General features: G+C 50.6%; 35 protein-coding genes across 41 annotated transcripts; 21 read left to right on the top strand and 14 right to left on the bottom strand.

Moving 5' to 3' along the window:
- Nucleotides 1-66,644: 66,644 nt before the first annotated feature.
- On the top strand, nucleotides 66,645-87,594 carry CSNK1D (casein kinase 1 delta). Of its 2 annotated transcripts, XM_054293154.1 has the most exons (10): nucleotides 66,645-66,943; nucleotides 69,817-69,927; nucleotides 71,575-71,723; nucleotides 72,202-72,430; nucleotides 72,823-72,993; nucleotides 74,465-74,613; nucleotides 75,185-75,356; nucleotides 75,662-75,801; nucleotides 82,241-82,307; nucleotides 84,145-87,594. In XM_054293154.1, exons 1-9 carry the CDS (start codon nucleotides 66,868-66,870, stop codon nucleotides 82,271-82,273), a joined length of 1,230 nt encoding a protein of 409 aa, XP_054149129.1. In that variant the 5' UTR covers nucleotides 66,645-66,867; the 3' UTR covers nucleotides 82,274-82,307; nucleotides 84,145-87,594. The 2 variants fall into 2 exon arrangements, with proteins under 2 accessions (XP_054149129.1, XP_054149127.1); XM_054293152.1 differs by lacking the exon at nucleotides 82,241-82,307.
- Nucleotides 87,595-89,777: 2,183 nt separating this feature from the next.
- On the bottom strand, nucleotides 89,778-104,537 carry SLC16A3 (solute carrier family 16 member 3). The gene is made up of 5 exons (XM_054293151.1): nucleotides 104,437-104,537; nucleotides 97,915-98,159; nucleotides 97,201-97,344; nucleotides 96,087-96,854; nucleotides 89,778-94,827 (listed from the first exon to the last, which is right to left on the bottom strand). Exons 2-5 carry the CDS (start codon nucleotides 98,135-98,137, stop codon nucleotides 94,541-94,543), a joined length of 1,422 nt encoding a protein of 473 aa, XP_054149126.1. The 5' UTR covers nucleotides 98,138-98,159; nucleotides 104,437-104,537; the 3' UTR covers nucleotides 89,778-94,540.
- CCDC57 (coiled-coil domain containing 57) lies at nucleotides 103,806-131,908 on the top strand. The gene is made up of 13 exons (XM_054293059.1): nucleotides 103,806-103,899; nucleotides 103,950-104,193; nucleotides 104,249-104,872; nucleotides 107,663-107,785; nucleotides 112,275-112,437; nucleotides 113,343-113,477; nucleotides 115,539-115,725; nucleotides 116,672-116,772; nucleotides 120,070-120,298; nucleotides 120,939-121,075; nucleotides 124,727-124,849; nucleotides 125,230-125,449; nucleotides 131,296-131,908. The coding sequence occupies exons 1-13, from the start codon at nucleotides 103,806-103,808 to the stop codon at nucleotides 131,517-131,519; spliced, it is 2,604 nt and encodes an 867-aa protein (XP_054149034.1). The 3' UTR covers nucleotides 131,520-131,908.
- A 3,507-nt stretch (nucleotides 131,909-135,415) lies between these two features.
- On the top strand, nucleotides 135,416-178,232 carry FASN (fatty acid synthase). Its single transcript, XM_054293044.1, has 43 exons — nucleotides 135,416-135,527; nucleotides 141,388-141,534; nucleotides 142,064-142,216; nucleotides 143,854-144,027; nucleotides 144,864-145,064; nucleotides 145,490-145,612; nucleotides 146,253-146,368; nucleotides 146,607-146,741; nucleotides 149,119-149,578; nucleotides 149,933-150,120; nucleotides 150,953-151,142; nucleotides 152,568-152,662; nucleotides 153,062-153,196; nucleotides 153,467-153,670; nucleotides 155,177-155,292; nucleotides 155,734-155,909; nucleotides 156,260-156,451; nucleotides 156,733-156,813; nucleotides 156,912-157,097; nucleotides 157,401-157,580; nucleotides 157,809-158,012; nucleotides 159,233-159,543; nucleotides 159,695-160,084; nucleotides 161,819-161,983; nucleotides 162,193-162,311; nucleotides 162,416-162,570; nucleotides 162,906-163,109; nucleotides 164,112-164,262; nucleotides 164,780-164,958; nucleotides 165,500-165,619; nucleotides 165,760-165,882; nucleotides 166,689-166,912; nucleotides 167,227-167,428; nucleotides 168,476-168,627; nucleotides 169,131-169,222; nucleotides 169,368-169,519; nucleotides 169,811-170,053; nucleotides 171,568-171,756; nucleotides 172,296-172,523; nucleotides 172,927-173,147; nucleotides 173,699-173,797; nucleotides 173,925-174,176; nucleotides 175,252-178,232. The coding sequence occupies exons 2-43, from the start codon at nucleotides 141,408-141,410 to the stop codon at nucleotides 175,387-175,389; spliced, it is 7,545 nt and encodes a 2,514-aa protein (XP_054149019.1). The 5' UTR covers nucleotides 135,416-135,527; nucleotides 141,388-141,407; the 3' UTR covers nucleotides 175,390-178,232.
- A 2,194-nt stretch (nucleotides 178,233-180,426) lies between these two features.
- Nucleotides 180,427-195,300, top strand: DUS1L (dihydrouridine synthase 1 like). 2 transcript variants are annotated; one of them, XM_054293089.1, is made up of 13 exons: nucleotides 180,427-180,716; nucleotides 184,240-184,348; nucleotides 185,245-185,295; nucleotides 186,845-186,897; nucleotides 187,663-187,745; nucleotides 187,909-188,012; nucleotides 188,971-189,115; nucleotides 189,733-189,829; nucleotides 190,192-190,280; nucleotides 190,819-190,985; nucleotides 191,551-191,588; nucleotides 194,538-194,613; nucleotides 194,949-195,300. In XM_054293089.1, the coding sequence occupies exons 1-13, from the start codon at nucleotides 180,480-180,482 to the stop codon at nucleotides 195,098-195,100; spliced, it is 1,401 nt and encodes a 466-aa protein (XP_054149064.1). In that variant the 5' UTR covers nucleotides 180,427-180,479; the 3' UTR covers nucleotides 195,101-195,300. The 2 variants fall into 2 exon arrangements, with proteins under 2 accessions (XP_054149064.1, XP_054149062.1); XM_054293087.1 differs by having other exon boundaries at nucleotides 186,785-186,897.
- An 882-nt stretch (nucleotides 195,301-196,182) lies between these two features.
- On the bottom strand, nucleotides 196,183-210,176 carry GPS1 (G protein pathway suppressor 1). The gene is made up of 14 exons (XM_054293045.1): nucleotides 210,093-210,176; nucleotides 207,570-207,662; nucleotides 207,055-207,236; nucleotides 206,106-206,270; nucleotides 205,804-205,939; nucleotides 205,572-205,649; nucleotides 205,199-205,259; nucleotides 204,735-204,820; nucleotides 204,164-204,258; nucleotides 202,939-203,044; nucleotides 202,507-202,587; nucleotides 202,246-202,383; nucleotides 201,892-202,026; nucleotides 196,183-201,180 (listed from the first exon to the last, which is right to left on the bottom strand). The coding sequence occupies exons 1-14, from the start codon at nucleotides 210,123-210,125 to the stop codon at nucleotides 201,106-201,108; spliced, it is 1,464 nt and encodes a 487-aa protein (XP_054149020.1). The 5' UTR covers nucleotides 210,126-210,176; the 3' UTR covers nucleotides 196,183-201,105.
- Nucleotides 210,177-210,249: 73 nt separating this feature from the next.
- RFNG (RFNG O-fucosylpeptide 3-beta-N-acetylglucosaminyltransferase) lies at nucleotides 210,250-216,763 on the top strand. The gene is made up of 8 exons (XM_054293047.1): nucleotides 210,250-210,739; nucleotides 211,561-211,609; nucleotides 212,118-212,220; nucleotides 212,600-212,753; nucleotides 213,806-213,894; nucleotides 213,985-214,150; nucleotides 215,440-215,525; nucleotides 215,762-216,763. Exons 1-8 carry the CDS (start codon nucleotides 210,359-210,361, stop codon nucleotides 215,826-215,828), a joined length of 1,095 nt encoding a protein of 364 aa, XP_054149022.1. The 5' UTR covers nucleotides 210,250-210,358; the 3' UTR covers nucleotides 215,829-216,763.
- A 1,951-nt stretch (nucleotides 216,764-218,714) lies between these two features.
- DCXR (dicarbonyl and L-xylulose reductase) lies at nucleotides 218,715-221,971 on the top strand. Its single transcript, XM_054293130.1, has 8 exons — nucleotides 218,715-218,790; nucleotides 218,904-219,001; nucleotides 219,089-219,243; nucleotides 220,471-220,513; nucleotides 220,830-220,929; nucleotides 221,084-221,148; nucleotides 221,237-221,354; nucleotides 221,778-221,971. The coding sequence occupies exons 1-8, from the start codon at nucleotides 218,733-218,735 to the stop codon at nucleotides 221,879-221,881; spliced, it is 741 nt and encodes a 246-aa protein (XP_054149105.1). The 5' UTR covers nucleotides 218,715-218,732; the 3' UTR covers nucleotides 221,882-221,971.
- An 85-nt stretch (nucleotides 221,972-222,056) lies between these two features.
- RAC3 (Rac family small GTPase 3) lies at nucleotides 222,057-227,150 on the bottom strand. The gene is made up of 6 exons (XM_054293129.1): nucleotides 227,047-227,150; nucleotides 224,979-225,050; nucleotides 224,591-224,708; nucleotides 223,892-223,954; nucleotides 223,248-223,407; nucleotides 222,057-223,159 (listed from the first exon to the last, which is right to left on the bottom strand). Exons 1-6 carry the CDS (start codon nucleotides 227,079-227,081, stop codon nucleotides 223,029-223,031), a joined length of 579 nt encoding a protein of 192 aa, XP_054149104.1. The 5' UTR covers nucleotides 227,082-227,150; the 3' UTR covers nucleotides 222,057-223,028.
- Nucleotides 227,151-228,727: 1,577 nt separating this feature from the next.
- On the bottom strand, nucleotides 228,728-238,903 carry LRRC45 (leucine rich repeat containing 45). Of its 2 annotated transcripts, none has more exons than XM_054293155.1 (17): nucleotides 238,669-238,903; nucleotides 238,109-238,170; nucleotides 237,197-237,267; nucleotides 236,698-236,876; nucleotides 235,943-236,071; nucleotides 235,231-235,343; nucleotides 234,656-234,714; nucleotides 234,466-234,543; nucleotides 233,395-233,530; nucleotides 233,020-233,097; nucleotides 232,731-232,842; nucleotides 232,500-232,570; nucleotides 231,523-231,615; nucleotides 230,862-230,954; nucleotides 229,777-229,950; nucleotides 229,537-229,684; nucleotides 228,728-229,138 (listed from the first exon to the last, which is right to left on the bottom strand). In XM_054293155.1, exons 1-17 carry the CDS (start codon nucleotides 238,886-238,888, stop codon nucleotides 228,942-228,944), a joined length of 2,013 nt encoding a protein of 670 aa, XP_054149130.1. In that variant the 5' UTR covers nucleotides 238,889-238,903; the 3' UTR covers nucleotides 228,728-228,941. The 2 variants fall into 2 exon arrangements, with proteins under 2 accessions (XP_054149130.1, XP_054149131.1); XM_054293156.1 differs by having other exon boundaries at nucleotides 229,777-229,947; nucleotides 238,669-238,888.
- A 57-nt stretch (nucleotides 238,904-238,960) lies between these two features.
- Nucleotides 238,961-240,328, top strand: CENPX (centromere protein X). Its single transcript, XM_054293157.1, has 5 exons — nucleotides 238,961-239,031; nucleotides 239,118-239,169; nucleotides 239,267-239,320; nucleotides 239,543-239,631; nucleotides 239,767-240,328. The coding sequence occupies exons 1-5, from the start codon at nucleotides 238,993-238,995 to the stop codon at nucleotides 239,779-239,781; spliced, it is 249 nt and encodes an 82-aa protein (XP_054149132.1). The 5' UTR covers nucleotides 238,961-238,992; the 3' UTR covers nucleotides 239,782-240,328.
- A 3,258-nt stretch (nucleotides 240,329-243,586) lies between these two features.
- Nucleotides 243,587-281,796, bottom strand: ASPSCR1 (ASPSCR1 tether for SLC2A4, UBX domain containing). Of its 2 annotated transcripts, none has more exons than XM_054293095.1 (16): nucleotides 281,773-281,796; nucleotides 275,089-275,144; nucleotides 274,336-274,447; nucleotides 270,519-270,619; nucleotides 266,491-266,548; nucleotides 265,610-265,683; nucleotides 264,420-264,828; nucleotides 259,835-259,974; nucleotides 258,485-258,566; nucleotides 257,639-257,705; nucleotides 256,842-256,904; nucleotides 256,505-256,557; nucleotides 245,630-245,681; nucleotides 244,871-244,940; nucleotides 244,364-244,539; nucleotides 243,587-243,741 (listed from the first exon to the last, which is right to left on the bottom strand). In XM_054293095.1, exons 3-16 carry the CDS (start codon nucleotides 274,372-274,374, stop codon nucleotides 243,728-243,730), a joined length of 1,398 nt encoding a protein of 465 aa, XP_054149070.1. In that variant the 5' UTR covers nucleotides 274,375-274,447; nucleotides 275,089-275,144; nucleotides 281,773-281,796; the 3' UTR covers nucleotides 243,587-243,727. The 2 variants fall into 2 exon arrangements, with proteins under 2 accessions (XP_054149070.1, XP_054149069.1); XM_054293094.1 differs by lacking the exon at nucleotides 281,773-281,796 and adding an exon at nucleotides 275,227-275,325.
- On the top strand, nucleotides 281,184-287,813 carry NOTUM (notum, palmitoleoyl-protein carboxylesterase). The gene is made up of 11 exons (XM_054293090.1): nucleotides 281,184-281,524; nucleotides 281,766-281,818; nucleotides 281,965-282,060; nucleotides 282,616-282,676; nucleotides 283,551-283,609; nucleotides 284,603-284,705; nucleotides 285,372-285,563; nucleotides 285,898-285,998; nucleotides 286,096-286,243; nucleotides 286,494-286,541; nucleotides 286,628-287,813. Exons 1-11 carry the CDS (start codon nucleotides 281,199-281,201, stop codon nucleotides 286,932-286,934), a joined length of 1,494 nt encoding a protein of 497 aa, XP_054149065.1. The 5' UTR covers nucleotides 281,184-281,198; the 3' UTR covers nucleotides 286,935-287,813.
- Nucleotides 287,814-290,479: 2,666 nt separating this feature from the next.
- Nucleotides 290,480-293,129, top strand: MYADML2 (myeloid associated differentiation marker like 2). The gene has a single exon (XM_054293110.1). It carries the CDS (start codon nucleotides 290,546-290,548, stop codon nucleotides 291,452-291,454), a length of 909 nt encoding a protein of 302 aa, XP_054149085.1. The 5' UTR covers nucleotides 290,480-290,545; the 3' UTR covers nucleotides 291,455-293,129.
- A 1,923-nt stretch (nucleotides 293,130-295,052) lies between these two features.
- Nucleotides 295,053-298,238, top strand: PYCR1 (pyrroline-5-carboxylate reductase 1). The gene is made up of 7 exons (XM_054293109.1): nucleotides 295,053-295,158; nucleotides 295,267-295,337; nucleotides 295,432-295,611; nucleotides 296,188-296,409; nucleotides 296,872-296,964; nucleotides 297,395-297,558; nucleotides 297,655-298,238. The coding sequence occupies exons 1-7, from the start codon at nucleotides 295,092-295,094 to the stop codon at nucleotides 297,803-297,805; spliced, it is 948 nt and encodes a 315-aa protein (XP_054149084.1). The 5' UTR covers nucleotides 295,053-295,091; the 3' UTR covers nucleotides 297,806-298,238.
- Nucleotides 298,239-298,992: 754 nt separating this feature from the next.
- On the top strand, nucleotides 298,993-305,880 carry MAFG (MAF bZIP transcription factor G). Its single transcript, XM_054293122.1, has 3 exons — nucleotides 298,993-299,076; nucleotides 302,925-302,986; nucleotides 303,082-305,880. The coding sequence occupies exons 2-3, from the start codon at nucleotides 302,951-302,953 to the stop codon at nucleotides 303,532-303,534; spliced, it is 489 nt and encodes a 162-aa protein (XP_054149097.1). The 5' UTR covers nucleotides 298,993-299,076; nucleotides 302,925-302,950; the 3' UTR covers nucleotides 303,535-305,880.
- Nucleotides 305,881-306,957: 1,077 nt separating this feature from the next.
- On the top strand, nucleotides 306,958-311,049 carry SIRT7 (sirtuin 7). The gene is made up of 10 exons (XM_054293104.1): nucleotides 306,958-307,059; nucleotides 307,135-307,272; nucleotides 307,783-307,887; nucleotides 308,737-308,807; nucleotides 308,894-308,966; nucleotides 309,410-309,508; nucleotides 309,968-310,204; nucleotides 310,448-310,528; nucleotides 310,647-310,753; nucleotides 310,839-311,049. Exons 1-10 carry the CDS (start codon nucleotides 306,964-306,966, stop codon nucleotides 311,047-311,049), a joined length of 1,218 nt encoding a protein of 405 aa, XP_054149079.1. The 5' UTR covers nucleotides 306,958-306,963.
- A 36-nt stretch (nucleotides 311,050-311,085) lies between these two features.
- Nucleotides 311,086-320,555, top strand: PCYT2 (phosphate cytidylyltransferase 2, ethanolamine). The gene is made up of 13 exons (XM_054293105.1): nucleotides 311,086-311,171; nucleotides 311,535-311,623; nucleotides 312,391-312,552; nucleotides 314,285-314,351; nucleotides 314,817-314,901; nucleotides 315,906-315,950; nucleotides 317,142-317,280; nucleotides 317,873-317,955; nucleotides 318,113-318,190; nucleotides 318,775-318,840; nucleotides 319,064-319,129; nucleotides 319,493-319,581; nucleotides 320,201-320,555. The coding sequence occupies exons 1-13, from the start codon at nucleotides 311,086-311,088 to the stop codon at nucleotides 320,289-320,291; spliced, it is 1,146 nt and encodes a 381-aa protein (XP_054149080.1). The 3' UTR covers nucleotides 320,292-320,555.
- Nucleotides 320,556-321,964: 1,409 nt separating this feature from the next.
- On the bottom strand, nucleotides 321,965-322,420 carry ANAPC11 (anaphase promoting complex subunit 11). 2 transcript variants are annotated; one of them, XM_054293126.1, is made up of 2 exons: nucleotides 322,205-322,420; nucleotides 321,965-322,112 (listed from the first exon to the last, which is right to left on the bottom strand). In XM_054293126.1, the coding sequence occupies exons 1-2, from the start codon at nucleotides 322,382-322,384 to the stop codon at nucleotides 322,059-322,061; spliced, it is 234 nt and encodes a 77-aa protein (XP_054149101.1). In that variant the 5' UTR covers nucleotides 322,385-322,420; the 3' UTR covers nucleotides 321,965-322,058. The 2 variants fall into 2 exon arrangements, with proteins under 2 accessions (XP_054149101.1, XP_054149099.1); XM_054293124.1 differs by having other exon boundaries at nucleotides 321,965-322,204; nucleotides 322,276-322,420.
- A 118-nt stretch (nucleotides 322,421-322,538) lies between these two features.
- Nucleotides 322,539-326,522, top strand: ALYREF (Aly/REF export factor). The gene is made up of 6 exons (XM_054293112.1): nucleotides 322,539-322,766; nucleotides 322,927-323,058; nucleotides 324,777-324,924; nucleotides 325,115-325,178; nucleotides 325,296-325,473; nucleotides 326,247-326,522. The coding sequence occupies exons 1-6, from the start codon at nucleotides 322,539-322,541 to the stop codon at nucleotides 326,259-326,261; spliced, it is 765 nt and encodes a 254-aa protein (XP_054149087.1). The 3' UTR covers nucleotides 326,262-326,522.
- A 267-nt stretch (nucleotides 326,523-326,789) lies between these two features.
- On the top strand, nucleotides 326,790-334,398 carry ARHGDIA (Rho GDP dissociation inhibitor alpha). The gene is made up of 6 exons (XM_054293118.1): nucleotides 326,790-326,870; nucleotides 330,959-331,168; nucleotides 331,485-331,568; nucleotides 332,003-332,079; nucleotides 332,254-332,317; nucleotides 332,791-334,398. Exons 2-6 carry the CDS (start codon nucleotides 330,979-330,981, stop codon nucleotides 332,988-332,990), a joined length of 615 nt encoding a protein of 204 aa, XP_054149093.1. The 5' UTR covers nucleotides 326,790-326,870; nucleotides 330,959-330,978; the 3' UTR covers nucleotides 332,991-334,398.
- Nucleotides 334,399-336,788: 2,390 nt separating this feature from the next.
- Nucleotides 336,789-344,825, top strand: P4HB (prolyl 4-hydroxylase subunit beta). Its single transcript, XM_054293096.1, has 11 exons — nucleotides 336,789-336,980; nucleotides 337,239-337,445; nucleotides 338,195-338,328; nucleotides 338,530-338,667; nucleotides 340,727-340,831; nucleotides 341,107-341,232; nucleotides 341,468-341,668; nucleotides 342,311-342,431; nucleotides 342,638-342,819; nucleotides 343,233-343,319; nucleotides 343,796-344,825. Exons 1-11 carry the CDS (start codon nucleotides 336,818-336,820, stop codon nucleotides 343,880-343,882), a joined length of 1,551 nt encoding a protein of 516 aa, XP_054149071.1. The 5' UTR covers nucleotides 336,789-336,817; the 3' UTR covers nucleotides 343,883-344,825.
- A 2,247-nt stretch (nucleotides 344,826-347,072) lies between these two features.
- Nucleotides 347,073-348,456, top strand: PPP1R27 (protein phosphatase 1 regulatory subunit 27). Its single transcript, XM_054293121.1, has 3 exons — nucleotides 347,073-347,310; nucleotides 348,069-348,219; nucleotides 348,333-348,456. The coding sequence occupies exons 1-3, from the start codon at nucleotides 347,073-347,075 to the stop codon at nucleotides 348,454-348,456; spliced, it is 513 nt and encodes a 170-aa protein (XP_054149096.1).
- Nucleotides 348,457-348,978: 522 nt separating this feature from the next.
- Nucleotides 348,979-350,000, top strand: MCRIP1 (MAPK regulated corepressor interacting protein 1). The gene is made up of 4 exons (XM_054293123.1): nucleotides 348,979-349,077; nucleotides 349,150-349,268; nucleotides 349,363-349,461; nucleotides 349,568-350,000. Exons 1-4 carry the CDS (start codon nucleotides 349,070-349,072, stop codon nucleotides 349,630-349,632), a joined length of 291 nt encoding a protein of 96 aa, XP_054149098.1. The 5' UTR covers nucleotides 348,979-349,069; the 3' UTR covers nucleotides 349,633-350,000.
- A 5,371-nt stretch (nucleotides 350,001-355,371) lies between these two features.
- On the bottom strand, nucleotides 355,372-360,226 carry GCGR (glucagon receptor). Its single transcript, XM_054293098.1, has 13 exons — nucleotides 360,031-360,226; nucleotides 359,596-359,692; nucleotides 359,360-359,467; nucleotides 358,599-358,720; nucleotides 358,403-358,509; nucleotides 358,160-358,313; nucleotides 357,866-358,025; nucleotides 357,731-357,791; nucleotides 357,429-357,498; nucleotides 357,190-357,278; nucleotides 355,988-356,126; nucleotides 355,854-355,895; nucleotides 355,372-355,656 (listed from the first exon to the last, which is right to left on the bottom strand). The coding sequence occupies exons 1-13, from the start codon at nucleotides 360,097-360,099 to the stop codon at nucleotides 355,372-355,374; spliced, it is 1,503 nt and encodes a 500-aa protein (XP_054149073.1). The 5' UTR covers nucleotides 360,100-360,226.
- A 9,057-nt stretch (nucleotides 360,227-369,283) lies between these two features.
- On the bottom strand, nucleotides 369,284-375,125 carry SLC25A10 (solute carrier family 25 member 10). Its single transcript, XM_054293108.1, is given in 12 exon segments — nucleotides 369,284-369,477; nucleotides 369,929-369,985; nucleotides 370,093-370,170; nucleotides 370,378-370,470; nucleotides 370,575-370,645; nucleotides 371,112-371,155; nucleotides 371,376-371,417; nucleotides 371,754-371,802; nucleotides 371,881-371,989; nucleotides 372,074-372,193; nucleotides 374,857-375,068; nucleotides 375,071-375,125. Coding segments are annotated over 12 exon segments (1,032 nt in total). The 3' UTR covers nucleotides 369,284-369,375.
- A 662-nt stretch (nucleotides 375,126-375,787) lies between these two features.
- On the bottom strand, nucleotides 375,788-379,168 carry MRPL12 (mitochondrial ribosomal protein L12). The gene is made up of 4 exons (XM_054293119.1): nucleotides 378,899-379,168; nucleotides 378,694-378,774; nucleotides 378,462-378,596; nucleotides 375,788-376,075 (listed from the first exon to the last, which is right to left on the bottom strand). Exons 1-4 carry the CDS (start codon nucleotides 379,166-379,168, stop codon nucleotides 375,959-375,961), a joined length of 603 nt encoding a protein of 200 aa, XP_054149094.1. The 3' UTR covers nucleotides 375,788-375,958.
- A 614-nt stretch (nucleotides 379,169-379,782) lies between these two features.
- HGS (hepatocyte growth factor-regulated tyrosine kinase substrate) lies at nucleotides 379,783-389,065 on the bottom strand. The gene is made up of 21 exons (XM_054293128.1): nucleotides 388,968-389,065; nucleotides 388,558-388,642; nucleotides 388,137-388,212; nucleotides 387,639-387,731; nucleotides 385,768-385,891; nucleotides 384,845-384,897; nucleotides 384,330-384,398; nucleotides 384,010-384,134; nucleotides 383,702-383,780; nucleotides 383,516-383,614; nucleotides 383,213-383,308; nucleotides 382,811-382,849; nucleotides 382,584-382,727; nucleotides 382,245-382,458; nucleotides 381,917-382,089; nucleotides 381,658-381,798; nucleotides 381,409-381,580; nucleotides 381,198-381,331; nucleotides 380,829-380,945; nucleotides 380,587-380,682; nucleotides 379,783-380,496 (listed from the first exon to the last, which is right to left on the bottom strand). The coding sequence occupies exons 1-21, from the start codon at nucleotides 389,002-389,004 to the stop codon at nucleotides 380,392-380,394; spliced, it is 2,271 nt and encodes a 756-aa protein (XP_054149103.1). The 5' UTR covers nucleotides 389,005-389,065; the 3' UTR covers nucleotides 379,783-380,391.
- Nucleotides 389,066-389,169: 104 nt separating this feature from the next.
- On the top strand, nucleotides 389,170-390,413 carry ARL16 (ADP ribosylation factor like GTPase 16). Of its 2 annotated transcripts, XM_054293114.1 has the most exons (5): nucleotides 389,170-389,255; nucleotides 389,393-389,447; nucleotides 389,539-389,652; nucleotides 389,827-389,942; nucleotides 390,105-390,413. In XM_054293114.1, the coding sequence occupies exons 1-5, from the start codon at nucleotides 389,170-389,172 to the stop codon at nucleotides 390,274-390,276; spliced, it is 543 nt and encodes a 180-aa protein (XP_054149089.1). In that variant the 3' UTR covers nucleotides 390,277-390,413. The 2 variants fall into 2 exon arrangements, with proteins under 2 accessions (XP_054149089.1, XP_054149088.1); XM_054293113.1 differs by having other exon boundaries at nucleotides 389,539-389,942.
- A 1,522-nt stretch (nucleotides 390,414-391,935) lies between these two features.
- TMC6 (transmembrane channel like 6) lies at nucleotides 391,936-397,995 on the bottom strand. Its single transcript, XM_054293127.1, has 20 exons — nucleotides 397,904-397,995; nucleotides 397,677-397,795; nucleotides 397,258-397,389; nucleotides 397,022-397,180; nucleotides 396,806-396,911; nucleotides 396,614-396,710; nucleotides 396,275-396,529; nucleotides 395,843-396,033; nucleotides 395,625-395,763; nucleotides 395,330-395,485; nucleotides 394,971-395,146; nucleotides 394,747-394,828; nucleotides 394,358-394,455; nucleotides 394,114-394,209; nucleotides 393,892-393,967; nucleotides 393,562-393,695; nucleotides 393,023-393,199; nucleotides 392,762-392,840; nucleotides 392,574-392,652; nucleotides 391,936-392,391 (listed from the first exon to the last, which is right to left on the bottom strand). Exons 1-19 carry the CDS (start codon nucleotides 397,957-397,959, stop codon nucleotides 392,581-392,583), a joined length of 2,400 nt encoding a protein of 799 aa, XP_054149102.1. The 5' UTR covers nucleotides 397,960-397,995; the 3' UTR covers nucleotides 391,936-392,391; nucleotides 392,574-392,580.
- An 874-nt stretch (nucleotides 397,996-398,869) lies between these two features.
- SYNGR2 (synaptogyrin 2) lies at nucleotides 398,870-401,024 on the top strand. The gene is made up of 5 exons (XM_054293115.1): nucleotides 398,870-398,975; nucleotides 399,115-399,352; nucleotides 399,861-400,000; nucleotides 400,099-400,327; nucleotides 400,862-401,024. The coding sequence occupies exons 1-4, from the start codon at nucleotides 398,871-398,873 to the stop codon at nucleotides 400,294-400,296; spliced, it is 681 nt and encodes a 226-aa protein (XP_054149090.1). The 5' UTR covers nucleotide 398,870; the 3' UTR covers nucleotides 400,297-400,327; nucleotides 400,862-401,024.
- A 1,698-nt stretch (nucleotides 401,025-402,722) lies between these two features.
- On the bottom strand, nucleotides 402,723-404,456 carry TK1 (thymidine kinase 1). Its single transcript, XM_054293120.1, has 7 exons — nucleotides 404,391-404,456; nucleotides 403,964-403,995; nucleotides 403,775-403,888; nucleotides 403,606-403,699; nucleotides 403,190-403,279; nucleotides 402,988-403,107; nucleotides 402,723-402,878 (listed from the first exon to the last, which is right to left on the bottom strand). The coding sequence occupies exons 1-7, from the start codon at nucleotides 404,454-404,456 to the stop codon at nucleotides 402,723-402,725; spliced, it is 672 nt and encodes a 223-aa protein (XP_054149095.1).
- Nucleotides 404,457-404,840: 384 nt separating this feature from the next.
- Nucleotides 404,841-407,723, top strand: AFMID (arylformamidase). The gene is made up of 11 exons (XM_054293111.1): nucleotides 404,841-404,967; nucleotides 405,075-405,165; nucleotides 405,239-405,343; nucleotides 405,420-405,468; nucleotides 405,618-405,703; nucleotides 405,780-405,852; nucleotides 406,205-406,302; nucleotides 406,457-406,535; nucleotides 406,675-406,804; nucleotides 407,169-407,273; nucleotides 407,377-407,723. The coding sequence occupies exons 1-11, from the start codon at nucleotides 404,938-404,940 to the stop codon at nucleotides 407,404-407,406; spliced, it is 876 nt and encodes a 291-aa protein (XP_054149086.1). The 5' UTR covers nucleotides 404,841-404,937; the 3' UTR covers nucleotides 407,407-407,723.
- A 357-nt stretch (nucleotides 407,724-408,080) lies between these two features.
- On the bottom strand, nucleotides 408,081-410,609 carry LOC128948404 (uncharacterized). Its single transcript, XM_054293107.1, has 7 exons — nucleotides 410,466-410,609; nucleotides 410,275-410,358; nucleotides 410,098-410,186; nucleotides 409,589-409,774; nucleotides 409,292-409,429; nucleotides 408,943-409,135; nucleotides 408,081-408,629 (listed from the first exon to the last, which is right to left on the bottom strand). Exons 1-7 carry the CDS (start codon nucleotides 410,530-410,532, stop codon nucleotides 408,292-408,294), a joined length of 1,095 nt encoding a protein of 364 aa, XP_054149082.1. The 5' UTR covers nucleotides 410,533-410,609; the 3' UTR covers nucleotides 408,081-408,291.
- A 12,154-nt stretch (nucleotides 410,610-422,763) lies between these two features.
- SOCS3 (suppressor of cytokine signaling 3) lies at nucleotides 422,764-425,141 on the bottom strand. Its single transcript, XM_054293116.1, has 2 exons — nucleotides 425,065-425,141; nucleotides 422,764-424,546 (listed from the first exon to the last, which is right to left on the bottom strand). Exon 2 carries the CDS (start codon nucleotides 424,477-424,479, stop codon nucleotides 423,850-423,852), a length of 630 nt encoding a protein of 209 aa, XP_054149091.1. The 5' UTR covers nucleotides 424,480-424,546; nucleotides 425,065-425,141; the 3' UTR covers nucleotides 422,764-423,849.
- Between the last annotated feature and the right edge of the window lie 1,212 nt (nucleotides 425,142-426,353).

The following is a 426,353-nucleotide window of genomic DNA, read 5'->3' as shown; positions in this document are numbered from 1 at the left end:
CTTTATTAGGGGTGATTCAACTTTATTACATGAATGTTCTTATTTACACATCAGCAAAAGACATACAAACAGTGTACACAAATGCAAGCACAAATACAATCCATAGACACACTGATAAAATCTACATACAAAGCAATACAAAGCAATACAAAGCAATACAAAGCAATACAAAGCAATACAAAGCAATACAAAGCAATACAAAGATTAACACAAACTGATAACCTTTTGCTATTTCCATTACATGTTAATTTAGGGTTACAGGAAACCCAAAACAACAAAACCACAGAGAAAACAACACTCACCTACCACAGACACTCCCTTCAAATAGCACACAAACCCACCGGCCCTCTCATCACAACTACTAAATTACACCCCAGCAATCATTGGTCCTCGGGGACGTGGTTCCCGGGAGCCTCCAAAAAATCCTCCTGCCTGACAAAAACCCCGGTCCCTGGGCGGTCCGCACCCAAACTTTGGCGATGAACGTCGCCTCGCGGACCGACCGGGACCGAGGAAAAAAAAACCCAGCCGGGGGGAAAAAAAAAAACCCCCCCGGCTGGGGATTTTTTATTCTAAATTTAAAAATGAGTTGAAAAACCTGAAAAGCAAAACTCATACAAGGTTACAACCCTACAGCCCTTCCACACAGACACACACACTTCCTTCAGCTAACACACAAACCCACACTCATTCACACCTCAAGCACTCTGCCTACCCTCAGCACACATTCACGCCGCTCCTCGGGAACGCGGCTCCCGGGAGCCTCCAAAAAATCCTCCTGCCTGACGAAAACCCCGGTCCCTGGGCGGTCTGCACCCAAACTTTGGCGATGAACGTCGCCTCGCGGACCGACCGGGACCGAGGAAAAAAAAACCCAGCCGGGGGGAAAAAAAAAAACCCCCCGGCTGGGGATTTTTTATTCTAAATTTAAAAATGAGTTGAAAAACCTGAAAAGCAAAAGTCATACAAGGTTACAACCATACAGCCCTTCAACACACACACACACACACACTTCCTTCAGCTTACGCACAAACCCACACCAATTCACACCTCGACCGCTCTGCTAACACTCGGCACACGTTCACGCCGCTCCTCGGGAACGTGGTTCCCGGGAGCCTCCAAAAAATCCTCCTGCCTGACGAAAACCCCGGTCCCTGGGCGGTCTGCACCCAAACTTTGGCGATGAACGTCGCCTCGCGGACCGACCGGGACCGAGGAAAAAAAAACCCAGCCGGGGGGAAAAAAAAAAAAACCCCCCGGCTGGGGATTTTTTATTCTAAATTTAAAAATGAGTTGAAAAACCTGAAAAGCAAAAGTCATACAAGGTTACAACCATACAGCCCTTCAACACACACACACACACACACACTTCCTTCAGCTTACGCACAAACCCACACCGATTCACACCTCGACCGCTCTGCTAACACTCGGCACACGTTCACGCCGCTCCTCGGGAACGTGGTTCCCGGGAGCCTCCAAAAAATCCTCCTGCCTGACGAAAACCCCGGTCCCTGGGCGGTCCGCACCCAAACTTTGGCGATGAACGTCGCCTCGCGGACCGACCGGGACCGAGGAAAAAAAAACCCAGCCGGGGGGGAAAAAAAAAAAACCCCCCGGCTGGGGATTTTTTATTCTAAATTTAAAAATGAGTTGAAAAACCTGAAAAGCAAAAGTCACACACACAAGGTTAAATCCACTCACCCTGTGCTCACACACAGAGAGACAAGCAGACACAGACAGACACAGCCACAGGCTCTCACACATGCTCACACACTCTTCCCGCTTACACGCTCGCTGCGGCCCTTACCTGAGACGCTGAAGATTGTGGTTCGACACATCTTCTGGCTGCCCCTCTCTGACATCAAATGGTAGATTGGGGAAATCGGGAGCCTCGGGGACCTGTGAGACAACAGGAAGTAGTCAACAAGTGGCTATCTGACACCCAAGACTTGTCCCTGCTCTGACAAGTCTCTACCCAAAATCCCACAAAACACAGACCAACAGGAAAGTTTCTATAACTGTTCTACCTAACTGGGACTACCTGCCAGGGCAGGGCAGCTACAACCATAACTGGTACAAGATACGTACACACAATATAAGCTGATGCATACAGTGCAAGTACAGACAATATAAGGCAATGCACTTACATACATCATAAGTACATACAGTATAAGGCAACACAGGTACATACAATATAAGCCAACACAGGTACATGCAAGGTAAGTACATACAGTATAAGCCAACATAGGTACATGCAACATAAGCACATACAGTATAAGCTGACACAGGTACACACAATATAAGCCAACATAGGTACATGCAACGTAAGCACATACGGTATAAGCCGACACAGGTACATACAATATAAGGCAACACAAGTACATGCAATGTAATAACACACAGTATAAGCCAACAGAGATACACACAACATGAGTACATACAGTATAAGCCAACACAGGTACATACAATATAAGCCAAGACAAGTACATGCAACATAAGTACATACAGTATAAGCCAACACAGGTACATGCAACCTAAGTACATACAGTAAAAGCTGACACAAGTACATACAATGTAAGCCAACACAGGTACATACAATATAAGTACATACAATATAAGACAACACAGGTACATGCAATGTAAGTACACACAGTATAAGCCAACACAGGTACACACAATATAGGTAGATAGATACAATATAAAATGGGACTTAAGATAACTCTGGAAGATGAATTCCTAAGACCTATACCCTTTCAGAAGAAGGAACCTATAGAACTACTGCAATCACGTGAGGAGGGTATAAGACACCGCTCTACAAGTCCAAGAAAATGTCGTGGGAAAAAAGGCACTACCAAAGCTGGTAGTGAGAAGGAAGACGGATGAGAACATCTTCTGTAATCCTACCTGGCTCAAAGAGTAAAAACATAAAGAGGGCAGAATAAGGAAGATCCAGAAAGGAACATGAGCGCAATTTAGGCAAAATGGCACAGAAGAGTGCCGACAAAGCGTCGAGATGTAAAAAAGGCCTATGACGTGAAAGACAATGGACACAGACTACGTAACACGGACATGGACAACGTAACACAGACGCGGATAACCTAACACAAAGACGAGTGGGAACTATCCCCTTAGGGATCTGAGATTGCAAACACAAGATGAGCCACAGGCTGATGATGCCAAAGGAAAGGAAGCCCTATGATGACGGCACGTGATGATGAAATGTAGCTCGCGAAAAGAAGTTAGTGTCAAAGCAGTTAGGAAGATGCTCGGCAAGCCTAGAGAAGGAAGCAGACGGCCGGATGACCGTGGCGATAGCTCCGGACCCGAAGGCGAGCCCCTCGGGGGAAAGAGCCGTGACGATGCCGAGTCGAGGAAGGCTGACGACGCAAAGTTAGCGAGAACGCGGACATGGGTTGGAACTGCCCTGCCCGGCAAAGGCTCTGGTGAGGCTGAGGACAAACCCTCTCCCTTTAATTCCCGAGAGCCTGGCCTGCTACAGACCTCTCCGCTAAGCTGACATGAAACTGCCCCCTGTGATAGTAAAGGCTTTTCCCCTTCTCCCAACCGCTGGCCCCGACACTTAGCTTTTGGAAGACGAGCGGACAAAATCCATCCTCGGTCGGACGTGGACGTTGAGATGTTCTCAATGTGTGTCCTTCGGTGCTGCCGCTTGCAAGCTGTGGCTACGAGCCTCCTCAGGGTACCTAAGACGCAACAGAAAACGTGACTATTGCCCTCAAAAACAGTAATCCCCGGGACTCCTCCGCACCGCTGCCCCAGCTCACCTCAAAACTTGATTTGACTCCGGAGGCTGCCCAGAAGACGCCTGCAAAAAGAAAATGGACACGCTTAGCATGCTGCTGCACAATGCTAGCCTATGAGTCAGCCTGCCTAAACACCGACTCACCTGCCCTCCTCTGTTCCTTGGTCACGCTTATGGCAGTGACAGCACCTGCAAAGAAACAAAGCAAAAAAGCATGCTGAGGTACTATGAAAACACAAGCTCCCAACCGTGACAAGTATGCCACACCGATACCTTAAGGTTGCACCCACCTGGCATGGGCATGCACGGCCAAGATAGATCAAAGTGGACCACCTAAAATAAAAAAAAAAAACAAACCAGAGGAGATAGTTAGAGCTGCACCAGAAACTGAGACCTCAGCAATAAAACTGCTTCTGTATGCTACGCAACACTCACCTTGCCCACTGGCCTGGACTGCTGCTCTCTGCCTTGACTTCCTAAAAGCAAAGGCAACAGAGCTGTGACAGCAATCATTTATGCTTCCTCTACCAAAGAAAACAGTGACTGACCTGCTTGTGGGAACCCCCTCATCCAGAATGAGCTACTCTGCCACGAATGCAATGCATCTGCACCTGAAAAAAAGTTACAACATACGTCAAACACCTGCACGATAACTCAAAAGCTGTAAACGCCTTATGACAATCTAGGAATAGCATCTAGAGTTCAGCTACACCCCACATTACAAATTCCAAGTCCCTGGGACTTCTCCTACTGCAGCAGGCTATGGAGCAGGGCAGAGCAGCTCCGGCACAAATGTGTGCTGACACCCGTGACACGGGACAAACCGGACGTGACAAACAAAGGTCACAAGACACAGACAGAAATCTCTTAGCAAGGAAAATGACTGCAAGGACTGAGAGAATGCAAAAGGAGATGACCGAGCTGAGATCGATGGTGAGCTGATGAGGCTCAGAGAACCCTGCAGGAAGAAGACACTAACTGAAAGATTTATTCGACGAACAGCAAAGATGGATGCCTAGGAACCCTACAATCAGAATCCTCTACCTAACCTCATAGTATTACAAGTCCTAATCCACCATAATGGATCCAGGTGGGACATAGCTGTCCATACAGCTCAGAACAAGACCTGAAAAGACATCTGACTGCATGCTTCTAAAGAGAGAAGAGAGTCTGATGCCTGTCTGAGCTCCCGAATCAAAAGTTCTATGGCCTGCGTGCCAGACCAAGGAATGCAGAGATCACAGATGCTAACGCTGATGCCAGGGTTCCGACAGGCCCCCCAAAGGGCTAAGGTAAAAGACATAACACATAAGGCACAATAGACAAGTGACACTATACACACCGGGACTGCTCTGCCCTGCTGCACACCTCAGCACTGTCATCAAAAGTGAGACTTTGCTTTCATGGGGCCTAAGGGGCCACATCATGAACACCCTCCACCTCCAATGCGGACTCAAAAACCTCTCCCAGTAATTCCCAAACCAGCACCCTGCCTCCATCCCCTCTGTGGGTCATGGCTCTCTACTTATCTCTCAGACATCGGGGGATGCTGGTCCACGTCAGGTGCAAAAAAAGGCCACCTCGTCAGCTGGGAAGGTGTCACCTCGTCACCATGCTGGTGTCTCTCAGACAGCTGTATTAAAGAGAAAACAAAACATCAGTGCCTGAGCTTGGCACCGCATCACCCAAAACCCCACCAGTCTGCTACTCACCGTCCTCCTATGAAGGCCCAGCACATCCTAACTCTGACCCTCTGCCACACATGCAATGCATCTGCACCTGAAAGAAAGTTAGAACATATGTCAAACACCACCAGGACAACTCACAAGCTGCAAACACCTTATGTCAACCTAGGAATAGCATCTAGAGCCCAAGTACACCCCACATTACTAATTCCAACTCCCCAGGCTTGTCCTACTGCAGCAGGCCATGTGGCAGGGCAGAGCAGCTCCGGCACAAACGTGTGCAGACACCCGTGACACAGAACGTGAAAAACAGGGGGACGTGAAACACGACACACCATGCTTGATGTGAGGGGTTGGAGGGGGGAAGGCAAAAGGGACCCCAAAGACACACCAGGGAACACGGCACACCGGACAACACCAGAAAGACCAGAGCTGTTCTGCACTGCCTGCCTGAAAGCTGCCATCAAAAGTAGAGCCTCTCCCTTTAGCTGTCCTAACAGGCCCTTGCAGAAGAACGCTTTTCCGTTTGCTAATTTTTAAGTCTGGCCCAAGAACTCCCAACTCCCTACCCTCCCATCATCCCAGCCCCAAGCCATGGAACCCGACTTATCTTTTGCATGATTGGTGATGGGAATCCACGTTGCACCTGAAATGAGTCTGCCTCGGAGGGCCCCGTGATGGCCTGTGAGCCTCTCGTTCAGCTACAATAAAGAAAACCAAAACCAAAGTATGAGCACAGACTTATGTGGGCCAAATCCCACCAAGGCAGCTACTTGCCCTCTCCTGACCTTGCCTGGCTCCTTCAGGCTCCAGCTTCATCCTGATTCCAAGGCTGTGGCCTTTATTAGGAGTGGCACCTGGGTTAGAGAAGGACAAAGCTAAATGGCATTGCTGTGAGTGCAGTGGATGACCTTGTGTGCTGTAAGACATGGCAATGCCTCTGCTAGGCTTCTGAACAGCCTTGTGTGGGGGGAGGTCCTCAAATGAACAAATAAACACCCTTTCTCACCCTGCTGCCTTCAAACCTCCCCCCACCCACAATAACTCCCAACTGGATACCTGCTCACCCTCCCTCTCCCAGTCACAATCCTCAACTCACCTGAAGCCTCAACCTCAAACAGCATCCTTGACACTGGGCAGATCCCTCTTGTGACATGATGAACCTGCAGAAAAATTGTTCTGCTTGAGACGTGAGCAATAACAACCACTTCTCTCCACTGCTCACCTTGGCTGCTGGTATCCACATTTACTTCCTAAAAAGAAAGACAAAGAACAGAGCTGTAACAGAGTTGCCATAACACTTCTGCCGCAGAGACAAATGGGGCCTCACCTGCTAGGGGCAATCCCCTCACCTGGGATGGGGCCCTCTGGCAGAAATTTAAGCCATCTGAATCTGAAAAGAAAGTTAGGACAACAGTCAAACGCTTGCAGGATAACTTAAGAGCTCCAGAGACCCTATGTCCATCTAAAAATCCCATCTAGATTCCAGCTACACCCCACATTACAAATTCCAAGTCCCCGGGACTTCTCCTATTGCAGCAGGCTATGTGGCAGGGCAGAGCAGCTCCGGCACAAATGTGTGCTGACACCCGTGACACAGGACAGGACGTGACAAACAAAGGGCACAAGACACAGACAGAAATCTCTTGGCAAGGAAAACGGCTGCAAGGACTGAGAGGATGCAAAAGGAGATGACCGAGTTGAGACCGATGGTGAGCTGATGAGGCTCAGAGAAGCCTGGAAGATGAAGATGCTAAACTGAATGATTCATTCCAAGAACTACAAAGATGGATAACCACGAATCCTACAGTTAGAAGCCTCTACCTAACCTCACATTCTTACAAGTCCTAACCCACCACAATGGATCCTGGTGGGCCATAGCGGTCCATACAGCTCACAACAAGACCTGAAAAGACATCTGACTTGATGCTCCCAAAGAGAGAAGAGAGTCTGATACCTGACTGAGCTCCCGAGTCAAAAGTTCTATGGCCTGGGTGCCAGGCCAAGGAATGCAGACATCACAGATGCTAACAACGGTGCCAGGGTTTCTGACAGGACCCTCAAAGGGCTAAGGCAAAGAACAGGAGACACACAAACAACACATAACGCACAACAGACAAGTGACACGATACGCACCGGGACTGCTCTGCACTGTTGCACACCTCAGCACTGTCATCAAAAGTGAGACTTTGCTTTCATGGGGCCTAAGGGGCCACTTCTTGGACACCATCCAAACTGGACTCAAAAACCCCTCCCAGTAATTCCCAAACCAGCACTCTGCTTTCATCCCCTCAGTGGGTGGTCATGGCCCACTACTTATCTCTCAGACATCAGGGGATGCTGGTCCACGTCAGGTGCAAAGAAAGGCCATCTCGTCACCTGGGAAGGTCCTGCTGGCACCGGGCTGGTGTCTCTCAGACAGCTGTATTAAAGAGAACCAAACATCAGGGCCTGAGCGTGGCACCGCATCACCCAAAACCCCACAAGTCTGCTACTCACCGCGCTCCTAAGAAGGCCCGGCACCTCCTAACCCTGACCCTCTGCCACACATGCAATGCATCTGCACCTGAAAGAAAGTTAGAACATATGTCAAACACCACCAGGACAACTCACAAGCTGCAAACACCTGATGTCAATCTAGGAACAGCATCTAGAGCCCAAGTACAGCCCACATTACTAATTCCAACTCCCCAGGCCTGTCCCCATTGCAGCAGGCCATGCGGCAGGGCAGAACAGCTCCGGCACAAACGTGTGCAGACGCCCGTGACGCAGAACGTGACAAACAGGGGGACGTGAAACACGACACATCATGCTTGCGGTGAGGGCCTCGAGGGGAGAAGGCAAAAGGCACCCCAAAGACACACCAGGGAACACGGCACACCGGACAACGAGACACAGACCGGAGATGTTCTGCACTGCCCGCCTGAAAGCTGCCATCAAAAGTAGAGCCTCTCCCTTTAGCTGTCCTAAGAAGCCCTCAGAGAAGATTGCTTTTCCCTCTGCTAAATTTTAAATCTGTCGCCAGAACTCCCAACCCTCTACTCTCCCATTATCCCATCTCCAGGCCGTGGCCCCCGACTTATCTTTTGGATGACTGGTGATGTGGATCCACGTTGCACCTGAAATGAGTCTGCCTCGGAGGGCCCCGTGATGGCCTGTGAGCCTCTGGGTCAGCTAAAATAAAGAAAACCAAAACCAAAGTGTGAGTCCAGAGTTATGTGGGGCAAATCCCACCAAGGCAGCTACTTGCCCTCTCCTGAGTGGGCCTGGCTCCTTCAGCCTCCAGCTTCATCCTGATTCCAAGGCTGTGGCCTTTATTAGGAATGGCACCTGGGTTAGAGAAAGGCAAAGTTAAATGGCATTCCAGTGAGTGCAGTGGATGACCTTGTGTGCTGTAAGACATGGCAATGCCTCTGCTAGGCTTCTGAGAAGCCTTCATGTGGGGGGTCCTCAAATAAACACCCTTTCTCACCCTGCTGCCAGCACATCCCCTCCCAATAACTCCCAACTGGATACCTGCTCACCCTCCCTCCCCCAGTCACAATCCTCAACTCACCTGAAGCCTCAATCTCAAACACCATCTTTGACACTGGGCAGATCCCTCTTGTGACATGATGAACCTGCAGAAAAATTTTTCTGCTTGAGACCTGGGCAATAACAACCACTTCTCTCCACTGCTCACCTTGACTGCTGGTATCCACATTTACTTCCTAAAAAGAAAGACAAAGAACAGAGCTGTAACACAGTCACCATATACACTTCTGTTGCAGAGACAAATGGGGCCTCACCTGCTCGGGGGAAACCCCTCAGACGGGATAGGACCCTCTGGCAGAAATTTAAGCCATCTGAATCTGAAAAGAAAGTTAGGACAACAGTCAAACGCTTGCAGGATAACTTAAGAGCTCCAGAGACCCTATGTCCATCTAAAAATCCCATCTAGAGTCCAGCTACACCCCACATTACAAATTCCAAGTCCCTGGGACTTCTCCTATTGCAGCAGGCTATGCGGCAGGGCAGAGCAGCTGCGGCACAAATGTGTGCTGACACCCGTGACACAGGACAGACCGGACGTGACAAACAAAGGACACAAGACACAGACAGAAATCTCTTGGCAAGGAAAACGGCTGCAAGGACTGAGAGAACGCAAAAGGAAATGACCGAGCTGAGACCGATGGTGAGCTGATGAGGCTCAGAGAGCCCTGGAGGAAGAAGATGCTAAACTGAATGATTTTTTCCAGGAACTGCAAAGATGGATGCCTAGGAATCCTACAATCAGAAGCCTCTACCTAACCTCATAGTATTACAAGTCCTAATCCACCATAATGGATCCTAGTGGGGCATAGCTGTCCATACAGCTCAGAACAAGACCTGAAAAGACATCTGACTGGATGCTTCTAAAGAGAGAACTTTTGACTGGGGAGCTCAGACAGGTATCAGAATCGCATCTATGGCCTGGGTGCCAGGCCAAGGGATGCAGACATCACAGATGTTAACAATGGTGCCAAGGTTTCTGACAGGACCCTCAAAGGGCTAAGGAAAAAGACATGAGATACACAAACAACACATAATGCACAATAGACAAGAGACACACCGGGACTGCTCTGCCCTGCTGCACACCTCAGCACTGTCATCAAAAGTGAGACTTGGCTTTTACAGGGCCTAAGGGGCCACTTCATGGACACCCCCATCTCCAAAGGGACTCCAAAACCCCTCCCAGTAATTCCCAAACCAGCACTCTGCTTTCATCCCCTCTGTGGGTCATGGCCCTCTACTTATCTCTCAGACATCAGGGGATGCTGGTCTCAGGTGCAAAGAAAGGCCACCTCGTCAGCTGGGAAAGTCCTGCTGTCACCGCGCTGGTGTCTCTCAGACAGCTGTATTAAAGAGAAAACTAAACATCAGGGCCTGATCTTGGCACCACATCACCCAAAACCCCACCAGTCTGCTACTCACAGTGCTCCTAAGAAGGCCCGGCACCTCCTACTCCTAACCCTGACCCTCTGCCGTGGATGCAAGGCATCTGCACCTGAAAGAAAGTGAGAACATATGTCAAACACCTGCAGGACAACTCACAAGCTGCAAACACCTTATACCAACCTAGGAATAGCATCTAGAGCCCAAGTACAGCCCACATTACTAATTCCAACTCCCCAGGCTTGTCCTATTGCAGCAGGCCATGGGCAGAGAAGAACAGCTCCAGCACAAACGTGTGCAGACACCCGTGACACAGAACGTGACAAACAGGGGGACGTGAAACACGACACACCATGCTTGATGTGAGGGGATGGAGGGGGGAAGGCAAAAGGGACCCCAAAGACACACTAGGTAACACGGTACACCGGACAACACGACACACACTGGAGCTGTTCTGCACTGCCCGCCTGAAAGCTGCCATCAAAAGTAGAGCCTCTCCCTTTAGCTGTTCTAAGAGGCCCTTGGAGAAGATTGCTTTTCCCTCTGCTCATTTTTAAATCTGGCCCAAGAACTCTGAACCTGCTACTCTCCCATCATCCCATCTCCAAGCTATAGTCCCCAACTTATCTTTTGGTTGATTGGTGATGTGGATCCGCGTTGCACCTGAAATGAGTCTGCCTCGGAGGGCCTCGTGGTGGCCTGTTAGCTTCTCGGTCAGCTAAAATAAAGAAAACCAAAACCAAAGTGTGAGTCCAGAGTTATGTGGGCCAAATTCCACCAAGGCAGCTACTTGCCCTCTCCTGAGTGTGCCTGGCGCCTTCAGGCTCCAGCTTCACCCTGGTTACAAGGCTGTGGCCTTTATTAGGAATGGCACCTGGGTTAGAGAAAGGTAAAGTTGAATGGCATTCCTAAGAGTGCAGTAGATAACCTTGTGTGCTGTAGGACATGGGAATACCTCTGCTAGGCTTCTGAGAAGCCTTAGGGGGGTCCTCAAATAAACATCCTTTTTCACCCTGCTGCCTTCAAACCTCCCCCCACCCACAATAATTCCTAACTGTATACCTGCTCACCCTCCCTCTCCTAATCACAATCCTCAACTCACCTGAAACCTCCATCTCAAACATCATCCTTGACACTGGGCAGATCCCTCTTATGACATGACGAATCTGCTGACAAAAGCATTGTACTTGACACAGCCAGGAATCTCTGGAAGCTGCACTCCTAAAAAAAAAAAAAATACAAAACAAAACCATAATTAAACCCGAAATTACAAATGCACTTTACCACCCCTGAACACAAAACCCAAAATCATGAATCTAAATACTCCCTGTATTCCATGCTGGTTACTTCACAGAATCTTCAAAGCCTCTGCTCTTTAGGTGCCCAGAAACACCCGCTGAAAAGAAGCTGAGGTAAGCTGAAAGTGCCTCTTCACTGAAATGAGAGGAGAGCTCTTACCCTAGCACATCCCAGAGAGGGAATGAAGCCCCTCAGCCAAGGCTGGGGTTAATATACCCCTGATTGTGCCCGCCTCTCGTTCCCATGGCACCTGGGAAAAGGGAGGGGGCAACTCCCACCGGGCATAAAAGCCCTCAGAAGAGCTGCAGCTGCTTGGCCCCTCTGACTTGAATTCAAGGGGAGTGAAGGGCTTGTTATAGAAGAAAACTCTTCAGAAAAATAACAGCACTTTGTTTTTTGCAACAACAACTTGGAGCACAAGTGAAGAAAACTGGTAAGAAATAAAACTTTCTGTTTAGGCAGCATAACTAGATAAATTGGGTAATTTGCTGTTAACTTACATAACTATTCCTTAGTGGCTACTAAGTAGTACTTCCCATGTGATTAAGCTGGGTGGAGAAGAATACTAATGATATGAATAGTCTAAGTCTCCTTGGGACCTCTAATTTAGGCTATCTACATTATAAGTAAAAATAAGAAAAATAAAAGCCTCCCAGGCAGTGTAAGGGTTAAGTGCATGCCAGGCTCATCCTTCTCTGAGATACTTGGTCCTACGGCACAGAAAGAAGTGCCCTGAAATGTAGTTTTAAACCCTTAAAATGCTGAAAAAGGCAGAGCTTCCTTCCAGTGAACTCCTTAAAAAGAGGAAACGGGGCAGTTATCTCTACTGAAGGTAATACAATGGCAAATAAATAGTTTCTGCTGTTTAATTTGTTCTCCTTAAATACTGGGAAAAGAGGGACTTTCCACACTTTAAATCTCTCCAGTGAGGAAAAAAGGATTTTTCCCTCAGTTCAAACCCTTAGGATGGAGGGATAGCTGACCTTCTCCCTCAATTTGGGCCTCAGGACAACAAAAAGGGGGTGGCTACCCTTAATTCAAACCCATAAGAAACATTGTCAAGATTTTCCCCTTCTTTTTAAACTGCCAAATAATACAGAATGGGGACTTCCTGTCAATTAACACCCCTAACAGCATAGAAAAGGCAGGGATTCTTTCAACTGAGACCATTAAAATTGCAGGGGAATCTGAGTCCCTACCAGTTTGAACACAAAAAGTAATGGAAAAGGAAGCTTTTTCCCTTTTTTCTAAATCCTTGTTCTCCTAATAACCCTTCTCCTTTCTGGGAGTGCTCTGGAGGGTCTGGGACTTTGGAGAGGGACTGACACAGTAAAAGGGGAAAGTTGCAAGCCCTCTCCTGGAACCCCACATGCTGCCTGGCCTGCTCAGATGCTGCCCCTTGGCAAAAGGGCTCTTCCCTTGGCGTTTTCTCAAAGTGATGCTCTGTGCCCGGGTGGGTCTGGCTGCTCCCTAGTCTGTGCTGGATGCTCCGACCATAGTTCCTGGAGGGACACTTGGGATACCCCTGTTAGCCCCTGTGGCCTAGCAGCTCCCTGTGCGAGTGTGCCCGTGTAACCCTCTGAAAGCAGCTGGTCGCACGGGGCGCTGCTAGACCTTGGAGTGGGTGTTGAGGTGAAGAAAGGTCCTGTGAGGAGCTCCTTCCCCTACACAGCCCTTTGTCTGCCCCTTAAACCATGGGCTGCCAGACTTGCCTTTCTAAGGAAATTAACAGCCTTTCCTCTCCGTGTGCCCGTGGCTGAAACTGCGATTCGGCCTCCAAAACTGCAGAGAACAATTTCTCACAGCCCGCAGCTGCCGACACCAAGAACTCTGGCTGCCCTTGCAGTGCCGCGTGCCTCCTGCGGATGGACGTCGACACGCAGCAGGGGTGAGTTTGGTTTTACAGGGAAGAGGGCCGGCGCAGGATTTCTCCAGGAGCAAAGCTGCCCCCACCGAGAACTCGGGCTGCCCTGGCAGTGCCAAGCACCTCCTAGTGCAAACTGGCATCAGGAAACTCAGGGGGTGAGTTTTTCTGTGCAGAAATTCTCCCAGACCAAACCTGAGAGCATCTAACCCTAACCACAACAACTTAAGTGGGTCTAAAACTTACAACCTTTGGACTGGCAGTGTGGGACCCGACCTGCTGTGCCACCGCTGGCCCCTTTCTAAAGCATTCCACTGCAGTGCTAAAACTCTGCCTTTTCAGAGGGTGTTTCCTCTGACCCTGACCATAATCTTCAAAAAATATGCTAAAAAATCATAGAATGGCTTTGAAAAAGCCCCAACAATACCCTGAAAAGTCCCTTCCAAAATCTCCTAAATACCTTTAAAAGTCCTAGAAAAAAAACTCAAAAAGACGTGCTCCGTCTCCGAACTCCACCTCTTGCTGTCTAGCCCACAGTCGTCACCCCTACCTTTTTGCAGTGGGTCTGTTGTTCTCTGAGGGTTCTGTCATTGACCTGGTGTGTGAAGGTTGCTGTCTGGTCTCGCTGTTAGGGTTGCTGTGTTGTGCTGCTGCTGTTGGGGGGAAAGGCCGTTTTTAGGGGGGCTGGTTAGGCTGAGGTTAGGGCTGTCTTGGTCTGGCCGCCTGGCCCGCGGCTGCTCCGCTGGCCGTGCCGGGGGGGGGGGGCGGGGGGGGGGGGGGGGGGGCATTCCTGCCGTGTGCACCGTGGTCACCGCACGGAGCGGGGTCCCGTCTGTCCTCACTCTGCTCGGCTCCCTCCGCTGCAGCCGGGGTCAGTCCCGGCTTTGTCTCTGCCGGATCAGCCGCCGTGAGCCATGGGGGAGCCATGCACGCTCCACCTCGGTCTGCACCAGGACAGCCCCTCCGCCGATCCCGGCTGCAGATCCCGCCTCTGGAGGACCGAAACCTGAGCTGTGCCGATCCCCTCGGCCCATCCCGGCTGCAGATCCCGCCTTTGGAGGACCGAAACCTGAGCTGTGCCGAGTTCCCCCGTCCCGCCCTGAGCTCCGTTCCCTTGGTAACCACAGCTCCGGCTGCTCAGGGGAACTTTCTAAAGGAATCGCCTTATTGAAACACTGCAAGTTCAGTTAAAAGAAAGCCCTCTCCTGCTTCTTCCTAAAAATACGGGAGAAAAGCTATAGAGGATAAAAATCAAAAAAGAATGGGATAAAGGAATTGGTCTATTTCCATTAAAGGAGCTTCCCATAGGAGGGGGCAGACCAGGTAAGCAACACTCAGCCCCCCATGTTCCTTGTTGCGATTTCTGGAGCCATTTGGGACCCTAAAACCAGGCTGACTTTACGGTGGTGGCAGCTTGGGTCAGCGAGGCATCCTGCGCAATGCGGAATTTCTGCAGGCTGATGGCCACAAAGGGCCCCTGGGCCCTGAACGTGAACACCAGCCCTTTTCTAAGGTAAGCCTGGCTCAGCAGCCCAGGTTCCTGATGGGAGATAGCAGGAGACACGTGCCGAGGCCTAAGCACCTGGAGTTGGGATAGGTGCCAACTGGGTCTGGGAGGCAGATTGGGAAATGCAGAATTTCAGAAGGCAAACAACTGGCCACTCCGGGCCACAGGCCCCTGAACATTAGTGCTGACCCTTTTCCCAGGTAAAGAAAACTCAGCAACCCCAAGTCCTGATTTCAAATTGCTGGAGGCGCTTGGGAGTCTGAAAAGCAGCTCGACTCAGCACAAATGGCAACTTGGATGTGGGAGGGATCCTGAGCAATGGGGAATTTCAGGACCTAGCCGTCCACTAAGGGCCCCTGGCCCCTGAACATGGAGGCCAGCCCTTTTCTCAAGAAATCGTAACTCGGACACCCTGGTTCCTGATGGCAGGTAGCAGGAGACATGTGGCGAGGCAAAAGCAGCTGGAGTGGGAACTGGTGCCAGCTTGGGTCTGGGAGGCACATTTGGCAATGCAGAAATATCAGCAGGCTGCCAGCCAGTCCAGGCGAGGCCTCCTGAACACCAATGCCAGCCCTTTCCCAGAAGAAGACAACTCAGGAGCCCCAGGTTCCTGACGGCAGATTGCTGGAGCCTTTGGGACCCTCAAACCAGCCTGACTTTGCACTGGTGGCAGCTTGGGTCCGCGAGGCATCCTGCGCAATGGAGAACTCCAGCAGACAGACGGCCGGCTGCTTGGGCCACAGGCCCCTCAACATTAGGGCTGACCTTTTTCCCAGGTAAGCAAAACTCAGCAGCCCAAGTTCCTGGTGGCATATTGCTCAAGGTGCTTGAGACTATCAAACGAGCTCAACTCGGCTGAGGTGGCAGCTTGGGTCTGGGAGGCATCCTGTGCAATGTGGAATTTCAGAAGGCACACAGACAGCCACTCCAGGCCACAGGCTGCTGAAAACTAATGCTGACCCTTTCCCCAGGTGAGCAAAACTCAGCGCCGCAGGTTCCTTGTTGCAGACTGCTCAACTCAGCTGAGGTGGCAGCTGGGTTCTGGGAGGCATCCTGCACAATGCAGAACTTCAGATGGCAGCCAGCCAGCCCCTCTTGGCCAGAGGCTCCTAAACACTAGTGCTGTCCCTTTTCCCAGGTAAGCAAAACTCAGCAGCCCAAGTTCCTGGTGGCATATTGCTCGAGGTGCTTGGGACTCTCAAACGAGTTCAACTCGGCTGAGGTGGCAGCTTGGATCCGGGAGGCATCCTGCGCAATGGAGAATTTCAGCAGGCAGCCGGCCACGAAGGGCCCCTGGGCTCTGAACAGAAATGCTGCCCTTGACACAGGTAAGTGTAACTCACCAGCTCAGGCTCTTGATGCAAGATTGCTGGGGCCATTTGGGACCCTCACAGCAGCCTGACTCTGCGTTGGTGGCAGCTTGGGTCCGCGAGGCATCCTGCGCAATGGAGAACTCCAGAATGCAGACGGCCGGCTGCTCGGGCCACAGGCCCCTCAACATTAGGGCTGACCTTTTTCCCAGGTAAGCAAAACTCAGCAACCCAAGTTCTTGGTGGCATATTGCTCAAGGCGCTTGGGACTCTAAAACGAGCTCGACTCGGCTGAGGTGGCAGCTGGGGTCTGGGAGGCATCCTGCGGAATTTCACCAGACAGCCTGCCACGAAGGGCCCCTATGTCCTGAACACCAATGCTGCCCTTTCCCAGAAGAAGAAAACTCAGCAGCCCAGCTTCCTGATGGGAGATTGCTGGACGTATTTGGGGGCCCTCAAACCAGCCTGACTCTGCGGTGCTGGCAGCTTGGGTCTGGGAGGCATCCTGCGCAATGCAGAATCTCATGAGCCAGCCGTCCACTAAGGGCCCCTGGACCCTGGACGCCAATGCCGCCCTTTACGCAGGTAAGTGTAACTCACCAGCTCAGGTTCCTGATGGCAGATGGACAGGGCCATTTGGGACCTTCAAACCAGCCTGACTTTGCGGTGGTGGCAGCTTGGGTCCGGGAGACATCCTGCGCAACGGAGAATTTAGCAGGCAGCCGGCCACGAAGGGCCCCTGACCTCTGAACAGAAATGCTGCCCTTTACACAGGTAAGTGTAACTCATCAGCTCAGGTTCTTGATGCAAGATGGCTGGGGCCATTTGGGACCCTCACAGCAGCCTGACTCTGCGGTGGTGGCAGCTTGGGTCGGGGAGGCATCCTGCGCAATGCAGAATTTGAGCAGGCAGCTGGCCAGTAAGGGCCCCTGGGCACCAATGCTGCCCATTACACAGGGAAGTGTAACTCACCAGCTCAGGTTCTTGATGCAAGATTGCTGGGGCCATTTGGGACCATCACAGCAGCCTGACTCTGCGGTGGTGGCAGCTTGGGTCCGCGAGGCATCCTGCGCAATGGAGAACTCCAGCAGGCAGACGGCCGGCTGCTCGGGCCACAGGCCCCTGAACATTAGGGCTGACCTTTTTCCCAGGTAAGCAAAACTCAGCAGCCCAAGTTCTTGGTGGCATATTGCTCGAGGTGCTTGGGACTCTCAAACGAGCTCGACTCGGCTGAGGTGGCAGCTGGGGTCTGGGAGGCATCCTGCGGAATTTCACCAGACAGCCTGCCACGAAGGGCCCCTATGTCCTGAACACCAATGCTGCCCTTTCCCAGAAGAAGAAAACTCAGCAGCCCAGCTTCCTGATGGGAGATTGCTGGACGCATTTGGGGGCCCTCAAACCAGCCTGACTCTGCGGTGCTGGCAGCTTGGGTCTGGGAGGCATCCTGCGCAATGCAGAATCTCATGAGCCAGCCGTCCACTAAGGGCCCCTGGACCCTGGACGCCAATGCCGCCCTTTACGCAGGTAAGTGTAACTCACCAGCTCAGGTTCCTGATGGCAGATGGACAGGGCCATTTGGGACCTTCAAACCAGCCTGACTTTGCGGTGGTGGCAGCTTGGGTCCGGGAGACATCCTGCGCAACGGAGAATTTAGCAGGCAGCCGGCCACGAAGGGCCCCTGACCTCTGAACAGAAATGCTGCCCTTTACACAGGTAAGTGTAACTCATCAGCTCAGGTTCGTGATGGAATATTGCTGGGGCCATTTGGGACCCTGAAACCAGACAGATCCTGCGGTGGCGGCAGCTTGGGTCTGGGAGGCATCCTGCGCAATGCAGAATTTCAGGAGGCAGCCTGCCACTAAGGGCCCCTGATTCCTGGACACCAAGGCCACCCTTTACACAGGGAAGTGTAACTCAGCAGCTCAGGTTCCTGAGGGCAGATTGCTGGACACATTTGGGGCCCTCAAAGCAGCCTAACTGTGCAGTGCTGGCAGCTTGGGTCTGGGAGGCATCCTGCGCAATGCAGAATTTCAGCAGGCAGACGGCTGGCCACTCCGGGCCACAGGCTCCTGAACACTGGTGCTGTCCCTTTTCTCAGCTAAGCAAAACTCAGCCGCCCAAGTTCCTGGTGGCCTATTGCTCGAGGTGCTTGGGACTCTCAAACGACCTCGACTCGGCTGAGGTAGCAGTTGGGGTCTGGGAGGCATCCTGCGCAATGCGGAATTTCAGAAGGCAAACAGACAGCCACTCCGGGCCACGTGCTCCTGAAAACTAATGCTGACCCATTCCCCAGGTAAGCAAAACTCAGCCCTCCAGGTTCCTTGTTGCAGACAGCTGGAGGCGCCTGGGACTCACAAACGAGCCAGACTCGGCAGAGGTAGCAGCTGGGGTCCGGGAGGCATCCGGTGCAATGCAGAATTTCAGATGACCGACAGCCGGCCCCTCTGGACCAGAGGCTCCTAAACACTGGTGCTGTCCCTTTTCCCAGGTCAGCAAAACTCAGCAGCCCAGGTTCCTACTTTCAGATTGCTGGAGGTGCTTGGGAGTCTCAAACAAGATCAACTAGGCACAGGTGGCAGCTTGGGGCTGGGAGGGATCATGAGCAATGCAGAATTTCAGCAAACAGCAGGCCACTACGGGCCACTCAGGGCCCTGGACACCAATGCTGCCCTTTACACAGGTAAGTGTAAATCACCAGCTCCAGTTCCTGATGGCAGATTAATGGGCCCATTTGGGACCCTCAAAGCAGCCTGACTCTGCGGTGGTGAGAGCTTGGGTCCGGGAGGCATCCTGCGCAATGCAGAATTTCAGCAGGCAGCCGGCCACAAAGGGCCCCTGGGCTCTGAACCGAAATGCTGCCCTTTACACCTGTAAGTGTAACTCACCAGCTCAGATTCCTGGTGGCAGGTGGCTGGAGCCACTTGGGACTCCCAAACCTGCCTGACTTTACAGAGGTGGCAGCTTGGGTCTGGGAGGCATCCTGCACAATGCGAAATTTCTGCAGGCAGCCGTCCGCTAAGGGCCCTTGGGCCTGAAGACCAAGGCTAGTCCTTTAAAAAGGTAAGTGTAACTCAGCGGCCCAGGCTCCTGATGGCAGGTACCAGGGGACACGTGCCGAGGACGAAGCGGCGGGAGTTTGAACTGGTGCCAGCTTGGGCCTGGGAGGCATCCTGCGCAATACAGAATTTCAGCAGGCAGCCAGCCAGTCCAGGCGAGGCCCCCTGAACACCAATGCCAGCCCTTTGCCAGAGGAAGACAACTCAGGAGCCCCAGGTTCCTGATGGCAGATTGCTGGAGCCCTTTGGGACCCTCAAACCAGCCTGACTTTGCAGTGGTGGCAGCTTGGGTCCGGAAGGCCTCCTGCACAATGCAGAGTTTCAGCAGAGAGCCGGCCGCTCCGGGCCACAGGTTCCTGAACGCTAGTGCTGACCCTTTTACCAGGTAAGCAAAACTCAGCCCCCCAGATTCCTTGTTGCAGACTGCTCAACTCAGCTGAGGTGGCAGCTGGGTTCTGGGAGGCATCCTGCACAATGCAGAACTTCAGATGGCAGCCAGCCAGCCCCTCTTGGCCAGAGGCTCCTAAACACTAGTGCTGTCCCTTTTCCCAGGTAAGCAAAACTCAGCAGCCCAAGTTCCTGGTGGCATATTGCTCCAGGTGCTTGGGACTCTCAAACGAGCTCAACTCGGCTGAGGTGGCAGCTTGGATCCGGGAGGCATCCTGCGCAATCGAGAATTTCAGCAGGCAGCCGGCCACGAAGGGCCCCTGGGCTCTGAACAGAAATGCTGCCCTTGACACAGGTAAGTGTAACTCACCAGCTCAGGTTCTTGATGCAAGATTGCTGGGGCCATTTGGGACCCTCACAGCAGCCTGACTCTGCGTTGGTGGCAGCTTGGGTCGGGGAGGCATCCTGCGCAATGCAGAATTTGAGCAGGCAGCTGGCCAGTAAGGGCCCCTGTGCCCTGGGCACCAATGCTGCCCATTACACAGGGAAGTGTAACTCAGCAGCTCAGGTTCCAGATGGCAGATGGCAGGAGACACGTGGCGAGGCAAAAGCAGCTGGAGTGGGAACTGGTGCCAGCTTGGGCCTGGGAGGCATCCTGCGCAATACAGAATTTCAGCAGGCAGCCAGCCAGTCCAGGCGAGGCCCCCTGAACACCAATGCCAGCCCTTTGCCAGAGGAAGACAACTCAGGAGCCCCAGGTTCCTGATGGCAGATTGCTGGAGCCCTTTGGGACCCTCAAACCAGCCTGACTTTGCAGTGGTGGCAGCTTGGGTCCGGAAGGCCTCCTGCACAATGCAGAGTTTCAGCAGAGAGCCGGCCGCTCCGGGCCACAGGTTCCTGAACGCTAGTGCTGACCCTTTTACCAGGTAAGCAAAACTCAGCCCCCCAGATTCCTTGTTGCAGACTGCTCAACTCAGCTGAGGTGGCAGCTGGGTTCTGGGAGGCATCCTGCACAATGCAGAACTTCAGATGGCAGCCAGCCAGCCCCTCTTGGCCAGAGGCTCCTAAACACTAGTGCTGTCCCTTTTCCCAGGTAAGCAAAACTCAGCAGCCCAAGTTCCTGGTGGCATATTGCTCCAGGTGCTTGGGACTCTCAAACGAGCTCAACTCGGCTGAGGTGGCAGCTTGGATCCGGGAGGCATCCTGCGCAATGGAGAATTTCAGCAGGCAGCCGGCCACGAAGGGCCCCTGGGCTCTGAACAGAAATGCTGCCCTTGACACAGGTAAGTGTAACTCACCAGCTCAGGTTCTTGATGCAAGATTGCTGGGGCCATTTGGGACCCTCACAGCAGCCTGACTCTGCGTTGGTGGCAGCTTGGGTCGGGGAGGCATCCTGCGCAATGCAGAATTTGAGCAGGCAGCTGGCCAGTAAGGGCCCCTGGGCCCTGGGCACCAATGCTGCCCATTACACAGGGAAGTGTAACTCAGCAGCTCAGGTTCCAGATGGCAGATGGCAGGAGACACGTGGCGAGGCAAAAGCAGCTGGAGGGGGAACTGTTGCCAGCGTGGGCCTGGGAGGCACATTTGGCAATGCAGAAATATCAGCAGGCAGCAAACCAGTCCAGGCGAGGCCTCCTGAACACCAATGCCAGCCCTTTCCCAGAAGAAGACAACTCAGGAGCTCCAGGTTCCTGATGGCAGATTGCTGGAGCCCTTTGGGACCCTCAAACCAGCCTGACTTTGCACTGGTGGCAGCTTGGGTCTGGGAGGCACATTTGGCAATGCAGAAATATCAGCAGGCAGCCAGCCAGTCCAGGCGAGGCCTCCTGAACACCAATGCCAGCCCTTTCCCAGAAGAAGACAACTCAGGAGCCCCAGGTTCCTGATGGCAGATTGCTGGAGCCCTTTGGGACCCTCAAACCAGCCTGACTTTGCAGTGGTGGCAGCTTGGGTCCGGAAGGCCTCCTGCACAATGCAGAATTTCAGCAGAGAGCCGGCCGCTCCGGGCCACAGGTTCCTGAACGCTAGTGCTGACCCTTTTACCAGGTAAGCAAAACTCAGCCCCCCAGATTCCTTGTTGCAGACTGCTCAACTCAGCTGAGGTGGCAGCTGGGTTCTGGGAGGCATCCTGCACAATGCAGAACTTCAGATGGCAACCAGCCAGCCCCTCTTGGCCAGAGGCTCCTAAACACTAGTGCTGTCCCTTTTCCCAGGTAAGCAAAACTCAGCAGCCCAGGTTCCTACTTTCAGATTGCTGGAGGTGCTTGGGAGTCTCAAACAAGATCAACTAGGCACAGGTGGCAGCTTGGGGCTGGGAGGGATCATGAGCAATGCAGAATTTCAGCAAACAGCAGGCCACTACGGGCCACTCAGGGCCCTGGACACCAATGCTGCCCTTTACACAGGTAAGTGTAACTCACCAGCTCCAGTTCCTGATGGCAGATTAATGGGCCCATTTGGGACCCTCACAGCAGCCTGACTCTACGGTGGTGAGAGCTTGGGTCTGGGAGGCATCCTGCGCCATGCGGAATTTCAGCAGGCAGCCGGCCACAAAGGGCCCTTGGGCCTGAAGACCAAGGCTAGTCCTTTAAAAAGGTAAGTGTAACTCAGCGGTCCAGGCTCCTGATGGCAGGTACCAGGGGACACATGCCGAGGACGAAGCAGCTGGAGTTTGAACTGGTGCCAGCTTGGGTCTGGGAGGCACATTTGGCAATGCAGAAATACCAGCAGGCTGCCAGCCAGTCCAGGCGAGGCCTCCTGAACACCAATGCCAGCCCTTTCTCAGAAGAAGAAAACTCAGGAGTCCCGGGTTCCTGATGGCAGATTGCTGGAGCTCTTTGGGACCCTCAAACCAGCCTGACTTTGCAGTGGTGGCAGCTTGGGTCCGGAAGGCCTCCTGCACAATGCAGAATTTCAGCAGAGAGCCGGCCGCTCCGGGCCACAGGTTCCTGAACGCTAGTGCTGACCCTTTTACCAGGTAAGCAAAACTCAGCCCCCCAGATTCCTTGTTGCAGACTGCTCAACTCAGCTGAGGTGGCAGCTGGGTTCTGGGAGGCATCCTGCACAATGCAGAACTTCAGATGGCAACCAGCCAGCCCCTCTTGGCCAGAGGCTCCTAAACACTAGTGCTGTCCCTTTTCCCAGGTAAGCAAAACTCAGCAGCCCAGGTTCCTACTTTCAGATTGCTGGAGGTGCTTGGGAGTCTCAAACAAGATCAACTAGGCACAGGTGGCAGCTTGGGGCTGGGAGGGATCATGAGCAATGCAGAATTTCAGCAAACAGCAGGCCACTACGGGCCACTCAGGGCCCTGGACACCAATGCTGCCCTTTACACAGGTAAGTGTAACTCACCAGCTCCAGTTCCTGATGGCAGATTAATGGGCCCATTTGGGACCCTCACAGCAGCCTGACTCTACGGTGGTGAGAGCTTGGGTCTGGGAGGCATCCTGCGCCATGCGGAATTTCAGCAGGCAGCCGGCCACAAAGGGCCCTTGGGCCTGAAGACCAAGGCTAGTCCTTTAAAAAGGTAAGTGTAACTCAGCGGTCCAGGCTCCTGATGGCAGGTACCAGGGGACACATGCCGAGGACGAAGCAGCTGGAGTTTGAACTGGTGCCAGCTTGGGTCTGGGAGGCACATTTGGCAATGCAGAAATACCAGCAGGCTGCCAGCCAGTCCAGGCGAGGCCTCCTGAACACCAATGCCAGCCCTTTCTCAGAAGAAGAAAACTCAGGAGTCCCGGGTTCCTGATGGCAGATTGCTGGAGCTCTTTGGGACCCTCAAACCAGCCTGACTTTGCAGTGGTGGCAGCTTGGGTCCGGAAGGCCTCCTGCACAATGCAGAGTTTCAGCAGAGAGCCGGCCGCTCCGGGCCACAGGTTCCTGAACACTAGTGCTGACCATTTTACCAGGTAAGCAAAACTCAGCCCCCCAGATTCCTTGCTGCAGACTGCTCAACTCAGCTGAGGTGGCAGCTGGGTTCTGGGAGGCATCCTGCACAACGCAGAAGTTCAGATGGCAGCCAGCCAGCCCCTCTTGGCCAGAGGCTCCTAAACACTAGTGCTGTCCCTTTTCCCAGGTAAGCAAATCTCATCAGCCCAAGTTCCTGGTGGCATATTGCTCGAGGCGCTTGGGACTCTCAAACGAGCTCAACTCGGCTGAGGTGGCAGCTTGGATCCGGGAGGCATCCTGCGCAATCGAGAATTTCAGCAGGCAGCCGGCCACGAAGGGCCCCTGGGCTCTGAACAGAAATGCTGCCCTTGATACAGGTAAGTGTAACTCACCAGCTCAGGTTCTTGATGCAAGATTGCTGGGGCCATTTGGGACCCTCACAGCAGCCTGACTCTGCGGTGGTGGCAGCTTGGGTCGGGGAGGCATCCTGCGCAATGCAGAATTTGAGCAGGCAGCTGGCCAGTAAGGGCCCCTGGGCCCTGGGCACCAATGCTGCCCATTACACAGGGAAGTGTAACTCAGCAGCTCAGGTTCCTGATGGCAGGAGACACGTGGCGAGGCAAAAGCAGCTGGAGTGGGAACTGGTGCCAGCTTGGGTCTGGGAGGCACATTTGGCAATGCAGAAATATCAGCAGGCAGCCAGCCAGTCCAGGCGAGGCCTCCTGAACACCAATGCCAGCCCTTTCCCAGAAGAAGAAAACTCAGGAGCTCCAGGTTCCTGATGGCAGATTGCTGGAGCCCTTTGGGACCCTCAAACCAGCCTGACTTTTCACTGGTGGCAGCTTGGGTCCGGAAGGCCTCCTGCACAATCGAGAACTCCAGCAGGCAGACGGCCGGCTGCTTGGGCCACAGGCCCCTGAACATTAGGGCTGACCTTTTTCCCAGGTCAGCAAAACTCAGCAGCCCAAGTTTTTGGTGGCATATTGCTCAAGGCGCTTGGGACTCTCAAACGAGCTCGACTCGGCTGAGGTGGCAGCTGGGGTCTGGGAGGCATCCTGCGGAATTTCACCAGGCAGCCTGCCACGAAGGGCCCCTATGTCCTGAACACCAATGCTGCCCTTTCCCAGAAGAAGAAAACTCAGCAGCCCAGCTTCCTGATGGGAGATTGCTGGACACATTTGGGGGCCCTCAAACCAGCCTGACTCTGCGGTGCTGGCAGCTTGGGTCTGGGAGGCATCCTGCGCAATGGAGAATTTCAGCAGGCAGCCGGCCACGAAGGGCCCCTGGGCTCTGAACAGAAATGCTGCCCTTTACACAGGTAAGTGTAACTCACCAGCTCAGGTTCTTGATGGAAGATTGCTGGGGCCATTTGGGACCTTCAAAGCAGCCAGACTCTGCGGTGGTGGCAGTTTGGGTCCGGGAGGCGTCCTGCGCAATGCAGAATTTCAGCAGGCAGACGCCTGGCCACTCCGGGCCACAGGCTCCTGAACACTAGTGCTGTCCCTTTTCTCAGCTAAGCAAAACACAGCTGCCCAAGTTCCTGGTGGCATGTTGCTCGAGGCGCTTGGGACTCTCAAAGAGCTCAACTCGGCTGAGGCGGCAGCTGGGGTCTGGGAGGCATCCTGCGCAATGCGGAATTTCAGAAGGCAAACAGACAGCCACTCCGGGCCACAGGCTCCTGAAAACTAATGCTGACCCTTTCCCCAGGGACGCAAAACTCAGCCCTCCAGGTTCCTTGTTGCAGATTGTTCGAGGTGCTTGGGACTCTCAAACGAGCCAGACTCGGCTGAGGTGGCAGCTTGGATCCGGGAGGCATCCTCCGGAAGGCAGAATTTCAGCAGGCAGCCGGCCACTAAGGGCCCCTGCGCCCTGGACACAAATGCCGCCCATTACCCCAGGTAAGCGTAACTCACCAGCTCAGGTTCCTGATGGCAGATTGCTGGGGACATTTGGGACCTTCAAACCAGCCTGACTCTGCGATGCTGGCAGCTTGGGTCGGGGAGGCATCCTGCGCAATGCAGAATTTCAGCAGTCAGCTGGCCACTCCGGGCCACAGGCTCCTGAAAACTAATGCTGACCCTTTTACCAGGGAAGCAAAACTCAGCCCCCCGGGTTCCTTGTTGCACATTGCCGGTGGTGCTTGGGACTCTCAAACGAGCTCGTCTCAGCTGAGGTGGCAGCTTGGGGCCGGGAGGCGTCCTGCGCAATGCAGAATCTCAGCAGACAGCCGGTCACTAAGGGCCTGTGAGTCCTTGACACCAATGCTGCCCTTTACACAGGGAAGTGTAACTCAGCAGCTCAGGTTCCTGATGGCAGATTCCTGGACACATTTAGGGCCCTCAACCCAGCCAGACTCTGCGGTGCTGGCAGCTTGGGTCCGGGAGGCACTCTGCGCAATGGACAATTTCAGCAGGCAGACAGCCGGCCCCTCTTGGCCGGAGGCTCCTGAACACTCATGCTGACGCTTTCCCCAGGTAAGCAAAACTCAGCCCCCCAGATTCCTTGTTGCAGATTGCTTGACTCGGCTGAGGTGGCAGCTTGGGTCTGGGAGGCATCCTCTAACCCAGTAAGAACCGAAAAAAACCCCAACCCTTTCTTCTTAAAAATATTTAAATATATATATCCTTATGTTTTCATATTTACATTCACATTAATATACATTATAAATATAAATGTATATTACTTATACATTTATCTTTATCAATGTCAATTTATAAATAAATTTATATTTTATATCATATCTACTCCAAGCACTTATTTATCTATTTTATACATATTTTTATATGTTGATTATATATTCCCCTGTCAAGATTTTTACTTCTGTAACACTTAGGTTTTATTTTAAATATCAACTGCCTCTAATTAAATAAAAGCCAAGAAATTCCCTTTCCTTTGAAATATACTTACATATTTTTGTATTTATATTCCTATTTATAATTTATAGTGCCGTATAATGTTATTTATAGTCCACATTACAAATCTGCATTTTACTTACGGTTATATTTAAATTTATATTGATAGTTTAGTAATTTCTCTTTATATAATTATTATATATTTCTATCTTAAGATTCACATTTTTGTAATACTTATAGTATTTAAAATACAACTCCTGCCTCTAACCAAATAAAAACCGAGGACACCCCTTGATTTAAACAACAGTTAAAATTCTATTCACATCTACATTTATAATTTTTATTTATTATATTTATAGATATATATTAGAGAGAATACCTTTTATTATAATAATAGATGTATTATTTTTATATTATGTGTTTCTTTTACTTATATTTATTCATATTAAATATTTATAGATATCGGTATATAAATTATATATTTGTATATCTGGATTTCTACTTTTATATTATTTCTATTTATATTATTTATTAAAAAAACAGCCTATAACCTTTAAAAAACGAAAAAAATTTCCAATTTATTTTAACATTTTTTATCACATTCTATATTTATATATCTTTCTTAACATATATAAATTATACTCTATGTATGTTACAATTATATACCATATATTATAGTTTTATGCATGTATCTGTTATCTATATTTATGTCTACCACTCTTATTTCATATTTATTTTTAAATTTATATTTATTTCTATTTTCATGTATATATTAGACCATATAAGTTCATTAACCCGACACACCAGAACCACAACAATACTGTACCTTTGTCAGGACCTGTACGCAGCCCGCACTCATCCCATTGCAGCACATCAAAACAAAACCTATTTCTATTACTAAGGGAACAAACATCCCACAACGTCATTGAACCCTAATAAAAACTCAAATAAACCTAACTGTAAATAAATTTTAAATCCCACTATAAGCAGCCCAAAGCCTCCACACATTCTCATCATAAACTTCCTCCTAAACCAATATCTCAAACACCCAAAAAACTCAAATACATCTTGAAAATGACACAACTACTAATAAAAACAAACACCCATTAAACATTAAATCAAACTGACTCACTATACTCAATACTGTACAACTGACCCAAAACAGTACTAACAAAAAAAAGCTCTACGTTTATGCACAAATAATAACCAATAATCTGGAACAGTTATTTGAAAAAATGTTACAAATTAAGTAAAAGCATGAAAATAAAAAATCTAAACTATTAAAATACTACAAAATATCACTAACTAAATTTAAAACATATTGCCTATAAAAATCCACCATATAAATGCCCCTCTCCCCAACAATAAAACTAAAAGCACCTAATGAACCAGAAAGAAATCAGAAGTTAGGAACACTAAAACCATAGCGTTCAAGAAGTCACACCACATCCCTTATCATACACCAACTACAAACAACATAAAACAATACAATGAATTCTTAAAAACAACCTTAAAACCACTACATTGAAAAACATTTCAAAAATTAAAAACTGCATTTAACAAAAGCCATCTAATAAATTCACACTCAAAACTCCAGCAGCCCAGCTGGCCCTACCAAATCTGTATGTTTATACATACAGTAAACAAAACCAAAATGCCTGTAATACCTATCAGAAGTCTATGAAAGAAACCTCTTGAAATTAATCCTACCTCAAATACAAACCAACCCATCCAGAAAGTCAGCTTCACTCAAAAACCAACTTACAAAGAGTTAATAATACCAAGAAATAAAACAACACACCATATACCACCAATGAATATAATAGTGAAGGAAAAAAAATACTCCACATTTTTTTCTTTTTTTTATTTAAACTAACTTCTTTTATTAGCTAGAACAAAAGCTTTTGCCAAGACTGTAACAACAACTTCTTTTTCTTCTTCTCCTTCTGAAATATCCCTTCTCACTCCCAAATTCCTCACAACTTCTGAGTTTAAATCCAAGCAAAAAGCAAAATTCGTGCACTTGTGCGTTCGATGCTCCTGTCAGATTCTCTGTTTCCCTCCACATCTTCTTACACTTTCAGTCTTCAGGCTGTCCTGCCGTGCCGAGTTTGTTGGAAGAATTGGTAAAGAGAGGATTTCCCTGGCTCCCTCCCCAAAGCTGGTTTCCTTAGTGCATTTCACTCAATCCCAAGCCGGCAATGATGCACGCTCACCTGAAGCAGGGGAATAAATCTCTAAATGTCACTAAATACATAAAATGTACATAAATAAAAATACATAAATGTCACTAAATACATAAAAGCGCATCCCCATTGTTCCAACACTCAGCAGCCCATGCGGCCAAGGTCAGAACTCTCTGCCCCCCGAGGACACGGCAACCAGCAGGGCCCTTTGTCCCACTCTCCAGCATGGACCTGTGAAGCCAGAAAGGAGTTTACAGAGACCGGGAGGCGGCGGGACGGGGCGGGCGCCCGGCCCGACCTTCCAAAGCTGGCGGCAGCGAGGGCGGGGAGCGCCACGGCCCCGCTCCGCCGCCTGCCCGCCGCCCCGGGGCCGCCCCGCCGGGATTGTCCAGCCCGCGGTCGCTCCCAGCGCCTGGAGCGGGGCGGGCGCGGGCTCGGGGACTGCCGCCCTGTTCCGACGCCGCTCGCCCGCCCCCGCCCGCTGCCCCGGCCCGCGGAGCGCTGCGACCGCACCTCCGCCGCCCGCCGAAACCGGCCCCGCCGCGGCCGTTCTTCTCGGCCATCGCGTCCCTTTGCCCTACCGAATGTCCTTCACCCGTCCCCGCCATTTACAGACCCTGGCCCGACCGCCGCTGGCTCCCGCCCCTCGCCCTTCCCTCGCTCGGCAGCCGCGTCCTTGCCCCGCCCCGGCACTCAGCGGCGAGGGGCGGCGCGCTGGCTCGGGGGGGTGCGGTCCCGCTCTGTGGCCACAGGGGGAGGGGATTTATCGGGGTGTGCGATTCCCCGCCCATTTCGCCGCCACCTTGAGAAGGTCAAAGAAAGTCCGCGACATTTGCGCCGCGCCCTTCCCAAGATGGCGGCCGAGGAGGACCCTCGGAAGAAATAGGGGTTTACACAGATACCTCTCAGCAACCCGCCTAAATATGCCCGCCCACGGCGCCGCTGACCACATAGTCCGTGTCTTATACACTTGAAATGCCACATAAAAAACCATCGGGGCCGCCATGGAGTCGGTGTTTCATGCAGGCAGCCGATTAGACCGAGGCGGGCCCTCGACCTCCCCGCCCTTCTCGCTGCCATGTTGAGAAGGTCAAGGAAAAGTCCGCGACATCCGCAACTCGCCACTCCCAAGATGGCGGCCTCGCGGCTGCCGGTAGCAACAGAGCTGCAGTACCGCGCTCTGCCCACAAGGCGGCAGCATTGCCGCCCGCCCCGGCCGGGGGCGCAGCGCGCCTCGGCGCTGCGGGCAGGGAAGGTGGCAAAAAAGAACAGGGCCAACCCCCGCCAAAAACTGCTCTGAAATAAATGCCAAAAATCTGCCTCTTACCCCACCAGAACCAAACAAGCCCCCTTGATTTAAAGCCATGTTTAAATAAATTTTTTATTTCTATTTTTCTAATTTATATTCACATGCATATCTATAGCGGACATTGATGAAGCATGTAATTTATATACTACATTCTGTCTATTTCTATTATTTATATTTACTTATATTTTGTGCTTTTATAAATATCTTTCTACATTGATTGTATATTTCTAAGTTTAATATTACATTTCTATCATGCTTTCATTATTTAAAATAAAAATCCCATCCTAACTAAATAAATACAAAAAAGCTCTATTCTTTTAAACTATATTGAAATATTTTTATATTTATAGCTCGCATGACCATATTCACATTTATATTTATAGTTTATATTTAAGTATTATATTAATCATTATATATACTACGTATCCTATTCAAATAATAGAGATAAATTATTTTTTTAATTATGTACCATATCTAGTGCTACAACTTATTTTTTCTTATACTTTTAATTTTTATATTAACCTTCAGCTATTTATGATCTATTTCTATTCTTAGATTTCTACCTTTATATTATTTAAATTTATAATTTTTATACTAAAACACCTGCTTTTGCCAAATAAAAAACTCCCCTTTATTTTAAACTACTTAAAAAAACCTAGAGTATATCAAGATGGTGTAACATATAACAAATGATAGATATGATAGATGTAAAATTGATATAAATATTGTAGTGTATTATAGGAAATAAACATAAATCAATATGATCCATAATACAAGTAATACGGTATATATATTATATTTAAGTTATTTTATATTTTAAACAATTTAACAATTCTTTATATATCTGCATATACTTGAAAAACATTTCTATATTTATACTTTGGTTGCGATTTTTTTCTGGGTGTTTTCTGGGTCTTTTCTTGGCCTTCTTGGAATTTTTTTCTGGGTTATTTCTTGTCCATCTTGGGGTTTTTTTCCAGGTTTTTTCTTGCCCATCTTCAGACTTTTTTCTGGGTTTTTTCTTGCCCATCTCAGGGTTTTTTTTTTTTTCTCGTTTCTTTCTTGCCCATCCTGGACTTTTTCTGGGTTTTTTTCTTGTCCATCATGGGGTTTTTTTCTGGTTCTTTCCTGCTCATCTTCGTCTGTTTTTCTGGGTTTTAAGCCAACATCGGTACATACCATGTCAGTTCATGCAATACAACCCGGCTGGGGATTTTTTATTCTAAATTTAACAAGGAGTCGCAAAACCTGGAAAGCAAAAGTCACACACACAAGGTTAAATCCAGTCAGCATGCGCTCACACACGCAGAGGCGAGCAGACACAGACAGACACAGTCACGTGCCCTCACACACGCTCACACACTCTTTCCACTTACACGCTCACTGCGGCCCTTACTCGAGATGCTGAAGAACGTGCTGTGACACATCTTCTGGCTGCTGCTCCCTGACGTCAAATGGTAGATTCTGGGGAAATCAGCAGCCTCGGGGACCCGTGAGATAATAGGAAGGGTCAACGAGTGGCTATCTGACAGCTAGGACTCGTCCCCACTCTGGACTGATAAATTTTCTACCCAAAATCCAATAGAAAACAGATGTATAGGTACATACAACATAAGCCACCATAGGCAGATACAATACAAGCCAGGATTTGCAATAATTCCATGGAAGATGAATTCTTGAGCCCTATTCCCTTTGAGAAGAAGGAACCGACAGAACTACTGCAGTCATATGAGGAGGTGCATCTGAAAAAAAGTTAGGACAAGAGTCACACTGTTGCATGATAACTGAAGAGCTCCAGATATCCTGTGTCCATCTACAAAGCCCATCTAGAGTCCAACAACACCCCACATTACACATTCCAAGTCCCTGGGCCCTTTCCTATTGCATCAGGCTATGGGGCAGGGCAGAGCAGCTCTGGCACAAACGTGTGCAGACACCTGTGACACAGGACAGACAGGACAGGACAGACAATGGGGACACAACACAGACAGAAATCTCTAGGCAAGGAAAATGGCTGCAAGGACTGAGAGAATGCAAAAGGAGATGACTGAGTTCAAACTGATGGTGAGCTGATGAGGCTCAGAGAAGCCTGGAGGAAGAAGATGCTAACTGAAGGATTGATTCCAAGAACAGAAAAGATGGATGCCTAGGAATCCTATGGTCAGAATCCTCTACCTAACCTCATATTACTACAAGTCCTAATCCACCATAATGGATCCAGGTGGGGCATGGCTGTCCATGTAGCTCAGAACAAGACCTGAAAAGACATCAGACAGGATGCTTCCAAAGAGAGAAGAGAGTGTGATGCCTGTCTGAGCTCCCGAGTCAAAAGTTCTGTGGCCTGGGTGCCAGGCCAAGGAATGCAGAGATCAAAGATGCTAACAATGATGCCAAGGTTTCTGACAGGCCTCTCAAAGGGCTAACGTAAAACACATGAAATACACAAACAACACATAATGCACAACAGACAAGTGACACGAGACACACCGGGACTGCTCTGCCCTGCACACCTCAGCACTGTGATCAAAAGTGAGACTTAGCTTTTATGGGGCCTAAGGGGCCACTACATGAACACCCTCCACCTCCAAATTGGACTCAAAAACCCCTCCCAGTAATTCCCAAACCAGCACCCTGCTCCCACCCCCTCTGTGGATCACAGCCCTCTACTTATCTCTCAGACATCTGGAGATGCCAGTCTGTGTCAGGTGCAAAGAAAGGCCACCTCGTCAGCTGGGAAGGTCCTGCTGTCACTACGCTGTTGTCTCTTAGACAGCTGTATTAAAGAAAAGCAAATATCAGTGCCTGATCTTGGCACCGCATCGGCCAAAACCCCACCACTCTGCTACTCACCGTGCTCCTAAGAAGGCCCGGCCCCTCCTAACCCTGACCCTCTGCCATGGATGCAATGCATCTGCACCTGAAAGAAAGTTAGAACATATGTCAAACACCACCAGGATAACTCACAAGCTGCAAACACCTTATGTCAACCTAGGAATAGCATATAGAGCCCATGTACACCCCACATTACAAACTTCAACGCCCCAGGCTTGTCCCATTGCAGCAGGTCGTGCGGCAGGGCAGAACAGCTCCGGCACCAATGTGTGCAGACACCCGTGACACAGAAAGTGACAAACAGGGGGACATGAAACACGACACATCATGCTTGCGGTGAGGGCCTCGAGGGAAGAAGGCAAAAGGGACCCCTAAAACACACTAGGGAACACAGCACACCGGACAACACGACACAGACCGGAGCTGTTCTGCACTGCCCGCCTGAAAGCTGCCACCAAAAGTAGAGCCTCTCCCTTTAACCGTCCTAAGAGGCCCTTGGAGAAGATTGCTTTTCCCTCTGCTAATTTTTAAATCTGCCCCAAAAACTCCCAACCCGATACTCTCCCATCTCCAAGCCTTAACCCCCGACTTATCTTTTGGATGATCGGTGATGTGGATCCACGTTGCACCTGAAATGAGTCTGCCTCGCAGGGCCTCGTGATGGCCTGTCAGCCTCTCGGTAAGCTACAATAAAGAAAACCAAAACCAAAGTGTGAGTCCAGAGTTATGTGGGCCAAATCCCAGCAAGGCAGCTACTTGCCCTCTCCTGAGTGTGCCTGGCTCCCTCAGGCTCCAGCTTCATCCTGATTCCAAGGCTGTGGCCTTTATTAGGAGTGGCACCTGGGTTAGAGAAAGGCAAAGTTAAATGGCATTCCTGTGACTGCAGGGCATCACCTCGTGTGCTGTAAGACACGGGAATGCCTCTGCTAGGCTTCTGAGAAGCCTTGTGTAAGGGGGCCCTCAAATAAACAAACACCCTTTCTCACCCTGCTGCCTGCAAACCTCCCCCCACCCACAATAACTCCTACCTGGATACCTGATCACCCTCCCTCTCCTGGTCACAACCCTCAACTCACCTGAAGCCTCAATCTCAATCATCATCCTTGACACTGGGCAGATCCCTCTTGAGACATGATGAATCTGCTGAAAAATTGTTGTGCTTGATAGCTGAGCAATAACAACCACTTCTCTCCACTGCTCACTTTGGCTGCTGGTATCCAGATTTACTTCAGAAAAAGAAAGACAAAGAACAGAGCTGTAACAGAGTCACCATATACACTTCTGCTGCAGAGACAAATGGGGCCTCACCTGCTCGGGGCAATCCCCTCACCCGGGATGGGGCCCTCTGGCACAGATTTAATCCATATGAATCTGAAAAAAAGTTAGGACAAGAGTCAGACTGCTGCAGGATAACTGAAGAGCTCCAGATATCCTGTGTCCATCTACAAATCCCATCTAGAGTCCAACTACACCCCACATTACAAATTCCAAGTCCCCCGGCCCTCTCCTATTGCACGAGGCTGTGCGGCAGGGCAGAGCAGCTCCAGCACAAATGTGTGCTGACACCCGTGACACAGGACAGACAGGACAGGACAGACAACAGGGACACAACAGGAACAGAAACCTCTTGGCAAGGAAAATGGCTGCAAGGGCTGAGAGAATGCAGAAGGAAATGACCGAGCTGAGACCGATGTTGAGCTGATGAGGCTCAGAGAAGCCTGGAGGAAGAAGATGCTAACTGAAGGATTGATTCCAAGAACAGAAAAGATGGATGCCTAGGAATCCTATGGTCAGAATGCTGTACCTAACCTCATATTATTACAAGTCCTAATCCACCATAATGGATCCAGGTGGGGCATAGCTGTCCATACAGCTCAGAACAAGACATGACAAGACATCTGACCGGATGATTCCAAAGAGAGAACTTTTGACTGGGGAGCTCAGACAGGTATCAGAATCGCATCTATGGCCTGGGTGCCAGGCCAAGGAATGCAGAGATCACAGAGGCTAACAATGATGCCAAGGTTTCTGACAGGTCTCCCTAAGGTAAAAGACAAGGGATACACAAACAACACATAAGGCACAATAGACAAGTGACACGAGACACACCGGGCCTGCTCTGCCCTGCACACCTCAGCACTGTGATCAAAAGCGAGACTTGGCTTTTATGGGGCCTAAGGGGCCACTACGTGAACACCCTCCACCTCCAAATTGGACTCAAAAACCCCTCCCAGTAATTCCCAAACCAGCACCCCGCGTTCATCCCCGCTGTGGCTTATGGCCCTCTACTTATCTCTCAGACATCTGGGGAGGCTGGTCCCTGTCAGGTGCAAAGAAAGGCCACCTCGTCAGCTGGGAAGGTCCTGCTAGCACCGGGCTGGTGTCTCTCACACAGCTAGATTAAAGAGAACCAAACATCAGGGCCTGAGCTTAGCACCGCATCAGCCAAAACCCCACCAGTCTGCTACTCACCGTGCTCCTAACAAGGTCCGGCACCGCCTAACGCTGACACTCTGCCATGGATGCAATGCACTAGTACCTGAAAAAAAGTTAGAATATATGTCAAACACCACCAGGATAACTCACAAGCTGCAAACACCTTATGTCAATCTAGGAACGGCATCTAGAACCCAAGTACACCCCACATTACTAATTCCAACTCCCCAGGGTTTGTCCTACTGCAGCTGGCCATGCGGCGGGGCAGAACAGCTCCGGCACCAATGTGTGCAGACACCCGTGACACAGAAAGTGACAAACAGGGGGACATGAAACACGACACATCATGCTTGTGGTGAGGGCCTCGAAGGAAGAAGGCAAAAGGGACCCCAAAGACACACCAGGGAACACGGCACACCGGACAAAACGACATAGACCGGAGCTGTTCTGCACTGCCCGCCTGAAAGCTGCCATCAAAAGTAGAGCCTCTCCCTTTAGCCGTCCTAAGAGGCCCTTGGAGAAGATTGCTTTTCCCTCTGCTCATTTTTAAATCTGGCCCAAGAACTCCCCACACACTACTCTCCCATCATCCCATCTCCAGGCCATGGCCCCCAACTTATCTTTTGGATGATCAGTGATGGGAATCCACGTTGCACCTGAAATGAGTCTGCCTTGGAGAGCCCCGTGATGGCCTGTGAGCCTCTCGGTCAGCTACAATAAAGAAAACCAAAACCAAAGTGTGAGTCCAGAGTTACGTGGGCCAAATCCCAGCAAGGCAGCTACTTGCCCTCTCCTGAGTGTGCCTGGCTCCTTCAGGCTCCAGCTTCATCCTGATTCCAAGGCTGTGGCCTTTATTAGGAGTGGCACCTGGGTTAGAGAAAGGCAAAGTTAAATGGCATTCCTGTGACTGCACTGGATGACCTTGTGTGCTCTAAGACATGTGAAAACCTCTCCTAGGCTTCTGAGAAGCCTTGTGTAGGGGGGCCCTCAAATAAACAAATAAACACCCTCTCTCACCCTGCTGCCTGCAAACCTCCCCCTGCCCACAATAACTCCTACCTGGATACCTGATCACCCTCCCTCTCCTAGTCACAATCCTCAACTCACCTGAAACCTCAATCTCAAACATCATCCTTCACACTGGGCAGATGCCTCTTGTGACATGATGCATCTGCTGAAATATTGTTGTGCTTGAGAGCTGAGCAATAACAACCACTTCTCTCCACTGCTCACCATGGCTGCTGGTATCCAGATTGACTTCCTAAAAAGAAAGACAAAGAACAGAGCTGTAACAGAGTCACCATATACACTTCTGCTGCAGAGACAAATGGGGCCTCACCTGCTCGGGGCAATCCCCTCACCTGGGATGGGGCCCTCTGGCACAGATTTAATCCATCTGAATCTGAAAAAAAGTTAGGACAGGAGTCACACTGTTGCAGGATAACTGAAGAGCTCCAGATATCCTGTGTCCATCTACAAATCACATCTAGAGTCCAACTACACCCCACATTACAAATTCCAAATCCCCGGGGCTTCTCCTATTGCATCAGGCTATGCGGCAGGGCAGAGTAGCTCCGGCACAAATGTGTGCAGACACCCGTGACACAGGACAGGACGTGACAGACAATGGGGACACAACACAGACAGAAACCTCTTGGCAAGGAAAATGGCTGCAGGGACTGAGAGAATGCAAAAGGAGATGACCAAGCTGCGACCGATGGTGAGCTGAAGAGGCTCAAAGAATCCTTGAGAAAGAAGATGCTAACTGAATGATTGATTCCAAGAACAGCAAAGATGGATGCCTAGGAATCCTGTGGTCAGAATCCTCTCCCTGCCCTCACATTCTTTCAAGTCCTACTCCACCATAATGGATCCAGGTGGGGCATAGCCGTCCATACAGCTGAGAACAAGACCTGACAAGACATCTGACTGGATGCTTCTAAAGAGAGAACTTTTGACTGGGGAGCTCAGACAGGTATCCGAATCGCATCTATGGCCTGGGTGCCAGGCCAAGGAATGCAGAGATCACAGATGCTAAGAATGATGCCAGGGTTTCTGACAGGTCCCTCAAAGGGCTAAGGTAAAAGACATGAGATACACAAACAACACATAATGCACAATAGACAAGTGACACAATACACACCGGGACTGCTCTGCCCTGCTGCACACCTCAGCACTGTGATCAAAAGTGAGACTTTGCTTTTATGAGGCCTAAGGGGCCATGTCTTGGCTACCCTCATCTCCAGAGCCAACTCAAACCCCCCACCCACCCCAGCGAGTCCTGACCCAGCACCCTGCTTCCATCCCCTCTCTGTGGGCCGTAGCCCTCTACTTATCTCTCAGAAAACTGAGGATGCTGGTCTCAGGTGCAAAGAAAGACCACCTCGTCAGCTGGGAAGGTCCTGCTGTCACTGGGCTGGTGTCCCTCAGACAGCTATATCAAAGAAAACCAAACATCACTGCCTGATCTTGGCACCACATCGGCCAAAACCCCACCAGTCTCCTACTCACTGTGCTCCTATGAAGGCCCGGCCCCTCCTAACCCTGACCCTCTGCCAAGGATGCAATGCATCTGCACCTGAAAGAAAGTTAGAACATATGTCAAACACCACCAGGGTAACTCACAAGCTGCAAACACCTTATGCCAACCTAGGAATAGCATCTAGAGCCCATGTACACCCCACATTACAAACTTCAACGCCCCAGGCTTGTCCCATTGCAGCAGGCCATGCGGCAGGGCAGAACAGCTCCGGCACCAATGTGTGCAGACACCCGTGACACAGAACGTGACAAACAGGGGGACATGAAACACGACACGTCATGCTTGCGGTGAGGGCCTCGAGGGAAGAAGGCAAAAGGGACCCCAAAGACACACCAGGGAACACGGCACACCGGACAACACGACACAGACCGGAGCTGTTCTGCACTGCCCACCTGAAAGCTGCCATCAAAAGTAGAGCCTCTCCCTTTAGCCGTCCTAAGAGGCCCTTGGAGAAGATTGCTTTTCCCTCTGCTAATCTTTAAATCTGCCCCAAGAACTCCCAACACACTACTCTCCCATCATCCCATCTCCAGGCCGTGGCCCCCAACTTAGCTTTTGGATGATCGGTGATGGGAATCCATGTTGCACCTGAAATGAGTCTGCCTCGCAGGGCCCTGTGATCAGCCTGTGAGCCTCTCGGTCAGCTACAACGAAGAAAACCAAAACCAAAGTGTGAGTCCAGAGTTACGTGGGCCAAATCCCAGCAAGGCAGCTACTTGCCCTCTCCTGAGTGTGCCTGGCTCCTTCAGGCTCCAGCTTCATCCTGATTCCAAGGCTGTGGCCTTTATTAGGAGTGGCACCTGGGTTAGAGAAAGGCAAAGTTAAATGGCATTCCTGTGACTGCACTGGATGACCTTGTGTGCTCTAAGACATGTGAAAACCTCTCCTAGGCTTCTGAGAAGCCTTGTGTAGGGGGGCCCTCAAATAAACAAATAAACACCCTCTCTCACCCTGCTGCCTGCAAACCTCCCCCTGCCCACAATAACTCCTACCTGGATACCTGATCACCCTCCCTCTCCTAGTCACAATCCTCAACTCACCTGAAACCTCAATCTCAAACATCATCCTTCACACTGGGCAGATGCCTCTTGTGACATGATGCATCTGCTGAAATATTGTTGTGCTTGAGAGCTGAGCAATAACAACCACTTCTCTCCACTGCTCACCATGGCTGCTGGTATCCAGGTTCGCTTCCTAAAAAGAAAGACAAAGAACAGAGCTGTAACAGAGTCACCATATACACTTCTGCTGCAGAGACAAATGGGGCCTCACCTGCTCGGGGCAATCCCCTCACCCGGGATGGGGCCCTCTGGCACAGATTTAATCCATATGAATCTGAAAAAAAGTTATGACAAGAGTCAAACTGCTGCAGGAAACTGAAGAGCTCCAGATATCCTGTGTCCATCTACAAATCACATCTAGAGTCCAACTACACCCCACATTACACATTCCAAGTCCCCGGGCCCTCTCCTATTGTACCAGGCTGTGCAGCAGGGCAGAGCAGCCCCGGCACAAATGTGTGCAGACACCCGTGACACAGGACAGGACGTGACAGACAATGGGGACACAACACAGACAGAAATCCCTGGGCAAGGAAAATGGCTGCAAGGACTGACAGATTGCAAAAGAAGATGACCAAGCTAAGACCGATGGTGAGCTGATGAGGCTCAGAGAAGCCTGGAGGAAGAAGATGCTAACGGAATGATTTATTCCAAGAACAGCAAAGATGGATGCCTAGGAATCCTATGGTCAGAATGCTCTACCTGTCATGACATGCATTCAAGTCCTAGTCCACCACAATGGATCCAGGTGGGGTACAGCTGCCAAACAGCTCAGAACAAGACCTGACAAGACACCTGACTGGATGCTTCCAAAGAGAGAAGAGAGTCTGATGCCTGTCTGAGCTCCCGAGTCAAAAGTTCTATGGCCTGGGTGCCAGGCCAAGGAATGCAGAGATCACAGATGCTAACAATGATGCCAAGGTTTCTGACAGGGCCCCCTAAGGTAGAAGACATGGGATACACAAACAACACATAATGCACAACAGACAAGAGACATGAGACACACCGGGACTGCTCTGCCCTGCACACCTCAGCACTGTGATCAAAAGTGAGACGTGGTTTTTATGGGGCCTAAGGGGCCACTACATGAACACCCCCCAACTCCAAATTGGACTCAAAAACCCCTCCCAGTAATTCCCAAACCAGCACCCTGCTCCCACCCCCTCTGTGAGTCGTAGCCCTCTACTTATCTCTCAGACATCTGGGGATGCCAGTCTGTGTCAGGTGCAAAGAAAGGCCACCTCGCCAGCTGGGAAGGTCCTGCTGTCACTGGGCTGGTGTCCCTCAGACAGCTATATCAAAGAAAACCAAACATCACTGCCTGATCTTGGCACCACATCGGCCAAAACCCCACCAGTCTCCTACTCACTGTGCTCCTATGAAGGCCCGGCCCCTCCTAACCCTGACCCTCTGCCAAGGATGCAATGCATCTGCACCTGAAAGAAAGTTAGAACATATGTCAAACACCACCAGGGTAACTCACAAGCTGCAAACACCTTATGCCAACCTAGGAATAGCATCTAGAGCCCATGTACACCCCACATTACAAACTTCAACGCCCCAGGCTTGTCCCATTGCAGCAGGCCATGCGGCAGGGCAGAACAGCTCCGGCACCAATGTGTGCAGACACCCGTGACACAGAACGTGACAAACAGGGGGACATGAAACACGACACGTCATGCTTGCGGTGAGGGCCTCGAGGGAAGAAGGCAAAAGGGACCCCAAAGACACACCAGGGAACACGGCACACCGGACAACACGACACAGACCGGAGCTGTTCTGCACTGCCCGCCTGAAAGCTGCCATCAAAAGTAGAGCCTCTCCCTTTAGCCGTCCTAAGAGGCCCTTGGAGAAGATTGCTTTTCCCTCTGCTAATCTTTAAATCTGCCCCAAGAACTCCCAACACACTACTCTCCCATCTCCAGGCCGTGGCCCCCAACTTATCTTTTGGATGTGGTGATGTGGATCCACGTTGCACCTGAAATGAGTCTCCCTTGGAGGGCCCCTGATGGCCTGTGAGCCTCTGGGTCAGCTGCAATAAAGAAAACCAAAACCAAAGTATGAGTCCAGAGTTATGTGGGCCAAATCCCAGCAAGGCAGCTACTTGCCCTCTCCTGAGTGTGCCTGGCTCCCTCAGGCTCCAGCTTCATCCTGATTCCAAGGCTGTGGCCTTTATTAGGAGTGGCACCTGGGTTAGAGAAAGGCAAAGTTAAATGGCATTCCTGTGACTGCACTGGATGATCTTGTGTGCTCTAAGACATGGCAATGCCTCTGCTAGGCTTCTGAACAGCCTTGTTGGGGGGGGGAGGTCCTCAAATAAACTCCCTTTCTCACCCTGCTGCCTGAAAACCTCCCCCTGCCCACAATAACTCCTATCTGGATACCTGATCACCCTCCCTCTCCTAATCACAACCCTCAACTCACCTGAAGCCTCAATCTCAAACAGAATCCTTGACACTGGGCAGATCCCTCTTGTGACATGATGAATCTGCTGAAAAATCGTTGTGCTTGACACAGCTTGGAATTTCAGGGAGTTGCACTCCTCATATACAAACCCCCCCTCCCCCCAAAAAAAACAAAAACCAAAAAACAACAAAGAAATACAACACCAAAAAAAAAAAAAACCCGAAACCTGAAAACCCACAAAAGCAAAAAAAAATAACCAAAAACCCAACAAAAACCAAAAAAAAAACCTACAAAACCCCCCAAAAAACCAAACCTCCAAAAACAAAAAAAAACCAAAAAACCAACAAAAACCAACCAAAAAGAAAACAAGAAAACCCAAAAATTCCACCAAAAAAAATCCAACCAAAAAAAAAAACCCAGAGTAAACCAAAAATTACAAAAGCACCTTACCAGCCCTAAACACAAAACCCAAAATCACAAACCTAAATGCTTCCTGTGTTCTATGCTGTTTTCTTCACAGAATCTTCCAAGCCTCTGTTGCTTTAGATGCCCAGAAACACCTGCTGAAAAGAAGCTGAGATGGGCTGAAAGAGCCTCTTCACTGAAATGAGAGGAGAGCTCTTACCCTAGCACATCCCAGAGAGGGAATGAAGCCCCTCAGCCAAGGCTGGGGTTAATATACCCCTGATTGTGCCCGCCCCTCGTTCCCATGGCACCCGGGAAAAGGGAGGGGGCGAATCCCACCAAGCCCTCAGAGCAGCTGCAGCTGTTTGGCTCCTCTGACTCACATTCAAGGGCAGTAAAGGGCTTGTTAAAGAAGAAAACTCTTCAGAAAAATAACAGTGCTTTCTTTTTTGCAACAACTGCTTGGAGCAGAAGAACAGAAAACTGGCAAGATATAAAACTTTGTGGTGAGGTTACATAGCTAGATCAATTGGGTAATTGGGTAATTTGCTGTTACCTTTCATAATTATTCTGTGTTTAACAAAAGCCATCTAATAAATTCACACCCAAAACTCCAGCAGCCCAGCTGGCCCTACCAAATCTCTATGTTTATGCATACAGTAAACAAAACCAAAATCCCAGTAATACCTATCAGAAGTCTATGAAAGAAACCTATTGAAATTGATCCTACCTCAAATACAAAACAACCCATGCAAAGTTAGCTTGACTCAAAAAACAATTTACACAGAGCTAATAACACCAAGAAATAAAACAACACACCATATACCACCAATGAATATAATAGTGAAGAAAAAAGAAACCACTTTTTTTTTTTTTTTAATTTAAACTAACTTCTTTTATTAGCTAGAACAAAACCTTTTGCCAGGACTGCAACAACAACTTCTTCTCCTTCTTCTCCTTCTGAAATGTCCCTTCTCATTCCCAAATTCCTAACAACTTCTGAGTTTACATCCAGGCAAAAAGCAAAATTCGTGCACTTGTGCGTTCGATGCTCCTGTCAGATTCTCTGTTTCCCACCACATCTTCTTACACTTCCAGTCTTCACGCTGTCCTGCCGTGATGAGTTTGACGGAAGAATTGGTAAACGTTAAGAGAGGATTTCCCTGCCTTCCTCCCCAGAGCTAGTTTCCTTAGTGCATTTCACTCAATCCCAGGCCGGCAACGATGCACGCTCAACTCAAGCGTGCAAGGCTCACAGCTGCTCGGCTAAATTCGGCTGTAAACGGCTAAACTCGGCTATTGTCGGCTGCATTCGGTGGACTCGCCTCTTCGGCACGGCTCGGCTCGCTTCGGCCGAACTCGGAGCCGCTCTGAGCGCTCGGCGCGGCTCGGCTTCATTCGGCCGAACTCGGAGCCGCTCTGTGCGCCCGCCGCGGCCCGGCTCGCTTCGGCCGAACTCGGAGCCGCTCTGTGCGCCCGGCCCGGCTCGGCTCGCTTCGGCCGAAAGCGGAGCCGCTCTGTGCGCTCGGCGCGCCTCGGCTCGCTTCGGCCGAACTCGGAGCCGCTCCGTGCGTTCGGCGCGCCTCGGCTTCATTCGGCCGAACTCGGAGCCGCTCAGTGAGCTCGGCCCGGCTCGGCTCGCTTCGGCCGAAAGCGGAGCCGCTCTGTGCGCTCGGCGCGGCTCGGCTCGCTTCGGCCGAACTCGGAGGCGCTCCGTGAGCTCGGCGCGGCTCGGCTTCATTCGGCCGAACTCGGAGCCGCTCCGTGCGCTCGGCGCGGCTCAGCTTCATTCGGCCGAACTCGGAGCCGCTCCGTGCGCTCGGCGCAGCTCAGCTTCATTCGACCGAACTCGGAGTCCCTCCGTGCGCCCGGCCCGGCTCGGCTCGCTTCGGCCGAACTCGGAGCCGCTCCGTGCGCCCGCCGCGGTTCGGCTCGCTTTGGCCGAACTCGGAGCCGCTCTGTGCGCTCGGCGCGCCTCGGCTTCATTCGGCCGAACTCGGAGCCGCTCCGTGCGTTCGGCGCGCCTCGGCTTCATTCGGCCGAACTCGGAGCCGCTCAGTGAGCTCGGCGCGGCTCGGCTCGCTTCGGCCGAACTCGGAGCCGCTCCGTGCGCTCGGCGCGGCTCAGCTTCATTCGGTCGAAAGCGGAGCCGCTCTGTGCGTTCGGCGCGGCTCGGCTCGCTTTGGCCGAACTCGGAGCCGCTCCGTGCGCCCGGCCCGGCTCGGCTCGCTTCGACCGAACTCGGAGCCGCTCCGTGCGCCCGCCGCGGCTCGGCTCGCTTCGGCCGAACTCGGAGCCGCTCAGTGCGCTCGGCGCGCCTCGGCTCGATTCGGCCGAACTCGGAGCCGCTCTGTGCGCCCGCCGCGGCTCGGCTCGCTTCGGCCGAACTCGGAGCCGCTCCGTGCGCTCGGCTCGCCTCGGCTTCATTCGGCCGAACTCGGAGCCGCCCCGTGCGCTCGGCGCGGCTCGGCTTCATTCGGCCGAACTCGGAGCCGCTCAGTGAGCTCGGCTCGCCTCGGCTCGCTTCGGCCGAACTCGGAGCCGCTCCGTGCGCCCGCCGCGCCTCGGCTCGCTTCGGCCGAACTCGGAGCCGCTCCGTGCGCTCGGCTCGCCTCGGCTCGCTTCGGCCGAACTCGGAGCCGCTCCGTGCGCTCGGCGCGGCTCAGCTTCATTCGGCCGAACTCGGAGCCGCTCTGTGCGCCCGGCGCGGCTCGGCTCGCTTCGGCCGAACTCGGAGCCGCTCTGTGCGCTCGGCGCGCCTCGGCTCCATTCGGCCGAACTCGGAGCCGCTCCGTGCGCCCGGCCCGGCTCGGCTCGCTTCGGCCGAACTCGGAGCCGCTCTGTGCGCTCGGCGCGGCTCGGCTCGATTCGGCCGAACTCGGAGCCGCTCTGTGCGCCCGGCGCGGCTCGGCTCGCTTCGGCCGAACTCGGAGCCGCCCCGTGCGCTCGGCGCGGCTCGGCTTCATTCGGCCGAACTCGGAGCCGCTCTGTGAGCTCGGCGCGGCTCGGCTCGCTTTGGCCGAACTCGGAGTCGTTCTGTGCGCCCGCCGCGGCTCGGCTCGCTTCGGCCGAACTCGGAGCCGCTCTCTGCGCGTTCGGCCGAGCTCGGCTCGGCTCACCTCTCCGAGGGCGGGCAAGCGGCGCCGCCTCACGTTAAACTCGCCCGGCTCGGGGCTCTCCTGCTGCCGCGTCCCGCGGGCGGCCCGGCCATCGCACGGACACGACCGGGAGCGCGGGGTGGCACCGGAGCTCATTGGGCTGTGACCGCACTCGCGCTAATTAGCGCGCACGAGAGCAGCGGGCTCGGTTCGGCTGAGGTCGGCTCGGTTCAGGCAGCCTCACAAGCCTGGCCTCGGTTCGCTCGAGCCCGTCAGGTTCGGCCGGTCTCGCCTTGGTTCGGCTGAGCTCGTTCCATTCGGCCGAAGGAGGCGTCATTCGCTCGTGTTTTTACAAATATCTTTCTCTATTGTATATTTCTGTATTTAGATTGATATTGTATATTTCCATATTTCGATTTATATTTCTATAATACTTCTTTTATTCAAAATAAAATCCCCATCTCTAACCAAATAAATACAAAAAACCACCTTCTTTCAAACGACATTGAAATATTTTTATACTTAGTATAATTATATTCCCATTTATACTTATAGTTTCTTTTGATGCAGTGTATTAATAATTATATATAATATATATAAAATTCTAGAAATGTATTTAAATTATTATTTATATGATAATATCTACTGCTACAACTATTTTTTTCTTATGTTTTTAAACGTTATATATATATCCGTATTTATTTATGATATATTCCTATACTTAGATTTCTACCTTTATATTATTCGTACTTATAATTTTTACAATCAAAACCCTGCCTATTGACAAATAAAAAAAAACTGCTTTATTTAAGTATTTTTAAAATATTTTTATATTTATAATTTTCATATTTATATTTCTAATTTGTTCTATATTACATGAGAAAACACCTGCTCCTTCACCCCAGTGGGGCTCCCTCTCCTGGGGACCTTGGGGTGCCCCCAACGGCATCAGAGCCCAAGTTTTCACCCCCTTTTCATCTGTTTAGAAACTACACTGGAACTTTTTTCTGGAAACAAAGACATTACCTAAATCCTCTCTCCGTGTCCCAGACAGATGGATATTCAGTTATTAGTTGGCTGGGCAGCAGTTTCTTAAATAGAATGATAAACAAGATGTGAACATTTTAGCTGCAAGCAAATAGGCAAATCTGAACAAGGTCCTGGTGGGCGACCACTGAAGTTATTTTGAAGCAATTTTTTAAACAATAAAATAATGATACCACAAAAATAAAGCAAAAAGCTAACTACTGGCTAAGAAAAAAGCTAACTACTGGCTAACTACTGGCTGAACTCGGCCCGGTTGGGCTAAAGTCGGTCATATTCGGCTCTTTGTCTAAATGCGGCCAATGTCGGCTACACTCGGCTATCGGTTACACTCGGCTATCATCGGCTCTTCGTCTCAAGTCGGCTGTGTTCGGCTATACTCGGCTCTTCGGGTAAACTCGGCTGTTTTCGGCCACACTCGGCTCTTCGGCTCTTCGGAACAATTCGGCCCGGCTCGGCTCCCTCAGGGCGGGAAAGCGGCCGTGAGAGGACCCCGGCACAGCGAGGCGTTTACCCAGATGCCTGTCACAAACCCGCCAAAATACGCCCGCCCGCGGCGCCGCTGAGCCCACAGCATGTGTCGGGTACACATGAAACGCCACAGAAATTCCCACTGGGGCCGCCATGACGTCGGTATTCCGTGTAGGCAGTCCAGTTACATCCACCCCGGCCCTCCACTTCCCTGCCCTTTTCGCCGCCATGCTGAGAAGGTCAATTAAAAGTCCGCGACATCCGCGACGCGCCACTCCCAAGGTGGCGGCTTCTCGGTGCAGGGCTGCAGTACCGCGCTCTGCCCACAAGGCGGCAGCACTGCCGCACGCCCCAGCCGGGGGCGCAGCGCGCCTCGGGGCTGCGGGCAGAGAAGGCGGCGAAAAAGAACAGGGGCGGCCCCCGCCGAAAACTGCTCTGAAACAAATGTCCCAAAACTACCGGGAAGAGGAAAAATAAACTTCTGCCTCTAATCTAACAGGATAAAAGACAAAACAAAACAAAACAAAACACAACACAAAAAAAAAAAACTTTTTAAAATATTTTTTCATATTAATATTCACATTTCTATTTACAATGTATATTGATGTACACTGTCCATTTATACATTTCTTTTTATAAATACATTTCTATTCCATATTGCATATATCCCTAAAACTTAAATTTATTTGTGTATTTTTATACATATTTTTACATAATAAGTATATATTTCTGTTACGATTTTTACTTCTGTAACACTTGGATTATTTAAAATAAAACCTTTGCCTCCATCCAAATTAAAGCCAAAAAGAACCCCTTTCTTCTAAACTGTATTTAAATATTTTTTAAAATTCTATTTTTCAGGTTCATATTCACATTTACATTTAAAATGTATATTTATGTATACTGTTATTTGTATTCTTATTACATCTCTTCCTATTATTTGTATTTATTTGTATTTTGTGTTTATATATATATTTATATCTTGATTGTATATCTCAATATTTAGAAATATATGACAATAATATCTACATTCATATTATTTAAAATAAAAACCCTGCCTCTAACACAATAAGAATAAAAAAAACCCCAACCCTTTGTTTTAAACAATATTTAAATAGATTTTATCCTAATGTTCAATTTTTATATTCATATTTGTATTTATAATGTATATTTATGTATATTGCTTACTTATACATTTATCTTTACCAATGTCAATTTATGAGTAAATTTATATTCTATATTGCATATGATGCGAGTAGTTATTTATATTTTTTATATATTTTTATTCATATTTTTTTATATTTAATTAAATATTTCTGCGTCAAGATTTGTACTTCTGGAAGACTTATAATATTCAAAATAAAACCCCTGCCTCTACTTAAGTAAAAGCCAAAACATTCCCTTTCTTTTAAGCTATATTTACATATTTTTATATTTATATTCCCATTTATAATTTATATTGCCGTATAATGTTATTTATATTCTATACTACAACTCTTCATATTACTTACATATATTTATATATAAATTTATATTCATACTTTAGCAATTTCTCTTTATATATTTATTATATCTTTCTATCTTAAGATCCACATTTCTATATTACTTATATTATTTAAAATAAAACTCCTGCCTCTAACCAAATAAAAACCAAGGACACCCCTTTATTTGAACCAGATTTAAAATGTAGGAAGTAAATTTATTTCTCAAAATTATAATGATATTTATATGGATATTTTTATTTATTTTATTCATAGATATTATATATATTAGAGAGAATACCTTCTAATATAATAATAGATATATATTTTCTGTATTATATATTTTTTTACTTATATTTATTTCAATTAAATAAATATATACAAATATATATACAAAAACAACCTGATAAGAGACTAAGAACTTTTTCAACAGATAACCACAGTACTAATTTCAGACTTGGAAAAATATTTAGGCGTAATCACTACCACAAAATTAACCCAAAGTAGAAAAATTACCAGAAAACCAACAAAACAAGCTAAACTCATTTCTGAGCACCATAGTCCTTCCTCACTCACAATATGCAATTAATTCTCTCCTGCCATTTACATCCCCAGCATCATCCCATGCTGAGCATTCCTGGCACCAGAAGTCACTCGGAGCCAATTAACATCCAACTTTCCCTTCCTCAGGACTGTGTGCTTTCTGTGTCTTTATGCACACAAGGAGCATCTGTCAGACCCACCTCTCAGCAGCCTAACAAACACTCAGATGTTCTCTCCAGGTTCAGGGGCTGCTCACAGTGAGGCAGCTTTCAATCCAGCCAGGATTGTCTCGCTTCTTCCCTGGCAGTAGCCTTGCACAATTACCTCAGCTGGAAGTCAGACCCCACTCCCTGAATTCTCATCTCTGCCTTTAAGTAATGCGTTGTGTGGAAGACTGTGCAGCAGTTTCTGAAAGAAAGTGATTTCAGGAGAAATGGGAAATTCGTGGTCTCCAGTTTCTCAGTTAGTTGGTGAGTGTCAGGGGTCATCTAATAACAGCACCATCAACAGTTTCAGCACTACCTCTGTGCAACCAACACTTGTTAGGACATGAAGTGCAGTGCTGTCATGGCTAAAGTGAAGAGAAGTGCTGTCATGGCTAAACACTTTCAGGGATCAGGGAAATGGGGAGGAAGCAGGAAGGCAGGAGATCAGGAGTTTCACAGTGCCTCTCACCATAGCTCTGTGCCAAGTACTTGACACTGGCAGGGGTCTGTGCACAAATCACAAACAGGGCAGGGCTGCTGGGAACTGCCTTGAGCCGTTTGATTTTCCAGCATCAGCCTCATTCCATGGTTATGGAAATGGGAAGATGCCACCAGCTCACATCCCAGGCAGCAGACCAAGAACTCAATGTCACAACTCACTTTATCATTTTTTTGCCCAATCACACAAAGCAAAAGCACATTGACAGTAGCTCTATCCAACCACTGTAAGCACAGGTACCTTTGGTTAAACAATGCTTGCTTATTTCAAATACAATACCTGCTTGTGAGCCTTAAACACAATGCACAGAGCTCCAGTATTAAGCCTAGAACTTCCTAATATCTTGCTAGATAAACTTTCTGTAGCTTAGGGAGTTATTCTAGGCAAGTGTTAATACACAGACCATTGTTCTATTTGTCCTTGCTTTTCCACAGTTTAAATAGTTTTTCTGCTGACCAATCTCATGGCTGCTGCTCAGCTCTGATCACAGTTCTGCTGTCTCTGAGGCCTGCCTTTTGCAGCTTTCCCAAACCCCTCTGATTTTACACATTCCCACAGTACTCAGTGCTGGATGAACCCTAGTGCAGAAACAGAGGAAGCAGGATTTAGAGTGAGTCTACTCACCCAAAGTACTGGGAAAGAAACTCCCTATCAGATGAGTTTTGCAGATCACAGACAGGAGGAAATGCAGTTACAATGGGTTACGCCTGAGAACTGTGCTCACATGCAGTTTCCCTGGGGGTTTTTGGCCCTGCTAGCAAACGTCACCCTTGGAAGCACATGAGCAGAAACAGATGGGTCCCCCAGCGAGCACCTTGCTAAGATAACCCTCACAAAAAAACCATTCCATCCCCTGTGGTAAATTATAACTGCTGAACTGCCAGCTGATGGCATTGCTGCCCCAGGGCTCTGTGTTTGTAACTCTGCACACATTGGGAGCGAGAGCAGCTGAGCTGACACCTTTCTATGGGGAAGAGCCTTCAGTTTGCACGTCCTTTTCAACCATTTCAAGCAAAGACAAGGGCCCAGGGTTACAAGGAATAACAGCTGTGGAACTTCTCCTTGAAAATGCTACAGCTGAAATAAAGCTGCCAAGGTGTGCTGATATGGGCCATTCTTGTTTCTCACACAGAACCTGTCACAAAACTAAATGCTGCAACAGGAGCAGACAGCATGCCAAGCAGGCACTGCTGATCTGAAATGCATCCAAAATAACTAAACCTCCTGAGCCTGGAAGTCCTGGCTTGAAGTTCCATTACAATAAACTTTCCAGCACTGGCACTCTGGGATTTAGTCTGTTCTCTTGGTCTTGTTAATTCCTTGATTTATCCTCACTTTTGTGTTCAGCCCCAAATAAGTCAGATTCTACTCAATTACAGTCTGAACTGGACAATATTTCCCTACTCAGCGGAGTGGTGTTCCATCACAGTGAAATAAAAAAAAAAGGCTACAAAGATGCAGCACAGGTCTTTTCTTTCCTTAGCTTGCTATGCCTACTTTTTTATTACTACTCCATTTTCCTAGAAACCTACTTAGACTGGGAGAATACTACCAGTTACCTGCCTATCTGTGAAAGTTATCACAAAAACCAGAAGAAATAATCCAGATTAGGACCAAAAACAGCCCCCCCAAAAATTGCCACATCTGCAGAAGAGAATTCCACCAATAAGCCTGTTCTGGTGCAGATATAGCAGGCAGAATTTTTTTCCAAGCAAAATACAGCTGGACCTTGACTAATCCTTCACATTGAAATGAAGTTGTATTTTTGTACCTGGGAAAACTCTAATAAGTATAGTCAAAGAAACTATTCTGATAGAGAAGGGAAATACCTCCTGTATTCACATGTTAAAAAGTCTTGGATTGGTTCCTCAACATTTTGGAATTCACTTCCAGTTTTCTTGCCCAGCACAGCAATCACTGCCAGTCTCAGTCACAGGTGCATTGACAGAATCCTAAAAGATGCTGAGGACCAGTCCTAAATTCATTTATGAGTTCAGTTCTGTTATCAGAAGGATAGCATCACTTTTCTTTGTCCCTATCTAGTTTTCTTCCTCGATTTTCAATTTCCCAGAAGGGAAGCCCCAGACTCCCACATTTGTCCTTTCCTTACTGGAAGCCTCCTCAGGGAAGATGAGGCATTATCAGATGTCATTTCTTCCCTTGTCCTGGGGACCCTCAAACACCACCACAGTCTGATAACTTGTTTAGAGACAAAACCATTTGAATTAGTGCTAGGAACCTTGTCCCACCTCTATTGGACCTCTATTTCTGCTTCTCTTGTATTTTTATTTCACCAGACTGCAACTTGTTCAGATTTGCTTGTCAGCAAATCTGGCATGTCAAAAAATTGTTCAACTGAGAAGCTCCATCTCAAAGTGCTTAGGCTATCAGATAACCCAGGCAATGTTTTACTCACACCCTGATAGTTAAAATTATTAAACTTGCATCCCACCTAGCATGTTGACACAGCATTACCAGGAAACAAAGTTCATTTTGTCTACACATGCAAAAATCATGAGGTGAAAGACGTGGCAGAGCATTTTGACTGATACAGCAAAGTTCTTACGACATAAAGTAGTGTGTGTGGTTTTCCTGGTTGGGTTGTTTTTGTTTGTTTTTTTTTTTTTTTTTTGTTGCTGTATCTTTATTTTTTTTAATAATACACAAAGTTCAGTCATTTGAGAAAATCATCAAAGAGTAATTGCCACACCAGCGCTATTTAGCGTGTTCCTTTCTCCTTTTTTCCCTGACTGAAACCCACATCAAGTAATTACATGCAATTAAACATATTCTTTCCAATGCTTTTGCCTTGTTTTCTTTTTTCATTTCACTACAATTACTGTGAATTCTCTTTTACTCATCAATTTGCACTTTTCAAGCAAATTTTCATGCATTTTATGCATCAAAAGGGCCAATACCTCAAAGAGGAGGATCTTTGTAGCCTGCCCTGATGGAGGGCCATTTCATCCAAATCTGTTCTGCGCCTCATCAAGGCTCTGATAATGGGCTCTACACAGCAGAAATAGTCAAATTGCAGTTTGAACCAGAGAAATTTTTTTTATTTGCTGCAAAGTAGCAATTACACGAATCTTCAGCTACAAAAGGGAACCTCTCAAACAACAGTGCTGTAAATCAAGCAGTTTGTTCACTTGAGATAGGAACCTAATAAGAGAAAAATATTCTCCAAAAGAATTCATCCCATCATTGCATTTTTAGGCTGTTTGAGATACAGACTGTGTCTGGATGCCTAAGGGGGTCTTAAGAGCTACACAGGCAGTGGTATGGTGCAAATAACAAACACATGTGAGTCAGCACTGACAGACAGAAAGGGCAGGATCCCTGTCCTTTATCAAATCACTATGGATAGGATCTTCCTTGTCTCAAATATTTTAGGAGCACAAACACTCTTCAGCCTCCATTAAATAACATGGTATTGACTCCTCTCTATGCCAAGGATTGAAGAAACATGCTACAGCCTCACCTAGAGGAGTTATAACAACTCCCAGTCCTATGCACAGGTGACCTGTCCAATTACTAACTAAAACAGATTAATAACAGAAATATAGTCAGAGACCAACAGAACTAATAAACCTTCTTCTACAGAACATCATACTTGTTTCTCATCCTCTCCATGAACCAGTCGCCACCAAAAACATATTGGGAAACCAGAGAGCCTGAAGGAAACCATTCCTCCATGCACTCCATGTTCTCAGCACTCAAAGCTCCAGGGAATTTTCCTTGAGCAGGTAAGGATATGGTGATGTTATGGTTTAGGCCTGGCAAAGCCAGGGCCCCCATAAATATACCTTTTACCTAATATCTGCTGTGAGATGTGGCCAGGAAATAAGCAAAGCAGGCTCCAACTTAAACATAAAGAGAAGTTTATTAACTAAACTACACACACAACTACTAAACTACACACACACAGGGGAAAAAAAACAAGGAGAATGAGAACTACACAGAAGCACTTCCTTATCCTCCTCCCACCAAATTCCCAAACACATTTACATTTCCCAAAAATTATCCACACTCGGTCTGGCACCACCCTTTGGAAAAAAAATCAAATCTTCAGCTCATAAGGGATAGACGGAGTCCTTCCTTGTGCCACGGACTTCTTGTCACAATCAGCAATCCGCCAGGTATCTTGCTATCTCGTGACATCTCCTTTCCATGCCGAGGTGCTCTCACCACCTGGCATGGGATGGGGCAGGGGCCTGCCTTCAGGGCCTTTTAAGAATGCCTCGTCTCGTTCCAAGCAGAGTACAGTCACAATCCTGGGACCTCTGTCCCCCCCCCATGTCTTCTATACCCCCTGGGGCCGAGGGGTCTCAAAACCAAACTCTCTTGACGCCGAGCCTCCGCTTCCCCCTGCAATACAGCCTCTGCCTCACCAGGAAACAGTCCATGGAAATACAACAAAAAAGAGTCCAGCAAAAACTGCCACTCCATCTTCCTCCATTCCTTCAACATCTCTCTTCTCCCTTTGCCAGACCCTCCTTACTGGCCTGATTTTCTTCCTTCATCTTCCACTCCTGTCCCTTTCCCAGGAAAGGCAATGTTCTGCGAAGCCTTCATTCCCCAAAGGGTTAAAAGTTCTCCCAGGCGGCCGGACTGCCCGCTGCCCCCCCCCCCCTTTCTACTCCCAGCCGTGCTGCCTGCCGGCACATGATATCAAGTTTCAAGATATACAGTTCGAGCACGGGCTGCATTCTCTGGGGGGGGGGGGGAATAAACTGGTCGCTCAAGGGTCTGCCACCCTTCCTCCGAACCCGGGCCTACCGTAGATGGGCCACGTGGCTTTCCCCTCCCCCAGCCCAGCCAACAACTGGGCCGGGGGAGAGACTTCTTCACGCCGGAAATCCCAAGAGAGCTCCGAAGGCCAAGAGCCCTGCTTTTAACCCCTTGAGTTCGTAGTCTCAAGAGGCGGATCCAAATGTCCCACTGGTCAAACTAAGTGCCCATCTTAAATTCCAATTACCCATTGGTAATCACAGCAGAACAACATATCCCAGATGTCCCATTTCCGGTCAAACCACGACAGGTGACAATGCACTTTGAGACTATTACTGCATGATGCTCCCAGGCAATCCATTCAAACAGACTGATTCACCTCAGCCCAGCTGAGCACACCACAGGAGCAGAATAACTCTGCTAGAGCTGGTTTCTGTATGGAACAGGCTGATGAACTCCAGCCACTGTGCTATGCCCAGTGATTCCAGCTCACCTCTCTGAATTTCTGCTGAAATGGGAGGGCAGGTTGCCAACACAGGCTGGGATTAGACAGAAGGCAGCACTGGAATCAGCTGGGGGCTCAGGACTCAGGAGCTCCCCACCTGAGAGCTCACATGTGTTTTGTTCTGCTGAAAATCCAATTTTGTCACTGGTCTGGAAAAAGGAGTGTTCTTGAATCATTTTCATCTGAGAAGCAGTTGAAAATATGTATAGAAATATATAGTATACATAGAAATATATGTTATATAGAATATATACTTTATATGTAATATTATATCTATTATTATAAATAATTATATATTTTATATATTATATGTTATTAATATATATTATATCTAATTCTATATATCTAGAACTATATCTAGAGCTATATCTACAGCTATGTGTTAAACCATCCATTTTTGCCTGAACATCAGTTCCCTGTCTGAAGTTAAAATCATGAACAGTGAACATGTTATGGACAGCGGAAGCTGAAAGCCAAACTAATTTACAGACGGATCCTGAAAACTCAGCAGAGTTAGACTACTGAAGTCAAAAGGCTCCAATATTTTATTTTCTATTTTAACCTAAAAAGGATAGTCTGGTGACATTTCAGGTTCAAATTGAGGTTGGGATAACAATTAAAATTGTAGAAGTAAAATGCCACAAGTTCTGTACATGACTGGAATCAACTTAGTCCACACAGCTATGAAGGGGGTGATAGCAGCAGTAATCAATTCCTAATGTTGTTTCCTGTGAGTACAATGAATTGTATAAACATAAATGCTCAAGGGTTAAGTTTATGTTTGGATTCTTCAAAACACAAACTTTTAGGGATTATAAAAACGCCTGGCTTTTCCTTCTTCCTCAGAGAATTCTCACCTGGTATTTTGCTTTGACAATTTATGCTTCTACTCTGAATCTGAAAATAATCATCAGTAACTCAAACAGGCATAGGAAAATACATTATTTTTTCCCAGTCAACCCATGATACCACTGCACAGTTTTGTGAGGGAAAGTTTCATTTGCCTTCCAGCCATCAGGCACTGGCCAGCATTCAAGCAAGCACATCCATTCAGATGAAGGACCGGCTTGTTGCATGACTGAGCAGCCAAATTCAATTCATCCTTGGAGTGAAACCAATTAATATTTGAAAATAGAATATATACTTTATATATAGTATTATATATATTATATAGAATTATATATTGTATGTACTACATATTATGAATATACATTATACATAATTCTATATAACATAGAACCATACCTAGAACCGTATCCGGAACCATACTTAACACATATCTGGAACATATACAGAACATACATAGAACTATATCTGGAACTTATCTAGAACATTCTGAAACGTACCTAGAACTGTATCAAGAACATACCTAGAACGTACCCAGAACTGCACTTAGAACCTGATCTAGAACCTGATCTAGAACATGCCTAGAACGTAATCTAGAACGCACCTAGAACCTGATCTAGAACTTAATCTAGAAAGCGCCTAGAGCCTGATCTAGAACATACCTAGAACCACGCCTGGAAGCTTTTATGACAGTCGCGCTTTACGGCACCTTTTACGACAGTCGCGCTTTACATCACCTTTAACGACAGTCTCGCTTTACGGCACCTTTTACGACAGTCGCGCTTTACGGCTGGTTTTACGACAGGCGCGCTTTACGGCACCTTTTACGACAGTCGCGCTTTACGGCACCTTTTACGACAGTCGCGCTTTACGGCCGGTTTTACGACAGTCGCGCTTTACGGCACGTTTTACGACAGTCGCGCTTTACGGCACCTTTTACGACAGTCGCGCTTTACGGCCGGTTTTACGACAGTCGCGCTTTGCGGCACCTTTTACGACAGTCGCGCTTTACGGCCGGTTTTACGACAGTCGCGCTTTACGGCACCTTTTACGACAGTCGCGCTTTGCGGCACCTTTTACGACAGTCGCGCTTTACGGCACGTTTTACGACAGTCGCGCTTTGCGGCACGTTTTACGACAGTCGCGCTTTACGGCCGGTTTTACGACAGTCGCGCTTTACGGCCGGTTTTACGACAGTCGCGCTTTACGGCACCTTTTACGACAGTCGCGCTTTACGACACCTTTTACGACAGTCGCGCTTTACGGCCGTCTTTACGACAGTCGCGCTTTGCGGCACCTTTTACGACAGTCGCGCTTTACGGCCGGTTTTACGACAGTCGCGCTTTACGGCACGTTTTACGACAGTCGCGCTTTACGGCCCCTTTTACGACAGCCGCGCTTTACGGCCGGTTTTACGACAGTCGCGCTTTACGGCACCTTTTACGACAGTCGCGCTTTACGGCCGGTTTTACGACAGTCGCGCTTTACGGCACGTCTTACGACAGTCGCGCTTTACGGCACCTTTTACGACAGTCGCGCTTTACGGCCGGTTTTACGACAGTCGCGCTTTACGACCGGTTTTACGACAGTCGCGCTTTACGGCACGTTTTACGACAGTCGCGCTTTGCGGCACCTTTTACGACAGTCGCGCTTTACGGCACCTTTTACGACAGTCGCGCTTTGCGGCACGTTTTACGACAGTCGCGCTTTACGGCCGGTTTTACGACAGTCGCGCTTTACGGCACCTTTTACGACAGTCGCGCTTTACGGCCGGTTTTACGACAGTCGCGCTTTACGGCGCCTTTTACGACAGTCGCGCTTTACGGCCGGTTTTACGACAGTCGCGCTTTACGGCACCTTTTACGACAGTCGCGCTTTACGGCCGGTTTCACGACAGTCGCGCTTTACGGCACCTTTTACGACAGTCGCGCTTTACCGCCGGTTTTACGACAGTCGCGCTTTACGGCCGGTTTTACGACAGTCGCGCTTTACCGCCGGTTTTACGACAGTCACGCTTTACGGCACCTTTTACGACAGTCGCGCATTTCGGCACCTTTTACAACAGTCGCGCTTTACGGCACCTTTTACGACAGTCGCGCTTTACGGCCGGTTTCACGACAGTCGCGCTTTACGGCACCTTTTACGACAGTCGCGCTTTACCGCCGGTTTTACGACAGTCGCGCTTTACGGCCGGTTTTACGACAGTCGCGCTTTACCGCCGGTTTTACGACAGTCACGCTTTACGGCACCTTTTACGACAGTCGCGCTTTACGGCACCTTTTACGACAGTCGCGCTTTACGGCCGGTTTTACGACAGTCGCGCTTTACGGCACGTCTTACGACAGTCGCGCTTTACGGCACCTTTTACGACAGTCGCGCTTTACGGCACGTTTTACGACAGTCGCGCTTTACGGCACGTTTTACGACAGTCGCGCTTTACGGCGCCTTTTACGACAGTCGCGCTTTACGGCCGGTTTTACGACAGTCGCGCTTTACGGCACCTTTTACGACAGTCGCGCTTTACGGCGCCTTTTACGACAGTCGCGCTTTACGGCCGGTTTTACGACAGTCGCGCTTTACGGCACGTTTTACGACAGTCGCGCTTTACGGCACGTTTTACGACAGTCGCGCTTTTCGGCACCTTTTACGACAGTCGCGCTTTACGGCACCTTTTACGACAGTCGCGCTTTACGGCCGGTTTCACGACAGTCGCGCTTTACGGCCGGTTTTACGACAGTCGCGCTTTACGGCACCTTTTACGACAGTCGCGCTTTACGGCCGGTTTCACGACAGTCGCGCTTTACGGCACCTTTTACGACAGTCGCGCTTTACGGCACCTTTTACGACAGTCGCGCTTTACCGCCGGTTTTACGACAGTCGCGCTTTACGGCCGGTTTTACGACAGTCGCGCTTTACCGCCGGTTTTACGACAGTCACGCTTTACGGCACCTTTTACGACAGTCGCGCTTTACGGCCGTCTTTACGACAGTCGCGCTTTACGACCCCTTTTACGACAGTCGCGCTTTACGGCCGTCTTTACGACAGTCGCGCTTTACGACCCCTTTACGACAGTCGCGCTTTACGGCCCCTTTTACGACAGTTGCGCTTTACGGCCGTCTTTACGACAGTCGCGCTGTACGGCACTCTTTTCGACAGGTTTTCCTCGCCCATCTTGGGGTTTTTCCTGGTTTTTTTCTTGCCAGTCTTGGGGGGTTTTTTCGGAGATTTTTTGCTTTTTTTTCTTCCCATTTTGGGTTTTTTTTCCTGGGTTTTTTTCTGCGTTTTTTCTTGCCCATCTTCGAGGTTTTTTCTGGGTATTTTCTTGCTTATCTTGGGGGTTTTTTCTCTGAGTTTTTTTCTGCTTTTTTCTTGCTTTTCTTGGGGGTTTTTCCCGTGGGTTTTTTTTTCCCTGTTTTTTTTCTTGGTTTTTTTCTGCTCCATCTTGGTTTTTGTTTTTGGGATTTTTCTTGCCCATCTTGGGTTTTTCTTCTGTGATTTTACTGGGTTTTTTGTTGATTTTTCTTGTCCATCTGGGGGTTTTTTCTGGGTTTTTCTTGCCCATTTTGGGGTTTTTTAGGTTTTTTTTCTGGGTTTGGTCTCCCCCATCTTGAGGTTTTGTTCTGGGATTGTTCTGGGTTTTTCCTGGATTTTTTCTTGCCCATCTTGCGGTTTTTTTCTGGGTTTTTGTGGGGGTTTTTTGTGGCCCCTCTTGGGGTTTTTACCGTTTTTTTTTCTGGGTTTTTCTTGCCCATCTTGGGTTTTTTTACTGGGTTTTTTGGGGTCTTTTCTAGCCTATCTTGTGGTATTTTTCTGGGTTTTTACTCGACCAGGACCAAGGAAAAAAAAAAAACAGCTGGGGTTGGGGGGGGAGGCGGCTGGGGATATTTTATTCTAAACTTAACAATGACTTGCAAAACCTGAAAAGCAAAAGTCATATACACAAGGTTAAATCCAGTCAGCATGCGCTCACACACACAGAGACAAGCAGACACAGACAGACACAGGCAGGTGCTCTCACACGCTCACACACTCTTCCCACTTACACGCTGGCTGCGGCCCTCAGCTGAGACACTGATGACTGTGCTTTGACAGATCTTCTGGCTACCGCTCCTTGACGTAAATGGCAGATCCTGGAGAAATCAGCAGCCTCGGGGACCCGTGAAATGACAGGAAGGGTCAACTAGTGGCTATCTGACAGCTAGAACTTGTCCCCACTCTGGATTGATAAATTTTCTGCCCAAAATCCCACAGAAGACAAATGAACAGTGAAATTTCTATAACTGTTCTACCTAACTGTGACAACGGGCCAGGGCAGGGCAGCTCCGGTCATAAGTGGTACAGTGTAAGTACACACAATATAAGGCGAGATGCTTACATACAGTGTAAGTACAGACAATATAAAGCGATGCACTTACATACAGTATAAGTACATACAGTATAAACCAACACAGGTAGATGCAATGTAAGTACATACAGTATAATCCAACATCGGTATATACAGTATAAGGCAGCATAGGTACACACAATGTAGGTACATAAAATATAAGCCAACATAGGAACATCCAATATAAACCACAACTTAGGATAACTCTCTAGAAGATTACTTCTTGAGCCCTATACACTTAGAGAAGATGGAACCTATAGATCTACTGCAGTCACGTGAGGAGGGTGTAAGATGCTCCCTCTAGAAGTCCAAGAAAATGGAAAAAAAGGCACTACAAAAGCTGATAGTGAGAAGGAAGATTGATGAGAACATCTTGTCCCTGTGAGACATTCCTGTCACAAAGAGTAAAAATGTAAAGATGCTGGAATACAGTATAACCGGAAAGGAATGTGAGTAGAACACGGCCTATATGGCACAGAAGAGAGCCGATAAAGCATCGAGATGTAACAAAGGCCTATGACGCGGAAGACAATGGAGACACACTACATAACACAGAAACCATAACATAGACACAGGCAAGTTGCAACTGCTTGGCACTTTCCCTTTAGGGACCCGAGAGTCCTAGCGCAAGATGAGCCAGAGGCCAAGGGAAAGGAAGCCCTATGACAACAGCAGGTGATGATGAAATGTAACTCATTAAAGGAAGTTAGGGCCAAAGCAGTTAGGAGGATGCTCAAGAGGCTCAGCAAGCATAGAGAAGGAAGCAGACTGCCGGGTGACTGCAGCTACAGCTCTGGACCGGAAGGCAAGCTCCTCAGGGGAAGAGCCATGACGATGACGAGTCGAGGAAGGCGGATGACGCAAAGTTCAGGAGACTGTGGAGATGGGTTGCAACTGCCCTATCCGGCAAAGGCTCCAGTGAGGCTGAGAAGAAACCCTCTCCCTTTATTCCTAAAAAGAGAGACAAAGAACACTGCAGAAATAGCCATAATTTGTGCTTCCTCTACAGGGGAGAACACTGACTGACCTGCTCGGGGGAATCCTCTCACCCAGGATGGGGGGCTCTGCCCTGGAATTTATCCTTCTGAATCTCAAAGAAAGTTAGGACAAAAGTCAAAGGGCTGCAGAATAGCTTAAGAACTCCAGACATCTTGTGTCCATTACCAAATCCCATCTAGAGTCCAGCTACACCCCACATTACAAATTCGAAGTCCCCGGGACTTCTCCTATTGCACCAGGCTATGCAGCAGGGCAGAGCAGCTCCGGCACAAATGTGTGCTGACACCCGTGACACAGGACAGGACGTGACAGACAACGGGGACACAACAGGAACAGAAATCTCTAGGCAAGGAAAATGGCTGCGAGGACTGAGAGAATGCAAAAGAAGATGACTGAGCTGAGACTGATGGTGAGCTGATGAGGCTCAGAGAACCCTGGAGGATGAAGATGCTAAACTCAATGATTTGTTCCAAGAACAGCAAAGGTGGTTGCCCAGGAATCCTATGGTCAGAAGCCTCTACCTGCACTCACATTCCTACAAGTCCTAATCCACCATAATGGATCCTGGCAGGGCATAGCTCTCCATACAGCTCAGAAGAAGACCTGAAAAGACATCGGACTGGATGCTTCTAAAGAGAGAAGAGAGTCTGATGCCTGCCTGAGCTCCTGAGTCAAAAGTTCTATGGCCTGGGTGCCAGGCCAAGGAACGCAGAGATCACTGATGCTAAGAAGGATGCCAGGGTTTCTGACAGGCCCCTCAAAGGCCTAAGGTAAAAGACATGACATACACAAACAACACATAATGCACAATAGACAAGGGACACAAGACACACCGGGACTGCTCTGCCCTGCTGCACACCTCAGCACTGCGCTCAAAAGTGAGACTTGGCTTTAATTGGGCCTAAGGGGCCACTTCATGTACACCCCCCCACCTCCAAAGCTGAATCAAAAAACCCTCCCCAGTAATTCCCAACGCAGCACCCTGCTTTCATCCCCTCTGTGGGTCTTAGCCCACTACTTATCTCTCAGATATCTGAGGATGCTGCTCCCTGTCAGGTGCAAAGGAAGGCCACCTCGTCACCTGGGAAGGTCCTGCTGGCACCGGGCTGGTGTCTCTCAGACAGCTGTATTACAGAAAACCAAACATCAGTGCCTGATCGTGGCACCCCATTGGCCAAAACCCCACAAGTCTGCTGCTCGCCATGCTCCTGGGAATGCATGGCTGCTCGGGCACACGCTTCGGGCACGCTCAGAGACCGAGGCCGTCATCACAGGGGACGCCTGGGTTAAGAGGAGATGAGGTGATTTCCCATGGCTGAAACCTGAGTGGACCCTCACTCCTTCTCCCTGCTGCCCCGACTCACCGCAACATCTTGGCAGTTGCTGAAGGCCACCTGGATGGCATCTTTAAATAGAAAAGCTCAGGGCTTCATCACCAGGTCCTGTAATGCATCCACAGGGCTGACACGTGCAGCAAACCCGGTGCATCGGCCAGGTGGTGACGGGGGCTTGGCATGCTCCGAGTGGATTGCCTAAAGTGCAAAAATGAGAATGGAAACTTAGAGCTGCACCAGAAATTGAGACCTGAGCAATAACAATACCCCTCTCCACTGCTCACCTTGGCTGCTGGTATCCAGATTCATTTCCTAAAAAGAAAGACAAAGAACAGTGCTGTAACACAGTCACCATATACACTTCTGCTGCAGAAACAAACAGGGCCTCACCTGCTTAGGGGGAATCCCCTCACCCGGGATGGGGACCTCTGGCACAGATTTAACCCATGTGAATCTGAAAAACAAGTTAGGACAAGAGTCAAACTCTTGCAGGATAAGGTAAGAGCTCCAGATATCCTGTGTCAATCTACAAATCCCATCCGGAATCCAACTACACCCCACATTACAAATTCCAAGTCCCCAGGACTTCTCCTATTGCACCAGGCTATGCGGCAGGGCAGAGCAGCTCCGGCACAAATGTGTGCAGACACCCGTGACACAGGACAGACAAGACGTGACAAACAATGGGGACACAATAGGAACAGAAATCTCTAGGCAAGGAAAATGGCTGCGAGGACTGAGAGAATGCAAAAGAAGAAGAGTTGAAGCTGATGGTGAGCTGATGAGGCTCAGAGAACCCTGGAGGATGAAGATGCTAAACTCAATGATTTATTCCAAGAATGTAAAGATGGATGCCCAAGAATCCTACAGTCAGAAGCCTCTACCTGCCCTCACATTCCTACAAGTCCTAATCCACCATAATGGATCCAGGTGGGGCATAGCTGTCCATACAGCTCAGAACAAGACCTGAAAAGACATCTGACAGGATGCTTCCAAAGAGAGAGCTTTTGACTGGGGAGCTCAAACAGGTATCAGAATTGCATCTATGGCCTGGGTGCCAGGCCAAGGAATGAACAGATCACAGATGCTAACAATGATGCCAGGGTTTCTGACAGGCCTCTCAAATGCTAAGGCAAAAGACATGAGGTACACAAACAACACATAATACACAAAAGACAAGTGACACGAGACACACCAGGACTGCTCTGCCCTGCTGCACACCTCAGCACTGTGATCAAAAGAGAAACTTTGCTTTTATGGGGCCTAAGGGGCCACTTCTTGGCTACCATCATCTCCAGAGCCAATTGAAACCACCCCCCTCCCAGTAATTCCCAACGCAGCACCCTGCTTTCATCACCATGTGGGTCGTAGCCCACTACTTATCTCTCAGACATCTAGGGATGCTGGTCCCTGTGCGGGGCAAAGAAAGGCCACCTCGTCACCTGGGAAGGTCCTGCTGGCACTGGGCTGGTGTCTCTCAGACAGCTGTATTAAAGAAAACCAAACATCAGTGCCTGATCTTGGCACCACATTGGCCAAAATCCCACAAGTCTGCTACTCACCATGCTCCTAAGAAGGCCCGGCACCTCCTAACCCTGACCCTCTGCCATGGATGCAATGCATCCACACCTGAAAGAAAGTTAGAACATATGTCAAACACCACCAGGACAACTCACAAGCTGCAAACACCCTATGTCAATCTAGGAATATCATCTAGAGCCCAAGTACAGCCCACATTACAAATTTCAACTCCCCAGGCTTCTCCTATTGCAGCAGGCCATGCGGCAGGGCAGAACAGCTCCGGCGCAAATGTGTGCAGACACCCGTGACACAGAACGTGACAAACAGGGGGACATGAAACACGACACATCATGCTTGTGGTGAGGGCCTCGAGGGGAAAAGGCAAAAGAGACCCCAAAGACACACTAGGGAACACGGCACAACGGACAACATGACACAGACCGGAACTGTTCTGCGCTGCCCGCCTGAAATCTGCCATCAAAAGTAAAGCCTCTCCCTTTCGATCTCCTAAGAGGCCCTTAGAGAAGATTGCTTTTCCCTCTGCTCATTTTTACATCTGTCCCAAGAACTCCCAACCTGCTACTCTCCCACCATCCTATCTCCAAGCTATGGCCCCCAACTTATCTTTTGGTTGATCGGTGATGTGGATCCACGTGGCACCTGAAATGATCCTGCCTTGGAGGGCCTCGTGGTGGCCTGTTAGCTTCTGGGTCAGCTACAAAAAAGAAAACCAAGACCAAAGTATGAGTTTAGAGTCATGTGGGCCAAATCCCAGCAAGTCAGCTACTTGCCCTCTCCTGAGTGTGCCTGGCTCCTTCAGGCTCCAGCTTCACCCTGATTCCAAGGCTGTGGCCTTTATTAGGAGTGGCACCTGGGTTAGAGAAAGGCAAAGTTGAATGGCATTCCTATGAGTGCAGTAGATAACCTTGTGTGCTGTAGGACATGGGAATACCTCTGCTAGGCTTCTGAGAAGACTTAGGGGGAGGTTCCTCAAATAAACATCCTTTTTCACCCTGCTACCTTCAAACCTCCCCCCACCCACAATATTTCCTGACTGTATACTTGCTCACTCTCCCTCTCCTAATCACAATCTTCAACTCCCCTGAAGCCTCAATCTCAAACATCATCCTTGACACTGGGCAGATCCCTCTTGTGACATGATGAATCTGCTGAAAAAAGTGTTGTACTTGACACAACCAGGAATCTCTGGAAGCTGCACTCCTCCTAAAATAAAATACAAAACAAAACAAGAACAAAACCAGAAATTACAAATGCACACTACCCCCCCTAAACACAAAACCCAAAATCATGAATCTAAATACTCCCTGTATTCCATGCTGTTTACTTCACAGAATCTTCAAAGCCTCTGTACTTTAGATGCCCAGAAACACCTGCTGAAAAGAAACTGAGATAAGCTGAAAGAGCCTCTGCACTGAAATGAGAGCTCTTACCCCAGCACATCCCAGAGAGGGAATGAAGCCCCTCAGCCAAGGCTGGGGTTAATATACCCCTGATTGTGCCCGCCTCTTGTTCCCATGGCACCTGGGAAAAGGGAGGGGGCAAATCCCACCAGGTATAAAAGCCCTCAGAGCAGCTGCAGCTGTTTGCCTCCTCTGACTTGAATTCAAGGGGGGTAAAGGGCTTGTTATAGAAGAAAACTCTTCAGAAAAATAACAGCGCTTTCTTTTTTGCAACAGCTACTTGGAGCAAAAGAGCAGAAAACTGGTAAGAAATAAAACTCTCTGTTTAGGCAGCATAACTAGATAATTTGGGTAATTTGCTGTTAAATTAGATAATTATTCCTTAGTGGCTACTAAGTAGTACTTCCCATGTGACTAAGCTGGATGGAGAAGAATACTACTGATATGAATAGTCTAAGTCTCCTTGGGACCTCTAATTCAGGCTATCTACATTATAAAGAAAAATAAGAAAAAAAAAAAAAAACTCCTGGGCAGTGTAAGGGTTAAGTACATGCTAGGCTCACCCTCCTCTGAGATACCTGGTCCAAAGGCACAGAAAGAATTGCTCAGAAATAATTATTTAAATCCTTAAAATGCTAAAAAAGACAGAGCTTCCTTCAAGTGAACCCCTAAAAATGAGGGAACAGGGCAATTACCCCCACTGAAACTGATAAAATGGCAAATGAGCTGCTTCTGCCCTTTAATTTAATCTCCAAAAATATTGTAAAAAGCATTTCTCCTCAATTTAAATCACTCCAGCAATCAAAAAAGATGCATTTTCCCCCCAGTCAAAACTCTTAATATGGAGTGACAGCTGGAGAGGGTTTGCAGGATGTGCTTGGGATTCACAAAGTAGCCTAACGTTGCAGTGGCAGCATCTTGGGTCTGGGAGGCATCCTGTGTAATGCAGAATTTCCAGCATGCAGCAAGCCACTCTGGGCCACAGGCCCCTGAACCCCAGCGCCGGCCCCTTCTCCAGTAAGCAAAACTCAGCAGGTTAGGTTCCTGATGGCAGATTTTAGGATGTGCTTGGCACTGTCAAAGCAGCTCGAATTGGCACTGGGACCAGCTTGGGTCTGGGAGGCGTGTTTTGCAATGTAGGGGGCCTACATGGACTAATGGGTCCAGGACTCATCACAGCTCCCACTAACAGTTGCTGCGGGAATTTGACAGTTCAGATGTGTTTTTGTCTCTCTCTCCCTCTCTTACTCTGTACTTCTAGTGGCTCAGCTGTCAGCCACCTAAGACATTAACGTCTTACAACTTTTACAGTATGAGGCTTCACAAATACACAGCCTCACATGTGCGGACACTACATGGTTACATATACAGGTCCTGCAGTGCTCAGCGGTGGTCTGCTTAGAGAAATTCTTCCTCACCCGGAGAGAGAGAGAGGAGATCCCAACACTCCTCTCCAGCAAGAATGACATGGTTTTCCCCTGAAATTTGTCACTTCTCAGACTTTGTCCCTGCACCCACCCCCCCCCCCCCCACCCCCCCACCTCCTTCCGCCTTCCCGGCTTCCCGGTCAAACAGGCACTCCTCGGAACGCAGTGCTGCAGGAGCTCCATCTCCACTGCGGTGACTGACGGCCTCGTGGACGACGACGCCATACGCACCGGGAAGACTGTGGGCTTCATTCGCCGCCCGGCATGTGGCTGGGACGCGCGATAAGACGGGGCAGGCACTCCCGCCGAGCCGAGCACCAAGAGAGCGGCGGGCGGGGGAGCTGGGACGGCATCCGCGCCCCGCCCGCCGCGTGCCCGTCGCTGCGGCAGCGCGCCCCGCCCCCGTCGCTAAGGAAGTGAGGTCACGCAGTATGGTGGCTGGGGGCCGGAGGGGCTGAGGCGCCGGTCGTGTCGGGAATCCGTGTCCATCTTGCTCGGGAGGTGCGGCGACGGGCTTCACTGTCTCGCTAGTGTCGAGCGGCAAGACCAAAGCCGCGATGGCATCCGAAACCGTAGGACTGTGAGGCATCAGAACGAGAGCCAGGAGACCGGGCAGAGCAACAGAACCGGGTCGCGGACGAGCCGAGCTGCCGCCATGGAGCTGAGGGTTGGGAACCGGTACCGGCTGGGCCGGAAGATCGGGAGTGGCTCCTTCGGGGATATCTATCTGGGTAAGGAGGATGGCTCGCTGTAGATTTAGCTGGCCGTTTTCTGGCTATGTGGAGAACATCGAGGGCCTAGCCAGGTCGGGCAAGTACCTGGGCTAGGGACACAGCAGCAGTAATTTAATATTTCGTTGACATCATGTCCTAATTTGGATGGTGCGGAAATCGGGAATTCTGGTTTACTCGGCTGCCTCTTCTCATTGTTGTCTAGTGACCTTGGGCACCGTTCGAGTCTGTAAAATGGGAATAAGGGTAAAAATCGCTTCATCTCAAAACAAGGAATGAAAAAACCCAAAATCGCATAAACCCTGAAAACCCCACAACCCATCGCATTCGAAAAAACATTTCGGGAAGGAAACATACCACGGTTAAATATCGCTGCAGTGGACTAGAAAAAATTGTTGTCAGAAGGATGTTTCCTTCTCCTGTGAGGCCTAAAAAAATTACACAAGTACAAGTGAATAGGTTGCAGTAAAAAAAAAAACTTTAAATCCTGGTAGTTTGGCTAATCCTGTTGCTGACCATTACTAATCGTGATCGCTGTGCAATTGTAAAATAAAAAGGATTGGAATTGTCTTTGCCAGTCCTTTATTATAGCCCTCTAACATAGCCTACTGCTACTGTTTATGACAAGCACAGGTAGCGGGTGCAAAACATTTTGAAAGCGGATATTTTTAAAATACTCTGCATATTTTGCAAACTCTCAAGCCATGTGAAGTGGATTAAATCCAAAGAAATATGAGCATTACGTCCCGCCTGGTAGACACAAGTGTTCTGCTTTTGAAAATTGTGTTAACCTAGAAAAGCAAATCAGGGAAGGGGGAACTTGCAAGGGTTAAGTTTCATTGACTGCATATTTGTGGAAGATAAAAATAATGTCACTTGCTAGCTTATGTGGTATGCTTGCAGTGCATGCAGTATGAGAGGTGGGGGTTGTTTTTCCGTACATCTTGCAGTGCACAGCTGGCATTCCAACATAATTCGTTACCTAAAGCTGCTTGTTTACAGCAAATGAAATACTGGTTATCCATAAGACAGATCATATGCTTGATGAAAAATACGCATTTTTAACTGAAGGCATGTGATGGTCTAGAGTCAGAGAATGTGATTCTTCCTCTCTGCAATGCATGTATAGAAGATTGAAGATGTGACCATTGAAGATTGTGGTAAAGCTAGTGCAAAAATCCTTGTTAGCTTCCACTGGGATTTTGTGGGACAATTAAGACAGCAGTTAAAATCTGAAAAGTCTTAAATGATTTGAGAAATTTAAACTTGACTATTGCTCAGATAAATCAGATTGTATTACAGTATTAATATCAAGTGCAAGGGAAATAAACGTTTATGTGTGACTTTTATCTCTATGAATGCAGCTTACACCAGTGAAGTTGCACAGAAAGTAATAGTTCCCTGTATGCTAGTGTATATATTAATATACTGAATTCTATGCAATAAATCCTCTGGGTTTTACATTTTTTTATTTCTATATAATTGTCATGGATTTAGTCTCAGGGCTTATTGCAAATGTCATCCCATTTACATGAAGCATGGCTCAGGCATGGACCTAGCCTGGAAGTACATTAATGGAAGATCCTGGTGGCCTTTATTTTTCCAGGGGAAATTACTGTCTTTCAAGAACTGAAGACTTTTGTAGAGTTCCATTTGCTTTGCTATCCATTATGTGGTAGAACAGATGTTTGAAAACTGTGGTTTTTTGTGAAAACGAAATGTAGTCAGTTTTTTAAAAATTCCATTTACTGCTCTGTTGCTCAGACTGTACAGTAGACACAAGTGTCTTAAAATAATTTCTAAAGTTATTTCAGAAGTCAATATTTATTTTTAAGTAGACATGCTTTCTGATAGGCCTCAGTGAATTTGTGGATTATTTCAGCGTACATTCCCAGCTCAGTTTTATGCTTTGAAGATGAAGATTTGACTATTTTTGCCTGTTTCCAGTCCCCAGGTTTTGTCTTAAATGCAGATACAGGGGTGTTGAAGACATGTCAGACTGGAGAGGAACCTCTAGTTAGGCTTTTGAAAGTGGGGATCAGATCGAACTATAGGTGGTGTACTTCACATAATCCTGAACCATGAGGTAAAGCAGAAAAGGGCCAAATTCCTAAAGTAGAGAGACTCGGAGATAATGTCCGTGAAGTGTCACACGTTTCCTTTTGCTATTTCCTTTTTTTCTTATAGCTTGTAAATTGCTTGGCTGTGACAGTGTGTATTTTCTTGACTGTTTCTATTTAAGAATGTCAGTTTCTCCCTACATACTTTGAAAGTGAACAGGTAAGCCTTTTTTGATTCTTAAAACAAGAATTTAATGAGATTTAAAAGAAAACTTCTGCAGACTGCACATTCTTTAGTCTAGATAAGCTGTCTTCCAGCCAAGTAAAATGAGGTGTCAGGGTACAGCCGGACTATGTTGAGATCTAGGGAAATTGTAGCCTCTATTTCCAAGACATAAGAGGAGGTGATTTGAATTCTTAGTACTTCTTCCATTGGCGGGTCAATTTGCCACGTTCATAAAGATTCATTCTGACCGTTTTTACCACAAACTGGAAGTGGAAAGACATTCCTGAGAAGATACACTTGATTTAGTTTTGTTGTTTTTCTGGGGGTTTTTTTGTTTGGTTTTTTTTTTCCAATGGGATAGCAGCAATTTTGGATTCTCATTATACAATAGTTTTCTCTTGTAAACCTAGTCTGTTGGAGAGTGTAAAGTTTCAGAAGAATTTTTAGGTAATTGTGGCTGAGAGTAGTTTATCTCTGTATGTTTGCCATTGAGGAGTAGTTTGTGGATGCTCATTTTGTTTCGGTCTTGGTAAAGGAAATGCATCTTAAAAATATTTTGACCAATGTTTTAATTCTTCTGGTTTTAGGAACTGATATTGCTGCCGGAGAGGAGGTTGCAATAAAGTTGGAATGTGTGAAAACCAAACATCCTCAGCTCCACATCGAGAGTAAAATCTACAAAATGATGCAGGGTGGAGGCAAGCAAACTATTTTCCTTCTTCAAAGATTTTACTGCTTTTACACCTTTGATCTGTCTGCCACCTGACAGTTAATGTTTGGGATCTCTTTTGAGAAATAAGGAGAAGGTAGGAAAGGCAGCAGGGTAGATAAAGAGCAGCATTTTAGTTCTGCAAGGGTTGTAGAGGAGCAGTTCTAAATCCATGGCTATCACGCTTCATGATAACCAGTAAGATCCTCCAAAGTTTCTCATGGTTCCCAAAATAATAAAGTGGGAGGACCTTGTGCAATGTGAAACAAAGTTTCATCCTAGAACAGTGCTTTATTTCTGATTCTCATGGATCAGTGAATGATGGTAACCACTACTTTGGACCATTTCACCTGACTTGCTTATTATGGTAGCACAATTCTAAACTTTTAACAATCAGGTTAATTTTTGTTGTACATGTTAGTATCATTTTTGTCTATGTTACAAATATTTCCTTGCTGGGAGAGTTCAAAGACAAAATGGCACTGGTAGTGGAGAATTGGAATGCAGCAACTTCTTAGCTACTGTGTGTTGCTTTGCTACAGTAACTTGCTCATATATTTTGGAATTCTGGAAATGTAACATTCCTGTGCAGTTCTGGGACATAAACCCGGTGTAGTTCAGTTTTGTGTTTGTGTTATAGTCCGTTGAATTCTTCCTAAATGAGGATGTGCTTTGCATGAAGAGTACATTCCATGCTGTATCTCAAGTACATGCCAAGTAGGGTAATAAGACCTCTAGAAATTGATAATAATATGTATTTGCATTTAGTTACTTTTTAATTCCCTCGTCATTCGGTTGCCATCTGTATGTAACCGAAATAGCCTTCATAGAATATCGTGCTTCCTGTAAATTCAGCGAATTACGGCATTTCACACCAAAATGCATAGAATTAACTCTGAGTAAGGCATTTGAAAATCTGAATAAGGCTACCTACGTGCTGGTTTATTTCAAAATATTTGAGCATTTCTACTTTTTTTTTTTTTTGTGAAATAAGGTTCCTGACTTCCTCCATAAATTTGGGCTCATTATCATACTGTAAAACTGAATGAATAATGCATCTCATGAACAATGCTACTTTGGTAGAGATTCACCAAACAGCAAATACCATGAAACTGAAGGAAAGACAAGAATATGAAGGAAGGGCAGAAATTCATTGCAAATTTTGATGCAGGAGACAGATATTTCATGGTGATTTGATAGGCTTTGAAATTAAGTTAATTTCTAAGGCTTTCCTCGTAGTGGGTTGTCAGGGTTTTATTTTCAAACTCCTGATTTGTGCCTTATTGCATCCTAGAGACTACATGAATATTACTCTTGGTAAAATGCTTAGAGTTCAAATCCAACAAAGATGCTCAATACTTTAAAGTTACAAGATAAGCATGAAGACTAGAAGGTTTCTGGGGAAAAGAAAAAAGGCTATTTTTAGACCTCTGTTGCTAGAATTTTGTATAGATTCTGCTAGAAGTTGTCCCACATTTAATTTGGTATGCCTGAACATAAAATATTAAGCTTTGCTGTAAATGGAAACATTCGTGGTAATGACACTCAGAATTAATATTAAGAGCCTTGAAGATTTGTGTGCATCAATTATATAAATCAAAATGTTATACTGAATAAATTATTTATTTTTTCCTAGTGGGTATTCCCACAATTAAGTGGTGTGGAGCTGAAGGGGACTACAATGTTATGGTGATGGAGTTGTTGGGACCGAGTCTTGAAGATCTCTTCAATTTTTGTTCAAGGAAATTTAGTCTCAAGACAGTCCTATTACTTGCTGACCAAATGGTAGGAAATTACTTTGTTACCTTGGTAGTGAAATAGGTTGGGATATTGAATTTTTTTGATTATATTCATTTTATTTCTAAAATTTAGAGCTGAATAGGCTGTATTAATAGAGAAAAAAATCAAAAGTAGCTCTGTTTTTGTAAATCCAAACTATCCCATGAAAAGTGATTACCAGTTCTTTAAAAACTGAAACTGCACTGTTTGCAAACCGGGTGTTGCACTGCTCAAAGACTAAGAAATTTCCCCTAGAAAGTTTTCGGAAACAGATTGTCCTGGTTTTGTAAAATACACACGAGCAAAGAGCTGGAAAGGTTTGTCTGTTGTCTTCTAAATTGTTCTTTTTAATTCCCTTACATTTTACAATAGAAAGGGGAGTTGCCTCTTTCATTATTTAGACACCATTTCTAGTGTTTTTGTCAGAAAAAGATGTGTGCTTAGTCTCTTGACAATGATTTTTTTTTTGTGGTTCTGTATTTAGATTAGTCGAATTGAATATATTCACTCTAAGAACTTCATTCACCGAGATGTGAAGCCAGATAACTTCTTAATGGGCCTGGGGAAGAAAGGCAATCTTGTCTACATAATAGACTTTGGACTAGCAAAGAAGTATCGAGATGCTCGAACTCATCAACATATCCCATATCGTGAAAATAAAAACTTAACGGGAACTGCCCGTTATGCATCCATCAACACTCATCTTGGAATTGGTGAGCTGGGGAAGGCAATAAATAGAAGCTTCAAGAGTGTCGATGCATGTAATCTTAGTGCAAGTCGATGTTGCTTTGTGGAGGCATAGGAGACAGTCCCTATTTTTGACACTAAGACTACAGCATGCATGGCCTTGTATATCTTTATTTAGCGGGATTCAGTCTATATTAGTCTGTTTAGTCTGAGTTTGTAATGCTTGGGAATTAGCACTTTTTTTAATAACTGTAAGGATAAAAGGCTTTTCTTTTACTGAATGAGTTGGTCATGGGCATAGTAACACTCAGCTGTCTCTTGTTTTTGTAAGGGTTTTTATAACAATCTTGTTGCACAGACTTTTGTTTTGCCAGTAGAAAATGAAACCTAATGAGTTCACTTTTTTATGCTGTTGTAGAGCAATCTCGCAGAGATGACTTGGAGTCCTTGGGCTATGTACTGATGTATTTTAACCTGGGCTCCCTCCCCTGGCAGGGACTGAAAGCAGCAACAAAGAGGCAGAAATACGAACGTATCAGTGAAAAGAAAATGTCTACACCCATTGAGGTTTTGTGTAAAGGATATCCTTGTAAGTTACTCTTCTGTGACACTAGGACTATGTGTTCATTTTTTAGTGGTACATCTCCTTTCCTTATGTTAAATTCTACTACTCTTTTTCACCATCTGTCTCTTTCCTTCTACTCTTCCCCTTACTTATCTCCCCATGATTTTACCACATGTGTGGTAAAAATACTATGCTGAAGACAGATCTTTTGTGTTCATAGAGCGTTTCTAGGGATCCCTTGTCTCAACTGTTAAGTGCCCTCAAGAGGAAGGGTAGCATGGTACCCTGATTTGTGCTGTAATTTTTGTGCGCCTGTTGGCTGGATAATTGGCAACAGACAAATAGCATTTTAACAAACTGCCTTTTTCTCTGTCTGTGTGGGTACTGTTTCTTGGATGAATTGGATTGTGTAGTCAGATGCATCTCTTATCTACTGCAGTTATTTTGCTTGGGAATTATCATCCCAGGTTCATCTGGTTTCGCCTGCTGATGGATTAGAATTTGTGAGAAGCATAAGAAACACTGCTGTATCCTAGCATCATGCCTCAGAGCAGTTCTGTTTCTCAGTTTGTTATTTAGACCTGAACAACAATAAGCCATTTTTGAGTATTGTAAAATGATACTTCAGTTTGTTTTAAAACATAGTTACACTGGCTGTCATCAGAGACTATTTTAATTTCACAAAGAGTTCTGTCTCTTCACCCTCTTGTTACAATGACAAGAACTATAGTTTTTGTTTGGGTTGTGTGAAAATGCATCATTACGTGTTTCAAGTGCTGCTTCATGCATGTTCCTTTACATTCATGAATTACGGGTTTTTTCTGGGGTTTACAGGCAGGGAAGACTAATCAGATTCTCTTGTGCCGTTAGTTAGAATTTCTTTCTGCATATAAATTATTCTGTCATTTCATTTGGGAAAACCTAAGGTCAAAAGCTATTATTTTGATACTGCTGCTTGTCGCTGGTGCACTGAATTCACTACAGTATTCTTTTTTTTTTCCTCTGTAATATTTTGCTTGCCCTTTAAAAAAAAGTGTTCAGACTATTGTAAATTAAAAATGTGGCGTGACTTACCTGGGAGACAAAGTTTTTGTGTGTTTTGTGACACAGCAGACATGAATCTCTGTGTGTCTTAACCAAGAAGATGCTGTTCCATGTCCCACAATAAATTGTGTTCAATATGTTCCAAGCAAAGTTTTGAAACTTTTCTCCCCCACCCACCAGCTGCTGGTTAAAGAACTGTGTTATTGAGTCCTCTGTGCAGTCAAAAAAATGAGATCTTTGCCCGCTCTGTGATAGAAAAATAATTTCTTTTTCAGGATTGACATGATAGTGTTTCCTTTAGTGAATTTCTAGTATTAAATCATTATTCTTTTTCTTATGTTAAGAAGATTCCCTGCTTTTCAGGTTTGGAGTGGTTTGGGTGTTTTTGACGCAGAATTACAAAAAGCCAATGTGAAGCTGTAGATAAAAAACAGGTTTCCTTTAATTACAGCCGAATTTGCCACATACTTGAATTTCTGCCGTTCTTTGCGTTTTGATGACAAGCCGGACTATTCCTATTTAAGGCAATTATTCAGAAACCTTTTTCATCGGCAAGGATTCTCCTATGACTATGTATTTGACTGGAACATGCTGAAATTTGTGAGTAGCTCACACAGCTTTCTAAAACTTGGAATTTTTAATTGTTCTGGTTGGGTTCTGTTACTGCATTGTTAGTTTTGAGTACCTTAACTCATACTGTAAGATTGTCTTCCATATTTCCTCTTGGCAACTCTACTGTATAGACAGAAAGATCAGGAAATGAGGAGAAGGGCAGGAGATACAGGATCCATGCTATAAGGCTTGGATGACAACTAAGTTACAGTTACAAAGCTTTTAATGTGGAAGGCTTCTTAGATCTTTTAGGGCAGTCACCAGGCTAGATTGTGGAATTACTACTTTCTCCCACTTTGATCTTTATCAAAGGTCATTTGCAACATTTGAGGAGGTGTCCAGCTGCCGTAACAGTACACGTGTACATTAACATTTTGAAGACTGTCTGAGCAGCTGTATGAACACAACTTACGGCAGTTCTCAAGAAATTTTACCAAAGCAGCTGGTGCCTTCTCAAACTTCAGTTCACACATTGTCCAGTACTTCTTTTTCAGTACTTTTATGAACATACAGTTGTAAAGACTAATCCCCAAAGTTGTTCACTACTCTTGGCCTATAGGGTGCAAGCAGAGCAGCTGAAGATGCTGAACGTGAAAGACGGGAACGAGAGGAAAGATTAAGACATACACGAAATCCAACTGTACGTGGATTACCCTCCACTGCTTCTGGCAGGATAAGAGGAACGCAAGATGTAGCTCCTCCTACTCCCCTTACCCCGACTTCACATGCTGGTGAGTAAGCAAGTAGCTGGGTAAGTGCTTTCTTGTAGACTATTCTAATTGGCAGTTTGTGTCTGGGCAGAATTTGGCCTTGTGGTTTGGTTTTTTCTCCCTTGATTTTTAGTAGATTGAAGGTATTTACATATGCTCCTTGCCTGGCAATTGATACTTGTATTTCTATGAAATGTCGAACAGCCTTGATTCCTCGTTTGGTTATGTGGAATTTTTGTGTGCAAACAGCAAGAGTGTAATTTTTACAGTGACTGTGTTAACATGGCATTTCTCATTATGAGAATCTAATACTGTTTTTCTCACAGCCAACACCTCTCCTCGGCCAGTATCCGGTATGGAACGAGAAAGGAAAGTGAGTATGAGATTGCATCGTGGTGCCCCAGTCAATATCTCCTCGTCTGATTTAACAGGCCGACAAGATACCTCTCGCATGTCAACTTCGCAGGTAAAAAAAAAATAAATCTGTGTATTGGAAAAAATGAGGGTGATTTGATAAAGTTAATTTGCCAAAAGAACTTACCAGGTAATTGATGTAATTTCATACTGTTTTTGCAGGTGATGTTCATTCATGTAAATGCTTGACATTTAGCCTGAATGATGTGGGCGTAAAGAAATTTTTATTTTTACCTTGACAGCAATGAGAGGATGCAAAATTCTAGAGGTGCAGCATTTTAACCTACTGTTATGGGATGTAGCTCCTTGACTCGTAGAGTTTCTTATACCTGTTATAAGTGAAGAAGCAGAGTAAGAGACAGTAGTGAATCTTGTTTCTGGATCAGCAGAGCACACAATATTGGTGCAGAAAAGGCAAGAAGCATTTGGTGAAGAATAGAAGGTGCAATAGTGAAGAAAGAGCATAGTGAATTAAGAGCACTGCACTACAACACTACGGTTGTAGTGCAGTGCTCTTAATTCAGAGCCCATAAGAGGCCACATACATGGATGCTGGATATGTTGCAGAAGGCTCATTTGAAGAGAATGGCAGGAGGATAAATAATAATGATTCATAGTCGCACTGAAATCATCCTTGCTGCTCACAGTGACTTAGCAAAGAAATTCTAAGACTGTTTCTTTTTAGGGCTAACAGTGTTAAATGTATTTCTGTCTTTCCTCAGCATATTGACAGTCTTGTCCCAAACAGTGTGTGGCTTGGCTTTGTACCATTTACTTTCAGTCTTACTTACAAAATGGAAATCAGCCAATCTGTAGACATTCTGCAACACTTCTGGGAAAGCAGCATGTTAGGGGGACTATTGCAGTGACCTAGGGGTTTTTCCATCATGCCTCACTACTGTGCAGGAGCTCCGAGTGCATAATTTTTGCCAGGGACTTGTTCCTTGTTGACAGAGCACATTGACAAAAAATTAACTTGGTTCCTTTTAGCTTCATCATTTAATTGGCAGAGTTAATTACTTTTGGATAGTACATGTTCTTACGTATGAAATCTTACTGCTTGAAAAAACAGTTTTTTAGATGGAGGCCGGGTGGATATGGATATTCAGACTGGACATCCCAATCTAATGAAGACTGAGAGTGAAGTGGGTTGGAGAAGCAATTCCATTGTGATAAAAGCCAAGTGGCATTTGGGGTGGCAGGGAGTTTAAGCTGAATGATTTGTTTCACCATGTAGCTGCACAGATACTTGTGCTTGCACAAGGGATGAACAGGAACAGAAATGACTGGGCAAGAATAGAGTGTAGGTGAGGTTTTCTGTACTGGCTTTGGTACAAGTTTCGCCATCTTGTACTGTTCACTGAACTGGTATTCTTGCCACCAGAAATTCTCACGTTTAAATATTTTTAAATAGTTGGAAAACAAAGGGGAGAATTGTGCATAGTTATGGATCTTGTAAATTTCATAAATACCTGTTAGAAGAATGTAAAGAAGGTGCAACCAGGCTGTTTGCAGCAATATCCAGTGAATGGACTATGGATAGTGGGCACAAATTGAAATACAGGAAATTCCATTTAAACATACAGAGAAACTTTTTTTTACTATGAAGGTGGGCAAGGAATGTAACAGGTTGCCCAAAGAAGTTGTGGAGTCTCCCTTTTCCAAATTCCTTGGAGCCCAACTGGACATTGCCCTGAGTGTCTTGCTCTAGTTGACTGTGCTTTGGGCAGTGGGATTGGGCTACGTGATTTCCAGGAGTCCTTTTTGACCTTGAATAATATGTGAGGCTGTGATGCAGACTTCTCCCTGAACATTTACTTTAATATAAAGATGGTTTTTTGGCAAAATGTATATGCCAGATCTTTGGCATTCTGAGCAAATCTCAGATGCTTTGTCTCTGTTAACAGTCGCATAAATGAGTTATAGCAGTAACAGACAGAAGTGTAGCAATGCCCCTTGATTGTTTTAGGTGCAAGTACATCTTTAGTGTTTTTGCTACGTTTGTGACGTGTCGCTCATTGTGCGGGTGACACTATTGTAAACATTTCAAAATACGAGTAATACAGTTGGTCTTGTAGATCCATTTTGGTTCTGCCTGGCCTGTAGAATGTGAACATTGTGAGAGCAATGAGCAGTTTTCTGAGTGGTCTTTGGGCTGTTTTCTGAGTGGTCTTTAAACATCCAGATGTGTAATTTGTGATATGGGCCCATAGTACCATCTGGCTTAATGGCACATCCCATACCTCCTCTTTTTAACACTCTGCTCCAAGTACAGGACTGCTTGGTTGACATCTTTACGGTCTCAAAAGCAGCCTAGTCAGTATCTTCTCTTGAGTTTGTTAGAACTAATAATTCATTGACTGCTGTATTCATTTAGTTCTTAAGACAGTGAACCACTGCTGGTATCTATCTCATGGTGAACAAATAACGGTGTGTAACTAGTATAATTTGAACAGATTCCCATGGGCCTGTTGCAATTGGAGGGAAAGAGAGATTTGCGGGGGAAATGAGTTGGATTGGAAGGGACCTTAAAGATCACCTCATTCCAACCCCCCTGCCATGGGCAGAGAACCTTCCAGTAGGCCAGGTTACTCAGAACCCCATTCAGCCTGGCCTTGAACATTTCCTGAGATGGGGAGTCCACAACCTATCTAGGCAACCTGGTCTAATGCCTCACTGCCCTTATAGTAAAGAATTTCTTCCTAATAAATAAATCTACCCTCCTTCAGGTTAAGGCTGTTCACCCTTGTCTTGCCACTATGTGCACTTTTACATGCCATGAGAATAGCCCCTCTTCAGCCTTCTTGCAAGCCCCCTTTGGGTACTGCAAGGCTACTCTCAGTTCTCCCCAAAGTCTTCATCTTCTCTTCTCCACACTAAACAGCCCCAACTCTCTCCGCCTGTCTTCGTAGGAGAGGTGCTCCAGCACTGTTGTCAACTTGTGGCTCTTCTCTGGACTCATTCTAACATTGTCAGCTTTGTTCTTGTGTTGGGGGCCCTAGAACTGGACACAGTACTCCACGTGGGTCTCACAAGAGCAGAATAGAGGGTAAAAATCCCCTCTCTCAAGTTGCTGGTCACTTTTCTTTTGATGCAGCCCAGGACATGGTTGGCTTTCTGGGCTGCAGGTGCACATTGCTGAGTCATGTTGAGCTTCTAATCCATGAACACACCCAAGTCTTTCTCCCCAGAGCTAATTACGATCCATCCATTCTTCACCCAGCCTGTACTTATGCTTGAGGCTGACGTGATCCACATGCTGGACCTTGCAGTTGACCTTGTTGAACTGCATGCAGCTCCCAAAGACCCACTTCTCAAGCTTGTTAAGGTCTCTTTGGATGGCATCCTTTTCCCTACAGCCGGTTGACTGCACCACACAGCTTGTTGTTGTCAGCAAATTTGCTGAGGGTACACTTGTTTCCACTGTCCATGTTGCTGACAAAGATTTTGAACAGCGCTGGTCCCAATACTGAGGGACAAACACCACTCATCGCTGTTTTCCACTTGGACATCGAACTCACTGACCACAATTCTTTGAGTGCGACCATCCAGCCAGTTCCTTATCCACCAAGTGGTCCGTGTGTCAAATCTGTGTCTCTGCAGTTTAGAGACAGGGATATCATGCAACACAGCCTCCAGTGCTTTGCACAAGTTCAGGTGGGTGATACATGTGGCTCTTCTCTCATCCACCACTGCTTAGCCACACTGTAAAAGGTCCCCAAATTTGTTGGACTCAATTCAGCTTTTGTGAAGCTATGTTGTCTAACACCAATCACCTCCTTATTTTCCATATGCTTTAACATAGTTTCCAAGAAGATCTGTTACATGACTTTGCCAGGCACTGATGTGTGACATATTTCCCTTTATAAAACTGAGGGTTATGGTTTCCCCTTTCCAGTCAGAGGGAACTACACTGGACTGCCATGACATCTCAAATATGATGGATAGTGGTGTAGCCGTTTACTCGGCCCGATCTCTCAGAACCCGTGGATGGACATGTGTCATCAGGTCCCACAGACTCGTGCACTTTCAGGTTCTTTAAACAGTCCCAAAGCCAGTCATCTTCCGCAGTCGATGGTTTTCATTTTCCCAATCCCTGCCTTCATCTTCTGCAGCTTGAGTGGTGTGGCTGAAACACTTTACTTAGACTATAACTTATAACACTACTGCTTGAGTTTGCTGGAGAAAATTCACTTTTCATTTTCCCAGTTGTCACTCTCTTGCAGGCGGGATGGTGCAAGTTGTAGGTGTTGATAGCTTATGCTCTTTACAGTTTTCATAATACTAAAGGAGCTCTTCTGTAATCAGAATTTATCCTTTGATGTTAGCCAGGGCAATAGTTATAGCCATGAGTTTTCCATTATCTGTATACCTTGTTCTTAGGAAAACCACAAGTGTTTGAGACATTAGTTTTGTTATTTCATTTACTTTATGCTTTGGTTTGGTAAGGCAACAGTGCATCTGTAATCTCCACCTCTATTTATCTAAAGGACAGGTTGCTGCTCGTTAAATTCTGGACAATGAAATGTACAGATGTTACTCAGACAAGGAAAGCTACTAGCCTCTAAGTAGAGTTCTTAAAGATGACTACTCCACGTGTTTATCTTTCTTTTTTCCAAACTGAATTCTGATCAAATAAGACTGAAACTGAAAAACTAAGGCTGTGAATGCAAATAATAGGAACCAGAGTTCTCTTAGGTAAAGGAGGCATTCTCAGAGAAATTTGATAATAGGAACTGCAGTTCTATTATGAAAACTAGGCATTCTCAGAGAAATTTAATGCTCATGGAAAAATGGTAATTGCTAAGCATAGCAAAATAGATGTCATTGCCGGCATCCAAGATAGTGTCTGCATAGCACCTAAGTCATTCTTCTCAAAAAAGACGTGCAGGTTCTAACACTAAGTAACAAGCATTTATTGAAGTACTGCTGTGTCTTATGAAGTGGTTCGTGAAACTTAAGTGTTCCTAATGAAATTATGTAAATTCTATGGCACATGTTATTCAGTACTTTTCTGGATTATATGAAGTGAATGCGACAGCAGAAAACCTGCAAGTTGTGAGTTCACAGTGATAAACATCAGTGGTAGCTGAGCGGTCGAGCGCAGTCCATTCAAATGTGTATTCCTGAAGTACTCCAAATTCTGGTTAGGATGAAGAAGTGGAGGCTGTTTTCCTGTATGGGGGAGCTGTATCTGTGGTAAGTAATGACTGAGGAGGCAGATGTAATGTTGGAGAAGTTAGTGTGGTTTCCGTAATGAAAAGGCACAATTTCCTCCTGTGTATGATACAGTAATGAGCAGAAGTGGACATGTTATTTTGTGTTATTAGTGAGATGGATTGGGAGAACAGATTGTACAGTGTAAGAGTTTCAAATCTACTTCTTTCAGTTTGTACTAAAAGCTAAGAAAATGTCATGAGTGAGTTGGTGTGGTGTTTGAGACAAAATGATTTTAACAGGAATTAATGTTTAAGGAGGAAATATGTGAAGAACCTATCACATAAAATTAAAACCACTCACAAGTAAAGAAAGGCAAAATAGAGGTCTAAGTGAAAGTAGTTACCTACTGAAACAATCTCTAAAATAAGTAGATCATCTCTCCTCTCTGCCTTTGCATCAAGACTCGATTCATTTCTAAGTGGTGTGTTCAAGTTTAAAGCAAACCTAAATTTCACCTCTGTGTGCAGTGTGTTAGACAGAAAATCATACCAACTGTTAAAAGATCCATCTGCTCCTGAACACTCTGAGTTGTTCCCTAAGTCTCCTTTACACAAAGTTTGTAAACATTAAGAGGTGTAATAAAGGAGGTAGTAAATGAGGTAATGGGTATTCTAGTAAAAACTACTTTGAATCAGTTCTGCTGGCCCACATGCACAGACTGAATCCTGAAAGCATGATCATCTCAAGAGTCTAGTTATGGGTGAGTAGTCTTCATTTCCTTCAACGAAAGGCTCAGTCTGACTGCTCGTGGTTACACAGTAAGTTGTTTAATATTTTTTTTCTTGAATGTAACATGTTCAGCACCCAACAGTCAAAGCTGTGGCAAATTCCAATTGGTAATAGAGGTATTCTCTGTAGTTGAAAGGAAAGACTGAAGTGCTGCACAAAGAAATATTTGATTATGGCTCTTTGATGGAAGAAGGTTTTAAAAGACTGTAGCCAAGACTGGCATTGAATAACTTAAGTGTTGTGCCATACTTCAAGTGCTTCTTCATTTTTCATTTCTGTATCCACAAATCTTTCTCCACCCATCTTAATAGGCATCATACTCTGCGTTGTTCTTCTGACCCTGTCAGCTTCCTTTGAGGATTAATGATTTGTTTCTTTTACGCGCCTCTTAATATGATGGAAATGTCTTATAGAAGTCTGAAATCAGAGCTTCTCAAAAGATAGAGTTGCTACTGCAAGTTCAGGTTGGATTTTTATTAAGACATCTTTATATATCGGGGCAGTGGAACTGTTAAAAATTGCTGTCTTTTCCCCTACCTCAGAATAGCATTCCTTTCGAACACCATGGCAAGTAGCTGCTCGTCTCCTTTCGTTGGAAGGCAGCACTGGGTGAGTGCTTCTCATTAGACACCAAAACATTGTATGGGACGGGGAAAATACTCTTTGGAAACATCCGACTTTGCTTCTTCTACTCATGTGATCTCATATTGTATCTGTGCCTTTTGGTCAGATGCTTGATGAAGCACTGATTTTTCTCTAACTTAAAAGCAAACGTCTTTCCAAAAGCTGAGTTACTACTGCTGTTCCACTTGGACTTTTAAGCAGAGTTGACAATAATGTGACTTAAAAAGGTCCCTAAAATTGTTCAAGTATTAACAATAAAGTAAAATAACCAAGTCAAAATTTTAGCTGTATGAGAATTACGTGTCTTTCCAAGGATATTGATGCAGCAGTATGTCATCCATTAAAAAACAGATCTGCTTCAGAATCATAAAAGCAAAATACCTGTATGAAGACTCAATTGACAGTATTGCTCAAATGAGGCTCTGTCTTGTCTTTTCATTAATGGAATGTTCTACTACAGCCATGTCCATTTTTCACTGTTTTATATTCTTCTCCTTGCCTTATGAACTCTCATTTTAAAAAACTCAGATCTATTCAGATCTATATTTAAAACAAACGTTCACATACTAACAGGAATAGTTGACCATGAGCATCTCAGAGGTAGGCAGACTTGAATTTAGATATTACCAAGTCCTTTCCACTGTTCAGTGCAGTAGAAGTCTCTGCCTTTCTGTGTGCAGCTTTTGGCTTTTTAGTCTGTTCTGCTTTTGGCAATAATAGGTTTCATATGAGAAATAAAAAGCTTTCAGTTCGAATCAGAACCTTCGTGGCTGAGGGATACTTTTCTTAAGTATTTCAAGAGCTTCTTTGATTTGCTATATACTAAAAAAAAGCTGTGAGATTTTTCTGTTCCTTAATAAATTCTGTTGTGTAACTCTTGTCTGCTGTCTCACTTTCTCTATAAAGCTTAAGCTTGCATTAATCCTGTATCTCTAGTTGGTGAAGAGTCCTGCTATTTCTCTTCTGTTTTCTCCTTGTGCTTTGTGTGCTTGGCTGACTCTGCACAACCTGCTTCTCGAACAGCGTATAGCATTAAAAAGATCCAACTGTAAATGACAGCTTAACACTTTAAAGACCAGTTATCAGATCTTAGTAAAAAAATAGATGTTACAAAAAATGCAAAAAAGTAAACCTAAAGCTTTGCATTGAAAAGCCTGTATGCAGGAAACATGCATGCACATTCTGGTCTGGTCTGGTATGTGGCTGCATTGGTTGGCCTATACTGTATGCCTTAGTATTTGCAGTTGTTCACAACTGAAACAAATACTGAATACCGATCCAGCTACTTAGATGTTTCTCGCTTCTTAAATTGCGGAGATGTATGGTTTTTCACTTTCACGGTGAAAGTGGTAAGAAATAATGCTACGCTTACTTCAGTAGGTCAAGCTATGGAAATACAAGAGGTATCTTTTAACACAGTGTCCCATGGACAGAGAAAAGCTATTGAAAATAATGAATTTCTTTTTTACCTTCTTAATATTTTTTTAAAATTAATTATCCATTGAGTCTGTTACTGTGCGTTGATAGTGTTTTGATCTGGTTGGTTCGTTCTTCTGCACATGTTTATGCTCTGTCTAATTTTCTTCAAAACATCCCCTCTGACTGGAAAGGTGAATTTTCCATGTTAACTTCTAATAAAAGAGGAAAATTGTAGGGAACTTTGTGTCGCTATAGGTGGACGTGAAACATTATATTGCTCACTGAATTTTAAATTCACACACTTATATTTTGGCAGTTGATAGTTTAGAAGTACATTGCGAGACACTTGTATGTTAACTGGAAGGATATGTGCTGATGTTGTCTTGTTTTTTGGCTTTGGTAGATTCCTGCTCGGGTTACTACCAGTGTTCTCCAGTCTGCTGTGCACCGGTGAAAATTATTTTGCCATGGAGGGCAGATAATGCATGGCTGATCTCCCATGTTGCCAATGGCTTTACTAGCAAATATACCCTAAACTAGAGCGGAAATTGGAGTTCTCCATGTGACCTAAAAAGCTCTTGGAGGAACATGCAGAGACTCCAGCAGCTGCCATTACAGGACGCTTTTGCCAGAAACCCAATGACCTTAAGAGAACCCTGTGGTAACAGGGCTGGAAAAGAAAGATGGTTTACAGAGTTCACCGCCTGTTACTGGATGGCCATTTCAGTTTTCCCTCCACAGGCGGCAGACTTTACTCCCTTTTTATTATTCTACTGTAACTATAAATCTTTTACTTGGTTTAAGAAAGTTTTTTGTATCATTTTGCTAAAATTATTGGCTTACTTCTCTGTATAGAACTCTTGCTTTTGTCTGATTTAAAAATGTAGAGTATAAACAAACCTGAACTAAAGATAATGACTTGAAATTTCTTGTTTAAAAGATTAGTCTGCCAGGGAACATGTAAATGAATCAAAACCATCTGCTGTTATTTAAATTGTTTACTTTCACATATTGTCCCATTCTGAGTCGGTTTTTTCATGAAGATTTTAAAACTGTTAGAGGTCTATTTTACTGTTTGCTGTCTTCATTCACACTGGACATTTAACTTTCTGTGTAGCACAAAGGAATTTTTTAATACTCATTGTGTTTCATAGAAGAGGATAACTAAATACCCTGCAGGAGAGTCTTAAGTATAGTAGAGATTGTAATGATGAATTTCTTTTTTTGTAAAGAACATTAAGAACAAAGTAAAAGACTGACACTTGAGGGATTTAGAACTAGAATGCTTGTTCTGTCTCTCTGCTTAGTTTGGGTGAATGGATACTTTCAAACATTGTTTTTACTCAGAAAATTTTGTTTCTTCTCCGCTGAGGCTGATTAGCTTGGAGACTGTTACAAGTGCAAAATAGACATTGCTGCTGAATCTTCAGAGAATTTGCATGTTTCATTCAGTGTCCACATGTTTATAAATAAATACATTGATTTAGGCCTTCTGTTACATGCCAAGACTCAAAAAAGGAATTCTTATACCAAAAAAAAAACCAACTAAATAACACCCCCACAAACATAGTAACCTATTCTTGCCATAAAATCCTGAGAATTTTTACAATTCAGATGCATATCATATTTAATTCTTAAGTATATTTAACCTGAGAATGCCCAGAGTAATTATCTAGGCATGAATGACTCAACATGCTCAGGTTGTTGCAGATATTGTTGGCTCCTTTTGGTTATGAAATATGGGAAATTCTTCATACTGTCTGTTACTGTAAATGGTCTTGTAAAAGTACGTGTTCTGTCCTTATGGTACTTGGAACAGTACCAGAACTCTTTATGACTGAAATTGTGGGAAGTTTCTGTGCTGGAAAGTATGTACAGAGATTTTGTTTGAACAGTTAGGTATTTTGAGAAATGGAGACAATTTTTAAAGGTATATTGGTCTGCAGATTTTTATGAAGAGTAGTTTTTATTTTTTGGGTGTTTACAAATTCTTTTTTGCCCCTCTCAAAAGTCCCCGTACCAAGAATTATCATTCTTCTTTGGATGCTTTCATAACATTAGCTATTTGCTTGTGTGTACTCTGGGTCAGACTGGGGAAATGTGTGTTTGGGGAGAGTATAGTGGAAAAGCGCAAGAATTTGATTGATTGGTAAGTTTGCATAAGAGAGTTATTTCCTCAGTTACTATAAACTTTGGTATTTTAGGCATGTGCACTACCATTTGAGCAGTTTTACACTTCACTGTGCTTTTCTTGTAAATATCTGTGGTTAATAGTGTAGTGTTTGAGGGACTGAAAAAAGCAGCCTATTTCCTGTGTATCTGGACCATTAGATTGCTGTACTATACTGAAAAGTTGACTGCAGATTTCTAGAATTGTACTCACTTGTGGGCAGTTTTTGTCCTCATAATAGCTAAATTCCATCATGCAGAAAATAGTTGGACTGTCTATATAAACCTGTGTATAAACCAGTATCTCAAAGCACTTCATTTGTACTAACACTGTATTTGTGTAATTTAACAGTTGTGTAAATACATTCATAATAACTTCTGTTCTTCTTGGTGTAACTTACTGACTTGCAATGAATCTTCACCATTTACCTGATGCAACTCTTTTCTTTTTTCTCTTTTCTTCCTTTTTTTCTTCTCTTCTCTCATTTCTCTCTTCTTTTTTCTTTTTTTCAAGGGATTTCTGTACCTACAAAGAATATTGTCAGTTGCAAACATTTGAAGATACTGTCTTGGTAGCAAAACTTTCAGTGAAAGAGTTTGGTAGTTATGATCCTGGGGTGTACAGGAAGAAAGAGAAAGCATTAATTACTTTGCTCACAGAAAGCATGCCTTTTTGCCAGTTTAAAGGTAAATGTTTTTGTTTGGATACTTCTTTTTTTTCCAGAAGTTTTTAATTTTGTACAAAAGCTTTTGCGTATCAAGTAATGCAGGGTATTGATAAGAAAGTATAGTAGGGGAATTGAGATTAGAGTTATGGGAGCTAAGATAAAGGCAAGAAAAATAGTGAGCTGTACTCACAGTGGTGCCCTGTATAATAAAATTCCAGATTTTGCTATGTGATTCTCAAAAGTCTATTATAACCTGAGGGTAGGCGCACCTTCAGGAACCCTCCATGTTTTCTTATTATCAGACCTTTAGAAGTTGGAAGGATATTTTAATTTCTTCTCATGGTTTTTGCTTAAAATTGTGTATATGCTTTTATATGGAAAATACCACCTGTGCCGCTGTTCTACATAATCTTGAGTGGTTACAGAGTCCTTGAGTTTTTGTGGTACAAGTACTTTAAAAAAAAAAAAGAAAATAAATCCTCTGCTTTAAGAGAGCTATTAAGAGAAAACATTTGAGCCCATGTATTCCATGTTACCTTCATGAAAATATTCAAAGTACTCCTTGGAGGAAGGCACGTTGATGAAGTCATTGTTTCCAGTAGGAAAAATGTCATGAGCATAGCTACTTGTCTTTGTTTCCTCATGTCCCAGACCCTTGAGTATAGCATTGGCTAGAGCAGCATACATGTTGATTTCAAGAATATTTAGTTTCTCTTTTAAAATAATTAAATACAAAGGTGTTTATTTTGTTCTTTGACTTTTGCTTTACAAGAGCTGCACTTTGTGTACAAAATACCAAATTAAAACAAACACTGCTACTGGTTTTTTAATAGTGCTGGGCCATCTGTTCAGAAATCAAAATTTAAGCTTTGAGATTGTGAGCAAGTGTAATCCATCATGAACTTAATCCTACAGCAGCTTCTAAAATTCACTGGATGAGTTAGGTTAATAATAAAAAGGTTTTACTGTGACAGAATGCAGTATTTTGTTATTAAAAACAGTACGTTTCCCTTTGATTCATTCAAGTGACAGTTATTGATTTTACATGCATATGTATAGATTTAAGTGACTGTCTGAACCTGAATTGGTATAGACTATTTGTATTGTTCAATACTTTTGTGCAAGGAGAGTGCTCAGAGGCCTGGTCTTCAGTAAGAATCTGTTTCACAGCCAAATCATACCGACTTTTTCAGCAGATATTTGCACAATTTTAACACTTTACAACTTCTTAGATGTTGGTGGGTTTTTTCCTTGCTTAATATTATTAAAACTAGTATGGTTTGGTTCTTCTGTCAAAACCATTATATGCTTCAGGCAGAGGGATAGTAGAAAATGAGCGGAGAACTGTACATACAGAATCTACAAAAATATGCCTAAAATGTTCTTTGTTAATCACATTTTGGGCAATTCTTGATTCAAAATGCTAAAGGTATAGGTCTGAGATAAATATGTATGCCTAATGGACAAAGAGGAATGTGAAAAAGGGAAAAATGTCGCAGATCATCTTAAATTATTAAGCCCTAGTCTACAGTGTCTTTACCGTGACCAATCCAGGATGTTTGGGATGGGATGTGGAACAAGAATTCATTTGGTACATTATACACTAAAAAGAAAATACTTAGTCCTGAGCACTACAAGAAAAAAAAAAAAATTGTTCAGTTACAGTCCTCAGCTTGGTTCGGACCTGCAAGCGTTACAGGCACAAAGGCAGGACACAGCTTCTGGTATTTCCCTTAATCCTTAAGGAAAAGATAAACCAGGGTAATTTGAGGTCATGCACGGGTCTTTTTCTTAGATGACCCCAAACAGCAAATGTTTCTCTGCTCTCACGGCCAAAAAAAATGTATTTTGTTTGTCTGACATGTCATCAATGGATCTTAAGGCACGTTTTTCAACAAGACTCAGAAGGTCTTGTGCTGTTTAAGAGTTTTAAATACTAAAATCTGGATATACTTTTTCATTGGGTTCAGAGTTTTATTGTGAAAGGTTTTAAACTGTTGAAAGAGTAGTAAATGAAAAGTCAGAAGAGCAAAAGCTATCCTTTCTTAATGCTCTGAAGTATTCATCTGGGAGTAGTGAGGAAGGCTGCCAGCTGAAATATTGCTGACATGATGAAGCAAATACGGAGCTCAGTCAAGGAAATAACAGTGTATATCTAGAGGTAAGTAGCTTTTTACTCTGTATCTTAATTTGCCATACATTCTCAGACAAATACAGGACTGCTGATCTCACTGACTGTGTCACTAGCAAAATGCTTTTAAGCGCATAAGCATTTTAACTGGCACAAAAATGAGCTCTGTTTCAGAAGCATTGAGAAAGCTGCTAAAACAATCCATTCCAAAGCTGTTGCTTCTCATTCGCGGTGCCTCTGCTGTTGTCAAGGTTGTTTACTCTTCCAGAAGAAGAGGAGTACTTTCTTCAACAGGTCCAGCAGCAGGGAACAGCAGCTGTGCAAATCAGATCAAGCACATTTTCCCCTACAGTGATTGGCCCTACTTCTTTCTTTCAGACTCAAAGAGAGCCAGAGGCAAAGATAAATTCTGGTTTTCTGTCACAAGAGTGGGCTGACTACATGCTAGTAAGTTCTGTCATTTTAGTCCACCGAGTAATATTAATTCCTGCAGCAGTATATGGCTTGGTTTGGCCATTGGGTTGCAAAGCATTTGATTACACCTTAAGTCTTGCCAATTTAATTAAACTACCATAAAAAAGTAATCGTGTATCTATTCAAATACTAAGGAGGGATGTGTTTATGTAAACTAGACCTGCGACCTTTTCAGTGTAAATATGCAGAGAAACTTTTTAAAGTGGGCTTTGAAAGTTTTCTCAAAGATCTCTTGACACACAGAATTAGGCACAAGCATATATCTTCAGATCCCAAAAGATTGGTCTTGCTTGTGAATTACACTGCTTGCAATTTTGATTCACCTGGATGTAGCCTTGAGATTATACCTTGAGGAGCTAGTCCTAGCTGAGGTACCATAGGAGCCAAAAACCCACAACATAAATGTATGCCTGCACTGTGTTTTCTTAGGAGCTTTCAAATTCTGAAGAGCATCACTTGACAGTACAGACAGCTTGCCAACATGTCAGTGTTCAAAATATTTTGGGCTTTATAACTCAAGACAGTTCATAAAACTTTACCTGCAGACAAAATCTGGAACACTATTCAGAGGAGAACATTACTATTTTTTACACAGCACAGCACAAAATTAATTGCTGTTATTTTAAATTAGATGATGCTTTAAAGTAGTCTTCAGGATCACTTACAGCAGAAGCACATATCCATTTTGGAATTGGCCAAACTATGAGTCATGGCAAAAGCAGTCCCCTTGCCCACATTAAATTCTGGCTGCCTGTCAGCTGAGTGTCAGCTCTTCTCTATAAACATTCTTGTCCCTGTATAGCTCTTTAATAGGTATGTGCAAATGAAGCCTAATATCCATATTGGGGTGCTAAAGTTAATTTTTTCTGAGCTTATTTTCTCAAACCCACAGTTTTTGACAATCAGGTATTTATTTATTCACTACATTTGCAACAGTTTACTAGAAAAGCATAAAAAAAATTACTAAGTATAAATATACACATTACATTAAAGTGCATTAACAAGAAACAAAATGTCATCTCACACAAAATTAATTGCTTCCCATAATCCTATAGACGAGTGTGGCAAAGAGACACAGACACACTACATAAGTCAATACTTACATGTTGTAACATGTAAGAGTTTGCATTCTGAAATTCTTCCTTTTATAATTGTCTACCAAACTAAACATTTTCTTGGGGATGTGCCAATGGGGCATATATGAATTTTGCTTTTTCATTTTGAAGATTGGTTGCTTGATTAGGGGAATGTTCTAATTTATTTTTAAAGAATGATTCTACGTTGCCTAATACCCGTTTGTGTAGATGGAATTTAATATTAGCACAAAATCTCTCCAGTCCTTTACATCATACCTTCATACCATCCCTCTCAAGTCTTAACTTTAGGGAACGGGCTTATTTTGAAACAGCTGCATTACTTTAAGACTTCTAGTTCTGCTGAGGTCTTCTAGGCTCCAAATGGGTACAAAATATTTAATTTAGAATTTTCAAAAAAGCAAACTAATCTTTGTATAGGAGGAAGAAAATAATTTTAACTCTGCTCACTGTCTAATAAATGGGCAAACTGTCTGTAATCTACTCCTGTGGGTATTTTGCGTGTTTACGTATATATTTTTATTCATGTATGTATGTATATACACACGTATGTACATATGTATGTGCAAACACACGTATTCTTTTTTATCTAGTCTCTGTGTATTACTGGCATTTATGCACATTTCATCTCCTTGCATCAGGCCCTTACTTTCCTAAGACCCATTACATAATCAATCATACAATACTTTGCCAATAAATCCTATAGTACACAATTTATAGAATGTGTGAAGATCCAAAATGCTTTAAAAATTTTGCTAGCCTGCGGGGTAAAAGACTATTCACTACTTTCAGAGAAAGAATCTTGGAAAACTGTTTTGGTTTTTTGATTGTTTACTTTCCAGACTTCTTAGATATATTCATGATCTGTGTGTCGAAAGAAATTATATATGTTTCAATAGTGTATGATGTAGGAGTAAACTATAATCTTGGAATGCTTTGCAACTTGGTTGCATAATTATCTACATTCCCTTCCTTTTCCCTTTTTTCAAATCACAAAATTTTAATCAGGTGAAGGTGGAACAAAGGTTCATCTGGGTAGATGTTGCATGAAACTGTTCTGCCTGTGACCCTGAGCAATCAGTGTCTCCTTAGCAATGCTTTATGGCTTCGATGGGTACATCCTCAAAATATGTGGATGAGCACATCTCGCAGACCACTCTTAAGGGCATCTCAGTGGTATTGAGATTAAAGAAATAGAGTAGCAAATTATCTGGAAGAATTTTAAATCAGTTCCTTGCTTTTAAATATACAAAATACTTTTTTTAAAATATTTATTAATCTATTTAAATATTTACAGTAAGCAGAGTTAAATTAAAAAGGAGCCTGGCTGGACAGTGCTGGGAACCTAAGGATTAGATGCTTGTGGGGTTTAGTTTTGGTTGGTTTTGAGTTTTTAACACACTGGGGTAGAAGGAGAGAGATCTATAAAATAGGAGATGTATTGACATGGCCACAAAGGGTTATTGGAGCAGCTGGGTACATGCTTCAGCCCAGTCTAGTGTAATGGCCAGCAGGTGTTCAGCCTGGATATCTGGCATGGAGGTTTCCTTCCCATCAGTTTAACGATTCTCTTTCCAAGAAGATAAAGGCAGCTGAACAGAAGGAGGACTGGAGGGCTAGCACACACTTCGGTGTTACCTTGAGTGGAACTGAATGGGAGCAAGGAGCTTAACTGGCTCTAAAACTCTGAAGTATTCTCAAGCCTGCCACTTTGGATGTTGCTAAGAGAGCTACATTAGGAGTTTCTCACCTTTGTATTGATGCTTCTTGCAATTAATTAAAATAATAAAAGATTTTACACTGATAATATGTTTTTTCAAACTGCTTAGTGAATTAAATTCTAACCCTTTTTTTCCTCACAGTCTATAAAGGAGTCCTTTGATTTGACCACTGCCATTCAGTAAGCATCTCCTGCTGTCATAAATACGGCAAGCCATTGGTAGGCCTGTGCTGAAAACAGCACAAGAGCATTGGCAGTCCCAGTCAATGGGATTGGTCTTTGAGTGAAAGAAAATAACTTGTATTGGCAAATGAGGCCTTTCTATTAACACCAGTTTTGCTTACAAGATGATTTATGGTTTCTTGTTGAACCGTGTCTCCTTGTCTTCCTAACTTCTTTTTCTGTCTCAAATCACATAAAATTGCAACATAAAATTTTTTCCAGCTTAACTGTAGAAGTATTATGTATGGAAAATGAAACATAGTCTGGAAAGTCAGTATGATAAGCACAAATGACATTCTGTCACCTATAAAGCAGTCTGGACAATTTGCAGAATAACCATTTCATTCTATGATAACTGCATAGCATTATCTAGCAAAGAAATCCAGTGATCAAAGCACACAGTAAGTCAAAAATGGCTGTCTGAGAATCTGAATTCACCTTTGGAAAGGTTTTTAGTTTCTGCTTTACAGACAGGGAACTCCAATCTGAAAGCTGTATCAGGCTTTCATGTATCATCTGAAGCAGCCTCCAAGGATATAACAAATTACTCTGTGGATTCCGTTTTTCTTTTGCCTTCTGGAGCTATCAGTGTTGTGCTTCAAGTACCAATTTAGTCTTTAGCAAACTGGAGCTAAGTTCAGTAAGCAAGCTGTTACAACGGGGAAATACCATTCACTACAATTGCTGCCACTAAATTAATAAGACTTTAAAATAATGCACTACATAGGATGTAGAACCAGTTTATTCTATGTAGCATTCATTTCTTTTTAAAGTTATATTTCTAACCTTCCGATTTCTGTGCAAGGTTGTCCTAACAATGCAAAACCATTTTGAAGAAACTTCCAAAATGGAAGTTGGTATCATTCGTTAGAGAATGGTTCATGGTTTTGGCACTTTGTTTCCGTTCGAAATTTTAAGTGGATACCGAGTTGTAAGGGATTAGGGTCTTTCAATTTTCAGTTATTAAGCAGAACAATTTTGGCACCTGAAAGCCAGTATTCCTTTGCTACTACTAAGGAAATTGAATCTGTTACATTTGGTCTGTTTTGAAGATTGTTACTGCAGTTACAAAGCCTATTCAGTTTTTTATGAGCAGATTTGAGAGATGAGATGCAGTAGCATGATTTTATATTTTAAAAAATTACATTTCTTGAGTGGTTTTGGGTGGGAAAAAAAATACAATGCCTTTCTTTTGCCTTCCTTTTCTATTCAGTACCATGCCATCATAAAAATTATCAACAGTTCTATCATGTTTCCTCAAACAGCAAGAATGGCACTTTGAACTTCCATAGATTAAGCTGGGGGGTAGGGAAGTGGGATAAATGGGGTAGAAAAAAACCTCAAAACTAGACATATTAAAACCTTTCCATGATGCTAACATTGCATTTTATGGATGACTAACATGTTTCAAAGTAGTTCAGTCTCTTCCCACAGTCTACCCATTCTGTAAGTCATCCAGAAACTTGCACCATCATTTCTTTTCTATGCAAAATGGACACTTTTTCAGACTATTCTACTAATCATCTTGTCCAGCTTACTTGTAATATTTTTCAATGCTGTAGGGAAATTTTACTGAAAACAGTGCATGGAATTGTGGACTAATTTTGTTTCCTCAAGGTCTGTCAGGATCCATTCTGCTGTTTGGGTTTTTTTTAGTACTATCTCAGAATACCACTTGTGTGATCTGCTGAGGACACTGTCTGTAATGTGCCTTTCCAAAAACAGGATTTCCAGGTGATTATTGCAAAGGTTACAGGTTTAGGCAGAAATGCATTTACATAAATCAAAGTTACAGATCTTATCAAAATTAAATTAGGGCTGAGCCAATTATCTAAAAAAAATATCTAAAAAGGTAAGAAATTCTAAAACCTAATGGAGACCTTTAAGTTCCTGAGATTTTTATCCATCTCAAACTCTTTTCCCTTCACAGAGAACGTAGGGAAATTATATTTAGCCACACAACACAGCAATTTCATCAATATTGTCTGAAAACATACATATAATTCCACTTTTCTGAAAATATGCTTTTCCTGTATCTTCCAAGTGAGCAGTTTCTGGTGATGCATAGCAAGAGCCTACTTGTGTTCATAAAAGCTTTTTTAGTTTACATAAAATACATAACCACAATGTTCCACCTTTTACCAATAAAGCTATTTTTCCGGTAAGATGTTGTCTAGCTAATCAGCTTCCAAAGAGACCTGATGAGCTGACTAGCCCCAAGTTACTAAAGCAGATGGCCCAGCCCTAAACTATTTCTGTTTCTAAAATAAATAGCGTTGGAAATCTTTCTTTTCTAAACACTTCTCAGTTCCTTGTTATGCTCATACACATGTTTCTGGGTTAGTTACAACTTCGCCGTTTTTTTCAGGCTCATCTTTCAGAAACTGCTCCACTTCAATAGAGTCCACTTTGGCATCTTCAGGAGTTTTGTTTTCACATTTGTTTAATTCCTCTCTTTCTGCTGCTTCTTCTTTTGTATGTGGTTCTTCTGATTTTTTCTTAATGCAGAAGAAATTTCCCAAGGCCAATACAAGGGCTGAGGTGGTAACTTCAATTCCAGCAATAATGAAAACAAACATGTACCTCCCCGTTGCATCCAGGAGTTTTCCTGAAAAAGGCAACATTCCAGGTAATTAACAAAAGTGATTATCTTGCAGTGAATATTTTTCTGATTTTTAAAGCATTTTGACTCTCCTGTCTAGAATCACCATGACTACCTAACAAGATTTTTTGAAATAGGATTAAAACAAGTTTATAACAAAATATTTCTCAATTATTTCGGTTCAGTTTAACAGTCACTTACACTACATGAGATATCAAAACACATAGTCTGCTGCACACAGAGGCATGCAGTTCATCTGAAATAAAACCAGCCTCGCCTTCAGATGCGAAAGATCAAACAGATGCTTTGTATTTCAGATAAAAATATGTGCATCCATGGATGGTATCTGTGTCATCTGTGTCATGATCTGATCATCATTATCCTCTTGCTCCCAATTTCATTTACCTTTCTACACGGGTAGTGGACTGCCTGCTTAAAATGAAAATGTTATTCAATAGTCAGTCTGGAGTAACTGACTGATTCTGACACTGGAAAAGGTAAATTTTTACAGGATGCGGTGGATGTGAAAGAACAGGTGGGAGGATATGAAGGAAGTGCCTCTCCAAACCTGAAGCTTGGAGGAAGTGGTGCATAATACTGGTTTTCCCATGAGGGGGGTTTTGTTAAAATAAAAATACTTGTCTGGTATAAGCAGTAAACATTCTATAGCAGTGACCTGGTGGGTTTTGGGAGGGAAAGTGTGTTTCAGTTCAGGGTCTGTAAAATGTATGTTCTTTGATTGGTAATTAATTTGTGTTTTGACTTCAAATTAATGAATTTTACTATTTTGTCATGTCCCCTTATTCTTGGGTTGTAAGACGTGCAATAGAAGCACTCCACCTTCCTTAAATCAGTCTGGTTTTATAGGCCTCCTTGTAGGATTTTATTTCGTCCTTCAGATGTTTTCTTTCCTCCTCCAAATCTACCATGGATATAGAGAATGTATCCTAATATTTCCCAAAGAAAATTGACAGGTTTCATATTCTGAATCCCAGTCAGCTATCTACCAATAAGAAGATCAGTGCAGGGTTTCAGAAAGAAATAGCAGCATCTCGAGATGGCAGTTTAACCAATCCTGAAATAGACCCAAGAAGGAAACGGGTTATTCCATCCCTTCTTGGAGTATTTCAGAGTGCAATTGCAGAAAGCCTTCGAAAGATGTGCAACACTAGCACAATCTGCACTTCTTGAGTGACTCGCATCTTTTTCTCAGCTCCCTTATATTTTGTGTAAATGAATGCAATGCACACAATCAGCATACTTGCCTGCTGATGGTGGGCCAATCAGAACAGCCATAGCTTCTGCCAGGAGCACTAAACCGATAGCACTGGAAAACTTCTGCGTACCAACGATAGCCATGAGAACTTCAAACTGAAGAGCACCTACCATTCCATAAGAAATGCCAAAGAAAATGCAAAAGACCACCAGTCCACCATAATCAACAGACATAGAGCCCATGAGATCTGTAAAACCATTAAAAATCATAGCAAAACTGAAGAGGTAGACACAGCGTGGTCTAACCCATTTAAGACCAGCTACCATTCCACAGATTGGGCGAGCAAAGATATCAATGAATCCCAGAATAGTCAGAAGAAAAGCTGCTTTGGTGTCTTGATACCCTAAATCCTTGGCATAACTCACAACAAACACTGGAGGAACAAAGAGGCCAAGCACCATGATAGATGCTGCTAGTGTATAGATTACAAAACCACCGTCTTTAAACACACTGAAATCCAGAAGTTTTTTCTTCACTTTCTTCTCAGCTGGCTCTTTGGTAGCTTCAGCCTTTTTGGGTGGCTCCAAAGGTCTCATTAGTGCTCCGCATACACAGCAGTTGAGCAGCATCCCGCCCAGGATAAGGAATCCTCCTCTCCAACCGTACTCATGCTGTAATATCTGCCCCAATGGTGAGAGAGCACAAAGAAACACTGGACTCCCAGCAGCAGATAGCCCATTGGCTAAGGGCCGGCGTTTGTCAAAGTAACGGTTTAACATGATGAGTGAAGGCTGAAAGTTTAGTGCCAAACCCAAACCTGTAGTAGAGGGTACATAACAATTAATACTGGCCTACAATATCATTGTTAAAGATATTCTAATTACAGTTTTTCTGACTCATGACTTAAGAGAAAATAGTTTTGTTCCAAATGGACAGAAGAATCCTAAGATAACACAAAGTATTTTACCCCCATAGTATTATTGTACTTTATGATTACACTTCATGCTAATAACAAAAATAAATGACCTTTTAATTCCACATTTATCTGCCATCTTTATAAAAGTCCAGTTGGGTGATCCTTATGCTTCGGGTATTTTTCACTTAAACAAAACTTCAGCCTAAAGCTAAGATATAAGTGAACTCATTTTCAGCATAGTACTTACCAGTAATCACACCTGCAGTTAGATAGATCTGAACGATGCTTGTGCAGAAGGAAGCTATCACCATCCCCATTGAAGCAAAAAGGCCACCCACCAGCATGACAGGGCGACAACCAAAGCGATTGACACATACGCTACAAAGTGGACCTAGGCAAGAAAAGCAAATTACAGTTGCTACAATAAACCAACTTTTACAACTGATTTTCTGATACTTTGTATTTCTTTGGTGGACTTCAAAGTGCAACGTTCATAGTAGGAATCAATGATCTTAAAGGTCTAAGGTCTTTCCAACTTCAGTGATTCTGACTTGTTTTGTACTTTGTCCATAAAGTCAGGCCAATCAGGAAAAATGTCCTTCCCTCTGTAGTCAAATACTTTTGTAGTCAAATACTTTTGACTATTTGTAGTCAATATTTTTTGTCTTCATAGTGCCTTGTGATTTTTCTTTTTCATCATCCTTAGCAGCTACTGACTTACAAAGACATAATTTTAAATAAACTGAATGGGCTTAAAAAATCTTCTGATTTATGTGATTATTAGTAATTCTTCCTTGGAATGCCTTATTTGCACACAACTAATGATATGCAGTCATGATACAGACTGTCAACGGCTGTAAGATTTACAAACTTAATTGTATGACAATAATAATTGTAATAACAATAATTGTAATAAAAAATTGTAATAACAATACTGTTTCAAAACCAGATAACTACTCACCTGTTCCATAAAGCATGGCCAACAGAATGGAGGAAATCCATGCAGTGTCGCTATATCCAATGCCAAATTCCCGGATAAGTTCTTTAAAGAAGACACTAACTGCCTTAGGAAAGGCATAGGAGAATCCTGTGATGATAAAACAGCCAAAAAGGACAGCCCAGCCCCAGCCTCCATCAGGGGCTTTAACACCTGAGGGACCATCATCAGCTACTACAGCTCCCATGATGAAGAAGCTTGTGTGTTCCCTAAGAAACAAAAAGCAATTAGTATCTGTAAAATTGCACTACCATTTAAACTAAGGCTTGGAATTATTTTTAAAAAACAGTCTTGTAAATGCAGTGCAATTTTAACTATTTCTTGTTTAGGTTTTTACAAAGCTTGCAAAAGCACATGAAAATGAGATGCACGCAGCTGAGTTTTAAATGAATGGCCCTGCACAGCTCTCAGAGTCAAAGCTGGATTTCATCCAAAGCACTGCTTCATCAAAAAACTGAAGCCGTAACAGCATTTCAGGGGTGTATCTGACTTTCACAAATATGTAATAATTACTGCATTAAAGTCTGCAAGATATTTTATATAAGACTTTTTTACATGAAGCTCCTGGCCTATTCACTTAGGAGACCTGTTGCATCACAAATGCTCTGTGAAATGGAGGACTAATCACCCAGATTTTTTGTTCCCCACTGAGGAGAGCTGTACAGCCCTGATACCCTATTATCTTGAAAAGATAGAAAGGTCCCCTTGAGATGATGATGAGCTATCATTTTTCACACATCAAGTTCAAATGATAAACTGCAGTGAAAATCCCCAAGAGCCATTTTTGTGGATGCTGGGAGTTAGTAACTGAAGCAATGCTCAGTACAGCTGCCTGCCTGACACAAATATTTGCCATTGTTGTTACTACATGATCAGTAAGTAAAAGTAATATTTGATGAATCTTGGCTCAAATGTGTAAAGAACAGGAATAAGATGTAAAGTTGAAGCACTTCAGGGAGTATTGTCACTCGCGCTACTTCCAAGTTGTCCGAATATTTCATTTGAAGTGAAGGTTGAAAATATTGGGGGAAGGGTTGGGCAGTTTTCCTTCATTTCCATTACCCGTCTAATAGCAGCACAAAGTTAGTAATAATACATGAACACGCTTTGTTGAAATACAGCAACTGGCAATCTCTCCAGACTGCTTATACAGTGCTGGGTGGGGATATTCAGTGCCTTACAGCATTCGCCTCTGGGCACAGGCTGGGACTGTCTCCTTTACTGCGTCTACAGCAAAGTTGTTTTAAGGGCAGCCTCTGCAGACCTAACAGGGCTGAACCCCGATAGCAAACTACATCCATGCCATATGAAGCGGCGAGTGGCTTTGAGAAGAAACACCGTTAAGAACTATTTGGCAGCACGCTTCTTCCTTTCAGCAGAGAACTGTCCAAGATTTTCAGGGGGAGAGAAGTCAACTCGGCACGCAGCGCAGCGAGCCTGGTGCGGCCGCGGTTCGGAGGAAGAGCCGGCTCCCCGCGCCGCACTCCGACCCTCGGGCAGAGGCTGCCGGAGCCGCCCCGCCCGCGCCCCCGCCTGACCCGCGCGGTGATGCCCCAGCGGGGCGCGCGCGGCCGCCGCACTGAGACGTGCGGGACGTGACTCCCGGGCCGGGGGCGGGCGCTGCCCGCCAGTTGCGCGCGCGGCCCGGGCGGAGCCGGGGCCGCACCCCCGCCCAGCGCTCGCAACCGCCGTTGCCGGAGCCCGGTGCTCTCACAGGAGAGGGAAATATCCTCCTTCCTGGCCGTTCTTGAGCTCTTCCATGCCCAGCAGAGCAAGTCAGCCTGAAGGAGACACATTCTGATGCACCTGCCTTACGGAGCTTACCATCTTTGCCATGAGGAGCAGTCTCTAAAACGGTTTTATGTTTTGCTGTGATGAAAGAGCAAAAGAGTTGCTGATGAGGGAGCTTGCTGATGTGAGGGAACCTGGCCTACTTTCCAGCATTTCATAAAAAAAGGTCTACAGGGGAACACACAGTAATATCCATTTACTCTTTACATCACGACTACTACCACATTTGGCTAAAAATCACCATAAGCCAGCACACCAGATCTTCAGGCACCATCCTTTCAAGAGTGGTTCGCATTTGCACACACATGCCTCAAAAACAGCTCTCTTAAAGGGAAGGGCTGAGAGAACTTGGATGGTTCAGCATGCAGAAGAGGATGCTCTGGGGAAGCCTTATTGCACCTTTCCAGTGTCTGAAGTGGCTACAAGAAGGCTGGAGAGGGACTTGTTACAAGGGCATGCCGTGATTGAACAAGGGGGAATGACTTCAAACTGACAGTAGATTTAGATTAGGTATTAGGAAGAAATTCTTTAGTCTGAGGGTGATGGGGCCCTGGTTGCCCAGAGAAGCTGTGGCCGTCTCATCCCTGGAAGAGTTCCAGGCCTGGTTAGACAGGGTTTGGAGCCGTGTGGCCTGATGGAAGGTGTTCATGCCCACAGCAGCGGGTTGGAATGAGATTAAAGTTTCTTCCAACCCAAACTACTCTATGATTCTACAATCAATGTTATTCGTCTGGTTTTGTCCATTGGTTATTCATGTTAACACATCAAAATAAAAAGACCATTAACCAGAACTAAATGAACCCTGTCTCCATAAACACAGCAAGAATGTACTTCATCCTGTTGTGGTGTACCTTACTAGGCTGGGCTGCATTTACCTCCTTAAGAGGTGAATAATAAATAATAAGGAAGTAGTGCAAAATGTATAAACGAGGGGTACCACCTTTAGAAAAGGCAGGCTTCTGGTTGATCTGCACTGGCGAAATTTTTACTTAGGATTTCACTACAGTGCTGGGATGCCATCAAAGCCTGCTAAGATAGAAGGCTACTGCCTAACTATTGCAACAGCTTGTTTTGCTTTCTGCTTTTGCCAGCTCAGCCCTATTTAGAGGCAAAGGATTACATTTAACTGGCTGCAGCTCAGTTTCATATCTCCACAACAGACATAACAGTATTGTCAGTATTTGTTCCAGATTCCTTCTATCATGAATGGATTCTTGCTTTGGTAATGTGCAAAACAAAGGTAGCATCTGGGGTTTCATCTTCCTGATATTATCTTCTTGTTGTCATGGAAACTAATACAGACTCAGTTAGGAGGAAATATTAGGTAGCATTGTGGGTGGTGTGATGGTGTGGTTTCTGGGATGACGTATTATAAAAAGGAGCAGCTAGAAAAGGCAAGAATCTATTATTTGTGTTTAGCCACTACTCTTATTGGCAACATAGCTGTACTTCATGGTCAGCAGTATGGGTAGGAAGGACACTTATGAGCATGTACACTGACTTATATAGCTTGAGAACTTCATGTTCTCAAGAAGAATTAATTTCAGGAATTTTCAAGAATAATTAATTTATTCTAACTACAGCTGAAATCTACACAACCTTGACTTTCTATGATACAAATAAGAGATGGTTATCAAAAATAGAACATAAGCCTCCGAGTAGGGAACCCAGTTCAGCCTAGACTTCAGTCTGGAGCCACGCCCAGGTGAGATTTGTATAACTACAAAATAAGGAAGATGGTATAAGCTGAGTAATGTAGACATCCTCCTTCAGTTTTTCATATCTGTGAACAAAGAAAATAATTTCTCTCTTCATAGGGTGTTGGAAGTATGAATATCTTGAAAAGCATAGGCTGCTTAATGTTGTGCTAATAGGAATTATAAACCTCCTGTATTTGCCCAAAGGTATTAAAATCTAACTAAACAAAATATGCATGTTATTGTTGATTTTAAGGATTCCTAAGACTAACCAACTCTACTGAAATTTTTCAGGAAATGATTCCTGAAAAAAAGTGTTTATTTTAATATTCTCCAGATGCTTATGATAGCCCTCTACATATAGAACAACTACCCTTTGTATTGACATCACTGACATTTGCCTATTCAGCATGACTTTAACTCCTTCCTGCTTCTCCAAAGTACAAATGCATAAATCTTTAAATCAGATTTTATTACAACTCAGGTAACTCATAGTAGCCATTTAAATGGGCCACTGGTATAACCCACTAGTGCATTTCCTGTGGCTTACCTGCTTAAATATTAGCCAGTAGAATTCTATGTTCATTCCAAAGGCTGTTCCCTACAAAATCATTACCATATTTATCAGTGCCTATTTTGACCTCCTGTCCTCCTTGCAAGGCCCCACAGTGACTGCCACTGTCCCATTTTGGCCTCCTCCATTTCAAATGAGACAATGCTGTCTTTCTTAAGGGTTTGCCAGTTTTCCCCATTCTCTCATCTCCCTCTTAGAACTCCTAGAATAATTCTGTGCTGTCTGCAGCTGCAAGTGATGTTCCATACCAAATCTTGACTATTAATTATTCTCCAGTCCCCATTTAGCCTCAAAACAGCTGTTCACTGCTGCTGCACAGTGAGTAACATTCATCACAAGTTATTAGCAGACCTCAATGACAGTAAATTCACACTGCAATTTTATGTGTAGCAGATAATGATAACAAGTTTAAATTCTATTAGCTGGGTAAAGTGCTCTATAGGGAAAGTTGTGATTATTTATTTGCTTGTCCTATTTTATATCATGAAAAGTTGCAGAATCCCAACTTCACTTAAGAACAACTTACAATTAATTTTCATGCATCATGAAAATTAATTTCAGCTCTGTGGCTGTGATGGCTTTGCAAAATGTTGAAGCTTTAGAAAAACATAAATGCTTGACAATTGCTTATAGTGAAGAAGTGTCCTTATATTGTTTAGTATAAATCCAAAAAGTGACAGAGATAGATAAAAACTAATTAAGGGTCGAGTCCTGTCACCAGCTGAGCATCTCTGCTTATTTTTGCAGACTATAATGGAACTACCTTTATATAAAAAGTGCTCACATGCACATGCGCTGTATCGCAAGCTAGGTGAGCACTGGTAGCTGAATGTAGTGAGAAAAGATAATCTGGCTCAGAGATTTTACACTTTGGACAGTGTATTTTCATAATAGGGTGTCACACATTGAGATATGTGAATTGCCACCTTCAGTCACAATTTAAAATGCCACCTTTTTATTTCTATAATATACCTTGAGTTATACTTCTGACTGAACCACAGAAGGTGTACTGTACTAATAGATTCTGATTTACATTTTAAAACCGCTGCCACACTGCTTCCTCTGAAATAAACACTGCAAAACCATACATGGCTTTACTCTATGACATCCTAAATTGAACGGATTGCCCAAGAGGAGTGCATTTCCACTAATGCTAACGGTCTGCCCCTGTGAGGAAGCTGAATTACTGAAATTCAACTCCACCTTTTTGTGCTTTTTCTTCTCTCCACAGAATTGCTTAGAAGGCAAACCGCAGACCCCTTCAGGTGGATTGCGAGCAGCATCAAAACAAGGCTCTTTCCCAAGAGATGGAGGGGCTTCGGCGGCCGCCGCGCGGGAGGGGCCGTGGGGGAGAGGGCTTGGGAATACAATGGTGGCGGTCGCGGCGTCGCCACGGCCACGACCGCTCGCGCGGCGCTCCGGGGCGGGCACGTAGCCCGCGCAGCCCTCAGCCGAGGCGGCTCCCGGGGAACGCTTGGGTCGCCGCCGCAGCCAATGCTCACGCAGACCGGGGAGACGCCGCGCGATTCCGCGCCCGGGTGCCCCACCGTTCTTAGTGTGCTCGCTGAACCGAGTAACGGGGCTCCTGCCTGGGGCTGAGACGATGTCCTTATGAGGGAACAGTCCCTCACACTGCTCGTCACTCGCTCTGACGGACCTGAACGGTCACCGCTATGACAAAAAATTCCGAAATTCACCTCCGAGGGCTCTACACTGAAACAGGAGCTGAGCAGTAGCGAAGGGACAGCGGAGGCGAGAGACCCTCGTCCCCCAGTAACGGTGTGAAGCCACGAATGGCGGAAACAAAGCCCGAGCTCGCGGGCGTCCCACGAGCCACCGGTGTGGCACTGTACGTGCCCTCGGGCCGGCGGCACTACGCGCCTAGGCGTGACCCGGCTGCCAGAGGGGAAGCCGGGGGCCACGCTCTCTCGTAGCAGGCGGAGTGGTGCCCGGTGGCCAGCACCGCTCAGCGCCCGGACAGCGCTTTCAGGCTGGTGGCGCTGAGGACGTTGGGCGACCCATACGGCAACGCGGGTTTCCCGACGAAGAGCTGAGCCCGCGTGGCCCCACGAGCGAGGAGAAACGCAGCCAGTGGGACGACGCCGCGCCGACTCCCGTGGTGTGGTGCCAAGGGGTGCGAGAACAGTCGGCGTCGTGCCCACGTCCCCACCGGCGCCCAGCGTAGCCTCTGGGCAAAGGATGAACCCGTGACTCTTACGCCGCGCTTTGCCCAAAGCTTGGGCGGCGCAAGGGCTCATCCGCCGGCCCAGAGACCCCCACGCAGAGAAGCGCCCTCGGTCAGGTCGGCGCTCCGGGTTCGGCTCACCCGGCTCCGGACCCCCCACTCCGCGCTCCCCGCGGCGTTCGTCCGCGTGCCCCGGCAAGGACTCCGCAGCATCGCGCACGACGGCCCCGCCTCAGTACCTGAGTCACGTCCCGCGTCTCGGCGCGGGGATGCCCGTGCTGGCGCCGGACCGCAGCCCGCTGTGCCCGTGTGCCCGCGCAGAGCCGCACGGCCCGTCTGCTCCCGGCCTGGGGAGCGCTCCCGCGCGGCGGCTCTGGGGCTGCTCGCCCCGCCCTCCACGCGGGGCGTGCCCTGGGTCCTATCGCCGCCGCGGCGACTCCCCCTCCGCTACAGGTTCTTCGGGGCCCGGGCCCCGGCCGCGCGCAGCGCGACTCCACCGGCGCCGGCTCCGAGCGGGGCGCCGGCGCCTCATAAGGCATCAGCACGAGCTTTGCGCTGCTTGCGTACAGTGCAACGCGGGGCTGGACCCAGCCGGCACGAATGCTGCGCTGGCTGTCCGGAGGAAGAGGACCTGAGCAGTGGACTTCAACTTATGAATGGATTTCTGCTGTTGAGGTTTGTTCTGTGCTGCCGTTTCTGTTTTATCGGGAGCGATCAGTTTCCTCATTGTCTCCTCCCACGAGAATTACTCCTACGAGCTTCCTTGCTTAGTTGTTTTCTTCTTAGAAATTTGAGTGTGATATTCTGTATATTGTATATTGAATATTCTGATATTGAGTGTGCATTCTGTAGACAACCGTTAGGCTTCCCTCCTCATCCTTTACCAAGGGAGTAAATATTATACTACTCCCTGCAAATACGGTTTCATAACATACTCCTCCTTTTACATCTGGATGGAATGAGCTTTCTGCATTAATCTCTTGGGACTCAGCTGGGATTCCTACAAACGTTTGATTATAAAACTGGTGTGTTGATCTATGAAAGTTGTGGTGGGATTCTTAAAGGCACCGAAAGTAGCACTCCTATGGATACCTGGGGCTTAGGAAATTCAGGAGTAGGTGACTCCATTCTTTTGTGTGCTTCTAGCACACAATCCAATATATACGGGAGTGACACCACACCTTAAATCCTGTGTTTGGTTTTCACTCCCTCACAACAAGACAAACATTGAGGGGCTGGAACATGGCCAGAGAAGGGCAACAGAGCTAGGGAAGGGTCTAGAGCACGAGTCTGATGGACACTAGCTGAGGGAGCAGGAGAGACTCAGCCTGGAGAAAAGGAGGCTCAGGGGACCTTATCACTCTCTACAGCTACCTGAAAGGAGATTGTACCAAGGCAGGCATCTGTCTCTTCTCCCAGGTAACAAGTGATAGAACAAGAGGAAATGGCCTCAAGTTGTGCTGGAGGAGCTTTAGATTAGATATTGGAAAAAATCTCTTCTCCAAACAGGTTGCCAAGCATTGGAATGGCATGTCCAGGGAAGTCATGGAGACACCATCCCTGGAGGTTAACAGCTGAACTCAACGATCTTGGGGAAAAAAATTTCTAAATTATTCTATGATTCCTATAACCTATGTGGAGTTACACATAGGGGTAGGATTCTAAGTAGAAGAGGACAAGTAGGATACAATATTGTCTTTCGAGAACTAGGATATCGCACAGATTAGTAGCTTCCAATGTAAAACCTACTTGCTGAAATCATGTAATACCAAGGCAGGAACTGAAGCTCTTTTAATGACTTAGAAGTTTTTTCTTTCCCTTGCGCATTATGTTTGCATTGGCTATTGGTTCAATTTTGCTGAAGTATAGTACCCATTTGTAAATGCTTAAGGATTCATTGCATTAATGTGTGAAGATGAGCAAGGCCATGTGGTTTATTTTAAGTAGATAACATACAGACAATAAGACTGACACTGCTAATCTTAAAGACTAGTAAAAGTAAAACCAGTTTTTGACTGTCCACTGTTATCTGAATTCAGGCCATTCACTTGCAAACTAGGTGTATTCAGATTTCAACATCAATCCCTGAAATGACATTGTGTAGTCTGTAATCTTTTTTACTCATCATTAAAGTTTGTCTGTTTGGGACACTACTGAATCACTGTAAGTTATCAATTACTCATTTAGGGAACTAACATGCATTTAACTATGTGACTAGGGGCTGATTGAAGGTACATTGGAGAAGATGACAGCTAATTTGAAAGGGGGGGGCAGGGGTGAGGAAGGGTTGAAAAGATAATGTGGTTGATAGGTTAGGCAATGGCTAATATAAGGGTGTAAAGAATGGCAGCAGTCAGAATGGTGTACGGACTTGGACATTTGCCTATTATGTGCTGATTCTGATGAGGGCTCTGAGGGGCCCACTGCACAATATAAATTATGCCGGGACTTGCACTATAATTTTTGTGTGTTCATATATAGAAAATCATTTTAAGCCAGGTTTCACCATTGTATTTTAAACCAGAGGTGATTCATATAAGTAAATTAACTAAATCTCTTTAATAATTGCAGTATTCTGTAACTATAATTTGCTAAATGGAACTTGCTTTATTTCGAAAGTCAAATTGTTAGTTCTGATTCTAATTTTCATTGTTAGTGGTGGAAATAAACCCCTTCTTTCTTTAACTGGCATGGGGCTGGACACACAATTCCCTTCTGATGACATAAGGAAAATTATATAAGAACTACTGATAATGCTCTATCTTCTCTAAATTAGTGTACTTCAGATATCATTTGGGTGCAGCATTCGAGTTTCTGGAAGTTTATATGATCTAGGAAAACAGAAGACTGACACAACATTACAGGAAGTTTGCCTCATGACTTCCAGACAAGCAAGTCATCTAGTGTGACTAAGGGAAAATCATGCTTTAGGCCTGCTGCATGTTACATCTTCCTCTGTCTCACCTAGACAGTGTAAAGCAGTTTAGTTGATGGATACAGTTTTTAATAATTAAGTGCCAAGCTTTTTAAAGTTTTTCTCATGATGCAGTGGGAGTTCAGAGAGGACGGGAAGTTTGTTCATATCTGTTAACGGCTGTACTCTAAGGGGCAAAGAGTCTCCTTCCTGATCTGCGCTAGGGAGAAATTGATTAATAATAAACGGTTCGATAAACAACATGCATAGGAAGACAAGTGAACGAGAGAGTGAGCTCTGAGAGTATGGAACAAGTACTAGCTGCCTTTTGGGAGAAGGGGGTCTTACTAAACGAGACGGGGGCTACAAAGGAGCGTGCCCGCGCTCACACGAAGCAGAGAAGAGGCTGCTGCGTGAGAGTAGTGAGGACGGAACGGGGAGAATGCGAGGAGGAGAGAACACGCTGCCGGCTCCTGGAAGTGAATGCAATACGAGGAACCGAGAAACCGGAGGGGAGGCAGACGGGGGCTGGCACTGCCTCCGTGAGCGAGGGCCGGAGCGGCGGCGGCAGCAGCGGCCCCGCCGCGGCGGCGCCATGGAGACGGGCCCGCCCCCGCGGGGCCCCGCCCGCCGCGGCCCGAGCGGCCTGCGGCCGGGAGCGGAGCCATGCGGAGGTTCGTGCCGTCAGGAGGCCGGTCGCCACTGGGCTTTTCCGTGGGAAGGCAGTGCGGTCGCACGGCATCCCGTTGTGCCGCAGGTTGTCCTTCGGAGCTCCCGATGCGTCGCCTGCGCATCTCGCGCCCTCTTCTCTCTCTGGGCACCCTCTTTCTTTTCTGTACTCTTGCTGCAAAGTGCCCTCTCTTGTGCTGTCCCTGAGTCCAAAGCATTATCTTGTGCTCCTCTCTACTGCCTACATCTAACGGGTTTATCTTCGGCAGTCTGCCTGCCATCTGCTCTTCTGCCTCAGAGCCCTCCATGGAATCCTTCCTTGTGGGCTCTGCTTCCTGGCAGCCAGTTCCCTTGGCAGTGTTGTCTTTTGCCGACACTCGATTGTCTTTTCCTCCCACTGTGCACTTCAAATTTAGTTAATCTTTTTAACTGTGGTAGCTACCTGATCCATTTGGAACAACTGTTGCTGAAAATGTGATACTAAAACAGCAGATCTTTCAGTGTTGCATGTTATAGGCAGGAAGGCAGTACTGTTCATGAATATCCATAATTGTGACTTTTTAAAAAGTCATCTACTTCTTACCCAAATGAAGATGTTACTTACACTAACACTAGCACGGTCGTGGGATTTGAACATTGCCAACAAGAATCAGAATATGAAGAGAAAACACTGTTTTAATTAACTTAGGGATAAATGTGAAATCTTGGCCAGCAGAGTTGAAAGACCATCAGATCATTGTGTCCTTTAGCACCGTCTGTTCCTCAGTATACCTGGGAAGACCAAACTCGAATTTTTTAATACGTCTCACATCCAATGATCAGTGACTCTTTTTTCGATCCTAGAGACCTGGAGTTGTCTAGATTGTTTGTGAAGAAAAATGTTATTTAAATTATGACATCCTTTAGCATAGAGATATTGCGTAGCATTTTCTGATCTGAAAAATCTCTCATTTAAAGAGATTAAAGAGACACTATTTGAAAGGCATGCTTGTCTGATTTGTTTTCTGCATCCCTGTGCTTATTCAGAAGGGATTATCTGCAAGCAGTGACACAGAATAATACGGTACAGTGAGAGAAGCTATATTTCCCCAAATCTCTGGAGAGAGCTGAACAGAAATGACAATTTTTTAAAGCATCCATACTGCTTAAAAATGATGGGTTTTTTCATCTACAGAATTTATAATCAGATAAGAGGCAAATATGGAGAACAAACAACAGGAAGAGGTGGATGTGAAGCAAGTAAAGGGTTTTGCATGTAAAAGCACAGGCTCTTTCTGTTGGTTATTTTCTTTTTAACTAAAAGCAGACAAATGGGACACAGCAGCTAATATTGTTAATGAAAGAGAGGGCTGAACTGTTCCTTGATTCGTCATACAAGTCTCGAAGAAAAGGTAAATATGTGTGCAGCTTGCAGGGTGGAGGGAATAAACACTTATTTCTGTTCTGTCTGCACATAATTCTTGTTTAATGTAATTACTGTCTTCAGAAGTAACAGTCTCTTTGGGGTTATTCTCTGCTTAAAATGGTAATTGTTATAAAATGCTGTAAACTGTACTCAATCCAACTACATTTATAATGTAGAGATGGCTGGCTAAGTTTTAAATAATTTTTTTTATTTACTGTGGGTGATCTGGTCAAGATTCTGGAATTCATCAAAGATTACTAAATGATTGATGTTAATATGGTGCATATGCAAATTCATTTAAAGTCAGTTTAGGAGTTTTACATGGAGCATATCCTTTGGGATTGGAATGAAGAATTTGAGTCTCTTAAATCCAGCAATTGCCTCTTTGCCAGGCTGAGCTGGATACTGATCACAGTACAGCAGTCGTTCTTCTGATCTGCCTTGCCCTTAAGGGTTTGGGGATGAACAAGGGAGGTGCAAAAATGTATGTCTAGACTACACTTCTGATAGAGACAGCACTTCTGATAGACTTGGTTTGTATACATGAGTGCTGGCTATGGGATTCAGAGTACTTCAGGTGAAGTGTAAATTTATTTTAGCAAAATCTAGCAGAATGTGAAAGTGAATATGCATTTAGCTGTTTGTTACTCTCCAGTTTTAGTTCAGAGTTTTGACTCTGTAGGTATTATATGATCAGTCTTATCTAATCTATTGCAACGGTCATTCAGCTACACAAAAACCCTGTAATATAGAGTTGAAAGTAAATAGAAGGTTGCAAAACAGCACGATAGTAATACAGGTTTGTTTGGCTGTGTGACAGGCTGCTGCAAACCTGTTAAGTCTTTAAGGGATTAATGCAGAGCTTTAAAGGTTCAGTGTATCATTAGAGAACTCACTGGTCTTGATAGCAGTATCAGCTCCTCAGATTTGATCCTGACGTTACTGGTATTTTTCCACTGGATCGCAGAGAAACTTTTTTGTTGATAGCAATTAAGAATATTGGGAGAGGAGGGGAAAAGATACAGAGCTGCTTCTATTTTCAAATGTATCTAAAAGATCAGATTTCTGCTGGTCAGCCCTTGTTCTGCAAATTTTTTCTTAACAGAAAATTTTGGGTGGAGGAGGAACTCAGTTATACTGGAGTGGAGATCTTGCACTACTTTTCAGCAGATCCTCTATATTCTGTATGCAACTAACCTTTGGAAGGATTGTTTGGGAAATAACATATACTATTATAATTGGTTTCCACTAACTCACAGGGAAAGATGTTATGGTGCCTGTTTCTTTAGGAAATTACAGCATCCTCAATAGGTACATGTTATTGTTCAAAAAATTTTATACGTGGATCCCTCATGCTTTTTAATGTAAATTTATTTTTGTTAGCTCTAAGAATAGTCATATAGGTCATCTGCTTGAGGATTATGTGAACCTGAAACTTCACATGGAGCAAAAGATTCAAGAACTGGAAGACACTTATGACAGAAATTGCTGTAAGAATGTTGGAAAAGCAATTTTGTGTTGCTGCAGTGCCATCTAGAAATCATTTTTCAGGGTTTTTTTTATTATTAGCATGTTCTGGTTTAACATTGCTATAGTTGTATAAGCTTTTTTTTGGTCTATTGTTTTATCTCTCTAAAAACTGATTACACTTGTAATTACAGTTTAGAAAATTATGCTTTGCTTGTGTAGTAGCTGTTGCTTTGCTTGTTTGACAGCTACCCCTTGTAAGGAATTGCTTAGAATATGTTTAGTAATGTGAGAGTGCATAAGATTATTTTATGTAGTAAGCACGCTGCTAAATTCGTTAACCTTGAAACTACAGGAAAGGTCAGCATCTAGAAAGCAGAGGTAGCCTTAGGCAAGATGAATAAATGTACACTGTTTATCATACTCCTAATTACAAGGTGCTTCCCCCCTGCTTCTCCTTCTTATATTCCTATATTTCACCACAAGAGGATCATCTTACTAACGGTGAAATTTTATCTTTAACTGTGATACCCTAGGGAGGCATTATACCATCTCTTTCTATGTAACAAACTTTAAAGAAAAACAAAACTTTCCTTCTTTGTCTCTGTATAAAAATGCATTTGATATTGGAATTCCTTTTACTAATTTACATATGAATGTGTTTAGTCATTAGACCTAGAACACTTAATTTTCGTCCTGTCAACCAAACCAATATATAATATAAATGGAAGCGGTATTGTTAAGCAATTATGTCTTCCACCCAACACCTGCCAATCCAAGTCTTGCTGCCCTCAGTATAGTAGTCCTGCTTAAATAATGAATCTTCATCCAGGACTCTCTTTCTCATGGGCTTCCTGAAGACAATTTATGAACGTACCTGAAGAAGTGTGAGAACCAGAAGAATATTTGATAACTGGCTTGGAAGTTATGGTGTTTTCTGTGGTTGAGCTGTAATGTTAAAGGTGGTTAGCTGCTGTCCACCAGCGTAAGGCTACATCATCTAATACACATGACTTCTCTTACCACACTGGAGAAGAAAAAAATTATCTCAGTAGTTTATGCTTACAACTAAAGAAGCACCTCTTCCGTCCTTGCCACTGGATCTCCTGCAGTTATTCCCCCTAATCTAACATGACTTTGTATCAAATAGACAAAAAGCCTTGTTATCTCATTCTTTTGTTTTCAGTTGTATTTTATCAGTTTAATTCATCTAAGTAGTTTCTCTCACTTTTAAAAATGCTTTCTCAGTTTAGCCACTGGATGGCAGCTCACTGCAACCATTTAGTTTTCTGGAAAATCCATGGCTTCTTTATGAACAGTTTTTCATACACTTATAAAACATAGGTGTTTTGAGGCAAGAATTTCACATTTGTTCATATCTTTACTGTGGTATCTTTACTGTTGTCTTTAATTTTCATGTTTTGGAGTAACTTGCAATGTTACTTGAGGAGAATTTCACAGTAAATGCACATTCTGTAGTACTGTACTTGAGTTTGAAATGTAAAGTCTTCTAACAACAGGTGATTCTTCCCCAAGACTGACAAACAAACAAAAAATACCCGCAAAACACCCTTAGTTTTTATTCTGCTGAAATCAACAGCTTTTTGCTCTGTGTATCATAGGTCTAAACAACAGCTGTCTCCGGCAGCTGAGCTAGAATGGATTCTGAAACAGAGTAAAACACAAGCAGAACTTAACTGGCAGCAGCTCTGTGAGAATGCTGAATGTAATTGGTATCAGAAATCAGAGGATCCAACACACAGCCTATCTTCATCAAGAGAGGAGGTGAGAATTTCAAATTAACACTGTTTAAGAATCATCTACTGCATAGAGAGCTATGGAGTTTGTCACCATGGTGTTTCTCAGGGAAATATGAGTTTACCTTTCTTTCAAAGACCTGTAAAATTTACAATACAGTATTTCTGTATTGTGTACAGCAATTCATTGCATGTATCAGAAATCAGATTAATTTTCATGAACAATCTCTAATAGTGGCCTTTTCTCCCTTTCCATGTAAGCAAGTTAGCTTGAGAGATATTTTTCCTTTGCCATTGTAGCAAAAGAAGAAAGATGTCTCTTAGAGCAGCCCGAGGGCAGAAAGAATTTCAGATCACAGTACCACTTGAATTCTATCAAGGGATCAATATTAGTTCTGAAAAGCTCTTGGGTATTTTTGTGTGGAAAAAACCACCTATTTTGTGCAGTGTAAAAACTTCAGCTTCTGAAAAATTAAATACATGTTTATTGTTTAGAGACTATTTAGACAATGGTCTAACAATTCTCAATGCCCAGTTGCGCTGAACTCACAGGTACAGAGGAAACACTTGTTTCTGAAGTTCATAATGCTGGCATTTACTCTAGTGTTTTATTTTATCATTGTCTTTCCAGAATTATTCATAGGCATCAACAGCTGTAGCAAGTGAACACATGAGAGAGATAAATCATAATTTTCCATTTTACACGAAGAAGACAGTTATGCTAAATTATTTGTCTGTTAGGGCAGTTTTTGACAGAGACAAAAGGAATGTGCTTAAGTCCCTGTGCTATGTTTTAAAGTATCCTTGATTTCCTTCTTTTTGTTTTAACTTTCCTTTTCCTTTCCCTTTCCAGTCCTTACCTTTCCTTTTTTTTATCCCTTTGTCCTTGAGCTACTGACATCCTCTGCCTCCCCTCCATTCCTTCTGTCCCAGGTTCAAGGTGATCTACAGAAAACAGACTACAGGTTGCATGAAGTGAAGAGTGTTCTTTCTGCTTTTACTGTTGAGAGAGAACAGACAATACAAGCATCGTTTAATCACAGTATTTCACCTGAAGGGGAGAAACAGGTTAGACAACACTTAGTGTAGACATGGATGAATTCATTCTAAGATAACAATATTATGGGCCTTGTTTCCACTGAACTTACTGTAGGCAGTTCATCTGTTCCATATGTTTCATTCAAAATATAGCCATATCTGTCCTGGAAAACACATAGATTGGGTGCCATGGGATTAATTATGACTCTCATTCATTACTCACTAGCAAAAGGAGCAAGCTGAATATAGACAGCTGCTCCAAAATGTGACAACATACTGTACCACCGTGGCAATCGAGTGGGAAGAATGAATTTCTGGAACCTCATTCCTGAGGTTCTGTGCAGTTCAGGGTAGATTTTAAAGTTTAAAAGTTAAAATTTTAAGGCAATGTTTCAAAATACTAGTATGCCAGCCGTTTAAAATATTTTAATGTTTTGTATTTGAGTATCACTAGCTAGTTTTCCTTTCATTGCTGCCTCTTAAATTGCTTATATTTTAAAAAGCCATTCAAAGTTGTAAATGTAATGCTGCTTTGAAGTCATGCTGAAGGATAATGCATTAATAGTAGAAAACTGCCTTTGGTAAGAGTGAAAGCAAAGTGTATGCTGCAGTGCACTCTACTGGGTGGCTACAGGTGCTCAACAGTGACCAGTTCAGAGCATGTTACCAGAGCTTGCTAAGAAAAAGCAGTTTTGGTTTTGTTTGGTTGGTTTTTGTTTTTTCCCCGGGAATTTTCTTCCCATTTGTTGTCAGGGAGATGGTGAATGGACAGCGATCCAGAGACAAAAGACGTGGCCTTGGCATACCATTGTAATGGTTCCGGGGGAGTGGGAGAAGCGGGGGGAGGGTGCAGACATATTCTGGTAGTTTCTTAGCTGGGGGTGGGTAGTCCTTGCCCGGTTGGGAGCAGAGACGGTCGTGTGGATTTTCTTCGTCTGGGACCTGTCCTGCGCAGCGGTCTTCAACACTGCCGCGGAGCTCCGCCTGCCGCCGGCTTCTGAGTCTGTTGCTTGCAAGAGAGAAAGGGCGGCTCCATTGACTGAGACTTCGCGGGCTGCCAGCGCCGACAGAGACCAGCACAGTCCCCGCGGGTGCCTGGGGAAGCCATTCCCTCCGCCCTCCTCCCGGAACCGCCGCTTGGAGGGCCCCTGAAGCTGGAGCAGCACGTCCGCCGCACCTCTTCTCTGTTCCGTAGTGGGACATCATAAAGCCCGGCCTCCCTTCCCAGCGTGTGCCGGCTGCCGTTAGCGATGCCGAAGACCGATCACTGCTGGCGTGGGTGTCTGGGGGAGTCAATCCTTCTTCCCTCGCTCTCACCTGAGCTGCCATCACCAGCGGGGAGGTCCCGATCTTGCAGCTGACGCCGCGGCAGTCACCGCAGCCTACAGCGCCTCTTGTCGGTTGTCGTCGTAACTACACCAATGGGGAAATGCTTGATGGGCGGGCAAAGGCTGTTAGTGGATTTTCTTCTTATCCTTGCTGCTGTTGTTCGTTTTGTGTTGTTATATATATATATATATATATATATATATATATATATATATTTTCTAGTAAAGAACTGTTATTCTTTTTTCTACATCTTTGCCTGGAAGCCCCGTAATTTCCAATTCATAATAGTTCGGAGGAAGGAGGAGATCTTTCCATTCCAGGGACATTCCCCTCTTCCTTGGGAAATATCTCTGTTTTAAACCAGAACAATGTTATTGTCAACAGATGATCTCCAATGACACTTTCAAGAATTTGACAAGTCAGAAAAGGGACTGCTGTTGAGCCCATAAGTTCCTTAAGGGGAAGGTTTACCTGCACATGGAAGAGAGATAAACCACACCTGCAGAACACCAGTTATAAAACAGCTCTGGTGCCATGGTCCTCTCCATGTGTACCTCCTCCTATGATGTTCTCAGTACAGCACTTCTTTCCCAGGCAAATCTTCAATAAAAAAGCACATTTATTCTCCTTCTGTGGTACTTTTCTCCCACAAATGTTCATGGGTTGAAAGTATTAGGGTCTGTGTGTGTGGTGGTGGTGTGGAGAGAATATGTGTCACTTATTAATGAAGGGTTCTTTTTGTCTTGTACTTTTATTTTCCAGATATTTCCGTATGATGAGGAAAGTTCTCTGTATAAATATATCCCTGCTTTGGAAATAAAAAAGCTGCAGGAACAGAATGCCAGCCTTCGGGCTGCTATTGCACAAATGAGGAAAGAAATGGAGAGTCTTGATGAGCAGATGTTGTCTTCTCTTCCTCAAACAGAAGACAGACAGTTTGCAGAGCAAGGTGAAACTCTTGACAAAGAACTTTAAATTCAGTTAAGGAAGTTTAGGAGTCGCAGTCATAACCTATGAAGGCTCCCCAATCCATGAGTGTGTAAAAATTGTTATTTGATTGCACCATACACAAGAACACAGTGGTCTGAGATTCTGTTTACAAAACAATTATTAGTGAAAAGAAACACACACATGTACACACACTCACACGCTATAAGTCACTATAAAATTACCACTAGAAAAGCAATCATGTCTTGATTTTGCAAGAATAAAGCAATTATATGTATATTACAGAATTCCTGATAGCCAAGCCAGTATGTAGAATCACATAATGGCTTGGATTGGAAGGGATCTTTAAAGATCTCCTAGTCCAAACCCCCCTGCCATGGTGGTTTACAGTCCATTTACAGTGTATCTACTGAAATGATGTACAAAAGGAGGTTCAGGGGGAACTTACTACTATCTACAACTACCTGAAAGGGAGTTGTTGTGAGGTGGGGATCAGTCTCTTTTTCCTAGTATTAAGCAATAGGACAACAGAAATGACCTCAAGTTATGCCAGAGGAAGTTTAGATTGGATATTTTTAATTAAATATTAAAAATTATGAAATATTAAATAGTTAAGTATTAAAATTTTCTTTTTGAAAAGGCTTATTCAAGCATTGGCACAGGCTGCCCAGGGGAATGGTTGAGTTACCATCCCTGGAGGTGTTTAAAAGGTATATGTGTGTGGACATTTGAAGACGTGGTTTAGTGAAGGACTTGGCAGTGTTAGGTCACTGGTTTCACTTGATGATTTTAAAGGTCTTTTCCAACCTAAATCTATGGTTTTATGATTCTGTAACTAGACAAACTAGACATTTATATGCATAAGACAGTGTTCTGAAGCAGCTCTTGCTATGAAAGCCTAAACTCTCTATAAATACATATACATTCCTATTATCCTCCTCTTTTAGGTTCATTAAACACAAACAAAATTTCAACTGGAACCACACTGAGCAACATCAAAGTCAGTTCAGCTAAATTGGATTGTTTAGTAAACCCAGACATGGAAGAGGTATGTTGAGATTTAAACCGCCTAAAAATATCTGTATGTATGTGCGTGCGTGTAATTAAATACCTAGTGTATTATTATTGTTTGAGTAAGTATTATAAATGGAAGTAATATGTGCTTATGTGATTGGTCAGATGAAAGCCAGCAAAGATTTTTTTAGCCAAACTTACTCTTATTCTTTCCAGGCAATAAATTTTGACCAGTCAACCCTTGGCACAAGTCACTTCTGATCTTGCAAGCTGGTCTTGATGTTTTTTTTTTCCTACTTGCAAATGCTTAAACAACTGTGTGTTACTGCTTCAGGTTTTCCATTGCAAATCCATATTTTAATGCTGAATTACTTATGCTTTATGTGTTCAGACATGTAGCAAATAGGGGATATGCAGGCCAAAACTTCAAGTGAATAAAATGCTGGAATTGTAGTTGATGCTGTCTTCACTGAAGTTGGACTATTGTTTCTTGCCTATTTTTTCGGTCTGCTTTATTTTTAGTTTTTTCAGTACATAACAAGCCTTCTTAGACATAGACTGAGCCGAAAGCAGTCCTGAAAATATCTTAAAAACAATGGGCAATACTTAATTTTACTTTCTTACGGGATTTTGCAATTGCTTATCATTAGCATTTTTCTACTCTTTCTCTGTGCTTCTTACATTTATTTTTTAATTGCGTACTAAGGATGTACTTAAGGCCATGAAGAATTACAGGCAAAATTATTTCTACCTCAGGGAGCTCGGAATCTGTTGAGCAATAATGGTAACTAAACATAGGGGTGCAGGTGAAGTCAGTAAGCAAAGCCATATAGTGATAGTTTTCTTTTTTCCATTTAAAATAACAGAGTTTCTGTGATTACAATCTGGAAATTATAGGCTTCAGCACTAAAGAAGAAGAGAAAAGTTTATTGTGGAAACTAGTAAAAATAGCATGTAAACTTTTGCTTGTACATATATTTTTCTATTTGTCTTTTGTATCAGCTCCGAGGAGAGTTCTTCTTCCCACTCTTTTTTAGTATCCATCTTTTCAGTGTTTTCGCTGTTTTGTACTGCAGAATTTTGCTCTGGGTCTAAAGGTTAAAAGATTTCTGAGTTCCACTCCTAATTCTACAGCTTACAGTCTGGGAAAAAAAAAAAAATGTTCTGTGCAATGCTGTGGAATATTTTTCTGAAAAGTTCAGGGAAAATAAGTTTAAGCAAATGGCATTCCTTGCCCCAGCCAGGTGATGTGCTTTTGTCTTTTGATCCGGTGAAGGTGATCCACAGCATGACAGCCAGTGGTCCCATGACTGGTCATTGCCTTCACCTTGCTTTATGTTAAGCTTTAGTATGCCAATTTCACCAACGAAGGTAGACTGTAATAATTTCACAATCACACACACACAATCACATAGAATCACTGGGTTGGAAGAGACCTTCAAGGTCATCGAGTCCAACTGAGCCCCAACAGCTCAACTCAACCCTGGCACCCAGTGCCACATCCAGGCTTTTTTTAAACACATTCAGGGATGGTGACTCTACCACCTCCCCATTCCAGAACTTTATCACCCTGTCTGTAAAGAACTTTTTCCTAATATCCATCCTATATTTTCCTCGGTGCAGCTTAAGGCTGTGTGCTCTCTGCCAGTTGCTGCCTGGTGAAAGAGACCAACCCCACCTGACTACAACCTCCTTTCAGGGAGCTCTAGAGACTGATAAGGACACCTCTGAGTCTCCTTTTCTCCAGGCTGAGCACCCCCAGCTCCCTCAGTGGTTCCTCACTGGGTTTGTGTTCCCAGTCCCTCTCCAGCCTCGTTGCCTCCTCTGGATGCTCTCGAGCGTCCCAAGGTCCTTCCCAAACTGAGGGGCCAGAACTGGACACAGCACTCGAGGTGCAGCCTCACCAGTGCTGAGTGCAGGGGAAGGATGACCTTCCTGCTCCTGCTGGCCACACCATTCCTGATCCAGGCCAGGATGCCATTGGCCTTCTTGGCCACCAGGGCACACTGTTGGCTCATGTTCAGTTTGCTGTCAGCCAGTACCCCCAGGGTCCCTTTCTGCCTGGGCACTGTCCAGCCACACTGTCGCCAGCCTAGAACGCTGCAGGGGGTTATTGTGGCCGAATACAGGACTCAGCACTTGGATTTATTAAACATCATTTTATTGGATTCTGCTCATCCTTCCAATCATTCCAGGTCTCTTGCAGAGCCCTCTTACCTTCCAACAGATCAACACATGCTCCCAGCTACTTGTGTTACTTGCTTTTATACAAACTGCTAGATATGTGTCAAAGTGCAGTTTATTTTGCCTTTCACTTTGGTGTCTTAGAATTTTTAGACTCTAGTCCTGCACTAATTTCTCTACCTTTCTCCCCCATACTCTTTGTAGGCCTGCATGCTTTCTCAGTAAGTTCTCAAGAGCCTTCCTTTTAATGGTAAAATTATCGAAAGAAATAAGAGCATGGGAGTTGCATGGCACAATAAGGCAACAATGGTTTGATTTTTTTCTCAGTATGGATAATAGCTTTCAATGTGTACTTCTTGAATCATAGTGTTTAGGGTGATTTAGTTGAAAACTGATTGAGATTGCACAGTTAGCTAGTTTATATGTAAAAGGGTAAACATACCAATGAGTAATTGTAAAACAATTTTGGTGCATGTGATACATTCAGATCCTTATGGCAATGTGTGAAATGTAAAATCTTTATAGGGAGATGACTGTTCAGTGAATGATGACTATTTAAATGGCTATCAAAAAGTCTCCTCTGCGGGGACTGAAAGAAGACAGACAGACCTTGAAAAACAAGGATGTGATCTTTTGGGTATATACCTTACCAGTATGTGTATGTGCAGGTGGACCCAGATTGCCAGAGACATAACATTGTAGAATCTTTACTTTTCAGTAAATGTTTTAAGTTATATCTACCCCTTTTGTTTGTATATACAAATGATAAAACAATGTACACAAGGATTAAACAAAGAAGGATTTGTAGCAGATTGCTATTTGGTATGAAGAGCTTTTTTCCACATTTTATCTTGAAATTAAGTGCTTTTTAGTTAACAGTTATACAGTGTTTATCCTATGTGTATTGTTTTACACTTACAGTTGACAATATCTGTGGGAATGTCTCAGGCTGTTACAGTGTTTTGCTCCACAGTTTAATTTGCCCGATACTGCTAAAAAATCTGGAAAATGGGCCCGAAAAAATGGACTGTAGCCTTCAATTTTACACTTTTTCTTCAACTGATCTGTCATGCATATTTGTGCAAATCTCTGAACCTGAAAACCCATTTTCAAAATATTTATTATAAGCATTATCTGTTTTACTTAGGGGCCAGAACCCAAAGTTCTTGAAGAAAACATGGTCAATTTTGGACAACAGCTACCCGATGTAGGTACTGGTAATGGTTGTCAATATAGTGTCAAACACATTCTACAAGGAATGCAAAATAAACTCAAGGAAGCAGCAAGAAAAATTTCAATTCTGAGCCAAGAAAAGCGGCAGCTGATTGAAATGGGAAACAGACTCAGGGCAGAACTTGGAATGGTGTTAAAGGAAGGTAAATTTATTCTAAAGAAAAGTGCTAGCATATATATTTAGAATAAAATTGACAGGGAATCAGTTCATCCTCTGAGCTGGAGAAAGCTAGGCTTCATTATGAAAAAAGGTGCTGAACCTTAGTGATCCTTGATCTACATAGCTCATGTGAGACTGTGGTACTAATGCTTGCAAGTAAGATTAGGGTTAGGATAGGAGATGCTAAGATAGAACAAAAGTCTGTGTAGTGACTTTTGCTGATAAACATCTTAGATGAAGAACTCTCTGGTGCCTAGAAGTCAGTGCGGGAACTGGAACTGTAAGACTTTGTTTATGAGCAGAAAAGAGGTATTGTATCTCTTGGAATAAAAACTAACGCTTTAGGAAAGAGGAAGAGAAAGCAGAATAAGTTTACTGTAAACTTGAATTAAAAGTATATATAATGTAAAAAGATTTCAGTGTGGATATCTAAGTTCTATGCACAGTTTTTCTGGCAATGAAATAAAGGGAAAAAAGCATGAGGCCCATTTCTGCATTTGCAATGAGAAGGCCTGTGTTCTGTGGTTCATTTATTATCTGCTGTAAACACTTGCTGGAAATGCAATATGGTTGACAAAATATCAACAAAGAATGCCTTCCTCAGTATATTCTCTCTTTTATAGGAGTCTGGCATCCTGTTAGCTCTAAACACTGCACAGTTTGTATTGCCTCTGGTAGTCTTCTTCCAAGAGAACTTGTCAAAAGAACACAGTGTCAGCTATCAGTTCTAAAGCATCTACAGCACAGACTCACAACACAGGTAATTGTATGCTGTTTGAAATTTAGCGATAATAAGCCATTAAGCCAGTTCTGATTCCATTAATATAACCTAAAATTCTGCATTTAAATTACTCTGACTGAGTTTAGCTCAAATCTATCTTTGGAAGATTCCGTAGAATCATTGCATATCTGGAGCTGGAAGGAACCCATGAGGATCTTTGCACCCTGATGTCACACAGGACAACCTAGAAGTTAAGCCATTTAAGTTAGAGGCATTGTCCCAAATGTTTTTTGAACACAGAAAGGCTCGGGGGCCATGACCACACCCTGGGGAGATTGTTCCACTGCTTGACCACCCTCTCAGGGAAGAATTGTCTGAATTTTTCCTGATGCAGATTTAAGCCATTCCTTCACATCCTATCACCAGACACCAAAAACAAAAATCAGTGCTTCCTACTCTTCCATCATGAAAGGAAGTTACAGAGAGCAATGAGGTCATCTGCCAGCCACTTCTTTTTTAAGTTGAACAAGCCAAATATCCCCAGCCACTCCTCATAAATCTAGCCATCTAACCTTTTCACCATCTTTGTTGCCCTCCTTTGGACTTTTTTTTCCTAATATTTTTACATTCTTCTCATATTGTGGAGCCCAAAAATGCACACAGTACTTGAGGTAAGGCCATATCAATGCTGAGCATAGTGGGCCATTAGCTTCTTGTGGCCGGTTAGCTGTGCTGTGCTTAACACACTGAAGACACAGCTGGTCCTCCCGGCCAGCAGGATGCACTGTTGACTCATGTTGAGCTTGCCGACAATCGAAACCCTTTCTTCAGGGCTGCACTTCAGCCTCTTGTTCCTCAAATGTATGCAGTCCATGCCTGTAGTCCCAGGTACAGAATCCAGCCTTTTTGGTCTCATTAAATTTCATGCAGCTAGTGATTACCAAGCATTACAGTCTATCGAGGTCTCTTTGTAAGGTCTCTCTAGCCAGAAGGGAATCAATGAGTCCTTCTCATTTAGTATCATCAGCCAACTTCGTGCACGCTCAACTCATGCATCCAGGTCATTGATCAAAGACTGGAGAATATTGACCCTAAAATTGAGCCCTGGCAAACACCATTAGTGACTGGCCACAAGCCAGATGGTTCCCCATAAGTTTAAATGGTTTGGGACTTCAAAAGTAATATTTTTAAACATGATCTTCAATCAAGGTATTTCAGAAACAAATGTATTTATGCAGTGTAAATGCAATCCTAAATTACAAATTTCGTAAGGCTTACTTTTAACTGAGCAGGAAAGACTGTTTGAAGGATTTGCACTATGTTCTAACATAAACTTTAAAATGATTAATCAGTCAGGGTATTTCCAAATACTCACAATGGTGGGATTTTAAAGCACCCATGTCCAAATAACTGTAATAGCACCTTTTCCATCTATAAAAGCAAGATATATAGTTAACCTGTCTCATATACTTTGTAATTAAAATGCAACATTTAATAGGTAAATTGCAGCATTTATCAGAGAGACTAATGAAAAAAATCCTGGCTTCCCTAGTAGTTAGTGGCAGACCTCCCAGTAGCTTCGATAGTCAGGATTTCACTATGTACTTTACTTAATTGATCAGCAGATTTGTTCCCGTGAGGATTGAGTCAGAGCAGTTGATTGTTGTTGTAGTTTTGAAGGCAGTAAACAGTGTTCTTTTAGAAAGGGTGAGGTTGTTGCTCTGAGGTATAAAACTCCAGTAGAATTATTAACCAAGTTTAGCTGGGGAAACACTTCCTCTGGGAATCACTCTGTGCAAGTTGTTCCAGGGTTTGGTCACCCTCACAATAAAGAAGGCTGTCATTTGGTTGGGGTTTTCTTCCCCCTTATACTTAAGCGAGGTGTCCTGTACTTACCTTTTTGCTCATTATCCCTTGGCCTTCCACTGTATAGCACTGAGATGTCTCCAACTCAGTCATCTTTATCTCCTTATAACATCCTCATCAGATGCTTATACATGTTGAAAAGATTAATCTATCTTTTCTGGAGGCCAGCAAGGCCAGCTGCCCCAACCTCTTCTTCTACATCCAATGTTCCAATTCACTGATCATCTTTTTGGCTATTTGCTATTTTGTGGAATGCCTCAGCGTGCTTGTGGCTTTATAATTTTTTCTGTATGCTTGTGATCATCTCATTAACCTAAAGTCACAAGATTGGCATCCTTTGTTCACTTGAACTTTCAGTTCTCTGTTTCAGAAATAGTGACCTGTTCATTAAATGCTAACACTGTAAATAATTTTTACGGAGAAATTCAGGTTCAGCAAACCACTTGAGGAGACCTCTTGTGACCTGCTTGTTTCATCTGTGCACTGCTGGGATTGAGGTCTGAAAAAAATTGGCTAAATGGTTATACCAAACATACATAAAAGTGACTTCAGATCTGGGCAAAATTACCAAAATTCAAAACCACGGTTTTTTTTCCTTTTCCACCTCTTTAATTATTCTTTCTTTCATAGCTCACCTTAGAACTTTGCTGATCCTCAAATTAAGACCAATGAATAGTCATATCCATCCATCCCAATCTTCTCTTGCCTTATTTTTAATGAGCAAGATACTGTGTTTGTATTTTTCTACATATCTCGTGTCTCCCATGTTCTGTTAAAAATCATTAAAGATGATTCTTATTCTTGTTAGAATAAATAGATTTTTAAAATACAGTATGACTATGGCACTTGGAGAGGTAGAATTTGGCTGTGACTTTCCAGATGGTGAGCTACATGCTGGGAGTAGTAGTTCAACTGCTTCAGCTGATGGGTTGCTTGGAGGTCATGGCTGAAATGGTTGTCATTGAGGATCTTCCCACCTCTGGAACCTTTGAGTTCATAATTTGCCTATACTAGAAAGGATAGCCCTTCTTACATCCAAGCTCATACTCTCATTCCAGGCCGCTCTTTACTCAGAATATATCTGCTGAGGCTTCAGCTCCTACACAAAAGCTGAGCTCCAGATTGACTTTCCAAAGAATACTATTATTCTAGTTTGGGTGTTTTGATTCTAGGCGATCCTCTTGCTGGCCAGGCTACATTTGGTCCTGCATTCCAAGATCTTGATCCTTATAAAAAACCAAGAAAATTTATTACTGTCAAAGCTACAGGAATTTTACTGTCAATTACTTTATGTGATGGGCTTACGTTTTTCTTTAGTCTTAATTACATAACAGAAGACTTCAGTGTTTATTTGCATCTCCTTTGACAGGGCTGAAGCAGTTAGCTTTTCATCAAATCTCACTTTAGTTGCTACAAGTTGAAAGTTGGTGAAACTTTGAGAGGTAAATTACTTCATTTTGGCTGCTGACTATTTACTTTTCCATCGCTGCTTTATTTTAGTTGGGGTTTTAGGTATTGTTTTGCAGTTTTTCTTCTGTAGTTTAATCACAGGAAAATATGAACGTGAAGGACCCTGATGATATAAGCTTGAGCAACAAACAAGGTGATAGTAACAGCACCAGGAAATGTAGATATTGAACAGATTTGATACTAGGTTTATTATAAAGGTAGTTTGACCCTGTTGATCTGAAGAGAACATAACTTAGTTTAATATTATTTATAACTGATTATTTTAAATCTAGCAGTGTAACAGCAAACTGAGCTATAAGGATGTTAGTTTTAGGGACCATGAGTTACTTGTGTTAATGTAATATTTCACATTAGGAGCTGCAGTGCACAAGGCAACAGCATCCTTCAAGGTTCGCTTCTCTTACTGCCTGCCCTAGCTTAAAGGAAGAAGAAGCTCCAAGCAGCTGTGGAGAAGAAACAGGATTACCATCCAGTGAGGTACAGTGCAGTTTTATGACCAATGTAATTCACCTTCATTTGGCTTTTTCAATTTGAATTGCTCAACAGTCATCTCCTCGAAGACTTAAAAACCTATGACTTTTTTAAATGCATTGTCTTTTTTATGCATTGTTCCTGTACAAAATAGTATTTGTTAACACTAAATAAACTAGGGTTTCTCAATCACTGCCATGATGTTGTAATTAATCTTCTTGTACAACCTTTCAAAATTAAAAATAATAATTTTCTTTTGTCTTGCCTCTTGCTGAAATCGTCTTTCTTTCCAAGTCCAAGATGCCACTATGAAATGTAACCAATTTTCTGATCTCTTTGATGTGAAATGTATGTATGTCTGTAAGATTGTGTTTGAATTTTAACAGGTTTGGATAGATTTCTCTATTGAAAATCATGGGCCAGATACATTCTCAGCAACAAAGGAAGATACAACCACAGAGATTTTTCAAACTCAGCTGCTCACTCAGAGTCCTAGTCATGTCCAACAGGTTCAGCTTTCTTCATCTAGAATGCATAATTTCTGTCAAATTTTAGATACGGGAGCAAGCCGTTCTCTACTCAGTCCTCAAAAGAACACCAGCCAGGGTAAGCCTGCTTTGTAAAGCAGTCACAATATTTGACTCTTCTAGAAGTGTGGAATTACGGTGGATTCTGTTGTCGTTCACTAATTCTTTTACATACTGCTCCTCTTGTTACAGCCCTGTGATCAAAATCTGAATGAGTTACTTGAAGGGAATTTCACGGTTGCCAGCAGAAGTATGAATTAAGAGGAATGTCCATATAGCTGTCTGGTTTAAATGCCTTCATTGCAAATATTTCTTCACTGTTTTTAAGTACTCCTGTAGAATGCAAATTCTGTTTTGACATAGTCTAAAACTTAGCTGGGGCAGATAAAAATGTGTCTGTTTGAGAACTGTACACTCATATTCATATGCAATTAATCACATACAGACTGCAGGAACAAGAATGCAATCACTGGATTAAGGGAAGTGATTTGTTCCCCTAAATTTGACACTTGCGAGGCCACTGTGTCCACCTTTGGACCTTCTTGTACAAAAGTGTGACAAACTGGAGTCCACTGGAGAGCCACTAAATGGCTGGGGCATGGGAACACATTACACAAGAAGAGGTTTAGAGAACTGGGTTGTTCAGTGTAGAAAAGAATAGGTGAGTGGTCTGTATGGTGCTTTTTAACTCTCCGGTGAGGGATTTTGGAGAAGACAGAACCAGACTCTTAGAGATGCACAGTGAAAAGTGGCAAATGGACACAAGCTGTGTCAAGATACATTCTGAATAGGGAGTGATAAGCACTGTGACATTTCACCCACAGGTCCCATCCAGCCTATGTTACATCTGTTTTTAAACCAGTTTATGAAGGCAATGAACCATCTTTAGTAGCTCACAAGAAAAAAATAATACTTAAAAGGGCTTTCAAAATGAAGAGTGGATTATAAGTGTATTTATTCACAACAGCAGTGCATTGCAGGGACAAAGTAATGTGCATTGACCGACCTGTAGGACTGGAATGGACATAGTGCTGAGATTCATGACTCTTGTGCTTTTTTTGTGAGGCTAGGACTGACATAGGAAGAGCATTTCAGGCCAGGCCTATATTGACAGGATAAGCAAAAGGATGTCTTTGAAACATTACTGATAGTGCCATGCAGTTTCGTGCTGTTGGATGTGTGATGCAACAGCTCTGGCAGCCTTACAAGGACATCAGTTTCTTAATGTCTAGAAATTTCCAGCCACTCTTGCAAAACTTAATGTAGATTTTCGGGGATCTAGAAATAGCAAAAGGGACAGAGGATACTGCCAACGTGGAACAAGTGAAATGTGAATCAATAAGGGATAATATTTTCCTAAGACCAAGTTTAATTTGATCTCTGCATCCAGATTTATATGAGGCATACCACAGTGGAACTTCTTACTCAACCGTGCAGGCCCAGAAATACTGCATCGCAAGAATGCGATTTTTAAACACACTATATTGCTGCTTAGCTTTCTCCTCCAGGAAAAGGTGTCCTTAATTCCACTGGACTGAATTCTGTATTTCAGAAAAAAAAATTATGAAAGAAAAATCTTTCTCTTTTTTTTGGAACAACATCACCTTAGAAGCATTATATACTTTTCAAAATTTCAAAATAAAATTTTCAAATTCTTCTCCTGATTTTTAGCAGAGGCTTGTATTATTTTTCAGGCCTGAGCTATGGAAATTAATTCAATCTTTCCTGTTTAAAACCACTGTCATTGAGACAGAGTGACTTGGAGCTGGGCTTTCAGGTGCAAGTGACGCATCCAGAGACTTGGAAGCTCAGTGGCAAAAAATGATTTGCAGCAAAGCATGCAAGTTAGTTTGCTTGCTAAACCCTTTTTTTTTTTCAAACCCTTTTTTTTTTCCCAAGTTCAATTCTGTCAAAATTGGTAACATCAGTAGATGTGTTTTGTGGGAATTTCTGGTGAAACTAATTGTAGCTTGAAAATTATTTTTCTGAACCTGTTAAACAGTTTCATTTTTTTCATGTTACATGTACCAAACAGCCTACTGGCACTCAAAATGGTTGGCATGTCAAGTAAGCCCTGCAATTTGTTGTATTTCCAACCTATTACACAATGCAATGACTACATGTGTTTTGAAGAGTTAATGACTACATCTTAATTACTGAAGTGGACTGTTAATATACTTTATTCATTTCACCATCAAATTCAGACCTTGTGTAAGCTTCCAAGCAAGTCAAAAGGCTATGAGATATTTTAATTTTCTCTCTCCTTACTCTACCTGCTAATTTTCAGTTTACTGTAAAAATTAGATGGATTTCATAGCTTGTATGTTAATTCTGCAGATAAGTAGAAGGAAGATGTTTAGAAGGATCATAGGTCCCTTCTTCAGGGGTTTTTATTGTTCTGTATTATTGAAAGAAAAAGAACCTCCTAGAGATAGACAGATACAAGCCATGATGATATTAAAAGACTACATAGGATGCATAGGCTGTACAAATAAGAAATACACCTCTGTATTTCTTTACTTTTTAAATGCTCTATCCCAGAGTTTGAGAGCAGGTGGAGATTTTGATTGGTGATCCATATCATATGCACCTTGAATGCTGACAACAAGCCTCCCTCAAAGGAAAGCAGAGCCTTTTTTGATTTTAGAGGCAATGTCAGGCAGGAGGAGGGGAAGATTTGTAAAACATTTAGAAAATGGAAATTTATTTTCTTCTGTTTATCTTGATAAGTTTACTATTCTATTTGCTATTGAAGATACTTACCAGTTTTTCAGAGGGGAAAAAAGCAAAAATCACCTATAGAAGTTCAGCTGTAATAATGCATTTAGCATGAAGCCAGTATTGTGAAGGGTTCTGTGTGGTACTGTGTGAAATGCTCCTTATCAGCTCCAATCAGCTATCCTTGGGTTAGCAGAGGATGGGTCAGTGCAGGGGGAATATGGGTGTAAGGCAAGCTGTGTCCCCACTAGTCATTTGACTTATTCATATTTAGTATAGATGAAACTTTGTATTTTCACATCCCACACCCCACCACCACAAGTATTCAGAACCCTGTCCTCAGTTTAATAATTTGGGTTTACATTGTAGCCTAACAAAGAACAGGAGTGAGCTGCTTTGAGGTAAAGTAACTTTTTTTATTTACTACTTGAGTTTAGATAGGGGAGTTTCTTGTACTGTAATTCTCACTGTAACTTGCAAAGCTCTGTCGTCTGAAATTCCACGCTTCATGGATCAAAAGTTATCTTAAGTGTTTCCACACTAGACAGAATTTCAACAGCTTTGACATCACTGACAGTTCTAAGAGCAATCCATGTGGGTAAAAAGCTGGCCAGAGAAAGAATCTGGTAAAATATTAACAAAGAGAAACAGTGCTCTGGCTCGGGCTTCATTCCAGCTCCAATCAGAGAAAAACTCATGATCTCTTTTCTGCATTACGTAAAACTTCATCTTTGAAGTGTTTCACAAATATTAACTAATGCCCTAGCTACCTTTTCTTCATTTTTGTGTTCTTCTCCTGAATAGGAACTTGTTTGAGTTGGTGTTCCTTCAGAAGCACTGTTAGCCATAAGCAAATATCTAGTGACAAATTTCTTAAATGAAACTTCCATCTGAGGAAATTTCAGTTTGCCTATACAACATGCCTGCATATATATCTTTTATCCTGAGGGGAAAAAAATCTATGAATGTTCATTTCTGACTGAAGTTAGCACACATCAAATGGAAGATATGTTAAGCATTTCAATACACTAAACACTTAGTTCCATTTTCAAAAGCAGTTTAGATGCTTAGCTATGATCTTGCTAGCTCTGGTTGCCACGGTCACTTCTGAAGTAAGTTGCAGGCTTGTAAATTAGGTGTGTTTTTTCATTGGTGTGCAAACCAAGCTACAGCATTTAAAGAGTATTTCTAATTCTGGGTATTGATTCTTTATCTTTTCCTAATTTTTGGAACTAACCTTACAAGATTGCGGTGGTTGATTTTAAATTTCTGTGTTAGTACACATTTTTTACAGTCCAAAATTTAAAAATAGCCATGTAGAATGCTTGTATTCTGTGCTGTTGTTCCAAATACCTAACTAAGAAGCCTTTACTAGTTACAACTATAGTTTCTCTACTAATGACAGGAGACAAGCAGACAGAAGTCTTCACAGGAAGGGATGCAGTCATCCATTGGTGCTTGGTTACTTTGCCTTTAGAATTACACAATTAAGGCCACCCACATTAATTTCTGAAAGTCATCTCCTTGGGTGAATACAAAAGGCCCTTGAAAACTGAGTATTTTAAAAAACAGACTGTCTGTAAGCAGTGTTAACTGTGTGCTATGGAGCACTGGATCTGCTCATTCCTGTTATTTAGACCACCCACAAGAAGTAGTATTATTCTACTGCTGTTCCTGTTCAAGACAGTAATCTTCGAAGCAATACCTTTCAGACACTGCTGCCTGCACTTTTTTAAATGGTTGTTGTTGTGAAATTCTGCTTTCTTATCTGCCAGATGTGGGAGAGGCATTCTAATGATTAAAGTCCATTTCCCATGCAGGAAAATACACCCAACGATCTTCATGGGCTCCAAGCATCCTCTTCCATACCTTCTACATCTGTAGGAAACCACTAGGTGGCAAGCTGAACCACAGGATATCACATCCACAGCTCAGGAGTCCACTGAGCTTTTGTCACCAAGCTGATTCAGTGCAGAGATCACACACATGAGTGAACAGGTGGTTCAAGCTAAGCCAGTGTATAAAAATTATTTTGAAAAGTGTCGTGTTTTGACATTAGCCACAGTGGCATGCGTTGCACAGAGCTATAAACCTTCAATCGATCAATCCATTCCATAATTCAGGAACATGCTATATTTCCTGTTATGTAGAATTTTGTTTAGACTTTCTACCATGTTCAATGGACTTTGAAAATTTACTTTCTCCTACTAGTAACTGATCTTTGTCAATTTGTGCACCTTTTATTGCTGTGATTGAGTAGTATCTGGGACTGCAGACTGATGCTTATAAAATTAAACTAGTACAGAATACTGTAGGGTGTGTCATCACAGGTTTATTATGACTACTTCTGCTGTCCGCTTTGGCTGTCCATAGAAAATCTGAAGTTAAAGTCTCAATGACTTGAAAAATAAGGGTTAAGTGCCCAGAGCCAAACACCTGTAAATATTATCTATAGTTTACAGTGAATAATGCGAATGAACAGTTCCACTTATCTTACCTAAAGAAACCTGTGATAAGACTGAAGTTCAGTTAGTTGGAGATAATAGTTTTTGGAGAATTATGTGAGAACTGCAAGATGCACTCTGACTGGTATTAGGACCAGTCCCACTGCTTCCTAAACAAAGATGTTTCTTTTTGAGTTAGTCATTTTTGTAAAGACAGATATTTTAGATAACAAAACCAAATATTTGCATACTAAATGCTTTCCTAAATGAAAGAAGATTGAAAAAAGACCCAAAAGATAATGGTAGTAATACAGCTTTGTCAAGCCAACAGTTACCTCTGAGTCTTTTATATTGTGCATATCCAAACACATTTTCTCAAAATGGAGAGAAGGGTAAACTTGTAAAATATGATGTTTTAAAACAGCTGAGCAGATAGGTAGTGCTTGACTTGAGCTGTTACACTGACCTTCCAGATGTCTTCCTCTCTTAAGCAATCTGATGCTAATGGAGAATGAACATGTACAGATGAAGGGGGGATTGAGCAGAAGATACTGTGTTATACCATCAGTATGGCAAGCCTTAATGGACTGTTCTGGGCTCCTAGGTACAGAAATGGTCCTGGTAATATAAGATTTTGATAATGCGGCACTATGGCAGCAGTATATTTAGAGGAAAAGAGTAGACCAGGTCTCTTCAACTATTCAATCTCATAATTGGATACAAACATAACTACAAAGTATTTTTCTGTCTGTTTTTTGAGCAGGGGTGTTTGAAGTTGTACATTCAATCAAGCAATCTGAAGAATCTTGGCAAAATGTCAAAGCCAAGGATAACCTTGAAACATCAGCTGAAGATTTGACAGTCAGAGGAACAAGGCTGGAAGTTCAGCAGAAGTTAAAATCCAGGAGTTTATTTTGTGCTCATCTATTAAAACCAAAAATGTCTTCCAGCATGACAAAAATCCGCAATTATAATATTAAAGACTGATTTCTATGTTGTCAGCATGTTGTAGGTTCACACTTGCTATGAACTTACTTTGACATCTCTATATCAGGTCTAATTATCAGCCTCAGTTTTGTATGTCAGGTTGAGATATTTGCAGCCAGAAGAGAGAACAAATACCCTGCTTCATACAGTGAAGCCTAAAATAAAGGGTTAATCTGTGTGCATTATGAAGTTACAATCTTTGTTGTTGATGCTGATTTATTTTAATTATATATATTGAGATTTTCTTGCATCATGGATTTAGAAATGCTCAGTTAACACATAGGTAAAGCCTTGTGCCTTCAGGCAGGACTTGCAGGACTTCAGCAGATGTTTTGTTGAGAAACTGTAGATGTGATTTCAGCTTAGAAGTGGGATGCCTCAACCTACTTGTCTTCTAAATAACAATGCAACCGTTAATCCTGTGCAGCTATCTTTCTACTTGATAGAAAGGGGTTTCAAAAGATTGCATCTGAGTCTGTATTATTTCTCATCTTCTGTAGCTCTTTCCACTTGTTCAGAGAGCATGAAAGAATATAAAATTAAATTTCTATTGTCACACCAGTGATTGTATTTTCCCTTGACAAGAGATTGTATGGACTTCAAAGCAGTGAGAAACACTGCTACAATGTTAGAATCATATATTCATAATAATACAGACATGTTGTAAGAAGTAAGTCTTAAAATAGATGAAACTAGAAGAAAACTTGAATGAGTTGTGATGTAAGAAAGGATAGCTATGTAGTAATGATCATGCCAGGACACTAATACAAGTGTTCTGGCTATGTTTAAAAAAATCGTTTATTTTTGTAGCATTTCCAGTAATGCTGAGCTGTCCTGCAACATTACAGAGATGACCTTTCCTGTAAGTAAAGGAAATGCACATGAAAAATTAAATAAAAAACTTTTAATTGTGGGGATGGTCAAGCACTGGAACAGATTGCCTGGATGAGTTATGGAGTCTCTGTCTGTGGAGATACTCAAAACTCAACTGGACATGGGCCTGGCCAGACTGTTCCAGCTGACCCTTGAGTTGAGGGCTTGGACTAAGTGATGTCAAGAGGTACCTTCCAATCTTAAGAGATTCTGTGATTCTGCAAGTGGTATCACTGAAGTGAATAATACTTATCAGTTGCTCCTAAATATATAAAATCTAAAAAGGAGAAACTAAGGAAGAGAGCTACTTATGCATGAGTGGTTTTTCTTGTGGAGTGTTTTTTTATAGAAATGCTTGCCTGATACACTTTGCAAAGAAGTGTTCTCTTCAGCACCTGATAATATGCTGAAGAGCATTTGAGAATTGGAATAATTATTTTGTACTACCTGCTGAAAATATTCTGCTTTAGTGCAAAGGTGCAGTAATATTATAATCAGATGCTAGAAATATGCAATTTCATGAGATTTCAAATTTCATGAGATGCTGCTAAGTTAATATAAGGCCTGAGAGACCTTGTGAGCTTCTTTCTAAACATTTTCATTACTTGAAAATCCTGTCATTTGATTCAACATTGTTCATAAGCCAGGACAACATGATGCACTCCCTTGAACCAGGCCCTTGAATGAGTTCTTTCTGTAGCACAAAGCATAGTGGTTTCTAACAACTACAGGAATTTTGGCCCAGATCACACCAGTTAAAGCACTCACTGGTTATTTCTAGAACTCAATGTGTAAATTCCAGATGTTATAATAGCTGTAGATCATCCTGAAAATGTTTTTGTTATTTACGTGTTTAATATTGACCTACAGAGATGCACAATAGTACGGTGGTATGAGATTCTGTGCATATGTTAAAAGCAGCATAAAAGAGCAGTTTGTTCCATGGTATTTGTAATACTACATCTGAACCTGGAAAACATTTCTTTTTATTCCTTACACCGTAAGTGTAAGCTAATGGGCTGCAGACTTCAGAAATGCCGTTATGTAGGTTTGTATGCAGGTTTCTGTGGCTTTTTTGTTTGTTTGTTTGTTTATTTGTTTGCTTGTTTGAGGGTTTTCTGTTGGGTTTTTTGGGGGGAGGGGGTTGGCATGGGTTTTTTTGTTTTGGTTTGGGTTTTTGGGGGGTTTTTTGGTTTTTATTTGTGGTTGTTTGGTGTGGTGTCGCACTTACTCCCCCTCCCATGTCAACTGGCATGCCTGTTCATGCAGATGTCTTGCCAGTAATGCAGCTTTAATTTATTCAGTTTCCCTGAGAAACAGGTTTCCTTAAGTCAACTGTAGGTAAGGAAAGATGATAGCTGGGTTGTTTAATTTTATTTTATTTGTAGTAGAAAAAGAAGTAGTTGAGTTATTGAACAGAGTACATCTGAGAACATAGCATGTAAGTATGAAAATTAACAAAACATGCATAATAATAAATAATATGGACATACTGTGTGGGGCAGTTGTGCTAAGGGTGTACTAAATACAGCAGGAAAATTCTCATATATTTCTCTGATGACCAAAATATTTAACAAACTGGGCACTGATTTCTAAGAAGCAGATTAGAAGAGTGGCAGCAAGGTACTACTGTGGATGCTATTGAATTGTACAAAGAAAGGAATGCCTACAAAGAAGAGAATTCAAGCAGATCACAGAGTACTGAAAAGGTAAAAGAGGACATTATCTATTGCTGTCCTTATCAAAGGGTTAAAAACCTGTTATGTTGAGGAATATATAAAGGCAAAAAGTCTGCCCGAGAAGGTCTAAATGGAGCTGTATTGCGAAGCGGCAGTGCAAGCGCGACCCGGGAGCGGGGCCTCTGCCCAGAGCCTGTTCAAAGCCATGAGGGAGAGACAAGGTGGGGAGACTTTCCTGCGTCCCCGTGTTCAAGCCCACATTTGCCGACCGAAAGGCTTTTTTGTTTCGGAGAGGCAGTCGTAGGCAATACACAAGAAATCTGAGATTCGTTACTGTTCGTGTTTAACCGAAGGAGTGCAAGTTAAGGGAAAGTGGATGAGAGGTGCCCGCACGCAGAGCGACCCGCCCCATTCCGGTGGGAAGGGGGGCGTAGCAGGGGCACGGCGGGGAGGGAACCTCTGGCGCCCGCCCCCCACCTCCGGACTCGCTCTGCTGCCGCCAGTCAGGGCGGCGCGACGGGCCTGGGCACGGGGCAGCGCATCCCTGGCCGGCGTGCCTGCTGCCCTGTGGTAACCCCGGGACCGCGCTCCGCCGGGGTGAACGACCGCCGCCGCCGGAGAGCGACGGGCGCTGCTCGCTCTGCCGGCGGCCCCAGCCACCCCTCAGCCGTCACCACATCGCCTTATCGCTTAGCAACACCGCGCGGGCCCGCGATTGGCAGGGCCGCGCCCCCGCCCACGTTCCCCCGCCTCCGCATTGGGTGCCGTCCCGGGATTGCGCGGTCCTGCCCCGCGTCCTTTCCCATTGTGCGCCGCGGATGCGCGCGGGCGCTGCGCGATCCCACCGCGCTTGGACTGGCGCCCGCCGAGCCTTCGCCTCAGTCGCCGAGCCACGGTGCCGGCACGGCGCGGTCGTACGCCCCACAGTGTACCTACCGGCGGGGAGGTGGGAGAGGGACACGACAAGGTCCGCGCCCACGGGGGGTCGGCGCTGCCGCGTCCCCGGCCAGGCCAGGCCAAAGCCAGGCACGCCCGCAGCGCCTAGTCTTCCACGGCCTCCAGTACGGGGCGGGGCAGGGCGCGAGAGCTTGGCCCGGTGCCCGAGGGCAAGCGGGCCCGCCTGTGTCCGCCCCGGCCCGGCCAGGGCCCCCTCCTCCCGCGGAGCGGCTCTGGCGGACAGGGGTTGGCATCACCCTGGGTCTGACCGGGGCGGCCCTGCCCCGGCTCTCATTGGACTGCGGCGAGGCGTAAACTGTCAGCCCATGTGGCGTGGCCGCTGGAGGTGGCGACTGCTTAAATAGGAGTGGGAGCTAGAGGGAGATAGTGAGGAGAACGCGGAGTATCGGCCGTGCGCAGCCCGGCACCCGCCGCCGCAGCGTCCACCCCGCAGCATCTCGATCCCGCACTGAGCTGACGACGGAGTGTTACCAACACGAAGCCATCCGCACTTGTACAGGTATCGGCGGGAGAGCGGCTGCGGCGTGATCAGGAGAGCGGCAGCTTCTGCTCCAGGCTCCGCGGGCCGCTGCGCCCCGCCAGTGCGCTGGGGAGGCTCCATCTTGCCCTCTGCGCCGGGTAGCCGATGAGGGTCCCTGGGCTCGGCGGGAGTCCGCGGGCTCGGTCCGCGCGACCGGAAGGTTCTGCTCCCGGCCCTGGGGTTGCCGCGCCCTGTTGCTGCGGGCCGCTCTCCCGTGGCCCACCGCGGTCGTTCTGGGGACAGTCTCCCATTTCAGCGGCCGGTTACCGCGCCGCAGCCTCGCACTCCGCCCGCCGGCAAGGTGCCTGCATTGTGGTGCTGGCGCTCGGCCATCTTGGTGGCGGACAGGGACCGTCCCGCCGCCACGGCCGCGACCTCCCGCAGCCGGGCCGAGCGGGATCGGGAACGCGGCCGGGCCCCGCTGTCCGCAGTCCTCGCGCGCGCCCGGCGGCAGCAGCTGCGCGAGGGGCCGCGCCCGCCGCGGGCCGGGTGGCCTCGCGCTGCCGCAGCTCGGGCGCCGAGCTCCGCACGGCCTCGAGTGGGCGCCAGGGCCGCACGGGCCGCTCCGCCCGGGCAGCGGGGCCGCGTTCTGCACGCCGTCCCGGGTTAGCACGAAGGCACGGTCCTGGCAGGCTGAAGAAGCTTGTGCGGGAGGATATCGGCGCTCGATATTGGGAAGGGAGATTCGCCAATAGGTTCTGGGAATCCATCTGAGAAAACGTGCCGTGTGTATTGCTAAACTGTTCTTTCCCACTTCAGTATAAACCAGCGGCCCACACGAAATAGCCCGGTGATCGTACACCAGTATGGATTTGACGATGCGTTTCTATTAGGAATGTGATCTTCTTCTCTCTTTGGTTGGTTTTGCACCTGCTTGGTTCTTAGTCCGAATTCCTTCCCTGGAATACAGCCCTATAAGATACCAAATACGTATTGTCCTGGCTAATAGTTTTATTTGGATGCTTAAATTTAAACAGGCAGTATTAAGGGTGTGTAAATTGCCTGCTCCGTCAGACCACCTTTGGGGGCTTTGGAGCACGTCTTGTCTTAAAAAATGGGAGAAGAAACCTCAAGCCACGTGAGCCAAGGATTCACCTTTTCCTGCAGCCTCTATCCTTCTTGGAACAAAGTGAAAAGAACAGTACATTGTGAAAGGCTGCATTTAGTGGGTGAATTCAAAGAATGAGGGCAGTTATGAACAGCTGTTTTACAAACGTGATATAGTCATACCGGGGACTTTAGATTTTTATACAGGTAACTTCTGACAACTTGGGAATCAACCAAGCTGTGTTGATTCCATGAATAAAGCTTAACTTACTCTTTCTCCAGTTACAGATTTGAACTAGATTGCATTTCCCCCTAAGTAGTGCTTTTTAAATATAAACACAATCTACTGCTTTTCATTTGTGTTGTGGTTGACAGGACAAATACTTACCTGAAGCAGAGGCATTTGAAAGGTCTTTGTTAAATTGAATCTGTAACATACAGATTGATGGTAGCCAAATGCTGTTAAAAGAATGAAAGCCAGACTGTGTTTGCCTCTCTTTTGTGAATGGGGTTTTTGGAGGCAAGCATTATACTCTTTGTAAGTGCAGTTTCTGTGTAAGGACAGTTTATTACAAATTTTAGAAATGATAGCCAGAGATTAGGAAATCTGGGTTGTGATGTAGTCATACTGAAAAACAAAGAAAACAGTCCTTTTGTCAATATCTGTGCTGAGGAAAGCTGTGGAGGAGTCATGAGTGTTTCATTTTACAATAATGAGAGATCCAGAAAAGGTGAAGATTTGGACTGTCTAGAAACAATAGCAGAACTAACTTTAAGGATTCTGTTCCACCATGATGAGAGCTATCAAAATAACAGTAAAATAAATACTTTGATCCCAAGAAAAGGAAATGTGCATCAGGCAAAACAAGATTTGGGTTTTATTTATCATTTCTTTGCAAACAGCTGTTTCTCCCTCCCTCTCCCCTTCCTTTCTTCACCAAACCCTAGGTGAACAAGGTACAGCAGAATAAGTTTATGTCCAGTGGTTGACAAGTCAGGTATGAGCGGGCAAAGGCATCAGATTATACCTTCACTTTGTGTTTTGGTTTTGGATTTTTTGGCTTTTCTTTCTCTCTATAAGCTTATATGCTTAATGGTCCGAGGGTAATTTCTGTAGGGAAGCAGTAAAGTATTGTAAAAAAGTTGTACAGCTGCCAGGGATGGTAGAAAATGATGGTTAATGCTTTTTAAATTAATTTTTGGTGCCCAGTTAGTGAGGGACTGGAAAAAATGTTTTAAAGGCAATAGAAAACAGTATTTCAACTTAAGAGCAGCTTTGATACCAGAAGGGATTGTTAATTATTACTAGTCACAAACTGAATGAGTTAGCAACACAATAGAATTGCTAAAAAATATTGTGCAAATCCAACAAGATGGTAGTTTAGGCTTAACTGAGGTGTCTACTGCACTGATACTTCGAGGGGAAGGGAGGGAAGGGAAGGTCGGCTGTAGTGTGTTTGCTTCTCTCCACTCAAAAACGCTAGCTGTCTGAGGAGAATTCACAAACTCAGTTCAAGCAAATGCATAGGATAAACTGAGGAAGAAGAATGGTAGATGTCTGATTGGATTCAGAAAATACAGCCTTAAGAAACAGAAGACTCCTGTTTGTCCCTCTTTATCTTCTTTGCCTCCTATTTGGACCTGTTGCTTTTGAACATTTCACTCATCAGAGGTAGTAGGAGCAGTCTGTTTGTATATTTTCTGTAGTCTAGTCTCCTTTAGAACATCTGTAGAAATAAATGTTCTTTCTTGATCTGTGCTATGCCCTATACTTGAAAATCTGTCAATGTACTGTGTTGCTGCGTATAGGCAAAAAATGCTCTATGGAAAACACGTCTCTAATAAAGTAAAATAATAATGCAATACACCATTTGGGGGCAAAGACAATGAACTTTAAAATGGTTTACCTGCTTACTATCTGTCAAGGAAGACTGAAAATATTGTTGGTAACTGTAACAACTACAGTAATCGCTGTTTAATTGGGAATGGCTTAATATTCATGACTTTTCTTCTGACCACTCTTGTTTTTCAACAGCAGATGCTCTCTGCTGTCTGCTGCTTAATCCATAATTTTTATTTTATCTTAGATGTATACATTTGGAGCTCTTTGTGGCAAGTCTGAATCTTTCTGGTTCTTTGTGTATTAAAATATTTTAATTTGTGGCTCTTCTTACCCAAGTTAAAATTATCTTCTTGGCTCTTATTCTTCTAATTTTGATTACTGCAACATCTTTTTCTCCACCTTTGACATAGTCTTGCTCAACTACATTCAAAACAAGTTGGCAAAAATTGTTTTGTTAATGAATTTCATTACTTCACTGTCTGAAAGCAATGTTTTGTGGATTGGTTTTACCCAGATAGAGTTTTTCTGATACTTCCGGAAAAGAGATGTGGGATGAGAAGGAACAATCAGATAAGTCATGTTTCAGTCCCCTGAAACAGAAATTATGTTTCTCTCCCTAGAGATCATCACCCAAAGAGCTGAGGTATAAAATTGGGTCATACTTAAGTTATCGTTCTTGTATCTCATATCTTAAATAGTACACTTTGTGCCCAAGATCTCTCTTTCCCTGCCCCAGCACAGAAATGCTGAAAGTGTAGTAGACTTGTGGCTCTTGGTTGGTTTTCACAGGTACAGTGATGAAGCCAGTAATAAAACTGACTTGCTAGTTTTGTGTGGGTGGGAAAGCTCTTCAGCTCTGAGTGGACTGGGCCTATTACTACCGACTTAAGTTTTGGGGACTAGTTTCTCAGTAAGGGCTTTGCTCGATTTGGCCCTTAATGTTTTTGTGGTTTTTTTTTAAACGAACAAGAGTTGAATAGACCTTCTGTTGCTTGGGTGTTTGACACAAGACCTAGAAATCCAAGATGTCCTTGTGGGAGCACTTGTTTCTGCTCCCAGAAGGAATGGACTGGGTGAAGTAATCATCTCTTCTGCTTCGGTGTTAGGTATTGCATAATTCCACAGTTACTCCACAGATGTAAATCAGGATTACTGCTGAAGGAAAGAAGGGTGAAAGAAATCGGGCAGCCTCTGTGGTGTTACATTCTGGCAGAGCTACACCTCAGCTGTACAGAGGCTCTGCTTTCCTTCTGCACAGCCCAGCAACCTCGTGCAGCTCTGGGAAAGTGTCATTGTGCCTGAGCAGTGTAGTCCGTGGATGGAAGAGTGGCCTGTTTCTTGCTCAAAGGCATCAGGAAGTCCCAAAAGAGGCTGCAAAACTATGCCCAAATGAAACGTCCTGAGTTGGAAAACCAGCCACTAAGCACTCATCAGAGAGACTCCATTAGTGCTGTATTTTGGAGAAGATGATCAAGCACCAGCAGCACTTAAGCAATGGGCCTGCATGCCACTATGTAGCATAATACCTGATGGAAGCCAAACTTCAGGTCTTTCATAACAAACCTTTTCCTTCAAAGTTTTTAAGGCAGACTTGCAGTTGTTTGAATACCTAGTTTCCTTTGTGTTTTTTACTTGTTTAAAATCCCATGCATTAAAGAATAGTTTGCCTCTGCTTACCAGAAGAATTATTTAAGGAAGTACTGTGAATGTTTACTTTCCCTTTGGTTCCTGCAGCTGCAACTTTTATTTATTTTCATATTTAAAAAAGCTCCCATCATATATATGGGTATTTCCACTACTCCTTAAACTTGTCTACTTAGGATCTAAAATTATAATTTGAATTTAACTTCAACATCAAGTTAACTTGCCTCCTCTCTACTTAGTTGTTAATATTTTTTTTACTGTAGTAGAAGATAAAGGAGTGTATTATACGAGCTATCATTTGGTGCTGTGGTCTGATACAGGTGCCCTGCCATGCTATGTTATGCAACATGATGCTCTCCTGTGGTATTTGAGATTGGGGTGTTGAATACAAATTTCTTGGGACAACAGCTGATGGTTTTCATCCTGTATGTATTCCAGATCTGTTCTGCCAAAGCATATCTTAAAGCACCACTCTCTATCATACAGTCAGTACCACATTCACAGTTCTTTAAACATGTGGCAGTGCAGGGTCCAGTTAGGAAACACTTTAGATGTAACACTTAATTCTTTGGTTTTAACATTTAAAATTATCCTGAATTGTACTGTAATCTTTTGTTTTGTGTGAGTTTTCTCCTCTGTGTGTTTATAGGGGGGTTGTTTGGTTTTTTGTTGTTTGGTAGGTTTGGTTTGGGGTTTTTAGTCAGGTTTTTGTTTGCTCAGAGTTAATGGGGGGGGGTTAGGGTTGTGTTACTTACCTGGGGGGGGGTGGTTTTGTGCAGTCTTGTAGTTTTGTTTGCTTGGGGTTGGGTTTTTTTTCACATCCAACAAATCTTTTGATTATTGATTCTTAAGTTAGCATTTAACTTCGGAATGATTGTAGAACTTGTTTTGCTACCTGTTAGGTTTGCCTTGTAATTATGTATTTTACTATATGTATTTCATAATTTCTCCACCCACCTGTGCTCCAGCATGTTAATCTTTCTTCTCTGCTGACTTCATAGAGGCTCCACATTTAGTAGAGGTAGACTTACTCATTTTCTGATTGTCATACAGAAACTGGTGGTTCTCTGAGCCTGATGCTCCTTCAGGATCGTTTTTTTTTTCATCCTTATCAACCCCACAGGTCTTATGGTCCATTTGATTAGTTGGGATGTCTTTTTATTTTAATAGTAGAGACTCTGTGGGTTGTTCCTGTGTGGGTGTTCCTGCAAATATGCTTGTTTGTCACAACATGTCAGGAAGACAAGACACATATACTTTCCTCTGTGTGAAATCTTACTAGCCTTATTGCTTTGTGGATCTCAGCAACAGGGAGAAGTTAAGAGATGGAGGACGTGGTGATTGCAGGCATTGCAGGAAGGCTGCCAGAATCTGACAACTTGCAGGAGTTTTGGGAAAACCTGCTTAATGGAGTTGATATGGTCACAGAGGATGATCGGAGGTGGAAACCAGGTGAGTGCTTATTGTCCCTCCTTTTGGAGCCCTGAGTTCTGAGTGTTTTAGAGGAATTATCCTATGAAAAGAGAATTTATGAGATTGAAATCCTTCCAGACTTGAATTAACTTCTGGTAAATCATCGAGAAATTCAGTAGCAGAATACTTTTTTGAAATGATTTGCAGAAGTCAAAAGCAGCTTTTCTTTTTCGTTTAATTGGTGACTGACTGGAACCACTGTTTAGACTATATGTGCTTGGTACAACTTGCCAAAGTAAAAATGGTTAAACTGGATAGGTGTCCTTTGCTGCTATATCCAGGGGAATTCTAAAAATTACAATTGTTTTTGCTAATGCAGCATTCTCATTCCCAGATGAGGTAGGTCAGTAGATACTCATGCAACCCTCTGAGTACTGCGCATGGGAGTAAGGTTTCATGTGTAATTGAAAATCAGCTGTGGTCATTCTGGTCATTCTGTACTGTCTCTCAGCTTGTAGCCGCTTCACCGTTTATGGATTTTGGGACTCTGTCAAATTTTTCTTCCCAGGAATTTATGGACTGCCCAAGAGAAATGGAAAGCTCAAGGACCTAAGCAAATTTGATGCCTCTTTTTTTGGGGTTCACCCCAAACAAGCTAACACAATGGATCCTCAACTTCGCTTGTTGTTGGAAGTTTCTTATGAAGCTATTTTGGATGGAGGTAAGTGGCTGAATGACTGAAGAGGGAGAATTAAGCTGTATTGTCTCTCTGTAACAGGTGTAGACATGCACTTGTGTGATGAGAACTCTGACAAGGGAAAGCCATCACATTAGAGAGGAGATCCAAGACATGCTATGAGGCTACTAGATCCCAGTATAAGGGTTACAACAAAGCTGTTGTCTCTGGAACGCAAACAAAGAAATCAGTGCAGACTGCTAGCAAATCTGTACCTGTATCATATGGTACAACCACAAACCAGTGTGACAGAATCACTTCAACAGTCAATGGTTCTAGAGCTTTTCTGTTTTCCTCTACCCTAACATTCCGTAATAATTCCTTTGTAAAAGGAAAACAAGGATGACTTGATTAGAATTCTCATGCATGGTCTAAAAGAATGACAGATGGCCTGATGTATTCCTGTCTAATGGCCAGATTCTTGGAAAGCCTGTAGAATTTGTTCTGTTCCTAAAGAAGGCTTTCCTAGGAAGTGTGCTTTCAGAAATAGGAGTCTCTCTCTTCTATCACTGCCAGTGTTTTGAGATTTTGAGTTACTTATCCACCGAGCCAAGAAGTTTATTCTTCATGTTAATTAGTTTCTTGTCAGAACATAAGCAGATAGGGAAAAAGTTGGAACCACCTCACTAGTACTGACTAGTTACAAATTGAAAGAGGGTGAATTTAGGTTAGATATGAGGAAAAAATTCTTTACTGTTAGGGTGGTGAGGTATTGGAAGACGTTGTTCAGGGAGGCTGTGGGTTCCCCAATCCTGGCAGTGTTCAAGGCCAGGTTGGGTAGGGTCTTGAGCAGTGTGGTATAGTGTAAGATGTCCCTGCCTGTGGCAGTGGGGGTTGGGATAAGATGATCTTTTAAGGTTCCTTCCAACACTTAACATTCTGTGACTTACTGAAATGAATTTTTGCTTCTCTGCTTGTAAGCCCCCATCTGGAGATTGAATATTTGTCTCCAGAACGCCTTAAGCACAGAGAAGAAACAGCAGAGGTTTCTGACAGTAGACCTTGCTATGTGTTTTTTTTAGAGCAAAGTTGTTTCTTGTTCTGGTTGTTGGCTGGTTTTATACTTAAGAATTCTCATGTCTGTCTTGTACTCCAGATCTCAGCTGGAGATAGATACTGATGTGCTCACATGACATTTCATGTGCTGTGATTTTTCTCCCATTCAGTCTGCTCCTTTTCTCTCTACTGGAAATCAACAGTTAGCTTCTCCTGTCAGCATTTGTACTTTTCGTAGTCCATGCACTTTTTTGCACAAGACTCTAGCAATGCCCAGCTAGGCTGAAAAGCTTTGTCAGGGCAAAGTATGTTCTGGCGGAAAGCCAATACCAAACTTCTGATGGACTCTGAAGTAAGACATGTAAGGTCTGCAGTTGAAACTGTTAAAAGGTTAGTAAGGGTAAGGGAACAATGCTGTAAGGTCTGCAGTTGAAACTGTTAAAAGGTTAGTAAGGGTAAGGGAACAATGCTGCAGGAAACTGTTAAAAGGTTAGTAAGGGTAAGGGAACAAGGCCTGCCAGAAAGGGGCAATAAAAAGTTTTTGGGGAACTGATGCAAGTGAACCTGATTTCTCCCCAGTTTGCCCTTCATTTTGTTTACTGTAATCTACCTTCCAATCCCCATAGGTATTAATCCAGGCACCCTCCGTGGCACAGATGCAGGTGTATGGGTTGGTTGCAGTGGGTCAGAGGCTGGTGAAGCCTTTAGCCAAGATCCAGAAGAGCTTTTGGGATACAGTATGACTGGCTGTCAGCGTGCTATGCTTGCCAACAGGATTTCCTACTTCTTTGACTTTAAAGGTAAGTGTCCCCCCAAACCTGTTGATGCTGATCAGCAATTGCAGTTTCAACATGATTGTACCACAGTTGCTGTAGAGGACTGGAATGGATATTATGGCACAGATCCCTTTTGGAAGGAGAAAATAGCATGTAACTGTTCTTAGTTACATACGAAAAGTAAAAAATATGTAGTGGCTATATGATAGGACTCCCTGTAAGGCTTTTTATAACTGAGCTGCTGCTGCTGGTGTTCATTTGAAAGGTGGTGATGTCAGGAAGCCTTTATGGCCTTTGGACTGCTGTTTGGTACCAAGATGTGTGGAAGTCGGCTAGACCAGAGATAGACTGCTATTGACTGTAACAGTTGGGGGTTTTTTTTAAGTAAAGTGGAAGAAGTAGGTGAGCCGCAGAAATGATGCAATTGCCAGCATGGGCATGATTCAGTCCATGTATGGTATTGAAGGGAATGGAGAAATGGTAGTTGATGTGGATTGCAGCAGAGAACAGAGATAATGGCAAAGGCAGCATCAGGAAGGACAAGGGATTTTTATTGACGAGAATGGGTAATTAGATGAGACTTGCCTGTAAAGCTGCGTTCTCTTTTTGACGGAGAGACAGAATTTTTAAAAATGCCCTTAAAGCAAATCTGTTCACAATTTTTTCCCACTTTTCTCATGCCATACCTTCTAAGTAGGCAGAGATGGTGATTCTAGCCTCCCATGGCATCAGGTTTATGTGCTATGTTCTGAAGCAACTCTTATTTAACATTGTTTTTAATACGCTTCTTGTAATCCCATCCTGTCGTCTTTGGAGAAGAATTTAGGATATTAAGGTTGTTTTTCCTTATGTTTTTTAAGGACCAAGCCTCACTGTTGACACAGCCTGCTCCTCTAGTCTCGTTGCTCTGGAAAACGCTTATAAGGCAATTCGTCATGGGCGGTGCAGTACAGCCCTAGTAGGCGGGGTGAACCTCTTGCTGAAACCCAACACATCTGTGCAGTTCATGAAACTGGGTCTGCTTAGTCCTGATGGTGCCTGCAAGGCTTTTGATGCTTCAGGTAAGGCATAAGTACAAAAGCTTATGTTGTATGAGAGTAACTTACTGTACAGTCTGTGACCAGCTACTCTTTCAATACAGCAAAGAGCTAACCTTGTAGTTGTTCCAATGTGCACTGTTTGCGCCATACCCTGATCTATGTTGCATCTTCTATTGAACCTGGAAAATTAACTGAGAGGAAGAAACTGATACATATGGTTCATCCCTCTGCCTCTGGAGAAAAATTTGCTGTCTCTTGATGGAAAATTTCTGTTGTGAAATTTATGAGCACTGTATCTTTCTAGGTCATGACATTTTTCTTTAAAAGAAATAGATATGTCATATTCTCAAAACAGTCTGTTATAAGCAGTAATCTTCCTGCATGGTGTTTGGCAACATTTTACAAGGCAAAGCAGAAGTCATGACTTGTTCCCTCTCTGTTCTCAGGAAATGGATATTGTCGCTCTGAAGCTGCTGTTGTTGTTCTTTTGACCAAGAGATCTATGGCTAAGAGGATCTATGCCACAGTTGTAAATGCTGGAGTTAACACTGATGGCTTTAAGGAGCAAGGTAGGTCTTGAGCTGCTGAAAAGTGAGATACCTACAGAACTGTTCAGTCTAGAGTCTTGGCCATAAAAAGTGGTCTGTTGCAGGGTTCTTTAGATGTTTTAGAAATTTTTTTTGTGTTTGGGGATTTTTTTTCATTTTCTGGTTTTGATAATGCAAAGTTCAGGACCCTGTTTTGTAAAAAACTTAAAGGAGAAAAGCGGTGGTTTTTGCTGAAATAACAGCAGTGTTCTCTTGCTAGTTCAGCATTCCTTAAGACATCTCTGCAGTAACTTCTGCAGTGATGGTAGCAATGTAAGTATAGTATTATAACTGTAAAGCTCTTACCCTGCTGTTGTCGAGCTTCTCCTGCTCTCCAGTTGTGGTGACAGAAAGCTTCATGTGTTTTATTTAACCTAGAAATCTAGTATTCTGTTAACCAGTATCTTTCCACCCTAGCCTAACTCATTGCTTTAGGTTAATTCCTGGTTCCTCTGCTCTTCTTACAAAGAGCCCGAGAGTTTGGTGCTAAGAACATGGTGAAAAGGTCTTTAGTTTGGCTTTTGGGGAGAGACCTGGCAGCCTAAAGTAAATGAAAGGATGCTAAAATCAGAACAGGAAGTACCTGATAGGAGAGTGGAATTGATGGCAATTTTGATCCTAGGTGTGACATTCCCATCTGGACAGATGCAGGAGAAGTTGATCAGATCTTTGTACAGCGAAAGTGGTGTCAAACCTGAAGAAGTGGAGTATATTGAAGCTCATGGGACAGGCACCAAGGTCAGCATGGTCTCTTAGGGACTGAGTGTTTTCTTCCCTTGCATTTCTTGCCACACTTTCCATTAAATTATTCTTTGTTTTCCCAAAGTAAAATCCTTCTGCCTTCTACCAATTAGTAGAGTATATTCTGCTTCACAACTTTTGGACTTTGCCCAAACACCATAATCTTTCAGATTTCTCTTTTGGGGTGTGTTTTGGAAGTGCTGGCTAATAGCCATTCTGATTCTCTTCATACTAGGTTGGAGATCCACAGGAAGTAAACAGCATTACAAGTATCTTCTGTGACTGTGAGCGGGAGCCACTGTTGATCGGATCAACCAAGTCAAATATGGGTCATCCAGAGCCTGCCTCAGGGCTTGCTGCATTAGCTAAGGTAACAGGAGACTTGAGAAGGAAAATTTGGGATGGTGGGTAACACCAGTGTATGGGGTTTTGTTTGTTTGGTTTAGGGAAAATCTGCATTGATTTAGGGTGTTCACTGATAATTATAAGAACTCAGATGTTTCTCATTAACTACTTGCCTCACATATGAATACTTTTAAAAGCTCATGTGGCTGTCCTGCAAACCAAATGCTTAGGTGGCCCTCTGCTGTGTTCACACACTTCAGTTGCCGCTTCCTACTGAATTCTGTAGGAGCATAGCTCTGCTCAGAATGAAGGCTTTGGGATCCTTTTGTTAATCCTTGTTGTTTACTTTGTCAGTCCTTACACTGGACCTTCCAACAGAGCTCTGCTGCAAGTTGTTCGGGTTTGAGGCACATACATGTAGAGAGATTTAGATGTTTGGAGTAGATGACAGTGACCAAAGATGAGAGGCAGTGTGGGCTTTCAGTGCCAAAAGAGCAGCTGATCTTCTGGCTTTCTGTCAGGGACGTGTCATCTCTTCCTCTTCTCTCTTAGGATGGCAGGAAGCCAGGTGAGTTCTCTGGGATGAGGCTACCAGCATGAATAACTGTCTGTCTGTCTGTCTTAGCAACCAGCTTGCTAACTACTGCTGTAGGCAGACAGTCATCTATTGGCTCTGGCTGCTAAACTGCTTAGCAGAGAGCTAGCTAATGTTCACACTTGTTTGTAAGCCTATTACTATAGAACCTTGCAAACCAAAGTCACATATACTGCCACTGCTAGAATTTTAGACTCTTCGAAGTGGTTGCTTGTGACCCAAATACAACTCACTGTGTAGTAGCCTCACCTGCATGGCAATAGCAGTGTCCATCTCTCTGTAGAGAAAAGTTTAGGGTTTTTAGTGCCTTTATCTCTGACTGACACATTCTTCATAGAAAGAACGATAGCCTAGTCATAAAATAAGCTTCTCAATCCATACTGTGTTGTATGTAACAGTTTGTTTAGTGTAGTTCTGTGATTTGTCAGGACAGGATCATAACTTTGAGGTGCTGTTGCCCCCCACCTCTACACCAAAACCAGTGTTTCTTAGACAGTAACTGTCTCAGTATGTCTTCAGTTTGTATAAGTGTTTTCTTCTGGAATTCCATAAAATGCTGCTATGTGAGGTATCAGGAAATTTGATCTTGAAAGTATCAGGTTTCAGACTTGCAGATAATCCATTAATTATATGGACAGGTAGGAATGAAACTAAGGCTTGCTGAGGCCTCTTCAGTCAAATTCTGATGAGGAAGGGAAAACTCACCTGCATCTTTGAATTACTCAGCCTGTCTAATCACTTGCCTTGCAACCAAGACAAAGCTTTTTGGTGGCACTGGTGGTATGCTCACTATACTGTGCTCTCAAGCCTAGGTAGAAACCATGGCAAACCTAAAGTACAATATATATCAGTGTAAACCAGCAGCACATTCAAAGTGCATCGTATTGTAGGTGTAGGACAGTATGCATGAAAATCCTTACAGCTTTAAACATGTTGACTGTGAGTTGAAGTTGTATATTTATACTGGCTGTTCTCCCAGGTAAGCTGCTATGTCTGATAGTCAACTTGAAAGAGCAGTTCCCAAGACAGTATGTCTCTCTGACCATTCTGGGGTGATGAAGGAACTGTCAGACATACAGAGCACACTGTGTTTGCAGCTGACCTTGTTGCCTGCAATTTACTGGGCGTGTTCTGCAGATGAATGTGGGCTTGGTGTCATGAGCTGTATGTAGAGAGAAGCTACTGAGAGAAGGGAGCTCTTGCTTTTTTTGGCACAGATATTTTGGTCCTCACACTGTTTCAGTACTTTCCTTTGGCTCTGCCAGTTCTGCCCAGTCTGCTGTTTCTGCTTTTTTGAATCAAGAAGACAAAAAATGGGTGTAAAGCATCAAGCAGACTTCTTTACCAGTGCTTCAGCTTGATTCTTTTGCAGCAAAGCAAGAAATAGGAGCATTTTGTTGCAATAAGGAGGAGGATTTGTGAATGCATGTGACTGGGAAGGGATGGAGTGGAATGTGATAAAGGGATAGGATCTGAAAGGGAAAAAAGATGATGTGATAGTCTTAGTACCTAGGCTGTTTTTCCAGCAAGACTGCATGGCTTGCCAGTTAGAAAGAGACTGGAAGCTAAACTTTATGCTATTACGCTCAACTTCCCTGCTGACTTCCTGCATGGTCTGAAAATTTGCCTAGGTGATGCAGTTGCTACCTCAGTAACGTCAATAATGCTATTCTCTGAAATGTCCCCTTATCCAAACATAGAGAACTGTTTCAGAATATGCTACATGGTCATTTGTAGTAAAAAAGTAACAAAAGAATGTGTGTCATGAGACAATGTGGAGCACAGAGCATTCTGTTTTTTCTTTCAGGTCATTCTCTCTCTAGAACATGGGCTGTGGACTCCAAATCTTCATTTCAATACCCCAAATCCAGATATTCCTGCCTTACAAGATGGCTCCCTGGAGGTAGTTTGTAAACCAACACCAGTGAAAGGTGGCCTTATCGGTATCAACTCTTTTGGTTTTGGGGGTGCTAATGCTCATGTCATTCTGAGGCCAAATAAGAACAAATGCCAACCTCTGGAGACTAGTAACATGCTGAGGCTGGTTCAGATTTCTGGCAGAACCCAGGAAGCTGTGGAAACACTAATTCAAGAGAGCAGAAAACATGGAGAATGCAGCCCATTTGTAAGCCTGCTCAGCGACATCTCTGCAGTTCCTGTGTCCTCCATGCCCTTCAGGGGCTACACACTGGTTGGCACTGAAAATGACATAAAAGAGGTTCAGCAAGTTCAAGCATCTGGTAGACCACTCTGGTACATATGCTCAGGTAGGTGTGCAGCATTGAATCCAGGCTTTTCTATTCCTCTTTAGATCTGGGACTTGAGCAATTGTATTCTGTGCTCTGATGTTATTTTACAGTGTAGCATGAGGAAATATTTTGCAACTCTGTGACATGTTTAGGAGTCTTGTGTTTTCTGTATTTTATCAAAACCTTCCAACTTAACTGTCTTCTGATTATAGTGAAACCCAGCAAATAACAACCAGTGCCCAGTTTAAAGAATGTAAGAAATGTACAATGCTTTGCTCTTAGAATTCTTTAACTGCCAGAGGAAAGTGTGTTGTGTCTACTCCTGTTTCAGAGTATTACTAAAAGCTCACTTTCTCTTTGCCTATCCTGCAGGCATGGGAACACAGTGGAAAGGCATGGGCCTGAGCCTTATGAAGCTGGATCTGTTTCGCCAGTCTATATTGCGTTCAGATCAGGCTTTGAAGAACACAGGCCTTAAGGTCTCAGAGCTGCTGCTGCAAGCAAATGAGAGCACTTTTGATGACACTGTTCATGCATTTGTTGGACTAGCTGCTATTCAGGCAAGACTCAGTGGGCTAGGGGAGGGGGGTAGTGGACTCAATCTACATAAGCACCTTCTGCTAATGTGTCTGTTTGGCTGGTAACACTTTATATCAATTTATGGAAGCTTGTTTTGTGTAATCAGCAAGTGGCAGCTGTTGGAAATACCTCTCTGAGAGGAGGGAGTGCATTGTCCCCTTGGCAGTTTCAGGCTTTGCCACTTTGAAGTACATAACAAAATTTTTGGTATAGATAGTCTTGGCTTCACTGCTTTTTTCTTACAAGATGTTTGGACTGATACTGGTCTGAACTGATTTGCATGTGTATCCATGTGTATATGTGACACAGTTTCTTCCATTAAGAGCTTTAGGAATGTCTTTAAGTTTTAGGCAAATGTTTGTGCCAAGGAGCAAGGTTCCATTTAATGTCTTCTAAAATTTGTTCTGAAATGAACTAAGTCAAGCTGAATGAAGCATCTTCATGATTCTGAGTGTCAATGTGGTATTCATGGTTTCTTAATAAACTAGAGGCCAAGCTTTTAAAGTGATCTGGAAAGCTGGTCTTAGCCTCTTACTTTGTACAGATACATTCTTGGCAGCCTTTTATCATTGGAAATACTTTCTCAGTGGAAAATTACATTGTGAAGAGGCCCAGACAATACTGGAGTTGCATGATGATTCTTGGGATTGCTTTGAAAGGAGGATGGAGCTGTAGTTGTGGGGAAAAGCAAAAGCAGTGAGGCCAAGAATGTCTGAAACAAAAAGTTTATTATGTACTTGCTACGTGTGTGTACCTTTGAGGCCTGACACCTGCTTACTGTGGCATGGAATCTAATTTTACTTCTGCTTGCAGATTGCTCAGATTGATATGCTGAAGGCTGCAGGTCTGCATCCCGATGGGATTGTGGGCCACTCAGTGGGAGAACTAGCTTGCGGCTATGCAGACAACTCCTTAAGTCATGAAGAAGCCATTCTTGCTGCTTATTGGCGGGGACGATGCGTTAAAGAGGCCAAATTGCCACCTGGAGGAATGGCTGCTGTTGGTAGGTACACCCTTAGCAAAAGAGCGATACAGGAATGTGCATCTGATCTCTATTGTATGTCATTGGGATAAAACTGGTCTCTGAAACTATCATGTCTGTAAAATCTTGGCCACTGTATCCTCCTCTTTGTTTTCTTCTGATGTAGAACAGGCTCTTAAGTATTTAAGTGGATAAAATGGTAGTGATCTCTGTCCTGGAATACATCAACATTTTGGTAACCATCCAAAATTTAAGTGGAAATGGAGAGATTTATTGCCAAGTGACCAATGAAAGGCTTCATAAATAATACCTTGAAATAAGGTAAAAATGTAAAGCATTGAATTTTTTTGCTCTCTATAGATTTGTATCATACACACACAGATGTGTGTGTGTATGTATGTTGGGGGTTTTTTGTAATTTTTTTTCCAAAGGGGACTTGTGATTGTCTGCAGGAGTAATAAGATGTGAAAACAGTAAGCCACTGTGATGTAGTGGGCAGCTGGCTAGTGGAATTTACTGTGGCCTAATAGCACTTGGGAATAAGCTTTCTCCTGAACAAGCTTTACTCTGTGTCTATGTAAGTCATATCATTTTGCCTACTGTCAGGTAAAATTTTGGACCCAGCAGTTTTGCTTTGTAGTGCAACTTTATAGTGACTTACATGCTTAAAAGTAAAATTATTATTGGTAGCACTGTTGTTCTTCTGTTTCTTATTGGATGCAGGGTCAATTAAAACCTGAAAACACTTTGGAGAAAAGTTGTTGCAGGTATAATGCTGTCTGTTGGATTAGAACACTTGCAATAATCTCAGATTTCTTAATTTAGGTAATGCTCCAGAGGACTACCTACCTAATTAAGCTTTCTCCCCCCTTGAGGTTAAATAAATTACACTCTTATCATAGAATTTGGAAGTCTACATATAGTATGTTTTTGATAATCTAATGTTGAGTTCAAGTTCTTCCTGTGACTTGTATCTGTGTAATGTTATGACCAGATGCTTCATATTTAATCTGACATGCCACTAGAGTTACTGATTTTTATGGCTATTTTCTGTCTCTCAGCAATCCAAGCTAGAGCAGGGGAGAGAACACATGGGCTTGGCTCCTAGAAACTAATGGCAACATGAGACTAAACAACCACTTCTGCAGCTTCTTTGAAAGTGTGGGGGTTACCCCCACCTCATTCATTAATGGGATGGTGCAAAGATTGGGCCTTGTGTTCATCTTAACTGTGATAAATGTCATGGTAAAGCTCTAGGGTAAATATTCTTAGCTTTTGCAGAATTGCTTTGGAGGGGAGAGGGAGGTACCCATCAGTCTCTTGCGAGTATTTCCCAATTTTGCAAAGTGCTGAATTGAGCAGAGTGACTGTGCACTTAATATTTCCTCCTCTTATGAGGTTCATAACTAGAAACCTTTTTTTTTTCCTGTGGCCTTCCTTCTGCAGGTCTGACATGGGAGGAGTGTAAACAACGCTGTCCTCCAAATGTGGTACCAGCCTGTCACAACTCTGAGGACACTGTCACTGTTTCGGGGCCTCTGGTAAGCATGAAACTGACACAGTGTGTACCGGGATTGTGAGTAGGACCTGCAAAGTTCAAGTTTGAAGAAAGCATGAAGCTTACTTAGAGTGCAGCTGCTTGAAAAGGGGAGCTGATTGAAGTGGTGGAGTGGACATAATACATTGTATAAACTTAGACACTCAAATAGTCTGTGGGAGGAAGTGATATTGGTGCCTCAGTAAGCTAGTAATAAAATCTCTTCTATCCATGGGCATAGAGGAGGATAAATTATAAGACTGAGAAGGGCAATAACTTCATCACTGCTGTGGCTCCCCTTAAATGGTAACTGATAAAGGGTATGGAGGGACTACACTGGCTTGTACAAATACCTATTATTTTGTGAGCTTCTCTCTTAGTTCACTTATGTTTTTGTTCTTAGGACTCTGTGAATGAGTTTGTAGCCAAACTGAAGAAAGAGGGTGTGTTTGCAAAGGAGGTGCGCAGTGCTGGCGTCGCCTTTCACTCCCATTACATGGCATCTATTGCCCCAGCACTGTTCAATGCTCTGAAAAAGGTAATATTGCATGGCTTATGCTCTGACACCTGGGTTGCCTATAGGTTATGTTGAGCTTGAGGGGACTCCTTTTTTCAGAAGGAAGAGAAAATCTCTTGAAGAGCATGTAGACCTCTGTGAGATTTGATGTTTGAAATCACTTGGCCTGGAGCAGGAGGATGTCCTGAGCAATCAACCTGCAAAAAGGAGGAGCTGCTTGCTTTTGCTGATCCTGTTGTTCTCTGTGACTTGTAACTCTTTCTCCTGTCCGTCTTTCTTGACTGTCTGTAGGTCATTCCACACCCTAAACCTCGCTCAGCACGATGGATCAGTACATCTATCCCGGAATCTCAGTGGCAAGGTGATCTGGCTAGGAATTCCTCTGCAGAGTACCATGTGAACAACCTCGTGAATCCAGTGCTGTTCCATGAAGGTCTGAAGCATGTTCCAGAGAATGCCGTTGTTGTGGAGATTGCTCCACATGCTCTTTTACAGGTATCCTATTTGATCATCATGCTGTTACAAGGAGTTTGAAGGTCTGATGACCCTCAAACTGGGGAAGACTGCAGCTTTTTTTTTTTCCCCCCTAGTTCTGAGAGTACTTGCTTCCTTCAGTACTTCTGAGCTTTTCCCAGTTTTAATGTTTTGGGGTTTTTTTGTTTGTTTCTTCATGATTTTTTAGGGGGTGCTGTATGTTAATATTAAAAATAAAAAAATTTTTAAAAATCGCTAACACACTACCACTTCCTTACCCAGAAATTCACATTACTGCTGCTGTTTGTTCCTATGCACTTCAGATAACTGATAGCCAGCTTTCTGAACTGCATATAATGAGTAAGGAAAGCATTTCATTGTTTGGATCTAATGGAGAGTGTGTACAAAATTTATGGTGGAGTGAGACATGCAAAGAATTAACGGACCTTCTCTATGAAAAAAATCTTTTACCATCTGTACTCTGAATTTGGATTGAGGTTTTGTCTTAAGAGGTGGTGGATAACAGTGGTGTTTTCCCCTCTTCTCCTAGACCAAGTAGACTGAAACCACAGAAGCTTACTTTCTTCTTAAACTCCTTTCTCTAATGAGATCAGATCATTATTCTTTTCTCCGCACCCTATCAAAATTGATTCTTGTGGAATTAGCTCCATAGTAGAGAGTGCAGAACATGAGGTGCATTGGGAAACACTTGCTCCTCAGGATCAGTGGTGTGGTCTTGTCTGTGTCTCTTAAGTCTCAAGGACTGGTCTTTTTTATTTGGTCAGTGGCACGCAAGAGGAGAAGTCTTAGGAAGAATAATAATTACTCATGATCAAGATTAACAGTTACACAGTGCTTCTTAGTTTCAGCCCAGTGTATTTTTACTATGTCATGTTCATCTTATGCTTTGAAAGTGATTTGAAGGGAGAATCAAGAGTACTGTTTTTAAATTGGGCATATATTTTTTCGATAGAGACTTTATGCCTCATGTTGAAATCATTGAACAATTTTGGACTCTAATGCAAGTGACTAAGACTTCATTGTCTGTGTTTGAAAGTATCCTGATTTTCTCATGTAAAGACCATGGGATCAAATTGAAGAGAAGATAAAAATTGGGTCAGGTGTTCAAGGCTGAGTTTTTTGGTCTAATAGCTTATGCTTGAAAGATGCTCTAGGATACTTCAGGCCATAAGGTGCTGCTCCTGGCAAGGGAGTGTGTGCAAGTGGGAGGCATGAGACGGTGACTTAGCAGTTTTTCAAGTGCAGGTTGTGGTTTTACCTCACAGTCTACTTGGGAGTGTTTTGGCAGAATTACATTAATATTGTGTAGGTTCTGCTTTATTAGATGTGCAACAGCTAGGGTTGCTGGAAGGGTACTCTTCCCTGTTAAAGTGGTGTTTGTGCCAGCAGCTAGCACTGAGCTCTTGGCACAGATGCATAAGTGGTTTGGACACGATAGACAAAAATTCACAGACAAAGTAGTAAGTAATGCCTTCCACCAGTGATTTATGGATTCTGCTTGACCAGGCTATCTTGAAGAGAACTTTGAAACCAACTTGCACCATTCTGCCTTTGATGAAGAAAGATCACCAAAATAATTTGGAGTTCTTCCTAACCCAGATTGGCAAGATTCATTTAACTGGGTAAGGAGACATGGGGAGGAGGATAAGTGGGATAACAGAAGGGAATTCAGGTCTCTTCTCTAATATGCATGTCTTCATATGGAATCAAACACTCCTTCAAGAAACCTTGAAATAAATGGGATGTGCATTTGTGCTTTACATACTTAGCATGCTCACTTGTGAAGTGTTCCTGTGGGTTAGAGACTGCTTGGTCAGGGAAGGTGCCTTCTAAAGAGAAGTCCCATTTTAAAGGCATAGGAACCTGGCACTAGCTTCTGGAAATAAATTTTGCATCTTATAGACTGTTAATTATAAATTTGGCTGCAGTAAGTGTTCATGGTACATCTGACATGGAGTTTGAGACCAATTACTGCCTGACCTCTTAAGTATTATAACCAATTTTTTTCCTTACTTTTTCTTCCCATCCCTTCTCCCATGTCTTGATTATTTTTGTCTTTTTAGGATAAATGTTCTTGGAAATAACTTGTTCCCGTCTATGGAATACCCTGTCCCTGTGGGAACACCCCTTATTTCTCCATGCATCAAATGGGACCACAGTCAGGACTGGGATGTTCCAACAGCTGAAGACTTTCCAGCAGGTTCCAAAGGCTCTGCATCTGCTTCAGTCTACAATATTGGTGTGTTGCTCATTTGGGGTCTATTATTTGTTTGTCACTTTCCTGCTTTACCTGTGTGTTTCCTTTTGTAATAGTAAGAATAGAATACTCAAAGCAGCATCCTGGAAGCCATCCTCTGAAGCTTAAATGTTTGGTTTGGATTGACAAAAACCTGCATCTGTTTCTGAAATAGGATGAGAGAACATGAACAAACCAGGAACCTCTGTTGCTTTAGACTAAGAGTAATTCTAAGGGCTTCATATTGTCAGGCAGGATAGTTGGGGAAACTAGAGCCTCTTGTGGATATTGAGAGGGAAAACCTCTTTGTTAGTGTTTTTATTATTTTTCTTCTTCTCTTTGTTGTTTGACAGATGTGAGTCCTGACTCTCCTGACCACTACTTGATTGGTCACTGCATTGATGGCAGAGTTTTGTACCCTGCAACTGGGTACCTCGTGCTGGCTTGGCGAACACTGGCGCGGTCTCTTGGTGTGGCTATGGACGAAGTGGCTGTTACGTTTGAAGATGTCACAATTCATCAGGCAACTATCATTCCCAAAAAGGGTGAGTGAGGAGTGCTGGTATAACTGCACAACTGTGTAGTGAAGATGGAGGGAGTGGAAGGAAAGGAATGCATGGGAAAAGTGAGGAGGAATGCAGGAGAGAGACTAAAGAGGAGTGCAGCATGACTGAGCAAAGGAATGGATTCACATAGTCAAGTAGTATGCATTATGGTCATCTTATTACCTGTTGTGAGTAGTAAGTTTAGGGATAGTGAAGGAAAAAGTTCTGCTTGAGGATGGTAGAGATAAATGACCTCCTGTCTTCCTCAATGTTTCTTGCAGGATCAGTACAGCTGGAAGTAAGACTTATGCCTGCTTCCCGCTGCTTTGAGGTATCAGGAAATGGGAATCTGGCTGTCAGTGGTAAGTGAAGGAAATATAAGTGTATGTGTACAATCTTAGTAAATCCATTATTTATAAATAATGGTAATGATCATTATTCTTGTTACTGTGCCCTTCAGGGAAGATTTCGCTCCTGGAAGACACTGCTCAGAACAATTTCCGTAACCAGACAGATGGCCTTCGGACTCAAGCAGACAGGAGTTCAAAGCCTGAGCTCTTGAAAGATGACATTTATCAAGAGCTGCATCTGCGTGGATATAATTATGGACCAACTTTCCAGGGTGTTCTAGAATGCAACAGTGAAGGTAAATTTCCTTTCAAAAGAAGCACAGTGAGCTCTGGGTATCATAATGATGACTATTCGATCTTTTAATACCATTTGTATTATAACAGTTCACCTGACTGTGCCTTGTGAGGTAATTATACTTTGTGTGATAGGAGAGAACAACAAAGAGCATTGAGAAAGCTGTTCTTTCCAGTGTAGAACTGTGTGGTGGAATTTACAGGGGAAGCTGGGTACATACACCAAACTTGGCATTTAATAAGCAGTGACATTCTAGCATCTGATGAATGATGAAATAGTGAGGCTTTCTCTTCCTCTTCTGCAGCAACTGCCGGAAAAGTTCTGTGGAATGGGAACTGGGTGACCTTCCTTGACACTCTGCTGCATATGCTGATCTTACCTGAGACTGGCCGCAGTCTGCGCTTACCCACGAGGATTCGCTCAGTCTGTATTGATCCAGTGCTGCATCGTGAGCAGGTGTGCCAATACCAGGACAATATAGAAGGTAATGTCTCTCATGCTTGAACTTCTGCTGGTTGCTTTGTCTACTGGGTGAATGTGTGAATTCTGAAGTAGTAGGATGAATTTTGATGGGAGGGTCCTCTTAGTCTCCAAGCTCTTCTGCAACTCTGTAACCTCTCTATGAAAGAGCCCCACATAGCACTGTTCATCAAATCACCCTGAACAAAATATGTTTTTGTTTCCCAACTTACATTTCTTCCCTGACTTTCAGCTTTGGAAGTTGTTGTGGACCGCTGTCTTGAAAGCCTTACAGCAGGAGGCGTTCAGATCAATGGTCTTCATGCTTCTGTGGCACCACGGCGACAGCAGGAACAGATACCTCCCACCCTGGAAAAATTCTGCTTTGTGCCCTACACTGAGAGTAGCTGTTTGTCTTCAAGTGCCCATCTTCATGCCTATCTGGAGCAATGCAAAGGTAGAGTGGGATTGCTTTCTTGTTATACTAGGAGAGTCTTCTAGCCTGAGAGAAGCTGAATACTCCTTCAGAACATCCAAGATATTAAATATTGGTCTCTGTAGAAGACTTCGGCAAGGGTTCTCTGTATGATTGCTGGAAGCTAAAAGCTAGTTCTGCCTGAGCTGTCTAGAATGTGAGAAAGAGTAAAAGCCACGAAGAGGGACATCTTTCCTTCTATAACAGTCAGATGTGGTGTTAGATGGCACAACCCCTTCGGCAAGCAGAGAGACACAAATCATCTTTAAGGAGAAATCCAACCTAGTTGCTTTAGACACTGACAGGAGAGCTTACTTAAGTGAGTTTTTAACCTTGGTTTGTTTTTCCTTGTGAACTGCTACGATAGGCACTTTGACTGCAGGCACATATCCAAACAGGGAAAATGATGTAGTGAGGCACACATCAAAGGAATTGTTTGCCACAAGAATAGAATAGGAGCAGTTCAGTCTGTTGTGAAACTGGTAACTAAATATATTGGTTTTTGATGGGGAGACATCCACTAAACTAATCACCTTAAGTGCCTTTTCATCAAAGAGAAAAATGTTACTTTTTAAAAAACATTTTACTCTAGTGATGAATTTTGCTTCATCTTGAGAGAATAATTTTTTTCATTCTGTATTGGTAGAGTGTCTTCATGCTCATCCTTAGATTTGACAATAGATTCTAAAGATTTCCTTTTTTTTTTTTTTTTCTCCTTAGTTTTCCCCTGCAGCATCCAAATACTGTCCCCAGAGCATATTTATTCTAGGCTGTGGTGGGAATATTTTATTTTTTGTAATCCAGTTCCTGATCCTCAGTCAGGATTAACTACTTCCCATCAGTTTATAAAGCAAAAGGGCATTTTAGTGTTTTTGTCTCTTCAGAAACTTAAAATTTTCCACCACAGCTCCCTAAATCAATCAAAAATTTTCTGTTAGTTGCCCTCTTTAGTCAGTCTTACCACAGGTAATTGTGGGGGTGTAGTTTGTTTGACTACAAAGCCTACTTATTTGGGGCAACTACTGCACAATACATAATTATGTGAATGTAAGAGGCTGCACTGTATCTGTGTGTCTGGGCAAATGATATAGGATGCTGTAATATGTGGTGCTGATCAGCTGGTGTAACAAATGGAGGCAAGGAGGAAAAGAATTCTTGGAAAATCTTGACTCTTTCTTTCATTTCCCCCTTCTATTCCATAGGTCTGATCCAGAAGTTACAGTCTAAGGTGGCAGTGCATGGGGTCAAATTAGTCATCCCTGGAGTAGAAAATGCAGTGGCTGCTATGGGGTCCTCGTCCACACAAAAGGGCCTTCATCATATCCTCACTGAGATCTGCCGTCTGGAACTGAATGGAAACCTCCATTCGGAGCTGCAACAAGTTGTGATTCGAGAGAAAATGCACTTCCGAAATGACCCTCTTCTCAGTGGATTGCTGGATTCTGCAGAGTTGAGGACTTGCCTGGATGTGGCATTGGAGAACATGATCAGTCATAGGATGAAGATAATAGAGGTTAGTTGGAAGCCTGGGATGGGACTGTAGCTAGTGTTTCTAGGCCTTCCAGTAACTTGATTACATACTGCTGTTGTTCTGGTTATAATTCTGGATATCAGTCATGTTTTGATTTGGTTTCTGCTTTTCCTTCCCCTTCTTTTTCTCACAGGCTAATGCAGGAAGTGGACAGCTGTTCTCTCATGTGAAAAGTATTCTGAATGCTCAGCCCCTGTTGCAGCTGGACTACATTGCCACTGACTGCATCCTGGAAAACCTTTCAGCTGTTGAAACAGAGCTACAAGATGCTGGTGTTGTCTCTAGCCGGTGGGATCCATCTAGCCCTCCCTCTGGAAATCTGACCAATGCTGACCTGGTGGTATACAACTGTTCAACAAGTGTTTTAGTGAATACCACTGAAATACTCTCTAATTTGGCAGCTGCTGTGAAAGAAGGAGGGTTTGTTTTGCTACATACTCTTCTTAAGGGAGAAACCCTTGGAGAAATTGTCAGTTTCCTTACAAGCCCAGATCTGCAGCAGAAACACAGCTTCCTAAGTGAGGTAAGCCTCTTGGAAGGACAGATACTTTCACCATGGATAGCCTGAGTCTGCTGCTTGTAGATGCCCTGATGGTAAATGTATAGTAGGCATTGCTTGCATGCCTTTCCATTGAGGACTTCTACAGAAATATCTAATGAACACTTCTTAAGAAGAGAGGACTTGCAAATTACTACATATTAGGTTGAGAGAGTAAACTGTAGGTTCAATCAGGAAAGCCTTTCTTAATGCACTGAAAATTATTAATTGTCTTTTGTACATCTGTCTAATCTGTATGAAAACACTGGCCAGGACAATTCCTTTATTGTTAAAATCATGTTGCTGGGTGGGGTACAGCTCTACCACTGTAGAATCCTGAAATGCTTCGGTATCAGACTATCTCTCTTACTTTTGATACTACTGCTTAGAGTGCGATTTTACAAGCTAGTAATTTCTTCTAATGTTAAGGTCCTCCCAGAAGGAAGGCTTTTCTCTTGTATTTTTTTTTTCTTCCTTTCCTCTTCCCTATGTTATCTGATCCCATAATGAGATACAGTATAATAAGCCCTGAGAAGCTGGAGGAGGGAGAGAAGAGTGTCAGCATTGTATCTTCCAACCAGTATATCATACAGATAAACTAATGCCAAAGCTGGTGCAAGAGGAGGAGAGTAAAAGGCAAGGGTAAGGGTGGAAACTGGGGCATCATCTTCTCTTGACATCTGTTAGACCCAGCAGTAATGGAAAAATGCACCTCTACTGAACTTACCTATTTTTCCTGATTTGAGGGGATGCAGCCTCTCAGCTCTCTTCTTTTAGAACAAGAAGAGAATAGTGCTTCCAAGAGTTTGGGTTTTGTTTATAATTCTGGGGTGGGGTTGTTGGATTTTGAATTTTGCAATTACATGGATTCTAGCCCTCCCTGAATACATTTTTTCAAGGGGATTTGAGAAGAAAGGTTAAGTTCTTTGCTCTGAATCTTTCCCGGTGAACAGGAGGATAAAGAGAAGGCACTGAGATGCTACAGGCACCAATAACAAAAACCAGAAATTTGTCATTAGTATCAGTAGCCTGGTATTAGCAAATCCCTGGGAGAAGATATCTGTCCCTTGAATGTTCCTTCTCTGAAGGAAATTATACAAGCCAGGCAAGAGTGTGCAGGACTTACATAGTTCTCAAAGTTTTCTAGATACAGACACTGTCCTTGGACCTTGATATAAGGGATCACACTGTAAAAACCTTCTGCTGGTTTGTGCCTGGCATAGGAAAAGCAAATGGATGCTTTTCTGAGAGACTGCATTCATCTTTATTTCATTCAGATAGTAATCCTCAAGTGTTTCTGGATATGCCATACATGCATTTACATTCTTTTCTTTTCCTGAAATGCCATTTCAGTGTAACTTAGACATATGGGTGCTTCTCCCCATCTCTGTGCCAACAGGGCTTATGTGACATAGGGTCATAGACACAGTCAGATACACTGTGGAATTTGGTGGTATGGTCACAGCTCAGGTTTTTGTTTTTTGCACATCTGCTAGTGTGCTAGGACTGGTTGCCTTACTTGGACTTTGAGGTGTTTGTACTCCCACTTTTGGAAGATCCTTTAGGGAAGAAGGAGTAGTTTAGATGTGGATAAAACATTGTTGTGTTAATCAAACCTGTATTTGTACTGTGACAATACAGAGCAAGTTTTCAAGAAAAAGCAAGAAAAATTGACTTTTGATTTTGCTGTTAATTTTGTTGCTTTGCCTGATTTGACAGGCACAGTGGGAGGACTTATTCAGCAAAGCTTCTTTGAATCTTGTTGCCATGAAGAAGTCATTCTTTGGCTCAGTTATTTTCCTGTGTCGTCGGCAAGCTCCTGTCAAAACACCTGTTTTTCTGCCAGTAGATGAGACGAACTTTAAGTGGGTTGAATCCTTAAAGGTGAGAATTCTTGTGTCCTAGGTATCTGAATTTCCAAATCATTATACTTTCTGAATGAGATATTTAGTAGTGTTGAAAGAAGAATGTGTGTGTGTGTGTGTGTGTGTTCAGTTACTTTTACTAAAATGGAAGTTACTAATCTCTGCCAAGGATATGAGGGCTATTTTCTTTGTAGTTCCTGGTAAAACAGTTTGGGGTTTGTCCTGTAGGAGATCTTGGCTGACCCATCAGAGAAGCCTGTGTGGTTGACTGCCACCAGTTGTGCGAACTCAGGAATTTTGGGAATGGTGAACTGCCTTCGCCTTGAAGCAGAAGGCCACCGAATCAGGTACGTGAGCATGCCTTTGAGTCACATTTGGGAGATGAGATATTTGTGTTAGCTTCTTCTCAGACCTATAGCAAAACAAACAAAATGACAACTCTTGTCTTCAGGTGTGTGTTCATTTCCAACTTAAACCCTTCATCTGCTGTCCCACCCACAAGTCTTTCTTCTCTGGAGATGCAGAAGATTGTTCAGAAGGACCTGGTGATGAATGTGTATCGTGATGGAAAGTGGGGCTCCTTCAGGCATCTTACGTTGCAGCAAGGTACAGTCTTTGAGAGCTGAGGATCACTTGCAAGGCCTTGAATCTGAATGAACTTTGAATAGAAAATGAGTAGCTATTGTTCCTACGGTTACCTTTTATTATTATTTTTAATTAACAATTTTGAATTCTTCTGTTTCAGCTCAAAGTGAACAGTAGAACATTGTGGTGCCAGAAGGGATAGGCTATTTAGGGCATCAGTAGTATTGCAAAGCAAGAAAGGGCTCTCAGGATAGCAAATGGAGAAGGAGGTAGAAATTGCACAAGGAATTTACTCGTTTTGGAAAGCACGTACCTTTGTTAATATGTCTAAGTTCTTACTGTTCCTTCTTCTGCAGCACAACCTCAGGAGCTGACAGAATATGCCTATGTGAATGTGCTAACTCGTGGAGATCTCTCATCTCTTCGCTGGATTGTCTCCCCACTTCAACACTTCCACACAACTGATCCCAATGTTTTACTCTGCAAAGTCTATTACGCATCTCTCAACTTCCGGGACATTATGCTGGCCACGGGGAAGCTTTCTCCAGATGCTATCCCTGGTGAGTTAAAGCTACACTAAAAGGATATGTATTGTGGTTCTAGAATTAATCTCTTGATTGTTAGTTATGCACTGGCTAGATTGCATGCCAGAAAGCATGCTTTTGAGAAGGAAGTACAACTCTGCTGCAGGGCTGTACACCAAAAAGTTCCCAAGTTCTACTTCCAGTTACAGTTCCATTTTTTTTCCAATTAACAAACTATGCTCTGAGAAGTGTTGCTTGCCACATTGCACAGATACCAAGTGTGAGAGAAAATATATTGATAGAGGTTCCAGAGATGGGCATGGTAAATACCAAGGTGAGAATGTCGAAGTTGCCTTTTGCCATGCTGATGGACATGCTTGAATTTCAGGGAGGAAAAATGCACGATGAAGTAATTGCCTGTTTACGAAATGGAGGTAGTACTAACTTCATAGCGAGTTAAGAATTAATGTAATGTGTATGAAATGGTTTTAAAATATGTATTTAAAAGAGAGGGGATGGAGCATGTTAAAATTTAGTGATTTGAGTAGGGCTGGGTTTCCTTCATGACTGAACCACTTGGCATAATGAAAGTTGCCTCTGTGCATGACAGAAGGTTGGAAGTAGATGATCTTTAAGGTCTCTTCCAACACAAGCCATTCTATGATTCTATGACTGACATAAGTGTCTGCCTAAAACATGAATTATCAAAAATTCATATTTTGCAGTGATCATCTTTATAGTTTATATATAATTCTTTTTCTGAGGGACAGAATTGCCTCTGAAACAAGGTGTTTTCATGACATTTCTCAGATGAAAACTGGAAACTAATGCAATGTCATCAAGGATAAGTGCTCATGATTTAATGAGACCAAGTCCTTTTCCACTACTCTTGCAGTGAGCCATTAACTATGACAATTTATGAACTGTGTACAGAAGAGACAAATCTCAGAGGTTTAGACTTTCAGGGCCTGCTGCTGTAGAATAGGAATTTTAGAAGATAATTTTCTTTTTTTGTAAAGGGTGTTAATGTTCTTTCAGGTAACTGGGCTTTGCAGCAGTGCATGCTGGGCATGGAGTTCTCAGGACGGGACACGGCTGGAAGAAGAGTAATGGGATTGCTGCCAGCAAAGGGGCTGGCCACAGTGGTAGACTGTGAAAAAAGGTTTCTATGGGAGGTGCCTGAAAACTGGTAGGTCAGCTTCTGTTTTCTGGTTAAGATTTGCCTTCCTGCCTGAGGCTGATGACAGCTCTGATCAAACCTTAGTGCTGCACAATGGCTAGATTCATCTCTGGCAAATGTTAACAGGGTTATAGTGTGCCAAGAAACTGTAGAATTTTGCATTAGATTCACTGCAGGAGTTCAGCAGCACTAGTTTTTGTACAGTGGCTTACACAAGGTTCTCATCTTTTTTTGGGCTCTTAGCTTCACATGTTTCAGGATACTCTGGGATATCGGTGTTCGTTATGTTACTGGTTAGTTGGTGAAATATTTTTGCAGAATAATGAAACCTGTCTATGTTTGGCAGCTGTGGTAGTCTGCTGTATGATTGACGCTTTCTTATCTATATTTTCTATCTATCTTATCTTAACACTTTCTTATCTATCTCAGCAGTGGAACCTTTCTGTTGGAGAAAGGCAGATTTCATCAGGAGAATCTAGTAGTCTTTTCCAAGGCTAAAGATACCTCCTTCCACTTTGCTCTTTAGGACTCTGGAAGAAGCAGCTTCAGTGCCTGTGGTTTATGCCACTGCTTATTATGCTTTGGTGGTTCGAGGTGGTATGAAGAAGGGTGAGAGTGTCCTGATTCACTCTGGCTCAGGAGGTGTGGGCCAAGCAGCCATTGCCATTGCCCTGAGCATGGGCTGCCGTGTCTTTACTACTGTAGGTGAGTACTGAGGGCCCAAAGTCATTGGGAGAGAGAGAGTTTATAGCTAATAGAGGAAGCATGTGTGTGTACACGTATAGAAATATATATACCTATTTAGGTATATACTTATTCCCCTCCCAATGTGATCTGCTGTAGCTTTGATCTAGTTTCCAGGCTGAGAACTGGTTACATAGTAAATACAGCTACTGACTCTGTGCTTGAAAATTCCACAGCACAGTCAAATTTATCTGTCTCTGTACATTATATAATCAAAAGCCTGGAAGAAGAGCATGGCTTCCTCATTTTACATTTAGTAATATGGATCAAATGCCTGTCCATTGAAAGGCTCTCATCTGTTTCTGGTCCTTGCTCTATCTCATAAATGAGCAGTAGCAACCAGACAGCCTTTGTTCTAGCGTCTGACATCTTGAGAGACTGAAAGCTTGGAGATGACTTCTTAGATTTACAGTCCTTGGGGGAAAGATGTGCAGTGGAAAATGGGCTGTTTCATCATAAAAATGAAATTAGTGACATCTTTCAACCTGTCTTCTACTTCCAGGTTCCGCTGAGAAACGTAAGTATCTCCAAGCAAGATTTCCACAGCTAGATGCTAATAGCTTTTCCAGCTCCAGAGATACTGCCTTTGAACAACATATACTTCGAGTTACCAATGGAAAAGGTGAAGTTCAATAAATATTTTTCCTTTTTTTGTCAGCTAAGCCACATTATCAGTTGTGCATTCTAAAGACAATATGAGTCACTAGAAGACACGGTTAGGCTCTCAGCAGAGTTAAGTAGGTGCTTCTCATTTCATTGCAGGTGTCAACCTCGTGTTAAATTCCTTGGCAGAAGAGAAGCTGCAAGCCAGTTTGCGTTGTCTTGCTCGACATGGCCGCTTCTTGGAAATAGGCAAATTTGATCTCTCTAACAACAGTCAGCTTGGTAAGATGGGGCATTGGAAAGCACCTCTCATTAGGTTTTAGCTCCTGCCCAGCACCCCATGTGCCCTTTTCTGCAGGACAGCTCTCCAGCCTCCCCAAAATTTATACTTATGTCTGGTGTTACTAGGGCTCAGGTGCACAACTGACATTTGTTAAATTTTGTATCACTTATGATTGCTTGGTGTTCCAGTCTATCCAGACCCCTCTGCAAGGCCTCTTGTCCCTCAAGGCAGTCAACAGCATCTACCAGTTTTGAAGGCACAGGGCAAGATAACCCTGATTTCTCTTCTATGGGAAAAAATTTTTGAATTTTGTAAGGTGATGTGTCAATGAAAAATTACAGCAATGTTCTCCTGTTGTAGAATGATTGCATATAGCGTTGACAGCCTGCTTCCGTATTCTAATTAAATTTCAAAAATCCTATCATATTGGAAAACCTTACTATGAGGAAGAGTTTCCTGTGGAGGTAGACATGATGTATGCAGGATTATAGCTCTTCTGGGACTCTAACTCAGCTGTCACTAGACAAAAACTGTTCTTTTTAATATCAGACTGACCATGATATAGCTTGTCCTCTCAACACACAATTTTTTGGAGTTGCATTTCTGTGAAACTGGTCTGCTTGTAAGAGAACAACATAATGTTATGAATTGGAGAATATCTGCAAGAATGAGTTTGGAAAATGTAGAATGCAAGCATCTGACTGCTTTACTCCTGTAACCTGCCCAGAAATGTTTCTGAAGCAGAGGGTAGGCTCCATTTTGAGATGTCAGCAGCATCAGATCATAACTAAGTTGCTTTTTCTAGGAATGTCTCTCTTCCTCAAAAATGTGGCATTTCATGGGATCCTACTAGATTCAATATTTGATGAAGGAAACCAAGAGTGGGAAGTAGTATCAGAGCTGTTGAAGAAAGGCATAAGAGATGGTGTAGTAAAGCCCCTGAGGAGTTCAGTCTTCAACAAAGAAGAGGTAGAAGCTGCCTTCAGATTCATGGCACAAGGAAAACATATTGGCAAAGTTATCATCAAGGTAATGCAATAATGATTTTGATTCTCTGATACCTCTGGCCATCCTCTGGTGACTGTTGGGTATTTTGATCCATTTTGAGTTGAAGGTGTATGAGTAGGGCAGCACAGGGTCAGTTTTTACTGCTGACACTGTCACAATTGTAACTGTCAAGTCTGGCACTGATTCTACGAGGTCCATTCCTATTGACTGGAGTAGCATAGCATGAAAAGATAAGAAATGCTTTATGTATCTGATTATCTAATTGTAACTACCTTCTTTTTTGTGTGTGTGTGTGTTGTTTCTGGTTCTTGGTTGGTTTTTTTTTGTGGGGGAAGGTCCAAGAAGAGGAAAAGGAGTATCCTTTAAGAAAGTCTGAACCAGTTAAAATCTCTGCAATCTCCCGAACCTCCTGTCCATCTACGAAGTCCTACATCATCACAGGGGGCCTGGGAGGATTTGGGCTGGAGTTGGCACAGTGGCTAGTTGAGAGAGGAGCGCAGAAAATTATACTGACGTCTCGTTCTGGCATACGAACTGGTAAGCAAAAATTGTAAGGGAGCAGGGAATATGACTGCCTTTCAACAGACCTCAGTTTGTAGTTTCTCTCCATTTTAAGGGTCCTGTTGGTGACTAATAATGTCTTGATCTCTTCTCTTTCCTGTATTATCTCACTTCAAGCTGTTGTCTCCTTTATTGTAAAGGAGGAACAATCTTTTCGTTTGACCTTTTATTCCAATTACTACTTTCCCCCTTTTATGCTTCCTATTTCTATCAACCCATTTTCTCTCTTATACAGGGTTTTTTCTGTAGCCTTTCTTTTATCTTTATGCCCTCTGCAAAGTCTGGCTACCTCACTGACTTGTCCACTGGCTGTAGTATGTTAGATCACATGCCACAAGGAAGGGCCTAAAAACTCCTTGTTAAAGATACTTTGTTCCTCATGTGTGGATGCTCACTCTTGCTCCTTAGATAGCTCATCTATAAAGATGAACCTTACTATCTGATAGCATCCATAAACATTTTTACTCAGATTTGAGGCATTAGTTTGATTACAGTGACAGCATTGAGATTTATCAGTGATAGTCTTCGGTATTTCCTCATACAAATTCACTCATAACTCAAATCCTCTCTGTCTCTACAGGTTTCTTCTTTCTTTTGGCAAGTTCACAGTCACACCACTTGTGTGTACAAACTCATTGATCAAATACAACTTTTCAATTTCTGGTTGTGCTACCATAATCTGTTGCTTTGCTCTAATCTAACCAATTTTCCCTATCTCAGTACCCGAATTTTTGTTAATTTCTCCTCACAGTTGTTTGTTTTTTTCCTTCCTTCCTCCCACCACCACCCCAGCCCTTAGGTTCTCCCAGTGCTGTTCTCCACTTTATCTATGTAGAATTTCTGAAATTCAAATGATTTCTAGCTGCTGTTGAAATTTTGTACAATTTTTATCTCATAGCTGAATCAGGAATTATTTAGCTATTCAGTCCGTATCTAGTCAGAGAAGCATAAAAGAGCAGCTTAACCAAAGCCTTACATTTGGGATTCTTCATGCAAGGCACTGTCCACCTTTATTTCTTCTAGGTTATCAGGCTAAACGTGTTCAAGAGTGGAAGGCACTGGGAATCAAAGTGCTGGTATCTACCAGTGATATTGGAACACTAGAAGGAACACAGCAATTAATGGAAGAGGCTTTGAAGCTTGGACCAGTTGGAGGCATCTTTAATTTGGCTGTGGTAAGTGACAAAAATGCTCAGGACTTGTAAGAAGCAACATCCATTCATGTGACTTTTTAACTAAAGGCAGTCAGGCTTCATACAATTTTAGTTAAGTTCTCTGTGTTTCAAAGGACACTATACTTTGGTCCTACCTGGTGACTTAAGGCTTGTGGGTCTGTTCCCTTGACCTGAGAAGCAACAGTATTTGGCCAGTGAGTTCAGTTCTGTGATGAGACAAATGTTGTCCTAGCCTCTTGTGGACAAGAAAAATCCCGCATAGAGCTTGCCAGAATTTTTGCAGTGTCAATACAGAAAAAATACTGAAAAAAGCAGACTTGGCAAAAGGCATGTTGTCATATTTTGGGATATTCCAGATATGTCTGTATTGTGAATTTACAAAAATACATTGTGTAGGGATATCCTCTCATATCTCAAGCCATGTGGCATATTTAAACAGAGAAACTAGATATACTGAAACTACACTTTTTTTTTTTTAATCCCTCTTCCCACCCCCACCATAGGTCCTTAGAGATGGCATGATTGAAAATCAGACCCCAGAATTATTCTGCGAGGTCAACAAGCCAAAGTATTCAGGCACCCTTCATTTGGATTGGTAAGTGTCTGTAGAAGGGACAAATAAGAACTGTTTTTAAAGTCAAGGAACCGATCAAGTTTAGTTGTTTTAGTTTTGCACTAGCCTTTGACAGTAATACACTAAGCAGGTTTTTCTGATGAGGTTTCTCCTGCTCTGTTCCAAGGGTGACTCGTAAGAAGTGTCCAGACCTGGACTATTTCGTTGTATTCTCCTCTGTAAGCTGTGGAAGAGGAAATGCTGGGCAAAGTAATTACGGCTTTGCCAATTCTACCATGGAGCGTATCTGTGAGCAGCGGCATCATGATGGACTCCCAGGTAAGATGACTTCACTTGTTGCACAGTATATACTATCTTGCCAAACATCCAAATGAGGACCAGAAACCTATACACTTATCTGGAGTTATAAAGTCTTTTGAAGGCTGTTTTCTGCTCCTAGATGTTATGCTGAGTCATTCATGTGTGAATGAATACTCACCATTTAACAGTACAAAGGAAATGCAGGCCTTAGCATAGCTCATTATTAAGTTCCTTTTTTATTAACTCACTCCTGTTCCTGCCATCTGCTTTAGTTAGCTGCTTAGTGTGTTCTTCTAATTTCTTCTCCAGGCCTGGCAATCCAGTGGGGAGCCATTGGTGATGTGGGTATCTTGATGAAGACAATGGGAAACAAAGACATTGTGGTGGGGGGAACAATTCCCCAACAAATGAGCTCATGCCTGGAGGTGCTCGATGTTTTCCTGAATCAACCTCATCCTGTCATGTCCAGTTTTGTCCTAGCAGAGAAGGTCTCAGCAAAAGCTGAAGGAGGTAGTCAGCGGGATCTTGTAGAAGCTGTTGCTCACATCCTGGGTAAGTGCTGTCACTCAAGTACTACTGGACGGTGCCTACTCTCTCATTACCTTTGGAAAGCAGTGGTGCTGCTGTAGGTCCTCTGCTCAGCATCTCTTCCTGGTCCTCTGTGTTGTAGCAATGTTGCTGTTGTGAGACTGTTGGCTTTTTTTTTTTTTTCCCCCTTTATACTGCTCCTTCTCTCAAATAAGGGTTGTTTCTTTTATGGGTTTTCCTCCGTTAATGTGTTTACATAGATACGCATATATACTCCAGAGTCTTGGGTTTTATTTAGAGTGAGCTGGTACCTTTCTCCAAATGGAGAATCAACAGGGAACAGTCCCCAAGAGCAAAATTCTGGGACAGCACGTAAGACAGTAAATACATAACTAACTTCCTGAGTACTGTTCAGCTTTCAAATATTCACCTTGATATGTCCCCATGCCACAAAAAATAGCTTTTCTCTACTTATTGCTTAACTGGTATTTTATTCACTTACCAACTCTGTCATCCCATGTGAACATCTAGTAACCATAGCTTAACTATGCATTACAAGTGCCATGTCCTTCTGTCTGTCTTGAATCTGCTTTCTTTTACCATTGTGTCTCTTATTTTTGTGTTGATACTGAATAATTGCTGTCAGCTCTGTCTGTTATGTCCCACTTCAGTTGTCTCTATTGCAGGCAGAACTGTCTAGTGACCCTTTGTTTTCTACCAAAAAAGGTACTGATAAATAAAAGACAGTCTCCTGAGTATTACTTAAGGAGTTGTATGCAACTCACTGACACTGAGAAATCTGATTTCTCAGGGCAGATGTGGCTTTTAGAAGCAATAGGAAAGGGTCTGGGAAACCACACCGCTACAGGGTTACTTTGGAAGAGGAGAGTATGAAAGCAACAAAGGAGGAGCTAGTAATGAAGCCTAATAGTGGGAAGGGTGGCAACATGGGGCTGTACAAGGTGGAGGAAGGAACAAAGCGCTGCAGATGCAGGTGTTATTATGAGAGGCCTTTTGCAGGTAAGGAAGGAGTGAGAGATTGAAAAGTGAGAAAAATGAAGGAGAAAAGGGAAATGAAGCCTAAATGTATCACCTCCTCCTCCAGGGTTGTAGACATCAAGTGTTGCAGCCAACCATCACTGACACTGATAACTTCAGTCTCGGTGTAGCTGAGTGTTAGGTCTAGGACTGCAGTTTTCAATTAGAGCCTCTAGTGTGTGGAATCTGTCTAGCTGACTGACTGATCTGTATTTGATCTAGAGCCGATGTGAAAATATTCACAGCTATTTAGTTGGGAGTGAGGTATCCCCTGTCATAAATCTGTGCACATTAATATGTACTCTAAATACTAGATCCCATATGACAAGGTGGGGGTTATAGAATAGGTGGTTTATGAAAGTACTAGATGATCCTGAAAGGTAAACTGCAGCTCTACAGCTGAAGTTTATTGAGAGACAGAAGAGAGTGGAGAAGGCTGCTAGAGAGACCAAGAGCTGAAAAGAAATTGGCATTATGCTAGTATGCTCTTTTGTTCTCAGGGGTCCGTGATGTGAGTAGTCTGAATGCTGAGAGTTCCTTGGCTGACTTGGGCTTGGATTCCTTGATGGGTGTGGAGGTGCGCCAGACACTGGAGAGAGACTATGACATCATTATGACCATGAGAGAAATTCGTCTCCTTACAATCAACAAACTGCGTGAACTTTCTACAAAGTCCAAGACAGCAGAGGGTAAAGTGTCTGAATTAAGGTTGCTACCAGTCACCTGAATCCAAATAATTAAGCTTCCAATCTGTTACTTTCATCTCTAGTGACATAAACCTCTATCAGATCATGAAATAAGGTTATAATTGAATAGCTTTTAAGTGACAGACATGTCACAGAAGTGTTTTGACCACTAGGACAGGCCCATCATTTCTGGGAGCAGGGTGTACAAGCAAGGCGAGTGTGCAATCTGCTTTCTTGCATGGCTAGCAGCTGCATGCATGAGTACTCTCATGTAGCTATGTGTGGGATGCAATTTGAGACCTTTTACTTGTCTGGGGAATAAACAATGTAATGTCACACTCACAGGAAGCTAAAATCATATGCAGTTGCTGCAGAGCAGCTGACAGTAGGAAGATTTCTGCTTCTATGACCTGATGATGTAGTGAGGCAGCAGGCTAATCTAGGGCAGCCCTAGCCCTGAAGTTTTCCTTTAGGAGTATGGCTACATGACTAAAACTGACCCTGAAGCTAATTGGGTTTGTCTGGTGTGCTTTCCTTCAAAGAGCTGAAGTCATCCCCACTGATGAAGGCAGGCCCAGGCGAACCTCCAAAACTAGATTTGAACAACTTACTGGTGAACCCAGAAGCACCAACAATCACTCGTCTAAATGATGTTCAGAGCATGGAGCGCCCTCTTTTCCTCGTTCACCCCATTGAAGGATCCATTGCAGTTTTCCACACTCTGGCCTCCAGACTTCACATGCCCTGCTATGGGCTCCAGTGCACAAAAGGTATCTCAGTTCTTCAGCATCTTGAATTTGCAAACATAACATTCTGAACTGTAGTTGCTTTTAGAGAGGGCTTTGTTTCTAGACTATTAAACTTGGAGGAACAAGTATCAGGCCTATTAGTCTGCAGAGGGTCATGTCAAACATCCCCGGTATCAAGAAGAATAATGGATGAAATTGAAGAGTTTACGTATACAAAAGTCAAAACATCCTGTTCAACCTGTCCTTGGAAGGCAGCAATATTACTATTACTTGTCCTAAATGCAAGTTGTTAACAATAATTTAGTAATTTACCTGCAAAATAACCTGAATGTTTCCAACAGGATTGTTTCTGAGTGCATGAAAACATAATTTGTCTCTGCCAGTGTCTTTTCACGAGTCTTTCTAACTCACTTCCATGTTCCAGCCGCTCCTTTGGACAGCATCCAAAGCCTGGCAGCCTATTACATTGGTTGCATGAAGCAGATACAGCCTGAAGGACCTTACCGCATTGCTGGATACTCTTTTGGTGCCTGTGTAGCCTTTGAAATGTGTTCCCAGCTGCAAGCACAACAAAATGCTTCCCATGCACTCAACAGTTTATTCCTTTTTGATGGGTCTCATTCCTTTGTGGCAGCATATACCCAGGTAAGGGCACAAAGAGACTCTTCTTTCTGGGGACCCCATCCTCTCTCATCAAGGCTCATTTTTCTCAAAGCTTACTATTCTGGATATGAGCAGTCTGAAAAGCTGACAGACTTTCACAAAGATTATGAAGACAGCTGTAGACAGTGGATGCTTAGAGATGACTGAAGGGTAGAAGCACATGAGAGGTGGTCTTCATTAAATGGAAATAGTTCAAGCACAAATGTTGCTCTTGCTATGATAAATCATAATATTAGTATGTCTTCTGGTATGCACATCCTGGTGCAAGTCAAGATCCTCTTGTAGTGGTGTGAGGAAACCTTGCTTAAGGGTTCCCTTTAATATTCATTTTCATTTCATATTCAATTACTTTAGAGAATACTAGGCTCTTAGCAATTGCCACCTGTGGATTTGCTTTCTAATCTGTCTTGAAGGGATTTTCCCCCTTCCTTTTTTTTCCCAGTTCACGCCTTTGGTTCTATTATTGTTTTTATCTGACTTTTAATATCGGGCACATTCCTCTCACGTTCACATTGTATTCTTCTCTGTTCCAGAGCTACAGAGCCAAACTGACCCAAGGAAATGAGGCTGAACTGGAGACCGAAGCATTGTGTGTCTTTGTTCAGCAATTTACGGGCACTGAACATAATAAGGTACTGTTTCTTATCTTCGAAATCCATGTGTCTTGGTATTGCACAAGAGAGTGTATGTTTTTTTTGTTTAATTGAGATGAATTCTCAGCTGTTGAGACTAATGTGAAAAAAAATTTAATATTTCCAGCTGCTGGAGGTTCTTCTGCCCCTGAAAGATCTGCAGGCTCGTGTGAATGCTGCTGTAGACCTAATAACTGAGATTCATACAAACATCAATCGTGAAGCACTCAGCTTTGCTGCTACTTCATTTTACCATAAGCTGAAGGCTGCTGACAAGTATATACCAGACTCCAAGTATCATGGGAATGTGACACTGATGCGGGCAAAGTCTCGCAATGAATATGAGGAAGGTCTGGGTAGAGACTATAAACTCTCAGAGGTCAGTCATAGCCCCACTGATGACTGTTGAATTTCTTCTGGTACTTGGGGAAGCCAAAGGAAAGCATGGGAAATCACCCTTACTGAGAAAAAAAGGACAAAACCAACCTTAAAGACATTATTGTTCTGCAGCTGCTGTGCTCTAACAAGAATAAGAAGTCTCCAAAAGCAAATAAGTTTATTGATTTCAGGCATTTTCTGTGGGTAGTGAAGGCCAGAAAGTCTTGCCAGTATATAGGAAATGTTTTCTATAGCTGATTCTTGCGGCTCTCTAGAATGAGTTTGGATAATAATGATGTTAAAAGAGAGCAATCTCTTTTCACTGTAGACCCTGAAGCTAATTCACGGAATGAGGGCAGCCTTCTGAAGAGCAAGTGTCAGTCTAATGACAATAAAGGCAGCTTTTTCTGAGTTACCTTTTTTTCACTTAGAAGGTAGTAGTTAAAGTGGGTTTCTTGTGGTCTAAAAAAAGTTGGGGTTTGGCCCATAGTCCAGATAAGGTTCTTCAGCTCCTGCTCACACACAAGGCTTAAATTTGTGCAAATACCAGGGAAAAGGAAATGATTGTCAGAATTCCCTTCCTGCTTCTGGCATCTCCTATCCTTTCAGATACCCAGCTTAGTCATTATTGATTCCAGGCTAACTTATACATTATTAAAGTTACATAATGACCTTCAAGGAAGATTTCTGGTGGTGGGAGAAGGCGGGGGGGGGGGGGGGGGTGTTTTCTTTGCTTAAGGGCTTGGAAGTAGCTATTTTATCATTCATTCTTTGATACTGTTGGTAAATTATTCTTTTGGTACTAGGTTGGTTAACTTCCTGCCCAGCTTATATTTGAGTGGATCACCTGTCAGGTTGTCAGACTGTTGTGCTTTAAAACACCCATTCCAAACAGTGCACCACAGCTGATCTGTGAAAATGTGTCAGAGTAAAACTGGTGCCATTTTTAGCTGAGTTCGATAGAGACAGTGGTCTAAATTATGAGTAACTTGGAAGACTAACAAACCCAAAGTGGCTAGGTGACCAGCTGGTTGTAAATTGTGAATGAAAAGTTTTTCTTTTTCATACTTACGCAGGTATGCGATGGGAAGGTATCTGTCCACGTTGTTGAAGGAGATCACCGCACCTTGCTGGAGGGAGATGGTGTTGAATCAATTATTGGGATCATCCACAGCTCACTGGCAGAGCCACGTGTCAGTGTCAGAGAGGGTTAACTTCTACTTCCTCACTATCAATGATGAAGAAAATGCCAACAACATTCCTAGTTATGACAGGCCCCAAGGAACTCTTCCTGTTCAACATCTCATCTGCTCTGCTGCCAGAGCTGAGAAGTCCAGCTGGACTCAATTGGTCTTTTTTGTCTCTTTCTTGCTTATCTTTTCCTTTTCCCACATTTATGGGTTCTGTCTCCTTCCTTTCCTATGGCTGTTTTTCCCCCTAGTCTCCCTGTCCATGTTAACTGCAGTGCTGTGACTCTCTCACTGTGCACTGCTGTGAGGGTTCCCCACAGATGGTTGCTTCCTACACCCTTGGCAGTATAAAAAAAAAAAAAAACAAATTTAGGAGTAGATTTCTTGTGCTTTATGTTGTTTTTGTCTTAACAGTATTCCAAAGGGTATGTGATAGCACTTGTTGACCAAGCCTAGTGAACAGGGAGAGAAGAGGAGCTGCAGCTGATTTTGGAGATACTTTTTATCTGTGAAGAATCTGTCTGCAGTTTAGGTCAGAAAGAGAATTCCATTGAGGGTTTTGTAACTATATTTTTTAATTTGCTATATTCTAAGTATTTATTGTGTCAAACCAGAGACTTCTTACTTGGTTTTAATTTATTGTGGGTTATAGGAGCAAAGAAACATCCTTTTTTGGAGGGAAAGGTTTATTCTACAAGGGAAAGTTGCCCATCTTTGAAATAATTTAATTTCTTGTTGGTTTTGTTGGGTTTTTTTTTCTTTCTCCCACTGCCCTGACCTTTTCAGAAAGCATTAGGTAGAAGGAAGGATTCTTGCCATCATGTACTCTTCAGGGGAGAGAGGGGCCTGGTGGATAGGGTGGATTGTTTGACAGATGCTGCTGTATTGAACAGCCATAACTTGGGCATGATAAAAACAGGCAAAGCTGTCCCTAGGCAGGTACTTTGTTTATATTTGTGCAAGGTTCTGTGGCCTGCTCTATCAGAACCTTAGTAAAGCATTAAGATTATTGCTTTACCTTATTCCCTTTCACCTCCAGTCTTGCCACCCAATGAAAAATTTGGAATGGGGAGGGCGAGGAATAGAATTCCTTAACAATAATTGAACAAATCCTCCCATCCCTGCTCTCGCATAATCAAAGCTCAGGCAAACATACAGGTATCTGCCCAAGGCCCGTAAATATTTTATTTAGCACAGGGCTTGCTTAAGCCTTGTGTTCATTTTCCTTTCGGTAGTGAGACTGGAAATCCCACATAAGTTAGCTAAGTAATCAGTTTGATGGTCTGATTTTAAAATACAGTAGTACCTTTTTAAAGGAAATTTGCATAAAATTGAATTGAAAAATTTCTTGCCTTTGCTATGCTGGATCTGTCCTTTCCAAAATCAGTAAATCCTTGTTACACTTATGATACAGAGGAGACCTGGGTAGCAACAAAGCACCAGCTAGGAGGAGCTATTGTTCTTCTCCAAACTGCTGTAAAACCCCTCTTCTCTTCATTCCCCAGTAAAGTATTCTGGTGGTACAGGAGCATTCCAATGACAGGAACAGATGGCTCTTCACTGCAGGTTCTGACCTAGTGTCTTTTGCTTATACCACCCTCTGTTGATAGTGGCTGGGTTAACTGATTTTAGTTTTATAAAGTATTTCTTTTGTGAAATTGAAATAAAACAACATAATGTCAGCTTAAACCATTTTGAAATGTCTTGTTCTTTTTTCTTTTTTTTTTTTCTTTTAATTAATACTTTTTGGTCTGAAAAGTGTCTTTTTGGCTTTTCTAGAATTAAACAGAATTCATCACTGGTTGGGTTTTGAATTCTTTTCTACCATTTCTTAATCCCATGTTTCATCTGGAGTCTCACTTCTTGGTATAAAGCAAAAAAACTGCTGCTAACATATCTGATTTGTAGTCTATAGAAATAATAATAGTAATAATGATAAAAATAATAACAATGAAGGCGTAGTATTCTGAAGCATGGCTTGTTGTTGCCATGATTTTGGTACCTTAGATACAACCAATTTACAGCCATAATATTCAAGTGGGGACTTTTAGATGGGCTTCTATTTGCAGTATTGGACAAGCCATTAATACTCCTGCTTCAGTTTCCCTGTCTATAAAATGGGACCGTAGCATCTGCCTCAGGGCCTCTCTGAGGGTCAGACACGCAATGGCTATAAATGCTCTGAAGTTTTTGGTATTATGTCCAAGTGTTAGACAGTAACAGAAGGAGGAAAGTGTCTGCTGTGTGAGGCATACTGCATACTAATACTGGAGTGGCTGTCTAAGCTGTGTGCGTATACCATGAGACTTCATGATATCTACTGCCCACTGTCCCTGCACCTGCTGGCATTGGGTACTACATAAAACAAAACCAGTGGGGACTAGTTGGTTTGGTTTAACTTCTGGCAGTTGTAGTGAGCCTGAAAAAAAGGGGAAAGAATCCTACTTTTGTGTTGGTTATATTTAAAACTGGAAGGAATAAGAAAGGATTAAATGTAAAGCAAACGGGTACAATAGTGCTGTGCTAATGTGTGTAAGATCTGAATGGACTGTGTGGAAGGAGCAAGGACTAATGCCGTCCCATCTGTTGAAGCAGGAGTTTGATAAGCTCCCTGTATAAACAAATCTGTATGGTTTCATCTAAGCAGAGCTTGAAAATACTGGTTTAGTCATAGAAGTTGCTGAAGAATAACTTATAGCTCATATACTGTTAATGTTCTTGTGGTTGTTATTTGAAAAGCAGAAGATTGTTATGTTTAGGGCTTTTTTCCCCATAATTATCTGATTATGAGCTACTGCCATGTAAACCATTATTATAACTGGCTGCTGGACACAGTGTGCCAAAAATAAAAACCTTATTAGTGCTGGTATTGCTTGTTTCTCAGTAGCCCATCAGATTAGACACGTAGAATAATATCAGAGGGCAAAATCCAATATTGCAGTTTCTTGTTTTGAGAAGACAAGGACAGAAGTGAAGTCCCTCATACCTACCCTTTCTGTGAAACTGAAGTGGGGATTCTTGTCAGCTGATGCATTCCATCCTTTTCAGATAGCTTCTCACAGGCTAAAACCATGCTGATCTCAGTCTCAAGATTGAAGAGCAGTTCTCTGACTGGGGAACTGTTTAGGGTCACAAATGCATATTGCCATTTTGAAATGATGGACCATGTACCTTAAATCTGCAATAGAAAGAGTTCAAGAATGTATGGCACACAGCATAAGTTGTCACCAGTATTAAAGCTATTATTTTCCTTTTCTAGTCTACCACTTTAGAAGGCAAAGAAATACAGCTCTCTTGCTGAAGATAGCAGTAAAAATAATGCAAGAAGGGCCACCGTTTAATAGAACTAGTTACATAAAATAGCACTACTGAAGCGATACGCGGAATAAATAGACTCCACAACCAGAGATAGTTATGAAGTGGGTATGTATGTCGGCGCCCGGCACAAGCGAGATAGCTCTCGTGAAATACTTGTGCCCCGAGCTTCAGTCTGACCCACCTCTTTATTCACAAAGGTGTTCCATATGCAATAGTTTGCACAATTTTTTCATGCATATTCAACCCCTGGCCCCGCCTGTCCTCGCCTCGTATGCTAAGTAGTTCCACGCCCTTCTGGGCATGCGTGGTTCGCTGTGGTGGTCGCACGGGGGTCTTTTGGTGGTCTCTGAGGATGAAGGTTGTGGTCTTCCTCGTGGCTGAACTTTTGAACTTTTCCCTTTGCGCATGCGCCCTTGGTCTCTTGGTGCTTATCTGAGTATGTCTGTGGCTTTGATTAGCTTGGAGCCAGAGGAGCTCCTTTATCTGGGTTCCCTTGGTTTCCTCTGGTATTGTTCTTTATGCAAGAAGCTTCAGAAATTTGCATTTCCTATGCCTTTTGTACCATGGCAGGGGTTTCTTAAGTAGAAGGGTTAAAATTCAACACATAGTTCTACAGGCTAAACTTTAAATGCTTAATTCATATTGCTAATTCAAGTGCATTCAAAAAAATCTCTTTCACTACCAGAAAGTGAAGTTCTCTGATGCTGAGAATGGAGGTCAAGTAAAACCCAAAAGACTTAAGGTAGAATAGGAAGCAGGTGTTTGTTTCTTTTGCACTTCAACAAGTTACGAGACATCATGCCTGCAAATCAGGTCAAAAGAAAGAAAAAAATACCCCTGGAGCAGTTTCATCGCAGGAAAGGAGAGTGCTAATAGCAGGGGTGCAGAGGCTGTGTATTTAAAATAGCAATCTTGTTCTTTAGGCTGCAGAGAGGCAGATTTAACAGGCTTACTGAGCAATGGGAGTATACATGTAACTCTGTGTAGACTATGGTGCTTTGTTACGATTTTGTTGGAGTTTTTCTCTCCTGAAGAAAAGTAGTCCTGTAACTCAAGTTACATTGCTGTTTTGACTGGAGTACAGATAGAGCATTTTTTATATGCTGGAAGGTATTGGCTGAGAGAAGCAGAACTCCTCCACTGTACTCATCCTGGTGATGATCAATAGCTTTATAAAATGATGCAAAATAAACGATATTGCCATGGATGCTGTTACATTTGGTTCAGTCATGTGGACCATTTTCACCTCTCTGCCCCTACCATCCGACACCAAGGACAGGACAGGCCTCGCACTTTGTCCGAGCTCTTGCAATGCTCGGTCACGGCGCTTCCCGTCGGCACCGGCTGCGGCGGAGGCCCAAGCGCTCAAAGACGCCTGGCTTAGGCTCGGGGACAAAGGACGGGAGTTGCTGCCGCGCTGCGTGTGGCGCGTACCGGCCGAGCGCCGGGGCTCCGTGCGCCGCCGCGGCACGTGAGGGGAGACCGCCCGCGCACGGCGCCCCTCAGCCGCCCCACTGCGGCTCCTCAGCCGCCCCGGGCAGCGCGGCGGGGCCCCGCGACCGCTGCGCCTCTCCCGCGCGCGGCCCCTGCTGGCAGCGCCGCTGTTTCTGGAGGGGACGGCGCGCGGCTGCACCGCTGAGCCGGCCGGAGCGAGATGGCGGTGGCACCGTCCGGCTGCGCCGGTGCCCGGCCCGGGCGCAGCGGTTGCGGCAGCCTGCGGGCCTCAGGCCGCGAGCCCCGGGGCGGCGGCGCGGGCCGCCAGCGGCCGCAGCACTGCACGGGCGAGCAAGCGGGAGATGCCGAAGCTGCGCGGGGAAGCCTTCTGGAGGGAGACGTTGCGGAGCGCCCACTACGTGGTGGCGCCCATGGTGGACCAGAGCGAGCTGGCCTGGAGGCTGCTGAGCCGCCGCCACGGCGCCCAGCTCTGCTACACACCGATGCTGCATGCCCAGGTCTTCCTCAGGGACGCCAACTACCGCCGCGAGAACCTCTACGACGAGACCTGTCCCGAGGACCGCCCGCTCATCGTGCAGGTGAGCGCGGCCCCTGCCCCGGCTTCCCCTGTCAGCCCCAGCACCGGGAGCGGCGGCGGCGGCTGCCGAGAGCAGCTTCCTTGGGCTCACCTTGCGGTGCCGTTCTCGGGTAACTTTGAGGACGCGAGTCAGCGTTGCCAGACGCACGTATGCCTTCTACCCGCTCGTGCTAACAAATCCAGGCCTTTCCCCAATGTGCATGAGTTGAAGGTAGTCAGCCTCATCCACATTTTAACGTGATTCTGTAGAATGACAGAAATCTCATTTTCTTCATCTAAATACCGCTGACAGTTCATGAAGATGTGTGTTTTTCTGTTTATCCCACGTTTAGCAGAGGATTTGCTGTCCTAACCCAGGGGCCTGGAGCACTGGACTTCCCAGAGTGTTTCAGTCCCCTGCAACTCATCTTTAGAAACAGATTGCAGTTGGTCTTGTAGAGTCTGGGTGTGTCCTGGACCTGGTGCCACTCGAGGATCACTGCTTTTTTGAGTATTAATCTGAAACCCTGAGCTCAGTGTTTAGCTATAGAGAAAGGATGCAAGGAAGATAGGACAGACTTTCAAGCATATGTTGCTTCTGCTTCTGGTCTACTGTGTGATGTTAAGGTATTTCACTCTAACCCGAAGAGGGAAAGTGGCTTGTGGAGCTGGAGAATAATGCAGGCAAAGACGGCTGTCATGAGCAGAGGAATCACTGATTTCTACACATGGAGCAGTTAAATGGATGAGGACTCTTTACCCTGGAAAAGAAGTGTCTTCCTTGACAGAGGGGAGAGATAAGAGGAGCCTGTGCAAGTATTACTGGCTTGAGGATGATGAAAGGGAAACAAGTAAGCGTAGTGGTAGTTATAAACTGTGAAATTCATTGCTGTGGGATGTACTGGATTCTGGAACATTACATGAGTTTAGAAGGCAAATGAAGGAAAACACTTGAGGGTCTTCAGGTGCAGCAAACACACCTTCTGTTTCCAAAGTCCATAAAGAAACTTTTTCAGCTTCTGCTGTTCCCTAGACATTTTGGTGTTGACCTTTGATCTGTCTCAGTACTGCTGTCACAGAATCTTGGAATATTCTGGGTTAGATGGGACCCACGAGTCCACAGCCCACAAGTACATTGAGTCCAGCTCTTAAGTGAATTGTCTGTACAGGGATAGAACTCACAGCCTTAGTGTTATTAGCTATACCATGCTCTAACCAAATGAGCTAATCTCAGCATCTCATACATTCTTCTTCTGTGGGAGGTAGTTTCTTTTGACACAGAAAAATAAAAGTGACGAAAATTCAAGTGATCTTAGAAAGCTGTAAGTCACAGATCTTCAGCTCAGTAAGCTGTGTGTCCTGGGTGACACTACCAGAACAGGATAAGTTTCTGTGAGCTTGCTGTGTTACCCTTCTTCCCACTGACCACTATTGGATATAAAGTGTGGAACTAACTGATCTTTGGATTGATCTTGTGCAGCAGTCCTTAAAGATTTGGTCACACAGACTTGGAATTAGATTAGACAGAGGTACATCTGAACTCAGCCTGCTCTGAAGACTTTGTTTACTGTGCTAATATTCTCCTTATATGACATGGTTGGAAGCTTTCCGTAGTTTCAGTTGTCTCAGAGAAAGCAAAATATTTTTTTTATTTTAGTAGGTGTCAGTCATAATTTAATGTAGTGCTATAGGGTTTAAGTAGCACCTTCTGCTGAGAAGTGTTTAAATTTTGTTTCAGGTTTATTAAAGACATGATGGAATTGCTTTTTGTGAAAAATGAAGTTTAGAAAATCTGTTTAAAACCATAAATGAGAAGAAGAGTTTGTCTCTGTCCTCTGCAACAAATAAGCTTCAAATTAACTAATTTTATTAATTTGCTTTTTGCACAGTTAATAATGTAATATTAATTACATTCAGTTAAGACTGAGCATTTGACTATAGCCCATATGTCTGTTTCACATTCCATGGGAATTCATTTTAGAGGCAGTTTTGCTTATTGGTATCTACAAAGTTTGAGCTGTCTCAAGACCCAGAGAAATTATGGGTAACTGTTTTCTTAAGCGCTGCCTTTCTGTACTAAAATGCTATAGCTGTTTGTTCTGCAAAGGATTTTAAAAGTTGTTTCCACTTATTCTTGGGTACAACACGTAAAATATTCATCTGATATTTCTTTGCCTCTTGAATGCTCATCTTTCTCATTTTGTCATTTGAAGGTTGAGAGTCTTTAGCTGGTAAGTGTCACAGATTTTGTTTTGAGGTTTTTTTTAATAGAATCATTGAATATCCTCAGTTGTAAGGGATTCACAAAGTCCAACTTCTGCACAGAGCAGCCACCAGAATCCCACCAGTGTTGTCCAGATGCTCCTTGAGCTCTGGCAGGTTTAGGGCCATGGCCACTGCCCTTGAGAGCCTGTTTCAGTGTCTGACCACCCTCTGGGGAAGAACCTTTCCCTGACATCCAGCCAGAGCCTCTCCTGACACAGCCTCAGACATTCCCTCAGCACCCTGTCACTGGTCACAGAGAGCAGAGAGCAGAGCTGTCCCTCTGCTGCCCTTGTGAGGAAGTTGTGGACTTCTACGGAGTCTCCCCTCTGTCTCCTCTTCTCTAGGCTGTACAAGCCAAGTGACCTCAGCCACTCCTTGTATGGCCCCCATCTCTGTAAGCTCCTTTGAACACTCCCTAATAGCTTTGGATCTTTCTTATATTGTGGTGTCCCAAACTGTCCCCAGGACTTGAGGTGAAGCAGCCCCAGTGCAGAGCAGAGCAAGATAATCCCTTCCGTGGCCCAGCTCCCCAAGATGCTCCCAGATGCCCCCCAAGGACATAGCTGGCCTTCCTGGCTGCCAGGGCACTGCTGGCTCATATTCAGCTTGCCATCAGCCAGGACCCCCAGCTCCCTTTCTGCAGCCCTGTTCTCCAGCCTTTTGTTCCCCTGTCTGTCCATACATGCAGAGTCACCCTGTCCCAGGTTCAGAATAGGCTCCTTGTCTTTATTGAACTTCATATGGTCTGTGATTGCCCAGCCCTCTTATTGTCACAGTCCTTCTGCAGCGCCTGTGTGCCTTCCAGGGCGCGGACAGCTCTTCCCAATTTAGTATCCTCAGCAAGGTGACAAATGTCAGCAAGGTTACAAGTCATTTATGAAGCTGTTAAAGAGCTCTGGCCCTGTCTAAGATGGAGCCCTGAGGAACCCTAATCATGACAGGTCACCAGCCTGATGTCATCCCAGTCACTGTAACCCTTTGCACTTGACTCATGAGCCAGTTGTTTGCCCATCACACAATGTGTTTGTCCAGCTGTGGGCTGGACATTTTGTCCAGAACCATCCTGTGAGAAACAGTATCTAATGCTTTACTGAGGTCCAACAAGATTACGTCACATGGCTTCCCTTGATCATTTTGAGAAATAGTGTTTGGTGTTATTAACTCTGCATATTTGCCTGTTTTCTGTAGCAGGTAGTTGCTTCATAACTACATCATAACTTTGTGTCAGTACTTCAGGAAAGCTATTGCCTGATTATTCCACTTCTCTTTGGTTTTCACAGTTCTGTGCCAATGATCCTGAAGTGTTTGTCCAAGCAGCACTGTTGGCTCAGGATTACTGTGATGCCATAGACCTAAATTTGGGTTGCCCCCAAATGATTGCAAAGAGAGGTATGTGCAAATCTGAACCCTGGATAAGCAGAGAAATGGCAAGTGGCATTTCAAATGGGAATGTTGGCAGTAAAATATCAAGAGGGCCAAGTCATGCCTTGGGGAGGCGACAGTACTGCTGAAGCCAGACTTAGTTACACCCAATGTAGCAGGTAATGGTTTTTGTAGTACCTAAAGCAAAAATTAGATATAATTAATTCTGATTTCTCTTAAGTGGCAGCTCCTGTGTCTAGAATATCCTTCAGAAACATTATTTTTAGTAAGAGCTTGGTTTTCTTTCTGATTTTTGCTCAAACAGCCTATTTTTTAAAAACTGCACTTAAAATTAGATCATTCAGACCCTTAGGATCTCCTATTTCCCTGACACTTGCAGAGTTTTTTCACAATAGTGTAGAAGAGGATGACGCCTACTGAATCCCTTAGATACTGCATGTTTGAAGACCAGAGGCAGTGTTTGAAAGTTTTGGATCAGTTAAGGTATTGAGAAAATATTTGTTCAGTAACTGCCCATTCTTCTTCTAAAATACCTTTCAAAGACTTATAGGAAATGATTAATGGTACAAATAGATCTTTCAGTCTGATCATCTGTTACCTAATAGGATTTATTAAACATCTGGTATAAACCCTTAGAAGTTGGACTTTGAGCTGCAAGTGTCAACACATCAGCCTTGGGGAGTACCAGTGAAAGTAGGGTGTGGGTATTCCTTGTTTATCCTGTAAATTTAGGGTGGCAGGGAGAACAGAATGATCCCACTCTTCCAGTTGGGGCAGGACAGAGCAATTGTGTTTCTGCCAGTGAGGCATATGAGTGTCTGGATCTTTGTAAGAGTTTATGAAAACTGTGCTTCCGGATCTTACTCTTCTGCGCAAGTCTGTCATGTGCTATTTTATCATAGGTCACTATGGAGCATTCCTGCAAGAGGAGTGGGATCTTCTTCAGAGAATGAGTAAGTATTTAGAGAAGGAATAGGATAAAGTAATTATTGAGAGAAGGTTTTGGGGATTTTGGGGGACTGGAGATGCATCATATTTCTTTAGGCAGAGTTGTGTTTGGGTTTTGAAGAGGTAGTTGTATTCTTTTTTTTGTTCTTTTATTTTTTTTATTTCATATGGTATTCCAGTGGTAACCTCAAGATACTTGGTGGTATCCCACGGCAAACTCACACTACATCTGCTAAAAAACTTTTGCACCTGAAACAGACTTCAGGTGAAAGTGAGTAATTTAAGTCTCAGTCTCATATGATAGCTTAGTGGCTCTCCAGCTCTAGAAACAGTAGAAGTCCCAGTGCCTTACTTTTTCACATTAAAGTTCTCAGGTGCCAAGGGTCATGTTTCTCCTTGAAGCCACAGTTTCCCTTTTCTGATCAACTCCATGTACTCTTTCTGTCCAGAATATAGCAAATTATGCCTTTCTTCTCCTAATTCATGTAGGTTATTTTCAGGCTATCAATAGCTGTTGTGATCAGTATCATATTTTTTTAAGAAATACATTTGTAACTGATATAAAAAGCAAAGTTTTGGTCATTTTGTAGAACTGAGAATGTGCCTTCATCCCACTTCAAAGCAAGTGTTGGAACCATGAAGTTAGACAGTCCTGTTTCTGTTTGCATTCCCAGTGGTCTGGGGAATCTTGAGTGATGTTTGGTACAAAGACACTGCTGGGAACCTGGAAGATAAGGCAGTGCATCCTTGCCCAGCATATAGTGTGGCTGTTGAGAAATATGCAAATCAGAATGGCCTCAAGGTGTGAAGAGAACCCAGGTCATCTAGTTGGGTGAACCCAGGCTGTCTAGTAAGAGAGGTATCTTAGGCTGTCCTCTTCCTCCTTCTTTTCCCAGCTGCCTTTAAATGGTGGAGCACTCTTTTCTGCTTGCATCTGTATACACCTTGCTTGCTCCTTTGAAAGGGTGATGGGAAGTACCTATCATTAGAGCTCATAGGATTTAGATCAGAAGACAGCAGGTGACTTCCTACATTATATATCCAAGCTCTGTAAGAGAAGAGAATTTCAGACACAGCATTACTCACTGTTTTCCAGTTGGTTCTCTCTGTTAGCTCTCTTTTTGGTATTTTTGTGATTCCATGTACTGGGTAAGGACTGGGAGTTTACCATGTTCTACCACCCTGACTCTATAACCTACATTTACTACTTGATTGCATCTGCAGCCTACCTCACTTGATAAGCCTCTGCTTGCCATGGATAAGACTCTACTTATAATGATTTTTTTGGTGATAATTTGCAAAGAAGTGAAGTACCTTTTTGTGGGAAAGGCAGACAAGCACGTGTTAATGTTGGAGGAGTACAAGCTATGAGGACTGCATAGCAGTAACTTCTTAGGCTTTTTACATACCATACCCAGTATCAGATCTTGAGGAGAGCAGACACTTTTCATAGCATTGTGCAGCCCACTTACCTGTGTTTTCAATCTTTCTCAGTTTTACTGGCTAACGAGAAGCTCTCTGTTCCCATCACATGCAAAATCCGCGTTTTCCCAGAGATTGACAAGACAGTGAAGTATGCACAGATGCTGGAGAAAGCTGGCTGCCAGGTAAGAAGGCAGCTGCTCTGTCTCCTCCTGCACTGGACACGTATCTTTTTGTAAAGTATCTGATGACCAGTTCTTGGTATACCGTGGATATGAATAGGCTGCATTATTTTACAGACAGAGCAAACAGAATGCAGACAGGTTCTGTGTGTTTGCAGCCCTAGGCTACAGGTCAGTGGTGTGGTACAAAAGACACAATGATTTCAGTCTTTTGTAATCACTGCACTGGGCAGCATCCTTCATCCTGTGGTTGAGCATCTCAATATTCACATAGTGCTGCAGGAGGCATGTGTGAATGCATAAAATCCACGGTACTGTAGAAGAAAAAGGGTATCAAAAGGTATCACTAGAAGAAGTAGGCAGCCTTCTAGGATTTAGCTCCAATTAAATTGGAAGAGATGGTCTGCAGTTAGAGACGGTACTGACAGTATTTGGACTTTCTGCTGAGGAGAAAGGTAGATCAATATATCACAAATTCCAAAGTGAATCACAAATTGAATCCAGTAGGAGAAGGAAAGGAAACCTGTAGGTTCTCCCATGATAGAATCTTTTCATGCCATGGAATAGCAAGATGAAAGGAGCCTAAGACCATGCCACGGTAGGTGAGCTGCTGATACTTTTCGGTGTTGCTAAACTCCCTGCACTCTTGAAATAGCAGCAGGAACTCAGTGGCATCCCTGAAGTGTAGGGAGCAAAAGGAAATTTTTTTCAGTGGATTTATTCCAGTGGTTCATACACGTCGAAAGCAAATGTAATGTTGTGTTCCAGCTGCTGACTGTGCATGGCCGTACTAAAGAACAGAAAGGACCACTTGCTGGCGTGGCATCTTGGGAGCACATTCAAGCTGTAAGGTTAGTGAGCAGTACCAGTCTTAGTGAATTCCTGCTAACACACTGGATTTTAAACAGATTGTACAGTGGTATTGAAGAGCAAACAAATTTATGTGACAGGAGGAGAATTCCTGGGTTGACTCTAATTCTCAGTTTTATGCATCTGTTTTATTCATTGGAATAGAAAAGCTGTAAACATTCCTGTATTTGCAAATGGAAACATCCAGTGTCTCAGTGATGTGGAAGAATGCATCCGTAAGACAGGAGTACATGGTGTCATGAGTGCAGGTAAAGAAAATTAACACTTCTACTCTGATGAGAATATGAGTTGTTTCTTATTCCCTTAGCAGCTTCGCATACATTTGTTAAAAACTTATGTCAGATTGACTTGATGAACAGCTTTGATTGACAGCTGAGTGGCCATTCTCCCTCATCTTACACTGGTCATCTCATACCAGGAATAGGAACCCCTTAAGATTGGTAAAGAATCATTATGTTGGACTTGCAATACCATTGACTCATTGAGTTCAAATGTAATTACCTGACATATGGGAGGCATATGGGGCTCCTGTGGTCCTGGAATATTTTTGTGACATCTGTTAATCAATGGAACAGTTTTTGAATGGTTCTCAATGAACTAAGTGCATCTGTGGGTTAATATTCCTGCAGGTGGTTCATGTTGGGTTGGGACAAGAAAGAATTGACATAACTTCCTACAGGAAGAGCTAGGATAGGCATCAGAAAAGCTTCTAATCACTCACACAATCAAAGAAGGGTTGTAGAATCTTGGTTTTAGATAATACTGGTTAACAAAAAGCTTGTGAAGCCAGTGGAGAAAAGCACAGTGAGAAGCTGTATTTGTGAATTTGGGCCAGACAAATATCAATACAGACATAAGGCAAGACACCTGTCATTTCAGTATTTATTGTTGCCACTGGGCAACAAAAGCAGTGATTTCTCTATCTGTTAATTGGTTTACTGTCTTCCTGTCAAGGTTATATGCCTTTCTAGAAACAGAACTTTAATTAGATATGAGCTGTTCAGTGCAATTAGGAATTGCATAGTGAAATATAGTATCCCAAGGTCAGGCTGGCGTATTACAAACCCTGTGTTCCTTTTGAGAGTACGTGGGTGATGTGTCTGTGGCTGTAGGATCACAGAAGAGATGATCAAACTCCAGAGCAGAGATTTTGGCCTTTGTTTCAATCGTGAAATGAAAGTTTGAGTATTTATTTTTGTTCCCTAGAAGGTAATCTTCATAACCCAGCTTTGTTTGAGGGCCGGAACCCATTGGTGTGGGAGATGGCTGAGGAGTACCTGGAGATCGTGCGGAAGTACCCTTGTCCATTGTCTTATGTTAGGGCTCATCTCTTCAAGCTCTGGCATCACACGTGAGTATCTCCATAGAACTCTTTTACGTTTTCAGGGCTCATCCTGCTTAGAAAGTGTCTGGGCTTTCTGGACAAGGATTTGTTTGGCCAGAATGAGTATGCTGCAAAGTTTTCTTTCCTGGACCTGGCTGGAAGAGGGTGTGGGCTGAGGTCTTTACCCTTTATTTCATATCAGGGATACAGGGCATGGGGAATGAACAAGTTGCCACAAGATCAGCCAGGGTGTGATCTCACAGCCCGCCAGCTGCAATGTGGTAATTGCCCATCTGCACGCACTTCATGGCAAGCACAAGTTAACTATCTCCTTGTTCATTGTGAGACAGAGTGCTGTTGCATTTGTTGTGGAGTAAGAGCATAGCTATGGACAGTTACATAGTTATGGGCAGAGAAGCAGCTGATGGACTGTACATTCACGTTAGTTTATGTCAAAGTACCTTGGTTGTCTGCTGAGTCTTTATCTGGAAGAGACATATGTGTGCTTCTCTCTGGACTTACAAAGACGAATATAAGCTTCTACCAAAGGCAAACGAATCAGGAAAAGTGTATAAAATGCTTTTATGCAGTTATTTTTAGTTGATTGCAGTCTAAATATAACTGATGTTTGGGCTTTACCTCAGGCTTCAAGTTTACCAGCAGCTGCGTGAAGAATTAGCAAAAGTGAAGACTCTAGAGGGCATTGTAGATGTCAACAGGGAGCTGAAACTGCGATGTCAGGTACCAAGATGGGCTCTAATCTCCCAGAACAGCACTGCCTGCACTTGGTGGCAATGTACCAAGTATGTCATAGAGTTGACATCCATTAGTCACTTCTCTGGGATTTGTGGCTTACTAACCTTGATATTCGTAGCTTACTACAGTAGCATCCCCTTAAGCCTGGACAACTTTATGTGGGATAAAGTTGATTTAGGAGTTAGAAATGTGCTTCACTTCATCTGTCATAGATGGTTTTTTAGCCTATATGTAATAGTCAGTAATTGTTAGCTTAAATTTCAATTTGTGATTTCCTGGAGTTTGAAGTGTTATTTAGTGTATTTTCTGACAACTCCAGGAAGACTGACTGTAACTCTATGCTGCAGGAAGAAATAGCTAATCAGAAAGAAGGAGAAAAGCCAAAAGAAGGGTTGCCTTTTTTCCACTGGATCTGTCAGCCATACATCAGGCCAGGGTGAGTTACTTTTATTGATACTAACAGGTACTCATAGGCCTTTCCCACCCATACCATAAAAAAAGAAAAAAAAAAGAAAAAAAAAAAAAAAAAAAAAAAGCCTGAAGAAGACTTTGCATTATTTGTATTCTAGTTTGGTTGTTTCCTAGTTAGTGCTTTGTTTGTGGCGATGTTGCTCATTGTTTGCATCTTCGCCTTTGGATCCTCCTCAAATTTCTCTCTCTCTCTCTCTCTCTGGAAAGTAAAACTTAGGAATCCCACAGCAGCTAGCAGCTGAGAACAAGAACCTGATGTGCCTAATTTAGCGGGCCAACTTTAATTGGCTTTCCTACTGATATATCTGATAGTGTGTCTGTTATTAACTGCTAGTGTTAACCAAAACAGCTAGGTTTGTCTATCCCATTTCTAAGGGCAATGACACTTCATTTCCACAATAGAAAGGTTTATGGTTTACCCAGATTTCTGTAAACCAAAACAATGGTCAGGGAACAGCTACTCCTTCCCTCCAGTCAACTTATGATGAAATTCACTGTTTCAGGCCAAAGGAGAGATGCAGGGAGAATGGAGATAGTGGAACTGAAAAAGGTGTGCGAGGAAAACGTGCTCTGGAAGAAGAGGAAGATGGAAATTCTGAGCTTCTGTCAAAGAATAAACAAAAAAAGAAGTTAAGAAATCCAAATAAAAGCTTTGATCCATCTTTAAAACGTAAGTTCCATTTATTGGCATAAATATGTGGAGATATGCTGATTTCGACATAACTTGCCGCTAAGAATTTTCCTGGCTTGTGTACTTGTAGAAACTTCTTTGAAAAGAGGAGGAATTGTTGCTATTGAAATTTCAATAGCAGGCAACATGATTCAAAAAATGCTCACTAGTAAAGGAAACAAGGATCAAAGTAGTAGGTCACTGATTCTCTCTAAGCATCTTTTTAAGATCAAAATTATTTACAAACTGCATTGTAGCTATCGTTAGCATTTGAAGTAGAAATTTTGTATGAATTTCAAGCTGATGTCCTCCTGTTTTAAAATTTAATCCTGAGGATTAAAATTTTCAATGTTTGGATTTTAGCATAGAAGCACTTAAAAATTCAAAGTATTTTTACCTTTGCACTGTTACTGGAGGTACTGTATTTTTATTTCAAAATGAGTCTCTGTCTAGAAAAGCACCAAGCTTTTCTGGTTCTGATTTTTTTTTTAAACTTACTTCTTCCACATAAAAATACCATTGGTGAAATCAGGTTTCTCTCTCTCTCTTTCTCTCTCTTTCTCAGCCAAGTATGCAAAATGTGATCAATGTGGAAACCCTAAGGTAAGTCAGTACAGGCGTCCATCAAAGCATTTCCATTAAATGGAAATTAAATGTCCATGTAGGGATCAGTGTCTGGATGGAGATCAGTGACACGTGGTGTCCCTCAGGGGTCTGTACTGGGACCAGCACTGCTCAATGTCTCCATCAATGATGTGCGTAGTGGGATCAAGGTGTCCTCAGCATACTGACAGATGACACCAAGCTGAGTGGAGTGGTGACACACCTGAGGGACAGGGCCATCCAGAGGGACCTGGACAAGCTCAAGCAGTGGCTTGTGGGAACCTCTGAGGTTTGACAAGGCCAAGTGCAAGATTCTGCACTTGTTCAGGGCAACCATGGTATCAAATCCAGGCTGGGGGGAGGCACAGACTGAGAGCAGCCCTGCCCAGGACTTTGGGGTGCTGGTGGGAGAGAGGCTGGTCATGACTCACCAATGTGCACTCACAGCCCAGACAGCCCCTGTGCTCTAGGCTGCATCAAAAGCAGCATGGACAGCAGGTCACGGTGGGGGGCATTCTGTGCCTTTGCTCTGGTCACACCCCCGCCTGGGGCTCTGCATCCAGCTCTGGGGCCCTTGGTGCAGGAGACACAGGGAGCTGTTAGGGCAGGCCCAGAGGAGGCTACAAAGATGACTGGGGGATGAAGTCCCTCTGTCAAGGAGACAAGCTGAGAGACAGGGGGGCTGTGCAGCCTGGAGAAGAGAAGGCTCTCTGGGGAGCCTCACTGCCCCTTCCAGTACCTAGAGGGGACTTAAAAGAAAGACAACGATGGAATTTTTAGCAGGGCTTGCTGGAGTAGGACAAGGGGCAATGGGTTTGAAGAGAGGTAGAAGTCATTTTTTATGGTGAGGCAGTGGCCCAGGTTTCCCAGAGAGGTTGTGGATGCCCCATTCCTGGAAACATTCAAAGTCAGGTTGAACAGGGCTCTGAGCAACCTGATCTAGTTGAAAATTCCCTGCTTTTTGCCTGGGATTGGAGTAGATGACCTCTACAGGCTCCTTCCAACCCAAAATATTCTATGATTCTGTTCTGTTATTCCAAATCGAAAGGTAGGTCTGTGCCAGTGCCCAGTGACACAGGTGCATGCCAAGTCCTGCTGATAAGTGTGTGTGTGGGGAGGAAAGCCCACCCTTGGGCAAAAGCTTTTTAACCATTAACTGTAACCAATCTCTGAGGTTGAAGGTGCTGCACAAAAATCCTTAACATACGTAACAGATTCTTTGAGAGACTTTGAGAGACTTTGCCTTCCTCTCCAAAAAAGTGCAGTCCTGCTGCTGCTGAGGGTATTTATTGCTGAGACAGTTGAGTGAGTTAATTGAATTTCTGAAGATATCTTGGAAACAAATCTCCAGACTTCTACACATGTATGACATGCATATTTTACTGTGAAGTGAAAAACAACCCCCTCTTATTGGTGTTAATGGTGGGTGGAGTTTTTCTGCAAAGGGAAAATTTGAATAACTGGTGTGGTTCTTAGTGTAAAATAAAAATACTTCATGTCATCGCAGTACAGCCTGCAGCGTCAGGCAGCACCTGCAGCTGTTTTGTGTTTGGATCTCTGCCCTTATCAAAACAAGCCTAAGCACCTCCTCATCCTCAGTTCTGCCTTTGCAATAAATTAACATTGACTTTCACTATTAGCAAAGCGAAATGAGGCAGCTGGTTTTACAGGTTCTGTATTGAAATTTCAAATATTTTGATATTTGCAAAGAGTTCGTTTTGCTTTTGCTTGTTTATTTTTTCCCTTGGGGGAACATAGCTATTTGCTTGACAGGGTGATGTTGCTGAGCTGTGTAAGCAGAGTGCATTTATTGCTGCTAATATACCTGTAAAGTGGGGTGTAAGATATAAGTAATTTTGTGTTCTAGCTTAAAAATTAGCATTACATACACCTCAGGGGCAGGGAAGCCTGCAACACAAGCATATGATGTTGCTCCTTGTTGTAACACTGTTACTGCAGCAAAGCAGGGGCAGCCAGCTGGGGCTTAATTTGAAGTTGCAGCTACTGAAAAAAATGGGATTTTTTTTGCTGTGTTCATCATTGGGAAGGCATTGAGCACTAGGCTGGCCTGCTTTCAAAGCCATCCTGTTTCATAGCTAATCCAGGTGTCATTGCTTGGTGCATAAAGCAAGATTGTCTGCACCAGGGCTTAGACTTATTTTTGTTTTGCTGTTGCATCACTGTAATGTTGCAGGTAGCTCTTGAAATCTTCTGACCAGGTCTGTAATTATTTTTTTTCCGCTAGATTATGTGCTTCTGAGCTATGTCATGAAATGGGGTAGGGGTGTGTGGAGAAGGAAAAGGATAAGGAACTCAACTAAAGCCTCCCTAAACATGAAAAGTTTTCTGACTAGGGTGAAGGGAACCATGGTACACAATATCAACCCCCTTTTCTAAACTCTATGTGAGCAAAGCAGCCCCGAGACCCAGGCTAGTTCTGCCACCTCATCAGGTAGCCAAGACTCAGCTGCTGCCGTCCCCTAAGGGTCGCACATTATACTTTTAATAAATATGCAGGTGTATTTTAAGATACAAGTAGGGAAGTAATTCTGGTGGTAACATATTGTAGGCATAGATGCAGATGGTAGCGCTGTGTTTCATGCTGCAGAGAACTAGAGCAGGCTCGCCAGCACCAAATGTGTTCATGCTTGTTCCAGAGGGCTTATGGCATGTGGCTGCTTGTGGTGGGTAGCTCGGGCTGCCCAACAGGCTGTGGGGGCTGCACAAGTTGAATGTGGATTTTTTTTTTTTGGTCGGTTGGGTTTTTTTTTCTTTATGTGCAAACAGCAGATAGCACCCAATATGACATCAACTCCATCATCTTCATTAGGCTGAGAACACGGTTTTTTCCAAAGATCTGAAAGTGCAGAGCTGTATTGTTACTTATTATAGTAAACAGTAATAATTTTTCACTGACACAAGCTTCTTTATACCACTGTCCCAACCCAGGGCACTAAATGTGTGTTTAATATGTGCCGAGGATGCTGTAAGAAAAGAGCATTCAAGGAGGTAGCAGATTGTCCAGGTAAGTGCATCTGGCCTTAACAAGCAAACATCTTATCCATCTCCCATCTATATTCATTACTGAATCTTTGGGTTATGGGGTGTAGGTGAGTGCTAAAATCTACATACTACCTAAAATCTACATACTACCTACGTGTTATGTAAAAGTTTGTAGTACCATTTTAAAAGACTGCTCTTCCTTCTCTATGTCATTGCTCCTGCTTCCAAAGCCTTGGGATGCAGTTTCCAGTCTGTAACGACCCGGTCTTTATAAGGAATGAGGTATTCCGTTTACCACTGTAGTCACCTCATTTCAGGATGTTGGTTTGGAGTTTTTTCCCCCTTTTGCTTTTTCAGGTCATGGACTACTTTTTAAGACCAAGTATGAAAAATCCCTTTCATGCCAGCACAGTCAAAGAGGAATTCAGACTCCAGAGATCAGTCAGAGAGGAGACACAGAGGTGGGGGAGACAGCAGTGCTGAAGGAGGCTGGTGACAGTACAGGGTGAAGCTTTGGAAATGAACAGTCCAAGAGCTCCTGCCAGACCACTACACTACTTCCCTGGGCCAAAGAATGTGTCATCTCCAGCTCACTGTCAGCTGTGTGAACTTCTTCCACATAATTAAGTTCTGGAAAAGTTTTATTGAAGTAAAAAACTGCTTACTCAGGGAATTATCCTGCATTTGAAATAAAAGAGATGCAATTAAATGTCTAATGCTGTATTTGAAAGACTGAAAAAGCTGCATTTTTGGGTGGAGACAATTTCTGTAAGCTGCCATTACACTCTGCCTCCTGTATGCTCATTAACCCTTCATGTTCTGTTTTTAATACTGGCAACTAAGTTTATTGTATTAGAACAGCCTTCTGGCATACTAAAAATAGCAGTGTAAGTGACTTCCTCACAAACAGAAAATGTGTCACATTTGTTAGTGGTTTAGTAGGCTTCATTTTTAATGCAGAAAGGAAAGCAGCAGTACTTGGAAAATGTGAATGTAAAACTGTAACATCTTGCTATATCCACATTAACAATTATTAGTTTCTTACAGTATGATCACACTTAACAGTCTTCCATGAGCCAAAGGTTGGGGGAGGATGAAATCTCTATTTTAACAGAGAGGGTTATCTAAAAATATGTGGGAAGTTGTAACCAAGTCCAGTAGTATTTCCTTGCTCAAGGTCTGGTACTTCATGATGTAGTCATTTGTCCTTTACATGTGATAAATTCTGAGAGATGTGACAAAACCAGATGCAGGTCCTACACATGCCTTTTTTAAAGATGGAAACTTGAAACCACCTCTTCCACTTCATGTGGAAATAGTCCACTTCTTCCCTTGCACAGGCATACATGCTAAAGCTGTCAAGTAGTCTGAGTTTCCTGGTCTGTTCCCCCTCTTGGAGTAAAAAACCCAAATATGTATTATCCTAGAATTTCAAACTGTTTATTGACCTCTCCCCGTTAACAGTTTCCCAAAAAGATCAGAAAGCTCAGACATTCTCCTGCTCAAAGTCTGCAAAGGCAAAACAGCCAGTTCCAGCACAAAAGAACTGGGGCTGTGTGAAACACACAGATTTTGGATCACCCCTCCCTCTCATAAATACGGTGTCGTCACTGTATTTATGAAGTACCAGAAGTACTAGACCAGTGTGAAGGAACAGTCAAGGTGCTTTTGGCTCCTAAATTCAGGAGAGGAGCCTTACACTTGAGAGTAGTAATTGGATACCATTCTATAAAGAATTAGTATTTAAGGTATATTTGTCCCTCCCTCCATACCAAGGCATTTCTTAACAAGCACAATGGAGGAATGCAGGTATACCTTATCTTGTCCACTCCTGTCCATGGCATGGCTGGAGGCTGCCACACTCCTGACACAGGGCTGAAAAACTGCTCAGTTTGGCACTGCAACATAGACCCACCTCTGTGCATCCAACTGCAAATCACCACACTAATGGAAAAAAGTGTCAACCTGAACATTCAGCAGCTGTGCAACAAGATGCCAGCCTTGCAGTACTATGGCAAAGCTGTCCAGATGAGCCATGGCTCATTAAGCAATGCTTGTGAACTCAGAGGCCCAATTGCAACATGAGCAAAGCCAAGCCACTTACTGTTCACACTGAGCACACCTGCACTAACAAGGGATTACTTTCAGGCTAGACAATATACGAATTTTTCTGTTTATCTCTAATCAAAAGATTGTAGTTTGCCAGCTCGGTAAGGTCAAGGCCTGTTTTGTTTCTGTTTCACAGGCCCTTAAGGAGATACACACTATTTTATTTTCATGGAGTAGGGGGAAGAAAAGGCAGTGCTCTGAATGTAGAATGATGCTGAAAATGATGCTCAGTCTTCAGGAAAATGGGTTCTCACATCTAAATTATTTTCAGAGGCACACAAGAAAAAGCTGGGGTATTTCACAAAAGAAAAAAAGAAAGCCAACTGCCTTTATTTGAGAAACAGGTTATGACATGAGATATGAGAAAGATCTAAAAAAAAATTTAAAGACAAAAAGGTACATCAAAACAAAGACTGAAACTCTGAGATTTCAGCATGTATTTACGGGGTACAAACTTTGAAGTGCAGAGAGTTCACAGTTGTATCGACTACAGGCAAAGGGAGTATAAAGCTAGAGCTGAAGGCTTAGAGAACTGAAAGAGTGGTACCTGTAGGGTCAGGGATAAAAAGAATACCCAGCCTGATCTACCACCTGAGCCAGATTTTTCAGGTCCTGCCACTTGAGTTCTTGTTTGAATTAGACCATCTCTTGCTAATGTCCTGCAGTCTGTAGCTTCAGTAACTCTACCAAGGCCTAAGCTTGAGTTATTTCTTTGATGTCAAGAAACTTAATTGCATAATGAAGTTACCAAGCTTCTAATTAGTGAATCTTGCACATTTTCTCTTAGAGCTTGACATGACCTATTAGCCAGTTTCTGTTCCCCTTTCTAACTAATTTAGCCTAATCAAGTTATCCTATGAAAGAATCTAAAGCTACACAGCAACCCTATGAAATGCTGAATGGAGTTCAGAGATCCTTAAGAACACAAAAGCCAAAATAACATTACTTTAACTACAAAGCTCATTTGCAAAGCAGACAAGTAATCCTTTCCCTATTCTCTAACAGCATCAGAGGAAGCAGAATTCAGTTCCACTCCAGTTTGGTGGTTTTCACCCTACTGCAAATTCACAGCTGATGGAATACCAGAGAAGCAAAACACTGACTTGTCTCAACCTCAGCTGTCACAAGCAGATAGTATAAAACATACTTAGAGCACTGTCTCATGCAGCACACTGCTGCCCCACTGCTATCTGCTTCATAAAGAGTAATGAAGATGGCAGAAGAATCTCAAATAGTCAAATTTATTTGGCTGAGACTTTAAAAGAAAAATGAATCAGTGCTTGACAAGCACTTTCTACCAATACAACAATGGGTCTTTGTCAGATTGAAGTTTCCTCTTTATTCTTTCCCTGAAAGTTTACATTACATTGCACATATCAGAAATAATACCTTATTCAGTGGCAGTTTTGGGGGGCTATCCAGAGGATGGAACAGTGCTGAGACCTTTGCTGCAGAGTCACAGAAGAGATGTACAGGTCACACTCACATGGCCTGGGACAAAGACCGAGCTCTGTTATTTTCTCCCTCACTTACTGACACCTTTCAGCCAAAAGCAGCTCATAGATGATGCTGCAACAGCCATGGTCCTCTAAACAGACCTCCCCCTGCAAAATCTAGCAACACAGACCACAGTGCTGGCCACGTTCTGGGCAGATAATTACCAATCACCCCAAACTAACACTAATCTCACAGTGGCAACTTCTACATTACCACTTACAGTGAGTGTGCTAATTAAAACTGCCTTTGCCAAAAGAATAAGGTTTTTTCAACTGTTTTTCCTTTAGTCCTAGCAAGGTCATGTAAAGAAAGCAGGATTTACACTGCATGAGGAACCTGTCATGGCCTACCACTGGCACTTCCTTAACAAAAAGGTGCTGCACAAGTTCATTAAATCCATACGAATGGGCCCCTCTGATCATATCTTAGACATACCAACATGCTACACATTCCACAAAACTTCATCACTGAATTACCTTGGTGGTCATAAGGAATCACCGAAAATTCAATCTATGTGGGTCACTATTTCCCCATTTATTACTTGGGAAATTACATAGAGATTTAAGGTAAGAATCATTTTTACTGGGGGAGACTGCTTATGAGTGCAATTTTCCTAGAACTATATGCATACTGTGTTGTATTTTGTGGGGTTTGAGACTGGCAGGCAGTTAGGACTGAGGCAGGTGTAGGACAATGTCTAGAAGAAACATGCCTGTACAGCCCTGACTCCCATCTACAAGATCCAAAAGCAACAGCAGCTTCTTTCACAGGCTAAAGGAGAGAGTTACATGCCAGTAATTCTGCACAAAGCACCCACGATGCCAATGTAATAAAAGAGAAATGCTTGATAACTCCCAAAGAGGCGGCAAGCACTTTTGTCTGGGGGGACAAAAACTTAACCATGCCTGCCAGCATACAGAATGGCCTCGGGCCACAGCCAGAGCTGGAAACTGCTGTTGCCACCTTGTGGGCCCCTTGTGGCTGCTGAGGGATGTGTGATGCCGCTGGTGTCTGGAAGTACAGAGACTCTAGTCAGCTCAAGACACCACTGAGGAGTCCTGCAGCAGAAATCCTCCAGCAAGGGACTGATATAAATAAATAAATAAAATAAAAATCCCAAAAGTGGGAGCACAGACGGTCACCTGGCATGGTGCACTTCACTGGGATGCAAAACCACCTCCTAAAGAGCAGAGTGTAACATCTTTTCCTGATAAATACTATCACTGGCCCATCTGCGGAAGAAAGCAAAAATGTTTGAGTAGCATTCAGGACTGAAAAGCTTCCCTTCAACACAAACAGAAAACGTAAAAGTACTTTCCCTGCATTTCTTATAAGGATGTACAGCAATTTACCCAAGGAGTCAACTTGCCTTTCTCACTAAACTGGCCATCAGCGATGCTTGACACTCAGTTCTTCCCTCAAAAATGGGAGAATTTTTCCATGCCAAATGTAACCAAAGACCTCACAGAAACTATTGCTTCCATTTTCAGCACCTAAGTAATAAAAAGCATGGAAAGCCAGGAGAGACCACTGTTGCTACAGGAATTTTGCTGTTCGAATGTTCCTTCAAACTGCACTTTCTTTACATTTCATCCAAGCTGCATCTCCAACCAGATCAGAAAGCAAAACAATCGCCTATGAAACATCATAAAGCTTAGCAAAAAAACAGAGGCTTAAGATCAAAATACCTAAAACCCAACCTTAACACAAAATTCCAAATACTCAGAAGTTTTTTAATCCTGCTGTTTAATGCACTAGATATAACAACTTTTTTTTTTTTTAAAAAAAAGCACGAACACATTAAAAGTAACATCTGTAGTCACTTGCCAGACCAGTCAGGGATGGATCAAAATTCTCAGCTTGCCTTATGGATTAGATGAATAAAAGGCAGCAATGACTTCAGAAAATTCAGTGCATATCTCTTTTCATGAACACAGGAGGATAATACAGACATACACACACACACACACACACTGGGCTGCCACCTTTAACCCCTTTATAAAAAGAAAAGCAGAATAAATGCACCTGGAGAGTGGGCACTAGACTTACTCTTTTTAGGGCTTCCACAAGACTTGAGTGGTGTTCTATGGCATTTATCCATTCTACCCAAAACAGCTGTTGCACATGCGGGGAACCCATCACACATTATGGCAGTAAGACTGGGCAAGCGGCAATATTTGCATGAAGTAGAGATTTACTGCTATGATAACACTGGACCCTAAAGCCAGGTCACACACAAGAGGGAAACACATCAGGAAACAGTTCTTTGAAAATAGAGACCAGAGAGAGAGAGAACCTGGCTGCAGGTAAACATAAAACCCTAAAATAAAGGCCTGTGACTGAATGCATGGAAGCAATGCCATGTTTTCTGGTACAGGTGAAAATTCTCCAAGAGTTTCTCAAAGGAAATCTCCTCCCCCATCAGAAACTCTAGTTCCATAATTGAGAGCAATGCACTTGTAAGTTTATTTGGAAAAAAGAAAGCTCAGCATTGATCAAAACTGAGGCAATACTTTCAGGCCAGCAAAATTCATCTTATATCGTGTCTGTCCATTCAACTAACTATTTTTGCAACTTTGAAACAAGAAAACTATTAGCAACTGAAAAACTCTCAACTCAGCATCTGTACGGATAACCTGAAGCTCTTTATGGAGTGGTGGAAGGAGAGTGAAGGTTTCTACCAAAACTGAAATGAAGACCCATTTTTAGGGATGCTGTTTTTAAAAAGAATTTCTTTTCAAGGAGAATTGAAGTTATTGGAATATTCATATTATCCACCACCAAACCCTGACTCAATCCGAGCAAGAAGTGAGGGAGATAGGGACAGTTTGTGAAGCTCAGCAGTTAGTGGGTGAGACACTGGGTACAGTCCCGAGGGACCATTTCTTTTGGTAGTGCACGAAGTTTTTCACATGTTGGTGCTCATTCTGGATTGGCTGTTAGCTGGAGTGAGCTCCCCTTGGCTACCTTCCCTTGGAGGAGACTGCAACAAGACCAAAACACATCCTAGTTAGTGATGTGTAAATATTCTGCAGCCTGCTTCCTGAGAGACAAAATAAAGCACAGGTGAAGCACAGCAGGATGGCAGCAGGGGGAGAGCATACCCCCAGGTTCATTAATGATGGTTTTGTATTAACAACTTCTACAGTTCACAAAAAGTTTTCATAAAAAAGTCAAACGAGAACTTTTAAGCCACTCTTACCAACTATGTACAAGGTGCTGTTGACCCCAGGAATTGAATCCTATCTGACATTTAGTAATCACAGGGATTAATATACTATAGAAATTAACACATTTTGTGCAGATGGCCTATCCTCCCTAAAGGCATCCTTTTCAAACTGCAATCCAGAAAGAATACTCCTAACAATTAATGCTTCTTTTACTTCCTCTGCTGAAAAAATTACTTCAGACAATCTTTATTGAGAAAGTAGAAGATACATCTACCAAGGACTGGACCAAAGGAGTTATTCAGAATTAACCCAACCATATAAACTTCAAAGGAGCTTCTGAGCTGTACAAACAGGTTAATCTACTGGCTAAAAACACTTGTTCCTTATATATTAAGTATTTACTACTGTAAGAATTTGTCCAATCAGGAACCTGATAGATTCACTCCCTTCCAGAATCCTCAATTCACCAACTTTCATAGTTTTACTTAACCCTTCTTTTAAGTCTCAGTTGAGCAGGGCCATACCTTGACATGGATCTGGTTGCGCAGGACTGCGGCTCGCAGGATCATTGCTTTGGCACGGCGCTGAAACTCTTTGCCCATCTGTAAAGATTTCTCAAAAGTTGTGCTGCGCTGATCTACATCTCGAGCATACAGAATCTGTAACCAATACAGAGAACTGAACATGGGAGCTGTGCCAGGGTTCCACAGCAGGAAAACAGCTAAGGCATTATGGAGCCTGAGGTCACACACAGTTCAGCCCTACTGAACACACCAGGCCCAAGAGATGAATGCACCTTTCCAAGCCTCTCAGGAATGGAGAGTTTCTAAACTTAGTGAGCCTGTTCAGTCTCTAATTCATGGGTGAAATGCACTCACCTTACTGTGCGAGTCTATTCTGGCATTGATCAGTCCCTCCAAGATCAGCTGAGTGAGTTCATCTTCCAGAGCAGCCACTGTGGTGTTAAAAGCAGTGGCCATCTTGCGCATGTCTGCCGACACATAGGGGCTGAAGTACTAAGAAGAAGAAGAAAATATTCAGTTGCACACTCCACCCTTTAAGAAACTAGGAGAAAAGTAATTGCAAAGAAATGGCCTATCTCCCTGTTTATCCACCTCTGGGATGATAGGAACAATTACCTGGATAAGGGCACGATTTCGAATCTGGGTATAAAGTGTCCTGACATGAGGTGCAAGGTACATATCTAGCAGCAAGTTGTCCTGCGCAAAACAATAAACCACATCAGAAGCTGAGAAGCAATCTGGAAAAATATATTATTCCTGTGTTCTGAAACATTTATGCGTATATACTTAAACCTTAAGAATATTATACTACAGGAAGACAATACAATAAAACAAGAATGAATAAAAAACATAGGAATATGTTTTAAGTATTTATAATTTCTCTCTACAAATAAACTATTCCTAATTTCCATGCACCACACCAAGAGACACAGAAGACACAGAAGACCTGAACATTTAGTATCTACTTTTGACAATCACTGCTTCTCACAAAAGCCTAGGCAAAGGGAACTTTTAGGGTCTGCTCTGCACTGCTCTCCTGCAACTCACCTTCATCTCATCCAGCATCTTCAGGCATGAAGCATACTTAGATTCATAAAACTTGAAGATGATGTCACGAACCTGTGGCTCCAGCTCCAAAAACAATTTGAAGGAGCTACAGATAAAGATGGCAGTGATCAGACTTTGGAACCTGCCACTTAAATACCCCATAACCTCATCACTCCAGCAGGAGTCAGGAGGGTAAAAACTCCAAGTAACAAGGTTAAACACTCTCACTATCATTCCAAGAAGATTTCAAGAATTTACCCTCTAACAGACCAGACAGCCCATTTTCCCCAGGGCTAGGAGCCTGGAACACAGAGAGATAGAGCACAGCATCAGAGCTGTGATGAAGGAAGACAAAAGACTTTTGACAAACCAAATAGTAGAAGTGTTTGTCCACACAAAACAAAATCATGAATGTGAATAGGTCAAAATCAGGCAAACAAATGCCATACTGTAGTCCATGCTGGCCAGCTCTGTGTCCCCTTTCAAAGCACAGCCTTCATTATGTATAGTATGCCATAGACAAGACAAGCATGCCAATTTCTCTGAGAAACAAGCTACTGTGAGTGTGGTAAATCTTAGGGATGTACACTTTTCCTCAGCACACTCCCAGTTCACCATCACAGATTTTTAAACCTTGGGATCTCACCCTATTTATCAGCCCATAAAAGAGGGTAACAACCCCTTTTCCACAGCAATTTAAGATTACTGCTTCTGTACATCTAGCTCCTGTACACCTAGCTGACAGGAATTCAGTAGCATTGCAATTAAATCTATGACACTCAATAACCATTTTCTTCCAAAGACTGTAATTATCTTAACCTTCTGTATAGTAAGATTACACTCCAAGGTGTACTAATAATTACTAAATTGTTTTAACGATTAACATACACCACAACAAGGGGCAACATGAAGGAAAGCTGCCTTTGACAGAGGACTGTGTCCCTCTATTTAATATCTGATATGAAGTACTGATGAAGACAGACAACTGGGCTATGCAGATGCTGGATTTAACCTGGGTGGGAAACTTATACTAAGAAAATTTCAGCTGTGATTAACCACTGTGTTTTAGACAGTGAAACAGCACTTAATGCTAAAGGCAAATTAGAGCTCAGTGATTCTTTCTCTCCTGTATGAGAAATACTCCTGCCAAAATCCACTCTTAACCAAAGTCCCATGTTCCAAAATATGTCCAGTACATACAAACATCACTCAAGGCATCACTCACCTACTGGAGATAACATTTCGTTGCAGTTCCTGACGGTCAAATGTAGCAAGGGCACAGAGCCCACCATACACAGCCACATTGCTGGGAGATAACAGCTACAGAGAGAGGGAGAGACAGAGAGCAAGCTGTCACTGACTACCAAAATGGTGTAAGGGTGGCATTGAGTCTTCTACCCCAGGCCTTTCTTTCAAGCAGTGACAAGATTAGTCCTTATCAAATGCAGTGGAAGCACTCAGGTTGCTCTCACCCACTGCGCGGGGTGACAGAGTCAGAGTAGTAACACTGCTAAGAGAACAGACATCAATTTCAGGAGCTTTTGGTTGATTGAATTATAAATTATAAATCATAAATCTCACAGGTAACTCTTATGTGATCTAGAATAGAGCATTTAGAGAAGCCAAGAACAGAGACTTAAAAAAACCAAAACAAACCAACCAACCAACACAGTTCACAGCACCACCAAACTATATAGGAATGCTGCAAGAATAACTACAATATCTGAATTTTACAACCTAATACTAAGAACTGCATCCCCTCCAAGACCTGCATACAGCTCCCTCTTGGTCCTCACCTCAGGGAAATCACAGTGATCAAATGATGCCAACAAGAAGCACTTTGCTGCCTGTTTGTACTTCCGGGCAGCTAGTTCGGCCAAGCCTAGGAACCAGAAAAAGTTAGTCCTTTTCTTATGACAGTATACAAATTAGGGAAAATTGAAAAATCTAGGGAGTAGGAAAGGCCCCCACGGTTGCTAGTGCCTTCACTAGTGAAGTAAAACAAGATCCTCAGACTGTATCAAGCATCCTTTGAACTACATTGACTCACACAGGTATCCTCTCTGAAGAAACTCAGGGAGAAGAAAGAGATGGCAAAAACCAGCAGTTCTATCTCACCAGCTTCATTAAATTTTGCATGTCTGGTATGGAAATACAAAGTCTGTCAAATATGAGAGAAAAAATAAACCCAAGAGCCCTACGGACAGCTAACAGGTAGAAAGACAGGCAAACCATACAGGAAACTGAAGGACTCACTCACCTGCTGCACATTTCAGTTTGGTGAGAATTGCTTGTGTCTGGCTATCTCTTTCTCCTCTTTGCTAAAGCATAAAACAAAGCAGTAGTGAGCAAGCAGTATGAAAGCTATTTTGCTTACAACTAGGATAATGTCCCCAGGATATTTCACCCTGATAATTAACTTGCCAATCTCAATGGCAAGAAAACTTAATTTTATTTCTCTTGGGAAATATGGCAAAACTGAGGACAGGAAGTACCCATTTTTACCATAAGTCAGATTTTGTACACGTGCATCATGAGAGAAGTCATAAAGGGGGAAAGGAAGAAATCATTTTACAAATTTAGAAACAGAAAACAAAGGGAAAATGTATGCAAGTTAAAGAGCAGGAACTTACTTCTGCAATTTCTGGTGTAGACTCAGCCTTGCTAACATAGCTCAGAACATGAGACCAATTCTGGAGGTAGACACTGACCTGTAGAGAGCCAGAAATAGTGTGGGGCAGGCACAGATAAACGGCACTCCTCAGCTAAGCTGCATCATTGAGGACACAAGAGCCAAGGATGGGGTGCAACTTCACAGCAGGTATCACAAAGACACCAGGTACCTCTGCCTGCAAATCCTCCTACCTTGATAACATTGAGACACATGTTGATGACATGTTTAGCACTGGTGCAGTAATCACGGGCTCGCGAGTAACACTTGAGAGCATTGCTGAGGTCTCCACAGTCCAGGTAATGATCACCTAAATCATCGTGGCCTCTCCTGGAGGACGGGAATTAAAACATCAGTGAAGTGTATGCTCAGAAACGGACAAAGGCAGTTTGTTCTAAACAAGTAACTCAACACACTGACCTAAGGGCACATCCCATGTCAACTACAGAGAAACAAAATGCTCTTCCTTGCTCCAGAAGAGCCTTTTGCATCTCACCTGATACTCTCCTTGATGGAGTTCCCTTTGTAATTTTTCAAATCTGTATCGAGTTTCTCCAGTTTAAGAAGAGCTTTCTTGCGTGTAGCTTCAACCCAAGCTGTGTCAAGAGGAGGGGGTTCAATTCCACTATCAGGGACAGCATCAGGTGTATTTTGCAGTTCCCTGAAAGAAAAGTATTTGAATGAGGCTATTAGGCTGAATATGTTTCAAAACAGAAGTCTGCTAAGTGCCTGGCAATGCTACCCTAACAAACAGTACTGCATACACAAAATAGACCAAAGAGAAAATAAAGGTAGTGGGGAAAAAGAAACATATTGCTAAAATGTCCAGCGCAAACAGTAACACAAGCATCACAGATGTTTACAAATACTTCACAAAATTATCCTAATGATCTTAGGATAAATATACTGTCACACACATGGTAAAGACTCCCCATGCAAAACAGACAAGAAATCATGAAATAAGCATAGCAACAAAAATAATACAAAGATGGGAAGCGTGGATGTATAAGTGAGATATTAAAGGTGATCCTTAACATCAAGCCTCTTTCTAGAGTGGGGGAGAGAAAGGAAACAATAAACCAAAACAAGGCAAAGAGTTAGATTAGGTATTAACTTATGAAAACAAAAGCATCTAGAACATGTCTCCATAATCTGCCTCAGGAAAAACAAATTTATTCATTAATATTTGAGGCAGTTGCAAGGACTAAACTCACCTCAATATCTACCTGCAGCTTTTAAAAGCACAAAGATTTCAGAATGAGATAATGCCTTCTGTGCTCTATCTTTTAAAAAAGCATGAACACACATGTCACTGCTATTAACTCTAAGTGCGAAGATAATTTGCATAAGGTACGTGCTGGTATTGCATGCAAAGTACTCCATTGCAGCACATCACTCTTAACTCCGTCAGGAAAGCTCCCCAGGTTCCCATGGCCTCTTAGTACCTCGTGGCCTCAGACAGCTTTCTGTGGATTTCTTCATACACATCAACATTAAAAGTTCTCTGGACAAATGATAGAGCCATCTTGAGAGCTTCCACCCGCAGCTGTGGGCAGTGGTCAGCGATGAACTGCAGCCGCTCGATTCGCATCAGCCCACTGTAGCTGGACGCATACTGCTCCAAATCCTGCCAACAAAACCTGGCCTCAGAAGGTGAAAATGGACACACTACATCAGCCTACTGCACTGTGACCTGCACAGCTTTTCCTGCAGACCTGACCCCCTCAAGGAGGGCAAACAAAAATCAGTAAGATTAGTCCATGTCTGCTTTCTTCAAATATAAGTAATTTCCTCAGAAATATGCTCTACACTACAATTTACTATTTGAAAATTTCAGTTGTGATGCCTTTGTGTTTAAGACTAACCAGCGTTAAGATTTTTTCAGAAGGGTCTTTTTCAAAATTCTTCAAGGAAGAGACCATGGGCAAGAAATGTACCCATAGCCCTCAGCAGCACGTACCAGCGTGGGGTTCTCCACCACATAGTTGATATCAGGTGAATTTTGCTGATCTTCTTGTGGATCTACGTCAATCTGCATGGGCTCCACTGCACCCTAAAAGAGCAAAACAAGGTCAAAAGCAGCTTATATGTTATTCAATTTACTAAAGACTTGCTTAAATATGTGTTAAATTTTAAAAATGAAAAAGCACTCCTCAGTCTTTTGATATATGCTTAGGACTTTTCTCTAGCAGCACCACCAGTCAGCATGATGCTTGGTCTAATGCAAGCAGCAGTATGGCTTAGCATTCACACAGAGCAGTTTATTTGGCTTGGTAAATTATCAAGCAAAAAAATGAAGGGGTCAAATAATCTGATTCTACAAAGTATGTGAGGCATGCATATGCATTCCATTTCTCTTCCCTGAGCAAGACCAGGTGTTAACACTCAGATCAAGAAGTTCCAAAAGGCAAAATGTACCCAAGAACTCACCACAACCTTTCAAAATTGCTTTAATGCTTAGAAATAATATTTCGGGGGGGGGGGGGGGGGGGAGGGAAGAGGCAAATATTGTTAAACTTCTTAGAAGTATTAAAAGCCATAAAGAACAGAACACCAAATGACAACTTCAGAGTTTCCAACATAGCAAGGAACAATTTGACTGCACTGCAGGGATGTGTCATTAGTCAAACTATCTTACTATAGTTTTCAAGTTCAATTGCTCGGATAGAGCCTCTTTGGAGAAACAACAGAATTTTATTCTCCCAGTATATCCTGCACTGCTTTGAGCCATAAGGACTCACAGCAATGCAGTGACTTTGGCACAGCTGCATTGCTTCAGCTCCTGCATGTACTCCAGGTAAGACCAGCTTGCTATCCCATTCCACAAACTAACTGCTCTGCTGGCACAAAATTCATTGTCTCCTCCTAGTCCAAGTGTGCTGAACAGTCCTCCTAGAAATTACTGTGAGGAAATAAAGTGAGGAAAACTTAGCAGACTGTCTGCTTATAAAATGCTGACTTTGTGCACACAGTATATAAGCTTGATTTGCAAAAGGGGATCTCACAAAAGACAGACATGCCAACCACCTTGCCCCCATACACATCTGATTATCTCCATATTTTTACTGATTTTACTGACAAGAAATCAAAGATTGAGGGTTTTTTGGACTGGGTTGATTGTTTAGTTGGGTTGTTTTGTGACAAGGAACAGGGCAGATGCAGATTTCCTATCTCTAAAAATTACACTCACCCAGTCTGGAGGGCTTATTCTTTCACAAACTGATACATATCAAATACACATCTCACCACTGAAATCTCCCAAAATCTGAAGTAAAAGCAAGTGAAGCACAAAACCATCTGTTTCCTAGTTTACTAACCTTTCCATGAAAGAAAGGGAGACAGGGAGGGCACAGAGGAAATTTTGGTTGTTTAGACCACCCCTCAGGCAAATTCCGCATAAAAACAGGCAATTCAACATATGCTGAGACCACTACTTTTCCCACTTTTATCTACCTTTTATCTTTTCTTATATCACAAACACTAAGTGCCAAGGTTAGTTTGTTTAGGCGGCACTTGCCTACCATAGTAAAAACTCAATTACAGACTCCTTAGAAAACAGCAAAAATGGTAACTGTAATTCCAGCTGGTGGAACAGAACAATTTGTGTCTTGCTACACTGAGAGTCTGCACTCTGCATTTCTCACTTAACTCCCAGACAAGGAAAAACACAAGTGGGCTGAAAGCCCCAGTAGGACAAGCAAACTCAAACATTTTCAAGCTCTTTATTTTGAAAGGAAGATGCAATGTCAACTCAAAAACTACTCACAGAGCAAATAATAAACAGCCACTCCCCAAGATTTCCTAAGCCCCAAGGGCTGCTCTGCTGAGGGTACCTCACCAGGCCTCACATAAGCAGATATGCTGGTGCCTGAGCTGAAGTCTCCTGCTGTACTCGGCAGGAATAGGTGTGATCTGCTGCTGGACGGAGTGCAGTACAGATCTATTACTAATGAAGGAGCCGAGTTGGATGCTGAGCCGTCCCTCGTCCTCTCTGCCCAAAGCCCCGCGCCCTGACACAGATACGCTACTGCTAAAACTTGCAAAGGACAGCCTCCGCAGGTACCTCGTGTCACCGACCCCCTCGGCGCTCCCGGGGCTTTCCCTGCACTACAGACTCTCAGTTCCTCCTCACTGGGCCACCTCACCGTAGCCTCCGCTACCACTCCAGCCCTACCCATGGCGGGGACCAAACACAGGGCCACCGCAGCGACGGGGACGCCACGGGTGCCGGAGGATGCTCGGCGGAGCATTGCTCCTCGCGAACGGCGGCGGAAGAGACACAGACCCGACGGAAGGGCGAGCGAAGGCCCAAGGCCAGCCGAAAGCCGCTCCATGTCCGTGGAGCGCAAGGAGAAGGCCGCACGGCGCCCCCGGAGGCCGCGGCCGAGCAGGGGTCTCAGACCCTGCGCGGGAGGGACGCGGAACGCGGCGGAGCGCGGCAAGGCTCGAGGGGCCGGGCCGGCGGGACGCGGCCGCCCCATACCTGCAGGTTAAAGACCTGGACGGGCAGCGGCATCCTCCCCTCACGCCACCGCTTCCGGCCGCCCGCCCCTCCCGCTCCGCTTCCGTTTCCGGGCCGCGCGTCGCGGCGAGGCCGCGGCCGACAGGTGAAGCTCTTAAAGGGGCCGCGGCCCCGCGGCGGCGGCTCGACGACCTCCGGGCGCTCCTTCCGCGGGGCCGCCGCCACCTCCCGGAGTGCGGGGCCATGCGGTGGCCGCACCCTGCGGCGGGGGCCCGCGGGGCTGCAGCATGAGCGGTCCTTGCCTGGGGCTGCGCAGGGCCGGGGTTCTGCTGTCGCTGGGCGCCGCCGCGCTCCTGTTGCTGCTGCTGCCGCGGGGGCCGCGCCCCGCCGCGCCCCGCCCGCCGCGCCCCGCCGGGCCCAGCGCGGCCCCGCCGCACCGCGCGGGCCCCGCCGGCTCTGCTGGAGCGCCGGGCGGCGGGCCCGGGGCCGGCGGGCTCGCGGGGAGCTCGCAGCTTGCGCGGAGGGGCCGTCTCGGGAATGCCGGCAGCGCGGCCAGGGAGAACCTGGAGCTGAAGGACATCTTCATTGCCGTGAAGACCACGAGGAAATACCATAGGAGCCGGCTGGACTTGCTCCTCCAAACCTGGATCTCCCAGGCGAGAGGACAGGTGAGAGACTTTGCCAGCGGGCAGGGGCAGCCGGCAGCTCCGGCCCTGCGCTTCCAGGACAGCGAGTGCGCTCCCACCGAGTTTTTCACTCTTATGTTAAAAAAGACTTTCTTTGTAAGACTGTGGAAAGTCGTTTTATATAAACGCTTAGTGTGAACATACTTCCAAAAGAGTTCGTTGCTGATTAGGCCAGTTACTTGCAACATGGGATCGGTAGTCCAAGCAGACATAGTTTGCTGATTTTTGTATTACTGTAGAAAGTGCTTTCATGATAGTGAAATGATGATGCATCTAAGCTAATATGTTGGACTAAGTACTTAAGCTTTTCTGTAGGTCAAGTTAGTTCCCTTGTTTCAGAATTTTGGTCCGTTCAAGTATATTAATGGGATTTTATCCAGCCATTGGAACAAGACTGTGTTAACCACCTCCCACTTCCCACCCTGACTTCCATTTTTTCTTCTTTACCTGCTTGGCAGCTGTGGATGATTCCTAGCCAGAGAGAGGAGGTAGTACCAAAAAAAGACCAAAATCCTTTCTGTCTGGAAATCAGTTGTCTGTACCATCAGACAAGGAGGGTAAAATGCAGCCTGCTTTATTAAAATGACATTATTCTGGTTTGTAATGAAAAAATGTAACAAATAAGGCAGGGGTTGAAGTTGCTGGGGGGTCTCTGCACCCCTACTCCTTTCCCCTTTCCAGTGGCTATTGTGAAACAAACTACCAAGAGAGACAAAACACTCTGAATTCTAACTGAAACTGAGCAAATTTAAAATTAGAATCTGAAGTTCTTGATGTGGACACACGGTTTTTGTCTCCCACAGACATTTATATTCACAGACTGGGAGGATCGGGAGCTACGCCTGAAGGCAGGTGAGCTGTGTAGCAGCAGGGGTGCATGCTATGTATTATAACTGAGTTTTGTTTCTTTCATACTCTCTATAGAAGTCCTTATTTCATGCTATACAAGCAACTAGGGAAGTTAAGGTGGAGAAAATAGAGAAAACTTCTCTCTAATTGGCACCTGGACAAGACGCCTGGAACTTCCAGAATACTGGGTTCACTTTTGCACCCCTTTTCTTCTTGTCAGTAAACTTAAGCTTATGTGGTTCCAAGTCATAGTAGGTATTTCTTTCACACACATCTCATGACATTGCTTATATACCCTTGCTTGTTTTAATGCAGTCACACAGTTTCATGACTCTGCAGCTTACACGCCAGGATGTGTATGTGGGGCGACCTGTGAGCCCTGCCTGTCCTGCAGCTTCTTCTCCATGCATGCACCATGTACAGTATTAGTGCCAAATGTGCACTTCTTTTGTAGTCTTTTTTGACTACACATGCTCCTCAGACCTGAAAGGGCTGATCTTTATTCTTCTAGGGGATCATATGATCAACACCAACTGTTCTGCTGTCCATACCCGGCAAGCTCTCTGCTGCAAGATGTCTGTGGAATATGATAAATTCCTGGAATCTGGGCAAAAGTAAGTGAAACACATTGTTCCGATTGACTTTGTTTCTTCCAGTTCTGTGCTTACAGGAAACTTGAGTAACCATCTCTGTTCCGGTAAGGAATGTAGTATTAGCTAAAATGTAGGGATGAGTGCAGGAGAGGGAGCACAGCATGAAGCAGTGTTTATAAACAAGCGTCATTTGAAAAGTGGAAAGGATTATAATCTAAGGAAGTTATTAATTTCAGCCTCTTTGCAGATTTAGCATCTGTGGGTGCTTTCATCTTCCCTATTCTGTAATTTGGGACAATAAGGAATACTTTCTGCTCCAAGCCTGAAAGACTATGACTCAGTTGTAAACTTATAACTCATTTCTTTGTCCCTATAATTTCTTGATTTGTTTTGTTTGAAGATGGTTTTGCCATGTGGATGATGACAACTATGTGAACCCTCGGACTCTTCTGCATCTCCTGTCTGCTTTCTCACACAGCCAGGATGTGTATGTGGGGCGACCGAGCCTGGACCATCCCATCGAAGCAGCTGACCATGTCCAAAGTGATGGATCAGTAAGCAAACTTTTTCAGTTTGCCTGAGAGACATTCCAATCTTCTAAGCCTTTAAAACCTTGACAATTCATAGGATTCCCCCATAAACCCAAGGGATTTAATCTGCAAGAAATGAACCTAGTGATGGTCATTTTCAGAGGCAGGATGCTGAGTTAAATGCACCTTCAGCCTGATGTTGTGTGCATACATATGCACAATGGAGGTTTTCTTCTGGATGGCTGGCTGTTTCTGTGCCTTTACTCATGCATGCTGCGATCTCCCTCACACTGAGCTTAGTAGGGCCTCCCCACCTTGACTTATACTTTTCCTTTAGTGGCTGTGGGGGCAATGTTCCTTATTTTAGGACTTGGGAGTTTGGGTGGGAGTTCAAGGGGTTTTTAATTTGTTTTGAGTGCAGTATCACACACATTGTCATCATCTTTAACCAACTTCACATGGGTGACAGAAGCTTTCTGGATAGATAAATCATTTGCAATATAAAGTGGTTATTAGGTTTCCAAGAACCAGAAGCAAACATATCTCAACCACAAGATACATGTGCTAAGGAGAAAATCCTAGCCAGGTCACCTGCACTGGCAGGTCTGTTTAAAGATATATCAATCCACTGGCCAGAACGGCATAAAAAGTTATAAAGCAGCTTGTTAGGGAAGACTGCACAACAAAATAGTCTCCTTGGACATAGAGCCAATATATATATGGACCACCTTTGACATCCTCAGTAACACTGAGCTGGCTATGACCCTTGGTTAAAATGAATAGAGGACAGATGTAATTGTGTGGAAGTGGGACTATCCATTCATGTGAGCTACCTCCCATATGCTAATTTGATGGTTTACCTGCTGTCTGTTTCAAGATAGTTTCATTTGAGAGAACAGCTAGCTGCTTTCAGCAGCCTAAACAAATAGGGATTAATCTGTAGGCTTGTTCTGACTCAGATGTAATATTTGATATGAAATAGAACCTTGAGTTCCCTTCCCTGCCCAGCGAATTGCAAAAAGCTGATTGTCAGTAATTGCTATGTGGGTTTTTTTTTTTTTTTTTTTGCTCTTCAGAAGACAACGGTGAAATTCTGGTTTGCCACAGGTGGAGCTGGGTTCTGTATCAGCCGAGGTCTTGCCCTGAAGATGAGTCCCTGGGCCAGGTAAGCATTGTCCCTAGCTGAGCTCCATCAATACATGTCTGGGAGGTTTTAAAACACATTTTGGCTTGTCTCCTATGCTCTCTGTCACAGCCTGGGCAATTTCATTAGTACTGCAGAAAGAGTACGTCTTCCTGACGACTGCACCATTGGCTACATCATCGAAGGGCTGCTGGAGGTAAAGCTGCTGCACAGCCCATTGTTCCACTCCCACCTGGAAAATCTGCAGAGACTGCAAGGGGAGTCTGTTCTGCAGCAGGTAGAGCTATGCTTCATATCCTGTTCTTATAGTTACACCTCAGTCTGATCAGAAAGAACAGACTATGTAGACTTAGCACTCTTCAGCAAAGAAGGATATCTACAGACTCACTCAGAGCTGTGACTTGCTCAATTCCTTCATTTCGGTGAAAAGCACTGTTTCACTCTAGCCAACTAGGACATGTAGCTGTCCCCTCCTTTGGGGACACATTCTGCTACATGAAGCCTAGGTAGGGTGTACCTCATCTCCTCCTAAACCTTGATTTTTTGCATGTAGCTGTAGCAGAAAGTGTAGAAGTTTGCTAAATAGTGTTCCTGGATTTGCCTAACAAAGTTGCAGTCTTAATCCATGCTCTTCAGAAAGGCAGCTGTATAAGTACTTAACATAACTAAATGTTAATAATTTTAAAGAACAATTTGTATGAATCTCATGAAACTTAAAGTTGCTTCTGAAAAATCAATTTGCTTTTTAGTTGCTGGGCTACATTTTACCTCCCTGGCAGCAGATGGAGCCACAAGGCCATCCAGCAGTGTTGCCTGCATCACACTGCTTGGCACCATGAGTAAACAGGAGTGTGGTTTTCCCCTGCATGCTGGGTGGTTATATTTTTCTGGCAATTGTATTAGGCAGCAGAAATGTTTGCTTGGGGCCAAATTCCACCGTGATGTCACCTCCCTTTATGTTAGTGAATTTGACTGTAGCAACAGTTCAACAACTGGCCATTGTTTCACTGGTCATCATTGGTTCCATGAGACGAAGATAGCTAACCCAAAACCCAGGAAATGTACAATTGCAAAGAAAATACAAGTCTTCTTGCACATGACACATGAAAAATTCTTAATGCAGTGCTTGTGTGGAGGAACCTGGGGTTCCAAAGATCTAAACTTTGTTTCAGATTTGAAACATGACAATCCTTTCTATGCTACTTAATATGCAAATATTTATATTTTCCCCTGTGCTAAAATATTGCTATTGCAGACTTCAGGCAATGTCTGGTAAGGATGAACATGTTATTTAGTGAAGGTACAAACAGTAGCAGAATTCATGTCCTTACAAAGCTTACAGTTGAAATTCATCTTGTCCTGTGTATTCTCCCACGTTGCCCTTAGTGTCATTCAGTGCCAGCGTTGCTTACGTCGGAACTAATCACTGTCCTCCAAATGTCATCCATGTTCAGATTAGACAGCATCTTTGGAGACTTTCTTGGTACCTCATTAATAACCCTGCTACTCCACTCTGGTTTTCTGCATTAGTGTTACAAGTTTTGAATACTTCCTTATTTTTTACAGGTAACCCTGAGTTATGGTGACCCTGAGAACAAACACAATGTTGTTAGCGTGGGAGGAGTGTTTGGCCTTCAGCAAGATCCAACCAGGTTAGTGTCCTCTTCCAAAACAAGGTCTTCCTACCTTGTTCATGTTAGTCATCTGTAACATGATCAGACCCACTAATGGGTTTATTTTGTCGTGTCAGCTTGTTACTGTGCCAAAAGCAGGTAGATGCACCCCCTGCTCCATCAGTCTGCTGCACATTCAATGCTAGTATGTCCCATGTATGGAGAATTCCAATCTAATGCTGTCTTTTTTTTTTTTTTTTTTTTTTTAAATATAGATTTAAATCTGTCCATTGTCTGCTTTACCCTGACACTATTTGGTGCCCTGCTAAGAAGATGTCATAATTCTTGACGAGCCACTGACACCTGTGTCTTAGCTAGTTTGCATAAGGCAGGAGTTGCAGAGTTTTTGGTGGTTTTATTCTTCTTCTGGGAGACAACCAGTGGTATCTACAAAGGAGGTAGACAGACTCTGCTTAGAAAAGCAATAAGGTATGGTTTGTTCAGCTGCAGCCTGGGACATTCCAGGAAGAATCTTTGTTCTTTTGTCTAGTGGCTCTTCATAAGATGACCACAGTCCTGTGTGTATGAGTCACTTCATACTTTCATTTGATGTCATGTGAACCTGTGCTTGGGCACATCTGAGGCAAATGCAGTACTGGGAGCGAGAGTGTTTTTACTACCCTTAGGGGTTATTAGAAGCCACTGTGTTGAAGCTGGAGTGCTAGAGCAGACTGTAGTCCCCATGGTGACAAGAGAGGGGAAGTTTTCACTTGTCTTTCTTGGAAACAGAATTATTTAAGAGCTTCTGTGGCCTGACAGATAAAAACTGCAGCTGGCTAGAATACAGAAATCCTGGAATCACTAGGGTAAACAAGGCTGAAAGCCTTTGTCATGAGAAAACCCTGTGTGAGGGTAAGCTTACTCAAGACTAGATGAGTTGCTTACAATGTACATTCTCCCCTGTCATCCATGTGTACCTCCTGTGGAGGTAATCGTCAGACCTGGCTCGCATGCCAACTGAATTGCAATGGTTGATGATTATAATCTATTCCCTTGATATTTGATATTGAAAAAATATTTGCCTGACAAGATGGTAATTGTTCCTCCTGCTTGGCTGGTAGTTGGTCACATGAGCTGGGGAAGCTTGAGCTGGCAAAACATGCTGTGTTTCTGAAGCGTGAGAGGGTAGAAATGCTAGATAGCAGCAATGCACCAAGGAGAGTTTTGATGGTATCATTTGAGGACCTTTAATGGTATGGCCATGGTTACTCCAGCTTCTTCAGGGTTACTCCAGCTTCTTCAGATAATCTTTTAATTACCATAAAGCCAAGATCAGTGCTTGTTTTTACTCCTTAATAATTCAACAAGTAGTTCATGCAGTCACTAAAAGGAGATTGCACATTTACAAGCAGAAGTTCAGTGCTCTAGCAGCATCATCTGCTGCTGCTTTTTAAAGAAAGCAAACTAAAGTTTTAAAGTGGAAGGAATGGGGCTCCATATGTTTACTTTTTTGTTAGCCCAGACTCTGGCCATGCACAAACCCTGCCTGACCCGAAGAATACATTACAAAAATATTCCTTTGCAAAATCACTGTTTACTCTTATAAAAAATACTTGCTGGTTTAGTGCTAGAGTTTGAGGCCAAATTAAGGGAAGAATAATAGAAGGCTATTGTATGATCTGGAGCTGTGATTGTTAGCTTGATTGTGGATCTAGCAGAGGTTTCAGGTTTCTAAATGGCTGCACTCAGCTGTACTGTGGGGTTCACCTAGTTATTTAACTTCCTAGCAAATGCCTGTAGAGTATTCAAGTGTGCCACTTAGCACAGGGGTCAGCCTCCTCAATGTTCCCTGCATTTTAACAAACCTTTCAGTGTTTACCTCAGTACATTGTCCTCTTTGCATGATTTTAGGTAGTTCTGCTGAGGAGCAAACAAGCTGACGGCTACTTACTACAGTCCTGCAGCTCATTCTTGTATTTCTCCTTCCTATCATGTGTACTAAGGTACACATGAGGTATGGAAATGAGAAAGCTGCAGGGAGCTGGATCAAAGCCCAGCTAGCACACTGGCTGTTCCATAATGGGCTGTCAGTGTTACAGGTGTGCCTGTCACAGAAAACAGAGGAGGATTTGTGGCATAGTAGGTTCTACCTCTTTATTAGATCTTCTGCTAACTAGAATTGAGGCATCCTGTGGTTTAATTATTTTGTCATTAATAGTTCTGGAGATTCCTGGTATGCATGTGGTTTTTTAATATGGTTTTAAAGTCCTGTAGCAGAAAACTGTGAAACTTCATGAGCTCTTGAGGTGATTTTGTCTTCAAGCACTGCTTCTGAACTCTCCTCTTGGAAATCTTCTTCCCCTTCCACTGGAAGCACCCTTTTGTAAGACAACAGAGATCAAGCAAGAACTGGGCAGCAATTGTGGCAAACTGCAGTTTAAAAAACCACAACACTTTATATTGATGGCAGCAAAACTAAATGGTAGAAGTTTCACACTGGTCACTGGTCACACTAGGTATGCCAAAGAGGCAAGTGCCCTCAAAGCTGGGAGGATGTTTATGGAACTTAAAAAGAACCACGTTCTCCTGCAGGGCAACAGGAAACTTCAGTGTGTTCAGGCTCATTCCAAGGTTTCTTGTGTTGAGAATGCATTAAGCTGTGTGGATCTATCAGGATGCAGCTTTTTTATCAAACTACTTTTTCATACATAAAGTGATTCTATAAAATAAATATTTAAATATGTCAAAGGCTGTGTTTTGTCATATTTCTTCACGTGTGCTCTGTATAAAAATGGACCTTAAACCCAGTAATTCAGAAAACTATGCCCTCCTGTCAGGCTTATGTGATGCCAAGGGCCAAAAAAACAAGGTCAATGACTGGGCTGTGGAGAACAGAGGTGGATGAGAAGAATCCTTGCAGCTGCTTCTTAACAGTACAATCAAAGAATTGAGATAATAAGGATTTTAATTGTCATCTTCAGCAGCAACTTCGATGGGGCAGAGCTGCAGGATTTTTTCATCAGACTCTAAAAAAGCCTGTTTTTCTGTGGTCGCTAAAAGGAAACGTCAATCACGAGTGAGAGCCACGAAACTTCACTTCTGCCTGTCTCGCTGGATGAGCCTGGAGCCAGCTTCGTGCTGCGCTCCCTCGGCGGAGGCGGGGAAAGATGGCCCGGCTCGCTGGGGCCGCCCCGCTCCCGGCCCGCCCCGGGCCCGGGCCCGCCCCGGCCACAGTCCGGCCGAGACATGGAGCAGCATCTCAGCTTCCGCGGCCGCCGGGCCCTGGTGACCGGGGCCGGCAAAGGTGTCCGCAGGCGGAGGGCCGGGGCGGGGGTCGGGCCGGGCCGGTCTGACGCCGTGTCCCCGCAGGGATCTGCGAGGCCGTGGCCGGGCCGGTCTGACGCCGTGTCCCTGCAGGGATCGGCCGCGCCGTGGCCGTGGCGCTGGGCAGGGCCGGGGCCCGCGTGACCGCGCTGAGCCGAACGGCGGCGGACCTGGAGAGCCTGGCGCGGGAGGTACCGGTACCGGCCCCCTCCACCTGCCCCCTCCCGTCCCCATAACCCCGCACCGACCCCCGCCCACCGCGGCCGCCCTCGCCGCAGTGCCCGGGCATCGAGACCCTGTGCGTGGACCTGGCGGACTGGGAGGCCGTGGAGGCGGCGCTGGGCGCGGCGGGGCCGTTCGAGCTGCTGGTGAACAACGCGGCCGTGGCGGAGCTGCAGCCGTTCCTGCAGGTGACGCGCTCGGCCCTACAGCGGTGAGTGCCCGGGCCCGGCCCGCACGGCACCGCAGCTCCACGGGGAGCTCTGGGGCCGATGCCCGCCGAGGTCTCACCAAGCTCTGAACGTCAAAAACGGCGGCAGAGCTTTCCAGAAAAGGGTGGCACTAGAGGGGAAGCAGCTGGAAAGAACAAAGTCAGCAGCTGGTGTATAGACACACTGGACAGGCTGACATACGCACTTTTAGCAATGCCCAGTGGTCGACTGTTACTCCGTATGTCCTTTTTCTTTACTGTCTTTTCATCCTTTACATCATCACCTTTCACCCTTTAAACAGCAAAAGGAAACAAAGCACTGGCCCTTACATCCATTTCTAAGTAGCCAGAACCTTCAGTGTCACCTCCAGAACGGTGGGGTACACCTGCCATCCCGCTGGCAAGGCAGGAGAGTGCCTTTCTGCTCATCAGGCTCAGAGCTTCCAGTCTAGTTCCAGCTCGGTTAAATTGAAAGGCAGTTGTTGCTAAGACAACTCAGAAATAGAGACAACAAAGCCAGGTAAGGAAGCAAAAAATGGTAAGGGTGGGAAATTAAATTTGTTAACTACAATAACATGACTTCTTTATTCTCTGAAAAGGTCCATAGTTTTGTTGTGAGTATGCTTTAGGATACAGGCTATATTGACCACATCCTTCTGAGAAAATGAGTCATGCTGTGTCCATGCATTAAAAACGGTTGTTAAGAATCTACAATAAAGGTTTGTGACTAGAATGTCAAATATATGGATTCTACTAAGATCATTCTGCAGAACTGGCAGGTGGAAGCCTAAGGAATCTTCTGTTGTGGCAAACAGAAGAAATGCTGCCTCTTCCCACCTTACAGCAACTTTGCTTTGTAAATCTGTGTGAAGGGTTTGCTTGACCTAAGAGTCATCTACCCTGGCTGAAGCCCAGGGTTCTGTTTAAACTTTGACAGAGGAATTCTATTACACTGCAGAAGAGCAGAGTCCTGTACAAAATGCACCTGATGCATGCGTGCACCTCCTCACACAGTGACAGGCTTACAGCCAATGGATAGTTCTGGTTCACTGTTGAGATCCCACCTGACCATTCTGGCTCTCCTGACAACTTGGCATCTCTGTCCATGTCCTGGAATATCACCAGTGTTTCCAAGACAGCAGCAGCAGCACTTGCCCTCTGCTGCCTCCCGGAACAGCTCCCTGGGCTGGCTTACAACCACTTGGTAACTTAAATTTGATTTATTTGTAGGTCTCTTGATGTGAATTTTGGGGCTGTGCTTCATGTTTCCCAGGTGAGGAAGAACTGTCACTGCAGCTGCCTCCATGAATAGCAGTGATTAAACTGTTGTACATAGAGCGGTTTGTGTCTGCTGTGGGGCCTGAAAGGACTGCAGTCGAAAGTCAATCCAAGAAATTACATGTACAGTCCCTTCATACTCTTGCTTTGACTCTCCTGTAAGCAGGAGGCAGTGAGGGCTTGGTTCCTCCAGATGTTTTTGTTCTTTGGTCTACCATAATAGCCCAGCAAGATTCCTATGGAGTGAAATAATGATTTCTCTTGTTAGGATTCTGGCATTATTTTATTTTTTTCTCTCCTTCCCCTCCCAGATAGTTGTTCGGCAGATGATTGCACAAGGGGTGCCAGGGGCCATTGTGAATGTCTCCAGCCAGGCATCGAAGCGTGCACTGAGGGATCATGCTGTTTACTGTGAGTGTGTGCAGCTTTAGCAGTGCCCCTCTCAGGTTTGACCAGCTGGACACCCACAGTCAGCAAGCTGCCAGTTTTGGGCAGCGTGTTCCATAGCACCTCCAGACCAGGTGCTGTGCAGTTAAACATCTCCTCTTCTTCCCTTCTCATAAAGGTTCCACAAAAAGTGCTCTGGATATGCTGAGCAAAGTAATGGCAATGGAACTGGGACCCCACAAGGTAGGAGTCTGTGAGAGAAAAGTGTGAAAGCTGAACCTGAGCACAAGCACAGCAGCTGGATGAGACTGTTTGTTGTTCCTGGTCCCAGATTAGGGTGAACACTGTGAACCCCACCGTGGTTATGACTGACATGGGGAGAATTAACTGGAGTGACCCTCAGAAATCTGCTGCCATGATTAATCGGATTCCCCTGGGAAAGTTTGCAGGTCAGTGATGTATGTGTGTCCCCAGGCTGTGCTCTCATGTTTTCTCCAAGCCTGCCTTCTCACTGACATCACAGCTGGAAGTTGCTGATTTTTGGGCAAAGTGACAGCTCTGCTGAATGCCTTTTGGCTGAATTCCTGCAGTATTTGATCAGGACAGGGTGAGAATCAACCCTCCTCTCGCTTTTTCTACAGTCATAAACCTGACAGAGTGTTTGCTGTCACCTAAGCGCCATTTGATCACAAGGACACTTTGATGTCCAGCTCTCAGCCACACTGTCCCAGACACTTCATCAAGCACAGTTTGAAGGCAGAAACATTTTCCAGCTCTGATTACCTGTAGATGTCAAAGGCAGACCTTTTTAAGTGCTTCTTTTTCTGATACACTTTAGGTGGGCATCATATGTTCTCTGTGTTTGATTGCAGAGGTGGATGATGTGGTGAACAGCATTCTCTTCCTGCTGAGTGACAAGAGTGCTATGACAACTGGCAGCTCACTGATGATTGACGGGGGCTTTCTTGTCTCCTAAGATGACACCTGCATTTCACATCTGGCCTCAATTTTTATATTAATACTGCCTAAATGTAAACTGGATAGAAAACAATGACTCACTTCTTGCTGAAGGGGCAGCAGGGCTGAAGACTGTATTAGAAGTGAGGCAGAAAATCAGCTTTGCAAGGCTGCTATATAATAAAGCTCACATACACCTTCATGGAGAATGTTTATTGCACCAAATAAGGTTTTATCTTATCACTCTACATGATGATTAGAAATTGGACCTCTCTTCCAACCCTGTTCCCCCCCCACAACCCTTCAGAAGCTCTCCCTGTTCCATTCAAATCCAGAGTCTGTCTGCATTTTCAGTGGGAAGGGAAAGAAGTTAGCAGACTCCTCACTGCTTCCTTTGTTGTCTTTAGTAGAAAAAAAAAAAAAATAGAGGCAACAACCCCAGCCCTGCTCTGCAGAGACTGGATTTTGGGGGGAGGCCCTGCTAAAGACTAATGGGGGGAAGCAGCACCATGCTGTCCTAGGGTGTGCACACACAAAAAGGCAAATGCATTGATTGCACAGAGCTGTTTCACTCACAGAGTTTGGCTAGTACCCAATAAAGCACCTCATGATTCATTTTTCAGCTTCTCATTTACTCTGACCCCTTCCAGGGCTGGTTATGATTTTTCTAACAGTCTTAGGAACACTCTGCTAGAGCACCAGTTTGTTAACTGTTAGCCACAGCAGGCTGGGCAAGGAGACCCTGCCATCCTCCCAGCTACTCTTGTCTTTCAGCACCATTGAAATCAGCTCCCTCCCTACTCCCACCACGATGTTCACCACCTGTTTCACCTGCAGGTTGAAAACAGGTGTTTCCAGAACAGGATGGATGTCCCAGCCCTTTCCACTTGGAGTTCAGGAGAGCCAAAACAGCTTGTTGCCTGAAGGAGCTACCTTGCCTTCCCCGCTGTACCTCCCCTGGGGGCTGTATAGTCCCCAGCTGGTCTCCTGTCCCCACTGCCCCTTCACATCAACACTGACGTTAAATCAAAGAGACATTTAAAAAACACTGACTTCGTACATGATGAAGGGCCCTACACATCCCAGCCCCCTTCAGAAACACCCAGCTTAATATGCAATCTGTCAGAGGATGACAGCATGCTGAGCCAACACCAAGGCCACAGCCCTCAAAACATGGTACACTTTTTGCCAGGCTTCTTCACAGGCGGTGGGCAGAGCACAGCCCGGATGGCTTCATCAAACACCGTCTTCAAGCCCCGCTGCGTCAGGGCAGAGCATTCGAGGTACTTTACTGACCCTGGGGAAAGAGAGCTGCTGCTCAAGCACTCCAGTTCCACCACCTCGCACCGTCGCTCACCCACTCCCCGCCTGCTCACGCGACTCACCGATCTCCCGAGCCATGGCCAAGCCTTGAGGATAGGTGATGGGGGCCAGTTTCTTATCACGTAACCTTTCAATGGTGTCCTTATCATCCCTCAAGTCCAGCTTGGTGCCCACCAGGATAATAGGTGTATTTGGGCAATGGTGTCGGACCTCAGGGTACCACTGAAACAGAGAGGCATGATGAGAAAAGTAGTTATATGAGTGGCCATAACCATAAAGATCCATTTCTACCATTGGGAATGAAGAGGTTCACCACTGACATGGTGGCAACACCTGAATAGGATACTGCTCCTACAGTTCTGATATGCTCTGCAAAAAGAGACTGGTGCAGATGTAATAATGAACTCACCAAGACAGAGAATCCTGACAGACACTGCCAGCCAACACTGTGCACAGTGCTTTCCTTAACTGCATGTTAGCTTCTAAGATATCCCTTATCTTAAAACATAGAATCAGAAAGGCAATAACTTAGCCAAAGAAGTCATTAATAAAAAGCAGGCTCCACTTAAAACCTGCAGACTATGATTTTCCTTCACCAAAACACTACTGCTTGAAGTTTTGGGCTTGTAGGTGTGGTGCTGGGTGGGGCAGGGAATGTCACTGGTCCTTCCCTTCTACTGTTTCACCCAGGAGGAGAATACTTTACCTTAGCTCGGACATTCTCAAAGGAGGCTGGACTCACAAGGGAGAAGCAGATCAAGAAAACATCCTGTGCAGAAAGAAGAGGGTCAGCTGTGCAGACAGAAGCAGCTAGAGTAAAGGGAGGCTGCAGAGGGAGCCTGAGAAAGGACAACCCCCTCCCACAAGCAAGGGCTGCTGTGGCCATAAGAAACTCTTCCCCATTAAGGGTGTTAAACTAATTCAGAGAGGGACGAAATGGACCATGAGTGTGTATGATTACATCTTCTTCCACAATGCTGGGCTCTGCATGTTAAGAGCCTGAGGCCTCAAACATCTTAACAGCACTAAGGGCTTCACCAGCAGCACAGCTGCTTAGGAACTGCTACACCCAGAAACACTCCTAGGGCAGCCCAACGGGGATATGCCCTGCTGAGAGAGAATGGGAACATGGAACTGGCTAGGCTGCACAGCAGCCCTACAGCATTCCTTCTACTTGAGCCTCCCTAGGGCACCCGTAACTCTTCAAAGATCATTACAAAGAAGAGACTAGAACAGGACAATGTCTTAGGAGAAAATCAGCTGTGATACTTCTTAAACAACCAGAATTATGGGTGTAGCTGCAGGAACTCAGACTTTCCTCCAAGGAAGGAAGCATGCCTGTCCTTGGGAGCCTCCCTGTCCCTGAGAGGGAGCAGTCCCAAGGCAGTCCAAGCCCAGCACTCACCGTCTGTGGATAGGAAAGAGGCCGCAGTCGGTCATAGTCTTCTTGTCCTGCTGTGTCCCAGAGGCCCAGGTTCACTGGCTTTCCATCTACCATCACATTGGCAGAATAATTATCAAACCTGCCAATGAGGAGTCCCCATCAGTGACAATTTTGTGGTGGCCTTCACATCTTTGTACAGAATTCAAAGGGGCACTGAATCAGGAAAGGATACTGCAGCACAGTTCCAGTAGGGACAATCTGCCTTCCTCACACACACAGCCACAGCATCATCCTTACCTGTCAAGTTCACAGTCTGATTTGCAACAGCCACCTCCTCACGCACAAACCAAACTTCTACACACACAAGCACAGAGATCAAAAAGCAACTGAAGCCCAAGCTATTACTTACACGGTGGGAATGTATTCTCCAGGAAAGGCATTTGTGGTGTAACTGATCAGCAAGCAGGTCTTCCCTACAGCTCTGCAGAGGGTAAGAGTGACAAGCATGAGGAAGGGTACAACATGGAGTACTAAGGCAGTAAAACTCACTCTTCCCACACTGAAAACACATGGTTAGGTAAAAAGCTACCATATGAGGAAAACAAACCTGTTGCAGGCTGGAATCCCCTAGTTGTCACAGATATGGCCTGAACTCAAAAGGTGCACCTTGCCTGAGTGCTTCCTAACCCTGCTCTCTACCACTCCTTTTCCCTACCCATTCAGCAAAACATCAGTCAAAATAATACTGGTTTCATGAACCAAGAGGGGGAATAAATTAGAGTTGTGTGCTGGGCTCAACAGAGGCACAGTACTTCAGCAAAATGGATAAACAGTGAGGTTAAAAGCACGCAACAGTGCAGATCTGCAAGCTTCTCAGATACAGGAATTCAGTATCAATAAACACAAAGGAGAAAAAGTAAGTATCCATAAACAAAAATGGACTTTAAAATTGACTGCAGGCAGTTTGGAAAAGATTAGTGAAAAAGGATAAAAATACCAGCTCAGGACTTTGCTGAAGGTTGGTGGGATTGGTTAGCCCGGCAGTGGCAGCTGGCAAGGGCCAGGCCAGCAATAGAATGAGCACAGGGCCTTTAACCAGCTCCGCAGATTTCCTAAGCTTCACTGTAGGAACAGAGGAGTACCAGCAGTGTGAGCTACCTTTGTATCATGGAGAAAGCTGTGTACTGCAGACATTCGAGAAAGAGACTGTGAGTGCCAGTGCCAGGGAAAGCTGGCTTTGAGGTGCCTGGGTGAAGCTGAACAGCTAGCAGAAATGGGTATCCCCTACCCAATTCTGCAGCCAGACTGACGTAAGAGAGGGTGTCAGAAGAGAGGAAGAAAGTTGACATCCCCTGCACACACCAGCATGACAGAAAGCACAGGGAGAACAAACCACTATTACAACTTTTCCTTTAGATTAGGTCCCCTTGGTCTGAGAAGAAAGAAGTTTTGTCATGAACCACTAGGCTGACTGGTCCAACTTTCCTCCTGAAGTGTGACTTCAGTTTCTCACCAAACAGGGACAATTGTAATTCACAAAAACCTGTGTATCTACGTGTTTCTTTCAGTCTGCACTACTGATTTAGTCTTAAGGCAAAACACAGGACAGCAAACCTTCAGCTGAGCTCCACTTGCAACATCCTGAGCTCCCAGTCACTCTCCCCTCTGCAATAAGGCTGTACTTTCTCCTACTCCCTTTCAGCCCTCACAGGCTGGAACCTGGAAGGCCTCACCACAAATGTGTATTTGAGGGGATGGCATGCATGAGAAAGGGAAAGTCTAGTCCCTGCCTAAGACCAGTTCACATTTAGGTCTGAGTACCTCAGATCCGTTCTTGCTGAGGGGATCAGAAAAGTAAACGAAAATTGTGAGGGAAAATATGCAGGACTAACTAGGAAAGTTATAAAGCAGTATAAATCTAGTGCATGCCTGCATCCTGCATCTTCCCAAAAAAGAAGGCGTTTAGGAAGAGCCTTAACAAAAAAGTAAAAAGGGCCACAAGGAGCACATGGTGAAACCAGAAAGAGAAATGCATTTCACCTCGGAACAATCAACAATAGGACATAGGAGACCTGCGATCATCAAGATTTTCGGAGAACTCTGTCAGGAATCAAGTAGGTACAATGAAAAATAGCAAAATACCGGCACCCAAATGAAACAACAAGGAGACAAACGTAAAACCCAGGAGGAGGCTGTGTTTGCTACCCAGGCAGCACCCAAGTTCACGAACCACGAAAGGAGCAGGGCAGGGTTGCGGGGCCGCCGCAAGGCCCCCCGCTCCCGCCGGCCCCGCCCGAGCCAGGCCCCGGTGGAGCCAGGCCGGAGCGAGCCTCGCCGCCCGGCGCGGGGCCTGCCGCCGGCGGAGCGGCTCTGCCGGGCGCTGCCCCGGGCCAGCCCTCCCTCCCTCGTCCCCTCGGCGCCGCCGGGCCGCCCGGTGCGTGGCTGCGGACCCGGGGCGCGGCCCCTCCCGCACTCACCCGTCGCCCACCACCACACACTTGATCGCCTGCATCTGCCCGCGATGGCGGCGCCGCGACTGCGCCGCAGTGACCGCCCGCGGGGTGGGGCGGACCGAGCCGAGCACCGACACCGAGCCGAGCACCGGGCAGGGCCGAGCCGAGCACCGGGCAGGTCCCGCCGGCTCCGCCCCCGCCGCTCGCCCGGGCCGGCTCGGCTCCGCCGCGGGCGCGGGGAAGCGGCGGCCCCGCCCCGCCAGGAGCGGCGGGCGCTGCTCGGGCCCGGTCACCGCACCGGGGCCCGCCGGCTCAGGGACAAAGCTTTAAACGTGGTTACGTTGTAGCTGCATAGCTCCGCGCCATCGGCCCAGAGCTGCCGAGGAACAGAGACGGAGCAGGGAAACCCTGCAGGAAGATGGCTTTTGGCTTCCCCCACCTTCCCTGCCAGCAAAGGAGATGCCCACAGCAGCGGCCCTGTCTGCAAACGACAGCCTTTGCTTTTCCCTTACCTGTGGGTCTGCCCACCAGCCACAAACTAAGTGGCTATTGACACAGGTTCTCTTGGTTATGACTAGGGAACAGTTTTCCAGCTTCTTTGCTTTTATCTTAGTCCTGAACCAAAACCATCCCCATCTCATCCACCTGTAACAGCGGTTTAGCTGCAGGACAGGCTGACAGGGTCTTCAGGACAGCAACACAGCAGAGGGCCCACCCTCCACATCAGCCAAACATCCAGTGTGCCACTGTCCAGTGCTAATGGCAAAATGCAAAAGTTCTTTATTAAGCAGAGCAAAACTCAATATAAAAAATGAACATAAAGCAACCAGTCCACACAAACTTTCGTTTTCCAGGTGTCTCTTAAAAATATGTACTCTAGGGTATGTTCCCATCCCAGACTCACAGGAAGGACTCCTTCAAGGCTCAATACTGCTGGCCTGACAATAGCTCCTGCTTTCTCCAGTTCAGGCTCTAGCAACCCTTCACTTTCTCCAGGTCATGCAAGGACTTGCACTGTCTGTAGAGGAACCACCTTCTTCCCTTGTGCTCTGAGAAGCAATTCCCCAGTGTCACACTAGAAGTATTGCTCCTCTCCAGGTTAAGGCCACAGCACTCAGTTCCAGGAGCCTGAGAAGCCAGGAGAACAGTTCTGCCATTAGCCATAGTACAATACTGGCCACAAAATCTTCAGCTAAGGGCTGCAGTTCACAGTGAAGAAGCACAATCGCCCGCTCACCTTTCCCTGCCACTCACTGTTGCAGAAGTAGAACCACCGCCAAAGCCCAGCTGTCCCACGGGGACATGGACAGCACTGCACCCAAGCCCCTTGGTGCACCTGGTTCTGTCTATGCCAAATGTGTTTCTACAGCCCACCAATATGGCCAGAGCCACAGAGGGTAAACAAGCAGAGAGGGCCCCATCAGACTCTGCTTCTGTCTGTAAACACTGGGTGAAAAAGCACAAGTGGGTAATATCTGGTGTTTCCAGCAGTTTCAGGATCCCATTAGCAAGGAAAATTGCTCCAGCCCACAGCAAACTGTGAACACTCCTGTAAACATTCCTGTCACTTTTTCTCACGTTTCTCTGTGAACAGCCTGGCATCCAAACAAATGCTGCAGCAGGACCTTGCCAGGGAACACAGAAACCTCCCAGTAACCTCCTGCACCAATAGGCTGTGGCAGTGCAGGGAGGGGGCTCAACATCATGGACTCAGAGCCCCAGGCCCAGACGGTTGTTTCTTCCTCTCCTTCATGCTGTCAGGAGGAAGATTTCTGAACAGCAAGAGCATTTGACTATTTGCAAGCCTTTGTATCACCCCACTCTTGACAGAACTGTCCATTTAGGAAGAAGGAGTTGTACCTGAATTCTCACCCTTTCCCTGACTGCAAGCAGGTATTTGGACCCTTTAAGTCACAGTCTCACTTCCTAGAACTGTGGGTTCCCAAGGGAGATCCCTGCACATATGCCATGATGGCATTCTGCAAGAAACTTGCTCGCTGGGCCTCCTCTTCCCTCATCCTGGAGATCTCAGCCTCCTTCATTCTCAGCTTCTCCAGCAGCAAAGAGATCTCACCCTCCTTGTCCAGCAGTGCTTCACGGTGATTACTGGATAGGGCTGTGAAAAAGCAGCATTAGTAAAGAAAATCAAGGTATCCCTGGAAAACACAGGAGCAGGCCAAAGGCAATGAAGTGCTACAGCCAGCTAGCACACAAGAGGAGCTGCATGAGACAATATGAGAGGTTTTGCACAGGCAGCAGGCACACTTCACTACGCAGGAAATCCAAATTTTGCCTGCTATGCAGCTTTGGGTGGTCATCTGAGTCTTGGTCTCTACAAAATGAGGACAGGAATCTCTGTAAACACACATGGGTGGAGAGTACAACTCATAGGTGTACTCACAGGCAGGAAGCACTTGCTGTCACTACCTGTGAGCACAGCTGAGCATCCAAACAAATATTTGGATGCAGGATAACTCAGAGTTACCATTTGAGAAGCAGGAAAGGACCCCTCACCTTTCAGCTGTCTTTCCAGAGCTGCAATCTTCTCTCTCAGCCCATCCTGGGCTGTGCGTTCAGCCTCCAGGTGCCCAATCTGTTCTTGTAATTCCACTTTCACCTTATTTAGCTCTGTCACTTTCTCCTCTTCCTTCCTGTCCACGTACTGACACACAAAGACAAATCCATGAACAACTAAACAACTTCAGCAACTTGTTCTGGCCCTGCGGTGACTATCTCTACTCCACTCCAAACTACCTGCTGAAGTTCCTCCAGCCTCCTCTTGAGTCCATCAGCATACAGGCTCAACTGTTTGGCTTTAGCTTGGGCCTCAGCAACCATTTCCTTTTGCTTAAGGCAGCAGTTCTGAGCTTCATCCCTTGACTCAGTCATCAGCCGCAGCTTCTCTTCTAGGTGTTCTAGGCGTTGCTGCTGTAAGACACAAAGGAAAATGAAAATTAAACAGTCCCACTTCATTCCTGTGAAGAGATTCTCCCCTCTCTGTTCCTAATACAGTGAACCCTTTATTGAATCAACTGGCACTGACAAGCAGAGGACACAGTCCTGCTCCTTGCACTCAGGAGTGACTCCAAGCTGCTTCCTCTTGCCAGGGTGGCTGGCAGAGGACAAAACACTCAGCTGAGAAACAGAGACAGGTCCTTGGCAGATGCACTGATGTCACAGCCAGTGTTTACAGCTAATGCTCCACCTTCACTTCCCCCATCCCTCAAATGGCTCTGCAGCACCACTGCATGCAACCCAGCAACTGCTGGATCCCATATGTCAGATTTCTGTGTCTGTAATTCAATGGAGCATTTTCTTTTGTGATGTTACAAATAAGTAAATATTCTAATAGTTTTTGTGTATTTTCCTCATCCCTTGTTCTGTTTCACTATTAATATAGTGAATATTAATAGTTAATATAGTGAATACTCATTAATATGAATATCCTATAATATAGGATATTAGCTTAATTGACATTTTCACAGAGTTCAATGCGACAGTGACTTTATTTACCTAGCAGCAGTAGCCACCTGAAGAAATTTCTCAGTGTTAGAGGAACAGGAGCACCCCATTAAAGTTGTCATTTAAAAGAAGGATCAACATCCGGGTGTTGGCTTCAGATGTTGGCAGCTTAAACTAAATCTGCCATGACAATATTGACATCAGTTCTGTTAGTACTGAAGACAGCTCAAATTAGACTTTTCAGGGCTCCCTCCTCAGCAATCACACCATTTGTGGGTCAGTAAAACCCAGAGAGGAGTGAGTTAGCAGCTCCCCAGGACTAAGACTCAGCCTGGGTAGCCAAACCACTTCATTCCCACAGCCAAGTCTGTCCTTACCTCCTCCAGGCGTGCCTGACTCCGCACTTTTATCAACTCCTCCTCTGCCCGTCCTCGCTCAGCTAGTGCAGCTGCTTTGACTTGGCTCAGCTCCTGCCACAGGAACATGGAAAATCATTCCAGACAGAGAAGCTGCATTGCTGCCACACTGACCAGGAAACACGAGCAGCTTCCAGTCGCAGGCCATAAAATGACACAGCTCTCTTCACTCAGGGGCAGCAAAAGCAAACAAAGATACAAACCCTTCCTCAGTTCAAGACTGCTATCTAAGTACAATGTGAATTTCAGTTATATGAGGGCACATATTGGTTAAACCTTTCCAAAAAAGGGAATAGGAAAGAGCACTGCTGGATGTAGCTGGGGAAATAGATATGGATGAACATGCTACACTACTTGTAACAACATGAGAATCCTGTAAAGTCAAATCTTAGTAAGACTCTAACCATGTTCAATGGAATCCTCATTTTTGTCCAATCTGAATTTACAAGTTTCTCCTCGGAACCTTCTTTCTTAGTCCAAAGCAGTAAAAGTAATTTTAGCTGGTATACTGCTGTTTTCTGCTCCCCCTTACAGCACATGACAATCTTCACAAAGGTCTACAGTCAGAGACTCCACAAAGCTTTCCTGAGTGTTCAAATGTGCCCAGAGCACTTTTTCTCACCTCGTCCAGAGATATCCTGATGGCCTCCAGCCTCTGGATCCTGTCGTGCATGGAACGTTCACTGGCCTCCATCTGCTGTGCCACACGATCCACCTGCAAAGCAGCAGAAACCAGCAAGTGACAGAAAACCATTCCACCTCCAGGCAAAGCAAGCAGCAAGACTACTCATTGTGATAGTGAAGCATCCTCTCACTGACCCACCTACCAGCAAAGCAAAATTCTTACCTCCCCCAGAACTCCACCAGGAAACAGTACTACAGATGGAATCTGCCCTCTAGAAACTAGGAATTTTTAGACAGAGATCCCTCCCAGGCCACAAGGAGGGAGTCTAAGCTCTCATTGTCAAGTGATACAAAACACAACAAATTAAACTTTTAGCTGTAATGTTGGTAAAATCTTCCTGGCCTGTGACTTTTCTTAGAAGATTTCAATATCTTCAGAGAAATCTATTAGTATAATTTTATTTTGGAGAGATTTCAAACCTCAGTAACACTGCAAAGATAATTGGTTGCAGTCTGTTGGCCTGTCCACACTCAGACACAACCCCCTTTGAAACATAACAGAGAAGGAACTAGCTGAGGAACTATGCTGAGCCCTGTTAAAGGACTGCTTGTGTATAAGCAATTAAAACATTCAAATGTATTTATTTCAGAAGCTGGAAAAAATTCCTCATTTGTAATTACCTCTGTGCACAGACCAACACAAAGGGCAGCCTCCCAGCCTCTCTTGTAGCATCACATACCACTCTGGCCCATACTCTTGAAAGCTAGAAAATCTTACTAGCTGGTAGAAAGTTTTGTGATCTCTTCAGTCAGGCTTTGCTTGAAGAAATGACCCATTATTCTCACAATAAATCTGAGCCCACTAAGTTCTAAACTTTTTTAAGAGCACATTACAGCAAACAATGACCTCCACTGGTCATGTATGTCAGGACCAAAGAAAGACTAACCAGGATGCTGCAGAAACCCCACCCTTACCTCTTTTACCCGAAGGGATTCCATGTCTTCAAGGCTTTGTTTAAATCTTCTTTTCTCCATTTCCAGACGTTCTGCAGATCAAAAGCAGGCATATCACAACTCTGGCATGCCTGCCACACAGCTGTATTCATACTTTTTCACACTCTGGCAACCCTTTCTCCTCGGCTGCCTGTGAAGGAACAATGATCCCAACCACAGGTGTCCCCAAGCTGTTTCTACTCCCCCACTCACCTTCAGCCTCCACAGCCCGCAGCTTCAGCTCTGCTGTTGTGTTGGTCAAGTCTTGTTTCACCTGGAACAGCTGATCCTGCTGAACTTTGCACTTCCTCTCCAACTCATCCACCTACATAAGGAAGTTACCACCACAAAGGTTTTTCTTTTCCTATTATCACAAAAAGTTGGCTGTACAGGACAATGAAGTGACACCCAACCAAGGATCAAAGCAGAGACCATAACATCTACGGAGCAAATGTTATACACGCTCAATTGCCACTTCTCAAACTTGGACTTGGTTTCCTACCTGATTTCTCAGCAGCAGGTTTTTCTCACTGGCAGCAGACAAGTCATGCAAAAGCTTGCTTTCCCGATCAGCACCTTCCTGCAAACAGAACCAAAATTAAAAACCTGTACTACCCCTAGTTCTTGCACTACCAGCCTGTGCCAACCAACATCACACCCAGCTAAGTCCAACCTACACCATAAATAACAGGGCCCCTCATCACACCTGGCAACTATCTATCTAATTTACACAAGAATTTTTGTCATGGTGGCTTTAGCTAAGCAGTAATGGTAAAAATCATGCTTGCCTATTGCATCCAGCATCCCCCAAATCTACACAAACCAGTTATGACCTATAGCCCTGCTCCCAAACGTAACTAGGACTTATCCAGCTCACCTGCTTTTGTTGCTGGAGCTCCCTGAAGTGGGACTCAGCCACAGAGTTTTGTTCCTGTTTCATGGCACTCAGCAGCTCTCCCAACGTGTGCACCTTCTGCTCAGACAGAGTCAGGGCAGCTTCAGTCATCTGCAGCCTATAAAGAAAATCACTTTATGGAGCCTTTTCCAAGGCAGACACTGCAGCAAGCTCTCTATGGCACCTGGTACAAGGTGCTAATGTCCATCTTGCAGTAGGTGAAATCAGGCTACCCAAATGAGGCATTTTTTGCTTCTGGGAAAAGGACACCACGGACCTCTGTACACAGCAGCACTGCAGTGACCTGGGACTTCTGAGGGCCCAGTGTGCTAGTGCTCACTGCATTAGCCCTGCACTGTCCTCCATGAGCCAATTTCCCTGCCCAGACCCCTCCAGGATTTGCCTGCTCCCACAGAACAAAGCTGGCTATTTTGTATCACTGCAAAGTTGTTTACAATTAGAGACAGGATTTTAAATGTGAGTAGCAGAAGCAATTTACCTGTTCTGTCCAAGAGGGACATGTCCACATCACTGCATGGCATGAAACACTGCCTTTACCTGGCAGAATTAAACTAAGCAGGCTCAGCAGTGTTTGAAGTCAAACCACGGCCATGTGCATATGGCTCTGCATAACCTAACACTTCTTTTGAGCACCCCTTCCTCACCGTTCCCAAGCCAGGCTCCTCCATACCTGCAGTGGTTCCCAGAGAACACCGTCAGCTGCCAGGGGAAACAGGCAGAGATTCCTGCCAGGCTGTAAACCATGCAAGGAACATGTCCCCATCCTATCTGCACAGTCCTTTTTCTTTCTTCCCACCTTCTGTAATTCACTTGCTTTTACACCAATGTAGTAATTTTACTTAAAAGCAAGCTAAGTATCTAGTGTGGCAAACTCAAAGGCTTGATCTGGCTGTAATTTCTGGATATTACTGCAGAACTAACCAAAATAGTAATCCAGCTACCCTACAAGATTATCCCCTTTCTTAGAAGCTCTGCTTGGCGCTGCTTATACAGCACAAACAGTGGGAAGACAAAGGTTTTCCTGCTCCATACTTGGTTTTCAGTGAATTCATAATGGAGTACTGCTCATCCAATGCTTCCTGCAGCTGGCTGACTCGTGCTGCAGACATTCTGCATTTGGGAGGAAAAAAAAGGAAAAAAAAAGGTGGGTAATTTCTGCCAGGAAATGGAGAGTGCTCAATTCTGCCATCAAAGAGCAGAAAACATTTAGAATCTAACTCACTTCTCACTCCTGGCTCTTTCTTCTTTCTGCTTGTCTACAGTATCCACAAAATCCATGAACTGTGAGCAAGGCAAAATTCAGTGAGAAAATTAACAGCATCAGCTACAAACCCTTACATTTCTCATCTTTCTCTTCCCAGCAACAGCTGAAGACATGTCAAGCCACTCTACCAGAAGCAAAGTGGAAGTCTGATTAGTTTATTAGCACATCTGAATAGGGTCATCAGCTACAGGGACTCTGCATCCCAAGGTGTCAAATGGAAAAACAGATCTCTAAGTTTACACCACTTGGAAAATACCAAATTGCAAAAGAAGGAACAAAAGCACAAATAACCAAAACTCCTCCAGAACCCAGAGTAAGTATGTTCGGCAGGGATGTCCATATTCACACTGTCACTCGAATAACCCAGCTCACAGGACTGAGCCTCAATGTACTAAATCATGCTGTGTGCCTGCCCATAAAAATGCACGCGCAAATTCAGGGGCACAATAATACTGCCACTGAGTGTTCTGGGGGACCTCAAGGGAAAGCAAAGGATTCCAGGTACCCCATTTGAACTGCCAACATCTGCTGACCTGCTTGTTCTTCTCATCCTTCAGACTCAAAACCTCCTTGCTGAGGATGTTCACTTGGTTCTGGGCCTTGCTCAGGATAGCCTCACGGTCTTGGTTGTGATCCAAGGCTTGTTCTGATGCAGAGAGAGCAGAACACGCATAAGCTTCTAAAGCAACAGAACAGCAAGCACTGCTGGAAGACACAGCACTCAGGATGACCACTGGATATCAGAAGCGCCAGGACAATTGCCCTTCTCAGGCTGGCCCATGTAGAGATAGTCCCACCATACATCACAAGGTGGGAAGGGATCAAAGAGAGCAGTGTGTGGGGGGTAATCAACTCCTTAGCCTCAGGAAAACTCTTAACTCTGCTGTGGGCAGGACAATGACACAGGATGTGCTGCATAAGCCACATCAAAACTTGGCTCATCAGAGGCAAACTATGAGCAAGTCTCAAAGTCTCAGGTTCTCCCATATTCACATGGCACATCAATCTCTAATAACTCAATCCAATTTTTTTTGTTTGTTTTTGCCAGTCAAAGTGACACTTCCAACTTGATTACCCCTCACTAAAGGACAAGAGAAGGTGACACAGGGCACTGTGGAAATGCTATTGAGAAAGGGAGGGAAAGAGGGTTAGCTCTCTTCTGGAGCAGCAAGAGCCCTATATCCCCCAAGTGCTGGACTGGGAAAGGAGTTAAGTGATTCATTACTGTACACACATCACACTTACCCACAGCTTTCAGGATGTCACCAGGAACATTGTTCCCTGCCAGCTCCAGCCTCTTCAGGGTCTTGTTGCTATGCAAGCAGTTCAGCAATGCTCGGCCACCCAGAAGCCCAATGTTATTCCATCGCAAATCTACACAGAAATCAAACTTTCACCATGGCAGTCACATCTGCTGAGATCCCAGATGGTCCTAGCAAAAACACAGGTGAATACTGTGGCCCCTTTCAAGATGAATGACAGGGAGAGAAAGTGACAAAGCAGGAAAGACAAGGATAAATCTTTATTAAACTGCAGGAAGCCATGACAGTTACAAGTCTGCATCTCACATTTGGCTCTCACGAGCCTTCCTTCCACAGACAGAATCTGTGGATGAGAAAGAATCAGTGACAACAGCCACATTCTCCTGAAATTCCAGCAAAATTCCATATAAGGACAAAATGAGTGTGAATTAAGTATCAAGAATCTGTCATGAGGCACTCCACAAATAGGAATGAAAACACTTCTTCCTCCGCTGAAGACTGTTCTGCCCCAAGTACTCAGTTTTTCATCTGTAGGTTTGGTTCCAGAGATTCCAGTTTCAGTTCCCACTCTCCAAAGGCCATGGGGCTGTGACCACTCCCTGCACAAAGCCATCAAAGCACTCCAGACTGACAGAAACTGGGAGTGACACCAACCATTTGGAAGAAATTGAGGCAAGAAACCTGAAGGCACATATGTGTTTGCATGCATATATGTATACATGGGCAAAGAACTCTTACCCAGCTCCTGAAGACTGGTATTTTGTGTCAGTGCCATGGCCAGCTCTCCAGCCCCTTGATGGTTAATCTGGTTATTGCGCAGATCCAGACGTTGAAGAAAGTTGTTTGCTCTCAGTCCTTGGCAGAAAAAGGAGAAGCCCTCCTCCCACATACCGAGGCTGTTCCATTCTAAGGTCAGGCTAGGGAAATCAGGCAGGATTGGTGTTTGTGGAGTCAATGGACAGCTGTGTGAACTTGAACGACACACGGATCACGGCACACCCGGTCACACACCCAGCTCTGGGAGCAGACTCGGCTTCAGAGAGCAGGATGCTGCCAGGGCCCAGCATCCTCCAAAAGAGCACCTCCAGTTTTCGTGCCTTTGCCTGTCCCAACCCTCACAATAAATTGCACCACTTGGCATTCCTCTCACCCCAATAAAAAACACCCTCAACCCTTTTCAAATCTTGGGCTCCATCTGGCAGGAATAGCACAAAGAGAGGTAGATACATTTTTTTACCTCCTGATGGATTTGTTCTGCCTAAGAAGTTTTCCCAAAGCCTCAGCTCCCGTGGTTCGCAGGTTATTTCCCTGAAACAGAAGCTCAGGTGATCAGCCAAGCCTCTCCCAGTCCACCTAGACCACAAACACCACCAGACACATCCCAGCTATAACGCAAATTTCAGCTGGGCAAAAATGGTCCAATCAACATTTGTTTCATGTATCGATCAGGCTTCCACAAAATGAAAAACCCTGGAGGAACAGTGGATCCATACACACCACTGGTCTTATGAGGGCACCATGACCGAGAGCTTGCAAAAATCACAGAATAGCACAGGATCAGCATGGACCACGACGGGGCAGAAAACAGCAATTCCAGATAGACATAACTATTTTAACACACTTCATTAAGAAGGACTCTGTTAATACTAGCACAAATGAGTAAGAAAGTTATGATGCAGTTTGTGACTGTGGAAATAGCTGTATGCCAAAGGAATACAGACAGAAAGTCACTCTCAGTAGAGAGACAATCACATCCGAAGGCAGATGCTTAGTTCAAAGCACACGCTAGTCAAAAGAAATAAACACAAGTAGAACAGCTCGTAACTCACTGATCAATACAGAAATCCCAAAAAAGCCTAAGTATGCCTCATCTGCCCAAGCAGCAACTGACAAAAGGTACATAGCAATAGCTTCCTATAAAAACAGAGTAACTGAATAAAAGTGGATAAAGATGACCTGCAAAGTAACTTCGGAAAATTGTGACATGGTGTTAACGAGTCAAGGAATGAGTCACTTGAAAACAAAAACCTTACAGTAGTATGCATCTTGTTGAACAATCCTGCACCAGGACTGTCCAGTTCTCTTTCTCATTAAGCCTGTGCTTTTTCCTTCTCCACCATAGAATACGGTTAATTCTTTTCAGACTCACCTTCAGATCCAAAGATTTGACTGTGGTGTTGGTGCAAAGACCATTCAACAAAAGTCTTACACCTGAGCAGAAAAAAAAAAAAAAACAACTGTTTATTTCATCTGTGAAACTCTCTGCCTAAACCAGCTATCATCCCAGGGTATCACTCTGTTAAACAGCCAGCTCAGGAGACGTGGCTGCCATAAACAAATTATTTGATAAAGTGCCACTGCTGCTGGAAAGCTTGAGCCTGAGCTTTTAGGGCAGGAGAGTGTTTATATATTCTCAAAAAGGTGTCGGGGCAGAGAACTACCTGTCAGCTTGTACATCTACCCGACTCAACCCTGAAAAATCCCCACGTCTAGAGAGGCTCTGCGGGCTCGGACGGGCTGCCCACGGAGCCCCCTCACTGCGGGCCACTTTAACCGGCCGGACCGTCCCGTTCGTCGGCGGCCAACAGAGGCAGAGCTGCCGTCGCCGCCGGAGGGAGAACCGAGGGTGCGCGCCCGCCGCACGGCCAGGGACCGGGCACCTCGGCCGGCCTCCCGCCCCGCGCCACAGGGAGAGCGGCCCCGCCGCACCTTCCTCGCTCAGGCCGCAGTCGCCGAGCGCCAGCGCGGCCAAGGGCGCAGCCCCGGGCAGCAGCCGGCCCAGCGCGCTGCACGTGGGCAGCGAGAGGCTCTGCGCCGCCAGGTCCAGGCGGCCCCCGCCGGGCCCCCGCAGCCGCCGCAGCACGGCCTCCTGCGGGGCCGCGCCCGCCGCCGCGCACAGCCGCGCGTACTCGCGCCCGAGCTGCTCCATGGCCGCGCGCGCTCCCCCGGAACCGCTCCCCCGGAACCGCTCCCTGCCCGCGCGCGCTCCCGCCCGGCGCGCCCCCGGGAGGCGGGCCCGGCTGCGCGCGGGCCATGGAGGAGCGGGGCGGCCGCGCCGGCGGCTTCAGGAAGGTGCGGCGGCCCCGGGCGCGACCCCGAGCGGGGCCCCGAGCGGCGGGCGAGGCCCCGGCCCCGCTCACCCGTTCCTCTCTCCGCAGGACACCGTGGATCGGCTTCTCCGCCTCCATTTCCGGGACGGGAGGACCCGAGGTACCGGGGCGGCGGTGGCGGCGGGCGGGGCGGGGCGGGGCGGGCCGGGCCGGGCCGGGCCGGGCGCCCGCCTCCCGTAACCGCCTTGTCCTTGCAGTTAACGCGGACGCGCAGCTGCTGATGGCCGAGCTGCTGCAGGTCTTCGTGCGAGGTGAGCGCGCAGGGCCGCCCCGGCCCTGGGGGGCTCCCGGCTCCTGCCGGCACCCGGCCGCCCTGCGGCTGCTCCCGTCCAGCCCTGACCGGCGTGCGGAGCCTCCCGGGGCCCCGGGCCGCCTCCCTCCTCCCAGCGGCCCTGGGTCCCGGACGGGAGGCCCCAGGTGTGACAGCTCCCGGACCCCCTCACTGCCCTTCCCTTTCTTTCGTTGCCCTGCAGAAGCAGCAGCACGGGCAGCTCGGCAGGCCCAGGCAGAGGACCTGAACAACGTGGATATTGAACAGCTGGAGAAAGTATTGCCACAGTTGGTATGTGACTGTGGGCCTGAACTGCATGGGAGCAGAACGAGGCTACGGGCTGAACAGCCTAATCCTCGTCCTTTCGGGAGTTGTTTTGAGAACCCAGCCTCTGTCCTGACTCACTTGCTGCTCTTTCATTTGCAGCTTCTGGATTTCTAGAGGCCTCCTGAAGCACATGTCACCTGTCAGCAGACAGTCCTGGCCTGACACGTGTCTCAGCCTCAGAGATGCTCTGGGACAAACAGTCTCAGCTTTTTCTTCCTCTGCCATTTTGCTTCTGTTTCCTCTCTCCTTTACCAAGCACAACACAGCCCAAAGCAACGATGCTGTCAGATACCATTTTTGAAAAGAGGGTACCACAGGCTTAATTTGTTCAGCTGAGTACATAACTGGTTTCCATCTTGCTGCCTTACTTCTGGTAACAGGGGCCTGTATTTCACAACATGGTAAGAAGCTGTTGCTTTCTCAGCTAATGTGAGAAAGAGGTGCTGCTTCACAGAGATGCATGGAAAGACTTAATGACTTAATGGGAATACCATCCAGCCTTCGGGCTCTCATTGCCTCAAGCAGGCAGCTGTAACAGCAACTCCAGGTGCAGCTCCAAGCCTTCCTAATGAATAGGTCATTAACAGGAGCTTACTCACAGGCTCTCGCCAAAAGCAGGTAACTGATCTTTATTTTATAAATAAACAGTGTCTGTCCCTCACTACCTTCCAGTATGTCTCGGGCTGTGACATCAAAGAATGCTTGAAACCTTTTAACCATTCAATATTCTCCTCAGAGGCTGCTCCCCCTCTGCTATAAATTTGTTCTCACAAAGAAACATCAGTAATTTAAAAACAAGTCTCCCTTCCTTGTATAGGCTCTTTGCTGCAATTCATCATCAGAAGTCAAGTTGCTTCAAAGACTTGCAGAGCTTCCCCCTCACCCACCCTCTTCCCTAAATCTTTGTAGGACGAAAGGAAAAAAGGACAAAATAACAAACAGCATGTGTGAGAATCCCACATCACGGGACAGGCTGGCCCCTCTGGCAGCGCGGGGGGGGGGGCACTGTGAAATAAGAAACCTCACACATGTGGGCAGGAGCCAGGAGCACAGGGCTGGCTGCACGGAGGGCTCCGGCGCTGCCCCGCTGCAGCAGCAGCAGCAGCCAGAGCAGCAGTCCTTGGCTCAGGAACAGCACGTCACTGTGAGCTAGGCGCTATCAGGGTCATCCCTCAGGACAACCACCACGAAACCTCACAAAAACTGCCGTTCCATACACGTTCTGTGACAGTACCAGCCTAAGCAGTGCCCAGCCCTCAGCACTGTGGCTTCTCAGCCAAAACAACCGTTCAGCTGTACAACACATCCAGTGAAGGAACTGACCTAGTTCAGTTGTCAGCCCCACAACTATTGGTAAAAAAAAAAGCCAATAGCCAAAAAAAAAAAAAAAAAAAAAGGCAAGTGATACTACCTTTGAATGCCCTAAAACCACAGGGATGAGTTTGAGTTCAGCTACTATAGCAAAGTCATACTGAAACAAAACCAGTTCATCGGGTATCTGCAGGTACTGCTCTTCAGCAGGGCAGGAATCCTTGCAGCAATTCCTCCTTTAGTGAAGAGCTCACCATTTTAAATGTGAGGGTGTACTGTCCCCCTTAAAGAATTCACTCCTACTTCCTTGCCTTTTCCAGATTTCAGGTCCCTGTCTCTGCCTTCACCTGACACCTACTGAAACAGCAGTGCCAAAGATGCTGCCCTAAAAAGTCTCAAGATCCTTTCCCCGACACACAGAGAACTGCTGATGTGGACATCCACAGTAAAGCAGCAATTGAACAGCAGCAGCAGCTAAAAGTAACTCTTTGTATAGGGAAGGGGAATAAGACCTCTTGTCTAGCTATTGAAGGTAGCAATTTTTCATTATTGTGGTTAAACTGGGTTTGATGACAGCTGAGTTACACAAAGGACAAGCATGGGCAGAACTGCCTGAGGGAACACAGCGATGCAAAGCCCTTACACTTAACCCATGAAACTGCCCCAGGAATACTGATATTGCTGTTTGTGTACCTAAACTTCTTTTTCCATGTCAGGTACTTGCAGGGGATAGTTATGGACCTAACCCTTTACAAAACCTGACATAATTACAGCAGCTAAGAAAATCAGTTAAGGAGATCATAATATTTGATGTCACCTCTTCAAAAAATAAGGACTAGCACATCTGAAGGCACACTGCAGCTTCCTCCCAACCACACTGCTTCTGCATGTTCCAATCCTGGAAACCAAAAACACCAGCACAAGTATTTCACCACCTATCATTAGCAACAGCTCCTGGTTTCCCCACAGGATATCCTGTACAAATTCAGCAAGGCAGCTCTACTTCTGATTTGTGTGACATGAGTAAGCCTGACACAGCACCTGAACCAAGATACTAACAGTCCTATGCAGCGTGGGCTCAGCCCACACTTAATCCACTACAGAGTAATAAACTTTAAACATTATTTGACTGGGGTTTTTTGTTTGCTGTGGTATGTCTTTTATAGCCTATCAAGTGGCAGAAGGGCTTGCTTTCCACAGGGAGGGTTGAGTGCAGGAGCTGTACACAGTGCTCTCACGTTCCCTGTTCACGTCTGGGTGTCAAGTAAGAAATCAATCAATTTTTTTGCTAAAGCATTCTGCACTCCTTCTGCTTTGAGTCTCCCTCTTCCACCTTTCTTTCATGCCTCCCCCTCCCTCCAAGTTTCTTCAAAGCATTTGTGAGCATTTGGAAGTAATTAGACCTGAAGGGAAATGTTGGCCAGGCAGGGAGACAATGACAAGTGCCAGGAACCCAGGGTGCCCTTTCTAGCCACTTTGAAGTTCATTCAGATGGTACAAAGCTTCGTTTTGCTTTGTTGAAAAAAAATGGGAGGAAGGGAACGAGGCATGACAGGCCAATTGAAAGGAGAGCAGGTTCCTGTGAACTGACAGACACACCAAGTACCAGGGCAAGAAGATATTAAAGGCACTGACCAAAAGGGCCCCCGTGGCCACTCTGCTTTATTACACCTACAAATTGTGCAGATGCACACGTAGTGCAGAGAGGAAACAAGGAAAATGGAAAACATGGTATTACTGTACCATGGAACTCCAGCTCTCCACAGATCACTGATCCATGGAGAAGACTTCAAATAAAACCCAGCACCACGACTGCCATGACACAACAGAGTTCATCTCCAGTGTAAGGACAATTCTAACCAACATTCGTCCTCCCACGTCTGCAGGAGACAAAGATCTGGACTGGGCCTTTTCCCTGTACACCCACTGCAGTGCAGAGCACAGCTACCCTGCTCTGGGAATACTCAGGCCACCAATCAACTGTCATTTGAAGAGACCCTTCAACTGGATGTTTTTTCCCTGGCTGTAACTAATTACAGATAGTAATTATACACAGTGAAAACAAAACTAGAGCTTAGGGCAGAAACAAGCTCAACAGGCATTCCATGAACAGACACCTGTGTTCCTCGTTAACACGATTCTGGCAACTGAACACAATACGAGTGCAGCAGCTCGGATGCTTCACAGGAATGTTCACTGATCTGAACTGGTTTAAGTAACTTAAGTGCTTGCTCTTCATTTATTTTCCAGCCATCTATGTCCAGAATTATCAGCAGCACTAACCCTAATCACTAAGAAGCAGCAAGAAGTCTTGTTCTAGGCACCACTTAACTATTATAGGTAAAACCGAACCAGATTTTATCTTGCCACTAGAACTGAGGCTAGACTCAAGTGATCTCTGAAGGTGGAACTGAGAGGATTTGAATTTAAAAGTATGGATAGAAACAAAGTCCTTTGCAGAAAGTATATAGGAATTGTGTCCCCCTTAATTCTCTATTCTTGTTATTTGCATGCAAGAAACCTTAAATTTAACATCTAAGCTTGCTTCTGTAGTCATAAAGACCACAAGCAGGCCCTCCACTCCTCCACCAGCTGCAACTGGTATCTGAAATAGCCATTCTCTTCTTATAACTAATGTTCATACAGATTAGATCTCTCCATGACCCCCAACACCTTTTACACATTCTTAGTAAGTTCGTGGAGAAGAAGGCACAGCTGACAACTCAGTGATCCAGCAGCCCAGGATGCTTCATCTCTTCCCACCTACAAAATAAACAGAGCACCATTAAAACACTTAACATGGAATTATCACTTACTCATTTCTCAATAAAACAAGAAAAATGGAATTATCACTTGCTCATTTCTCAATAAAACAAGAAAAAATTATAATGGACACTTGGTTGCAATCTTAATTATGGAAAACCCCTACTGGTTTGCAGTGAAGATTAAAAAGAAGACCAACTAAAAAATTTAAGAGAAGTAAAAGTACTAAGACTACAGCAGGAAAAGCAAAGTTATGCCCAAGATTTAACAGATTACATGGGCCCTTGGTATGTACAATACCCTGCCCATTAGTATTTGAACTACACTGGCAGAGTGTAGAGCTCAGCATACCAAGAGCAGAACACAGCTAAAAATGCTACAAGCATATGGATTAGGTATCAGACTTCCCAGTGTTCAGAATCTGCATTCATATACTTCTCCAATGAAGGCTGAGGTTCAAGTCACCAACAAATTTGTGACCGACAAGCAGTGAACCAAATGTCCTGCAAGAATAAGCTGACATCTGCACCAATACCATCAATATCCAGCATGTTTGGCAGAGAGGAGGCTGCCTTTTGGGGCAGTTCAGAAGGAGCAGAGCTCTCCTATGATTCATTGATACCTGGAAGCTTCAGCCATTTGGGTATTTTCCCAGGGGCTTTTCTAAGCACTTGTGGAGCTCCCTGAGTGCTGGCTGCTTCTGGCTGCTCAATGGTCTCTTTGTCACTTCCCACTTCTGGTGCAGATAGGGATGGAACCACTGATCCTAAAGTTGATGAAGCAGAAGGAACTAATGATCTGGACAAACATCAGAGAAAAGAAATAAGCAAATAGAATTAAGCTTCATTTTTCATAATAGCCCCCTGTACCACCACCACCTTTAAAGTCAGATTGAAAAAGCTCTTCTTTTTCCATTATAGAAGCACTAGTATTTACTTAAGTCACTGAAATCCTACTTTGCAAAGGACTCACAAAGCTATGAAGTCGAGTATGACACTACGACTGCTTCTGGACAGGAGGAAGTCCTAGTATCTTCAAAGCACTTTTCTTTGTAGTAAGATGGGCTCATTTCATCCTTCCCACTCCTGAAATATTAAGGTATTTGCAACTCTACTCAACCCCAACATACCTGGCTACCAATAAATCAGCTGCAGAAGGAGAAACTGCAGAGCACAGCAGGTCTGATTTCAGGTAACAAGCTGTTTAGAAATGAAATCAAATCAATCATTTGTTAACATAGATACATCAATCACCACAGTATCACATAGCTCTCAGCTCAAAAAATACCTGCTGTATACTACAGTAAACCTACATCACCTTCCTCGGAATGACACAGAACATTACTAAACCATGTCTGTTTCTTTCACGACTCAGAGGTGTCCTATTTCATCATTCAAACCTCAAGACCTCGACATTTTCTTTCAGTGCTCATCCCAGGAACTTTTCTGTGAAGCCACGGCATCCTTTGGGCCGTACAGGGATTCTAAGAATAAACTAGAGATGCCAAAGATTCAGATCTGCTCTACCATCTCCAGCCAGTCCACTACCACAGGAGCTCTGCAGAAGCATTTCATAGACATTTGTCTGGTTAACATTTTGAATGGGATTTTTTTTCCTATGGAGTCATTCTTCCGTCATTCTTGATCCCAGGGCAGACGATGCCCACTCCCCAGCCTATCAAATCCCATAACAGAGGTACAATGTCTACATCTGTGCTCAAGGTAACTGACCAAACCAGCTCTGAAGAGCTTTTGCCAGTCAGAATGGGGACATTCATCCCCAAGGACTGCAGTTTCTTTTGACAGAAGAACTCTGACAGAAAGGATGCAATACTGACTCTACTGCAGGAACTACACAGTCAGCTGCATGAGAAAGGAAACGCACTCACCCCTGTGCTCCTTGGATCCAAAATGAATCACAGCAGTTGGGAAAAGGTTAGCCTGAAGCAAAAGGGGAAAAGAAGGTATCACTGTCTGTAGATACTTTCACAGTTCACTGTGAACATCAGAGGCAGGTTAGACAGCTACAGACAAATTCATGGAGTTCAAGTTAAGGTCACTAACCATCTGTAATTCAGGAAAACTTAAAACTTGTGCAGAGCACAGGCCACTCAGTGTAAGACATGAAGGAAAATGTTATGATCTGATGCACTAAACAGGTGATGAGACCTCTACAGCAAGTGCTCACCGCTGGAATGCCCTGCCATTCCTTCTCCTCTGTCCTCATATCTCAGGCCATTGTATTGCACCCAGATTCTCTACTGCTGAGCAGATAACATTAATATGATGAAGAATATCCTGAGTGGCTGATACCGAGAGAAGAAAAATTCAGCTATGCCTTTCCAAACTCTATTCGAAATAATTTTATTACATTTACACCCTGTCTATGGTTGAAACTTATCTAGTTTCACCACCTTTCCAGAATTAAGTATTTTCTTTTATAAATCCAACCTGAACTCCTAGTTCCTACTTATCAGAATAATTGCCATAACATAACATTTTTTCTATCCAGTGGGTTTGGTCGTTATTTTTTTTCCTTTTATTTCAATGGAAGTCCCTGCAATTGGTGTCCATTTCCTCTTGTCCTTTTACAGGGCACTGCTAAGAACTCTGGACCATATTCCTAGCTGTTTCCATCTCTTTTACTACACACATTGACAAGACCCCCATAGAGCTTCTTTTTTTCCAGGCTGAACAACCTTGACTCTCTCTCTACCTCTCCCCACATGCAGGTCACTTCAGTATCTTTTGGTCCTTTTCTGGGCACCAGAGAAACTGTGAAACTGGACTCACACACCCCCTGTTCAACTGAGGAATCACAAATGCACCTGTAGGTATCAAGGAGGGACCTACCTATGGAGGTTGCTCTGTCACCTACAGTGGCCCCAGTGTCACACCACCTCTTCAAAAAAACTCAGTGATACATTACAAAGCACTACAACACCACACCCAGTGGTGAATCCAACTGTTACCAAGGGAAACACAGAGCAAGAGAGACAAACTGACTAAATTTCATTCTAAAAACTGACACTACTGCAAGCTCAGGCTTAGATTTTTAAAAGGGTATGATATGCAGAAGATTAATATGATATGGCATAACCAACTGTTCCAGAAAGAATTCTGAAAAAATAACCATCATATTTATTACATGCATTATATGCCACTATAATACCACATAAAGAATAACTAGCTGAAACAATTCTGTTAAGTTTTTAGGAAGCCTTGTACTAAGAGACAGGTAAAAAACCAAATCATCATGGTGTAAAAGAGGGAAGTACCACTGTAGCCAGAAACTGTACAGCCATGTTAATTAACAGTCTACATCTTCCCTGGCAAAATGGTAACACTAAACTTGTGACACGGATCCAGTAAATAAATAAATAACCAGATAAAAGCAAGGCAATGCCCCACTTGGTATCACTCATACGGACTTGGGAGCTGTGTAGGGCAGACTGACTGCTCTAGAATTTTCTTGAGCCTCTGTTGCCACCATCAGCCCAAGCTGGATACTGGAATGATGGTCCTTGGACCCCATTCAGCACAGCAATTACCAGGGCTCAAAAGAACCCTGATCTTCACAGAGGAGGCTGTGGACTGCTGCCTAATATGGAGACTAATAAAATTGTATTAACTGAAGGCAAAATGAAATAGCTTCACCTCTCTTCCTGCCTCCAAGCTTCAGAGGAGCATATGGTGTTATGCATTTCTTTGACATTAATCCAGAGGCCACAGAAGGCTGTGTCATGCAGCACAGTCAACATCACGCGAGGCTGAAACAGGAGACATTTATCACTCTGCTCCAAGACTCAGCTCCTGCTAAAGCATCCAGGCAAATTCACATCCTTGAACTGACATTTTAGCAAAATAATTATTTATTAGGTCTTTTAACATTTCATTCCTCAGTCAACAGGGCCTAAGGTTGCCTGTTCCAGTCACAAAGACAGCCCTCCATAAACTTTTTTAATTACAAAGTACCAGACATGGTTTAGAAATCCCAGAAAAAACTCTCAAAAGAGCTTTGATGTTCCTGCAGCATTCGTCTATTTAGGAAATGGGTGCCTTAAAAAAAGGCCCCCCCCAACACACATACACTCAAGCCCTTTTACACACAACATCCTTTTCATGCCAGCTGCAAGTTGGAAAATGAGGTTTTTGTAGTGTGTTAGTGTTGGAATTTTTTAATAACCTCCCCTCTCTTTTTTTTGCCTCCCGACCAATTATCTTGGTAAATAATTAACATTCTGAAGGAGATAAGTAAGCACAGAAACTCAGAACTCAAAGCCCTTTAGTTCAAAGCCCTGCCCTTTTCTCTCCGTTTCCCTGCTGCTGCCACTGAAACTTCCTTGTCAATCAAGCTCTGGGCACACACATCAAAGCCTTATGTGGGAATGGCCCCAAGGGGTCAGAGAAAATTCACGGCAGGGCCTGTGTGAGGCACAAAGAGAGAAAGAGTGAGAAATACAGACCAAGAGCTAGACAGACTCACTCAACAAATAAACATATAGACAGACTGTGCCCCAATATAAACGTCTACCCTATTTACTCACAGGTCGTCAAATAACCATAGTTCACAGTTTCAGGATGCATGTTCACAACCATTTCCTACAGCTGGCAGAACACCAGTTTGAATGTTTCAGTTCAAAATCTTAATTGAAAGAAACTTAAGGGGGCTACACAGCAGCCCTGCAGTACACAGAATGCAACATCCTCCCCAGGGCTCCTTTCCCTACATCCCTATCCGTTCCTAGGGGTCAGCCAACATGGAGTCCCTTCTTTCCAAACCTCCACCCAATAAGGTTTTTTTCTCCAATTCAAACAGACTATTGGCTCATGCACAGAGCCTTTGGTCTAGCTTTCTTTGTGTGGAATTGTCAGGTACCACCCCAATCCCAGCACTCCCTGAGGCTGCAGCACAGAAGGCAGCCAGCTACACCTCACCTGGGAATTCTGCAGCCAGTCATGGCAGGACCTAACACTGTCCCAGAGCTTTTTGTAACCTGAAGTATTTAAATCTGCAGCATTTTCACATGAAAAAATAAAAGCAGGCCAGTAGAATGATTCACTGTCCAAGGACTGTCTCGGCATAAAGATGAGAAGGTTTTAGATTCTGTCCATGAAAACACATGAGCCCAAAGTCAAAGCCTTCAGTATTCTCCAACACCTATGAATGTAATGATCAAACACTGGGCAAACCATCACCTGAAAACTGTATCCAGGTGTCAGCTGCTCTAATGTTTGAAGTGGTTCTAATGCATCTGACAACGTTTCTAGAACAACTCTGCAGTTCTTCACTGCATAGGGTTCCTGCAAGAACATCTGTGAATCAGAACAGATTTTGAGAACTCTTAGGAGCCTGCCAGGTTGACCAAAAGAATCAAAGGATGTTCAAAACAAGTAACTCAAAAAGCTCCACTCACTTATGTGCAGAGAATTACTACAATAGGATTGAGCCAACAGCCAGTTACTACACTCCAACACCCAGCATTTATCTTCCTTGCTGCTTTGATTTCCAGCCAAAAACCCTGCCATTCTGACTGGGGAAATAGATGCTATTAATCTATTGAACCATAATGTTCAAATCACACTGTCCAAGATGTATTTACAACATACAGTCATATTTACTGCACCAATACCTAAAAATCCAACTGAAAATGGTGTCCCGTAGTGCAATTATATAGATGCAATGTAACTAAAAATACTTTGAGTTTGTGGGTTGTTTTTATTTTTGTGGGTTTCCTGTTCTTCTTTCTGGTTTTGGGGGCTTTTCTTTTTTATACAGATGAAAAACTGAGACCTAAAGAGATAACTTACTCAAGGTCACACAGGATGGCAGCAGCAGCAATAAGAACTAAGCATGCAAGTCTCAAGAGCCCCATCCAAGGTCATAATCACAGGACAGCTTTCTTCTGAAGGAATAGAAAGTCACTGAGGCAAGAAGGAAAGGAAGTCGATATCCTGCTTATTACCCTTCTCATTTAATAAGTATCATTCTAAATGATACTTACTTTTCCAAATCTTCTCAGATTTTAAAAAGATGTAACACAGATTGATCCATCTGCTTGGTTACAGTTGCAGAAGTTTAAATGAACACTTTCTATTTCAGAGATCAGAAGACCTCATCAAGCCCCATTTAGTCTGAAAGTACAGCTGAGTAACTCCAGTTTCACCCAGAGATAGCGAACGGCTACTCGGACACTGCGGCGGCGAGCGTGGTTTGGGCTGTGGAGTGGCACTGGGGCTGCTGCATCTCACATTCCATGACTAAAATATCCACTTCAGAACAACAGTCCCTGGTGAATCCAGCTGTGATACAGCAGAGACACATTTCTGCTTTGTTTTACTGCATGCTTTAGTAACTTGTTCTCTAGAACAAAGAAAATATTTCAGGCAGAACCCTCCTCAAATAACACCTCAATACTTCCTGTTTCTCAGACATACATATGCAAAAAATCCTAGAACAGAGCATTGCAGATGATGCACATTATTCTCGGGAAGCTGTTCTCTTCCCTGGCAGCAATGCTGTCAGCCAGGCAGAGGCTGCTGCTGAAGGGAGCTTGCAGCTGCCAGAAGGAGCAGCATTCTTTCCGTTACACAATCCGAGAAGATCAGAGTGCCACAGGTCTGCTGCTAGACTGATGTTAGGAAGATGAATAAGAACATAAGCACTTCAAAGGAACACGCACATGGAAGGAGAAACCCAAGCTACCAACAGGAAATACTGCATAGTATACACACCCCAAACACATAAACTAGCTCTTGGAAAAGTCAACTGGAAGGCCGGTGGATCAAAAGTTTCTCCAGCAAGACTGCACAGCATTGCTGAGACAGAAATAAACACCACAGTCATGGTGAAAGAGGCAGATCAAGAGGTTCAAGTTTATAACCTGAGAACAAAGCTGCCCAATGTGGGCTTCAACTGACAGAAGAGATGGATATTCTGTGGCCAACATGGAGGAGATCTGATCCAGCTAGGGCAAGGGACCTTTAAAATTCGTAAGACAAAGATAAGATTTAAAACCATTGTTTTGAGAAGGCTACTTACGAAGACATCCAAGTACAAAGAACATTCATTGAGACCTTGATAGCTGAGATCAGAAAGATCTGGCCTTCAAAACTGGCAGTAGCAGTGAACATTCTGGGCAGGACTTCCACTCCAAATTCAGCTGTGCAAGAAGCCTCTCTTGGACCAAAGAACCCAGCCGTCCTGGAAGCCAGCATCATGAGGCAAGCATATGTAACAGACCTCACCACAAAGGGAAGGTGAGATTGCTACCGAATGCAGTCAGATGATAAAATCCTGGATGGAGAAGACTAAGACTTTTAGGTGAATGCCATCCTCTGTGCTGGATGAATTTCAGTATTAATTGCAATTTTCTTTGCCAGTGAGCGCAATAACCACAAGGCCTGCCACAGGAAATGCCTCTGATGAACTGACTCTGATGAAGTAATTTTTTCTGAAATTGCATTCAGACTCTTGCCAAGGGAGAAGGTTTCATCCGGCCTGAGTCGCAGTCAGGTTCACCGAACAAGACCGCCAGACACACTGCCCAAACTGGCATTAATAAATGGGATATGGAAAGAGAACCAGAGACAAAGAAAAGAACAAACAGCTCATCTGGATTTCTGCCTCATGGTATGTGACAGAGGAAACACTCAGCACACTCTAAGATCTGACTAGAAGACCTAAGTATTTATGTGGAAGCCTGTGGAGTCCTGTAGCTCCTCTGTAGACAGAGGATGGACTCCTGCCCTCTCTGCTGCCTCGACTTTTCCAGTGACTGGTACTCCTACTTTCTGCTAAATCTTTCCTAGTATTAACACAGCAATCAATGATTTTTTTTCCACTAATCCACTCCAGAAATGCACTACAAAACTGCCTGTTTCTGGGAGGAGAAAGAAGCTAAGAAGCAACTCTGAAAAGCTCAGACAGCCTAGAAAAAACACAAACAAGCCACTGGAGCTACAAGGAACTCAAAGCCAAGTGCTACAACAGGGAAGCCTGTGGTTGATCAGCTCTGGAGAGCAGAACATTATAAAGCACTTCAAGGGACATGAGGAGAAGGCCGCCAGCAAAAACAGCAACAACAAAAAATCAAAGCAATGCCTTGAAGTCTTTATGGGTTCCAAAAACTCCACATTGCTGCCAATTTGTGTGCTCACTATACTGTAAATACACACAGATTTTGGGAGCATTCACTTCAGACAGTTCTTTCATTCCAAGTATCTTGGCAAACAAGTCAACAACAATGGTCTTCTTTTCCTGGTTCTGCTAGCAGCGTAAAGGTTCTCCCTTCATTGTAAGTGGTCGAATGTAATGAATGTGGTGCCAAACTTGTCAGCTTGAATGGAGGGAGAGGGTGGAAAGAGCAGAAGTATTGGCAATATGGTATTCCACCATCTGCAGTCACTTCTGCTATTTGGCTTCAGCACAAATTTCAGTAATTTATAAATATCTGAATGCGCAAATGTGCCCACATTACTGCCTCAGACATCATCCATTTTTCCTTGCCAACTAAACCAACACCATCTTTAGAGTGGAGGATAACCTAATGCTAACTTAGGACCTGGGATAACATGAAAATTAAATGTTGGAAAAAAATCCAGAATGGCTGGATACACTATGGTAGTACCTGCTTTGGAAAAATCAAGAGTCAGGTTATGTGCAGGCTTCTCTGCAAGGGGAGCACATCAAGTGCCAAGCATCCCAAGAGGCCACAGCTACCATGAGTGACATGCAGCATTTGGGGCAAAAGTGGTGAATTTTGGCAGTTGTATGATACAACCTGAACCCTTACAGAGATGTATTACCACTAAAGACAAATTTCTTCCCGAACCTTTCACATATCCTCCAAACCCAACAAAGATACATCAAAAAACTTGATCAATTAGTTGTATTGTTACTTTACCCAGGCTCTCTTTTTCCTACGATGTCTGGAAGAGCTGCACACTCCACAGCACTTCATTCACAGTCACATCCTATGCACCACAACTCTGTTATTTCAGAACAAGCTTTCTCACTACAGGGGTGCTGTGTACTGCCAGGTCACCTCAGAGCAAAAGCTCCTCTATCCCCAGCCCCAAAACCACATTATTTTACAAAGTACCTTAACCATCTCCTGTCTTTACAGAGCAGCTTTGTCCTTTCACCTGCCTTCTCCCAGATCAGGGAACAGAAGGGGAGCTCTGACTAAAGTTCAAGATGTTTCCCTTCCATGGACCACAAGAAGAATGAAAAGGGAAAGGTCTCTACAAATCCCCCAGCACAGAGCCTAGCCCCATCCAGGCCACAGTCAGGCACTGCAGCCTGCCCTGTAACACTCAGTTTGCAGCCAGTGGGAACCCTTGGCCCACACAAACCTCCTCCCAGACTGAAGACTTCTCCATTTGGAAGGCCACAGCCTCATGTGAGAAGCAGTGCGCAGGTCCCACCCCCAGTGCTGCCCCTCCTACCCCAGCACCACAAAGATTACCTCTTTCATTCTTATTTCTGCTGAGAGCCCCGAGGCTCAGGCAGTGCAGCCTCATTGGGAACAGACACCTCCAAACACGGCATCCAACAACGACACAGCAGGCATGGACACAACAGCTGGAGTGATTCTCACATCTGTCTCTGTCCAGAGCAGAAAGGCCCTTCAGCCCCTTTTCTCCCAGGCACCCAGACCCCAGCAGAAGGGAAAACTTACCAAGAAGGAAAATTATGGCATGGGGCCTGCACTAACATGATGAACGTTAAAGAGGAATAAGAATTTACATTGGTCAACAGCAGCAAAACTTCTCCCACAATCAGCCGGGCCAAACAGGGATAAGGCACCATCGTCACAGGTCAGAGTTCTGTGGTCTTTGACAGCAGTTTGGGTAACCAGAAAAGCATGAAAAGTTCTCGTCAGGAATTGTTTCTTTCATGTTTGATGCTTCATCCAAGTAAAATGTTTACAAACACACAGAATCATTCCTGCCATAACAGACCGTGACCTGAAAGGGTTGAAGGGCCCCCAGCAAGGGACACACGCTACACAGCCACTGGCATTAAACACAGCTCTCCCAAGGACAGAAGAACTATAGGCAGAGCAGAAGTCCATTCAATCCAGCCAGTACCCTAACAGTGAACAAAAACCAGACCAACAAAAAAGAGTATCCTTGCTTACAAGTGATTAGCTAGCAATGGTTTTCAGTTCAGAAGCTTCCAGAAAAGGCTTCTATATATTAAGATACACTCACTAAATATCTTCCTTGAACTTGTCCAAATTTCTCTCAAATCAGTACATCCTTTCAGTATATGGCACCCCGTGACAAGGAAGTCTGCGCCTCAGTTTTCTGACACACAAACAACCACCTTCTTCCATCTATTCTAGCTCCTGCTTGCCTCACTCAATGCCATTCACTCACACTCAAGAACTCAATGCATTCCAGCTTCTCCTTGGCGCATAATTCCCTTTCCAGTCACAGCTTTTACAGACTGGCAAGTCCTGACCTATTCAGTCTTTCTTTGGACGGGAGACATTGCAGATCTCTGATGAACCTCACTCCCCTTCTCTGCACCTTCACCAGTTCCTTCTGAAGATGTGAGACCAGATCTGGATGTTATTCAGACAAACCCTGGTCCCTACACAGCGATGTTCTCTATTTTGTTCCGAATACTTCGCTTTTGGAAGGAGGTTGTTTTTTATTTGACTGCTATTCAGTAGTGAGCTGATGATTTCACCACCTTTGCTGCAAAGCCATAATGATCAATGCAAGAGCTCACTGAGCTGCCTCAAATTACTTTCCCTGCACATCGTCACATTTATCTATGTAGAGCTAGCTGGGTAAGCCAAAAATGCAAAGTCATACAACTGTTAACTAATGCGATAGTAATCTCTTTGTAATGTCATGTTACAATCCCTAAAAAATATTCTAAGGATGAGATTTTACTTGCTTTCCACATTTGGCAAGTAATTGTACAGATTCTGTATAGTTAAGATTGTGCTTAAAAACTCCATTTTACTTTAATTACACCCAAATTCTCAACATAACCACCAGTCTAATTTGACTATGGTGTGATTACATGTGGCATGAATAAAAACATATCTTTAATTAGGTTTAGATTTGACCCTTTATCTTAGTTGGATGTTACTCCTCTTTCATGGTGACAGAGAAGATATGAGAAATGAGAAAAAATATTTTCCTTAAAACAGTCCATTTGCAAAGAATTTTCCACTTTTGAGCACAGCATCCTGAGCAGTCCCAGTTCTGTATCTAAGCCAAGGCTTTTGCACCTTTGCCATGTGCCACAGCAAGCACTGCAATCCACGGAAAGCCACTGCAGACTGGAGATGTCTGACACTAAAATCGATCTGGTTCCTCACAAAGCTGTGATTTCTAATGAAGTCTCTAAGACTGGGCTGTAAGGCACCTCCAAGTCTTCAAAGAACACTAATTTAACATGTGTTCATGTGTCAGGGAGCTGCCATGAAGAATGAATTTCACAGTAAATGTCACAGCTAGGAAACCGGGAAATTGCCACACGGATAACAAGCACCAGTAATGGTGCCAGGTACAGAACAAAGGCTTTAACACAGCAAATTAAACAAAATCCCTACCAAAAGGTTTCTTATTTCAAAGACAACGAGATGCAATTATTCCTGTGGTGCTTTACTGAAAAAGTCATGTTTCAGGAGACATCCAGAGAAACATGAGATGTGCACTGAGAAAGAGAAAATAGAAGAACAGAACTGCAGGATGGGGGAGGCAGGCAAGGAGTAAACAGAGGTGAGCAAAGGATTTAGAAGATTTTAGAAAACAGACCAAGGTGAACAAGGGAAACCAGAACCAGCATCAGAAGATCAACAGGAGGCAGATCCAGGTCTGAATATTCAATAATCTAAAAGCATCTGCATGTGTATTTCTTCCACATGGCCTGGTCACAAGTTGTGGAACTTGGAAAACTCCATGACAAACAACTTCCAAGGCATGCTAATCACTATCTAATTCACCATGCTGCCTGAAAAGTCCCTTTCTCTATTCCTCTCCCCACCCCAGCCTTTCTGGTCCCTCAGGGGCATCAAACAAGAATTCTCACTGCTGCTGCATGAGCCCTTACTCTGAAGAATCTCTGGTGCACCAGTCTGGAATGGTCCATGCAGTTCTGAATGACAGAACATTTTAAATATTGTGAGTTTAGGGCAAAGTCACATCTACTAATGTAGATGTGTGATCTACACAGTCAATAGTCTCTGGCTAGGGACATCAAGACCACCTTATTGGACACTTGCGAAAAATCTCCAGGAATCTGTATTTGAAAACCTGTATTTCAGTGTTTTCAGAGAAAAATTACAAAAGAGAATGTGTATCCTTCAGTGCACATTGACTCTCACATAGTGATTTCAAAGAAGTCAGATTTTTGTCTGATATGGCCACTAGCTCCCACTGCAGCAATTGAAAACAGTTCCCTGTCCACACTGAGTCTCATCTCTTACTATCCTAGTCCAGCTACAGATAAAGCACACTGAGCACAGCTCAGCTCTCACAATAACATTCCAGGTTAACTGCAGTGTGTACCAAACAACGGGAATCCCCAGCCCTGCCCAGCGTGCCTCTGCCTATTGCTGCACAAGGTGGACCTCTTCTGGTGAAGAGCTTGTGCTCCAAAACACCTGGTTCCACTAGCCTTGGCTGAGCAGAAGCCTACAGCATTACCCAGCTTCTTCTAAAAGTAAATAAAGCCTGAGGCAGGGGTAAGGGGAGCACAAAACAGAGAGAATCAGAGCCCATGTGTGAGTCCTTACCTCAAACAGGGTCAGACTTTCATCGTTCAGGATGATTCTGGGAGGTGCAACAACTGAAGTTAAAAAACAAGTTATAAAACACCTAGCAAACAGAACATCAGACATAGGTATGGGACGCATCCCTGCTCTCTGAAGGAGTGACACATTCACATGTCCACAGAGGCTGCTTCTCAGGCAGAAGCATAACATGGCTAAGGGAGCGGGTTACACCTTCTTTGCACTGTAAAGCTGTGTTTTAGGGAAGGCATTCCCTTCCAGGTCATCCCTCAGGCATCAACATCCCACAGCTAGAAACAGGCTTTATAAAGTAAGGCCAAATATTACCAACAGCACTCACATAAGTAAAATGGTAACTCTGCATTGGCAAGGTGGCTTCTTACAAAGTCTCTCAAAATGCCAACTGTGGAAAAAGGAGAGAAAGGTTTGCTAAATTACATTTGGTTCTTCAAATGTTGGGCAAGAAGACTAACTTGTAACAGCAGAAATGTCTTCTAGAAGGTATGGAGATTGCCTTATACTCCAAAGTACACAACTGCTCTCACAGATTTCTTGTAGAAAAAACAAACAAATCACTTTGATGTGCTGGTCCCTTGGAAAAATCTAAGGATACCTACAAAATTCTCAAGAAACTTTGTGCAGGTAACCATGGCTGACAGCTGAGAATAAGAGGATCTCCAGTAATGACAGTAAGAGCTACTTGGCGCATGGTCTGATTGCCTTTTGTGAACTGACAGAACCATAAAGGTACATCCTCTCTTAGTAGAGTTGAAGCTCATTTTTTTAACTCCTTCCTGCTTTTTGGGATAGATTTTGGCTTGGGGAAGGGGGTGAAAGACGTTTTACACGCTAAGTCAGAGGAAGTCTCCAAATGCATCCCAGTAACACATCATTTAGACACAAACAAGGGGATAGCAAGTGGGACAGCTTCCTGTCTACACAAGGACAAGTATTTTGCCATCTCCACCAAGTAGCCCTTAGCTAACTTAACTAGCCCAAAGTTCCTTCTTAGTCCATTCAGGGCCCTACAATGACAGTGTAACTACCTTCTGCTGCTTCTTCAGAGCAGCTTTACTTTGCCAGGCAACAGTTTGACCTGTTCAGACACACTCTCATTGTGTGATTGGTTGGTCTTACCAGTCTCAGTGGGATGGAAGCAGCCTTGCAGAACGTGGCGGTCTGGAAAACGAACTCTCACCACCACCTGAAGCAAAGACAATGCCCATCAGGACAGTGGTTCATCACTGCTCTGTAACACCTGTCCTTGGCTTAGAACCTGCAAGTTGTTTATTTGTTGGTTTTCTTTAATGGGGAGATCTGAGGTATTTACAGGGACAGAAGTGCAACCTGGCTAACAGTGCTGTGCAGCTCCTCAGGGAACAATGGCTCTCTGCCTTTCAGAGGGGGCACAAGAGCTCAATATGCGATGTAAAATGCAGCAGCACTTGCTCAGAGATGTGCTAAATGATGCACCAACAACAATGACAGACCCTCATGGACAGGGGCAGACAGCCCACTGGCATCCCAATGCGTCCACAGCAGTAGGAATCCTCCTGACGTACCCCTGACCTTTGCACCTCCAGCTTGGTCAGAAAGCACCTCTCTAGGAAACTGCACAGGGATCAGAGTTAGAGAGTAAAATAAACCCAACCTGTAACATTGAATCATTTCACTTTCAATGAGTTTCTAACAAAATGTCTACAGAGAGCAGGCAGGAAGACTCAGTGATACAGACTGATGTGTGCAAAACAGAAAGGTTTTGAGACATCTGGAACAGAACAGAAGCAACTCTACTGCCTGTCACTCAACCAGTGACATATTACCATATTACAGTACAGCTGTTTTCACATGGCACTCCTGTTATGCAAGTCCCAGAAACAGTTAATAGGGATGGGAATTTGAAAAGTCTCACAACTGAATCCCAACGTACTCAATCCCCGAGTCTGGGATAGCTAGAGGAAGTGGAAAATGAACAAATACTACCTTGGGGTAACGCTCCAACTTCTCCTTCTTCTGGGACTCCCTCAAGGACTTTGTCATCAGTGGAGCTTCTTCCAGGCGTTTCCTACAGACATGGGAAGAAGGCAAGTTGTCTGTAATTTTACAATGTATTTTTACTTTATTAAGCTAGCACAAGACCCAAGCAGGGCTGATGAGAACTGATTAACTGTTCAATGCATCTCTCACAGCATTTTCCCTACCTCCTGAAACTACTGAGCATCAGCAACAATACTATATAAAATTACTTTTATTGTACAAGTTCACGACAGCAGATGCAAAAAAAGATTCTAAGAGGACAGGAAAGTCTGCTTAGACTACTCAAGAAGAGGTGGACTTATTAATCCAATAAACCAGAGACTAGGGTTGGACATTATTACTCCACAGGGGCAGAAGAGCTACTGAACTTGAAAAACAATGCCAGTACAAAAAATTAATAAGTATTAATTAGCAACAAGGAAAAAAATGAAAAGTTTCAGATCATTCAAGAACTGGCATTGTAGACGTCTATTAAAATAAGTAGTGGGTACAAAATCAAAGTCTACTTGTATTTAAGAGGAAACAATAAATGCAAGAAAATAATTACATATTTTCCCATAAGCAAAGAAACTAGCTAAGACCCAAGAGATCCTATGCTCAGCTTCAGTACATTTTCTTTGTATCCAAGTAACTGATGTGTAACTTGCCCTTATTTTTATCCCTGGCTGTAAGGGGAAAGCATCAGCAAATTTGGAAATTGGGTCTTTTTGGGGGGCCTGTATTCCAGTAATCCTCAACCAAATGACTCTACATTTGTACCACTAAATACTCCAGACCCACAAACAGCAGAGCAATTTTCAGGCCATATTCTGTGTACTCAGTGGCCTGTGGGAAAAAAATCAACTCTAAGCAAAAAGTTCAATTTGGACTTGGCTATAGCATAAAAGAGACTGCTTCACAGTCCTGGAGAGTTATTGCAATGTTTAAAGGAATGCTTTGACCCACTTGAAACTAAATACATTCATGAAATTAATTTCTTCAAGAAACATGCAGACAGCAAAATGGTGCTGTGACAGGAAGGGCAGTTTATCTTCATCTGAGTTTTTACTGAACTGAAGTCTGATGAAGTAAAATCATGAATATTTGAAAGCAAGCTACCTGAATAGTGCGTGTGTGTGTGTGTATGCCTCTTCCAAACATTCTCAGGTCTTGCTTGTGGCTAAGTTGGTCTTTCTGATAAGGTCTAATAAAAGGCTAATTCAGTTACTTAGAAGATAAGGTGTTTCTTACAAGTTCTGCTGATCACTGTCACTCTGCTCAACAACAGGACACACTCACAGCAGAAAGGGAACTTGCCTCTCATTCTGCAGCTGTGCCAAACGTTTCTGTACATCATCCACTGTGACTTCAAAAAATTCATCAGGAAGCTCTTCTGGGCCCTCACAAAGTTGTTCCAGTAGGTCTAGGTGACATATAAGGGGCTCACGTTCTACAAGCTACAGAAAAAAATGAGCTCCAATTACTTTTAAATGCATTGCTCTGCTTATCTTATAAGGTTCCTGAAAAAGAGTAACAGGACAGTATTTACAAACTGTCTTTTGACCTGTTCAGCTCTCTGAACTAAACCACTGCAGGGTTTCGTTGCACACCTTTTGAAATTTTATCCTGGTTTCTCATGTGCAGAAAGATCCCTTAAACAGTAAAACTCTTGGTTTGCACTTACAAAGTGAGAGATCAGCCTTTGCTGCAACCAGAGCACACAGATGCAGGAGAGCAGTTCTCCCTGGACATCAGCTGCAACAAAGGTACTTAAAGCATTTACTGGCCACCTGCCCTACACAGCAGAGCTGCGAGCAGGCACTCCAAGCTGCACTCCTTCTCACCTGCCCAGCAGGGCACAGAAAGCCTGCCTGCCTGCCTGCCTGCTCCCCCAGCCTCCAGAGCCCAGAGCTGGGTGTCATGATGGCAAACCTTCCAGTGCAACTGGGCCTAGCCTACAGCTGTGGTTGCAGTTATGAAACAACCGAAACCAAACAAGCCAATACCCACAATCCCCTAAAAAACCCAAACTGGAGCCCCAACCACTGAGATCAAGAGCATTTGCCATCTCTGCAGGCAGCAGGACTTTAATGGATCCCTCCCCAGGAAAGGTTATGTGCTGGCTACTCTCTCTTTTGCCCAAAGCAGCAGCTGTGCCTGTGTGAATACAAACCACAACCAGAGTCAAGCAATCGAGAGGCAGCTACATCTCCTGGATCTCAAACAAGTCAAACTTTCTAAATTCCAAAACTGTTTAAAGGAACAAAGCTTGCAGAGAACAGCATACTGAAGGCTACAGGAGATGCAGGGAGGACACAGCTCATGGCTGAAGAGGCTCACAGGAACAAAAATTTTGGTAGTTAATCCAGCATTTCTTCCTAGTCAGCTGCCAGCTTAACAATGCCACAGGCTCTGTGAATGAACCCACAGACCATTTCTTCTCCCCTCATTCTCTCATACACTCTTTCCAATCCTAATTAACACCCAGATGTCCTCCCTCCATCCACTCACCCCTCCCCCAGGCACTGGCCACTTGGGAACAGGAGTCTTCTCAATTGTCTAAAGCACAACACAAATTACAAGGCAATGTTCACTCTACTTGTGGGCACTAAAGGGTAATTTGAGAAATGAAAAGATGGAGGTTGTGTGGGTGGGACCTTTGGCTACTTTTAGAAAGTTGAGCAGGGTCAGCCCTAACGAGCGGGTACAGGAGCCTGGCTGCAGCTTTCCCCAGGCCCGGGTGGGGTGGGGGTGCCAGTGCTGCAGGAAGGACCCCAAGTGCCCAGGACCATCTGCTGGGAAGCAGGTTGCACCGTGATCCAACCACCCATGCTCCAGTGAGGGCACATCTGTGTCAGAGGCCAGAGGAGAATTAATCAGGCCTCCCCAAGAACCCAGTGCATTTTCATCTCCTCAAGCAGGCTTGAGTTTCATTTCATTCTAAACATGTAGTGAAAATAGATGTTTTCTGAACAAGCCCAAACCCAAAAGACTGAGGAGGTATATCCTATGGCGTGTTGTGAAGGGTGCAAGGATACGATGGAGAGAACTCCAAAGTATCCAAACTCTGCATTAGCAAATCCTAAAGTTACCATTTAGTATTGGCTCTAACAAGGACTTTAGTTAATCCCAACAGCAGTGGGATTCCAAAGGGAAAGAGCCAGCCCCCATCCAAATTACGGTGACAGTTAATGGCATCTGCCAAGGCATTGGGAACCCAAGATGGCACAAGGCAGACATATATTCCAGTCCTAAGTGTTCCCTCCTCTTTCTTGCTGTGGGCTCCAACAATCCTAAAGTGTGGACAGAATCCAAAACTTAACTTCTCACAATGATTATGAAAGAGACTCCAGGAATACTAACCCACTTCCCAGCCCACTGCATACGCAGTGTTTTCTGCAATTGTGATAAAAAATAACCATCTCCTGTAACAATAAATGGCCGGATGTTCTACTTTCCATTATGTAAACTGGAGGAAAGCAAGCTGTGCATTTTGGTGTCCTACTTCTTCCGGGAGCCAAAGATGCTGTGCTAAGGTTTGGCATCTTCCTTCTTCAAAGTCTATTCTTCCACCAAGGCTGAAATGTCAGGCACTTTTCCCCATGAGGCTGAAGCTGTATGTTCACAGCAGCATCTACATAAGTGCAGCCTATGTGACAAAGCCAGGTGTCAGGAAGAATGCATTCTGGGGTCACCATCCTGCTCCCAGGGAAGCAGGTAAGCTGAGGAAAACTCTTATGATTTAAGTGCAATAGGGGTCATTGTGCTTTCCACAGCAGCAAGCTCTCCCCAGAGACCCACTTCCTCCCCACCACCTCTGGGAGCTCTAATCTCATGCTGAATCTGGTTTAAAGTTACCTTCTAATAATTAACATTCTGACATCAAAGTCAGCTTGCAGCTGTCTGTAAACCATCTTTAGCCCAAGAAACGAAGGGATGCCGGCACAGATTTTATCCAGCCTCTCTTCAGCTTCAAAAACCACACACAGGCAAAGCATTAATGGGAAGATTCTTTTACAAAAATGGACCTTTGATGTTTAAAAATAATTTGTTTTGTTTTGGGTTTTTTTTCCTCAGGACTGAAAAAGGACAAAAAGCAGATGCCATGTGGCTAGCCCTACTTGGCTGTTGCTGCTGGGAGGAGAGTGGAAGATGGCAGGAGTGGAGGAGGGAACAAAATGTAATCAATCAGCAGCAAAAGTACCAGAGATCAAAGGGCTTGAAAGCAGCCGTCAAAATCACATGCTGTTTAACACAAGGACACAACTCCCCCAACAGAATCTGCAGCTGTTTCCCAAGCTGCTCTCAGAGTGGAAGGCGGCTGGCTCCAGAGTGGTTTGAACTGGACTGCGACTCTGAGAACGACATCGCTTGGTGTGAGTCCTTCAGCCACCAGCACTCAGCCATGCCCAAGAGCTCAGCTGCACATCAGCCTGTGCACTCAGCGAAATGATGGAGCTCTGCCTCTCCCACCAGTGCACAGACAAGCGTGGGCAACAAGACTGCTGAAGGGCAGCACCACAAACCCTTGCACTTCTTCTCTCTTCCCAGATACAGCACAAACTCCTCCTTTACAAACCCCTCATAGACAAGAGTGCAACTGAAGCAAGCAACACATGAGACTGGACAAATCACCCAGCCTACTGTTTAATTCTCCGTGTTAAGGGTCTCCTCCAAAAGGTTAAATAATACTGATTAGACAGACCCAAACACGCTTCTAATACACTCAAATATTCACCGCTGCAGGTTGGCATGGCCTCTTTCTGCTACTTGTGCAGTTCACAGCTGCTCCAGAGTCCTTCCACGGTCTGGCTTCTGCTCCTCAACAATTCAGAACTCATCAAAAATAGGCTGCAACCACAGAGAAGTCAACTAAGGTAGAGTCTCTACATCAACGTGAAAGCATCCACAGTCTTGCTAAATTCCTCCTGGACTAAGCTCCCTTTGAAGCTCCCCAGGCATCCTTTCTTTCTACTTATAGCTTTCTATTGTTCAATCCTGGCTGGATCAGACCAGAGGAGATTCAAACCTCCAACTCTAGGAGGTACCAAAGAGTCAGAAATAACAAAGGGGATCTGTGACATGAAAGCTGGCCAGTGATGAGCCAAAGGAGCAAGAAAAGAGATGCTCACTGAGAATTCAGAATGGGAAACTCTCAGTGCATAATAACAAGGAGTAAATTATTAATTAAATGGCTCCTGTACTTCATGCTACGCTACTTGCCAGACATACCCAACCTTCCTGAAGGCATTCAATTCCATACAGCTGGCCTGCACAAAACACACTTCAATGTCATTCCCAGGTGACTCTGGGATGGCATCACAGCACTTTTCAGCCATCAGTTCTGGTATCTCAACATGGGCTCAAGCACTTTTCAGTTTTAACAAACACAGTTTTATTTCAGAGACCAAACAATGGCGAGATGTGCAATCTGTCCCTCTGGGAGATAGTTAGAGACAGGCAGACTACTTCAGAGGCAAGATATTTTAGATTAAGACAAAAACTACTTCTATAAGCAAGGAGAAGGACAAAAGGAAAAGGATGGAAGGTTTCTGCTTCATCTGCAATACTAAGAAAATTAAGTCACAGGGTCAGGTAACAAAGTGGCCATTTGTTCATGAAATCTGTGGCACTGAGGTGCAGGATCTTCTGGACTGTGATTTAATGCAGCTGTGTTGTCTCTATTGCCTAACTCTGGATAGCAAATTCTTAAACTCAAATCCTTCCTACTTCCTTTCTGAACTCAGACAGAACTGTGTGTCATTAAGGCACCTAATTCTGTGACACAGGAAAAAAGTCCTAAATCTGGAAACATCTTTTTCTTCATGGGAGTGCAGCCTCAGGCAAGGCAGGATATAATAAAAGCCCTCATTGCCCAAACTGCAAATACATTTTCCCTTACCTGTTCTTGCTCCTTTCGCAGTTCTTGGCTGTTCTTAGACTTCTTTGGCTTAGAAGGACCTCCAGGGCTCGAAAAAGTTGTTGGCAGCTTTGAAGATGGTATAGCTACAGGAGAGTCCCCCAGATGCTCTCCCTCTCCAAAAAAAGGGCCAAACGGGGTAGGCTCAGGCTCTGGGGAATGCTGCAGCTCCTCCAAGCTAGCATGAGAATCTTCAATCAAGTCTTGCTTGTGTGTGCAGCTGTTTAAAGATATAGCCACATCCCTGTGCTCCAAGTCCTTTGGAAATGTGTTTTCTTGAGGTAGTGGCACATCCATTGCTTCTTCCATGGAGCCTTGCCTCACTGTTGGCTCATTACAAGGCACTGTGGCACCCTCCTCACCAGATGAACTGCATTTCTTCATGACAACTCTTGAAGAAGACACCAAAAGGAATAAAAATAAAATCATAATCCTAGGACTGCTGCCCTCTCTATTCTTAATGTTTCCATGACACAAAGACAACATCTGACTAAAATAGACCCTGATTTAATAACTTTCTTCTTCCAGGTCCTTACAGAGAACAAGCTCCAATTACTGTGAAGTGTGGGGTAGAGGGCCAGGGGGTTGTGCAGAATAACAGAACAGGGACCCACTGCTCTGCAAGAAAACTGCCTTCTAGAGAAAATCAGTAGGCAGTTGGAAAGCACAGCCTTCTAATCACTCCTGCCCTCTGTATATACCACAAAGAGCTGGTCAGGAGATCACAGAAAGGTTGCCCCTGTCCCAAACTCACCCCCCAACAGCCACCAGGGCCTGCAGCAGCTGGGAGTTAAGTGCCTGAGATCCAGAGCAGGAAAGAATGAAGTGGCAGCTGATTACCCTCTCTGAGAGACTTTTAACTTTGAATTGTCTGTTCCACTCAAAGGAGGAAGAAAAAAAAAATAAAAAAAGAAACAAACAAACAAGCTCTTTTAATCTGCACATGACCGGTCAGTGCCAGAATCTGCTGCTGTGCAAAGCACATCTGGGCAGCAGTTTGAGATAAACAGGCAAATGCAGTAATTTCTGAATGCCGCAATGTTTTAATTTGGCATCTTTTCTTGTGACTTTTCTTTTTCTTTCTTTTTCTTTCTTTTGGTACTTGAAACAAAATAAATTCACCATCAGAGTGGAAAGGGAAAATAAAGAGGCCAAACTTTGCTTCTCCCAACCTGATAATTGCATTGCCTCCAATCAGGCCAAGTGATTTCAGTGTTGTCCTCTCCAGGGCATCTTTTCCTGATATCTACAACAAAACCAAAGGAGAGTAGTTACGGCCTCTGATTCCCCAGGAAAGCATGTAAAGCTCTTTACAGAAAGAAACCTGTATCTGAAGAAATACCACACAACACAAGAAACAGGTGAAAACACACTCCTGCAGTTGAAAATCAGACCTGAAATCCATCTGTATGAACTTGTACTGTTTCACCAAATTCGCAGCTTATTAAATTGTCTCAATGGAAGGTGACCTACATATATTTTCATCCCATACACACATCCAAGTGGGATCCAACTACAGCAAAGCTACTTTTATGTCAGGAGTTAAATGACAGGCAACATCTCAGGGCTGCAAGACAGACGATTTCCTTACATACACTTCCTATCTGTCTGTAATGACCTATTCCAGAATAAAGACGATCTGTCCACAGAGGTCAGTGGGAAGTAAAGGGGACAGCTAGGGAGAGTGAATTCCATAATATCCACATACAAAATATTTAACAAAACATTAATAGCAAAAGATCAAAACAGAGAAAAGCAAATATTTATTAAAATGAAAACACTGTTTTGACTCAAGCTTTAAAAGAAGCTGGAAAGAAAAACACAAATAGGTCATTGAGCTCATTTTATGGGCTCAGAGGTCTCAACGGCACAAGGTTACGTTCCAAGAGAGCTTTTTTCCATACAGACACGTCATGCATTGAAAAGACCAACATTTTTTTTTACTTCCCCTCTCAAGAAAGTTCAAAAGAAACACTTTCCAGGTTGGAAAGCAGAACTAAGTTTTCTTATGTTTTAGGGACATGAGACAGTTGAGAGGCCTTTGCTGCCTTACCTCATCCCGCATGTAAATACAGACTGGAGACAATTCACCATCCTGTTCCATCAGCTCCCTGCAAGAAAGAGCAAAACACTGCAGCATCCGCAGAACAGCCTACCCCCTCCAAAACCAGCACAGAGTAACAGTACAAAGTGAAATCAGCAGGAAACACTGTCCTCCGTTTTTCTCCAGCAATAACCACTACACAGTTCACAGGACCACTATTAGACATTAAGTAAACAACTTGCTTCAATGCATTCACGTAAAATATTGTGCCTTCAGCATCACATAATTTAAACACTTATATTTTGAGACGCAATATTACCAGAAACAAAGTTATGTCGAGGAGTTATGTAGGAAAAGAATCCCTTAAGTAACAGTCAAAATCCACACAGCCACTGAAGAGTGTGGTTCTGAAGTGACTGTGCATTGCACAGTCTGTCTGCTGCTCTTAGAAAAGCTTGGAACTCCACAAACAGACATGCAATATATCCAGCCAGCAGGGAAAGACCACCTCAGGACACAGGTAGCATTTTCTGTTAACAGGGAAATCACCTTTTGCACTTTAACAACCTGCTTGCCCAGCAGAACTCTGGAGTCTGCATAACCAAACTCAGCCCAGCACGAAGTGACAAAATAAACTGAACTGAGAGGGAGTCAACCAGCCTATGAAGTGGAAAATTAAGGGAAACAGCCATCAAATTCCATGAAAATTCATCAAGGACATTTCAACTGAGACTTAAAACTCAGCTACAATGACATATAAATGAAACCAGAAGCCACTCAGGATCGAGAGAGCCATTGGAAAATTATGATACTCAATCTTTGAGTAATTCTCAAGAGCCAGAGAACATCAATGGTTTCCAGTTGAAGGATATGAAGGACTAAATCTGTTAAGCAAAAACCACAACTGAGATGTCAGGCTTAATTGTAGCAGTCTATATGCCATTTGATCAAATGGTTAAAAGCTTGCAACAGCACAGTGGTATGGGACAAGGCGAGTCACAATGAAACCCAGAGGTAGAGTAAATCCAAACAGAATAAACTATAAAACCAGTCCTGAGGGTCAGGTCTATTTTAGGAAAGACAGCAGCTGAGAACTGCTTCCAGACCAGTTGCAACATATTCCAGGGAGTTCATAGTACCAAGACTGTAAGACCACTATTTCAGAACACTTCTCCCAACCACCACAACAAATTCCATTGTGCAGAAAGCAACAGACACACCACAGCATCTAAAATGCTATATTCAAGTTTCAGATTATGAAACACAGTTAACTTCAAGGTGAACAACCAAACCAACACTACAATAGGTTTGCCTCCATTTGTGATTCTGCAATTAGTTATTCTCTTTCAGGAACAAAACACAGTATACAATGCTCTGCAGGAATCAAGAGATTAAGTTGCTCATACAAAGAACATTGTCTTGTGATATAAGACCCAGGCTCCAACCTCCCTCACTCCTCTGGCAGCAATATCCGAGGAAATTCCCAAGGCCAATGCCTGATGATGAAAGGCAGAAAAAAAATATCTTGTCTCAATTGGAGAATTGGAACAAAAGATCACCATTAGCACACCATAGCAGGTTACTGCACTCAGACTTCTCCAGACAATCCAGGAAAGATACTCATTCCCACCTTATTTTCAATAGGATTTGCTTCCAATTAAGATTAGCTGTATCCCTGGAGGAATCCTCAATAACAGTGCACAAAAGATAAAGGACTGATGAGACACAGAGAAACAGTACAGAATCACAGAAAAGGCAGACAGAACAGGCCACGCAACACAAGCTTGAACCTCAAGCTGCTGTCTGTCAGGAAAGCTGGATGACAACCATCTAAGAGAAAAAACTCTTAGGTGGAGTGGAACATGTCTTCACCAAAGACTAATAGAGAGGAAGCCAGTTTGACTTATAGAAAGAACCTAGTTTCATTCACTTTTCCAAAAACCGCTTTCCACTTCAATCCAGGAAATTCTTTGAAGAGTTTTCTAAAAATGTGTGGAAAATATCTGAACCAAATGAATGACCAGTGTAGAAGAAGAAGCAGTGAAGCAGTGAAGAATTATAATGATTATCAAAGATGTCTCTGAGTGTCTGAATTGCAACTGCACTATGGAGAACAGCCCATAAAGCTGCTGAAGTTGCAAGCAGGCAAGAGTGGGAGATAGAAATGCAGGATTCTTGCTCACAGGGCAGACAACAGTGTGCTTTCAACCAGCCTCTGCAGCACAGACTCCACACAAAGATCCCCAGAGACTTATTTTTGTCTAACTCTTGGAAGCAGCAGGCTCCTCCTCCAGCTGCTGCTAATCCATTACATGCACCCACTGAGGCAAGCACACACATCAAACATACTGTCCTCTCTTTGATGTGCTGCTCTTCAGAAGGGGAACGGCAAGCAGATTAGATTCCTTCATGTAGTGATCTGACAGGGCCTGTAAACATCTTGTGCAAGGACTGCCGCACGCTGAGAGGAGGAGCAGCCCTACAATAGCTTCCAGACCTTCTTCAGACCCAATTAGCCAAGATGGATGCTGGAAACCCAGGGGAAATTCCAGTGGATTTAGAATACTTCCCCTCACGCACTTAGAGCGGCCAAGCATTCCAGGAAAACGTCTCCAGTTGGAGAGTCCAAGGAAGGATTTCAGCAAACATCAACAACTAGCTGACTAGTTAGTCAACAGAATCAAAACACATTGAACAGTAACTCAGCCCATTAAATCCATACAGATGCCTGTAGATTCAGCTTGTTCTGTGACTAAACCACACACAGCACCTTTGCTGCTTGTTGAACTTAATCAAGATTGTAAAGTCCATCCAAACATCTGAAATCAGCTTCCAGAGGCCAGAAAAGAGCAGCTGTGTTCTGAAGTTATGAATGCTTAGCACACTGCCGCAGTTAGAAGCTTAAGAAGAGCAACATGTATATGAGCTAGTAGTATTACAATGACCTGTAACCAATAAAACCACTTCAAAAGAGCAAAATTATATGAAAAGCTCAAAATTTAAACCAAAGAAACAATCAACTAATATGCGACAAAGCCACAAAAGGTTATTTGTCATTGTCAGTAACTACCACCTTCCACCAATCTAGCAGTCCCCAAACTGCAACAGGCACTCCTCTCCTCACAGAGGATGTAGTAAGGGACAAGAGGGGACTTAAAACCCTCAGGAAAATGATACCTGTGTTTTTTTCCTACCTCTTTCCTCAATTAAAAGAAAAATAGTTCTTTTATCTCTAGCATTAACATGAATACTGTTCCTTTACTTATGAATAAATGTCACATTGTACACATGGTCCATGATTAAAAACAGAACGGCTATCACAGCTTCAAGGCTTCCTCTTCCAAACCATGAAAAATAGAAAAGAAGTGCCTCTCTCCGAGAAGTTTATTAGGTTGCCATTTCAAAACAATGCAGCCTTCTAAAATCAAAACTAAAGACAAGAGGTAGCACTCAATGTAGACTAGACTAAAACAAGATTTCTAACCCATGTACATGTTCAATAAATACAGAACCAGAAATTCTTCCATTTAAACAGCATCTAATCAGTCCTTTGAAGATTCCACATTAACCTGCTGAGAGTTCCAGATTTCCTTGAAGAACTTGCACAACAGCAAGTCTCAAAAGCAACAGCAACCCATGTGAAAGAATCCCCTGCACTACAGGGAGCTGCAGCACAGAAATAGTGGGGATGGAGATCATCCAGGCTTGACACACATCTCTAGCAGCAATCTGACTTCAAACAGATTTGTATAAAAGGAAGGTGGTGCAACATATCCCAGTATCTTCACAGCTTCAGCAGTTTGTTACCAGTTTATGCCCTGAATCAGGAGAGGTACTCCTGGATTAAAAAACAATAATAAAACTATGGATTGTCAAATATGAAAGAGCAAGGAAAATACAAACATCTCTGTTATAGGAGAAATCACAATCAAATAAATGTAAATTCTACAAATTTGAAGGATTTAGCTGGGTCACTGTAACAAGTAATTAGTGGCATGCAGAGATCAAAACAAGTATTTTCTCACAGCATTGCTCACCTGATCTTTGCAAAATGGTTGAGAAGTTCCCACAAGGTCTGTTGACAGAGGAAGGTGTCTTGCAAGCGGGAGCCATCATCTAGTTGTAATGCTATCCGAACCTATAAGAACACCACAATTAATTCATCTGAAAATTGAATGAAAACTTATTTTTCTTCACAACTTTTTAAAATATTTTGGTGTTTCTTGTTCATCAATGCAGGCATTCTGGCCTGAATTCCTGTTCGTTGGGATGAATGGCTCCTGAGTGTGGGGGAGGCCATCCTGGAATACTAACCAGCTTTCATTGGCCCCTCTCCCCTGCCCTATCTTGAACTGCAACATATTCAGAAAAATGCCAATGCAAACATCCCAAATAATGTGCCATCATGAGCAACAGAGGTGTTTTGCTTTATACCAGGTGAAACTTTACAGTAAGGGTCTTCACAGCTGCATAAAACAAATTCCAAGAACCCAGACATGCCTGATGCAGCTGCACCATCTAAAACACCAGCACAGAGCTGGTCTACTCCAGCGTCATTTTGCAGAACAACTTCCATGGGACAAAACTGTTCACTTGCATATCCACACACAGAAACAATTAACACATTCCCATCCATCCCTGCTTTACTGAAGACCTAAACAACCATTAGCAGTCTGAAGGAATGACGTTTGTAACTTGCAACTCACTAATGCTTCCTAACCACGACATTTTGACATACAATTTAAGAGTGAAGTAACAAAAAAATCTCAACAATAATTCTGGTCATTAAATTATCGAGTTCTTGAACACCTGCAGAAAAAGGCTAGCTACAGATTTTAACAGATCTTTTCCAACCTGGAATGTGAACATCCATGTACATTATAAGGCACCTCACAGTCTTTAGAGAATTGCTTCCCTACTGCTCCCCCACAAAAAAAAAACCAAACAAACAAACAAACAAAACAAAACAAAACAACAACAAAAAAAAACCACCAAAAACCACCAAGACATTTCTAAAGTGAACACATGCTGAGGTCAGTCCTGAAGAACTTCAAACTCCTGACCGTCCCAAGGGAAAAGTTTAGCAGCTAACCAAGAGATAGACAGGTATCTATTCTCTAGATAATATTCTGCAGAGCACTTTAGGTGTTATCTTAACCTTTTAGAGAATATTCAGCCTTTTCCAGAATGTCTAACTCTCAAGTTTTCCCAATTAGCTCATTTGTCTAAAGAAAAATCACACAAAGTCCTGCAGCCACTAGATACAGCCTGGTTTCTCCAGTCAACTTTAGTTTGCAGAAGTCCACAAAAACTGGCCTTATTCCAAAGCCTGAGAAGGACATTAGGCCAAGATAGCCAAAGCCACTTTCCTTCATTCTGTGTTTTCATGTGTCATTACTAATACTCTCAGTGCAGCCTCTCACCAAGTGCAAGGTGTGTGTGCAAGCATGAGGGCAGGAGCTACAAAGAGGTGGGAAAGTTCCAGTAATTCGCTGTGATTTCCATGGAGGAATACATTTGTCATCTGTCTTGGCTCCCACCAGTCCTCACAGGACTACAAATGCTCATCTGCTGGAGACAGGAATTTTTCTGCATAAAGGAAACAGTGGCATCATCAATAATGAGCTGACAGTACAGTGTCATTTCATCCCACCACTAACACAATCTCCCGGTTTCTCCTACATGGGAGACAAGCTTTAGATTATTCTCAGCTACAGCAGAGCGATGACAGCTGACATCACCATTCTGTAAGAATCCAGGCCAGAAATTCAGACTACCAGTTGCATCAGTTTTTGGGCAACAGTTCAAAGACAAACATGTCACGAAAGTCCTGTTCACTCCATTAGAAAAGTCTCTTCGAAAACCCCAGGTGCTACTTAGTATTCCAACAACCAGTGCAAATTATCGTCTAAGTTTACAAACATTTAAAAAAGAGGCTGACAGCTTTAACACCAGAGCTGTACTGATGGTGCTCCTGCATCACCCACTATCACAAAGGGAATTTGTTCCATTTTTCACTAAAGAACTGTCTTACAGGAAACAGTATTTTCCACAAGCACAGGCAAATCCAAAAGCTTTCTATTTTTAAAACATCAGATTTGCTGACCAAACTCATGATTTATCAAAACCTGTATTCTGTCTCTAGGGTAACTGCTGTCACTAAAGGAAAGCACACCTACTTCCACACACATAATCTTAATAGAACATACAGTAATAAAAGACACAGAATGAAATTCATCTCAATATTACTGCAGCCAGCTGGCATGACTGAGTCTGCATCTGAACTGCCACTACATCCCAGTCACACTCATCTGGCTGTTACGGAATTCCCTATTTTTTAACACATACTCCCTGTGGGAGGGAATTCTTTTTAGTCAGTTGTTCTGTACAAAGTCTTTTCTTACACTGTGAAATTCTCCCAAGTAAAATCTGCTCAAGTTTGTGGGGCAGGGATTCTTTAGGCTCCACTCTTTACATGCACATTTGCTGCATCTTCTCACCTTCATGACAGAGCAACCAGCACTCCCAGGGCAGCCTCACTTCTGTATATTGTGCTGTTGAACTGCAACTAAATAGTAACAGCTTATACTTCTTTTAGGTCTTCTCTTTTCTGATCTAATGTAACAGTTCCACGCTATAACCCCTCTCCGAACAGTCCTTCTTGCCTTTTCTCGCAATATAACTTCAGGGGAAAAAAAATAAAATCATTGTTTTCCTTCAGTACCTCCCAAACTGGATGCAAATGTCAGACAGTCATCACTGCACCATTTCAAGAGAAAGACTTTTCTCTGGAAGAAACCTCCATTCCACCACAACATTTCACTGAAAATTTTAAGCAGATGCTACTGGTTTGTGGTATTTTTTAAAGTAAAGACACTATTTCAAGCACAAATGTCCTTCTACCCCCAAATCAGAAAAAGGGCATGAATGCCAAAGCTAAGAACATGGAGGTTTTACAGAGAAAAGTATTAACATCAGGGACCCCCAAAACTACATTACAAAGTGAACTAAAGCAGAGACTCCAAAGCCTTCTCACACCACAAAGTTCACTGATCAGTCAGTTTCTCTCAGTTTCTCTCAGCTAGATTAACTGCCTATAACCAACACCACTAACAGTGCTTGGCTGACAGACATTAAGAGATCAGCAGCAACAGACCTGAAACTTACATGAAAATGGAGAAACTTCCTATGAGGAAGTTAACAAATAACAGGATGACTTAGTGACAGACAAATTTCCATTGCCAGGCTACTTAAGTAAGACCACACATCATTTTTACACCACGAAAAGTTCACACTCAGTAACACCTATGCATCGCTTGAAAAGTTAGGCCTATGGCCACAGGGGTATGTATAGAAGACTTTTACACTCCTAAAAGTGGCCATAATTTCTAGAGAAAACACTGTCCAAAAGTCCTTTGCAAATAATACTAAATAGGGACATTTGGCCACTGATGAACACAGAACGTGTCACTGAAAACTCTAAAGCTGTGTAAACACACCATGAACACCAATGCTGGGAAAGCAGCAAAACAAGATTCTGTAAGAATCTGAGATTTACTCAAAATCCAGAGCTGGACAACAGCAACTGAAACAGAAATTAGGAAAGGGAACTGAATTAGTCGTCACTGATGTTTAACATCTTAGCTATCCATGACCACTAGTTTTTCTCCTCTAGCACAGCTGGTACCCCATGCTCATGCAGACTCTAAGCAAAGACTTTCAGCTACCTAATTACTATTTTCGAAAGCACTGCAACCAGTCTTCAGCCGGCCTCTTGGTCATTAGATCTGATGAGATCCTATCAGCACAACTGGTAACTGAACAAAACAGGTCACATTGTGTAAATTAACATACCGTGGTTCCACCTCCTGCTCTGCTGGAGACTGGCACCATCTCCAGTTTGGCATTGTTGGGCAGCCTAGCAAATCTCCACTGCAAAGACAGGTCCAACACATTCCTCTGAAACCTGAAGGAGAACACAGCCTATGAGCAATACAAAGTGCAGGTATTGGGCAAGAGAATTCCCAGAAGGAATTCAACAAAATCAACAAAAGCTATTCTGCACACCAAAGGAGCTGCAGTTTATAGAAGTCACAGAGAAGGGACTCAAATCTATGTTCTTCCTTTAAAGGTTTTAAAGAGATAAACAGCACCCAACTACGCAGCCAAGCCTGGTTAAATACCAATGTACTTCCAATGTACTTTTTTTTTTTTTTTTTTTTTTGTGCTATTCAGACAAACGAGTTGCAATGAAGACACCATAAAAGCGGAGGGTCAAACCCCCAGGTAAGAGGGGAGACGGGCGCTGCTGATCTGTGCTCTGGATGAGGTGCACGCGTGGGTGTCCCGTGGCAGCGGCATGGGGCCTCGCCGTGTGTCCCGGCACCGAAAGGAGCGTGGCACAGGGAAACCGGGGCGAGCCGCCCTGGGCAGAGCTCAGTGTGCGTCCCGGCCCCTCGCACTCCCACCGCCCGCCGCGGGTTCCGCCGGGCCCCGGCCGAGCCGCGGACTCCGGCAGCGCCGGGCCCGGCGCGGAGAGCGGCCGCGGGCGGGCCTCTCGCACGGCCGGGGCAGCCGGAGCCGGCCCGGCCCCGCGGCGACACTCACTTCAGGCCGTACTCGCCAGGGCTGCCACCCTGCTTCCTGCAGACCTCCTCGAGGACCTGCGGAGAGAACAGAGGCGTCACGGCCTGCCTGCTGCCCTGCCACCGCCTTCCCCGCAGCCCCCTCGCCCCGCGGACCCACCTGGAGCAGGACCGTGCCGGGCCCCACCCGCACCGTGACCCGCCGCCCGCTGGGCGCCAGCACCGACACCGCGGCGCCGCCCCCGCCCGCCGCCGCCATCTTCCCCTGCCGTGCCAGCCCCGCGCGGCCGGGGCGGAGCCGGCCCGGGGCCGTCCCGCTGCCGCCCCGCCCCGCCGCGCCGCGCCCCGACCGCACCGGAGGGGAGGAGGACGGGGGCGCTGGTCCGGCCCGGCCCGGCCCGGCGGCTGCGGGAGCGAGCGGTGGCGGACGGTCCCGGCCTGGCGGAGCCGGCCCGCGGCGGGACGGGCCGGCGGCTCTGCGGGCGGAGCGGAGCGGTTCGCCCGGGGCGCGAGGGGGGCTGGCGGCTCACGGTGGGCGGCCCGGGCGGCTCCCCCGGCGCTGGGCGGGGGCTGCCCCCGGCCCTGCCCGCCGGGCCGCGCTGGGGGCGGCTCCGGAGCCCCGCGGGGAGCGGGACGGGAGCCAGGCGCACCTCCCGCTGTGGCTGTCGGCGCCTGTGTTGTCCCTTGGGTTTCCAGTGTCGGGATCCTCCCCCAGGGAAATGAAACATTTTCTCGTTTTACCGGGACCCTGGCCGGCAGCGCAGGCGGCGACCCCTCAGCAAGGGCCGGCCGGCCCGGGCATCCCCAGGCAGCGCCGGGGCCAGAAATGCCTTGGGCAGAAGGGTTCGGATCTCCCTCCCAGGCAGCGGCACCGAAAATCCCCGCGCGTACAGGGAAGGCTCTCCTGGGCCAAATAACAGCCCTGGCGAACGCCGCATGTCGCAGGGGAATGGGGACCGTCCTGCCGCCTTCCCAGCGCCACGGCAGCGTCCCGGCACTGCCACAGCCGGGGCGCCGTTGGTCAGACAAAGCACAGCATCCTGCTGCTCCTGAGAGACATTTCTTCTGGCAAAAAATGGAGAAAAAAGTTCATTTGGAACCTCGTGGTCAGTGCTGCAAACTCAGATGGTCAGGAGACATGGCTGCAGCCAAGGAACCGAAATTATCATACATTTCACAACACACAATTTCCCAGAGACTTTATTTCATTTATGGGTTTTCCCTTCAGTCTCAACATGGCCACTGCATCAAAGGCACTCTCAGATTCGATGACAGTCTGTTTAGTTTGCTATCATAGAAAGAAAACAAAACAACTCACCAAAAAAAAAAAAAAAACCAAAAAAAAAAAAAAAAAACCACAACCAAAAAAACCCCAGCAAACAAAACGCAAAACTTTTAGTTTAAGTAACCACTGGAATTTATTTAGCCTAAGTTGTAACCACATGCCAAATACTTTCTCCTTTCTCTACTTCTATATTTATCCTATATGTTAAGTCTCCACCTCTACCCCAGCACCCACAAAAATGTCTGCTTTGCTTGGCTTATAAAAGAAAAAGATCCTTTCAAGGAAAGACACTTTCATAAAATATACCACTTAGTTGTGTTAACCATATCAGCAGTGTCAGAGAAGGGAGAAACATGGGAATTTTAGTGATGGAGAGACATCCCCTAGCTTATGGATGCGGACTCCGAAGTCCACCCATTGGGCAGTATCATTGCCATTACATTTATGGAGCCACAGTGTTCAGGATATTTAGTTTTCTACCTTTTCAATTGTGTTATGCTGTAAATATACGTGAAGAGGTGTGAGCATTTAAGGGAAAGATTTTCTCAAAGTTGACACACTTGTCTAAAAAAGGGTGCAACAAATATCTGATATTCAAATCAGATAGTCTGACTTCTTAGTCTTTAAAAGACAGAGAGATCCAAAGCTCTACAATTATCTCACGCATAATGAATATATCCCATTCTTCCACTAATTAATGCTTTTGCTGGAGGCGAATAAGCAATTAAGATGATTTTGTTAACTGCAGTGACTATCCCCTGCTCAGGCAGAGCAGCCATTCCAATCTGAAAGATACACGTTGGGTTTCGTGGCCCAAAACACTGGTCTCATTTCTGGATGGGTGAAGCAGGCAGCTGTTTCATCTTTTGCACCTTTTTTGCATCTGGAAGTGACACATCCCTTACAGAAATGTTGCTCCTGTTAAAAAGACACCAATGTAATTTGAGCTGAACATTTCCAAATTGTAGGATTAGAGGTGATTGTGATTATTAATAGTACATCATAATCATAGAGTTGCATGGAGGAGAAGGGTCACATTTCATACCCAGAGCCACTTCTAATCTCAAATATTTATCTGAAATTAGAATTATCAGGAAAGAAATGGGGGAGGTGATTACAACCTGGAGTCCATTAAAAGGCCACAAAGAAAGAGGATCTCATTTGGGAATGGCTGAAAACACCCTTATATCTGATTTCTGCCACTGTCAGGCTGGAGGATGCCTGCAAAGGCAGGTGAGCCCCAGCCAAACATCCTCTAAAAAATTGTCTTAAATTGCATTTTTTTGGTGATTAGAGTGAACACACTGCAGAATGACTTTCCCTAATCCCACTTTTCAGGCAGCTGGTGCCTTGCATTCAATACATAGCCCTGGCACTGTCTGCATCTGCATTGTCACAAGCATACAGGGAATAACACATATCTGCTTCTTCAAAAAGTGGCAAAACCTCACCTGCTTTTATTTTTTACTTCTTCTTTCAAAATGAACAGGAAATTAGCTCTGAACATCTAGAAATGTAGTTACAAGCTCCAAAACATGATGCAGGACAAGCTGCTTATCACTGTAACAATAATTCTGGAGTGTTTCAAGAGATGGTTCCTACCAGAGCATCACCCAGCACATCACATCACATCTGTTCCCAGGTTTTCAGAGGGCTCTACTGCTCTCCTGGAGTTCTTGGCAACCCCTGGCCTCGGGGTCAGGAGGCAGCAGTAGCATGACTGTGTGAGAGCAGGATTCTGTCGGTGAGTGGTGCTGCAGGGGGTGATTTACACACAACACCAGAGCCAGGCAATGAGCCAGGGAGCTTGGTCTGAGCCAGGGCTGCAGCGTGGCTCAAATCAGGAATGAGAGGTGGCTGGGAAGGGGAACCACACCTGTGGCACAAGCCCTTACACAGGACCCAGGTGTCACCCTCTCGGTACTGGGTTTCCTTGGTAAACATCTAGAGGGCCAGTGCTGGGGCTGCCTCAGTCCTGGCGGGGTGTGAGGGAATTCAGAACTGCCTCATAAGCTTTGGTACGGCATACTCCAACACACTGAACATATGGGGACATATCTCAGGACCTAGTGGAACACATTATGCAGGACATTTCACTTTCAAGGGTATTAAATGAAAACAATACTTCCCATAACATTATTCTCAATCATTAAAAGTCTCCTGCTCACCTCCTGTGTGCTTCACTCCTACCAATAAAAATGCCAAATCTCCAGTGCCTGGAGCAGGACTCCAATTCTTTCAGCTTTCTCTGGGCTTCTTTTTGCACTGAGGCCAATCTATTCAATGTAGGGAGGCTTCTTACCAAAAGATTAAAACTCAATGAACCTTTCCTGCTGAACTATTATAAAATTCCCTAAAACATGCGTCACTTTGATGTTCATTCAAGTTCAGTATGTCAAGGAGTTGAACGGTACCAGATTTAAATGTTTAGAGATCAGAAAGGCTGTTACACCAGAGCTACAGAGTTACATTCTTCCTCATAGCCCCTTGCTCAGCCATGAAAAGTAATACAACATTTTCCTGGGCTTTGGAAGGACAGCAAGAGTGCTCTGAACGAACCCTCCCCTGAGTGACCTGAACCAAAGGTCAGAAAGCTGAAGAGGGCTCAGTAAAGCCAAGCCACACAAAATTTGAATTTCTTTGCCTCACTTCTCAGGACAAAGATCTGCAACTTTAACATGCATTCCTCTCTGCCATAAGATGCCTCCCTGGTGCATCATAATCAGTCACCCCTCGATGCGCCAGCTGGTTACCAAGCACGGCATTACAGAGCGCAGGAACTCCGCGGAGAGAAAGAGCAGGGACACCAGGAGGAATGCAAGCCTGGCAACGGGGGGCACAGCAGCTTTGCTGTGAAGGATGCAGCTCAGCAGTCTCACCCCTTCTGGCTTCGTGCTGTACCTCGTGGGCTGTGAGGTGCCAAAGTTGTTTATGCCATCTTTTCCAGGGATCCTGGAGCTCTACGAGGACTCAATGCTTCAGGCTGTGCCCTAACTGACCAGATTCCAGATAAAGCTCTGCTCGGGCTGACTGACGAGCTCTTTAACTTGCCATAACTAGCCTCAGTGATCCATTGCTGGGACCTGGCAGGGACGGTGAGCAAGGGAGTTTTAGGCCATCGCAGAGAAAGATACAAAGATGCAGAAATGTGCTGGGACCAAAAACTTGTCAGGAGTGAACGTGGTGCACCTGAGGAGGTGCACAGTCAATTGAGTAGCTTGTCTTGGCTTCAAAGACACTGTTGTCAGTATTAGCAGTTAAATAAAACATTTGAGGGTAAAAGTCTTAGTGAGAACGGAGCAAGAACTGAGAGTACGTAAGAGTAACTGAAAGATAAAAAAACCAACATAGCAAGCAAACCAAAACCACATGCTACGTGTGTAGGAAACATAGAGCTGAGCCTACATTCAGAAAGTCCAAACACAGTAAGGTAAAAAATGTAGTTGCAGCAGTTGGACAGCCCTAATTCCAGCTTGACAAACAAAAAAAAACCTTCCACGTGCTATTTTAAGATTATACTATTTTCACCTTTTCTGATCCCAGATAGATTATATTTCCCAGTAAAGACAATCCTCCTGTTCCTTTCTGGAGGGCTGGTGAGGAGCGTGTTACTCAAAGCGTAGTATTTTCTCTGTTTTTCCTCGGTGTTTAACTCCGAGGTCTGCAATAAGGCCATTTCCAGGGAATTCCCCCTCTCCCAGATGACCAGCACTCTGGTGACAACACGGCTTTTTCTCCAGGATTTTTCTTGCAATTCCTGGAAACGTCCGGGCCCCGGGGGAGCGCGGCCGGCGGTAAACCTCCGGAGCTGCGGGGAGCACCAGGGCGCAGCCTCTACGGCGCGGAGACTCCGACCCCGGCCTGCAGGGGCCGTTACCGCCGCCCCCGGCCTGCCCCGGCTCCGGCGCGCCCGGGGCCTCCGCGTCCCCGCCCGTTCCCGGCGGCAGCATCCTCCGGCCGGGGGCGACCCGCCGCCCCGGGCACCCGCGCAAGCCGAGCGGACAGGACGCCGATGTCGGGGACCAAAGCGCCGCTTTCCGCTGCCCCGCGGGAGCCGGAGCCGGGCTGGAGCGCGGCATCGCGGGCCGGCGCGCGGCGTCCCGCACGGGGGCGACCGGGGGCGCGGGGCTGAGCTCCGCCGGCGGAGCGGCGGCGGCGGCGGCGGCACGTCCCGGGGCGGGGCGGGCAGTGCCGCCGACGCGGAGCCGGGGAGGAGCTGCCGTCGGGGCTCTGGGGGGAGAGGGGCGGGCCGGGGGGCGCGGCGCGGGCCTGGGGCGCCGCCACGGGGGCTGCCACGTGCGGGGTCTCGCGCTCGGGCGGCCCGGCCGCCCCCCCGGCCCCGGGGAGAGGCCGCCCCGGGCCCCCGCCGCCCTGCGGGCGAGGCTGTCGGGCGCCGCAGCCACCGCCGCGGCCCCGGCGCCGGCAGGGGCGGCGATGGCGTCGCCGTCGAGCGCGGGGCGCGCCCCGACGGAGCGGCCCACCGTGCCGGTGCGGTGCGGCGCAGACCCCCCGCTCCCTCCGCCTCGCTCCGAGGGGGCGGAGGGCAGGGCAGGGCGGGGGCTGGCCGGCTGCTGCCCCACGCGGCGCCCGGGCTGGCGGCGCCCCCGGCGCGCTCCCCGCGCACTCCGTGCCCCTCTGTCATGCTCGCCGCCTGGGAGCGGGCGGCGGGCTCCTGTGCCGGCAGCCGCGCCGCCGAGCCCGCGCCGCCGGCGCTGCCCTCTTCGCCCACCGCCGCCGACCCCCGTCCCCGCGGGTGGCGCGGCGGGGCGCGGCGGAGCGCGGGCGGCGCTGCCGGCCGCCGGGGACTGGCTGCCGCCGCGGCGAACGGCGGGTGGCGGCGGGCGGCGATGGGCACGGCGGCGGTGCACCTCCTGCTGCTGCTGGGGCTGCTGCACGCCGGGCCCGGCGGCGAGGGCAGGAAGGGCTGGCGGCGGCGAGGCCCGGCGGTCCGCGAGCGCGGCGAGGCGGCGGCGGCGGCGGCGGCGGCGGCGGCAGCCGAGAGTTTCCCGCTGGACTTCACCGCCGTGGAGGGCAACATGGACAGCTTCATGGCGCAGGTCAAGAGCCTGGCGCAGTCGCTGTACCCCTGCTCGGCCCAGGCGCTGCCGCACGACCTGCGCCTGCACCTCCTGCACAACGCCTCGGTCACCTGCAACGACGGCAGCCCGGCCGGGTGAGTCCCCGCGCCGCGCCGGCCCCTCCGGGCGCCCCGGGGCTGCCCCGCGCGGCCGCCGCCGCTCCCCCGGCCCGGCCCCGAGGGCTGCGGCGCCACCGCGCGGCGGCGCGCGGCACCGGCGGCGACAGGTGCAGCGAGCGCCTCCCGGGCGGCGGCCCCGGCCCGAGCGGCGGCGGAGCGGAGCGGCGCGGCCGGGCCCGGCTCCCGCTGAGGCGCTGCCCCTTGCCTGTGCCCGCAGCTACTACCTGAAGGAGTCCAAAGGCAGTCGGCGCTGGCTGCTGTTCCTGGAAGGTGAGCGCCGGCGCCCCCGACTTCCGCAGCGGCGGCCACGAGCGGGGCGGCGACCCGAGGCTGCCCTCGGTGCCCCCGAGGGCCGCCGTCCCTCGGCCGCGAGCCCCCGGCCCTGCGGGGCGGCTGACCCCCTGTCCCCTCGCCAGGAGGGTGGTACTGCTTCAACAGGGAGAACTGCGACACCCGCTACGACACCATGCGGCGGCTGATGAGCTCCCGCGAGTGGCCCGCGACCCGCGTGGGTGAGTCGCCCCCTCCGCCCCGTGGGGCAGCCCCGAGGGACCGCGGCCGGCACCGGGCTGAGGCAGCGCCCGCCGCACCACCCCGCGCGGTGCCCCGCTGCTGCCCCGCGCTGATCCCGCGCCCCGCGGGCGCAGGCTGGCTTGGGGTGCGCAGGCACCGCCGGTAATGAGCGCTGCTCCCTTCGCTCTCCTCTCGCCCTGCAGCCTCCTGGGCACCCAAACCTCCGTCACTCACACACATCGTCTAACTGAGTGTATTGGAATTTACCTGCTAGGATTTGTCTTTTGGGGAGGTACTTAAACAGGCATCACGGGTCTATTCTGTGCTACAAGAAGCTTCTAGACGGGTTTCATCTGTAGCATGAATCAAATTCTGAATGTCAAATCTGCCTAAGAGCAAATTTAGAAATGTTCCTTCCACTTCCCTTGCCAATGTTTTTCATCATGGATGTTTGTTTTCTGTGTGGTCAGAGGTCTTGCATGAGGCTCCTGCGATTCCTCTGAAATCGCAGACTGTCATCTGTATGTTTTTTGTTTCTTTGTGCCCATCTGCAGGAACTGGGATCCTGTCCTCTCAGCCAGAAGAAAATCCCCACTGGTGGAATGCAAACATGGTGTAAGAAGGGACAACGGAGGGAAATAGCTTTATACTTAAACAGCATCTCATGCCTTTTAGGCTAGCAAGAGTGCTGCAGAGACAGGTTAAGACTTATACTTGGAAAAGGAAATTGTGTAATTCCTCATTTACTTCAGTTCAGCTCTCTAACACTTAGGGCTAACAAAGTCGAGAAACTCAGGTTCAATCTCCTTGGAGTTGTGGGGTAATCTAATGAAGAAAAATTGGGGATAGCTTAGAGAGCCTTGTCAAACAGCTGCAGTGGTGAATCCATCATGAGTGCTGGGCTGATAGTGTGTTACACATCTGACAATTTGAGAAGAATGTGGAGCAGCTCTCCTAGTTCAAAGAAGAGAAATGAGAGACACCAGTTTATATATCCATCTATACAGAAGGGATGTTAATTTGTCTTCTGCAAAACAGAGACATGTGAAGTTAATTCCTGCAAAAACCTCCAGTGGTTGCAGTCAGCATTTACACTGCACTGACTAGAGTCTTCTCATTTTTCGTGTGAAAAACTGAAACATAGAGAGTTGCCCTGTGACAGGCCATCCACTGTGTTGGCAGAATAGCTGAGAGCAAAGTCATGCTCCATCGTTCTGTCCACTGAGCTTAGTGATTCAATTAGATTGATAAAAGACATGTTATTTATTGATTTAACTCAGTAAAACTATTAGTGTTGAGGAGAAAATTCAAGAAAATTACAGTTGTCACTTGGTGTGCAGGAAGGTAAGTTGTCAAACTGGACAGAAACTTTTCCCTTTTCCCCTTCCCTTTTCCCCGGGATTTATTTTTCTTCCAGTTAAGTGACCGCATCCTCACCCTGTTGTGCGTGTCAGAGGCACAGCAGGACTCACACAGCTCTCTCTTACAGATTCATCCCATATTGCTCAAGTGATGTTTGGAGCGGTGCCTCTTCCAAGTCTGAGAAAAGTGAGTGTTGCTGATGGGCCCTTGCCGCCCCAGACATCACACATTAAAGGATGTGGCCAGACTTCTGTGAAACCACACGGACGAGAAACAGGCTTTTTCTTGCTGAAGGGCAGGAAAGAATATCAAGCTACTTCCAGATAAAACATCCTGATCTCTTTAGCTCAGGCTGTTTTGACATAGTTCAGAGCCACTGCTTGAAGAGATGTTACACTGATGCAGTATGCGAGGATTAGAAGACCAGAATTCCTTTTAGATGAATCTCCAGGTTCCAGCACGTAGCAAATTAATTGGACCATGGACTGTTGCATGTAACTTTAGCACAGCTGACCTGAGAGGCAGGACTGGGAATTTAGTGTCAGACTTTAATCAGGAGGATACTTGGCCTTAGGCAGGAGCCATTGTGTGTCAAGCTAAGGCTGTCTGCAGGTTTCTTTGGGAAACAGCATCGTTCATGTTAATGCAGGCTGCCATCCACTGTCATTCCAGTGGTGTCACAGTAAGGGAGGGACCTTTCCACTCCATCCCAGCTCCTTGGCCCTGTTCCTGTGGAGTGTTACACATGAACAGCCACGGATGGAAGCAGTGTCCTTGTACATGTAACATCTTGTGAAGCACTGCTTCTCTGAATTGGCTTGATGAACTGGGAAAAAGGGGAAGCAGGAAGTTGGAACTGAGATTCCAGGTGGTAGGAAGGTCTGTGTTTGTTTCTGCAGCGTCTTCCTTCTTGTTTTCCTTTTCCAAGGCTGCTCATTTCTAAGCACAGTCATAGGAAGGTACTAGTGTAATTGAGTTCACTTGGTTCTCTTTCAGGGCAGCACATCTTGTACAAGGTGGGAGCAGATCTCTTGTTAGGTGTACTTCATATAGGTGGATAAAATGAGCCTGAGTTTAGGTTCCTAATCCTTTTGGAAAGTTCTTAAGCATTTTCAGAGAGGAAATAGAAGCCTGAGCCTGGACAGGAAGCAATTTTGTTGACACTGAGCTGTCTTCCAGATGAATATGCCTTCATGGGAGCCCTGATCATACAGGAGGTTATAAAGGAGCTGGTGGGAAAAGGCCTGAGCACTGCAAAAGTATTGCTGCTAGCAGGGAGCAGGTAGGTATCCACAGGATTCTGTCTCCTGAAGTCAGGAGCTTTCCACAGTAGACAGCTCTTAAGGGAGGAGGTCCAGCAGCTCCTGAAACATTTCTCCTAGGAGTACAGTAACACTAGCAGCAAACCCTGTATCTCTGGTCAGTTTTCTCATGTCTGCACCAAGAATTCTGATTCCTGTTGGCCCATATCACACACGCCTTCTGTGAATTGATTCAGGACACTGAAATAAAAACCAAACTTGCCTCGCACAGGTGCTCTGGATCTTCCTGTGTTGCATAAAAGCTCTGGTACACTCAGTGTATTACACAGAGCTGTAATAGAGAAGTTGCTAAGAGTGAATTTGTCTCACTTCAGATTCTTTTCAGTTTTGGGCAGCCAACCCCCTTGGAAATGATAGAGAGCACATGTATTTCCCAGGAAAGAGAGTAACAACTGGACTTTGTTTCTGGGCTACCAGATTATTACTCAGCACTGGCTTTATTTCTGAGTGTTGCAAAGCAAGGAAATAATGTGATGTCTCCCAAGGTGGTGGTGAATGGTTGGGTGTCTGTGCTGTGGCAGATGCAGGTGTTTGCAGCTTGCCACTGCTGAGGAGGGTGTGTGTGCCAGCAGGGTCTGTGCCAGCCCGTGCCCCTCGTGAGCGCAGTGCTGATGTTGCTGTTGCAGTGCTGGAGGGACAGGAGTGCTCCTGAACGTGGACCGAGTGGCAGAGCAGCTGGAGGAGATGGGTTACCAAGGGATTCAGGTGCGAGGCTTGGCAGACTCGGGATGGTTCCTGGATAACAAACAGTACCGCAGGACCGACTGCATCGACACCATAACGTGTGCTCCCACAGAGGCCATCAGGAGAGGAATAAGGTACAGTCAGGTGCTCTAAAGTGCACTGCTCTGAGTGGTTAGAGTGTGGAAAAGATGTTCTCCTTCGCTGTGTTCCTTCGTTTTGATACTTAAGGAGTACTTATTGTCTACATCAGTGTTTTTACAATGATTTTATTGGAAAAGACAATAAAGTCTAAATGTTCAAAAGAATGTGTACAGTTACAGATGCTCTAAAATGTGTTGATGGGACAGTGCTGCCAAGAAAGCTGTTCTATCAGTTGAAATTCTAGTCAGAACAGGAACTAGGATTTGGAGAGGATGCATTGTTAGGATTGCCCTGTGCCTCCCATTCTTTTAATGCTTTCTCCTCTAGATACTGGAATGGCATTGTTCCCGAACGCTGTAAGCTGCAGTTTAAAGAGGGAGAGGAATGGAATTGCTTTTTTGGATATAAGATTTACCCCACTCTTCGATGTAAGTAGCAAAGGAGAGAGATCAAATGGTTTAGGGTTCCCTCTGTATTTGTAACTAACTCGGAGCAATCCCTTTTCCAAACTTTTTGTCCTTCCAGGCCCAGTCTTTGTTGTCCAGTGGCTGTTCGATGAGGCCCAGCTTACTGTAGACAATGTGCACCTCACTGGCCAGCCTGTTCAGGAAGGACAGTGGCTCTACATCCAGAATTTAGGTAGAGAGCTGAGAAACACCTTGAAGGATGTGACGTAAGTGTTTCATTGAGAAAAACCTGGCGTATTTGTTTCTAAAGGATGTTCTTATCTAGTTCCTTGTGTTCTCAGATCTCTGCTGAAAAAGGAGAGCTGTAAATGTGGTAACTATTAGTTCATCTACATCAAGAATCTTGCCTTTTTCTCTTTTGTGTAAAATTCCACTCTTTCCCTAGTCTGGAAGGTTCAATTCAGCAGGTGCTACTTTGTCCTTCAAGACATAATCCATGTTTCTGTTTTCCTTTAGTGCGAGCTTTGCTCCTGCCTGTTTGTCCCACGAGATCATCACACGCAAGTAAGTGCTTGTGCAGGTCCTGCAGAGGTGAACAGGGCTGGGGATGACCCCCCCTCTGATGTCATCTGCACTGTTTGTCTTTTCAGTCACTGGACTGACATCCAGGTGAAGGGGACATCATTGCCCCGTGCCCTGCACTGCTGGGATCGGAGCCTCCACGAGAGCAACAAGAATGGGAAGGCTCCTCTGAAAGGCTGCCCAATTCACCTGATTGACAGCTGTCCGTGGCCTCACTGCAACCCCTCGTGCCCCACAATCAGGGACCAGTTCACAGGGCAGGAGATGAATGTGATCCAGTTCCTCATGCACATGGGTTTTGATGTTCAGAAGATGGCACAGCAGCAGGGCCTGGAGCCGAGTAAACTCCTGGGGATGCTCAGCAGTGGTAACTAGAAAGGTCTGAGGGGCAGAGATTAGATCAGGAGGAGAGAGACTCTCAGCCCTTCTCCCAAACTTTCTAATCTTCTTCCTAATGTTCCTGCAGGCAGATGCATGCTCATACCCACGGCACACTCACACCTGTGCACTCACATGCTCCCACACTCTTGCACGCTTATGGTGTGTCAAGAAAAAAAAAGAAAAAAGGAAAAAAAAAAGGCAAGCAGCAGTTTCTTGCTTACATTGTTTGGCTGGAACTTGTTCCCTCCCTCCAAACTCCAGGGCTGAGTTTCAGCTGGTCACATCCTCTTCCTGTGCTACACAAGGCAGTCAGATACAGGGAGTAGCAAAGCCATAAATAGCAGCGATGAGAACCTTCCCCAGATCTGGGACATCTTCCCTTGCCATCAGTTTTACATCGTAGACTTGTTACAAGTGGTGAAAAAAGCAAGCACTGGATTTCTTCTGTCCAACTAGGAGCGAAGGAATGGCTACATTACTTCCTGGAGGTTAGCATCTCATGCTGAATCACAGTATACAGACCCAGGACACGTGCTAGGGATGGACACTCTTGTACTCAATTTATTCATATTATTTTATAAAATGACTTTTTAATTACTTTTTTAAACTAAGCAAGAAATATAAAGGATATTGTAACATATTTTTTTTTTAAATAACGAAGAAACCTCTTGCTACTTTGGCAACGTGGACATATTTATTTTAATATGTAAAACGCTATTTATAAGGGCTGACCAGAGAACCATACGTATGTCTTTGTAAAGTTGTATATGCTGCTCATTTGGATGGGTTATCCTGATGGTCACTTGTGCCTGGGAGAGGGCTAAGGGTGGTGGTGATGTTTTGTATTAATTAGATTTCTGTGTTCCCCTTGCAGTGTGCCTTGTCATTGTTTCTCTGATGAAGAGGTTGTAATGTAAGGTTTAAGAACAGAGACTTTCACCCAGCACCTGATGTTTGCAGACTTTCACTATGATTCCCCAGGTAGTCCAGGGCATTGCACTGTAAGGTAGAGGGAGATCTGGCTTTGCTGCAAAGGCCTCTCTCCCAGTGAGGGAAATGTTTGATCCGAGCATCAGAAGCATTTGGAGCAGAAAGGGCAGAGAACACAAGACAAGCACCAACATATTTCTCTTGTAATAATTTGGGAACACACCCACCACAGCAGGGAGAATCCCCTTTGATGGCAGTGGGAGGAGAACAAGGGAGGGATGCAGAATGCAGGGCTGAGGCTGGAGAGGAGCGGGGGCTGGAACAGAGAGCAGAGCCTCAGCCTGCAGGGCAGGGCGAGGGAGCCCTGTCCCAGCAGCAGCTGCACGGCTGCTGCACTGCTGTGCACGGCTCCTGCCTCACCTGTGTGCGCCTGCACTGCTGCACAGCTCCACCTGTGTGTGCCTGCACTGCTGTGCACGGCTCCTGCCTCACCTGTGTGTGATCTCTTGTTTTGGGTAAGTAAACCCAAAAAATGAACCAAACTGTTGCCCTTTGGTTGCTCTTCTTGGACCTCAGGAAAAGTCTGGCAGGACCACACGCAGATCACCACAATCGGCTGTCCTGCTGTGCATGATGGGATTAACACAGACTGAAGATAAAGAAAAACTAAAGGGAAAATGGTTGGTGCTCCCAGTGAAACTGAAAAGCAGGAAAACATCAGTGGAGTTTGCCTGTGATCAGTTTGGAGATTACTGATATCCTTTATGTTTTAATGACTTGGGTATAAAAGTAGAATTGTCCTGATTACGCTTTTCATCTGTTTTGTGCTGTGCAGAAGCCAGTGACAAAAGGGCAAGACTGGAAGTCTCAGTGCCATGTGTTTGTACTCTGTGATCTTTTGACTGGATCGGTTCTTTATTTCTGAGGGGACAGTGGCTGTGCTCTGTGAGGTGTGCTGCCCGCAGTGTGAGCCCTGATTTCGGGCACCTTTGCCCTCTGCCAGCACCAGCTGGTGCTGAGGGCTCTCCGGAGGGGCTCCACTTGCCGTGGGAAGCAGAAGCTGAGCAGCAGGAGCAGCTCTGCCTTGAGCCCCGGTGTCCCTGAGTGTCCCCGGGCAGAGCGAGGGGCTGCACTTCACGGGGCCACAGCGCAGAAAGTGACCCCTGCCAAAGAGACCCTGAAAACTGCTAGAGGCGAAGCATTAATAGACAGTCAGGTAGGGCAAGATTTCGGTATGAGAACCTCTTCACCTGAAGTGCCTCAGCCCTCCTGCTGCATTTCCTGGTTATTGTGATGTTAATCGTGCAGCTTCCACCCCAAATGAATGCAGGCTTTTGTACTTTTAGCACCAGAGGCCTCTCAAAGGAAAATGGAAGGGACTTGAGATGAATGAAAGAGATACTGAGGTTACAAGATGGTGACAAAGCTGAAGGTAGGCACATTTTACCATTACAGCCAAAAAAAGTACTGTTCTCATGTGAGCCATTCCAGCCGGGAAGTTTTGCTGCTTCCATACTGGGATGGGTACTGCAGGTGAGGAGTCAGCAATGCTGCTCTGGGGTAAGGGAGGAATTTCTCTGCTATGTTGTGGTGAAAACATTCACGCATTCCCATTCTGAAATTACATCAGAAATTTTGTTTGAGGCTTTTAGAGATATAATTAAGAGACTTCTGGGCAGAGATGAAGTCTGGGAGGCACTGTATACCAGGAATGGCTCACTGTGAAAGCTTTGATCTCACAGGAGGGAGAGTTTTACACTATTTATTAAAATCTGTGTTCCAAAACAGTGCTAAGAATATCAAAGCAATATTTTTTTTTAACAGTTGTATTCAGTTACTGCATTCAGAGATACAAGAAAAACTGATTCCCACATAAGTAAAAGAGAGACAGGGAAGGGTTTAAGGAAATGTTGAGGACGGGCGCTTGTCAACCTTCACAGCCACAAGCTGTCGCACAAAGCGCAGCAGGTAAATGTATCGGTGCTCCAGATCAACTGCAGCAACGTGAGTCAGCTTTTATTCAGTCTCTGGCCTAAATCCCTTCTTTTATAGGGCTTGTGCTGCCTTTGGGCTTGTGCCCCCGCTCAGGGGCTCTGGGGTCTGCAGGACTGAGCTCTCGTGGATCGCAGGCAGAGCTCCCCTCAGCGAGCAGCAGCATTCCAGCGAACCCGGAGCTCCTGCAAGAGCAGCACAAGGATAATCAGGAGCCTTTGATGGAGCTCGCAGCCCCAGTGTTAAATAACACCCGCTCCCAACAGCTGAGTGGGGGCAGGACTCGTTCCAGAACTATTAATAAAGCCCCTATTTATACTCCAGGTTCCTGTGAACGGTGCAGCAGAAAGCTACAGCTGCGGAGCTGAAATGGAGTAGATGTCAGCCCGCGGGGGAAAGCCGCATCCCGAGGGGAAGGCGGCGGCCGGAGCGCAGCCCTGGGGCCGGTCCCGGCCCTGAGGGAGCGGAGGGCGAGCGGCGGCGCCCGGAGCGCGCCGGGGGTGGGCAGAGCCCGGCGGCAGCCGCGGGTCGGTGCGGAGCTGCCGGCGATGCCGCGTCACGGGCGGCTCCCGCTGCGGCCGGAGGCGCCGACGGGGCCCGGGCCGAGCCGGGACCAGGTGTGACTGCGGCACGGCGGCGGAACGGACCCGGGGCGGCTCGGAGCGCCCCGCGCTGCACCGCGCATGATGGAGAGCACGGGAGGGCCGTACCTCAACACGGCCGCCGTGACCTCCCCGGTGGGAATAGCCCGGCTGCTGCAGATGACCTTCGGCTGCGCCACCTTCAGCCTGGTCGCCCACCAAGGGGGGTTCAGTGCCGCCTACGGCACCTTCTGCATGTTCGTCTGGACCTTCTGCTTCGCCGTCACCGTGTTCATCATCGCCTGCGAGTTCACGCGCCTGCACGGCTGCCTGAGCCTCTCCTGGGGGAACTTCACGGCGGCTTTTGCCATGCTGGCCACGCTCATGTCGGTCACGGCGGCGGTGATCTACCCGCTCTACTTCGTGCAGGCGGGCTGCTACCCCATCGGCTGCCAGGTCAGGGATTTCCGCATCGCCGCCAGCGTCTTCGCGGGCCTGCTGTTCCTCGCCTACGCCGCCGAGGTGTTCCTGACCAGGGCCAAGCCGGGACAGGTCACCAGCTACATGGCCACCGTCTCTGGCCTCCTGAAAATCGTCCAGGCCTTCGTGGCCTGCATCATCTTTGGGGCGCTGGTGAACGACAGCCAGTACGGTAAATACGTGGCGACGCAGTGGTGTGTGGCTGTCTACAGCTTTTGCTTTGTGGTGACGGTGGTGGTGGTGGCCTTCAGTGTCACAGGTAAGACTGCCTTGCTGTGGTTCCCCTTTGAGCGTTCTGTGGTCATCTACACCTTTGGGGCGGTGCTGCTCTACGCGAGTGCTGCGGTCATCTGGCCAGTGTTCTGCTTTGACAGCAAGTACGGCTCCCCACGACGGCCCGGCCTCTGTGCCAAGGGCAAGTGCCCCTGGGACAGCCAGCTGGTGATTGCCATCTTCACCTATGTCAACCTGCTGCTCTATGTGCTGGACCTGGCCTACTCCCAGCGCATCCGCTTCGTCTCACACATCTGAGCCGTGGCTCGGCCTCCGTGGAGGCATCTCAGAGCGCCAAGCCCTGCAGGTGCAGAGGGACGGGGCAGAGCGGGGCTGGCAAGCAGGCACACACCACCATCAGCCAAACATCTGTGAGGACCGACTACGCTAAGGAATTAATGGCCTGGAGCAGGTGGGCTGCAGCGGGCACCACACAGCCCAACTCCCCGTGGTTCTGCCTCACCTGCCCAGGCCAGCACGGAGGAATGGCACAGCTCCACGGGCATCTGCAGACAGCAGGAGTGCTTGTGGCCACAGCAGTGGGGCTGGAGGCTATCAGGTTACTGAGCCAAACATTAGGAAACACATCCAGGATTTTGAAACTGTTAACCAGCGCCTAGCAGTAACCAAGTGACTGCTTGGGAAGTGGAAAAGTTGAAAGCTGCATGAAGGAGCACCAGTTCAGTAGATGAAAATCAATCCCTCAGAGTTTGGGTTAGTTTGGACTGTGTTGGGAGATGTGGAATGCCTGCAAGTGTGGGCAGTTCCAGTCTGGGTGTTTCTGAGAAGAGCATCATAGCCGTAACAGTATTTTGAAGGCTGCCAGTCATTTCCTTTCCTCTCCTTTGCTGTCTAGCACAGAAAAGGAATATCGTCAAGTGCACACCTTGGAGGAGGCCTATTTAATGTAATACTCCTATTTAGCAATCACTGAGTCACTACAGAAATGAAAATTTGGAAAGCTGGGGCTGTACTCTGAGGATCAGGGTGCAGAGCAGAGCCATCCTGCAGAGTGACCGAGTGTGACCTGCCATCCTCATCCTCGCTTGAGCAGCGCAAAAAATACCTTGGCACGTGCTCTTGTCTTGATCCATGGGGCACCATTTCTTTACACTGGGGTCAAGGGGTTTTTCTGGGGCATGGCAAAGGGGAGGCAGAGAGTGATTGATCTCACAGTGCTGCACAAGGGACCCAGCGGGCGGGGAGGGGGCACGGGCAGGACGGGACAGGGCAGAACTTGTGCCCGGTGCAGCTCGGGATTCCTGAGCACCCTGCATCACTGGGGAGCCTGATTTCCCAGACCCACCCCTGGAAACACCCTCTTTAAAGCCCCACACGTCTCAGCTCAGATTCCAGGCCCCACAGGAATCCTCATTTGTCGCAGGGAGAAGCCAGCGTGTCCAAGTGCTTGTGTAGCACGTGCAGACTTGAGTGCTTTGATTAAAATCTCCAGTAGCTGCCTGTCAGAAGCAAGATTTATTTTTTAACCAAAACAAAATAAAGCTGAATGGTAGATGTATGCTTACATCTCCTGAGATCTGTGTGCTGTCATCCTGCTCTCCACACTCATTGCAGCAGACACTTTCTGCATGAAGGCAGGGCTCACTTTATTCTGGTGTACAAAGCCTGAACACAGAACCAAAAAACAACAGACACAACACAGCAAGACCTCTGAGGGGGTTCTCTGCAGCAGAATGACTTAGGAATAAGGAAGCAAACTTACTTTTCATCAGTGCTTTGTGTGGGGTTTGAAAAGCAAAGGGAAAACTTGTTGGGACAGACGATGTTGAATAATTCTGAGCAAGGACCAGCCCTTAGCAGTGGGGAGCATCAGCCAGGACATGGGGCAAGAATTGGGATCCAGCACAGAGGAACAGCCTGCCAAGGGGGTTTTCTCTTCTGTGAGTCCCAGGGAAGGGCAGGAAATCTGGAAGATGTGATCCAAGAGGAGGCTGTCAGGGCAAGACCCACAGCTATCTGCTATAGATATAAACCAGGAGCTTTATTTCTTGCCACCCAAACAAATTATGGGTTGTACAAGAACAAAATGCTGACTTGGGAAAGGAAATCCATTTGTGTTGGAGGAGTCAATTTACAGGAGCCACTGCATACAAAGGGACCTTGAGCAATTATGATATATTCCTGTTAAACCCATCAATATGGACAAATTAAGCCATGTAATACTTGAAAATTACTCTCTTTTTTTTTGGTTGTTGGTATTTCAGATTACTAAAAACCAAACAGTGCCTGTGAAGGACCATGGCTTTTGTTGTAAAACCCAACGCAGAGGGCCCAGGAGCGTTGCTCGCCCCGTGCTGGGGTGGCTCTGGGGGCTCCAGGCAGGGGTGCCCGTGCCCAGGGATGGCACTGCCAGGGCCGTGGCGGCAGCAGCAGCACCAGCAGCAGCTCCTTGGCTCCCCAGGCACTCCCGGGCTCCTGCCAGGCAGATTTCGCACCAAGTAGGAGCAAGAGCGGAAACATGGTAAAACTGACAATGCCAAGGGTTGGTGCGACTTACACCCAGCCTGGGTCCAAGGGCCGGAGAGGAACTGGTGCTTGGGAAACAATGAGGGCAAAATGGAGTGTCTTCAAATAAGGAGAAAGAGGATTTAACATGGAAACCATGATCCCACTGACTGGAGGAGTGGAAACACAAGTCATTGCCAAGAACAGTGTGTTCAGATTTAGCTTTCTCATCTGCCAGCCAAAGACTGAGCAAAAAATGTGAACATGGTCAAATGGCAAAAAAAGATTGTGTGGACAACAATCCTCTCTTTTAGGAGAAAAAAAATAATAAAAAAAAAATCAAAACCTCATGCTTCAGTGGTTAAAACATTCCCCAACCATTGGAAACTATGAGATTGCCCAATCCAGAACAGAGAACATCTGATATCTAGTCATCAGGATTTACCAACCAGCTCTGCCATGATTCAGTTCTCCAGACCTCCTTCATTTCCAGAGAGCATCTCCCCCCCTTAATTAACAGATGATGATCAAGTAGCTCCCCATGAACCTGGTTGCCCCAGTCACCAACCATTCCCAACCTCTTTTGGTAAACTAATGTTAGCATTTATGAGTGTTCGTTAATTATGTACTTGTGGCTGCAGCCAATCCAGTCAGCACCCAGAGGATTCCAGCACGGGTGGGTTAAAGTCAGAATTGTTAATGGGTTTGGATTGGGGTTTTCCCTTCTTTTTAGGAAGCCCGGGGTTCAGTACTCATGAAAGATCAGCGTTTAGGAACACTTATCAGCAGAAAAAACACTGAGCTTTATTTCTGTCAATGAAGAAGTTAAAAAAACCCCAAAAACTAGCGAGGTAAGACGATACTTAGGAAAAAAATCATTGTCGGCTATGGGTTTTACAGGAACGCTCCTGTCCGGGCTCTGCACAGCCCGGGGCCGCCAGGCTCCGACGGGGCCACCCCGGTGCTCGGGGGCAGCACACACAGCACAGCACAGCACAGCACAGCACCGCACGGCACGGCACGGCACGGCCCGCGGGGCTCGGGTCAGCACAGCACGCCCGGCACGGCCCGGCACGGCCCGGCACGGCACGGCACGGCACGGCCCGGCACGGCACGGCACGGCACGGCACGGCACGGCACGGTCTGCGGGGCTCTGGCGGGAGCAGGGCGCCGCCTGGCGGCGGGGCCGGCGCGGGGCGGCGCCGCGGGCGGTGAATGATGCAACACCGGGCGCCGGTTGCCCCAATCGCTGGCGAGCGCCACGCCGCTGGCTCCGCCCCCGCTCGCTGAGTGGCGGAACGCTGGCGCTGCCCCGCCCCCCTGCCCGCCGATTGGCTGCGCGCCCCCGTCCCGCCGCGCGGCCTCGCTTCCGTGCGCGCGCGGCCACGTGTACGGCGGCGGCGGGGCCGGGCCGGGCCGGGGCGCCGCGATGAGCGTGGGGTTCATCGGCGCGGGGCAGCTCGCCTTCGCCCTGGCCCGCGGCTTCACCGCGGCAGGTGCGCGCGGGGCGGCTCGGCCTGGCTCCGGGGGGCGGGCGGGCGGGCGCGGGGCGGGTGCTGCCGGGGGTGCCGGTCCCTCGGGCTGACGCGCGGGGTCGTTCGCAGGGGTCCTGGCTGCGCACAAGATCACGGCGAGCTCCCCGGACACTGACCTGCCCACCGTGAGCGGGCTACGGGTGAGTGCGGCCGGGTAGCGGGCACCGGGTGGCGGCGCTTCCCTCCCGGCCATCCCGGGCCTGAACGGTCCCGTTTCTCCCCGAACCGGTGCAGAAAATGGGAGTGAACTTCACGGTGAGCAACAAGGACACGGTGAAGAGCAGCGATGTCCTCTTCCTGGCCGTAAAGCCACCCATCATCCCATTCATCCTGGAGGAGGTGGGCCCCGACATCGAGCCCCGGCACATCGTGGTGTCCTGCGCGGCCGGAGTCACCATCAGCTCCATCGAGAAGGTGAGCGGGGACCCGGCACGGCCCTGAGCTGGCTCCGCTCCTCTCACCCCGCGGAGCCCTGCCACGGACTCGTGCTGCTCAGGACTAAAGTCACACAGCAGCAGCCAACTTGGTTTTGGTCACATTTGCCTGTGTTCATCGGCAAATGCTGTTAGAGGCTTCATCCAGCTCTTCTCTCACATGAGGTGCTGTCCAGTCATGTTTATTTTAACAGTAGTGGCCCATTTCCCCTGAATTTCTGCAGATTTTATGCTGAGTGTCTGCAGGAGCTGTTTTGGAGATCTGTGGGTTGATGTGGCATTGAGGCCTTTGGGATGCTGTTTCCAACTCAGTTTTGCCCAGCTCCTGCTTTGCTGGTCCTGAGCAAGGCTTCACATTCACGGATGGGCTGCTGTGGCTCAAAGCAGGACATTTGAGATACAGGGGTCTCTCTTTTCCTTCTGCTTGTATTGTTCTTGCCCCTGGAGGGGGTCCTTTCCTGAACAACCCATTGATGAAACATATGCACTAAAGCTCATTTTTCTCCCTTCTTTCTTTTTTTCTTAATTTCTGTCTTCAATGATTTTCTGCCCTAAGAAACTCTCTACCTTCTGCCCCACACCGAAAGTGATCAGGTGCATGACCAACACCCCTGTGATAGTCCGGGAAGGTGCTACGGTTTATGCCACTGGCACTCATGCAGATGTGGAAGATGGGAAGCTTTTGGAGCAGCTGATGGCCAGCGTGGGCTTCTGCACCGAGGTGGAAGAGGACCTCATCGATGCTGTAACGGGGCTCAGTGGCAGTGGCCCTGCGTATGTATGTGCTGCTGTTTCCTCAGCTAGTGCCATCCTAGGGAGAGCAGTTGCCTTTGCCTGCCATAAACTCTGTGCAACTTCAACTTGTCTTTTCTTTTTTATTTTTCCCATCACCCATATTTGCAATGGGACATGTATTCCAGGTGTCCAGTTGGGACAGCAGGACAATTTTTCAAGAGTCAGATGAGTCTGAAGTCCATAGCCAGTGTGCAGTGCCCGCATGTCCATGTTGCAAAACTTGGGCCTGTAGTTTGCATGATCAGAAGCTGAATTTCTGCCATTCCCCCCACCCCTGAGCTGGAAATGGTGGGAGAGAAGCCTGGCATGGCATCTATGAAGGAAAAGGGGAGGCTTTTGTCAAGGCTGTGAGTGACAGGAGTCACAGAACAGTCCTGAAGCCCTGGATTCTCTCTTCTCTAAGCCTTACCAGTCTTTCAGTGCCCTTCTTTCCCTGTGTTCTCAGGCATTCACTGCCCTGGATGCTCTTGCAGACGGAGGAGTGAAGATGGGCCTTCCCCGCAGGCTGGCGGTTCGGCTGGGAGCGCAGGCTCTGCTGGTCAGTGTTACCTGCTGCACAGCACATCGAGCCTGTGCTGCTCCTTGCAGAGCAATCTGCACCTCGCAGTTTGAGGCGGTCGCGGTGCTCTGGCAGAATCTGCTTTAAGGAACGTGTTTGGTTGGAATGCACACAGTTCCTGGCGAGGGGCTGTAGGAAGGGTCTGCAGCAATCTGCTGGTGCTGCTGGTGGGGTGGGAGCTGGGCCCTGGGAAACTCTGCTGCTTTGAGGCCTCATCAGCTCTGAAAAGTGTTTTGGCGGCCTGCAGGAGCCCAGGTGTGCCTGTTGTGAGTGTTGGTGCTGCTCTTGCAGTGGAGAACAGGAGGGTATGATGGTGGAGAACAGGAGGGCATGACGGTGGAGAACAGCAGGGTAAGACGGTGGCTTACCCTCCTCAGCCAGGCTCTGGCAGGTGTTTTCCTTGCTACAGGGTGCTGCCAAGATGCTGTTGGAATCTGAGCAGCATCCGGGTCAGCTGAAGGACAACGTCTGCTCGCCCGGGGGAGCCACCATCCACGCCCTGCACTTCCTGGAGAGTGGTGGCTTTCGCTCTCTCCTCATCAACGCTGTGGAGGCTTCCTGCATCCGCACAAGGTGGGCACCTAGGAGCTAAAGAGCTTGCAAGACTTGTCCCCCCACCCTCCCCATGTTATTTTTCCTATGTCTTCCTCTCCCACTACCCCACTGTAGGGAGCTGCAGCATTTGGCAGACCAAGAGCAGATTTCCCCGGCAGCCATAAAGAAAACATTGCTGGACAAGGTGAAGCTGGACTCTCCTTCTCTGTCTGTGGCATCTGCTAGCAAAGTCAGTCTGTTCACCAGCAAGAGCAAGAAGAACTGACCAGACACTGACATTCTGGCAGTGCTGAATGTCAGTGTCCTGGCTGCAGCCAGGACTGGGTTAATCTTTGCATTAGCCAGGAATGGCATGGCCAGGACCCTGGTTATTCTGTACACGTGGGCAAAGGGGAGGGGAGGGTTTGCAGCAGGGGAGAGGGGCTGAAGAGGGGTGGCGAGAAGGGGTCCCTGTGCCTGGGTGCATCAGGTGAGCAGTGGGAGCAGCATCATGTTACATGTGGTGAGCAATCGTGGGAATCCTTCACCTCTCTTCTACACTCTTCTTAATATTGTCACTGTTATTATTTGTTTTCTTATCTCATTACTGCTTACAGTAAAATGTTCTTGTAGCAAACCATGTTCTCTACATTTTATGCCTCCAGTTCTCCTCTCCAGCCCACCACAGAGGGACAGGGACAAGAGGGCAGTGAGTGAGCAGCATGTGGTTTTGAGTATTTCAGTGGGAACGCTAATACAGGGAATGCCATTCCTAAGCCACAACTGTTAGTGTTCTCTGTGTTATTTCTGTTTTGTCCATGGGAAAACGCTCAGTCAGCATGCTGGTGTCCCCTGTAGCAGGCTTATGGCTTGCAGCAGCTGTAGCAGAGGGTGATGCAAAATGCAAGGGAGTGTTGTGGAAAGAGTTCCCACTTGGCTGAAAAGTGGGATGCGGAATGAATGGATGCCTGAGCTTGAACCCCTCTGCAGGGAGATGTTGGGGATGCCCCTGGGTCCTCCCAGAGAGACAGAGTTACAGATGAACTTCCTAGATGGTTATAGACCCGTAGCTGTAACCGCAGCAGATGGAACCCAGCCCATCAGGGGCTGCCACAGCCCCGGAGGGCTGGCGCTCACATCCCCTGTGCGCGGAGCAGAGAGCGGCGGTCCGGGGCAGAGGAGCGGCCCCGGCCTGAGGGACTGCGCGCTCTGAAACGCGCGGTGTGCACCGGGGACACCGGGCTGCTGCCAGAGACGAGGCCGACCCCGTCCTTCGGTGGAGCGGCAGCGCTCGCCGGGGGCCGGGCCGGGCCGGGCCGAGCCGAGCCGGGCCGAGCCGAGCCGGGCGCTCCCCGGTGCCCCGGAGCGGAGCGCGGCCCCCTTAAGGCCCGGGGCGGTTGCGCCGGGCGCTTCATGAATGGAGCCACGTGACCCAAATATCACGTGACGACTCCGTGAGCGGCGGCGGCGGCGGCGGCGGCTCGTGAGTCCCGGTCCCTCCCAGCGCGGCCTCCCCGCCCCGCCCGGCCCGGCCCGGCCCGGCGGCCCCGGCAGGAGGTGAGCGCCACCGGCAGCGAGCGCGGGCGCGGCCGTGGCACCGGCCGGGGCGGGGCGGGCCGGTCCCCGGGGGCGGGCCGGGGCGGGGCGGGCACGGCGGGCCCCGGGATGGTGGCCGGGGCCGCCGCGCGGTCGGCGAGTGCCCGACGGGCCCGCCATCGCTGACTCACGGCGGGGCGTTGGGGTCGCGCCCGCCCGGCCCCCGCCCCGCCCCGGCCCGCCCCGCCCGGCCCCGGTCGGCGGGCGAGCAACAGGTGCGCGGGGCCCGGGGCCTGCCCCGCCCCGCCCGCCGCTCCCGGCTCCACCCCGGGCAGCGCGGGCACCCGGCCCCTCCCTCCTCCCCTCCCTCCTCCCCTCCCTCCGCGGCTGCCCAGCGCCCCGATCGTGTTGCAGCCCGGCTGCCCTCGGGCCGAGCCTGCCCCGCTCAGCCCCGCCGCACCTCGGGGCGCTCCGGCTCCGCCGGTACGGCCGCGACCCGGCCCCGGCGGGGCCTCCTGGTCCCCGTTCCTCCGGGCGGCCCCCGCCGCGGTCTGTCATTCTTCTCCCGAGGACGGGAGGGCCGGCAGGCTGAGGGGCCATCGGGGCGCTCGCCCGGTGCCCAGAGCAGAGGCAGGCACGGCCCCGCTGCCCGCGGTCGGTGCCGTGCCCTCGGGCTGCCCGGTGGCCGCTGCCGTGCGGGCGGAGGTGCCGCTCCGCGGGGGCTGCCCGGTGCTGGGCGCTGCGGGTCCCCGGGCGGAGCGGGCTCCCCCGGCACTGCGGCGTCCGACCCGCGCCGAGGGGCCGCGTCCGTCTGTGCCGGGCACGGCTCCGGCTGTCCGGCCTGTGTGAGCTCTGTGGTCGGGGGAGGGAGTCTCGGAGCTGGCCCGTTGCTTTAGCAGTGTGAGCAGAGCTAGGACCAGCTGGCTGGGCAGATTCCTCGAGGAAAAAATTGCTGTGAAGTGCTCAGGGTCGGATGACATCGCCAGCGGGGCCCAGGGTGGGGAACGCAGCAGGCACTGTCTTTGGCTACACAGGTAATTTGGGGAGTCATTGGATGAGACTGTGTGAGGCAATTTGCCGGCAAGCAAATAAACAGAGTATGAAATCCGCGCTGGGAGAGAGTGTTTCTGTGCCGTGTGCCCCGTCACTGCTGACAGACCAACCACGCTCCTGTGCCTGCCGGAGCCCTGGGCAGCACAGCCCTGCTCTGCCCGCTGCAGTAGGGACATCACCGTGTTTACACGGGCTCGGGGCAGGGTTCTGCACCAGCAGCTGGAGAAGGGCCCGTGCTGGATCATGCGTGCTGCTGTCAGCTCCCGTGTGCTGCCGCTGAGCTGAGGGGAGAATTGGCTCTGCTTGTGCTGAGTTCAGGCCTTTTGAGCTCTGGGGAAATGTGTCGAGGCTGCAGTTTCTTCATTGCAGCCACAGCGTTTGGCACTTTTCAGTGTGATCTTTCTTCAGGAAGCTATCAAAAGCTGATCCATCAGCAGTCTGGAGAGTAAGGCAAAGTTTGGTCTCTGCTATGTAACCCATTCTCTGGGTGTCCTGTTTGTGAGCTGCCAAACAGCCCGGTTAAAACGGCACCCAGGAAACTCTTTGGGTTGTTCTTTCCGTTCTACTGGCTGCTGCTCCTTGGAGAGGTGGGATCACCAGGTTTTTGGGGCCACTCCTGTGGCAGCTCTGATGGCTGTTGAGAGAGGCTCCTGCCTGGGAGGTGTTGTGTTAGAGTGCGCAGAGGCAGGAATGAGCAGCTCTGCCAGCAGTTCCCCGGCCTGCTGAGGAGCATCTTCCCAGTGCCCTGCCTGCTGCAGCATGCGTGTTCCCGTTTGTTTCAGTTTGGGTCTGCTGTAATGAAGGCAGCCTGTGTTTACAGGTAGCTGTAAATTCTTTAGTGCTGCAGGGCAGGCAAATTCCTGTGTCCCACTGCCCATACCTGCCCTTGACTCCTTCCACTTGCAGGAGGATGGGGCACAGAAAGGCTGCAGGGGCAGGCACATTGGTCTCTCCAGCTATTCCCTTTCCTCTCCCCTTTTCCCAGCAGACATATTGTTTACCAGGTAGGAACAGAAGGAATAAGCAGCAGTCTGGGAAGGAGGGGAGAATTGATTTTGTGCAGCAGTTGCTTGCATGCTGCCTGTCCTGCCTCCCTGCAGCTGCCTTCCTTGGGCAGCAGATGACCGTGGCTGTGCCGGTGTGGCTGGGGCAGCAGACATCTTGTTGGAAGGAGCATTGTCCTCTAGGTATGTATAAATAGCCTGGCTTCTGACAGGCTGCAGGCTTCAGGAATATCTCTGCTGGTGTTCTGGGGACTGCTGGTCCTGTTCACCTCCCGTAGGTCATAGATGCACTGGAGGGAGCCTGTGCCACAGCTGCTGAAAGAGCACTAAGCCCTATTTGCTGATGTGTGCATTTGGTTCTGGTCTGTAACTGGACATGAGTCCTGCTGGGAGCAAGGCAGGGGCAGACCAAATTGTTGTTTAACACCTGCAAGATGAAAGGGGCAGAGGCACCTGGAGGCTGCGCAGGAATGCTGGCCAGGGCTGTGTGGGTGTAGTGTGGGCTGTTTGAGGCACAGCCGTGTCTGTCAGGCAGTATCTGTGTGCATCAATTCCTTGGGCAGCGTAGTAGCAATCTGAAAACCCTGAGGGGAGGAGGTACGTGGGGAAGGAAGCAGGAGCCTGGGAGTAAGTCTCTGTAAAGCAGGCCTGGGAATTGCTCTTACCAGTTCTGAAGTCTTGTTTTCCATGGCAGGGAAGGAGTCTGCTCTGCTCTGGTTTTCAGCACCTTAAATCTTTGTTTTCTTGTGAGCACACCTTGGCTCTTAAGATAAGGAGGAAGAAGGTGTTTCTGGGCTCTGGCATGCCAGGGATGGACAGGTGCCTTCTCACAGAAAAGACCTACAACTGGGGTCACTTTTGTATGACTGGGAGAGGTGAAGGCTGCTGAGGCATCAGCCCAAATTTGTGATGGAATTCCAGTGTACCCTTGCTCAGGATTATGTCTTATTGAGCCATCCTTGGCAGCATCTGGAGTCTGGTAGGAGTGGGGAGCTCCTGGGCTGTGCTTGGGCACCTGTTGGAAGGGCGTGTGAGGTGAGCTGCCCTGCTTGGCAGTGACAAGGACGAGGCTGGGAGCGAGTGGTGCAGAGTGCCAGCCTGCTGAGTCAGCATGACTGGCCTGGAGCAGCCATGCTCTGGACCCTGCCTGCTGCTTGCAAGGCTATTTTTAAAAATGTGGCTTCCAAGTCTTCTGACTCCTCCTAGTTCTTTAATTTCCCCCACCATAAACAAAAGCAGCATTGCCACAGAGTCTCCGTGGCAGCAGAGGTGTGTAAGGGCAGCAGGTTCTGCTTAGGGACACTCTGCTTATTGTGAGTCCAGCCCAGCTGGCTGCTTGCTGATTGTGTTCCATGGCAGGGGCCGGGATGTGGAGCACCCCATGGCAGGGCCGGGATGTGCAGCACCCCGTGGCAGAGTCCAGGATGTGGAGCACCTCGGGGCAGGGTCCAGGATGTGGAGCCCCCCATGGCAGAGCCGGGATGTGGAGCACCCCATGGCAGGGTCCAGGATGTGGAGCACCCCATGGCAGGGGCTGGGATGTGGAGCACCTGGGGGCAGGGGCTGGGATGTGCAGCACCCCGTGGCAGAGTCCAGGATGTGGAGCACCCCATGGCAGGGTCCAGGATGTGGAGCACCCCATGGCAGGGGCTGGGATGTGGAGCACCCCATGGCAGGGTCCAGGATGTGGAGCACCCCATGGCAGAGTCCAGGATGTGGAGCACCTCGGGGCGTTGCTGCTGGACCCTGCCAGAGGAATGCCGTGAGCTCTGCAGTGTCCCAGGTGCTAATTTGACCTTCCTTCCCTTGCAGAACCCAGCTGCCAAGGCTGTCGTGTTATGACGACCCCCAACAAAGGAAACAAGGCCTTGAAGGTAACGTGGCGGGGGAGGAACGGGGCGCGGGATGGGCGTGGGATGGGCGTGGGCATCACCTCAGGCTTCACAGGTGTGTGCTGCCTCTCCCCCAGGTGAAGAGGGAGCCAGGCGAGAATGGGACCAGCCTGACAGACGAGGAGCTGGTGACCATGTCTGTGCGCGAGCTGAACCAGCACCTGCGGGGCCTGTCCAAGGAGGAGATCATCCAGCTGAAGCAGCGGCGGCGCACGCTCAAGAACCGTGGCTACGCGGCCAGCTGCAGAGTGAAGCGCGTCACCCAGAAGGAGGAACTGGAGAAGCAGAAGGCAGAGCTGCAGCAAGAAGTGGAGAAGCTGGCCTCAGAGAACGCCAGCATGAAAATGGAACTTGATGCTCTCCGCTCCAAATATGAGGCCCTGCAGAACTTCGCCAGAACCGTGGCCCGGAGCCCCGTGACCCCTGCACGGGGGCCTCTCGCCTCCGGTATGGGGCCCCTCGTCCCTGGCAAGGTGGCTACCACCAGTGTCATCACAATAGTGAAATCCAAAACGGACGCCCGGTCTTAGTGAAGCGAGCGTTGCCTGAGCTTGTCTGTGCAGGGCAGTTAGGCACAAAACCAGCCTGGAATCCCCAAAGCACAAGCCCTCCCCACATGGGTCTGGGTTCCTTTGACTTGGCCCAGGACTGGCCTGCTGATCGCTCCAGTTTATTTTGTTGTGTCCAGATTGGTATGAGCAGTGGTGATGCATCCCTTGTCCTGTGCAGACAGAGCTTCCCACCCAGCAGTCTGTAGCCCTCGGGTGCCCTGGGGACAGGCTGTGAGATTTTGGTTTTCTACCCAAAGAAAATCTGTGCAGCGTGGCTGAGAGAAGGGTGGAGGAGTGGCCCAAGGAAAGCTTTCTTCCTGGGGGCTGGGAACCCTTATTTTCGGTTACTTCCAAAGGCTTTATTCCATGACTCTTCCAGGTGGTGCATCTCAGCGCCTGAACCTGCTGCTTTTGTCTCCTTTGGTACCTGTAGTTACAGTTGGAGTGTTCTGTGTCCTAGGTTTTATTCCTTTCTAGGTGTGCCTCTGTGCCCTAGCCGTGGGTGTCCCTCGGGCCGTGCCGTTGGCTGCGTGAGCTGGCAGTGCTGGGGGACGGCGCTGCCGCGTGCGGAGCCCCCGGAAGGAAGGAAGGAAGGAAGGCAGGAAGGAAGGAAGGCAGGAAGGAGGCAGCAGTGGGACTGTGTGGACTGCAGGCCGGTTTTGTGCCTAATGTGTTGCACTGAACAAGACCAAAATCACTAGTTGTTCCCGTGTTTCGAGGGTATCAAGTGTCTCTAGTGTGATGGTTTACACAACCAGTTTATGTGGTTAAATAGCCCTTTATTTAAAGAGAGAAACATCATTTTAAGAATTATTAAATTATCTAAGTTTAAAATTGGACAGAAGAGAGAGCGTATTTATAGTCAGCTTTTTTACCTGAGAAGGCGAGAATATTTGACCATATGAGTGGGGAAATATTCTCAGAGACTTTGCTAGTTAAAAGTTAATAAATAAATAATTTTAAAGTTTCTCATGAACCTCCTGCAAACTGTTTGTGGCTCTGAGGTTAGTTTTTATAAAGAGTTATCAGACTTTATTTATAAAACTTAGAAAAAGACAAAAAAAGAGACAAGTCCTGTTTGATATCTTTTTGCAATTGTACCAAAAGTGACTTATTCTTGACCTGGCTAGTTTCTGTGGTGTCCCCTGGTGTTGGGCGCTCTCTCCCGAGCTCTTGTGCGGCGCTGTGGTGTGCTGGTGCCTTTGCCATGTGCTGTCATTTCACACTGTTGTCGTTTTCCCTAAACTCAACTGAGAGCGTGAGTTGGAATCTCTCTGGATTCTCCAGAAGGGTTCTGGTGCACGGGCGAAGGCGCTGCTGCTGTTTTTGGAGCCAGGAACGGCTGGCTGGTGCAGCGAGGCCTGCCCCGAGGAGCTCCTGCTCAGCAGCCAGTGCCAGGCTAGCTCGGTTGTCTGGGGAGGAAATCACTGCACTCTTGTTGTGCAGCAAACCTGTCAGAGAAGTACCGTGAGGGAGACTCGTCCAGGCTTAGGGGAACACTGATGGGATTGAGCTCTGGAATTAGATCCTGTGGTCAGAACTTGTGTTGTGCTCACCTCAACAAGAGGGGCAGCGTGGGACAGGCTAGTCCTGGTGTCTGCACGTTGCTGGCCAGCGAGCTGTGGCAGGATCACTGTCCTTCCTGGGGTGGCTTCTGCCCCGGGCTTTAGGAGAGGGCTCAGACTCACAGCTGGGATGCAGCTGGGAATCTGTCTGTGGCCAGGCTCCGTTTCCACAAACGCTTTGACTTCCCTCTCCCCTTCCCAAAGATCTGAGCTGATTTACTGAGTTTTAGAGAAGCAGGGCATGAGGGGGAAGCCCATGTGATCTCCTGGCTGCTGAAGATCTGAGTGGAGGGGGCAGACTGGGGAAACACGAGTGAAGCCACAGTCTGGTGGTGAGGTACAACTGTCCTGGATAGGTTTTGGGGGTGTTTCTGGGTGCTGAACTGATACTGCTGTCCCCTGAGCAGAGGGGCAGGCAGCCTGAGAACAGCTGCAGTGTGGCAGGAGAGGAGCAGTTAGCTGATGGGGATTTCCTGCTGGAGATCAGCTTTGCTCTGATTGATAGGGAGTTTAGGGAGTTGTTTGGGATGCTTTTCCAAGTAAACTTCCCAAAGGAGGAGCAGGTTAGAACATTGCCTCCACACGTCCGCCTTCTGGCCCTGGACTTCCTCTTCTCTTCTCTGAAGTGTCTGGTGTGCCACTTCCAGCCATTCACCACAGCCCGCACACTGAGCAGCACTCAGCAGGCTCTGGTCTTCCAGCTGGTTGTGTGGTGGCTGGGACAAGTGAGATTTTACAGAACACAGAGGCGTCCAGTTGTCCTGGGTCCCTCTTAGAGCCAGGCTGAGACTGAGCCAGGCAGAGCCCTTGGGACACAGCTGAGTCCTGATCTGGGCCAGCGCAGCGGGCAGGGTGCAGATGGGGCTGGCCAGGGCCTGGGTTCCACAGCCGGAGCCTCTGGTGTGAGGAGAGCCCGGAAAGGCGGCAGGCAAGGACGGGCAGCCCCGCAGCCTCGGAGAGCTTGGGTTTGGTGGTGCCGGGTGTCGGGGAGCTGCAGCCGCTGCTGTGCCGGGGCAGGCAGCACTGCCCGAGGACAGCCGCCCTTCCTGCAGCTTCCCCCGGGCCGAGGTGTGCTCAGGGAGCGGGGCAAGGGCAGGAGCAGCCGTGCCTCAAGGGAGGCTGAAGGGTGTCTCTCTGAAGGGTGCCCCTGTGCCAACAAGCTCCGTTTGCCGCGCTGGATGTCGGCGAGGCCCCGGCGCCCTGAGCGTGGCTTGCCCGTGCTTTGGTTTAGTTCGCAGTGCAGTGTAGGAGCAGTGATGGATGGGATGTGTCTCCGCAGTGTCCGAGCGCTCCGGTCCGGCTCCGGGCTGCCGTGCCCTGCCCGTGCCGGAGCCGTCGCGCCGCCTTCTCTCTCGTATATAGTGTTCTGGAGTGTGACAGTTCTTGTTCCTGAGGTGCTCGTCCGTTTGGTTTTCTGCTGTGAAGGGTGTCGTGTTCCCGTTCTCCTTTTCCTGGTGCCGTTCCGGGCCGTCGGGGAGGGGTCGGTCCTGCCCAGCCCCGCGGGAGCGCCCCCGGCCCGCCCGGGATTTGTGTATTGTGAATTGTATGCGGTCGCTTCCGGCCCGAGCCGGGGCTGGCGGGCAGGGGGTCCCGCCGGGGGCTCCGGGCTCGGTGCAAGCGGTATTTATTGCTAAGTTATTGCCGTTATTTATTCTGTACAGTGTCGGCCGCCTTTGTACTGACAATAAAGCGCTTCAACAGCCGCCGCCTGCGCGTCCTTGGGGGCCGCCAGGGGGCGCTGCCGCGGGGGGGCGCTGCCGGAAGCGGCGCGCGCGCGCTCCGGCCGGAAGGCGGAAGCGGCGGAGCCGGGCCCGGTGCGGCGGCGGCGCGGCGGGTCCGGGCCATGGCGGCGGGCGGCAGCCTCAGCCGCTCCGAGCGGAAAGCGGCGGCGCGCGCCGAGATCCTGCAGCAGGAGGAGCAGCGGGACCGCCGGAGACAGGTACGGTACGGCGCAGCCCGGCCCGCTCCACCCCGCCGCTACGGGCCGCCGTGACCACGCGTGTGCACCGGGCAGGTGTCCCGCATCTGGAGGAAGCCGCCGGCGGAGCGGAGCCCCGAGGAGTGCCAGGTGCTGAACGAGAGCGAGGACATCGTCAGGGAGCTGGAGCGGCGCCGCAAGCGGCGCGAACGGCTGCGGCGGCGGCAGGAGGAGGTGGGCGGCGGGGCCACGGGGAGGCCGGGCCGGGGATGGCGGGGAGCGGGGAAGCGGGCCGGGGATGGCGGGGAGCGGGGAGGCCGCGCCGGGGATGGCGGGGAGCGGGGAAGCCGGGCCGGGGATGGCGGGGAGCGGGGAGGCCGTGCCGGGGATGGCGGGGAGCGGCCGGGGATGGCGGGGAGCGGGGAGGCCGCGCCGGGGATGGCGGGGAGCGGCCCCGGACGCGGAGAGGCGCGGCGGAGGCCGCCGGGCTGGCTGCCGCCGAGCTCTAGAGCCGCAGCAGGTGAACAACCGCCGTGCCCCGGTACCGGCAGCCGCCTCTGGCTGTGCGGACCGGTCTCCCGAGGGGCTGGATCTGCAGCTACCGGTCTCCAGGAGGTTTTTTGCCGTGATCCTCCCACGAACAATGCCCACGTCCTTTTCATCTGGAAATGACTGCTGATGCTGTGTCTGTGCTGCTTTTCCTGCGTGGCCCGAGCCGTGTGACCTGCCGGGTGTGTTTTGCAGGTGTGCGACGAGCCCGAGGAGCTGAGCAGGAAGGTGGCGGAGCTGGCGGCGGCCGTGCGCGGCGCCAGGCACCTCGTCATCTACACGGGCGCTGGGATCAGCACGGTGCGTGCCAGCCCCGGCCCTGCAGGCTGCTCTGGGGCCAGCACAGTGCCTGAGCCACGAGTCCTGCAGCTTCCGGGCTGCAGCCCAGGGCATTCCTGCTGCCCCGGAGATCCTGTGGCTGCAGGATTGCTCAGGCACAGCCTGAGCCAGAGGACACTGCTCTGGCTTCACTCGAGTCTCTTCCACGACTTGGTGTAAAACCTCAGACCGGTTAGCTCAGCAATGCTGTATGTGTTATCTGACATGCAGAGACAGCTGGGGATTATTGGGATTTATAAACAGCGCTTTGAGAATTGCTCTGTGGCAGTAGCCTGGGACAAAGCAGCAGTCTGGTTCTACCTCTTCTAATGTGTCACCTCCCCCTTTGTGTGAGCTCTGTCACTCCCTTCTCTGCTGAAATGGAGCCTGACTCAGGGCAGGGGGCTGGGTGCTCGTGTCACCTGCATGTTCACAGAGATGCTGAGTGGGACAGGCCAGAATAGAGTCTAGGCAAAATAATAGAAGGCTCAAGAATGGAGTGCTGTGTAGCAAAGGGGGAAGTACCAAGCATGAAAAAGAGTTCTGGAGGGATTCCATAATCATAAAATTGGAGAAAGCTGACACTAGAAGTAATAATGAGAGCTGAAACGTAGAAGAGAGAGAGAAAACGGATCAAGAGGTTTCCCTGTGTTCAAGGAACAGCTATGCTGGAAAACTGGGAGTGAATGAAAAAGCAGTGATGGCTGGACTTTGTGTTGGCTGCCTGTGTCTAGCTGTCCTGGGCTGGCTGTCCTGGGCTGGCTGTGGCTGTGTCTGTGCACAGGAGCTGTGCCAGCCCCCCCATCAGCCCTGCTGTTCTCTCTGTGACAGGCAGCTTCGATCCCAGACTACAGAGGCCCCAACGGCATTTGGACCCTGCTGCAGAAGGGCAGGACCATCAGGTGAGGAGCCAAATTCCCTGAAAGCTGATACTGGAAGAGGTTAATGGCAATTCCAACTTTTTTTCCCCCCCCTTGCTTCTTATCAGGGCTGCAGACCTGAGTGAGGCAGAGCCTACACTCACTCATATGAGCATTGCCTGTCTGCACAAGCACAACCTGGTAAGATATTTTTACCTCACCTCACTTGTGTTCCTCTGCCTAAAAATGATAAACCCAGCAGAGCATAGTCAGAGAATATTGCCTGACTGCATTTTTGGCTCAAGTGGCTGCATATCCATGTAGGAAAACATGTCCAAGCCTTCCTCAGTCAGCTGCAGGCTCCGGCTCTGGCAGTTTTCCCCAGTGCCTTTTCTTTAACATGTTGTATTTGTCCCTGGTGAGGCTGGTCTGGGGAGCTGGTCACAAATCAGCCAGCCCTAAAAATGTTCATTTTAGCAGGAGGAGGTTTCTATTTAGCTTTCACAAAGGTCTGTTCACCAGGCTCTTCCCCTGTGGGTCGTGCCCTGATGTACAGGCTGTTGGTGTGGTTTGGGACACGTGCATCACTGCTTGGAGGGATCCCTGTGTGGTTTGCAGGAGCTCAGTGTTGTGTTCCCTCCAAGGTGCAGCACGTGGTGTCTCAGAACTGTGACGGGCTACACCTGCGGAGCGGGCTGCCCCGAGCTGCAATATCTGAGCTGCACGGGAACATGTACATAGAGGTGAGTGGCCAGAGCAGGAAGAGTCAACGTTAAGTGGCCTCACGAAAAGAGAATGTAAACTCTTGATCTGCCACTAGCGCAGACGGAATCAGTACAAGGGCTTGGCCTGTGTGCAGTTCCTGCCTTCAGACCCTTGGGTTTGGGGTGAACTGCCTAGGAAGTGCCAAACACAGCTCTGTAGCTCTTCCTCTGTACATACTGGAACCTTTTGATTCTGACACCTCTTCCTCAGCCCTTCTCTGAAATCCCTCCCAGCACATAGCCAAAGGCTGCCTGTGGCTGGTTTTCAAAAAAACCTTGAGGTTTTCCAAGTTAGCATCTGATCCCTGATGCTTCTGTCTACAACTTCTGCGTTGTCCCCAAAAAATGCTTTTCTTCCAAGAGAAGGGGCTTGCTCCTGGCCTGGAGTGGGTGTGATGCTGATGGTGTGACAGGGTTTCTGCTTTCGTCCTGCGCCAGGTCTGCACGTCCTGCACACCCAACAGAGAGTACGTGCGAGTGTTTGATGTGACGGAGCGCACGGCCCTGCACAGGCACCACACGGGCAGGATGTGCCACAAGTGTGGGGCACAGTTGAGAGATACAATCGTCCACTTTGGGGAGAAGGGGACATTGAGACAGCCCCTGAACTGGGAAGCAGCAACAGAAGCTGCGAGCAAAGCAGATGTGATTCTTTGTCTGGGTTCCAGCTTAAAGGTAACTTTAGAGACTCGGTGAAGATTGTTAGCAGCATTCCCTCTTGGTGATACACCTTGGTGCTGAGCAGTCTCCTCCCAAACAGACAACTGTAAACTCTGGTGTCAGGATTCGCCCAACATCTGTGATAGTCTCTCTTCCTCCCTCTTTCCCCTCCTGGTAATACATTCCTTTTCCTCTCGCTGATACGGTTCACGGCTGCGTGTGCCTGTGGCTGTGCTGATCCGCTGTGCTTTGTGGCAGGTTTTGAAAAAATACCCGCGGCTGTGGTGCATGAGCAAGCCCCCCACGCGGCGGCCCAAGCTGTATATTGTGAACCTGCAGGTGAGACAGAGCCCTCGGCGCTGGGTTGGCGAGCCGAGGGGCCGCGGGCGTGCGGGGCCCGGAGCCCCCGCTCCTGCCGTGGGGAGCCGCCTGCAGCCCGCTCTGCTCTCGCTCGCAGTGGACCCCGAAGGACGACCTGGCCGCGCTGAAGCTGCACGGCCGCTGCGACGACGTGATGCGGCTGCTGATGGCGGAGCTGGGGCTGGAAATCCCGCGCTACGACCGGTGAGCGGCGCGGGCCGTGCGCGGCGGGAGCCCGGCCCGGGGCCGCCGCAGCGCCCACCGCCGCGCTCTGCGCTTCCTCCCGCAGGGCGCGGGACCCGATCTTCGCGCTGGCCGAGCCGCTGCGCCCCGGCGAGGAGGGCACGCACTCGCGGAAGGCCGTGGCGCCGCCCCGGGAGCGGGAGGAGCCCCGCGAGCAGGAGCAGCCCCGGGAGCGGGCGGAGGCGGCGGTCGGGCGGCCCGGGGGGTGGCTCGGCCGCGGCTGCGCCAAGGGCGGCCGGCGCAGGAAGAGCCGCTGAGCGCGGGGCGGGGCGGGCGCCGGTGACAGCGCGGCCATGCTGCGCAACGGGGCGGCGGGCGGCGGCGGGGCCGCGGCGGGCGGCGGCGGCCACCGGCCCGTGCGCGTCTGGTGCGATGGATGGTGAGTGCTGGCGGGGCGGGCCGGGCCGGGCCGTGTCGCGGCGCCGCGAAATAAACCGTGTTGGCTACGCCGGTGCCTCCGCCTCCTCTGTCAGCGCGGCGGGACGGGCCGGGCCGCGGCTCCGCGGCGCTCTCCGTGCCGGGCGAACGGGGCTGGGCACGAACCGGCCGGGCCGGCGGCGCCCCTTCGCTCGGCCGCTTAACGGGCGCCGGTGCGCTGCCCCGGGGCCAGCCAGCCCTGCCGGGCAGGTGCACGGAGGGAGCGGCCCTGGAGCGCCGGGGGCTCCCGCGGGGACCGGGGCAGCCCCGAGGCCGGGGCGGATCGCCCGCAGCTGCCCGGCTGAGCCGGCCCTTCTCTTTGCAGCTATGACATGGTGCACTACGGCCACTCGAACCAGCTGCGCCAGGCACGGGCCATGGGCGATTACCTGATCGTTGGGGTCCACACCGATGGTAAGAGGTTCTACCAGGATTCCTCCCGTGCAGCCCCTCAGATTGCCCAGCAGCATTAGCCCCAAGAGCTCCTGATAGGGTCAGGCTTCATCCTGCATCGGCTCCAGCATCAGTAGCCTCCAAGAGAAAGATGTCCCTTCTCTGGGAGTGGAGTTACCCCGTCATACTTTTGGACTGAGGATTAGGTGGGTCAGGTCTTGCAGGCTCCGAGGGTTAATCTGCCTTCTGTGCTATAAAAACAGTTGAAACAGCCAAAAATCAGTCTGCTTTTGCTGGTAGGAGGTGCAGAATTTATGTTTTAAAACAAATTACCTTGTGAAAAAAACTCTTTTCAAGACACTCTGGAAGTTAAGTGTCAGAAACAAGTTCTGGCATGTCAAGATGTATTTTAAATGGGTTTGTGGATGCAGAATTTCCAGTATGAACCAGGGGTAGTATGAAGTTACTGTTTAAGAGGGAAATTTCTCCTGGGGGGATGCTGGGAGCCCCAGCTCATTCCTTCAGGAAGAAGTATCTGGGTACAGGGAAGCACTGAGACATTTTGCCCTCTGAGTGAATTCCAGGGCCCTTGTTAAATGTTTAGGAAATGCAACCGAATCAAAATATTTTCTGATCTATCTGGGGCTTCCTTTGCTACCACAGACTGATCCAAATCTGAGCATAAGCCTGCAGTGAAGTTCACCTGCCCATGAAATGAGAGGGGCAGTGGCTGAGAGTCACTGGAGCTGCAGGACGTGCTTCTAACTGGAATTTTGTTTCTCCCCCAGAGGAGATTGCCAAGCACAAGGGTCCCCCCGTCTTTACACAGGAGGAGAGGTACAAAATGGTGCAGGCCATCAAGTGGGTGGATGAGATTGCTCCTGGAGCTCCTTATGTCACCACGCTGGAAACCCTGGACAAGTACAGCTGTGACTTCTGCGTGCATGGGGGTGAGTGGGGATGGGGCAGTGGCTGTGCTGACCTGGGCTCCAGGTGTGCTCCAGGTGCCCTACTGCAAACCAGCAGGGGCAGGGCTACCTGCACAGCTCTGCCTTCTCAACACCTGCACTGGGCAGCGCAGCTGCTTCTGGTCTCGTGGTCTGGAGAAACGTCAGTGTGTTCAGAACCTCGAGAGTGGCCTGGACCCTTGGTTTTAACTTACAAAGGTGAAATGTGTCATTTAAAATTATCCCGAGGTTGCCCTTAGCACCAGCAGAAATTTGTGCAAAGGGGAAAGCCATTTACAAAACTTAAGTGTGAAAAACACTATTGAAAAGGAAAGCATGCAGAAATACAACCATGTTTATTTCTACTTATCCTGGCACAAGGTTAGATCTGAAAAGCTTCTCTCTTTATCCAGCTGATAAGCTGTTCAGTGGCTCAGCTGACTGGTGGCCAGAGACCTAGTTCTTAGCGTGAACACTTTTGGGTGTACTGTTGCTAAAGAGCACCAGTGTTCTGAGGAAACGTTCTTGCTCTGGGACTCTGTCCCTTCCTGGGCTGCTGCCAATGCTCATTAAGCCTCAGCCCTTCTTCCCTGCCCCTCTGAGGCAATTTTGTTACTTTGACCAGGAGTAGTCTTTGCACTCATTTAGTGTATCTCTCATCTGATCCCAGCCACCTGCTGTTGATAAGCCAAGTATTTCACAAAGTGTAAATAAATCCCTAATCTTTAGAAGATAAATATTCTTTTTTCACGTGGATGGTGTGGTTATCAAATTCCTCATTACCTTCATTGCCTGCCCTGAGGGTGCCTGGTGATCCCTGCAGGGGTGCTGAGGGGTTGTGGCAGCACAGGAGTGCCCGTGGCCCTGCTCCAGCTGCTTGCATTTGTCCCCTGTGCCACTGCTGACCTGTCGCCATCACCCCGTGCTCTCCGAGCAGCACCCTGCCCCGGCAGCTTGGCCAGGCTGTGTTTGTGCAAAGGCTGAGTGTGGAAATAGCTGAGCTTACCTGAGGTGGTGACAGCAGCCCGGCTGTGTGTGCCCAGCTGTGTGTGCCCTGCTGGCACGCCAGGCTGTGCTCTGAGGGGAGGCTGTGGGGTTTTGGGGAGCGGAGCAGGACTGAGGCACCCTCTGTGTGGGCACACTCAGCGCTGCCCACTGGCTCCTTTGGCAAAGGGAAACCAGCTTAGCTTTTGCTTGTGAAGGCTTTGCACCATCACCAAAAGTGTGAGAGGTGTTTGTGCAGGGGGAGCTGGGAGCTGTGAGCCAGAGATGAGCCAGAATGGCCTCTGTGGAAGGGTCCTGGATGTCACTGTGGGAGTGCAGCCACTGAGAGGAAGAACTTTCCACTGGATTAACTGTTTCATTGACTCAAAACTTGTAACATGAGCCAAGGGTTAAAACCAGTCCCAGAATAGCTAAAATGTTCATTTTTAACATTGATACAGATAGTGCTTGTTTATTGTCATTCAGACAATAGTCGGCTCTGCCTGCTGCTGCAGGGCACCCAGCAGTGCCCCAGATGGGTGATGGTGTTAATGTCCGGGAACATCCCTGTCTTCACAGACACAGTCGTCACAGTTGTCACTTCCCTGACGTCTTTGTGGGGCACGGGACGTGTCCCCTGCGGAGGCACAGGGATTTGGATTGCAGAGTTGTAGGTGTGTGGGACCTGCACAGCTGCTGCTTTTGTGCAGGAGAGCTTGTGTCCAGTTCTGAGGCTTTTCTCTCTCTGCAGATGACATCACCTTAACTATCGATGGCAAGGACACCTATGAGGAAGTAAAGACAGCAGGGCGATACAGGTAACCTCTTGCTTACCTGTTTATCTTGTTTTGGGCAGAGTTTCTGGGTAGGGTTAGACTTTGTGCCTTGAAGGAAAGTCAGATGAAACATACCATTCTTCAGGTCACACCTGAATTTGGCTGTGTGTCAGAGCTTCCATTGCTGCGAGCTTCCATTTTGGCTTCAGGGGAGGGGGGCAGCCATTCCTGCCCAGTGGGGCTGTCTGGTTCCTGGCAGGGCTGGCTCTGGCTTCAAAGCCTCCCTGAGAGCTGGCTGGAGGGCAGCCTGGGTGAGGGAGGCGTTCACACGAGCAGTGGCTGTGGCGGAGGGTGATGCCGAGGCTCAGCGGATAAATGCCGTTCTTGAGAAGGAAGGCTGAGGAGGCCAGCCCCTGGTTTGGGTTTATCAGGTGTCACAGGTGCCCTGTGGCAGTGGTGGGAGGACAGAGCCTTTGCTCCTGCCTCATCCTTTGCTTGTCCCTGCAGGGAATGCAAGCGCACCCAGGGCGTGTCCACCACTGACCTCGTTGGCCGCATGCTGCTCATGACCAAGGCTCACCACAGCAACATAGTGAGTCAGGGGGCGTGGGGGCAGGTGGGGCACAGGGCACGAGCAGCTCTTCCCTCTGCTGCCCCACACGGAGCAGAGTGGCGGCTAGAGCTCCTGGGCCTGGCTCCTGCCTGGAGAACGGGCAGGGGCAGCAAAACAACCTGCTCACGTTTGCTTCAGCCGCCTGAGATTGCACTGTGATGGGACACACTCTGGTGCCTCATGATCAGGGTGGGCCTCGGAAGGTTAGGGGAGCTGCAGCAAGGCCATGACTCCTGCCAGGGTGAAACAACACAGTGCAGGCGCATGGATCTGTCAGCCAGGTGCTGCCAGAGTTGGAAACTCCTCTCCCTTTCCACTGAGCTTCATGCTTCTGCCTTCTGTTGTCTCTAGTCTAATCAGACCTTTCTTGAGTCTCCTCAGCTCTCTCTGGCTGGGAGCTAACCTAGCCAGGGAAAAGTAAAGTCAATGGTTTTATGTCAGGTAATGAGTTGAATTTACTGAGTAATGAAGGAATTGGGGAACAGAATCACCTGGGTAACTGCAGCAACAAGTGACCCACAGGCGAATTGAGGGACAGAGGGACATGTTTTGTTGTGCTGAGCTGCTAAATTGGCTTAGCTGTAGCACAGGAGTTGACAGCGAGATCTGCCCGGTGCTGCTGGCTGCTGCAGGTGCCTGAGCCTGCCTCTCGTGAGGGTCTTTGGCAGGAAAAGGGATGCTGTCCTGTCAGGGGCTTGCTGGGCCGAGGGAGCATGCAGCTGTGCAGCACTCTTGGGGCTGCAGGTTGGGCAAGAGCCACCTTTGCTGGCAGTGCCAAGCTGGGATCAGATAAGGACACATTTCCTGTGACTCATGCTGGGACAGGACTCTGGTTAGGTATTAACCAGTTCGGCAGCATTCAGTGACAGGATCCCTGGTGTGCGTTTGAGCCTGGCCTTCCCAGCACTTCCCACACACAAGCATATCTTGGTTGGATGAGCTGTGCAAGTGCTTAAACATTTTGACTCTTTATCTCCCTTCAGGATGAGGACCTAGACTATCGGAAGCACACTGACAACTTTGGGAAGGTAATGTGAGTTCTGGTCGTGGACGTCTGGTTGTTGTCCTGCCTGAGAAGGATTCCCAGTGTGCTTTCTGGCCTGTTGCAGGCTTGTTTGTCCTCCCACGTGTAGCAGCAATGTCTCAGTGAGCGTCCGTGTCCCCACGTGGCAGTGGGTGTGATGGGCAGCTGTGGCACAGGGCAGCATGAGCTGTCCTTGAGGGGGACCGCAGGGCTGCTCTGCCTCTGCTGGGCTCCTTCCTTGCTTGTCAGTTCCTTCCTGCCACTTGCCAAGTGCCCGTGGCTCCAGCCCGGGACAGCCTCTGGCTGCTGCTGTCAGTGCTCGCGTTGTTGTGCAGGTGCTGTGTTAGGTGTGGACGCAGCAGGTGTGGCCACGCTGCTGCAGAGCTCCAGGGCAGCACAGCCCTCTCGGTGCTCCAGCTGCCAGGGCCGGCCTGGGGCTCACACTGCTCCTAAGGAGCCAGCCCTGTTCATTTCCAGCCGCATTGTCCCTGTTGAATGAGCTGCACCAGCAGCTCGAGCAACTGGTTTTTACTCACGGGGGATTTGCTGACTTGTCTGCATCTTCCTTAGTTGCCCACTGTTTTGGGGGTTTTGAGTAGGTGTTTTGGGGCGTATTGCTCTAGCATGGCTGTTTGCTGGGGCTTGGATCTGGGTAGGATGGCTCAGGGCACTGGGTACCCTGGGTGACCCTGACAGCTGAGCTGTCTGCGTGCTGCCCTTTGCAGGGCCTGCTCTGGCCTCAGCTGCAGCGTGGGTGTCCTGCCAAGGGCCATGGAGCAGCTTTGGGTGGCAGAGCAGGTGATTGTGGCCGCTTGCAGAGCTGCCACGCGGTGGGGACCGAGCTCTGTCCCAGAGCTGAGGGCCAGGCAGGCGCCCTGGGGCTGCCAGAGCGTAGCTCGGTCGGTGTTGTCTTGCTTCTCGTGGAAATTCAAACCTGCCCTGTTGTCTTCCTCCTTCCTGAGCTTTCCTCTTGGCATCTCCTGAGCTGTCTGCTGAGGTGATGATTTAGACAGGGCATAAAGGGCTTTTGTGAAACTGTCTGAACACTCGATGCCAGGAATGTAGAGAGTCCGAGGCGCTGGGAGTTGTTACAGTGGCCAGCAAATTCAGATGAGCAGATTGCCCAGCACTGTGTGTTGTCCCAAGCCCCTCCCAGAGCCTGAAAAGAGGCTGTGTCTGGTGTATGTTTCCACAGGGGCCCAAGGGTCACAGTCCCTGGACTGGTGTCTCGCAGTTCCTGCAGACATCCCAGAAGATCATCCAGTTTGCATCAGGGAAGGAGCCCCAGCCAGGAGACACCATCATCTACGTGGCTGGAGCCTTCGACCTATTCCGTATCCTTCACTCTCTAGGGCTGCACCAGGGCTCTTTGGCTGATGTTCCCATGTTGGGAGGCACCACACTGCGTATTTGCCTCGTTCTTCTTCCTTTTCTGTAGCTGTGTGTGAGGGAGGAGTCAGGAGTGAGTTCTTCCTGGCAGTGTCTTAGTCACAGCATGCTGAGAAAGAGGCTGTAGCTCCTGTGTGGAGCAGTCTGTGGCTGTTGGGTTTCAGGAAGGCAGATAGATGGATATTCTCAGCACTCCAGTGATTGTGGTGCAGACTGGCTGCCACAGCACCTGGAGCTGACACGCTGTTCCTGGGGCAGGCTGTGAGGCTTCGTGCCAGAACATCCGAACAAGCAGAAATTCAGGATAGAGGCAAAGCTGAGTCCATGTAAGGTGGAGCTAAAAAAGTCTCTGGCTTTTGCCCAGAACCAGTGGAACCTGAGGAGGGAGGCAGCAGCTGTTCTTGGAAATAGGCAATAAGAGTGCAAGAATAAAATCCTAGGGATTCCTGACTCCCGCTGTTGTTTTTGGGTGATTCTATTTCTGTCTTCCTTCCTCTGTTTTCCACGTGAGCTTCAATTCCTTAAACTGATCTGCAGATGTTGGCCACGTGGATTTCCTGGAGAAGGTTCACCAGTTGGCAGAGAAGCCCTACATCATTGCTGGGCTGCATTTCGATCAGGTCCGTGTGGAACTGTCCCAGGGCAGAGCAGCTGGGCCTGTTCTGTGAGCGAGGCAGCCTGTGCTCCCACAGACAGGACAGGGATGTTGTTTTGGGACAGGGAGGAGGGAGGGGAGTTGCTCTGTCTCCCTCTGACTTGCCTGGTGCTCTGCCCTAGGAGGTGAATCGCTACAAAGGGAAGAACTATCCCATCATGAACATCCACGAGCGAACCCTCAGCGTCCTGGCCTGCAGGGTGAGTGGTGTCTCTGCACTCTGAGAGCTGCCCAGGGCCTGCTGGTGGGCACTGTGCTCAGTGACCTTGCACGAGCTCCTTGGTGTGCCCTGAGAACACAGACAAGATGAATCACTTGAGGCTGCCAGAGGTGCTGGTCCTCTTGGGAGGCTCTGCTGGGCTCCTGTGCCATCCTGGCTGATCCAAGCTGTGCCCCATCCAGCTGCTCTGCTGGCAGTGGCAGGGCTGGACGCCACAGAGGGAGCTGTGTGGTCGGACAGAAAACTCTGCTCCCTGCAGCAGGGGAGAAAATGCCTGAGGCAAAATCATGGGGAACCCCAGAAATGGGTGCCTGGAGCAATTAACTTTTGGATTTGCTCTATAGGCACAGAAAGGACATTCTGTAGAGGAACAAAAAGCTGTTGTGTGACAAGCAGTTACTGCTGAGCCCACTTCTCTGTTCCCTTATTTGAACTTCTGTAGCCAGAAGACCTGCTCGGGTCTCTTTAAGAAGCAGCTGGCTTCTGGCTCGGGATTGGGTTTTGGGTTTTTCTTTGATGTTTTTTTTTTTTAAATTTAAAAACTCTACCTGGTTCCTTTTTCAGTATGTCTCAGAGGTGGTGATTGGAGCTCCCTACGCTGTCACTGCTGATCTGCTGGATCACTTCAGGGTGAGTCCTTGCACAGGGATGGACATGGAGACGTGTGGGGAGTGAAGTGGTGCAGGACAGCACAGGGGGGCAAGGAGGGAGGGTCCTGCTCACACTGGGACTCGGGCTGTGCATGCACCAGGGTGCCTTTGCTGGTCTCCAGGCTGTGCTCAGTGGGAGTAGTGGCAGGAAACGTCCCTGGCATCCTCTGGATCTTGTCAGTGACTTTTGTGTCCTCCTCCAGGTGACGCTTGTTTGCCATGGGATGACTGAGGTGGTGCCGGACAAGGACGGTTCTGATCCATATGAGGTAAAGTGCCACTTGCTTGGTCAGCATTTGATGGCCGGGGCCTGGCTCTGGTTGTGCTCCTGGACTGAGAAGGTACTGCTGAGGAGGCTTTGGCAGCTTTTCATCCACGCCTGAGGGCACCATCATGGAGCAGTCAGTAAATCACTCCCAGCAGCTCCACTCTCCAAGCACTGCTTTGCTCTGCCTGTTCCTGATGCCTTCGTGGCAGAGGGAGAAATCCTGGCGCTCTGTGCTGGGCAGCTCCTGTGTGTGTGGAGCTTTGCTGTCAGCGAGCGTTTGCTGTGCATCCTGCCTGTGCCACGGCTCAGCTCGGCTGGGCTGCACTCCCAGAGTTTTCACAGCCCTGTCTGTGTCTCTCTGCAGGAACCAAAGCGACGTGGCATTTTCCAGCTGGTGGACAGTGGCAGCAATCTCACCACAGATCTAATTGTGCAAAGAATCATCAAGAACAGGTTGGATTTCTTTGTCTCCTGGTTCTGTCACGTACTGTTCCCTCCAGAGTGTCTGGGGACTGATGGATGGGACCAAACAGGGAGAGGTGGTGTTGTCTGAAGGCACAGAGCAGCAAACTTGGCTTCCTTCCTCTGTCATGGCTTGGGCAGGCTGTAAATGTGATTGCATCAATCTGCACAGGGAAGGGAACAGCTGAACTCTGCTGTGTCAGAACGTGCTGCACTGCACATTTATTGGTTTTCTCCTTTAATGATAAATTTCCCTTGCTGTATCCCAGGGGAAAGGGCATGTTGCTTTTGGTCTTTTTAGGCCCGAGTCCTTTCAGCACCTTGGCTCACATCCGTGATAAATTTGATTTTGGTGTTACATCACCCAGAACAGCCCAAGAATGGAATAGCAGCTTCCACAGAGGGAGAAGGAAGTCAGTGTGACCAGTGTGGGCGTGCAGGACTGCAGAGGGCTGGCAGCAGCCATGGGAGGCTCTGGGGGTCCTGGGGGGTTTCTGAAGGGCTCTCAGAACCGAGCAGCGCAGAAGGCAACGCTGCCCTGCTCCAGGGGCTTTTGTCTACAGGCAGCGTGGGTGAATGAGAACCTCAGGGCACTGTGTGGTACTTGCAGGCTGGAGTTTGAAGCTCGCAACCAGAAGAAAGAAGCCAAAGAGCTGGCTGTGCTGGAGGCCATGAGGAGGCTGGAGCAGGAGAAGCACTAGGCTGCAGAGGGGCGTGTGTGAACCAGCGAGAGCTGCAGCTTCACCCTCTGCGAGAGCAGCTGCTCTGCAGGACAGGAGCCCTGAAGGGGGCAGCCCTGCTGGCGCGCAGGATGTGCTGCCCTAGCTCCTCCTGCACTAATTACGCAGACATAAACGAGTTGGGATTCCGTTGCCTAGTTTTATTTCCGTTAATCAGTCCCTGTCCCTTTTCCCAGGAGGAGATTTGACAAAACAAAAAGGTTTTAATTATAACTAATGTTTTAACACGTTGATGTGCTTTTACCTTCTGCCATTTCTGGCTCTTAGTCGGAGGGAAGCGGAGGAGCTGCCCGCGCACCCTGCCCTGCCAGCCCGGGCTCAGCAGTGCAGAGCAGCCCCGGGCAGGGCTCGGTGCCGCACAGGCCCTGGGAGCAGGACAGGGCTCCTGGGCTGCCCTGCAGCTCTGCTCAGGAACCAGGGGCTGCCTGCCAGCAGCGCCAGCCTCGCCGTGCTGCCTCTGCTCAGCCCCTGCCCGCACCCAGCGCGGCCCTGGGCAGTTCCTTTGCTGCAGGTGCAGCTGCTCAGGGCAGGTGGAGCCGGGCCAGGCACAGGGATCCTGTCCCCAGAGGCTGTCCCTCGCAAGGCAGCAGGACCCGGTGCCTCGTGAGGGCTGTGCTGATGGAGTAGCTGAGGGCAGGGCCTGGCCAGGGGCAGGTCTGGGGGAGTCTCCTGATGGCTGACATGCAGCGTGCTGCCTCCAAAGGGAGGTGCAGCCTGCGAGATGGGTCCTGAGCTGTGAGCCCCCTCTGCCTCTCACATTCCAGGATCCTGGGCTGGGGATCCTGAGCAGCTCACTGCACTGTGCCAGGTGGTCCTGCCGGGCTGTGTCTGGTGTCCTCTCTCTTGTAAACTTTTGCTGCTGATCGTTAATAAAATATTGAAGAGTTGTGCGTTGGTGTTTTTGGGGCTGAAGCGAAGGGGGCACGGGGCACACGTGCCCTGCTCCTGAGAGGGAGCCCCACACTCCCTGAGGCTCCATGGCAGGGGGGCTGCTCAGCCCAGGGCAGCCACCACTCACCCTGCTGGCCCTTCCTGGGCTCTGCCTGGCACAGCAGGGCAGCTCCACGTGTGTCACAGCTGCAGCCAGGGGCACTGGGGGCACTGGGGACACTCCTTGGCTTCGCTGCTAATGAGCACGGTACCCATGTGGGCCAGGCAGGGCTGGCACCGTGTCTGGGATGGGCACTGCAGCCAGGCAGGGCTGGCATCTGGAGCTCCCAGGTCTGGGTGGGCTCCCCCTCCCCAGCAAGGACAGACAGACAGACAGACAGAGCCATCCCGAGCACGTTTATTGTCACCCCAGGGCCCCCAGCCCCGCTCAGGCCCTGCTCACTCCCCGGGGTACAGGGGCAGTCAGGCCCCGGGCGGCCCCGTTCCTCACCGCGGTGCGGAGCCCCGGGGGAGCGGGCCGAGCTGGGCCGAGCCGCCGGTGTCGGAGCTGAGAGCGGCACGGGCCGAGAGCGCCCCGAGGTCCTGCCCACCGGGCCGCCCGCAGGAGCGGGGCTCGGCGGGGCGGCACAGCGCGAGAAGCGACACCCGGGCGGGGGTCCCGCCTCGCCCGCCCCGCCGCAGCGGCGCCGCTCCGCTTCCCGGAGTCACTGCCCGGCCCCGCTCCGAGCACCGAGCCCGGGACACCGCGCACAGACACGGACACGGACTGGCGTCGCACGTTTATTGGCCGGGCCGGGCCGGGCGGGTCACAGCCGTGCCCGGTGCCCGGTGCCGCCGTCACTCGCGGAACTTCCACTCCTGGCGGCACATGGGGCAGTGCTGCTGCACCTGCTGCGAGTTCAGCCACTTGAGGATGCAGTGCATGTGGAAGCAGTGCGAGCACTGCCCCCACACCAACGGGCAGTCGTCTCCGGGAACCTTACCTGCGGCACGGAAACACCGTCAGCCCCGGCCGGCGCGCAGCGCCCGGTGCCGGTGCCGGTGCCGCACTCACAGTCGGGGCAGCAGCCGTTGAAGGCCATCCGGCAGATGCCGCAGTTCTCGTCGTTGGCCACCCACAGCCAGGACGCGACTCCGTGCCAGCTCCGCACGCGCACCCGCATGTCCCGGTCCCGGTCCCGCTCCCGGTGCCGCCGGAAGTGCCGCCCGCCCCACAGAGCCTCGCGCGCCCGCCGCGCCGCGCCGCAGCCCCGCCCCTTCCGCTTCCGGCGCGGGCGCAGCGCGGCCGGAAGTGCGGGCGGGAGCGGTGCCGCCATCATGGCCGACAAGATGGACATGTCCCTGGACGACATCATTAAGCTCAACCGGAGCCAGCGCGGGGCCAGCCGGGGCGGCCGGGGCGGCCGGGGCCGGGGCGGCACCGCACGCGGGGGCGGGCCCGGCCGGGGCGGCGTTGGCGGCGGGCGCGCGGGCGGCGGCCCCGTACGGAACCGGCCGGTGATGGCCCGGGGCGGCGGCAGGAACCGGCCCGCGCCCTACAGCCGGGTACGGACCGGGCGGGCGGGGCTTGGGCCGCGGCGGCGCGGCGGGCTGGGGCGGCGGGCCCGCGCCGGGCGGGGACGCGGGCGGCCCCTTTGTCCGGTCCCGGCGCGGCCGCGGGCGGCGGGGCCCCGGCGCCGGTCAGCGAGCTCCGGTCTCGTTGCAGCCGAAGCAGCTCCCGGAGAAGTGGCAGCACGACCTGTTCGACAGCGGCTTCGGGGCGGGGGCCGGCGTGGAGACCGGCGGAAAGCTGCTCGTCTCCAACCTGGACTTCGGCGTCTCGGATGCGGACATCCAGGTGCGGCTCGGGGAGAGGGAGCGCGGCCCCGTTCATCGGCCGGGCCGGTGCCCGCGGGAGCCCCGCCGGCCCTGCTCCGGCTGGCACCGGGGCCGAGCATTCCCGCGTGAATGAATCCCTGGTGATGGGGTTGGCACTACGTGTGCCTGCTTTGGTGATCTCCTTGGGGCCGGGAAATTCGGTTTATAAGTGCTCTGTATGGGGCTGCCCGGTGCACGGAGCGATGCCGTGGCTCTGCTGGGTCACGCTGCGATGGGAGGGTGCAGTGTGACTCTGTGAGCTCCTGCTCTGTGCAGCTGTAGCTGTTCCTAACGGTGCTGTGGGCTCTGGTGGGTGTCAGGGGTTCCCAAGGATGCACCCCTCGGTGCAGCCAGGTCGTTATTTGTCACAGCTGCACTGGTGCCGTGGAGTCCCGTGCTCCACCTGTGATAGCCGTGCCCCCACAGGGGCTGCAGTGGGGTGCATTGGGGTGTCCCAGGCTCAGGAGTGGGCTGTGAGCTCTGCAGGAACTCAGTGCCACAGAGGGCTGCCATCACCCTGGCGTCTGGCTCTCGTGGCCTCTCCAGGGAGAACCAAACCACCGCTGCCAGACCTTCTTCATCATTCATTCATTCATTCATTCCTTCATTCATTCATTCATTCCTTCATTCAGCCTCTCCGCACACCCACCTGGCTGCGTGTGGGGAACTGGGAAGGAGCTCTGTCACTCACTGGGTAGTGTGCTGCCCTCCTGTAGGTTCAGACTGGGTTTAACAAGTTCCTGTTTGTTGCAGTGAGGCAGCAGTGTGTAAAACTCAGCCCCTGTGCCTCGATTGCAGCCAGGACTCTCCTTCCTGCGGCTGCACGAGCTCCCACTGGGGTTTGTTTAGCAGCAGCAGGGCTGACAGTGTCTTTGGCCCCCAGCCCCATAATTTAGCGTTGCCTCGGATGTGGTTTTGTTGCTGTGCCAGTGCCTCTCTCTGTGGTGTGAGAGGCCCAAGGTGCTCTGGTTGCTCTTGGTGTCCCCTGAGGCAGGAGCAGCTGGCCCCGGGCTCTGGGCAGAGCTGACACAGCCTTGCCTGCCACATTGTGCCCAGAGAGCATCAGCCAGCTGCCCTGTGCAGCTGTGCTGCTGCAGCCCTGCCGAGAGCCCTGCTGTGCCTCGGGGCAGGCTGACACAGGCTGTGCAGTGACCCTGCTGGCTTCCCCAGTGTGGTGCCTGGCAAACAACACTGGGGGCTCTGTGGCTGCCTCTTTATCTCCAGCCTTTGTGGCAGCACAGGCCAGAGCTCAGCACAGGCCTTGGTTGGTCTCCATTTCTGGGGTGTGTTCCTCAGGGCCAGGAGTCCCGCACAGCAGAAGTGCTGTGCTCTCGTGGATCCCTGCACTCACATGGCCATTCTCCTCTGAGAAAGGTGTCTGGGCTCTGGAGTGTTTTCAGTTGTTGCTGCTTTGACTCGTCTTCAACAAAGGCCCCCAGTTCCCCTGGGGAAACAGGTCAGCATCCCTTGAATCTGCTTCCCTGGCTGTGGATGTGCCTCCTGCAGGACACGAGCGTGGAGTCCTGCTTGCTTTTGCCACCTGTGACCATGCCTGGACTCTGGCTGAGGGGCTTGCTGTGCCTCTGGGAGTTTCTGCAGGCTGTCTGAGGTGGTTGGATGAGCCCTGACCCCGAGTGTGGGGCGCTGCAGCGTTTGCAGCACTGATGGACGGGCATGCTCCTTTCCCTCTCGTTGCAGGAGCTCTTTGCAGAGTTTGGGACCTTGAAGAAGGCAGCTGTGCACTATGACAGGTCTGGCCGCAGCCTAGGGACGGCAGACGTGCATTTCGAGAGGAAGGCTGATGCGCTGAAGGCCATGAAGCAGTACAACGGGGTGCCCTTGGACGGTGAGGCTGCCTGGCCTGGCCCTACGGCTCCTGGGGCTGGGGCAGGGCCTGCACGTCCCTGTGCCTGCATGTCCCTGTGCCTGCACGTCCCTATCCCTGCCCGTCCCTGAGCCCTGCCCGTGTGTGTGTGTGTGTGTGTGTCCCTCTGGGGCTCACGGCTGCTCTCCTGTCCCCCCTGCTCTCCCTGCAGGCCGCCCCATGAACATCCAGCTGGTCACGTCACAGATCGACACGCAGCGGAGACCAGCACAGAGGTGGGGTTGCCCTGCCCGAGCAGGGGGAGGGAAGGGCAGGAGCCCTCCCTTCTGGGGAGCCTGGCTCCTGCTCAGCTTCACTGCAGGCACTAAAACTGCTGCTTTTCAAACTTGCAGTGTAAACAGAGGTGGCATGACCAGGAACCGCGGGGTCTTGGGGGGATTTGGAGGTGGAGGCAACAGGCGAGGGACTCGTGGCGGGAACAGAGGGAGAGGCAGAGGAGCTGGAAGAACTTCCAAACAGCAGCTCTCTGCAGAAGAACTAGATGCACAGCTGGATGCTTACAATGCCAGGGTAAGTGCTGCCTGGGCACGGTAATGGGCTCCCCACAGCATCTCATCCTGGAAAGCACTGGCAGTCTGGAGCTGGCAGGAAAGAGAGAGCATTCTCCAGGGCCTTGCACGGAGGCAGTCTCGCTCTGAAGCTGCCTCTGTGCCTTGGCTTGGGCCTGAGCTTCGCTTTCCAGAGCAGTTTGTCACTGTTCCTGATGGCTGAGGAGCAGGCTCTGCTCCTGCCAGGCTCCAGAGCTGGAACAGCCACTATGAGCAGCAGCTGCAGAACAAAACTCACAGAGCTGATGGGATGCAGGAGTGGGAAAACCAAGGAAAATCTCATGTGGAGGAACTGTGTGGTGTGCTGCTGGGGAAGGGTGTTGTGCTGGTGGCAGAAATGAGCCCCAGCCTGGGGAGCCACGAGCAGGTGGCAGCTGTGGATGGAACTTGCTCAGCCTGTGCCTGGACCCCAGCAGAGCTGAGGCCACGAGGACCCCACGGCAGCAGAGCGGGTGTTGAGGATGGGGTAGGTCAGGCGAGAGCGTGGAAGGAGTGGGATGAGCAGGATTCCAGGAGCAGCCTTGGAGCAGTGTGGGGTGCAGTGGTGCTCAGCACGGTGTGCTGGGGCGTGGACCCAGCTGTCCCTGTCCCCCCAGTGCCTGGGGGCTCAGCAGAGCCAGGCTGCCTGCAGAGGGGCTGGGCTGGGGTGAGGGGGTGCTGCAGGGTGCCAGGGCCGTGCCAGGGCTGTGCCAGGGCCGTGCCAGGGCCGTGGTGACATTGCTCCCTCTCTTGCAGATGGACACCAGCTAAAGCGGCAGCAGTGGGCCAGGGAAGGACTCCAATCTTGCTCCACACTCCCGGCAGGGGCTGCGGCTGTGGCTACTACTACCGAGGATGGGATTTGTTTTACTTTTACGTTCTGGGATAGGTTTTAACTCCTGTAAAGGTTTTTTTTAATTCTCAGCAGACCTGTTTTGTACCGAGTTATTTTTGGGATAAATTTTTCTGGTTGCCTGTTGGGCCAAGGTGGCTTTTTCACCTTTGCCGTAATAAAATAGAACCATGTCTAGAGCTGTGGCTGCTGCCTTGCCGCGCCGGGCCCGCGCCTGTCCCGCTCCCTCACATACCGTGATGCTCCGTGTCCCGGTCCCGCTCCCGGTGCCGTTCTTGCTCCCGGGCCGCTCTCCGGGTCCGGATCCCCGCCTGCCCCGCCCCGTCGGCCCCGCCCTGCCCTGCCGGCCCCGCCCCGCCCGCGCGCGCGTCCCCCGGGCCAATCAGCGCGCGGCCCGCGGCCGGAAGCGCGGCGGCGGCGCGGGGCCGAGTAACGGGAAGTGCCGGGCGTGTCCCGGAAGTGCGGGGGCGCGCGGGGCCTGGGCGGATCCGCGGCGTTGGCAGCGCAGCGCGGAGCGAGCGAGCCCGGTACGGCGGCAGCGGCGGCAGCGGCGGGCGGGGGTGCGGCGCGGCGGCCAGGGCCGGGCCGCGGGGAGGGCCGGGCGCGGCCGAGCGGCGGGAGCGGGGCCCCGGGTGCCCTTGCGCGACCTTCCGAAGGCCGGGGGAGCCGCCGCCCCCGGTGGGGCCGTCCCGGAGCGGAGCGCGTGCGGCGAGGGCGGGGCGCGGCGGCCCGGGCGGCCCGGGCTCCCCGGAGGGGCAGGGGCGGCGCCCGGCGGGCCGTACCCGGTGCCCGGCGGGCCGTGCCCGGCGCCCGGGGCTCGCTCCGAGGGGCGGTGCAGGGGATCGCCCGGTCCGACGCGTGTCGGGGTCGGCCGTGCCTGCGGCGCGTACGGGCTGTCCATAAATGGCCGCTGGGCACGGAATGAGGAACTGGAAGCCGGTACCGGGGTCGGGCTGCTCCGTTCAAGGCAGGCCCTTCCACTGCGGGCCGGGTGTGTCTCCAGCTCCGGCGGGGTTCGCACGGCAGCCGCGGTTCCTGCGCTGCCCCATTAGCATGACCCCACCGGGAGCAGCGGCGTTTTCCCGGGAGCTGGCCGAGAGCCGTGACCGCCGTTTGTTTGTGCTGAGAAATCCCCGGCCGCCCTTGTTCACTCGCGGGTTTCGGGTCCGCTCTGTTGCTCCGGCTGTCCAAGCGTTTTTGCAGTGTGCAGGATCTCATTCCGTGACTGCAGAGCGGGGACAGTTTCACTGCTGTGGGTTCAGCTGCTGACACGCAAGGATGGGTCCCAGCCCCGGCTCCAGGCACACACGGTGCCGGTTCCATCCCTGGTGCAGCGCTGCCAGCAGCCTTCGTGCTTCTGGAGCTTTGTGAGCCCTCAGCCTGGCTCTGCACCGTTCAGGCCTGCAGGTGAACGACAGGTCAGGGATGTGTCAGAGCAAAAAGAACAAAACATAAAACCCTCCTCCATGCTCAGGCTGCCGAGGCCCCGCTGGGCAGCAGAGTGTCCTCCTGTTCCCGAGTCCCTCCTGCCGGGGGCTGTGGAACACCCGAGGGGATCGGGCGGGATGGGAATTCCCTGGGTGCTCTTACAAAGCACCGGGGCCGCAGCCGTACCTGGGTGTGCCCTGACAGCCTCGGGCGGTGCCGGCTGGGCTCTGTGCCCTCCGTGCTGCCCTGGGAACAGCCGGGCTGTCCGTGTGCCCCAGCCGGGCTGTCCGGGCTGTCCCGGCTCCCCGTCCCGGCCCAGCAGCGGCGCAGGGCCCGGGGCAGCCCTCGCTCACATTCCAGCGAGCTCTCAGGGCCGCGCGGGAAGGAGGAAGGGTGGGGACGGCTGGAACGGGCCGTGCTCAGTGCGAGGCCTGGCGGTGTCGGGGGAGGCTGATGAGCTCATCTGGCTCTGTGACTAATGCCGGCCCCGCGCTGCCCTGCCATGGATTCCAGGGCCGGTGTTCCCAGCGTGCCGGGACGCAGCGGGGATGCGGGGACGCTGCTGGTGCTGCTGCAGCTGCTCTGTCCCGTACAGAACGTGCTGGGAATCCGGAGGAGGCTGCCGGGCTGAGGGAGCAGGGACGGCAAATTCCCGGGTGGGGATGAGCCTCCTGCTGCCTTCTGCAGGCTGCTGGGAGCTGGGCTCTGTTTCTGGAGGCGCAGGAGCCCTCCTGTGCCCGTCCTGCAGCCCTGGCAGTGCCCGGGGAGCGGGGCAGCCCCAGCACCTGGGCGTGAGCTGATGGCAAGGGTGAGGGCTGCTCCCCAGAGCCAAGCCCAGCCCGGCCTGCAGTGCTGACTGCAGTCACGCTGGCTCTGTCCCCAGTGGTGTTTTCAGTCCTGGTGGGCTCCTGTTGCTTTGGGAATCCTGAAAAGGTTGGGGTGGGTTGTGATTCGTCTGTGTGCTGGGTATGCATGATTCTTTAGCTCTGGGTCACAGAAGTAAGGCTGGAACGCAGGAACGTGACCAAAGAGCTGGGGATTTGGGGTTTGGTTGGTTTGGACTTCCTTCTGTGCCCTAATACCAGTTTGTGGCAGGGGCTTCTGGTGGCTCTGGTGGAGATGGGGCTCGTGATGTGTGGGAGAAATCTGTCACCATTGTGTTACCCCAGGGCTCAGCTGTGGAGGAGTGGCAGCTCTGTGCTGTCACCAAACCAGGGCATTTCCAAACTGCCCAGGAGAGGATTCTGGCTCTTGGAGGTGCCCAGCTGTGGCAGTCAGGGCTGTGAACGCCAAGTTCCCAATCAGTGCAGCTGTCTCCCAGCCATGGGAGCTGTGCTGGGACTGGTGCTGTTGTTCGCAGAGCACTGGCTCCAAGAGCTCCAGGTGCTGGAGCAGAGGCTGCCCATGGCTCCTGCTGTCCCTGATCTGGCTGTCTGTGAGAGATTGTGTCTCTGCTTGGTCTGGAAAGTGGAAGGTGGAGGGTGGCCGTGGCTGTGTGTGCCGGCCACTGCTGGAGACAGCTGTGTGGATGCTAGTGGATCCTCTGCCATTAGCGTGCTCTCACAGAAGGCTCAGCCACAGAATTTGAGAGCCACCACAAGTTTGGGTGGTGTAAATTGATTCTGTAAAGCTGAAATTCTGTCACTTTCCTGGAAGCTGCAGGTATCCTCAGAGCAAGGTGTGAGAGTTAGAACGAACTGTGGGATCCCACGGGAGGTGGGATCTAGCCCAGAGGTGAGCCAAGGGACGTGAGGAGGGGACTGGGCAGGGTGCAGGGAGGAGATGGAGCAGTGCAGGGGTGTAAGTGAGCGTTTGCTCAGCGCTCCTGGGGGTCCTCGAGCCTGGCAGCTGCTGGGGTTTGATGTGGAGACACTGGCACGAAATCTCGTCAGCTGTTCATCTGTGACATGAAGCTAAATGTCCTTTTGAAGAGAAATTTCCACATCGTTCAGTGTGAGGGTGTTGGAGGATGCCGTGTGGCAGGGCCAGCTGTTTGCTGTGCAGCTGCAGCAGGAAAGGCTCCTGGCACAGATGCTTGTGCCACGCACGGCCAGAGCCCTGGCACAGCCCCGTGTGTCCCCCGGTGCCTTTCTAGAGCTGTGCCAGAGTGTTCTGAGCCTTCAGAGAGTCCAAGCTGATATTTGCCACAGGATAACCCTTCACACAACGTGCCCTGTGGAACCAAGAATTCCTGAATGTGTCATTGGCTTTTACTGAGGATTTTAGTGGAGTGTTGGCATCACCTTTGCCTTGCCCTTGGCGTGGCTGGGCATTTCCTGGGCAGAGTCCTGGGCAGGTTCCACATCTTGTTTATTTCATTGCCTGTTTCCCTGGCTGTGTGTGCCACAGATCCTTGCAAAGGGCTGAGCCAGGTGTCTCATCCCACTCTGCCAAGGCACCTGGCACAGAGCGTGGATGTGGCAGCTGCAAAACGTGGGCACCAGCTCCCAGCAGAGGCTCCTGGCATTCGGGCCAGTGGTGAGACAGAGGCCTGTTCTTAGCTGGAATCCTGCTGTGGAGAGCAGAACTGGGTTTATTCTGGGCTCCAGTTTATTTCAATTGAAAGCCTCACCTGGTTGATCTTGTGGAGGAGAATGTCTCTCCTATGGCTTTGGGGTATTTATATTACCAGCAGAGCACTGAGGTTGAATTTTTTCTCACTCTTGCCTGGGCCTCTGTGGGCTGAAAATGAGACCTGGAGGGTTCGGCAGGGGCTGGGGACCCTGGGCAGGGGCTGGGGACCCTGGGCAGGGGCTGGGGACCCTGGGCAGGGGCTGGGGACCCTGGGCAGGGCTGGGGGCCCTGGGCAGGGCTGTGTCTCCCATGGGCCGGGGGCTCTGGGCAGGGCTGTGTCTCCCATGGGCCGGGGGCTCTGGGCAGGGCTGTGTCTCCCATGGGCCGGGGGCTCTGGGCAGGGCTGTGTCTCCCATGGGCCGGGGGCTCTGGGCAGGGCTGTGTCTCCCGTGGGCCGGGGGCTCTGGGCAGGGCTGTGTCTCCCATGGGCCGGGGGCTCTGGGCAGGGCTGTGTCTCCCTTGGGCCGGGGGCTCTGGGCAGGGCTGTGTCTCCCAGGGCCAGCAAGAAGGGCCCGGTGAGAGTGGGAGCCTGCAGAGGGACAGCAGGGCAGCTTGGGGAGTCCTGCTGTGGGGTGGCTGCTCAGGGCAGTCACAGCCCTGCTCTGTGCTTCAGTGTGGAGCACGTGTGCCAGGATGGCAGAGCAGGAGCCCACGGCAGAGCAGCTGGCCCAGATTGCAGCGGAGAATGAGGAGGACGAGCACTCTGTCAACTACAAGCCCCCTGCCCAGAAGAGCATCCAGGAGATCCAGGAGCTGGACAAGGACGACGAGAGCCTGCGCAAGTACAAGGAGGCGCTGCTGGGCGCCGTCACCGTCAGCGCAGGTGAGCCCCGTCCCCGCTGGCCCTGCTCCCACGGGGAGCTGCTCTCCCAGCCCGGGTTGGGCAGGAGCACAGAGCTCGGCCTGTGCTGCCCCGTGCCCTGGCTGGCCCGCAGTGAAGGGCTCGGGGACTGGAGGGAGGGTGGCACTCTGCCTTTGCAGGCACCGTGGGCTGCGCCTGCTGCAGTGGGAGCCTTTACAGAGTTGGAGCCTGTTTTTGCTGGGTTTTGTGCTCTTTCAAGAAGTTCTCTGGAAGGAAAAGGAGCTGTGTTGGCCAGCATTGGGGATGAGTGTTTAACAGCTTTTTCTTTTGTCTCCAGATCCCAACGCTCCCAATGTGGTGGTGACCAAACTGACCTTGGTCTGTGCTACTGCTCCAGGCCCCCTGGAGCTGGACCTGACAGGTGAGCTGGGAGGGAATGCCAGGAGCACTGCTGGCAGCTGGGTGAGCCCTCCTGTGTCAGAAGGGCTGGCAGCAGAGCACAGTGTTGGGCCCCAGCAGGTTCTGTACCTGCAGCCAGCAGCAGCTCCGTGACACCTGGGTGGTGTGTAGAGGTGTGAGGGGCCAGGTGGGGCAGGCAGATTCTTCCAGCCTGCACGGTGACATTCATGGCAGCTTCGAAATGGTGACAGCCTTGGAGCAAACATCTGCAAAGAAACAGCTTGGAATTAACTGCAGGGCTGTGCTTGCAGTGTCCTGTTGCAGGGCATTGCTTGCCTGGCTCTGGCAGCAAAGGGGGCCCTGCAGCTCCTGCAGCTCCTGCCCCAGCTGCTGTGCCACAGAAATTCACCCCAGAGCACAGCACAGCGGAGCTCTGACCCTCTCCTGTCTCTGTAGGTGATCTGGAGAGCTACAAGAAGCAATCATTTGTGCTGAAGGAGGGCGTGGAATACCGGATAAAAATCTCCTTTAGGGTAAGGATTCTGGTCTGGAAATGGAAGGAATGGAACACCAGACTGCTGCAGTCCCAGCTTGGGGAGTGCCCATGCCCTGCAAGTGGGGTTGTGCTGGAGAAATGGGCTCTGCCCATGTGGGGTGGGCAGCGTGAATGGAGACAGCCTGCTCAGTCCCTGCTCCTCTCTCTGCAGGTAAACAGGGAGATTGTGTCAGGATTGAAGTACATCCAGCACACGTTCCGGAAAGGGGTGAAAAGTAAGTGCTTCTCTTGGCTTATTGAAAAGTGAGTGAGTGAGTGAGTGAGTGAGTGAGTGAGTGAGTGAGTGAGGGCTTCCTGCTCATCTTGCTGCTGTGACAGTGACAGTGCCAGGGGCTGCCCAGCAGCTCCTCTCGGGAGGGGACAGTCCTCAGTGCCACGGGCCCGTGGAGCCCTGCAGGACTGGGGCAGCCCGTGGTCCTGCACAGCGTGGTGGATCCCAATGCCCCCGAGCAAGCAGGTGCCGGCTGACAGCACTGCTGGGGATACAGGTCACTCCCCGCAGGAGGGGCCCCTTCCTGGGGGAAGGGAGCTCCGAACTGGGGGAGATTCCTGTTGTTGCAGCTGCTCTGTGGATTGTTGCAACAGTAACAGACCTTTCATTTGCTGCAGCTTTGCTCCAGATGCAGGGGAGGCTCCTGAACCTCTGGTGCCTCCATGATGCCTCCATACACTGCTTTTGTCTTTTTAGTTGACAAGACCGAGTACATGGTTGGGAGCTATGGCCCCCGAGCAGAGGAGTATGAGTTTCTGACCCCCATGGAAGAGGCCCCCAAGGGCATGCTGGCCCGGGGCAGCTACAACATCAAATCCAAGTTCACAGATGATGATAAGACTGACCACCTGTCCTGGGAGTGGAACCTGACCATCAAGAAGGATTGGAAGGACTAGCCCTTCCCGAGGCCAAACCCCAGAGAGCGTGAATCAGACAGTGGCTACCGTAGAATTCCCCCCCTGTACCAAAGTGCTGACATTGGAACCCTCTTACCTGTCACCCCCTTTATCATTTGACCAGAGAGCTCAGTTTTTTATGTGCCCCCTCCCCAGAGAATTGCTGAGTGCATTGACCAAACCATGCTGTCTGCATCTGGTCTCCAGCTGCCCGTCCTGGGGCTGAGCTGCCCCAGCACTGAGGGGAGTGCCCCCTCCCTTGCCAGGCCCTTTCTCGCTTCCCACCTTCCTTTACCCAGGAGGTGCCAAAGGGGAGGAACCCCGCTAGGATCCTGTGCTTGGCTTTCCTGCGCACAGCTCAGGGTAGCTACTGCCTCCAAGTAGCTGAAGAATTTTGGTGCCAGGCAGCTGTCAAATCAGTTTATTGGCTCCAGTGTCGTCTGCCTGCCCTTTCCGCCCTGTCAGTGTCCTGGGCAGCTTCATTTGTGGATGTTCCCTGTAACCATGATGCCTTAAATGTGTAACATGTATCCTCTAGGGAGGGGGTCCTGCCTCTGTTACACTTTTTAAACGCCACCTGCCCTCCCCGTCTGTTGGCATGGGCTCAGCTTCGTCACGCCCCTCATGTGTTATTAGGAAAGATTCACAACTTCCCACTTCACTGGTGGTCCATTCCTCCCCCGAGACAGGACATCTCCAGAGGGGAGAGGGAGTGACAGCCTGGGTGACACCTGCCCCCGAGCCCTGGCCTGGCTGGCCCCAGCCTGGCCTGCAGAGCCCCCGAGCTCTCGGGGTGCCCTGTGGGGCCGGGCGTGCAGGGCTCACCGGGGCTGCCATCACCTCGCACTTCTCACTGCAGCCCAGGAGCTGCAAAGCACTGAGATTCCAGGACAGCACCTGCCCTCCTGGCTGCTTTGGGCTGAGGATGGACGAGTCTGTCTCTGCAGCTGCTCCTGATGCCATCAGCAAAGAGCTTGCGATGGACAAGTGTTCTGAAGCGGTTAATGCCTTATGTATCTGTTCTGCCTTTAAAATCTGTGCCTGGCCTGTAGTTACTGCCTTGACACTGGGCCCCGTGCCTGCCTCCACCCTGGGCTGCCCAGCTGCAGCTCCTGGGGCAGAGCAGCCCCAGGGCCCTGCAAGGCCCGGGGCTGGGCAGGCGTGTGCCACCTCTGCAGCCCTCCGATCTGGATCTACCACACCGAGGTTACAACTGGGACCAAGTACATGTGGCTTCTCGTAGCTACGTCTTTGCCTCTAACTGCCCTCGCCCTGCCCCTAGAGAGATTTTTTTTTTGTTAATTTGATTTGGTGCGTATTGTCTGTAAGTCCTAGACCCAGGTTAACAGGTTTGGAATCATCGTCTGCTTCTCCTTTTATGACAGTTAAATAAAATCTTTGAACTGACCGTGCACTGTCCATGCTGGATCTTCAGCATGAAGTGGCTGAATGGGATTTCTGCAGACACCTAGGGTGGGAGAAGACCAGGATCTCTGGGATTGCTAGAATGTGAAAGGGGAACTGGGACAGGAGAGGCCCCGTGGCAGCATGTGTGCAGGATCTGTCTCTTGCCGTTTGCCCTGTTCTGCAATGCCCATAGTGTGAGGGCTGGGGGTGTGTGAGGCTCTGAAAACAGGGATTTCCAGGGGGGGCCTCTTGGCAGCAGAGGAGCAGGCAGGCTCCAGCTGCACACACAAAGGGAAATTCCTGTGCAGTCACAGGAATGAGGGAGGCAATCAGAAAACAGTCCAGGAGAGGCAGCACGATAAGAGCCGGCGGATGTTTACAGAGCATGTGGCATGTTTGTGTTAAGGATAAAGGAAAGTGTAGCCATGAAAAGCTCTTTACAGAATCCATGGTGTGAGAGAACCTGGAGGAGGGGACTCAGTAACTGAGATCTCCATAGGCTCCCTCTATTTGGAGCTCACAGCACAGGCCCTTCCTTGGGCCTTGGAAAACTGCTGAAGGAAATGATGGAACTTGGAAAGGACAAGGACTGAAGGTCTGGGCCGGGTAGGAGCTGGCATGTGGCCAGTGCCCGCTCATTCTGCTGGCTATGGAGAACAGCCCTCAGCCTCAGCGTGTCAGTTAGACAGAGCCCAGATGTGCCCGATAGCTGAACAAAGGCCCCTGTGCTGGCCCCAACAGCCACTCTGCGGCCAGGGATGAGCACCCAGCTGATGCAACCCCAGCGCTTTGGCAAGAGTTTCCACACCCTGGGTGTCAAGGTTTCTGTTAGATGGGTTTTCCGTGGCAGGAGGCCTGCAGGGGCAGGACAGCTGTGCTGTGCTCCAGCTTCGGGGATTCTCTGCCTCTCTTCTTGGCACATTCCTCCCCCAGCAGGGTGACAGCTGTGCTCCTGTGCCTGGTGCATGCCATGAGCTGGGAATGGGTGGCTCCTGTCACAGCCTACGTGGGACAGACCATTTGCATGAATTTGGTTCCCAGAGTAAACCCTTGGCCCCTTGCAGGTGATGCACCTTAAGGACCTCGGCCAGAAGTTGTGCAGGACCAGCCCGGGCTGTTCCCCTTTTCCAGCGCTGCAGCAGCTCCCTCTGACCCCACAGTGACAGTGCACATGCAGAGCTACCGCGGGGCAAGGCGGGCCCTTGAGCAGAGCCATCGCTGCCGGGGCTCTCCGGGCTCTCCGGGCAGTGGCTTCCACCCCTGGAACCCGACAGGCCCCGAGGTGGCCGCACGAATGCAGCGCTGATTCCCTCCCTGCCAGCCCGGCGTGCCTGCCCGGCCCTGGGCGGCCGCGGTGCCCTCACCGTGTGCCTTCCCAAACCTCGCTGGCCTCTCCCCGGGCCTGACAAGAGCGCGTGGTTCAGCACCGGCCGCAGCAATGAACGGGCCGCAGCTCCTGGCAGCACTCGGGTTCGGTACGGGAGCTGGCAAGCTCCGGGCGCGGCCCTTGCCCGGAGCACAGAGCAGCAGCGGCTTTGAGCAGCTCCGGGCTGGCGATCCCCGGGATCCCGCAGCCCCAGCCCGGCCCCGCTCCGGGCCCTGCGCGGGCGGGAGCGGCGGCGCCGGGAGCCGGCCCGGGAGCGCCCGGGGCCCTTCCCCGCCCGGGGCCCTTCCCCGCCCGCCGCGCACCAGCAGCAGCAGCAGCCGGGACCCTCGGCAGTGCCGCAGGCAGACCCGGGCGGCGGGGTTTGCCGTGCCACGGTCACCGGGCTCCTCCGTGCCCGGCCTGTCTCCGTGACCGGCGAGCTTGCAGCAAAGCGAACGGGGCCGGTGCTCGGCCCAGTCGGAGCCCAGCGCCGGAGGCAGACAGACAAGGTCGGGGCGGGCAGTGCTGCTGCCGTGACCCCGAGGGGAAGGCCGTGTCTAGCGGAGGTACGAGCAGAGCGGGACAGAATCGAATCGAATCGAACCGAACCGAACCGGGCCGGGCCGGGCCGGGCCGGGCAGGCCTCGCGCGCCGGGCTGGTCACGTGGGGCGCGCGGCCCAGTCAGGATCCACCACGCGCCCGTGGCCGCGCGCACGCGCAGTGCCGCCCAGCGGCGCTTCCTCAGTGCCACGTTCGAGGGCAGGGGCCACGCGAGACGGCGGCGCCGACCAATGGCGAGCGGCATCGCGGGGAAAGGAGCCAATGGAGGCCTGCGGGCGGGGAGCGCCGCCGGCGGCCAACCCGAGGTTGCGGCCGAGGGGCGTGCCCGGAGCTCCAGCCAATGGGCGGCGCGCAGTGGCCGGGGCAGCGGCGCCGGCCAATGGCAGGTGGGCGGTGCAGCCAATAGCGCGCAGCGGTGGCCGAGGGGGCGGGTTTATAAAGGGGAGGCGGCGCCACGGCCGCGCCAGCCCGACACTGAGGCCGCCATCAGCCATGGCGGCGGTGCGCGCTCTGCTCCCGCTGCTCTGCACGGCCCTGCTGCTGCCGCTGCCCCACCGCGCCGCCGCCCAGGAGGAGGAGGATGGCGTCCTGGTGCTGCGCGCCAACTCCTTCGAGCAGGCGCTGGCCGAGCACCGATACCTGCTCGTCGAGTTCTGTGAGCGCGGCGGGGCCGGGCCGGGCCGGGGGGAACGGGCGGGCGGGGAGCGAGGGCGCGGCCGGGGACGGGAGGGTCGGGCCGGGGAGAGGCGCTGCGGGACGGGCTCCCCCGGGCGGGTGTGGGGCCGGGCCGGGCCGGGGGTCTGCGCGGCCCCCGGCCCGCCCCTCCCCGGGGCTCCGTGAGTCCCGGCGGGCCTCGGTGCGCCCGGGAGTGGCGGCGGGGAGGCCCGGCCGCCGCTGACTCCCCGTCCCGCAGACGCGCCGTGGTGCGGGCACTGCAAAGCGCTGGCGCCCGAGTACGCGAAGGCGGCGGCGAAGCTGAAGGCGGAGGGCTCGGAAATCCGGCTGGCCAAGGTGGACGCTACGGAGGAGTCGGAGCTGGCGCAGCAGTTCGGCGTGCGCGGCTATCCCACCATCAAGTTCTTCAAGAACGGCGACAAGGCTGCGCCCAAGGAGTACACGGGTGAGGAGGGGCAGCACGCAGGTGAAGAGGGCCTGGCTGCGACGCCAGGGTGCAGAGGGCAGCAACGTGGCGCCGGGTCCCTGCACATGGCCCCATGCTGGAGCTGTGCTGCTGTGCCCGGACAAGGTCCACTGTGACAGCGACCTGGGGATGGTGCTGGGCCCATGGGGAACGGGCCAGCCTGCAATGGCCTCCCTCTGGAGAGATCCCTGAGGGCAGCCAGAGTGGAGGAAGCTGCTTTTAGCAAAGTGACTTGAGCTTGTTTTTTGTGTGGCTTAAGTTGACTCAAGCCTTTCCAGAACTGGAAACACACCTGGGCCACTGGGTGAGGAGGCAAACACGGGTAGTGAGAGGGCTGCAAGGAAGGCCAAGACAGAATTCAGCCAAGCCAGGCCCCAGAGTGCTGGTAACAGAGGGTGGCATCCATAATAGAGATCCTGGAAGGAAAAGGTGCTGTGATAGCATAAGTAATACTGAGGTCATGGAGGAGTGTTGCATTACTGGTCAAAGTTTAAGGACGGGGGCAGGAGGTGAGAGAGGAATGGATTTGTGGGAGTCCCTGTACCTTGACTTATCAATTAGGGATAAGCTTAATTGCACTGTGAGTGAAAGGGAGAGAGTTGCGCAAATGCGATCCTGGTTCTTGCTGATCTCTTGACCAGCTGCTGAAAATCTTTTCTCTCCAAGCTGTAGGGCTTTGTGCTCTTGGCCTTGGCTGGGGGAAGGTGACTCCTTGCTCTCTCCCGTAGCTGGCAGGGAGGCAGACGACATCGTCAGCTGGCTGAGGAAGCGCACGGGCCCGGCTGCTGCCAGCCTGGCTGATGTGGCTGCTGCCGAGGCTCTGGTGGACTCCAGTGAAGTGGTGGTGATTGGTTTCTTCAAGGTAGAGTTTGTGTTTCCCCTGGAGATGCTCTTGTGTGTGTCCAGGGCCTTCCCTGCTCCCTCCTGGCTGGGGAAGGTTCTATGCCTTATGCAATACTCGCTGCATTGCCTTCCTTGATCTTCCAGTTCTTCGGGCTGGGCCCTGGGATGGGAATGCTTGAGGTGATGTGGCTCCTCAGAGACACCTTTCTTTGCTCCCCAGGATTCGGCATCAGAGGCAGCAAAGGAGTTCCTGCAGGCAGCAGAAGCTGTGGATGATATTCCTTTTGGGATTTCCTCCAGTGCTGATGTCTTCACCAAGTACCAGATTAGTAAGGACAGTGTCATCCTCTTCAAGAAGGTACTGGCTGGTGCCAAGCCTGAGCACCACACTGGGCTCTGCTGTCTATTTCCTTTTATTTAATTAGTCAGACTCCCACAAGGTCGGTCCTGGATGAAACAAAGGCCCCATGCTGCTGCTGTAGCTGTTCTTGGGCCTCAGAGCCTGTGGCCCCTTTGTGGGCTGGGGAGCCTCAGGGCCCACAGTGTGCAGCTGTGTCAGTCTGCCAGCCCTGTGCTGCTCTCCCAGAGCTGCTGGGCTTTGGGTGCAGCTTGTTCCTTCACTCCCTTCCCTTTTAGCCAGCTCTCTGCAGTGCAGCAGTGTCACACAGTCCTGGACAGGCCCGACGGAACAGTAGATGAGCCCTCTGGCTGCCTTGGTGCTGTTTGGCTGTGTCTGAGCAGAGCTGCTTTTCACTGCCCGCTGCTGACCCCTGCTGTGTCCAGGAGCTGCTCTGTCTCTCTGCTGTGGGTTCTGCAGTGCAGGGATTCCAGAGAAGCTCCTAAGAGGATTTGCAGTTCCAGCTTACTGGGCTGGGGCAGTGCATTATGTGCAGAAGGGTGCTGACTGCCTGCAGAACCACAAATGCTCTAATGGAGGCATGACAATCCCTGTCACTGGGATGGATTTCCAAGTCTGAGCAGACAAGAAGAGGTTCTTCAGGCTTGGTGGCTCCTCACCCAGAGGTGCTGTGAAGCAGGACTGAGTGCTTTGGGTTCAGATTTACTAAAGCTGTAATGTCATCAATTGTGACTTTGCCCAGCCTGACCTAACACAAGACTTCCTTTTTGTTCACCTGAAACAATTGTTTTATTATACTGTACTTCTGACACTGTAGATTTTTTATGGTGATAGAAGCTTGTAGACTTCAATTCTGAGTCAGAGTCCCTCAGGTCAGTGTGGCTGAGGAAATATCCGGCTAATGAGCTCAAAATGCATTAGCAAAATGGGGGGAGAAGGGAGGGAGGAGTGTTTTGTTCTTGTCTCGTTTGGTAGCTGTGTGTTATTGCATGAGTAGCTCTGTATGTCAGCTTTGTGTGCCCTGCTCTGTGTGTGCTGGGAGCAGGAGTGACCGTGCTGTGCCAGGCTGGGGAGGGGCAGGAGTGCTCAGATCTGCCCAGCCACTGGGGCTCCTCTCTGTTCTGTGCAATGGCATGGCAGTGCCACAGCAGCTCCTGGATAGGTCTGCTCTGAACCAGGCAGAAAAGGAGCACCCACAGAAATCAAACCCCAGGGCAGGAGACCTTCATGGCCTGTTTTGGTTTTGGGCTTTGGCTCCGTACCATTAGTTGGGTCTGAACTGAGAGGGTTTGGCTCATTGTTCTTCTCTTACTCTGTGAGAGTTGTCCAGACTTGCAGAGGGCCTCACACAGCTGTCCTGATGGTGCTGAGGCAATCTGCAGAACTCCTCAGAGTGTTTGCAGAGTTGTTTTCCTCAGCTTTTCCACTGAGGCTGGTGTGCCTCCCCTTAACAGAAGGTTATCTGAGTCCACACTCTTCCTTCTGTCAACAGCCTTAGTGTGGCCTTGCCAGGGCACCGCTGTGCCCTTCTGCACATCCTCCCTGCAGCCTGGATGGGCCCTCTGCAGCTGTTGCTGTTTCAGGCTGCCAGAGGGTTCTGGGAATCCTGCTCGGGGCTGACAGGGGTGATGGCCCTGTGGAACAGGACCTGGCACCTCTGGCGAGGTGTGCAGCATGTGCTGTTGTCCTGACACAGACTGGAGTGAGTCCCCTGAGCTGGGCGAGTCGCTGTTTGCTGTCAGGTGTTCCCAGCACTGTGTGGCTGCAGTGGCTGCTCAGGGCCCTTCCTGGTGACTGGCACCATGAGTGCTCCCGCACTGGTGCAGAGCAAGGCTGAGATCAAACCTGGCTGTTGCTGCTGCTTGCCTTCTGGTTGGGGGTGATTTAAAGCTTTGCTTGCAAGGAAGATGGGCACCTTGATCCAGGTTTTAGGTGGATTTTTGGTAACCTCGTTGAGATGGAAGCCTGCTCAGAAGGAGTGCAGCTGAGATCCCTTGGGGCAGTGAGAGATTTGTGTGAGATGCACAAGTGTTCTGATGAAAAATGTCTGTTCTTGCAGTTCGATGAAGGCCAGAACAACTTTGAAGGGGATCTCACAAAAGATAATCTGCTGAACTTCATCAAGTCTAATTCATTGCCTCTGGTCATAGAGTTCACTGAGCAGGTGGGTTTTAGATGTCCAACAAGGCCTTCCCGTTGCTGCTGCAAGAATATAGTAGAGGTCCACTTGTAGATTGTATGGCCATGTTTTATTGTGGGGCTGGCTCTGGGGATGTGGAGGAGTGGGGAGGACACAGAATACAGAGATGGGAGCTTGCTGTGCAGAGCAGGCCTGCAGCGTTGGAGGCTGCTCTGGGCTGCTCAGCATAGTAGAGTTAAACTGGTCTGGATACTGATATGCCTCTGTTCCAAAAATAAAGTTTATTTTTTACTCCTCAGACTGCTCCTAAAATATTTGGAGGAGAGATCAAGACTCATATTCTGCTTTTCCTACCAAAAAGTGTGTCTGACTATCAAGGGAAGCTGGACAACTTCAAGAGTGCAGCTGGGGACTTCAAAGGGAAGGTGAGCTGGATTTCTTGGATCATGAGCTAGGAGACCACCCACCTCTGTGGAGAAGTGTAGCACTGTCTTTAACCATGGAGCAGCTGTGGAGGGGGACTTCAAGCCAGCTCTCTCCTCTGGGACAGGGGAGGAAAAGAGCCAGCTCAGCTACACTTGGTGTGAGCATGCATGTGAAGCGTCAGTAGCTACAAGGTACTCGTGTTCACCTCCTGCCTTTCCCTTTTTTCCCCCCAAGATCCTGTTCATCTTCATAGACAGTGACCACAGTGACAACCAGAGGATTTTGGAGTTCTTTGGCCTGAAGAAGGAAGAGTGCCCAGCTGTACGTCTGATCACCCTGGAGGAAGAAATGACCAAATACAAACCTGAATCTGATGAGCTCACGGCAGACAAGATCAAAGAGTTCTGTAACAAATTCCTGGCAGGCAAGATCAAGGTATGTGGATGAACAGCAGTGGTGATGAATGGGGTGGCTGAGAGGGAACAGAAATGCTCCCTGTGAGGGGCTGGAGAAGCTCCTCCACCTTGTGCACGGAGCATCCCTTGGGCTTTGTGCTTAGGAGTGAAAGGCAAAGCTGCTGGGGCCCGGGGGCTGCAGGAGGGTGAGCCAGAGGAGGGCCTGGGGCACGGCAGGCAGCTGTGCTCTCCCTGTGGGGACTGCACTGTTGATCCGGTTGCTCTTTCTGCCAGCAGCGTGTGGAAGGTGTGAATTCTGTGGCACAGGGGAAAGGGTTGTCAGCTCCCATCTGCTGAGGGGCTCTGTGTGGCTCAGCCTGCAGTGAGGGTGCAGCAAAGCCCAGTCCTTGGGGAACAGGGCCGTCAGCAGGGCTGGGGGCTTTCCTCCTGCAGAGCTCTGTTGTCATTCTCTGCTCAACAGCACCTGCTCCTCCTGCTGGGCCGGGGTGGGAAGGAGACTCTGTGGGACAAGAGGAAGTGACAGTTCATCTGGTTGCTTGCAGCCTGTGACTGAGGCACCAGTGGGGTGTTGAAACCTGGCTTTTCCAGGATGTGTGATTGCACGATCAGCCCCAGTAGCTATGCAGCAAACAGTTTGTCTGAATTTCACTTTTTGTTCCAGCCCCACCTAATGAGTCAGGATCTTCCTGAAGACTGGGACAAGCATCCTGTCAAAGTTCTGGTTGGGAAGAACTTTGAAGAAGTTGCTTTTGATGAGAACAAGAATGTCTTTGTGGAGTTCTGTGAGTATCTTTCTCCAGCTGATTCCAAGTAACTGGTGTGAAAGAATTGCCAAAACCCCTGTGTGACCAGGATTAGGGGAAAAGCCTTTTGCAGCCTGGGCCCCAAAAGCAGTGCCTTGGTTGCAGAGATGTGTGAGAACTGTCTGGCTGGGGAGGAGCGGTGCCTCGTTAGATTGCTGGTGCAACTGTGTGTCTGTGATTAACAGATGCCCCGTGGTGTGGTCACTGCAAGCAGCTGGCCCCGATCTGGGACAAGCTGGGAGAAACCTACAGGGACCACGAGAACATTGTCATTGCCAAGATGGACTCGACGGCTAATGAAGTGGAGGCAGTGAAAATCCACAGCTTCCCCACGCTCAAGTTCTTCCCTGCAGGCTCTGGCAGAAATGTAAGCAGGCAGCTGGGCTGGCCAGGGAGCACAGAGCGCTCGCTGCTCGCTCTGCACAGCACTGGGGAGGGCTCTGCATCCTGTGGGCACGGAACACGGCGAGTCTGCAGGACACCCAGGGCCCTGTGAGGGGTCTGGGCTGTAGGGAAAGAGCCTGGGGGGCAGTGGGAAGTGGGAATGGGGAAAAGAGGGAGCATAGAGGACAGTGTGCTCATCTGCAGGCTATTCTTTCCTCGCAGTGATCTCTGAAGTCTAGTGGCTGAGCTGTTTTCCTTCGTCTCATATGGGTGAAGGTGAATTTTTAAATTCCCTTTTGCTTGGCATGTTCACTGTTGCTCAGAAAGAGAATTCTCCTCTCCAGGGGTGTGGGTCTGTAGTGCCCATAACCAGCATCCTTGTGTTTTCCTGTGTAGGTAATTGACTATAATGGGGAGAGGACACTAGAAGGATTCAAAAAATTCCTGGAGAGCGGAGGTCAGGATGGGGCAGCAGCTGATGATGTGAGTAATGTGCATGGTTACTCTGGGCCCTTGGGAGCAGGGTTCTGTGCCTGAACCCTCAGTCCTAAATAAGATCCTGTGTTGTTACACATCATGTTGCTGGTGAGCAAAGTGCCCGCACCAGTGTGGTCTGTTGGGGTGGCTGTGGGCCTGCAGTGGGCTCCTGTCCTGGAGAGCACTGCTGGGGCACTCGGCACCTGGAGCTGGGCTGTGTGATCAGTGCCACATGCCTGTGTGTCTGCTTGGAGGCTCTCACCTGCTGGGGGCTGGGGAGGCTACTACAGGTGTACAGGTGCCATCTTCCATAAGGCTTCCTAATCCTTAATGTCCTGAGTCTGAAGCTCTTGATAGAAGTCTCTGGATGTGTTGTTAGCATGGCAGCAGAGAGCAGTGACCAGATGAGGGCTGCTGCTCAGTGCTGGATCCTGGGTCTGCCTCATGTGCCAGAAACCAGGAGCTGTCTGTAACCTCCACAGGATCTGGAGGACCTGGAGATGGATGAAGAAACTGAACTTGAGGAAGGTGATGAGGATGAGCAGAAACTCCAAAAGGATGAATTGTAAAGAGAAGACTGATCTACATCACCCAAAAAAATCAGACACTAAATTGGCTGCTATGATGCAGCCCAGTGAGTCAGAAACCCATTAAGATTTAAAGCAGAAGGTAAATGACTGGAAATCCAGGGATTGGCTTCTAAAGTAACACTTTACCCTCACTTGTCTGTACACTTACCTTTTCTTTCTTTTGGCTTTTGAAAAGGGAACTGTCACTAGGGAGCCAGCCCAGCCAGCTGGGCTCTTTTTTCTATTGTGATGTACTTTTTTGTACACAGCTTTTGTCTGGAGAACTCTGTTCTTCTGGGCAGCAGGAGGTTGTGAGGTGGTACCAGGAGTTCAGTAGCCTGACAATCTGGAGCCTTGCCACTAACATCTTCCAGACAGCTTTTTTTTCTCTTTTTCTTTTAAAACTAAAGCCCCTAATTGATTTCTGCACCTGGCAGGGTCCTTAATGGTGTCCGCTGTTCTTCCCTGGAGCTGGCCTTCAGCAGATGTGGGGGCAGAAGGCTGATGGCTTCCTGGGGAAAGGTGTATGTGAAGGTGCTTCTCTTCATGCTAGCCAGATGTTTCCTTTCCCTTCTCCTTTAAGACACTTGGAGATGTCTATTCCAAGCTCCTGGAGGGGTGGAATACTCTGTGCACTGGCTGTGGCAGGCTCTGAGGGTGGAGGTGGCTGCTGGCTCACCAGCTGTGTTGACATCATTTTGATCAAAGACAAGAGTTGCAATCCCTTTCACGAATTATTTTGAGTGTGTTGACCCGGCAGGTGGGTGGTGGGGGAGGGCCTGATAAACAGATCAAACAGGACATTTGCAATTACTGGGGTTTGGGAATGTGGCTGAGGGAGTGCCTCACAGGCCTGAGCTGCATCAGGCTGGTTCTTAGCATTCTGCTACAATAACATTGGTACTGAATTTGATGGCCAAATAAAGTTGAGATTTTAATACTATTATGTCTCTTTGTCTTTATCAACATGTAGGATATTTGAACCTACCCTGGAAGGGGAGATCAGAGTCATAGGATGATTCCCATGGGACTCTGCTGCAATGGGGTGTGTGTCACGTTCTCCAAGTAATTAGTAAAGGAAAAGAACATTCCAGTGCCGGTGTCCTGTCCGGATTCCAGGGGCTGGTGCAGGTGTGAGCGGCCGTGGCTTGGCCCTGGGAGTGTGCAGCCCCTGGGCCAGCTGGCTGGGCTGAGGGGACATTGCTGCTGGGCTCTGCTAGTCAGGCTCACATGACCTCCTGAGCCACGCTGCTATTTCCAAACCTGCTGCTTGCTGCTGAAGGTATTTTGGTTAGAAAATATGCTATAAATGTCACAGGGAGGGCATGGTGAGGCTAGAGGACAACTGGGGGCACCTCTGTCGATGGGATGTGTGCTGGAGCAGTGGCACAGGGTGTTGGATGACACTTGTGTCTGTCTCCAGCTCCAGCCTTTGTGCCCCAGATGTGGTGTTCCCAAACTTGGGGCACAGCAGCGCCAGGGCTGGGGCTGAGCAGGCCCCCACTCAGCACGGGATGAGGAAGGGCTGTCCCTGACAGAGCAGCAGCCAGGTGTGTGTGAGACCTGTACCTGCAGCTACAGGGAGGAGCTGCCTCCCTCCAGGGCTATGACTGAAGGTGGGCAGTGGCCACTGCTGCACCCACAAACACAGCGGTGCTGGGGGCCTGGGCTGGTTGGTGACAGCTGCTTCGTCTTTTGGAGTGGGGAGGAAGGGACTCTCGCTAATCAAGTCCCACTGAAAGGAGGGACTAGAATTTGACTCAAATGGGTCTGTTTTGCACAGCCAGTTGAACTGTGACCAAGCCTGAGCTCTGCAGAGCTCTCCTCTCTCTGGGCAGACACCCACTGTGCCGGGCTTAGACGAGGTGCCTCCCCTAGCCCAAGGGTCCCTGTGGCAGGGCAGGAGCTCAGCAGCCATTGGATGTACATGCCTAATTGCTGTTCCAAGAAAGCAGGCTGCAAGTGTTCTGTGCCGTGTTCAGGCTCATCCACAAGCGGATGGTCGGTCAAGGGATCGATGCTTTTGCCAGCAGATAAACAAGTGCAGGAGTTCTGGGGTGTGTGCCTGCCTGTGCTGCTGGGGTCAGGGCAGGGCTCTGCAGCAGGAGGGCAGAGTGAAACCCCTGACTCCTAAAGCAGCACAGGGATTTTTTTCTGACACACCAGCCTGGACAATCCCCATCACCGTGACAAAGCACAAAATGCTTAATTGTCTGATGTGCCCAAACCTGGCTGGGGGAAAACAGTGGTTGCTTAAACCGTGATGGACCTGAATGACTCCTCTGTGGCAGATGGTTCTGTTTTGGGTCACGACAGTGTAGCTGGAGAGTATCAGAGGCAGGGGCTGTCTGGTGGTGGTGCTGTTCTTCTGCTGTTCCTCGAAGGCTGCTTGCAGTAGCCTGCCCTCAGCAGCAGCTGCTTCCCTGTCTCTAGGACAAGGAACAGCAGGGACCAGCAGGGCAGGCTTCTGGTCCTGTGCCTGTCCTGGGATCACCAGCAGCACCTCTGTCCTCGCAAGGGCACAGGGGCCATCAGACACTCAGGCTGTGCTTGCTGGCTGTGTGCTGTCACAGTTGGGCCGGGCAGCACAGCTCCTCCTGCTCCTTTCGAGTTGTCCCCTCTGGCTACAGGAGGGTGACAGCTCTGGATGTGACGGTGCCCACAGCCCTGGCACACGCACACTGCGCTGGGACAGGGTGGCCGGTGCCCCTTTCCCCACAAGGGCTCAATGTTGGGAAATTCCTTCCAGGCTCCCCTGAAGGACTACCCAAGCAAGAGTAGATCTGACCCCTTGGACAGGGCACATCAACAGGTGGGTGGTAAGATGAGACACCAACTTCTGCCCAAAAGTGGGAGGCTGCAGGCCCAGGCGGCTCGATTACAAAGCATCATGGCAAATAGCATGAGCTGCATGTCCCCAAAATAGCCCGGGGCAGTCTTTATAACGCGGTGCTCCCAGAGAACCATCAGTCCTGGGCCAAGGGCCTGGAGGTGAGCTGCGGGTGCCGGTGCCACGTCCTGCGAGTGCCCCAGGAGAGCGGGAGAGCAGCACGGTGACAGCCACATCGCTGCAGCAGGGAACACAGCGGGACACGGCAGGGCCAGCACAGAGCTGCAGCCGGACGGGCCGTGAGGGCCGCAGAGGAGGCAGCAGGGCAGCGAGGGGCCGGGCTGCGTGCTGAGCAGCCCCATGCCGCTGTGCCTGAGGGCTGCTGCCGCCAGCATGAGGGACTATTGCCCCGCGGTGCCGCGGTACGGCCGGTGCACGCCGCGGTACGGCCGGTACGCGCCCCGGCTCCGGGCCTCCCGCACCGTGCGCTTCCCCAACGACGTCGTGTTCCAGGACCACATCAAGCAGGGGGACCTGGAGCAGGTGGGCAGGTTCATACGGGCCAGGAAGGTGACGCTGGACACCATCTACCCTTCTGGTGAGTGCTGCTGGGCCGCGGAGCTGGGCAGAGCAGCGGCACAGCCTGGTGGGGCTGAGGGACACCGGGGCTGTGAGGAACACCGGGGCTGGGCTGGGCCGTGAGGGACACCGGGGCTGCGCTGTGGGCCCCCCTCAGCAGGACTGAGCAAGCTGGGCCCCTCAGCAAGGAGCAGAGCCCCAGGGTGGCCCCAGCATCTCCCCTTACCAGCAGAGTCAGCGGAAAGGGGGAGCCTGGCCCCGGTCCCTGTAAGGCACCATCGAGCCCCCACAGCGTGGTGGGACCCCAAAGGACGGCAGCAAGCACAGGCTGCGGGCTCTGGGCAGCACCCTGGGGCTCCTGCCTTTTCCCCTGACTGGGGGATCTGCATTTGTTCCTGGCTCTGCCCGTTTCTCACAGGCACTGCTCCCTCTTGTATGTCTGACTCTGGGGGCTCAGGGAAAGCTCTGCGTGCACAGCCTCACCAGAAATTGTTCATGGAATGCCTGATCTGTACAGGCCGGTGTGGAGCCCAGATCTGTCCTTTTCTTGCGCTTGGCTTCTGCTCTCACAGGGCCATGGAGACCCTCCCAGACAGGGCATTCATGCTGCAGAAGGGCAGCAGGAACCCACAGCAGCTCCTCTGGCTTTCTCACTCTGTGTTTCTTTCCCCACCGTCCTCCCCCTGAGCAGGAGAGTGCCTGCCCCCCTTTCCCGAGCTGCGAATGCAGCGTGCAGAGCGCTCCCTCCCGGGCAGGGCTGACCCGCTGTCCCCGCAGGCATGGCAGCGCTGCACGAAGCCGTGCTGACGGGGAACCTGGACTGCGTCAAGCTCCTGGTCAAGTACGGCGCTGACATCCACCAGCGCGACGAGAACGGCTGGACGCCCCTGCACATGGCCTGCAGCGACGGCTACGCCGACATCGCCAGGTACGGCCCCGGGGCATGGAGCACAGGCACCGGCGGCTCCTCGGGCTGCCCGAGCACCGGCGGCTCCTCGGGCTGCCCGGGCCGGGCCGGTTGCTCAGCTCCGCGCCCTGCAGGTACCTGCTGTCCCTTGGGGCCAGCCTGGAGGCCACCACGGACGACGGGGAGAAACCCTCGGACCTCATCGACCCCGAGTACGAGGACCTGGTGCTGCTGCTGGGAGGCGCCGCGCTGCGCTGAGCCGGGACCGGAACACCGAGCGCCGCGGGCCGGCCCGGGGGCTGCGCCGGCCCGGGAACCGGGGCCGCGTCTGCCCGGGAACCGGGGCTATTCCGGACCGGGAACCGGGACTAAGCTGGACGGGGAACCGGGGCTATTCCGGACCGGGAACCGGGGCTGCGCCTGACTGGGAACTGGGGCTGCGCCCGGGCTGGGCCCGGGCGGCCAACGGGCAGCAGCGCCCGGTACTGCCAATCGCGAACCACTTTGTACTTTTCCAATAAAGCATCTCGGTTATTACCTCCGGTACCATCTCCGCTACCGCCTCCGGTGCCATCTCCGGTTCCGCCGGGGCGGGGGCGTGGCGTGGCGGCGGGGGCGTGGCCAGCGCCGTGCGCAGGGCCGGCGCGGGGGTGTGTCCGCCGCCGGGAGGGGGGCGTGGCCGCGCCTGCGCGGTGCGGCGCTTCCGTCTGTGCGGCTGGCGCAGGCGGGAGGGCCCAGGTGAGGGGCGCGCGTTGCCCGGCGACGGGCGGGGGGCGCCGCGCGGCCAGGCCCGGCCGAGCCCTCCCTTCCTCCCGCAGCCCCGCCGAGCCCCTTCCGGCCCCGCCGAGCGCCGCCGAGCGCCGCTGCCGACATGGCCAGGTGAGCCCCGCCCGGCCCCGGGCCCAGCGCGGCCCCGGGCCCGGCTCAGTTCCCCCCGCGCTCCGCTTGCAGCTCCCCCGTCTCCCGGGTGGTGTACAACGGAAAGCGGAGCGGCGGCCCGCGCTCCCCCGGCGCCGGCAGCGAGATCTTCACGCCGGCCCACGAGGAGAACGTGCGCTTCATCTACGAGGGTGAGCGGGGCGGCGGCCGCGGGGCGGGGGCGCGGGCGGCTCGGGGCGGCCGAGGCGAGCGGCCCCGGCCCTGGCCCTGACCCTGTCCCCGCAGCCTGGCAGTGCGTGGAGCGCGACCTGCGCAGCCAGATGGGCTCCGAGCGCGGCCTGGTCGAGGAATACGTGGAGAAGATGCCGAACCCCAGCCTGAAAGGTGCGGGGGACGGGGGCACCGCGCCGGCCGGGCCGGCCCGGATTGGGCGCGCCGGGCGGGGGCTGCCGTGCCTCTGCCCCCAGAGTCTCTCCTGTCTCCCTTGCAGCGTTTAAACCCGTCGACCTGGGTGATCTGAAGAGGAGAAACACACAGGATGCAAAGAAGTCCTAAAGTGGATCCTCCCTGCGGGTCGGCTACTCTCCTGAGGTCCTCAAGCAGATTTAATTTGAGATTTTGTGTTGATTTTCTCCTCTGGTCTGTCCTTCTAAAAGCCCGTGGGAGAGCCAGTCAGCTCTGGGGCTGGCTCTGAAGCTGCCTGAGGTCGAGGATGCTCAGGGCCTCACCGAGACTGCCCAGAGCCTGTTGCAAAGGATTCCAGTCCCCCGCTCATAGCTTTCTCTGGCCTCAAGCCGCCCTTCCCCACTTCATGCTGAGCAACCCGATCCCCTGTTCCCCTCCTGTCGCTGCCCTCTGTGCCAGGCTGGGCAGGCCGAAGCAGACGCGCTGTTGGATCGGGCAGCACGGGGTCTCGCTTTCCTCAGCTCCACGTCTGCTGGGGCTGGCCGAGGGCAGGTGGCACAGTCGAGTCTGTTCCTGTGCCTCCCGACACAGGGACAGCCCCTGTGCAGCCCCGCTGTGCAGCTGAGGGCTGGGAGGCCATAGCCAGGCTCCTCCCAGTTCCTCTGTGGCAGCAAGCTAGAGCACGTGGGCCACGTCTGAGGCCACATTTTCTACCTGCTTAGATCAGGCCTGGTCGCTGTGGTGCTGCAGGGGAAGGTGTTCCTCTCCCTGCAGATGGAGAGGTGGAGTGTCAGCACCAGCCCCAGGCTTCTGAGAGGTGCTCAGAGGGACCTGGGCCACCTGCAGCTCCACAGGAGACAGTGGCCGTGGGGGCAGCCGTGGGGCTGCACGGAGCAAGGCTCGGGAGCTCCTTGCCCTGGCAACGCTGCAGTTTTGTACTAACGCCATTTTCCAGATACGCAGCCCTTGGAAGAGAGCCGGCCCCTCAGGCTGCCCTGGGTGGCCACAGTGGTGGAACCACACCAGGGGTGCTTCCTTTAGCCCCTCGCTCGCGGCACCGCGTGGATGGTTCCTGCGTCCCTGCCTGAGAGTTGGCGTGCCAGCTGTGCCCGGCCGAGCTGCGGGGCTGCCCCGAGGGAGGGCTGGCAGCCCCCTGCCCGCCCGTGCTCCGGGCTGGCGGGGATGGGGCTGCCAGGCCCGTGCAGTGCCAGTGGCTGTGGGGAGGGCTGCAGGGACTTGGGGCTGCCAATACCTTTCCTTTGTTGAGTCCTTGAGTTGTACTGTACCCTTTCCTTTCTGTGGTATGTCACTTGAGGAGTGTTGTAAATAAACGCTGGTGTCCTTTTGGGGCGGCCTTGGTGTGGTGCTGCAGCCTGGCCCAGCTCTGGGGCGTGGACGAGGGGCAGAGAGCTGTGTTTGGTCTTGCCCTTGCTGGGCTCTTGGTTTCCCTGCAGGCAGGTGCAGCGTGTCGGTGGCACAGTGCCCTTGGGCTTGGGCAGCCAGCATCCCTGGAGCTGTGGCTGCACCCAGGATTTAAATGTTGAGACTATTAATACCCTCATATCCTCTTCCCTCTCCTGCTTTAATGGCATTTAGGCTATACTTAGCATTGCTAGAATTTCTGCCTGAGTGCATCTTGACACTTACCACGACCCTGTTTACCTCCCATCACCAAAACATTCCTGCTGCTTGGTCCTGGCACAGCAAGATGGAAACTCAGCCCCTGTTGCCTCCTGAGCCACCCCAGGCCCTGCATCCGTGCAGCTGCGGGCAATGGGGGACAGGAGTGATGGTGTCACTGTCAGAGCCCCTCTCCTTTCACTCTTGTGTTGGGATGGGCCCTGTGGTGTGTTCAGGGAGCCGGGCAGGCCAGTGGGGTGCCCTGCTCAGAGCCCTTGGCATGCCCAGGGCTGTGCCCTGTGTCCTGTGTCCAGGCAGGCCTGCTCAGCTGCCATGGCGCCCAGCACTGCCCCCCGTCTGGGCACCCGTCTGGGGCCATCCCAGCTCTGCAGGCCCCCACACGCCCTGGGCATGAGCGCCCTGCTGCAGCACCCCCACTTCTGCCTTGTTTTCCTCTGCTTGGGCACAGTAAAGCCAGAGGCAAAGCAGCTGCTCAAGCTCTAATGAAATGTACAAAAAACATCCTATAAGCAGGCAATTTTTATAAAGACTGATGCCAAATTGCAGGGCAAGGATGGTGAGGTGGTAGGGGGAGGTGGTGGGTGTTAGGGGTGTGAGGAGTGAGGCCACAGGCCAGAGAAATCAGGCTGTTTACCTATAAAAATCAACCTCATCAGAGTTTATTTCCCTGTGCCTTGGACACAGTGCTCTTCATTAGATTAAAGGGTGGGAGGAGGAGAGGAACGTGTTTGTCATCAAATTAGGTGGTGGGGAAGAGGCCTGGCAGCAGGCAGAATCGACTTAGGAGACCAATTTGTGGTGCTCAATTCCCTTGATAAAGTGGGAATTTTCCTACGAGGCGCTGCGCCTAGGGGTGCCTGCTGGGCTGGGCTGGGCTGGGCTGGGGGGCACTGCCCGCCGTGCCTGGCTCTGCCAGGAGGGCACTGCCTGGGGGACACAGCCCCGGGCACCAGGCTGGGGGTGAGGAGCTGCCTCAGCCCCATTCCATGCCCTGGGACGAGCTCACAGCCAGGGGCTGGCTCCATGGCCGCGCTGTGGTTCTGCAGAGTCTCTGCTCAGGGCAGAGTGGTTCCAGCGCGGGCTGCCTGAAGAGGCCGGGGGTGCTTGGGTGCTCCATCCCTGGAGACACTCAGTGCCCGGCTGGACGGGGCTCTGAGCAGCCTGGTGCTGCAGGTGTCCCTGTGTCCCTGCTCACTGCAGGGGCTGGGCCAGAGGACGTTTAAAGGTCCCTTCCCACCCAAACCATCCTGCAAGTCTGGCCAGGCTGATGTCAGCACCTTCATCCCTCTGGATACCATGAACGAGCGGCTCCGGTAGGGCGGCTGAGGGCAGCGCCTGCCAGTGTGTGTGTACACGTGAGTGTGTGTGTCTGTGTGTGTGTGTGTGTGTGTGTGTGTGTGTGTGTGAGTGTGTGTGTCTCTGTGTGTGTGAGTGTGTGTGTCTCTGTGTGTGTGTCTGTGTGTGTGTGTGTGTGTGTGTGTGAGTGTGTGTCTCTGTGTGTGTGTCTGTGTGTGTGTGTGTGTGTGTGTGTGTGTGTGTGTGTGTGAGTGTGTGTGTCTCTGTGTGTGTGTGTCTCTGTGTGTGTGTCTGTGTGTGTGTGTGTGTCTGTGTGTGTGTGTGTGTGTGTGTGTGTGAGTGTGTGTGTCTCTGTGTGTGTGTCTGTGTCTGTGTGTGTGAGTGTGTGTGTGTGTGTGTGTGAGTGTGTGTGTCTCTGTGTGTGTGTGTGTCTGTGTCTGTGTGTGTGTGTGTGTGTGTGTGAGAGTGTGTGTGTATACACGTGTGTCTCTGTGTCTCTGTGTGTGTGTGTGTGTGTGTGGCATACATGTGTGCTCTATGTGTGCACGCACCTGCGCAGGGCTCAGCGCCAGGGGACACAGGACATTTCCCCAGCTCACCCATGGGCTGGGGCTGGCTTGAGGTCCCTGGAGCGTCCCATCATTGTGTGGCACGCACAGGACCACCCTTGCTGGGCACGGTCTGGGGGCCAGCCTGGCCCCAGCGGGGTCGGGGGTCCGCAGTGGGTGTTGCCACAGCAACGCTGGAGCAGGGCACAGCTCCGTGCCATGCCCATATTTACCTTCCCAGAAACCGCTTGGTGCTCCAGCAATTTGCCTCAATTAGGCTCGTTACCGCGTCAGGAAGGCCGCAGTGACGGCAGCGGCTGCAGGGCCGCTGGCTCCGCAGGGGCTGCCGGGGCTGTGAGCGGGGCAATCCCTGTCCCTCCGCCTGTTCCTGTCCCCATCGCTGCACTTGGGGCCTGGGCAGCCCCCCAGCACTGCGCGCCCCTTCCCTCGCCCGTTCCACGGCGCTGCTGCCCCACGGCCCCGAGCCCCGCCGCCCGGAGCCTCTGTGCCCGCTCTGCTGCTCCCATCCCCGCTGCCAGCGCTGCTCTGCCTCTCGGGCGCCGGCTCCTGCTCGGCCAGCGCAGACAGCGAGTTGTCGAGTAAACAGAGGAAAATTACTGTGCGCTGGGCTGGGCTCTGCTGCCGGAGCCAAGCTCTGCGTGGCCCGGGCCATGGCTTCTTTGGCCGTGCCACGCCAGCCCCGCCGGTGCCTCGCTGTGGCCGGGAGCCTGCAGGCAGCGCGGCTCCCAACGGCTCCCGAGGGTGCCAGGGCAGCCGTGGGTGCCAGGGTAGCCGTGGGTGCCAGGACAGCCGTGGGTGTGAGGGCAGCCGTGGGTGCCAGGACAGCCGTGGGTGCCAGGACAGCCGTGGGTGTCGGGGAGCCGTGGGTGTCGGGCAGCCGTGGGTTTCAGGGCAGCCGTGGGTGTCGGGGAGCCGTGGGTGTCGGGGAGCCGTGGGTGTCGGGGAGCCGTGGGTGCCGGGGAGCCGTGGGTGTGGGGCAGCCGTGGGTGTGAGGGCAGCCGTGGGTGTCGGAGAGCCGTGGGTGTCGGGGAGCCGTGGGTGTGAGGGCAGCCGTGGGTGCCGGGGAGCCGTGGGTGTCCCGGAGCCGCGTTTTCCGGGGGACCCGCGGGTGTCGGGGCCGCGGCCGGGCGGGCGGTGCAGCGGCTGGGTGCGATTTACCGGGGGCAGCGCCTGCCCGGTGCTCCCCGGTGGGACTCCCAGCTCTCAGCCCCTGCGCCGGGCTGGGTGCGGGCCTCGGGCAGCCGGGGCCGTCACCCGCTCGGGAGCGCTGAGTGACGGTGCCGGGCAGTGCCCACGGTCCGCGGGGTCACGGCAGGGCGGCTGTCCGTCCCGCCGCCACCCTCGGGCGGGGCGAGCCCAGCCGGGGAGCAGCCCCGGCCTAATCCCCACACACCAGGCGATTGTGGCGCCCAGAGCTGCGGCATCCGGGCTTAGCGCTCATGTGCGCAGCACAAGCCTCTTAGGGCGCGGCGTGAGCCCGCCGCACGCGGCCCAGGGCCGGCACCGGGGTCCCGCAGCCCCGCACCCCGCGGCGCTCACCGAGCCAGCGCTGCCGCCGGCTGGTGCCCGGCCACGGCCCGGGCAGCGACCTGGAGAGCGGGGGTGCCGCGGGCAGAGCCAAATGATTTAATTAAGGGCTCCTGGCAGCGAGAGGACAGAGCCGATTAGCGGCCAAAGGAAAGCGCGTGCTGGGGAGCTGGAGCTGCCCCCGGCCGGCAGCGCAGCAGCGGCTGCACGTCTGCCCCCTCACCTGTGCGGGGCTGGGGCAGGCCGTGGGGCAGGCAGTGGGGCTGGGCTGGGGCAGGCAGTGGGGCTGGGCTGGGGCAGGAGGTGGGGCTGGGCTGGGGCCTGACAGTGGGGCAGGCAGTGGGGCTGGGCTGGGGCAGGAGATGGGGCTGGGCTGGGGTGTGGCAGTGGGGCAGGAGATGGGGCTGGGCTGGGGCCTGGCAGTGGGGCAGGCAGTGGGGCGGGCAGCGGGGCTGTCTTCTGGAGCATCCCATCCCTGCCGGGTCACTCAGCTCCCCATCCATGGCTGTGGAGCATCCATGGGGTGCTTAGGAGCATGGCCCAGACGCATCCAATGTCCCCAGAGTCCCCAGTCCCCACAGCAAGGCACACACAGAGCTGGCCCTGCAGCCCGGCACGGGCCCACACCTATTTACAGATATGACAGATAAATTACAGCACTGTGCACAGGGACTCGAAGGTGCACGAGGAAGCACCACAGGACAAACTCCCCCCCTACAGATCCCCCTGGCCCCACAGTTCTCCCTTCCAGAGGTCCGGGTCCCCCTTGCCTGCCTCGCTGTGTCCGTGCGCCCGGGCGCCAGGGACGGACGGGGCCGGGCACGGCCCGGCGCAGCCCTCGCCGTTGGCTGCGGGCTCACAAGTGGCTCTCGGCCGTGGTCTCCGGGAACTCGTAGCAGTGGTGGTGGCCCCCGAGGGCGAGGTGCTCGGCGGCGCTCCTCTCCCGGCGCTGGGAGCCGCCCGGGGGGCCCGGGCTGCGCCCCAGCCCGTTGGTGCAGCCGCCCACCAGCTGGTGCTTCTCGCAGGCGCTGCCCGCGCCGTTGCGGGCACTGGGCGCGTGGCTGTAGGTGTGCTTGTACTCCTCAGCCAGGTCCTTGCCCAGCTTCCAGCGCTGCCAGCGCTTCAGCAGCTCTGCCTGCACCTGCGGGAGCAGCTGTCAGTGTGAGCCTGTGCCCTCTCTGTCTGTGACCCTGCTGTCTGTGCCCCGCTGCCCATGCCCCCTATTGCCTGTGCTCCCCTGCCCGTGCCCCCGCTGCCCATGCCCTCCATTTCTCATGCCCCCCCTGTCCGTGCCCCCCTGCCCGTGCCCCCCTGCCTGTGCCCCCCTGTCCTGCTCACCTCCTTGTTGACGAAGCAGTAGAGAATGGCCACCAGCAAACCCTGGGAAGGGGGAGGAGAGGCGTGAAGAGCATAACCAGACCTCCGTCCAGTCCCTCCTGAGACTGCGTGTCCCCAAGGAGGGCTGGGCTCACCTGGAAGGAGCTCAGGAAGAGGTCGAAGAAGAGCTTGACGTAGCGCAGCGTGCCCTGGGCGTGCTCGTCCGTGATGAAGGCAAAGACCACCTCGTGGATGCCCAGCAGCGGGATCAGCGTCAGCGTGGACCTGGCCAGCCTGTGGGACGAGGGTCACAGGTGGGCACGCAGCCCGGTGTGCCGTGGGGACACGGGATCCACACCACAGTGAACCCCACAGTGTACCCCACAGTGTAACCCCACAGTGTAACCCATAGTGTACCCCACAGTGTACCCCACAGTGTACCCCACAGTGTAACCCCACAGTGTACCCCCACAGTGTACCCCACAGTGTACAGCCACGGTGTAACCCCACAGTGTACCCCACAGTGTAACCCCACAGTGTAACCCATAGTGTACCCCACAGTGTACCCCCACAGTGTACCCCACAGTGTACAGCCACGGTGTAACCCCACAGTGTACCCCACAGTGTAACCCCACAGTGTAACCCATAGTGTACCCCACAGTGTACCCCACAGTGTACCCCACAGTGTAACCCCACAGTGTACCCCCACAGTGTACCCCACAGTGTACAGCCGCGGTGTAACCCCACAGTGTACCCCACAGTGTAACCCCACAGTGTAACCCATAGTGTACCCCACAGTGTACCCCCACAGTGTACCCCACAGTGTACAGCCACGGTGTAACCCCACAGTGTACCCCACAGTGTACCCCCACAGTGTACCCCACAGTGTACAGCCACGTTGTAACCCCACAGTGTACAGCCACGGTGTAATTCCACAGTGTACCCCCACAGTGTACCCCCACAGTGTACCCCACAGTGTACAGCCACGTTGTAACCCCACAGTGTACAGCCACGGTGTAACCCCACAGTGTACCCCCACAGTGTACCCCACAGTGTACAGCCACGGTGTAATTCCACAGTGTACAGCCACGGTGTAACCCCACAGTGTACCCCCACAGTGTACCCCACAGTGTAACCCCACAGTGTAACCCCACAGTGTACCCCACAGTGTACAGCCACGGTGTAATTCCACAGTGTACAGCCACGGTGTACCCCACAATGTAACCCCACAGTGTACCCCACAGTGTACAGCCACGGTGTAACCCCACAGTGTACCCCACAGTGTACCCCCACAGTGTACCCCCACAATGTAACCCCACAGTGTACCCCACAGTGTACAGCCACATCCAACACCCACCTGAACTTGTAGTCAGTGTAGCGCATCTGGTGCGCACGGAGCTTGGAAACGAGGATCTGAATGATGCGGATGAAGATGAAGAAGTTGATCTGCAAAGGAGTGGAGTGAGCCCTCGGGGGCACAGGGAGAGCCAGAGGAGGAGCAGACGGGACACCTCTGCTCCCCTGCCCTGGGCAGCCCCTCCATAGCCATGCCGGGGCCTGTGACACAGACTGGAGCAGGGGCTGCAGGGGGCTCACCAGGATGGCCAGGAACACGGGGAAGCGAAGGATCCACCAGAAGCCCATGTTGTTGTTCGTGGACCAGCACCTGCAGAATGGAGGGATGGGGACTGCCAGGAAGCCCCTCGACCAGGCAGCTGCTGGAGACTGGCATGGATTGGCAGCCCGAGTCAAGGAAGCACTAAGGCCCAGAACCCTGCTCCTTGCCGTGGGCAACGGTGTGGAGTGACTCCAGAACCAGCACAACGTCCCTGGAGTCCCCCACGCACCTCCCTGTGCCCTGTGCCCGCTGCCAGCCAGCAGCTGGAGCTGGTACTCACTGGATGTTTTCGTAGAGGAACTTCACAATGACCCAGGGAATGAGGAACAGCATGGGTGCCCCTGAGGGGAGGTGAGCAGAGCACGGGTGAGGCACAGCAGGGCACAGGTCAGGGGCCCAGCCCGCCCACACTCACCCCAGCCGATGCACAGGTAGAGGGTGAAGTAGCTCCTCTCGGAGAAGACGGCCACCACCAGCAGGTTGTGCAGGTAGATGCCTTCCACCAGCAGCCAGCAGTAGTTGGCCACGATGCCGTACTGCATGAAGACCGTGGCTGCCCTGCAGCCTGCAGCTGCCTGTGGGCAGGGTCAGGGCTGCAGCACTGCCTGTGTGTGTGTGCCCGTGCCCCCAGCGCCACCAGAGCCCGCAGCTCCACAGCACTGCCCGTCCCTGCGCCTGTCCCTGTCCCCATCCCTGTCCCTGCGCTGACCTCGTCGCTCAGCCACACTTGCACGTTGTAGCCGTCGATCTTGTCGCTGTAGTGGGTTTTGAGCAGGGCGTCGATGACCAGCACGGAGACGCCCTTCAGGATGAAGGAGGCGAACAGGTTCATGTGGATGTAGTTCCTCATGCAGTGCAGCTTGCTGCGGATTTGGGGGCCATCGTCAATGCCCGTGCGTGGGCCCCGGCGTCCCCCTGCCCAGCCTGGGGACAGCCATGCCCAAAGTCCCACCTGAAGCCCAGCAGCAGGGCCAGGGCAAGCAGCAGCGCACACAGGGACACAGAGTAGCCCACAGTGTACATCACCTTGAAGCTGCCATAGGTCCTGGCAAACTTTTCCTGGAAGAGGAGGGAGCGAGTGAGGGCAGGGGCAGACGGAGGGCAGGCAGGGGGGCAGGCAGGGACCCCTGCTGCCCAGCTCTGCCCACCTGCGCCTTCAGGTCCTCGTCATCCTGCTCACACTGCGTGGCGTCGCGCAGGGACTGTCCCCGCGGGCCGGTCACCCACTGTCCGTCCGGCCCACAGGTCTTGAAGACGTGTCTGTGCTTCACTGCGAGGGGAGGGATGGTGAGGCGTGCCAGCCCCCGCGGGCAGCGTGCACCGGCCCCGGTGTGACTGCCTGCAGCAGCAGACGCACACAGCACACAGGTGTGCCAGCACAGCTGCACACGCGTGGGAACACACTGCACAGCTGCACACACTGCACAGCTGCACACACAGCACAGCTGCACACACTGCACACCTGCACACACAGCACACCTGCACACACTGCACAGCTGCACACACTGCACAGCTGCACACACACAGCACAGCTGCACACACTGCACACCTGCACACACAGCACACCTGCACACACTGCACAGCTGCACACACAGCACAGCTGCACACACTGCACAGCTGCACACACTGCACAGCTGCACACACACAGCACAGCTGCACACACTGCACACCTGCACACACAGCACACCTGCACACACTGCACAGCTGCACACACACAGCACAGCTGCACACACTGCACACCTGCACACACAGCACACCTGCACACACTGCACAGCTGCACACACAGCACAGCTGCACACACTGCACAGCTGCACACACTGCACAGCTGCACACACACAGCACAGCTGCACACACTGCACACCTGCACACACTGCACAGCTGCACGTGTGCACGCCCCTCCCCGCGTTACCTTTCTGGTACCAGGGCAGGAACCAGGGGCAGGGCACGCTGGCTGTGCTGTTGGGCATCGTGTCGGGCCAGCAGGAGAACTTGTCGAAGGTGCGGTTACAGACCAGCTCTGCAGGAGGACAGGAGCTTTGGCCTCACCTCCCCTGCCCCTCTGCCTGTCCCCATCCTGCCGGGCCCCGTGCTGGCTCCGGGCCCCATCCCCATGCCAGCAGGGCCCTGGGCACCGCGGGCACTGACCCGTGGGCGCGGGCTGGCGGCTCATGTTGCGCTGGCACTCCTCGCTGTACTCCTTCCACCTCTCCACAACGTTATCCGTGATCTGGGCACAGGGACCCTGCGGGCACCAGGGACCACCTGTCACTCGTGTCCTGCTAGCAGGGGGCACCGTGCTGTGCCAGGCAGTGACCCTAGCTGGTGCTGCCGAACATGCCGTGCCACGCCATGCCATTCTGAGCCACGCCATGCCATTCTGAGCCACACCATGCCATTCTGAGCCATGCCATGCCATTCTGAGCCACGCCATGCCACGAGGAGGCACAAAGGGGCACCAGAGGCTGTACCACGTGCCATGGTGAGGGCATGCAGTGCGATGGGTGGCTCGGTGGCAGTCCTCCGTGGGTACTGGGCTGAGCGTGGGGCAGAGCACCCTCGTGTGTGACAGCTCATCCTTACCTGGCAGCAGAGCAGCAGCACCAGCAGGGTGAGGAGACGTGGCTGGGACATCCCTCCTCTGGACCCCATGCATGGGACACAGCGCAGGGCACACGGCTTCCTACTGGCCCTCAGCAGCTTCTCCAGCCTGGTGGCGCCGGCCCTGGCATGTGGGCAGCCCTGTGCAAGACTCCTGGTCACGGGGACTCCTGGGACACAGCTGGGGGAGATGGGGCTGGGGCAGGTGGGGCTGGAGACGGCCGCTCTGGCACAGAGCCTGTCCCCATCCCCACCCGGCCCTGCTTGGTGTCCACATTCAGATATTTGTTCACTCATTTTTGCACCAAGTGCCTGTATTATCCTCCCCAGGAAGGCACTGGGACAGTGACCATGCAGGTTCTCTGCCTGCCAAGCCAGTTTCAGCCCCCGTGTGGCTGGAGTGCAGTGGCAGTGCTGCCCCCAGACCCTCACAGGAAACCTGGGCTGGTGCCACCCCACGCTGCTGCTGGGGCCCCGCTGGGCATCGCTGCTGAGTCTGAGAATGCAGAGCCCTGGCAGAGGGGCCCCCTGAGCACCCCCTCAGGCAGAGAGCCTGGCACCTGGGCTCTCGCTGCACCCGAGGGCTCTCCTGCCTGGGCCAGCGACCCCCGGCCACGGTCTGGCAGCAGCAGCGCAGGGACGGCCAGGGAGGGCAGGGGGCAGCAGGGCAGGGACGCTGCCATCGACCCGCAGGGATCCTGGCTCGTGGGGCTGCTGGGGGCCTGGGACAGGCTCAGCTGCGGCTCCATCTCCCCAGCCCAGGGCAGCGAGCTGGGGCCTGGCCTGACGCGGGCTCCGGGCGCTCCACGGGCCGTGGCTCACGAGGTGCCGTAATTCCCTCCAGCCCTAAGCCGGTTATGGGGCTCCTGAGCAGGATTTTGGCTCTTCCCACAAGGGCCCATTTTGGCAGCAGCCCCACGGCACAGCCCGCTGTGTGGGGCGAGGGCAGCCGGGCCGGGGGCACGGGCAGCGGTGCCAGGGCCGGCGCGGGCACGGCAGCATCGCCGCCGCCCCTGGGCTCCCCCCGGCACCAGCCGCAGCGCCGTGCTCCCCATCGGTCTGCTCCCAGGGCTCGCCGCTCTGCCTGTGCCTATTTTTATCCCTGGGAAAGTCGCGTTTCCTCCGTCCATGCAGACCCACTCGCCGTGTCCAAGTGGCTGCTGGAGCAGCTCATTAATCAGCACTCGGGGCTCCAGATGCAGCTCGGGGAGCAGGACCTGCCATGGCCTTATTTAGCCAGTCCCAGGACAGAGGGAGCTGTCTCCGGGGACAGCTCTCACTGGGTGGGCTCTGTGAGCAGGGACCTTTCTTGGGTGCCCATTAGCCCCCTCACCACTGCAGAATTCCTGTTTTTGTCATCACCCCAGCCCCACCCCAGCAGCACAGCTGCCCAACCGCTATTCCTGTCCTAGTCCCTCTCCCATCCCACCTCAGGATCCGTCTCTCTCCTCCCACAGCCCCATGCCAGCATCCCCGTCCCTGTTCCCCACCATCCCTGTGCCCCCCTCCAGCACACCACCATCCCTCCCTGTCCCGTGCCACTGCCACGCTGTCCCAGCCCTCGGGAAGGTGCCAGTGCCAGTCCCTGGCCAGGCATCAGTCCCTGCCCTGGTTGGGAATGCTCCCCCAGTCCCTGGGTCACAGGGATTTGCTGTCAGCCCCTCTGCGCAGCTGGGGAGCAGCTTTGGGGCAGAGGTGCCGCTATTTTTAGTGGCTGCAGTGGGATTTAGCAGCAGGGAGGCCTCTGCCCTGGACTCCCCGCATCTGGCAGCCGCTGCCAGCCCTGCCCCAGCGTGGCCAAGCCGGGCAGACTGCACTGGGTGAGGGGTCCTGGCACGGGGGCCAGTCACGCTCCAGCCCCATCGTGGTCTTCCCCCTGTCCCTGCCCAGGCCCTTTGCCCCAGCTGCTGCGGTGCTGCTCAGCCAGATCCCCACCAGCCACAGGAACAGGGTCCCTGAACACAGGGGCTGCTCCCAGCACAGGCCCGGGGGTGCAGAGGCAGCCGTGGACCAGCTCTCCCTGGAGTGGGGCCAGTGGGCAGTGGCAGAGAGGGAGCGCAGGCTCTGTGTGCTGGGACAGCGAGGTCTGGGGTGGCCGGGAGCCCTGGCAGCACCCTGGGCCCCTCCCCGGGGCTGGCACTGCCCAGCAGCAGCACCGGGGGTGCCCTGGCAGTGGCTGGACGGGCTGCAGCCTCTCGGCCGTGCCTGGGTGCCACGGGCAGCTCTGCACAGGGGGCCTGGCCCTGCACCCTCACCGCCTCCCTCTGCTGTGCCCAGCCGGCTCCCAGGGCCACATTCCCTGCCCTGGCACCTCATCCCCGGCTGGGGCCAGGCTCTGGGATGCCCCACCACACCAGGGCATGAGCAGGAGGGTGCCTGGCCTTGAATTGGTGCCTCTGAGGGGCTGCAGTGCAGGACAGCAGGTGTCCAGGGCACTTTTGCCCCACACTGATGCTGGACGCTGGGGTTTGCTCCTGTGCCACGGCCTGTGGCTGCTGACCTTCGTGGAGCCAGGCTGCAAACACCCAGTGCAGCTCCACCTGGGGCCACAGCTGTGGAGGAGAGACCTTGTGCCAGGAGAGCAGGAACGAGGAGACAGCACTGGGACATGTGCAACCCCGCTGCTGGCAGCCCCTGTGCTGGGGCAGAGGGGTCACACACAGGCACCCCCATCTGCCCTCACAGTGTGGCTGTGGCTGCATTTGCCTTTCCTGAGCCAGCAGTGCCACCCCTGCAGCCACAGGGCCAAAGCAAGGACCCCCACTCCCCTTGGCCTGTGCCCCTGGCGCCCCTGCAGCTCATGGCAGCTGCCCCTGGCCCCAGGGAGGTCGGGAGGGGCCAGCCCGGGCAGGGCTGGGGGCAAACGGAGGCCCTGGGTGCACTGCTGCCATGGCATTGCACCAAGGCAGGGGGCATGGATGGGAAAGGGCCTGTGCTGGGATTTTGCTCCCCACTGATGGGTGTGCAGCCTCCACGCTACCCTGCAGCAGCTCTGTGCCAGCACGGACCCCCACTGGAGGCTGAGGGCCCAGCCCTGCCTAGGAAGAGACTCCTCATCCCACCACGGCCCCTTTCCCCTGAGGATTTTGCCACCCCAGCCCCTCCGGCGCTGCTGCCATTGCACGTGTGAGAGAATGAGCTCCACATCTGGGATCTCTATGGATGGTCATGTGGATCGGGGCTGGGTAACGTCCCCACAGGACACTCATGGGCATCTGCAACGTGACCTGGGAGCACCTTGGCACAGCCACAGCCCCGCACAGGTGCAGCGAGGCTGGCGCAGCCCCCAGAGCCTGGTGCCACAGGACTCGGTGGGGTGGGGGCTTGGCCTTGTGTGAGCACAGCCCCACACACAGCAGAGCCCCGTACCCAGCCCCACACACAGCACAGCCCCACACCCAGCACAGCCCCACACCCGGCACAGCCCCACACCCGGCACAGCCCCACACACGGCACAGCCCCACACCCAGCAGAGCCCCACACACGGCACAGCCCCACACACAGCAGAGCCCCACACCCAGCACAGCCCCACACCCGGCACAGCCCCTCACCCAGCAGAGCCCCACACCCAGCAGAGCCCCGTACCCAGCCCCACACACAGCACAGCCCCACACACAGCAGAGCCCCACACCCGGCACAGCCCCACACACGGCACAGCCCCACACCCAGCACAGCCCCACACACAGCACAGCCCCACACACAGCACAGCCCCACACCCGGCACAGCCCCTCACCCAGCAGAGCCCCTCACCCAGCAGAGCCCCTCACCCAGCACAGCCCCACACACAGCACAGCCCCACACACGGCACAGCCCCACACCCGGCACAGCCCCACACCCAGCAGAGCCCCGTACCCAGCACAGCCCCACACCCGGCACAGCCCCACACCCAGCAGAGCCCCGTACCCAGCACAGCCCCACACACGGCACAGCCCCACACCCGGCACAGCCCCACACCCGGCACAGCCCCACACCCAGCAGAGCCCCTCACCCAGCACAGCCCCTCACCCAGCACAGCCCCACACACGGCACAGCCCCACACCCGGCACAGCCCCTCACCCAGCACAGCCCCTCACCCAGCACAGCCCCACACACGGCACAGCCCCACACCCGGCACAGCCCCACACCCGGCACAGTCCCACACTCGGCACAGCCCCACACCCGGCACAGTCCCACACTCGGCACAGCCCCACACCCAGCAGAGCCCCTCACCCAGCACAGCCCCACACCCGGCACAGCCCCACACACAGCACAGGCCCGCACCTGGTACAGCCCCGCACCCAGCCCCAAACCCAGCACAGCCCCTCCTCTCCCAGCACAGCCCCACACCCAGCACAGCCTCGCTGGCTCGGGGGCAGCTGTGAAGCTGTGGGGGCTGTGGAGCTCCGGAGCTGTGGGGCTGTGCAGCCCCTGGACACAGGGCTTAGCCCCCCGTGCGCTAATGCGGTGCTTTCCACGGCTGGCTCGGAGCTCAGAGCTACATGCCAGCTCGGCAGGGGCTTTGGCACTTGGCAGGGGAGGGGACGGTGCTGGGCCAGAGCCGATGCGGTGCCAGTGCCAGCCTGGCCCTGCAGATGCTGCTCCACTTCCCACCCGGGCCCAGGGCGAGCGGGGCGGGGCAGGGGACACGGCCCTGGCAGGGAGGCCCAGGAGTTCTGTCCTGCACCGTCCCTGCCCTGAGTCCCTGCCGGAAGCTCAGGGAGGTTTCCTACTCCCCTTGTCCGTTCTTTCCTTGAGAACTAAGTACGGGGAACTTTGGCAGCAAAGGAGCAGCTGAGCAGCCCGGAACAGTCCTTGTGCTGCGAGGCTGTGACTTATTTGCACAGAGCTACGTGATTGTGGAATCGGTGACACACGGAGAGAGCCAACGTCACCAGGCCCTGGTGATGGCAGATTCTGTCTAACCCTGGACCAAGAAAACCCAAACCAGCCCTGACAGTGTTTTCATCAACAGGAGCATAGGATGCTCTTTGCATCACCTCCACTTCAGCCTGGTCACCACAAGCCATGGTCAGGGGGCACTGGCACAGCTGCCCTGTACCAAACAGGGACCATGATACAGCCTGGCAGCAGCCAAATCACCTTGCTGCCCAGATGGCTCTGGCATGGGGATGCTGAGCCACACAGCACCTCATCCCTGGCTCGAGGAAAGGGGTGTTTTTGTTCATCACGTTGCATGAAAACCTGTGAAACACAGACGGAAGGCACAGGAGGCAGTGTGACACGTGTGGTTAGCATGTCACAGGGGAGGCACAGGGCTGGGAAAAGCCTAGGAAAAGGTCAGTGCAGACAGGCTGGTGCACACACTCCCCTGCACTGGGAGCTCCACACCCGAGCAGCAGATGTGCAGCCCCAGCAAGGCAGGGGTGCTGCGGGGACCACACGTGCCCAGCCATCCCCTGGCACCACAGGCGTGCGCACCCGGCCCCAGAGCTGGGGCAGATCAACGAGGACATGGGGACGCAGGACAAAGCAGGAGGCGGTGGTGGAGCACGGGGGATGGAGCAGAGCAGACATCCCATCTCCCCCATGTCCGGCTTCTCCTGCCCCAGTCCCTGCCTGGCACAGCAAGGTGCATGGAGATGCTGTGCTCAGTGGCTGGTTTTAGCCCTGTGCTGCTGATCAGGGTTTGCGGTCACATTTTTTCATTAACTATTTTTAATCCACATTTTGCCTATTCTCTGTTCAGCCTTTTCTCTTTTCCCCTCTCTAGGCAACAGAACATAAAAAAAAAAGAAATGCACCGCAGTGTGCGGAAAGGAGCAGGATTGGTGGGAAGCCACAGGAGCTGGCAGCTGGGGCAGCACTAACACGCTGACGAGGGGTCCTGCAGGCCCTAAATTTTCCTGCTGATGCACAGACAAAATCACAGGGGCAGTCACTGAATTTGGTGTGGGTCAGGACACCGCGGCAGGCGCCGCACGGGCAGGGGTCTCAGCAGAGCTGATGCTCCGTCCGGAGGCCATTCCGTGCAGGGGAGCAGGCTGGCCCCGCCGTCCCTGCGTCCCTCACCACCCGGGGGAAGTGCAGGGCCGGGCACAGGGGACCCGCAGCAGCTTTGGAGATGCACTTGCAACCAGGAGGACGGCAAGGTCACATACCCGACATGTCCTGGTTAAACAAAGCCATTTACCAACACCGTGTTGACACAGCAGAGCTCGGGACAGAGTCACAAAGGGCACTCGCACCAGGCCCCCGTAATACCCAGAGGGCTTGGGGAGAGCTGGGACCTGGCAAAGCGTCCCCTGCCTCGGCCCCTCGGCAGGACACGCGTGGGCAGCGCTGTGCCCGCGGCAGGGAGACCACGCACGGCCCGACCCGACCGAGGCTGCTCCGGGAATCGCTCCCAAAGCGGCGGAGTCCAGCCGGAATCGCTGCCCGGGGCAGAGCCCAGGGGTGCCGTCAGTCCGACGGCAGCGCCCCTGCCCAGGGATGCCAGCGGGCAGCGGGCACAGCCCCGCGGGAGCCCCAGGCCCAGAGCACCCAGGGGCTCCTTTTCCCCGCGGCCGGCGCCCAGCACCGGGGCGGCTCGGGGAGCGGCGGCTCCGGGGTCCCGGGGCTCCATTCGCGGCCCCGGGGTTGCGCAGTCCTCACTCGAATCCACATCCCCGCGACGGGACCGGCGACATCCCCAGCCCCGAGCCCGCGGCTGCGGGCGCTCCCTGCCCTCCTCCCTCCCTGCCCTGCCCGTACCTGTCGAGGCTGGGCTCGCGGCGGCTCCCGAACGCATCTCGGGACCGGCGGGGAGCGGGTCCGGCGCGCTCGGCGAAACTTTAGCGGAGCCGCGACGGCAGCGGCTGTGGCGACCCAGGGGGAGGGACCGGCTCGGGGGAGGGACCGCGGGCACGGAGCCGCGTCCCGCCGCCCCGCTCCTCCCGCCGGCACCAGGGGGGCACAGCCGGTGCCCAGCCCCGCCCGAGCGCCGGGCGCTGCCCCCGCATCACCGGCGGCCGCTGCCGGGAGCGCCGCCGGTTGTCCCCGCCCCGCCCCGCTCCCGGGCACCGGCTCGGCTCGGCGGGGACGGGCGGAGCGGCGGGGGCAGATAGACCCGCCAGCCCCGGGGACCCGTTCCTAGGAAGGTTTCCCCGGTCCCAGAGCGCCGCCCGCTCCGGGGGCTGCTCGGAGCCTCCGGGAGCCGGGCGGGTCTCGCCGCCGGCCGCCGAAACACCCGCGCTCCGGCCGCCGCCGGCGGTGACGGGTCAGTGTCGGCCGCCGCCGTCCCGCTGCAGGTAAACACAGCCCAGGAACGCACCGGGACCGGCTGGCCGGGGCGGCAGTGGGACCCGGGGAGCCCCGGCCTGGGGGTGCCCTGTGCCGGCTTCCCGGCACGAACGCATTTACCCGGGGCCGTGCCGGTTGAGCCCGCACGAGGCCCGGTGGGCGCTCAGCGCAGCCCCGCATCCCCGGAGCCGCCTCCCGCGGGCTCCGCTCCGGCGGCCGCCGCCGGCAGCAATTCCCCCGGCTGTGGGCACAGGAGCGCGGGGACCCGCGGGGGTCCGGCCTTTGCCACGAGGATCGGAGCCACCGCTGCCCTCGGAGATGGCCCCGGCACCTTCCAGGCCGGGAGGGGGCTTTGCGGGAGGACGGGCAGCCCCAGCCGTAGCTGGAGCGGGCAGAGGTGCCCGGGGAGCCGCTGCAGGCAGCAGGGCGGGCGCAGGGGCAGGCGGCACGGCCACGGCCGTGCCAGCCCCGCGTTCCCCGATGCGCAGCAGATAAGCGGTGCCCTCGCACTGCAGCTGCGGGCGCTGCGCTCGCAGCCGTGTCTGGCACACGCTGTCCTGCCTGCCAGTGTGGCTGCGGCAGTTCGGCTGCCACAGGGGACGGGGGACAGGGAACGCGCACACGGGAGCGCAGCGCTGAGCAGGGCTCCGTGCTGCCGGGGCCATGGGGCTCCATCGCTCTCCTGCTCCACGCTGGCCCTTTGCATGGCACAGAGCAGCAGCCGTCACCCCCAGAGCCTGGGGCGCTGCAGGACGTGGGGGACGAGGAAGCACAGCCTGGCAGGGCAGCCCCAGCTCCACGAGCCTTCACCTGCCCATGGCCTCTGCTGCATCTGGGCATAAGCCCAGAGTGGAGATGCCAGCCAGCATCATTAGGCCTCGTTAAGGTGACGAGCTTTCAGTGCTCTGCTGTGCCAGTCTGCCGGAGCCCAATTAGTGTCACATCCGGGAGGCAGCTCCCGCAGGGGCGACGGGCGCCCTTGGCACAGCCCTGCCCTGGAGCTGCCGTCCAGCTGAGACCGGGCACAGCTCAGCCGTGGAGCCTGCCCACACAGCCAGGGGTGCTGGGCACAGAGCTTGGCACACCACCAGGGCCAAGCCTTGCTGCCCTCTCTCAGCTCTGGGGGGCTCAGCTCCCAGCCCATGCCCCCAGCCATGAAAAGGAGTGCAGCATCTCTCCCTCCTAACAGGACAGCAGGCCCTGTGCCACCTTCACTCTTTATTATACAGCAAGGTCTCAGATATTCCAGTTCTTTGATTCCTTGGGGCCAGCTCACACAGGGGTGCCATAGCGGAGGGGCTGGTGCTCACAGCCCCCTCACACTGGGCAGTGTGGGGTGAGGGGCTGTGAGGAGTGGGGTCTGCCCAGCCCCAAGGGGAGAGGGGCTGCAGAGTGGTGGTGGGGACGCCCCCACAGAGAGCAGATCCAGTGTGGGGTGGGTGCAGTGTGGTAACAGAGTACTGGGTCCCCGAGCAGGCACTGGCAGCCCTGCCAGAGCAAGGTCCTCTCCCCACCATCATTGGTATGAGGCACAATCCCTGAAGAGCCCAGCAGCCAGCGGTGCTGAGGAGCTTTGGCCAAGCAGGAGCAGAGGGTGGGAGGCCAGGAGCAGGGCAGGAGGTGCAAGCTGTGCTGGGGTTAGGGAGGAGCACGGGGGCTAAAGGCAGAGGGAGGACACGGCCTCACAGACCCTGCCCCAAGCCCCAGCCCACAGCTGCAGGGGCAGCAGCCCCACGGGCTCTGTGACAGAGCCTGGCCTCTGATCTCCCTACCCCCTGAGACAGCACAGTCCTGCTTCGGGGGCACATCAGGGACAAGGCTCAGGGGGGGCAAGGACACAACTCAGAGCCAGTAGAGAAGTGGGAAGACAGAAATCCCCCCCAAAACCCCCCAAAGCAGTAATGCAGAGGTGGAGATGCTGAGAACAGGGGTGAGAGGAAGGGTGAGTTTGTGAGGGGAGGTTGGCCACAGGTGCTGGCAAGGCACAGGAGTGGAGTTGAGAGGAGGGGGAATGGCACTGGCCCCAGAGAGCAGAGAGGGGTTCTGGGATCTTGGGGGTGACCCACACGCTCACCCCCCTGGGGCAAGGCAGGGTCCAGTCCCCCAGACTCAGGTGGTCACTTTGATCCCAAAATATTTGCGCAGCTGCTCCAGGAACAGAAAGGTGAGAACAGTCTGAGGAACCAGCCGGACAGCAGCAGGAACGAAGCCCTGGAAGGGGACAGCAAGAAGAGGAAGAGTCAGTGTGTGCCTGCCACTGGTTGTCCCAGCAGCCCAAGTCTGGCAGCAGCACGAGCGGGCAGGCGTGGGTCAGCACGGGCCGGGCTGTGGAGCAGGTACTGTCACACCACGGCCACCACGGTGCACACAGGGCTCAGCACCACGTGCCGACCCCTCTGGCACCTGCACTGCTGCTTGGGAGCTCGACGGGTGCAGCAGGGCCACAGCTGCGGTGCCTGGCCCAGCCCGAGTCCCACCGAGGCCAGGGCTTGCAGCACCTCGGGGCCCAGCCCGGGCCGGGCAGACAAGAGCCTGAAGCAGGCAGCAGCTGGGCTGCCACAGCAGAACCTGGAAGGTTCCCTGCCCCAGGACTGCTCTGGGCCGCAGCCTCTGCTCCCAGCGCGGCCCAGCCTGCCCCACCCCTGCACCCCCAGCCAGGTACCTTGTAGAAGGCAAGTGGTCCGAGCTTGGCGGTTTCCACGGCACAGTGAGTGACTCCCTGGAGTGAGAGGGCGAGAGATGAGGTGGGAGGGGCTGGGAGGCAGAAGCTGGCACGCGGAGATGGGAGGACAGGCAGCAGCAAGGTGGGCAAGGTGAGCGACTCACCTGGTACTCCCCGTGGGAGTTCATGAGGCGGGTCTTGAGCACATCCAGGGGCTGGCACAGGAATGTGGCACACAGGCCCTGCAGAGAGTCAGCCAAGTCAGGAGACCTCTGTGCCAGCAGCTGCTGTGGTCACTGCAGAGCCTCAGAGCCACCCTGGGGCCTGGAGCCTCCTGGAGGCACTGTGCTGAGCCGAGCCCAGAGCAGCAGCTCTGGCAGCCCCAGCCTGACACCCTGACCCTGCTGCAGGCAAACCCAGCACTGCCCCCGGCCCCCAGCCCCACTCACAGCGATGACGCTGGACAGGAAGTGAGTGAAGACATTGTCCGACAGAAATCCAGTAGCGAGAACCAGCTGCTTGGCCTGGTCATAACAGGAAAGCTGCAGAGACACGGTGAATCAGCGACATGCTCCCCGTTCCTCGTGCACCAGGGACCATCCTTGTCCCTATCCCAGTCCCCTACTGCCCAGCAGAGCTGCCCTACCTGTCCAACAGTGACAAGGGCCCCACGGATTGATGCCACTGATGCTCCTGAGAAGAGTTTCTTCACGCCCTCTGTGGACAGACAGATTTGGATCAGCACGGTTCTCTGCCATCACTCAGACTCCATTACCCCGGGAGTCTCACATGCCCAGTGTGTGTCCACAACTCCGCACACAGCCCTGCTTGAAGCCCACCATAGCAAACAGGCTGAAGGAGTCCTTCAAAGCAGCATGACCTCCTCCGTGCCTCTGCTCATCCTCTGCTCCACCCTCCTGTGCTGCTCAGTTGCGGCTCCCAGCAGCTCACCCTTTCCCACCAGGTTTGTGCAGGCTGCCAGGCCCTGGCAGACCTCGCCCAGCCCCTGCCCCAGCCAGATGATGAGGAGATGCAGACCCTGCGCTCCCCTGCACACCCCCCGCCCCAAGGGCATCCCCCGGCCCCTCTCCCTGCCCCGGCTGAGCGAACTTCCAGGGCGCCCTGACCCGGCACCTGCTAGGACACCGGAGCAGGCTCACCCCCACGGCTGGCACTGCCTCACCTTCCCGGAAGACACGGTACATGCCATCCAGGGCATGGGAATAACTGGAAGGAGCGAGAGGGGAAGGGGTCAGGGCCCGAGGCTCCCCGCACGGCGGCGGCCCCGCCCGGACCCCCCCGAGCGCCCCCGGTGCGGTGCTCGGGCCCCGGTCCCGCCGGTGCGGTGCTGCCCCCCCGCGGCCGCGCGGACCCCGGCCCCTGTCCCGCCGGCCCCTCCAGGCCTCCCCCCTCGGCCCCCGCGCCCCTCGCCCTGCCCCTCACTCACTTGCGCCGCTGATTCGGCGGCTGCTTCATGTCGTTCTGCATCCTGCAAGGCAGAGCACCGCAGGTGAGGGGGCAGCCGCTACCCCGCTGTCCCCTGCAGCACCGGGGACCCCAGCACAGGGCAGCGGTGTTGTGTTGCCCATTTACAAAGGGCCAAGAAAGCTGCATTCAGTCCCACTCGCCCTGAGGGTCACACACGGCTGGGTGCTGTCACCAAAAGGCAGAACAGCTCTGGCCATCCTGGGCACAGAGCTCCCGGCCCACTGACCACGGGGCAGGCTGGCCGGGAGAGATGTCAGGAGAACCCCAGCATAGCCAGCACCCCAAATGCCGTCATGCACCGGGGGCCAAAAGCCCTGGTCGTGCAGACAGAACTGACCTGACGTTCACCATGTCTGCCGGGGTTCCCACAAGCCCACCAGTGAAACCTGTGGCCAAAGAAGAGCTGGGTCAGGGCTTATCCTTCCTGAGGGAGCCAGGGCCAAGGGCCCCAGTGCCTGGCTCACCTCCTGCTGCAGCCATGAGCACTTTCTGGTAGAAGGGGGGAGGCCCCTGGTGGCTCAGGCGGTTCTTTGCGCTCTCATAGATGCCAAAGCGAGTCAAGGAATATGTCATCTGCATGGGGAACATGAGCGGCTGTGTGTACACAGGGCAGCTCCCCACGGCAGCAGCGGGGGCTGCAGGGGCTCCAGCTCTCACCTGCCGGCACAGCGAGGCGCTCAGCCCGTTGTAGAGCGCCAGGAAGCCGTCGGTGCGGATCACGTGCAACGCCATCCCCGTCATCCTCATCTTCACCTCCTGCTGCGTCTGCAGGTGCACCTGGGGCAGAGCGCCGCGCGTCAGCCCAGCGGGGCTGGGCAGGGACAGAGGGGCTCGCAACAGGCGGGGACTGGAGCTGTGCCGGGACAGCAGCACTGGCACAGGAGCCAGCTGCAAGACACGGACAGCCCGGAGCAGGCTGGCCCAGCCCGGCAGCGGAGGGGCGGAGGCAGAGAGGGAGGGAGGGAGGGAGGAGTGCCGAGGCTCCTGCCTGCAGCACCGCCCGGGCCCTGCCCTCACAGCCGCCCAAGGTGAAGGGTGCGCCTGCCCTTCCGGGCACCTCAGGGTGGAAGGTGCGGGTGTGTGGGTGTGCGCCCTGCAGTACATGAGTGAGCCCTGTGTGGGTCTGCTCGAGGGGATGCGGCTGGGCTGGTGAAATCACGGCCATGCAATGCAGCAGGCCTGCAGAGCCACTTCCCCTCCTCCTCAGTGCAGCAAGAGAACCCCACAGCTGGCCAGGCGCCTTCCTGCCTGCAGCAGCCCAACGCTTCCCACCATCTCCAGGGGACAGGTGTCAGGCACAGGAGCTGGCTGGGACAGGGCAGCCGTGTGGGCTGATGCTGGAGCATGCTCTGAGCGCTGCCGAGACCACATGTGGGTCAAAGGCCCCAGGAGATAAGCAGAGCAAAGGGCTGCTGACAGGGGATCAGGCCACTACGGAAGCTGTGGCACAGCTGGGTCGTGTGACACTCTGCAGGATATTGGGAACAGCCAGTGTCTCTCATATGAAGCAGCAGCAGGGGTGCAGGGGCTTGCCTACAATCCCCACGGGTGGATTTTGTACGTCAGGGACCAGAGCTTGTGGCAGTTCACAGCCTGGGGCAGCTGAAGCGGGCAGGGCCGTGTAGGGACACAGTCCACTGCCTGCAGTCCCAGCTCTGCAGGAAGGGCAGGCAGGCAGGGGACGGGCTGGCCAGGCTCTGGTCACTGCTGGTCGCTGCAGGGCCAGCAGCCCGTGGGCAGCCAGCAGCTGCACAGTTGGCCTAAGGGCACAAGCACTGTGTAGGTGAGCTGGCCAGGGCCTCTCACTGGGGCCAAAGTCCAGAGGTGCAACGAAGCGCCCTTCGTCCCCTGCCCTGCCAGAGCCTGAGGCCCCTTGTGCCTCCCCAGGCCTGGCACCAGCCCCTGCTGTGGGGGAACACATGGCCAAAGAAGGGTCTGTATTCAACAGTCAGTGTGATTATTGATCTGGCAAAAACAGCTGGCCAGGTTGTGCTGCTCGCAGGAATGCAGGGGCTGCTCATCCATAGAGGACAGCATGGGGATGCAGCCCAAACGTCACAGCCATCACGCTGGCTCGGAGACAGACCTAGAGGCAGGTGCCAGACTAATTCCCTTTCTTAGCGCCTCGCCAGGCACCCCACACAAGCTCCCACGGGCTGGCAGCCACCTCTACTGGGCAGACACGGCCAGCTGGGCAAGGCAACAGGCCGAGTGCTGGGGAGCCGGCACTGCCCTGCCAGGCTGGCTCCTCTCCTGGGCCTGTGCCTGGAACACCTTCCCCTCTCTCCGCGGGGTGGGAAGGGGCCGTGTGTCCCAGCCTCACCCACAGGCATGGCCCTGGGAAGGGCAGGCCCTGTCCTGGGCTGCCTCCTCCCTCCCCCTCGCAGCCTGCTCCGCTGCCAGGCTCGTCGCCACTTGGCCAGCGCACAAGGCTCTGGGCAGCGCTGGCATTTGCCCCACGTGTGGGTGCTGGCAGCGCAGGCTGCGCGCGGCGCCCTTTGTGCGGCAGCAGGCATGCCAGGTCATCTGCGGCGCCTAGGTGACATCTTGGCCGGAGGGCTCCGAGCCCAGTGGGCCAGCGTCCAGCACTGCCGTGTCCAGGCAGGGCTGCCCAGGGCACCCTGCACAGCTCCTGGAGCTGGCACCCCAAGCTCCCGGACCCCTCAGCCACACACCCACCCATTCCCCTGCCCAGGGTCTTTGTGACCCCTCAGCCATGTCCCTGCACAGCCACGAGTCAGCTCCTCAGAGCAGCAGCTGTTTCCCCAGACCTCTACAGCTGTTCTCCAGCTCCCTCCGTTGCTCTGGGACCCTCACAGCCATTCCCGGTGCCTTCACAACCCTTCCAGAACCCCAGAGCAGCTCCCCATCCTCTCGAAGTTGCTCTGGGACCCTCACAGCCGCACCCCCGCAGCCAGGTCGCTCAGAACCGGTCCCGCAGCCGCTCCGGGACGCTCAGACCCGCTCCCCGTCCCGTCCCGGCCGCTGCCCCCGCTGCAGCCCAGTCCCCTACGGCCGCTCCCGGGACCCTCGGAGCGCCTCCCCGTCCCCTTACAGCCACTTCCAGCGCCCCAGAGCCGCTGCAGGACCGTCGGAACGCCTCCCCGCTCCACCGCAGACTGCCCAGAACCCCTACAGCCAGTCCCAACTCCCCCAACCTCCTCCCCACCTTCTCACACCCTCTCCGGGACCCTCACGACCAATACCCGCCTGCAAGCCCTAACCGATACCTGTCCCCATAACCGCCCCCAAGCGCTCACCGACACCTGCCCCCATAACCCATAACCGTCCCCTCACGCCACCCGCCCCCGTAACCGCCTCGCCATCCCGTCAGAGCCCCCCCAGTCACCGCAGCCATTGCCAGCCTCTCACACTGCCCGCCGTGCCCCCGACGGGCTCCCCGCGCCGCCGGGGCCGCCCCGGGCCGTGTTCCCCCTCACCTTCAGCAGATCCAGGGGATGCGTGCAGCAGGCGGCCCCGGACGACGCGAGGCCGCCGAAGTACCAGCGCGAAACGCGCTGCTCCGCCATGGGCGCCGCTGCTGCCACAAGCCACGCCCTCACCGGGACAAGGTCACGCCCCCTTCCGTTAAGCCACGCCCTCTCCCGGTACCGGAAGGGGGTGGGGCGGGCCCGGGGCTCGCATCCCCGACCTGCGGCGAACGCGGCAGCCGCAGGCTCCGGAATCCTCGCTCCCACCCCGCACGCATCCCCATTTCCAGCCCGGGGAAGGCCCTTCCCGGCCATCATTAAGGGATTAATTAATGGGGAGCTGAAGCCATCAGCCAGAGCGAAGAGGGGCGGGAGGCACAGGTACACAGGGCAGCGTTCCAGCGTGCACACACTGAGCGCAGGGACAATCACAGCTCCAGAATACACCTTCCCACCCCGCACGCATCTCCACAACCTGCGGAAGTGTGTTCTTCTCGTAAATAACTAACAGAGAGGTGAGGCATCAGCAAGAGGCAGTGCGAGGAGGTGGGTGATGCGCTGGCACACACTTCCAGTACCTGAATGGAGCCTACAAGAAAGATGGAGAGAGACTTTGTACAAGAGCGTGTCGTGACAGGACAAGGGGGAACGGCTTCAAACTCAGAGTAGGTTTAGATTAGATATTAGGAATAAGTTTTGGCTGTGAGGGTGGTGAGGCCCTGGCACAGGCTGCTGTGAAGAGAAGCTGTGGCCGCCCCATCCCTGGAAGTGTTCAAGGCCAGGCTGGACAGGGCTCGGAGCAAGCTCGCCTGGTGGAAGGTGTTCCTGCCCAGAGCAAGGGGCTGGAATGAGATGATCTTTCAAGGTCACTTCCACCCTAAACCATTCTGATTCCATGACATGGGGAGCACGGGGACAATCAGCACTTGAGAAAGATGAATCATTGTACAGGTTTTTTTGGGTATTTATAAGGTAGAGTTCATGGTGATGGCAGAAGCAGCAGCTCTGCCCAACCGTACAGCATTCTCTGGGAGAGTGCCCCACTGGGCACTCGGAAAGGTCCAGAGCCCGGCCTGGCAGCAGCTGCAGCACCAGTCCCTCCACGGCGAGCCTAGTCCAGAACAACAGTCCCTCCTGCTGCCTCCAGCGCTGCTTTGATCTTCTCTGCTTCCTCCTTGGAGGCGTTGGCCTTGATCTCCTGCGGAAGGGACTCCACCAGCTTCTTTGCCTGCGAGAGGGACAAAGTACAGGCTTGTAAACAGGCTTTCACTAACTGGATTACTGGATTTAGAGCCATGATCCTGACCTCTGCTTAAGCCAACCGTGGAAACTCAGTGACCAGCACAAACCCCGAGACTCGCGCTTGAACTGCGGCGCATCCCACAGAAGGCAGCTAACCCTGGCTGCCAGTGGTGACACACCTGCTGGGAAACCTTTCCTTGAATTCTTGCACAGGTGCTGCTGGCGTGCAGGCCACCCTGAGAGGGGTGCAGCAGAGCCCCTGCCGTGCCCTGCTGGGCAGCATCCGCTGGGCTGGCTCTGCTCAGGACCGTGTTTTGGGTCACATTCTTGTGCCAGCAGGAGGGGAGACCACTGCAGGGAGTGGACACAGCTCCAGCACAGACTACTCGACAACACAGTACTCTGACATTTCAGGGACTTTTAAAGCAGAACTACTGGTACTAAGCAGCACTGCGATGCTTAAGGCAAGCTGCAAAACTGCTGAGCTAATTTAAAGAATTTACTGCAGTGCTGCTATAGAGAAGGAAGTGAGCCCAGGGGGACGAGCCCCTGCTGCTCTTACACACAGCAGCTCTCTGCCACAGCACTGCAGGTGTTCAGCACCCACTGGACTGGTCACTGTGCTGGCAGGAAGGTTTTGTCCCTTTAATTCCTGCTGGGTTCAATGCCTCCGTATCTGTGGTGGAAGAAAAATGCTTTTTTTGCTGGGGTTGGAAGGCACAGATGTGTGAGCAGTGGGCTGGTGGGGCAGGAATGCCTTTGCTCACCAGGACAGGATTTGGACAGGAGCCTGGACAGGCTCACTGTGATGAGCACAGGCAACACAACACAGGTTATTAATTTCTGAACTCTGCTCAGGAAGGCGTGACTCCATTCTAAAGCAGCCCCAGTCCAGAGAGGCAGCTGTTCCTGGCATTCAGTGGGAAGAGGAGCAGAGCCCAAGCCACGTGGAACCCGTGCAGGAGCAGCAGCAGCAGCAATGGGGCAGAGCAGCAGCTCCCACTGCAGCCAGAGCCCAGGGCTGGTGGTGGCAGGGTGGGCATCTGCTGGGCAGCTCCCAGTGAGCTTCCTGGGCTGCAGCCAGCCCTGGTCCCGAGTGTGCTGGTCACACACCTGTCTCATCACACAGTTATTGCCACAGGACTGATGTTTGGGTCCCAGCAGTGCCCAAGGTACGCACTGCCTGTGCTTCCCTCCATAACACCAGCAGCCCTACAGACCATGGGCAGATCCACCCGAAAACCTCATAAAAACACCTTGACTGGATGGCAGCAAAATTTACAATAAAAGGGCTTTGGCTCCTCATTGAACAGAGTCCCTGCAGGTAGAACCTCCACAGCTGTTTGTGTTGTGTGCGTGCTTCACCAGCGTGCTGGGCCTGGGTACATCACACTTGAGTTTAGTTGCAATAACTGGCACCACCAACAGCTCATGCAGCAGGTGCCACGTGCAAAGCCAGGCTCACTGGGCATCAGCTCTCCAGTTAATTATCTGTTGATTGTGTCCTTTACAGGGTTTGGTATTTTCATGTTTGCCTGGGGCCAATAACAGATGAACAACTTCCAGGATAACTTTCTGACAGTCAGGAAATTATCCCCACAAGACAGCCAAACTTGTACCTGTGCCACTGACTCTCTGCTGGCTTTGTAATGCAGCAACAAGAATGGAGCAGAAGATTATCTGCAAACACTTCTGCTCTCCTGGGTTACAGCAGGAGCAGACATTGCAATACTCAACACTGCAGCTGGAATACTGCAAGTGCTACTATTGACCCCAAGATATGAAAGCACCACCCTGGAGATGTGCAGCACATTACATGCTTCAGCAGTAGCAGCTTCATCACCCAACATGCTGAGCCCACATCCAAGGTCAAGGGCGGAGCTCAGACACTGCCCAGGGCTGAGGCCCGACTCCTCCAAGGAAAGAAGTGTCACCACCTATAAAATGAAGGGCCCTGAAAAGAGCTGGAAGCCTGGACTGCAAGAAGTGTGAATTACAGAGGCTCATGTAACTTCAGAAATACATTGACTTTTGGAAAGGCAAGCCAAACCCAGCTGTAGCAAGAAATGCTGGCTACTCCTGAGCTCTGCAGGAAAGCTCATGCACGGCAGCTCTCAGGTTTGGAGAAGGGGAGGCTGGCATGGACATCTCTGAGTCCTTTGCTCTGAGCCTCCTCCTTATCCCCCTGTTCTGACAACGGAAAATGCCAGATGAAGGAGCTACCAAATGCTGCTCCGCACATCTCCCTGCACTGAGATGCACGCAGGCAGGCTGTGCTTCTGAATGCACACATCCAGGCTCCCCTTTGAACAGAGAGCCAAGGCTGCTGGACCTGGGGGCAAAACCCCAGAGCTGGGGCAGCACCTCCTCACCTGCACCAGGTTCACTCCGGGCACGAAGTTCTTCACCTCCTTGATCAGCTTCACCTTGTCAGCGGCTTTAAACTCGGTCAGCCGGACGGTGAAATGAGTTTTCTCCTTCTTGAGCGGGACCACCTCCTCCTCCTTCTGGAAGCAGCCGGAGCGCGGTGAAGCCCCGCGGCCGAGCCCCCCGGCCGAGCCCGCCCCGCGGCCCCCGCGGCCCCGCTCCCGCCCCTCCCGGTACCTGCGGAGCCGCCTGGGCGGGCAGCAGGGAGGCGGCGGCGGCCGCGGGCATCACCCCCACGTCCGGGATCTTCAGCGTCTCCTACGGGAAGAGCGAGCGGCGGCACCAGCGGCCGGTCAGGCGGCGCACGCGGCCGGGCCGGGCCGGGCCGGGCCGAGCCGAGCCGCGTCAGGCCGGGCCGAGCGGGGCCGGGTCCCGCACCCACCTTGAGCAGCGCGTTGAGATCGGCCACCTCCAGCAGCGTCAGCCCCGCAATGTCCCGCACCAGCTGCCGCACCTTGGGCGAGTACTCCTTGGCGGCCGTGTCCAGCGGCGCCCCGGCCAGCGCCTCCGAGCGCCGCGCGGGGCCGGTGCCGAGCGCCCGCAGCCCGGCGGGGGCCCCGCGGCGCGGCGGCGGCGGCCGGAACGGCGGCGGGAGCAGCGGCGGCCGCGGGAGCAGCGCCCGGCGGGCGGCGGGCAGCGCGGCGGGCAGCATGGCGGCCCGAGGACACCGAGCGCTCCGCCCCGCCCGCGCTCCCGGCGGCCCCGCGCGCCGCTCCCAGCCAATAGCGACACAGCGCCCGCGCAGCGGTGCGCCATGGGAGATGTAGGCCAAAGCGGGCCGATGGGACAGCAACGGCCGCCGTGATAAATCCATTACTATTTATCATTTCTAAACGGGATAGAAAAAATTCCATGTCTGAAGGAACAGAAAGTGCTTCCTCTCTGGAACGTTTGGAAGGAGAACTGGTTATATTTCTACACTGCACAGCATGGTTAACAGTAAACCTGAAGCATAATGAATGCAAATTAAAAGCAACAAGAATAGTCAGAAAGCCTTGTCATTTTACCTTTTTGACTTTCACTAAGTGCAGTAACACATTCTAATGCTCCATGAAGCTTAATAATTTAGGACTATGCATCTACAGCACAGATACATTCCAGATATTGTAGGGAGGAAATTTCAGTGGCCAGAGCTCAGTTTGACCTGCAGCTGGCCGGTGCTGCGGGTGAGGTGTGACGGGAGCTGCTGCCCCCGGAGCTGCTGCCAGCCCGCGGCAAACACTGCCCCGTTCGTTCGCGGGGGGATGCCCAGCACAGGAGCCGCGGTTCGTTCCAACACTTTATTGTCACCGGTAGCACTCGGTCTCCGCCGGGATGGGCGGGACGGGACAGGCCGGGCCAGCGCGGGGCCGGGGCCGTGAGGGAGCGGGGCGCGGCAGGGACGGGGCAGGGCTGGAGGCTGCGCCCCTGGGGCCGTGCCCCAGCCCCGGGACAAGGACAGAGGCAGGCTGGCACCGGGGCCGGGCAGGGGCCCGTGCCACAGCGCCGGGACAGACGGGGCAGGGCTGGCACTGGGGCCGGGCAGGGCTGGAGGCTGCACCCTCGGGCCCGCGCCACAGGCCCGGGACAAATGGGGCAGGGCTGGCACCGGCGCTGGGCAGGGGCCCGTGCCACAGGCCCGGGACAAGGACAGGGCAGGCCGAGCTCCCGCCCGGCCCCGGGGCCGCCGCTGCCGAGGGCGGGTGGGTGAGCCAGGGCTGCTGCCCCAGCCGCAGGGCGTGGGGCTGCCCCCCGCCCCTTGGTCCCCAAAGCCGGCAGCAGGAGCCTCGGGCCCCACCGCCCCTGGGGCACGGGGCCGGGGGGCAGCGCGAGTAGTCGAAGTACAGAGTGATTTCAGATGAAGAGTAGTGTTACACCGGAGCCCCGCGTCTGCCATCAGTCAAACGAGATGAGCTGGGCCTCCCCGCTGCCCGGGGGCTGCTGCCCGGGGGCAGGCGCTGCCGGGGGCTGCTGCTGGGGGGGCCCCCCAGCTGGGGCCACCTGCAGCAGAGGAAACACCTTTGTCAGTGTGTGCCTTCGTTAGCACACGTGCCCCACTGTGTCCTGACCCCCAGGGCTGGTGGCACTCACCTGTTGGTAGAGGGGCTGCTGCCCGGGCAGGTAGGACTGCTGGGCTGGCAGGCTGCTCAGAGCTGTGTCCTGGCCCGGCAGGGCAGACATAAGACCCTATGGGAACGAGGGGGTGGCTGTCAGAGGGGCTGGGGTCCATGCAGCACCCACAGGGCAGTGGTGGGTGACTGCCCCCAGGATGGGTCCATGGGCTGGAGCCCAGCCATGCCCTGTCCCCCCACGCCCAAGCAGGGAGTGCTCACCTGCATGCTGTAGGGCTGGTAGCCCATGGAGACAGACTGGCTGCCCATGTAGCCCATGGTGCCCGACTGGGGTGCCTGGGAGATGGCTGGGATGCTCTGCGACTGTGAAGCTGCAGTCTGTGGGGAGAGGCTGGTGAGAGGTGGCACAAACAATGGCTCACTTCTCCGGACAAGGCCCTTGAGCCCAGAACTGGATCTCACTCCAGCCCACTTCCACAACAAGAGCAGCAGATGTGGAGATCTGGAACCAACCAGCCCGTCCTCCCTCCTGCTCCGAGATCTCGTTGCTGAGTTTGGGTACGTTGCCCAGCCCCACCAAACCCCCCAGTCCCTGTCCCAGCTGGCTGCAGGCCACGCTGCCTCACTTGCCTGGTAGCCCTGCGTGGGTGTGGGCTGGTAGGACGAATATGCAGGGGTGGTGGTGGGCACCGCCGGCCCCTGCTGAGGCCCCTGCCCGCTGCTGGCACCCGCCTGGTACATGTAGGCATTCACCATGCTGGGATCTGGGGGGAGAGAGCAGAGGTTGGAGAAACCACCCCGGGCTCTCCCCTACCCCCAGAGGCTGAGCTGCCCAACGTACCAGTGCCGGGCATGGCAGCGTAGGGCCCGGTTCCCCCTTGTGCAGCCTGGTTCATGTACACGCTGTGCATGGGAGAGCCCTCCACAGAGCCAGCTGGGCTGAACGTGCCAGGGAAGCTGGTGGGCCCAGAGGGCTGGTAGATCACCCCGCTGGCTGCGGGCATGGCCTGGAGCTGGTGGGAGAAGGAAAGCCAGGTTAAAGCCGCAGTACCTGGAACCTGGCAGGGGGAGCCCTGCCCAGCAGCTGTACCTGAGCATAAGGCAGGGAGAAAGCTGGCATCTGGGCTCTCATCTGGATAGTCTGCTTCTGCTGCTCCAGGCGCAGCTGCCTCTCCTTCTCCTGCTCCTGCAGCCTCTGGATGGCCAGCTGACGCTGCATCTCCAGGTACTCCTGTGGGAACAGGGCTGGGTGGTGAGAGGCACCACACCACACACCCCTGCCGGCAGGGCACCATCCCTGCCCGCCCTGGGCTGCCCTGCAATGCCCTGGACGTGCTCCCCTGCCTCACCTGCTTCTTCTGCCTCATGATCTCCAGCTTCTGTGCCAGCTGGATCTGGCGCTGGCGCTCTGCCTCCTCCGCGGCACGGCGCAGCTTCTCCTGGTGCTCCTCGCGCAGCGCGTTCAGGGCCCCGCGCGCGTCCCGGATCTGGGCCAGCTTGTCCTGCAGGCCCTCATAGTACACTGGGGAGGGAAGGGACAGCCTCAGGAACATGGGACTGCAGAGCAGCCCCTCTCCGGTGAGCCTGTGCCACGGGAGCGCTGAGCCCCGACACTGGGGAAGCCCCGGCTGCCGCCCACCCGCGCCCACGCCCGCAGCTCCCCCAGCTCCCACGCACGCCTCCGCTCGTCCAGCTGGTTGAGCAGCTCCAGCAGCTGCGGGTGCATGTTGTTGATGGACTGGAAGAGGGACAACACGGCAGAGTCGTTGGTGATGCTGCGGCCTCGCATGTGGTTGCTCTTCATGCGGTTGACGAACGTGGTGACCGCGTTCTGCAGTGCCTTCAGGAATTGCTCGTGGTTCTCCTCGGACTCACCGTTCTGGTACTGCTGCTGGAAGGAAGCATGGGGCAGCCAGTCAGCTGTGACCTCCCAGTGCCAAGAGCCAGCAGAGCCCAAGAGTCGGGTGCTTCTTGCCCCTCGGTGGGTGCCAGACGCAGGCCCAGGCCCCCCCTTACCTCAACCACCCCAAGAGGGGCAGGGTGGGCGTCCCCAGGCTGCACAGCAGGCTCTGTCAGGGACAGGGGTGCTGACGGCGTGGGGCTCTTGCGAACCTCCTCCTGCTTCTTCTCCCAGTAGTTGCGGTTCAGGTACCGAGCCAGCTGCCAGGGAGAGAAGGAAGATGAGTATCACTGCCTTGCAGGAGCGAGCCTGTGCTGCACACTAGCAGGGCCAGGATCCTTACCTCTGGGTCAATGTCCTCGGCCAAGGGAGCAGAGGAATTCTGGAAAGAGACAAATGGAGAAAGGCAGTTCAGCAAAACCAGAGATCCCCAGGTCTCACACAGGTGTTCAGCTCAGAGCTGGCCATGTATGACCACCAGTGCTGAGCCTCAAAGGGGACACAAGCTGGGAGGCAGTGGAGGCACCTCAGTCCTGGCTTAGAACACACCTTCTTGCTCAAAACAGAGTGAACAAGCAAGGGGTTGAACGGGACAAATATTTTCCCTCAGTATGGGGATTAAACTGGACACAATTGGGGCAGACTTGGGCTCAGGAAGGGGCCTGTGTCCAGGACTTCACGTGCAGGAGCTCGGGAAGGGGCCTGTGTGCAGCCACTTCACGTGCAGGAGCTGCCAGGGACATACCACGGGTGGGGAGTAGAGTGTGCTGACTGGGGGAGCCGAGGACGTGACAGGAGTGGGCTCAGCCTTGGGATACATGGAGTAGGTTGTTTTCTGCCTCTGCAAAAGAGAAAATTGCCAACTCAGAGAGAACCCAGGCTGCTCCAAACCAACCACAACACAGCCCGTGACAGGCCCTGCTTTCATCCTCCCACTCCACAGGCTTTGAGCCTTGCTCACACCAGGACATGTCCAGAGCTCCGTTATGGCCCAGCACAGCTGGGCTGAAAAGCATCAACCCCTTCCGGACCCCAGGAGCCAACAAACCATTCTCTCTTTCTCCTCAGCCTCTGACTGAGACAAGGCAATAGCCAGCTGGAGCTCCTCTTCCTCCTGCAGAGCTGTCTCATCACGCTTTGGAGGCAGCTGCAAGTGGAAAGGTAAGGAGGTGGTCAGTAATGGGATCAACAAACAGGTCAGGATCACCAGATCACCTATGGGGCAGCTGCTCACCTGAGACTGCTGAGAGAGGGGGCTGGTCAGGTACTCAGGGGGCAGTTCGGAGGTGGCAGCAGCTTTACCCTCAGTTTTCCTGTAGTCACAAGAGAGATTATGGACTGAAAGCTCCCTTCTCTGCACCAGAGCCCAGCTCTGCACTATGTTCCAGCAGCAAAGCCCACTCCCAGGAAGAGGGCCCAGCCCAGCCTGCACAGCCAGGGAAGCCCCCCTTGTGCTCTGCAGGGAGCTAGTTCCACACCGCGCTTCCCTCCTCAATGTCCCAGGTGTCCCAGGCAAAGAAACCCACCACAAAGGGTACTGACTTGTTGAGATGCTCGTAGCAGGGCTCACAGACTCTCACTTCCTTCTCAATCCCAAACTTGGGGATGGTGGAATACTTGGAGGAGCATTTTCCACAGAAGATCTGCCCGCAGGCCCGGCAGTGGTGCTGTGAAGGGCGGGAGACGTGAGTGTAGTGGCAAGACATTCCTTCTCCCTTAGCCAGCATCACTCAGACACTCATTTCTCTGCCAGCAGCCAGCAAATGCGGCCTGACCCAGCACACTTCACACAGCAAGTCCTGCAGGGAGTCCTGCAAGCACCAAGGGCTGCGCAGAGCAGGGAGCCCAGGAGCAGCACCCACCTTGCGCGTCACGACGCCAAACTGCACTCGGCACCTGTGGCACTCCTCTGCATCCACCCAGTCTGGAGCCTGCAGGGGCAAGGGAAATGGAGTCAGGAGGGAGGAGTGCATCAGCACCGGCCCTTTCAGGAGCTCTGATGGCAACAGGGCTCTCTCCTGTCTCGTGGGGAGACTGGGGCTATCTTCAGCTCAACAGGAAATATTAATCCTCAGTTATGTCCTCTTGTGCTCCTCAGAGACTGTGATGTTTTCCCAGCCAGTACAAAATTTACTAGGAAACTGTCTGCACAGCAATCACTTCAGCAATGCCCTGCTGCCATGTCCAGCCTGCCAAGCTGCTGCAGGGCCAGTGAGCAGGAGGAATGATGGCTCTGACTCCCTGTCCTGGCCAGTTGTCCCAGTGAGGTCTCCAATCCGCACAAAATGGAGGAATGTGAGCCCTGCAGGTTTGCAGAAGGGGATGGGAAAGGGATGGGATGTCTGTCCCACAGCTGCTCCCCCACCACAGAGCTCACCCTCTCTGCAGCGAACATGGCGTCGCTCTCCTTGAACTCCGGGAAGACGTGCCCTGCAGGAGGAGAATGGAGAGAAAAGGGAGCTCGTTGTGAGAGGAATCCTCTGGCACAGGGAGGCCACGTGCCTGCAAGCTCGTGCTACAGGTGCCAGCTCAGCACCACCTCTTGTCTTGACCAGCACCCCCCTGTGACACACCAGGAGCAGGCTCCCCTCAGCCATGCTCTGAGGACAGTCCCCAACTGTTTCCCTTACACACCCACAAGGGACATCACAGGCCTCTGGATAAGGCTTATTTATTTCTCAGTACTTTGAACCGAGGGGGATAAAAAGCACACTGGATGGGCAGGCAGGGCTGTGAGTTTCAGCCCTTCAAGGGCCAGAGCTTGGCAACACCAGCTCAGGATGCTGGACTGGCCCTCCCAGCTTGTGCCACTGCCTGCAGAGTTTCTGGGGCACAGAAGGAAGCAGAGGCAGCAGCATGTCCCTGCCCCAGAAGTGAACACTGCTGTCCTGGACAGAAGGGAAAATGCCACACCAATAGTGTCAGCAAGTGGGACCATGTTGGGAGCAGGAACAAAAGCCTGTGAGGAAGGAACTGCCCCACAGCAAATCCCTCCCAGAGGACACGATGACTTGCTGCCAGTCTCCCCAAGAACAGTTGCAGCTCCTGCTTTTCAGGTCTCCCTGCCAGCCCTGAAGGCTGGGCTGGAGGCCTAGAGCAAGGCTGCCCTGGTCCATTGCACTGTGCCATGTCTGCAGCAAGGTTTGGTCACCCTGAAGGGTTTGTTGGGTATTGGGAACCAAGGAAGAGCTCAGTGTTGAAAGTCCAGATTTTGCTCACACCAGGCACTGAAGTGCCAAGGCTCCTGCAGGGCAGAGCTGCTTGACCAGGTGCCCCCTCACCTGTGGCCACAGTCCTCACCTTCAACCTTCATGATCTGGTAGGTGTCCTGCACCACCTTGTACTTGGGCTCGTTGCGGAAGGCGTGAGCCCAGGCCTGGATGAGGTACAGGATCTTACTGCGGACACTTGTCTCCACTTGCCTCTGCACAGGAAGGGAGGAGAAAAAACCTCTCAGAAAATGCCCCTGAAACCCAAAGGATGGCGTGAAATCCCTAAGGAGAAGCCAGAAATACCACTCAGGAAAGAGAGACTTTAGAGTCCTCAGGAGAGGTAAGAGCTGTCAGAAACCTGCAGCAAGGACAATGCACAGCACAAACAGCCCCTTCAGCTGCCCCACTGTCCCCTGCAGCACAAAGAACACAATGTCCTTGTGCAGCACGGACTGAACGGAGCTGTGGCCTTGATGCTCAGAGCAAGTGCCAGCACCCCCTCACCAGAGCCCCCCATCCCACACTCAGAACTCGGTGGGAGCCCCAGCTGGCCAGGACAGCACAACCCACCCTGCCCGCCCCTGACAGCGCCGGGGGTGCTGCAGGCTGCCAGCACCGCCGCTCCAGGAGAACTCAGAGCCATCTCAGGGTGTGACAAAGTGAGGACAGCTGGCACGGCTGCCCTTTGGAGGCAGGGCAACCGCACCACGCTTCGGGGAACTGGAGGAAAGTTGGCAAGCCTGTTCTGACCTCAGCCAGCCTCAGGGCTGCCGTGTCATCAGCTGCCCAAGTGATCACATCCACATGACTGGCTCTTCCAGAAATCCCCAGGAAGCACAGCAGCACTGTCGAGCTCTGATTTTAGCCAAGACCTCAGCCCACACAGCATCACTTACTGACAATTCTTGGAGCTCCAACTTCTAGGACATTTGGCAAAATCCTGCATTCCATTTGTGTCACAGCCCTGAACCTCATCAGAACGTGGACTGTTTTACCAGCACTGAGCGTTCACAAGCAGCAAAGCTCCAAGTGTGGAAGGAGAATGGGGCAGTTGTGAAACTCCTGAGGCAGGCAAGGACTGAGAGAACCACAAAATCCCTGGATGTGATTCCATCTCCTCAGCCCTTGGAGCGGCTGTGCTACCACACCTGGCTGTCATGCTATGGCAGTGCTCCTGCCTCAGAAGGAGATCCTGCAGGGAGACTGAGTCAGTCCTAACAGGAAGGTGACACATGGCTCACAGAGCTCGGCCTCCAAGGATCTGGGTCACCTGTTTGTTTATTTCTGGTGGAAGACAGAAGTACAATGCTAATGAGCTCTTGCCTGGGCACTGCTGTTCTGAGCTGGAGCTGGAGACAGGAGTTCTCATTTCCACTTCACTAAAGGAATTCCCCAGTCCAAGGACACATGAAGCTCCAGCAGGCATCAGACTGGTGACAGCTTGTAACAACAACTCATCAGTGCCAGCAGCCATGGTCACATCCTGAACAACTCCAGTGACATGGCCGTGACACAGAGGCAGCTCCAGCTGGTTTTTCCTTTGTTGCTTTACCTGCCTATGTGTCTCACCCTGTTCCATGAGAGGGAATTCACCTTGCCACTGCCCAGGTCCTTGGTACAGGTGCCTGGCCATTATCTGTTTTCCCTTGCTGTTCCAACCCAAGTGTTGCATCCAGGAGCATTTACCATGGAATGGCCCAGGCCCCCACAGCCCACTCCTGCCATTTCACAGCGCAGGCAAACCTCTGCTCCCACCACATCTCCTCCTCCCAGAAGCCCTCCTCACTGCCTACACTCATCCTTTCACAGCACACGATAATCTGCTCTTTTCTGAAGTGCATTTCCAGTTTCCCTTCTGCTCCTTACCCAAAGAGAACACAAGAGAGGACACGTACATTTCTTCCTATTGCTGCTGTTTTTCCATAGGAAAGAAACTGACAGTAAAATAAATCAATTTACCTTGAGTATTTCCTTCAGCTCCTCCATGGTCTGTTTATTGGCCACCTCGTCATGGACTGTTTGGCCACAGTTTTTAACCACCGACTCCATGACCTGCAAGGGCCAAGACAACATCAGCCCACAGCTTCCTGCCTCCCCTGCAAGCTGTGGGGGTCCCAGCACACACTGCAGGCTGAGCAGGGGGCAGTATTTAAACTGTGAGCTGTGCTGGGGCCATGCCAATCCACTCCCTGCCCTGGGAGCCAGCTGCCCTTCGCCTCCCTGGGGGCTGGGGGCCTTCTGCTCCGTGGAACCAACCCCAGGGGGAGCAGCCCAAGCCTCAGCTCTGCCTCTTCCAAAGCCAAGACGGAGCTAAAGCATGAAGGCCCTGGCCTGATCACCCCAAAACCTCAGTGCCAGAGCCAGGAAGAGGCTAGCTCCACGCTGGGCTGCAGGGAGCTGTGCAGCCTGAAGGCAGTGGCAGGAAGCCCCTGCCTGCTCCCAGCCAGGTGCAGTTACCTCCAGCGCGTACAGGGCCACGTGGGGATTCTTGTCATTCACCTTCTTCTTGATGGCGTTGACGGCGTATTTCGCCCTGGGCAGGGGAAGAGGGGACACGTTCTCAGGGAGATCCCACCTGCTGCTGACAGCCACCAATCCCCACCGTGCCACAAAGGGCACAGCGAGCTCAGGGGTGCGTGATTCACTGAGTGAAACTGGCAAGGAATAAGCACACACTCCAGCTTGAGTTTCCCTGAGGATTTCAGGCCAGGGGTAATGTACAGCTGCCAGGCTCTGGGAAGCACATCAGGGTGTGCCGTACAGCCCCAGCGATGCTCTCACAGAAGGGTATGATGAGATGCGTGTTACAGGTCCGAGACCCTGGCAGGGTGTCTGTGCTTCCCCGCGCAGCCGGCAGAGCCGTGCCCGCAGCACTTACTGCGTGTCGCCCTGGCGGATCATGTCGCAGATCTGCAGGATGGATTCCCAGTCTGTCTCCAGCAGGAGCTGGCTCGTGGCCTTATCTGCAGTGAACAAACCCGGTGCCGCCGTGAGCCGCGCCGCTCCCGCGGCTCCGCTCCGCCACCGCCGCTCCCGGAGGCTGCGGGCGTGGCGTTGCCCCGAGGCCCGGGGTAAACAAACCCCGATGGCGCCGGGACAGCACCGACCCTCCCGGTACAGGCACCCCAGCGCTCGGTGACCTCCCGGGCGGCACCGGGCTGCGACACCGCCACCTGGCCCGGCCCGGCCCGGCCGTGCCCCGGGGCCGCCCGCTCCCGGGGCCGAGCGCTGCGGACCCCGACCCGCTTCCCTTCCCTTCCCGTCCCGCCGAGGGAGCCGCGCCGGTACCGAGGAGCCGCTCGAAGGTGCCGCCGCCGCGCCCCATGGTATCCGCCCGCCGCCGGCCCGGCCCGCTCGCTCCAGGCCCGGTCCGGTCCGTTCCCCGCCCCGCCGCGGCCTTTCCGCTTCCGGCTTCCGCCGGGGCGGGGCCGCTTCCGCCGGGGCGGGGCCGCTTCCGCCGGGGCGGGGCCGGTGCCGGGGCGGCTCCGCCATGGCCGCGGGCCGCTCCCCGCCCACCTTCCTGCTGCTGGGGGCGGCGGGCGGCGGCAAGAGCCTGCTGGTGCGGCGGCTGCGCCATATCCTGGCCACGGGGCACGGGGCACCGGGAGGGACGGGCCGGGCCGGGCCGGGCTGGGCCGGGCTGGGCTGGCGGGGCCGGGCGGAGCGTGCCCTGGGCCGTTCCCGGAGCCGCCGTGTCCTTAACGCGAGGCACAGCTGAGCGCCGAGCAGCCCGCGGAGCTGGGCGAGCCCCCGGCCACGCTGCCCACGGTAGGTGCGGCCTGGCGGGCCCGGGCGGGCGCGGGGCGGGCGCGGGGCTCGGCCGCAGCCCGCCGTGCCGGTACCGGTGCCCGTCCCGCAGGTGGGCACCAACCTGACGGACCTGCGGCTGCCGCGGAGAGTCACCGTGCGGGAGCTGGGCGGCTGCATGGGCCCCATCTGGCCCAGTTACTACAGCGAGTGCAGCGCTCTCCTGGTGGGTGAGCAGCACCGGGGCCGCGGTCCCGGGGTGCTCCGGGGACACGGGCTCGTGGGCCGGTGCCCCGGTTTCGCCCCGGTGCGGGATCCCCTCCGCCGTGCCCCGCTCTGGCCCGGCCCGGCCCGGGTTGCTCCCGGCACCGCCGCTCCCCGCTTTCCCTGTTCCCTGCAGTTCGTGGTGGACGCCTCCAACCCCACGCAGCTCTCCTCGTCCTGCATCCAGCTGCTGTCGGTGCTCTCCGCCGCGCCGCTTTCCTCCGTGCCCGTCCTGGTGCTCTTCAACAAGATGTGAGGAGGAGCCCAGCGGGGGTGCCGGGAGCGGGCTGTGCTCTGCTGCTCTTCCCGGGCTGGGGAGCGTTCCCAGCGGGGCTGGAGAGCGCTCAGCCGGGGCTGGCCGGCACGGGAGCCTCGTGCTGGGCTGATGCTGCAGCTCCCGTCTCCCCGCTGCAGTGACCTGCCCTGCTACATGTCGCTGGTGGAGATGAAGTCGCTGCTCCGCATGCAGGACATGGTGGCCTGTGCCACGCAGCCCATCACCATGCTGGAGACCAGCGCCCGCGACGGCACCGGGCTGGCCGAGGTGCTGCAGTGGCTCCGGAGCACCCTCCGAGAGCCCTGCTGAGCCCAGCCGGCCGCCCGGGACGCTCCTGCTGCAAGGGGAAATGGCCGAGGAGCAGCTGCCCTGCCTGGACGGCGCCTTGGGCTGCTGATGGACTGCATCCCTGTGGGACTTCACAGTAAAACCTCCACCACGCTGTCCAGGCTGGTGCCTGCCTTGTGCTCGGGGGGAAATCCTGGGCTTTCAGGGAAGGGACAGGCAGCAGCCACAGAGGCCAGACTGTGCTGGCAGCTCCAGGCACAGGAGGGGTTCCTGCAGCAGCAGCTGAGCTGAGCTAAGCACGGCAGGGGTGGGAAAGGGCCTCGGGTTTAGAACTGAGTGCACGGGGGCTCCAGCCAGCAGCTCTTGCCATGTGAGCCCCATGCCAGCCCCGGCACAGTGGGGTGACCCTGGGGAAGGCCTGGGTGACGTGCTGGGTGTCAGGAGCTAGGGCAAGGCCAGTGACAGGGGTGCTTCAGTAGGGATGTCTCACAAGCTGCAGCAAGTGCCAGCCCACAGCTGCTCTCCAGCGCTCACCTGGGCTCAGCAGTTTCAGAAGGGGTCACACTGGAAGGGATCACCCTGGCTCATCTGGTCAAGCAGGGTCATGCCAGAGGACATGGCACAGGATTGCATCCAGGCAGTTCTGGACTATCTCCAGTGAGGAAGGCACCACACCTTCTCTGGGCAATCTGCTCCGGTGTGCTGTCACTGGCACAGGCAAGTTCTAACAGAGTACCATAGAATATTGGAGGGGACACATCGAGATCATGTTCAGGTGGAACTTCCTGTGCATCAGTTTCTGCCTGTTGCTGCTTGTCCCACTGCTGGGCACCGTGGAGCAGAGCCTGGGCCATCCCCTGACACCGCCCTGCTGACAGAGGATGAAGTGCCCTGTCAGCTCTCTCAAGGCTGATCAGGCCCCGTGCCTGTTCTCATTAGAGGTGCTTCCATCCCTTCATCATCTCTAGCCTCTGCCGGGCCTGCTCCAGGAGTTCATGTCCTTCCTGTCCTGAGGAGCCCCGAAGTGGACACAGCGCTCCAGCTGCAGGCTCAGCAGAGGGGCAGGATCATTGTGAGCAATGCTGTTCCTGATGCACCCAGAAGAGCTGGGGCTGTGTAGAGACCCTGCCCTGTGCCCACACCACCAAGCACTGTCTATCCATGCAGATAACACCCTGTGCCCTCAATGGTGGCAGCTGCCTCAGCTGGCAGCCCCGGTGCCAAGCCTGGCACTGGTGGCTGCCCGTGCCTGGCACAGCACAGCACAGCCTGCCAGGGCCTGTCAGCGCTGTGGCACCGGGGCAGCTCCATCCCAGGCATGTCAGGGAGTGGCTCCTGGGGCTGGGGGCTGCAGCTGCTGCACCGTGATGGGGAGCGGCAAGGGGGTGGCAGCGCCCTTCACTCCAGCAGCGTGGCCTCTGCCCCAGGCACTCCAAGGGAATGCAGGCTGTGCCAAGGAGCCCGAGCACAGCCTGACACTGCTGCTGAGTCACCACCAGCAGCAGCACTGACACCAGCCCTGCCCGCTTCCAGCCCGACAGGTGCAGACACCAGCCCGAGCACTCCTGCACAGCAGCACTTTAATTGGGCCCGCAGAGCCCTGCCCAGCCCAGCCCTCGGCAGCACGGAGGTTCCTCCAGGTCTGGGGGTGGCCCAGTGACCTCGTTTGTGGGGCTGCAGTCAGCCTGCTGCTGTCCTGGTGAGCCAGACACTGGGCTGGAGCTGCCCCATGCCTGCTGCCCCTAGGCAGGTGAAGGTGGTTGTGGAGAAAGCTCATGGTCCCCAGAGGATTCTGAGAACAGCCAGGGCACGCTGGCAGGAGGGAGAGCTGAAGGGCAGTTCTCTGCAAGTCGAGAGCCCCACGGAGCAGGGCTGTGAGGTGAGGCAGTCCTGCTGTGCCCTGGGGTGTGTAGGCAGGCTGGGTCCCGTGCCTGCTGCATCCCAGCAGCTCCAGGCAGCAGGAGCTCCTGCATCCCTGGGATGCAGCACTCCCAATGACACCTCCCAATGGGTCCTTGGCCATGGCAAGAGGAGGATCTTCCCCAGCACTCCATGGTCCCCCAGCTTCCAGCGCTGTGTTGTGATGCTCAGATTCAGTCCCAGCTGCAAGCAGAGTCTGTTCCATCCCATTCCTTCCTGTGGACACCAAGAGGGCAGAGTCCCTAAGATCCTGGGACCCTGTCCCAGACCTGCCTCCATTCTCTTCCCTGTCTCTGGGCCTCAGTAACACAAAGGCATCCCTCGGGACAGGCAGTGTGCCCATGGCTGAGCTCTGGCTGCCTCCAGCCCCTGCCCACTGCCCTTCCTGCTGGCCTCACCTGGCACTCAGGAGCGCCTGCCTCTGTACGTGTACACGGAGCGGAGCTTCTCCATGAGGAACAGCTTATCCTTCCCTTCCTGCAACATCAGAGACGGCACCGGGGTGGCTGAGTGCCTGCCCTGCTGGGGCCAGAGCCCACACTGGCAGTGCTGGGGCTGCAGCGGGGACGGGCAGGGCAGTGCTCACGTTGGCAATCTGCTCCTGCAGCAGGCAGATGACCTTCTGGCGGCCTCTCACCACCTGGATGTTGAAGTAGATCACAGCTCTGTAATGACAGCAGGGTGGGATGGTGGCATCAGGCAGGAGGCTGAGGGACGCTGCTCCTGGCACTGGGATGGGGCACAGGGCTCTGGAGTGACACCTTGGCTCCAGCCCGCTCAGGGCTGTGACAGCCGGACCCTCAAAGGGAGAGCCTGGGGTTCAGCTTTGGCTCGGGTCCATACTCACATCAGGGCCACAGACATGAAGAACAGTAGGCATGTGTTCTCCAGCAGGTGCTGGTAGACCCAGGCAAACCAGGTGATGTTGGGGTTGGACTGCTCCAGCACTAGCACCCACCTCTTCCCTGACTTGTAGATGGTTTCCAGCCCCCGGAAGGGGCCGCAGGTTTCTGATGGCTGCACCCTGAGCAAACAGACCAACAGGGTGTTCAGAGCAACGGGCAGCTGTAACTGCTGTTAAAGCAACTGCTGCCCCCAGAGCAGGGCACTGCCTGTCTCAGCAGTCCAGCCCTCCAGGGACCCAGCCTCACTGTCCCCAGCACCCCCAGGGCTGGACACGGGGGTCCTCATCCCTGCCCCTGCACCAGGAGCAGCTGCAGGACGCGAGCGGGGCCAGCAGCAGGGAGGGAGGCACCTGCCCTGCCTGGGGCAGCCCCTCACAGCCCGCAGCTGGGCAGTGCCAGGGACAGGGGCCACGCTCTCCGCAGCCCTCCTTCTCCAGGCAGCCGGGCTCCGTGCCCCGGGCCGTGCCTGGTGGCTACTCACGACCAGACGGTGTAGGAGAGGAAGGCAGCTGCACCCAGGAAGGAGGGGAAGCACAGCAGAGTGATGAACACGGTGCTCATGCGTGAGGCCTGCCAGGGCTTGCTGGGGGACTGGCAGTTCCGCAGCAGGCTGGCCTGTGGGAGGGAGCAGCGTCCCGTGGCTGCCAGCTCCTGAGAGCTGTGCCCTCCCTGCTGCCCGTGGGGAGCCGGCCCATGAGCTCGGGCCGTGCTGTCCCCAGGGGCTGCGCTCAGCCCCACAGGGACGAGGCTGCAGCACCGGCTGACAGGGCACAGTGCCACCGCAGGGACTTGCAGGGGGTGGGGATCACACCTTTTTGATATAGAACAGCAGCAGCAGCTTCAGCATCTGCACAGCTGGCAGGAGCGGAGCGAAGAGAACGCCCAGCCTGGGAGCAGGGGAAAGATGAGCTTGCCTGGGTCTGAGTCCCAGGGGACGCAGTGGTGGGCCCAGCCACAGCACCCACAGGGCCCCTGGGAACCACAAGGCATTTGCCAGCAGAGGAAGGAGCCACGCCAGGCAGAAACGTCTCACCAGGTCAGGGTCTGCCCATAGATCAGCTCCAGCACATTTCGGGCGATGTCAAACTCCGGCCTCTGCTTTGTCTTCAGCCTCTTCTCCAGAATCAGCCTGGGTGGAAATGAACTCTGCCCCACGCTGCCTGGGGGCACTTCACACCCCACCTTCCCTCTCTGATGGCAGCAGAGCCTGGGTGCACCAGAGAGCTGGGGCCACGCAGGGGTGGCACATGGGGGGGACATGTCTTGGGGTTTGTCACCTCCAGATGAGCTCCCCGAAGAGCGTGTCCAGCAGGGTGAAAATGAAATCCATCACCATGAAGCGATACAGCTCCTGCCCCACACACGTCTCCCAGCACTGGGGAGACAATCAAGCATGGCATAGAATCACAGACTGGTTTGGGCTGGGAGGATCCCTAAAGCTCATCTCTCTCCCCACCCTGCCATGGGCAGAGACACCCTTCCACTAGACCAGGTTGCTCCGAGTCCTGCCCAACCTGGCCTTTTACAGTTCCTGGGATGGGGCACCCACAGCCTCTCTGGGAACCTATGCCAGAGCCTCACCACCCTCACAGGGAAGAATTCCTTCCTGATATCTGACAGGGAAGATGCCACCAGCTCCTTGTGGCCCCGGGGCAGTGGTGCTCACCTCCTCTGTCGAGCAGATAACGCTCCGGCTGAGCCAGTGGTAGCACAGCAGGCTGAGAATCACCACCTTCAGGATGAGGTTCCTGGGGAGCAGGAGCAGTGCCAGAAGTCCCTGAGCCCAGGGGACGGAGGGGCCAAACCCCACAGATGGGGTGCCTGGCCCCAAAGCCTCCTTGCCTGCCTCAGGTGCAGGACGCTCCCTCCACCAGAGCCCAGCCAGCCCACCTGAAGATGGCCACGGAGACCTGTGTCACTGGGGAGTCCTGCTTCTCCCACATGGCCAGCAGGTTGAACAGGTGGGGCATCAAGGCATTGAGGAGGGACACCACAAGGGGCAGGACCAGCAGAGCGGCTTCTTGCTGCCATCTGCCACTGCCCTGTGCTTGCTGCTCCTGCTGAACCTGGTGAGCAGGAACTGGCTGAGCGCACAGCTGTTGGCAGCCAGCTGTGGCGTCCTGGGGAGAGCAGCAGATGCCCAGGCCAGGAGCAGAGCTGCAAGGGGCTGTCCCTGCCCCTCTCCCCAGTACCCCAGCCCTGTTCCTGCAAGGCCAGGGCAGGGATCCCGGGTGAGAGGGGGCACTCACTGTGTGCATGTGCTCCAAGAGGTAGCGCACAGCCAGCACGCAGCCCGACGCCCAGCCCAGCGCCAGCAGCCAGGCCAGCAGCACCACCAGGCCGTGCCGCAGGCGCTGGCAGCGGCTCTGGGAGCGGCAGCGGGAGCGGCGCTCCGCCAGCAGCTCCTGCGAGAGAGCAGAGCAGAGCTGCCAAATCCCCCGCGGGTCTGGAGCGGGGCTGTGTCCCCCTGCAGCACAGCGGGACCCAGAGGGGTGACGGACAAAGCACAGCAAGGCTGGGCTCCGGGGTGCTTTGCTCCTCCACCTTCAGCTGGGTGCAGATGTTCTCGCACTGCAGCTTCACCGAGCGCCTCTGGATCACCTTGAAGTCCCAGGCACAGAAGACCTTGATGGCCAAGTCCCCTGTGGCGCTCTTCACGCTCTCCCGAAAGGAGCAGGACACGCTGCAGCGAGGTGAAGGGCATCAGGGATGGGGGCTGGCTGAAGGGGAAGGCTGCAGTGCCACAGCTGCCCCTGACCCACCTGTACACCAGCAGGATGCAGGTGACAAGGAAGGAGGCCCCGACACTGAACAGGTAGGCCAGTGGCAGGTTGTAGGGGAGCAGGGGGGCTGGCAGGGGGCACACGCTGCCCTCAGGAGTGGAGGTGCAGGGGTCGTTCAGGGTGGCGTTGCTGTAGTAGCCGTAGTACAGCAGCGAGTGAGTGAAGCGGCCCTGTGGGAAAGCACACGAGGGGCCCGCGGTGACCTTGGCAGTGCTCACAGCTTCCTGCCCACTGAGTGCCAGCCTCAGGACACAGAGCCTTGGGCTGGGGCAGCCCCACCCTGTGCACCCACTGCACTGCCGGTCCCGGGGCCCAGGCTGGGCAAGGGCAAGAGCTGGGGTATCATTACAGTGGAAAAGCAGGGCTGCCCGCCAGGCTTGGCACAGCCTGGGGTGCCTGGGCCACGCTTACCGCTCCTGTGAGCAGCTCCAGCCCAGTGAAGCGCTGGGGGCTCACTGATGCAGCGGGGTACACGGCCTGCAGGACCACCACGAAGGCCAGCAGGATGAAGAATGAACAGAAGTTCAACATAAGGAGTGTCTTGAGGAAGAGGAAGTAGGACAGGACACTGGAGCCAAAGCGGCCACCAATCTGCTTCAGGGCATAGTGCCCGGGCTGTGCAGCGCGGAGCAGGGACAGGAGCCTGTACCAGAGACCTCGGCAGCCCTGGGGAGAGGAACAAGGGAGAGCAGTGGGGCTGGAGCCGGCACGGAGCCCTCCAGCCTCTGTGCAGAGCCGTGCCTGACTTACGAGGCCGACGCAGACCCTGGACCACGCGCAGGGTGAGAAGGGGTCCCAGCGCCGGGCGCGCTGCCTCACGGGGCCCCTCTGCCCGCTCAGCTGCCGCCTGCCAGGAAAGAGGGGGTCAGGGGTCCCACAGGGCCCGGGACAGCTCCGGCTGGGGGAGCCCTGCCCAGCGGGCGCTGAGGGAAGCGGCCCTACCGGAGGATGCGTTTCTCCGCCAGGCTGAGGGGCATGGTGAGCAGCATGTGGCTGCACTGGCTGGGCGAGAGGCTCAGCAGCTCCTTCACCAGCAGGCACCGCTTCTCTGGGGCACAAGGGCTCGGTGGGACACGGCCCGCCGGCTCACGGCCTGCCCGTCCCTAGGCCAGCACGGGGACAGCGCCAGCCCTCCTTTCGCGGTCCGGGCACCCTCACCTTGCAGCGTGGCCCTGCTGAGGTCGCTCTCCAGGTCGTAGTGGCGCAGGCTGGGCCGCGCCGTGCGGCAGAGCTGCTGCAGGGGCGGGCGGACGCTCCGGCGCCGCAGCCGCGCCGTGCGGTTGCAGTACTGCGAGATGATGGCCCCGAGGCTGCGTCCTGCGGGCCACAGCAGGGCTCGGGCAGAGCTCCGAGGGCTCTGGAGCTGGGGAAGGGGGGATGTGGGTGGCACCTACCGATGGTGCGGCTGGGCATGCTGGCCAAGATCTGCAGGGAGGCAGAGGAGTGGCTGGGGTGCTCCTCATCTTGCCTGGGCTCTGGCCAGGCCATGGCACAGGCGTCTGGAACAGCCAGGTAGGCTGGGGACTCTGGGAGGGAGACGGCAGGATGCAGAGAGGCCACGGCTCATCCCTGCTGCTCTGCTCCAGCACACAGGCCAGGTGTGTGCTCCTCCCAGAGCACCCCTTTCTGCAGGGACGCTTTCTGTGTCCCCAAGGTCTCCCCTGGATTGCCCTGCTCTGCTCTGCCAAGGCATTAGCAGGCTCCCGTGAATGCTTTGGCCCCAGCATTTTGGCACAGCTGGCCCAAGCAGAGGGAGAGCCCTGGGCACACACACTGTCCCCAGCCTGCCCTGGCTGAGGCTGCAGTGCTTTACCTCTGGTCCTCTCCTGCATCTCCAGCTCCAGACCTGCCTCGATCAAGCTGCTCTGCTCCAGGATGAGCTGGTGGAACGAGGTGTGCAGGGCTCTCTCGTTGTCCGGACTGGGCTCCTGGCTGAAGGAACACAGGGACACGGTGGCACGGACACCTGGAGCCTGCAGGGCGCGGGGCCGTAGCCCATCGTACCTGGGCACGGCAGGGCAGCGGGGAAGTCACACTCACCCATCGCTCTCGGAGCCCTCGGGGACGTGCAGGGTGATGGAGGGCGGCTGGGACATCCTGCGAGGCCGGGCGGGTCCGTCCTGCCCGGGCCCTGCCGGGGTGAGCAGCCCCGCTTACCGCCGCTCCCCGGTTTCCGCTACCCCCCGGTTCCCGCTGCCCCCCGCTTACCGCCGCTCCCTGCCGCTGCGGGACGGAGCCGGAGCCGGAGCCGCGGCGTGCGGGCCGGGGGCAGCCGGAGCGCGGAGTCCGCGGGGCTGAGCTGGGACTAACCCCGGCTCCAGCCCGGCCTCAGGAAGGAAGAGAGGGCGGATGGGGCGGTTCCGCGGCCGAGAGGTTCCGCCCGCCGTCCGGGACCCTTCGGCTCGGGCACGAAGCCCCGAGCACCAGTCCCGGAGCTCGGCTCGGGACGGGCCCGGACCGGCCCTGAGAGGTCCCGTCGGAGCAAAGACCCCCGTGCCCCCACCGTGCTCCCCGCCCGGTGCCGTCTCCCTCCTCCCCTACTCTCCCTCTGCGCCCCGGGGCGGGCTAAGGCTGCTCGGCGCCGGTGGCCGCTCGCCCCGGTACCGGGCACCGACGGGACGCCCCCCGGCGCTCCCGCCGCCCGGGCCGGGGGTGCGGACCTGCGGGGAACGGGGGCTGCCGAGCCCTGTCCGTCCCGTCCCGTCCTTCTTGCCGCCTCCCGGTGCCGGGCGGGGGCGGCGGGAGCCCCCCGAAGCCCCCGTTTCCCCTCGGCTGTGCTCACCGGGGTCCGGCGGCGGCCGAGGGTGGGGCCGGCGCTCCCGTCCCCCGTTACACCGGGGCGGAAGGAGGGCACCGGGACAGGGTGCGGGACGGGCGCGGCGCTGAGCGCCCGGGCGGGGGAGCCCCTGTCCCGCCGGAGCCGGCCCGGCCGCCCCGCCCCGGCGTCCCGGGCCGCCAGGACCGGCCCTCCCGGGGCGGTGCCGCGCAGCAGCCGCGGCCGAACGCCATGGAGGGCGGCGGAGGCGCCTACGGGGCGGCCAAGGCCGGCGGTGCCTTCGACCTGGTGCGCTTCGTGCAGCAGCCGCAGGTGGTGGCGCGGATCGTCAGCGCGGTGAGTCGGGACGGACGGGACCGGACGGGACGGGAGAGCCCCGCCGCAGGCCGGCGCCCCTCGCCCAGCGGGCCCGGCAGCCCCCAAAGGGCTCCCCCGGTCTCGGTGCCGCCCACCGGACACCGGCTCCGCCCCGCAGGTCTTCGCCCTGATCGTGTTCGCCTGCCTGGTCGGGGACGGCTACATGAGCCGGCCCGAGGACCCGCAGCTCTTCTGCATCTTCAACCACAACGAGGACGCCTGTCGCTACGGCATCGGCATCGGCGTCCTCGCCTTCCTCGCCTGCATCTTCTTCTTCATGGTGGACGTCTATTTCCCCCAGATCAGCAACGCTACGGACCGCAAGTACCTGGTCCTGGCCGACCTCGGCTTCTCAGGTACCGGGGGCAGCGCGGGCCGGGCTGTGCCACAATGGCCGCCTTGTCCCGTGACGTGGCTGCCGGTGCCTGGCCCAGGGAGCCGCTCCCGAGTCGCTGCCGTCTGGCGTGCTGCCCGCGGGCCGCGCGCTGCTGCTGCTGCTAATGCTGCTGCTGGTGGTGCTGCTGCTGGTACTGCTGCTGGTGCTGCTGCTGCTGGTACTGCTGCTGCTGGTGCTGCTGCTGGTGCTGCTGCTGCTGGTAATGCTGCTACTAATGCTGCTGGTGCTGCTGGTGCTACTGCTCTTGCTGCTGGTACTGCTGCTGGTGCTGCTGCCGCTGGTACTGCTGCTAATGCTGGTACAGCTGCTGGTGCTGCTGCTGCTGGTGCTGCCACTGAGTGCCCCGAGGAGCGGCTGCCCCTGGCCGGGTGCCTGCGCCAGCCTGCACGGTGGAGCAGGGTCTGGGCGCGGGGCTGCCCAGGAGCAGCAGGACCGGCCCTGGCCCCTCATGCCACTTCCCCCCACAGGTCTCTGGACCTTCCTGTGGTTCATCGGCTTCTGTTTCTTGACCAACCAGTGGTCCTGGACACGGGCCGAGGATGTGTTCCTTGGAGCAGACTCTGCCCGCGCTGCCATCACCTTCAGCTTCTTCTCCATCTTCTCCTGGGTGAGTGAACCCCTCTGCCCCGCCTGGGGGGAGTGCAGAGGGGCCCCCTGCACTCACAGCCTGGAACGGCCTTGATGCTGCTCCCCTTCTCTCTGCAGGCGCTCCTGCTCACCTTCGCTTACAAGAGGTACAAAATGGGGGTGGAGGACTTTGCTCAAAGCTACGCCGACCCCAGCCCGGGGGTTCCGACTCCGTACTCCAGCTACCCCAACATCAGCCACGAGAGCTACCAGCAGCCGCCCTTCACGCACACGGCGGAGGCCCCGGAGGGCTACCAGCCTCCCCCGGTGTACTGAGCCCGGCTGGCTCCCGCGGGACGGCTGAACAGTGCAATTCCTAACGCGGGGTGGGAGGGAGGGGTCTGTGCCTTGGAGGGGACGGCGGGGCGGGAGGGTGGTGGCTGCTTTGTTTGAAGGTGACTGGGCCTTTTCATGGGGTGCAGGAGGGGCTTCTGCCTGGTCCCAGAGCTGAGATCCTCACTGGAGGATCCAGAGCCCGGTGTGTGATTTGGTGGGTGATTTGGCACGCTGTGATTTGCAGCTGCTGGTGAGCAGTGCAGCTGCAGGAGGTTGGGTGTGCAGGCAGCCCTGGCACGTACAAGCCTCTGCTTTTGCTGTGCTGCCTTGGTGGTGGGCTGCAGTTTAGGCTCCCGGCCCTGGCGAGGCTCTGCCCCTGTGACTGTGCCCTGGCCCGTCCTGTCTGCAGTGCCTTTCAGCCCTGCTGGCTGCATTCCCCCAGAGCCATCTCTCGCTGCTGCAGCGCAGCCAGGCCCAGCTCTGCCTTCCCCTGCGGCCGCTTCTGGGCCAGCTCTTGCCAAAGCCCCCTCTGCCCTTCTCTAACGCCGTGCTGTGCCTTCCCCAGCCTGCACTGGAGCTGCTGGTGCTTGGATGATGTGCCTTGGGCTCTGTGGGAGCGGTGAGCACCGAGATCCTCAGCAGGGCCGTGGCTGAGGACATCCTGGAGCACTTTCTTTCCCTGCTGTGCCTGCCCGAGCGCTGCTGCGAGCCCGAGCTCCTGCGGCCTGCCCGCACTCCAGCCACACCAGGAGCCCGTGGGCCTTTCTCAGGTTGTGTTTGCTGCTGTGCTGTGGTAAAGCTGTTCCCAGCAGCCGTGCGTGTGGGCCATCCCTGCTGGGGGCAGCGTTTGAGTAGTTGTCACTGTAGGTCGGAATAAACTTTTTCACCAAGCCACCCTGTGAGCCACCACGTGCCTTTTCAGGGAAGGGGAAGCAGAAATGCAGTTTCTCAGGGGAAGCAGAAAAGGCTCCTGCAGTCCTTCTGCCCCTGCAGGGCTTGGGGCGTCAGTGGGGCAGCGCAGCCCCTCCAGCTGCTGCGCTGCAAACAGCACACTCATGCTGGTGCCTATTTTTAGGCCACCCTCGTCATGCTCCAGCCCCAGCCTGTGAGCAGCCCCTGCTGTCTCACTGGGCATTGCCAGGAAGCCTTAGCAGAATGCTCTGGTAAAAAATACACACACAAATTAATTAAGTTATTTATTAACTTAAAGCAGCAGCGCCTTACTCCAGCCCTGGGGAGAAGCCCAGCCTGGCAGTCAAGTGCTCGTGAACACAGTAATTCTCACCTGAAGCGTGGGGGCAGCAGGGGGGCTCAGGCAGCTCTTGGAGCCTTGCAGGGCACAGGCAAACAGCAGCCCTGGACTCAGAGATGCAGAGGTCTGGCCTGGCCAGAACAAAGAGCTACTGCTCAGAGCCTGTGGGTGCTGGGAAAAAACACTTCCAGGGAAAAAACGCTTTTGCAGACAATAAGGAAACAACAACCTTCCAGAATCTGAGTCTAACAAAGAGGCAAGAGGATCCTGCTTAGAGCAGACCAAGAGTCAGCCTCAAGGATTTTGGAAGGCTGAGGAGAAAGCAAGAGACATGACTGGACTGGAGAAGCAGCTCCTCAGAAGAGCCCCTTTACAAAGCAGCTGGATCTTCCCTGGAATAATTGTCCAGATCTTGGTAGATGAAACTCTGGGCCTCCAAACCCCTGAGAGGAAACACAGCACCAAAGAGGCAGCACCAGCCTTGAACCTGAGAAAAACTGCCCTGAATTTGGAGGAAGCTCTTCCTGGGACCAGTTCCTCCAAACGAGTCTGTCACAGCCTGCTAGAACACAGCCAGCCCTCGAGGCTCAGCACCTCAGCAGAGTCAGCTGCCAGGCCTCCTTCTGTTTCAGCAATAACTGACAGCAGTGGGCAGGCTGGCAGAGAGGCTGGGGCTGCCCAGGGCTGGGCTGACGCGTGTGTCAGTTTAAAAGCTGTGTCACAGCTCCGTGACAAGGGACAAGTTACCTCAGACTGCTAAGGAAGGAAGTTAAAAATTGCATTAAAAATACTAATGGCTGTTCAATGTCTTGAGAAACCTCGAATGTAGCAACAGTGCACAAGGGCTGCATTCACAGGCAGCAGAAGCAGCATGGTGTCAGCCTGAGCCCGCGTGGAGCCCTGTGAGAGCTGGCCAGAGGCACAGCGAGCAGCAGTGCTGCAGCCTGGCTCCCCAGGGCCTGTGTGTGGCAGCACCAGTGACTGTGCCGGTCTCTCTCCTTGTTCTGAGATGGGAACTCACTCTAGCCAGGCTTTTGCTTCAGCTTCCGCCAGCATCAGGCCTGAAGGATCCTCACTTGTGCTGCTTGGTGGGGAGGGCCGGACAGTTTGTTAAAGTACAGAGGGGCCCGTGCGCCACAGCACTGAGCTCCCTTGCCCTCCGTTTTCGCAGCAGTCAAGTGAAGATCTTGCGAGGGGCAGCCGTCTCCAGCTGCCTCAGGCCCAGGGGCACGTTCTCCTTGTTGTCTGGCCCGGGCTGCTGGGGCCGCGCACGGAAGTAGCAGGCTCGGCACACCGAGTGGTACTTGTCAGCGCCTCCGATCACTTCCACCTGGCAGGGAAATGCGGGAGTGGCTGCAGAGTGAGCCCGGCTCCCGGAGGGAGTCTCTGTACCAGCGGGACCGCGAAAGTGAAACAGTTTCTGTTCCAAGGGCACTCACCTCCCGCTCTGCTCCCAGCCTCTTGGTGTAGGAGGCCTCTCGGAAGCACTCCATGCACACAGCGTTCAGCTTCACCACGCTCTCCGCCAGCGGCACCAGGTTCAGGATGCTCCCAAAGGCCTGTGAGACAGCATGGAAGGTGCTGCTGGGTGGACTCCACGAGGGTCCCAAAGCAGCTAAGGTACCAAAATGGGTGTTTTACCTTCCTCTGGAAGGTGCCATCCAGAGCAGCAACAATGACGGTTTTCCCAGTGTTGGCCATTTTCTCACAGAACTCCACAATGTCTGGGAACTGGAGGGGTACAGGACATTGTAAAGAAAGATGGGGGCAGCACTTGGCTCCAGATCCCACAGTGCGTGCCCAGACAGCAGCACCAGGAACAAAGAAAGAGCCACGTGCCCTGTCCGTGAAACGGGCTGCAGTCCCACCGTGCTGTCTGCAGGGACTACAGGGAAGGAGGCTTTGATTGAGAGCACTTTGACTGCAAGGCCACACGGATCAAACCCCCCAGGGCATGACCTCCCACCCTCTCCTACAAGGACACAGAGCCTGCACAGGAGCAGCGAGCAGCGTGTGTCCCGCGGAGCCCAGCACACCCAGCCCGGCCGTGCACTTACGAACTGGCCCTCATCGATGCCGATGACGGCGGCCCCCAGCGCCTCCTGGTACACGTCGTGGAGGAGCCCGGCGGGCAGGGCCTCCATGGTGCTCCTGCGGGCAGGGAGGGAGTGAGCCGGGCAGGCGGGCAGCCCCGTGAAGCGGGGAGCCCTCCTGCCCGGAGCTCACCTGTCGTGTGTGCAGACCCCGGAGGAGCTGTAGCGCGTGTCCTTGGCGTACTTCACCAGCAGGCACCGGTACTGGGCGAGCTGGAAGCGCCGCACTCGCCGCATGAGCTCCGTGCTGCAAGACACGGTGTCAGCGGCCCCCAGCCCCAGCCCGCCGCCCTCCCGCCTGCGCCCCCCGCTCCGTGCCTACCTCTTCCCGGAGAACATGGGCCCGAAGATCACCTGGGGGCGGAACGGTGCGCTCAGAACGGCGGCCAGCGGGCAGACCCGGCTGCACCCCGCCGGGGCCCGGCAGCCCCCTCAGCCCGGCGCGGCGCCCACACCTGCCCACGGCCCGTGCGCGGGCCTCCAGCAGTACCGTGCCCGTATCTGCCCCCGGCCCGTGCGCGGGGCTCTGGGGCAGTAGCGTGCTCGTATCTGCCCCCGGCCCGTGCTCGTATCTGCCCCCGGCCCGTGCCCGTATCTGCCCCCGGCCCGTGCTCGGGGCAGTACTGTGCCCGTATCTGCCCCCATCCCGATGCCCGGCAGCGTTGCCGTACCCGTATCTGCTCCCACACCGGTGCCCCGAGGTGGCACCTGTACCTACCCCCCGCCCGTGCCCCGGGGCGGGCCCGTACCTGAATCTGCCCGCGGGGCCGGCTGGGGGAGCCGGGGTGGACACCGGGCACCGTCAGGCAGTTCATGGCGGACTGCCGGTCCGAGCCCGCGCGCGCCGAGCCGGCCGGGCCCGTCAGCCAATCGGAGGAGGCCTCTCCCCCACGCGCCGCAGCGCCAGCCAATCGCGAAAGAGTCTGCACGGCCGCGCGGCAACCCTGCCCAATGGGGGTCATGGGCGCCAAAATTTTTATTTTCCTCGGCCCGTAGGCTCCGCCCTCCCGGCCCCGAGCGACCAATGGGAGACGGCTCCGCCGCCGGCTCTGGCCTCGCCTCCGTGATCTGGCCCCGCCCCCGGGCTCGGGCCTCGCCTCCGGGACAGCCAATGGGAACGCGCCCTCCAGCCCGCCCCCCCTCAGGCCCCGCCCCTCGGCGGGCGGGCGGCCCGGGAACGGCACCGGGACTGGGACCGGGGACGGCACCGGGATCGGGACGGGGAGCTTCACCAGGAACGGGACCGGGATCGGGAGGGGGACAGACACCGGGAGCGACACCGGGAGCGGCCCCACGATGGGCGGGTGGCGGGACATGTCCGCGGAGGTACGGCCCCGGGGCAGGGCAGAGCGCGGGTCCGCTCCGGGCCGCCGGCCGGGGGTGCTGGCGCTGCCCCGCCGCTGCCCCGCCGCTGCCCCGCCGCCTCCCCGCAGGCGCTGGAGGACCACTACTCCCCCAGTCGCTGGTCCCCCCGCCTGGACCGGGACACCATCATCGACGCGCACCTGGCGGTGACGGCGGCAGGTGGGGATCGCGGCACCGGGACCGGGGCTGCGCTCGGTGCCACGGCGCCGTGCCCCACCGCCTTCCCCCGCAGGAACCGAGCGGGCCCGGGCCAGCGGGCAGACCCTGCTGCACGTCCCCTACGGCGACGGGGACCGGGAGAAGCTGGACATCTACTTTCCCACGGAGCCTTCCGAAGGTGAGTGTCGGGGCGGCGGGGCCGGGAGCGGGAGCGGGCCGGGCGGACACCCGGCTCACCCCGCTGTGCTGCGCAGCCTTCCCGGCGCTGGTCTACATCCACGGCGGGTACTGGCAGTGCCTGAGGTGAGCCGGGCTGCCGGGATGGGCTCCTCGCGAAGGGACCCCTCACCGACTCCGGCCGACCCCTTCTCCCGACACCGGAGCTTGCTGCGGGGACACGGTCTGGCCGGTCCCCGGCGGCCCCGCAGCTCCTGCAGCATCTCTCTCCGCAGTAAGGACGACTCGGGGTTTGCAGCCCCGCCGCTGGTGTCGCAGGGGGTGGCGGTGGTGGCGGTGGGCTATGACATCGCCCCCAAGGGTAGGTGCTGCCCTGCAGAGGCTCCGGCTGCCTGCGCAGCCAGCGCCTGCAGCCCTGCCCTTTGTCCTCTGCTCAGGCCGCATGGACACCATGGTGCTGCAGGTGCGCCGCAGCCTCGCCTTCCTGGTGCAGCACTACCCCGGGATCAGGTGGGCAGCGCTACCCCGGGATCAGGTGGGCAGCGCTACCCCAGGATCAGGTGGGCAGCGCTACCCCGGGATCAGGTGGGCAGCGCTACCCCGGGATCAGGTGGGCAGCTCCCGGGCCGGGGCTGCTCCGTGGGAGCGGTCGGGGGGCTTCGGCACCTCGGCCCGAGCGCTGGGCAGCGCCTGCGGCCACAATCCCATCGCTGCACAAGGCAGCGGCTGGCGGATCGGGAAACGTCTGAGCTGACACATTCGGGCTGTGCCACCTCCTCTGCACGGGGCAAAGCGTGCCCAGCTGTCCCCGGCTGTCCCCAGCTGTCCCCAGGTGTCCCTCTCAGCCACTCCCTCCTTCCAGGGGCATTTACCTGTGCGGACACTCGGCAGGGGCCCACCTGGCGGCCATGGTGCTGTCCACAGACTGGACGGAATTCCAAGTGGTGCCAGATATCAAAGGTAGCGTTGCCACGTCCCAGAACAGGGTCGGGAGGAGAACAGGTCTCCACGGCTGGGACAAGGCTGCGGGGCTGATTATGCTCAATATGAGGTCTCGGGGCTGTGGGAGCACCCAGGCTGCAGCTCCTCACCTGCAGCTCTTCCTCTGCCCCAGGAGCCGTGCTGGTGAGCGGCCTGTATGACCTGGAGCCCATCCTGCACACCTACGTGAACGATGCTCTGAGCATGAGCCGGTGAGCCCACAGGCCATGGGACAGAGCACGGGCAGGGCGCCGGTGGCTCTGCAGCCCCTCTGCCCCTGGGCCTGCCCGGCTGGGCAGCCCAGCTGATGGCACAGAGGGCTGCATCAGCTCCACGGCATGGCTCCTGCAGGGAGGAGGCCCAGAGGAACAGCCCCGTGAGACTCGTCACCCCAGCAGTGCCACCAGCCTGTGAGGTGCTCGTGGCTATGGCCCAGCACGACTCCCCAGAATTTCGCAGGCAGTCCCAGGAGTACAGCCAGGTGAGCACCAGGTGGTGGCAGGACTAAAGCCAGGTGAGCACCAGGCAGTCCCAGCACAGCCAGGTGAGCACCAGGCAGTCCCAGGACTGAAGCCAGGTGAGCACCAGGCAGTCCCAGCACAGCCAGGTGAGCACCAGGCAGTCCCAGGACTGAAGCCAGGTGAGCTCCCCCAGCACCCTGCTCGGCTCTGGTGGGGACACTGCTCCAGGCAGCCCTCACCAACTTACCCAGCTGGGAGGAAGAGCTTCTGTGCGGATCCAGAGCAGTTCCTGCTCACTGGAGGTCCTGGCCAGGACATTATTCCTGCTGCTTGTCCGGGGCAGGGGGAGCTTGGGGTCCATCCTACACTCTGCTCTGTCCGCAGGCCCTGCGTGCAGCAGGCTGGTCTGTCTCTCTGCTGGACCTGGCTGGCATGGATCACTTTGATGTCATTGAGAGGCTGTCAGAGGACAGCTACGTCCTCACTCAGGTGGGCAGGAGGGCTGTGCCAGGGCGGATCAGGTGGGCTGCCACCTCCCTGAGGAGAGGTGCAGGGTCAGGGGCTTTTCACAGGGTTTGGTTCCTCACCCCAGGTGATTCTGAACATGATTTCAAGAGCATGATGGCACCTCAGCAGTAGAGAGATGGGGACCATGGCCCTGTGTGGTGGCAGTGGGCACCTGGCATCCCCTGCCCTCTGCCCCTCGGTCTAACAGAGCCACGGCTGTCTCAGACCCACACTGTGCCCTCTCTGCTCAGCCCAGCCCAGGCTGGTGCCCCTTCCCTGCAGTGCCCCTGCCCACTGGGGCAGAGGGGACTGAGGCTCTGACTGGGCAGCTGGACCATGAACGTTGATCCCTCAGCGTCCTTTAAACGGCACATTGGCAATACAAATAAAATGGGAATTACTGCTGCCTGGGGTGGTGCTTCCCAGGGAGGCAGTGAGTGCGTACCCGAAGCAGCTGCTGCTGAGAGAATCCCTTCTTCCAGTGCAGAGCTCTGGGGCTGGCTGACCCAGAACGTGACAGGGGGGCCTGGGGAGCCCACCTGCTGCTGTGGGACAGAATCACACAGGCCTCTGTGAACGGGAGTGACACAGACATCTGGGCCAGGCTGGGCTCGCGCTCTGGGACAGTCCTGGCCAGATACAAACCTTGGCACTGCTGTGCAGCAACCCTGGTCCTGTGGCTGAGACGGTTCCGTGTCATCAGGAGCAACTGTCCCTCCGTGGGGACCTTGGCTGTGATGATGTCCCTGCTGCAGAGCAAGGAAAAGAGAGAAAACACCCGGCACAGCGACAGTACCACCAGAAGGTGTTTATTTTGTGCACTGACTGCCTCAGGGGCTGCAGTCTCCGCTGGGCTGTGCTCACACTGGTTTGTCAGGCTGCCCGTGAGGGCTGATGTCACGTTTCAGACGGCTGGGCACACATCTGGAGCACAAAGGGGCCGCTGCCACTCCTTGCTCTGGGCTGCCCAAGTGCCGCAGCTGCGGGGCTGGCACAATGCTCAGGCTGCCCCCGTGCCTGGAGGCGCTCGATGCAGTCCCGAGGCCAATTCCTCCTGGCACTTCCTGGCCACAAACGCCAGCTTTCTCCTGGCGAGCTCGGTGCCGCGGGCCGAGACGTCGCGGTGCCAGACGGCGCGCAGGGCCCGTGCCGACCACGGCAGCAGCAGGACGCTGACAGCCCGCCCGGCCTCGGCCTCCTCCTCCTCGCTGACGGCGCGCAGGCGCTCGCAGAGCTCGGCGGGGCACGGCCAGGCCCCCGGCACATCCAGCATCACGATGTTGGTCTCCACTGCTGCCAGGCTGACGGAGCACAGGGGAGAGTCCAGCGCCTGGACACCTGCGGGAGGCCCAGGTGTGCAAGCCCACCGCCCAGCCACCTGGAACGGGCTACCTGCCCTTCCCAGAGGTTCTGGGGGAAGGAGAGCCCTTTCTCCCGCATGTGGTACCAGGGTCACTGAGCACGGCACGGGGACGGTCATGCCATGACCCTGGCACTGCAGCCGGGTGAGGATGCCAGCAGCATCCTCACCCGGCTGGAGACCCAGTGTGGCCATGCAGGGATGGTGCCCAAGGCACCAGCAGCAGGGCGGTGCTGCTGGGCTGTGCCAGGTGTGCTGTTACAGCCCAGCACCCTCGGGGCCCTGAGGTACCTTCTGCAAAGCTCCGGGCGTGCTCGTGGTCCCTGCTCAGCGTCTCCTCGGCGTGCTGCAGCCCGAGGAGAGCGGCGGCCGCCAGCACCCCCGCCTGCCGCATGCCCCCGCCCAGCAGCTTCCTCACGCGCCAGGCCTCGGCCACAAACCGCCCGCTGCCCGCCAGCACCGCGCCCGCCGGGGCGCCCAGGCCCTGCAGAGCCGCCGCCGGGGTCACCCAGCTGCGCCCGGCAGCTGCCCCGGCTCCCAGCCTGCCAGGGCTGCTCTCAGCCCAACACCTGCAAACAGGGCAGGCTGCGGCTTGTGCTGGCCCCCGCCAGCCCTGCTATCCCTCCCCACACCAGCAGACCTTGGAGAAGCAGAGGGACACAGAGTCACAGTGCTGGGCAATCTGGGCTGGCTCCACGCCCTGGGCCACTGCTGCATTCATCAGCCGTGCGCCGTCCATGTGCACCCGCAGCCCGTAACGGTCTGCAAGCCCGCGGACCTGGTGGTCAGGGGGACAGCTGCTTTGGGAGGGACCCTGGGGCATGTAGTGCCACCACCACGAGCCATGTCTGAGCTCCAGTGTCCCCGCAGTGCCATCGTGCAGGGCCCAGCTGCCCACGCCGGGCAGGACTGTGCCAGCCCGTCTGTGGGCTCTCACCTGCCTGAGATAGGTGAGGGGCAGCGCCCGGCCGCCCGCCGAGCTGTGCGTGTTCTCCAGGCAGATGAGCTCAGGACGCGGGTGGTACCGGCTGCCGTGGGCCTCGCGGATGGTCAGCTCCAGCCGCTCCAGGTCGAAGGTGCCATTTGGCAGATCTGGCAGTGCCTGGGAGTGCACACCGGCGACCTGCGCCCAGGGCAGGGAGAGCGCGGAGCTGACAGGGGGCAGTGGCGGCGCAGGGCGGCTCCAGCCCTCTGTGCCCTTCATCGGGTGTGCCAGCCTCACTCGTGCTGCAGCCCGTGCCTCGGGACAGCGATCCAGGGGATGCCCTGGCAGCGGATCCTCCGCGGGGCCGGGCCCTGGCAGCCAGCGGAGGGCAGCACGCGGCCGCCCTCCTGCACTGCCACCAGCGCCACCAGAGCCACCAGCACCACCAGCGCCACCAGCGCCACCAGAGCCACCAGCGCCACCAGCGCCACCAGAGCCACCGCCACTGCCGCCGCGCTCACCTGCGCGGCCCCGCCGTGCTCGTAGACGTGCAGGTGGGCGTCCCGGCCCAGGAAGAGCTGAGCCCCCCTGCGCTGGCAGTGGCACATCACTGGGGGAGAAGGGCCGTGAGGGAGGGAGCAAGGGCAGCATCCCCAGCCTGGGGGCACGAGGGGCTGCGAGCGCAGCCCCGCACTCACCGGCGATGAGGTTGGCCATGGTGGCCGTGGGCACGAACAGAGCGGATTCGGTGCCCAGAGTGGCCGCGGCCCGGCGCTGCAGCTCTGCGGGGACACGGATGTCCTGGGAGGGCTCGGGGATCCCCGGTCCCGGCTGCCCCCGGGTCAGGCAGGGACCCCCGGGAGCCCGTTACCCACGTTCCCCCGCCCACCGTTCACCGCCGGGTCCTCCCCGTAGTCGTCGTCGCCCACGGCGGCGCGGGCCATGGCCCGGCGCATGGCCGCACACGGCCGGGTCACCGTGTCGCTCCGCAGGTCCACCACGACCGGCTGCCGACCCCCGGGCCCCCCCCCGGGCCCGGGCAGCCGCCCCCGCCGCAGCGCCGCCCGCATGGCCCGGACCGCCCCCCGCAAGGGCTCCCGGGCGGGGGCGGGATCGCCCTTCCTTCCTTCCTTCCTTCCTTCTCGGGAGCGCGGGGCGGGAACGGGGCAGGGCAGCGGCTCCTTCCCGGGAATACCGGGCGGGAGCGAACGGGGCAGTGGTTCCTGCGCGGGCACCGCCTCGGAGCGCCGGCCCCGCCAGCCCCATCCCTCCATCCCCACCTCACACCGGTGGGCGCTGCCCCGGCCCTGCGCTGCCCCCCGGCCCCTCCCCGTGCTGGGTGTCCGGGGGAGGGAGCCAGGGGGATCCTCTTTCCATGGCCGCGCAGGAATCGCTCCCGCCCCGCTGCCAGGAGGCTGCCCCGGGGTCTGGGCGCTGGGAGCTGCTCCGGCTCCAGCTGCCCTGGTCTGCCCTGGCCGCAGCCGATTGCCCTGGCGTGCCCAAAGCCCGGTGGCACCGCAGGTGCGCTGGCGCTGCAGCGGAGCTCTGGGGTCTCCGGGCAGCTTCACAGATCTCGGCACTCTGCCTGCCCTGAGGGGACCCGGGAACTGGGGGATTTCTTGGCAGGAATCCCCGCTGCCCCCCGGCAGGAGGGCTGTGTCCAAAGCAGTGGCGAGACCCCCTCGCCTCCCCTGCTGGGCTGGACCAGCCGGACCGCACTCCCTGCTCCCAGCACGGGGGGCACCGCTCTGCAGCGCCCAGCGCCTCTCCCGGCCTTTGCCGGGCACCAACAGGGCAGGTGCGCCCATTACGGCGCCTCTGCCCCTCAGCCCTGCCCGCCTGGGGATGCTGTGTGCTCCAGCCCGTGCCATGCCGCTGCCTTCTCCCTCCCTCTGCCACGTGCCCCCCAGCCTTGGCCGCCCCAGGTCCCCCATCCTGAGCCCCCGCAGCCGCCCCGCTGGTGCCCGCTCTGCCCATGGCCCTGCTGTGCCCCTGTGCATGAGCCCCTCCCTCGGCATCGCCCCCCGCGCTGTCAGCCCGCAGATGAGCGAGCCATAAACAGTCCTTCATGAGACGTTTCTCACACGCAGGGCCACATGTTAACAGTTTTTCTTTATTTACTGCCTCCATTTCCTCTTTGTTCCAGGAACTTGTCCTCCAACTTCAAGCTGCTCATGATTAGGCAAAAAGGCCTCTAATCTCCCCGATCTGATTTACCGTCACTGAGAGCAGACGCTTCCCGTTACTGGCCCTGGACCTGGGAGCACGGACAGCTGAGCTGTGCCGGCTGCTGAGCCCAGCTGAGCCTCCCCAAAGCAGCCCCGCCGCCCGCGCCGCCTTCCCGGCAGCTTCCCCTTCCAGTAAGCGCAGCCGGTCAGGTGAAGGGCTGGGGAGCAGCAGCGCGGGGCCCAGGACAGGGATCCCCCCGGGCAGGCAGCCTTGGAGCCGCTCTCTTTGCCTGGAAGGGACGGATGGCTGGAGCGCCCCTCCAGGCCTTCCCAGACGCTCACCCATCCACTCCATGGCACCTGATGGGCTGGTTGGCTGCCCTGGTGTGCCCACAGCTGGAGGGCAGCTCAGGGCTCTGTGTGCCACAGCTGGAGGGCAGCTCGGGGCTCTGTGTGCCCACAGCTGGAAGGCAGCTCGGGGCTCTGTGTGCCCACAGCTGGAGGGCAGCTCGGGGCTCTGTGTGCCACAGCTGGAAGGCAGCTCGGGGCTGTGCTGTGGGCAGCCCCCACAGCCCAGTCAGGGGCTCCTTCACTGGGCAGCAGCCACAGCTCCTGCAACCCTGCGCAGTGGGGCTGGCTGTGCTCCCCAGAGCCCCTTGTCCTTCAGCCCCGTGCCTTTCCCTGGAATTCGCTCTGGGACCTGACTGGGGGTCCCCCCTTGGTACCAGCACCCAGCAGAACCACAGCAGGGCCAGCACCAGGACCATGGAAGCACTTGTGGCCTTATGTGGAGCGGCTGAATGGACACCACGGGAGCTGGGCAGGGGGTGGGCAGTGCCAGATTCTGTCCAGGGGCTTGGCTGGCAGCTGGGCACTAGCAGGGGGCTCGCCCAGGACCACACTGCACTGCAGGACTGCAGTCACCACCTGCCCACGCCAGCCTCTGTGGTGGGCTAAGCCCCTGCCCCGCTGGGCTCAGCTCCTGCTCCAGCCGTGCCTCCCCAGGGCTAAAATTAGCAGCTGAGGCCTGGCTGGGGAGCCGGGAGCGGAGCCCAGATCCCACCGCGGAGGATCGGGTTTCCCCCCTCCCTACCACAGGCCTGGCAACCACTGGGGCCGATTCCCGGAGCTGGGCCCCCCTGCTACCAGCCCCACTGGCAGCCCCATCCCAGCCTGCCAGCCCCAGCCGCTGCATCTGCACGTCCCCAGGGCTGTGCCTGGCGCATCCCGGCCGCAGGAGGGGCTGTGCGATGGGGGAGCACGGTGCTGCAGCTCCCGGGGCACCACCGGGCTGGGGCTGAGCCCTCTGCCCTGGCACACGCACCTGGCTGCCCTGGCAGCGGGCTCTCAGCCCTGCGCAGAGCATGGCTGCGGCCATGGAGCTGTCAGTGCCCAGGCCATGCCCTGGGGGTCTCGTGCTGGGTGCCCAGGGCTGGCACAGGACTGGCAGTGACCGTAACCTGCTCACCGTGAGCTCGGGGTGCTTTCCTTGGGGCTGCCTCAGCCCTGCGGCCACACGGCCGGTGCTGCTCGGCCCGGCTGCCCTTTGGGCTCCGCGGCTCGTCCCGGCCCGGCCCGGCCCGTTCTGAGAGCCCCGCTCCCACCGGGGCCGGGGCAGCTGCCGTGCATCGCCCTCGAGGGACCGGGCCCACGGAGCCGAGCAGTTTCTGCTGCCGGCAACGGCGGGGCGGTGCCCGGGAGCGCGGGGAGCGCCGGCTCCAGGCTCAGCCGGGCCGGGCCGGGCACCCGGGACCGGGACCGGGACCCCGGTGCCACGTCCCGGGCTGCGGCAGTGCCCGAGCTTCTGCCCGGGACAGACCCCGACGGACACGGTGCCGGGGCTGTCGGGGCCGTGCCCGGTGCGGGACCCGCGGGCTGCCCGGGGAGGCTCGGCCGGGCCCTGCCGGAGCCCGGCGGCCGCGGGGTCCCGGCCGGTGCCCCGTCCCCAGCCGGCGAGGCCGCGGGTGCCCCCCCTCGCCGGCAGCGACTTTTCCAGTAAAACCGCCGCAGAGATCCCGGCTTCCCGACAGGCCCGGCCTCCGCGCCGGGGGGGCGCCGGCCGCCCTTAACCCTTCCCGGCCCGGCCGGCCGCGCTGCCCGCCCCGCGGGCGGCTCCGGGCCTGGCACCCGGGGCTCTGCCCGCCCGGCCCGGCCCGGCCCGGCGGCTCCGGGGGCTCCGGGGGCTCTGCCCGCCCGGCCCGGGCGGCGATGGCCCCGCTCCCCGGGGCCCCGGCGGTGCCGGTGCGGGGCCGGCCTGACCCACCGGGCACCGGGACCGGCGCTGCCCCCGTGGGCTCCGGCCGGGCCGGGAGCGGCCCCCCAGCCCATCGTGACCCCCGTTTCCCTCCTCAGGGTGCACCTGAGCGGGGCTGCTCTGCGGGGCAGGTGGGACACCCCGAGGGCCAAGGAGCCCGAGAACCGCCGGGGAGAAGCCCCCTCTGCCCGGGGTGCCCGGGGGGCTGCGGGGAGGGAGCAGCCGGGGGTCCCTGCCCGAGCCCTGAGCCGGGGGGCTCCGGGGCGCCCTGCAGAGCGCTGGGGCCGGTCACGGCTCAGGGCTGGCGGCTGTGGCCGCTCCACAGCCCCGCTCCAGCGCTCCACGGGCCGCCCCGGTCGGGTGGGCACACCGGGCATGGCCGGGCACCGCGGGTCCGTGCCCAGAGCCGTGCTGCCGTGCCCTGCCTGCCACCAGCCGCTGCGCTGGCTGAGCCAGGGCTGAGGTAAGTGCTCTAATTGTTTTCTCTGTGGCCCGAGATGAATAATTGAGAGGTCTTTGAGGAGAATTAATTAGCCCGTTTATTGGCAGTAAATGCTTTTCTCCAGCTGATGAAATAGATCCTGAGCCACACGTGGGGCAGGCAGATGCAGGTCATTGATGCAGCTCTGGAGCACGCCGTGCAGGGTCCGCAGGCCGCCGTGCTGGTGTCCCGTGCCCACTGTGGGCTGGCACACTGGTTCTGGCTCCCAGGGGCTCCCACACTGCCCGGTGTGCCCAGAGCTCACTGCACCCACGGCCTGGCATTGGTGGGAGCAGGGGCACAGAGGGGCAGGCAGGGCTCTGTGGCACAGTTCTCTGCCCCCATCATGCCCATGTAGCTTCCTGCTTCCCCCCAGCTCACACCCCATCCTGGTGCAGAGCCTGATATGTCCCTTTGTGTCTCCTTCTTGGTTCTCCTGCATGCTAGGGTGGTGCCAGTCTGGGGCTGGTAGCCTGCACCTCCTCCTCACCTCCTCGTCTTCCTCCTTCTCCCCTGGGTATGGGGTGAAGGGCCTTGCATGGCCAGAAATGCTTAAACAAGGATTTCCTTGTTGCTGCATGAGCTGTTTGCCTTCTCCCGGGCCAGCCGTTAATGAGGTTTGGCAGGAGGCACCGCCAGCCCCAGGCTCTGGGTTTCTATAAATCAGCCTGGAGCTGATGTGTGGGGCTGGGATGGAGCTGCTCCATCCTGGTGCATGGGACTGCAGCCTGTGGGTCCCGGGAGCCCCTCTGGGAGTGGGAATCTTGGCACGGGGGAGAGGGGCAGGGGCTGAGTGGGACAAGGGGGCTGCTTGACCCAGGCGGGTCAGGGCGGGCACTTCATGCATTTCCAGGAATGGCAGAAAGTGCAAAGCAAAAAATAAAGCAGTTTCCTATGGCTGAGTGCTTTGTCCTGATCTTTCCCACATGCCCACCTGGGTGCTCTGAACTGGGATGGTGTTCCTGCCCTGCCTTGGGCTGTGGGGCTGTGGCTGTGTCCCCCGGCAGCCTCAGGCCTGCAAAGTGGGGCAGGCAAATCCTCCAGGCTGCTGAGAAAGCTGCTTGCTCCTGCTGGAAGCAATGCCCCAGGGGCAGGGCTGCCTTGTGAGCCTGTTGTGCTGAACCGTGGTGGCAGAAGCGCTGTTTGTCACCGGCACAGGGACCCTGCAGGGCTGCCCCGTCCCCCGGGGGACACGGGGACACCCCAAATGTAGCAGGGAGCAGGTTCCCACTGCAGAGGGTCTCCCGGGAGTGGCTGCTCCCGGCAACCCTGTGTCCAGGAATGGAGATGCTGGGAATGCTTCTCTCCGGGCTCCCTCAGCCACTAGCTCTGCTCTCCTCACCTGTGGGACGGTTTGGGAGCCAGCACGGCCCATCTGAGCTGCGCCAGGCTGAGAGCAGCCACAATCTCAAAGGTGATGTTTCATTTCCTGCTCTGAGCGCGCTTCCCCCTTATCCAAAAACACCTCTGCTCTCGCTGAGTTCTCACGGAGTTTCTGCAGTGTGTTGAAACGGGGAGAATCCCCAGTCCCAGCATGGCTGCAGGGCTGCTCGGGGTCACCTCAGTCTGCTGGGAAAGCTCTGGCCGCTCCTCCCCTTCTGCCTGGTGGCCTGGCCCGTGCTGGGGGCAGCGGTGTCCCCCCAGAGCAGGACAGCTCCGGGAGGGTGGCAGCGGCAGCCGGCAGGGCTGTGCCAGGGGCTGCCCCTCCGTCTGCAGCCTCACGCCTGCCCCTGCCCGCACTCAGCCCGGGGAACCATCGGCCCCAACGGGGGTGGGCTGTGCCCGTGGCAGAGGGAAGATGCTCCAGCGGAGCCCGCACTGCAGCTCATCCCCTGCACGTGCCCTCTCTGCACCGGCGCTGGGTGCGAGTGCAGGCTCCGTGCTGCAGCACTGCCCGGCGACAGCGACAGCGACAGCGGCAGCGCTGAGCGGGGGAGCCCTCGGCCCCGGGGACCCGCTCGGGACAGGGGCAGCTCTGTGGGCCCCGGGGCGCAGCTCCGAGAGCGGGCAGCTGCGGAGGCTGCGAGCCCGGCTGGCCCTGTCCCAGGCTGCACGGGCTGTGGGGCCGCGCTCCGTGCAGGGACCCCGTGTCAGGGTCCCCCCGGTGCAGTGACCCTGTGCAGGGACCTTGTGCAGTGACCCTCCCCAGGGACCCTCCGCAGGGACCCTGTGCATGGACCCTCCCCAGGGACCCTCCCCAGGGACCCTCCGCAGGGACCTTGTGCAGGGACCCTCCCCAGGGACCCTCCGCAGGGACCCTGTGCATGGACCCTCCGCAGGGACCCTCCCCAGGGACCCTCCCCAGGGACTCTCTGCAGGGACCCTCCGCATGGACCCTCTGCATGGACCCTCTGCAGGGACCCTCTGCAGGGACCCTCCCCAGGGACCCTCTGCAGGGACCCTCTGCAGGGACCCTCCCCAGGGACCCTCCCCAGGGACCCTCCGCATGGACCCTCTGCAGGGACCCTCCCCAGGGACCCTCCCCAGGGACTCTCTGCAGGGACCCTCCGCATGGACCCTCCGCATGGACCCTCTGCAGGGACCCTCTGCAGGGACCCTCTGCAGGGACCCTCCCCAGGGACCCTCCGCAGGGACCTTGTGCAGTGACCCTCCGCATGGACCCTCCGCATGGACCCTCTGCATGGACCCTCCGCAGGGACCCTCCCCAGGGACTCTCTGCAGGGACCCTCTGCATGGACCCTCCCCAGGGACCCTCTGCAGGGTTCCCCCGGTGCCCGCTGCGGCTGCAAGGCCGGGCTGGGAACAGCAACCCCGGCGAGAGGTTGTGCAAGAAGGGGGGACCCGGGAGGGCACGGGCGGCCGGTGTTGAAATTCCACGCTCTTACAGAAAAGCCCCCGGGCAGAATTCCTGACAGGGGTGATTCATCCCCCACTGGAAGCGATGACTTCGCCTCTCCAGTAAACACTCCTCAGTTCACGGGGTGCCGCCGCTCCCGTGGGGTGACGGGGCTGCCCTGAGCACTGCAGGCAGCGCCGGGGGTGCTGAGGAGGGCCAGGGGGGCAGCGGGCGGCTGGGGGCCAAGGCTGGGCAGCAGAGCGGTGGGCACCAAGGGCAGAACTGAATCCTTGGCTCCCTGCCCCGGCTGCCACCCAAACCCGGCGCGGGCCGTGGCTGTTGCCAGGTGCTTTGGGGGCCCCATCTCCCCCTGGTGAGGGCACACGGGACGGCCTTTTCCAGGAAGCACGCGAGGGCAGCCAGGCTGTGGAGTTCCCGACAGCAGCTCTGGTTTTAATAACAGCAAATCAATGTGCTTCCTCCCTGGCCTCCCCCTCCAGTGGCTTCCCCATAAGGCAAAAAACCCATAGGAGAGCCCCAGCTCTGGCCATAGGACGTGAGGCTCTGAGCGCCGATGGCCCAGGCCTGCCTGCCCTGCCTGCCGCAGCCTGCTCCAGCACGCTGCCTGAGCCCCGGCCCAGCCGGAGGGAGGGAGGGTTGGGGGTCCGCAGTGCCCCTGCCCACCTCTGCCGTGCCCACCGCCTGCAGGGCTGCTCCACGGCTGGGCATTCCCAGCTGCTCCGGCGCCTTGCCTCCCGAGTCCAGCCCCGTGCTGTGATTCCGCCTCCTCCCGTGGGTTTGCACAAACCTCGCGCTTGCTTTGTGCTTGTTTTGAGAACAGATTAGTCATGGCTCTGAGCTGGCTTCCAGCAAATGCACAACAGCACCATGGAAAAACGAGAACAGCGAAGTGATGACTCAGCAGGGCTCCCGCTCTGTCCCTGGGGTGCCCTGTCCCTGCTCCCGGCTGGCCCCGGGCACCAGCGAGGGCCACCGGGGATGCCCGGCTGAGCCAGGGTGGGTGGGCGATGGCAGCAAAGGGCCAGGGCAGCTCCTGCCTGGCAGCTGCAATAGCGCTGGCAGGGTGGGACGCCAGGTCCATGGGGGTGACAGGCAGTGTCCCCCCTTCCCCTGTCCCCTCCTGCCCTGTCGGGTGGGGAGTCCCCTCCGAGGTGCCTGCTGGCACCCTGCTGCCCCAATGCCCCGCTGCGCGTGTGGCTGGAACTCCTGCTGCCGGCAGCTGCAGCTCAGTGCCCGCAGCCCCGGCGCGCTCTGGGGATGCCACAGCGGTGGGTGGCTGCGGGGACCCTGCCAGGAGCTCACGGGCTGGGGATCCCGTTCGGCAGGGCCCTCCCGCCGCCACCTGCGCGCACTGACGGGAACTCCCGGGCGGGCCCTTCCCGCGCCTCACACCTGGCTCCGGCCCTTCCCTGCCCCGCCTTGGCCGCCTGCCAGGCAGCGCAGCGTGCTGCCGAGCCTCGCTGCCAGGTGGCTTATCGCGATCCCGTGGCGCTGGACACCGACCGGTGTCGGCTGCCAAGGATGAACAATGTAATTACTGGAATTACAGTAAAGCGCTCCCATTCCCACTCATTAAATGCTGAGGCAGGGCCCTTGGGTCCATCTGGGGAGCATCTGCTCCAGCTGTGCCCGTTGCCAGCTGCGCTCCCCATTGTTGCCCAAGTGGCGCCACTGGCACCCATCACCCTGTGCCTGACCGGGGTGGCTGGGGCTGCTCTCTGCTGATGGCAGCCAGAGCCACGGCATGGCAGAGCCCCCCAGGCTGGTGGGGACCTTCGGGACACCCAGCAGCGTGCACTGGTGAGGAGAGGGAGGGCAGGGAGGGCAGGGATTGCACACACAGGGTCCCACATCGCGGAGCTCCGTCCCCAGCCCCACGTGTGGCTCTGCCACGGCCAGCTCCTGTGCCATGGCTGAGGCCAGGACTGATGTGAGGCCAAGGGATGCTCCAGGGCTGGGCTTGGCACCTGCCCACGGCTGCTCTGCCAGGGTCATCTGAGGACTCTGCGCTGTGCTGGGCAAGCACACGCCAGGCAGCTGGCACCCTGCTGCCAGAGCGCCACAGGGACGTCCCGTGCCACGCTGTGTGCCCGGAGTGACCACAGCCAGGCTGGCACACCACTGCTCCCTGTGACTGCAGGTGCAAGAGCAGCACAGCCCGGGCCCGGGGCTCTGCCAGGGAGCAGAGCTGGGCCGGGGGGGCCGGGCAGAGCTGCTCTCCTCGCTGCTGATGGAAGGAGTGAGGAATCCACAGCTGCTGGCTCCCTGGCGCTGGCGCGGCTCTGGCCGGGGAAGCAGCAACAAAGCAGAGTTTCCATGGGGATGTACACAGCCTGCTGGGCTCAGCTGCATCCCAAAATACTTCCTGGCCTGGGCACGGCGTCCCGCTGCCACCCCTGCTCCCTGCCTGCTCATAGGCCTACCTGGCCCAGGGAGAGCCCGGGCCAAGCCAGCCCCCCTGGCTCCCCCAGCCACCAAGGCTCTGCTCCAGGTCCCTGGCAGCTGAGCTGCTTCCAGGACAGGGGCTTTGAGCAGTACTTGAGTGCAAAGGCACAATTTGAGGGGCAGTTGTGGAACCGAGGGGCTCTGGGGACACGGAGCTGCAGCCCTGCTCCCCCTCCAGCACAAGCAGCTGTCTCTTGTCCCGGGCCTGCAGCTGGGACCACCGCTGCCAGCTCTGGGCTCTGCTGAGGAGCTCGTGCTTGTGCTTCCTGGCAGCTCACTGGGAGCAGATGTCCCAGTCCCTGTTCCCAAGCGTCCCCGTGGCCCTGGCCTGAAGAGCAATTGCCACGTAAGGAGCAGGTGGAGGCATTTACAGTAAGTTCCCAGCTGCTGCACAGCCCTTTCCTGCATTCTACTGGGAAGCGTGGCGGTGGATGTGGGAATGTCCTGGCGCTGCAGAGCCAAGCAGGAAGGAGTGCGTGAAGGGAGTGCCGCGAGCGCTCACAGCAGCTCCCCGCCTGCCTCTGCGCCCCAGGGACCTCCCCGCCGGTCCTGGGGTGCTGCTGGGGGCTGGGGAGCCCTCGTGGGCCTGCCCCGCTGCCCGGTGAGCAGCTGGATGTTCTGCGGGGCCGGTGCAGAGCTGCGGTGCCGGCCCAGCCCTCTGCTGTGCCCGCAGCAATCCCCGGCTGCCGTGGTTTCCTGTTTTGGCTCTGCAGGGGCTGGTACGCACCAGAGCAGGTTTCCTGCGCCCCTGACCCCGCAGAGTTCAGGCTCACCATCCCAGTGGACGCTTCCTTCTTGTGCCAGTAATGAGCCAGCAGTGTGATGGGAGGCACTGGTGGCCACGCTGCACCCCACGGGGAGGCCAGGCTGAGGCAGGGTGGGGGCTGCAGGGGCCGTGGGGCAGCAGCCTGTCCCTGCCTGACCACCCTCCTGTGCCGCAGTGCCTTGTCGGGCTCTCACTGGGGCCGGTGCCCTCACCCTGCTCGGCATGGCCACCATCACAGCATGGAGGAGCTGGTGGCACGGGGGGCATGCACTTACAGCTGCACTGGGTTCTGCTGCTGCTGCTTAGTGCCAGCCCCAGGAGATCTGGGGTGTGGAGAGCTGCAGGACACCAGCGTCCCAGCCCTGCCTCTGGAGCCCTGTGCAAATTCCAGCCTGGCTCCGGGCACCATCGCACGGTGACAGGCTCTGATCACCCTGATAACATCTTCCCCATCCAGGAGCCCTCCCAGGGGGAGCTCAGCTGCCCAGCGCTGGCGAAGGGCAGACGGGAACTGGCCACGTTTGATAGACTGCTTGCGAAACGCAGGGCCAAGTCCGCTCAGCTGCTCTGGGGCAGAGAGAGGTTTGTGAAACCTTGGGCAGGGATTTGCCCGCGGCCGCCGCGTCACTGCTGCCGCCAGCCTGGCCGCGTTCCAAGGGAGCCGCGGGGCTGGCGGAGCTTCCCGGACTCTCGATTCAGCCGCGGGTTGCAGCACCGCGAGGGAAGAGGCCCTCGGTCGGCGACGCCAGGGCCCTTCTGGGAAGCGAAGGAGCTGGGGCTGTTCCCGCAGAGATGGGAAGGCTGGGGTCCGGCTGGGAGGACGCGGGCAGGGTCCCTGCGGGCGGCCGGGCTGCTGTCCCGGGGGCAGCTTCCCGCTCTGCCCCACGCTGGGGTGCCGCGAACCCCTGGCTCTGCCCGGAGGGCTGCGTGTGCTCATACACCCCCAGGGCTTTATTTTCATCCCTGATTCACCTCATCCTGCCTGGGGGAGTGGTGATGCTTCTGCCAGCTGGGAGATGCTGGGCCTGCAGCACTGCTCCCACCCCATCGGTGGCACGGGTTGGAGTCACCCGTGCTGCTGGGAGCCCTAAACTCACTCAGGGGTGTGCTGCTGGGAGCCCCAAACTCAGGGATGTGCCTCGGCAGGGCCTGGCAGGCGGCCACCCCTGCGCGTGGGCATTCCTTGCATAGCTGCAGCGGGTGCCTGGGCAGGCCGTGGCACTGCTGGCAGCACGCATGCCACAGCCACACGTAGTGGCCCCAGAATAGCCTCTGGGACTGTGCCATGCCCACAGCCCGGGCCGGCACACTCACCATCCCTCTGCTCCAGGCTGATTCCCAAGGAAATCCTTTTCCCAGCAGCTGGGGATCCCCGGGGGCGGGAGCACTGCTCACGATGCCAGGCACAATGCCTACAGTGTGGAGATTGCAGACTGGGGCCTGGGCACAAAGCACCTTGGCACAGCCTGCTCCGCACAGGCAGGGGCTCTGGGGGGGTTCTGGGGGCTGACCTGCTCCCAGGGGATCACCCACATCCCTGCATTCAGCCAGGCCCTGCACTGCTCGCCAGCCAGACACAGCTGTGGCTTTATTCCCACGCCTATTTCCTGCCCCTAGCAGCCGAGGACAGGCACTTCTAGGGCCAAGAACAGCCCCAGGAGAATTGAATCCTCTCCTCTCCCTTGGGCATCTGTACCCAGCCAGGGCTCTGCACAGGACAGAGGTTTTCTCTCAGTGCCGTGGGGGTGAGCAGTGTCTCGGCAGCCCGCTGCACTCCCAGAGGGAGCACCTGCAGACCCTTTCCTACCCACGCCTCAAAGTGCCCTGCTCCTGCAGCTCCTCACCCTGGCACGTGCTGGGGGAAGGCAGGACTCGCTCAGCCCTTCAGGAGCCCTGCACTGGGGCTGTGCCACGGGCCAGCCTCGGCCACCAGCTCGGCCCCTCCTGTGCCCAGGGCCGTGTCTGCTGTCCCGTGGCTGCACCGTGTGAGCAGATCCCATCCTCGTGGCCGGCAGGCGGGACGTCGCAGGGCTCAGACATACCTGAGTGCTGGGACAGAGCTTACGCAGCAGCCGGGCTGAGTCACCGGCAGGATCACCCGGCGTGGACGGGGCTCCAGGAAACGGTGCTTACGTGGTGTAAACACATCCCAGCATTGTGCCTTGTGCCGGGGCCAAGCGGCCTCGGGGGTGCGAGAGAGAAATCAAACCGAATCCGATGGTTTTCATTAAAAAATAGTGCTCTTTATTATAAATTATGGAAACATTTTCTTTCTGAATATAAATATAAATATGTGCAAAGTTTCATCTGAGTTTGGTTTTGGTTGAATTTTCAAGCATTGTTTTGCTCAGCCCTCAAGGCTGGAGGTGAAGATGGAATCTTTATAAAAGACAGTGATTCACGTTGGCCTGTAAACATCCCTTCGGTTAAAAAAATAAGAATAAAAATTAAAAAAAGCCAGAAAACCCAACCACTTCTCTGGGCGGACGCAGAAAAGCACTGACGAGATGACACGCTCCAGGGGATGGTCCTGCTGCACTCGCAGGGAATTGGTGCCCTGCAGAGCAGCACAGCCGGGGGCTGCGGGAGTGGCTGGGCAGAGGGGGGTGTGACTGCAGGGACTGGGGGCCCAGCGTCCTCGGGGTGATCCTTGCAGATGCGCTTGTGTGGGACTCAGCAGCACTGTTTCCTCTCCAGCTTCACAGCACACCAGCAGGACCATCGCTGCATCGTCACCAGCTGAAGCGCACTGACCCAGACCGCCGGGCAGGGGGGATATTAAGGCTTAGTCCCCTGGAAAATGGCAACGCGGGGCAAAGGCATCGACCTCTTAGTCTGGGGCTTGATGTGAAAGGAGCCTTCACCCACAAGGAGGCAGCAAGAGGTACAGTATGGGCAAAAAACACCTTCCCCTTAAAACTGAGGAAAAGTGATCAGGCACTCCTGGGCTCCAGTGCTTTCCATTTCTCAGGATGGAAGGGGCTCTCACCAGGACATCCCCAGGATGGGGCTGGTGGGGCACGCGTTCCCCCACGCTGTGGGAGCTGTCCTGCCTGCCCAAGCCCACAGGGACTTTGCCATGGGTTCACTGTAACATCCACAGTCTGCTCGGAGCCGTCTTCTTCCCCGTGGAGAGGAGGCGTCACGCTTGATGAGGAGTCCCCGCAGCACCAAGGGTGCCCAGCTATGCTGGCCACAGTCCTGTGGCAGCCTGCCCCAGCTCCCCTCTCTCCTTGCCGTATGGAGAGGCTCGGCGTGCCCTGCCAGCGCCTGTGCCGGAGGGGCATGGTGCCTGTCCCCTGCTCTTGTGCTTGTAGATGTGACCTTGCTCCGCCGGCCCCCTAGAGAGGGGCATCGTACTGGTCCAGGAACTCCTTGATGGGGGCTGGCAGCTGAGTCATCTTCTCATAGGAGTCCAGGTGCCCGTTGACGGTCTTGCGGCAGAGGTGCTGCAGGGTGGAGACGCTGGAGGAGAGCGGGCGGCTCAGCACCAGGGGGATCTTCTCGCCGCCTGAGTAGATGTAGTAGGTGCGCTTGGGGTGCAGGGCCGCCCCAGGCTGCTCGGGCACGGCGCAGGGCGTGGGTGGCATGTAGTGATGGACCAGCTTGAGCACGCAGTCGAAGCGGGGCACGGGCTGGCTGCTGTGGGGATCGCTCTGCAGGGAGAAGCTGCCACCCTCGCACTGGATGCGCAGGTTCTTGGTGCCCGACTCCGTCTTGACGCTGAGGGTGAAGAAGTGCCTCTGGTCCGAGCTGTCCCTGATGAGGAAGGTGCCGGCCGGCTCGGTGCTCAGCAGTAGGTTGGCCTCGCCACCTGTCACCGTGCTCCAATAGAAGCCGCTCTCCTGCAGCTTGCGTACGGTGTTCACCACCAGCTGGTACTCGCTCTTGGAGCTGAACGTCTTGAGGCGCAGGCTGGTGTCGAGGGGGCGGCTCATCCCGGCGGCGGGGAACTTGCTGTGGGTGACCATGGCGCAGGGAGCCAGCTTCGTGTGCTCTGGGTGCTGCTGCCAGCAGCAGCCGCTGCTACACCATCACCTGCGGCGGAGAGAGCGGTGAGCCCCGGCACTCCGGTCCCCGACTCTCCCTCCCCGGAACACCTGCACCCCCGGTCCCTGGTCGTTATCCTCCCGCAGCAACAGCGCTGCCGGTTCCCGGCAATGCCCTTCCCCAGCTCTCGTTCCCAGAAAAGCCGGCAGCCCCCCTGCCCAGCTCTCCCTTCCCGGGGGAACCGGCAGCCCCCGTTCCCGGCGACTGTCCTCTCGCGACAGCGGCACTGCCGTGGCCGGCTCTTCCCTCCCGGGAGCACGGGCACACCTGCGCTCTCCCGCTCCCTCCCCTCTCTAGAGCACCGCTCCCGATGGTCTCCTGCTCTCCTACGCCCGGGGGCACACCGGTACCCAGCGCACCGGTTATCGCCCCGCTGAGGCACCAACATCCCCGGGATCCCCTTCCCTGGGCAGCACCGGCATCCCCGGTACGCGGCGATCGCCCCCCCCTAGCGAAGGCACCCCGCTGTCCCCCCGTCCTCTCGGGGATCCCTCCCGCGGCCGTACCTGTGGCGCGGGAGCCGGTCCTGGCGGCAGAGCGGAGCCGGTGCGCGGCGGCGAAGCTGCCGAGGCGGCCCGGGGCGGCCTCTTATAGCAGGCGCAACGCCCGCCCTCGGGTTCCTGGAACTGCGCGGCTTCTTGTAACGCGGCGGCACCGCCCGCGCCCCGCCCGGCCCGGCCCGGCCCGGCCCGGCCCCCCGGCGCGCCGCCAGCCCCGCTCTGCCCGCGCCGGGCCCCCGGCCTGGCCCCACCGGCCCAGCCCCGGCCCTTCCCGCTCCGGCCCGGCCCCGACAGCCCATTCTGGGCAGGGCGGCTGCCCCCGCCCGCGGCCTGCGGAGAAGCGGAGAGCCCGGGCCGGCCCCTGGGGGCCTTCGCCGCCCCCCGCTCTGCCGGGGCAGCCGGGCCGCGGGCCCGCCCTGGCCAGAGTCTGGGCTCGGCTGATGGGGGACACACCGGGGGCACACCGGGGTACACGGAGCGGGGGCTGCCGGTCCCACGTTCCCAGCCCTGATTTCCGAGCAAGGCCAGCCTCGGCCGCGCTTCCTGGGGGACCCGCGGGGTACCCTCAGGCCGGGGACGAGCGGGAATCCGCGCCCGGGGCTGTGCGGGAGCTCCCGGCTCCGCTCCGGGCGGCGGAGGCTACGGGAGCCCCGGAGATCCGCGCGGTTGGTGCTTCGGCCGGTCTGCGGGCCGTGTGGGCTGGTGGGGAGCCCGGCAGAACCGAGCCCCCTGCCCATGGCTGCTCCCCGGGGCTCGGGAACTCCTCAGCCCCCCGCCCGCCCCGGGCCCTCGGCCCGAGCCCCGGTGGGGACCGTGCCCGGCGGGAGGAGCGGCGCCGGAGCTCCCCTCCCCACCCGTTTGGCAATTGTTGGTTCCGAGCTCGCACACAACCCGAGCTCTGTCCGTGGGTTTATTTTAAACAGTGTAATTTGCCCCGGAGGAGCGGCCGCTGCCCGGCAGAGACCAACCCCGTGCGGCAGTTCTGGGAATCAGCGCCGGCGAACCGGCTGCTCTGAAATGCAAACGAGCCCCGGAGCGCTGCCGGGGCGGGCAGGGATAGCGGGGGAGGGACGGGACGGGCACGGCGCGGCTCCGGGGCTCCCCGCCGGGACCGGCTCCCCGGGCTGGGGGGAACCCTGGCGGGGGGACCCGCGGTTCCCGGGCTCTGCCCTGTCCGGCGGGGCGGCGAGCGCCCGTTCTGCCGCGGGCAAGAACCGCGTACGTCCCTTCGGAGCCGTTCAGCCGCGCCGGGGCTCGCCCAGGGGGGATAAGAGACACCGGGGAGTGACATTGCC

The sequence above is a fragment of the Melozone crissalis genome, unplaced genomic scaffold, assembly GCF_028551555.1.
Source record: "Melozone crissalis strain CALT ecotype California unplaced genomic scaffold, PUWL_Pcris_2 ptg000129l_1, whole genome shotgun sequence".
Lineage (NCBI taxonomy): Eukaryota > Metazoa > Chordata > Aves > Passeriformes > Passerellidae > Melozone > Melozone crissalis.
Note: the sequence above shows the minus strand (reverse complement) of the source record. Positions and strands in the feature narration are given on the sequence as shown.

What these genes read in the sequence shown, in the direction of transcription:
- CSNK1D (XM_054293152.1), top strand. Translation starts at nt 66,868, where the DNA reads ATGGAGCTGAGGGTTGGGAACCGGTACCGGCTGGGCCGGAAGATCGGG. An exon ending in CTTCGGGGATATCTATCTGG is followed by an intron (nt 66,944 to 69,816) that starts GTAAGGAGGATG and finishes TTCTGGTTTTAG; the next exon opens with GAACTGATATTGCTGCCGGA. An exon ending in TATTACTTGCTGACCAAATG is followed by an intron (nt 71,724 to 72,201) that starts GTAGGAAATTAC and finishes TTCTGTATTTAG; the next exon opens with ATTAGTCGAATTGAATATAT.
- SLC16A3 (XM_054293151.1), bottom strand. Translation starts at nt 98,137, where the DNA reads ATGGGAGCTGTAGTAGCTGATGATGGTCCCTCAGGTGTTAAAGCCCCT. An exon ending in GGCCATGCTTTATGGAACAG is followed by an intron (nt 97,345 to 97,914) that starts GTGAGTAGTTAT and finishes TTTCTTGCCTAG; the next exon opens with GTCCACTTTGTAGCGTATGT. An exon ending in GATTGGCCCACCATCAGCAG is followed by an intron (nt 94,828 to 96,086) that starts GCAAGTATGCTG and finishes TGCCTTTTTCAG; the next exon opens with GAAAACTCCTGGATGCAACG.
- CCDC57 (XM_054293059.1), top strand. Translation starts at nt 103,806, where the DNA reads ATGGCGGAAACAAAGCCCGAGCTCGCGGGCGTCCCACGAGCCACCGGT. An exon ending in CGTCCCCACCGGCGCCCAGC is followed by an intron (nt 104,194 to 104,248) that starts GTAGCCTCTGGG and finishes CTTTGCCCAAAG; the next exon opens with CTTGGGCGGCGCAAGGGCTC. An exon ending in CAGGATTACCATCCAGTGAG is followed by an intron (nt 124,850 to 125,229) that starts GTACAGTGCAGT and finishes GAATTTTAACAG; the next exon opens with GTTTGGATAGATTTCTCTAT.
- FASN (XM_054293044.1), top strand. Translation starts at nt 141,408, where the DNA reads ATGGAGGACGTGGTGATTGCAGGCATTGCAGGAAGGCTGCCAGAATCT. An exon ending in ATACCAGGACAATATAGAAG is followed by an intron (nt 157,581 to 157,808) that starts GTAATGTCTCTC and finishes CCTGACTTTCAG; the next exon opens with CTTTGGAAGTTGTTGTGGAC. An exon ending in AACACAGCTTCCTAAGTGAG is followed by an intron (nt 160,085 to 161,818) that starts GTAAGCCTCTTG and finishes CTGATTTGACAG; the next exon opens with GCACAGTGGGAGGACTTATT.
- DUS1L (XM_054293087.1), top strand. Translation starts at nt 180,480, where the DNA reads ATGCCGAAGCTGCGCGGGGAAGCCTTCTGGAGGGAGACGTTGCGGAGC. An exon ending in CTTTGATCCATCTTTAAAAC is followed by an intron (nt 190,986 to 191,550) that starts GTAAGTTCCATT and finishes TCTCTTTCTCAG; the next exon opens with CCAAGTATGCAAAATGTGAT. An exon ending in ATCAATGTGGAAACCCTAAG is followed by an intron (nt 191,589 to 194,537) that starts GTAAGTCAGTAC and finishes GTCCCAACCCAG; the next exon opens with GGCACTAAATGTGTGTTTAA.
- GPS1 (XM_054293045.1), bottom strand. Translation starts at nt 210,125, where the DNA reads ATGCCGCTGCCCGTCCAGGTCTTTAACCTGCAG. An exon ending in CAAACTGAAATGTGCAGCAG is followed by an intron (nt 204,821 to 205,198) that starts GTGAGTGAGTCC and finishes TCTGGTTCCTAG; the next exon opens with GCTTGGCCGAACTAGCTGCC. An exon ending in AGATGCTGGATGAGATGAAG is followed by an intron (nt 202,588 to 202,938) that starts GTGAGTTGCAGG and finishes TGTTTTGCGCAG; the next exon opens with GACAACTTGCTGCTAGATAT.
- RFNG (XM_054293047.1), top strand. Translation starts at nt 210,359, where the DNA reads ATGAGCGGTCCTTGCCTGGGGCTGCGCAGGGCCGGGGTTCTGCTGTCG. An exon ending in TTCCTGGAATCTGGGCAAAA is followed by an intron (nt 212,221 to 212,599) that starts GTAAGTGAAACA and finishes TTTTGTTTGAAG; the next exon opens with ATGGTTTTGCCATGTGGATG. An exon ending in CTTCAGCAAGATCCAACCAG is followed by an intron (nt 215,526 to 215,761) that starts GTTAGTGTCCTC and finishes TTTTAAATATAG; the next exon opens with ATTTAAATCTGTCCATTGTC.
- DCXR (XM_054293130.1), top strand. Translation starts at nt 218,733, where the DNA reads ATGGAGCAGCATCTCAGCTTCCGCGGCCGCCGGGCCCTGGTGACCGGG. An exon ending in CTGTGCTTCATGTTTCCCAG is followed by an intron (nt 220,514 to 220,829) that starts GTGAGGAAGAAC and finishes TTCCCCTCCCAG; the next exon opens with ATAGTTGTTCGGCAGATGAT. An exon ending in TGGAACTGGGACCCCACAAG is followed by an intron (nt 221,149 to 221,236) that starts GTAGGAGTCTGT and finishes TCCTGGTCCCAG; the next exon opens with ATTAGGGTGAACACTGTGAA.
- RAC3 (XM_054293129.1), bottom strand. Translation starts at nt 227,081, where the DNA reads ATGCAGGCGATCAAGTGTGTGGTGGTGGGCGACGG. An exon ending in CTCTTTCCTATCCACAGACG is followed by an intron (nt 223,955 to 224,590) that starts GTGAGTGCTGGG and finishes CTTTCTGCACAG; the next exon opens with GATGTTTTCTTGATCTGCTT. An exon ending in TTGAGAATGTCCGAGCTAAG is followed by an intron (nt 223,408 to 223,891) that starts GTAAAGTATTCT and finishes TCTCTGTTTCAG; the next exon opens with TGGTACCCTGAGGTCCGACA.
- LRRC45 (XM_054293155.1), bottom strand. Translation starts at nt 238,888, where the DNA reads ATGGAGCAGCTCGGGCGCGAGTACGCGCGGCTGTGCGCGGCGGCGGGC. An exon ending in ATGAATTCACTGAAAACCAA is followed by an intron (nt 233,531 to 234,465) that starts GTATGGAGCAGG and finishes TTTTCTTTATAG; the next exon opens with GCTGCAGATGACTGAAGCTG. An exon ending in GGCTGGAGGAACTTCAGCAG is followed by an intron (nt 229,685 to 229,776) that starts GTAGTTTGGAGT and finishes TTTGTGTGTCAG; the next exon opens with TACGTGGACAGGAAGGAAGA.
- CENPX (XM_054293157.1), top strand. Translation starts at nt 238,993, where the DNA reads ATGGAGGAGCGGGGCGGCCGCGCCGGCGGCTTCAGGAAG. An exon ending in GCGCCGGCGGCTTCAGGAAG is followed by an intron (nt 239,032 to 239,117) that starts GTGCGGCGGCCC and finishes CTCTCTCCGCAG; the next exon opens with GACACCGTGGATCGGCTTCT. An exon ending in GCTGCAGGTCTTCGTGCGAG is followed by an intron (nt 239,321 to 239,542) that starts GTGAGCGCGCAG and finishes GTTGCCCTGCAG; the next exon opens with AAGCAGCAGCACGGGCAGCT.
- ASPSCR1 (XM_054293094.1), bottom strand. Translation starts at nt 275,325, where the DNA reads ATGGCGGCGGCGGGCGGGGGCGGCGCCGCGGTGTCGGTGCTGGCGCCC. An exon ending in TGCGAAAGGAGCAAGAACAG is followed by an intron (nt 259,975 to 264,419) that starts GTAAGGGAAAAT and finishes TTTTTTCTGTAG; the next exon opens with CTTGTAGAACGTGAGCCCCT. An exon ending in TGGATCCAAGGAGCACAGGG is followed by an intron (nt 244,941 to 245,629) that starts GTGAGTGCGTTT and finishes ATTTCTAAACAG; the next exon opens with CTTGTTACCTGAAATCAGAC.
- NOTUM (XM_054293090.1), top strand. Translation starts at nt 281,199, where the DNA reads ATGGGCACGGCGGCGGTGCACCTCCTGCTGCTGCTGGGGCTGCTGCAC. An exon ending in GTGGCCCGCGACCCGCGTGG is followed by an intron (nt 282,061 to 282,615) that starts GTGAGTCGCCCC and finishes GCCCATCTGCAG; the next exon opens with GAACTGGGATCCTGTCCTCT. An exon ending in CTCTTCCAAGTCTGAGAAAA is followed by an intron (nt 283,610 to 284,602) that starts GTGAGTGTTGCT and finishes GCTGTCTTCCAG; the next exon opens with ATGAATATGCCTTCATGGGA.
- MYADML2 (XM_054293110.1), top strand. Translation starts at nt 290,546, where the DNA reads ATGATGGAGAGCACGGGAGGGCCGTACCTCAACACGGCCGCCGTGACC.
- PYCR1 (XM_054293109.1), top strand. Translation starts at nt 295,092, where the DNA reads ATGAGCGTGGGGTTCATCGGCGCGGGGCAGCTCGCCTTCGCCCTGGCC. An exon ending in TGGGAGCGCAGGCTCTGCTG is followed by an intron (nt 296,965 to 297,394) that starts GTCAGTGTTACC and finishes TCCTTGCTACAG; the next exon opens with GGTGCTGCCAAGATGCTGTT. An exon ending in GCTTCCTGCATCCGCACAAG is followed by an intron (nt 297,559 to 297,654) that starts GTGGGCACCTAG and finishes ACCCCACTGTAG; the next exon opens with GGAGCTGCAGCATTTGGCAG.
- MAFG (XM_054293122.1), top strand. Translation starts at nt 302,951, where the DNA reads ATGACGACCCCCAACAAAGGAAACAAGGCCTTGAAG. An exon ending in AAGGAAACAAGGCCTTGAAG is followed by an intron (nt 302,987 to 303,081) that starts GTAACGTGGCGG and finishes CCTCTCCCCCAG; the next exon opens with GTGAAGAGGGAGCCAGGCGA.
- SIRT7 (XM_054293104.1), top strand. Translation starts at nt 306,964, where the DNA reads ATGGCGGCGGGCGGCAGCCTCAGCCGCTCCGAGCGGAAAGCGGCGGCG. An exon ending in CAGAAGGGCAGGACCATCAG is followed by an intron (nt 308,808 to 308,893) that starts GTGAGGAGCCAA and finishes GCTTCTTATCAG; the next exon opens with GGCTGCAGACCTGAGTGAGG. An exon ending in ACGGGAACATGTACATAGAG is followed by an intron (nt 309,509 to 309,967) that starts GTGAGTGGCCAG and finishes GTCCTGCGCCAG; the next exon opens with GTCTGCACGTCCTGCACACC.
- PCYT2 (XM_054293105.1), top strand. Translation starts at nt 311,086, where the DNA reads ATGCTGCGCAACGGGGCGGCGGGCGGCGGCGGGGCCGCGGCGGGCGGC. An exon ending in CGTTGGGGTCCACACCGATG is followed by an intron (nt 311,624 to 312,390) that starts GTAAGAGGTTCT and finishes TTTCTCCCCCAG; the next exon opens with AGGAGATTGCCAAGCACAAG. An exon ending in TCAGCGTCCTGGCCTGCAGG is followed by an intron (nt 318,191 to 318,774) that starts GTGAGTGGTGTC and finishes TTCCTTTTTCAG; the next exon opens with TATGTCTCAGAGGTGGTGAT.
- ANAPC11 (XM_054293124.1), bottom strand. Translation starts at nt 322,384, where the DNA reads ATGCGGGTGCGCGTGCGGAGCTGGCACGGAGTCGCGTCCTGGCTGTGG. An exon ending in CAACGGCTGCTGCCCCGACT is followed by an intron (nt 322,205 to 322,275) that starts GTGAGTGCGGCA and finishes TCCGTGCCGCAG; the next exon opens with GTAAGGTTCCCGGAGACGAC.
- ALYREF (XM_054293112.1), top strand. Translation starts at nt 322,539, where the DNA reads ATGGCCGACAAGATGGACATGTCCCTGGACGACATCATTAAGCTCAAC. An exon ending in CAACGGGGTGCCCTTGGACG is followed by an intron (nt 324,925 to 325,114) that starts GTGAGGCTGCCT and finishes CTCTCCCTGCAG; the next exon opens with GCCGCCCCATGAACATCCAG. An exon ending in CAGCGGAGACCAGCACAGAG is followed by an intron (nt 325,179 to 325,295) that starts GTGGGGTTGCCC and finishes TCAAACTTGCAG; the next exon opens with TGTAAACAGAGGTGGCATGA.
- ARHGDIA (XM_054293118.1), top strand. Translation starts at nt 330,979, where the DNA reads ATGGCAGAGCAGGAGCCCACGGCAGAGCAGCTGGCCCAGATTGCAGCG. An exon ending in CGCCGTCACCGTCAGCGCAG is followed by an intron (nt 331,169 to 331,484) that starts GTGAGCCCCGTC and finishes TTTTGTCTCCAG; the next exon opens with ATCCCAACGCTCCCAATGTG. An exon ending in GGATAAAAATCTCCTTTAGG is followed by an intron (nt 332,080 to 332,253) that starts GTAAGGATTCTG and finishes CTCTCTCTGCAG; the next exon opens with GTAAACAGGGAGATTGTGTC.
- P4HB (XM_054293096.1), top strand. Translation starts at nt 336,818, where the DNA reads ATGGCGGCGGTGCGCGCTCTGCTCCCGCTGCTCTGCACGGCCCTGCTG. An exon ending in ATACCTGCTCGTCGAGTTCT is followed by an intron (nt 336,981 to 337,238) that starts GTGAGCGCGGCG and finishes CCCGTCCCGCAG; the next exon opens with ACGCGCCGTGGTGCGGGCAC. An exon ending in TGCGCCCAAGGAGTACACGG is followed by an intron (nt 337,446 to 338,194) that starts GTGAGGAGGGGC and finishes TCTCTCCCGTAG; the next exon opens with CTGGCAGGGAGGCAGACGAC.
- PPP1R27 (XM_054293121.1), top strand. Translation starts at nt 347,073, where the DNA reads ATGCCGCTGTGCCTGAGGGCTGCTGCCGCCAGCATGAGGGACTATTGC. An exon ending in GGACACCATCTACCCTTCTG is followed by an intron (nt 347,311 to 348,068) that starts GTGAGTGCTGCT and finishes CTGTCCCCGCAG; the next exon opens with GCATGGCAGCGCTGCACGAA. An exon ending in GGCTACGCCGACATCGCCAG is followed by an intron (nt 348,220 to 348,332) that starts GTACGGCCCCGG and finishes CGCGCCCTGCAG; the next exon opens with GTACCTGCTGTCCCTTGGGG.
- MCRIP1 (XM_054293123.1), top strand. An exon ending in CGTGCGCTTCATCTACGAGG is followed by an intron (nt 349,269 to 349,362) that starts GTGAGCGGGGCG and finishes CTGTCCCCGCAG; the next exon opens with CCTGGCAGTGCGTGGAGCGC. An exon ending in GCCGAACCCCAGCCTGAAAG is followed by an intron (nt 349,462 to 349,567) that starts GTGCGGGGGACG and finishes TCTCCCTTGCAG; the next exon opens with CGTTTAAACCCGTCGACCTG.
- GCGR (XM_054293098.1), bottom strand. Translation starts at nt 360,099, where the DNA reads ATGGGGTCCAGAGGAGGGATGTCCCAGCCACGTCTCCTCACCCTGCTG. An exon ending in TCTTCCTGAGCTCCTTCCAG is followed by an intron (nt 355,896 to 355,987) that starts GTGAGCCCAGCC and finishes CCCCCTTCCCAG; the next exon opens with GGTTTGCTGGTGGCCATTCT. An exon ending in ACTGCTTCGTCAACAAGGAG is followed by an intron (nt 355,657 to 355,853) that starts GTGAGCAGGACA and finishes CTGCTCCCGCAG; the next exon opens with GTGCAGGCAGAGCTGCTGAA.
- MRPL12 (XM_054293119.1), bottom strand. Translation starts at nt 379,168, where the DNA reads ATGCTGCCCGCCGCGCTGCCCGCCGCCCGCCGGGCGCTGCTCCCGCGG. An exon ending in ATCTCAACGCGCTGCTCAAG is followed by an intron (nt 378,775 to 378,898) that starts GTGGGTGCGGGA and finishes CTCTTCCCGTAG; the next exon opens with GAGACGCTGAAGATCCCGGA. An exon ending in CCGCCCAGGCGGCTCCGCAG is followed by an intron (nt 378,597 to 378,693) that starts GTACCGGGAGGG and finishes GGCTGCTTCCAG; the next exon opens with AAGGAGGAGGAGGTGGTCCC.
- HGS (XM_054293128.1), bottom strand. Translation starts at nt 389,004, where the DNA reads ATGGGGCGCGGCGGCGGCACCTTCGAGCGGCTCCTCG. An exon ending in ATCCGCCAGGGCGACACGCA is followed by an intron (nt 388,213 to 388,557) that starts GTAAGTGCTGCG and finishes TCCCCTGCCCAG; the next exon opens with GGCGAAATACGCCGTCAACG. An exon ending in CGCTGCCATGCCCGGCACTG is followed by an intron (nt 381,332 to 381,408) that starts GTACGTTGGGCA and finishes CTCTCCCCCCAG; the next exon opens with ATCCCAGCATGGTGAATGCC.
- ARL16 (XM_054293113.1), top strand. Translation starts at nt 389,170, where the DNA reads ATGGCCGCGGGCCGCTCCCCGCCCACCTTCCTGCTGCTGGGGGCGGCG. An exon ending in CCCCGGCCACGCTGCCCACG is followed by an intron (nt 389,448 to 389,538) that starts GTAGGTGCGGCC and finishes CCCGTCCCGCAG; the next exon opens with GTGGGCACCAACCTGACGGA. An exon ending in CTGGTGCTCTTCAACAAGAT is followed by an intron (nt 389,943 to 390,104) that starts GTGAGGAGGAGC and finishes TCCCCGCTGCAG; the next exon opens with TGACCTGCCCTGCTACATGT.
- TMC6 (XM_054293127.1), bottom strand. Translation starts at nt 397,959, where the DNA reads ATGTCCCAGCCGCCCTCCATCACCCTGCACGTCCCCGAGGGCTCCGAG. An exon ending in CCAGGGTCTGCGTCGGCCTC is followed by an intron (nt 396,530 to 396,613) that starts GTAAGTCAGGCA and finishes TCCTCTCCCCAG; the next exon opens with GGCTGCCGAGGTCTCTGGTA. An exon ending in TTATCTGCTCGACAGAGGAG is followed by an intron (nt 394,456 to 394,746) that starts GTGAGCACCACT and finishes TTGTCTCCCCAG; the next exon opens with TGCTGGGAGACGTGTGTGGG.
- SYNGR2 (XM_054293115.1), top strand. Translation starts at nt 398,871, where the DNA reads ATGGAGGGCGGCGGAGGCGCCTACGGGGCGGCCAAGGCCGGCGGTGCC. An exon ending in TGGCGCGGATCGTCAGCGCG is followed by an intron (nt 398,976 to 399,114) that starts GTGAGTCGGGAC and finishes TCCGCCCCGCAG; the next exon opens with GTCTTCGCCCTGATCGTGTT. An exon ending in GGCCGACCTCGGCTTCTCAG is followed by an intron (nt 399,353 to 399,860) that starts GTACCGGGGGCA and finishes TTCCCCCCACAG; the next exon opens with GTCTCTGGACCTTCCTGTGG.
- TK1 (XM_054293120.1), bottom strand. Translation starts at nt 404,456, where the DNA reads ATGAACTGCCTGACGGTGCCCGGTGTCCACCCCGGCTCCCCCAGCCGG. An exon ending in GGCCCCGCGGGCAGATTCAG is followed by an intron (nt 403,996 to 404,390) that starts GTACGGGCCCGC and finishes TTCCGCCCCCAG; the next exon opens with GTGATCTTCGGGCCCATGTT. An exon ending in ATGGCACCTTCCAGAGGAAG is followed by an intron (nt 403,108 to 403,189) that starts GTAAAACACCCA and finishes GCTGTCTCACAG; the next exon opens with GCCTTTGGGAGCATCCTGAA.
- AFMID (XM_054293111.1), top strand. Translation starts at nt 404,938, where the DNA reads ATGGGCGGGTGGCGGGACATGTCCGCGGAG. An exon ending in GGCGGGACATGTCCGCGGAG is followed by an intron (nt 404,968 to 405,074) that starts GTACGGCCCCGG and finishes GCCTCCCCGCAG; the next exon opens with GCGCTGGAGGACCACTACTC. An exon ending in AGTCCCAGGAGTACAGCCAG is followed by an intron (nt 406,805 to 407,168) that starts GTGAGCACCAGG and finishes CTCTGTCCGCAG; the next exon opens with GCCCTGCGTGCAGCAGGCTG.
- LOC128948404 (XM_054293107.1), bottom strand. Translation starts at nt 410,532, where the DNA reads ATGCGCCGGGCCATGGCCCGCGCCGCCGTGGGCGACGACGACTACGGG. An exon ending in GGAGGACCCGGCGGTGAACG is followed by an intron (nt 410,359 to 410,465) that starts GTGGGCGGGGGA and finishes GTGTCCCCGCAG; the next exon opens with AGCTGCAGCGCCGGGCCGCG. An exon ending in CGCCCGGAGCTTTGCAGAAG is followed by an intron (nt 408,630 to 408,942) that starts GTACCTCAGGGC and finishes GGCCTCCCGCAG; the next exon opens with GTGTCCAGGCGCTGGACTCT.
- SOCS3 (XM_054293116.1), bottom strand. Translation starts at nt 424,479, where the DNA reads ATGGTCACCCACAGCAAGTTCCCCGCCGCCGGGATGAGCCGCCCCCTC.